Genomic DNA, 576716 nt, shown 5'->3' with positions numbered 1-576716 from the left:
GATTATAGAGAATGATTCAAAGCCCTGAAATTCTATCCAAACATGTAGTCAGCTTGCCCTAATGAAGAGTTGAAATTTGGGAAGCAAAAACTAGAATAATGAGTAAACAAAAAAATTTCCCATGATAAAGAACTATTATGGTGGCCAGGGAAAGCCCAGACACACACCTAGAAGAAAAGAATAACATCTATAAGCAAAACCTCAAAGAAAAACAAGCTTGATTACAAAAGGAACTATAATCCCTAGAAGAAATCAAGCAGAAGTTTGTTTTTAGAATAAATGATATTATAAATGAAAGTTGTTAGAAGAAAGAATTAGAAAAAAGAATGAGTTTGGAGGAAAGATTAAAAAAACTAGAGGAATCTTACAGAGAGAGAGGACACACACACACAGAGAGAGAGAGAGAGAGAGAGGAGAGAGAGAAAAATAAACACCTGAGTAGAATTTAGAAAAGTAAAATGTGATAGATCTCTTTTGACTATTTAATGACAGTAGAAAGGAGATGGTTAGGTGGCTCAGTGAATAGAGTGCTGGACTTGAGTCAGGAAGACCTGAGTTCAAATCACTCCAGTGTCTTTGCCAAGGAAACCCCATGGACAGTATGGGTCCATGGAGTCACAAGAGCTGGACATAACTGAACAACAACAAGAAAGGAGTATAAATATCCTCAACTATTCCTGGCTTTATACAAAAGCTGGTCATGTATGAAAGCATAAAATCATGACCAAAACAAACAGATGCAGAAAAATTAAGCATCTTTTGCTGACTACAGTGAAATAAAAGTCTAGTTAACAAAAGACCACTAAAGAATAAAAACTAGTTGGAGACTAATTTAATCCTAAATAATTGGTAGATAAATTAGAGAAAAATATAGATAATTTCATTAAATTAATTATAACAATGAAAACAACATAACAAAATTTGTAGGATGCAGCAAAAACCTCTCCTTTAGGGAAAATGCATATCTATAAACACGTGTATCAACAGAAGGGTGAAAAATAGATTAATGAATTTGACATGAAATTTTTTGTTTGTTTGTTTTGGGGGTTTTTTTGCAGGGCAATGAGGGTTAAGTGACTTGCCTAAAGTCAACACAAATAGTAAATGTCAAGTGTCTAAAGGTCGGATTTGAACTCAGGTCCTCCTGAATCTAGGGCAGGTGCTTTTTATCCATTGCACCACCTAGCTGCCCCCCCATGAAAATTTTTAAAAAGAAAACCAGCAAATTAAAAATCCTTAAAAACTAAAAATAATAATTCTCAAAATTAAAAAAAGAATAACAAAATTAAAAGCAACAAATCCATTGATTTATTAAAGAAAGCTAAGGAACATGGATTTTTTAAAGTATTGCCTACATAAAGAATAAAAAATATAAATTCACAAGAAAATGACAAAAATAAAATTAATTTTCAGAAACTATTTTGCCTATCTGTATGATGATAGATCCACAAACTTAAATGAAATGTGTGGATATTTGGCAGGGGGGGGGGTCGGGGAGGGGAATATGTAAAATGCCCAGATTAACTGGATGAGAAATAGGAGGAGTTAAATAAATCAATCTTAGAAAAGAATTGTACAAGTCACAAATGAACTCCCAAAGAAAAAACACTGGGGATTTCTAAGCAAAGTCTATCAGACTTTTTTTCTTTTTTGGTGGGCAATGAGGGTTAAGTGACTTGCCCAAGGTCACACAGCTAGTAAGTGTCAAGTGTCTGAGGCTCGAATTTGAACTCAGGTCCTCCTGAATCCAGGGCCAGGGCTTTATCCACTGCGCCACCTAGCTGCCCCCATCAGACTTTTAAACAATAATTAATGCTACCATTATATGAACTATTTGTAACAACAGGAAAAGAAGAAGTCCTGCCAAGTTCCTTCTATAAATATGATCTTGATACCAAATCAGGGGGTGAGTAAAAACAGAGAAAGAAAAGTAAAGACCAGTATTCTCATGTTGCTGTGTGTGTGTGTGTGTCCTTGACCCCTTTGGCAATAGGATAAAATGTATGAACATTTTTCAAGTTGACTTATTGTTAATTGGAGGAAATACTATATTTTAGTTACAGGCTAGTAAAAATATAGATGTATTTTCTCATCAAAATTTATGAACCCCATGAAATCAATCCACATACCTTTTGGAGGTACATATTCCCCAGACCAAGATCCCTAAAATATATTGATGCATAAATTGTAAATAAAATATTATCAAGGAGACTGTGCAATATATCAAAAAATTAAATAGCTTTGACTTATCCCAAGAAATACAGAGTTGATTCAATATTAGAAAAACTATTAAAATGATTGACCATGTTAATAGAAAAATAGCAAAAATCATATGATCAAATCAATAGATTCAGAAAAATCTTTTTATAAAATACACCAATTTCTGTTTAAAAAAAACACTAGAAAATATAAGAAATGCCTTGACCTTTCCTTAATATGGTAAGTAGTATCTACCTAAAACCAAAAGTATCTTGATATGTAATAGGAATAAACTAGAGTCTTCTCCAAAAAGATCAGAGATAAAACAGGGTTTTCCATTACTATTGACTATGTGATATAGTGTTAAAAATTCTAGCTATGATAATCAGACAAGAAAAATAAATTGAAGGAATATATATATAGAGAAGAATATATATGAAGCAAAATTTTTGCTTTCTAAAAATGTTTATATTTACTTGGAGAACTTTAAATAATCCAAAAATTAATTACAACTATTAATAACCAGTAAAATTGTAGGATATAAAATAAATCCATTTAAATTATCAGCATTTAATGCATGTTGCCAGCAAAACCAAATAATAATAAATAGAGAGAGGAATTCTATTCAATGTAATTACAGAATGCATAAAATACTTGGGAATCTACATACCAAGATATGTACAGGGATATATTAATGCAACTATAAAATTTTTATAGCAATAGATATCTATATAACTGGAAAAAATTGTTCTTGAACAGGCTAAGAAAATATAATAAAAATATAGTGCTACCAAAATTAGCTTATTCATTCAATTCTATATAAAACTGAAATACAAAAAACAATTGTTAAGCTAGAAAAAATAACAATGAAATTCTTCTGGAGGAACAAAAATGTCAAGACTCTCAAAGGAAATTCATGAGGGTAGAAAGTAGTAACAAAATAGTCATTAAAATTATTTGATACTGTTTAAAAAATAGAGGTGCTAATCAATGGAACAGATTAGGTTTATGACATGCAAAAGTAAATGCAAAGAAACCAAAAGACACCAACTACTAGGATAGGAACTTATTATTTTATAACAATTTGCTGGGGAAAAATGGAAAGCTAGGCAGAAATTATGTTTAGACAAACATCTCTACCATACAATAAGATAACTTCCAAATTAATACATAACTTAGATATCACAAGAATGATGATAAACAAATTAGAAGAGCAAGAAATACATTATTTTTCAACCTGTGGACACATGAAGATTTACTAATCAACCAAAAGACAAGTAGTATCATAAGCAATAAAACAGGCAGTTTTGATTACATAATTTTTTAAAATTACATGAACACAATTCAGCTAAGGTTAGAAAGGAAGCAATGTAACTTGGGGGAGGGATATTTACAACAAATTTCTCTGGCAAAAAAGTTATCATTTCTAAAATATATAAGAAAGTGATTTAAATTTATAAGAATGAGAGTCATTCTTTACTTAATAAATGGTCAAAGGCAGTAGTTTCTGAGAAATAATTGAAATTATCAATAATCATGTTTAAGTGTTCCAAACACTAATAGCTTGAAAAATAAAAAATGAAAGAAACTCTGAAATTCCAATTCTACCCATTAGATCAAATGAGTAGACCCAAAAAAGGGAAAAAACTACAAATGTTGGAGGAAAACAAGGTATCAACATACTGTTCATAGGAAGTATGGATTTGTTCAACAATTCTAGAAAACAAGTAGGAACTATGTCAAAAGTTATTAAACAGTGCATACCCTTTAAATAAGCAATATCATTACTAGAATGGTACCCCCAAAAGATCAAAGAAGAGGAAAGGACCTTTGTACAGTGTTTATATTAGTTCTTTTTGTAGTGGCAAAGAATTGGAAACTAAGAGGAAGTCCATTAAATGAGGAATAGCTGACTGAAATTTTAGTATATGAGTCTAATGCAATGGCGTTATGCTATAAGAAATGATAAAAGAAAGACTTATGAACTCATGCAGAGTGAAGTGATCAGTATAAAAAATTATATAGTAACAACATTCTAAGAACAAATTGATTTGAAAAATTTTATAACTCTGATTTTAAAATGTATAACAGCAACATTTTAATTTAGTGTAACAACTCCTCTAGACTACTCTCCCAACTTGCAGCCACACACATGTTGTATACCCAAGGTGCCAACAATCATCAGGTTCTAGGATACTTTGTGAGTCCAGTTCCTAAAAACTATAGATCACAAGCCCTCACTGGTGTATTTCCCATTACCAATCAGGCTGACAAACATTTGCTTTTAACAAAGGTATTTATTAAGATAGTATATTAAAAATAGTAGCTTTAAAGTGATCTCCCCTTTCATAAACCTGAAGTGCACTATCACAAACTCAAGAGCAGAGTGGACACAATCTTATAGTACGATAGTAGGGAAATTTACATGTAGGGAATGCTTATGGCCAAGGTAACACAAAATACTGGTAATCTAGGGCTTAGAAGTATTTTTCTGCATGTTGAAAGTACTCATGAAGTTAGATTGTTCAGTTGGGTTCCCAGGTTTTACTCTCTACAACACCATTCTTGATTTCACTATTGAATCCTAACCAGCTCTGTTGCCATAGGTTCTACCCATTAAAGCCGCTTGACTGCTGATTCTTTGTCTGCCTCTGTCTGGAGAGTGTTGCTAGCTCTTTCCTAGACATCATAGTTGATAGGGAAAGAGGAAGAGAGAGAAGCACCTTCTCACCCCCTGCAGGGGCATCCTCCACAGATTGTACCTGTTCTGTGCTCACCTGAATTCCCACCTCTTCCAAATTCTTTTCTTACCCAGAGAAAGGGTTAATCATTGTTTATCTGATAATGTTGCTTTCCTAATTAACTTAATGGAAGTACCACTATATTTTTACAGTTAGATTGACACTGTACTAATACCTTATAATTATATTCTGAATGTTCTGGGCTTGAGGGTTGATTATAATTCTTTAACCTTTTTTTTTTTTTACTTTTTATTTTAGTTTTAATTTGTGGAATAAAACAAGTATATCCAAAGCATAGTATAATAAAATATATGATTGCACATGAAACTGCAAGTCTATTATATACAATTTGCTACTCCTCTTAAATATATAATAAATTTATTACATAATTTTTCCTTCCCCCTCACCATAGATATGGCTACCATTAGACACAAATGTGTATGCATGTATATATGTACATAGATGTATACACACATGTATACATGTAAAATCATTCCATACATCTATTTATCATTTCTTTCTCTGGCTTTAGATGGCTTCCTTTATATGTCCTTTGTAATTAATTTAGGTATTTATGATATTCGAAATGACTCATTCACTTAAACTTGGGCATATGTTTCCTCCTCTCCTCCCCAGTATTGTTAAAGTCTTCAGGTTAGTTGATCATAATTCAACTCCTCTGCATTAGTTTCTCTTCAGATATGTTTGACTACCAATTCTTTTTTAAATTTAATTTAAATTGTTTGATTTCTATAAAAACTATATTTATAGCATTCTATACCTTCATCAATTGTATACAATTCTAGATCCTTTAGTGGAGTTATATATAATCTCCCCTTTCTGTTATTCCTTGGTTTAAAACACTTAGCCCCCAGCTTAATAGAAACTCACTCTTCTTAGAATTAACTATTGTCAGCAAATCATTTAGACATTCTATTGTATTACAGAACCAGAGCAATTTATTTTAAAATGGCAAACATTATTATATTGAGTAAATGTATTATCAGCAAGCATCTTCAAAACTTAGATTCCAAGCAAACTGTCCTGGTCTCTTTCAAGCTCCTCTAGGAACAAATTTGGAGTCCAGCCTGATCCCATCCTTTAAGTAAATTAAGACAGCTAGAAATATTGTGATAACAACTTACCTATTACCTAAGAAATACTTCATCCTCAGGATCTAGAAAACCATGAATACAGGAGGGTGAAATCTGCTCAGAATATGAAAGAGTACAGACTCCATCAAGTCTGCAAGCCAGACAGCAGGGGTGATGAAACTTCCTGCACTACATTATTATAGCTACATTAGCACCCAATGTCTGACCTCGGAAAAAGATAGAAATCCCGAAGTCTTCAACATCAGCACCAAGTCTGGCTCAGAAAAAGATAGAAATCCCAAAGTCTTCAACAGGGTGTTTCACGTCATGCAATTTTATTCTCCCTTAACTTTCTTTTTTACTTACATTTTCCTTCTTAGTAGTCTTTTCAAAATATGCAACTATGTGCTTCTCTGCTCAAAATATATGTCCCTTGAACACTAAGCATCCTAGGAAGATGGTGTCAAGACACTAGTAAGATATTGGAGAGCTTCCATTGTTATGTCAGTAAACCTCCAAACTTCAGTCAACCAAAGGTATAGGTGGTTAGCAAATGAAAGCCCAGACAGGAAAGCATTGATTATTACAGTATAGTGTTCACATGATGCTCTACCAAATCAGTCTCTCAATAAAATGTGCCCACAACTTTGGTAAATCAGAGCTTTCAAGTTACAGTATAAGACCTAAAGGTACAATTTGTGAGGTCAATAACCCATGTTTAAAGGGATGCTTAAACATCTGTTTCTAGGCAAACAAATAAGAAGTGTTCAGGCAACTCAGTAGGGTAAACTACATGAAATTACTATTCATCCACATGGCATTGCTTATTCTGTGTTGAGCAGATACTTATGAATGTTATGGGGGTACTTAGGACAAGAAGGAATAGATTACCCTACAAAAACAAAGGCACACCTTGGGGGGCGGGGCAGGTAGGTGGTACAGTAGATAAAGCACTAGCCCAGGATTCAGGAGGACCTGAGATCAAATCTGCCTTCAGACACTTGACACTTACTAGTTGTGTGACCCTGGGCAAGTCACTTAACCCTCATTGCCCCACAAACAAACAAAGGCACACCACAGTCACAAATACTAATGTAGGAACTGACTGTTAAGAGCAATAGAAGATCCAGGTTTCAAATGAACTCCATGTGGCTTAATTGCCATGATGAAGGGCAGCATTTTCTTATAATAAGAAATAGGCCCTGGAACAATTTTAGGCACGTATGTGGACTGCTTAAAACAGCCTGGTTTTAAGTAGTGTAGATGTGGAGAATCTGTCTTCCCAGGAGATGGTAGAGAGCTGCTTCCTTGCTATTATGAAGGAACTGATGTAATGACACCACACAACAAGCATATCACAAAACTAAAAGAAAGACATTCCAAAGGTTGTATTTGAAATAAAAAAGTCTATTCTGTGGACATTTACTAAGGAACTTTTATGTGCAGGGCAAAGCACTGGGTATTTCTCTCAAGGAAACTGTGATCTAACAGGAAGGATGCCACATATACATAAATAACTATGATAAAAGAGAGTATGAGAAGCAGCGTGGCATAGTGAGTCATCATTAAACCAAGAAGAGATAAGTTCTTGTTTAGCCTCTGATACATAATGGCTGTAGGACTCTGGATAAATTACTTAATCTCTCACTGCTTTTGGTAGCTCTCTAATTCCTGTTATGTGGTACAGTGGATAAAGTGCTAGACCTGAAGTCAAAAAGACTCATTTTCATGAATTCAAATCTAGCCTCAGACACTTACTAGATGTGTGACCCTGGGCAAGTCACTTAACTCTCTTTGCCTTAATGTATCACCTGTAAAATCTGCTGGAGAAAAAAATGGAAAACCACTTCAGTATCTTTGCCAAGAAAACCCCAAATGGAATCAGGAAGAGTCAGACACAACTGAAAAATGACTGAATGACAGACAACAACCAATACTATAAATTACAGGCATTTGCCCATCTTCATTGATAGATGGAGGTTGCTCACAGAGAAATTTCTGTACATATGAAATCACTGTCTCATCCAAAAACAGAGTGTGTGTGTGTGTGTGTGTATGTGTGTGTGTGTTGGAGTGGGAAATGTAGGGGATGGGGAAAATGTATTGACCACAAAGGAAAGATCCAGACAACATGCTCAAAGAAATTTGAGGAGGAGAGATAATTTATGCCTGAATAGGACTAGGAATCACTTTTGGAAGGTGGGGCAATGAGGGTTAAGTGATTTGCCCAGGGTCACACAGCTAGTAAGTGTCAAGTGGCTAAGGCTGGATTGGAACTCAGATCCTCCTGAATCCAGGGCTGGTGCTCTATCCACTATGTCATCTGGCTGCCCCATTAGGAATCACTTCTTGAAGGAGGTAGAATGTGAATTAAGCCTTGGAAGGAGGGAAAGATTTTAACAAATAGGGATGGGGGAAGTAGAAGAGTCCATTCCAGTCATGAGAGAAAATAAAGAGATAAGAGAGGGCAAGATAAATAACAGGGGCATAGTCAAATTTGACTGTATCAAAGAATATAGAGAGGATAAGGCTGACATATGAAGCCAAGATTAGGTATGTTAAAGACATGTTGTAGAGGACTTTGAATGCCAGGATCAGGAGTCTCTCCTTTATTCCATCAATCAAAGAACCATTGGCAGTTTTTGAGTAGAGTGATATAAACAGAGAAGAGATAGACTGGAAGCAGGAATATTAATTAGAAATCTATTATAATAGTTCAGGAGTCACTTAGAGTTGAACTTTCTTTTAGTGACCTTTTCATTTGAATTTTTGTGGTTATTAAACATATGCACATATGCGTGTTTGTTTTTATATATTATTTTCTTGATTCTATTTATTTTGCTTTGCACCAGTTCATACCAGAGGTATCATGATGCAGTGGCTAAAGAGCTGACCTCAAAAATCTCTAGGTTCAAGCTCAGTTTGACAAACATGTTCTATGGCCCTGGATAACTCACCTAACCTCCAAGGGTTCTAGGCAACCCTCTAAGACCAGAAGTTGCAAAGAAGGTGCTGAACTGTCTCAGAAAGAGGGTTTCTTCATTCGAAGCTCTCTATATCAATAAATCATAAATCCAGTCCCTTTCCCTAGTCCACTATCAATTTATAAAAAATCTTCCTATGTTTCCATGAATTATTCATATTCAACTTTTCTTACCATGCAGCAACATTCCATTATATTCATATGCCATGGATTTTTCAACCATTCCCAATTGTGTAATAGCCACTTTGTTTTCAAATTGGTTATTTTTTTTCAACATCATGAAAATTGTAGTACAAAATAATGTACTGGATAGAATGTGAGAATAGCATATACTGTATGTATGTATGTGTATATATGCATACATACATACATACATATATATATATACTTGGGTGACATATAGGTGTTCTATATGTATATGTGTATATATATAAATATGTGTGTATATAGTTGTGTATACACACACATACATACAAAACCTGACTCAGTTCAATGCAAAAGCTCTTACTTAATATGGCATATTGATTGAAAAAAATAATCACTATATGAGAAAGCTATTTTTGCCCTTTCTTAAGAAGATGATAAGTTATTATGACCACATTTTATAGCCTAGGTCATGACATAGTTCCAGTTAGGAAACAATTTATTCTATCCAGCGAGACAGAATAAATGATTTGTTGGAGTACTCCATTTTGCCACAGCCTGTACTCTGATACTAGAATAAAACAATGTTTAGTGTTTTTTGTTTTTTTTTCAAGATGGATGGTTCCTGAGAGACACAAGTTGATTCTTACCTCAGGAACTTCCCCTCAAATATTCTTGGTTGGCTTTTTTTTTTTCCAGTAGGGAAAGGAGTCAGGTGGAAGACATGATTATTTTTTAGCTGAATGCAGAGGATTTTACTACATAATAAGCATAACTGTTTCAGATAATCATCCCTTTTTGGTTTAGAAAGTCTTAGGCAAGAATGGGATGAGAATAGTCAATGAGGGGGCAGCTAGGTGGTGCAGTAGATAAAGTACTGGCCCTAGATTCAGGAGGACCTGAGTTCAAATCCAGCCTCAGACACTTGACACTTACTAGCTGTGTGTCCCTGGGCAAGTCACATAACCCTCATTGCTCAAGAAAGAGAGAGAGAGAGAGAGAGAGAGAGAGAGAGAGAGAGAGAGAGAGAGAGAGAGAATATTCAAGGGGGGGCAGAGCCAAGAACATTTTGTTATATCACCTTTTCTTGGTACTGGTTTTCTTCACAGCTACCATTCATGCTGGCTACTGCTGCCTCACCTTCTGAGGGAAGAAGGAATGTACCAGCCCTAGTCATTAAGATGAGAGCTGAGGTGGTGAGGGAGGAAAATGCTCCATTAGGGAACAGAAAAGAAGAGAGGGGTGAAAGATTGGCAAAGAAATGTCTGAGATATGAGTCCCAATCTAGGTCTAGTGGTATAACAGTGGGATAATAGTGAAAGAAATCTTTATGTATGAGAACAGAGAGAGAGAGAGAGAGAGAGAGAGAGAGAGAGAGAGAGAGCAATTGTATTGAAATGTACAAATCCCCTCAATCAAATAAGATAAAGCACTTAGCACAGTGGGCACAGTGCCTGACATATAGTAGGTGCCTAATAAATGTTTGTTTTCATCCTCCAAATCCAGCACCATTTCCACCACACTACATTGCCTCTCAGGGAAAGGATTATATATGCCCCATCTCTCTTGAAGTCCGTGGGAGTTCTAGAAATGCAAGCAATAAAAGTGTCAGAATCTGTACATGCAGGCATCTGCATATTATAATTGATAGCAAATGCTTAATGAGGTTTCATTTGCATTTAGGTAATAGAGCTGTTCTGCCTCAGCTGAGGACTGAGATTATACCAGTATTATCAAGCTGCTTTCTTGTCTTTGCAAGATTTTATTGACCACACTGAGCTTTGCCCACAATTTCAAAATTAAGCAAAAAGCTTTTTACAGACGTAGTGCTATCCAGTTTGGGATCTGGGTTCAAAGTTAATGTGAGTAATTACTAGCTTCCTCTTAAAACTGTCTCAAGGTTTCAAATGGATGCAACATTCACTGAAACCCTCATTATTCACTGCAGGACTGAGAAGCATTGTCATAATATGTTAAAAAGTCACTATGCTTCACCACTGAGGTGGCTGTACTTCATTGCAGAATGAAAGGTTTCTAAGAAAGAAACTGTGAAGTCCTCAGTCTGATACCCGTTTGGATGAATAGTGAGCTCTATGGATGATACAATCACTCAAAGTGAAATGTACATCTGCCTTCTCCAACACACCCACCTGGCTATCTCCCAATGGAAATGGGCGGATGCACAGCATTTGGAATAGTGAATGATGCCAAAACATTGGGGAGTGGGGAGGGGAAAACAGGAGCAATATGGAGTTGTGTGCTTATGATTCTTGTCATTTTTTTAGGATCTTACAGAGATAAAGACATGGATTGCCAAGTCAAATATACTAGAATTATGTTGATATCTTTCACTTTACATGTTTAATATAATGTATGTGCTTTATGAATGTATATAAAGTTTTATGTATGTATAGTGTATTAAATACAGAGAGTATTTTTAAATATTTGTACCAGATTTTAAGGTCTTTCCCTCTTAACCCTACCTCTCCCATTTTCATTACTAAGAAGAATAAATGACTAAAAATCAATTTGCATTCTTACTCAAAGGCATACATAATGATGTGTAGAGAAGGAGGGGGAGAAGACAGAAGAAAATGGGAAAAGAGCCAGAGAGAGAGAGAGAGAGACTCAAGAGACTTTGCCCTTATCTTGTACAAGGAAGAAGACATCAAAAGATTAGAGTATCCCTTCCTTCCTCCCTTTACTTTACCTGAGAAACTACTAAGTTATTATGTTTTGGGGAAGTGCCATGAAGAATGGCAGAAAGTTGGAGGGGGGAGGGAGTCAACCCACCCAAAAGACAACCAAGCCCTCTCATTGAAAAGCATTCCCCTTTTTATCAGTAGAGAGCAGTAGAGCAAGACAGAACCTTTGTATCCACCAACAGAGTCAGCCATAGGTTCATTGATTTAGAGCTGGAAAGGACTTCTCAAACCCCTCATTATACAAACAAGAAACTGAGGCCAAGAAAAGTTAAATGACATACACAAGGTCACACTGGTAGAAGGTAGAAGAACTGGGCCCCCTATCTCCAAAGCTGGCATATTTTGTTCTCTATCACCTTGCCTCTCTGAATCCTTATCATAAGGATTGTAAATTACTCAAGGGATTTACATCCATCTAGTGGAATCACTTAAGAGTGTATTTTACATGGGCAGCTAGGTGGTACAGTGGATAAAATGCCGGCCCTGGATTCAGGAGGACTTGAGTTCAAATCTGGCCTCAGACTCTTGACATTTATTAGCTGTGTGACCCTGGGTAAGTCACTTAACCATCACTGCCCCACAAAAAAAGTTTATTTTACTTTTCTCTTTTTAATAAAATTTTGTAATATTATGAACTGCATGATTGTAAGTAGGTAGTTGGTATCAGGATATTGGGGATATCCTGCATGTAGTTTGTTCTCTGTGTAGAGGATTGGAGAGGGGAGAGCCTAGAAGCCAGGAAATACATTTAGGAGACTGTTGCAATAGTTCAAATGAGAAGTGATGAGGGACTTGACTACAGACAGGGGCATGTGAGTGGAAAGAGCAGTGTGGCCATATTTCCTCATGTGTAAAATGAGGGGTTTGGACTTCTAAGGTCCATTCTAACTGTGAATCCATGAATCAAGGCCCTTAATCACACATATCCATGATACAAAGGTTACTAACACATGCATGTATAGTTTATATTTATTTTTGATACATACTTATGTATGAATACATAGTATCAGAGTTATAGAGGTATAGTTATAGGGACTCCAGAACCATCCCACTCATTTTTTTCTGGTTAGGGACCAGACCTGAATCCATGTCTTGCTGAGTTAGGCCTCTATCCATGACTTCATTCTACCTCTCTTAAAAAAGTTTATATCTATTAATAAAAATGCTAATTTTTCATTCCATCTAAATATTAGATTTCAGATATTTGAAAGACTGTCATGAAGAAAATCAGGGGCTATCCTTTAGCATTAAAACTCATTTGGAGGAGGCAGCTAGGTGGTGGTGCAGTAGATAAAGCACTGGCCCTGGATTCAGGAAGACCTGAGTTCCAATCCAGCATCAGACACTTGATACTTACTAGCTGTGTGACCCTGGGCAAGTCACTTAACCCTCATTGTCCCACAAAAAACAAAAACAAATTTAAAAAACACACCTCATTTTCCTACATATCTTTCCCACCAATTGATAGTAAATCCTTTAAGAAGAAAACTTGTGATCTCTCTTTTGTTTGTATCCATGATGTCTCACACAGTAGGTGGATAAAAAGTGAGCTGAATTATATTACTGAGCTCTCAGTAATTCACTCCTGTGTCAACCTATGCTTTTCCTCAGTCCCCAATATTTAGTCCCCATTGTAGAAGTTGGGAGATGGGATTTTATTTTTTTTATTTTTTTTTTTAGTGAGGCAATTGGGGTTAAGTGACTTGCCCAGGGTCACACAGCTAGTAAGTGTTAAGTGTCTGAGGTCAAATTTGAACTCAGGTACTCCTGAATCCAGGGCCGGTGCTTTATCCACTGCGCCACCTAGCTGCCCCGAGATGGGATTTTAAAATGTTTTTAATATCATAATCAAGTTCTCAAAATATTTTAATAAATACTATAAGCTGTTTGTGATTTGGGGGTTAATACCTCTTTCTTTTCCTCAGCCAATAATCCAGAAGATGCTTATGCCATAGTCATAAATAAATCAGTCTGGTAACATACTCTCACATTCTTTTTAGTATGCTTATCTCAGTTTCTACTGTGGTGCATAGAAGAGAAATGAACTGGCCAAGGTCACATTAGTAATAAATAACAGAGCTGGGGCAGATAGGTGGCACAGTGGATAGAACACCAGCCCTGGAGTCAGGAATACCTGAGTTCAAATCCGGCCTCAGACACTTAACACTTACTAGCTGTGTGACCCTGGGCAAGTCACTTAACCCCAATTGCCTCACCACAAAACAAAACAAAACAAAAAATAAATAACAGAGCCATGATTTAAACTCAGGACCTTTGCTTGCATATCTAGTATTCTTTCCATTCTCCTACACTGTTCTATTTGGGATGAAATAGATGCTTCTGCTATTCAACTCACTGCCCCTTTTTCCAGTGGAGAAAGTGATGGACATGGGTAGTTTTGCATAGAGGAAGACTCCTAAAGATTTGTTTTATCTTGCTTTCCCTTTGCATGTGTGTTTCAGATATGGAAATGTTGCCATGAGTATTGTTTTGTACAGCCTCCATCATAGTTAAAAGGAGCTCTAAGACCATATCCCACCCTCCCCAAGTGTATGGGGAGGAAATCATGTAGCATCTTATGCATACAGCAATGAAGTTACTGACCCATCACCTCGAGTGAATAGCAGTGATGGATTTATAATGATCTTTCCCCCACTTGCACATACTTGTCCTTCTTAACCAATAAACTTGCAGGATAACTGGCCAGAACTAGGACTGTATTTGCTAGTCATGGAGTTGAGCAAAGTTTAGTGGATCTTACCCAAAACCCATTAGCAGAATTCTGCAGTCTACTAAAGTTAGCTAGTTCTTAGCATATTTGCGATTAGGACTTTCTTTTTTTTTTCCTCCTTACCTGGGTCCCTCCCTTTTTCCTTCTCTCCCTCCCTTTCCTCCTTCCTTCCTTCCTTTCTTGCTTCCAATGAGTAGGAGGGTAAGGGAAGAGAGATGTGGAAGACAGGGAAAATAAATACTTGTTAATTTTTTTAATTAAGAATTAAAAGGGGTGGCTAGGTGGCGTAGTGGATAGAGCACCGGCCCTGGAGTCAGGAGTACCTGAGTTCAAATCCGGCCTCAGACACTTAACACTTACTAGCTGTGTTACCCTGGGCAAGTCTAAATTGCCTCACTAAAAAAAAAAAAAAAAAGAATTAAAAAAGAAAATAATAGCCATCTTCCTAAGACCTCAGAGCACAAAGTACAAATTGAACTGGATTTTCCCAGTAGCAAAGATGATACTGAGTTTTTCATTTTTTATCAGTACACTCTGATAAAATTTAAGTGGGCTGGCTATCTGTACAATAATACTTGCATTCTATTTTATAAATATGAGAAGTTAAAATTTGCAAGGTTGAGCCAGTATATGTTGCAAATAGTACTAGATTTGGAAGAGAAGGTTTGGAGTCCTGGTTTTAGCTTTTACTAGTCTTGTACACATGAGAAAGTCATGTGACCACTTTGAACCTCAGTTCACTCATCTATAAAATGGAGATATTTCACTACCTACATGAAAAAGGTTATGAGGAAATAACTATGTATGTAAAGCATATTATAAAAAATATAAGTATGAGCTATTATTATTGAATGACAAGCAATTTGGCATTATGAATGAGTCAGAGTCAGGAAGACCTGGGTTCATATTCTTCCTCAAATACATTGGCTCTTTAACTCTGGGCAAGTCTCAACTTCTGAATAGTTTCTGTCTGTAATGTGGCTAAAATTCTAGCCATACTATCTAAAAATCTAATGAGTAGTTGCCAATAAATTAGAAGCTTTAGCAAGAGTTTAGACTTTTAAGCATTTATTAAGGAGCATAAGAATTTAGTGAGGAGAGAGAAAGAGGCCTATCTATCTATCTCAGGGAGCCAGCATTTCTAGCTCCAGTCCCCCTGAGGTCCACGTGCGTGCTCATGTGCGCACGAGAGAGAGAGAGAGAGAGAGAGAGAGAGAGAGAGAGAGAGAGAGAGAGAGAGACCGAGACTCTTCTTTGTCCCACAAGCTTCTTATGAAAACTGGAAACATCCCATTCACCCACACACAGCTCCAAGCTAATTGGCTGGTAGCTTTGATCAACAGTAACCATGAGCAAACGTCACTTCCTGATGCCAAGGAACTGACCTTCCAAGCCACACGGCTTGCCCTCAGACACCTTCTCCTCATAGCAGAGCTTTCCTACAGTATCTCTCCAGCGGGGTGGGGTGGGGGGGGGCGGCGTCAATCCAATTTTCACACTTCTTAGCGCTTCTAGGCAACTTTCGAAGACTATGTGTTGCAGAATACTTTCATCTGCACTAATAGAAGGAATTTTCTTATTGGAATTGCCCTAAACCAATGAAATTAGAGGTTTGAAACAACAACAAAAAATATTACTGTATAGAAAAATTGAGTAGTAATGTATATAAAAATCTGGGTGAGGCTACCACATTTTGTAACTCAAGTGTGTATAGCCAGAGTTGTTATGCTCTATGAATAACACTAAGTTTTTCTGTAAAGAAAGGGGTCTATGCTTTCCTCATTTTTCTGTCTCAACCAGAAAGGCACAGAAATCCTGAGACCATGTTTACTGTATGAAGGGCAACATTTTCTCTTCTTGTCTCTCCTAGCTCCTCCCTCCTTCCTAGTGAAAGGAATAGAATTTAGCCTTTCTTATCTGCACTTCCATCCTCAGTGTTTCATGGTTCCAATTTACCCAATCTCCTAAAGCAAGAGGTCTTAATCTAGGGACCATGAATCTGTTTTTCACAAATGTTGTAATAATTGCATTTCAATGTCATTGGTTTGGGGGCAGCTAGGTGGTGCAGTGAATAAAGCACCAACCCTGGATTCAGAAGGACCTGAGTTCAAATCCAGCTTCAGACACTTGAGACTTACTAGCTGTGTGACCTTGGGCAAGTCACTTAACCCTCAATGCCTCACCCCCCTTAAAAAAAAACAGTATCATTGTTTTCTCTTGTATTGATATGTATTCTATTTTATGCATATAAAAACATTCTGAGAGGGCATAGGCTTCACCAGGGTGTAAATTAGGTTAAATGGCACCAAAAATATTAAGAATCCCTGCTCTAAGGTAAATCTAGTGGAGACTTGAGTTCAAGTTTCATGGTTTTGTTTGGAAGAATTATAGGAGCAGTCATAAAACCAAATTATAACTCAGTAGCCCCCAGGATAGTTTATTAACCTGCCACACCAGAACTGCAGGATCCTAGCTTAGATCATCTGTGAAATACAAAATTCCTCTGGGCCGTCCTCCACATGCATTCTCTGATCTCAAGTAATGACATGCCTGCAGACAATGGGAACAAACTCATTTATGAAAAGATAATCAGATTTACAAAATATCGTTAGTGGGAGTGGATAGGAAAAAGTGATGTTTTTGTTGGTGTTTTTTCCAGCTATATTCTAAATAGACACCCTTCAGCTGCTATAGTTCATAATCAAGAAGGGAATGGTACAACAAAAATCTGGTCTTCTTCCAACTGGGTTAACTGCAATTCCTTCCATCTGCCATGGACAACAGCACTTACCACTCCAGAGAGAGCTCAGATACTTTCCACCCCCTTGGAACCATCTCTGTCCCACTTGCTAGTCTCCATGCTTTTGCTCTCATAGCCTCCCAAATCCAACCCCTCCTCCACTCTACAGAAAACTGCTAAAGCAGGGAGCTTTGAAAGACAGAAGATGAGACCAGATTTCAACTCATGAAGATGAATCTTTCTGATTCTAAGCCTAGTGCTCTATCCATTGGGCCACCTATCTGTGTTCTTCCAAGAGTTAAGCTATATTGCCTAATAATACAATCACAAGTGATAGTCTATGTCACTTCCCAAGTTTTTAGTTTATTGATTTTTTTGGGGGGGGCAGGGCAATGAGGGTTAAGTGATTTGCCCAGAGTCACACAACTAGTTAAGTGTCAAGTGTCTGAGGCTGGATTTGAACTCAGGTCCTCCTGAATCCAAGGCCAGTGCTTTATCCACTGTGCCTCCTAGCTGCCCCCCCTAGTTTATTGATTGTTAACAGAAAGGATGTGTGCTTTAACTTTGGTGTGATGTGTGATCCCAACATTGCCTTGCATTTGATTTAAACTCTCTTTCCTTTTGATGTCATCTTTATTTGCATGGGGCACATTCTTGGGGCACATTATTCTTTATTCTTTCTGCTTTTTTCACTCTACATTCTTCATCTAGGTCTTCCCATCTTTCTCTGAATTCTTCATATTTATCATTTCTTATGGCTCAGTAATATGTCATGACATTTATTGACCATAACTTATTCAACCATTCCCCAATCATTGTAAATCCTGTTATAAGCAATATCACTGTGAATATTTATATAGATATGGGTCTTTGTTTTCATTAACTTCTATGGAATATAGTCCTCATTCCATGGGGATATACTAGAAGCTTGGGGGATAAAGCAAGTCCTCATGTAGAAGATCACACCTGAGCTGAGCTTTGAAGGAAATCAGTGATTTCAAAAAAGCAGAGGAGGGAGATTGAGCATACCAGGCATGGAATTTAATTCCTGCAATTCCCCAGTTCCTCCAACACTGAATTTTGTCATCCTCTACCAATTTTGTAATGAAATACACAGCTCAAAGCTGTTCTATTTGCATTTTCTCGTTATTAACAACTTTAAATGGTTTTAGATGATTGTTGTTCATTGGTACTTCTTCCTTTGAAAACTGTTTAACAATTTTTGAAAGACTTAAGAACTCTAATTGACATGATGATTGACCATAACTCAAGAGAACTGATGATGAAGAATGCTACCATTCTCCTGACAGAGAAGCGATAGATTAACATACAGAATGAGAAATACATTTTTGGACATGACCAATATGGGAATTTGTTTTGTTTGATTGTGTTTATTTGTTACAAGGGTTTTGTTTTTTATTTTTCTTTATTTCCAGGGTGGCTTTTTTTTGGTGGGGTGGGGGGAGGAGAGACAAGAGAAGGAAGGAAAAAGTGCTTGATAATTGAACAAATAAAATTTAATTTTTTTAAAAGACAAATAAAATAAAGGAGAAAACTATTTATATCTTGTGATTATTTGTCTATTGGGGGAACAGGTGGCAATGTGTTTATTTTCTAAAGCTAACAATTAAAAATAAATGTCTCCAAAGCAAACTTAGTAATCATCTAAAAAACTAGTAAACCTCTAATTGTAATCTTGTTCTAACTTGCTTTTCCAGACTATATCTCACCATTGTCCTACATGAGCCTTCTACACCTGTAAAGTTGGTCTACTCACTACTGTTTCTCTAATACATGTTATACTTTTCCACTTTGAATTTCAATGTTTCCCAGTCCAGGAATGTCTTGTTCTTCATTGGACCTATACCTGCTTAAATTTTTTCTCATCCTATAAGGCCTACTCATATAATGTTTTCTAAGTTTTGTGTTCCCTGAATAACTATAGCATTTCCTGACTATAGCAATAATTTAATACTCATGCTGCCTTCTATCATTAGGCAGTTTTTTTACAAGTATGTCTTTTTTTCCCCAATTCAGTTATAAAATTTCTTTAAGTAAAAGACTTTAAGTCCTTGGGAACTCATATTGGATCTTGACTATAATAGGTACAAAAGAAAGACTGTGATTGATTATTATGGCTATAAGGCAGCATAGATAATACCAAACCAAGAAAAGACAAGTAGAGAACACAATAAAGAAGAGTGAGATTTTTCAAGTGGGATCCTGTAGTCCCTCTGAGAGCCATGACATGTCTCCAAGATTTGTGGATTAGACCAAACAGAGAGTGAGAAAAGAGTCATATCCCACTCCCCATGATTGTCAGTTATGTCTCCAATGCAACCACACATACATACACCCCTTTACTCATGACAGAATGCAATTCTCCAGCTCTGCTTCTTTAGGTGTCATAGCCTACAGCTACTGGGGAACTAGAAAAGAAAATTCTTGTCACTTAAGTCTTTGGCACTATCAAATTGTTCAACTTCTGAAACTGATATCATTTTATCAGTGGAAATGAAATTAAAGATGATGCAGTGCCATCAATTTGCCCCTACTCCTTAAGGAGTATGGAGTTTCCCATTTGATTTGACAGCTAAACCTTCCATGTATTTTGTCTCCCCCATAAGAATGTGAGATCTTTGAGAACAGGGACAGTCTAATTTTTCTATTCCCAGAATTTAGCACAGTGCTTTGCACAGAGTAAGCATTTAATAAATCCTTTCCTCATTCTTTCCTGTCATTAGCCTCCCCTGAGCCAAGCATCAGCCCCTCAGGTTAACTATAACCTAATAGTGACCCGAGTGGTGACAGCAACTGCATAGACAAAATTCCTCAATCTCACCTCCCCACTTCCCCCAACTCTGTCCCCTTCACCATCTACTGGCTGCCTTCCTCACCCTTCAGCAGATGGATTCTGTACTATTCTGGGACAGTGGGCCATGAGGAATAACTTTTCCTAATACTTTTCATTTTTTAGATGGGAAATAATGAATAGGACAGCACGAGCAGGCATGGATGGGCTTCATTATGCACTAAAGAACTATTACATTATTTTCCTTAAAAAACTCACCCTTTTTTTTGACTTTCTTCTTTTCTTTGAGGACAACACCATCCTTCTAATTTCCTGGTTCTCAACCTCTTTGTTATCCTTTATTCACCACTTTACTAATAGTGCTTTCATGTGTCTCATAAGATTTCTTAACAACTAGATTTGATGACCTTTTCTCAATGCTAATCCTTTTTTAAAAACTTTTTTTCTAATATTTGGCTGTTGACCACCCTCTCTTCCTAGATGTTTACTCTCTTTTCTCTGGGTTGCTGAAGACAATGTATGTCCCCTGTACAAACTTATATCTGCACATTTAAAAAACTTGGAAACAATTTTATACTCTTTTAAAAAATATTCTAAAGGAAGCATTGCAGTGGGTTTTCTAACCATTTGTTAAAAATATAAGAATGAAACACCTTTAGATTAGTTTTCAAGAAAAATTGACTGGGATTGGGGAAGATGAACATTTACTAGCTGAATTTCAACAAAAAAAACCCCTTTTTATAATTAATGGGTGGAATTTTTAAGTGAATTATCATGATTTCATGAGCACATCTAATGATGTGTTTCTTCCTTTTGTGTCTGTATATCTTTATGTGGTATCTTTTGCAGTTATGAAAACCATTTAAACCAAGTGTCAATGCTAATTGAACTTAATATTGAACATTTGAATCACTGTATAACAAAGTATTCAAAGTTTTCAAAAATAATGAAACAATCATATTGTATTCACTATTATTGATAATAAAATTTGTTGAGAATTAATAGGTGTATTAAAATATATCCATAATATTTATCTATTTATTAAATTTCTGTTTTGGTGTGTTTTAATGTACTAATCATTAGCATATTATTAAATGTATACACAAATATTAATTGAACAGCTACTTTGTGCAAGGGAAAAAAGAAGAGAGAGAGAGAAAGATTGCATAGAGTTGGCCTCAGATTTAGGAAGACTTGGCTTCATAGCTATGTGACCCTATATAAATCTCAAATACAGTAAGTTGTGAAAAAGGTACTGATCTGCATGGAAAAAAGAAACTCTGAAGGGAAGAACTTTTGACCAAACAAGAGATAGAGAGCAGTACAAAATGCAAAGGGGAGCATTTTTATTACATTAAATTTAAAAGGTTTTGCACAAACAAAGCCAAGGTAACCAAGATTAGAAGGAAAGCAGAAACATTGTGTGATGATTAACTGTGATAGACTTGGCTCTTCTCAGCAGTGCAATGACCCAAGATAATTTCAAAGAACTCATGATGCAAAATGTTCTCCACATCCAGAAAAAAAGAACTGTGGATTCTGAATGCAGATTGAACCATACTGTTTCTACTTTTTAGTTGTTGTTTTTTCTTTTTTGAGGTTTTTCCCTTCTTTTCTGATTCTTCTTTCACAACATGAGTATTGCAGGAATGTGTTTAATGTGATTGTACATATATAACCTATATCAGGTCGCTTTCTTTCTTGGGGAGGGGGAGGGAAGGGAGGAAGGAAGAAAAATTTGGAACTAAAAATCTTATGAAAACAAATGTTGAAAACTATCTTTACATGTAACTGGAAAATAATAAAATACTTTTTTATAAAAAAAGGAAAGCAGAAATCTGAGAAACAATTTTTACAGCAAGTGTTTCTGATAAAGACCTCATTTCTCAAATATATAGAGAACTGAATTAAATTTATAATACAAATCATTTCCCAACTGATAAATGTCAAAGTACATGAACAGGCAGTTTTCAGATGAAGAAATTAAAGTTATCTATAGTCTTATGAAAAAATGATCTTAATCATTATTGTTAGAAATAGGTCAACTGAAGCAGGATCCCAGTCTGGTGAAAAGCACCAGACAGTCTTACAAGAAAAGGCACACACTTCCAAGGAAGTTGTGCAAAGCATGATCGTCTCAGCGAACTTATATAGGTCCCTAATGCAAAGATTCCCTCTTCCATTTATCTGGCTACTCCAGGTGCACATTCTTTGTGACATGTACCCCTCACCCCCCATCCATGGGAAAACTTCTGGCTGGACATTTCATGGTTCTCTTGTTATCTGACTTTAGATAACTAACCTCTAACTCAGCAGGAAAAGAAAGAAAATTTTGGGGATGGGGAGAAGCTCCTGGGACTTGAACAATGTAGTCTGCCCTATATGAGAGAAATATATTCCTCTCAATTGTAACTGCTACCTCAGCAGGAAAGGAAAGGAATAGTGGGGAGGGGAAGAAGAAGCCCCCCCCAGGACGTGAACAATGTAGCCTGCCCAATATTTCCTGAGGAGAGCATATTGCATTCATCCCTCTCATTATTGATTAAAACAACTCTGAGGGGGCAGCTAGGTGCCATAGTAGATAAAGCACTGGCCCTGGAGTCAGGAGGATCTGAGTTCAAATCTGGCCTCAGACACTTGACACTTACTAGCTGTTTGACCCTGGGCAAGTCACTTAACCCCAGTTGTTTCACCAAAAAGAACCCCAAAAACCAAACAAACAAAAAAACCCTCTGAGGTACCACCTCACACCTATCAAATTGACTAATATGACAAAACAGGAAAATGATAAATGTTGGTGACGATATGGGAAAATTGGTACACTAATGAATTGTTGGTGGAGTTGTGAACTGATCCAACCATTCTGGAGAGCAGGTTGGAACTATGTCCAACTGTACAGACCTTTTGATACAGCAATATTACTACTAGGTCTGCATGTGAAAGAGATCATAAAAGGTTGGAGGGGGTAGAGAGAAAGGACCTATAGATACAAAAATATAGCTTCTCTCTTTGTGGTGGCAAAGAATCGGAAATTAAGGGAATGCCTACCAATTGGGGAATGGCTGAACAAGTTGTAGTATATGAATATAATGGAATATTTTGTGCTATAAGAAATGAAGAACAGACATATTTCAGAAAAACCTGGAAAGAGTTACATGAACTGATGCTGAGTGAAGTAAGCAGAACCAGGAGACCATTGTACATAGTAACAGCAACATCATGAGACGATCAACTAAAATATTCTTAGCTCTTCTCAGTTGCACAATGACCAAAGACAATTCCAAGAGAGTCACAATGGAAAATGCTATCCACATCCAGAGAAAGAAGTGATGGAGTCTGAATGAAGGTTGAAGCATACTATTTTCACTTTGGTTTTTTTTTTTCCATGCTTTTTCCCTTTGGTTCTGTTTCTTTTTTCACAACATAACTAATATGGAAATGTATAACATGATTGCACATGTATAAAATATCAGATTGCTTGCTGTTTTGGGGGAGAGTAGGGAGGTAGGGAAGGAAAAAAATTTGGAACTCAAAATCTTATAAAACAATGAGTGTTGAAAACTATCTTTACATGTAATTATAAAAAATAAAATACTATTTACATAAAAAAGAAACAACTCCCTAGGAACTCCCCATACCAATGAAATCACAGGTCCAACCCCATCTATTTATATGAAGCAAGCTCATTTTTCCCACTAATAGAAGTGTATGATCAAAACATTTAGAAAGCACCCTCCTAAAAACCATCTAGTTTAGCCACAATAGCCCTCTTAAGAATGTACTCCAGGGGCAGCTAGATGGCGCAGTGGATAGAGCACTGGCCCTGGATTCAGGAGGACTTGAGTTCAAATCTGGCCTCAGACACTTAACACTTACTAGCTGTGTGACCCTGGGCAAGTCACTTAACCCCAATTGCCTCACCAAAAAAAAAAAAATGTACTCCAGAATTCCTGATAGTATTCAGCCTCAGACTGAACACCTCTGGTGTTTGGTAAATCTGTACCTCAAAAGGTAATACACAGTTCTAACAGAACATTATCTTTATGTAGAGTTGATTCCCTGTAACACCCTACTCACCTTCCAGATTGAACTCAGAACTTCTATCATTCCCCAGATTTTCATCTGAAGTTTACTCCATCCCTAGTGCTTAAACCTCACAAGATATCTTGGGGTTTAGGGCCTAGAGTTTTTTGAAGAACCATACCTTAACCCCAAATCACTCTGATTCCTATAGATTGGCCTGCAATAGTCCCCAGACCAAGCCTCATTGGCCATTGTTTGGCCTCTTAATGGCTCAGAGTAAATAGAAATTGCTTCCATTTTGGCTGCAAACCCTGAGTGCCTTCCCCTCACAGACTTCCTTCCTTCCTTCCTTCCTTCCTTCCTTCCTTCCTTCCTTCCTTCCTTCCTTCCTTCCTTCCTTCCTTCCTTCCTTCCTTCCCTCCCTCCCTCCCTCCCTCCCTCCCTCCCTCCCTCCCTCCCTCCCTCCCTCCTTCCTTCCTTCCTTCCTTCCTTCCTTCCTTCCTTCCTTCCTTCCTTCCTTCCTTCCTTCCTTCCTTCCTCCTTTCTCCATTCATTCATTTGTTTTGAGTAGGTAAAGGAGTCCATTCTTTGCCTCATACCTTACCTAGCCTTAATCACTGAATGGGTGTTGCCTCAGACAAACTGAGAACTAGGAAAGACCTTAGCTTAAAAAAGCCAAAGTCTCCTACTGTATCTGGGCCATCTCCAGTGTCCAGATGTCTATCTTGCCACTGAACCCAGATAGCTCTCAAGGATAGAATGAGGCTGGTAACTTTGTACAGCAATCCCTCATTTAAATCTAATTCATTGCAAATCATGACATCATCTTCCAATGTCATTGTCCTCTTTGAGAAGAACAACAACTCCAGCCCTGGAATGTACACACTGGAACTACCCTCCACCCCTGTGGCCTTTCCCTCTGATTATATGACTCCTCCCAGAATCTTGCATTTAAGGAGGGCATCTAGGACAACCATATCTCATTCCTCTCCAGGCTACACTCTGAACTTCCTCTACCATACCTCTTCCACCTCCATCTGTATCTCCTTCCCCCCTCTTACTTTTCAGTTTCCTTTTATATTTTGTTTTGCCCCCATTAGAATATAAGAACTTTCTACTTGTGTTTGTATTCCCAAGGCTTAGCACAGTGTAATTGCTTAATAAATGCTTGTTGACTTGTTGACTGACTAGAGTTTCACAGAATATATCTTTTTTTTTATTCTTCCACATGTCAGCAGCCTTTTGAAAATTTTGAAGAACGTATCATTCCTTCTATAAGTCAACTCTTCTTTATGTAACCTGTGGCTCAAAAGGTCAGTTGTATGGTATTCTCTTCATTAGTGGATATCAAATACTCAATATCTAGTGTCTATATGAGAGGCAGGCTGGAATTGGTGAGAATGGAAGAAAAAGAGATTTCAAGCTCTTAGGGTTTCCTGCATCAAGAGAGAAGATGCATGATTCTAATTTTTTTCGGGGGCCCAGGAATAGAGAAAGGCTCTGGAAACAAGCCAATATGTAGAATTACAATCATGTTCATATTCTTAGCTTGCTACACTAGAGACTTCCAGGAATTTCCCCTTGGGTGATATCTGAGATTATCTCTTGGTAAAGCTGAGTCATCTTGCCCCCAGTGGAAGAGTACCTTCAATATGGATTGTCTTGCATATATTCTCATATGTATGCTTTCTTTGATTTCTGTTCTGCTATTGACTTTGACAAATGGATTTCTTTACAACTTGCCATGTGTGTTCGTTGTGGAACTGGCATCTGATGGGAAAATGGTCAAGCCTTGAATATAAAGCCTCAGAGCACTCCTTCCCATTAAGAAATAGCAATCACAAAACTAGCTTGAAAATCACTTCTCCTATGCTAATAATACTTAAAGAAGCTTATTGTTTTTGTTGTCATTCGTGTCAGACTCTTCATGACCCCATGCATCATAATGTCAATGGGGTTTTCTTGGCAAAGATAATGGAGCAGTTTGCCATTTCCTTCTTTGGAACATTAAGGCAACTGGAGATTAAGTGACTTGCCCAGGGTCACACAGATAGTAAGTGCCTAAGGCCAAATTTAAACTCCAGTGTCCCTGACTCCAGGCCCAGTCTATCAAATGAGCAATCTAGCTGCTCCATTTAAGGGAGCAGATATAATTTTATGCTGGTACCTCCTCTTGCTGAGGAAAGCAGAGAGGTCAGCCTCTGGCCCCAACCTCCTACTTCCCCTCAAAGTTTTCCCTGGATAAAAGTTAGGGGAGGGGAAGACACTAGAGGTGCTTGCTCTTGCCTCCCTGTGAACCACATCTAAACAGATCCATGTGGACATACATAACCAATGTAGCAAAACAACGCAGAGTCCCTACCCCCATTCATTCAGGTTAAGTGCCTCTGGTTCATTCAGCCATTCCTAGTATGGCTAGTCCCTTCACCATATCAATAGCACTTTTCTTATAATGCTCCAGTTTGTTAACAGTCCTCCTAAAACATGGCAACCAGGAGTGATTAAAATATTAAAGACATGATCTGGCCGGTGAAATGCAACGGGACTATTACTTACCTAGTTTTTGACATTATATTTCTAGTAAGACTATCTAATATCACATTACCTCTTTCAGCAACTGAGGCATAATTGCTTGAAATCAATTGGCAAACTAGTAAAACCTCTCATGTCTTTTTCAAATGGACATCTATTAAACTGATGTTTGGAAACTAAATGCAGGAATATTCATGTATTTGACTTTTATTTATCGAATCTGACTTTTATTGAAATCTTGAAACTTGATTCTGTTATGTATTGTATTAACTATACTTTTTCATTATTTCATGCAAGTTTTTCCATGTTTTTCTAAAATCAACCAGCCCACCTATGTACAATTAATATCTCTCCAATTATTTGTCTGACTTTATTTGTGTAAAAAATGTTTTATAATTATATTCATGAGGGGGACAGCTAGGTGGCACAGTGGATAAAGTAGTGGCCCTGGATTCAGGAGGACCTGAGTTCAAGCCCAGCCTCAGATACTTGACACTTACTGGCTGTGTGACCCTGGGCAAGTCACTTAATCCTCATTGCCTGGCCAAAAAACAAACAACAAAAAAACCATACCTCATAAGTAAACAATTTATGATTTGGGGGCAGCTAGGTGGCACAGTGGATAGAGCACTGGCCCTGGAGTCAGGAGTACCTGAGTTCAAATCCGGCCTCAGACACTTAATACTTACTAGCTGTGTGACCCTGGGCAAATCACTTAACCCCAATTGTCTCACTAAAAAAAATAATAAAATAAAAAATTATATTCATGTAGTTCCTGGGCTTGTCTTAGCAGGTATGATCCCAGGTATTTTATACTGTCTACCTTTATTTTAATGGATTATCTATTATTATTATTATTATTATCTTATTATCTCTTACTATCTCTTCTTTCAGGGTTTTGTTGGTGATATATAGAAATACTGTTGATTTGTGTGGGTTTATTTTATATCCTGCTACTCTTCTAAAATTATTGTTTTAACTAACTTTTTAGTTGAATCTCTAGGATTTTCCAAGTATATCATCATATCTGCAAAAAGCAATAGTTTTACTATCTCATTGCCCATTCTGATTCCTTCCATTTCTTTTTCTTCTCTTATTGCTATTGCTAACATTTCTAATATAACATTGAATAATATTGGTGACAATGGGCATCCTTGTTTCACTTTTGATTGTACTGTACTGGGAAGGCTTCTAGTTTATCCTCATTATGAATAATGCTTGCTGATGCCTTTAGGAAAATGCTTCTTATCTTTTTATGGAAAAATTCAGGGATATGGTGGAAGAAAGGGCAAGGCAGTCATGGCTCAGACATGCAGACCTTCCCACTTTGCCCTGGGGACAGGGCCACCCAGCTCATGGTTTGCCAGCCAAGCTCCCTGGGGCTTTGATCATGATGCCTGTGTCTGTGTTTTGAAACTAGAGAGGAAGTTCCTGAGCCAGAGCACGCCCAGGTTGCTAGAACAGCAGCAACAGCAGCAGTGAGTATTCATTTGCCTTTACTGGAGCTCAAGTGACAGCTGGTAATTTCTGATTGCAAGGACTTAGTAGCCAGAGCCTGGTGTGGAAAAGTGGCAGAGGCACATCATGATGCCTGCTCTCTCTGAAGCAAACAACACCTTTACCTTGAATGTTTTCCAAAAAATTTGTGAAGAAGATAACTCACGGAATGTGTTTTATTCTCCCCTGAGTCTCTACTGTGCCCTGGCTATGGTCTTAGATGGGGCCAAGGGAAATACTGCTGCACAGATACAACAGGTTCTTTCTTTAAACAAAGGTACAGATGTCCACCGAAGTTTCCAATCTTTTCTTGAAGAAGCTAATAAATCCGGTAGTCAATGCCTACTAAGAATTGCCAACCGGCTCTTTGGAGGAAAGACCTGTGATTTTATCTCATCTTTTAAGGAATCCTGTCAGAAATTCTACCATTCAGAAATGGAAGAACTTGACTTTGCGAATGCTCCAGAGGATGCAAGAAAACATATAAATAAATGGGTAGAAGAAAAGACAGAAGGCAAAATTGCAGAACTGCTTGTTAATGATTCTGTTAATCCACTGACCTGTCTGGTACTTGTGAATGCTATCTATTTCAATGGAAAATGGGAAAAACAATTTAACAAAGACAAGACAACAGAAAAGATGTTCAAAATCAGCAAGGAGAAGCAGAAATCAATACAAATGATGTTTCAGAGATCTAGATTTAGCATGACCTACATAGGAGAAGTGTTTACTAAGATCCTAGTTCTGCCTTATGTTGGAAGACAAATGGACATGGTCATTTTGCTTCCAGATGAGAACATGGATCTAAAAACATTGGAAAATGGACTTACCCCTGAGAAATTAGTAGACTGGTTAAATCCAGAGATGATGGATGAAACGGAGGTGGAAGTTTTCCTTCCAAGATTTAAATTGGAGGAGGAGTTAGACATGAAATACATTCTTCAAAAATTGGGGATGTCGGATGCCTTTGATGGATCCATGGCTGACTTTTCTGGGATGTCAGCCAGAAATGATCTGTGTCTATCCAAAGTTATACACAAGGCTTATGTAGAAGTTAATGAGGAAGGCACTGAAGCAGCTTGTGCCACTGCAGCAGTCATAAGGAAGCGATGTGCAATTCCACAGTTCATGGTTGACCGTCCTTTCCTTTTTATTATCCGAGATAATGGCTCACAAAACATTTTGTTTTTGGGCAAGGTAACCTCTCCATAAAAAGATAATTTACTCTTGGTGGAGTTTTAACCCTTGTGCTGTTTACCTCTGTTTTACCCTGCCTCTACTGTGCCTATAATCCAAAGGGTCCTTATCAACGTGGTGATAATAATCCAAAAATAAAATTCTTGATTGGAAAAAAAATCCATTTATATCTATACTTTCAAATGTTTTTCAAAATAGGAATGGGTGTTATATTTTGTCAAAAGCTTCTCCTGCAATTGTATGACTTTTGTTACCTTTGTTATTGATATAGCCAATTATGTTAATAGTTTTCCTTATGTTAAACAACCCCCTGAATTCCTCGTATAAATGCCACTTGGTGACAATGTATAATCTTGGTGACATATTGTTGTACTTTCCTGGCTAGTATTTTAAGATTTTTGCATCCATATGCATCAATGAAATTGGTCTATAATTTTCTTTCCCTGTTTTTGCTTTTTCTGGTGTAAGTATTGGCACCATATTTGTTTCATGTAATTCCTGGGGCTGTTTTGACAGATATAATATGTTTTGCTCAGGTATAATAAAGGTTTACAATTATTTTAAATGGTCTAGAACAATATTGAATAATATTTATGACACATAGTATCATTTTGCTGTTTTACCTCTTTTAATTAAATCTATTTGAGCTTTAACTTTGTCTGAGATTATGTTTGCTATCCCTGCTTTTTTTTAACATAATAAATTCTACTACAGCCCTTTATTTTAACTCATTGTGTATCTCTTCATTTTTATTGTGTTCCTTGAAAGCAACATATTGTTGAATCCAGATTATTAATCCATTCTACTATCCATTTCTGTTTTATGGCTAAATTCATCCCATTCACATTCAAAGTTATAATTACCCATTATGTATTTCTCTGCATTCTATTTTTCCCTTAACTTGGGAGCTTCAAAATTCTGGCTATGATATCCCTGCAAGTTTTCCTCCTGGGATCTCTTTCAGGTGGTGATTGGTAGATCTTTTTCTATTTCTACTTTGCCTTCTTCTAGAATTTCAGCTCAATTTTCCTTAACAATTAATTTTAATATTATATCAACATCATAATGTAGTTTCCCTGTTTATAACTTTTAATTAAGTCTATTTTAGGTTTAACTTTGTCAGAGATTATGATTGCTACCCCTACTTTTTTTGCATTAGCTGAAGCATAATAAATTCTACTCCAGCCCTTTATTTTTACTCTATGTGTTTCTCTCATTTTAAAATGTGTTTCTTGTAAACAACATATTGTCACATTTTGGCTTTTAATCCATTCTGATATCCATTTCTGCTTAATGGGTGAGTTCATCCCATTCACATTTAAAGTTATAATTACTAGTTGTGCATTTCCCTCTATCCTATTTTTTCATAACTATCCTCTCCCTCTCTTTTTACCCTATCTATCCTTAGATGCTCAATTTACTTCTAACCACTGCCTCCCTAACCTGTACCCTAAGAATCCCACCTTTATCCTTTTCCCTTATCTTCCCATTTCTCAATTTACCCACCCTTTTTAAAAGTCCCTTATTCTCTCCCCCTATCTACTGTAGGAGCTAAAATTCTAGCTAGTCTGTCTAAAATATCTAATGAGTGGTCACCAATAAATTATAAGCTTTAGCAAGAGTTAGACTTTTAAGCATTTATTAAGGAGAATAAGAATTTGGTGAAGAGAGAGAGAAAGGCCTAGATTCATCTATCTATCAAAGGCAGAGTGCATTTTAGCTCCACTCTCCATGAGGATCCTCACGAAAAAGAGCAAGAGAGCCAGCCTCACCCCGTCTTCTTCCCACAAGCAAACGTCACTTCCTGATGCCAAAGAAAAGCCTCATGGCTTGCCCTCAGATGCCTTCTCCTCATGGCGGAACTTTCCTACAGTAAGTCTCCAGCAAGTGGCATCATTCCAATCATTACACTTACTATTTCTTGATCTGCACATCCTTCTAAAAGTCTTTCCCTTATCCTAGACCCTCACCTTTCTATTTTTCTGTAAGTTAAGAAGCCTTTTATATTCTCCTAGATGTGTAGTTCTTATGAGAATGTTTCTAGCACTACTTGCCTTCCACCCACTCCTGCCTCCATTGTAACAGTTCTCTTATTCATATCTGATTTATATGAGATAATTGCTACATTTTTACCTCTCCCTACACAATTTTACTTTGCTCTTTCAAACGACCCAAGTAATGACACCATTCTTAAGAGTTACAGATATTTCCCATATAAAAAGTAAACATTTTAACCTTATTAAATCTTTTATATTCATCTTTAATGTTTCTCTTGAGTGTAGTAATTTAAATTTTCTATTCAGTTCTAGTCTTTTCTTCACAAATACCTAAAAGTCCTTTAGTTCATTAAATATTCTTTATTTCTATTTTGCCCTCTCATTCTTAAATTTCAGGGCAATTTTTTCTTAATAATCTCTTGAAGTATTTAGATTCTTTTTTATCATAATTTTGATATAGTCCAACAATTCTTATATTATCTCTCTTAAATCTGGCCTCCAGGTCAGTTATTTTTCCAGTAAAATATTTCACATTCCCTTCTATTTATTCTTTGATTTTGTTTTATGATTTCTTGTTGTCTTTGGGGGGGGGGCAATGAGGGTTAAGTGACATGCCCAGGGTTGCACAGCTATTAAGTGTCAAATGTCTGAGGCTAGATTTGAACTCAGGTCTTCTTAAATATAAGCCCAGGGCTTATTTTGCTGCTGTTGTTGATTCATAGGAATCTGTACTTCAGTCAGGACAAACCACCACTCAGGGAAGTTCGACCTTTGCTAAGATCCTCCTAAGTTGTTTTTGGTGAACAATTGATCATCTCAACTTTTATATTATTTATTGGGGAATTTAGGAGAGTCAAATAATTTTGTGACTTATTCTACCATCTTCCCAGAATCCCCCCCATATATTAGCTATCCTTAACTTTGCACCTTCCACAAACTTAATCAACATACCCCTCTGTCATTAAGAAAAATATTGAATAGGACAGAGTCAAGAACAGCCTTGTGGCACATGACAATACATTTCCTTTAGCCTGACAGTATTCATCTATGTGACCTTTAATAAGTCACCTAATGTCTCTGGACCAGTTTCTTTTTTTGGTAAGAAAAAGAGAGTTGGATTAGATGACCTCTAAGATTTCTTTTACTTTAACATTCTAAGACTCCTTATGACTAAAAATAATCATTGGAAGGTATGTTATATTACATATGGCTAAATGATATAAAATAACAACTATAATTGGCAATAATTGGTTTTTAAAGAACAGGTGCCTGTTATTTCTTGTTTTGTTTTTTAAAAACATTGTCATTGTATTCCTCATCAGAATAAATACAAGCGTACTCAGTTTCCAGAAGTTTCCTCAAAACTTCAGTTAAAGCAAAACCAAGCGGTACAATGGAAAACAAATGAAATTCCATTTCTACAGTCATCTTTGGAAATACAGATTCTTTCTCTAGAATATCAGAGTATTTATACTATGCACTAAAGTTTGGAAATATATAAAGATTTTTCATTATTGTAATATTCTATAAGCATCTCTAAGTCATAGTGATGTGTCACAATGAACATTGGATATGTAGTTGGAGAATCTAGGTTTAATTCCTTACTATTAGTATGACCTTGGGCAAGTCACTTAATTTTTCTTGTCCTTGGTTTCCTTATCTATAAAGGAAAAAGGATTATAGGATCTCTCAAGTCCTTTCTAACTCCAAATCCTATAATTCTTTTTTTTTTAAGTGAGGCAATTGGGGTTAAGTGACTTGCCCAGGGTCATAGAGCTAGTAAGTGTTAAGTTTCTGAGGCCGGATTTGAACTCGGGTACTCCTGACTCCAGGGCTGGTGCTCTATCCACCGAGCCATCTAGCTGCCCCTAAAATCCTATAATTCCATAGATTATAGAGCCTGAACTAAAGTAATTGTCACTTCTAAGTCAACTGGCATTGGTCAAGAAAGGTTTGCCACTGACACATAGGAGCAGCTGTGCAGAAGTATCAACAGCAGAGAAGAGCAAAGCAGCAAACAAAGCATGACTGGTACAGAGAGGCAGAACCAAGGCATACCAGGTGGTTGTATCAAGAAAATGGAGACAAGAAACCAAAAGCTGGGATGGAGACTGGATCATTCCACTAGAATAAAATGCAAGAGCTAGGACAACAGCAAAATGTGGAGGTAAGCCAGGAGGGTCAGGGGCCATATACTAAGGTCAATCCAAGAACAAAACAGTTTTCACTGGGGAACTTTTTTTGTCACAGCACCCATTTTGTCTTCTGTTGTTTAAAAAGCTATTGGCTGGCAGAAATGTACTGGTACAGAAAGCCTCAAATATATTCATTTAATGAATGGTGACTACAGTCACTTAAATGGCAAGATCTTGATTTTTAATTAAGTTCTGAAGTCTTTTAATAAAGTATCCCAAAAGGACTTAATCAATCAATTATAATGTCTACTGAAGTCATTCAATAGAATGGCACATCTGAGCCATATGAATGGATGTTTTGTGGTATAATGAAATAAACACTAGGTTAGGAGTCAAAAAACTTGGTTTCTAATCCCAGTTTACCAAATGCAAATCCTTGGGCAAGTCCGTGGTCCAGTGGAAAGAACATTGAGTTTGGATATGATAACCTAGGTGGATCTCAATTCTGACTGCTATACTACTTCTATGGCCTTAGGAAAGGAACTTACCCTCTTTAAGCCACAGTTTCCATATCTGTAAAATGAGGGAGCTGGATTAGATGACCTTTGAATTCCCTTCTTGATTTAAATTCTATGATCCTCAATCACTTAATCTCTCTTGAACCTGGTTTCATCTATGGAATATAGATAATACCATCTATTATAAGTATGACACGATGGATAGCAAACCAGTCTAAGGGTTAGGAAATGTATTAACATGTACTGTATGTGCAACCCTAAGCAAGTCGATTAACCTCCCACTGCTTCTAGGCAACTCCTGAAGTTTATAAATTGCAGAGCAGACACTACTACTCTACAGTAGTAGTTTCCTCACTAAGTACTCCCTATAACAAGTGAATTACAAGTTTGGTATCCTCCCCGCCCCCCCTGCCCCCCCCAGCCATATCTATGCTGTTTAATCATTTTCCAGTCATATCTGACTCTTTATGGCCTCTTTTTGGGGGTTTCTCAGCAAAGATACTGGAGTTCTTTGCCATTCCCTTCTCTGGCTCATTTTACAGATGAGCAAACTGAGACAAACAGGGCAAAGTGACTTGCCCAGAGTCACACAGCTAGTAAGTATCTGAGGCTGAATTTAAACTAAAAAAGGAGTCTTCCTACTTCACCCCCAGAACTATATCTATTATATCCCTAGTTGCCCTCCCCAATCTCTATAGAGACATAATTGTATTCTTTCTAGTAGAATATAAACTCCTTGAGAGCAACTTAATACTGTCTCAGGGACCACAGGTGGCAAATTTTGTACTCGTGCCTCTGGTACCTAACACAGTATTTGGCCCATAGTTGTCACCAAATGTTTGTTGGTTGATTGATAGATATCTGAATTATATGCCTCATGGAATGCATGCAAAAACAGTTTATACACTTTAAAATACCATGAAAATATAATTAATATTTTTATTAGTAATATCACTATCCCTTCTCATTCAGAAGCAGAGTAAGTAGAAAGAAACTCAATAGCTTATTATCATATACTTCTTTTTTTGTTTTGTTTTGTTTTGTTTTTGGTAAGGCAATTGGGGTTAAGTGACTTGCCCAGGGTCACACAGTTAGTGTCAAGTGTCTGAGGTCAGATTTGAACTCAGGTCCTCTTGAATCCAGGGCCGGTGCTTTATCCACTGTGCCACCTCGCTGCCCCTATTATTATATACTTTTTTTTTTTGCGGGGCAGTGGGGGTTAAGTGACTTACCCAGGGTCACACAGCTAGTAAGTGTGTAAAGTGTCTGAGGCTAGATTTGAACTCAGGTCTTCCTGAATCCAGGGCCAATGCTCTATCTACTGTGCCACCTAGCTGCCCCTGATCATATACTTCTTTTTTGTTTTGTTTTGTTTTGTTTTTTTGTTTTTAATGAGGCAATTGGGGTTAAGTGACTTGCCCAGGGTCACACAGCTAGTAAGTGTTAAGTGTCTGAGGCCGGATTTGAACTCAGGTACTCCTGACTCCAGGGCCGGTGCTCTATCCACTGCGCCATCTAGTTGCCCCCCGATCATATACTTCTAATTAATATTCTGCTAAAAAAAACTTTTTCTTTTCCATAATTAAGAGAAAAATATTAAGAATTTGGGAGGGGAAAAAGTGGCAGGATTTAACTGTTTAAAGAGATAGGTGGTGTTACTGTAGCAATCTAAATGCTGTAAATAACTTTTTTCCCTCATGTGCTAATCTATTTTGAGTTTGTCTCATTAAAGTACTTTCATTACTTTTTTTTTCTCCTATACAGCCTACTACAGCTATATTTAGAATATCTCTATAATTACATATACTTGTCATTGCAAACTCCTTACATTAATTTTTTATAGCTCTTTGCTTCTTTCTTAGACTCCTGATCCCTACATCAGAATAAGACTGTTACTTATCACAATTAGGGACTGTTTCATTCAGCATGAGGTTAAGAGAGTGCTTCTCATAGGACCCTGCTGATATCATAGATATCTATAGACAGATGGGCACCTAACAAACAATTCTTGATAATAATGCAGATGACTATTTTCAAGACTGAGCCACACTCTCTGTTGACATTTCACATACACATTGCTCTGTGCCTTTCTCCTGAAGCACACTTCTGTGTCTCAAATCAAATCAACAAGTCAATCAGCATTTATTAAGTGCTTAACATGTACAAGGCACTGTTCTAAGCACTAGAAATACAAATACAAACAGAAAGAAAGATTCCATTTAGTTAAGGACCTCATAATCTACTGTGGAAAGACAGATATAAAAGGAAGTTGAAAGAGGGTAGGAGGAAGAGATAAAAGTATCTGACACAGAATCATGGTAGAGAAAGACCAGAGAAGCAGGAATGCAGCCTTGAAGGAATGAAGAAATGGACAGCCTGCATGGTTTCCTTATAATGGAAGTTCTGTGATAAACTGGTCAATCAGAGAGAGAGGCTGCAAGAGAAGAGTATACTTACAAGTGAGATATCCAGGGATGGAATGAGCTTCCAAGGTAAAGAGGTTTCTATGGCATAGTAGAAAAAGTCCAGAGTAGAGTCAGTAGTGCAGCCTCAATAATAATTTATAGTCTTCACAGTAATGCTCAGAATGGTAAAATTAAGGAGGAACTCAAGAAAAGAAGGATCCAGACAGATAATTGCCCTTAAGAGCCATTAGGAGATAAGCTCCATTGCCTCCTAGGTAGAATTCTACCACATGAAAGTGAGTGGTTGTGAAACATTTTGAACTTCTCTGATTCTGTATTGATCACTTAGGGAGCCAGAGCTCACCAGGTAGCATATTCAGTCCTCTGGATACAAATAGCCAACATTAGTATCCTTTACCTTGAATTCAGTAAATGGAATAGTTCTAATTTCAAGTGCCAGTGAATTTTCCAGAGATGCTGGCTGTTTCACTAACCATTAACAATTCAAGTCAGCAGTAGTTATTAAGTGCTTACTATGCACCCAGCACTTTGCTAAGTTATAGCAATACAATGATAGACAAAAGTAGTTCCTGCACTCAAGGATTTCATATTCTAATGGTGGAGACAACATACTAATGACTATGTATATAAATGATAAAAACAAGGTACACTGGAGATAATCTCATAGGGTAGATGGCAGCATGGGGGGGATGAGGAAATGCCTCTTGGAGAAGGTAGAAGTCTCTTGAAGAAACCAGAGAAGCCAGGAGGTTAGAGATAAGGAAGGAAAGCAGTCCAGGCATGGGAGAAGGCCAGTGCAAAGGCATGAAGTCAAGGTAGAATGAAATGTGAGAGGAACTATGTTACTGAATCATAGCTTATGTTGAAGGGAATAAAATTCAAGAAGACTAGAAGAGTGCAAAGGGAACATATTAAGAAGAAATTTTAAAACCAGAGAATTGTATATTTGATCTCGAAAGTAATAGGATACCATGAGTTTGTTAAGTAAGAGGGTGGAAAGTTCAGAAATACACTTTAGGAAGATCATTTTGGCCGCTGAGTTGTTATTGTTTGTCCTTTGTTCTCGAGGAGAACCAATGGCATCATAAGGGTGAAGTGTGCATGAATTGTGTATGAATTGGATTCAAGTGAGGGAGAGGTGTGCAAAAACTCAACAGCCTCACTCTCTCCTCCAGAGTTATTGAAGTCCTGTGGCAAGTGGCAGCTGAGTAATGGATGGACATGTATGGGGTCTCAAAGAGACCAATCAGCAAGCTATTACAATGAACAAGATATGAGGTGGTGAGGGCCTGCACCAGAGTAGCAGCTATGTCAGATGAGAGAAAGAGACATACATGAGAGATGTTGTAAAGGTAGAATCAAGAGGACTTGACATCATTTTGATATGTGGGATAAATACCAGTAGAGTTAAGGGTAATACCTAGGTTGTGAGCCTCAGTGACTGGGAAGATAGTGGTGCCCTCAACAGTAATAGGAAAGTTAGGAAGGGTGGAGGGTTTAGGGGAAAAGACAATGAGTTCAGTCTTGGAAATGTTAAGTTCAAAACGTCTACAGGACATCTAGTTTGAGGGGGCTAATAGGCAATTGAAGATGTAAGACTAGAGATCAGGAAAGAAGTTACTTCTAAATAGAGATACTAATTGAATCTATGAGCATTGATGAGATAACCAGGAGATATCATATGTAGAGACAAGGGAAGACAACAGTTTGACAGTGACAAGGACTTTGGAGTCAAGAACTTTCTTTTCTGAGTCTTCAGTAGCTATGGTTGTAGCACGTAAAGGAGCAATTATCAGGTTGCATTTCCACAGGAGTTGCTTCCTCAGATAATGGATGAGGGCACTGGGTATCTAGAAGCATTTTGTTATTCCCAGGGCTTTTGGCTTCAGAGTCTTGGACTGTTTCCATTAGGATCTTAGAAGAGATGGTCCAGATCAAGGTAGTGGTGCTGGTTTCATTTACCTGTCTCCTTCCAGATACCTCAATGCTTAGACTAAGCTAGCTTATTAGTTGAAAGTCAGAAGACAGACCACAGAAAATTTAGAAGGAAGTGAAAGTAGAGCATGTAGAGGCACTGGTTTTAGATGACTTTTCTCAAGGAGTTTAGCTGTGTTGAAGGATTTGCCTTGGCAAGGAAAAAGACCACATTTTCATGTGACACAGGGATAAAAGAGAAGATGAGAAGGGGAAATAGCAAAGAGTTGAACTGGTTCACCAGGTGATAAATAAGAACTCAAGATAAATATAAAGATAATACCAGTGCAGAAGTCATATCCTGGGAAAGAACTAAAGGACAGAGAGATTTGATGTGATTGTGAGGATGAAGAACAAGTTGAGTTCATATGGCAGAGGAAAGTTGGGATGATAAAAGATTATGATCAGATAAAAGAATTTATAAAAGTTCAAGGATATAGAAGTGTAACACAAGTGAGTGATGATTAAGGCTATGTACATCTCCATTCCATCTATATCTGTGTGGATGAGGAGGAGTAGAGAAATCCATACCTGGGTGGACCTGGGAGAGATGATGGCATTTAAGGAAGTATTAATCTGTATGTTGAAGTCTCCTAGCATGAGATCAGGCACTGGAGGAGAGAAAGACTGTGGGCCAAGCACTGGAAAGGGCAGTATTCTGAAATTAAGTGGATAATGGCTAACAGAATCTTGAATACATGACAAATTTGGGTTAAATAGATCTCGAAGGAGGAGAAGTTCCTGAGTGATGGTGATAGAGGGAGAAAAATGGTGATTTGAAGAAAGGCACCATCCAAACCCTCCAATATAATGAGGGGCTTGAGTCAGGGACATGAGTGAAAGTACAACTGGTACTGTAAAGGGTGGTCAAGGATGCTATAGCATTAAGAGAGAACCAGGGCAAATATAAAAAAAGGAAAATATTGGATGTAGGAGGGGATATGGGAAAGTTGAGGTGCTAATTCAGTATTGGTGGAGTTGAGAAGAGATCTAACCATTCTGGAGAACAATTTGGAACTATGCCCAAATGGCTATAAAACTGTGTGTACCCTTTGATTCAGCAATACCACTGCTAGGTCTGTACCCCAAAGATATCCCCCAAAAGAGAAAAAGACCTATTTGTTTGTTTTTTTGGTGAGGCAATTGGGGTTAAGTGACTTGCCCAGGATCACACAGCTAGTAAGTATCAAGTGTCTGAGACCAGATTTGAACTTGGGTCCTTCTGAATCTAGGGCTGGTGCTCTGTCTACTGTGCCACCTAGCTGCCCTGAAAAAGACTTATTTGTATAAAAATATTTATAGCAGTTCTTTTTGTGGTGGCTAAGAATTGTCAATCAAAGGAATTCCCACCATTTGGGGAATGACTAAACAAGCTGTGGTATATGATGGTGATGGAATATTATTGTGCTATAAGAAATGACAAGCAGGATGATTTCAGAAAGGCCTGGAAAAACTTGTATAAACTGATGTATAGTGAAGTGAACAAAACCAAGAGAACATTCTGTACAAAGACAGTAATATTTTTTTATTTTTGCAGGGCAATGGGGGTTAAGTGACTTGCCCAAGGTCACACAGCTAGTAAGTGTCAAGTGTCTGAAGCCGGATTTGAACTCAGGAACTCCTGAATCCAGGGCCGGTGCTTTATCCACTGCGCCACCTAGCCGCCCCTGACAGTAATATTTTTTGATGAAGAACTGTGAATGATTTAACTACTTTCAGCAATACAATGATCCAAGACAATCCCAAAGGACTATTGATGAAGCATACTATCCACCTCCAAAGAAATAACTGATATTGTTGGAACACAGACTAGAGCATACTATTTTCCATTTTCTTTCATTCTTTTTTCTTTTATTCAAGTGTTCTTGTACAGAATGACTAATGTGGTAATGTTTTACATAATAGTACATAACCCATATCTGATTGCTTATCACCTTGGGGGGGGCAGGAGAGGCAAGGAAGGAGGGATAAAATTTGGAACTCAAAACTATATGTAAAAATGGTTATTATTTTTTTAAAAAGAGGAAGTCAGGGCCCCAAGAGAGCTAAAAGATGAATGGGAGAGGAAAAACAAGTTTGGTAGCCACAGAGCAGGTATTTCAGAAAAGCATATTTGAGAGAGGTAGGCACATCTAAAGTGGGATACTGAGGAAGGAGAGCTGGGTGGGAAAAGAGTAAGAGAATGTGTAGTGGGAAGTGAGGAATGAGGTTTGTACTATGACAGATGGGGTTCAAAATTGCTAGAATAGGGGGAGCATATTTGGGATGGGAGTATGCTAACCATTGTGGAACAAATTCAAGTTAATTATTCAGTGATTGAATATAAATATATTGAGGGAGGTGATTAGACTGTCCAGGTAGTAAGGTTGAGTCCTGTCAGGCCTGGGAGACCTGAGCCCTAGTAAAGAGGATCAAAGGAAGATACAACTTAGGGAAGTTGGGACAGGAAGCTGTGTCATCTGAGAATAGACTTGGAAATGATTGAGAAGTTCCTAAAGAGAAGAGAGAAGCCTGAGACCCGGAAGTGGAGCAGTACACTGGGAAGACCCAGGAGGGAAGAGACCACAAGTTGTCTGGCTGGATTCTGACCTGATTTGGGGTAATAATGAAGGCAGAGGCCAGAGGTGAGCAGGTTCATCTGCTGCTTCCTGGGAAGTCCCAGGACCTAGGAGGATGCAGGCAGGAAGGCTGGGTCTGAGACAATGCAATACTCTAGTGTCTAAAAACCTGACACAAAACAGACAAATTAGGAAGACTAAAATACAATAAATTCCCAAGCAATAGTTATGCAGTATTCTGTATGTTATGCAGACCATGGTATTGAAGCTGGCTTGCAGAAATACAATAAAAAATGATCCACATTCATTCAGACAAGGATAATTTATAACCTAGTTTAAGTCTGGACTGTAATGGATCAAAACTGGTGTTAGCCAGATGGTGCTGGGAAATACACAATATAAGCATAATCTTTTTGGCAGCAGAAAAGAAAGGAAAAAAATCTAAAACTAGCAGTCATGTAAGGTTGTAGCTAAAGAGTTTAATTTTAAAGAAAGAAACTAAGAAGAGTACAACCACTATATGATTCAGTTACCAGAAAGATAAAAACACTGGGCTCTAATTTACCGTGTACCCAGGAAGCCATTAACTATTACAGCTTCTGGATTTGAATTTAAACGGGACATTATACTCCTTTCTGAAAAACAGAGTAGCCTCCATCCCAACAGTCAGAAAATCAGGGCAGCTAAGCTTCAGGACCAGCAAGCAGCAGCTGTAGGCAATAGTCCTGAGAACCACAACAGCTCCTCTTCTCTCTAAGGTTACCTGCAGGGATGTGGGAAAGCTGAGATGCTAATTCACTGTTGGATCCAGAGAATCAGATTCTCTAGGTTGTTGTTTGGCTTTATTATGCTATAGTTCTAGAGCTGATTGTCTTGGAAGGAAGGATGGGAGGATGGGAGGATGGGATGGGGAAGTGGTTTCCTGAATGACTTTCCCTATACATGTCTTATGCTCCCTTGTGCTCTCTATATGTCTTATGTACAGGAAGACATGCTGCAAAATGACTTCAGTCTTATATATGAAGAGCACCAAAGGCCTTGGGGGATGACTTTGAATCACAAGGCCAACAGTAGCTATGTTATTCATACTTTCTGAACTCTTCCCTATCTGAGATGTGACAATTTAGAAGTCACAAGAGTGACTTCTAATATCAATATCAGGAATGTTAATGTCTTCCTCATTCCTCTCCCTCCCCTCCATTCCATTTTGGCACCCTGAAGCTCTAGAGGATATATGGGCAAAATAAATTGTTGCAAGATCTGCAGAGAAGGTTGTTTGCCTTGTGACATAGTAAGAGTGCCCCATACAAGTGATCATGATGGCTTCACCAGTGACTGGTGGAGGCAGCTTTGTTGCTTCCAGATCTAGTCATTTATTTATGTTCAAGGTCCAGAGGGGAAGACACTGGCTTTTCTAAGTCAGTGCAATCTAGGAAGTCTTCTACAGTGAAATGGTTGAGGTCCCTCCTTCCTCTTAATCTGTGACCTATGGTCCAATCTCTGGGTTTTAGCCAAAAACCTTTACAATAACTCCTATGGGGGTAGCCCATATTCTTGGTAAATTAGAGGGGCAAAGGCTACCCTGAACTATTCCTCTGAAGGAAGAAAGAGGAAAGGAAAAAAAAAGAAAACTCTTTTCTGAAGATTGACTAGTATTTTAAGGTCATTTTCTGGTTGTATTTTTATATTCTTACAGAAAGTAATATGCTGCAGCTCCAATGTTGGACATAAGGCAGAGGCTAAAAGCATTAATGGTTCACATAGTTTAAAAGTGAACTTCTACCTAAAATGTATATGGGGTTGGGAAGCGGTAAGGCTAGTAGGTATTTTCAAACCAATATTTAATTAGGAAGTCAGACCACTTGGCAGAGAAGCTCTCTTAGATAATTGATTCTGTGTGTGAGATTTAAAATTGGATATACGAGCATTAAACTCCCCCTTTTAACTTTTCCCTTATATATCTCCCAGACCACTAAGAAAAAGAAGCCTCTGAGCTTTAATCAGTGAGGGATTAGTTTTTATTGTTTGGGAATTAATTAGACAACAAAAGGTGATACCACTTAGGGAAATAGGAAAGTAGAAATACAAATGAATTATCTTAGATGTAAGCTTAGTCTATATTCCTCTATAAAACTCACCGAATCCCAAACTGCCTGCCAGGCCGAGAACCAGCACTGAACACCAAAACGCGCCGCCACGGCTAAGCTGCAAAGCCAGAGAGACCAAACTTTCGTTCCACCCTCAGTTTTAAGCTGGTGTCCCAGAAGTTCATCACAGTCTCCACCCCAAAAGGGAGGTCCTTCAAAAGCCGCTTCAGTAGCATGCGCTCAACTCTCAAATGATTCAGCTAAAACTTCCTTTTTTTTAACCACATTTGTAATAGGGTTTTCCAGCTAAATGACTACCTGGAAGACAAGAAAAAGAAATGTATTTAAAACTGAGAGTAGGGGAAGGGAACAAGTATTTATTAAGTGCCTGCTAGGTGATAGGCACTATGCTAAGTGCTTTCCAAATTTTATCTCATCTGATCCTTACAAAAACCCTGAGAGGTAGGTACTGTTATTAGAGCCATTTTCCAGTTAAAGAAACTGAAGCAAACACAGGTTAATTGACTTGCCTAGGTTCACACAACCAGTAAGTATCCGAGGCAGAATTTGAACTTAAGACTTCCTAACTCCAGGCCCAGTACTCTAACCAAAGTACTACTTAGCTACCTAAGGGTTGTTGAACAATCAAGAGAGGTCAGTTGGAAATAACAGAATTTTCAGAATTGTCAATACCAGACTTAGAATTGTCATCTCTGGTTCAGAAGTGGAACCCCTGATTATCTGTCCCAGCACTACCAGTGGGCTTTTGGGTTGTGCCATTCAGATTAGAACCCTAGAAAAGGCAGAAGAGAATTTGGATTAGGGGTGAGTCACAGATTTCAGTCCCCAGGGAGCAGCTGTAATGAGCCCATACAAATATGTATATTTTGGTGGGGCAGTATAGTTACCTGACCCAATGTCCAGGCTGCAAGACCTCCCCTGGGACAGTAGCTCAGCACAATATCACCACCCTGCCCCAGATCATCCAACTAGGCAAAAGGTAATTTTTTTTTAAAAAAAAGAGCCATGATAACTTCATCAAGAACAAGCCATGCAAGATAAACCTCATTTCTTTTTTTGACAGGATTGCTAAACTAATAGATGAGAGGAATGCTGTCAGTGCAGGTTTTGATAAAGTATCTCATATAATTCTTGTAGAGAAGATGGAGAGATATGGATTAGACAATTCCACATACAGATGGATTTGGAACCAGTTAGTGAGCTGGACTCAAAAGAGTGGTGCTAATGATTCAATACTGGTGTGGCAGGAGGTCCCAACTGGAATTTCTCAGGAATCTGTGCTTGGCTTTGTGCTATTTAACATTTTTATTAATGACTTGAATAAAGGCATGGATAGTATGTTCATCAAATTTGCAGTTGACACAAAACTTGGGTGAATAGCCAGGACACTGGATGATGGATTCAAATCCTAGCATTTGGGGCTGAATTTACTAAGATGAAATTCAAAAAGGATAAGATGAAATTCAAGAATGATACATTTGGGTAAAAAAAAAAACTTTGGCTTCATAAGTATATAATGGGAAAGGCATGGTCACAGATTGTTCTGGAAAAAATCTGGAGAAGGGGGTGGGGTGGGGGTGGGGTTAGTGAACTGCAAGCTCAGTATGAGTCACCAATGAGCTATAGAGGCCAAACAAAGGTGCTAATGAAATCTTTGCCTGCATTAGGAGGGACATAGCTTCACTGCATATGGAGGTGAGACTCCCATTCTTGTCTACCTCCGTCAGACTTTATCTGGAGTGTTGTGTTTAATTCTCAGAGCCACAGTTTAAAAAGGACGTTGATAAATTATATAGAACCTAAAGGAGGGCAACCAGGACGATGATAGGTCTTGTGGCCATACTACATATGGATTAGTTCAAGAAACTGGGAATGTGTCATCTGGAGAAGAGAAGACTCAAGAGATATATGATGGTTGTATACAAGTATTTGCAGAGCTATCATGCAGAGGATTAGATTCATTCTGTTTATCCTCAAAGTCCAGAACCCAGAATAATTGGTGGAAGTTGAAGAGAGGCAAATTAAGGCTTGATGTCAGGAAATACTTCCTAACAAATAGAGCTGCCCCAGAGTAGAATGGGTTGTCTCAAGATGGTGGTTCCCACCTCCTTGGAGGACTTCAAGCATAGACTAGATGAACACTTTTCAATTGGTTTTTTATTTCAGATATGGATTGAACTAGATTGATGCTGAAGTCTCTTCCAACTCTCAAATCCTTTGATTCTGTGATCAAGCTTTGGTAGGGAGGAAGGGGAATTCTAATACATATCCTAAAGCTTCCATTGTGGTACCAGGGAGGGACAACAAGGCATTAAAACCTAGAAAAAGCCCTGAAGTAAAATATTGCTAACAAGTTGGGCCAGGAAGCCTTCATCATAGAGGCAAGGTGTCCTCCAGGAAATAGAACTCTAAGATCAAGCTTTTACTCCTAGTAGAGAAGCTATAGAAAGAAAAGAAAGTGAATAAGCCAGTAGCACATATGCAGAAATCATAGATAGTAAAGGGAATACATAACTGGTGTGCCTCTTAGCATATTCCATCCTCTGATAGGTCAGAGAGGAAAGATTACAATAAGAAGATTCAAAAAGTGCTAAATAGGGAAACACTGAGATATGCCTATATAGATGTCCCATAAAGGCCACAGCTTTACGAAAGTGAAACCACTGGTCTAGTAAAAGGCAGCTGACCTGAATTAACCTAGAGTGAATAGTAAGAAGAGATGTGTATAAGTGCTGGTAGGTCCCTCTTCTGGGGTATTTGGAAGAATCACTCATTCTCCAGCCCCTTTAGTTCTGGAAAGGAAAGAGGGAAGAACAAGCCTGAGAGGAGGAGCATAACTGCCACATTAAGAAAGTCAGGGAAGCTAAGCTATAGAGTCCGCTAGCAATAACTGTGTGCTTGCTCCAAGGACTGCCTGAATCAGCCTTTCTCCCACTCTGAAGCCTACTACAGGAAGCAGATAAAATCAAGCAGAAGCCATATCTTTGGGCACCTGTTTTATTTAGCCCGGCATATCATGTACTGTGGTTGCAGAGCTCATTACATTGAAAGGAGGAAGAGATAGCAATAACCCCATGGGACCTCTTCATGGGATAATATTTTTTTTAATGAGAGAACAATATGTTTCTAGTGATCTGTTTTTCTTTGCTGACTTTCACTTTGTATATCCATATCCGGGGTGTCCCTGGAGCAATCTTGGGTGCCAGGCTATTCTGTGAGCAAATTGAGGTCCAAGGCACAGTGAACACAAATGGGTGGTAATGATTCTATGAGACATGGTCAGTGGGAACTGTATTCTTGGCAACATCTTCCAAATCCATCTGTATTCTACTGGGTGTACCTATTTCTAGTCACAGAACCTTTACAAACAGAGGTCACAAGACCCCAACAAACACTTTGTAATTGCTGATCCCAATGAGGATATTGGCACCACATTTTCATAAATGTGGTACCAAGAATTTTTATTACTGTAACATGGGTTTTCTCTGGCCCCATTCCCTAAGGGACAGGTGTATTTCATTCTACCCTTCCCCATGAATTCTCTTGTATTCTAAGAGAGAGAGAGAGAGAGAGAGAGAGAGAGAGAGAGAGAGTGTGTGTGTGTGTGTGTGTGTGTGTGTGTGTGTGTGTGTGTGTGTTGGGAGTGTGTAGGGAAGTCTCTTTCTTCTGCCTTGGTTCAAGCCCCCACCAAATGTATTCTCTCAAATTTAGGGACATAGTGAGTAGCAGCCAAGTTCTATCTAACACCTCAACACCAGATTAGCTTTCACAAAGGAATATTTACTTCAAAGGTATAGCAAAACACACACACACACACACACACACACACACACACACACACACACACACACTTTCCCCAGTACCTTAGAGGCTTAATTCCCCACACACATACACACACACTACCTTGGTCTCTGAAGAGGATCAAAAAAATGTCTCACAGCTTAGTTCTATTCCTACATAGTATTCTACTGATGAAGTTCAATTTCAAATCCCATATGGTAATGTTTTACATAATCATACATGTATAACCTATATCTAATTGCTTGCTGCCTCAGGGAGGGGGAGAGGAGAGATGGAGGTATAAAAATTGGAACCCCAAACTATAAATAAAAATGTTTATTACCAAGTTCAAATCCCAATGGGCTGATGCCCCAAGACCCTGGCTTTTCTGAGCTTTCCTGCTGGCTTGACTACAATACCAAACATGGAATCATGGGCTCCATATCCCCCATTAGTCAAGTTTTTCCTAGTTCTCTACAGGAAGGAACCAGAAATAGAACCTGCCATGGTCTGAGGATAAGAGCTTTTCATGATAGGCTTATACCTTTAGGGCCAGGGATTAAGGAAAAGAAACAGTTAGAAAGGTCCTTAAAGCATGAGAATGGTCATACAGAATTGAGAAATAGGGAATGAGGTGAAACCCAGAAGAAGAAGAAAAATAAGAGAGAGTCTATATCAGAAACAGTCCTTATTCTAACAATATAGTTCAAGCAATACAGAGACATGTTCAAAGTATTGGAATGAAAGTTTCAATATTATAATGATGGGAATGGTCTGAGTTTCATAAAGTGTCTACCTGAATAGTCAGTTTCCTGGACACATATGCATGTTTTTATGCCTGGTCATATAAATCATCCTCAACTTCCACCTCCTGCAAAATTAGTTGTAGCTATAAAGACCTCCTCCCCTATACCACCTATCATGTACCTCTCAAAAAAATCGTCATCTCTAAACACTGAGAGACAAAAGGCAAGTTTGAGGTACCAGCACAACATCCAAGAAATGTTGAAACATACCAAAATATAGAGATATACACAAAACTTAGTTCTCTTTCAGAGAAAGGCAATGTGAAATTGAAATAATGAATGAAATTTTCTAGGAAAAGTGGTACCTGTAGATTATAACAAGTTGTAGTACTTTCCTTTACATGGATCAACTCTGCAACATTCCTATTTTTCTTAATGTAGCATATACTTCAAGCCTAGAGCATTTCACATAAAACTATCCATCTTAAGTAGAAAGAATGATGATTCAATGCTGCATGCCTGAATGAGGAACAGAACTGGCATGAGAGCTTTGGAGAGGAGAGACAGCTGTCTTTACTCTTGCTTCTTTGAGAGAAACATGATTTCAAACTATCTTTAAGAAAAACTCCTATGAGACAGAGAAAGAGAGAGAAACTTTGGGGAGCAGCAGATGGGTAGACAATTTGGTATCTCAGAATGTCCCTGATTACTAACTTGCTTCCCTAGAGACATCAGGAAATGTCCCCTGAGATGAAATTGGGACTCTCCTCTTGGTTAGGCTGAGATATCTCATTCCCAGTGGAAGAGCTCATTCAATCTGTGTGTTTTCTGGCATATTCTAATATGTAGAACTGCTCCAATTTCTGTTTCCTATCCCCTTGGAGAAATGATCTATTCCCTATTCACCATTTGTGTTAGCCTCTTATGTAACTATCATTTGGCAGTGTAAGGTATAAAATTCTAGCTGTGTTGTGTAAAATCTAATGAGTGGTCACCTTAAATTAGAAGCTTTAGCAAGAGTTTAGCCTTTAAGCATTTATTAAAGTGCATTAGAAGTTAGTGAAGAGAGAGAAAGAGATAAAAAGCAAACTTCATCTAACTATCTAAGAGAGCCCAGCATCTCTCTGCCTGCCAAGCTGAGATCTGGAAATGAAAAGATTTGCTTCCCTGTGGCTTCTCCCAGAAACCTCCTGTGAAACAGGAAACAGGGCCATCCACACACACAGGTCCAAACTAATTGGCTGGTCAAACTGATTGACAGGATCCACAGGCAGCAGACATCACTTCCTGATACCAATCTGACCTTCAAAACCCCATAAAGATCACTTCCAGGTGAAAACTCACATGCTTTGTTTTCATGGCGGAGCTTCCCTGCAGTGTCTTTCTCAACAGGTTGGTAGCACTCTAATTCTCACAGCTGAAAGGAAACAAGTTTGAGTATGTAAGTTTAAAGTTTCCCCCTCCTTTTTAAGTGAAAGTGACCAGTAAGGCAGCCTAAACTTAAAAAAAAAAAGTTACCCTACACCAGTAATAGTTAAGGACAGATTAATAATTATAGACTGGTACCCTTATCTTTCAGAGACCAATCTCATGATCCCTTCTGATGCTCTCTTCTAGGCAGGAATCAGTCTCCTTTGGTGAGAAGTAGGTAAGAATACAGAGATATCCATCAATGTCTCCTTGCAAGCCTCATTTGACAGTCTATGGGAACATATATAAGCTACATGAACCATACACACATCTTCTATTATTACACTAGACCCATTAGAAATTCAAATTTGGGGAATATCCATTTCTTGAAAGAGGCAGCATGGAAGAATAGATTTTTTAAAACTGGCCTCTGAACCAGGAAGACATGAGTTCACAACCCAGTTTTGACAATACATACTACCTATGTAATACTAGGCAACTCACTTGACCTCAATAATCTGGACAACTCTCTAAGACTTTGAAGTTACAAGAAAGGTACAAATCTGCATTGATAGAAGGTATATAGACCTAGAGCTAGAATGAGTTCTCTTATCAGGAGTTCTGTAAATGAATGAAATAATAGACTCACTCCTATCCATTTCCCTACACGATGCAAATTTTTACTGTTAAAAGAAGCTTGGTCATTTGAAGATTCTGTTGAGCTCTGTCAAGAGGATGCCTATTTGATGATTTCCTAGGTCATTTCTTTCTTTGCTTCCTCTGAAAAATATTGGACACTAGAGACTACTGTGAAGACTGCAAATAAGAATGATGAAATATGAGGCTTGAACTGATTTCTATAGTTCAATTCAATAAAAATGTATTAAGGACTAAAATGAACAAGACATTGGGGTAGGTGCTGCAGATATAAAAACAAAATAAACAGTGCTTTCCCTCAAGGAACCTATGGTCTGCTTGGGAAATATAACTGTGCAAAGATAAGACCATAAAAGGAACAAAAAAGTAATACAAAGTCATTTCAAGATGGAAAGAATTCAACAACTTGTGGATTTTTTAAAATTTGGAGCTTTTAAAGTTTTTATTTCGTTATTTTATACCTAAAGCTATTTATGTTTTAAGTTAAATGGCATTCACACACACATACACACACAAGCATGCACACATGCACAAATGTAAAATGAAGCCACTCAAGTAGAATGTTTTTAGAGCTGTAACAACAATAATAAAGTTACCAAAAATATTTTCAAACAGCTTCCATAGGGAGAGGCCAGTAATGGGGCAAACAGGGGTCAAATGCCTACATGAGGATGGAGATGGAGCAAAGAAATGAGTGAGGAAAGTCAATACATGGTTTTGCATCCAAAACATTTAAGCATCAACTTAATATTTCTCCAGGTAGCCCAGGTTCTTTCTTTCAGATGGCTCGAGTTACCTACAAGTTCTGACAAAGTCAAAGCCCTTGGAAACCAGGGTTGATGACATATGAGTGAGGAACACCTTACCCCTTCTCCACAATAAGTTCAGATTTCAGCATCAGAAAAGGCCTGGTCTAGGATCTAGAATTAGAGTTCTGCTTTGATGGAATCCTTGAGTTCTACAAATCAGAGATGAGGAAAGAGAATATTCTGGATACAGGGGAACCACTTATCCAAAGGCACAGAGGTGGAAGATAGAATACCATGTACCATAACAGCTAAAAGACCAATTTAACTAGAACAGGGAGTTCTCCATAGAGCAGTATTCGATTCTATTGGCAGAAGAGTAAGGACATCTGAAGCAGTGTTGAACATTTTATGATTCAATTAAGGTGCTTCTCTTCTGAAAGAAATATTTTTCAATTAGATGTTTGCAGACTACCATACAATAATAATAAACTATGAAATAGGATCTATTTTAGATAGCTTATGCTTTTCAAGCCATTAGCTTTTTTTTCACTTATCAAAAACAAATATGGAAAGAATCATAAATGGAAAAAGAATCCATCATGTGCAAACATTAATTTGTATTTTAGGAATTGGCATAACTTAAAAGTAGATAATATTTCTAAAGCAAATCCTCCACTCTTTTCCCCTTGTTAAAAGGCTGCATCATTTACAGAATTCTAAGTGTTATGAAATTGCTTAGTAATTAGCAATCCCATCAAAGGTAGCTAGGTGACCTGGAGTCAGAAAGACTCCTCTTCCTAAGTTCAAGTCTGGCCTCAGACTAGCTGTGTGAGCCAGGGCAAGTCATTTAACCCTGTTTGCCTCAGTTTCCTCATCTGTAAAATGAGCTTGAGAAGGAAATGGCAAACCACTCTGGTATCTTTGCCAAGAAAAACCAAAATGGGGTTGTGAAGAGTCAAACATAACTGAAAAAAAAAATCTCATCAAAGTTTGCTGCAGGAAAAAAAATTAATGTGTAATAGTGGAAATGGCTACTATACAAAGCAAGAGCCCATTATTTTTCATTTTCATATCCCAAGCTAAGCATAGTATCTTCCATGTTGTTGTTGTTCAGTTATTTAGTCATGTCTGACTCTTCAGGGCCCCATTTGGGGTTTTCTTGGCAAAGATACTGGAATGTCTGCTATTTACTTTTTCAGGAGATTAAGCAAACAGAGATTAAGTGACTTGCCCAGGGTTGAACAGCTAGTGTGTCTGAGCCCAGATTCGAACTCAGGTCTTCCTGATTCCAGGTCCAGCTCTTCACCCTCTAAGTCACCTAGCTGCTTACATCTTCCATATAGGAGATGCCTAATAAGTATTCATTGAATTGACTAAATCAGTTTGCTCCTTTACAATGCTGGGCTTTCTCATAATTTATTTATACTGAATCCAAAGCAGAACATTTCAAACATACCTGGCTGTACTGATTCACCAACTACTTTCTTTTGTAGGTACCACTACTCTATGATATGAAATAATGTGACCTCAATCTCCTATCTTCCACTTGAAAATCTCCAAGAACTAATGTACTTCAAATATGTTAAGCTATAAAAATATTTTTGTGCTCCTCAGCTATATCTACATAATCTAAAGTAATGTAAAAACTTGACTGTAATTTAGTACCTTTGGGCTGTGTAAATCCAAAACCAGGCTTAAGCAAAACCAAAATTACATGGAAGGACAGGGCAGCATTGTTCAAGGTGAAGTGAATGTTAGGCAGTCATTTAGAGCAAGGCTTCTTAAACTTTTTCTACTCACGACCCCTTTTCACCTGAGAAATTTTTACATAACCCCAGGTATAGGTATACATAACCTTTTACCGTTGCCAAATTTTTCACAACTCCGACATTCACAAGACCCCATATGGGGGCACAACCCACCATTTAAGAAGCTTTGGTTTAGAGAATTTCCCGGTAGTCTCCATTACCTAGATAACTGAGAGAAATGCATGTTGATGCATTGATGCAGGCATAGTTAACTGTTTCTATTTATGTGTAGCACTAAAAAGCATTGACCTTTGAAGTAACTGAAAAAAGATGATTGCTATAAGCAATGACTAAAGCAAAATCAACAACTATTACATAATTTGGGTAAAAACTAAATTTGGAAAATTTAAGATAAAAGTAATAGCAAAAATTGGCATTTTATCCAATGAATATGGATGATATAGAATCAACCTAAATAATAATAACAACAATAAAAATAGTGATGATAGCTATCATTTATATAGTGCTTTGAGGTTTATAAAGCATTTTCTTATATTGACTATGAGGTAGGTGCTATTATTATGATTATTTCCATTTCACAGATGAAGAAACTGAGACACAAAGAAGTTAGGTCAATAAGCACTTATTAATTCTATATTAATATATAAACATAATATGATATATAATTATTATATATAATTCTAATATAAACTATTATTATATATTATATATTAATATATCAAATATTAATATATAATTATAAATATAAACTATAATCAGAAATAATTATAATTCCATATAAATAAACACAAGCATATGTCATAATTATATTATATCATGTTATATTATAATATATTATGTATTAATTATTAATTAAATAAGTAACTATTATGTCCTGGGCCCTGTGCTAAGTTTTGAAGATAAAAATAAAAAGCATGCAGTCCTTTCTCTCAAGGAGCTTATAGTCTAATGAGGGAGAAAAGATGAAAACTACTGTGTATAAACAAGATATATATATATATGTGTGTGTGTGTGTGTGTGAATACACATACATAGTATGTATGTGTGTATATATACATATGCATATATGTGTATATACACATACATATATACATATACATACACACACACACACACACACACATATATATATATATACACACACACAAACACAGATATATGGCAAATTGTTGATAATCCACAGAAAGAAGGAAGTGGCACAAGCATTATGGTGGACTAGGAAAGGTTTCCTACAGAAGGTGGGATTTTAGTTGGAACTTGAAGGAAGACAGGGAAGACAAAAGGTAGAGATGAGAAAAGAGAGAATTTGGAGCATGGAAGACAGATAATGGAAATTACCAGATTCAGAAGATGGAATGTCCTTCAAGGAAAAGCAAGGAGGCCAGTATCACTAGACTGCAGGCTACATGGGGGTTGGCTGGGAAGAAGAGATTAAGATGTAAGAACACTGGAAAGGGAGAAGGGGACCAGGCTATGAAGGACTTTGAAGGCCAAACAGATGATTTTATGTTTGATACTGAAGTTGATAGGGAATGACTAGAGTTTATTGAGTGGGGGAGAGGGTGGATGTGTGGTGAATACTTCATGGTCACCATCTGAATAGTTTCTGTCTGTAAGGTGGCTAAAATTCTAGCTAGTCTGTCTAAAAATCTAATGAGTGGTCGCCAATAAATTAGATGCTTTAGCAAGAGTTTAGACTTTTAAGCATTTATTAGGGAACATAAGAATTTGGTGAGGAGAGAGAAAGAGGCCTATCTATCTATCTATCTCAGGGAGCCAGCATTTTTGCTCCACTCCCCACAATGTCCTGGAGAAAGAGAGAGAGCCTTACCCCTTCTTCATCCCACAAGCCTCCTGTGAAAACTGGAAACATCCCGTTTACCCACACACAGCTCCAAGCTAATTGGCTGGTAGCTTTGAACAACAGTACCCATGAGCAAATGTCACTTCCTGTTGCCAAGGAACTGACCTTCCAAGCCACATGGCTTGCCCTCAGACTCCTTCACCTCATGGCAGAGCTTTCCTACAGTATCTCTCCAGCAGGGGGCATCAATCCAATTTTTACAGTGGTAAGACTTGTATTTTAGAAAATGAATTTGATACTTGAGTAGAGGATGGGCTGAAGTGGGGACAAACTGAAATTAGAGAGACAAACCATCAAACTATTACTATAGTCCAGGCATGAAGTTGAAGTAGGCCTACACCAATGTGGTTGGAATATACAGGAGAAAAGGGGCAAACATGAGAGATATTATAAGGTTAATATCTATAAGACTTAACAGATTGGTTATATTGGGTGTGAGAGAGTGAGGAGAAAAGCATGATATCTAGGGTACAAGCCTGGTTGACTGCAAGAATAGTGGGTCTCCTTAGCAGTAGTAGGGAAGTTCTGAAGAGGAGAGAGTTGGGGAGGGGGGCAAGTTAATGAGTTCAGTTTGGGACCTATCAAGTTTAAGATGTCTATGGGACATCTGATTGAATATGCAATAAGCAGCTGGAAATATGGGAGTGGAGAATGGGAGACAGACATTAGGGCTGGATAATTAGACCTGAGAATTGTTAGCACGGAGATAATTGAATGCATGGGAGCTGATGAGATAGTCAAGTGAAATAGTGTAGAAAGAGAAGAGGGCCCAGGACAGAAACCTTGTGGGACACATAGAGTTAGCAGACATGGTCTGGGTGAAGGCTTAGCAAAGGAGACTGAAAAGGAATGATCAGACAGGTAGGAGAAGAATAGTGTCATAAAAACCTAGAAAGAAGAGAGAAGAGGGTCATTGAAAGTGCCAAAGCTGGAGAATCTAAAAAAGGATGAGGATTGAGAAAAGGCCATTAAATTAGGCATTTAAGAGGTCATTGATAACTTTGGAGAGAGCAGTTTTAGTTGAATGATGAGATCAGAAGCCAGATTACAGAGAACGAAAAAGAGAGTGAGAGGAATAGAAGTAGAAGCACCCATTGTAGATAGCCTTCTCGAGGAATTTAGCTACAAAAGGGAGGAGATATATACAATGATTGATTTTTTGAGGGTGGAGATGATACTGTGATTGTAGACAGGAGGAGATTTTAAAAAACAAGAGCAGGAATGGTAGAAGGGACAGTCTGCTAGAGAAAGTGGGATAGAGGGGTTTGTCTTGGCAAGGAGAAAGACTATCTTTTCCTTTGAGAAAAAAGTAAAAGAGGGGATAGTGGCAGAAATAAATCTGAGTAATAGGAGAAGAGGAGAGGAGAAGGGGGAGCTCTTGGCAAATGGCCTCAGGTTTGTTTTTTTTCAGTGAAATATGAAGCTAAGTTCACAGCTGAAAGGATGGGAGCCGGGGAAGCTATGGAAGGTTTGAAGACGGATGAAAATGTCTGGAAAAGCTACTGTGTCATGTGAGATAGTGAGACAATTAAGGAGGTATAAAAGGATTATCTTGCCACAGTAAGGGGCAGCTGAAATTAGGCAATATACATGTATACTGAATTTAGCATGGTTGTCTTGCCAGGGTCAAACAGTGAGTACATGTCTGAGGAAGGATTTGAACAGGTCTGCCTGACTCCAAGTCCTGTACTTTACCCACTGGGCCACCTAATGGCTTTATTTGTTTGTTTGCTTTTTTATTTATTTGCTTACTTATTCACTTATTCATTTATTCATTCATTTATAATTTATGCATTCATTTACTTTTGTGAATCCCAAATAGCTAAGTAACTTGCCCAAGGTCACAAACCAGATTTAGAGTCCAAGTCTCTTGCCTTACATTGTTTCATTTGCAGTTTTTATCAAGATGAACTTAAATGTATTGTTGGAGATAGAGTTCAAAGTTACTACTCAAATGGCAACTAGGCTAAGTTTCATGCCAAGATAATGGACTGCCAGATTTGCTATACAATCACGCTCTTTCTACAACATTGATCAGGTATGGCAGAAAGGTCATTTAATTCTAGCACTCAGTTCATCTGTACTGTCAGTGCTTCCTCACTATAAAGATATTGACACAATGAACTAAACAGATGAGGAATTTTTAAGTAATCTCCATTTATTGTCATTAGAAGTTGCATCAAATTATAACTTAATTTCAGGAAAATCAATCTTTTTGCCACAAAACAACTGCTTTCTGAGGACATAGGTATGTATATTTGTCCACTGGCTCAGGTAAGCATTAAGATAGTCCCAATGAGATTAAACCAGGAATTAGTAGACATGTAGGTGCTTACATATATCTGTACTAAGCAAAGAAATTAGGAGCCTTAGTACCTAATGAAACTGAAGATGTTTTATAATTAGTTTGTGAATACAAAAGTGGAAAAGGAAATTTCTTTTAAAATATTGTTCCTTTTAAAATTTATTTTTAGAAGAAATGCTGAATGCCTATTTGGGTTATTAGATATCACTTGATGTTTTAGACAGTGTCCAAATAAATAATTTGTGCACAAATCTGTACAAAGTGCTGAAAGACCGATGGTGCTACTTAGTTTGTATCTCAGAAAAAATGGTAAGATAGTGAATGTTAAATGACTGATCTTTAACCTGTGCCTCTAGAATCCATTTTCAGAGCAATGCATACATGGCTCCCAGCTGGGTTGAGAATACTCCATAGGGAGCTGTAGCTTAATGCTCTGAGCAAAGTGCATTTCAGCAGGCCAAACAGATAAACATAGCCAACCCAGATGCTAACCAGTCATTTCAAGGACCTTACCATGGAAGTCAGAAAGGGAAGGGGTTTTGTTTTTGGTTTTGTTTTTTTTATTTTCAGTTTCCCTTAGGACATTCACATTATTTCCCCATTAACTTACAAAGATATTGGTCTCATGAAAAAGATTTAGTATAAACATCGTTAAAGAGCACTGTGGTGTAACTCTATAATTATAGAACTCATTGCCCTAAATATATAGTGAATGTTTCTCTGCCTCTCACAGGGTGAGAATCACCTGATAAGACCATAGTTTGAGCTTGTAATATGCACAAAACAACACCCAATGAATCAAACATTTGGACATATGCAAATATGGTGCATGACTCATACAAAGAGCAGCCTAATACCCTCCAGCTCCCTGCTGTGAGCTTATCAAGCTGAAATTAATTTTGTCTTCCATTTATCTTTCCAAAATATAAAAGAAATTGTTTTAGAGTCCACTGCCCAGAATGAATTTTAAATGCTGTTAATTCCTTTCCTTGGTGACAGAGCTCATGAGATTCCATTTTTAAATTTGTTTAGACAATTCACTGAGACAATGATTAAATAGGTTCAAGTTTCAAACTTGACTATGTGAGGAATATTTGCATATTTATTCATTGCTCAAACATCTATTTTGCAACCTAAACCTAGATGTGTTTCAGATGATGTCTAAATCTTAATCTTCAGAAAGGCATAAAAGTTTAATTAATGCAACATAAGTAATTTTCTATAATTCATTTTCTGCATTTCACAATTAGTCTTATACCTTTTAACTAATCACTACAGCTATTTGAAGTAAGACTGTGTGCCTTTCTAAACAACAAAAAACAATAATAATTTTGCATTTATGTGTGTACTTAAATATTTATTTTACTTCTATCATATGACTTAATCCTCACAATAACCCTGTAAGATTCATAGGTGTGGGGCAGCTAGGTGGTGCAGTGAATAAAGCACTGACTCTGGATTCAGGAGGACCTGAGTTCAAATCCAACCTCAGACACTTGACACTTACTAGCTATGTGACCATGGGCAAGTCACTTAACCCCCATTGCCCTGCAAAAAAAAAAAAAAACCTCAAAGAGGAAGCATTATCCCTATTCCACAAGTGAGGAAACTGAGGCTTAATTATGGTTAATCACATGGTGAAACTCTGTATGTAATTAAGGTTCAGGTATAAATTTGTAATCCTTATTAACAAAAACAATAAAAATTTTTTTGGAATTTTCTGAATATTTATTTCAAGTATTTGAATACCTTTTGTGTGCCTAGTGATATAGAAAGAAATAAATGATTAGGGAACGAAAAGTTGTTTGATCTACATTGAATTTTCCAAAAAAATTACTAATGTAGATCAATGATTAATACAGAATAAGTGAAATGAAGTGCATTCTTAAATATACAAAGTCTGATATTCTGTCTTCTTGGAAATGGAATTCCTTAACTATGATTTTCAGTAAAATGAGAACCACATTATAAGGACAAAGTAATCATTTTTAAGTCCATAGCTAAGACGCATCCCAGAATGAAGTAAAGGGCTGTGAGTTTGAGATAAATAATAGACATCCTGAATAATTAAGGCAGAAAAGTGGAGGTGTGCTGTGTAAATTTGGCCTAAGAGGCTGAATGAGCCAATCTGGACATCTTTTTCCCCCAAAGAAAAATTTTGCTCTGTTAATGCGAGTTAAAAATAACTTAATTTTGCATTCTTAAGAAAAAATGACCTGTCTTAATAAAAAGGATTTTAATTTAAAATTTAAAGTCATATTAGTCATAGAACTTTAGCAATAGATGGGACTCCAGTCTAGATCATCTAGTCAACACCCTCTTTTTATAGATGTAGGAACTGAGGCCCAGAGAGGGAATGTTACTAGCCTATAGTAATAGTTGGCTAGGAGGAGAGTAGAAACTAAAAAGCAGGTTTCCTGAATCCCAGTGCATGCTTTTTGTACCTGAGTGGGTTAATTCTGTACTTAAGTGAAGTAAGATCATGAAAACATACTCTTCTCTACTAAGGGCTATTAGAACAATTGATTTAGCAAACCGGGATTGATCCTGACTTGTCAAGAAAACTATAACAATATTGAGATATTCTCTTCTGGCCCATGTCTGTATGCAGGCTCCCTGGAATAAGAAAGGACTCTTGTGGTGGTGGTGGTGTTCATTTGTATCCAACTCTTATGACCCCATCGGGGGTTTCCTTAGCAAAGATACTGGAGTGGTTTGCCATTTCCTTCTCCATCTCATTTTACAGATGAGGAAATGGAGGCAAACAGGGTTAAGTGATTCCCCCACGGTCATACAGCTAGTAAGTATTTTAGACTGGATTGGAACTCGAAATCTTCCTTACTCCAGGCACAGCACTCTGTCCTTTGCACCATCTAGCTTCCCAAGGACCCTGGTATGACATTAAGAAAGGATGCCTCTACTATCCTTTACAAGTTTTCATGATGATAATGTCTCACTGATCATATAGCAAGATCTATATCTCGCTAGGAAATATGATGGCAACCTACATTGTTTTATACATATCTGAGTCCATTCTTGTGTGGATAAATATGGGTTTTCCTTCTATTTTGAAACTAGGACACTGTTTCCACTTAGGATAGTGGAAAATGTGTCATGGTCCTACAATGCTGCTTGAAATATTTTTGTGGTATTTTCATAATGTTATAACAAGCTAAGATTGCATGCTAGTAAAGACAAGTTGAACTCCATGTGGCCCAAGAACTATGGGAGGGTACAACTTGAAAGCAGCAGGGAGAATGAAAAGGACACCCAATTTCTATGTTTTTATTATATTCACAGATGCTTCTTCACTAGGAATGTTGTAGTATAGTATAGCATCTGCGTATTTCTAAGTGATGGATGACTAGATAGTGAACACAAACTGATGGATGTTTGTATATAAAATTAGAAACAGAAAATTAGGTCTAGCCTTCTGTCTAGTGCTCTCAAGTCCAGTTAATTACATCAGCCCTTGCACAAATACTAACTCTCTTGGGAGAACACCACTGTCTGATCAATCTCTCCATTAGATTTTCCTTGATATCCTATTGAGCACCAGCCCTCATCTGCTGCTTTTTCCTTCCATCCCATTACTGCTAATTATATCCCCCCTGGGCCAAACAGAACAATTGTGCTCCTTCTTGGTATTTGCATCCTTCAAAGACTTGTAGACAATGATATGCACATCTTTACCTATTTTTACATTTTTTCTAAATCATTTTCACTGGAATCTTAATTACTTGGGGTTTGCTTTTCTCTAAATGTCTTCGTTTCCTGATATTTTCAGTCCTATGATATGTAGAACTTTCTACAATATTTTAATAAAGAACATTAGTAAGGTTAGTAAAGAATTTTTAGAAAGAATGTTTATTCCTTTACCCATGACTCCTGACTGTAGCTGGAGCCAATCTTAGGAGAGGATGTGGTTCACCACAGGATGTTACAAGTCCAAAAATGAAAAGAGGCTCTCTGCATTCAAATATGTGATAGCCAATTTTTGACAAAAGATTCTTTAATGTGGTGCACAATTACACAGAATCACAGACTCTAAAGGTAGAAGGGAACTCAGTGGTCATTTAGTCAAACCCAGACTTGATAATGGATCCTCTACAACTTCCCCGACAAGCCATCATCCAGCCTTTTCTTGAAGATCTCCAAAGATAAGGAATTCACAGACTCTAAATCAAATAAATTAGAGGAAATTTAGAGAAATCAAAGTGTTGAATAATTACAATTCCAAAAGGAAAGACTTAGGAAACTGTAGAATATGTTTGGAATCAAAAAATTCACCCATGGATATTTTAGCAATAAGATCAATTCATCCCTTCTAAAATACAGTTTTAAAAAGCTAAAGTTTGAAATCAAACTTATATTCAATTTAGACTATGGTACTTTGCACTAAGGAATATATTGTTTCTTAATGAGCGTAAGCTGTTTCCTCAATTTATGCTTCATCCTTCCAACTAGTCAATCAACAAGCATTTAGTAAATGCTTACTTTCTGTGTTGGAAATACAAAGAAAGAGAAAAACATGGTCTCTGCCCTCAGGGAGCTCACATTCTAATGGGAAAGATAACATGCAAATAATTATATATAGTTTTTGGTGGTGAGCAATTGCAAACTGAGAGCATGCCCATTAATTGGGGAATGACTAAACAAGTTGTGGTATATGATTGTGATGAAATACTATTATGCTATAAAAAATGATGAGCAGGATGGTTTCAGAAAAACTTGGGGAGACTTATATGAACTAATGCAAAGTGAAGTGAGCAAAACCAAGAGAATATTTTACACAGTAACAGCATTCTTGTAATAATGATCAATTGTGAAAGACTTAGCTAGTCTGATTAAGACAATGATCCGAGACAATGCCAAAGGATCTATGATTAAAAATACTATCCAGATTCATAAAGAGAACCAATGAACTCCGAAGGCAGATCAAAGCATGCTTTTTTATGTTCACATGGCTAGTATGGAAATGTTTTGCTTGACTTCACATGTATAATTGATGTAATTTTGCTTGCCTTCTCAATGGGTGAGGGAGTGGTAAAAGGGAGGGCAAAAATTTAAAACAATTTTTTTAAGTTAATGTTAACATTAAATAAATAATTGGAAGAGAAAAAAAAAGATAGTATAAATAGAGGGAGGAGAACCAAGGACAAACCTTTGGGATAACCATAATCAGTAAGTATTACCAGGAGAAATATCCATCGAAAACATTTGAGGAGTAGTCAGACAAATAGAAGGAGAGCAATGCCAAGGAGACTTAGAGAGGCAAGAATGTATAGGAGAAGAGGGTAATCAACAATGTTAAAAGCTGCAGAGAAGTCAAACTAGATAAAAAACTCTGCTTCAGATCACCCTCTTATAATGCTAGCTCATTCACCTAAAGTGGCCTTCAAGCTGGCAGATGTGGGAAGAATTTCCCAAGGAGGGAGGAGGAGGGTAGCCACAGCCATGACCACAAAGCTACAACTCAAACTCTCTATAGGATCTTGGGGGTTATTCTTGTGTAGGGAAGAGTCACACATTCCTATTACTCACAACTGTAGGCCCAGAGTCCCCACTGGTGTGCTTCATGTTTGAAAAAATAAGTCACAATGGCCTTATTGACTAAAACATTTACTCATCAATAAGACAAAAGCAAAAATAATCAATGCTTCATAGAATGCAAGTATAAGATTAATCATAGCCTTTACTCAAGAGGCCAAGAGCAATAGTAACCATAACATTTATTCAATAGAAAGCAAGAACAAGAATAATCATAATATTTTAATAGAAAGCAAGATCAGAAATAATCATAATGTTTACTCAATAGAAGTCAAGAGCAGAAAAAAATAAAAATAACTATGGGTTATACTTTCCCACCATTGTATTCAGTGTCCATAGAGAAAGATGGGCACACCCAGAAACCTAGAAAAGAGGTGCATAAGTAGAAACACTCATGAGCTTGAGGCTCTTCAAGACTTTGAATGAAAGGTCTTAATGCCTTTGGTCTCTTTAAAGAATATTGTACACCACGAATCATCTTCTGGATAAAACCACTTCTCTGCCATTAGCTCTTCTTCGGATTCTCACAGCTTTACAGGTGGACAAAGATGTTTCTCTGCTACTCTAGAGCTGCAGAATCTGTGATATTCTTCTGCCATAAAATTGGAAAAGTAACAACAAAAAACTAGCCACATATAATACTATTTCCAAAAACTAAACCTAATTATAGAAAAAACAGCCTCATAGCATGTAACTTCACAGTACTTCAGAACAGGGATAAATTCTTTAGAAAGCAATGGAATCAGGGGCAGCTAGGGGGCGCAGTGGATAAAGCACCGACCCTGGATTCAGGAGTTCCTGAGTTCAAATCTAGCCTCAGACACTTGACACTTACTAGCTGTGTGACCCTGGGCAAGTCACTTAACCCCATTGCCCCGTAAAAAACAAAAACAAACAAACAAAAAAAGAAAGCAATGGAATCAATGCAACCAAAATTATAAGGAAAGCAGAAAGCTCGGAAAGAATTTTTGCAACAATTATCTCTGATAAAGGTCTCACTTCTCAAATATATAGAAAATGGAGTAAAATTTATAAGAATACAAGTCATTCCCCAACTGATAAATGGTCAAAGGTTATGAACAGGCAGTTTTCAGACAAAGAAATCAAAGCTATGTATAGTCATATGAAAAAATGCTCTAAATCACTATTGATGAGAGAAATGCAAATTAAAACAACTCTGAGGTATCATCTCACACCTATCAGATTGGCTAATATGACCAAAAAAAGGAAAATGTTGGATGTGAGAGGGAATGTGGAAAAACTAGGATGCTAATTCACTGCTGGTAGAGTTGTAGACTGATCCAACCATTCTGGAGATCAATTTGGAACTATACCCAAAGGGCTATAAAACTGTGTATACCCTTTGATCCAGCAATAGCAATGCTAGGATTATATCCCAAAGACATCCCCCGCCCCAAAAGAGAAAGGACCTATTTGTTCAAAAATATTTATAGCAGCTCTTTTTGTGGTGGCTAAGAATTAGAAATCAAACTCCCCATTAGTTGGGGAATGGCTAGACAAGCTGTGGTATATGATGGTAATGGAATATTATTGTGCTATAAGAAATGACAAGTAGCACAACTTCAAAAAAACATGGAAAGACACATGAACTAATGTATAGTGAGCTAAACAGAACCAGGATAACGTTGTACACAGTAACAGCAATATTGTTCAATATAGAACTGTGAATGACTTAGCTATTCTCAGTGATACAATGATCTAAGACAATCCTAAAGGAGTAAGGATGAAACATACTATCCAACTCCAGAGAAAAAACTGATACTGATTGAATACAAACCGAAATATGCTATTTTTCACTTTATTTTTTTCTTCTATTCATCTTCTTACACAAAATGACTAATAGGGAAATGTTTTGCCTAATTGCACATGTATAACCTATATATGATTGCTTACTACCTTAGTGGCGGGGAAGGAGAGATAGAACTTGGAATTCAAAACTATAAATTAATTTTTTTAAAAAGAAAGCAATGGAAAGAAGAGGTCATACTCATTATATAATTATATTACATCAATATTCTGCTTTGAAGAGGAAGCTATTTCTTTTCTGGGTGGTACTCAGGCTAACCTTACTCTTTGAAGGGTGGATTAGATGGCCCCTTTAAGCTTTATATTTATGATCCTAAATCGTATACTTCTATGGTCTGTTTTGGGAGAGGAGAGGAGAGGAGAGGAGAGGAGAGGAGAGGAGAGGAGAGGAGAGGAGAGGAGAGGAGAGGAGAGGAGAGGAGAGGAGAGGAGAGGAGAGGAAATGGAGGGAAGGGGAGGGAGGGGAGGGGAGGGGAGGGGAGGGAAAAGAAATTGGAAGAAAGGATATTTTTTTTCAGTAAATTCACATATGTATTTTCATTTTTAAAAGTTATATCTATTAGTAGAATAAATTCAAATTTTATACACTTGAGACAATAGAACAATTTAAAATTGAGTTGATCTATGAATACTAATTAGAAAAGCTTAATTAAAACACTATATTTGCATATTACCAATATGATACAATATTCTAGTCAAACATTAAAACATCATTGAATTATTTTTCTTTGTCTAAAAACAACAGCATCTTATTTTGCTAACATGTATAGTTGTAGAAAATGCAGAAAACTACCACACTGTTGAAATGAACACCTTCATTTCTGGTGTTCCCTGATGCAATGAAGTACTTACTACATTCAAGTAATAAGGACCCTCATAGGAAATGTAAAGCAAATTCTTCCCTCTGCTGTGAGTAGAGTTAAACAAGAAACCATCCTGGGCAGGGAAGAAGAATTTCTCACCACCCCATTCTTAGATTCTCCCCACCAGCAGCCTCTGCAGCCATTGGCAAATGTCCAGAGAAATGGACTCAACAGCAGGAATGGTGGCAACCTGAAAAATTTAGAAAGCTATATTCTCTAACCCAGTCAGGACTCTTTCAGAGGTTTCCCTGGGGCATAAACCCACAGGCAAACTTCATTATATCTGTGTGAGAGGGAAATATTCCCTACCAGTGCATAAACAACACAAAGGGCATACTTCCAGAGGTTTATATCAATGGTGAGGGTGAGGGGAGAGAGAGGAAAGCTACAGGAAGAGTAGGTAGAGAACTGGATTAGATAAGTGGGTGGCAGGATTTTGACATTAATCCTAGTTATTAATTCTAAGAGAAAAGCTACACCCTTTGTGTAACATTTTTTTTGTTGTTGCATGTGCCATCATATGGTACCAGATAATAAATCTATCACATAAACCTCTCTCCATGTCATCTCTGTCTTTTCCCTCTGACTCCCCTGTTTTTCACATTTTAACTCTTAGAAAATATAGTATTCATACTCTTTGACCCAGAGATCTCACTGCTAGATATATGACTGGAGAAGATAAAAGATAGAAAAGTCTCATATGCACTGAGATTATTTAAGGACTGGAAATAAAGTAAACACCCATCAACTGAGAAATAACTAAGAAGATGGTTGTTGCATAAATGAAAATGTAGGATCACTGCACCTTAAGAAATGATGAATATGAAGATTACAGTAAAGCATAGGAAGACTATGAACTGATGCAAAACAAAGTAAACAGTACCAGGAAAACACTATACAAAGGGACTACAACAATATAAATGGGAAGAAGAAAAAAAAAGATACACAAACACAAGGTTCAGTAAGTTGGGATATGGGTTGGCTGTTGATCTGTTGATCATTCACTTCTCCTACAGCATTGTTTCAATCAAATATTTTCAGTAGCTCCCTGTTACTTCTAGGATAAAAATGCAAGCTTCTAGGCTTGTAATTTAAAGCCCTTCTCAAGATGCCTCTAGACAACTACCTCTCCATGAATACTTAACATTATTCCCTTGGCTTCTTAGTGTCCCAAGCTTCTTCCAAGGTCCAGTTTGTATGCCAATCTTCAATGGAAGTCTTTTCCTGATGCCTTTAATTGTTAGTATCTTTTCCCTGATTAGGGTCTGTTTAAATGAAGTATTTCCCAATAGAATGTAAATTCCTTGAGGGTAGGGTTGGGGGTTTTTTGTGGTGGGTTTTTTTTTTTTTTTAGTAATTTTGTCTCCTTGGTGGTATAGTGGTGAGCATAGCTGCCTTCCAAGCAGTTGACCCGGGTTCCATTCCCGGCCAATGCACTTTGTGGCCCAGCATCTAGTACACTGCCTTCTATGTGGTAGGCAAGTAATAAGTACTTGTTCGGTTAATTGGAGTTAAATTTGTTTAAATATAATCACTATAAAAATAAGACCTAAATAACTCATATATGTGCAATATATTTATGTGTGTGTATATAAATACATACATATCTCCTGAACCCTTCCCAGAACACCCCTCCCCCCCTTAAAAATATTTTTTTCCAGATTAAAAATTTTTATTTATATTTTTCTGTTTCAATCTCTATCCCTCCTCCTTTCCCTACCTTCCCCCCTCCCAGAGTCAGTAAACAATCTGATATGGGATATACTTATATGATCATACAAAACATGATCATATTTGTCACTTAATGAAAGAATGTGAAAAATAGCATGCTTCAGTCTGTTCCATCAGTATCAGTTCTTTCTTTGGAGAGGGATAGTATGTTTCATCAATATTCTTTTGGAATCGTCCTAGATTAAAGTAGTATTGAGAGTAGCCAAGTCATTCACAGTTCTTCATCAAACAATATTGTTGTCTCTGTGTACTATGTTCTCTTGGTTCTGCTCACTTCCTAATACATCATTTCATACATGTCTTTCCAGGCTTTTTTGAAGTCATCCTGTTTGTCATTTCTTACTGCACAGTAATATTCCATCACCATCATATGCCACAGTTTGTTTAGCCATTCCCCAATTGATGGGCATTCCTTTGATCTCCATTTTTTTAGCCACCACAAAAAGAACTGCTATAAATATTTTTGTACAAATAGGTCTTTTTCTCTTTGGGGGGACATCTTTGGGATATAAACCAAGTAATGGTATTGTTGGATCAAAGGGTATGCACAATTCTATAGCCCTTTGGACATAATTACAAATTGTTCTCCAGAATGGTTGGATCTTTTCAGCACTCCACCAACAATAGATTAGCATTCCATTTTTTCCCATAATCCCTCCAACAACCAATATTTTCCATTTTTGTTATATTTGCCACTCTAATAGGTGTAAGGTGATATATCAGAGTTGTTTTAATTTGCATTTCTCTGATATATATATATATATGTATATATGTTATTTGTAAAACAGTTATTTTAAGAATTAAAATACTAAGTTATATGTATTAGAATATAGCTAGGTATATCTAAATGTAACAATGTAGAAAACTTACATTATATATGGCATACATGTGTATGTATATATTATATCTATGTTTGAGATATGTATAAAATATAATTATGTTAACAAATAAAAATAAAATTTAAAAATAAATTTGAGTTAAAACCAATATATGACATTTTGTGGTTGTATATTAAGGACAACAAAAAAGGGGTTGTTTCAGTTCTTGGTGGGTCAAGAATAACAAATAGTAAGCCCTTATAGTATCTCTGTACAACCCAACATACCTTGAGTATTCAATTACCAATGAGATCAATAAAAAGCAAACCCAAAGAAGTCTCTAAAACAGTTTCCTCTAGAAACATATATATGTTTATGTGTGTATATATGTATGTGTATACATATACATACATACATACATATACACAACTAGATAAATGCACACATACATACACATACCCAAGTTATATAGAATTATCTGTAATATCCATTTTCAGTATGCCCACATATGAGGACAAAGGTTTGGACCCATGTGGACAGCTAACTTGGACAGACTGATGTTATTTTAGCCTCATTCTCCTTTGGCAACAGTGTGACAAACAGCTCCAGATTCCTGAGTGGACAGTAACTGTTTATATTGAGGAAACAAGATGATATATCCTTTGGATATTTGATACTACTTCAGCTGCTGACTTCTCAACCTTATCTAGAATCATGTTTAAGGCACCAAGGGAGACTATAGCCCCAAATCAGACTAAGAGTCTGAATCTTGTGCAAAGTTCTAAGTTCAATATTTTTTAAAAGGGACTGTTTCAGGCTTTGGGTGGGGGGGCAGTTCAGGAATAACAAAGAAGGGTTGTGCCTTCTACTTGGAATGTAAGAGAAATTAGAATTGTTCAAATCCTTCTTGCTATTCAGTTGTGTCTGACTTTTTGCTACCCCATTTGGAATCTTCTTGGCAAAGATACTGGAGTTTTGCCATTTCCTTCTCCAACTCATTTTACAGATGAGGAAACAGAGGCAAACAGAGTTAAGTAACTTTTCCAGGGTCACACAGTTAGTGTTTGAGGTTGAATTTGAGCTCAGGTCTTCCTGACTCCAGTCTCAGTTCTCTATCCACTGTATCACCTAGCTACCCAGCTCAAATCCTTATTTGCTTCTATTTATGTAGGAGAATGATCTTCAAGCTAAAAGGGAGTAGAATACATGTGGTTAAAAAGGGATTTAGAGCCAAAACTATTTGAGGCCTTCCAGTTGCAGAGTCAGTAGATCTGGATTCAAATATTGCTTCTGTCACTATCTGTGTGATACTTAACAAGGTACTTAACCACTCTGGGCCTCAGTTTCCTCATCTGTAAAATAAGGAGGATGGATTATGTCCTTACTAGTTCTGAATTTGTGATCCTATAATCCTAAGAGAGTAGCTATTCATTCTTTAGATCATAATACTAACATGAATCATTAATATAGAAGTTTAATGTTTCCAGAGTGCTTACATAAATTTTCTCATTTGATCCTGATAATAACCCTGTGAGGTAGATGCTATCATTATCCCCACTTTTCAAATGAAGAAACTGAGAATGACCAAGGTTAAGTGACTTACCTAGAATCACACAGCTCGTAAGTAAATGAAGTAGTATTCAAACTCAGGTCTTCCTGACCCCAGGTACAGAGTTCTTTCCCTTATATCTTGTTGCATTCAGATGTAATTAACAAATCATCTTCCATACAGAAATAAGGTGACAGCATGGAATAACATTAGGTCTGGATTTGAATCCTATCTTCTCTATTTACTACCTAGGGGACACTGGGCAAATCCCTATACATCTCTGACTCTAAGTTTTCTCATCTTTAAAATGAGAGGGTCACTGAGAAATGGTCAAAGGATATGAACAGGCAGTTTTCAGATGTAGAAATCAAAGCTATCTACTTCCATATGAAAAAATGCTCTAAATCACTATTGATTAGAGAAATGCAAATTAAAACAATTCTGAGGTAACACCTCACACCTATCAGATTAGCTGATATGACGAAAAGGGAAAATAATCAATGTTGGAGATGCTGTGGTAAAATTGGAACACTAATGCATTGTTTGTAGAGCTCTGAACTGATCCAACCACTCTGGAGAGCAATTTGGAACTATACCCAAAGGTCTATGAGACTGTACATACTCTTTGACCCAGTAACACCACTACTAGATCTGTATCCCAAAGAGATCATAGAAGAGGGAAAAGTACCCATATATACAAAAATATTTATAGCAGCTCTCTTTGTGGTAGCAAAGAATTGGAAATCGAAGGAATGCCCATCAATTGGGGAATGACTAAACAAGTTGTGGTATATACATGTAATGAAATACTATTGTGCTGTAAGAAACAATGAACAGGAGGATTTCAGAGAAACCTGGAAAGACTTATATGAACTGATGCGGCTCAAGATGAGCAGAACCAGGAGAACATTGTACACAAAAAGAGCAACATTGCGTGATGATGAACTGTGATAGACTTGGCTCTTCTCAGCAGAGCAATGATCCAAAACAATTTCAAAGAACTCATGATAGAAAATGGTCTCTATATCCAGAAAAAAGAACTGTGGATTCTGAATACAGATTGAACCATACTGTTTATACTTCTTGGCTATTTTTTTCCCTCTCTTTTATGAGGTTTTCCCCTTGTGTGTTTCTTCTTTCAAAATATTACTGATTCAGAAATATGTTTAATGTGATTGTACACATATAACCTATATCAGATTGCTTTCTGTCTTGGAGAGGGGGAAGGGAAGGGAGGGTGGGAGAAAAATCTGGAACCAAAAATCATATGAAAACAAATGTTGAAAACTATCTTTACATATAACTGGAAAATAATAAAATACTTTTATGATTAAAAACAAAAATGAACAAACAAACAAACAAATCCTAAAGAACCTGTTGGTCTACAATAAATGGTGGAAGAATAGGATATAGGCTCCCAAAGCAAAAAGAGAGGGGGGATCAGATTAAATAATCTCAAAAATACTTTCCAGCTCCAGGTCCCAGGATCCATGAAAAAAAAAAGAGGGAGGGGGGAGAGATTAATTAGAACCAGTAAAGTCCCTGTTTACTAATTCTATTAAACAAATATTTTAAGCATTTACTGTATCCAAAGTACTAGAAATACAAAGACCAAATATATATATATATATATATATATATATATATATATATATATATATATATATATATATATATATATATAAATCCAGGGGCAGCTAGGTGGCAAAGTGGATAAAGCACTGGCCCTGGATTCAGGAGGACCCGAGTCCAAATCTGGCCTCAGACACTTGACACTTACTAGCTGTGTGACCCTGGGCAAGTCACTTAACCCTCATTGCCCCCACAGGAAAGAAGGAAGGAAGGAAGGAAGGGAAGATGGAAGAAAGAAAGAAAGAAAGAAAGAAAGAAAGAAAGAAAGAAAGAAAGAAAGAAAGAAAGAAAGAAAGAAAGAGTGAGAGAAAGAAACAAAGAAAGAAAGAAAGAAAGAAAGAAAGAAAGAAAGAAAGAAAGAAAGAAAGAAGGAAAGAAAGAAAGAAGGAAAGAAAGAGAGTGAGAGAAAGAAAGAAAGAGTGAGAGAAAGAAACAAAGAAAGAAAGAAAGAAAGAAAGAGAAAAAGGGAATATAAATAAGCCTCCAAATAGGAAATAGTATCTGAACTGAGCCTTGAAGGAAGCTAGGGATTCTGAGGCATAGAGTTGAAGAGGGAGTGAATTTCAAGCATGAAGAACAGTTTGTGTGAAGCCACAAAGAGGAGATGAAGTGCCAAATTTGGGAATCAGCCAGTAGTCCAGTTTGACTAGAACATCATGTTCATCAAAGGAAACAATATGAAATAAATGTGAAAAGCTAGCCTCACAGCGGATCTTCTCACTTGTATTATCTGTCTTATCCACTCCTGCCAAATCATCACCACTTTGTATAGTGTTTTACATATTTAACAACTGGTAATTCCCCATTTCCTTCTAAACAAAGTCCAAATTCCAAAGCTCTCTACAAATATGTTCCCAGCTTACTCTTCTAGTCTTGTCTTTTCCATTCACTCATTCTATATCCAAATAAATATTCAGTAGCCCCTGTGCAAGTATATGTTCTGACTCAGTACTACTCATTTGGCTCCCAACCCCTGACTCCACCTGCTTACCAGATGCTGCCCTAGATTTAGATTGTTCCTGTGCCTGCTCCCTGCCCACTTCCCTCAATGCTAACTTCTTATTCTTCACCTATCACCAGTATTTGTTTCCTAGATGTGAAAGTCTTCTCCAGAATAAAGCCACACTTTAAGGTATTTCTAGTAAACCTTACTTTTCAACTCTTAAATCATATTTAAGATAACCATTAATCTTGGTCTCTATTTAAAGGCTTAGTATCTTTAATCTCACTGTACTTTCCCCCAGTCTGACTGCATCTGCTGTATTTTGTTTGATTCTAAGTGCCATATTTTAAGAAAGACATGAATAAGCTGGAAAGTATATAGCAGAGGGCTACTGAAATAGTGAATCATCAATATGCCATTGAAGAATCAGTTGAAAAAACAGGGATGGGGGCAGTTAGGTGGAGGAGTGGATAGAGCACCAGCCCTGGATTCAGGAGGACCTGAGTTTAAATCTGGCCTCAGACACTTGACACTTACTAGCTGTGTGACTCTGGGCAAGTCACTTAACCTCAATTGCCTCACCCAAAAAAGAAAGAAAGAAAGAAAGAAAGAAAGAAAGAAAGAAAGAAAGAAAGAAAGAAAGAAAGAAAGAAAGAAAGAAAGAAAGAAAGAAAGATAGAAAGAAAGAAAGAAACAGGGATGTTTAGTCTGGATAAAACTTAATAGGGACATGATTTATATCCATAATATTTCAAGTGCTGTCAAATGGTTAAGAGATTAGACTTGTTCTGTTTGGCCCCAGAGGGCAGAAGTAAGGGCATTTGTGGAGGGGAGTGAGACAGTGTACAAAGCATTAGATTTAAACTTGATGTCTCAATGTCAGGGGAAACTTCCTAATAATAACATTTACACAAGGGTGGGAATGCTTTCAGAAGGTAAAGCCTGGATGAACACTTGAGTTTGTTTTAGAGGAAAGTCTCGATAAAAGAGTTAGACTAGGTGGCTTTTGAGATACCTTCCAACTCTTAGAGTCTGTGAGTCTTACAAAGTCTGAACCACCACTTCACATTCATTCTTCATTCAATCATTTATCCTGGAGAAATTAAAAAAAAAAAAAAGGTAAAAACATGGGGCAGCTTGGTGACACAGTAGATAAAGCACCAGTCCTGGATTCAGGGGTACCTGAGTTCAAATCCAGCCTCAGACACTTGACACTTACTAGCTGTGTGACCCTGGGCAAGTCACTTAACCCTCATTGCCCCGCAAAAAAAAAAAAGGTAAAAACAGTCCTCACTTTTAAGGAGCTTAGTAATACAAAATGAATTAAACACAATCCTTGAAAAACTAAAACATAAGTGTAACCATTGAAAAACTTTATTTAGCTCTGACTGCTTCTTTCAGGTGCTCTTTATTTTCATATCCACTATAAAGCAAATCTGCTCCAAGCAAAGTGTAATAAAGTGGTAAAATTTATTCAATCAGAATTTTTAACATAAAAATTTCTTATTAACTTGGCAATCTTTTCATCTAAATTATACAGGTAATTCTAGTTAACTAGACCAGGTCACATTTGTTGCCCACCATAGCTGAATAGAACACAGGTCTTCTTGTACTCTATTATATATTTCATGGCTATATCACATGACTAGGAATGTAAGATCTTAAAATTAGAATTTCAAGGGATCTTAGAGATCATAGTCCAGCACCTTCATTTTACATCTGAGGCCCCAAAAAGTTAAATGATTTTCCCATGGTCTCATAGGTAGTATGTAGCAAAATCAACATTCAAACACACCTCCTTCGATGACACATCCATCATTCATATGTACAAAGTAAAAATGGAATGAGAGCCTCACAACCTGAAAACTGTCAAAAAAAAAAAAACCCACACCGGGAAACAATAAATATTAAACAGGCTAGGGAAAGAGATACATTAATTCATTTAATAAAGTCATGAATTGTTCAAACCATTTGAGAAAGCAACTTGGAATTATACAAGCAAGTCATTAAACTGTTGATTCTCTTTGACCCATGGTACCCACCACTGACTAAATATCCCAAGGAGAAAAAAATCAGAAGGTTCCTATATATACCAAAATACTCATAGCAGCCATTTTTTTTTGTGGCAACAAAGAACTGTAAACAAAGTGGGGGCCCATAGACTCTGGAACAGCTAAACTGTGGAATTTAAGCATAATGGAATAATACTGCCCAGTAATAAAAAAAATGGACAAATATAAGGAATTCAGAGGATCATGAGAAGAAGTAGATATAGGAGAATATACACAAGGAATAGAGGAAGGGAAAAAGAGAAAATGAACATTTAAATAGCCCGTACTACCAATTTCATACTTGCTTCTTCTCAACGCTTACAACTAACAATTCTCAGAAAACAACTGCTTTTTGGAAGAGATGAAAGTCAGTTAGAGCCTGCCAAGGACATGTACAAGCATACCATTGACTACCCCAGACTGGGTTTAAATCCTACCTCAGACTAACTAGGTGTGTGACCCTGAGCAAGAGATTATAACTCTGAGAGCTTCAGTTTTCTCATCTGTAAAATGGGAATTATAAAACCTATAAGCCTCTCTTAAAGTAATTATTATAAAGTTCAAATAAGGTAATATCTATACAAGGCTACATAAATGCCAGTTATAATTACCAGTCAAGAGCTATGAAAAATGTACTTCATTTTCTAGGGGATATGGCCAAGAAATCTTGATTTAAAAGCCATATGTAGGGGGCAGCTAGGTGGCACAGTGGATAAAGCACTGGCCCTGGATTCAGGAGGACCTGAGTTCAAATCCTGCCTCAGACACTTGACACTTACTAGCTGTGTAACCCTGGGCAAGTCACTTAACCCTCATTGCCCTGCAAAAAAAAAAAAGCCATATGTATTTTGTAAACTGTTTCAGGAGAATAACATCTTAATTATGAAGGTGCTTCTAGTTTAATTAACTAAGTTCAATGGAGCAAATATTTATCATGCCTACTATGTGCTGAACACTGTTTCATATCAAAACTCTTCTGTGGTAATCATATTTATATGTCAAATATTTGCAAAATCAGATTGCCAGATACAACCATTTCAAAGCATAAGTCTAGGGGGCAGCTAAGTGGCACAGTGGATAAAGCACTGGCCCTGGATGCAGAAGGACCTGAGTTCAAATCTGGTCTCAGACACTTGACACATACTAGCTATGTGACCCTGGGCAAGTCACTTAACTCTCATTGCCTAGCAAAAAAACAAAGAAATAAAAAAAGAATAGGTCTGTACAATTTAGCTTTAGGAATATGAGGTCAGCAAATTTTGCCTTATTACCCTCAAGCAAATAGTTAACCTGAAAATATGCTGGTGATTACTTAGGATAACCTAACAGAAAATCCTGGAGGAAGGATTGTTCTCAGGTTAAGGCAGGAAGAGAGATTTATTCAGAAATTAGGATCTCATAAAAACCAAAGATAAGCAAAATTTTTTTTTAAACTGTGTCATTTCCCCCAAAGCATTCCAGCTCCACCTTGTTCTGTTTGACTCTGGTGCCTGCTCATACAAAATATAAGTACTGATGATCCACATCTATGAATTGCCCATCTAACTAAATGTCATAATATGGACAATAAGCATTCTTTATCTGTGAGGTCTTTCCAGTGTGGATAGTAAAAGATATTCTATTAAGATATTATGAATTATAAATCTCATTTATGAAGCTTGGCAGTTGCGGGGCAGAGCCAAGATGGTGGAGAGAAGCCAGGAAGTTGCTTGAGCTTTCCAGAGTTTCCCTCAGAAACAACATTAAATCAAACCTCTAAATGGATTCTGGAACTACAGAACATATAAAAAGACGAAGAGACACAATCTTCCAACTTGAGATAATGTAGAAGACTTCAGGAAAGGTCTGTCTTACTTGGACAAAAGGGAAGCACAGCACAGCTCAGCTCAGCGAAATGCTGAGGGTGTCTGGGCAAGTCATCAGGAGGCTCCTGGCCACAGCACAGATCTGCAGCTAAGGCTCCTTAGTCCCAGCTTAGCAAACTGGTGTCACAGCAAACCAGTTGTGAGATCTGCCAGCCCTGGCTGGGAGGACAAACTACCAGCTAGAGAACCATCCATAGGACAGGTGCAACTAGGTCAAGCCATCCCAGTGCAGGGAGAAAGCCCAGGGCAGTGAGGAATCTGCAAGCCACAGAGACCTCAGAGCAGAAAGTCAGTGACCAGCCCCTATCCCCCAGCACATGAAGCTTGCAACAGTGGCCCCAGCGCCCCAGGAGTAGACCTCAACTTTAAAAGTCAAAAAATAGGCTACAATATGAGTAAGAAACAGAAAAGGGCCCTTACCACTGAGACCTTCTATGGAAACAAGGAAGACCAAAACACAAACTCAGATGAGGACAATACTGTCAAAATGCCTACGTGTGAAGCATCAAGGGGGAAGATGAATTGGTCTCAAGACAAAAAAGCCTTCTTGGAAGAGCTCAAAAAGGATTTTTAAAAAAAATAAATAAAAGAGGTAGAAGAAAAAAATGGGCAAAGAAATGAGAGAAATTAAAGTTACACAAGAAAATTATGAAAAAAGAGTCAACAGCTTGGAAAACGGAAGCACAAAAAATTGACTGAAGAAAACAATTCCTTAAAAATACAGTTAACCAAATTGGGGGGTGGGGAGGGAAATGGCCAAATGGAAAAAGAGGTGCAAAAGCTTACTGAAGAAAATGATGCCTTAAAAATTAGAATTGGGAAGATGTAAGCTAATGACTCCATGAGACACCAGGAATCAGTCAAATGGAATCAAAAGAATGAAAAATAGAAGAAAATATGAAGCTTTTCAGTTATTCAGGACTTGATGCAATCAACCTCTGTCCTCTGCAAAGAAGCTCATCTGAAGGACCTCTCACCATCTATAGGCATCTGATGTGGACTCTTTATTTGACATTCTCCATAATTTCTGCATAAATAACAATCATTTTCTATTTATCAGTTCCTCAGCCACAGTTTCACATTAAGTACAAAGTATCACTAGAGCCCAAGGGTTCAAAAAATAATCCATTTAATAAAAATACATCCAAACCCTTGCCACTCCTCTTCCCCAAGGCAGTGAAAAGGAAATTTGGGAAGCTGTGGCCACCTATGTAATATTAGTCCCAACTGGTATTGTGGGAATGGGGGTGGGGTGGGGGGTGGGGAGGATAACTCATGCCTCCCCAGTTCCATAAGTATCTTAACTCAAAACACTCTAACCCCTATCTAACAATAACATAAGCATGACAAAGCCAAGGCAACAAAGCAGCACCCTTATGAAACAGCCTCCCACCACTTCATCCTTATAGCAAAACTATAAGGTACCCAGTAAAATAGTAAAAAAACAACAAAGCCAAGGCAACAAAGCAGCACCCTTATGAAACAGCCTCCCACCACTTCATCCTTATAGCAAAACTATAAGGTACCCAGTAAAATAGTAAAAAAAAAAAAAAAAAGAACTGGCATGGGCTTCCCCTTGCTTCTAACCTACCCAACTGACTGGGGCCTACTCAATACTGGCTGGACCACCCAGGGATGCTTCTGACTCAGTCCCCATGACTGCTTCTAGGTCTATAGTTGACTGGAGCCCACACTACTCTCCTCATTCAGGCTGACTTGCAAACTAAGGTGTCACTGTACTTTCCATTATGGGTGCTACCAGAGATACTACCTGAAAACCGGATATCACTGCAAAGGTCAATGTGCCTCACGGAGCCAGATGTTGTTGATTCCAGAGTTTCACTTATTTCCCATTATCCTACTGCTTTATGCACTGTCATTGCTCCTAAAGCACTGGTCTTTCCCCACTGTCCTTTTGCTGTCAAAACTGTGCAAATGTCTCTGCTCTCAAGATTTCCTGGGCTTCTAACCAAAGGTCAAAGGACCACCAACCCCTCGCCTTCTATACCTTTTTCAAAGATTCAACCACATCTCATCCTTGTTGACAATTGTACCAAGTTTGGTTCTACACTTGATGTTATATATCACACAAAGCCCAGGGGTTCAAGCAAGCAATCTGTTTAGTAAAAATATGTTCAGGGGGCAGAGCCAAGATGATCTGAGCTCTCCAAAATTTCCCTCCAAACAACTTTAAAATAATGCCTCAAAATGAATGCTGGAGTGGCAGAACCCACAAAAGGATGGGGTGAAATAGTATTCCAGCCTGACAACCGAGAATGTTGGCAGGAAAAGTCTGTCACAACAGGGTAAGAGTGGAGCATAGTTCAGTGCAGGTAACTCCCCAGCAAGCCAGAAGCAAGCCTTGGGGGCAACAGAATAGACCAAATAGAAAAGATATATATTTTTTAATCTATTGAAGAGAGCTCCTTAAAAATCAGAGTTGGCCAAATGGAAAAAAAATAATGTACAAAAATTCACTGATGAAATAACTCCTTAAAAAGTAAGATTGGCCAAATGTAAAAGAAAGTACAAAAGTTCACTGAAGAAAATAATCCCTTAAAAATCATAATTGGGCAAGTAGAAGGTAATGACTCCATGAGACATCAAGAAACAATAAAACCAAATAAAAATAATTTTTTAAATAGAAGAATGTGATATGTCTCATTAGAAAAACAACCGACCTGGAAAATAGATTCAGGAGAAATAGTTTAAGAATTACTGGATTACCTGAAAGCCATGATCATAAAAAAAAAAAAAAGCCCTAGACATCATCTTTCAAGAAATTATCAACAAAACTGACCTGATATTCTTGAAACAGAGGGTAAACAAAAATTGAAAGAATTCACCAATCACCTTCTGAAAGAGATCCCAAAATGAAAACTCCCAGGAACATTCTAGTCAAATTCCAGAGCTCATGGTTCACAGAGAAAATACTGCAAGCAACCAGAAAGAAACAATCCAAATACAGTGGAGCCAGAGTTATGATAGCACAAAATTTAGTAGCTTCTACCTTAAAGGATCAGAGAGTTTGGAATATAATATTCCAGGGGCCAAAAGATCTAGGTTTACAACTAAGATCACCTACCTAGCAAAAGTGAGTATAATCCTTGGGGGAGGTGGGGAGAGAATGGACATTCAACAAAATAGAGGACTTTCAAGAATTCCTGATGAAAAAGATCAGAGCTGAACAGAAAATTTGACTTTCAAAAAAAGACTGAAGAGCAGCATACAGAGGTAAAAAGGAAAGATAAATCATAAGGGATTCAATATGGTTAAATTGTTTATATTTCTTCTGTGGATGACTTGACTATTCTCAGCAGTGCAATGATCCAAGACAATTCTGAAGGACTTATAATGAAAAATGCTATCTACCCCCAGAAAAAGAACTGGTGGAGTCTGAAAGCATATTGAAGCATACTTTTAAGTTCTTTATTTTATTTGTTATTATTTGGCTCCTTTCCTATCTTGGCCCTTTAATGAGCCAGTTTGACTCTATGATATCCTCTATCCCCAACATCAGTCAAGATTTTTTAGTCAATTCCATCATTAGTACTCATGTAACTAGAAAGTATGGTGGATAAAAGGCCAGGCTTGAAGTCAGAAAAACCTGAGCTCAAATACATCCTCATATACTTACTAGCTGTGTGACCCTGGGTAAGTCACAACCTCTATTTGCCTGTTTTCTTATCTGTAAAATGGGGATAATAATAAAACCTACTTCTCAGAGTTGCTGTAAAAATCAAATGAGGTATTTGCAATGTGCTTAGCATAGTGCCTGGCACATAGTAAGTGCTATCTCAGCATTAGCTGTTGTTATTATTATTACTGGTCATTGGACAAGGATATTGTATTTGGAGTACCAATAGTTAAATTAACATTTACCAACCATCTAAAATCTGTTTGACTCTTAGCACACTCTAAAGGTGGTAAGATGACTACAAAGGACTGAGAGAGATTGTATATTTTTGCTTTACTTCATGGATAATCATGAACAAAGCATTAATCATGACTTGGCCAGCATACTACTAATAAGCTTTTCTATACTTAGCTAGGCTAATTCTCAGAAAGCAAAAATACTCCATTCCTGGGACCATACTTGAAGTCTTTATGGGCAGAACCTATCAGACCTTGCTGACATAGCTTTCAAGAACTCAGAGTGACTTTCATGCCATGTAGAGACAGTAATAAATGTTTATTAATTTAATTATTGTGAAACTTGATTATAAATTCATTTTGAATATCACTTTCCAATGATCTATAATAAATCACCATCTGTACAAGTTGTGCATAAAAGCCAGGTCAACAACCAGCCTCTCTGTTATGTATTACCAAATGGAAACAAAGTCCATCAGAGGAGAAATAAGAAAAGGTACCTTCATATTTATAACATTTCTCCAAACTTTCTGATCTTTGCATCATGATTTTTGATACACATTTTGGAAGTTAACAAAGTATTTTTGATTAGGGATACTTGCAATATTTGGCATAAGGGGGGAAGCTGAAAGGATAATCATCCCTTGATGACAGAACAAAAGACATGAAAAACAATTCTCTTTGCCTTATACCACAGCTTCTGTAATCATAGAGAAAGTAATTTCTTTTTTAGATAACCTAATAAAAAACATACTATGAACCACCAACCAGGCCATGAAAACCACTTCATATCTGGATATCTGATTGTTCACCATTGCTTCATAAAAACATAACTCTATTTGCTCTTATTACTCACTTCAAACTTAGGAGAATTTTAATGGATTGGGTACAAGGAACAAATACCCTTCTTACCTCTAGTAAAAAACATCCCCAAATATTCTGTGTGTTCACTCATTTATATAGTTGAAATATCAGAGGAAAGCATCTACCTAAAGAAAATTAAAAGTTCAATAAAGGAAGTTAGTAGTTCAAAGGGGAAAGTTAATAGCATCACAGAGAACAATGGGACAAAGTGTGCTACAGCTGGAGAAAATTCAAGGAGAAAAACAAAGAAGTCACAGGTTATCCAACCTGAATGTTGACAGTCTTGGTGCCTAAGGGGGTGACATATGTTAGCTGCTGGTTTGAAACTGAGGAAAAAGGTTTGAGCAGATTGTTTATGGGTACTTCTCTCTAACATCCTGAGCTCTTTCTTTCTCTCAGGGGTTTGGCAAGCCCGGGTATTGCATGGTACTCTTATTTGACAGTTGCCTTAAGGTTCTTTGAGGAGGTGGGAGCCTTTGGGTGACTTCGGGTGCTGCACACAATGACTGACATACTTCCTTTGTTATTTTCCTTGCTTTATATTTTTATCTTAACATTTTATTAGATTTATGTGTCTTGAGTGTTTTTAGGACTATTCTCTGTGTCTTAAATGTACTTCCTTCTCATCCTGCCTCATAGAATCTGTCTTTTACTTCAAGAAGCAACTCAAGCACCACTTTTAACATCAAACCTTCTCTGGTCTTCCACTTCTTCCTAAACTGCCTTATATGTATTCTCTTTTAAACACATATTCTATATACTGAATGATTATTCTGTATATATTTACATATATATTTTTTGTTTCCTCCATTAGAATGTTGAATAAGAATTATTTCATTCTTTGCATTTGTATTCCCAGTGCCTGGCACATAGTTGGTACTTAATAATAAAAACATGTTAAGTGATTTATTGGAGTGATCATCTTATAAGAATTTATGGTATGTTGATTTAAATAAATTCCAAATAGCAACACAAACTCAAGAAGTAGAACATGATCCAACTGTCATGGGGGCCCTGAGCTACATAGTACAAGAATCAGAAATGTGTAAATTGAAAAAAAAAATTTTTTTAAGTGAAAGACAAACAACAAGCAGGGCAGCTAGGTGGCACAGTGGATGAGGCACTGGCCATGGATTCAGGAGGACCTGAGTTCACATCCAGCCTTGGACACTTGACACTTCCTGGCTGTGTGACCCTGGGCAAGTCACTTAATCCTCATTGCCCTGCACCAAAAAAAAAAAAAAAAAGTGAAAGAGAGAAATGTGTAAATTGGATACCATTGTCTTATCTCTTCAGTAAGAACAGCCCTTCCTATTTTAAATTTATTTTTAACAATAAGATATGCCTTTGTCTACAACATTAAGTGTAAGTTTCGATTTTAAAAAATAAAACAGATAGTGAATCATTACTTTGGAAAGCTCATTCTTTTGGGGGGGGGGGGTGCGAGGGGGATGAGGCAGTTGGGGGTTAAGTGATTTGCCCAGGGTCACACAGCTAGTAAGTGTTAAGTGTCTGAAGCAGGATTTGAACTCAGGTCCTCCTGATTCCAGGGCTGGTGCTCTATCCACTGTGCCACCTAGCTGCCCCAGAAGCTCATTCTGTAACAGTTCTCTTAACATATTGAGGAAAGCTCTCTGAAAATTAATATTGGAAGGAAGTTTTCAGTCAACAGAAATGGGTAACATTCAGCCATTTCATTGATATTTAGTTTGGATGGCCTGATCCCATTAGGAGAAAGGCTTGGAGTAGTGAGAAAAGAAATCATGTACAACCAGGTTGTCAGGCTAGGTCAGCAAATCAAGACCATGGGAGAAGCTTGGGAAACAGATCCCATATGAAATATAAAGTTGATTTTCTCCCCCTGTAAACAATATGGTAGGGAGAAGGGCAGGAAACCTGTGAATAATTGATCACATAAAATTCAACTTGTTAGGACATTACTCTTCCAGTTTGTCAATCAATAGATTACCTAGAGGCTTGGAATGTCTATTAATTTTATTTACATTCCATATTTTTAAGCATTTGTTATCTTTGGAGAGGAAGGAAACTATTATGCTAAATGCAGGGGGACCCCAAGGAACCAAAAGATCTTAACGCCCAAGGAATCCTTAAAACTTTTCCAAGGGAAAAGCAGCTCTGTCTCCCACCTCAGGAATAAGGTGTGACTGAGCATGCATGGCCCTGGTATGTTGATAAGCAATATCAAGGTTTGCAAGATGATATGTAGGATATGGATTCATTCTGCATATATTACTGATACCCCATTATTTAAAAATTCCCTCACAGTTATCTTGACCTTCCTTCCCCTTTGTTTTGTAAAGATACAAAAGATTAGGTCTTCTCTTACTCCAGAGTGACAGCTTTCCATAGTAATCTGCCCCTCAGCCATATATTTCCTCTCACCTAATAAATCACTTTTTATTTTACAAGACTTGTGATAAGCCTCCAATTCTTTGGGTGAGCTAGCACCCCAATCCAGATTGCAAGTCCCCCCCAACAGAAACCATTATAGAACTGGCACTAAAACCTTTATAATCTAATCTTGTGATCTCTAAGCAAATAGGTGCTTTTCATGGGCAGGCATAGCAGAGCATTTGTTGTTGTTTTTTTCACTTCTACTCCACTGGGAATCATACCTTCATACCCTAAGAAATACAAATTTGTCTGCAGAATCTCACAAGATTTCTTGGGGTTTACCTGCAATATGTCTTCTAAGGACTATTATTTAAACCTAAATAATGGTGGCCCTCAGTGATTTGCCAAAAATAGGTCCCAGCTCAGGCTTCACTTTGCCTTTGTTTGGCTTCTTGATGAACTTGGAGTGGACCTAAAGAGCAATTGTATCTCTTCTGGCCAGAAACCCTGAGGGTTTCCCCCACCACTACCCTCTCTCTGTCTCTCTCTCTCTCTCTCTCTCTCTGTCTCTCTCTCTCTCTCTCTGTCTCTCTCTCTCTCTCATCTATTTATCTATGTGTTTATTTTTTTGACTAGGTAAAAGAAGTCTTTCTTTGCCTCCTTTCTTACCTGAACACTGAATGGGTGTTGCCTCAGGCAAACAGACCTATAAAAGGCTTTAGTTTAAAAGGCCAAGGTCTCTCACTGTATCCTGGGCCATCTCCAGATGTCCATACATATATATCTTGCCACTGAACCCAGATAGGAGAGTTGAGACACAATTTTGTATAGCCCTTCCTCACTTAAATCCAATTGCAAGTCATGACATCACCTCCCTGATGTCATGGTCCTCTTCCAAGAATGAAGGACAAACTTCTAGGTAAGAAAGAAGGAGGGGAATTAAAGATCTCAAAAGGTCACACCCTCAGCAGGCTCCAGGGTGGGGATAGGTGTGCTCAGTTCCACCCACTTCCCCTGAAGGAAGGGTGCTAAAAAAGTGTGCTTCTTCCAAACTGCTTTCCACAATGTTTTCAATTGGGCTACATAAGTGTACGGTCCCTTGTGGCCAGATGCATATACATAATAAAGGAAGAGTTATGGCCTAAAGAAAGTATACAAAGACTTGACCATTGGACTTAGCCTTAAAGCTTATTAAGATTCATTCTCTCATGGCAAGATCCAAAGAACTTACTGAGGGGAGCAGGGAGGGTGGGAAGACTGTAGGTCCATTCCACACAGATCTATGGGGTTTATTTGGCAGAACCTCTTCTTGAAATGTGTTTGAAAGATATAATTACAAGGACTTTTTAACACTTATGTAGAGGTTTTAGGCACTGAACCTACACCTCATAAGAAGGAAATTAAGATTCAGAAAAAAGTTTAATGTTGGTTGTTTTATATTCTAAAAGAGCTTCACCCCTATGGAAGATTCTCTTTTTTTGAAGAAGAAAATTCTATTTTAGCAAGGGATCTGAGAACAAATAGAGTCCTTTTTTTTGCGGGAGCAAGAAACTAAGGATTTTTCCTTAGTTTGATACTAAGTCTGATGTGGGCTGGAATTTGGAGTCAGATTGATTGTGAGTCATCCTAAAAGAATTACAAGACTCAATGACTCAGTTTCCCAAGTTTTATTGCAATACTGTGAGTGACCACAGGGAGAGAACCAGAATATTGGAAAGGTATCTCTCAAATAGTGAAAGGAAAGGCAGTTATATTTATAGTATGGATAAATTGATTATAATAATTTCATTATAATAATCTCCACCTTGGGTAGGTACAGGGGAGGGCCTGTCCTCATTATATTCTCCACCTAGGGGTGTTACAAGGGAGGGCTTATCCTAATTTGGAGTTCCTAGGGGTCCTAAACCAACCCCTGAGGTGGGTACCTTTGTCAGTGGAGGTGTGTTTGGGGGGTCTACACGTCATAAGGTGAATCTGGGGACAAATTTGGCCTTTTCTGCACATGTCTCTTTCTGATTCCCATGGCTAGTTTCAAAACATATTCATTTTTCATTAGAATTTCTATAGGTTGTCTTTTTCTTTTATTGTTATTGTGTAATTTAAAATTCTAAATGTGGGTTCTAATCTGTCCCTCCCCCCACACTTTTTGGGGAAAACTGAATAAAATCACTGATAAATGAGTTTAGAATTTTTTAAGGGTTTATTGAAAGATAGTAAAAGAAAGAGAAAGATTGAGAAAAGATTTCTTATAACCTGGCAATCCTAGTCTTCCTAATCTCCCACTTCTGAAGTTCCCTGCCACCATGCCAATGTCTCACAGCCAAAGAAGAAGAACAGTCCCACCAGTGTCTCCTTCTTCCTTCGTGTCCTCCTCCCAGAAATGGGAGGCTCCTCAAGTTGATTGGCTGGTAGCCTTGATAGACAGTAACCATGAACAAACGTCATTTCCTGATGCAAAGGACCTTGGCCACATGGCTAGCCCTAAGAGGTCCTCTCCTCATGGTGGAGCTTTTCCACAGTAAGTCTCCAGCAGGTGGCATCATTCCAATCATTACATTATTTTGACCTGACCCGCTCTGGTCCGTTATGGATGTTGATCACTATGGGTATGAGAACCTAACATAAGTTATCCATTAACTGGGATCTGACTCCCTTTTAGAGCTAATATCTGTATTAGAGCTTGGGTCTTGGGTTTTTCTATTAACCCCTTTTTGCCTCCTACATCAAGTCTATACAGGGCCTGCCTTTCTAAAAGAACTCAAGAACAACCTTTGGGCTCTAAATGAAAAAGGAGGGCTGTAATAGCCCACTCTTCCTCTTATGGGAAAAAGATAGCACATCAGCTCCAGATTGTGTCTTAAGCCTGAAGCTGCAAGCCCAGCTGAAGCAAATCTGAAATCAAACCCAGGACCAGCAGAGCATCATTCATCAAGTGCCATGAAAATCAAGCCAGGAGAAATGTCCAGCAAAAACCAGATTCCACATTCATACACAGAGCAGAGACCAGATCATCAGGAAGCAGGTCTAGCAGAAAAATATCTGCAACCCTGCAGCATTGGAAGCAAGAACTGCTCCTACACACAAACACACACACACACACACACACACACACACACACACACACACTTTAAACACATTTGTTCTTTGAATATATTTGTTATGCATCTTCTTCTCCCAGTTGTTCTGTGTGATTGGTGGTGAGCATGACTTTATGGTGCTAGGTATGTAAAGCACTTTGCAAATGACTATTTTCTTATGAATATTCCACTGTAAGAAAAAAATGTTAAGAATTTCTATTGCTTGAAACTTTCTGGCTTGTCTACAGATATTATAGAACATGCCACTCTTTATCTTCATATATTCGCTGCATATTTAGGGAGATTCTTAAGCAAGTTTTAGCATGTATGGGAAAGCTGATTCACTTAAATTATTAAAACAAGGTGTTAGACTTAAAAGTCTCCAAGTTAAATGATTGATGGCAAATGGATGAATCATTGAGAGGAAAGGTTCTTTGTTAAATTAAACAAGCTCATAAAAGTGTTACACAATAAGAAAATTGGTTTGGCCTATAAATCACTGAAGTCACTAATTAAAAAAAAAAATCTATACAGCCTACTGAGGTGTCCAAGAATATTGTTTGTGAAAGGCTTTCATTGAGGAAAATGCTAAAATGAAAAGCAGATGATATGTTCTTCTCCTTCTATCTACCTAACTTTCTGGCTATTTACCTGTCCTATCCCTACCACCCACAACTTCTACTACCATTCCTATGAGGACTCTCATCTCTCCCCTGAAAAAATCCATTAGCACTTAAAGAGTCACTTAGAAAATAATTAGGTTTTTTTCCAAATGTGACCATAAGAAGAATACTGTTCCTGAAGTCAGAGAAGCTGGGTTCAAAATCTACCTCTGTCACTTCCTGTATGATATTGAGCAAATTATGTAAAAATCTCTGGGCCTCCATTGTTTCATATATAAAATGAAGAATTGAAATGGATTACTTCAAAAGTTCCTTCCAGATCTAGATCTTTCCCAATTTCATTTTACAATTCATTCTACTTGAATCTTCTCAGTTTTTACCTCTCCACCCCCTCCCACTCCCAAGTACCTGGATTGCCCCTGTATCCAAGGCAATCAATCAAACGTGTAGTTAAAATTTTTGTACTACAACCATATGGTTGACACTGCCCTATAAAGGAGCATAAGACATGAAATTTACAATCTAGTAAGGGAGATAAAGCATATTAAAATAAAAGAAATAGAGTATTTATATTAAAGCATAGAACCATAACAAATCAGAAGTACTGAAAGCAGGACTCTAAACAGGATAAGATTACTCTCAAAAGACATCCTCTTGGTGGGGTAGCTAGGTGGTGCAGTGGATAAAGCAACTGGCCCTGGATTCAGGAGAACCTGAGTTCAAATCTGGACTTAGACTCTTGACATTTACCAGCTGTGTGACCATGGGCAAATCATTGACCTCTCCACCCCCCCCCCCACCCCCGCCAAAAGAAAAAGACATCTTCTAAGGTTTTCCTAGAAGGAGCAAAGTTGTTGATAAGCTAGGAGAGACAATGGTGGAAAGAAGAGAGTAGGATGGAAATGCAAGTAAACTGACATTTCTAGAAACTGGATGGTAGCTTGACAATGTAGAAATTTGCCCAACCAAAGCTTTGTAAAATCTCCAAGAGTCAGTCAACTAGCCATCATGCATTTATTAGGTGCCTACAATGTGCTGCACACTGTGTCAGATATTAGAGATACAAAGACAAAAAAATCATAATCATATCATAAGACAAAATTAGTACCAATTGCATGGAAGATGGCAAGAATCCTTTCAATTCATTATAAAAAAAAAGACTTTCTTAAATTTAGAGCAATTCCAAAATGGAATGAAATGCTTTGGGGGAGGGATAGTTAGCTCCCCATTACTAGAGGCATTCAAGCAAAGGCTGGATGATCATCTATTACGCAGCCATGGAGAGGATTCTTGTATGTTTTAGAAAGTTGGATTAGATGGTTTCCTCCAACTTCTAATTCTAAAATATAATTATGTACCAAGTATCCTGTCAAAGTCCACCTTAGTTCACCAATGTCTAAAGGTCAACTCAATTACAAACTAATCTCAGTAGCACAGGTCCATTCAAGGATGACACAAGAAATGTTGGACTTATTCCACAGGATCATCCCTGAAAAGAAAAATCAGTTCTAAGTAATTGTTAACCAAATTTATGTCAGTGTGCTTTTGGTATGCTATTCTGAAAATAAAATGTTTTGTCATTTTGACAATTAAATTGTTCCTTATAAGATACTTCAAATGTCAGAACCATTAATGATTTTTGTCTCAAAAAGGTTAAACTAGTCATGATTAAAAAAGGATGATTTTTTAAAGTAAGTAATTTTTAAAATAGTATTCTGAGGGTTTACATAATGAAGTGCTAATCAATCAGCAAGCATAGTAAGGGTCTACTCTATGCTAAACACTGGGTATATGACTGCAGGGAGGGGGGCAAAGTTAGTCACCTGTGTTCTTAAGGAGCTTATGTTCTAACAGAGGAGATAGAAAGTGTCGCTTGAATTTAGTGTTGAAGGAAAAGAGGAAATCTTTGAGATGGAGGTGAGAAGGGAACATATTGTAGGCTTGGGAGAAGGTCAGTGCAAAGGCATGGAAATGGGAAATACAGTGTCTTTGTGTGTGAAGAGAAAAGTCAGTTTGGCAGGATCACAGAGTAAAGTATATGATAGAGTACTATCCAGGGGGCAGCTAGGTGGCGCAGTGGATAAAGCACCGGCCCTGGATTCTGGAGGACCTGAGTTCAAATCCAGAGAATTTTTGAAGACAGGTGAGTTTGGAGGAAAATATTATACATTCTATTTTGGGCATGTTGACTTTAAAATGTCTCTGGGACACCCAATTTGAAACGTTCAATAGGCATTTGGTTATCTGAGATTAGTGCTCAGAAGAGAAACAGTGCCTGGATATGCAGATCTGGGAGTCATCAGTATAGAGATGATAATTGAACCAACAGGAGTTGATGAAGTTCCCAAGTGAAAACCCCCAAGCCTCCCTACTCACAGAGAGAGAGAGAGAGAGAGAGGGAGGGAGAGAAGGATTAGTTTCAACTACATTGTCCATGAACTCTCCTATTGAATCATGTGAACAAGTATGTCTGCTTCTGTGAAATACTTCTATAGGAACCCTTCATAGTCCATCACTGCCCAGATACCATTTTTACTACTTGAACTGAAAAAATATGCTGTAAGTTCTCTTATTTCTGGCTTGTACTAAGGAAGGAAGTATATATTTGTAAATAAAAACTATGTAATAACAAGAGAAATCAATAATTTTTTTTAAAAAAAAACAAGGTATCAGTGGTAACGTCTATACTCTGAGGCAGAGGTGTTCATCAACTGTTTTAGACAAAGGCTAAGTGTACTGAAAGCTCGTCAAGTTGAATTCATCATGCTTTTGGACAAAGAGCCAAGATGGCAGTGTATAGGAAGCAGACAAACTCCAAAAAACCTCCTCCAGATTCAACTTGACAACAACACCTGCTCTGTGCCTTGGAGGTAGCAAAAGAAGCAGGAGCTCTCAAGCCAGAGACTATAAGGGAAATTGGCAATGGGTCAGAAAGAGATTACAGGGTACCCTTGTTTGTTTTGTTTTGTTTTTGGAGGGGCAATGAGGGTTAAGTGACTTGCCCAGGGTCACACAGCTAGTAACTGTCAAGTGTCTGAGGCTGGATTTGAACTCAGGTCCTCCTGAATCCAAGGCCAGTGCTTTATCCACTGCACCACCTAGCTGCCCCCTATATTTTATTTGTTTTGTTTTGTTTTACAGGGTACCCTTGTATTAGCACCGGTAATAGGACAAGACACCATTTGGTAACTCCACTGCCCATACCCATTTCCAGGTCACAATGCCAGGGCAGACAGAAATTCTTGCAGTGTCAAGCCATCAGAAACCCTGTGGAGCAATATCACTTTTGATTACAAGGGATTAGGGGATCTGAGAAGCAATACTGCTTTTGATCACGAGAGGTCAGGACCCTAAGGAACAATAGTTCTTGTCCCAAGGGAGAAGAGTCCAGGAGAAGTAGTATTGCTTGTGGCTACAAGGGATCAGAGGTCCTTCCTAAGTAAGGGAGAAAGTACAGACCAGGAGAGCAGTGACCATGACTCTTCATGGATCATACCTCCTTGGAAGCACTGAAAACTTTCATTACTCCAGAACTAGCTCTGAACACAACAGTGAAAAAAAAAAAAAAGCCTGAAGCTTGAGACAGTGTTCTCCTCCCCTACTCTGGGAACAGAGCCCAACATCAACACAGAGTTCAAAGTCAAGAAATAGACTTTTAAAAATGAGCAAATACTCTACATCCAGGAAAAGAACTGTGGAATTTGAATGCAGATGAAAGCATACTATTTTCACTTTTTTTTTCTTTCTTGAGGTTTTTCCCTTTTGTTCTGGCTCTTTTTTCACAACATGACTAATGTGGAAATATGTTTAACATGATTGTACATATGTACACTATATCAGATTGGTTGCTCTCTTGTGGAGGGAGGAGGGAGGGGAGGGAGAAAAATTTGGAACTAAAAATCTTATAAAAACAAATGTTAAAAACTATCTTTACATGTAACTGGGAACAAATAAAATATTAAGATAAAGATAGATAGATGATAGATAGATAGATAGATAGATAGATAGATAGATAGATAGATAGATAGATAGATAGATAGATAGATTCATAGGAGTCAGCACAGAAGAATAAGAAACCCCAATATATATGAAATTCTGAAGGCATAAACAGAAACAATTCAATGAAGAAAAGTGGAGGCCATCTAAAGGGACTGACAGAGATGCATAAGGAACTTCATTTTAAAAGACATATATCAAACACAAAACTATGTCAGGTAATAGAGAATGAATAGAAATGTGTGGCACAATCCTGTAAGAACTGTGCAAGAAGTGCTAAAGCTCAGAATGAAGTAAGACTGATAACAAAATGTATGTTTAACATGATTGTACATGTATAACCTACATTACATTGTTTATTGTCTTGGGGAGTGGAGAGAGAAAAGGAGCGAGGGTGAATCAGTAGAATGGATTAGGTACACAATACACTGTAGTAAATAATGATAGTAATCTAATGTTTGAAAAATCCAAAGATCTGAGCTTTCAGGGCAAGAACTCACCATTTGATGAAAATTATTGGGAAAACAAGAAAGGAAGTTGGCAGAAACTAAGCATGGCATAACATCTGAAACCATATACCAAAATAAGGTCACAATGAGTAAATGATTTAGAACTAAAGGGTAATATAAGTAAGTTAGAGGAATGTGGAAAAATTACCTGTTAGATCTATTGGTAAGGGAAGAATTTATGACCAAACAAGAGCTAGAGAGGATCATGAGGACTAAAATGGTTAGTTTTGATTATGTGAAATTAAAAAAGGTTTTTATCAACAAAACGAATGCAGCCAAAATTAGAAGGAATTCAGGAAAGTGGAGGGAAAAAATTACAGTAGATTTCTCTGATAAAGGCCTCATTTCTCAAATATATAGGAAACAGAGTCAAATTTATAAAAATAATAGCCATTACCCCTTGATAAAGGGTCAAAGGATAAGAACAGGCAGTTTTCTTTTCTTTTTTTTTTTTTAGTGAGGCAATTGGGGTTAAGTGACTTGCCCAAGGTCACACAGCTAGTAAGTGTTAAGTGTGTGAGGCCAGATTTGAACCCAGGTACTCCTGACTCCAGGGCCAGTGCTCTATCCACTGCGCCACCTAGCTGCCCCAAACAGGCAGTTTTCAAAAGAAGTAATCAAAGATACCAATAGTTAACATGAAAAAATGTTTTAAATCACTATTGATTAGAGAAATACAAATTTTTTAAACTCTGAGGTATGGCCACATGCCTATCAATTTGGCTAACATGACAGAAATAAATAAAACAAATGATAGGTGAAATGTGGGAAAATTGGGACACCAATGCTAACACTTGTTGAAGTTGTGAACTATACCAATCATTTTGGAGAACAATTTGGAACTATACCCAAAGGGCTATAAAACTGCATACCCTTTAACCCATCAATACCAAAACTAGGTCTGTATCCCAAAGAGGTTTTTAAAAAAGAAAAAAAGATGAGAACCTATATATACAAAAATATTTATATTAGCACTCTCTGTGGTGGCAAAGAATTAGAAATTGAGGGAATTCCTACCAATTAGGGAGTGACTGATCAAGTCATGGCTTAAGATTGTGATGTAATACTATTATGCTATAAGAAGTGATGAGCACAATGACCTCAGAAAAACCTGGAAGGACTTACATGAACTGATGCCAAGTGAAAGCCAAGATAACATTGTACATAGTAACAGCAAGGTTGTATGGTGAACAACTATGAATGACTTAGCTATTCTCAGCAATACAATGATTCAAGTCAATACCAAATGAATTATGATGAAAAATGCTATCTACCTTCAAAGAAAGTACTTATGGTATATAAATGCAGATTCAAGCATAACTTGGGAAGATTTATGTTAAATGATACAAACTGAAGTGAGTAGAACCAGGGGAATATTGTACATAGTAACAGCAATATTGTAATGGTAATCAAGTGCAAAAGATTTAGCTACTTTGATGAAAACAGTGATCCAAGATAATTCCAAAGGACCCATGATAAAATTTGCTATCCACCTCCAAAAAGAAAATTTGTGAACCCTGAGTGCAAATAGAAGCATACTTTTTTCACTTTCTTTATGTTTCTTGCCTTTTATTTTTTTCCAATATGGCTAATAGGGGAATATATTTTACACTACTTAACATGTATAATTTATATTATGTTGCTTGCCTTCTCAATGGGTAGGGAGGAGTAAGGAGGGAGGAAGCAAATTTGGAACACAATAACAATAAATTATTTTTAATGTTGAACTCATCAATTGTCCTAATAGGAGAATTAAAAAAAAATTTAAGTATGTAATGACTAGTTATTTTATTTGGGGGTGGGGCAGGGCAATGAGGGTTAAGTGCCTTGCCCAGGGTCACACAGCTAGTAAGTGTCAAGTGTCTGAGGCTGGATTTGAACTCAGGTCCTCCTGAATCCAGGGCCAGTGCTTTATCCACTGTGCCACCTAGCTGCCCCCTAGTTATTTTCTTTAGGAGTAAAAACTTTGTCCAGAGGAGTGTTCTCCACATTTTAAGAGACTTTTTTCTGAAGAGGGTTCAAATTTATGATTTTGTCAACATTAGGAATTCAAGCTATAAAAAATAGTGATGTAAGTTAGTAATTCTTTAGTAATTTATAATGTTAGAGTGTTGCCTGGAGACAACAGGAAATTAAGAAACTTGTCCATGATTACATAGCTAATATGTGAGGGATAGGACTTGAACCCAGGGTCACCTGACTCCAAAGCCAATACTCTACCCACTATGCCATGCTGTATCTTTTAAAGAGTACAATAAATATAGTAATATAATGTACTATTTTTCCAAAAACTTTAAATTCATAGATTTGATGACATAGCATAATGATGAAAGAAAAATCCCTTTTTCTTGACTAAGGAGTTCATCCTGTATTGAAAAAAAAACTACTATATAACTTCTGTCTATTTTTTTTTGGTTGGGCAATGAGGGTTAAGTGACTTGCTCAAGGTCACACAGTTAGTACATATCAAGTATCTGAGGCCGAATTTGAACTCCAGTCCTCCTGACTCCAGGGCTGGTGCTCTATCCACTGCACTACTTTGCTGCCCCCATTTCTGTCTATTTTTGATTGATTTTTCTACCTCAAGAATTAAGACTATATTTGTCTTGGTGTCTAAAAAATACCAATGGAATCCACTTATGTTCTTTCCTTAACAAGTCAACATAGAGTCTGATAAATTGCAAGAGAGAAAACAGATGATTCCATGGACACTCAATAAATGCCATTTGACTTGACAAAAAAAAAAATCATGTGACAGAGGAAACTGGGTTTTGTAATGTTAAATTCTGTTACAATTAAAGTGGACGAAAACACTGAATATAATGGGCACTAGTGTGAAGAAACTATTTAAAGTCTAGTTAATCATCTCAATTTCCACTTTAGGTCTTAGGATGAACAATAATTTAAACTATAGAATCAGAAGCCAATGAAATATACTTTTGACAACATTTCTTAATTTTCTCTCTGAATTAGCCTTTTACCTGGTTTGAGCAGAAAGTTGCTTACTAGCAGAATTGACTCCATAAACAAAGTGTCAAGAAAACAGACCAGTCTACATAGAGGTTGAAGTATTCATATCCACCATAATAATGAGCTAACAGCTCAGAAACCAATAAGTTCAAGGGAAATACTGATCTGTAGCCTGGGATCACTTGTTCTCATTTGCTGCCTCAAATCAGAGATCAGAAGTAAAAATATAAGACATTACATCAGAATTATATCTATGCTTATGAATGTTAGACAAGATGCACAATTCTGCTGGACATAGTTGAAAGATAATTGCATTTGGAATTTGGGTTCAAATCCTAATTTTGCCACATGCCACCTACATAACATTGTTCAAGTCAATTTCAGTTTCCTTTCCTCATTTGTAAAATGAGAAAAATCATCTAGATGACATATAAGATCCCTTACAATTCTAAATCATATTGTCTTGGAAATGATAACTTTGCATTTGTCTAAAAACTCAGAATTATGACTTTATGCAATGGCAAGATCAGGTTTTCATGATGGTATCAGATTACCTAGATCAAACTATGTGGTTCAATGTTGTTTCTATGTAAATCAAATCATTGTAGGGTGTTTTTTCATTGTTTCACCAGAGAATGAAAAAGGGTGATGAAAGGTATTGGAAGAACAAAGGGAATTGGGTCAGGGACAATCACTGTTTGTTTTTTTTTCTGTCTTTTGACTTATAGGAGCTATCTAGGGACTTGATCTGAATTAGTTATAACTACAAAAGGAAATCTCTATAAGGATATATGCATGGGATCTCAGGCTTCACTGATTAGAACGAAATTTGGTTAATGTGTATTTGAGGCATTTTCTTCAATAAAAAGTAGAGAAGATAATTAAAGAGGAAGTCCCTGACATGCTGGAAAGCAGCTTCCAAACACAACTATTTAGGAAGCCAACAATATATCAGACATTATATATGTAATATGGTTTGAAGCATTCCTAAACCACCTATGGTGTTATCACCCAAGTAGAAGTCACTAGAGGAACTACCTATGGGAGACTAAAGGACTGAAGTATATATACATAATCTGAGTCGACCTACCATGGGGTTGAAAGCAGTCTTTTCCCACTAGCTACATGGGCCAAGCTGTTGGCATCTTCAAACTGAACTAACTCGAAATACCTGGGTTCAAGTTTTGCCTCAGTTACCAGCTGTGTAACTCTGAGGAAGTCATAAGGTAACCTTCCCTGGGCATCAGTTTTCCTACTTATAAAATGATAGAGTTGGACTAAATGATTTTTAATGTTCTTCCTTGTCAGTATGTGCTGGATCCAGTTCAAACCAGCCTAAGAAAGCCTATTATTAAATTTTCAGTATGAGCATTTATTCCTTGGAAACTAGCAAATGCTACTAATAAGGATTTGATGTATTGTTTTGTTGATTGTCTAGGCTTAAGAAAGTAAAGGAGAAAATGTTAATAATGAAGATTAAACTTGAAAACAAACAAATAAATAAATTGGACTGACAGCATGAGTGTAGGCTTTTTCTGGCATAACTGTCAGATGTTGAAATTGACTCCATCCATGGCCAATGGGATCATGAGGTACGAGGGAAGGGTTCAAAGAGACACCTCCTTCTTTCTTTCCCTCCCCTTCTCACTTCAGGTTATATGACCCCAAGATCAATAGATGCTGGGTTTTAGTCTTTTTGACCATTCTTTTGTGTTCTAGGTGCAGGGAGTGGAGTCTCCAATGTAGCTGAGAGAAAGCTTCAGCAAGGGGATTCAGGAGTCCAGGAATTTAGAATGGGTGTTGTAGACAACCAAGCAGTAAAGCCCTGAGGAGCAAGGGACTCTAGTTACACTGGACTTTGGACTTGAACTTGGTTGGATTAACAGGAACTAAACTAAACCATGAGACTAATCTCCCTTCTCTCAGAGACTTAGGTGGTATGGAGGGATTGGTGGGGAGGAAGGGGAGGAGGGAGTGGATTATGTACTAGAGGTGTTGGGGAAAATATGTGTATATTTATTTATTGCTATATCTTTGAAATAAATAGCCCAGGGGCAGCTAGGTGGTGCAGTGGATAGAGCATTGGCCCTGGATTCAGGAGGACCTGAGTTCAAATCCAACTTCAGACACTTGATACTTTCCAGCTGTGTGACCCTGGGCAAGTAACATAACCCCAATTGCCTCACAAAAAGAAAAAGAAAAAAGAAAGAAATAGCCCTTTGTAAAAAAAATTAATCTAATGTTAAGTGGTTAAATGAACATGAGGTGCTAGTCATTATGTCCCCAAAATGGGTGTAATAATGGGTTAGAAAATGGGAGTATAAAAGAGGCCTAGCCCTCTGAGAATAGGAGCAAATGATGTCACATATATTTAGAACATCCTGGGCAAATTCTAAAACTGGAATGATGTGGCAAATGTGGCTGAAGGCCTACTTTAATTTTCATTGGACACATCTTCTTTAAGATTTTGGGAGGCTTACAATCCAGGTTTTTCATTGGGGCAAATGTACAGTATATGGGCTTCTTTGAATGAAGGGGCTTTTCCAAAATTTAGAGTGGGGAGAAGATGAGCATAGTAAGTTTCTCTCCATGCCTGGCCCTGTCTCTGTGTCTAGTGAAGACACTTCACCTCGTACTAGCAGAGAAGTCAGCAGATATGAGCAGCTAGGAGCAAGGTTCTCATCTAACTCAAACAACAACATGTAGCATGTAGAGGAAATGGGGGTGGGATCTTAGTTCTCGTAGCTCTTAGAATAGTAATCAAGAAATCTAGCTTTGAATTGGTGCTATGGTGAATAAAGGACAGTTTTTTTTTCTTTGTGGTGAGAGCTTGAATTTTATAATTAATTGCTGATTCTCTATCATCTTCTGACCTAGGTCTCAGTGTAGGGAGTGGCAATTGGGGGGAGCAGCAAGTACATGAAGACACCTACCTATGGTGTTTTGTTTACTTATTGGAAGTTTAGAGCTGGTATTTAATGGAAGTTTGCTTGTAGTGCTTGTGGTCATTAGTGTAATATGAACCTGCCTATATTTCTTTTATCCTTTTGCTTAAAGTTTTTCTAAAGTAAGGATGCTTTGTGCAGAGGCCTTTGAATACCTACAGTGAAAAAAATGGAGTAGCTTTGATTGGGGGGGACTGAGCTGAAAGACATCAGAGGAGAAAACACAAACATGCTAATTACTACATTTAAGTATCTCTAGTCTTTCAGCAAATCTCCAATCACAGTTCCTCAATGATCATGGTTACTGTTTCACAAAATCATATCTGAAAATTTTTTCATTCCCCTGGAAGTAATTTATCCAAACCAAATAACCTGAACTCAGAGGGAAGTCAGATGCCTTTTTTTTAGACTGGGTTTCTCTAGCCTGACCAGACTGGAAGTTCAGGGGCCATTTACAGCCAACCTCAGCATTGATTAGAATGGAAGCTTTGGCATGCTCTGTTTACTACATGGTCCAGTTTACTCCTCCTTAGGCAGTCTGGTGGACCCCAGGGGGCTATATTGATAAAGGGCTCACAGGCTATAGACAATCTTGTTTACACACTTAAAAAACCTAATCATATCTTTTGGTTGATTTACTGGGGAGATGTTTAAACCCCTCTCAAATTGCTATCCTTATAGTTTCACAATTCTATAATGACTAGATGCTATTGTATTTTTGTTGAATGGCCTTTGCTTTAATTGAAAGCATATGAAATTACCTTGACAAGCAATTCCTATTGATCACTTAAGAACCTTTCTTCAGAGTATCTAATATATAGCTCTTCTCTCTATACATCCTTTCAATGTTCAAAATGTTGGCATAGCAAAAGGAGTTAAAATGCATTCCTAGAATCTATAGATCAGTTGTACTGATCAAGATCACCAGATACTCCCCCAAAAGTAACCAAACTACAAATAACTGGGGACTGGTATAAAGTAAAGATCATCCTTCCTATTTTTGCTTCTGAGATATTAAGACTCCCACCTTCTTTAGCTATTCAAGGTCTAGTGTGCCAAATGCTGAATTGTCTTTGAAATATTGTTTTATGTCTTTCCCTTTTCACAGTGTGTCTACTTGGTTTTCTCCTTATACTTGTCTGGTACCTTGCCCTGTATCTTCTTTATGTGTGTTTGTGTGCTCTATCCAAAGCTTGAGAATTGATCATAAATCTTGGATGAATTGTCTTAGCTGCATCTCTAGGGAAAATGTGATTTCTTTGTGGAGTCCATGAAAGAATTTACTTAATTGTATAACAGGTAGCCTGCTGTATCATAAGTTGGAAAAACATAGGTGCCTATGGATCAAGGTTGTACTACAGACTAGTGACTCAGATTGCAGCTTACTGTGATTACTTGATCTATTAAGACCAGGAGTGTAGTACCACTGAGAAACATTCATTCATTCATTTCACAAATATTTATTGAATGCCCAATGTTGGTGACTCAGAATTTATAAGGCTGATAATCGAGGCAGCCCTACAACAGAAATATACTAGAGCTCGAGTACTGGCACCTAGCAGAATATAAATAGGACTCCAACCACTCAGTTAAATCCATACTCATCAATTAGTTACTGTCCAATGGTCTAGCCTTTAATTCTGAAAAAATATCAGGGGCACCAAAGCACAGGTGCATAGTCAAGCTGAAAGTATCATGAATCTATATAGTATAGATGGACCTGATGTATCCTAGATGAATCCTATATTTAAATGCATTATTTTTGCATGTGAAAATGATGCTACTAAATCATTCATCAGTAATGTTATATGATTTCTATATATGCACACATATGTTTATGAGTTATATGATTACATGATCTTTGTTAAACCTTTGTTTTGATACACTCACTTTTTTTCAATTGCCTTGGGACTGATGACATACATATATCTATAAAGTGACAGAAAGTGACAGAAGAATTCAAATCCATGTCTTCTGTCTCCAAATCCAGCATTCTTTATACTTCCTACTCTTTGGGTTGCTATAATTGAAGTTGGGAAGATTGATCTGAACCAATTGGCTTGCTGGAAGACCATTTTCATTTATAAGAACTTGCTCGAGGATAGTTTAGTTAGACTTAAGGCTGATAGTAAAGTTCCCTTTTTTATTTTCCCCCATTCACTCAATCATATCTTGAAAAACAAACACTAAGAGAAAAGCCAATACCATCTTACCTATTTTGTAAGATAAGAAAGTAGGTAAAGTCACTGCGCTTCTAGTTCTGTTTCAGGTACCAAGTAGAGTTAGCAATCATGAAGGTAAGAAGTTTGTCCAGAAAATGAATTATAAAAACTCGTTTTGCCCAATTCTTAGAATTAGGATTGTATTTCATTGACACAAGGAACTCCTGAAGGAGTAAACTCCATACACCAAAATAGGTTGACATCTTTTCTGCAAGATATAGTCAGTTTCCTAAGGGAAAGAGAGATTAGTTTGGGAGTCAGAATTTTGGTGTTAAATGGCAGTCTTTGAATAAAAATGTACTATTTCTGTCCTGCCTAAATACTGTCCCCCTAGTCACAAAACCAATCAGTAATAGGTATTTCTACTTAGCATAAACTATTGTTCATTTTGATCAAGCAGGAAGATAAGCTATTTGCAGTGGTATTGACAACAATCTGGAGCTGTTTGTGGTCCTGATTTAACAAAGGCAAAGGAAATTGCTGAAAGGAGACAGAGTGTAGATCTACATTTGTCTTTGAAAGAAATAACTTTTACCAGGTTAGTGCCAACAAATGCAGCTAAGATACAAAGTGTAATGAAGCAAATAGTGCTTTGCTAGCATATGTTTTCATATTCATGTGAGGTCCTAGTTTCCCAAGTTGATCAAAATAGACATTCTCTGCTGCTTTACTCATGCCTGCCTCCTTTGGCCTATGTAGTATGTATAATCTGGTTTTCAAGAGAATTTACATAAAACTCTCCTTATTGATGGAGATTATCCAGTAGTCTATGTCTGTATGAAGGGTGTACTTAGTAAGAGTTTAGGTGAGCAGAGATCCTTGTTCTTCTGGCTTCTAGCTTCAAGAAAGGAGATATTGCTTCCAGATCCTCTTCAGGGAGAGATCCCTGAAAGGAAAAAAAAAGACTCTGGGAAGAAGTCAACATGTGGAGAAGCCAGTGCCTCAAATCATGTCACTATCCTAATTTAGGATGCTAGAGATTTGGGGGAATTTCCCCTTGAGTGACATGTGGGAGGCTTTTTCCTTCTCTTATGGTGAGTTGAAATATCTTGCTTCTACTGGGAGGACTCACTCAATCTATGTATTTTCTGGTATTTTCTAATTTGTATAACTTCTCTGTTTTCTGTCTGTTATTGGTTTAGATGAATGGGCTTATTTGCTATTCACTATGTTCCTTGTATGACTAATGTTAAGGGTTAAAATTCTAGCTAGTCTGTCTAAAATATCTAATGAGTGGTCGCCAATAAATTATAAGCTTTAGCAAGAGTTAGGTTTTTAAGTATTTATTAAGGAGAATAAGAATTTGGTAAAGAGAGAGAGAAAGGCCTAGATTCCTATCTATTAAAGGGAGAGCACATTTCTAGCTCCCTTCTCCGCCAGCGTCCTCAGGAAAGAGAGCGAGACTGAGCGCCAGTCTCTTCCTTCCTCCTCCCACTAGCCCGCGTCACTTCCTGACTCCTGGTCTTGCCCTCAAAGACCTTCCCTTCATGGGCAGAACTCTTCTACAGTAAGTATCCAGCAGGTGGCGTCATTCCAATCGTTACAGTCCCCCCTGTTGTTCCTCAAGAAACAAAATGTTTCCTTGATGGAACAGTAAAAACAATATAATAACTATTGCTAACTAATAATATGTGAACAACAGTATAGAAAAGGAAGAGAGGAAAGTTTTGTCCAGAGGGGCGATTTTTTTTTTTGTCCTCATGAACCGACGCTTTGACATTAGTCTTGCAAAGGGAGGGCCTCTGCAGAGGGTACATGTTACAGATGGTGTATATTATAACAGAAAGAGAAAAAAAAACAACAAAAACAACAAATCAAAACTGTTCATTTAAAGTCTCTGAAAGTCTTTTCTCAGATGTCCTCTAGGTGTAGTCGTGGAATGGAAGTCTTTTCAGGGGTTGATGTGTAGATGCTGGTAATCAGCCAGGAAAATTTCCTACAAAATTGAGCTTAACACAACTTTAAAATAGCTTTGTCAATAATCAAAATCAAACAATGAAAGTTCTCAAAAACATGTCTAAGGGAATTCAGAATCTTAGTTGTTACACATGAAACATATAATAAAACAAAAATTGAACCATTCTTTAAAATTATATTATTATTATAGTCCCCCCTTATGGAGGGTAATTAAGAAGACAATTGCTGCAATATTAATTAATAAAAATAATTTTTATCTTTGTTTTATCACTTTTTGCATCATCTGCCTAATTATCCTCATGCCATTATGAGAAATTTAAAAATCTAATATAATTGGTAACAGGTGTCAAGGCCAAATTCAACACTGTATTTATCATGACACCTGAGATAATTATGGGGGTTACCATAAAAGAACAGAGAAATGATGGGATATGAGCATTCCCACACTTGAGCAATATGTACTGTCCATGCAGTATGCCAGGCTTAAAATAGGTGGATGGAATATATGTCCATGCCACCGAACATATTGGAGGAAACTGAGTCAGACTTAATCAGATGCATGGGACTGAGATGTCCATGGCATCAGGCATATAGGAGGGAGCATGGAAGCCAGGTGTAGAAGTGAGATGGGTGGGATGAATACTTCCAGCCATCTGTACAATATTGTGGGGAAAAATAAAATAAAATATTAAACCAAGAGAATCCAACCTCAACATTTGTCAAAAGCCGTTCCCTCGGCCATACCTTGACTTCATGCATGTCTCCCCTCATGTGACAGTTCAGTGTCTGCTCTTGCATGTATTCCTCTTGTGATTGGATGGCATCTTGGCCAACTGGCATCTGATAACTCAGAATAAAGGCAATTAATGTCTTAAATGATAAGTTCCCATAATCCAAGTCTCATATGGATTTAAAAATTGAGGATAATAAATGATTGCAAAAAATGTGAATACATCTTGACTCAGAACACAATATATAATTATGCAACAATTTCAAATAATACCCCCTTTTTTTTAACTTAGTATACAATTACTTTTTTGAAAAATCTGAACATATTTAAATAAAAGTTAAAGCACAACACAATCTCAAAGAAAACTTTTACAAATGTTCCCCTCTTTTTTTTTTTGGAATATGCTTATCAAAAATAATACTTCTAGAATCAATTTACACTTGCCATAGCAAACAATTTGCCAGGGAAATGCTTTAAAGAGTTTGATCAAATAATCAGTTGAGAAAAAATAACAAAAACAAACAACTCAGAATATGGGAGCACAATACTCCTAGAATTAACATTGTATTATGAAATCAAAACCATGTTTCAAAATTAGATAGATGAATGAATAGAAGAAAATACACATGGAACAATAAAAGACAGTGAAATTCAAACTAAGGAAATCTAAATGAATATGAACTTAATATTAACAAGAGTATTATAAAATATAAACCTGATCACATGACTATAAAAAGCTTTTACAAATATTCTCCTTGTTTTAAAAACTAAGTATAAAACACAATCTCAAAAGCAGGAAAATCTCTACGAAAATAAACCCATACCATTAATTTCAAAATGTATATGTAATAGCATAGAAGTCCTATGTAACCTCTGAACTGACATTAATACTCTGAATGAATTCAGAACACTTTTGATTCCGATATCTAAAATCCCCAATACTCATATCAATACCTTGCTGCTTACTTCTACATTTCTGTAAAATATATACCCTTCCATGGCAAAAGAAGCAGAGTCTTGAACTATGTTGATTGTCATTCTTATTCAGCTTAAGTTTTTCTTCTTTAACCCCTCTATATTGTCTGTCGGGCTTTTCACCATACAAATGCTTTATAAGATTACTAATTAAAGACAAAAGCAGGTTAGCAAAATTATGAACAAAACGAGCATATCTGGAATTTAAAGAGTTTTCTAAGATTGTCTCAAAAGCACAGCCAGGCCAGGGAAGGGCTGAGCCTGAAGCTGCAAATGTAGTTAGAGAAAGTTGAGCATGCGCATCAATTCTCTGGACTTCCCAGGCAGGGGAAGCAATGGGCTTGGCCATGGGAGGAGTAGAGGGTGGGGTTTGGAGAGGAGGGGAGGGACCAGCGCAATTTGAATCAGACTTGATTTTGAACTCAGGCCTGGATTCCTCTTCCCCCACTTTGCCTCCAGGAGTTAGGGGATTAAAAGCTTCTAGAGGGTGGGTCATTGCCTCCAGGCATGCAAAATTAAAGCAACAATTACTGTTAGAACTGGGAAAAGCTGCGGGAATCTCTTCAGGTTTCTCTGAAAAAGCATGGTTGGGAGAGGGAGAGATATTTCCTTGTGTGAGTAAGTTGCTGGCTCTTTTAACAAAAATAAAAAGAAAAATAGAAAATCCACAAAAACAAAGCATTAACATGATCTTATCTCCCATTTGTCTGGTTAAACAGACTAAAATCAAAAATAGGGTAATTAGGGAGTTTAAAAGGTCCATTTGAAAAAACTTAAAGGGAAAACACAGCCAGTGCGCCAGTACTTAGCAGTTTAAAGGGTAGGGGAAATTTCTTACCCAACCGGAAGATCAGAAGTGAGGTTCAGCTTTCCTCTTCGTGGTCAGCCATCTGTTAAGGGTTAAAATTCTAGCTAGTCTGTCTAAAATATCTAATGAGTGGTCGCCAATAAATTATAAGCTTTAGCAAGAGTTAGGTTTTTAAGTATTTATTAAGGAGAATAAGAATTTGGTAAAGAGAGAGAGAAAGGCCTAGATTCCTATCTATTAAAGGGAGAGCACATTTCTAGCTCCCTTCTCCGCCAGCGTCCTCAGGAAAGAGAGCGAGACTGAGCGCCAGTCTCTTCCTTCCTCCTCCCACTAGCCCGCGTCACTTCCTGACTCCTGGTCTTGCCCTCAAAGACCTTCCCTTCATGGGCAGAACTCTTCTACAGTAAGTATCCAGCAGGTGGCGTCATTCCAATCGTTACACTAGCATTTGTCAGTCATACAAAAAGAGTTAAGTCTTTGAAAGCATAGTTTGGGATAATCCTTCTCCATTCAGGAATAGTAATCTGGAATGCAGTTTGAATGTTAAAAAGTGTTTAGGGAGTGGATAGATATAATTCTAACCTTTTATCCCTTATCTGATGAGAGCAAGTGACCAACTTCATGAGCCCAATCTGTGGCTCCCTTTATGGAAGGAATCCATCTAACTTAGAGAAGGATGGGGAGAAGAGACCAGAGATATATATTCATGTCATCCTGTGAACTACATCTAGAAAGACTGATATGGATATATCAAAAATGCACAGGGACACACATACACACCCCCATACATGTTTATTTCAATACAGCTCTAAATGTACTTGTCAACTTTTCTCAGCTGTGGCTACCTAAATTTGAGCCACTCCTACCTTATTAATGGGATTTTTGCTTTTGTGAAATAATCCTTTCTGATGAGGTTATTACATCCCACAACCCTTTCATTTCCTAAGATCAGTACTGGGAGGAATGTAGCAAAAGTATAATAAATCTTTTCCCATACCATTACATGTCAATTCCTGACTGAATAAGAATGGCTCACCTATCCATATCTATATAAAACTGAAGAATAAAGTTAAATATTGGCAGATTATAACATTTTTCATTGTATCTCACTCCCAGAACAATACCAATTACTTCAGGTGACAGAGTGGATATTGCCCCATAGTAAGTTCCTCTCCCTACATTCCTCATTAACCAGCCCATTACTAATCCCTACCTTTTACCTAGTTACCTTCTTTCCTCATTTGCCTGAAAACTCTTCTCTGGGTCTGTGCCCTCCCACTTCCTCAACTTCTAATTGCCCCCAGAAGTTCTAACTCTTTCCTCCCCAAGGTAGGATGAGTGGTCTTTTTAAGCACCAAATCTCTTAAATCATGCCCAATTCAAGGCTTCAATATTTTTTCATAAAATATCTCTCTTGATCTATCGCAAAGCTCCTTAATTTAATTTTTTTTTTGGCGGGACAATGAGGGTTAAGTGACTTGCCCAGGGTCACACAACTAGTAAGTGTCAAGTGTCTCAGGCTGGATTTGAACTCAGGTACTCCTGAATCCAGGGCCAGTGCTTTATCCGCTGCGCCACCTAGCTGCCCCTAGCAAAGCTCCTTAAACTGTTGGTCGTGACCCCACATGAAGTTATGTAACTGAATGTGGGGGTCATGAAAAATGTGGCAGTAAATGTTTGATTTATATGCCTATTTTATATACCTATATACCCAGAGTCATGAGTGAAAAAGTTTAAGTAGCCTTGATCAGAACCCCCTCCCACCACCAAAACAAGGCTTCTCTCTTCCCTGCACTTGTCAATCCTTCATCTCTCCTCCTTACCCACTCCCCTTCAGGATCTTCTCTTCTTGAGAGACCACAAGGGCTACCTTCTCCTTATTGCTAGCCTTTGATTTGACTCGGGTACAAAACACATAACCTCTGTCCCCTTGTTCCCTTTCCACTTCATTCATTCTCCTATTTTGTAATGTAGTCCTAAAAAAAAAGCAAAGAAAAACATTGATTTACCTATAGGTAGGGTCTTGCCTTTCCACCATTGCCTTTGTCTCCTTATGTACATTTAGAAAGAAATCTCTATTATGGTGTTTAGGATTTTTTGTTTTGTTTTGTTTTACCTGTTATGTTCTTCTGAGAGGCCAAAGATCCTTAGCTTTTCTCTAAGCCTCCTGTCTTTGAGATCAGTATGTTTTGCCTGGTTAGAGAGAATATTTTTAATGTGTGTGTTTTTTTCTTTTCTTCTAAATTTGTCCTTCACTTTTGTGTATTTGCATTCCCAATCTATTATTTCTCTCTTTTGTTTCTTTGGTGAGACTTTCCATCACAGATTCTTGTTTTTCTATTCTGCTCATTATTTTTACTTTGCATGCCCAAATTTTTGCTCTCACAATTCTCATTTTTTTAAAACCACTCAGGGACAAAATGTTATTGTTTCATGTTCTAAAATTTGAAAGGGTCTTTTCATCAATTGTTGCCCTATTTTCTTTTAATTATAGATGCCTGAACTCATTTACTAGATCTTGATGTTATATTTTCTTCTATTATTAGTGTTTTCCCTTTTGGTTTATCTATTTATGTTCAAGGTCTTTGAGTTTTCTTCCTCCTAAGATTTTTGGTAATCTCAATCTTTTTTCCCAGTCCATTCCCCTTATTTTCCCCTATTACTCACTTTCTGACTCCCTCCCTTCTGATGGTAGTTTCTCTGGGGACTAATTCTCAAAGCATATCAGCCTCTTTCCACACTGGGCAATTCACAGTACAGCAGCCTAAATATCTGCCCTTTGACATTTTGAGGGCATAGTGCTGGCCTCAGCTTGACTCTGAACTCTTTCCCCTAGGTTTGTTGGAGTGCCACATAGCCCTACATCCTACACACACGTGCATGCTCACACACACAAACACACATACACGCACACACACTCATACACACACACAAAGAATGTTATCTGGGTTCCTTAGTTCTCTGATCTGGCAGTTCAAAGTAGTGCCAAAATGATGCCACTATAGTTGGAAGTGAGTTCTGTCATTTCTAGTTTGTGTCTCCAAGTCTTTGAGATGAGGGGACAAAGTACAGGGGAGTTGGAGTATAAAAATGAGCTCTCTTTCAAGCCTAGATATGTATCCTGCCCCTTCCCCTGTTATTCTCCTTTCTTGCAGAAATCTTTTGCAGCACAGAATGGTATCCCCCTGGCCATCAAAACCCTAGCTCACAGCTAAAGCCCAGATCTCCATGGTACTCAAAAGAGGAAGAGCAGGCCAGTAGGACTGAGTTTTGTTTCAAGTCCATGGGTCAGGTCCTGGGGATAGCTACTGAAATCTTGCTGTTATGTGGTAGTAAGGGTGTGGTGCCATGTGTGCTTGAAGAAGACATCAATTCACAGGTTATTTTTCTAAATCTTTCTGGAAGGTTCTGTGAATACTAGATCATGAAGGGTGAAGTTGCTTTATCTTTAACACAATTTCTGTTTTCATAAGGTTTGAGTAATTGTGAGGATCAGAGAAAATATCTAGTCCTCCATCTTATTGGTTACATGACCCAGAACTAGGGCCATGGAACTAGTCAGTAATATAAAGCATTTGGATTTTCTTACATGAACTCTCATAGTGGTTGGTTTTTCCTAGCTGAATATACAATAACTTCACAGGAAGTAAAAAATGAATGACAATAGCAGTAAGTCATTTGACACAGAATTTGGTAACTAGGTTTGGGGTTTCTTAATTTTGAGGAAGTTAACAAGAAAAAAGATATTTCAATCAGGATAATCTTCAAAAAGAAAAAAAAGACATATTTCAAAAAGAAAATCTGACAAGACCTACAGCCATTTAGTTTCCAGTTACATTGTATAAAATATTTAGCTTATTATCTTTAAAACATAGGCAGCAATAACTGCATAATCAGCTCTGAATTTCAAATACCTTCTTTATGCTAAGAATTGAAGGTTTAACAAATTAAAATTTTGTAATTAGTGGATAATATCATTCATGATATCCTTGGTTTTGCTCTTTTTTTTTTTTTTGCTTGATAAATGTATGGTGTACTGTACAATGTACTGGAGTGAAGGCAAGAAGATAGCTAGATATCTTAAGTGGAGAAGAGACCTTGAATAAATTACTTAATTTCTGGGTGTTTGTTTACAAACCTATAAAAGAGCACTTTTGATTAAATTATCTCTATGATTCAATGATATTTCACAATTTATTGCACTCAATACACTACTTTAAAAGTGGTATAAAGAAGATGCTACCAGATAATGGAGTAGTGACTAGCTGAATGCTAGTTCCTTGATAGCAGGGTCTGGGGTTTTTTTTGGTATCTAAATACTCAGTGCCTAGCACAGTGCTAGAAACAAAATAGACAATAAATACTTGTCAAATTTAATTTGATTGGCAGTAAAGTCACCTTAATTCCCAATACTAAGGCCATGCTATGCCTACTGTGGCAGCTCAATAAACACAGACATAGGGATTGAAGAATTTGAAAAAAGAAATAAATACCTAATCATCAATATTATGTCATCACTTGTATAAGCATTTATTAAGCATATTTTATGTGCCAGTACTATACTGTGTATAAAATATAATTATCCTGTTTCTCACATCTATGACCAGAAGTATGATGGCATTGGGCATTACCAGAACTGAGAAAATCCTTATTCCTAGATTCATCTTAATACTGAAATAATTTATTTATATTACTTCAAAAATAGTATAAGGATGTTGCAATCAGAAAATGGAGTGGAAGGGGCAGCTATATGGTTCAGTGGATGGAGCACTAGCCCTGGAGTCAGAAGGATCTGAGTTCAAATCCGGCCTAAGACACTTGACACTTACTAGCTGTGTGACCCTGGGAAAGTCACTTAACCCCAATTGCCTCATCAAAAAAACAAAACAAAACAAAAATGGAGTGGAGACTAGAGAGTGACTGGAATAATCACTGAACCAAGTGTTGGCAATGTAACCCCTAGTTAGTCCCTGTGGATAAATGTATCTCTAGAATCTAACATAAATCATGTGAAAATAAAAGTACTTTATTATTTTCCAGTTAGATGTAAGGATAGTTTTCAACATTTGTTTTCACAGGGTTTTTCGTTCCAAATTTTTCTCCCACCCTCCTTTCCTTCCTTCCTCCCCAATACAGAAAGCAATCTGATATATTTTATATATGTACAATCACATTAAACATATTTCTGCATTAGTCATATTGTGAAAGAAGAATCAGAGCACAAGGGGAAAACCTCAAAAAAGAAGGAAAAAATGATCCAAAAGTAGAAATAGTATGGTTCGGTCTGTATTCATAATCCATAGTTCTTTTTTCTGGATGTTGAGAACATTTTCTATTATGAGTTCTTTGAAATTGTTTTGGATCATTGCACTGCTGAGAAGAGCCAAGTCTTTCACCACTGTTCATCACATAATGTTGCTGTTACTGTGTACAATGTTCTCCTGGTTCTGCTTCTCTCAGTCAGCATCAATTCATGTAAGTCCTTCCAGGTTTCTCTGAACTCCTCCTGCTCATCATTTCTTACAGCACAATAGTATCCCATTACATTCATATACCACAACTTGTTTAGCCATTCCCCAATTGATGAGCATTCCCTCAATTTCCAATTCTTTGCTACCACAAAGAGAGCTGCTATAAATATTTTTGTACATGTGGGTCCTTTTCCCTCTTCTATGATCTCTTTGGGATACAGACCTAGTAGTGGTATTACTGGGTCAAAGGGTATGTACAGTCTCATAGCCCTTTGGGTATAGTTCCAAATTGCTCTCCAGAATGGTTGGATCAGTTCAGAGCTCCACCAACAATGCATTAGTGTTCCAATTTTTCCACAGCTCCTCCAACATTTATTTTCCTTTTTTGTCATATTAGCCAATATGATGGGTGCCAGGTGGTACCTCAGAGTTGTTTTAATTTGCCTTTCTCTAATTAATAGTGATTTAGAGCATTTTTTCATATGGCAATAGATAGCTTTGATTTCTTCATGTGAAAACTGCCTGTTCATATCTTTTGACCATTTCTCAATTAGGGAATGACTTACATTCTTATAAATTTGATTTAGTTCCCTACATATTTTAGAAATGAGGACATCTTGAATACCTTATACCTTTCTTCTCTCTTTCTTGAGGTTCTAGTGCTGATTTTTCTCTTATTGATTATATGGTAGGGGAAATTCCTACCCAAGTTACTCTAGCTAACCTCTAAGTTCCCTTCTACTGAGATTTAGTTATTCACTGGCTTGAGAAGCAGCTAAATGAGTTATGTTAACTATGATGAATGCACCTTGGGCTACTTGGACCCTAGAGTATCTCTATATAAGAATTCAGGTCCTCCTCATGTATGAGTTAGAAGAGGAGCCTAGGATAATTTTATTTGGTGGGTCAGGAAAACTGCTGTCCCCACTATCCCCTGGGTTGGGTATCTTGAACATGAGGCTATGTTTATAAATTTAACATTGGCAATAGAATAAATTTCCAATTCTACTGCATTAGTGTTACAAGAATTGGAAGAGTCCTCAAACTTTCTGGCAAATGTGGTCCTGGACTGAGGTTGAGTCTATATGGTTCAGAACACCTGAAGGTTGAGCTCCTCATACAGAGGTTCCCTGGAAGGCTGAAACTGTTCACAACTGTTTGCTTCATCCATTTTTTTTTCATGGATCTCTTAGATTTATTCTGTATTAGGGTCCCTGTTGCCCCTTGGTCTGTTAATCATTTGTGTTTTGTGTTGTGGTCCTTGCATCGGGATCAGACCCCCATGGGCACCTACTTCACCCCCACTAGCAGATAGCAGTTACAGAAGAAATGATCTTTGTCCCTTTTCCTGGGGTATATGAAAAGGGGGGAATGATGGAGGAGGCAAAAAGGGGTTAACAGCTAAACTGAGACTTTAGTCCTTATTGATAGTACCTAAAAGGGTTAACAGAAAAACTAAGGCTTTTGTCCTTACAGTAACCAAGAGGGTTTGTCCCTATCAACACTTACCCATCAACAGAGCCAGGTCACAGAGAACCTAACTGGTAATTAACAATTGAAATGTTTAAATTAGATGACAGGACACTTAGAAACCAGGCCTAAGTAAAGAGAGATCAAAAACACAGAGACACTCTGACCTTGGCAAGTTAAGGTATGTTTGTAGGAACACGTGCAGAAAGGACCAAATGTATCCTTAGATTCATCTTATCATGTGTAAACCCCAAAAACATACCTCCGGGGAAAAAGGTACTTGCCTGGGGGGGGGGGTTGGCTTAAGTCCCCAGGAACTCCAAATTAGGATAGGCCCTCCCCTGTACCTCCCTAAAGTGGAGATTAGGATAATGAGGAGATGATCAATTATTTTCTAATTATAAATATAACCATTTTCATCCCCCTATTGGAGATACCTTTCTCCTTTGGGTCCTCTCCCTGTGATCACTCATAGTATTGCAATAAAACTTGGGAAACTGAGTCAATGAGTCTTGTGATTCTTTGGGACACCTCAAAATCAGTTTGATCACCTTAATTCCATTCCACATCAAGGGTAGTTTAACAGCAAGATTCATACCATTGGGGAATGGCTAAAAAAAAATTTGTGGTATATGATTGTGACAAAATACTGCTGTGCTATAAGAAATAATGAACGGGGGGGGCAGCTAGGTGGCGCAGTAGATAAAGCACTAGCCCTGGATTCAGAAGGACCTGAGTTCAAAGCCAGCCTCAGACACTTGATACTTACTAGTTGTGTGACTCTGGGCAAGTCACTTAACCCACATTCCCTGCAAAAAAAAAAAAAAAAAGAAAAGAAATAACGAACAGGTTGATTTTAGAAAAACATGGAAAGATTTTCATGAAATAATGAAGGGTGAAATGAGCAGAACTAAGACAACTTTTTATATATTGACAGCAATACAGTATCAGAAAAAGTTATTCTGAGGATTATAAATACTCAAATCAATTATAAAAGACTTATGAAGGAAGATACTATACAACTCCAGAGAAAGAACTTATAAATAGAAGTGTGTATAGTGTTATGGGGGAAATATGTGAGGGGGTTGAGTTAGGGGTTCTTAGGAATTACTCTTTAAAGAATTATACCCTCTTGCACACAAATCCAATTAGAATGAAATAGTTTATTTGGGTGCTAGGGAAAGGAAACCGAAAGAGAAATCCTTGGACCTCTTCTCATGGGGAAGAGGCATGGCTCTCTAAGATACCTTTCTCCTCAAGCAGTAGACAGGCAGAAACTTTTATACAGGACCATGATGGTCTGATGAGGTGATCATCTGACTGTGGAAAGTTCCCTTATTGGGGGAGGACCATCCCTCACTGGTGGTGACTGGGGGAAGTTGGGTGAAGGGTGGCTCCAAATCTCTCAAGCCATTTCTCTCCCCCTCACACCACAAAGGCAGCAACCACACCTGATGTAAGAGGTGAAAAAAGGGTTAATAGAAAAACCTAAGATCCAAGCTCTAATTCAGATATGAGCTCTAAGAAGGACTCAGACCCCAGTTAATGGATAACTTACAAGTCAGGATGCTAGGTTCTCTTACCCACAGAAATCAGTGCCCATAATGGAACAGAGGGAAAGAGGTCATGAAGACCTGAAACTATAACAATAAAGGAAATGACAGACTATAGAAACTTAGACTAGAAATAAAAGAAAAATGAAGTTATTTTGAAATTAGCCATGGGAATCAGAAAGAGACATGTGCAGAAAAGGCCAAATATGTCCCCAGATTCACCTTATGATGTGTAAACCCCCAAAACACACCTCCATGGAAAAAGGTACCCACCTTGGGGGTTGGCTTAGGACCCCAGGAACTCCAAATTAGGATAAGCCCTCCCCTGTACCTCCCCAAAGTGGAGAATATTATAATGAGTAGGACAGGCTCTCCCCTCTACCTCCCCAAGATGGAGAATATTATAATGAAACTTATAATCAATTTATCTATACTATAAATATAACTGTCTTTCCTTTCCTTATTTGAGAGATACCCTTTCCACTTTTCTGGTTCTCTACCTGTGGTCACTCACAGTATTGCAATAAAACTTGGGAAACTGAGTCACTGAATCTTGTAATTCTTCTGGGATGACTCACGATCAATTTGACCCCAAATTCTGCTCACATCACACCTAATATTATCTCCCTAGGGATGGGAGAGACTGGAATAAAGGTTGGTGGTCCTGGAGCTAATTCAGTCCTGATCTGTGCCACTTGTCTCTTTAGGTGTGTCTGTCCTTTGGTTTAGTTTATCAAAAGGTTCTTTTGATTTACCCCAAAAAACTTCTGAGATACCCAGGGGTTCAGGGGCTTCTCTAGTATAGTGTTGGGAAGGAAGGGAGACAGTTCAAAACTTATAATGTAACAAAAAATAAATAATATAAAATTTTTAAAAAGAAAGAAAAAATCTTAATCTAAACTTAATCTTAATCAATAGGACACTTGCATCCTACAGATCTAATCAGAAGACTAGATCTTACCACTCAATACAATAATCAACTGTATTTTGGTTCTGGAAGATAAGGAAGAAACAATCACAAGAAAGAGTAGACCTAAACACAATTGGAAACACATATGGATGGGTCTATGGTCTCCAAATCCTTGGGATTATTAGGCATGCCATAGTCCTTGTTTTTTGGTTGTAGTATCCCAAATATCTAACTAATTAGCATGGAAAAAACCCTTAAATTTGGGATGTCTTGCTTAGGCCTAGGGAAACAAAGCAAACAAGATGAGAGATAGGAATTTCTAGTTAAGGTAAGAAACCTATTGAGAAGCGGGGTGGGAATGAAAGAGGAAGAGGAAGTTGTTTCTCAGGGTTATTCTTGCAATTGGGATGGCTTGGGGCCCCTACCAAAGATAAGAGAGGCTTTGATACTGGAGTCTCACTTAATTATAATTCTCAGAGTCAGGTCAGAAAATGGAAGTTGTCTTTGATAAAAGGCAAAGTAGAGAGGGTAGTTTACATGAGAAAGTTGTTGTCTAAGAAGGGGATAGTCATGGTAAACAATTTCTCCAGATACAGCAGGGGAAGGTGGGTCTGGGCATTAGTAGACATAGCTATGGCATAATCAGTACTTGGACTGCTTTCAGTACTTGGACTGATCTGATGCAGACTATAACATCTCAACTCTAGCCATTATAAGTCTCCCAAGCAGTAATTGCCTAGGTGGACCCAGGAGGCACTAAATGCTTTTACTTTGGTTGTGATGGATGCCAGGGAGGATGGAAGGAATTTCTATTGAATATGAGTAGTTGTGGGAAATCTTTAGCCAGGAATCAGTTGTCCCAATTTCATGTTTAGGAAGTGTCCCATTGACCTCCTATCTAGCACTTTCCCACCTTGTGGGTAAATTCACACATTTAATGAATAAGCGATACATACTGATATGGGGGGAAATGGGGTATGGGTTAGATCAGGGGTTGGGGTTCTTAGGAATTCCTCTTTAAAGAATTACACCCTCTAGCACACAAAAGTAGTTAGAATAAGGTGATAGTTTATTTAGGAGCAAGAGAAGGGAATGGTGGGGGGAGAGAAACCATGAAAGAAATCCTTGGACTTTTCTTGCGGAGATTGGCATAAAGCACATGGCTCAGAGGTACCAAATCTCCTCGAACAGGAGAATGGAAGGTACTTTTATAGAGGACTGATTGGGGTGGACCATCTGCCTGTGAAAAGTTCCTTTAGTGAAGGAGGACCATCCCCCACAGGTGGTAGCTGGGGGAATTGGGTGAGGAGTGGCTATGGATCCCTCTTCAGAACACAAAGGCTGAAGCCACACCCAAATTTATCTCCCCAGGGTAAGGGAGACCAGAATGTAGGGTAGGAATCAGAAGCTAGCTCAGTCCGATCAGGTTCAGCTTATCTCTCTAGGCATTATCTGTCCTCTTGGTTTAGTCTCTCAAGGAGAAGTTTCCTTGATGTGCCCCAGAGAACTTCTGGGGTGCTCTGCACCCCATGACAATACTTTATGAGAATAGATCCCCAGGTGGATAGTAACCAGAGGTTCATTTGACCATCCCAATCACCAATAGAATAGCATCTATTTTTGTTGTTTTTCTCAAGAAGTTGATGTAGGAGGCAAAAAAGGGTTAATAGAAAAACCTAAGACCCAAGCAGGCAAATTGTACCCCTGTATCTACTATTTTAAAATCTGAAAATGATACTAACTGATCTTTTTTCATCAACTTTCCCAAATACATTCCTCTCTACTTCCCAACAGTTATCTCTTATAATGAAGAATTAAGAGAGACAGTTTGAATAATTAATCAACATATCAAACAAGTCTGACAGTAAATGCAATGTCTGCAAAAAAAGAGAGGAAGATGCTTTTTTTCATCTCTTTTCTAGGGCCTAGCTGGTCATTACAATATCCACTTTCAGTTTTTTGTTGTTATATTTACATTATTGTACAGATAAGTCCCCACTAGTATGAATAATAAATTCCCTGAAGTGGTCACATTTTTTTTAATTGCACTGCATATTTCTATTGGGCTAGAACCAACGATCATATCTTATTTTGATTATAATTTCAAATAGCATGAATTCAAACACATGTGACTACTTCAGGAAATTCCTTATTTGCACTAATGGGACTTAGTTGTAGTTAGTATGTGTATGTTTTCCTGGTTCTCCTTTAGGTTTACTCTTTTTCAATTGAAATGACTTCCTGTGCATCTCTAAATTCCTTATATTTACTGGGGTTTTTAAATCTAGTAATACTCATTCCATTCATGAATAGTAATAGCATTTTTCTAGGGGATAATAAAATACTTTATATGTTATTTCATTTGAATTGAACCACAATTTGTTTATTTCCCAATTAAAGTGAATTGTGCTTCCAGTTCTTTACTACTAGAAGATGTGCTACTATAAATATTTTGTTATATTTGGAACCTTTCTTTCTATCATTGACCTCCTAAGGAATATGTTTGTAGTAGTAGACTCTCTGGGTCAATTAATATAGACATTTTAGTCAATTTCTTAGCATAATTCACAATTGTTTTCCCAAACAGTTATACCAATTCAAAGTCCAACAACAGGATATTAGTATGCAATATCTTTCAGCAGCTTCTCCAACATTGATTATTTACAACTTTTGTCTTCTTTGACAGTTTGCCAAGTATGAGGAAAAACTTCAGGTTGTTTCCTTGGCATTTCTCTTATTATTAATAATTTGGACCATTCTTTCATGTGGTTGTTAATATTTCCTGCATCTACTTCTAAAGCCTAGATGAAATAACTTTTGAAACCACACCCATCTCTTATTGATCTTAGATATTTTGGCTATAGTTAAGTCAGCACAGTTCTATACCAAGCTGGACTTGGGAGGAGCATATAGGCTTTTTAATAAATAAGAAAATGAAGGGGGCAGGTAGGTGGTGCAGTAGATAAAACAGCGGCCCTGGATTCAGGAGTACCTGAGTTCAAATCTGGCCTCAGACACTTGATACTTACTAGTTGTGTGACCCTGGGCAAGTCACTTAATCCCCATTGCCCTGAAAAAAAAATAAACAAACAAACAAACCAATAAATAAATGAGGAGATGAGAAGAAGGTGGCCTTTCAAATCTAGCCTGTATAATATAAATATGTGTTAATTCCATTAGGGTATATACCTTAACCACATTTGATGAATAAAGGTTTATTAGTCCTTCTTGATTGACTAATTCAATGTCATTCTAAATTTTTTCCCCTGTTGTGAATAGGAATATATGGCTCAAGTTGTAGTCACCTGGCTGCCTTACCACAGTTTATGTTGTAGCTGGAGAAGTATATTTTCCACCAGAAATAGTGATTTGTGCTGGGTCAAGTGAATTATAAATGAATCCAAAGTATCCACAGGCTAGGGTTTACCAGTAAGGGATGGCAGACTTTTATAGACAATTCATTCTAAAATACTAAAGGCTCAGGATTACCCTTCCATGATTGCTAAGGATAGGGATATCATATAAATAGAACATTGAACCACAGAATCTTTTTGGAATTTACATGACTGTGTCCTTGCATACCTACGAACCCAAGTTTCCCATTCTTACATACAAAACCCATTCCCATTCAATACAGATACCTCAGGGCTTGTTTTTGACTCAGAGTCTGTCAGAAAAGGGAGAGAGAGTACAAAATGAGTCCATATATCTCGAGGTTACATATTATTTCCATCAGTTGAATTTAGCACAAAAGAATCATACTGTGATTGACAAGGTTTTCTATAAAAGCTGTAATGAGGATATGGTTGCACAATGATGAGGAAGCTAAGTTATGCACCCAGTCATGGTCTTAATGGACCACAAGCTCAGTCACAATGCCTGGAAAAAAATAAATGCTTAATAAATGCTCGTTGACTCATTGACAGATCTTATCGAAACATTTTTATTTTATTTTCTCCAAGCAATTCACAAGAAACACCCTTACTATCACAAGGATCTGAGGTAAATTGATTATTAATCTCCCTGTGTATGTAGTAAAGCAGTCAGGAAACAGAAACAACCCAGCTGGAGTTCTTCTAAGAACAGATCATAGTAGCATTGCCCTTTGAAAGGAAGCCTTGTGAAATCACCATAAAGTCCTATGGAAGGTCTAGTGGGAATCACTCCCCAGGTCTTGGGCCTTAAGGAGATAGTCTACATGGTGCAGTTAAAAATTCAAGGCACATACACAGTCCCTAGTCATGATTATATAACAGAGATCTTCAACAAGGACATAGGTGGCACTAGGATGGAACTCAACACACTTCCCTGATTGCCTAAATATGATAAAGCCTGCCTCTCATGATGTGAGGAACTAGATATAAAAAAGCACCAAGAAAGAGACATGGCTTTTCAGATATAATTATTCCTGGGCTGCCCTGGTTGCATTTCAGTGGGAAACTAGGGGACTAAAGTGCTGTGTTTTATGTTTCTCCATTAAGTATGCATGTGATATTGTTTTCTAGTAAAAGAGGTTCGAAGTATTGGGCCTTCTCTTCCCCATATGTTTCATTAACAACCAACCAATAAACAAGCATATCAAACCCAATAGATTCCAACCCTGCAATTGGGATCTAGCCAGAAACAGAAGGTTGAGATCCAAAAATTTAGTTTCATTGCATAACTGGTGACCTGATTGGACAGATATATTCAAGGCCATAATCTGTGTTAACGCATGAAAATACTCTAATAAAGGAAATGGGAACTATTTACAGCTGTCAGTCACACCTCCTTGACCTTATATGTAGTGAAGCTTCATATTAGAACTCATTTACAAACTGTACTGAAAGCAGTTGATTTGTCAAGAAAGTTCCACTCGGTCCTTTGTATATACCTGCTCTCTGCTACATATATACTGTGGTAGTTTTTAATTAATTAATTATTTTTTTAATGTTAGTGAGGCAATTGGGTTAAGTGACTTGCCCAAGGTCACACAGCTAGTAAGTGTTAAGTGTCTGAGGCCGGATTTGAACTCAGGTCCTCCTGACTCCAGGGCCGGTGCTCTATCCACTGCGCCACGTAGCTGCCCCCTGTGGTAGTTTTTAAAGGGGGATATTTTACAGGAACATAGGCTTCCCTTTCAAATTGCCTCAGATAGGAGGCCTCCAGTTTACAGTCAAGTTCTGGTGAGGACTTAAAAAGAAATGAGTAATGTCTTTGACTACCTGTGAGAGTCAGTGTGGTTCAATATAAAAAACAAAAATCATTGAATTGAAAGAGAACCTACATTCAAATCTAGGTTGCTACTTATGACCTATATGATCTAAAGCAAATTACTTAACCTCTCTGCCCTCAGTATCATTTGTAAAGTGACAAGGTTGAACAAATAACCTCTAAGGTGCCTTCCAACTCTAAATCTATCTATGAAACAAGAATTAACTTCAAGGGTCTGAACACCTGCTGCAAGATAGAGCAGAAAGAGTGAGTAGAAAGAGGACACAATGAGCACCATTCCCTGGAATAGCAGAGAACTGAGTAAGGCCGAGCTAAGTCAGCACCATAGCCTTGAAAAATGTGTAGTCATTACATTCAAATACCATCATTTGTTCAGGCAGCTAAAACCGGTCTGCATTGTAATTCCATCATGTGTATGCAAAGGACACCCAGAGAGATTTAAGGGGAAAGGATGCTTTTGGCACTGTTGCCAGCAGTTATTAGACTGGCTGCTGTCATGGACTTCTGTGGCAGACTTGTTTATGTGTAGAGAACAGTAGAAACCCTGGTAAGCCTCCAGGGCATGAGAAGTGCCTGGATGCATTGTTTGGAATTCCTAGGAGAATTTTCTGATGGTAGTGCTTCTCTACCTCTCCCTTGGTATGCTGACCCCTGGGGAAGAGGCCCAGGGAACTATGTGTGACATTTTCCCTCCCTCTGGACATTTGTGTGCTGTGACTACCACTTGGTACCTCTCTGGTGATTACAGTGTCAGCTTTGAAGAACAGTCAAATCTGTGATAACAACAGCTTTCTGGGATAGCTGAGGCTGCCTTTCTGAGATGGAAACTGACACTGTCCTGGCAAACTTGAGAGTTGCAGATATGACTCCCCTGCCTTTTTCCTCTTTAGTTCTGTTTGGACTTCACATGGTGAGAACTCTATACACACATGGCAATAACTGTCTATCTACATGGTGAAATTCTATTATTTGCAAGTACCACCTTCAAAGGGTGGGATTTTTGATAGTTTGATACTGTTATACACCACACTCTGAAGGAACTGAAAAGAAATGAACACGTAGGTATATGCTAATGTGAGTGAGATTTTCCCCACCCCTCAGATATTAGTGATTCAACTATGATAATAATCAGTATATAGACAAAGGATTGTAGCTTGACATATTAAGGTATTCTTCTAGTGGATTAAGCTAGCTGAAATAGAGTAATTGCTAAGATAGTCAGATAAAATAGTTGAAGCTTGTTCCTGTCCCTCTATATGGCTAGGAAGCTAATAAGTCTAATTTCCATTGTTATGCCTATTGTATGGTTAGGCATCTACCAATGAGTTTAAAGGTCAGGTATCAAGAATAGTAACTTCAGAGCTAGAATTGTCCAATCTGGGCTTGAAGAAAGTCACCTACTGAAATATAGTAGACTCCACTATCTACATCTCTCCCACTTTCTCTCAGAAGTTCTCTACCCTGAAGATGAATTCTACACTTACACTTTCTTTCAGAAGTTTGGTTTTAGGAACCCAAATTCAGAAGTCATCTCGCACTTTCTTTCAGAAGTTTGCTAACATGATTGTGTTATGTGGCTCTTTGTTCACTACTATGATCATGTTTTGTGGATGCAGTGGGAGAAGTTGGTCTAAAAATAGTAATGTATAAATACATTCAAGCCCTGGTTGAGTATTAAACCCCTGGAACCCTAGGCTCAGGGTCTCTCAGGTCCTAGACCTTCCTGAGGCCAGCTTTATTGTGAGATAAGCCCTCTCTCAATAAACCTATCTCCCCATAACTTAGAGACTTCACTGTTTCTTTTCTTCATTGGACTTAGAAATTTTCATGACAGGGGGCAGCTAGGAGGCACAGTGGATAAAGCACAGGCCCTGGATTCAGGAGGACCTGAGTTCAAATCCAGCCTCAGACACTTGACACTTACTAGCTGTGTGACCCTGGGCAAGTAACTTCACCCTCATTGTCCTGCAAAAAAAAAAAAGGAAAAAAAAGAAAAGAAAAAAATTTTCATGACAATAGTAAGTCAAGGGATGCAGAATTTAGAATAAATATCAGTGTATTACTAGATTTCTCACTATGATTTCAGGAATGTTACCAAGAAAGATAGATACATGTTTTATAATCTTAAAAAAGGAATAAAAGTTATAATAGGGCTATGGAGGGCAGTATGTTGCTCAGGATGCGTTGGGTGTTATAGGAGAAATATTTCCTCTTAGTTCATGTGATGGATGGACCAATGCAAAAATTATAGAGGTAAAAATCTAGGTTTTATTATTATTCTCAAGCATAAATAGGTTCAGGCCTCAGAGAAAATCTGAAACCTTATTAGGACTTTAACAAGATTTCTTATGGTAAAAAAATTATATTTAAGTGACAGAGAAATAATTCATTTACATATCACAATCCTCTTAGATCATAAAAGTTAAGGATAGATCCATAATCTCATACTTCCTTCAATGTTATAAAAGTTGGAAAAACTTAAACAGAATGATAACTTCATATATCCCCTAAGGAAACAAACCTCCTCAAATAAACTCTATAAGTAATCTAAGTCAGGTTACAGATTAAATTACATTTAGAGTATTCTAAATACTCGAAAGGAGGAGGATTTACATGTCACCAACGAGTCAAGAAAAGTTGAAATTCTTTCTCTGGCTACTTATCTAAGGAATATTAAGACTCTGAAATCAATTTTCATACCCCATGGGACAGGTTTTGGTCAGATGAGGTTACTATTAACCAACAATTACAGGAGAAATAAAAATTCCCATAATATGGCATCTAGGGAAAAAGCCATTGGGAGGTAGAAGGGATGCTGAGGAGGAGCCTTTTGATGATGGATAACAGATAACAACATTTTGCCCATGACCATTAGTGTGTATGAAAAGGAAGAAAGATGCTGAATATTTCCCAGCTTCTGAAATTTTGAGTATGAGTCTCATTTCCTGAGAAAACTGCTTTGTTGCAGGGGATTTAGAGTCAAGAAATTTAGAATAGAAAAACTTTCTGTTAGATTTAGTTGAATATTATTTTTTTAATAAGGTATTTGATTTTTTTTCCCATTACATGTAAAGATAGTTCTCAACTTTTGTTTATACAAACTTTCCAATTTCAGATTTTTCTCCCTCCCTCCCCTCCCTTCCCCCTTCCCTAGACAGCAGGTAATCTGATATAGGATATATATATATATATATATATATATATATATATATATATATATATATATATATATATATATATATATATATACACACACACACATAATAACTTTAAACATATTTCTGCTGAATATTATTTTTAATGAGATTGTATGGTGTAAAAGATTTAGGATCAGAAGACCTAGCTTCAAATCCTGGATCTGTGTGATACTGGAAAAGTCACTTCATTGTTCTTGGCATGACCAATTCTGAAAAGCCATGCTCAGGTAAATCAACCTGGAGTCTTCACTGAATATCCTTGTTGAATATCTTTCCCATACTATGGCTGAGTAACTGTCCTTTTGTTAATTGTTGAAAAGATCCATGTCTCATTTTGTTCCAATATCAGCTTAAAACTACCTGAGTTAGGTCTAGTTCACAACAAAGGATCAACATTATTCTGGGTTAGATGTCTTATTATCTTCAAAATAAAAATGTTTACAAAAAAACAGGAAGTGGTTTAAGACTAGTGTCTGTCCCAGACTAATTTGCTATTAAAAAAAAAAAGTTTTAGGAACCAGAATTGAAACTGAACTTCTTGTACTAAGGAATGAGTAAATAGACAGAAAATGAGAATACCAGTTTTCTTTAATTGTAATTATTAAAGGGCCAGTTGCTCCAAGATAAGCAAAGAAGTTCTGTGGAAGAAAGGTTAATGAGTCAGGCAGAGAAATGAGTAATTAAGAACAATAGCAACAAAATCCCCAAAAAATAAAAGATAAAGATGTTAGTCAGGATTCACAGCCTAGATAAAGAGGAAATCAGCAAAAAGGAAGTGGTTTCTAGAATATGAGTTTTAATATTTTAAGTTTAGATTTTACTATAACTGACAAAACATGTAATAGCTACAAATCTTAACTATATGAAGAAATTGGGGGGGCAGGGTTTTTTTCATCCTAACTAGATATTATTTGGAAGGTTTATTTTGAAAATGCCCACCCAATGTTTTTTTTTTTTAAATATATAAAAGAAATGAAAAGCTATCTCAAAGGCTTTATGAAGTAAACATACTCATAGAGAGACTAGTTAAGCTTCTTTTCACTTGTCACTGATTTCTAGACTTCCAGATTTATCTAATTGGTAACATCTATTTAATAGTATTAACAGGGCTCTTTTTTAAAAAAGCTTAAAATATACTATGCTTTTGGTTAATCTGATTATCATACCAAGAATATTAGCTTCCTTTCCAATTTACTTAAAATCTTTATTTTGCCATAACCATAATTCCCTTTCCTAATTTAGGTCTTAGCCTTGGTGAAACACAAAAGATATTGTCTTCAGACAAAATAAACTCTAACAGCAATGAATTTCTATTTGCTTCTTTGCAACTTCAAGGATTGAAAGAAGGAAAGGAAAGGAAAGGAAAAGGGGAAGGAAATAAGGGAGGGAGACAGAGAGAAAGGAAGAGACAGAGGAAAGAAGGAAGGGAGCATCACAGAGAGATAGGCCAGTTTTCAAAACCATGGGTTGAATTATGTATTTTAAAAGAAAAGCAAGTTGTACATAGTAGAGAGTTGTAGCATGATGTATAATTCTCATTTTCTGCTCTACTATATGAAAATGGCCATTTTATTTGACATTTGGTAAGTTTAATAAGATAATTTTTAAAATTTTAAGATTTTTAGAAAGTAGATTTAAAAATTGGCTTCTTAGAAATCAGATACTGAAAATCTCTTAGAATAAAGGCATTACCTATACTAAGGGATAGGAAAACATGGCTAAACAATGCCTGGATACCAGGCTTGGCAAATACTAAATATAAAGCAAGTCTTATAACTTCTCTTGACTTCTGTTTCCTTATTTGTAAAATTAAGGATTTGGGCAATACCATGTAGAAGAGATACTATAAGTCACTTGACCTGGGTTCTGCTTTTGCTTCTTCCATTAGCAAGCTGTGTATCTTTGCCATTCTGAGCCTCACCTTCCTTATCTATACAAATAAGAGGTTGGATTAAATTATTTCTAATGTGCCTTCCAGTTATAAAATTCTACAAATTTCTAATTAGGTAATATCTGAGTTCCCTTACAGTTATAAGATTCTATGATTCTATCTTGAGTATATAGTATGGAAAGAATTGTTGGTCATATATAGCTGTTTTTAGTCTTTGACTATAAAGAATAAAAGATATTGTGTGCAGGGGTAACTTGTGCCAAAGAAGAAAATATCTATCTCAAAAACTGCATAAATATAAGTTCATATATATATATATATTGTTAAGGGCTAAAATTCTAGCTAAACTGTCTAAAATATCTAATGAGTGGTCGCCAATAAATTATAAGCTTTAGCAAGAGTTGGACTTTTAAGCATTTATTAAGGAGAATAAGAATTTGGTAAAGAGAGAAGAAAGGCCTAGATTCCTCTATCTATTAAAGGGAGAGCGCATTTCTAGCTGCCTTCTCCACCAGCATCCCTAGGAAAGAGAGCGAGACCGAGCGCCAGTCTCTTCCTTCCTCCTCCCACTAGCCCATGTCACTTCCTGACGCCAAAGAAAAGACTCCTGGTCTTGGCCTCAAAGACCTTCGCTTCATGGGCAGAACTCTTCTACAGTAAGTCTCCATCAGGTGGCGTCATTCCAATCGTTACAGTTCCCCTCTTTGTTTCCTCAAGAAACGGTATGTTTCCTTGATGAAACAATACACACACACACAAAGACCTCAGTTATCAGACTAATAAATGAAATCCACATGTAATCTTCAAAACTTATTTTAGTCAATTAACTTCAAATTCTCTTACATCAAACTTTTTTTTAATGCCAGAGCAGATCATAAGTTATAAAATGTAGTGGGGTTTAAAAAAAAATTTTACCTTGTTTTTATTACAACTTGAGAAGGAGATAAAGTATCCTGAAATAGCTTATTGAAGTTCTAGATTTGAAATGTATCATTATCATAGAGAAGAGATGCCATGATGATGACCTCTCCATAGAATAGAATGAGAGTGAATAGAATAGAATAGAATAGAATAGAATAGAATAGAATAGAATAGAATAGAATAGAATAGAATAGAATAGAATAGAATAGAATAGAATAGAATAGAATAGAATAGAATAATAGAATAGGTCACCCATGTGCTATACTGAACAAACTGGTTACACTTCAATCTGCCCTTTCTTTTCATTTTCTTAGTCCAGCATATTAAGGTCTCCTTGATGTTCAGAGTTTTGTGCTTTCTTAAAATTAGCTAATATCTAAGTGATCAAAATAGGTAAACAATGGGTTGTGAAGCCTTTAGTTATTTGTTATAAAAATCTACAATGGCCTTCCAATGTGGTACATCCATTTTGTATTCTAGAATAGCTAACATTTGGAAGTTTACAACAGTTCCTGACAGTTCCCAAATACAGGAAACATGCTTTGGAGTATGGAATCTTTACAATGGGATCCAAGGTACAGAGATTATGATATGTTACAAGTTTGGAATTCTAATAATGACATTTTAGTTATAATGTTTATATCACCATGAAGAATAATAACATCAACAAGGGAGAACCCACAGAATATTGATACAATTTGAATGCCTAGATACATTCATAGAAATATTAATAACTAACATCCTTTAATACTTCAACAAACTGATTGTCTCAGTATGGGTACTCCTATCGATGGAGATTGTAACTCCTCTCTAACTTAATAGTCTTCAACAGTTCCAGTGGTCAAAAAACCTGGTATATGGTTATGTATTTCTCCAAACTTATTTAAGCTACTCCTCAGAAAACATATAAAATTCATCATTATATCTCTTTTTCTAGCTTACTAAGACCTGCCAGCATTTTTGTTTCACTGAGATATCTTTGGAGAACCCATGGTTATGACCAATATTTATTGTTAATGCTATTTTAAATGAAAAATATTTTATTGGTGATTGATAAGAATATTATTTTCCATTGGTCATCATGCTATAATTAATATAAAGGTGTTCAATTCAATTTAGCCATACAAACATTTATGAAATGTTTACTGGATGCTGCATGGTTTCTAGACACAGATAGGTAGATTCCCTTCAGGTCCTCTCATATGCCAAGGTGAGAAAGGAGAATTTATATTAGAAGATGGATCTTAACTATGTGAGAATGGTTAGCTAGCAGTATGTCAGATACATAGAAAAAGCCAAACGCAAAAATTCAGGAAGCTCTAAAGATTTGTTCTGAATGCACTTTTGCTCTGTCATCAGTAATTCCCAATAGAAAGTTGAGGCAGGGCAGCTAGGTGGCGCAGTGGATAAAGCACCAGCCCTGGATTCAGGAGGACCTGAGTTCAAATTCGACCTCAGATACTTGACACTTACTAGCTATGTGACCCCGGGGGCAAGTCACATAACCCCCATTGCCCTGCAAAAGAAAGAAAGAAAGAGAGAGAGAAAGAAAGAAAGAAAAGAAAGTTGAGGCAACATTATGATTGTGAGGAGCACCAACATGTGTTTCAGGTAAGCTATTTTCCCCTTCTATCATGTAAACATGCTTTAGCAAAACTAGTGCAAATTTGTACCAATCTATTCTTCACGTAAAAGAGAGGCTTAATTAGAGGATTATACTACATGATTTACAATTTAAACTTGAACCATAAACAATAGTGAATATTTACATATCATTCTCCTAACTACAACTTTGTGCTAACTGTAATCATATTATCACTTTCAGCTGACTAAACCAAGACTCAAGAGAAGGTGCCCTGCTTTGTCTCATGACTAAGAAGAATCAAACTGGGAATATTAAAAACATCTTAAATCCATTGGACTTTCTACTATATCCTGCAGCCTCCCTATGCTAATTAGTACACTTCATTTACCATCATGGATGGGAATCTGATATTCTTGAATTGTTTAATAGATACAATTTTAGTTGTTCCTGTTATTTTCCTAGTTAGGGATAGGGACTGAACCTATGATTTCATTGGAGTAGAGGACTCTCAGGGAAGGAAACTCCCTCTACCAGTGCTAATGGGTACTTCCTCTGCAACTTGTCATCTTAAACAGTTGCCTAGAACACTAAGTCAAGAAGTGACTTGCCCAAAGTCATATGGCCAGTGAGTGTTACAAGTAAAATATGAACACAGGTCTTACTGGTTTCAAGTTATCTTTCTATTCACTTTGCCAGTGGTGTCAATCTCAAAAAGAAATGGGGGCCACTAAACTGTTATGGATCCCTGTCACAAAAAAAAAAAACCAACCCCTCTCCATATATTAAAATTATGTTCTTTCATATTCTTATTTATTTTGTTAAATATTTACCAATGAGATTTTATTCTGGTTCTACTGTTCTCTGGAGTATTGCATGATGCAATGTATATTGTATACCTCTTCACCAGGCCAAGCTTTCTCTTATTTTCCTGAGTTTTTGAACTCAGGTCCTCCTGAATCCAGGGATAGTGCTTTATCCACTGCACCACCTAGCTGCCTCCTAAATCACTAGTATGAAGTCATATCCTATCCCTTGGTTAATAATGAATAGTTAGACTGCTATAACTAAGTTGCATAGTTTTAGAAGATAATCTTTTTTTTTTTTGCAGGGCAATGGGGATTAAGTGACTTGCCCAAGGTCACACAGCTAGTAAGTGTCAAGTGTCTGAGGCTGGATTTGAACTCAGGTCCTCCTGAATCCAGGGCCGGTGCTTTCTCCACTGCGCCACCTAGCCGCCCCCAGAAGATAATCTTAAAAACACAATTCTGAGGAGGACCTAAGTTCAAATCCAGCCTCAGACACTTGATACTAGCTGTCTGACCCTGGGCAAGTCACTTAACCCATTATTGCTCTGCAAAAATAAAATAAAATAAATCTACATAAATTATCAGTATTTCTATCACCAACAAAACCCTTCAAGAAGAGATAATAAGAGATATTTCATTTAAAATAACCATAAATAACATAAAACATACCTGGGAGTATACCCACCAAGACAACCTCAGGAACTATGTGAACATAATTATAAAATAAATATTATATACATATCAAGTCATTTTAAGTAATTAGAGAAATATTAATTGTTCAGCAGTAGGCTGAACCAATATTTTTAAAATGATAATTTTAACTAAATGCACCTATTTATTCAGTGCCATTCCAACTAGACTATCAAAAAATCATTTCACTGAGATAGAAAAAGTAATGATGAAATTCCTTTGGAAGAGCAAAAGATCAAGAATATCAAAGGAATTAATGGGGCAAAATATAAAGGAACGAGATCTAGCAATACCAGATCTTAAACTGTATTATAAGCTGGTAATTATAAAAAAAAATGGGCAGTACTGGCTAATAAATAGAACTGTGGATCAGTGGAATAGAGTAGGTATACAATAGACAGTAATAAATTAATATAGTAACCTCCTGTTTGATAAATATAAAGATCTAAGCTTTGGAGATAAGAACTCATTTGGTAAAAATTGCTGGGAAAACTGGAAAACAGTCTGGCAAAAACTAGGTATAGTCTAATATCTTACATCATTTACCAAGATAAAGTCATAATGAATACATAACATAGACTTAAGGGGAGATATCATAAGTAAATTAGAAGGGCATGGAAATATTACCTATGTGATTTATGGATAAAAGAATAATTTGTGAATAAGAAAGCTTTGTGGGATATAAAATGGATAATTTTGATTACATTAAATTAAAAAGGGTTTACACAAACAAAACCAATGTAGCCAAGATTAGAAGGAAAGCAAAAAATTGGGGGGGGGGAATTTTTATAGACAGTTTCTTGGATAAAGGCCTTATATCTCAAATATCTAGAGAATGGAGTCAAATTTATAAGAATAGAAGTCATTCTCAAATTGATAAATGGTCTCAAAGGACATGAACAGGCAGTTTGGGGAAGAAGAAATCAAAGCTATAAATAGCCATATGAAAAAAATTCTCTAAATAGTTATTGATTAGAGAAATGCAAATTAAAACAATTCTGAGCTAAAATGATAGAAGGGGGAAATGACAAATTCCAGAGTGGGTGTGGAAAAATTGGGACACTAATACACTGTTGGTGGAATTGTGAACTGATTTTGGACAGCAATGTAGAATTATGCCCAAAGAGTTATAAAACTGTGTCTACTTCTTGACCCTGCAATACCACTTTAAGTCTGTTTCCCAAAGTGTTCAGGGCAAAAAGGAAAAGAAGATATAGTTTTGAAAATATTTATAGCAGTTTTCTTTTGGGTGGAAATGGAAAGGATGCCCATAACTTGGGGAATGACTAAATAAGTTGTGGTATATGATTATGATGGAATATTACTATGCTGTAAGAAATAGTGAACAGGTTAATTTTAGAAAAAAAACTGAGAGACTACAAGAATTAATGAAGAGTAAAACAAGTAGAACCAAGAGAATGTTGTATCTGTAACAGGAATATTGTTCAAAGAGTAACTGTAAATGACTAAGTTATTATAAGTAATATGAATGTTCAAATCAATTACAAAGGACTTATGAAGGAAAATGCTATTCTCCTCCAGACAAAGAACGATATAAAGAATTATGTATTATATATTTCCACATATATATCTATACCAGATGTTGGCCTTCTGATGTGGGGTAGGGAAGGAAAGAGGGGGACAACTCAGAACTTAAAATGTTACATAAATAAATAAGTAAATATAAGATTAAAAATGTATAAAGTTCAGGATTTTGAACATATCCCAATGGGGAGGGAGGGGGAAAAGTGCATGCCTCTAAACTATGTATCTCTAGGGCCTGAAATTATCATTCTAAAAGGGGTCAGTGCCAGGGAAACTAAACTTTTGTCTGAATTTGTTTAGTTTTGTGTTTTTTATAATTGTCTTTTTTGGAAGTGATTCTGGATAATGCCTATGGTTTAATAATCAAGATACTAGCTTTATAATATGCTAAACATATACTGTAACTATGCTTTTCTTTAAAGTACATGAATAAAAGCATGATCCTATGTGCTTTCATGGGAAGTAGAAAGATTTCATAAAAGTAAAATACCATTATTATCCCAACTTATCTATCAGCTTTATATTAACTTTATATGCTGTTTATAATCCTATATAATTTTTAGGCAGCCAATATGGCCTATTCACAGTCAATTGAATATTAAAAATATAATTACAAGGGGCAGCTAGGTGGCAGAGTGGAAAGAGCACTGGCCTTGGATTCAGGAGGACCTGAGTTCAAGTCTGGCCTCAGACACTTGATACTTACTAGCTGTGTGACCCTGGGCAAGTCACTTAACCCTCATTGCCCTGCAAAAAAGAAAAAAAGAAAAAATATAATTATAAGATGATACCATACTTTTGCAGAGACTGGCTTACCAAGATATACAATAATAATTGAATAAAATATAAGGATCTCTGTGATATCAAAATTCAGAAATGATTATATAGTGATACTTTTTCTGTATTTAAAATGTATATTTGAAAGCTAGTATAAAATATGTTAAATTATATATTCATTATCCTAGGATAAAAATTTTCATTTTTGGGATTGTGATTTTCAATCTGTGATATACCACAGCACAGGTGAAGTTCTATTGCAAAAAAATTACATTACAGACAAATATTTGGACAAATTAAATAATGCTAAATTTGGGTATATGCCAACTCAGGTATAAGAAAATCTGAGAAATCATGCAGAAGTATTTCAGTCTTAACAAGTTAGTTAGAATGACAATAGTACTAAATATGAATTGAGAACAATTAATTTTATGAGCTAGGGAAAAGCTCATTATTCAATTAATTGTAGCAAATCCCTTAGAAACAAATATAAGATATTTTAAATATTTTTAAGAACTATAAAAATTTCATAACTGTTTTGGTAAATATAGCAAGAGAACAAAAAAAGGCACAAAGTATTCTTTTTTTTTTTTTGCAGGCAATGGGGCTTAAGTGACTTGCCCAGGGTCACACAGCTAGTAAGTGTTAATTGTCTGAGGCCAGATTTGAACTCAGGTACTCCTGAATCCAGGGCCGGTGCTTTAACCACTGCGCCATCTAGCTGCCCCCAAAGTATTCTTTAAGAATCATATATTCTGGGGGCAACTGGGTGGCACAGTGGATAAAGCACCGGCCCTGGATTCAGGAGTACCTGAGTTCAAATCCGGCCTCAGACACTTAACACTTACTAGCTGTGTGACCCTGGGCAAGTCACTTAACCCCCATTGCCCTGAAAAAAAAAGAATCATGTATTCTAATAACTGAAAATTAAGAAACTAGTTGCATTAAGTTATAAAGAAAAGATAGTTACAAAAACAAGAAGTTTTTTTAAAATCTCAAATCAGACTGTATAGGAATTATAATACATTTTTATGTTAATGAGAAATTAATTGAAGGAGACTGGTGGAAGGTGGTTTATTTTTTGTTCTTTGGCCCAGGATCTGTTTTCTAGCCCTCAGTTATTTCAGAAACTTGGCTCTTGTTGCCTTGTCAAAACTAAGCAGTTTAGGGGGCAGCTAGGTGGTGCAGTGGACAAAACACCTGCTCTGGATTCAGGAGGATCTGAGTTCATATCTCACCTGGACACTTGACACTTACTAGCTGTGTGACCCTGGGCAAGTCACTTAACCCTCATTGCCCACCAAAACAAAAAACAAACAAACAAAACTAAGCACTTTATTTGAACTGAAAACAAAGTAATTTTGCCTATTTTTCATTCTATAAAATTCATCACAAACATACAAAGCAATTCTTTACCATCATTTATCCTTTTTTATATGCCACGTAGTCACAGCCCCACAAAATGCCTTTTTAAAAAAGGATTAATTTTTCATGGCTAAGTCTTTCAATGTTAGTGTCAATCTGAATTCAACACCTAAAATTTTTGGGGGGGGTAAGGCAATTGGGGTTAAGTGACTTGCCCAGGGTCACACAGCTAGTAAGTGTCAAGTGTCTGAGGCCATATTTGAACTCAGGTACTTCTGAATCCAGGACCAGCGTTTTATCCATTTCGCCACCTAGCTGCCCCTAAAATATTTTTATACACTAACATGACATTTAACATCTTCTTAAGGTAAAAATGCTGAATGAAAAGAATGGTGGCTAAATGATGACAAAATATTGAATGCAGTCTGTTGGGATTAAGAGATGTTTTGAAGTGGGTAAAAGCTCAAAGTATTACAACTTCAAATGTCATGTTGATAATTTTCTCATTGCCTCCTATCTTGCTTTTTTTCTTTTATTTTAAAGTTATTTGTCATGAGGATCTTAATCTACAATGCAGTTTTTTGTAATCCTTGGGCTGATTATTGTGTGTCACTGGAAGGTGACTTGAAGCCCTTCCTCTACTTCACAAGACAGGGCATGTTTCTTGTTCACTGTTCTCAGCCACAAAGTTGCAGTGTTCTAGTTTGCTTTTAAAATGCTATAATAAACTATTGTATAAAAATGGAAATTCAATTAAACAATTATTTATTGAGGGCCTATTATATGGAAGGAGCTGTGGTAGGTATAAATCTGTATCAGATTCAACCTTAAAAAACATTTCTCGGTGTCCTTGAACATTTGATAGTATCCTGTTTGTTGTCTATGTATTCTTCCAGGCCTTGTTACAGTGTTCAAGTTTATAGCCAAATGAAGTAACATGAACTTTAATGTTACTTTAGCTTATAACAGTTGGTGTCATATAGTAACTGATTAACAAATGCTCCGTCTATCTCCATCTACATACCTACATAGCTAATCTGTTTCTTTATACATTGTAGTTTCTGCTGTTTTCAGTATGTCAGTGTTAATGATCTATTATGTAACCTTAAGTGGAGAGATAGATAACTGCATTACTAAATTGTAACAATATTTATATAATGAGATGTCAGGATTTTGGAAATTCAAGGAAGAGAGTTTGTAATGCCAAATGAAAAAGCCCACAGTGAGAAGACCAGTCATAATATGATCATGAGATCACAGATTAGAGATCTCTTGGGAGTCGGTGTGATCTCAACCAAAAAAAGAAAAAAAGAAAAACGATTAAAAAACAATGCACCTTGTATCACCTGCAGGCTGAGAAGAAATCTGCTTTTGAGCAGAGGCATCCCTTAAGGGAGTAGCAGAGTGAAATTGTTCCTAGATCATGTCTAACCCATTCTCTGCCATCCTATCCATTCAGTTTACTCCACTCCGCCTATCTACTCAGGCCTTTTCTCTCCTCAGTGTCACACACACGCACACACCACACACACACACTCTCTCTTAAACAGGAGCCTGAAAGATAATAAAGCTAAGATGGCAGCACTGAGATTGCAGCAGCAACAGCTTTCATTTGGATTTGGAAAAAGGAAAGCAGTCTCCATCATACATTTCCCACCGTTCCTGAAGTAATAGTAATCAATGTACAGAGTGGTCATTACAGGAATGCGGGAACAGCAGCAGCTAGAGCTCAGTGGCGGGAGCAAGGTTTAGTTGGTAGATACAGAGACATTACGAGAAACACACCCCTAGACTGCAGCAGCTGCAGTGTGGTACATACAGGGACACTCCCTGCAGCGTCAGCTGTCTCTTCCCCTAGGAGCACCGATGTGCGTGGCCCCCAGACCTTCGATCTTCGGCTGTCCCTTGGGAAGAAGAGAGTGTGACACAGATCATTCTCTCTCTCTCTCTCTCTCTCTCTCTCTCTCTCTCTCTCTCTCTCTCTCTCTCTCTCTCTCTCTCTCTCTCTCTCTCTCCTTTTTCTCCCCCCTTCCATATCCTCCCCCTACCCCACCCCCCAGTCTCTTATTCCTGCAGGGCTCTCCCCTCTTCGGCTTTCCCAGGAGGAAGTCTTTCAAGGAGCCCTGCTGCTATGGTTATAACTGAAGGCAAAGAATCGTGAGGGTGCAGGAAGGCTGCATCGGCTCCCAGTTTACATCAACTACTGCTACTGCTGTAGTATGAAACCTTGCCAACCGCAAAACCTACCAGGCTTGGATGCCCAGCTAAGGAAGCATGTGTGCGAGGGTGCACGCATGCTCAGTAAAGCCTCCCACTACCCAGCAGTTTTCGTTGGAAGTAGTCCACTTACCGGGTTTTAGTTGCACCCAGAAGGCTCAATAAAGCACCGGTCAGGGATTGAAGTGGCGATTAAAAAAAAAAAAAAGAGGCAAGAAGCTAGGAGAGTGGGAGAAACTCTGGGTTGTGTCTCTAGTCTTTATTAGTCTTCACTTGAGTCTTGCAACAGGCCAGCCTTCATCGCAGGGACGGGCTGTTTGCTGAAACATGCATGTTACTACCCTAAATCCATAAGCAATTTCATCCACTTCCTTGGCTTCAGTTAGCACTTCTTTTCAAGAGTTATGTATAGTTTCATTGGTAGCACAGTGCCTGGCACATATTAGGTGCTTAATTTTTATTATTTAGAGTAATCCTCTTCGCTTCCTTCTCTCTCATCCTCCCACATGCGAGCAAGTCCGTTCTATCCTGTCTCGCAAAGAGCCTTTCTCTCCATCCTCTCTTTTCCAATCTTATTGCCATACCATTCAGGGTTCAAATGCTACTTATTCTCACCCGGATTATCGGGAGTTTTCTGACTAGTCTGCCTGGTCTGCAGCCAAACTGGACTACTTGCGTCCCGATCTTCTCTTGCCCTTTCCTATCTGCATGTTTTTGTGCACAAAACCCCACCCCTCACCCCCACCCCCACCCCCACCTTGTAACAGACTCTCCCTTCCCCAATGTTTGCACGTTTAATTTCTTCTCTTTGGAGGACCAATGATAATGTCACCTTTTACCTTTGGTCTCCCTTGATCTGTCTAGCTAAAAAGTTATCCCTTATCATTCCTGAAGAGAGACCTTTTTGGACTCTCGTATTCATTTAACCATTTTCTAACTTGAAATATACTATTATCTGTGTTCATGTCTTATCCTTCTGGTGAACTGAAAGGTCTTTGAGGGCAGGCATTGTATTGTTTTTCATCTTTGAACCCAACATCTAGCATGGATAGCTAGGTGGTGAAGTCGCAAGAGCCTCAAGTCTGGAGTCAAGAAGACTAATCTTCCTAAATTCAAATCTGGACTCAGATAATTACCAGCTGTGAGATCCTGGGCAAATCACTTAACCCAGTTTGCCTCAGTTCCTCATTCTTAAAATAAGCAAGAGAAGGAAATAGCAAGCCACTCCAATATCTCTACCAAGAAAACCCCAGATAGGGTCATTAAGAGTCTGATACAACAACACAGCAACTAGTGATTGTATTGAACAATGGCAGCATTTAGCACAGTGTTTTGTATCTTGTGGGTGCTTGATATTGGCTGAACAAATACATATGATTCCTGAGCCCCTGAAAGAATTATATCTTGTTATTCCCACCCACAATTTGTCTTCCATATCCAGAATTTATGTCTACATTAGTGGACATGAGCCCTCACCCCAATGCTTGAGTTGAGCATTTAAATCTTAAAATACATGAATTTGTTCACATCCTCCTCACACACTGCTCAAATCTTTCTACATATAACTGTGTACACATATTTCATTTCAAATAACTAAGGATCTTGAACATTTATTTAAAAATGAATACATCTCATTTTTAATTGGTGGTCACACAAATGATAAGAACAAAGTGTCTCATTAATATGGGGATTAACAAAGCCCCTTTGAGGGAAGGTCCCATGTATTTTGTAGCTCTCCAGCATAGAACATACTACTTTGCACATAATAAACACTTAACAAATGTTTGTAGAATTAATGAAGTCAAAATGACTCATAAATGGGCATTTCTACTTTTTCTTCATAAAATTTATAGCATTGTCTTTCAAAAAGGCCCTTAGAATTTATTTTATCTTTTCAGTTGATGTGTATTGTCAAATAATCTTCTCTAATCTATCTATGAAGAAACACACCCACTGTTTTGTGTGAGAGTTGCTAAGACTTACCACATTATCTGTGGTATTTCCCTTCATACTGGAGAGATGGTTAGTAGGAAGCCAGGAAATAATGGTACAGAAAGTTGATGGTTATAAACAAGTCAAGATATAACTGGCAATTAGAGGACTAAGAATGAGCATTTTTACTAAAATCACAGATGAAAAAATTCAAATTCTAGGGAGTTGATATATTAAAATGTCCACAATTTCTTGCCTTATTATTGTTGAATTGACAGGATCATGTTCTATCTTTGATTTGGATCTTTTCTCTGACCTTAACCCACCATTTTAGTCTTATTTATCAATTTTTGTTGTTGTTCAGTCATGTTCAACTCTTTTGTGACCTCATTTGAGATTTTCTTGGCAAAGATAAAGTGGTTTGTCATTTCCTTCTCCAGCCCATTTTACAGATGAGGAAGCTGAGGCAAACTGGGATTGTCATTTGGCCAGGATCACACAGAAAGTAAGTATCTGAGGGAAAATTGGAACTCAATTCTCTCTGACTCCAGGCTGTTTTCTATCCACTGCACTACCTAGCTGGCCCTTATTTATAAGATATATGGAAACAAAGTGTCCTGTAGGGACTGTTGTTTACCCTTCTATTCTTTTTAGCTATGATTTCCATAGCCAAGACATTAGGGGAAAGAGGATATACTCTTGATTATGGAAAGAGAATCAGTAATCAATAATATGGCACTGTCTTATGGGTGAGATATCAAATACTTAGTTAGAAGACATGGTTGTAGGATTTAGAGAAGGAGAGAATCTCAGAGATCATCTAATTCTCACATTTGAAAGATGATGAAACAGGCTCAGATAAGTTGTAATGCCCCAAGTCACATAGGTAGGTAGAGGTATAGCTGAGATTTTGTTTGGTTGGTTGGTTTTTGGTGGGGCAATGAGGGTTAAGTGACTTGCCCAGGGTCACACGGCTAGTAAGTGTCAAGTATATAGCTGGGATTTTAATCCAGGTCCTCTGACTCCTTGTCCTAACAACATCCAAATTAGAGAAAATACTAAAGAACATTTCCAAAGCCACAGATATTTATATTCGGATTAATGCAGTGTGAACAGATTGGGCAATAAGGGGATTTAAACACAGATTTAAAAGGAATGCCTGAAATGAGGTGGAGTTAATCAGAGAAGGTTTCTTGAAAGAGGTGTGATTTTCCTAGTCTTGAAGTAAGGGAGGGACATTGATTCAACTAGAACATTTGCTGTGAGGGAAGAGATATTTATCTACAAGGTTTTGAATTGGAGAATTTGAGTTAGGGACTAATAAGAAATGGGGAGTAAAGGGGATTTGATAGGTGCATGAAGGCAGTTGATAGGAAGCCATGAAGGTGATATAGATGACAAAAAAAGCTCTCTGTGTGTGTGTGCATTCTGAGACTAAAACCAATAAATTTCAAAGCTTTCGGAAGACAAGACCTGATTTGGGACAGTACGGTGCAGTGAAAAAAGGACTGGACTGGTAAATAAAGAGACCTGAGCTCCAGTTGATCCTACTCTGTCCTATTCATCTCTCTGGGCCTCGGTAGCCTCACCTGTAAAAGAACAGAAATCGATGAGATTTAAGTATTTTTTTCCATCGCTAACAATATCTGAAGCTCAAACAGGCTTTCAGGTAGGTGGACCCCGTGTTAAAGGAGGGGTCTTTGGACCTAAGGAATTAACACTGTTGATATTCATTCGATTAAACGCGGCACACGTTTATTAGGCGCCTATTATTTGCACAGCACAAAGGTGCTCAAGGAGATGGGGAGATGATCACCTTCTCATTTGCCTCCCCCCAGTCTTTGGCCTCTCCACCCCTTTCCAAATCTTTCCCTTTCTAACACTGACAGCTAACCCTTCCGTGGTTCGCCGGCACTTTCCTTAGTCTCGTCCACGAGCTGCCTCTAAAACCCGGGGAAGCGGATTTCTTTCCTAGCCACCGAGCTCCTTTGCCCTTACACAAGGGAAGGGAGTGGAGACGCGTTAGTGCTACTGAGCATGTGCGAGGGCCTTGCGCATGCTCCCGGCATCGAGCTGCTTCCCGATGCGGGTAGTGGCAGTGGCAGCGGCAGGAGTAGCAGCAGCAGCGGCAGCGGCAGCAGCAGTCGTTCGCAGCCACGGCCGGGGTGGCAGCGGTTGTAGCAGCAGCAGGCAGAGCAGCGGTGCCTCCTCCTCTTACTCCCCGGCGCGGCGGGGTTAGATGAGCGGCTCCGGTAGCGGCGACGGAGGCGCGGGGGGGAGGAGGAGAAGGAGAAGAAGGAGGAGAAGGTCGTCGTCGTTGTCTCCGTCTCCCTCTAGCAGGGAGTGAAGAGGCCGCGGTCAGCGCCCTCGCCAGAGCCGCCGCCGCCGTCGTTGGGCAAGGACTGCGTGTGCGTGTGCGCGCGTGTGCAGGGGCAGCCGGGCCCCGGCGGGCCTCGGCCGCCGAGGCGGGGAGGAGGCGGCGGCGGCTGAGGCGGGGAGGAGGAGGAGAAGGCGGAGGAGGAGGAGGATGATGTGTGCAGCGACCGCCTCCCCAGCCGCCGCCGCCTCCTCGGGTCTCGGCGTGGAGGGAGGCTTCTTCCCCGTGTCCTGCCCGGCGCCGGGGGCGCTGCTGATGTCGGGCCCCGAGGGCTCCGCGGCCGCCGCGGCAGCAGCCGCTGCAGCCGCCGCGGCGTTGGGGCTCGGGCTGACGCTTTCTGACTCCCGGAGCCACTACCAGCTGCTGCTGTCGGGCCGGGCCCTGGCCGACCGCTACCGGAGGATCTACACCGCCGCGCTCAGCGACCGAGAGCAAGGAGGCAGCGGCGCGGGGCACCCGGGCTCCAGGTACGGGGCCCCCTGCCTGCGCCAGTGCGTCTGTGTCTGTGCTTGGATGCATGGCTGTGTGGGTGCATGTGTGTTGCGTGTGTATGTATGCATGAGTGTATATGTGCATGCGTGTGTGTGCGCGCGTGTCCCCCCCACACTGAGGATAGCGCTTTCTTGAAGGACGCTTTCTCCCTCCCAGTTAAACATGACCCCTGGAGATGCTGCGTGGTGCACCGTTAGACCGTTTTATGCTGGAGGTGGCGGGCGTCCCCTGGGGAGGGGAGGGTGCAGTGGCTGCAGTTCCTCCCCCTCAAAGATGGATGGGGGAAGAAGGGAAATTGGAGCCTCGATGGGGCTAACAGTGCGGGGTGGGAGCATGTATCACATACTCATGCTTCCTTTAGAAAAATAAAGAAAAGCTGCTATCGGTCTTCGGCAAAGGGGTAGGGGTGGGGGTGGGGGTGGGGTCCGGGAACGGTCTGGTACTGTTTATGCAGAGGTAAGGCACGAAGTCTAGAATTGACAAGTCGGAGGAAGGGGTGGGGGTGGGAGAGGCACTTCTGAGGTGGCAGGTTTTGTTCTTGCAAGCAAGCAGAGCCTTGCCTTTTCCCTTCTCCCCTGCCTGTCTTAAATTCATCTTGTTTGAACGGATTTGACCAACCATCCTTTTTTCCCTCGTGCTTTACTGTAGAAGAGCAGAGGGCAAGGATTGGAGTAATATGCCATTTTCTAGTAGAGCTGGTAGCAAGGCTGGAGCATAAGGCATATTGAAAAGAATAGCAGGTACCATTTGGAGAGGTTTATAAACAGAACGATGAGGACAGAAAGTGATCTAAATGTGTGGGGCCACCTTAAAAAGATTTGAGAGGCGAATGTTGATGATCATAGGCCTTGCTTTTTCCTGGACCTGGAGTGTTTTGTTCCGGCTGCCCTTGTGTTTTGACAGCGGCACCAGCAGCAGCAGCAGCTGCTGCAGCTGCTGCTGCTGCCTTTTCCATCTTTTACTGTGCTCTTCTCTATGGTGCTATTAGGCAGATAGAGTGGAGGGTGACTATCAGAAAGTGAAAATTGAATACAAGTACCAGAAAATTGTGACCTATGAAATAGAGGGAGTCCTCCATCATCTGTTACCTTCTACATCTTCCCCCCTGCTCCCTGGCCAGTTTCTATGTTCTAAAGCTTCCTTGTTGCCTTAGGGTTAAGTTACTTTCATTTTCTTTCTTTTTCTCTTTTAAACTAAGGCCTTTCTTTGCTAAGGAGTTTGTCATTGTTTCCTTTCTCCAAGCCCTACATGCCATATACCCCGAAAGAGAGTGACAGTTTGACATTGAAAACAGTTACTGGGAGTTGATTTTTTTCACTTTACAGGGTTTCTTGTTTTGGGTTAAGCCTATACTTAGGCAAAAGTTGCAGTAAAAGATTTTTAAAAAAAATGAACTACTATAAATAGGCGGCCAATTTTATGTATTTAGTATTTGTCCATTTTTGTATCTAATTGAGTGGAGCTAAATTGAAAGGAAGATTTTCTTGTGGTTTCTGTATTTAATTTGAGAGAACAAGTATTGTTATTTTCCTTAAGACTGTCAACTTTTGTTATTTATGATGTTGGAGATCAGGGGCACATGACTTTGGCATGTCATGATTTTGTGTATGAGTAGCATCCTGTGCTATCCAGAGCAACAGGGCAGGATCAATTCTTCTGTAAATATAATTCAAAACAGAGAAACATATCCCTACTGTATAGATAAATGACATTTTTTCCTAAACCTAATATAATTTCAGCCTGATATTTATAACTAGCATAACTAGCATATATATATATAGCACTTTAAAGTTTGCAAAGTACCTTATATGTTAATTCATTTAATTTTTACAAGTATCTTGTGAGGTAGGTGCTATTTTACAGATGAAGAAACTGAGACACAGATTAAGTGATTTTTCCAGGGTCATACAGCTAGTGTTTATGAGCAAGATAATTGGAATAATTTACAGTACTGAAGGTATCTTGCACCTAAATTGCATGAATATGTTGGCTCAGAATCCTTCAATGACTTGTGACTGATTCATGTGTTTTTTAATAATATAAATTAAAAGTTAAAACAGTTTAAAATATTTCATATATAATTCAAACTGCCATGGGGCAGTTTTATGAAGTACTTTACTAAAAATTAAACACCTGGTGGCTAATCTGTTAATGAACTTTTCCAGATATAGCTGGTCTATACTGAAGTAGCTTACCATATGAAATAGTTTCAGAAAGCACTTTAGCTTAAACAAAATTAATTACCTTATAGCCAATTTGTTAATGAACTTTTCCGGATTTAGCTGGCCTTGTCCAACAGATGGATGTAGTCCAATCTGCCCTATCCTTTTCTATCCTGAATGCTTCTTCAGCTTCCTGAAGACTTGTGTTCTACTGGCATAGCCTTTCAGAAGCTGGGGTCAGTCACCTTCATTTTACAGTGAGGCATGAGGATAACCTTATGTCAAAGATGAACTGTTGGGTTCCCTGGATATGCTATAGAAAAGATTCATATTGAGGTTGAACTTGATGACCTCAGAATTCCTTCCAATGCTGAGATTCTGTGAAAAATAACTTTCAATATTAAAATTTTTATAAAGCTACAGTTATGTTGAGAAATTTAACTCAAAGTAAGTATTAATTAGTATAAGATGCACTTTTAGTTTTATTGTTTTTGGTACTAGCTGTTAGCTAAAAGTAATGAAGGAATGATCTCAGATGCTGAAAGACATATTTAAGGAAAAGTCTTAAACCAAAGTTAACCATATTACTTCCTAAAGTTTGATATGTTTTATAACTTGATATGTTGGCTTTTTAACTACATTATACCCAGAATGGTTCAAACATCAATTTCTTTTATTTTTTTAATATCATATTCTTACTTAACAAAGTTTCCAGATAGTTTTAGAATTTTAGAAATTATTAACTTTCATCATCAGTTATTGTGTAACTATTGCACTGTTAGGGGCACTTTACTGTTATCCTATGCATGGCAATGCTATAAAGTAGTGTTATATTTTTAAATCTTCCATTAATAAAATGAAAATTGATTATAGTAGTGTAGGAGAGCCTGGATTTCTATAACTTTTAGAGATTATTTTTATATTTCTAGTTCTAGAGATTGAGGAATTAAAAATTATATAAAATATATACTTCAAGATAAGGACCTTATTTCAGCTATTTGTCACATCCATCAATGTGTTTGCCTATTTGTCATTCTGCCTGATATAAATAGACTTGCAAGCATGTCAAAGAAAGGTCTTATGGGATACAGAGAATAGAAGTAAGACACGATGCAACTTGGGAGAACCAAATGTAGGATATTCAGGGAACTGAAATAGTAGATCAGACCTGAAGATGACTCTGGAAGGAGATGGATAGTTCAATAGTGAAAAATGATGGTGGGGAAAATGCTTTGATACCAGCTACATCAGATTCTCTTGGACTCAGATATTCAAATACCTGCTTTTAGATGTTCATGTAGAGGTAAATAGATTAATGCATAGATGTAAATAATGACACATATTGATACTCACAGTGGAGGATTCCAGACCTCTTTCTTTGTAGTGTGATTTATTTCCAGTTTTTAAAGAGAAAAGGCTATGAATTTGTAGGAGAGAACCCAGAACCATTACCACTGCAGGCAGTAAGAAAGAGAAGATGCAGCATTTTGTAAAGATACATTGTCATAATGCAGGATAGGGAAGGAAGTGGTAAAAACAGCAGTATGAAATTTTTAAAAAATCAGTATGCTCCAAATGAAATTAATTTGTTACTTCAGAATAGGCTACAGAAAAGTATGCCCATCTGCAAACCATGGATTAATATTGTCATTTGTACATACAAACCTGATTTTAATTTTTTGGCTTGTCGTATCTGAAGTGCTCTTAAAATATGTTATCTTGGTTTGGGCTCCTCTACTTCAAAAGAATTTCAATTTAACTGTACATGTTGCAGATGACGTGATGACTTTTGAATAGATTCAAGTGCTGTGTACATAAATGTGCACCAAATAAATGGTGAGTGAATGGAAGTCATGAAATTGGATAATGCAAACTTGGTTTTGGCCCATATGAGTACCATTTTGCGTGGAGAAATGCAAAGGACATTAATCAAAATAACTTATAATAGTCGCTGCCTAACTTTTAGGCAGCAGCAGTATAGTGGACCTCCTACCCCCAGTTCAAATACAAGATGAATGACTGTAAAAGAAATGCTGGGACAGAAACAAATGGGAATGTTTGTTTGCTATAAGGTTGTTAGGATAGTAATGCTTGTGTGAGAAGAGAAAAGGCTTTATTGATTTGATAAAGGTGACAGGAATACATGTAGTCATCAAGTAGTGATTACTCTGCTCACATCTGGAGGCTTGTGAGTCATAAACCATAGGATTTAGAGCTAGATGGTTCCTTGGAAAATATCTAATTTTACCCTTTCACTTTCAATTAGGAAACTGAGGCCCAGAGAGGTTTAGTATGAATCAAGGGAGTAAATAGTAGAGTCAGAATTTGCAGATTCTCTGACTCCAAATCTAATGCCCTTTTCACTTTACCATGTTACTTTCTTACATATGTGTATGTTCTTAATAACTCAGATAATCAGTCTGCTTGAAAGATCTATTGTACTTTTTTAATGGTATTAACTTTCTTAACTTCTTTCAGGAACAGGGTTGGGTGTGGCATCCTGTATTAGTAATCATCTCTGATGTATAACAGGGTATTTTGCATTTTTTCTTTCAACTTGATTAAAAAAAAAGTTTTCAGTGCACTGTCAAGCTGATTTCCTGTGCTTTGACACTTGATATATTAGACTTAATGAGCCATAATTTTTCTAATTTCATCTGCCCTAAAGATAGATTTTTAAAAAATTTCTGACTATATCTTTAATATAAATCACATCATTTGTTTGTAAGTTGATTATTTTGAGTTAAATTTTAATCATTGTTATTTGGCCTTATTTAGCTTTGAGAGAAAGAATAGTATCAGGAGGTGGACACTGGATGGGGAATCAAAGATTCAAATTCTAACTTTATCTTTAACTGCTTTTGTTACCTTAGACAAATCCCTTTACCTCTCTGAGGAGCATAGAATCGATTTATAGCAGAAAGTTTCCTCAGAGGCCAACACTTTCACTTTTAAATTTTTTTTTTTAATTTTTAAATTTATTTTTTTAAATTTTAGTTTGGGAATTGGGGGTTAAGTGACTTGCCCAGGGTCACACAGCTACTAAGTGTCAAGGGTCTGAGGCTGGATTTGAACTCAGGTCCTCCTGAATCCAGGACTGGTGCTCTATCCACTGCACCAACTAGCTGCCCCAACACTTTCACTTTTATAAGGTCACACATTAAATTTAGAAGTAGAATTTGAACCCAAGTCCTTTGCAGAACCAGTGTTCCTTCCCACGGTTTGCTTATCTGTAAAAGAAGAGAAGGGGCAGCTAGGGTTTAAAGTGGTCAGAGCATTGGCCTTGGAGTCAGGAGAACCTGAGATCAAATCTGGATTACAGACATGTACTAGTTGTGTGACTCTGGGCAAGTCAAGTAGCCCGGATTTTCTGAGAGAGACAGACAGAGACAAGAAGGGGGTTGGATTAAATGACCCCCAATGTCTCTTCTAGCTCTAAATCTATGATACCATGAATGTTGCCATAGACTCATATCAAAGAATGGAGATAAATGAAACAGAGGGGAAAGAATGTTGGCTCTGAAATCTGAAGACCTTAGTTCAAATTTTTCTTCTAATGCTGTGTCCTAAGGGAAATGATTTAACCTCCCTGGGCCTCAATTTACTCACCTAAAAAATGAGGGGTTTGGCTTAAAGGGTCTCAAAAGTTCCTTTTGACTCTGAATCTTTAAAATTCTATGCTTATAGTCATCTGTACATTTATCATGCCTTATTAACGGATAAGTGCCATGTGTCTTATCTAAACTTTATATCACTCCTCAACACCTTGTAAAATGTTTGTTGAATTGAACTCCTTCATGAAAAGTATAATAATTAGCATCATTCTCAATCATCTTCAAGTATAAAACTAAAGTTCTCAAAGATACATTTAATATAAATTTTCATAATTATAAAGTAGGTATCAGTATTATATAATTTTTGTTTTTAAACTCTGATAGTATTACTTATTTGCTTTTTTTTGCTTATAAATTAATTAAGCCTTCAAGGAAGGTAGTTATTTCATGAGGCCAAGGTGACCATCTGGACCAGGGATTCTTAATGGTTTTTTGTGTGTCATGGAACACTCAGGCAATATGGGAGAAACCTATGGACCCATCTCAGAATAATGCTTTAAATGCATAAAATAAAATATAATACAAAAATCAATTATAATGGAATACAGCTGTTAAAACATTTACATTATTTGGTAGCTAGATGATCCATTGGATCTCTAGGAGTCAGGAAGACCTGAGATAAAATCTGACCTCAGATAGTTAACTAGCTGTGTGACCCTGGGCAAGTCACTTAAATTGTTTCGTTATCTGTAAAATGGGTATGATAATAGCACCTACCTGGAAAGGTTGTTGTGAGAATTACTTGAGATAATAATTATAAAGTGTTTAGCACAGTGTCTGACACATAATAAGCACTATATAAATGTTAGCTGTCATCATCATTTGAAGAGTAAGGGGATTGACCCCAGATTAAGAACTCCTGCTAGATGAAATCCCTTCGTATATAGATAAGGAGAACATAGAAAGGAAATTACTTACCCAGAGAGAAATGAGTAGAATGTGTAGGGATTAAACTAGAGGATTTGGCTTTGAAAGACTTGGATTCCAACTCAACTCTTCTCCCTTTGTGTCTTTGGACAAGTCATTTCACCTTTCTATCACTAAAATGAGGGTGTTGGATTGCATAATCTTTAGGTTTCTTCAGTCCTATAACTACAAATCTTTATGTGTTACCTGACCTCTCCCAGTTTTTTCCCTATGAAATTAGGGTAATAGTACTACCTGATCTGGTTGTTGTGAGGTTGAAATGAGGAAGCTAGTTGTAGTGAATAAAGAGCTGGACTTAGAATTAGGAAGACCTGAATTCAAGATCCATACTTTTTGTGACCCTGGGCAAGTCACTTAAATCTCCCTCAGCCTTAATTTCTTTATCTGTAAAATGGAGAATAATAACAGCTCCCAGAGTTGTTGTGAAGATTAACTGAGACAATATTTGTAAAGCACTTTGCAACCCTTCATGCACAATATAAACACTTGTTACTATCAATATTATTATATAAATTGTAAATCATAGAACATTCATCAAATATTCATTAAGTGTCTACTATGTTTAGAACACTGATAATTGTAGGGTGGTATAGAAGGTTTAGATAAGACTGCTTGCCTCCTTATGGGGTTTGTGGTCTAGCAACATTGTAACTCCATATTAACTGATAACAATTTTATTTTTCTCTAGTTTTAAGAACCTGTCTAACCAGGCCCTGTGTTCCTTGGTTAAAACTTTTAAGATGGCATGTTCATTTTCTCCCTAATGTTCTGTGGTTTCCACTTTGCCAGTCGACCATTTCTTCCTTGTTGGTCAGAATTAGGTACAAATAGTTCTCCCAATTACTCTGAGAGGTGTGATTACCATTAAGACAATTCATGAATGAAACAGCACGTGTTCAGGTAGTAGAAGTTTCCCATCATCATTCTGTTTTGCTTCTGCACCAATTTTATGATGTGAATCAGGAAGTTCTCTTATATTTCTTCCATCAGAGTGGTCTATGATAATCTTATGTGTTATTTATCACTTATGATTTCTCTCTTTTTGATTATCCATCTTATTTTCACTTCAGGTTTAGATGTTCTTGATAGTGTTACATTGCTGCCCCTCTGAGAAATCTGATTCTTTTGAATAAATTGTATCCTATTTGTGAATCCAATTTCTAACTCTTGGTTAATTCTAGTTTTGTCTTTGGTTTAACAAGCATAGGTGCCACAGAAGACTTGTTATCCTATAATGTAGCAGAACTACAATATTTCAAAGCTGGGAGTTCCTTCTCCCCTAAATTACCCTCATTTCAGTAATTAGGTTTGTTTGGGTATGTGTCTGTACTAAAAACATTATATGTGTGGTACAGGCTTATGTACATATAAAATGATACTTTGATTAAAGAATTCTCTAGGAATTAAACTCCTTAGTAACAATGCTGGTCATGTTATTAATAAATGATATGGAGCAGAGGTGCATCTGTAAACATGTCCAACAGAAATACTTCTATCTACAGCTACAACTTTTTCCTACCTAGATGAATTTAACCTAGTTTTTTCTTGGAGTCTGCTTGTAAGTCTTTGAAAGTTTTTTCTTGCCTCCTTATTTTTTCCTCCTTTCAGTGTTCACAGTTGAAAGATCTAACAACTGTGTTTGATTTTGTGAATTATCTTCCTTTGTCTCCACTGGCACATTCTGTTACCTACTTTATTATTATTATTATTAGTAGTAGTAGTAGTAATTAATAGTAATAGTATTAGTGGTATGAGCAAAATGCTTTGTAAACTGAAAAGCACTATATATGTGTGTGTGTGCGTGTGTATACACATATATAAGCTGCTATTATTATGATTAGGATGGGGTTAATACCTCTGAGGGATAAGGAATAGAGCTGAAACATATTGAAAGTTCACCACTATTTTATTCAATGCCCTAATAAATTGATATACATTACTTAGGTGACCTCTTAGATACTTATTCAGCCCAGTGCCTTCATAACAATACCTGCAGGAAATTGGTATTAAAAAGATGGGCTGGGGTACCTAGGTGGATAGAGCACCGGCCCTGGAGTCAGAAGGATCTGAGTTCCAATCCGGCCTCAGACACTTAACACTTACTAGCTGTGTGACCCTAGGCAAGTCACTTAACCCCAATTGCCTCACAAAAAAAAAAAAAAAAGATGGGCTTGGGGGAAGCTAGGTGGTACAATAGATAAAGCACTGGCCCTGGATTCAATAGGACCTGAGTTCAAATCTGGTCTCAGACACTTGACACTAGCTGTATGACCCTGGGCAAGTCACTTAACCCTCATTGCCCTGCCCCCCCCCAAAAAAAGATGGACTTTTCTTTCTGGGAGTTGTTTGGGGGTTATTTAAAAAGCTTTGTATTTCCTGAAGTCAATCATCTTATTCTTCTCTTTAATTCTGAACCTAATACTGTCTCAGATAAGCACATATACAAACGCAAGCTTTATAGGTAATCCACATCATGTTCTGAGTCATTGTGCTAAGTCCTAGGGATACAAAAAGGGGCAAAAGTCCCTGCCCTTAAGGAGTTCACAAGCCTTGGAACACTGCTGAGTACACTGGAAGAGAGTTTTTATTACTCAAAAGATTTTGCTTGATGCAACTAGTATATTGTCTACAAGTAGAATCCTCTTCAATGTTTCCTGATACATAAGAAATCTTTTTTCTACTAGCATTCATGTTTGATGAACATTTACTTCTCTGTTTATATTGTGTGTAACATTTATGAACAGAGGCATTAAAAGCTGTCTATAGGTATATCTTTCCTAGAATCATGAATGATTTTAACACATGACTAGGGGACTCCTTTTTGGAAAAGATACTTTAATTCTGAGCTTTACTCTACCAGATCAACTTTTGGAGTCTTGTATTCTTTACCTCTTTCAGTCAATTATGATGGTAAAGCTATGCTTTACTCTATACTTATCTCCTATGAAAGTCTATCTTTTCTTTACTAATGATCTCATTCCTTGATCTGTGCTTATGCAATCATAAAAAAAAAAAACACATACATAGGAAAGTAGATACAGAGAGAGGAAGAATGGGGATAGGAAGGGTTTTTAAGATAGAGGGGAGCAGGCAGTTTTTGAACCTCACTTTCATCTGAATCTCTTCAAAGATAGAACTACACACACACACACACACACACACACACACACACACACACACACACACACACACAGAGTTGGTTCTAAAAGTTCATTTTACCCCACAGGGAAGTAGGAGAGAAGGGGAAATAAGAGAAAAGGGGATATGATAAGAGGGAGAATTGCTTAAAGGAGGAAATGGTCAAAAGCTAAACAGATTTTTTTTTGAGGTAGGAGGGTAAAAAAGAGAAGAAAAAAAAGAGAATAGGATGGAGGGAAATACCTTAGCCATCATAACTGTGTATGTAAAATGGGGTGAATTTAACTCACAAAATGGAAGCAAATAGCAGAAGAGAACAACCCAGAATACAACAGTATGTTGTTTACAAGAAGCACACTGGAAACACAAAACACAAACAGAAAAAAAGTAAGAATAAGGAGCTGAAGGAGAATCTGTTTTGTTTCAGCTAAAATAAAAAAATGCAGGAGTAACAATTTTGATCTCAGACAAAGCAAAAGTAGATCTAATTAAGAGAGATATTCAGGGTAAATACGTTTTGCTAAATGGTACTATAGATAATGAAGTAATATAATACTGAACATATATGCACCAAATGGTATAGCATTCAAATTCTTCTTCTTTTTTTTTTTTTTTGTGAGGCAATTGGGGTTAAGTGACTTGCCCAGGGTCACACAGCTAGTAAGTGTTAAGTGTCTGAGGCCGGATTTGAACTCAGGTACTCCTGACTCCAGGGCCGGTGCTTTATCCACTGCACCATCTAGCCGCCCCTAGCATTCAAATTCTTAAAAGAAAAGTTAAATGAGTTAGAGAAGGAAATAGTAAGACCATAGTACTGGGGAACCTCAGGTTTTCCCTCTCAGAGCTAGGTAAATTTAACCATAAAATAAATAAGAAAAAATTTAAGGAGATGAAGAAAATCTTAGAAAAACTAAATATGTTAGATCTCTGGAAGATATTGAATGGGAATTGAAAGGAATAACCTTTGTCTCAGTTGTAAATGGCATATAGAACCATACATGGCAAATAGACCATAGAACATAAAAACCTCACAAACAAATGTGGAAAAGCAGAAATATTAAATTCACCCTTTTCAGACCATAATGCAATAAAAATTACATTCAATAAAAGGCCTTGGAAGCATAGACAAAAAATTAATTAGAAGTTAATCTAATCCTAAAGAATGAGTCAAAAAACAAATCATAGAAACAAAAAATAATTTCATTAAAGTGGATGTCAGAAATGAGACAACATACCAAAATTTGTGGGACACAGTCAAAGCAATACTTAGGGGGCAATTTATATCTCTAAATCCTTACATTAATAAAAGAGAATGAGCCAATCAACAAATTGGGCATACAAATAAAAATACTGGAAAAGGAACAAAGAAGAATCCCCAATTAAACACCAAAATAGAAAATCAAAGTAGAGGTTAATAAAATTGAAAGTTAAAAAAAATTGACTTAATAAAATAGCAGTGGCTTTTATGAAGAAAATGACAACAGCAAAATAGAAAAACCATTGGCTAACTTGATTTTTAAAAAAAGTAAACCAAATTACCAGTATCAAAAATGAAAGTGTGAATGCAAAACCAATGAAGATGAAATTAAATCAATTATTAGAATCTATTTTATGTAACTACATGCCAATGAAACTGATGATTTATGAAATGAATGAATATTTAAGGTAACCCAAATTGCCCAGATTAACAGAAGAGGAAATAGAATACTTGAATAGCCCTATGATAGAAAAACAAATTGAACAAGGCATACATGGTCTCCCTAAGGGGGTGAAACCCCTAAGACCAAGTGGATATATAAGAAAATTCTACCAGACATTTAAAGAACAGTTAATTCCAATATTGTATAAACAGTTTAGGAAAATAGGTTTTACAAAAAGAAGTCCTACCAAAGTCCTTCTGTTACACACATATGGTTTTGATACTCAGGGGAGAGCCAAGACAGAAAACTATAGACCAATTTCCATAATGAATGATTCAAACATTTTAAAATATTAGGAAGGAGATTTTAGTAACATTTCACAAAGATCATATACACTATGACTAAGTTGGATTTATACGAGGTATTCAAGGCTGGTTCAGCATTATGAAAACTATACGCATAATTGACCATATCAGTAACAAAACAAAAATTTATATGATCATATCAATAGATGCAAAAAAAAGTTTTTGACTAAATATAACACATTTTTAAAAACACCAGAAAATTTAGGAATAAATGAAACTTTTAAAGTTAAGTAGTATCTAAAGTGAAGAACAAGCATTATCTGTAATGTGAATAAACTAGAAGCCTTTTCAGTAAGATCAGGGGTAAAGCAAGAATGTTCATCTCTTATTGCCATTATTATTCAACATTATGCTAGAAATGCTAGGTATAGCAATAAGACAAGAAAAAAGATGGAAGGAATAAGCATATGCAACAATGAAACAAAACTCTTACTTTTTGCAGATGATATGAAGGTATACTTATAAACCCCAGAAACTAGTTGAAACAATGAAAAATTTTTAGCAGAGTTGCAGGATATAAAATAATCTCACACAAATTATCAGCATTTCTATGCATTACCAACAAAACCCAGCAGGAAGAAATAGGGAAATTCCACTTGAAATAATTACAGACAGTATAAAATACTTGGGAACCTACTTACTATCACACATACAGGAACTATGTGAACACAATTACAAAATACTTTTCACAGAAATAAAGATAGATCTAAACAATTGGAGAAATATTAATTCTTCATGGGGTATGCAAAGCCAATATTATAAAAATGACAGTATTGCTCAAATTAATTTACTTGCCAACCAAACTACCAGGATTATTTTATAGAGTTATAAAAAAAATAATAAATTCATGTGGAGTAACAAAAGGCCAAGAATAGTAAAGGAATCACTAGGAAAAAAAATCAAGGAAGGCAGCCTAGCAGTACCAGATCTCAAATTATACTATAAAGGGGTAATCATCAAAACAATATGGTATTGGATAAGAAATAGAGTGACTAATCAGTGGAATAGATTAGTAACACAATATATAAAAGTAAATGACCAGGGCGGCTAGGTGGCGCAGTGAATAAAGCACTGGCCCTGGAGTCAGGAGTACCTGAGTTGAAATCCGGCCTCAGACACTTAACACTTACTAGCTGTGTGACCCTGGGCAAGTCACTTAACCCCAATTGCCTCACTAAAAAAAAAAAAAAAAAAAAAAAAAAAAGTAAATGACCACAGTAACCTAGTGTTTGATAAACCCAAAATCACAGTTAATGGGGTAAGAATTCACTATTTGACAAAAGCTGCTGGGTTAATTGGAAAGCACTCTGGCAGAAACTAAACATAGACCAGCATTTCACATTGTATACCATTTTAAGCTCAAAATGGGTACATGATACAGATGTAAAGGTTGCCATCATAAGCATATTAGAGGAGCATGGAAAACATTACTTGTCAGATCTATGAATAAGGGAAGAGTTCATGACTAAACAAGATATAGAAGATCACAGAAGGCAAAATGGAGAATTTTGATTATATTAAATTTTAAAAGCTTTCCACAAATAAAATTAATGTGACCAAAATTATAAAGAAAACAGGAAATGGGGAAATTTTTTTATACTGAGTTTCTTTGATAAAAGTCTCTCCTGAAATATAAAAGGTATTGAACCAAATTTTAAAAAATAATAGCTATTTGCCAGTTAATAAATGGTCAGAGGATGTGAACAGGCAATTTTTAGAAGAAATCAAAGATATTAATAATATGAAAACTTCTCTAAATCACTAATAATTAGAGAAACACATTAAAATAACCCTGAGATTGGCTAATATGACAAAAAATGAAAATGACAGGTGCTAGAGGGATAGGGGAAAATAGGTACACTAATGCACTATTGGTAGGTAGATCTCTGAACTGTTTCAATCATTTTGGAGAACATTTTGGACCTATACTCAGAGGAGTATAAAACTGCACACCTTTTGACCCAGCAATATCAAGACTCGGTCTGTACCACAAAGTGATCAAGTAAAAGGACTTATATATACAAAAAATATAGCAGCTTTTTGGGGTGGGGCAAAGAATTGGTAGCTATGGGGATGTCCATCATTTGGGAAATGCCTATACAAGTTGTGGTATATAATTGTGATGGAATACTATTATACTTAAGAAATGATGAAGGGAATGATTTCAGAAAAACCTGGGAAGATGTATATGATCTGATGCAAAGTGAGCAGGACTAGAATGTTGTACACAGTAACAGCAATATAGTAACAGTGATCAATTGTAAAAGACTTAGCTACTCTGCTCAAGACAATGAATGATCCAAGACAATTCCAAAGAACTCATGATGAAAAATGATCTCTACCTTCAGAAAGGGAACTGATGAATTAAGAATAGATTGAAGCATATTTTTCTTTCACTTTATTTTTCTTGCGTTTATTTTTCTTTTGAAACATGACTAATGTGGAAATATTTTGAATCACTTCATATGTGTAAATGGGTATGGTATTTCTTCTCAATGGGTGGAAGGAGAGAATTCAGAACCAAAAATAAAAATTTTTAAATAAAGTGTTTTATTTGATATTTTTCATTTTTATATCACCCTCCTTGCCAATCATATCCTTCCTGCTTCTGCACCTAGATCCATCTTTTGTAATAAAGAGTAAAAAAGAGGGGACAGCTAGGTGGCGCAGTGGATAAAGCACCGGCCCTGGATTCAGAAGGATCTGAGTTCAAATCCATCCTCAGACACTTGACACTTAACTAGCTGTATGACCCTGGGCAAGTCACTTAACCCTCAGTGTCCCGCAAAAAGGTACAATTACACTTCATTCAGCTTCCTGTTCTCTCCTCCTCCTTCCAATTACATTGTTTTAATTATGCATATTGTTTACCTGGTTCCACCCACTTCGTTTTGCATCAATTTACATGTTACCATGCTTTATTCATTGTTTCTTATAATTAATAATAATTCCATGACATTCCTGTACCATAGTTTGTTTAGATCATTCCCCAGTGAGCATCTGTTTTTTTCCCCCAGTAATTTGCTACTGTTAAAAAACACCACTATAAATATTTGAGTGTAAATAGAACCTTATTTTCTTTATTTCCCTCTTGGGGTATATGCCTAGCAATGCGATTTCTGGGTTAAAGTCTATGAACATTTATTTTAGTTACTTTCTTAGCATAGTTCCAAATTGCTTTCCCGAATGTTTCTTCACAATAGCCCAGCAAAGTAAGTACCACCACCACCACCATCATCATCCTCCTCCTCCTCCTCATCTTACATTGCTCTTGCCTTTGCTTCAAATTTTTCCCCGTTACTATTGCTGTTTCCCTCCATCCTATTCACTCCCCATGATATTTACTCTAATTTATATCTTTTACCTTTTCCCTCCTCAAAAGTGTTTTGCTTCTGACTGCCCCTCCCCCAATCTGTGCTCCCTTCACCCCTCCCCCCTTATCCCCTTCTCCTTCTACTTCCTTGAAGAACAAGATATATTACTATACCCACTTGAATGTGTATGTTATTCCCTCTTTGAGCCAATTCTGATGAGAGTAAGGCTCATTCACTGCCCTGCTCTCCCCCCATCTTCCTCTCCACTCCATAAGCTTTTTCTTGCTTCTTTTATTTGAGATACTTTACTCCATTCCACCTCTCCCTTTCCCTTTCTCCAAGTACAGTCCTCTCACCCCTTAATTTTATTTTTAAAATGTCATCATGGGGCAGCTAGGCGACACAGTGGACAAAGCACCCGCCCTGGACCCAGGAGGCCCTGAGCCCAACTCTGGCCTCCGACACAAGACACTTACCAGCTGCTCAACCCTGGGCATGCCACCCCACCCTGACTGCCCCACAAAAACAAAACAAAACAAAACAAAACAAAAAAGAGAAAAAAGAAATGCTTTACAGATATCATCCCTTCATAATCTATTCCTACCTGTGCCCTCTGTCTAAATTTATTCCTTTCAGCTGCCATAATACTGAGAAAGTCCTCTGTCTAAATTTATTCCTTTCAGCTGCCATAATACTGAGAAAGTTCTTATGAGTTAGAAGTATTATCTTCCTATGTTGGAATGTAAATAGTTTAACCTTTCAACCTCCCTCATGATTTCTTTTTCCTGTTTGCCTTTTTATCGTTCTCTAGGGTCTTATATTTGAAAGTCAAATTTTCCATTTTCATTGAAGTCCCATTTTCCCCCCTGAAAGATTATATTCAGTTTTGCTGGATAGATGATTTTTGGTTGTAATCCCAATTCCTTTGTCTTCCAGAATATCATATTCCATGCCCTCTGATTCTTTAATGTAGAAGCTGCCAGATCTTGTGTTATCCTGACTGTGGCCCCACAGTACCTGAATTGTTTCTTTCTGGATGCTTGCAATATTTTCTCCTTGACCTGGGAGCTCTGGAATTTGGCTATAATATTCCTGGAAGTTTTCCTTTTGGGATCTCTTAAAGGAGGTGATTGGTGGATTCTTTCAATTTCTATTTTACCTTCTGCTTCTAGAATATCAGGGCAATTTTCCCTGACAATCTCTTGGAAGATGATGAGCAAGCTCTTTTTCTGATCATGATTTTAGGTAGTCTAATAATTTTCAAATTATGTCTCCTGGATCTATTCCAGGTCAGTTGTTTTTCTAAGGAGATATTTCACATTGCCCTCTATTTTTTATTCAATCCATTTGGATTTACTTTATTGTGTCTTGATTTCTCATAAAGTTATTAGCTTTCATTTGTTCAATCCTAATTCTTAAGCCATTATTTTCTTCAGAGAGCTTTTCCATCTGGCTTTTCAAGCTGTTGACTTTTTTTCATGACTTTCCAGCATCACTCTCATTTCTGTTTCCATTTTTTCCTCTACCTCTCTTACTTTATCTTCAAATTCCTTTTTGAGTGTTTCTATGGCCTGAGACCAATTAATATTTTTCTTGGAAGCTTTGGATGTTGGAGCTTTGACTTTGTTATCTACTTCTGAGGGTGTATTTTGATCTTCCTTGTCACCAAAGAAACTTTCTATGGTCCACATCTTTTTCTGTGTGTTTATTTTGCTAGTCTATTTCTTGATTTTTAACTCCTTCTTAAAGTGGGGCACTGCTTCCAGCATGCACTCTCCCAAACTTCAGGGAGTCCTATATGGTACAATTTAAGGAGAGGCATGTTCTGCACTCACCTGGCCTGTTCTCTGGTGTGTAAGTAACTAAGAAACAAAAAAATCTGTTTCACTGTTGTTGGAAGCTTTGGGGGCAAGCCTATGCCTCTCCCCTACCTGGGTCTGCTGCTCAAGACTGCTTCCTGATTCCCAGCATGGATAAAACAACTGAGTTCTGCCTCCCAGCCAGCTACCCAGCCCTCTCATAAGACCATAAGCTTGGTTCCTGAAGAAGCTGCTGCAACTGATTCAGAGGCTCTGGAGTTCTCTTTCTTTGGTGTGCCCTGGGGCTGAATCTGCACATGTGGCAGCGGGGCTGTGCTTCACTCTCACCCTAGTACAACAGACCTTTTCTGCTGACCATAGTTATCTTTGGCTGGAAAGTTATCTCACACCATCCTTTTGTGGGTTCTGCTGCTCCAGGAATTGTCTTATGTCATTATATGGAGGTTTTTGTTGTGATCATGTGGGGAGCTCCGAGAAGTTACTGCTTTTCCTCCACTTTCTTGACTCTGTCCCTCTAATATGTGTTTTGTTTTTTTGGGTTTTTGTTTTGTTTTGTTTTGTTTTTCGGGGCAGTGAGGGTTAAGTGACTTGTCCAGGGTCACATAGCTAGTAAGTGTCAAGTATCTCAGGCCAAATTTGAACTCAGGTTTTCCTGAATCCAGGGTTGGTGCTTTATCCACTCTGCCATCTAGCTCTCCTCTAATATGTGTTTTTTAAACAGGAATGGGTGTTATATTTTGTTAAAAAGCTTCTCTGAATCTATTAAAATAATCATGATTTCTATTGTTATTCATATGGTCAGTTATACTTATAAGTTTTCATAATATTAATCCAGTGGCTGAATAACCAGTACAATTCTATCTTCTGGTCATAGTGTATGATCTTTGTGATATAGTTCTATAATCTCCTTGCTAGTATTTTATTTAAACTTTTTGCAGCAGCAGCATCACCATCATTATCATCATTTTGTGGGGCAATTAGGGTTAAGTGACTTGCCCAGTGTCACACAGTGTCAAGTGTCTGAGGCTGGACCTGAACTCTGGTCCTGCTGAATCCAGGGCCAGTGCCTTATCCACCGCTCTACCTAGCTGCCTGTTGCATCAATATTATTAAGGAAAATTGGTGTATTGTTTTCTTTCTCTGGTTTGGCTCTCCCTAGTTTAGGTATAAAAGCTATATTTTTGTCTTAGAATTTGTTAGAATCCCATTTTTACCTATTTTTTTCCAAACAGTTTATGCAGTATTGGAATTTTTCTTGAAATATTTGGTAGAATTCTCTTGTAAATCCATCTGGTGATGGTTTTGGTGTTTTCTTTTGTTGTGTGTTTTTTTTTTTCTCCCATAGGGAGTTTATTTATGGTTTAAATTCTTTATGTCCATATTTGACTGAGAGGCAGCTAGCTTGGATAGAGAACCAGCCTTGAATTCAGGAACACCTGGGGTTTAAATCTAACTTCTGATGAATACTGGTTTTGAGACTCTGGTCATGCAGCTTAGCTTCTTGTGTTTTAGACAAGTCTCTAACACCATAAGTGGCCAGGAAGGTGTTGAAGTGCTTTGACCTAGGGCATTTCTTCATCATGCTTTATCATCAATCTTAAGAATTGTAGTTGATTCTTGTATTGATAAGAATTTCTTAGTCTTTCAAAGATTCTTTACAAGGTTATTGTTGTATAAATTATTCTTCTGGTCTTTATCGATTCAGTTTATCACTTCATAAAAGTTTTACTAGGTTTCTTTGAAACCATCTCCTTGGTCATTTCATAGGGTATAATAATATCCCATTACATTCACATATCATAATTTGCTCATACCCCAATTAATGTGTTTTCATTTCTTTACCAGCACAGAAAGAACTGCTATAAATTTTTTTTTGGGGGGGGGAACATATGGGTTTTTTTCCTTTTTATTTTATTTCTGTGGAATACAGACCTAATAGTGGTTTCAGTTGGTTATGCATAAATTACTTTTTGGATATAGTTCCAAATTGCTTTCCAAGATGACTGGAACATTTCAAAGTTGCACTCTTTGTGCCTGTCCTCCCACTTCCTTTATAACAATTGTGTATGTGCATATCTATATATGTCAAGCAGTCCTCATTACTACTGTATTTAATCCCTGAGGAGCAGAGTAGCCTCAACAAAAAACAAACTAGGGTTAGACTGTAAGGGGGTTGGGAAGAATACATAAGAACAATGAATTATATTTCTTCGAGTTTGAAGGCCAAGTTGCATCTGATAATTTGGAAAAGAAAACAAAACTGGTGTACAGTAGTGATTCCAGAATGAATAAGGGCTAAGATTTTCAGGTCTAGAAACCAGGTATTATTTCATTGAAGAAAAGAAACAAACAACATAACATCAGAAGTCTGGGAATTATATCTAGCAGTGTGTATTTTAGAGATAAATTTTAAAAATCAGTGTCTTTTTCTATTAATCAGGATCTGGCTTGTCCAAAAAGAAAAAGAAAAGAAAAGAAAATCAGATGCAGCTCTTAAAATATAATTAGCTTGTTTTGCAAGTCACATGATGGATATGGGAGGAGTAGACATTTTCTTGGATCCTCACAACCTCTTAGAACTCTCCAAAATAAGAATTAAGCTCAAGAGATATGGTAATGAGAGCTCTCTCCACAGACTAAAATGCCCAGAGCCCTTTGTAGGTAACATCCTGATAAATTAATTGCAGGGAAGCCTAATTTCTTAGTTCTAACTCCATCAGTTAGCACTCTCCAGTTCTTTGTTCTGGCTGGGTTACAGGACCCAACCCATGAGATTGTACTCTAACTTGAACTCTCAGATTTGCTCAGTGATTCCTTGCTGCTGCTAGAGGCTTTATCATCATACTGTGTCCACTCCCTTGCTCCACCATTCTGTGGAAACAAATAACAGACCTCAACTCTCCCAGTGTCACATATGAAGGAAAATGGAGAGCACCCTACTTGTAGTGGTAGCATGCAGAGAATTAAAGAATAGAGGGAACTGGGGTAGAGCCCTAGCATGTGGATGGTATTGCACTAGGGCTGAAACAAAGGGGACTGGCATCCAGCTGAATCCAGTTTTGTCCTCTCAGAAATCATTTGGAACTGAGACTGAGGCTGGTTGAAAGGTGAACTCCCCAATTTGGAATTAAGCTTAGACAGCTTTGAGATCTAGCACCTGGGGTATCAACTATCAGAGATGTGGAATAGCTTTGTGACCCTGGACAAATCATGTAACTTCTCTCAACCTCATTGCTGATCTATAAGATGGTAAAAACTAATAGCACCTACTTCATAGGTTTGTTGGGAGAATCAAATGAGATAATGTATGTAATGAGCATTATAATCTGAAAGCATTATATAAATGAGAATTCTCAGTGCCTATGTAAAATAGAAAACATCTTTTAGTTTTCTGCTAGTTAAGTGTTCTGTAAAAAAATTAATTATTAACTATAACTAACCTGGAAAAATTATAATAATTGGATTTACATGAAAAATTATAATTCTATGAAAAATTATAGGTTTAGGAAAATTATAAATGGGCTGTAAGTCCTGCCGTGGTCACCATTAAAAGTGAAATATTTTTAAATTGACTAGCCTAATTTGGGGGCTAAAGATGACTGGGGTACTAATCTGGGGACTTTTGACTTTTTGGCTATCTGACTGCTATTAATTTTTTTTTTTTGTGAGGCAATTGGGGTTAAGTGATTTGCCCAGGGTCACACAGCTAGTAAGTGTAAAGTATCTGAGACCGGATTTGAACTCAGGTACTCCTGATTCCAGGGCTGGTGCTCTATCCCCTGCACCACCTAGCTGCCCCATGACTGCTATTAATTTAATGTGGGTCCTTTATAAAGTTCCACCACACTGCTCCACTCCCAAATTGATAAGCAAAATATTAAGAAGCCTCTTAAATAATCAGAGCAGAGTTTATTTATGGGATAGTATTTAAAATTAAGAATACAGGGAAATAAAATGTACAACGTGACTGCTTTCCTGCTGTCTCTTTCCACTGCATCTCTTTCCCACCTGCTGTGCTTAGAACTTTTTTTAATACAATAAGGGCCTTAGCGGCCGCTTGCCTTAGGACACTCATGTACTTTATTCTAATTCCAAGCCCCTTTCACTTTGTAAATCCCCCTGCTTCTAACTTTCCTCTCCTTACTGCCACCACTGAAACCCTGGGTTTCTCTCTCACCGACCTTCTGTCTGTCTGCTCCGTCAGTCTGCCCTTCGGCCTCTCTTTTCTCTGCTCCTAGTCCTTCTCGTTTTCTCCTGCATCCTTGTAGCCCCCTGTCTGTCTTCTCCAAACTTTGCCATCTTGTCAGCAGCCCCCAGTCTCTCTATCTCGTCCGTCCTCCCGTCTCTTTGTCTGAACCTCTCTAATCTCGTCACCCGCTGCTTGACCTCTTCTCCACCTCGTCTGTCCGTTCCAACCCCCTGTCTCACTCCCAGGTCTATATATACCTTTTCTTCTCTCCACTCAAGTCTCAGGGCTTCCTTTGCCCCCACAGACCAAGCTAATCCTCCAGCTAGGGCTTCAGCTGGTGCTGGGGGGTGGGGGGGGGGTGGCGGTGTGCTCCAGCATAGGCTATCCAGGATCTTTCGGATAGCTCGGCTCAGGTCGGAGGGAGCTGGGGGCTTTTTTCCCCAAGCTGTCTGACCTGGTGTCTTGTACAGCCCACAGGTCTTTTTTGCTCAGCTGAAGCAGAGGGGGAGGGGCACCAGCTCCTCCCATACAGAATAGACCCTGAGGGCCTAAGGCTTTCTAATCTCAGCCTAAAGGTAGGGTCCCCAAATCAAAATAAATTTCCACAGTTCCTAAAATCAGACTGATTAACTTTTTTTATTAACTTCTTGTATTATGAAGGAATGGTGAAAACTCCAAGAGGAAACCCCCAAAGCACTATTTTCATTAGTTAATAGCTATATATTTAGAGACTTTGGTATAAAGCAATTTAGAAGTCATTATTTAGGGAATTAACTCCTCTAACCAAATATGAATTTCATAGCAGCAGTGGTAATGGGACTGTAACTCAATTGGAACAGCTGACCAGGAGTGGGAAGGATTCAGTTCCTGATATTAATCTATTCATAAATTGACATCAGTTTGAGGGACTATGCATACATGCATGCATATACACACGTGTGTGATGTTTTTTCCCCCCAACCTTAAAAGATTTACATATCAAGCTCAGCTAGAAATTATGTAGAAGTTCTGGCTTACATTTACATAACAAACAACTCAGTTCCAATTTTTTTTTGGTATTTAGTTGCCAAAATTGGATTTTACAGTGGAGATTCTTTAAGAGTAGAGCATTCCCATAACATAAATTTGTCTGGCAACAAAGTTTGTTTAGAACATAGCTGTTTACAAATAAAGTCAGATCTAAACAATTGGAAAAAAAAAAATTTTAAGTGAGGCAGTTGGGGTGTTAAGTGACTTGCCCAGGGTCACACAGCTAGTAAGTGTTAAGTGTCTGAGGCCAGATTTCAACTCAGGTACTCCTGACTCCAAGGCTGGTGCTCTATCCACTGCACCACCTAGCTGCCCCCAGTTGGAAAAATATTAATTGCTCATGGGTAGGCTGAGCCAATATAATTAAAGTGACAATTTATTTAGAGACAAATTTTAAAAATCAGTATCTTTTTCTATTAATCAGGATCTGGCCTGTCAAATGTGCTATTAAAAACAAAAGAAAAGAAGATCAGATACAGCTCTTAAAATATAATTAACCTGTTTTGCAAGTCATGATGAGTTAATTTATTTATTTAGTGCTATACCAATCAAACTATCAAAAATATTTTGTAGATGTAAAAATAATAACAAAATTATCTGGAAAAGCAAAAGCTCAAGGATATCATGGAAATCACTGGAAAAATACTAAAGAAGGTGGTCTAGTAGTACCAGATCTCAAAATGTATTATAAAGCACTAATTATCAAAACAATCTGGTACTGGCTAAGAAATAGAGAGGTGGATCAGTGGAACAGAATAGGTAGAAATTACACTACAGTAAATGACTATAGTAATCTAGTATATGATAAATACAAAGATCCAAGCTTTTGACACAAAAACTCATTATTTAACAAAAACTGCTGGGAAAACTGGAAAACGGTATGGCAGAAACTAGGTATAGACCAACATCTCACACTGTATACTAAAATAAGGTCAAAATAGGTATATGATTTACACATAAAAGGTGATGCTATAAGCAAATTAAGAGAGCATGAAATCATCTATCTGTCAGATTTATGAACAGAGGAAGTATTTAGGACCAAAGAAGACAGAGAGAGCAAAACAAAATGTAAAATAGATAATTTTGATTATATAAAATTAAAAAGCTTTTACAGAAACAAAACTAATATAACCAAGATTATAAGGGAAACAGAAAACTGGGAAAAGAATTTCTGAAACAAGTATCTCTGATAAAGGCCTCATTTCTCAATTATTTAGAGAACTGAGTCAAATTTATAAATATACAAGTCATTCCCCAGTTGACAGATGGTCAAAGGATATTAAGTCAGTTTTTAAAGAAATCAAAACTATCTATAATCATATGAAAAAATGCTAGAGATCATGTGATCAGAGAAGTGCAAATTAAAACAACTCTGAGGTATCAACTCATACCTGTCAAAGTGGCAAATATAACAAAAAAACGAAAAGATTGGATATTGTAGGGGATGTGGGAAAGCTGGGACGCTAATCCACTGTTGGTGGAGTTGTGAAAAGATCCAATCATTCTGGAGAGCAATTTGGAACTATTCCCAAAGGGCTATAAAACTGTGCATACCCTTTGATCCAGCAATACCACTGCTAGCTTTATATCCCAAAGACATCCCCCAAAAGAGAAAAAGACCTGTTTGTACAAAAATAGTTCTAGCAGCTCTTTTTGTGGTGGCTAAAAGTTGGAAATCAAAGGAATGCCCATCAATAGGGGAATGGCTAAACAAGCTGTGGTATATGATGGTGATGGAATATTATTGTGTTGTAAGAAATGACAAGCAGGCCAGAAAGGCCTGGAAAGACTTATATAAACTGATATATAGGGAAGTGAGCAAAATCAAGAGAATAGTGTGCATAAATAGAGACAGCAATATTGTTTGATGAAGAACTGTGAATGACAACTATTCTCAGCAGTCGAATGACCCAAGACAGTCCAGGAGGACTAATGATGGAACTACTATCCATCTCAGAGAAAGAACCGATATTGATTGAACAGAGACTGAAGCATGCTATATTTCATTTTCTTTCATTTTTTTCTTTAATTCAAGTTTTCTTACACAAAATGACTTTATGTCTGTTTTCTTTTATATAACTAATAGGGAAATATGCTTTATATAGTTGTGCAATATAATCTGTGTCAAATTGCTTACTGTCTCAGGAGGAGGGTAGGGAGAACATTTGGAACTCAAAAAAACGAATATGAAAAATTATTTTTACATGTAATTGGGAAAAATGAATTATTAAAAAGAACATAGCTGTATAACAATGTACCTATATATTATTCTTATTTAATATTGGATATTATATTATCTCTACCTGTGTCTTATCTCTCTAAGTTCTGTGAGGACATAGACTGTATCTTATACCTCTCAGCACAGTGGTCCCCCTGTACTGGATGCTTAGTGTTTCTTGTTGAAATAAATTAAAAACCAAAGGTTCCATCTATGTCTAATAATCTAAGTCTAATGATCTATGATTCTAAGGCTTCTTTTACACTATATTGAAATTTGATTTCATTAAGGTTTTGTTATTTTTATTATTAGTTGCTATTGCTATAGTAACAAAGGCAAGCCAACATGTTCTACAAATAAGTTCTACAAATAAGTTTATGTTGAGGATTTTACCATATTTCTATTCACCTAGGTTCAGTCATTCATGACCCTTCTCCTTACTCATCTCCCCTATCCTATCAGTTACTATGTTCTGTTGATTCTTTCTTTCTTTTTTTTTTTTAAGGTGAGGCATTTGGGGTTAAGTGGCTTGCCCAGGGTCACACAGCTAGTAAAGTGGCAAGTGTCTGAGGCTGGATTTGAACTCAGGTCCTCCTGAATCCAGGGCCAGTGCTCTATCCACTGTGCCACCTAGCTGCCCTGCACCACTTAACTGTCCTGGTTAGCTTTCTTTTCATAACTTTCTTGGATTACTTTTCTTTTTTCCCCTAATTTTTCCTTTCTTTCTCTCTTACTTGATTTTTAAAAAATTCGTTTTTGCATTCTTCCCAGAGCTTTCTTTGTGGTTGTGACCATTTGATATTTATATCTCTTTGGGGTATGAGAGTACCTTTCTTCCTCTGAATATGAACCCAGATCTTCTTTTACAATTTCCTTTGCTTACTCACTTTTATTTTTAGCAGCTTATTATTACAATCAAGTTTTAATCCTGAGTTTTGGGCAATATTGTCCAATGCCTCAGGTCCTCCTTACTGTTATTTTCTGAATTCTGTCTGGTGGCTCAACCTCACAAACTCTTCTCCTCCATTATGCCACAGTTAAACCCCCCAGCCATCCTTTCTTGTGCCTTTGTTTCTCCTAATCCAGAGTTACAGTCCGAAATCATGTCTGGTCAGCATCACTAAGGCCTGTCTTCCAGAAACAGCAGCGGGTCCTTCAGTCTTTCTCCCACTCAACCTCTACTGCTCCTTAGATGAAAGTTTGTGAGGTAAAAGTTCATGGGGTGAAAGTTTCTGTGTCTGTAAGGTGAAATTTCTTGAGGCCTAGTCCAACTTCCTCACAGAACTGTCCCAGGTCTAGCTGTTTGTTGATTCACTGGAGTCAGCCCCAAACTCAGGTCAAACCTCAGCTCCTGTTATCTTTTTTTTTTTTTTTTTTTTTTTTTTTTGTGAGGCAATTTGGGCTTAAGTGACTTGCCCAGGGTCACACAGCTAGTAAGTGTCAAGTGTCTGAGGCCGGATTTGAACTCAGATACTCTTGACTCCAGGGCCTGTGCTCTATCCACTGTGCCACCTAGTTGCCCCTCCTGTTATCTTAAGAGGACAACTGCTTTACCTCTTAATTTTTGCTTCTTTACATTCATTTCATGGTGATTTTCTGTATGTTTGTGGAAGAAAACTGAAGAGCCTGGAAATTGATGACTTGCTCTGCTATCTTCCCAGAATCTAAAATTGAAGCATTTTGAGGGCAGGTACTGTCATTTTTTTTTCTTTGTAGCCTCAATGCCTAGTTTAGTATTTTCTACGTAGTAGTCACTTAAGAAATATTTATTGAATAAAATTTCATCTATGTCATTAATAAGACTGAGTTTATTTATGCTACGTTCTTATGAGCATTGCCTTCATCCAGTGTGTCTTTACTACTTTTATTTCCTCATTTCTCTTGTTCTTTGAGGATGAATTTCTTCCTGTAAAGCTTACTAGGTTTGTTCAACCTTATCCCTAAAACAAGGGTCCACAAACTACTGCCTGTTTTTTGTCCTGCTAAAAATGTTTTACATTTTAAAATACAATAAAACTTTTATCTAGAAATATAAAAAAAATTCTTAACTCTGATCCATACAAAAACAGGCCACAGGCCTTAATTGGTCCATGGATATCCAAAAAGCAGTTGTTCTCATACCCATTTATTTGTTTAACTACCTGTCTCACTGGATTGTTGTGAAGAAAGCATTTTGTAAACTCTAAAACTTTGTAAATCACTTTGTAAACATCTTTGCATGATTTTAAGGTATTATTACTATGGTTCACATATATCCCTTTTCTGCTTACTTCAGTGTGATTCCTCTTATTTCTTTCGCCTTTTAATGATGTATAGTGTAGTCCTTTGGTATGCGTTGCCTTACATCCCTTCTTAGTACTTTAGCTATCATCTCCATCCTAAGACCTTAGCTTAAAAAGATCAAAGTCTCCCACTGCATCGGGGCCATCTCCAGTCTTCCTGATCTATAACTTGCCATTGGACCCAGATGGCTCTGGAGGAGAGAGTGAGGCTGGTAACTTTGTCTTGTCCTGACACACTTAAATCCAATTCACTGAAAGTCTTGACATCACTTCCCTCGTGTCATGGTCCTTTTTGAGAAGAAAGAATAAACAACAACAATCAGTGACCTTAAAATCAACATTTTCAATCTTACTTACTGGACGTATCCTCTTAAAATGACCTAAACTTCAGTTTCCTCCTTGCTTTTCTCCCAATCCCCAATTGTGTGTTGTGAGGTAAGTTGTTTGAGTGGATTAAGTAGGTGTGGGTTTATGTGTAACCTTTTATATAACTATGAACTTTTTATATACATAGGTGTTTATACGTGGTGGGGGTGAGAGTGGGATGCCTTTGTCTCCTGAATTTTCCTGAAATTTGCCTCCCTGTAATATCTGTCTATGAGATATCCTGTAGATAGATGTGAAACATATTCTACTTGACCCTAAAGAACTGAACTAGCACTAATGATTGGGATATTATAGGCAGGCAAATTTCAGTTCACTATAGGGAAGTGTTGTTGTTAAGTTGTGTCCAACTATCATGACCCTGTGGCAAAGATATTGGAGTGGTTTTCCATTTCCTTCTCCAGCGGATTAAGGCAAACAAACAGAGGTTAAGTAACTTGTCCAAGGTCACACAGCTAGTAAGTGTCTGAGGCAGGATTTGAACTCAGGTTTTCCTGACTCTAGGATTCTATCCATTGAGCCTCTATCTACCTCTAATAAGGAAGTACTACCTAATATTAAAACCAGTAACCATAGATAATTAATCATAATCCAAGCCATCCCACTGTGCCATGACTGGGGGTACCATCCCCTATGACTTCTATTAGCCTTTGGTTGACACAAACCATATCGGACTGGACCATGGAAAGATCTGCTACCACTAGCATTCTCTCCCCTGGTTCCCAATCCCCAAATAGGCTGCTTGACTGCTTATGCCACTCTGCTGTTACCAGCTTATTTATTTGGATCAGATGAGAAGACCACTAGGCCTTGATATCTGTCTTGCCATTGCATCTTATGTTCTTCTAGAACTTATGATTTGATACCTTTATGTACTCCAGGTTGGTCAACTTAAGGACCCTAGGCATCAATCTTGTCACTGCACCCTGAGAATTTCTAGGCTTTTCCCTTCACCTTCCAGGTAAACTTTGTTATATATGATGTTTCCTACAATTAGATTGTTGTAAGGTTTGAAACTTTTTATGTACATTATCTTGTTTGAGTATCACAACAAACCTGTGAAGTTGAATGTTCTCATTCTCATTTTACAGATGAAGAAATAGGTTTGGGAGGTGAAGTAACTACTAGCCCATAATCCCAGCTAGCCCAGCATGCCCTCCACTGAGCCACATGACCCTTCAATATCTGTTGCTATCAAAATCTGCTAAATTATTAAGAGTTTAATTCTCAGTATAAAGCACTTATGTTCTCTCCAGCTAATCACTGCTATTTGATTAGTGTCATATAAGAGACAGAGAATATTTTATTTCAAATATAGACATAGAATTATCAGCAAATTGTTACAAACTATAGGACTTGGCAATTGATTAAACAGGATTATCAAAAAGTCATGGATGACACTGAACTTGTGAACCTAGGTCACTGGAAGAATGATGGCATCCTCAACAGTACTAAGAAAGTTTTAAAAAGGGGATTTAGAAGGGGAAAACGACCAGTTCTATTTTGGACATGATATGTTTGAGATGTTTTCAGGATACCCATTTCAAAATGACCTGAAAGCAGTTGGTAAGACAGGAGCTGAGTAGAAAGATTAGTTTGGCATTAAAGGCATCCCTCAATTAGTAGTAGTTAGTAGTGGCAGCAGTAGTAGCGGCAGCAGCAACAGTAGTAGTAGTAGTAGTAGTAGTAGTAGTAGCAGCAGCAGCAGCAGCAGCAGTAGTAGTAATAGCAGTAACAATAGTAGTAGCAACGGCTATTACTGTTATTGCTGTTATTGTTCAGTCATGCTCTACTCTTCATGACCCCATTTGGGGCTTTCTTGGCAGAGATACTGAAGTAGTTTGCCATTTACTTCTCCAGCTCATTTTATAGATGAGGAACTGAGGCACATGGGGTTAAGTGACTTGCCCAGGGTCATATAGCTAGTGCCTAAAGCCAAATTTGAATTCAAGAAGACAAGTCTTCCTGACTTCAGGCCCAGCATTATATCCACTGTACCACCTTACTGCCCCTCCTCAATATGACCTTCTACTATATCCTTCATTTTTACCTCATCTGAAATGATTCCCACATTTTCCCTACCTTTTTGAATTCTAGTCATCTTTAAGAACCCTAGTTCACATCCCATTTCTGCGAAGAATTCTTTAAATACTACAGGGACCTTTTCCCTTTTGACCTAGAATCCCTTCTATGGCATCTCTGACAAGTAGTCTTCTAGGTCTTTTTTGAAGACCTCCCTTAAATGAGGAAACCAATAGCTCATTGGTGAAATAATTAATTGATTGATTTTTAAAAAATTAAGTGCTTACTACTGGCTTCACCACCTCTGGCTAGAAAGGGATACACCAATCACACACATCACTTTTCATCCCAAGACACCTACACACATCCTTCTTCATGACACCTACTTGTTCTGCATCATTGATAAATTCATGCCACTTCCAGATGACAAAACTCCCTTATTCAATCAACCTTCCCTAAGGGAGGCATCTGAAAATGTCAGGAGGCACCATGCCCATGCCTTCAAAATCTCTAAGAAATTTCAGCCTCTCCTCTTCATGGACCTTTTGGATGAAGGCACATTGGTGGCAGTGGAATGGCCTTTGGAAGACATCATTGCTCAACTTCCACTACCCATCAAATGAAAGAAATTTGGAACTTAAGTGGAGTGGTGTGTTTCCTTCTCTGAACTGGCTGACTTGTTTTTTTCCTAAAAATCGTGATAATAAAACAAAGTTATTCTTCAAAAAATAAATAAGTTCTTTGTACTAAGCACTGTGTCTAAGTCCTTAAGGTTCAGCAACAACATAAGAGACAGACAGTCCCTGCCAGGGAGAGTGGTAGTCTGGGTAAAGTCTCAGGGTAAAAGAACAGGGCAGTAGAATGACAGGTGCTTCCCAGAAATAATGATAGTGTTGCTATATAATTTGATTGCTATTACCAAAGCATGAGATGGAAAGGATTGGCTCTCCCCATAATTTCACATTAGTATCTGTCTAACTTTTGGTGGAAAACTAGAGAGCTTTTTATCTTTGTACATATAAGACTCCCTTTAACATTTCTTTTACTGTTCCTACTAAAACTGTTAAACTTTCCTTCTTTTCTGTCACTAATTACTACACTAGGATATATGTAAATAACAATTTTCTATTTTGTAGTAAGACTGTTACTCCTCCCAGATTCATTCAGGGATAACTCAAATTCTAGGTTGCAGTGTACAGTTCTATTACATTAATTATCCAGAAGTAGGAGGCTGTCTTTTATATAGAAAAGTTTGTATATAGCATTTTAGTAATCAACAGTAATATGAAAGAAAAAAAAAGAAACAAGAAAGGAGCCCTAAAGGAGTACATTTTATCATAGTCTTACTTTGAGGGGTTGCCGTCATTTTGGTAGCAATTCTGTTGTAAACAATATCATATTGATTATCATCTTGTGATTTTCTTAAATATATGCACATATTTATATTATATATATATATATGTATATATATAGTGAAGCTTTATGTTTTTAAAGATGGCAAATGTAAGAAGTTGTAAAAGAAAGAAGAAAACAACAATTACTAAACACCCACTACTTGTGACATGCCAGGCATTGAGCTAATATACAAATATTGATACAAATATCACATTTGAACTTAACAACCCTGGGAGGTCAGTACTATTGTTATCCATCCCCATTTTACACTTGAGGAAACTGGAGCAGGGTAAGGTTCAGTGACTTGTCCAGGCTCATACTTCCAAGTGTCTGAGACCTGGTCAAGAAGACCTCATAGATCCAGTTCTTTTTTCACTCTGCCACCTGGATGCCTCTATTCTGTAGAAAGGATGTTTGATGATATAAAATATAGACAAATTATGAATTCTTTGTTTATACAAAGTTTGAGTTTTTGTTTAACCACAGCATTTACCTCTGTGATAGAAAGGTGTTTATTAGAAATTAGTTTTAAATATTGCCAAACAGCATTTTCATAAATTTAAAAATTTTGTGCTTCACATTACAGTTATTATTCATGCGTTGTTTGATTCTAAATAATTATATAAATTGTTAAGGAATAAAAATTATTACTACAAAACAGTCTTTTACTTATATTTATGGGTGTTAAGGGCTAAAATTCTAGCTAAACTGTCTAAAATATCTAATGAGTGGTCGCCAATAAATCATAAGCTTTAGCAAGAGTTAGACTTTTAAGCATTTATTAAGGAGAATAAGAATTTGGTAAAGAGAGAGAAAGGCCTAGATTCCTATCTATTAAAGGGAGAGCACATTTCTATCTCCGCTCTCCACTGGAGTCCAGAGGAAAGAGAGCCAGAGTCAGCGCCAGTCTCTTCCTTCCTCCTCCCACTAGTCCGCGTCACTTCCTGACGCCAAAGAAAAGACTCCTGGTCTTGCCCTCAAAGACCTTCACTTCATGGGCAGAACTCTTCTACAGTAAGTCTCCAGCAGGTGGCGTTATTCCAATCGTTACATGGGAATTACAGAATCAGAATCTTAGAGCTGGGAAGGAACCTTAGAGATAACTTAAGCCAATCACCCCTTTAAAAATAAAGTTTTATTGGTGATTTTTGCTTTTTCTGGTCACTGAATTCACAGTTCATATAAGTCATATACCACAATTTTTTCAGCCATTTCCCAATAATATGTACTCACTGTGATTCCAGTTCTTTGATACTACAAAAATGCTTCTGTGAATATTTTGCTATGTATGGAGACCTTACCTCTGCCTTTGACATCCTTGGGAATATATGTTCAGTAGTAAGATCTCTGGGTCACAGGGTAATAATTCAGAATTTCCAGAAATATTTGACCAATTCAACAACAGTTGCTTAGCTTTCTTCAGCTCCTCCAACATGAACTATTTCCATATTTTGTCATTTTAGCCAGTTTTCATGGTGTGAGATAAACCTTGGGATTGGTTATTTGCATTTTTCTTATTCAATTCCATGGCCTGCTTCTCCAGTGTACTCCACTTAAACGTAAGCTTTGTTATAATCTTGATCAGAAGTGTTTCACATCCATGTTCAGGAAATCTGAATTTCCTTTATTTGATCATAGTCTTTAATCTTGCCTCCTGATCTTCATCCTTGCTATGACCTGTAATCCTTCTATCCCTCAGTACTATCCTAGGCTACATTATTTTCCCTTTCCAGTCTAGAAGCCTGGGTGAACCTGTTTAAGACTTTACATTTTCTTCTATTCTTGAATCTCTTGGACCCTTCTATTGCTGTTATTGCTTTACCAAATCCCAACCCTGGATTGCTCCCCATCATACTCCTTTGTTTCTACTCACATATTGCTGCATAAATTAGAGGAAATCATGGAGCTGTGCTGACTGTGATTATCATCCACTTACCTCCTCCTTCATTCCAGTCTTTGGTGATGAGGTGGCATCATATGCCTATTAAAGCCCAGTACCCCTATGGTTTACATGGTCCCATCTCCTCCCATATTTGACAGCATACTACTCCCACTATCATCCATTTTCTAATATATCTTCCTATTTACTTACACCTTCCCTGATGCTTTTAAAAAAAACATTTCTAAGTTGTTCCAATCCATAAAAAATTTTCTTTAGATCTTACCAGGCTAGCTAGCAATGACCTTTTATCTCTTCTTCACTTCTTTGCTTAAGTCCTTGGAAAAGCTATTTATAGTTGGCTTGCCAACTTCTCTTACTTTTTTCTAAACTCTCCACAGTCTGATTTCTGACCTCATGATTCAACTGACATTATTTTTCAAAGCTACCATTAATCTCTTATTGGCCAAGACTAATGGTCTCTTTTCTAACTTCATTCTCTTGACCTTTCTGCAGCATTTGACACAATGGATCACTTTCTTATTTGGATGTTTTTGCCTCTCTGGGTTTTTGTGACTGCTCCATCCTGGTTTTCTTCCTACAAAATGACTGGTCTGTTTGGCTTGATTTTCATATGTTACACCTACCAACTGTGGTTGTCCTGCAAGGCGCTGTCTGGTCTCTTCTCTTTTCTCTCTCTAATCTTATTTGCTGATCACATCAATTCTCATTGATTTAATTGTCATCCTTATGGAGATGATTACCAGATCTATTTTTTCTAGATCTAATCTGTTCCTGACTTCCAATTTGATGTTACTAAGTGCTTGTTGGATTACTCCCTCCCCACCCCCCAATTTTGAACTGCATGTCCTAGAGATATCTCAGACTTTATTAGGTCCTGAAGTAAAACTTAGCACTTTTCTCCACCCAAACCCTCCCTTTCCTGCTTTCTGAACTTCTCTAATACTGTCAAAGTATCACTATTCTACTAGTCAGGTTTACAACCTTACAACCTTGGGATCATTTCTCTCGCTCACCCCACATATCTAGTCACCTGCCAAACAATTTCTCTCTCTGTTGCATCTACTCCTTATATCTGATACTTGACTCACACAGTCATCACTCTAGTTCAGGCCCTCATCTCCTCTTCCTGGGCTATAGCATTTGATTAGTTTTCCTTCCTTAGATTTCTCCTCACTCAAATCCATTCTCCATATAGCTGGCAAAGTGATTTCTTCTAAATCTTAAGTCTGACCATGCCTTCACTCTCTTTTTTTTAATTAATAAAGTATTTTATTTTTTTCTGTTACATGTAAAGATAGCTCTCAACCCCTGTTTATACAAGCTTTACAACTTCAGATCTTTTCTCCCTCCCTCCCCTCCCTCCCCCCCCTCCCTAGACAGCAGGCAATCCAATACAGGTTATATATATATATACATACATATACATATATATACACATAATACATTAATCCTATTTCTGCATTAGTCATGTTATAAGAGAAAAAATCAGAGCAATGATGAAAAACCTCAAAATGGAAAAAAACAACAGCACCAAAACCAAAAGAAATAGTATGGTTCATTCAGCATCTATATTCCACAGTTCTTTTTTTTTTTTTTTCTTGGATTTGGAGATCCTCTTCTATCATGAGTCCCTGGAACTCTTCTGTACCATTGCATTGGTGAGAAGAATATAGTCCATCACAGTAGATCAACACTCAATGTTGATGAAACTGTGTACAATGGTCTTCTGGTTCTGCTCATCTCACTCATCATCAGCTTACGTAAGACCCTCCAGGTTTCTCTGAACTTCTCCTGCTCATCATTTCTTACAGCACAATAGTATTCCATTTATTCATATACCACAACTTGTCCAGCCATTCCCCAATTGATGGGCAACCCCCTCAACTTCCAATTCCTTGCCACCATGTAAAGAGCAGCTATAAATATTTTTGTACATGTGGGTCCCTCTCCCCTTTTCCATGATCTCTTTGGGAAAAGACCCAAAAGTGGTTATTGCAGGGTCAAAGGGTATGCACAGCTTTATTCGCCCTTTGGGCATAATTCCAAATTGCTCTCCCAGAATGGTTGGATCAATTCACAGCTCCACCAGCAATGCATTAGTGTTTCCAATTTTCCCACAGCTTCTCCAACATTTATTATTTTCCTTTTTTGTCCATTTTAGCCAATCTGATAGGTGTCAGGTGGTACCTCAGAGTTGTCTTAATTTGCATCTCTCTAATCATTAGAGATTTAGAGCATTTTTTCAATAGGAATAGATAGCTTTGGTTTCTTCTTCAGAAAACTGCCTGTTCATATCCTTTGACCATTTCTCAATTGGAGAATGACTTGGATTCTTATAAATTTGATTTAATTCCCTATATATTTTAGAGATGAGGCCTTTATCAGAAGCACTGGCCACAAAATTGTTTCCCAGCTTTCTGCCTCCCTTCTAATTTTGGCTGCATTGCTTCTGTTTTGTACAATTTTTTTTTTAATTTAATGTAATCAAAATCATCCATTTTGCATTTTATAATATACTCTATCTCTTGTTTGGTCAAAAACTGTTTTTTCCTTTCCAAAGATCTGATAGGTACACTATTCCTTCTCTCTCCTAATTTACCTATGGTATCACCCTCTTATGTCTAAATCGTGTATCCATTTTGACCTTATTTTAGTGTAAGGTGTCCGATGTTGGTCTATGCTAATTTCTGCCCATACTATCTTCCAGTTTTCCCAGCAGTTTTTGTCAAATACTGTAGTTCCCTATCCCAGAAGCTGGAGTCTTTGGGTTTATCAAACACTACATTACTAGTGTCATTTACTACTGCATTTCCTGAGCCTAGCCTATTCATTGATTACCACTCTTTTTTTTTAGCCAGTACCAGATAGTTTTGATGACTGCCGCTTTATAGTAAAGCTCCAGGTTTGGTACTGCTAACCCACCTTCCTGTGAATTTTTTTTCATATTTCCCTGGATATTCTTGACTTTTTTTGTTTTTCCAGGTGAATTTTGTTATTATTTTTTCTAGCTCTATTAAAATAATTCTTAGGTAGTCTGATTGGTATGGCACTGAATAAGTAAATTAATTTAGGCAGTATTGTCATTTTTACTGTATTAGCTCTGCCTATCCATGAGCAGTTGATATCTTTCAATTATTTAGATCTGATTTGATTTGTGTGAAGAGTGTTTGGTAGTTGTGTTCATAGAGTTCCTGGGTTTGTCTTGGCAAGTAGACTCCCAAGTATTTTATATTATCTACTGTTACTTTAAATGAATTCTTCTTTCTATCTCTTGCTGCTGGACTTTGTTGGTCCATGTATAGAAATGCTGATGAATTTATGTGGATTTATTTTATATCCTGCTACTTTGCTAAAGTTGTTAATTGTTTCAAGTAATTTTTGAGTTGATTCTCTAGGATTCTTTAAGTATACCATCATATCATCTACAAAGAGTGATAGTTTTGTTTCCTCCTTATCTACTCTAATTCCTTTTAATTCTTTTTCTCTTCTCTGATTGCTAAGCTAACATTCTAGGACAATATTAAATAATAGGGGTGATAATGGAATCCCTGTTTCACCCCTGATCTTATTGGGAAGGCCCTCTAATTTATCTCCATTGCATATAATACTTGCTGATGGCTTTAGGTAGATACTGTTTATTATTCTAAGGAAAGCTCCCCCTATCCTAAACTCTCTAGTGTTTTTATTAGGAATGGGTGCTGTACTTTGTCAAAAGCTTTCTCTGCATCTGTTGAGAAATCATATGATTTTGGTTGGTTTTCTTATTGATGTGGTTGATTATGTTAATAGTTTTCCTAATGTTGAACCAGCCCTGCATTCCTGTATAAATCCCACCTGGTCATAGTGTATTATCCTGGTGATCACTTGCTGTAATCTCCTTGCCTAATTTCTTATTTAAGATTTTAGCATCAATATTCCATTAGGGAAATTGGTCTATAATTTTTCTTTCTCTGTTTTTGCTTTGCCTGGTTTTGGTATCACCACCATATTTGTGTCATAAAACGAATTTGGTTAGAACCTCCTTCTTCACCTGTTTTTCCAAATAATTTGTATAATATTGGAATTAATTGTTCTTTAAATGTTTGGTAAAATTCACCCGTAAACCCATCTGGCCCTGGGGATTTTTTCTTAGGGAGTTCATTAATGGCTTGTTCAATTTCTTTTTCTAATATGGATTTATTTAAGGATTTTATTTCCTCTTCAGTTAACCTGGGCAGTTTGTATTTTTGTAAATATTCATCCATTTCATTTAGATTGTCAAGTTATTGGCATACAGTTGGGGCAAAATAATTCCTAATTATTGATTTAATTTCCACTTCACTGGTGGTAACATCACCCTTTCATTTTTGATACTGGTAATTTGGTTTTCTTCTTTCTTTTATTTTAATCAAATTAACCAATATTTTTATCTATTTTATTGTTTTTTCATAAAACCAGCTCTTAGTTTTATTGACTGATTCTATAGTTTTTTTTGCTTTCAGTCTTATTAATTTCTCCTTTAATTTTCAGGATCTCTAATTTAGTGTCTAATTGGGGATTTCTAATTTGTTCTTTTTCTAGCTTTTTAAGTTGCATGCCCAATTCATTAATCTCCTCTTTCTATTTTTTATTCATGTAAGCATTTAGAGCTATAAATTTTCCCCTAAGCACTGCTTTTGGCTGCATCCATAGATTTTGGTATGTTGTCTCATTTATTGTCATTCTCTTGGATATAGTTATTGATTGTTTCTATGATTTCTTGTTTGGCCCATTCATTCTTTAGAAGAAATTATTAGTTTCCAATTGATTTTCATTCTACTTTTCCCTGGCTCTTTCTTACATATAATTTTTATTGCATCATGATCTGAAAAGGATGCATTTACTATTTCTGCCTTTCTACATTTGACTATGATGTTTTTGTGCCCTAATACATGGTTAATTTTTGAAAATGTGCCATGTACTGCTGAGATAAAGGTATATTCCTTTCTATCCCCATTCAATTTTCTCCAGACATCTATCATGTCTAACTTTTCTAGTAATCTATTCACTTCTTTCACTTTCTTTTATTTATTTTTTGGCTAGATTTATCTAATTCTGAGAAGGGGAGATTCAGATCCGCCACTAGTATAGTATTACTGTCTAATTCCTCTTGTAACCCATTTAACTTCTCCTCTAAGAACTTGGATGCTATACCACTTGGCGCATACATATTTAATATTGATATTACTTCACCATCTATAGTACTTTTAAGCAAGATGTAATTTCTGTCTGATATAAGGATTGCTACCCCTGCTTTTTTTACTTTAGCTGAAGCATGATATATTCTGCTCCAGCCTTTTACCTTTACTCTGTGTGTATCTCTCTGCTTCAAATGTGTTTCTTGTAAACAGCATATGTAGGATTCTTGTTTTTAATCCACTCTGCAATTCGCTTCCATTTATAGCAGAGTTCATCCCATTCACATTCACAGTTATTATTACTGACTGTCTATTCCCCTCCATTCTATTTAACCCCTTTGTACTTTTCCCCCCTTCTTTCACCCTATTCCTCCTCACCGACGTTTTACTTCTACCCTGCCTCCCCCAATCTGCCCTCCCTTTTTATCACCCCCCTCTCTTTTCTTTACCCTTTTTCTCCCCTTGCTTTTGTCTCCCTTCTATCAGTCCCCCCTTTCCCTTCCCCTTTTGCTTCCCTAAAGAATGAGTTAAGTTTTCTTTATCTCAGTGAACGTATATGTTATTCCCTCTTTGAATCAAATCTAACGAGAGTAGGGTTGAAACAATGTTCACCCCTCCTTTCTTTCCCTCTATTGTAAAAGGCTTTTTTTTTTCACCTCTTCATATGAAATAATTCATCCCATTCCACCTCCCCCTTTCCTCTCCTCCCCATAGACTCCCTTTTTAACCCCTTAATTTTTTTTTTGTATCATCACATCAAGATAATTTATATTTATACCCTCTGTGTACACTTCTCTCTCTGCCCCAAATACATTTACAGTTCTTAAGAGTTATGAGTGTTACTCTTCCGCTGTAGGGATATAAACAGTTTAACCTAATTAGGGTAACCTTTTTTTTTCCCCCTGTGTTCTACCTTTTTAAACTTCTCTTGAGTTCTGTATGTTGAGATCAAATTTTCTATTCAGTTCTGGTCTTTTCACAGGAAAGATTGAAAGTCCCACAATGTCATTAAATGTCCATCTTTTCCCCTGAAAGAGAATGCACATTTTTGCTGGGTAATAGATCTTTGGCTGCAATCCAAGCTCCTTTGCCTTCCAGAATATCATATTCCAAGCCTTGCAGTCCTTTAAATGTTGAGCTGCCAGGTCCTGAGCAATCCTGACTGTGGCTCATGATATTTAGATTGCTTCTTTCTGGCTGCTTGGGAGTATTTTCCTCACCTGATAAATTCTGGAATTTGGCTACAATATTCCTTGGAGTTTTCCTTTTGGGTCTCTTTCAGGAGGTGATCCGGTGAATTCTTTCAATGATGATTTCTATCCTCTGATTCTATGATATCAGGCAGTTCTCCTTAATAATTTCCTTAGAATATGGTGTCTAGATCTTTTTTCTGGTCATGGCTTTCAGGCAGTCCAATGCTTCTCAAATTGTCTCTCCCTCGTTCTGTTTTTCCAGATCCGTTGTCTTTCCAATGAGGTATTTTCACATTTTCTTCTATTTTTTCATTCTTTTGATTCTGCTTGATTGATTCTTCATGTCTCATGGATTCCTTATCTTCCAACTGTCCAATTTTAATTTTTAAGGAATTGTTTTCTTCAGTAAGATTCCGCACCTTTTTTCCATTTGGCCAAGTGAATTTTTAAGGCAGTGTTTTGTTCAATGAGATTATGCACCTTTTTTTCCATTTTGGCCAGATGAATTTTTTAAGGCATTGTTTTCTTCAATGAGATTATGCACCTTTTTTTCCATTTGGCCAAATGAATTTTTTAAGGCATTGTTTTCTTCAGTGAAATTATGCACTTTTTTTCCCACTTGGCCAGTCAATCTTTGTGCTTCCTTTTCTAAGCTACTGATTCTTTTTTCATAGTTTTCTTGTTTTGCTTTCATTTCTCTCCCCATTTTTTTCTTCTACCTCTCTCAATTAATTTTTAACATCCTTTTTGAGCTCTTCCAGGAAGGCTTTTGTTTCTGAGACCAATTCACCTTCCCTCGTGAGGCTTCAGATGTAGGCAATTTGAGGGTATTGTCCTCATCTGAGTTTGCGTTGGCTTCTTCCCTATTGATACAGAAGCTCTCAATGGAGAGGGCCCTTTTTTGCTTTTTACTCATTATTGCTTCTTGTTTGTTTATTTTTTAAGTTGAGGTCTGCTCTGGGGGCACCAGGGTCCCTGTTTTGGGCTTCTTGTACAGGGGTATAGGTGCTGTGTGACCGGCTTTTTACTCTGAGGCCTTTATAGTGTGTGCAGTTCACCCCCCTGCACTTACTGTCTGAGCACGCTTGGCCAGGTGCCCGATCCCAGCGCCTGATCCCGCCTGTCCCGTTCGTGGCCCTCCCGGCCGGGTGCATGTAGGTTTTTCACTGTCCTTCTGGCCACCAGATTTTTGAGCCAGGTTCCAGGGGCCTCAGTTGTTCGGCTGTGGCCTTCAGGCTCCTGCTGACTTGCCCCGACCCACTTGGTGCTGGGCTGCTGCCCTGCACTGGGCCTCCCTTTTTCCCGAGTCAGACCGACCTTTTCCTGAAGTCTTCTAAATTATCTCTGGTTGGAAGACTGTGTCTCTCTGTCTCTTTGCAGGTTCTGTAGTTCCAGAATCTGTCCAGAGGCTTGATTTAATGTTCTTTTTGAGGGAACAGAAGGAGAGCTCAGGCAGCTTGCTGCTTCCTCTCCGCCATCTTAGGCTCTGCCCCTCACTCTTTTTAAAATACATTGCCTTCCTATTACCTCCAAGATGAATTAGTAAAGTTCCTTTGTTTGGCCTTTAAAACTCTTCACAAGCTGGTTCCTGACCACCTTCACTCCAAGGAAGATCTTTTTTAGATACAGCTACATTAGCTTATCTTGCTGTTTCTCACAAACAATAATCCATCTCCCTTACACTATTTTTTTTCTCTGCCTGGAATGCTTTTCTTCCCAGACTTCAAGTCTTTCCTAGGTTCCTTTAAAAATAGCCGAAGCATCATTTCCTCCAAGAGCCCTTTCCTTGTTTTCCTCACTTCTATCTAGTGCCACTTCCTCCAACATTACCTTCCATCTACTTTGTATGTTCCATTCTAACTTGTATGTTCTTATTAGGATGTGAGCTTCTTAAGGGCAATCAATTAATGAGCATTTATTAAGAACTGAGTACAGTGTGCCAGATACTGTGTTAACATGAGGGAAACAGACAAAAGACAGTCCCTGCTCACAAGGGAGAGAGAACATGAAAAACAAATCTGTACAAATAATTACATACAGGATAAATAGGAAATAATCAACATAGGAAGTTACTAGAATTAAGAGGGATGGGAAAGGGCTCGCTGCAGAAGGCTGCCTTGTTTTTGGTTTATCTTATATCATTAGCTTAGTACAGGCACATATAAGCTCTTAATAATGCTTGTTGCTTGCTTATAGTCATTTTGGGCAGTCTTCATATGGTTGTTAATAATTAATAGACTCATAGACTTATAGCTATAAGAGATTTTAGAAGTTGAATCCCTTCATTTTTTTAAATATGGAAACAAGTCTGTGTTAATTTTCCATATGGAAGGTCTAAGATCACCCTAATAGCTAGTGGTAGAGGTAGATTTTAATTCAGATACTCTGACTTCATAGTTATTGTTCTTTCCTTTATATACCATACCCCCCCTACCAACCCATTTTATTTCCTCTTTTTTAAGATTATCTCTATTCCTTTGGCTAATAAAACCTCTCCCAATTTTAATTTTAAAAAACTATCTTCTCCCTTTTCCTTCCATTAAAAAATATTTGATTTCTTATATATAGATTGTCTACTCATTTGTGTTATGTTGTGTTATATGCTAATTTAAATCTATTTTTTTCTGATTTTTAATTTTTTCTAATAGTTTTGTGAAATAAAGGAGTTCCTCAAGGAGATTGTTTTGGGATTTCTTGAACATTTGGGCTACCTGAGTTCAAGGTTTCTGATTCCTGCTTATCCAACCTATTCCACTGATCTACTTTTCTCGGTCTTGTGTTGTTCGAGTATCTGCAACTTCTGACACTCTTAACAGCTTTCTATTCCTGAATATTCTTTCATTTGACTCTGTGACTCTGTTCATACAGTTCTCTCCCTGTTGACATTATTTTTTTTATTAATTCCTTATCTTTTTTTGCTGTATCATCATCTGTCCTACTCATTTAGTCTATGTCCCCAAGGCTAGAGCTGGGTGCTCTACTCTTTTTCGCCTTTACAGTTTCTCTGAGCCATCCCATTTATTCCCATTGGTTTGAATTATCATCTCTATGGTAGCTTCCAAATTTGTATATCCAATCTCTAATCCATCTTCTGATGGTAGTCTTGCATTATGAAACTTTCTAATGAATATATCTTACCCTGGGTGACCCATTAGTATCTTAAATTCATTATGTCCAATAGAATCTTATAATATTTTCCCTTGTTTTCTTCTTTTCCCCATTTCTGACAATGGGCAACACTGACTGCCCTACAAGGTTTGTAGAATGGGAAAGCACCCTTGCTTCTTTCCTTTCTTTTACTCCCCCCATCTGATCATTTCTGAATTTTGTCAACTCTATCTCAGAACTGGAAATCTGGATTCCATCCCTACTTTTTTCAGGCTTTGATAGTTAAGCCTTTTGTACTCTTTTGTAGGAATCAGGTTTCCATACCACTTCCTAAAGTTTCCTCACATTGATTCTACTTAGTATGAAGCCTTGTTTTTTGGCCAGTGATATCTCTTCCTTTTTATTACACTGTTTTCTCCCCCACTCCACCCCATATTTCTCTTATATGCTTATCTCTGTTTGTAGTATTACAATTATTTTCAATACATGCTTTCCTCTCTTCTACAGATTGCAGTCTCTTTGTTGGCAAAGCCTGTTTTATTTTATCTTTGTATTTTTCTCAGTGCCTTTTATGTTACTTTGTACCTTGCAAGTGTTTAAGAAATTTGTGGAATTTTTTATCAAAATAGACATAAATGTCAACAAATATAGGGCTATTATAATTCTAAATCCTTAGCTACATAAATGCATTTATGTTTATGTACATATGGATTATATGCTGATATATTTTATGTTATAAATACATAGGCCTTAGAATTTATTTTCATCTAATGTCTGTCATTCTTGTGACTTTTAATAACCATTTTCTATTGGAAATCTTAATATAAACTTTCTTTTTTTTTAGGAGTAAAGAAAATTTTAATAAGAAAAAGCTGAAAAGGAAACAGAAGACTAAATCAAAAGTGAAAACAAGAAGCAAGGTAAATTACTGGCAACAGAGACAAACTTAAGATTTACATTTGACATAAAAAATTTTAAAGACAAATAAAAAGGGGAAAAACAGGTAAGAAGCCATTCTTAGACTCAAAAGACTTAGTGCTGAAAAGGATCTTGGAATTTAATGTAAGTCACTTCATTTTACAGATAAGAACACAATCACAGAATAGGTTAAGTGATTCAGGTTCACAAGGTGGCAGAATTAGGATTAGAACCCTCGTCTCCTGAGACACAGTTTAGTATTCTTTTTCTATAATCTTCATGACCCAAGTATATCTTTGAAATATATTTATTTGTAGGTGAGAGAAAGTAGGAATGCTGCCTATACTGACAGATTGTTTTTCTTTAGCAGCATGTTAATAATGTTACTATTCATGTCACTTCAAAAAACTGCATTTTTGTGACTTTTAATGACTTCAAAAAGGAAAATTTTCCACTCTTTAGTCCTTCTCTTGGAGTTGAGAATTATCTATTTATTCTTTTTCTTGTGTCCTTAGTATTAATCTATCATTTAGTTAATAGACTAGAATCTTGTTTATAGACATTAATTGCTATACCTTAGTGATATGAAGGGTTCTTGAAAGTGATTATTAGTTTAATATCTTCTCCAGTATTGGAATCCTTTCTACTGTATCCTTTTCAGATTCCCTTTCATTCCAATTGACTGATCATTAGTAGAGTTCAATGTAAGGCAACCCATTTCAATTTTGGTCAGCTCTAGGAGAGTATCATAGAAAACTATCATAATTTTAAATAGGAATTGTCTTTGAAAGGAATGTTATATGGAACTAGTTTTGTGTAATACTTGACTTTTTCAAAAATATCACATTCCATTTTTCTAGGATAGGAGAGAGAAGTGTGAACTATTTTTAATATATGTACAAAGTACACACAATTATATAGTATTCTGAATGTTCCTCCCAACCATTGACAGGGCTGTGGGCAAAAATTAATTTCAAACTTCTTTTCAAGTCCTTAGCCCTTTTCTCTTAGCTTATTATTTCCTGAGAAAAAGCAGTCAGGGCCAAGGAAGAGGGAGAAAGTGAAGATCTCTTGTCTTCTTCTGTGGTTCTGCTTTTAAACAGGAATGAATTGATGGCAACAATAGCTCAACTCACTGGAGATTGCACTGCAGATGGCTAAGGCAAATAATTTTCATGTAAGCATGTGCATATTACAAAACTTAAGAGTCAGCTATGGTAGCAGTTCTTTTTGGGGGAGGGAAAGATTTTTCAGGGTTATGAACATTAACAACTTTCTCTGTTCTGCAGATAAATGCCTTTTGTACAGAGGTAATATATTTAAATAGCTTTTAATTTTCAATTTTGATTTTAAGGAAACTTTGTTTCATCCTTACATAATGTATTTAAAAGATATGAATAATTTAAAAATGAAATTTGCTTGTAGAAGTGATGGCAATGTTCAAATATGCTGTTGTCACAATTTATAAATTATATCTTGCATATAATTAGTACTAGATTTATAAGGGACCTTAGAAGCCATCTGTATAACCTCACCTATAGTGTCATAGGATTACAGATTTAGATCTGAAAGGAACTTTGGAGGATACTGAATCTGATCTCTTTCATGTTTCACAGTTTAGGAAACTGAGGTACCAAGTAGTTAAATGACTCAGCTATTAAGTGTCTGAAGCAGAATACAAACTGAAGTCTTTCTGACTCTAAGTCCAATACACTATTGATTTCACCATCCATAAATGTTTAGCTAACCTATCTACTCAAAGGATTTATGATTTCATCACTACAGAGAATCCTTGTTATAAGAATTCACTCTATCTGTGCAGACGTGATCTGCTAGTGACACAGTAGATTATTCCTAGAGAATTAATGGTCTGAGGCACATAGAGGTTAAGTGGTTTGCTCAAGACCAGGCAGATGGTAGTGTTGGTAGGAATGAAGCCTGTCAAATCTTCTTGACTTTAAGCCCACTGCTTTATTTGTTCTGGCTGCTTTGTAATTACCATCAAATTTGTTATTAACAGGATAGAATTTTGAGACTAGTAGGTTTTAGTATTTATATGTTATTCCATATATCTTGAATTTACTCGGTTGTTAGATCCCATATTTTTTGAACAATATAAGACAAGTATATTGTTTTTTACTCCATAGAGGTCTGTCTCAGTTCTGTGTGTACCCTTTGATTACTTTAGTAATTATTTTAGGTGTAGTGTTGAAAACTGAATTATAGACTAAACAATACAAAGTTGATTTATCAAAATTAGATGTCTACTTTAATACTGAGAGCACAGTGAAATCCAAGCTATATATAGTCATATGAAGAAATGCTCTAAATCATTATTGATTCAAGAAGTGAAAATCAAAATAACTTTGAGGGGTACCATCTCATACCTATCAGATTGGCTAAAATGATAGAAGGGGGGGGAATGACAAATGCCAGAGGAGATATGAAAAAAATTGTGACCCTAATACATGTTGGTGGAATTGTGAACTGATCCAACTATTTTGGAGAGCAATCTGGAATTATCCCAGAGTTATAAAACTGGGTCTACCCTTTGACCCAACAATACCCCAATTAGGTCTGTTTGCCAATATGATCAAGGAAAAAGGGAAAGAGCCTATATGCTCAAGAATATTCAGAGCAACTCTCTTTTTGGTGGCAAAGAAGTATTATTACTTTGTAATATTACCATATGTACCTAAAATATGCAGTGCTAAGAAAGTTATAGTATTTTGGTAATAAATCTTATAAATTTCTCTATGATTCCTCATAGTGTCCAAGTGGTACATAAAGTTTCAGGAAGGAAGTCAGGGAAAGTGATACCTTGCAAGATGAAAGACCACTAAGACATTTGCTTGTTTTTTTTTTCTAACAAACATTTATTTTATTTTTTTCCAGTTATATGGAAAGGTAGTTTTCAACATTAATTTTCATAAGATTTAGAGTTCCAGATCTTTCTCCTTCCCTCCCCCCTCCACAAGACAGCAACCAATCTGATATAGGTTATATATGTACAATCCACAAGTGCTCTTTTTTTAAAAAAAATTTAGTCTTTGTTCAATCAATATCAGTTCTTTCTCTGGGAGTGGATAGTATGCTTCATCATTAGCACTTTGGGATGTCTTGGATCATTGCATTGCTGAGAGTATTCAAGTCATTCACAATTGCTCATAGAACAATACTGCTGTCACTGTGCACAATGTCCTCCCGATTCTGCTCACTTCACTATACATCAGTTCATATGAGTATTTCCAGGTTTTTCTGAAATCATCTTGCTTGTCATTTCTTATAGCACAATAATATTCCTTTACAATCATATACCAAAGCTTCTTTAGTCATTCCCCAATTAATGGACATTCCTTTAATTTCCAATTCTTAGTCACCACAAAGAGTTGCTATAAATATTTTTTTGTAGAGTTTCCCCCCCTTTTCTTTTTCACAATTACTATTGTTAACTGTTTCCCTCCATCCTATTTCCTTCCCCATGATATTTACTCTATTATCTATCTTCTTTCACCCTATGCCTCTTCAAAAGGGATTTGCTTCTGACTGCCCCCTCCCCCAATATGCCTTCCCTTTTTTTGCCCCTCCCTCTTTATCCCTTTCCCCACCTATTTTCCTGCACGGTTAGATAGATTACCCCACCCAATTGCATGTATGTGTTAATACATACTTGTGCCAACTCTGATGAGATTAAGGTCTTTGAGACTATTCTGATGAGTGTAAAGTTCATTTACTGCCCTGCTCCTCCCCCATCTCTTCCCCCACTCCATAAGCTCTTTCCAGTTTCTTTCATGTGGGATTTTACCCCATGCTACCTCTCACTTTCCCCCTCCACCAGTGCATTTCTCTCACCCCTCAATTTTACCCTAAAGATATCATCATGGGGAATCTAGGTGACGCAGTGGACAAAGCACCCACCCTGGACCCAGGAGAATCCCAGCCCCAATCTGGCCTCAGACACAGGACACTCACCCACTGCATGACCCCCAGGCATGTCACCCAACTCCAACTACCCTACAAAGAGAGATAAACAAAAAATAAATACTTTACAGATATCATCCCTTCATAATCAATTCCCACCTGTGCCCTCTGTCTGAATTTATTTCTATCATCTGCCCTAATACCGAGAAAGTTCTTATGAGCTAGACATATCATCTTCCCATGTAGGAATGTAAACAGTTTTTTTGTTTGTTTGTTTGTTTTGTGGGGCAATGGGAGTTAAGTGATATAACGATTAGAATGATGCCACCTGCTGGAGACTTACTGTAGGAAAGCTCCGCCATGAGGAGAAGACACCTGAGGGCAAGCCATGTGGCTTTTCTTTGGCATCAGGAAGTGACATTGGCTTGTGGGAGGAAGAGGGGGCGAGGGTGATACTCTCGCTTTCTTTCGCCAGGACTCTCGTGGAGAACAGAGCAGAACTGTAGCTCCCCAAGATAGATAGATGAATCTAGGACTTTCTCTCTCTCTTCACCAAATTCTTATTCTCCTTAATAAATGCTTTGGCAACCACTCATTAGATATTTTAGACAGGCTAGCTAGAATTTTAGCCCCTTACAGTGACTTGCCCAGGGTCACACAGCTAACAAGTGTCAAGTGTATGAGGCTGGATTTGAACTCAAGTCTTCCTGAGTCCAGAGCTGGTGCTTTAGCCACTGTGCCACCTACCTGCCCCAGAATGTAAACAGTTTAACCTTTTAAAATCCCTCTTAATTTATTTTTCCTGTTTACCTTTTTATGGTTCTCTAGGGTCTTGTATTTAAAGTCAGATTTTTCCATTCAGTTCAGGTCTTTTCACCATGAATACCTAAAAGTCCTCTTTTTCATTGAAGTCCCATTTTTTCCTCTGAAAGATTATGAACAGTTTTGCTGGATAGGTGATTCTTGGTTGTAATCCCAATTCCTTTGCCCTCTGGAATATCATATTCCATGCCCTCTCTACCTTTAATGTTGAAGCTGCTAGACCTTGTACTATACTGACTGGGGTTCCACAGTACTTGAATTTTTTTCTTTTTGGCACCTTGCAGTATTTTCTCCCTGATCTGGGAGCTCTGGAATTTGGCTATAATATCTCTGGGAGTTTTCCTTTTGATATTTCTTTCAGGAGGTGATCAGTGGATTCTTTCAGTTTCTACTTTACCTTCTGCTTCTAGAATATCAGGGCAATTTTTCCGGACAATTTCTTGGAAGATGATGTCTAAGCTCTTTCCTTGATCATGGTTTTCAGGTAGTCTAATGATTTTCAAATTATCTCTCCTGGATCTATTTTCCAGGTCAGTAGTTTTTCCAAGAGGATATTTCACAATGCCCTCTATTTTTTTATTCATTTGGATTTACTTTTTTGTGTCTTGGTTTCTCATAAAGTCACTAGCTTCCATTCGTTCAATCCTAATTCTTAGGCACTTATTTTCATCAGAGAGCTTTTCCATTTGGCTTTTCAAGCTGTTGACTTTTTTCTCATGTCTTTCCTGCATCACCCTCATTTCTCTTTCCATTTTTTCCTCTACTTCTCTGACTTTATCTTCAACATCCTTTTTGAGCACCTCTGTGTCCTGAGACCAATTCATATTTTTCTTGGAAGCTTTGGATATTGGAGCCCTGATGTTTCTATCCTCTTCTGAGGGTACACTTCAATCTTCCTTGTCATTAAAGAAACTTTCTATGGTCCTCATTTTTCTCTGTCTGCTCATCTTGCCTGTCTTTTACTTTTAGCTCCTTAAAGTGGGGCACTGTTTCCACGCTGCATTGTCCCAAGCTTCAGGTGGTCCCCGGTTGTATGATATAAGGAGGGGCAGGTTCTTCACTTGCCTGGCTTGTTCCCTGGTCAGTTAGATAACCCCAGGCCAACTTGCTATTTAACCAGACAGCAAAACTTTGTGTGCTATGGTTGTTAGCTCCGACGAGCCTGTGCCTTTCTCCAACCTGGGCCACTGCTACTCAAGGCTACTTACTGATTCCCAGAAGGGGTGAAAAACCCAAGTTCTGCCTCAGCACCAGCAGAGACCCCTGTAATCTCCTCCCTGCCAAGGGCTCAGCCCTCTCACCAGACTATGAGCTTGGTTTCAGATGACACTGGTGCTGGAGCTGATTCAGAGGCTCTGGAGGGTCTCTTTCTCTGGCAATGCCTTCCTGAGACTAAGACATTTGCTTATTAAATTTTATTTTTAAAGATTGTTTTACTTTGTTCAATTAATAGGAATTTTTCTTCTCTCCCTCCTACCTCTTTCCCTACTGTTAAAAAAAAAAAAGAAGCAACAAATGCGTAACAGATTCTCACATCATCCATGTCTAAAAATGAGTATCTTTGACTGCATATTTCATTTATCACTTCTCTTTTTGGAAGTGGGTGGGTGTGCCTCTGTTCATACTGCTTTTCTAGATTTCTCTGAAAACATCCTCTTCACTGTTTCTTATGACACAAAAAATTTTTATATCATTTATATACCATAATTTAGAATTATGATCCCAAAGTTATTTAGCCATGCATACCTTCTGACCCAGTGATACAGTGACTACCACTATGCCTATACACCCAAAAGATCAAAGAAATAGGAAAAGGTCTTTAAGGTAACAAAATATTTGAAGCAGCTCTTTTTTTGTAGTGGCAAAGAACTGATTCTTTTTTTTTTTTAAGTTAGCAATGCATAGGTGTTTTTGAATTTTATAATTCTCTGGCCTCTCAGTCTTGTTGCTTGACCCTTGTTTTGCAATTTGATTTCTACCATCTTCATATTTGCATTAAAATCACCTACACTCAAAGTATAAATACTGATTTATTTTGGAGAGTTTTATCAAGTTCTTTGTAGAATTTTTCTACCTCTTCATCTTTGAAGTAGATATTGGTACATAAACTGTTCATGGAGGTCTTTTTGCAGATACTACTCATGAGCAATGTAATAAAAGATGACTAAATACCCCATTATGTCATTTTTCTTGTTATCTTTGCATTTGTGCCAAAACCAACTTTGCCAACTGCTTTACTTTTCTCCAAGGAAAACTTATATGCCATCTTTTGTTTTGGCTGAAACTTCTGATTTCCTCTATAGTGAACTTGCCAAGATTGATATAATTTTGTTCCTCTAGTAGAAAGATTCTTAACCTTTTTGGTGTTATGGCCCCTTTGGCTGTCTGGTGAAGATGAAAGTACTCCCTTTCAGAGTACTGTTTTGAAATGCATAAAATAAAATTCAGATTGCAAAGAGAACAAACGAATAGTCCACAGATCCCCTGAAATCTGCCCACAATCCCCTTGAGGGTTTATGCATCTCATGTTAAGAACTCCTGCTCTACTAGTATTTCTGTTTATTGGTCATCAGATACCTTGCATTTATAGCAACAATAGCCAAATTAAAATTAATAAACTGAGGGGCAGCTAGGTGGCACAGTGGATAGAGCACCAGCCTTGGAGTCAGGAGAACCTGAGTTCAAATCTGACCTCAGACACTTAGCACTTACTAGCTGTGTGACCCTGGGCAAGTCACTTAACCCCAATTGCCTCACCAAAAACCAAAACAAAACAAAGAAAAAAAATTAATAAACTGCCGTCATTGCAATATAGGCTTAGAATACAATGAATTGAGTTAGTTCACTGCTTGTTGTATTTAAATGTGAAGTTATCTATGCTTGAAGTTGAACAATCTGTGAAATTTAAAAGCACTACAATATCAGCACTGTAATATATTGGAAAAAGAGATAGATTCAGTGACAGGATGGATTCAGGTTCTACTTCTAATGCATATTGGCCCTGTGAAGCAAGACAAGTCTCTTAACTTCTCGCTGCCATAGGCAGTACTCTAATTCTATAAGGAGCAGAAAAGATGCTGAGGTGCATTTATAGAGATAGTTTCTTCATTGGGAAGTTTCCTATGGCAACTAAATCACAGCTATAGTCCCTATCAGCCCCCTTTCACTTTGGTATGTAATATAATAAGTTGATTTTCCCAAAACTACAAGATGTAAAAATTGAAATATTTTAGTAGTTATATATGTGTATATACACATATAATGTAGAATTTTATGCCATTAAATTTAATGACCTTATTTTTTTTAAGTGAAAAAATGCCATTTTTATGATAAATAAATAATCACTTTGAAAAGAATTTCCCAGGAGCAGCTGAAAAGTAGTATAAGCAAAGACAGTAGAGACAGTTTAAGTAGTAAAAGTAGAAATAAAAAGCCCGATTCAAAGATTATGAGGCATTAGTACACATTGAGATACATGAGTATTTTATTTGTTGGAGAAGAAAGGCCACTGCTTCCTTTGTTCAAATGCTTTACTATTTTATAGCATGAAATACTTTGAAAGTGTATATACAGAATACATTTATGAGATAAGATGTGTATTTTAAAAATTATTTTTGGCTACTTTATTTTTCTAAAATTATTGCTACTTTATATATATATATATACACACACATTTATACATACACAAATATTTATGTGTGTGTATATGTGTGTGTGTGTGTGTGTGTGTAGCTATTGTACTTATTGTACCAGTCTTGGCAGTAAACATTTATTATTAATTAATATTATATATTAAAGTATTGACTGCATGACAGTATGAACAGGAGGAAAAGCCCAGAAGCCCCATGATGTCTCTCAGAGAGACAGTGCATGGTCTCAAGGCCTAAGAGGAAAAGCCTGCAGCAAGTGACAGTATTCTGAGCTGAGTGTGAGCCAAGATGGCGACTCTTGAGTGGTCAAGGCTTTTTATCATCTTTTGTTAAGAGATGGGTCATTAGACATTGATAATAGCTAATTGCAAAGCATCATTCAATTCCATTGGTTGATGTGACCTGAAGGTGGTCCAAATTAAAATGAGTTCTACAGTGACATGTTATAATCCTATCAGTTCACTTAGCTAAACAAAAGAATCAGTCTCCATCTCTATTGTACCCTTGGATTAGTCCCAAAACAAAATTAAAACTTCCTGAAGAATTGAACTTTCTGGGGTGAGGGGGAGAAGGGACTGAAACTAATATGTGTCCTCCCAAGAAATTAATTATTAATAATTATTTTCTCATTGATGTCTTTTTTTCCTGAGATAATTAGATTCTTTTAATAGCGAAAAGCAACCTTTTCTGCAATACTATATCTCTTTCATCAAAAAGGGTGGCTTGTTTTGAATAAGATTGCTTACAGAATTGCTAAACTGGTTGCCACTTGCTACTACCAGTACAGTTAAAACAATGCTTGGTGAATTATATACAAAGCAGATTTGAATGATTCTACTTACAATTAATATTGTGGGGAAGAGAATTGTCTATGTGTTTATTTGCATAAGTTGTTGGATCTGATTTTCCAGAAGATTTGTTGCTTGTAGACCTATTTAAAGGAATGACACACGAAGAAAAAATTTTTGATGTAATTGATGAACTTTTTACTGAAAATAATATAATGTTAAGAATTGAATTAGAATGTGCACTATCAAGCCCAGTTGATGTCAGAATGAAATACAAATCTGCCAGCATTAGTTTGAAATGTGGTCCCTTGTTCAATTTGAATAGATTGCATTGCTTTTATAGTCATTTGTATCAGTAAATATGAGTGAGGAGTTACATATAGGAGTTTTAAAGATGTTATAAGAATAATCAGTCTTATTTTTTAAAATAGCCCATTTAAGGAAATCTCTTTGAAAAATTATGAAGTAGAGTGGCTTCTGGAGCTCTCAGACCACAGATGGTAAGGGGATTGGACAACTGGTCAGAAGGAGATCACAAGAGTTCTTTTGCTGGCACTAGGTGTAGGACTCTGTTGCATTGCCTATATGCAGATCCAGGTCATAGGCCTGGGTTGCATTTCCAGGATGAGGAGGAACACTAGCATACCAGGGCTTGTGGCTGCAGCAGAGAGGGGAGCCTCTCAAAGTCAAAACGGCTATATCCAAAGCCTCAAAGAAACCGTGAATTGGTCTCAGGCCAATGAGAATTTCTGGAGGAGCTCAAACATAATTTTAAAAATCAAATAAGAGAGATAGAGGAAAAATTATGAAAAAAATGAGGGTGATGGAAGAAAATTATGAAAAAAGAAGTGTCAGTGTGGTTAAAAGAGGCTCAAAAATACTGAAGAAAATAACAACTTAAAAAACAGAACAGGACAAATGGTTAAAGAGGCATAAAAAGCCACTGAAGAGAACTAAAAAATCAAAATTGGCCAAATGGAAAAAGATAGGCAAAAATTTATTAAAGAAAAGGACTCCTTAAGAAGTAGAATTGATCAAATGGAAAAGAAGGTACAAAAGTTTACTGAAGAAAATAATTACTTAAAAATTAGAATTGGTTGAATAGAAGTTAATGACCTTATGAAACATCAAGAAACAATAAAACAAAATCAAAAGAATGGAAAAATAAAAGAAAATGTGAAATAATCTCTTTGGAAAAATAACTGCCCAGGAAAATAGATCAAGGAGAGATAATTTAAGAACTGAGATAAATGAAAATCCCAAGGTAATTAATAGCCAATTTATTAATTAGGCTAGCTGATAATCAATAATTTATAGTTAATGATTTCTCTTAGTAACCAAAGACATAACCATAGAGATCACTAAATGCTTACATATCTTTGGAAAAGAGGTGACAGGTGAAAACCAACCCTTATTGGTGAACAATTAATGTGGGGGTGGACTTTCAAATGACGAGGTGGGCTGAAAGCCTTTTGCTCCTCCTGCTAAGAACATAGCTTGATCATAAGACTCAATACACAGCAGTCTGGATGAAGGAATCCATCTCTACCCAGACCACTCTGGTTGGTTTTCTCCTAAATGAGCTAGATTTCACTAAACTCCAATGGAGAGGTACATGGGAATAGAGTTGATATTTTGGGGTTGGAATTGACCTAGATTAGGTTTTATTTACATTCTAAATAGAAGTAAGATCTCCTAGTTGCATAGGGTCCCAACCAAGATTTCCATTATGGTCCTGAAGCATTTGGGCAATCACATCTGTCAGAAGTTTCCTTCAGAGACTGACTGACTGACTTACAGGGCCTGGTCTCTGACTGAGGAAGGAAAAAGGCTGGATCCTAATTAATAGTGGGTTATAAATTCAATAGAAAATAGTAATTTCTCTCAGAATTATTGGACTACCTGAAAGCCATGATTAAGAAAAGAGCCTAGGGGCAGCTAGGTCGTGCAGTGGATAGAGCACCGGCCCTGGAATCAGGAGTACCTGAGTTCAAATGCGGCCTCAGACCCTTAACACTTACTCGCTGTGTGACCCTGGGCAAGTCACTTAACCCCAATTGCCTCACTAAAAAAAAAAAAAAAAAAGAGCCTAGACATCATCTTTCAAGATGGTTAGCTTGAGAGAACATAAGTGCTTTATATTGAGCATTAAACTTTTAATAACTTTCAAGAAATTATTATGGAAAACTACCCTGATATCCTAGCCCCAGAGGGTAAAATGGAAATTAAAAGAACCCACCAGTCACCTCCTAAAAGAGATCCCCAAATGAAAATTCCCAAGAATATTCTGTCCAAATTCCAGAGCTCCCAGACAAAGCAGAAAATATTGCAAGCAGCCATAAATAAATAATTCATATATTGTAGAACCAAAATCAGGATAACACAAGATTTAGCAGCTTCTACATTAAAGAATCAGAGGGCTTGGAATATGATTCTGGAAAGCATGGGAGCTAGGATTACAACCAAGAATTTCCTCTCCAGCAAAACAAAATATAATCCTTCAAGGGGGAAATTTGATGAAATAGAGAACTTTAAAACATTCTTGATGAAAAGACCAGAGCTGAACAGAAATTTTAATTTTCAAATACGAGACTCTAGAGAAGTATAAGAAGATAAACAAGAAAGAGAAAACATGAGGTAAAAAAGAGAAAACATAAGGTTAAACTTTTTACATTCTTACATAGGAAGACGATACTTGTAACTCTTAAGAACTTTATCACTATTAGAGCAATTAGGAGTATACATAGGAGAGGGCGTATGACAGTTGACTATGATGGGATGATAACTCAAAAAATAAAATTAAGTGGTGAGAAAGAGGAATGCACTTGGAGAAGGGGGAAGTGAGAGGTAAAATGGGGTAAATTATCTCATGTAATAGATGTGTGAAAGAACATTTATAGTGGAAGGGAAGATGAGTGAGGTGGGGGAGCGGGATGCTTGAATTTTACTCTCTTCAGAATTGGCTCAGAGAGGGAATAACATATACACTCACTTGGGTATAGAACTTTATCTTCCCCTACAGGAAAGTAGGAGAGCATGGGGATGAGAGAAGGGGGGAAGAACTGATAGAAGGGAAGGCAATTTTGGGGAGGGGGTAGTCAGAAGCAAAACATTCATTTTATAGCAAAAATTTCCTCCTAAATCTTGGATATTTGGTGGATATTTTTGAAATAGTAAACTAATATAAGGTACTTATATTCAAACTCTGATCCAGAAAGACAGTGGCTGAATTTATGAAAGTGTTGGAGCCATAGATAGCAAATAAGCAAAATAACATTTTTCATGTTTTCCAATTAAAAAAAAACACCTATACTGAAAATGAAATAGTAGTAATGACTATAGAAGTGGTTCTCATTTTAAATACCTAGATATTTCTAAATGTGACTGGATATGGAAACAATTTGTCATCATCATCATAACTGGCATTTAATAGTACTTTAGGTTTGCAAAGCACTTTACAAATATTAACTCATTTGATTTTTCCCAGCAGTCCTCGGAAGTAAGTCCTCTTGTTATTCTCATCTTATAGATGGGGGAACTGAGACAAGTTTACTGACCTGACCAGGGTAACATAAGTACTCAGTTTCTGAGCCAGTATTTAGATTAAAATCTGACTCCAGGTCCATGGCTCTCTATCCATTGTGTCATCTAGCTGCCTCTAAGGACAGGAATAATGATGCTATATTCAGCATGGTAATGATTATGATAATAGTTTGAAGACTGCTAGTGAAACAGAACACACTAAGGCTCTCTTTGTCTCCCTTCTCCCCCAATTTTTTCAATATTCATTATTATGGCATTTTCCTAGCTTACTTTATTGAGGCAGTCCTGTTCTGTGAAGTAATCATGATATTCCAGTTGACTTTTTCATAGTATAATAAAATCACATTGCTAGTATCAAGAAATAAATTAAGTAGCTATAGTAACTTTCTATGACATATTAGGAAGTGCTCAGTGCATCATCACTATGCACAGAACATAGGCTGGTCTTCAAAATAACCTAATTCATTGTATATTGGGGTATTTTACAGCAAAATATCTTTTTCCCATACACCTTTCCTAGACTTGCAAAAACAAAACAACACTTGAGGTGTTTCTAAAGTAAAGGGTTTTTCCCCACTTGTGTCTTACTCAATCCTTACTGCTTTTTCATTTTTCTTTTTATTGGACATCAATTGACACAAAATAGTATAATTTTATTTTGAAATTAAAATTTTGATCCTCGTATCATTATATTATTTTCTTTATTATTTAAAAAAATGCATCGGATCAATTAATGCAGCTTGGTTCTTCAAGGTATTAAATCTGATCCTTCTAGTGTTAAGATTAAAGAGCAGTTGTTCCTACCTGAACACTGATAATAGGAATGTTTTTTGTTATTTCAAATGTCTCTCGAGTGGCTATCATAAAAATAAAATATTTTAGTGATTCTAGGGCAGTGTAAAAATGGGACATCTTGACAATTTTGAAGCCTTGTGACAAGTTCCAATTGTCATCTTTTCTTTCTCTTTTTGAGAGTTCTTATCTACTGCCTTCACCAGCCTTTTCCACTTTCCATTTCTGCTACACCACTTCTGAAAGCTTCCCGTTCTCTTCTCTAAAATATATATGTTGATTTGAGGGGAAAATATACAAAGAGACCTTAGACCTGATGATATCCAAAGACAAAGGTCCTTTCTTCCCTTTGTAATGAACTGGAAGCCAGGAAACCTGATTTTTTAATCTTTTTTTTTTCTTCTACATACCGTGCTATTGGTCAAGTTACTTAACTCCTCTGGGCATCAGCTTCCTCATCTATAAAATAGAGTGGTTCCATCCATCCTCTCTGAGGCCCCTTCTGGCTCTAAAAATGTCGATCTTTTAAAATATCGGATACAAAGTGTGTCCTTTCTGTTTATCTTCTTCTGGTTCTGTATCGTTTGTCTCCGAGATCCCGCCTTTCTCTTTTCTTTACTCTGCCTCTGTGTTTCACTTTTTCTTCTGTTCCCGCAGATACTTGTCCATCCCCACCGTACTCTGACAGGTCTCTCCAAGGTAGAGAGACTTTAAACACAGGCCTGGCAATAGATGTGTGTGTATCTGTCACACCAGGATAAGATAAACACATCTCACAACATTATTTTCTCCAGGCCTTCCTTATTTTCAGTTAATTTCTTCACTCCATTATCTCATTACCAATTTTGTGTTGCTATCTCCCTTGTAGGACTCACATTGTGCTTAAGGGTATTCTGAAATTAATAGACCAAATGATAGTATTTGTTATGTTCATGGGGTAAAACATGCTAAAAATAGACATTAAATTTGTTTAATTTCAAATTATAGACATGTCTTAAATTGTTCATTTACTTGTGTTTTATTTAGCAAGCTACATAATATCATCTCTGAGAGAAAAGAATCATTTTCTAAAATATGCCATACAAAATTCATGCATCTACCTTTCTTTTTATTGAATCTATGATTTTATTTGTGTGAGATAAGTCTTTCTGCCAATATACATTGGCACCAGAGGCTTGGGGTTTTAGAGAATTATTTGGGGCACCAAGAGGCTAAATGACTGTATAGAGTTACCTCTCCATTCTGTTAGAGGCAGGACTTGAAACCAGGGCTTCCTGATTCCAAGTCTAGCTTTTTGTCCCCAACAGCAGAGGTATCCAGCTAAAATGTTATTGTTTAACAAAATAAATAAAAGCACAATATAACATGGATAATGTTAATTGTGGTTTTCTAAATCAGTGTGCAGCGAGCAGGGATTCATTATTTAAGTTTGAGACCACGGTCCTCCTTCAAGCTGTTTCTACCAAGTTTAGTGTTGTAGGTACTGAGCTTTTTAAAAGAACTAATAGTCTAATTTATTTTTTTTATGGTAAAGGAAAGTGAGTCATTTGTAAAAATTTAAAAATGCTGTCTTTTCATTTCAGTCTGAAAATTTGGAGAATACAATTATCATACCAGATATCAAGCTGCATAGCAATCCATCTGCTTTCAACGTTTATTGCAATGTACGCCATTGTGTTCTGGAGTGGCAGAAGAAGGAAACATCTTTGGCAGCTGCATCAAAGAGCTCTGTGCAGAGCGGTGACTCAGACAGTGATGAAGAAGAAGAATCCAGAGAGCCACCTGTCAAGCTCCCCAAGGTAAACAACTTTGGCCATGCTTCAAAAACATACTGGATTTTCCATAAAGTATATGAGTTTATTTCATTTCAGTAAAGTTAACTTTCACCTGTGTAGTAGATGTAGCTTTGAACTACAAGCTGGTGAATAGATAAGACAGAATAAGAATGTTGTAAGAAATTATTTCCTTTAAAAATTACTTATGTATCCTTATTTTCTTCATCAGAGTTTAGTACTTTTTTAAAAAAATAAAGTATTTTATTTATTTTTTTTCCCATTACATGTAAAGATAGTTTTCACCTTTTGTTTATACAAGCTTTCCAATTTCAGATTTTTCTCCCTCCCCTAGACAGCAGGTAATCTGATATAAGTTATATATTATATATATAATAACATTAAACATATTTCCGCATTAGTCATGTTATAAGAGAAAAAGCTGAGCAATGAGGAAAAACCTCAAAATAGAAAAACAACAGCACCAAAAACAAGAAATAGTATGGTTCATTCAGCATCTATACTCCACAGTTCTTTTTTTTTTTTTTCCTGGATTTGGAGATCCTCCTCCATCATGAGTTTCCTGGAACCCTTCTGTACCATCAGAGTTTAGTATTTTTAACAGAATAGACCATATAAAGGTTTGACTGCCACATAGAAATTAGATGTGTAGTAATACTTTTTCAGGTAAAACTATCAGGCAAACTGTATTGCAGAGTAGTAGATATGCAAATATTGAAACGTTCTGGAAATGGTGACTACAGTCATAAAGCACGCTTAATTTCATGTGGTTTGGAGCACTGCTGATAACATTAAAGAAGACTAATTAGATAAGAAGGGGCCAGGCTATGAAAGCCCTTAATGCCAAACATAGGACTTTATATTTGATACTGGGGGTAATTAGGAGCCATTTGAGTTTATTGACCAATGAATTGACACAATCAGAAAAATCACTTTGGAAGGGAATGGATTTGAGTAGGGACAGATCCAGGGCAGAGAGATCCATTATAAGGCTCTGCAAGAGATGTTAAGGGACTAAAGTAGGATGATAGCTGGGCAAGTGGAGAAAATGGGATATATACAAGAGAATTAAAGAGAAAGAAACTAAACAATCTGACAGCTAATTGGATGTGTGATGAGAGCATGTGAAGAGTCCACGATGACAGCAGGGTTATGAGCTTGAGTGACCAGAAGAATAGTGGTACTTTGTATAGCACTAGGGAAGTTCAGGAGGGATAGCCTACTATGTGCCAGGCACTGTGCTCAGCACTTTTACAAATAGTATCTCATTTGATCCTGACAACAACCCTGCAAGGTAAGTGTTATTATTCCCATTTTACAGTTGATTAAACTGAGGCATATAGAAGTTAAGTGACTTGACCAGGGTCAAACAGCTAGTAAGTGTCTGAGGCTGGACTTGAATTCAAGTATTCCTGACTCCCAGCCCTGTGCTCTATGTAATGCATCACCTAGGTGTCCCCAGAAACTAGGAGGTAGAGTGACTGATAAGTTTTATTTTGTACATACTGGAAGATACACTTTGAAATATCTGACAGATAGTTGGTAATGGGGGACTGCAAATCAGGAAACATACTACGGCTGTATATGAAAACCATTTGTACAAAGATAATTTAACCCATGGAAGTTAATGATATCACCAAGTGACAGAGTATAGAGAAAAAAGAGAAGAGGGACCAAGAGGACCTTGGGGAACAGCCACAGGTGGTAATTATATCATAGATAAAGATCCAAGAAAATAGACTGACAAGGAGCAGTTAGGTAGGAGGAGAACCAGGAGAGGGCAGAGTTACAAAAACCAAGAGAGGAGAGAACTTTCAAAAGAAGATGATCGACAGTGCCAAATGCCGTATAGAGGTCAGGAAGAATGAGGCCATCCAATTTGACCATAAGCTTGTCAAAGCTTTAGATGAATGATGAGGTCAGAAGTAGAAGAATTCAGCTGAAAACAAGAGAGAGAAAGGATAATATTTGTCCAGCCTGGTACATTTTACGAAGGATTTTTCAGGATGGGGAGACATGGCCATGCTTTTAAGTGACAGGGAAGGAGCAAGTAGATAGGGAGATGTAGAAGACAGACAAGATGGTGGAAAATGGTAGAGGTGATCTGCTGGCAAATATAGGAAGAGATGGGACCATGGAAATATAGAGATGTTGGTCTTGTGAGGTGGATGGGTTCACCTCATGAGACTGGAGTGAAGGAAGAGATAGCGAGGGATGATCTCACAAAGATATAACATGAAGAGGTCAGAAGAAGGAGCTGTCAGCAATTGTCCTTACTTTTGGGGGAGGGGGTGGTAAAGTATGAATCAAAGTCCTCAGTTGAGAGGGTTGGGGATGCAGTAGTGGGGTAGGTGGATTAAGGAAAAAAATAAAAGTTTATGAGAACAGCTTTAGCAAGTAGGATATAAAAAGTTAATTAGGTGAGAGTAGTAGGATTGCCTTGTCATGAGGGCCCACTTGAGATTAGATAACATAAATCTGAAGTGGAGTCAGTGAGCAGTTTTGTGATTTCTTCCAGGTCTGTAGAGGAACATGTGAGGAAAAGTGAAAGTGGCAGGTTTTGGGGAGTAATCTAGGATTAGAGTTTGGCAAGTCATGATCAGCAATAAAACAAGGGTACAAGGGGTTCAAGAGTAGAGTATGGTATAGAGTTGAAGTAATTAATCAAGGGATCAAGATTGGAAAGGGGATTAAGTATAGCCAGAAGGATTGATAGCATGATATAGTACTAAGCTGAGAAATAGAGGGATCAGAAATCATGGTGAGTATCAAGTTTGGGGATTGAGATTTAGGGAGAGAGGAAAAGATAAGATTAAAGACTATGATGAGATAGAGTCAGAAACACCTGAATTCAAATCCAGCCTCCAGTACTTATTAGCTATGTGACCATGATCAAGTCACTTGATCTCTGCCTCAGTTTCCTCAACTGTAAAATTAGGATCATAATAACAATGACCTTGCAGGATTATTTTGAGTTCAAATGAGGTGATATTTACAAAATGCTTAGCACAGTTCCTGAAACACAGTAGATGCTTAATAAATGCTTATTTTCTTCCCTTCTCAGACAAAGAAAATGAAAAGTTCTTGAATTTGAACACTTGTGGGTGTGGCAGGATCAAGGTTATGGCCTTTGTGTAGCTGAGGTGGAGTGGAGGAATAAGTAATGGGAGAAGAATAGACTAGATAACTAGGAAGTTAAGATATATGTCTGTGTCCCCTATAATGAGGGAAGAAGTTGATGTGGGAAGGTAGACTATGCAGAATTCATATGGAAACCACAATTGCATGTAAAGAGTTATTATCAATATGGTCATTTTAAGACATTGCAATGATGAAATATGTAAATAACATTTCCATAAATATCTTGTGGCTTGGAAATGCCTGAATTCAATTGAATGTATTCTCATTTAAAGATTGGCTAAAGCAAGTGTTCAAAACAATCAATATTGACTTCTCCACTTATGTATTTAGGAATTTGAAGAGCTAGAAATAGTACCCAAATCACTTGATACCTGTTTTAGCATTTCATCTAATATACTACTAGGATTATTGCCTTTTTCATCTGGAGAATACCCTTAGAAGTTCTCTACTCTAGTGAATTCTCATGTATATTTTCATTCTATGTATGAGGGAATTAATTCTTAAGAATAATGCTTTTTCCAAATATTTATTTAATTTTTTTCTTTGGAAGTAGTGTTTGTTTTATATACCTAATTTTGCTTCTGTGTGGAACAAGTCTTGATTAACTGAATCACTGTGTTCAATTTGCTTTTTTTTGTATCCCCAGTGCCTAACCCATAGTAGATGCTTATTAAGTGTTTGTTGATTAATTCATCCTGGGTGCCACATTTTAAGAGATACATGGACAAATTGGAACCCATCAAGAAGCTGGTAAAGGATCTGAAGAACATGTCTTAGAAAGATGGTAGGGGCTTTTTAGTCTGGAAAAGAGAGAACAAGAGGTGAGGGAGGTAGGAGAGAAAGTTTTTTAAAAATACAAGTATAGCTGTCATATCTACAGGTTATTAATTAGACTTTCTTCTTTGAAGCTCCTGAGGGCAAGATTTAGGGATTTAAGGGCTGGTGAACCTTAGTCACATTCCTGTTGCACCAGCTTCTTCATTTGCAGTTTGTCTAAAGAACCTTCACTCAGGTGATTGACTTTCACCAGTCTATATCTAATGTCTTGACAGCTGAGTCTTCTTTTTTTTTTTTATGTATAAGGTATTTTATTTTTTCTGTTACATGTAAAGATAGTTCTCAACTTTTGTTTATACAAGCTTTACAATTTCAGATTTTTCTCCCTCCCTCCCCTCCCTCCCCCCCTCCCCTAGACAGCAGGTAATCTGATATAGGTTATATCTATATATCTCTATACATATAGATATAGATATAGATATATACACACACATATATATACACATAATAACATTAATCCTATTTCTGCATTAATCCTGTTACAAGAGAAAAAATCAGAGCAGTGATGCAAAACCTCAAAATAGAAAAAAAAAACCAAAAAGCAACAGCACCCAAAACAAAAGAAATAGTATGGTTCAATCAGCATCTATACTCCACAGTTCTTTTTTTTTTTTCTTGGATTTGGAGATCCTCTTCTATCATGAGTTCCCTGGAACTCTTCTGTTCCATTGCATTGGTGAGAAGAATATAGTCCATCACAGTAGGTCAACACTCAATGTTGATGATACTGTGTACAATGTTCTTCTGGTTCTACTCATCTCACTCATCATCAGCTCACGTAAGACCCTCCAGATTTCTCTGAACTCCTCCTGCTCATCATTTCTTACAGCACAATAGTATTCCATTGTATTCATATACCACAACTTGTCCAGCCATTCCCCAATTGATGGGCACCCCCTCAACTTCCAATTCCTTGCTACCACGTAAAGAGCAGCTATAAATATTTTTGTACACGTGGGTCCCTTTCCCCCTTCCATGATTTCTTTGGGCAAAAGACCTAAAAGTGGAATTGCTGGGTCAAAGGGTATGCACAGCTTTATCACCCTTTGGGCATAATTCCAAATTGCTCTCCAGAATGGTTGGATCAGCTCACAGCTCCACCAACAATGCATTAGTGTTCCAATTTTCCCACAGCCTCTCCAACATTTATTATCTTCCTTTTTTGTCATTTTAGCCAATCTGATAGGTGTCAGGTGGTACCTCAGAGTTGTCTTAATTTGCATCTCTCTAATCATTAGAGATTTAGAGCATTTTTTCATATGGGAATAGATAGCTTTGGTTTCTTCATCAGAAAACTGCCTGTTCATATCCTTTGACCATTTCTCAATTGGAGAATGACTTGGATTCTTATAAATTTGATTTAATTCCCTATATATTTTAGAGATGAGGCCTTTATCAGAAGCACTGGCCTCAAAAATTGTTTCCCAGCTTTCTGCCTCCCTTCCAATTTTGGATGCATTGCTTCTGTTTGTACAAAATTTTTTTAATTTAATGTAATCAAAATCATCCATTTTGCATTTTATAATATACTCTATCTCTTGTTTGGTCAAAAACTGTTTTCCTTTCCAAAGATCTGATAGGTACACTATTCCTTTCTCTCCTAATTTACCTATGGTATCACCTCTTATGTCTAAACTGTGTATCCATTTTGACCTTATTTTAGTGTAAGGTGTCAGATGTTGGTCTATGCTTAATTTCTGCCATACTATCTTCCAGTTTTCCCAGCAGTTTTTGTCAAATACTGAGTTCCTATCCCAGAAGCTGGAGTCTTTGGGTTTATCAAACACTACATTACTAGTGTCATTTACTACTGCATTTCCTGAGCCTAGCCTATTCCATTGATCTACCACTCTATTTTTTAGCCAGTACCAGATAGTTTTGATGACTGCCGCTTTATAGTAAAGCTCCAGGTTTGGTACCGCTAACCCCCCTTCCTGTGAATTTTTTTTCATTATTTCCCTGGATATTCTTGATTTTTTGTTTTTCCAGGTGAATTTTGTTATTATTTTTTCTAGCTCTATAAAATAATTTTTAGGTAGTCTGATTGGTATGGCACTGAATAAGTAAATTAATTTAGGCAGTATTGTCATTTTTACTGTATTAGCTCTGCCTATCCATGAGCAGTTGATATCTTTCCAATTATTTAGATCTGATTTGATTTGTGTGAAGAGTGTTTGGTAGTTGTGTTCATAGAGTTCCTGGGTTTGTCTTGGCAAGTAGACTCCCAAGTATTTTATATTATCTACTGTTACTTTAAATGGAATTTCTCTTTCTATCTCTTGCTGCTGGACTTTGTTGGTCATGTATAGAAATGCTGATGATTTATGTGGATTTATTTTATATCCTGCTACTTTGCTAAAGTTGTTAATTGTTTCAAGTAATTTTTGAGTTGATTCTCTAGGATTCTTTAAGTATACCATCATATCATCTGCAAAGAGTGATAGTTTTGTTTCCTCCTTGCTTATTCTAATTCCTTTAATTCCTTTCTCTTCTCTGATTGCTAAAGCTAACATTTCTAGGACAATATTAAATAATAGGGGTGATAATGGACATCCCTGTTAGCTGAGTCTTCTTGATTCCCTGAATTAAAAGAACCACACAATCTGTAATTAATTTCCCTTCCCAGTTGATGCTATTAGATATTGGTGCTTAGTTGTTATACCTGCTGCCCCTTTTTTCTTTCTGCACTCTATATTTCCACACATTCCATACTCCAAGTGTGTATTTTCTGTGGTATTACAAATGTTTGTTTGTTTCTCATCTCCATGTCTTAGAACTTTGTTTCTTCAAGGATCAACTCAGGTTTAAGTTTTGTACCTACTCTGTGAAACCTTCTTTGCTATCCCCAGTTGTTAATACTCTCTCTTTCCCCTTCTCCCATCTCTTTGATCTGCTTTTCCTCCCATGTTTGTGTACATGTTGTGATTTCTTAGTAGAATGTGAACTGCTGTTCATTTTTGTCTTTTAGGAAGTAGCGCAGTGCTTTATAGATAGACATGTTCCAGGGACTGTGCTAATTGCTGGGATGCAAATGAAAGCAAGTAAAACAGCCCTTCCTTTTGAGGAGCTTACATTTTAATGGGGAAAAATAACTTACACTTACTCTCATAAAGCCACTTGCATTTGAACTTCTATCCTCAGCACATATCCATTTGTTTCAGAAATTATAAGAGGTAGGACTAGTTGATATCAGAGTCCCCTTCCATCTTTAAATTTAGAATATCCCAATTCCTTTGAATCAGTCTCCTTTTGCAGAGGTGTAGACTCCTTCAAATATCCCAGCCAGCTTGCCATCGGCATTGCCATTACACTGCTTCTCCCTACCTGAAATAGCAGCCTGGGACCAGACTGCCAGAAAAATGTCCCCAGTCACAGGGGAATTTAATCTGTCTTCAGAATTCCCATTCTATCCCAGTGAGTGAATGAGCTAGCTAGCACACTATACCAGCTGGCCCCAGACCACCACAACATGCTTCATATACCATATACCCACATGTGTTTCTCCAACTACTTCTGATTTCTACCTCTTTTTCTGGGCTCAGTAATCAAATCAGTATAGCCATACTACCAGTTTTCCTGGAAAGGTTGTGTTAGCTGACTGCCCTGTCATTCAGTGTACCATCTCTGGGGCTCTCTAGACTTTCCCTTTCTTGGTCACCACATGTCTATGTTTTGTCTCCCTCTTTTAGTGATTTGGCATAGGAAAAGATAGAATAATAGCTCTCCTTCCTTTCTAGCTACATGGTGATCAAGTGTTTATGCTCATGGGCATCCAAGGGCATCCTTCTAGATCCTCTCCCACTTGCTTCCCCACTCTCCTTCTAAATATCCAGTCAGTTATTGGCAATTCTTGTTTCATCTACCTTCATCACATCTCTTAAATCTGTCCCCTTATCTCCATTCCCAGAGAACTCTGATTCAGTCCCTTCTTATTCTTCTCCCATACTGTTAAAAGTAGTCTCCTAATTGGTTTCCCTGCCTCATTTCTACTTACTTCAATCCATTCTCCATATAGTGACCAAAATTACTTTCATAAAGTATGTCTAGGATAACATCTTAGCTCCTGTTTGACATTTAAAACTTTTCATAATTTTGTCCTATCTAACCTTTCCTCCCTTATTGTATACTATTCTTATTCATGTACTCTATAGTCCAGCCAAACTAGCTTTCTTGCTGTTCATGACATGACTTTCCATCTTCCACCTCCATGTCTTGGCATTGTATTTTCCAAGTCTGAAATATACTCCTTCTTGTCTATTTTTTTTGTTATTTATTTATTTTTTTTTTAGTGAGGCAATTGGGGTTAAGTGACTTGCCCAGGGTCACACAGCTAGTAAGTGTTAAGTGTCTGAGGCCGGATTTGAACTCAGGTACTCCCGACTCCAGGGCCAGTGCTCTATCCACTGCACCACCTAGCTGTCCCTTTGTCCACTTTTTTTGAATCCCTGGGTTCTTTCAAGGTTCAGCTCAAGTGCTACCTTCTACAAGAGGCCTCTTCTGGTCTTTCCAACTGCTAATGCCTTTCTTCTAAGGTGACTTGGTATATTTTTTGTATATGCCTATATATGTATATGTTGTACCCACTTCCTTGTTAAAATGTAAGTTCCTTAAGGGTTTAATTTTGGTCTTTGCATCTTCAGTTACTGACTCATCATAGGCATTTAATAAATGCTTATTGATTGATTTATTCTTAACTCTTTCCCCTGCTTCACACCATTGTCTTATCACTTGCCACACTTCTTAGATTCTGCCACCATGATACCTCTTTGCATATGTCTTCTCTTACTCAGAGGCAGTACTTTAGATCAGGACCTTTATACCTCTCATCTCTAATATTTTAATGTTTTCCTTAATGGTTTCACTGCTTCAGTTTCTCCATTCTTCAATTTATTCTTCACACAGCCACTAAAATAATCTTCCCAAGGATTTGTCAGTCTTTTGTTCTAAACCTTTTAATGGCTTCCTCTTGCCTATAGGATAAAACACAAACTCTCTAGCCTGGCAGTACTTAGCCTGACAGTGCCTTACACAGAGACTTAATAAGTGCTAGGTTTGGTTTTTTCAAAAAAATTTCTATTAAATAGTGGTTCATTGAAATGTTGGTATGTTATTGAGTATTTACCAGAAAAAGGACTTTTATTACATTTTTGTTGAAATCAGCCAGACAGCTAGGTGGTTTAGTGGATAAAGCACTGGATCTAGCATCAGGAAGACCCAATTCAAATTTGACCTCAGACAATAGTCATGTAACCTTGGTCAATTCATTTAGCCTCCCTCTGACTATTTACTCATCTGTAGAAAGAATAAGAAGAATACCTGCTACCTTCTAGGTTTGTTGTGAGGATAAAATGAGATAATATTTGTAGAGTGCTGAAGATAAAATGAGATAATATTTATAAAGTGCTTTGCAAATCTATAAAGCTATTTTGTGGTAGTCGTAGTAGTAATAGTACTACTACTAGTAGTAGATCCAGGTATCCTGTGTCTAGTACCTTATAACGGTTTTTCCTAGTTAAGTTTATGGCATACTACATTCCTTATATCTCTTACTAGGCTAAAGATCCTTTTTAGCACTTAGATAATATGCTACATATAAACTGTCTAATCTGAGAAAAAAGTTTCATCTGTTTCATGAATGTCCTGGCTAAAGCTTATTATATGAATTTAATAGTTGCCCCATTCAATCATTGATCCTGATCTAAGTTGATGAGGCCTGATATCATATAAGACCTGATGCCCTAATCTGGGGATAGCTTCATTCTAGAAACTAAATTCTAATAGCAGCTAGCTCTTTCAGTACAGTAGCATGTTACCTCTTACATTATGGAATGCCACAGATTCCCTATTTTCTTTGAACTTACTTTTGACTTCATTGAGAGCTGTCATACCTGCATAGGTGAATAACCTGATCTTTCATAGTGAGAAAGGAAAGGTGTCCCGAATTGAAGGTTTCTTCTGTTCTTTTTTTAGCTGTCAAGTTCTCAGAAGGAGTGTAATATATGATTTGAGGATATTAGTAAAGAAAGCATATTTTTACAACTTTTAATCTTGGGATGGATTTGCTACTATTTTTTTTTTCAGTCTTGAGTCTTCCAGTATACAGTAGTAATTGAGTTTAAAATAAGTTTGGAAATGGCATTGTTATGAGAAAGTGAAATATCAAGGAGAGAGGAAGTTCCTGTTTTGGAAGAAAAGCAGGATCCTCAACCATATAGTAACAAACATCAATTATCCTTTAAGTCCCTGTCTTATTTCAACACTCCAAGTCACTTATTCCTCTACATTGGTAAAAACATACCTAATATCCAATTCCTGCCACTTTGCTTTAGATTCTGCTGTTCAAATTTTTAACTTGATAACTACCCATTTTAGGGTAGCTTTGTCAAGAAAAACAGTATCTCTGTCTCTGTTTAGCACCTTTTAGCCATTACAAACCAAATATATGTTCTCGCTCTTAGGAGTATAGCTAAATTATGATAGACGGAAAGGGGAAGTTGGAAGTAGAGTGTAAAGGCCATGTGCTGTGGGACCTCTCCTTCAGAGAGGATCGTTTTGTTGTCCATGTGTGAGTTACTATTTGAGAATAATAACACCACAAATTCTGTATTCTTTGTGGAGAACATGTACCAAAGAAATTCATTATTCAAACTCAGGTATTAAGTTTTATGAAAATTAATTAAATGAAAAGTCAATTACCTATAGGAAGACTAGAGATTTTTAAAATATACCAGAATAAATTACATATCAGTGATTGGAAAAACTAAACAAACAAAAAATACAGGCAGTTTAGAGGGGAGGAAAAACACCAGTCTCATTGCTCATCCCCAACTCATCAACCAAACCCCATCCATCATGTTTAGCTGATCAAACCAAAGGGACCAAAGAAAATATTATTTTATTTTTTTTTTTAATCTTTTTTTTTTTTTAAGTGAGGCAATCAGGGTTAAGTGACTTGCCCAGGGTCACACAGCTAGTAAGTGTTAAGTGTCTGAGGCCAGATTTGAACTCAGGTACTCCTAAATCCAGGGCTGGTGCTTTATCCACTGCGCCACCTAGCCGCCCCCTTTCTCGCTACTTTTTGACCTCTTTGAAGTCTTTGACAGAATCTATCACTCTTCTTCTTGACATTCTCTTCTCTCTAGGTGTTCATGACTCTGCTTTTTCCAATTCCCCCTTCTTCCTGTGACCACTGCTTCTCAGTATACTTTACTTAATCTCATTAGGCTCTGTCCTTGTATCTTCCTTATATACTGTTTCATTTGGGATCACATCAGCTCGCATTGTTTCAGTTATTATCTCTATGTTGATGACTCTCAGATCTTATTCAGCCCTGACCTCTCTCCATTCTTGCATTTCCAAATGCCTGTTGAATATCTTGAACATGACATCTTAAATTCAAAATGTCCAAAGATGAACTCATCTTTTCCCTCAAACTTTTCCCTTTTTTTTAAATCCTTATTACTGTCTCCCCAATTGAGAAATGGTCAAAGGAAATGAACAGGCAATTTTCTGATGAAGTCAAAGCTATCTATTGCCATATGAAAAAATGCTCTAAATCACTATTGATCAGAGAAATGCAAATTAAAACAACTTTGAGGTACCACCTCACACCTATCAGATTGGCTAATATGACAAAAAAGGAAAATAATAACTGTTGGAGAAGCTGTGGAAAAATTGGAACACTAATGCATTGTTGGTGGAGCTGTGAACTGATCCAACCATTCTGCAGAGCAATTTGGAATTATATCCAAAGGGCTATGGGACTGTTCATACCCTTTGACCCAGTGGTACCACTGCTAGGTCTGTACCCCAAAGAGACCCTAGAAAAGGGAAAAGGACCCACATGTACAAAAATATTTATAGCAGCTCTCTTTGTGGTGGCAAAGAATTGGAAATTGAGGGAATGCCCATCAATAGGGGAATGGCTAAGCAAATTGTGGTATATGAATGTAATGGAATACTATTGTGCTGTCAGAAACGATGAGCAGGAAAAGTACAGAGAAACCTGGAAGGACTTACATGAACTGATGCTGACTGATAGTAGCAGAACCAGAAGAACATTGTACACAGTAACAGCAACATTGTATGATGAACAATGGGGATAGAGTTGGCTCTTCTCAGCAGTGCAACAATCCAAAACAGTTTCAAAGAACTCGTGATAGAAAATATTCTCAACATCCAGAAAAAAGAACTGTGAATTGTGAATGCAGATTGAATCATACTGTTTCTACTTTTGGACTGTTTTTTTTTTTCTCCTTCTTGTTTGAGGTTTTTTCTTTGTGCTCTTATTCTTCTTTCACAAGATGACTAATGTAGAAATATGTTTGATGGAACTGTACATATACAACCTATATCAGACTGCTTTCCGTCTTGGGAAGAGGGGGGGGAGAAAAGAAACATTTGGAACTAAAAATCCAGTGTAAACAAATATTGAAAACTATCCTTATATGTAATATATAACTGGAAAATAATAAAATTAAATTTAAAAAAATCCTTATTACTATCAAGGGCACTACCATTTTCTCTATTGCACAGGTATCCCTAGGTGTCATCCTCAATTCCTCATTCTCACCCCTCTCCCATCCAGTTACCTGTCCAGTCATGTCATTTTTGCCTAAATAAGGACGATACCATGTTGCCTCCATGTACCCTGCACTATTAATAGTAGTAGGCCTCCACCAGTCGCGGATGACCTTGAAGAGCCACAGGCCACAGTGTGGCTGTGTAGTCTGATATGGGAGCTTCATATCAGCATCCAAAATACATATATTTTTAGGCAGGGTGTTTGCATGTCATTCTGTAACCAGACCTTCTTTTTTTTCCATCTCCATAGAATTGGAAAGAATCTTTTATGGTTTATCAGAGTAAATTTTTATTTTTTAAGAGATATTCTGTTGAGGAAATGCTTATGCCAAGTAAATTACTCAAGAAATTTTTTATTTGCAGGCTTATTATAACTTTATGTACCTTATGTATATTTTTATCTCAATTAGATCATTGAAGTTGGACTTTGTGAAGTTTTTGAATTGATCAAAGAGACACGGTTTTCTCATCCATCCCTGTGTCTTAGGAGTCTACAAGCTCTGCTTAATGTGTTGCAGGGTCAACAGCCAGAAGGCCTCCAGTCAGAACCACCTGAGGTTCTTGGTAAGATCTCATACTTATTGCTTTAACCAAGCATTTGTTCTAAATAAACATACAGAATAGTGTGAAATGCCATCTCTGATTAATATGATGAAACAGAGAAAAAAAAAGACAATTTTCTTCTTTCCTTATTGTCACTTGGGTGCTATTTAGGAGCCATAATTTAGGTATAGAAAATGTTTATAGTGATATTGGTTGATAAAAATAATATACATCTACATATAACTCAGAAAACTTGTCTTGATTATTAATAATTATACTTTCTCACCAAAACTTTTTAAAAAACCAGAACTATTAACAGGAATAAAATAAGATTAATGCAGAATTTGATTCCCTTCCCCCCTAACTCTAGCTAGCACTAGTGTGATGGAGTAAGATGATTTTTTAAAAATGGAAAGAGAAAAAGGAGTGAGGGACTAGAATTATCCACAAATTAATGCTCACATAGAGACAGTGTTGAATTTGGAATCAGAGGACTTAGATTCAAATTCTATCTCTATCACTTATGATCTTTGTGACCTTGGACAAGTTTAAGAATCTCTAGCTTCCTTTGAAGCCCACCCAGCTCAAGTGCTCTCTTGTACCCAAGGCCTATCCAAGTACTCTCACTTGCTAGTGCTCTTCTCCTATCTTGAAATCATTTTGTATGCATTTCATTTTTCACTACCCCTGTGCATGTTTTTCTTCCAGTAGATTATAAGTACTTGAGGTCAGGGACTGCTTTGTTTTTGTTTTATGTCCCCATTATCTAGAATGCTGTAGACATTTAATTAATGCTGATTGAATAAATAAATGAATGCTTAGCACTTAAACTAAGTTTTCTCATCTGTAAAATGAAAGGGAAGGACTAGATAATTTGGTTGTGTGTGTGTGTGTGTGGGGGGGTGGACAATGAGGGTTAAGTGACTTGCCCAGGGTCCCACAGCTAGTAAATGTCTAGTGTCTGAGGTCAGATTTGTACTCAGGTCCTCCTGAATCCAGGGCCAGCGCCTTATCCACTATGCCACCTAGCTGCCCAGGACTAGATAAATTTAAGTCTGTTCCCAGCACCAAAAAAAAATTCTGATCTTGTGATTTTATACCAAAGAATTAGTCAGTAGGCATTTCTGTAATCAAGGCTAAAACAGTTTGGTAGCCTTCAAGAATAGAAGTATGAACGGAAGTACAACTTCTGAACAGGTTTTCCCCTGCTATTGACCCTGTTAGGCACTCATTACATGCAAGACATATAATATAAATGTTACAGAAAGAAACATGGAGGCCTTGAAAAAAGGCATTCACTGGATAGCCATGTTTAATAAAGTTACATGCATTGAGTAATTGTTCCCATTTGTGATGTAAATTTCTTTTCATTTCTTCTCCCAGAATCAGGTTCAATCTTATGATTCCTCCCCTTCTCCCTTTCCTCATCCATTCAGCCCCCTATCCATGTCTACCCTGTTGCACTGTAACTCCTTCCTTTCTTTCCTCATTACAGCCATTGTAATTTACTACTACCTCATAACTGGACTTCGATGCCTCATATCCGTGAGTCTTTCTTTCCTCTGAGGTTATTTTCCCTTTATACCACTGTGAGAGGGCAGTGTAGCACAGGGGGGTATAGATTTGGAGTAAAGACGACCCAGGTTCAGAGTTTCTGTGATTAACACGAACTCTGAGTCTTAGCTGGAAGTACCTACTTCACAGGGATACTTTGAAAGTCAAATGAGATAATAATGAAAGTGTTTTAAAGATTTTAAATCACTGTGTAAATGCCAGTTGTATTATAATATAAGATAATAATCTTTATCTACAGATCTGATCAGGTTATTCTGCATCGTCAAACCTTTGAATGACTCCATATTGCCCACCAAATAAAGTCCAAATTCCTTAATTTTGGCATTCAAGCCCCTCAACCATATGTCTCCAGTCTACCTTTGAAAAACTGTCTTACATTAGTATACTTTGTGTATTTTACTTTCAACCCAAATTGGATATCTTGGCATTCATTGCTCTCCAGCCTCTTTTCTTTGGCTCACATTGTTACTTATACTTTCCTACCCCATATCTAACTTAAGGATTATCTATGTATCTTTTGCAATGATGTTCAAATGCTGCCGTCTAAATGAAGACTTCCCATATATCCACTATAATCCATACCCCAATCACTAAGTTAGAAATGATCGTTCCTTCCTTGGAACTGTCATGGTATTTTGCAGCTTTCTTTTATGTGAAATATATTTTATTGTTCTAGTTATTTATATGTCTTACTGACAAGGTTTTAAGCTGAAGGAGGAGTAGGCTCTCAATTGTCATGTCTTCCTCAGTGCCTGACACAGTATTTTAGATATATTAGGCACTTACATGTTGAATAAATAAATGAATGCTATCCCTTTCCCATCATCACACCTTCCTTCTCTGACTAAACATTGTACATACAAGTTAGTTGTGAAGAAGTCTTTTTTTCTTCTGGTCCAAATGATTTAATGGAATATGTGTTTTATTAGCTATTCATTTTATTGCATGTGGTACAAATATCTTGATATTTAAATTTTATATGCCACAGACAAAATAAACTTTTTTTAAAAGAATTTTTATGTTACCAGAACAGTCTGAAAGGATTGAAATATACTATTTTCAAAACATGGTTAACAGCATATTGTTGCCTGCCAAGTGATTTATCAGATTATAGTTACAGAAAAGAAGAAAAATCAAAAGACTATTATTTTTCATTAATAACTTGATTTCTTACCTTCTGATATATCATATAGTTGCAGCATGGGATAGATAGAGAGCTGCCTTCAAAGTTAGGAAAACCAAGATTCTAGTCCAGCCTCTAACATGTAAATGACTGTGTGACATTATCCAAGTCATTCAACCTCTCAGTGCCCCAGACAACTTAATAATATTATAACTTGTAGAGCAATTGCTGTTCTGCCTTCACAGAGAAATTTTCTTCCCCAGAAATTCCTTATGCCAATGAAATGACAGGACCAAGAAAGAGCTCCCCAAACTTATCTGACATACGTAAGAGTTTGCTGTCTTGGTAGATTTATTATTATTATTATTTTTTTTTTTTTTTGGTGAGGCAATTGGGTTAAGTGACTTGCCCAAGGTCACACAGCTAGTAAGTGTCAAAGGTCTGAGGCCAGATTTGAACTCAGGTCCTCTTGAATCTAGAGCTGGTGCTCTATCCAATGTGCCACCTAGCTGCCCCTTTTATGTTTTGGGGGTTTTTTTGGGGGGGGGCAGGGCAATGAGGTTAAGTGGCCCAGGGTCATACAGATAGTAGTGTCAAGTGTCTGAGGCTGGATTTGAACTCAGGTCCTCCTGAATCCAGGACGAATGCTATTATCCACTGTACCACCTAGCTGCCCTGATTTTATTAATTTTTAAAAAAATTTTCAGGCTCTTTAATCAGTGTTTTCTTTTTGATGTATTTTTTCTCTTCCTTGAGTTGTTCAACACCAATTCCTTCAAAGTATTAAATAATTTTATTATGCTTTTCATTAGTAGGTAACCATAATGCCTGAGGATTAGTATTCCAAACCATTGGAATACCACCACCATCCCCCCAAGTGCACAATATTTACTCTATTGGAAATTAAAATGTCTTATTATGAAAACAGTTTTAACCTCATGGACCCCTGAAAGGATATTGGAGATTGCCAGGGGCTTTGAGAACTACTATGCTGGGCGAATGAATGATAGTTTGTTATGCACCAGGAGATACCGTAGCAGTGGTCCAAAGTTATTGATATAGAAGGCTTCCCATCTTCAAGAACCACAAGGGACACTTGGCTGCTCCTCTGGTTAGCTTACTTTTGATATGACAGAGGATTTCCATCACCCTTGTAGTTTATTTCCTAGTTGTTTTTTATATTTATTTATTTATTATTATTATTTTTTTTTAGTGAGGCAATTGGGGTTAAGTGACCTGCCACAGCTAGTAAGTGTTAAGTGTCTGAGGCCGTATTTGAACTCAGGTACTCCTGACTCCAGGGCCAGTGCTCTACCCACTGAGCCACCTAGCTGTGCCTTTAAAAAAATTTTTTTTTAATTTTTTTAGTGTTATTTGTTTTTAAGGATCGCCTAGATGCCACCTTCAGACCTATGATCCTTTCCAGTACTACCTCTACCTACTCTAGAGATATTTTGGTAGACAAAAGATTTCTTTAGTAAAGAATAAAAAATGGAATGGGGGAAGCTGAACAAAAATTGACCATTATATCAAAAAAAGTAATAAGACATGCACTATTCCATACCCGCATTGCCACCACCTCTGTGGGCACTAAATTCTAGGAAGACTATTAACAAGCAAGACATACATGTCTGCAGAAGGACCACAAAAATGTTTAGGGAACTTTAAACCATGTCACACCACTCGAGGGAAACAGAGACAAAACAAGGGTAAAGTGAGAGGCGTGGTCAGTGGCTTTACATATTTGAAGGATTCTCATAGTTTTATGGCTTTTTGTTCAGTATAAGAAAAAAACTTCCTAACAGTTAGATAGTCTAAAAAGAGACTGGGCTCTTGAGAAGTGGTAAATTATTTATTATTAGAAGTCTTCATGCAGAACCTTGATGTTTCAAGTAGAGACTTGGGTTTTTTTTTTTGTTATTTTTTTCCTTTAGGGGTAAGGAGCATATTATCAAATGGATAAATTTTGAGATGACCTCTGAAGTCCCATTCACCTCTAAAATTCTAAGATTCTCTGACTCTGGGACCTCAGACAAATTACTTAATGTCTAGGTCTCATTTTACTTAACCTCTAGTTTATTTATCTGAAGATAATGATTCCTGCCTTGTCTCACAGGGCTGTTTTGGATAGAAAAGTGCCATGGAAAGGTATGCTGAACAGGGTTTTAAAAAAACATAGGTGGGATATTAATAATAAAACAAAACCAATGTGATAACAATAAAAACTTATTGCCTTCAACAGTTATTTGCATTTAACTGTTAACATCACAGTGATCACATAAAAAATACATACAAACTTATGGCCCCACAGACTTGCTTTTTAATATTAGCTTTACAAGAGAAACCATTCATGTAAAGTGAAATCTGTGCTTACTTCTTGCATGAATCAATTCTTCCTGAAGTGAATTGACAGTTCTGTTTTAAGGGACTTTTTAAGGCAAGTTTCATAGATTCTGTAAATTTCATTTATTTAGGTTTAAAATGAGGGAGCTAAACCAAGATGGTCTTTAATGTCCTTTCTAGTTCTGTTCAAATTGACTTTTAGGAAAGAAGAGTAAAGGGGAAAGAAATCATGTTAGTATGTATGTAAAATGAATTTTAACTGTGCTAATTTAATGGAGTTTTGTTTTATCCACAGAGTCTCTTTTCCAGCTCCTTTTGGAAATTACTGTTCGAAGTACTGGAATGAGTGATAGTACAGGACAGTCCCTGACTGCACTTTCTTGTGCTTGTCTGTTTAGCCTGGTAGCTTCTTGGGGGGAAACAGGAAGAACTCTTCAGGCTATATCTGCTATCCTCACTAACAATGGCAGCCATGCTTGCCAAACTATACAGGTATTTCATACATATTTTCACTTTGATATTTGGACACTGTTTGCTTTAGATTTCTTAATTATACTGTTTTTTGAGTTGTTTTAAGTCACTAACTTTCTCGGAATTATGTATGGTGCATCATTTTCATATTTTTAAAATACTGTGTTATTAAACTCTCTTATCTATGTTGTATATTTGAAGTCATCTAACATAATTTTGTACCCATGTAGGTGCCAACAATTCTAAATTCTCTCCAAAGGAGCGTACAGGCTGTTTTGGTGGGCAAAATTCAAATTCAGGACTGGTTTAGCAATGGGATTAAGAAGGCAGCCTTGATGCACAAGTGGCCTTTGAAAGAAATTTCTGTAGATGAAGATGACCAATGCCTACTTCAGAATGATGGTTTTTTTCTCTATTTGTTATGCAAGGATGGATTATACAAAATTGGCTCTGGATACAGTGGAACAGTGAGGGTAATATACTCTTTTTTTTTTTTTTTTGGTGGGGCATTGAGGGTTAAGTGACTTGCCCAAGGCCACACAGCTAGTGTCATAATATACTCTTTGTAGTTAAAATCCACAATATAAGATTCTTCATATTTTTTTGTGACTTGCTTGGCTTTTAAAATACCTTCTAATCTAGTAGTACTGATGAGTGATTCCTTTAAAAACCTACTAATTAAAATTCAGTGCTAAGTGTTTTTCATTTTTTTTCTATTCTTGTTCTGTTCATTTGTTTTCAGCTCACTATAGTCATTATAATATTTCTAGGTGATTAAGTAATAACACATGAAACTCATTCTAACAGTTGTCAGACTAACTTTTGTTATCTTACAGGGTCATATATACAATTCTACATCCCGCATCAAAAACAGAAAAGAAAAAAAGTCTTGGTTAGGGTATGCTCAGGTAGGAGACTGTCTAAAACAAGACAAACTTCTTTTTTTAATCTTAGAAGCTTATTGTTCACATATATTAAAAATGAACAAAATAATTCCTTTATTTAAAGGAGTATGGTTCTTACTGGTTATAAATCAAACACATTCTTTCAGTAGAAGGAAAGAAAAAAAAAGTGCTATGACTAATTGTGTTTTTTGTCAACTATGAAATTCTGAGGTAAAAGTGCAGCAAAAATATTCTATTTCCCTTAATATTTTCTTTCTTTTATAAGCATTTTTAGGGGGAAGAAAGTTTATATTTAAGTATCAGGGAAGAAAGAGTAAACTAATTTTGATATTATTTATAAAAGTAAAAAATCATTTTAATAAAAGTATTGCCTAAAAACAACTTGAATAAATTTTTGTGAAAGTAGTAGTCTACATAAAAAGGAGTTTTTGCAAATTAGATATTATTTGGGTTTTTTTGTTTGTTTTTTGGCGGGGCAATGAGGGTTAAGTGACTTGCCTGGAGTCTCACAGCTAGTAAGTGTTGAGTGTCTGAGGCCGGATTTGAACTCAGGTACTCCTGAATCCAGGGCCAGTGCTTTATCCACTGTGCCACCTTGCTGCCCCCTAAATTAGATATTATTAAATGTATTCAAAAGAGAATTGTAGGAAGTCATATTTATGAATTCTTTAATTGTTTTTAATTGTATACCCAAAAAGTTTACTTGTTTTAAAACAATATATAATGCATGCTTTTACTTTCAAAGTATTCAATTATGTTGATTTCCCCATGAACCCACTAGTTTTAAATCTATTCTCCAATTAACAGTCTATATAATCACTCATAGCAATTTTCATACTCACTAGAATTATCTATAGAAATAATTTCCTAGGAGGGGTTATAATTTGAATTTACCAAATTTGTGATAAAATCTTTTAAAAAATCTAAAATGGCATTTCCTTTGAAATTTGTCACTGAATTGAATAATTTTTACCTACCTTGGCCGTTGAGATACAAGGAACCCCCAAAGAATTTACATTCTACTAGGAAATATTGATTACTATTTCTTCTAAATATGTATTCTGTTTTCTAAAAAGTGCCTTTTAGGAAATACTCCTTATTTTTACAAGATGACAGTTTTAGTTTAATAATAACTATAACTAGAACCATGGCTTTATTCATTCTTTTAAATGGTCACTTATAATTTGTTGAATCACTTTTATTCAAAATAGTTGTGAAATTATAATGCTAATTTGTACGCTTACTTATTTTAAAACTAGCTATGGTAATCTTGGAAATAATTTTTGTATCTTTGCCAAGTGAAAGTACCTATTCATTTATTGGTTCAAAAGATTGTTTATCCTAAGTATAGCATCTATTCCATTATTAAAATGCATGTGTTCTTTTGTGTATATTTAATAGCTATAGGTATGTATATAGCTAATATTTGTATATAATATAGCTCTATATAATTATAAAATAAGATATTTTAGTGATGAAAAAATATTTCATAACACATAAAATGTTTTGTTATTATCAGGGTTATTTGTTATATAGAGATATGAATAATCACGGCATGACAGCTATAAGAATAAACCCTGAAACACTGGAACAAGATGGTACTGTAACATTGCCAGGTACGTTATTCTGGTGGTGGTTTTATATCTTAGCAAGTGATTTGAAGAGGTTTGTGGGTTAAACTGTTTAGTCATATGAATGAGGGAGGAAGCAGTAGCAAAAAATATTCCTGAAATTACGTTCTGGAACTATTTCACCTGAATAATGATAGTTTATAAATTTGATGTATTCAACACAGACATATGTATAGCATATGTATAATGCTATTTATACAAGGCTTTTAAATTAAAATTTATATTAAAATTATTCTCTTACTAAAATCTGATGTTTTAGCAAAAATTACACTATTGAAATAAGGGAGGTTTACTACTTGAATTGATATTTTGAGATTCTTACTAATAATGTAGTCTAAGTTATTACCATATAATCTTAGACAAGTCATTTTCTGCCTTTTTTCTTTTTATTGTAACAAAAAGATTTTATTTAAAAACATTAATTGACAAATCAGTATTTAAATTTTTTTTCTTTTAATAATGCTTCGCGGGGGGGGTAGCTAGGTGGCGCAGTGGATAAAGCGCTGGCCCTGGATTCAGGAGTACCTGAGTTCAAATCCAGCCTCAGACACTTGACACTAACTGTGCGACCCTGGGCAAGTCACTTAGCCCTCATTGCCCTGAAAAAAAAATGCTTCTGGAAGCACAAATTAATGTTTTGGGTTTTTTTTGATAGAATTTTATTTTCCAAAATATATGTAAAAAAAATTTAACATCAATTTTTTTTTAAAACTTTGTGTTCCAACTTCTCTTGCCCCCTCCATTCCCACTCCCCACCCACAAGAACTCAAGCAATTCAAAATAAGTTATATATGAGTAGTCATGGAATAATAATGTTAAAGGTATGTAGGGCTTAATTTTTTTTTAACCTACGTTATGCAGTCATTTAACAAAAAAAGAAAACTTATCAAGCTGTCTTTCAGAGGCTTGATTCATTTTACCATAAATTTTAGCAATTGGTCATTTTACCATAAATTTTAATTATTGGTACTGTATGAATGTATTATCTTCATCTGTGAAGTGGCAATTATTTATATTTTGAATATATTGTGAGCCTGCTTTTCCCTATGCTTTTTGTTACATTTTATTTCTTATGACTACATTTAGTAACAGTTCTGATCATTATATAGAATTTTATATTTCAACTAATTTATATTGATTGATTAATTTAAATAATATCTTGGAAAATTATTTTTCCACTTGTACTTCCATTTTATAGATAAGGCAACTGGGACCCAGCACTGTTTCATATAGTTCTCTCTACAATATATTAACTATGTCTTTTTGGATAGTTACCCTCCAATTTCAGATAAAATAGAAAGGTCTTTTTCATTCCAAGTTCTTTGACCATACAATTTTCCTGTCTCTAAACAGTTCCTTTTTGAATGACTACCTCTTACCTGTTTGAAAATCTCCCAGAACTGTCCTCATTATTTTACTGTCTGAAAACAAAGATGAATAGTTTAGTTATTAATTGTGAATTCTTCTGCACTGTATTTGACATTATATAAGATGAAGCTTTATAGGCCAGAAGGGGTTGCTTTAAATACCTGTATTTCAGATGCATGTGTAATATTTAGGGGGAAAATGGAACAAAATCCATGGGGGGAGGAGGGTACCCCATTCTTCTGTTTCTTATGCACTGATAGAAGCTTCTAGAAACATTCTTGGAGAATAAATCCATCTTGTCTTACACTTTTTTAAGAAGGACAAAAGAAAAATTTGAAACTGTTGGAAAGAAGACTCAACCTTTCAAACCTAAGAAGAAGCTGCCGCTTTCATTTTTCTGATACTTCACTTCAAACTCCTCTTTGGATATCGTGTCCGGTTTTTGGTGGGGAAAAAGTGGGAGTGGCATCAGGATGCCTGTTACTTTTAGATTTCTAATCAAGGAATAGAAGAATTCACAGTTAGGATTACAGCTGGTAAACTACATGTTTAAAATGGATATTAACTGAGTAATTCCTTGAGCTTCATGCAGCCATTTGTCTTGTGGCCTGTATTCTCTAGAAATGTTTTTGACCTTTATGGATTGCTAGAAAAACCATAATTAAAAGAGTAGTTCCTCAGAATACTTTAGTGTTTGTTGTGGTTTTATTTTAGTGTGTAAAGCTCTAACCATATTGACACTTTATTCTTTGTATCCAGGAAGAGCTTTAATATTATGTGTCCTTATGTCCTTTTATTGTCCATGTCTGATGATGGGCTGCCTCAGACCATCGAGCTGCTTTTCTGCGCCGCTCCAGTTCTTTGTCCCTGCTTGTTTCTGAAATAATGAGTTTTTCTTCTTTGCTTTTTAGTTTAAAATCTTACTGCTTAGAGCTTGAGAAGCATCTTTCTTGTACTTCTTTGTATTCTGTACAGTGGAATAGGAACTCTTTCTTTCGATTTCTCCTCTCTTTGATTATCAAGTCTCTTGGGCTTCCAGTGGGCCTTGTCTCCCAGTTTTCTATTTCCAGTTTTGTGATCACTGAAATTCTCTTTTGGGTAAGGTCTGCCTGTGTTTTGCATATATTATAATAGGAAGTATGCTAGCTCCTGGGCAAAATCTATAGTAATCCAGCTTGTTGGGTCCTTTACTGCATTCCAAGAAAGGGAATTGTGTGTTTCTTTGATTCAGGTGCAGCTAGAAATGGAATATTCTTTTTTTTTTTTTTACAGTGATTAATGAAGAGATAGTACAGTTGTCAGCTGTTATTTTTGAGAGAGAGAGAGAGAGTGTGTGTGTGTGTGTGTGTGTGTGTGTGTGTGTGTGTGTGTATTCTTTATGCTTGCTGAGATTTGTTTTTCCAAAAGAATACTGTCTAGAAGCTAAATATGCTTGTGGTCTGTGTTACTCAACAACAATCACTAATACAGATCCCATTGGTGCTTGTATAACGCAGGTATCCCTTGTTATATAAACAGACTTGATATGTAATATATTTTTTAAATATAGGGTTAAAACTCCAGTAATTTATATGTTAGATAGGGACAATACTGATAAAATATGATAGCCATTCATTTTAAATAGAAAATTGTAAATATTTAAACAAAGGCCAAAAGCAGAGCAAGTACTCCCAATGAAAGGATCCTGGATTCTGGATAATGATGTAAAGTATAAGAAATGATTCAAAGAAAATCTGAACTTGTGGGTATAGACTGCCAATATGAATATATATAGAGATTTGAAGTGTTGCTGGATTTTGAAATATGTGTATCTATAAAACAAGGGATATCTGTAATTGGACAATAATAGACCCCCAATTACAAAAAAGCTTTAAGTCCATCAGTATTTTTCAATGGCACTAACCACAGTGGTGTGTGTGAAAGGGTAGATTGTTGCCAGCATCGCATGTGGTTGTATTGCAATGATTATAATCAGAGTTATCACTTGTTCATTATGGTGCATGAATACTACCAGACTGTACCTAATAAGAATTAATTTTGGAGCTAGGTTGACACTGAGATCCTTGAGTATTAAGGACTGAAGAAATACTTTTAAAACCACAAAAAATTATAGGTAGAATTATTAAATGAATTATTTAGTTTATCTTAATTTTGTTGGATTGTTTATTATAAATTTCAATCTCCTTTGAGTTAAAACCTATACTTATTCCTTAGAGAACTCCCATTGTGACATCATCAGAGGAGTAAGGTCCTTTCTGGCTTGTGCCTTTGTGTTGTAATATAATTATTTTTTCTTCCTTCTGTACAGATTGCCACACAGAAGGACAGAATATTTTATTCACTGATGGAGAATATATTAATCAGATAGCTGCTTCAAGAGATGTAAGTAATTTTGCGTAATTAAATGGCATTTTTGTAAAGGAAAATGACTTGAAGGTTAGCTTCTAGAAAAAAACATGTGGTCTACACTTGAATTGCTGTAGCAAAAGCATTGTAGGAAAAAGATTGTTGTCTCATGTTTTGCTATCCATACCAGTTATTTTTGCACTCTATTGCAAAATTACCTATTATATCTTCATCCTTAGCAAGCTATCTAAAAAATGAGAGCTGTGGAGTGTAAAGAGAATTGTACAGAAGATTGGAAGTGTGTAAATGGAAGAATGAAAGTGTAGCACTATTCTTGGAAAAACTCAGTACTTGTCCTAATGACATTGGCTGGATCACTCATAATATGGTCCTGTCATATAGTTGCTTAGTAACAAATTTAGCTATTTAGATTATTTTCATTTAAATTTTTTACATTTCCAGGAAATTAAAAGATATAATGATTTGAAGGTGCTTTTACTTTGTTAGAACTATTTGACAAAATTTAACTTCCTTTTAAAATGTATATTAAAAGTTTTGATGCAGCCCCATTAGTTAGGTACAAAAAAAAAATTGTATATAAATAAGTAGTGCAGCATAGTAGAATTGAGAGTTGAGGAGTCATATTTCAAGTCCTGCTTTTGACATATAATGACTGTGTGAGGCCTAAGTCACATAGGGCTCTTTAATGACCCTAATATCTCTAGACGGTAATTTGCAAAGGAGGTACCATTTCACATTAGTAGAGGGAGTACTTCACTAGAAGTTCCTTACAATTATTAAATCATAGGTCCTTTTTTAAAAAAAAAGGTTAATTGTATTATTCAGTCCTATATCTGACCAAGTTTGGTTTTTAGAAAATTATACAATAAAGCTCATTATTATATTTATTGTTTTCATTATAGAATAATTTGGTTGGAGAGGGTATTTCTTGACTCTGTGCAAGAGGGGTTAAATATTGAAGTACTAAAAGATAAAGTTGTAATGTGGTTTGCAATATAGAATATAAGAAATGTATTATAGTAAGGTTCTGGTGTATTTTCTATTATATGGGAGAAGAATGAATGAATGAAATGTCCTAGACCTTCTTCGCTTCTTCTATACTATTTCACTAGATGCTCTTACCATTTCCCATTATTTCAATTATCATCACTGTGCAAAATGACTCTCAGATCTTAGTTCCCTGCTGACCTCCAGTCTCTCATCTCTAACTGACATCTTGAATAGTATCCCATATACATCTTAAACTCATCCTGTCCATCCAAATCTGAACTCATTGTCCTTCTCTCCAAACTCTCCCCTTTTCCTAACTTCTCTGTTGTTGTTGAGGGTACCATCATTCTCCCATTCACCCAGGCTTGAAGCCGAGAGGTCATCCTCACTGTCTCTGATCTTCTATCCAGTCAGTTTTCAAATTCTGTCATTTCTGTCTTCACAGGGTCTGACACTGCCATTATATTTTCTGGGTCTTCATTAGCTGTGGTGGTGGAAGAGTGAAAGGCTTGGCCACCAACAGAAGCAGCCACCAGGTTGCATTCCTGGGAGGATAGTTATGGGACTAGAAAGGAAGCAGGCTTGGTTATTCGGAGGGCACCTAGCACTCTATGCACTCTGAGGCTTGTTTTCACATCAGTGGCAGTCAATAAATGGTAGACATTGGTGGTAGAGAGGTAGCTAGTTCTTCTTTTCCACAATGATTGCTCCCATCATTGCCATATATGGCCTGAACTGGAAGCTGAGCTGGTGGCCTGGGGGTAGTATTCTTTTTTAAAGCTTTTGGCTATCTTCATTAGGATCAGTAGGTAGAGGTCATGTTTTGACTCAATTGGCATGATATCTCCTGTTTCTTTCTCTAAGGTTACAATAGGTAATAACTATTATTGAACAAGAATATATAACTGTGGTAATTTATTAGAGGGCTTTGCTTATGGCAATATAATGTTTTTATCATGCCTACCTTTACATTTGGATCATGGGATTGTAGATTTAGAACTGGGAGGGACCTCATATAAGGTAGTCTAGGCACCCCTCAATTAAAAGATGAGGAACCTAAGGTCCAGTGAGATTAAGTGATTTGTCCAAGGCTAGGTAGATGGATAGTTAGGAACGAAGCCAGGATTTTAAACAAAGTCATCTGATACAAAATCCAATATAATTTCTACTCCATGGAACTACCTCCATGTTACTCTGTAGATTTAGCCTTTATAAAGTGTTAAATCCCTTTAAAAAAATGTCACCGGTTGGCTATGTTGTCCGAGTTACATGATCTAGAGTAATAGGCATGTATTCGCTACATACTGCTTAATTTGAAGAGAAAAATTTATGTATCATTTTTGTAAAGTCTGTGATTATAACTGAATAAGCTCTATGAGGAAACAAATCTACAATTTGATAGCTTTCTCACTAATCCCTAGGCATTACTTATTATCAACCTGATTCATAATTAGTCTTGATTAGAATGGTTATTTGTAACTTACCTTGCCATCTCATCTTGTAGTTTATTCTTTTCAGGCTTGTACATGCTTTTAGGCTAACTTAGAGTCACTTTACACACTTTTTCCTTAGCTACAAGTTAAGGAATATTTTAATTTAAGGAATCATTTCTGTAACTACCATTTTTAAAACTAAAAAAAGATGATAGGTTTTTTTATTTTCTGAGACAGTTCTTGTTTTAAACTTCTACTTTATTTCTTATTTGTAACAGAAGAGAAATAATAATAGCTCACGTTTATATAACTCTACAATTTACACATTTTGTAATATCCTGTGAGATTGGTACAGTGCTTACAAATATTATTAGTATAATTTATAGATGAGGAAGCCAATTCATACTAAAGTACTGAGTTGCTGGATATTTTAATTCCCAGTTCAGTGGTGCTACCACTGTGTAACACTGAATGTTCAAAAATAACAAGAAAAGAGAAGCCAACAGAACAGATGCCTAGTTTGAAAACATAGTTCCTGACACTCTCATTAGAAAAGTTTTTCCTCAATCAAAAAGAGATTGTTTTCCACTTAATTCTCTCTACCCCATCAAGTGAATATTTCTTATATGTTTGCTATGTGTAAGATGTGTTGGATTCTAGGAATACAAAGATTAGAATTAGGGCAATATCTGCCTTCTAGGAGGATACTACATTGTGAAGGACCTAGATACTGTGAATGTGATAACAAGAAAGAAAAGATTCAGACTAAATGTTGTAAGAAAATGTCAAGGGATTAGGGAAAGCTTCATGAAGAAGGTGGCACTTGTGCCTTGAAAGAAGAGGATTTCAACAGGAAGAGAGGGTGGAAAAAGGAAAAACTATGAATGGTCTTTGACTTGTTTACCAGACTGAAAAGTTTTCTTTCATTTAAAAACAAAACAAAAACATTTGAACATGGTTTCTGAATTGAAACTCTTGACAATCAAGTTTTCCCTTCTGGGGACAACTTGGATGTGTAAAACTTAAATTTATCCTAAAGATCCTAGACGTTAGATCCTAAAGATCTAAAGACATTAGTTCTTCTTCTTTTTTTTTTTCGGGGCAATGAGGGTTAAATGACTTGCCCAGGGTCACACAGCTAGTAAGTGTCAAGTGTCTGAGGATGGATTTGAACTCAGGTCCTCCAGAATCCAGGGCTGGTGCTCTATCCACTGCACCACCTAGCTGCCCCCGAAGACATTAATTCTTTTTTTTTTTTTTTTTTTTTTTTTGGGGCAATGGGGGTTAAGTGATTTGCCCATGGTCACACAGCTAGTAAGTGTCAACTGTCTGAGGCCGGATTTGAACTCAGGTACTCCTGAATCCAGGGCCGGTGCTTTATCCACTGCGCCATCTAGCTGCCCCGACATTAATTCTTAAAGTGTATGACTTTGACTTTGTCATTGTCTATTCATTTTAACTGAAAAAAATTAAGTAAGCACCTTTGAGATGTAGAGCACCTTTACCAAAATTCCATTTCTTCATTTGTTTGTATCTCACATGCTTGTATAGTCTTCTCTTCAGAAAATAATCTTGCCAAACAAAGCTGCCAAACATACTCTCAAGCACAGTCTTCAACCAAATTACAGTGTAATGAGGAAATATTTAATAAAAAAATGCAATAAAGCATAAATCACATTACATTTTAAAACTAAGGTAATATGTGGCCTATAGGGATCTTTATGTATGGATTAGTAGACTCCATTTGTATTTGAATTTGATGTCCCTGCTCTAAACCACTCCAAACATAAAGAAAACAAATTGAATGAATTGAAATAAAAACAATAAATTGTTGTTTTAAGCCCTGTCTGCCTCTTTGTAACCCCATTTGGGGTTTTCTTGCCAAAAATACTGGAGTGGTTTGCCATTTACTTCTCCAGCTCATTTTACAGATGAAGAAACTGAGACAAAAGGGATAAATGACTTGCTTAGGGTCATACAGCTAGTAATTGTCTGAGGCTAGATTTGAACTCAGGAAGTTGTCTTCCTCACTCCAGGCCCAGACTCCATCCACTCCACCGCCTAGCTTCCCTGTAATTATAGTTTTTCTGTATAAGCTTGATTTTGTCATCTTTAATTAAGCAGTAAAGTGTTTTACAATATTAACAAATCTGTTGAGCTCAGACCTAGAACTATTTCCTGATTAAGCACTTAAATTTTTAAATTTTATACTATTTGAACACTTATGAGATAAACTAATACTGTTCTTTTCATCAGTTTTAAAATACAACACAATTTTTTAAAAAGTTAGTCTTATCTTTTTCTTTTGTCTGTATAAAGGTAAAGTATTAAATTCACATGCCTTTAAAATTATCAACAGATAAAAGCAGTTAGTTTCAAGAAATATATAGTAGAAGAATGAAAATATTGAATGTGGAGTAAAACTACCTGGACTGAGGCTCTCCCACTTTTAGCTGTGGAACTGTGGATAGGTAATTACCTTGAAACTCACCATACTCACTAGTAAAATGAGAGCATTAGACTCGATTATCTCTAAAGTTCCCTTTAGCTCTAAATTTATGATGTGCTTTGCTTTCATTTTAAGTCTAACTAAAGGATAAATAAAAATAACAGAGAGAAACTAAGTTAGGTTCATAGGCTTTAATTCTTTTTTTGTTTGTTTGTGGTGGGGCAATGAGGTTTAAGTGACTTGCCCAGGGTCACACAGCTAGTAAGTGTCAAATGTCTGAGGTGGAATTTGAACTCAGGTCTTCCTGAATTCAGGGCTGGTGCTCTATACACTGTGCCACCTAGCTGCCCCTGAGATTCATAGGCTTTAGAGCTAGGAGAAACTTGGTTACATTTTACAATTGAGGAAATAAATAAAAGTCCATTTTGTAACACCTCTGGGATTCAAACTTGGGTTCTTGGATTCTAAATCTAAACTTCTTACTGTTATAGTAAGGAGAAAAAGACATGAAGAGAATGGGAAGTAAGGAAGAGAATGTGAGAGCAAGGAAATAAATGAGGGAAGAAAGAGTAAGGAAAGTAAGGGAAAAAAGTCATAAGAAAGCATCAGGGTCACAAAAGAAATAGACAAAGAGAAAGAGGCAACAACATTTCTTGCCCATTTTTTAAATAATATTTCTTTTCAAACTTTCCTCTTTATCTCCATAATTCCTTTGAGGCTCAGGGCTACCACCTTTTTTCCCAATAGTCATTGATCTGTGACAATGCTGTTCATATCATTTGGTTAAACAAGGAATCAGCTTCAATCCTTCTGGTAAAATGGGACCCTGTCAGATAATGCCATCTACTCTATAACTCCCTTTGGCCCACTGGAACATAACACCTGCTGTTCACCTGTATTATTTGAATCTCAGGCCTTTGCAGTTATACCTGAAGCTGTATCTAAAGGATCAGCAAACATTACCATTCTTTTCTTTTTGTTTAAATTTTTTTTCAATTACCATTAAAAAATGATATTTTCTTCCTCTCACTTCCCCTTCACTTTCCATTGAACAAATTAAGAAATAGACTTGGTGGGAAGGGAAAAGCATTTATATAGCACCTAATCCATAGCACCGTTCTAAGCACTTTATAAACACTATCTCATTTGGCGCTAACAGCAACCCCATAAGGTAGATACTGTTAGCTCCGTTTTACTTTAGAGGCAACTGAGGCAAAGAGAGGTTAATTGAATTGTCCAGGGTCAACAGTAAGTATCTGAGGCCATATTTGAATTCAGGTCTTCCTGACCTCAGGCCCAATATTCTATCCACTGCATCACCCAAAAACCAAATCCCTCAGGATATGTCAATATAGTCTGGTGAAACTGATTAGCTATATTGGAAAATGTCTGTCTCTTTGTGTATTTAAAGTCTATCACCTGTCTGTGAGGAGGTTAGTAGAGTGGATCATCTTTATTCTTTTGGACTTGTGATTTATCACTGCACTGAAAAGAATTTTAAAGTCTTTAAAAGTTGATTTTCTCTGTAATGTTATCAATGTATAAATTGTTCTAATTCTGCACACTTCATTCTGCATCAGTTTATAAAAGTCTTCCCGAGCTTCCTCTAAAATTGTTCATTTCATCATTTTCATAATAATCTTATTATACTGTATACCACAATTTGTTTAGCTATTCTCCAGTAGGACATCCCCTTAGTTTCCAATTTTAGTTACCAGAAAAAGAGTTTACTATAACTGTATTTGTGTTTATGCTTTTTTTCTAAAATTTCTTTGAGGCTTAGGCCTAATATTGGTGGTTGTTTGTCCTTCGTTCTCAAAGAGGATCATGATAGAGGGGTGACGTCATGACTTGCAATGAATTGGATTTAAGTGAGGGAGGACTGTGCAACATCACTCTCTTTTCCAGAGCCATCTGGGTTCATTGCAAAATATATATTTCAGGATGACTAGAGATGGCCCCAGATGTTTAAGGCAATTGGGGTTGTGACTTGCCCATGGTCACAGAGCTAGTATGTGTCTGAGGTGAGATTTGAACTCAGGTTCTCTCACAACTTCAAGGCCAGTACTCTATCCACTGTGCCACCTAGCTGTCCTCCTAATATTGTTATAGGGCATGCACAGTTTGGTTACATTCAAGTCATAGAGTTCCAAATTGCTTTCCAGAATGGCAGGTCCAATTCACTGTTTTAACAGCAGTGTTGCCATAGGTCACCCAACATTTGTCATCTTTTCTTTTCATTTCTGCTAGGTTGATAGGTGTGAAATAGCACCAGAAGTTACTTTAATTTGCATTTCTCTAGTTATTAGTGATTTCAAGCATTTCTTGAATTTTTAATAATTTGGAATGATTTCATGATTGCTCATAGCTTGGATTTCTTCCTTTGAAAACCCCCTTTTCATAAATATCGAAGAATACTCTTAGTATTACATATATTTTTATTTAGTCTTATAAATTTGAATCTATTCCTTATATATCTTGGAAATGAGACTATTATCTGAGAAACTTGTTGCTAAGATTTTTTTTCCTTTTCCCCTTCTAATTTTTACTATATTAGATTTATGCAAAACTTTAAGTTTATTTTCTTTGTAATGTTATCAAGGTATAAATTATTCTAATTCTGCTCACTTCATTCTGCTGTTTAATTTTATATAATCAAAATTGTCCATTTTGTTTTGTTTGATTCTTTTACTTATTCACAATCTATTTCCCTATCCATAAATCTGACATAAATCTTTCTTGTTCTAATTTGTTTATGATATGACTTTATATCTGTCATCTATCATTTGGAGCTTGTAGTGGTAGATGACATGAGGCATTAGTATAAATCTAACCTCTGCCAAACTGATGTCCAGCTTTCCTAGGAGTTGTCAAATAGTGAGTCCTTCCCCCCCATACTGGGGTCTGACACCATGCTGCTGTTTGTTTACTTCTGTATGCTGTGTACCTTATCTGGTCCACTGAATGGCCTCTATTTTTTTTCTTTTTTCTTTTTTTGGGCAGGGCAATGAGGGTTAAGTAACTTGCCCAGGGTCACACAGCTAGTAAGTGTCAAGTGTCTGAGGCCGGATTTGAACTCAGGTCCTCCTGAATCCAGGGCCAGTGCTTTTATCCACTGCACCACCTAGCTGCCCCCTGGCCTCTATTTTTTAACTAGTACCAAATCATTTAATGATTACTGCTTAAATCTATTTTCTTCACATTTTAAAAATTATAACCTTTGCAGTTTTTGAGCTTTTGCTCCTGTATGTGATTTTCATTATTATTTTTTCCAGCTCTATAAAATATTTTTTTGAAGTTCAGTATAACACTGCATGAGACTTTTCCATAATTCTCTTTTCACCCCCTGATCCTAGCACAGTGCTTGGTATATAGTAAATGAATGATAAATACTCATTCATTCAGTCTTTCTTTCCTTCTTTCTTTCTTTCTTATTGTCAAAATTGTTCACTAGGAATTTACAGACTGTTTTCAGCATAGTCTATTTTTCAGCCTATTTGGGACTATACCTCTAACATTGAAATTGTTTTTGAGATGTATAAAATCATATCCATATATCTTCATCTTACAGGAGTAAGGACAGTCAGCAAATATTCAATTGTGTATACTTTTAAAACTCTTTGAATCCCCAGTCCCTAGCACTGTATTTGGCATATGGTAAATGATTCATAAATGCTCATTCATTCATTCTTCCTTACTTTCAAAATTATTCATTAGAAATTTACAAACTGTGGTTTGCTTATCGCCCCAAAGAGTGTCAGCCTATTTGGGCCTCTGTCTTTAACACTGAAATTATTTTTAAGAGATGTATAAAATAGTATCCCTATATCTTCATCTTACAGGGGTAAGGACAGTCAACAAATATTTGATTTTGTATACTTTCTAAGGGAATGATGATTCTAAGCTGAAGGCTAAATCTGGTCCAAGAGCCTGAAGTATCCTCTCCATCATAGTATGGAACTTACAAAGCAATTCTAATTTGAACCTTTTCCAAGTGAGTTAATTATTAGAAATACCAAGAGAAACCTCTTAAAATTTGCTTTCACCTTTAAAATGTGGTCATGCAGCATTTATGCTAATGCAAGCTTTTTATTGAGATTCCAGTGTGATTGATAATTTTCCCTTTTTAGGATTCCATTTGAGTTGTTAGACCAAATAGATATTTTATCCAGATGAATATATGACTAATTATGCAGTATTTAATACTTTGAATACTCTGTTTTGTTTAGGATGGCTTCGTCGTTAGAATATTTGCAACAAGCACTGAACCTGTACTTCAGCAAGAATTGCAGCTCAAACTTGCCAGAAAATGTTTACATGCCTGTGGCATCTCCTTATTTGATCTGGAGAAAGACTTGCACATTATAAGTAAGATTGTACAATGAAGATCACTCTGCCAGCTACTTTGCTTCTTAATCCTGCCTTCTCTTTTAAAATATTCACTACCCTGCAGTTTGATATTTTGGGGATAAATCTCTTGCCAGAAATGAAATCTAGGATTTACATATGCCTAAGAGTATGGCATGTAAGGGTTTTCTTATGTAAAATCTGTGTGAGTTGTGTAGTCACAGATGCTAAAATTTAGAAGTGCCCTAGATGGCAACTGGCTCTACTCATATCAGCACAAAATTACCATCTTTATTTTATCTCATAAGAATTAATAATATAATTATAATACCTAACTTTATTTAGCATTTACTATGTTCCAGGCACTCTGCTAAGCATTTAACAGTTATCTGATTTAAACCTCACAATAAGCCTGGGAGGTAGGGGCTATTATTATCATCCCCATTATACAGATGAGAAAACTGAGGCAAACAGAAGTTAAATTACTTGCCCAGTATCACATAGCTAGTAAGTGTCTGAAGCTGGATTTGAGCTCAGGTCTTCCTGATTCCACATCTGGTACTCTTATCTACTGTGTTATCTTGCTGCTCCTAATTTGTTTATAATATAACTTTTTATGTGTTCCTGTATCCTTTGATTGAACATCTCTAGTTAGCAGACCTTAACACTTCCCAAGGCATCCCATTATACTTTTGAATAGACCATATTGTTAGGATGTTTTTCCTGATGTCAAGTCTTAAAATATTCCTTTTTGTACATTGAACGCATTGCTCCTAATTCTTTTTGTAACTAAACTGAACAAGTCTCATTTTTTTTCTATGTGACAACCCTTCATATACTTGAAGACAGCTGTTATATTTCTCTAAATCTCCTCTTTCTTCCAGGTGAAACATCCCAAATTTCTTCATACATTGTTTGTATGGCATGAACTTTTAGCCATCCTACTTGCATCTCTTAATGTTTTCTAGTCTATCAATGTCCTTCCTAAAATGTGGCACTCAAAATTGAATACATTCCTCCAGATGTGGTCTGAACAGGACATGAGATAGCATGACTAGCATTTTCCAAACTTTGGGTGTTAAGCCTCTGTCCTAAGATTACATTAGATACTTTGCCCACCAGATCATACTTTGGACTTATAAAGTTTCCATGTCACTGCTTATCTGTTCATCTGTACAGATCTTTTTCAGACTGCTACCTGACCATTCTTCTCAGTCTTGTACTTGCAAAGTTGATTGTTTTTATGGAATTGGAAGAATTTACATTTATTTCTATTAAATTTCATCTTATTAGAGTCAACCCAATGTTTTAGCTTGCAAAATATTTTTGGATCCTGATTCATCATTTTAGCTAAAATCAACTATTAGCTATAGCTTTGTGTAATCCACAGATTGCATCAGCATTTCATTCATATCTATCCAAGTCATTGATAATAAAATTAAACATCATTGTTAGTTTCATAGATCCTTGTGATACTACTATACTTTCTTCCAAGTTTACACAGAACTATAAATTGCTCTTTTTTTGCCCTTTAGCCAATTTGTAGTCCATTTAACTATAATAATTTTAGCCAATATCTCAGTTTCTTGTCCACAAGAATAGCATAGATTTTTTTTCTAATTCTCTACTAAAATCTAGGTAGACTATATCTTATGCATTTGCCTCATCTACCTGTCTAGTAACCTTTCAGAAAGAAGAGGAAATGTAATTTGTTCTGGCTCAGTCTTTTCTTGATCAGTCTATCAACTAACACTTATTAAAACTTTGTTTTGCAGTCATGTGTGGCTCTTTGTGACCCCTCTTTGGAGTTATCTTGGCAAAAATACCAGATCTGTTTGCTATTTCTTTCTCCAGCTCATTGTACAAATAAGGAAACTGAGGCAGAGTTAAGTGACTTGCCCAGGGTCATACAGTTAGTAAATGTCTGAGGCTGAATTTGAACTCAGGTCTTCCTGACTCCATGCCTGGTACTCTATTCACCATGCCATTTAGCTGCCCAACTGTATGCAGAGAACTGTGGAAGTTGTTTGCACTACAAAGACAAAAATGAAAGTTCCTGACTATAATGAAGTCATAGTACTCTTGGTCATCACCACTTCCTTTTTTAAATGTTCACTAACTCTCCCTTTAACAATATATTCTAGAAATTCGTCAGGAATTGGAGTCAGGCTTACTGGCTTATGGTATTCAGAAACCATTCTTTTTCCTTATTTGAAAAGTAGGTGCATGTTTTTCCCTCTCTGGTCCTGCAACACTGAAAAGGATTCAACAGTCTAACTGCCAGTTCTTTCAGTACCCTGTCTAGGATATAATTCATCTGGGGCTGATGACTAGAACTTATCAAGGATAGCTAAGTATTCTTACTATATTCCTACTTATTATGAATCCTAAATCTTAATATTTTATCCTTTCCACTCCAAAGATCTTTTGTTTTAGTGGAGAAAACAAGGAAAATAAGAGTTGAACAGTCCTGTCTATTCTTCATTGTTCATTATCATTGCATCCATCCAGAAAACAGTCTATCCTTTCTTTGATCCTCTTCTTTTTTCCCAGTGTGCCTTTTAAAAAAAAATAATCATTTTTATTACCTTTCTTTGCCAGCTTTAACTTACTCTGAGTTTTGTCTGTCTTGAACTATTTTAAAAGGCCTATGCTATACATTTGTATTCATTCTTTTTCCTTTTTTTTAATATGCCATCTTTTCTATTCTTTGTATATTAAAAAAAAAAAAAAAACTAGGGGCAGCTAGGTGGCGCAGTGGATAGAGCACCAGCCCTGGAGTCAGGAGTACCTGAGTTCAAATCCGGCCTCAGACACTTAACACTTACTAGTTGTGTGACCCTGGGCAAGTCACTTAACCCCAATTGCCTCACTAAAAAAACAAAACAAAGCAAAAAACCAAAACAAAACAAAAAAAAACTGGTCACTTCTTTGTCCATTAAAATTGTTTTTTTTTAAACCTAATTCTCTTTTTTAAAAAATCATCATTTAAATTCTCTTTCCTTGAGTCTTTAGAATTTAACTCTTGAGAGCTTTCCATTTTTCTTATAGTTTTTTTTTTTAACACCTGTTATTTTGCTTGTCCTTTTGGTAAGCACCATGATCTTTATAAAACTTAACCTTTCTTTAATTCTAAGGTACTTGTCAAACTGAGCCTGAGTTTCTCCTTTTTGAATGCAAATTCTTACATTGAGTTGTCTCTTCCCCTTTAAGTGGGGAGGGGAAAATGTTTCTACACACAACAATCAGTTCTTCCTTTTTGGTGATAATCCAGAATAGAAGTTCCCTTAATTGCTTCCTCTAACTTTTAAAGGGTGTGTTTATCATTAAGGCGAGTCAAGAAATTACATTATTAATTGCTCTGTTTTGGTCAGGAAAAGTGCTTTCATACATTTCCGTTTGATTGAAGGGTATCACCATTATCTTAGTTTGCCTCTGTGCCAGGTTGTGATTCCTTTCCCTAACTTCTCAGCTATTTTGCCTAGGTAACTGTTTTGGTCTGTGTTCTAATGGAAATTTCATGGTATCCTCTCTTGATCTTTTCCCAATATCTTTCCATTGTACTTATTATTTGTGGTTCCTGAATTTCCTCACTTGGGATTCTTTTCTTATTATGAAGCATACTGCTCAACCCTCACTCTTACCTATCCTGCTCCTTTTGAATTATTTTTTTGACTTTGATAAAACTTGTAATTTTTTGATTTGCTTTGTATATTTTAGTATATAGATTAAAATCCCTTTGTCATGGAAAATTTTTCAAATGAATATCTACTTCATATCTAAAAGTGCTGAAATTTCTGATTAGTTTAAATCATGATTGATGTTATGAAATGGATTTTTCTAAAATTAAAGCTATTTTATGTAATTACTTAGCTTAAGTACAAGTACTATATAAAGCATGCTGTTTTCTTTCACGTGAAAATTTTGTCTTTTTTCTTATTTATTACATGCCACAAAAATGACCTATTTATTAGAAACAAAGGAGCATTTATTATCTTAAGTTAAATTAATTATTTGTACATATATTAAGTTTTTTTTAAATTTATAGGTACAGGATTTGATGAGGAGTCAGCTGTACTTGGTGCAGGACGTGAGTTTGCACTTATGAAAACTGCTAGTGGAAAGGTATGTTTTTTATTTGCATGTCAACAAAACAGTGACATTTATTCAGCTGCTTTAAGAAATGAATGTATTCTATAACATTCATTGATTACTGCACAATTTGAAGTAATATACATATCCTTTGAATGTTTTCATAACATTTCTTTGCATCTGTATACATGGTTACTATTCATTAATGTGAAAGATAGGTTATAAAGTAATGCGTGAATATTCAATTTTACTTATGTATTTTTGTTTGAAAATGATTGTTCATAACTTTAAAACATTGAAATATTCTGAAATGCAAAAGGACAAGAGTTTGTATTTGTACTTGTGAAAAATGTGCTTATTACAAAGTGCTAGATTTATGAAATGCAATAGAACTTTGTTTCACTGTGGGTTGCTATATATAGATCATGTTCCAAAGAAAGTCAGTCTTTTGGGTCCTGTATCTGATAACATATAATGGTTGTTATAATGCTACATGGCTCTATTAAGAAACATGATCATATGGTGCAGAGAACATAGGATTGTGAGTCGGGAGATCTGGATTCCAGTTTTAAATTTATTTTTTTTAAAACTTAGTATTGTTAGATAAATTACCTTTCTGTGTATTCATGTTTATAAAATAGTGATAATAATGGACCAGTCTACTTCATGACTTGTTCAGGAATGGATATCATGGGCTACAGGTATATGGGAAAGGGAGACTGGGAGTAAGTGTTTTCAAATTATAGTTCAGTCTGTAATCATTTATGGAGAAGCAGCCATGATAGTATGGAAAATTATTGTTTTAGTGAAAAGAACAGTGAAGACTTGGATTTTCTGAGTTCTGCCTTTGCTGCTTAGTAAGGAAGTAACTTAATATCTTCAGCATGTTTTCTTCATCTGCAAAATGAGGATTATAATAATCATGCTGCCTACTTCACAGGGTTTAAAAAGAAAGTTTCTTGCAAATTGTAATTTCCCGCATAAATGTAAACCTTAAAAAATCTCTAAAGCTTATTTTTAATAGTTCACACTACAATGGAATAATTCTGTAGATCTGTAGATCATCATATGAAGAAATACTATATGTCTATATGTATGTTCATTTTAAAAATGTGTTAAACATTTACTGCATGCAAAGAAGTATGGTGGACAAAGGGGAAGAAACATAGGTTAGAAAATATCAAGTTCTTGCCTTCTTCGAGTTTGCCATCCAATAATATGTTAAATCTTTATTATTAAGTCCTTATAAGTAAGTTATTTTACTAGTCTGAGGACACAAAGATGAAAAATTCAGTTCAATTCAATAAACATATGTTAAGTAGATGTCACTATCTTGGAATCCAGGGGTACAAAGTGAAGAATAAAATTGTGCTCTGCATGGAGCTTACATTCCATTGGAAGGGGATGTACTCAGATACAATGGAGAGAACAGTAATAATTAATGGAGGAAAAATTACTGAGGACGTAGCTTAGAGAAACATACAAGTTCAGAATGATCAATGGCAGGTGGATTCTAGTTATAAGGGATGAGCTTTGCAAGGACATGGAGATGTAAGATGTAATGCAGTTATCCAGAAACATCTTAGTAGGCCAATTTGACTGGAACATGGAGTGTATGAAAGATAGTATATAAAATAAGGATGGAAGAGTGTGTGGGAGCCAAATTATGGAGGGCTTTAAGTGTCACTCTCAGGAGTATGTGAACAGCATCAGAAAGCACCTGAAGATTTTTTTGCAGAGGAATGATATTACCAGTCCTATGCATTAAAGATTATTTTGGTGCTCTTTTGAGCCATCCAAAGATTGGAGACAGGAGTGACTAGAAATAGGGATAGTGTGAGGACACTTACACCAATGCCAGTTAGCACCTCTCTGTACATTAGAGTTTTAGAGAGTTTCCTAGAGTACTGAGAAGTTGTGGCTTGTCTGGGGTCACAGAACAGGTATTTTCCCTGACTCTGAAGCCTGCTCTCTATTTAATATATCATACTACAACTGTTTCAGCATAGGTAAACCAATTTTAAGGAGAATTTTATAGTACTCTATGTAAAAAGTGATGGCCTAACCAAGGATAATGGTCATATGAGAGGACAGATGCAAGAGATGTTGTAAAGTTAGAAATAGCAAAACTTGGTAATTGATTGACTGTAGTTAATGAAATATAAGGAATGCATGGGGAAAGAGAAATCAAAAGTGACTCTTAAGATGAAAACTTGGGTGACTAAAAAGTTGAATTATGGTGTCCTCAACAGTATTAACAAATGCGGAGAGCAAATAGGTTTAGGGTAGAAGATAAAAAGCTCTTTTATGGCTAGGTTGAGTTTGAGATGGTATTGGGGCAAGCTTGTTGGAGATGATAGAATCATAGATTTTGAGTTGGAAAGGACTCTCTGGTTTAACTTGCTCATTTTACAGATGACTAAGGTCCAGATTAGGGAAGTGACTTGCTCAAGGTCATGCAGGTAATAAAAGTCAGAGTTGCTGTTTGAACTCAGTTCCTCCATGTCCAAACCTAGGTTGTTTCCAGAATCTTAGTGTGGTTTCTTTTGCCTGTTTCTGTAGCATTTTCAAGTATACAAAGTGCTTCTCTCAGAACATCTCTGAGATAGTGAGTGAAAATATTATTTCCATTTTACAGAAGAGCTTGAAAGTCAGAGTGTATATGCCCAACATCATCTAATCAGGAGATACGTAGCAGGCATTCGGTGATAAAAGAGATTTGATATAGATGTATATAGATAGCAATCACATTGAGATTATAACTAAGCCTATGGAGTAGATGAGATCACCAAGAAGGTATAGAGATAGAAAGGGATTTAGGATAGAGCCTAGTTCTTAAGACCTAGGAGAAATAACAGGATAATTACACTACAAATTAGAATATAGATTAAAATATGATTCATTGCTTAAAAGTGGTCACATAGGGACAGCTAGGTGGTACAGTGGATAGAGCACCAGCCCTGGATTCAGGAGGACCTGAGTTCAAATCCGCCCTCAGACACTTAACACTTACAAGCTGTGTGACCCTGGGCAAGTCACTTAACCCCAATTGCCTCCCCCCCCTCCCCCCCCCAAAAAAAGTGGTCACATAATGTGGACCTTTCTTTCAGCTGGGGAGACCAGAATAGGTAAAAGAATTTTACCTAGCCCTTAAAAGAAAAGAATGAAAGATTTTGTCAGGTAGAAGCTTAGTTTGGAAAGTAATTCCAGTAGGAAGATACAAGAGAACATAGTATGAGTTGTCTGGAACATGAAGTACACTGAGGAGAATAGTGTGAAATGATCCGAGAAGAGAATGTTGGATTGGGATTGAACTTTGAATACTACATTAAGGATTGTGTACTTTTGCTTAGTAGATAATCACTGAGAGTTTTAAAATAATAAAAAGATGTTGTCAGATCTGCTTATTAGGAAAATTATTTTAGCAATAGGTGAAGGATAGTTGGAAAGGGGAGAGAAGAGGGGCAGTGTCCATTTTAAGGGCTATTAAGCTACTGTAAGTTGGCAGTAATGAGAACCCAGACTAGTGTGGTGGTATAGGAGGGAAGGATATTAGGCGGTAGCAATACTGAAAGAACTTGCCAGCTAGTAGGCTGCTCCAGAGTTTGAGGCTGGGTGTCTGGGTAAATGAAGGTACCGGCAAAAACAGTGGTTAAGTTAGTTCAGAGGTATAAGTTCAGGGATGATAAAAGAGTGGGTTTACTTTTGGACATATTGAACTTGAAGTGTCAGTAGGTTACCTTGATAAACATTTCCAGTAGGTAGTTGGAAACATAGAACTGCAGCTCAGAAAAGAGTTGAGGGATGGAATTCAAGATCTGGGAGCCATCTGCATAGAAGTGATCTTTGAAACCATGGAGATATAAAAGGTGAAGAAACTTGGGTATGGTACATCCACACTTAGGGAATGAGAAGGGAAAGAGGAACAAAAGAAGATGTGATTTGGAATAGTCAGAGAACTTTTGTAATTTATGGAAAAGTCCTTAGATAATAATAGTTAGCATTTTCATATCACATTAAGGTTTGCAAAGAGTTTTACAAATATCTAGTTTCCTCACAACCCTGGAAGGTAGATGCAATTATTTTTCCCATTTTCCAGGTGGGCAAACTGACATACAGAGAGTTTAAGTAATTGTCCAAGTTCACACAATAGTAAGTGCCTGAGGCCAAATTTAAAATCAGGATTTCCTGATTCCAACTCCTCCATTCTAGCCACTGGTAGTAGCTGCCTGAGAATCATAGTAGGACTTCTGTAATAAATAAATGCTTATATCCCCTGGAGTTCATTTCTTAAAGAACTTATGGTTTCTTTTTCTCATTCCCTTGTTCTGTGGGTCAGCATTTTATATATATTTATTGGAGAATGAGAATGAATAATATAAGGCAATTTGAAAACCAGGGTTTTTCATATTGAAACTTTCATAAAGGTTTTACTGTTAAGATTTTTGGTGTATTTTTGGAAAGAAAAAGTGTGGCCTAAATAAAATATAGATAATGTTTGTTCCTCTGAGTACATGCACATGCATTTCCCTTCTCTTCCTTTCTCTGTGACAATCTAACAGGGACAATACTTTTTGATTACTTTTACTGTGTATGGTTTTATTTATGAAAGTAGTGGGGGTTTTGACTATTTCTTAAAATAAAAGAGCATAAAATCTTGTTGATTGACTTGAAACTTAATTTATGATGACTTTGTAGCTCTTGTTCTATTTCAAATCCCAAGAGGTATTCCAAGATAATGTATTTCCTTTCTCTCAAGATATACTACACAGGCAAGTACCAGAGCCTGGGAATCAAGCAAGGTGGGCCTTCAGCAGGAAAATGGGTTGAGCTGCCGATTACTAAATCTCCAAAGATAATTCAGTTTTCAGTTGGCCATGATGGTTCCCATGCTCTATTAGTTGCAGAAGATGGAAGCATATTCTTCACAGGATCTGCCAGCAAAGGAGAAGATGGAGAGTCAAGTAAGTTGCTTTGATTAACTGTGGAAATAGTATGAAATTAATTTTGCTTATCAGAAAATATATTAATTTTATGGATAATTGTTAATGTACCAAGTTTATTATCCCATTAGGATTATATTTACTTTTCCTATTTTTATTGATTTATAAAATGGAAAAATTCATAATCACTACAATGCCTAAAATATCAGGTGATATTTTAGCAGGAGAGTTTGCTTTTTAAATGTGATATTATTAAAGATAAAATATATAAATGATCTAAAGAAAAGCATTTAAAATTATTAGGCATATTTTTATTTTTAATTATTTTTTCACTTTAATAAAATTTTCTTAAAACTAGTGGATATACTTTGTATCTTGTTATTCATTTGAGAAGCTTATGTTCTAAAAGCTTGTATTTTTGTCTAGCTACAAAAGAGTATGTATAACTTTGATATTCATCAAAGAATCATAGGGGCGGCTAGGTGGCGCAGTGGATAATGCACTGGCCTTGGATTCAGGAGGACATGAGTTCAAATCCAGCCTCAGACACTTGACACTTACTAGCTGTGTGACCCTGGGCAAGTCACTTAACCCTCATTGCCCTGCAAAAAAAAAAAAAAATCACAAAGAATTGTAATTACCAATGACATTCTAAAGTGATAGGAAGTTTGTCTTAGGCTTCCTTAGCTAGGAGACCTGTAATATCCTGCCTCTGTCATGAACTATCTCTGTGACCCTGGGCAAGTGGCTTGACACATTAATGTCCTAATAAGCTCTCTAAAATTAAGTTATAGCATAGGTGCTGAACTGTGTTGGGAGAGGGAGTTTCCTTATTGGGTTGCTCTCTGTGCCAATAACATCATAGGCCCATTATCTGTCTCTGTCCTGTCCATTTTGAAGTATTGATGAGGCTCAGAGTCAGAGGACCTGGACTCAGATTCCACTTCTTCCAATATACTTCTTGGGTGACCTTCAGCAAATCTCTTCATGTCTCTGGACCAGTTTTTTTGTCTGTAAAATGGCAGATTAGATAACTTGTAACGTCCCCATCTAGCTGTCAGTCGATAGCCCTGTGTACTTGGGAGGCAGCCAGGTGGCACAATGAATAAAGCACTGGGCCTCACTTACAAGCTGTATGACCTTGTGCAAGTTTCTTAACCACTCTGCCTCATTTTCTTCATCTTAAAATGGAGAAGATAACAGCACCTACCTTGAAGAGTTGTAGTGAAAATCAAAGGAGAGTATCTGTAAAGTACTTAACACAGTGTCTAGCACATAGTAGGCATTACATAAATGTTTTTCCCATTCTCTTCTCCTTCTCTATATTAGCCTTAAATTTTATCAAAAGTGTAAAAATAAGAGTATGTTTTAATTAATGATTTTAATAGTGTATATGTGGTTTTGTTTGCAAGATTCTTTTTACACATTAACTTTAAATGATTTTATTCACCTATTTTTTTTAAAGCTAAAAGCAGACGGCAATCCAAACCATACAAGCCTAAAAAGATCATTAAAATGGAAGGAAAAATTGTGGTCTATACAGCATGCAATAATGGAAGTAGTTCTGTCATATCTAAAGATGGAGAGCTTTACATGTTTGGGAAAGATGCCATTTACTCTGACAGTTCAAGTAAGTTAGCATTTAAAAGTTACATAAAGGGGCAGCTAGGTGACACAGTGGATAAAACACCAGCTCTGGATTCAGGAAGACCTGAGTTCAAATTTGGCCTCAGACACTTGACACTTACTAGTTATGTGATCTTGGGCAAGTCACTTAACCCCAATCGCCCCACCAAAAAAAAAAAGTTACATAGAACAAATACAAGGACATACTGGTAGAAAATGTGGGAAAATGCCTATACAGAAGCCACTAAGTGGTACAATGGTTAGAATGCAGGACTTTGGAATTCAGAAGACCTGAGTTCACATCCTGCCTCAGACACTTACTTTTTTTTTTTAATAAAAGTATTTTATTATTTTCTAGTTACATGTAGAGATAGTTTTCAACATTTGTTTATATAAGATTTCCAATTTCAAATTTTTCTCCCTCCCTTCCTCCTTCCCTAGACAGCAGGTAATCTGATATAGGTTTGTGTGTGTGTGTGTGTGTGTGTGTGTGTGTGTGTGTGTGTGTGTGTGTGTGTGTGTGTATTTATATATATGTGTGTGTATGTGTATATATATATATATATATATATATATACATATATATATATATTTAATTCAACATATTTCTGCATTAGTCATGTTATAAGAGAAGAATCAGAGCACAAAGGAAAAACCTCAAAAAAAAAAAAACAGCAGCACCAAAGCCAAAAGAAATAGTATGGTCCAATCAGCATCCATATTCCACAGTTCCTTTTTCTCAGACACTTATTAACTATGTGATCTTGGATAAATCACTTAACCTTTATATGCCTTCAGTTTTCTTACCTGTAAAATGGAGATAATATTAACACCTACCTCTCAGAATTGTGAGAATCAAATGCAGTGTTATTTGTAAAGCACTTTGAAATATCTTAAAGTGCTTTGTAAATGCTAGGTATTATAATTTGTGAGCCATTTTACTATGTACTGTGAAAAATCACATTCTTTGTAGCAAACTAACATGCCATTCCTACTTTAATTTCACACTTTATTTTGGTCTTTTCAGATGCAACTGTTATATTTGTTTCTCAAATCCTACCTCAGATGCTTATTAGCTGTATGACCCTAAGCAAGTCATTTAGCCTTTCTCAGCCTCAGTTTCCTCATCTGTAAAATGAGGATAATGATAGCACCTACCTACCTCTCAGGGTTATTGTGAGGATTAAATGAGATAGCATATGTAAAGACTTTGCAAACCTTAAAGTGGCATATAAATGCTAGCTACTATTGGAGAAACATCACTGATGTCGTGTAGGGTTAACCAAAGTAGCACGATAACATGAAAATCTAAAAACTCTGACAGAAGGGACGGTAAATAGAATATTTTATCATTTTGTTATGTTGGACTTCATAACTATTATATTTGTATTTTGTTAATACATATTGAAAAACATTGCCTTATATATTAGACAGGGTTGTCTTTTTGAAAAGAACACATACAAATGATCATTCCAAAATTAATTACAATTAAGAAATAGAGATTTACTTTCTGAATTCTTAAATATGGGATAGTTCAATGAGTATTGCTAAATAAAGACATCCATCTGCATAGAATTTTTATGAGGTTAGAATAATAAAAAGATCTAAGAGTTTACATTTTTAAAAAAGACTTCAGTTTTTAAAGCAAAGCAGTGACATAATTCTTACCAAATAGAAGGTTTAAAACAGTGAGCAAGACTTTACTGGCTATTTAAAAAAATGATAGCTAATATTTATGTAGTGCCTTTACAAAGCAGATCACAAATCATCTCATGTAACATTTAGCGGGGAGGGGAGACTGAAAGGCACCACAGATAATATTTTCTTTATTTTATAGATAATGGAATTGAGGCTCACAAAGTATGAAGGAAGTGGTAATGTTCACACAGATAGCATGTGCTGAAAGCTGACTTTGAATCCAGGTCTTTCCTCACTCAATCCTAGTTCAGCTCTGTTAATACCACTGTAATGCAAAATATAATGGTGGGTCTCAGTGCTAGACATAATATGCATACATTAAGTAATAAATTCTTGGTAATTACTTAATAAATCAGATTGACTTGACTCAGTAGTCTGAGGATAGTCTAATTTTTTTATAGCATTGCTACTTTTAATAATCAGGGTCCATGGGAAATCATTTTGTTGACTTTTGAAGTGATTGAATGGGAAGAAAAATCTTTGTATCTAATATAGGAAATAAGGACTTGTTATCCAAGATGTATAGACTACTCTTTCTGTCCCACAGACATAAATGAAAGTTACAAACACTTATCAACCATATGCAAAAAGATTGTTCTAAATCACTGATAACAATATTAACTTAAATCAAGATTTCCCAGATGTTTCATCTCACACAGAGGAAATTGGCAAAGATGACAAGATATGGAATAGGCAATATTGGAGGGGCTGTGGGAAATTAGGCATATTAGTGCATTTTTGGTGAAACTATGAACACATACAACTATTCTGGAAAGCAAAGAGACTAAAATATCCAAAAAAGTGCCCTTCTTAAAATCAGTTTTGGTGAAGTTTTATTTAATTTTTCAGTGACAGGTTAAAGTCCAGGAAATAGGTTAAACCCTGGGTCCTTTGTCCCACCAGACTACTCTATGGATCAAAAACAATTAAAACTGCTCAACCAGTACTGTAGTATTAGAGAATGTTGATCAATTAAGTAGTCTCATTGTCTATATAGGAACCAAGAGACTCATTCCTGTTTTGTTTCTTATGAATTCCTGTTTTCCCAATAGGTTTGGTAACTGATTTGAAGGGCCATTTTGTGACTCAGGTAGCCATGGGAAAGGCTCATACTTGTGTCTTAATGAAAAATGGGGAAGTTTGGACATTTGGTGTAAATAACAAAGGACAATGTGGACGAGACACAGGCTCCATGAACCAAGGAGGAAAAGGTAAGCATTTATTGTACTATAAATTTTTCCTTCTTTAAAAATAAATAGGAGGGCAGTTAGGTGGTGCAGTGGATAAAGCATCGGCCCTGGATTCAGGAGGACCTGAGTTCAAATCCAGCCTCGGACACTTGACACTTGCTAGCTGTGTGACCCTGGGCAAGTCACCTTAACCTCAGTTGCCTCACCCCCCGCAAAAAATGGGAGGCAATGAAATGAACCTTTAAGGTAATACCATGCTTTTGAAAATATTTGTCCCCTAATTTTTTTGGGGGGGGTGTATATACTCTCTGGCTTGTTGATTTCATCAATTTCCATGTTAAATTATCATCTCTATGAAAATAACTCTGTTTATATATCCAGCATTAGTATTTCCTGAGTTCTAGTTCCATATCACCAGCTGCCTTTTGGGCATTTCAAACTTAATGTCCCATAGACATCATAAAATCAACATGTCCAAAATAGAATTCATGTTTTCCCCCCAAACATTTCTTTTTTATACCTTCCTATTACTGCCTAGTGATGCTAACCTCTTTGCTATTCCTTGAGCTATTCCCATCTCTACACATTTTTATTGGCTGTCTCCCATACCTGGAATTGTCTTTCTCCTCTTCTGTTTCCTGACTTCCCTGGCTTTCTTGAAATCACAGCCAAAATCCCACCTGCTTGTTTCTTAATGTTAGGGCTTTCCCTTTGAGATTGTCTCCAATTTATCCTAGATAGATAGAGAGATAAAGAGATAGATATAGATACCTATATCTATCTCTATATAGACAGAATGTATATATATATATGTATGTATGTATGTATGTATGTATGTATGTATGTATGTATATATAATGCTTTTATATAGTTGCTTGCTTTTTATCTCCCGCATTAGATTGTTAGCTCCTTGAGAGCAGCAACTGTTTTTTGCCTTTCTTTTTATCCCCCACATTTATCAAAGTACATGGTACATAATAGGCTTAATACTAAGTAAGGTGACTTGACTTTGATAGTAATAATTTATTAACAGTGTGCAGTTGTCATGATTGAATTATTTTTTAAATGTCAAAGCTCAAAACAAGTGAACTTATTTTTATATATGTATTGTTGACTTTAAAATTACAGCAATACCTGTTGGAAAATAAGCTGTGAATGACACAAGTGAATTTTAAAAGGAACTAAAACATAAAAACTTAACCAAAATGTAACTATTTTAATGAAATCTTTCATGTACACATGCACACACAAATACATGCATATAGATTTATATGTATTTCCTTGCTGAATATAACAGAATGCCAAATATGATTTTTCATTTTCTTAAACAGTTAAAATCAGCAAACCTTTCCAGTGTACAGTATTGATCAGTCTTATGAACTTTTTTTTTTCCTTTTTCTTTAAAAAATATAGCTTGATATATGGGCGGACTCTTTGGGAAGGGGAGTTTGGAAGGGAAGGATACTAGGAGAAATTCTCGTGTTCTAAAAAAATAAGATGAATATTATTTTTAAAAATCATCAGCTAAATGCCATTGGGCAAGTCACTTAACCCTTTCTCCTGTGGCCCAGTTTATTCATCTGTAAAAATAAAGGGATTTGGTTAATGTAATACACAATTCCAATCAGCTATAAAATTATGTATTATTGTTACAAATATGAACGTGTTATTATACTCTGCAGTAATACTAACACTGGTGTCTCAGGGATTATTGATTACCCCTTCAACTAAATAGCCCCAGGCTGCTATGTTTTTGAAGTAAAGAAGTGATTTCTTTATTGTTAGGCTTTCTGCTGTCATTTTTGATATCGTCACTGTGCCTGTGTGTAACAACACCCTCAGCCATTTCTACATTCCTGTTTCTGGTCATAATCTTCTGTCTTGTTATTTCTTTGCCTCATTCCTCCAAAACTTTTTCTTCCTCACTGTGACCTGTAGTTACTTCTTCCTTGTTCTAGCCTCTCTTCACAACTTAGACCAGTTAAACAGTCTATATAGGAACCAAAAGACTCATTCCTGGCCTATTACTTGTTTCTTACAAATTCCTGTTTTCCGAATAGGTTTGGTAACTGATTTGAAGGGCCATTTTGTGACTCAGGTAGCCATGGGAAAGGCTCATACTTGTGTCTTAATGAAAAATGGGGAAGTTTGGACATTTGGCGTAAATAACAAAGGACAATGTGGACAAGACACAGATTCCATGAACCAAGGAGGGAAAGCCCCTTGCCCTCTTGTTTGGTTTCACGGTCATACTTTGCAAAACTCTATTCCTGAGTTAACAGCACTGTCTGCCTCCTTTATTTTTATTTATGGTACTTAACACTGTTGGAGAAAGTCATGTAACTATGCTGACTGGATCGACTACAAATTTATGTTACATATTCTCAACTGGCACCTTACTGCGATATGCTATTCCTTTAACTCTGTTCCCATGGACTCATTATTGCATGCATCTTATATGGTGTTCTAAACCTTTTCATCTCTCCTTCAAATCTCTGGACTTTGTTTCAGCAGATAAGCTGTCTTCATATTTTTCTTAGAAAATGGAGGCATTCATCATTTTCCCTAGTTTTATACCTCAGATACCTTTGACTTCATTTCCCTTTCTACCTTCTTTTGCTCCAGTACCAAAGAAGGGGATCCTTCTCTTTACCAAGTCCATTCCTTGTACATGTGCCCTTGATCCTGTCCCCCTCCTGTCTGCTCCTGGAAACTGCCCCTTCAATGTACTCTTCTGTCTCTCTAATCTTCAGTCTCTCTTTGTCTGCTGGCTCTTTGCCTTCTGCCTTACAAAGGTGAGCAAATCTTCATATTTAAAAAACCTTCACTCAGATCTTCTATTCTTTTTATCTTTCTTTCCTTCCCTAGCCAAAATCCTCAAAAAAGTTTTCTACTCTCTAATTCCATTACTTTTTCTCCTATGGACTTATCAGCCCCTATTCTACTGAAACTGTACAAGGTTATCAGTGATTTTTCCAATTGCTTAAATCCAATATAATCTCACAGTTTTTACCCTGCTTGTTCACTCTTTTGATTCCTTTGACCACTACTCCAAATTGTTATTCTCTTCCTGAGGTTTTCATGACACTGCTCTCCCAACAGGCCTTCCCCAAAGTTCTGTCCTGGAATTTCTTCTCTGCTGATTCTCTTGTCTTCTTATGCTTTCATGAGTTTCATGGGTTCATTTCAGATGACTTCTAAATCTACAACTTAGCACTGGCTTGTCTCTTTTTGAGCTCCAGCTCAGGGAGTTATTAGCTTCCTGCTTTACCTCTCTCTGCCTGGATCCCAATGGTATCTCATAATCAATATTTCTTATGTTTGATATGTTTCCAGACATTATGTTTTCCTTAGAAGCCATCTCTTTTCCTAACATGCCTGTTTCTTTCAAAGGCATCACCATTATTCTAGTCACCCAGTTTTGTGTCCTGGGAACTATCCTTTATATGAAAGTTATATTTGATGTTTCTCTCTCTCTCTCTCTCTCTCTCTCTCTCTCTCTCTCTCTCTCTCTCGCTCTCTCTCTCTCGCTCTCTCTCTCTCTCATCTCCCATATTTGATTATTCATTTGACTGTTTTGTCAGTTCTGCCTTCATAATATAAACTCTTGTATCTATCTACTTCTGCACATTCACCTCCTCAGACCATCATCATCTCTCATCTGAACTATTATAATAGCTTCCTAATTAGACTCTCTGCTTCTTGTTTCTCCTCTCTTTATGTCATCCTCCATAGAGTTGCCAAAGTAAGTTCCCTAAAGCATATGTCCAAATATGTCCCTTTCTGGCTTTAGTATCTATGGCTCCCTTTTGCCTCTAACATAAAACCTAATCTCCTCACAGTTTGGTTCCAGTCTACCTTCATAGTCTTAGTAGTTTCCCCAAATTGTTACTTTTGTAGTCAGATTACTATAGCTTACAACTATTTTTTTGAAAATATGAAGCTCTAAAGAAGCCTTTGCAGAACTAATAAATGTTGAAGAAACTTTACTGAACTGCAGCAGGCTTACACTGAACCAGTGCCATCTAGAGTTAAAGTCTGTGTGTGTGTGTGTGTGTGTGTGTGTGTGTGTGTGTGTGTGTGTGTGTCTCCCTGTGTTCACATATGTGTAGAGATGGGAGGTCATTTACTTTTTTCCTGAAATGCTTCAAGGTGTCTCCTACTTTATTTTAATTTTAATTTAATTTGTATTTTTTGCAGTGCAATGAGGGTTAAGTGACTTGCCCAAGGTCCTACAGCTAGTAAATGTAAAGTGTCCAAGCCCAGATTTGAACTCAGGTCTTCCTGAATCCAAGGCCAGTGCTTTATCCACTGTGCCACTTAGCTTCCCCCAAGGTGCCTCCTACTTCAAAGCTTTTCCTTTAATGTGTTGCCTCTTTTCTTCTCTCTTTCCCGTCTTTTTTTTAAGTGTGAAAGAGTTGTTAATCGGCTTTCAAGTTAGTATTTTTTTTAACAGTTAGGCATTTTGTATCCTCTTCTTTTTAGGGCAGCTAGATAGAGTGCTGGTCCCAGAGTCAGGAAGACTCCTCTTCCTGAATTCAAATCCAACTTGAGACACTTACTAGCTGTGTGACCTTGGGCAAGTCACTTTGCCCTGTTTATCTCAGTTTCTCATCTGTAAAATTAGCTGGAGAAGGAAATGGCAAACACAGTTTCTTTGCCAAGAAAATCCCAAGTGGGGTCACAAAGAATTGGACACACCTGAAACAACTGAACAGAATCCTCTTCCTTTCTACAGGGAGTTGAATTATTGTTGTGCCATTACCCACTGTGGAGTTTGGCTCAGGAGAGAAACTAGAACCAGAGAGATCAACTAGGAAGCTCTTATACTAGGTCAGATGAGAGAAAATGAGAACTTGAACTGGCTGGTGGCTGTGTGAGTAAAGAAAAAGGGCTGGAAGCTAGAGAGAGGGAAGTAGGGGCAATAAGACTTGACAAATAATTGGCTAAGGGGGATAATGAAGAGGGAAGAGTCAAGTTCGACTCCCAAGCTGTGAACCTGAGTGATTGGAGGGATAGTGGTACCCTTAGAATATTGTTTATTTGTATGAATATGTATACATATGATTATATATAATATTATCACATATAATCATATATATTCTACATGGATACCCATATGTGTAAAATACATATTAATCACAAATAGATATGGAATTTTAATTACCTATTGCTTTTAAAGGATGGAAATAAGGCATATAGAAAGTTATTGATTGTTCTAAATATAGGTTTTGGAATTGAAAATATGGCAACAGCAATGGATGAAGACTTGGAAGAAGAACTAGATGAAAAAGATGAGAAATCCATGATGTGTCCTCCAGGCATGCATAAATGGAAACTTGAGCAGTGCATGGTTTGTACAGTTTGTGGAGACTGTACAGGTTATGGAGCCAGTTGTGTCAGTAGTGGACGTCCAGACAGAGTGCCAGGAGGGTAAGGAAATAAATTAGTATAAATAACTTGCTTTTTATTTCTTTAATTATTGGTAGAACATTAAGACTACATTGTTTAGCATATATTTATTTTAGAAATGATTCCAAATATTTTAGAAAATCATTTTTGTTATGCATTTCTTACAGCTAAATTAAATTAATTTTGTCATTAAGAGTTGAGTGTATTTTTTATACAAAATAGTTTTGCCCTTTACTTAAGAAGTAGTGCAGATCCAGTGTTGTTTCTCCTTTGGGGTACTCTCTCAACCTATAGCCATGGTTGCCATAGAAATTCATGAATACTTAGTCTCCTAAGCTATGGAGGGATATAAGACACTAAAATTCTAGTTAGTCTGTCTAAAATATTTAATGAGTGGTCACCAATAAACTATAAGCTTTAGCAAGAGTTTAGACTTTTAAGCATTTATTAAGGAGAATAAGAATTTGGTGAAGAGAGAGAGAAAGGCCTAGATTTATCTGTCTATCTCGGGGAGCTGCAGTTCTCCTGCTCTGCTCTCCAGGAGAGTCCTGGTGAAAGAGAGGGAGAGCACCAGCCTTGCCCCATCTTCTTCCCACAAGCAAAAGTCACTTCCTGAGGCCAAAGAAAAACCACATGTCTTGCCCTCAGGTGCCTTCTCCTCATTTCCTACAGTAAGTCTCCAGCAGGTGGCGTCATTCCAATCGTTACACGGGTTGTCATCTGTATTTTTGGAAGGAATAACTAAAATATGAAATCGTTGATCCTGCAGTATGAAGAAACAAGAGGAAAGTGAAAGCTCATTGCATGAACTGAAACAACTTGAATATGCACTATAAGTAAGGAAGGATATGAACCTGAGCAAGCAAAGAGTTGTTGCGCAGGGTAAAGCAGAGCAAACAATGGCCATTTAATGTTATTTGTGATACCAGCCAAATCAGGTTTCAGATCTCAACATGGGCACTTATGATCCTGGCTCTGATCACAGAATTCAGGAGAGCTATCTTTTCCTTTAACTAGGAATAGAACAAATATTCCTCATGAGGAGAGGAGAAAAGAGAAATGTCATAGGATTACACAGTTTTGCTTTGCAAATTGGAAATATTTCAAAGGACCTGGTGGAATTTAAAAAACTTAAACAATAATAATTTCGGTGGGGTAGCTAGGTGGCACTGTAAGTAAAGTGCCTATCCCAGAGTGACAAAACATCTGCATAAAAATCCAGCCTCAGACAGTTACTAACTGTGGGACCCAACTCTTCATTCTTCGACACTAGACACTTCCCAGCATAGCAGTCTGTGTACCTGACTTGGCACTGTGTGTGTCACTAACACCATGTCATTTCAAGGAACTCAATTGTTTGCAAGATTTAATCATATAAACCAACACTGGAGATTCTGAATATCTTTCTTTTCAATCAAATAAAATAGAAGCCAAGAATGATGTAGTAATGGCCAAAGATGACTAAAGAGACCCACTTTGGTCATCTTTAGTGAAAAGTATGGATGACATATTTGTGTTTTCTTTATCCTTTTTAGTTTTATGCTGTATGCCACCATTTGGACTACTAATATTTGGTAGTATAAGCTTTCAGAGTAATAGTAGATTAAAAAGAAAAACTGGAAAGATGCATTTCAATTATCTATTTCAAAAATATGCTGAAATTCTATTAATTTTTCTATAATGATATGTTATAGTTTAATTTAAAAGGTTAAAAATTATATTTTATGACTTATGGGGCATATAAAAATTGTAAACAGGTTTTATATGGTAGTTTTAAGGGATAGTTAGGTGGCCCAGTAGATAAAGAACTGGTCCTGGAGTCAGAAAGACTCATCTTCCTGAGTTCAAATCTGGCCTCAGATACTAGCTGTATGACCCTAGGAAAGTCACTTAACCCTGTTTGCCTCAGTTTCCTGACATGTATAAAATGGCCTAAAAAAGAAAATAGCAAACCATTCCACTACCTTTACCAAGAAAATCTCAAAATGGGGTCATGAAGGGTCAGATACCATTGAATCAACTGAACAATACTAGTTTTGCAATAAACATGAAAAAAGATTCAATAGAATTAATTGTTCTTCGTTTTTATTGATTGAAGTTAAAATTTCAAGGAACTCAATTTTTACTGTGAAAAACTATTGAGGGAGAATGAGCTGAATGAAAAATCCTCAGACAATTTTATCTTTCAGAGGGACAATTCAGTGGCAGAATTTTAGAAAATTCTTATTTCATAATTCTAAGAACTTTGATTTTCTGTGCTCTTAGAACTTTGCTTCCAAAATCCATAAGTGAGAAGCTGTTATTTTGGAAAAGTCTGCTGTAAATGGAAACTAAATTATATTTTCACAAGTAGTAACTGCTGTTTTAGGCCTTTCCTCCTAGAACAGCAAAGGTTGAAAAGTTCTTTTTAGAAAGCCCATAATTGAAACAGCTAGATGATTGTTCTTCTAGGCCTAGTACACTCTTGATACTTGCTCATTAGGCTTAGTGTAGAGCTGTGCTTATAGCAGGTGCTCAGCAAATAATATTTTTGTTTAAATATAGTATATTAATTTCTTAACTTTTCTCACTAGAGCTGTAGAATATTATAGAATTATCCAGTTTGGAAAGTAATTTTTTATCTTCTTTTGATTTACTATATTACATACAGTTTCATTCCAGAGCTCTTGGAAATGAGTAAATCTGTTAACTTTATTTCCTTATTGTGTGTGTGAACTAGTCAGTTTCTTCTGGTCATCCTCATTGCTGTCCATAAGAAGAGTGAACAGGGGGGGACCAGAAGGCAGATTTTTAATTTTAGAAGGTCTTTAAGTCCTGTAGTCATGGCTATCATTATAAAATGTAGCCATCACTAAAATCAGTAATAAATTTCCTCTTATTTTCAGATGAATAACTTTTTTTTAAATTGAGGAGAGGAGGGGGAGTGATATTGGTAAAGTACCACTAAATCAGAGCTAACACTTGAATTTTAAAAACTTTCCTATGGTGGTGATGATATTCCTGTTATGTGTCAGCTTTGGAAATATATGTATTCTGCATGTATTTGTTGTTTCTCTCCTTTAGAGTGTCAGCCCCCTTTCTCCTCTGTTTGACGCTGAAGGCCTTTCAGAACCTGGCTGCAGCCTACTTTTGTTCTAACATTCTAACCAGAATGTTCTACTTGCATCTACTATACCCCAAACTGAATTGGCCTTCCTCCTCTCCTCTGTCACTAAAGAATTTCTAGTTTCCTTCAAAATTTAGGTCAGGTGCCACTCCTTCCCACCCCCACCCCCCAGAAATTACCCTGTGTTTATTGTGCATTTACCTGTACTCATGTTGTTTCACACTGAGAAGATATAAGCTCCTTAGGGACAGACTTGTTTTGTTTTTGTGTTTGTATTCCTAGTACCTATTATGGGGTCTGGTATGTCCCAAACACTTACTAAATATAGAGTTAGGGACACTTCGATCTTTCTCTTTTCAGATATTTGAAATCTTGTAGTGGAAGAGGGATTAAATTTGTAGTGGAAGAGGGATAAATTTAAACTTCTCTCCTTAGGTTACTGCCCAATTCACAAGCAGTTTCCCTGAGAGACAGCTACCTGAGGTTCAAGATACACTGTGGTTCCATACTTCTAAAACTGTAACTCAGGAGCTCCCAATTCTGTTTATCTTCAGTAGTCAGCAAGGGCACATAATCAGACATTGACTGAAATGGCAGAGTCAGAAGGAAAACATCTCCCCCATAAACCTTGGGTGCAATATCCATGAATACACACAGTGTTAGTAGTAAGAGTGAATGCCCATCAGGTTCATGACTAGCAAGACACAAACACAAGCTAATACATGGGGATACAGGTTTATACTGTGCATATATTTTGTATTCAGCGTCTGTATATTTGTGTGTGTGTTGGTGACCTGATACCAAAAAAAAAAAATTTGAAAACAGAGAAACACATAGTACAATATGAGACATTTTAAAATGTTTGTTCATTGGTTAATTGGGGAGACTTAAGGAAAACACGTTAGTTCTTTTGAGAGATTTGAAATATTGTAGGAGATGAAGGATTACATTCGAGGTGAAATGATTAAATTACACTCAATAGACCTCCAGTTACTGATTGGATAACCATTACTTTGGGTAGTATTAGACCTATGTGATCACCAAGGAGAGTCATCATTGTCTGTTATATAAGAAATGACACGAAAAGAAAGGAATGACGTAGCAAGAAATATTGTTAAATGATTTTGCTGCTTTATTTTAGGATCTGTGGCTGTGGTTCCGGGGAATCTGGCTGTGCTGTGTGTGGCTGTTGTAAAGCCTGCGCAAGAGAACTGGATGGTCAGGAGGCAAGACAAAGAGGAATTCTTGATGCTGTGAAAGAAATGATACCTTTAGATCTCTTATTAGGTAGGGTGATGCTATCGTTTTGTTTGTGTGACAGGTTTTATTCTCCTAACTTAAAAATTCTATACCTCAATAAGTATTATTAAACATAATTAAAATACCTATGTATTTTGAAGAATATAGGTAACTTAAATTTAAATAAAATCAAGGAAACTGATAATATGGATTATTTCTTAAATACTGTGACTGTTCTGGCTCCCTCTAAAATGAGTCTTCACTCTAACAAAAAAGAACATACATTTATGTAGAATAGTTTTCTCAGCTTTTAGTTTCTTATGTATTTTGATCACATCTATGATGTAACTTAATCCTCTTCTTATATCGATAATTTTCCAGCTGTCCCTGTACCTGGAGTTAACATTGAAGAACACCTTCAGTTGCGGCAAGAAGAAAAACGGCAGCGTGTAAACAGGAGACATAGATTGGAGGAAGGCAGAGGTAAGATTATGTAGAAAGAAATTAATTGAAAACCTAATGGTTTGCTCAAATGGGCAAATTTGTTTTCAAAATCAAAGTATTTGTTGAAATTCCTCTGAGCATCTTTTAATTTTAAATATCTTCCTTATAAAAGATGCTGTTATCCCCTGAATACATTATTAAAAGTATATTTACCATACAAATAAGAACTTTGCTATCAGCCTGAAAATAAGTATATTTAACACATATAATTTCTTGGGCATCAATTATAAGAGATATCTTTATACTCCAGTGGACAGCCTCTCAGCTGATTCATCTGATCAGGCAACAGCAGTTTGTAGGAGGTGGACAAGCTCCATAGCCACCAAACAGTTTAATTTAGTCTTGCGTTTCTATACCTATCTGCTTTTGGGGGAGAACCTGGTCTCAATTATATAAAGCAATTCCTATTATTAATGTTTATATTTTGCTACTTCTCCAGACGTAGGACAGGATTCAGGTGAGTGGACACATTTGCAAAGTTTATTTTCAGAAATAGATTTATTATTTTCGTACCCTGTTGGTATCTAACTATTTTCCTTGGTTTCAAAGAGATTTGGAGGTTTTAATGAAAATTTTCTATATTATATCATGTTAGTCAAAGTGACACAGTTATGAACATTACCAAAGCATCTTTCCCACAGAGGATTATAATAAGCTGTGTTTAGTTTGGGATTTTCTTGCCCAACAAATAAAACTGTCAAAAGTCTTATGTATTGGTACCAGATATCATAAACGTTTGTTTAAAATGAAATCCTTCTTGTAGAAATTGATGTCACATCATCTGAAGAAACAATTCATGGTGACAACTCATAACTCTTTTTAGGTAGTAAAATTTAATTTTCTTTTTGATTCAGTGATGAATTATTTTTGAAATCAGAGAAACCTTGTCTTTATAGTTGCCAAGTTCCCCAAAATGTCTATAAGTGCTAAAACATGTATTTGAAAAACTAAGGTTATAACTATAATTCTGTAGTGATTAATAGATTCCTGTTATTAATATTTTCCAGTTCATTGCACAGTCACCTTTCTTAAATGTTTAAAGTCAATGAAAATGTTATGTTGACTTTAAAAAATGTTTTTGTCTAACTATTCCTGTCATTCTCTAAATGCCTGGGATAGCTGTATGGCAAATGTTTCATGGATTTCAAAAGTTATAATTTGAGAAACTAAGGGAATTTTAAAATTTTATTATTGGGCCTTTAATGTTTATGCTCATTAAATGGTCTTCATTTTCCACATAAGTGATATGTGCAGCAAAAATAATATTGTAAATTGTCAGCCATAAAACTTTTCCTTCCATTTTACCTTCTTTGTTACATGGTATAAAAATTTGTTAATTTCAAAATGAAACTAACTGAATTGCTTAATGCTAAAAACTTTGTCTATTTATTCCAGCAAAGTAACTTTAATTATTTTTTCATGCATGTATGAGAACATACATCAAATAGATTAACTCATTTGTAAGTGTATTCAGAATGCAACATTCCTTTACTTCATCTGATTATATAATTTCTTATTTGTGACAGTTTATAAAATGTGTCATAGTCTCTCAAACATTATTCTTATTCATTCTTTTCCCATCTAAATGATAAATAAACTCTCTTTATGCTGTTGTGTTTAATTTAGCAAACATACACATCAGTTGCAGAAAGTTGTGTTTTTATTATGTTAAAAATTCCTTTCTTAATAGCCCTCAAAATTCAGTAACAATTCATTTACTTATAATTATTGGGGAATCAACTTTATATATTTTAATTTTCTGGGTAGCTAAAGCTTGCCCCTTTATGCACCTAAACTTTTATTTTTACCATTTTTGTTGAAAATTTTCAAAAAAGGTGTGGTACATATACCTTCTACTTTTAAACATTATATTGACCACAAAACAACCTGTTTTTCCTGACTCAAAGTCATCATTATGAACTATGATTTGTAAATACTTTATTTTAATTACAGACATGGGTTCACTTCTCCTATGGTTTTGTGACCCTGGGTAAATCTTAGTTCTCCAGGTAACTCTCCAAGACTATAAGCTGCAGAACCACTACTGATTTGCTTTGCCAGAATGAATTTCCTTACGTTTGTAAAGAATTAATTGTTATTTGAGGTTTATATGCCTAGCGCACTGGCCTGGGGCTCCGCAAACTGCACGGTGCTCCCCCTACTGGTTGTAGCCATTGCCAGGGCTCTGGCACCTCATGTCATCACCACTCACTGACGCCTACTTGGGCCTGGCAAAATTATAATGATTGGAAGCCTAGTGAGGGCAGTCATGTGACTGTCAGAGCGGCCATCCCATTGGCTGGGGCTTTGTGGGGAGTTTCTAGGTTTGGGGGAGGAGAATTGGGCATTCTAGGTGGAAGCTAGAAAGGACAGGCATTCTGCTGTGTATTTTCAGCTGATTCCTGGGCGGTGGTATTTTTCAGGTATTATAATTTCCCATTCCCCATGTAGGCGTTGGGGAGTGGTGATGACATGAGGTGCCAGAGCCCTGGCAATGGCTACAACCAGTGGGTGGAGCACCGTGCGGTTTGCGGAGCCCCAGGCCAGTGCACGCTGAGGCATAAAAACCTCAAATAACAATTAATTCTTTACACCTTGCATTATTTTCAGAAATGAAATCCCAAGTGTAGAACCAAAAATAAAACAATATAATACGGGGATACTCTTAGGGACCATAGGTATGATTTTTTTTTTTTGCACCCAAACTAATTGATCTACAAATTGCTTTTGCCGTTTTTGTTGCCTCCTTTCACACTGTTACTGTCACTTCTACATGTTTGAACCATATTCCCTCTCCTTCCCAACAGTGTGTTGCCACCTAAGCTTTTAAAATGTCATCTTATTTTATACTCATATTCAAACCAACCACCAGTCCATGAGTAGCTTAGTAATTTGGGAGCAAAGAGTATTTCTTAGAAATGACTGAAAAAACATTTATTAGGTGCTCACTTATATACTCAAGGATTTACTAAATGCCTCACAAGAATACAAAAAGCTAAGACAATTTTTGGAACAGCTATTTTTCTTGGTGGCCTATTTAATTTGCTTTCAGATTTATTGCTATGTTCTACTTGGTTTAGGTTCCTCAAAGTCCAACTTTATGGTAAGGAAGGTGTTAGACTACAAAGAGCACCTTTGGGGTAACATGGTATAGTGAATAATGCACTAGATGCGGTCTCAAAGACCTGGATTTAAATCCTGCCTCATGCTGTCAACACAGCTGTGCCAGCCTACACAAGTCATTTGATCTCTGTGTGCCTTTTTCATCATCTTTAAAATGAGAGACTTAGGTCCCTTTTCAGTCTAAATTTATGATCCAATAAAATGTTCACTCCCTTCCATTTATCCTTTAACAATTGGGAAATTGGCTTTATTTTATATTATTTAAAATATTTTCTTGCTTATTAAAAAGGAAAACTGATTTTTTTCTTAAAATAAAATTGGACTCGGGGCAGCTAGGTGGTGTAGTGGATAAAGCACCGGCCCTGGATTCAGGAGTACCTGAGTTCAAATCTGGCCTCAGACACTTGACACTTACTAGCTGTGTGACCCTGGGCAAGTCACTTAACCCCCATTGCCCCGCAAAAAAAGAAATTAAAAAAAATAAAATAAAATAAAATTGGACTAAAATATTTACATTACACATTTTTTATGTACCCTGTGATTATTTTGTTTTAAATCTATAGGGAATATAGAAGGCTTTGATCTGAATTTTGTAGTTTAAAATGTTGGGGTTTCTCCATTTGGTTCAATATTAAAAAGGATGCTTCATAATTTCCTATGAAGAAGACAGTACTATTTAAGAATGGGGGAAATTGGGGCAGCTGGGTGGTACAGTGAATGGAGCATCAGCCCTGGATTCAGTAAGACCTGAGTTCAAATCCAGCCTCAGACATTTGACACTTACTAGCTGTGTGACCCTGGGCAAGTCACTTACATATATTTTGGAAAATAAAATTCTATTTGGTAAAAAAAATTTTTTTAAGAACAAAACAAAACAAAAAGAATGGGAAAAATCCTGGATTTAGGAGGACCTGAATTCAAATCCAGCCTCAGACACTTAACACTTATTGGGCAAGTCACTTAACCCCAATTGCTTCAAACCCCCTCCCCCCCCCCCGCAAATAAAAAAGAATGGGCGAAATCTATTCTTCAGTTTCTCTTCTGCTTAGTACCTTATATGTTTTATATATTTATATATATATATATATACACACACACACACACATACATATATATGTTATATATTATATATATTAGACATTCTTTAGTTTGAAAATAGGCTCTGTTTAATCAACAATAGTGTGCAAGCAAATTTAGTTTTCATTGTCTTTTGTCAACTGTTTAAATTGTTGTCTTACTGCTTCAAGTCTGGTCAAATCATTTTAATTTATCTGACCTTAAGCCTATTTAGTAACTCTAGGTTCAGTAGGAATTGAGTAGCAGTACAGCAAAGGAGGATAGCCAGGTGGTGCAGTGGATAGACTGCTCTGCCTTGAGTTCTTGAGTTCAAATCCAGCCTTAGACACTAGCTATGTGAACATGGGCAAGTCACTTAACCCTATTTGCCTCAGTTTCCTCATCTATAAAATGAGCTGGAGAAGGAAATGGTAGATCACTCCCATATCTTTGCCAGGAGAACCCCAAATGGTTTCACAAAGAGTTGGACACAGTTGTAAATGACTCAACAACAACAGCATAGAAAGCATTATTGGATAGTATAAAGAGTTGGCCTCAGGATAAGGAAGACAGGGCTTGATTTTCTGTCATTGACATCTCCTGCCAGTGTGAACCAGAACGTATCACTTAACTTCTTAGTACTCCAGGCCAGTGGTGTTGCTCAGATAGAAATGGGACCACTAAGCTGTACATAAGACTTTCTGCTGGCTGCATGTTTACTTAGAACATCACATATTAGCATTATCTATGTTCTATTCTGTTTTTATCTATTTTGTTAAATATTTTCCAATTACATTTTAATCTGGTTTCTGTTGCACTTGGGAGTACTTTATCCCAGGCAGTTCTAATTTGAAGAACTTTAATTTGAACAACCATAATTTGAAGCACAGTCACATTAGTGGAAGGAGTTTCTTCACCAGGATTTCTTTGTATCAGTAAAGTCACAGATGTAGACCAATTCATTCTTTCATTCAATCACTTCACATCATTTCTGGCTTCTGTCCTCAGTCCTAGAAATATATTCTAGTAAAACATGTTGGTGGTAGTAATGTAATTTCTATTTTTAAAAAAGGTAATGGCACCAATTAATCAGTGTTAGGATTTGTTGGCTTTCAGTTTTCATTTGCCATAGGGTGGTATTTTGCTGCTATATGCTGGCTACTAATGTTTGTTTGTTTGTTTGTTTGTTTGTTTGTTTTGGTGAGGCAATTGGGGTTAATGCCCAGGGTCACACAGCTAGTAATTGTCAAATGTCTGAGACCGAATTTAAACTCAGGTCCTCCTGAATCCAGGTCAGGTGCTCTAGCTGCCCCATCTGGCTATTAATTTCTCCTAATAACCGTAGGGTTCTGTGTCTTTAAACAAACAAGTCTAATTCCTTCTTCTATGTATGAGGACCTTGAACCTAGTTTAGCTTAGTATTTCCTCCCAAGTCTTCTATAAGCTAAACATATCTAGGTCATTTTGCCAGGCTTTATATCACATTCTAAGCCTTTCACTATTCCAGTTGTCCTTAACTGATTATTCTACATTTTATCAATGAGTTTTCTAGAATATGCTATTCAGAATAGACTATGGTTGGTTCTTCAGATATGGTCTGATGAGGGCAAAATATAGCAGGAATATCATGACCCTCATGTTCAATACTGTGACTCTCCCAATTTAGCCTAAGTGTAAATTAATTACCTTGACTATCATAGCACACTGTCTATTGTCAGTCAGTTAATCCATCACTTAGCAAGGTGCCTGGCAAATAATAGATGTTAAATAAATGTTTATTGACTGACAATCAACAAGCATTTATTAAGGATTTACTATGTTCCCAGAACCATACTAGACACTGGTGATACAATTGCAAAAGTGAGACAACCCCTACCTTTTTAATAGCCTACACCCTACCATTGGTATATAACATGTGATAATACAAAATATATGCAAAATAAATCCACAGAAATTCAGTTTAGGCAGTAATAGGGTAGGGTGCCTGACTCAGAGTCAGTAAGACTACAGATCCTGCCTTAGGTACTTATTTTTTTTTTAAGTGAGGCAATTGGGGTTAAGTGACTTGCTCAGGGTCACACAGCCAGTAAGTGTTAAGTGTCTGAGGCCGGATTTGAACTCAGGTACTCCTGACTCCAGGGCCGGTGTTCTATCCACTGCGCCACCTAGCTGCCCCACCTTAGGTACTTATTAACTACATGATCCAGGACATCGCTCTTAACATCTCTGAACCTCTGGGGATTATAATAGTACCTTCTTCCTGGTATTACGTTGAGGATGACATATGTAAAGTTTTGCAAATTTTGAAATGCTAAATAAATGCTGTTGTTGTTACTAATAACAGCTATGGGGATCAGGAAAGGTCTTTTGAAGGATAGGGTACTTGAGTTGTGCCAGGGGTTCCAAGATGCAGAGGTGAAGAGGAAAAGCATTTTGAAATCATCATGTTTTTTTCATATGAACTAATAATAATCTAATCTCATCATCCTCAGGCTGATTTTTTGAAGCCATGTTTAAGACTTTACATTTATCCCCATCAGATTTTATCTTACTAAATTCAACTCAATGTTCTGGTCTGTCAGGATACTTTTTGTCCTGATGTTGTCATCTCTGCTTATCCCTCTTACCTTTATTTTGTCTGAACATTTAGTAAACATACTTCTTGGGGGCAGCTAGGTGGTGCAGTGGATAAAGCACCGGCACTGGATTCAGGAGTACCTGAGTTCAAATCCAGCCTCAGACACTTGACACTTACTAGCTGTATGACCCTGGGCAAGTTACTTAACTCCCATAGCCCCGCAAAAAAACAAAAACAAAACCAAAACATACTTCTTTTCTTTATCTTTGTCATTGGTAGAAATATTCAACAGCATGTGGCCACAAACTAGATGAGATGTCTGGAATTCTTCCCCAAACATCCTCCTCCAAGTTGACAGAGGGTCTTTAATGACTGTTTTTCAGGTTTAGCCATTAAATTTGTTCCTGGCTGAATTTCATTGAACGTCTTAGCTAACTTTATTATTATCTAGCCTGCATCTCTTTCACAATTTTGATTTTGCCAAGAAAGAAAGAATTCATATTTCAATTAATGTCTAAACTTCGCATAGTAGCAAATGTCTTCTAAGACTGAGTTAATCTGAGTTCTAAATTAACAAGAAATTTGCAGTGAATAATACCTGGCAATGTGGTTAGAGAAGTTAGGACAATTGAGTACCTACAAATAAAAGGTAGTCAAATGTTTAATTATATAAATATGACTAGATAGTATTATGAGAGAATTCAAGTTTCAACAATAATAAGAATTCTTATAATCTGTTATATATGTATATTGAATCCTAATTTTAATACTTTAAATGATCCATAATATAGACAGTTCATTTTTAGACTTATGAATGATGAATTTTCTTCAAAAATCTAAAGTAATGCATACTGGATTTTAAGTGTTAAATTTTTTTCATTTTCAAAATGTAATGAAAATGTTTGTCAATTAAAATATATTTTTCCACATACTAACTTGAGATATTTTTTTAAAATTATCAATATGTTTAACAATTACTTTGTTTCTGTTTAAGTGTTTTATCTAGAAAATATCTAATTTATTATGTTATCAAGACATATTATTATTGGAAGCCATTATCTGAAAATCATTGTTACTGAATTTAGGCTGCATTGACAGGCAATATCTAGAATTTGAAAGGATCATATGTCCCATGCTAATCATATCACATTTGTTGTAGTTCTAGGTTTTCAGGACATTTTAAGCACATTGACAAATTGTAGAGAAGGGCAACCAGGTTGGTTAAGGCCCTTGAGGAATTGAAGGTAGTACTGGCTTTGTCAGGAAGACCTGAATTCAATTCTTGCCTCAAGATAGTGAGTAGCTGTGTGCATCTGGATAAGTCAGTTTCCTCATCTGTAAAAACTTTATGACCTCTAAGATCCTTTCCAACTTTAAATGTATGTGCCACTGACCAGATAAGCTCCTGAAGGAGTGGAATGGGTAGAATCTATGATTAGAAAGGTTAGCCTTGATAAGAAGGAAGGCCATCTCATCTTCTGAGACTGAAACAAAGGAGGAAGAGGGTATTTAAAGACAGAGTCTGGGGGTGTGGAATATGGGGAAAAAGAACCTCAAGAGAGATGGCCTCAGTGTCCTTAGTAAAATAGGAAGTAATTTTATCAGCTGATAGACCAAGTTGCAGGTAGTGATGGAGTTTTCAGAGAGGAGGTTGTTTGGACTTGACTAATGTGTTGGTGAAGGGAGAGATCTCATTTGACCAAGATGGTTGAACTTAGACCTTTAGAAGAGATGCAGTCCTAATTTAAATTTTTGCTTGGAGCAACTCATTTCTTGTAATGATAAAATCAGATGACACTCATAAAGCATTTTACATAATTGAAACCTGTGGCATCATCTCCACAGGATTGTTATCAGGATCAAATGAAATTATGAAGGTAAAGCACTTTGCAAACTTTGAAGCACTATACATAGTTTTCAATTAATGTAAATAATGAATCCTGTGAAGTGGTTGCATATTTCTATTGGGCTAGAACCATTGACCACATTTTACATAATTATAGCTTTAAATAGGAAGGATTTGAATAATAGTGAATGTATGCTGTCATCATCATTTCTATTAGTATTAATAGCATTATCTCATTTGACCATTACAACCACCCCAATAGATAGTTTCTGTATTTTTATCCTCACTTTGTAGAAAAGGAAACTGAAACTCAGAGAGATTGTGTGACTTGTCTGTCCATAGTCACACAGCCAGTTTCAGTGGTAGAATTTTTCCCCAAACTTCTCCTCACTTCCAAGATCATTGGTCTTGACATTATTCCCTAGGACTCTTTTTTTTTTTGTTAAAGTGAGGCAATTGGGGTCAAGTGACTTGCCTAGGGTCACATAGCTAGTAAGTGTTAAGTGTCTCAGGCTGGATTTGAACTCAGGTACTCCTGACTCCAGGGCCAGTGCTTTATCCACTGCGCCACCTAGCTGCCCCCCTACAGACTCTTTAAGTAGCTTGTGGTGCTTTCAGATTAGAAGTTTCATCAAAGTGTCCTGGGTTTGCTCTTACTAATAAGAAGATAGAACTTAGCTTAAATTTTAGAAATAAACTATCTATACATCATGTGTGCTTCATTCTACAATAATAAAACTAATGTCCTAAAAACATTATTAAATTTAAAATCTTAGTAAAAGTGATCTTATAATAATAATAATTCTGCCATTATTTGTAAAATTATTTATACTATTCAAACATTAATTTATATTTCATTTTATCAGTTTGGGGGATTCGGTTTTGGTTTTGCTAAAAATTCAGCTATTTTAAGACTTTTATTTTATAACTTGGTAACAGATATACCTTATCTGGAAAATAGTAATTGTTGTAACTATATTATTATTTTATTAGATCATCATAGGAATTTTAACAGGACATCATCTTATCCTTTCTGTGTGTGTGTGTGTGTGTGTGTGTGTGTGTGTGTGTGTGTGTGTGTGTGTGAGAGAGAGAGAGAGAGAGAGAGAGAGAGAGAGAGAGAGAGAGAGAGAGAGAGAGAGAGATTGCAGTGCCCCTAAGAGGACAGAATAATCATGTAGATATAATAACTCCCTGATTATTAATATCAATTAGAGCATTAAAAAGGTAAATATATACTTATCAAAGCTGTTTGCCACTGTTATGGCCTATAACCTACACTGGATCCAAATAAATGTTTCCACTAATTACTTTTATTTATCAGTGATATTGTGCTGAGTACTTTAAGCCCCAGAACATTCTAGGGCCTTAATAAAAGATGTGGTTGAGAGCTCAGCCTCATAATCCATATAGGAGAAGTGATTAGTTGTATTACCTCCTTTTGAGTCAGGCTTATTTCATTATTTATATTTGTATTCCTAGAACCTAGCAGAGTTTCTTGCATTTAGTAGTTGCTTAATAATTGCTTGTCGAGTGCTTCTTGAAAAATGTCTTTTATCCAGACTGTGACATTCAGATGGATAGCTTTTCCATTGTGTGCGTGTATATGTACATGTATAATACATATTATATGTATATCTATACATGTCTGCGATCTGTCCTACAATTAGACAGTAACAAGATCCCAGAAGTAAATAGAACACAAGATTGCATTTGCAAAAATGTCCAATGTTTTAATAATCACATACTGCTACTTGAATAAAAATCCATCCAAATTTTCTCTGGGTGGTACCTTAAGTTTGCAAATCTTATTATCTTCAAAGAATCAAAGTTGCAGGCAATCTGAAGGGTAATGAAGAGAGATGTGGTGAGTACTAAAGTGTACAGCAGCATGTTTCCAGTGGTGGCCCTATATGTAAGAATTGGTATAAAATAAGGTATAGTATAGAGGAAATGTTTAATCCCAAAAGAAGGTAGGCTGTTCATATGATAAAAGCAACTGAAAATAATAGACCTGAGTGTTCCCTGTGGTACCCACAAAATATGAAAAGATCCAGTGGCAGTATTCCAGTATGTTGAGTAGATGCTTTGTGGAAGAAGGCTATGTATGAATTGAGATTTGTACCGAGGGAGGGAATACATCAGTGAGATCAAAATTTCGCTGAGACATAAATTATAGATATTTACGTATATACATATAAATATATATGCATATATATGTACTTACAAGAGAGATAAAAATTGTTCATGCTTGATCTTTAGGGGGAAGTTAATATTTTTATTTTTAAAAGCATGATATTTAAACTTTGAGCATAGTATGATAGGACTTGCAGACTTCCATGTAGTTGAAATACACAGAGTATTTTAAACTAAACTGCACTAAGACTTTGGGGACACCCTGTATAGTTTAAATCTATTTTGATAGCTTTATCAAAATATTGTCACCCATTAAAAATACAAGTAAAATTAAAGTATGCTATATTGACTTGGATATTGGCCACATCCTTCCACCAACAGCCTCCTCTCCCTTTATCTCATCTGTATAAATCCGATTATGATGTGGAATAAAAGAAAGAAGGTAAGGAAGTAGAAAGAAAGGAAGAGGAAAGAGTCATAGTATGGGTATCCTCAGGGTACCATAGCTAATTGTTGGATAATAATTGTTATTTTTCAATATATCCTTTTAAAATATATATTGTCAAACTTCACTGTAAGTATGGGGCCTACATTCAGGACAGCCTACATTAAGACCATTGTGGCACTTAAAATACCAAATGGGTTTGAGTGTTTAACACAGTAATTATGCCTTTTTGTTTTCATTTGTTTCTTTTAGTTGTGTTCATGTATGGTGTCTCAGAAGTCTTAGTGCATTTTGAAGCTATTAAAGTTTTAAAATGCTCTAAGACTTTTGGGATACCTTATTCATATTTTATAAATTATTTAATAAAGTTGAGCATATATTTAGAAAAAATCTTAATATCGTCTTTTGAAAGTTGATGTGTGGGGGCAGCTAGGTGGTACAGTGGATAAATCACTGGCCCTGGATTCAGGAGGACCTGAGTTCAAATGTGGCCTCAGACACTTAACACTTACTAGCTGTGTGACCCTCGGCAAGTCACTTAACCCTCATTGCCCCGCCAAAAACAACAACCAAAAAAAAAAAAAAAGAAAGTTGATGTATCTTCCTATTCTTGATACAGCAATAATTATGTCATCAGTGTTGAAAAGTACAAAAAATGTTAATATTACCACTAATATTATAATCAATTTTCTCTGCAAAAGGAGGAGTAAATGGAATTTGCTTTAAGAATATAAATGGGGGCAGCTAGGTGGCGCAGTGGATAGAGCACCCGCCCTGGAGTCAGGAGTACCTGAGTTCAAATCCGGCCTCAGACACTTAACACTTACTAGCTGTGTGACCCTGGGCAAGTCACTTAACCCCAATTGCCTCACTAAAAAAAAAAAAAAGAAAAAAAAAAAGAAAGAATATAAATGGAATGTTCACCAAGAATGAATAACTAAGGTCATAAGATACATTCAAATGGGCATTTATTTTCAGAAAACTATTATAATTTAATGACTTAGCTAAGAACTTTGAGCTTTTGGCAATTCACTTCAAAAGTAAATTTTATTCAGTCATATACTTTATTATATTTAAATTACATGTATGTAACTGCATATATAAATGTTTGGAAAAATCTTTCAAATACCTGAATGTATCATTTTCCCAATTCATTTGGAAATAGTGCATGATCATTTTATACATATATATGCGTGTATATATATGTAATTTCATAATTGTAAAACATGTAATTTAATTAATTTTGAATAAATTTAAAATCAGAATCTGGTCGGAATAGCAAGGGTTGGTGAGGTTGGGGGTTGGAATGGGATTGGGGGGGAGGGAGAGATAGATTTTCCATCCCCATAAATGAAGAAGTCATTTTTTATACTTTTAAGTTGAATTATTTTTGTTCAATTCAGTGTTTCCATTTTGTGAGCTTTTCCATGTATATGCAAAATGTTTCTCCTCAGGCCCCCTTGTATTTCCTGGTCCTATTTTTATGAACCATCGAGAACAGGCTCTAGCCAGACTCAGACCCCATCCAGCACAACTAAAGCATAAACGGGACAAGCACAAAGGTATTTGGTCTTCCTTACTGACTAGGATGGAGCATTTGCCCCGGTTCCTAGTCATTTCTTCCGTTTGCCTAATTTTATTCTTGGAGATAAGCACAAAACTTATTCTCCTGCTTTACTTCTGTCCTTCCTGTTTAACCTGAGGAGAAAGAAAGCACATAAAATGCTAAGCTGCTTGCAAATATCATGTTTTCCTATTTCATGTTTTAGTTTTCTTTGATAAAGCCATTTTATTGTGTGTCTTTTTTCTTTTCCTTTTCTCCCCAAAATTCACAAAGCTAAGTAGTGTTGAAGGAAAGGATCATTGTTCTCTGGGATTTGTGTCTATAACTCACTCTTAGGTGATTAAAGTCTGGCATTTCACTGTCTTCATTTTTCTTACTTGCATGCTGTTGATTTACTTCAAAGTTAATAAGTATTGATTTCAACATATAAAACCTCAGTAAAGTACACATCAGTTCTGTATATGTAGATACATAAATTTATTCACATACATGATACCACTTTGTTGATTAAGGATCACTAAAACATGAAGACTTTTCTTCGTGCTTAATAGGAATAGGATACACTCATCAACGTTATAAGTAAATACTTGATATATGCAAATATATAAGAATATATGTTTATATATAAATTTAGGGAAATAAATTCCATAAAATAATGATTACAATTAAATATGGGGCATTTATGACTTTCAAATTCATTTAAACAAATCATACATATGGCTGGAGCAAATTTTAAAATTTACCTGAAAGTATTGAAAAAAAATTAAATGACCAGAAAACACAGGAATAAATGTTTCCTTTGGTAAATATTAAAAACAATTGGCAAAATAAACCTGTGAATGTAGTATTTTAAAGTTCATTAAAATAGGTTTTAGAATAGCTGGAATATACTATATTTGGCAGTCATATTGGTGGGGGCAAGGTGGGAGGAGGTCATGTACAATAGGACATAGGCTGATCCTGGGGATTGCTTCCTTGTACTCTGTAGAGTTTCTGGATTATGGATGATTAGGCTGGAAGGAGTTGAAGAGCTTTGCTCTTGTCTACTTCTACAACTGGAGGTCCACAGCTGAAATGTATTGGGTGCTCTAGAGATTTGGTAAATCATAATCATCTTGTTTCTGGGATGTTGTCTTGGTATCCTGTGGGACTGGATTAAAACATGGGTTTCCCTGAAACATTTTAGCACTCACAAATCAGAAACCAACTGGATTCAGGAAAGTGGACTGTTGAGACTGTTCTGGACCTGCAATCTGGATGAAAGATAAATCTTAGGTTTTCCCAAATTCATTTAATGGAGTTTTAAAGTAAGTTAGAAGGTAGGCTCAACATAGCAAAGAGTACTTCTTTTAGTTGCCATGCACTTAAACAAGTATTTTTAAAATAAACTCAGCAAATTAAAATACAAAATATCAAGAAAACAGACACATAGTATAGAGGAATAGATCAACTATGATTGTTTTTTGGCTAAATATGCTACATTAGGGGTTAAAATAACCATTTTTAAAAGTTTTACTTGAAATTTATCATTATTAAATTTTCTTTTTAAGTACGTAATTGCCATCACTAAATTTGTGATTCAGAACCAAGAAAACTTATTTCTAGTTTTTAAAATATCTAGGTACAGTTAATGCAAATAGAGGTATATTATGTAATTAGTTGAATTGTGTTTCTCTGTTTACTTGTACAGTGTTCTGGAAATATCTTTTTTTAATGTAATGTAAAATTTGTAATAATAATAGCTGTTGTTTCTATAGGGCTTTAAACTTTGCAAAGCATTTTATATACCTTTCTCATTAGACTTTCACAACAACAACCTTATTATGGATAAGGAAACCGAATATCAGAGTCTTAAGGTGATTTGCTTATGGTCAGATGATTAGTAACAGAAATGGGATTTAAACCCATGTCTTCTGGATCCTAAGGTCAAATCTCTGTATATACTACACTGTCTTTTATGGAATTGTGGCATTTAAGATGTAATTATCATAAATTGTTGTCAGAATGTATCCCTTTTCTATTTCTCTTGTTCTTCCATAAAATAAAAGTTCTTAGCATTTTTATTAATTACTTTTAGCTTATTTCCATGTAGAGTTCTTACCTAACTTTGCATATTGTTAAATAAATGCAGAAACTAATGTTTTATTCATTTATATGACAGTTTCCTATACAAATACTTTTATTATTTGGCATGATTATGGAATTTTAGAGTGAAATTCTGTTGAGACCTAAAATATAGCTATAAAAATATACAACTGTTTTTAACATCATGTGTCAATCATCAATTTTCTCTTTCAGAAATAATGTGTAAATACAATAAGATCCTGGACTATAGTATCCTATATATCCTATAATATCCTGTGTTCAGGTTTCATGCCCTAGGACTGCCTTATGATGAGGTCCACTTGCTGTGCAACTAACAGAATCCCTCAGGTTCCAAAAGGATTTATATTTCACTGATTTCTGTTCTATGGTGAATAATAGTTTAATGAGATTTTATAATATATGAGATATTAAAATTTTATAGGTAAATATTTTTGTAACCCCTCATTGTCACTGATAAGGTTACCTTATCACTTAACCCAGTTGTATATGATTTAGCACTCATTAACCTCACCTACCAACATTGGAGAAATATAATATATGAGAATGCAAAATATCACTGGAAGAGTAATTCTCTTTATTCAACAAACTGTTCCTTGGACCCTTCAGCACTCTTTTATCCACATTTTTACCCCAACCATCCACTGTCACTACCTACAGTTTTTGTCTTATATTCACAAACTCACTGTTTTCTGTTAAAAACATATTATAGTTTGAAGATGACTAAAACTTCCTGTGCTTTGCCATTTTTTCATTGAGGACAGGACATGTAGGTCAGATGTTTGGAATGGGTTCCCAAAATATTCTATAATGAGGCCTCAAAAAACTTACAGAATGTTAAAACTCAAAGAAGCCTAAGAAATTATCTGGTCCTATATATGGGAAAGCTAAGGTCCACAGAGTTTGTGGTTTGCCCTTGGTAACAAGAGAAGAAGGCCTATATTCCAACATTCCTAAATAGCCCATCTTGTGATTAATTTGATACTCAAATAGACAGAGAACCCAACTTATACATGTATTACTAGGGAGTCAGACTTGGGAAAATAGAATATGGTGACAAGCCATTAACTAAGTTTAAATATAGTTTCAAAATTGTTTTAGAAATATTCTTCAACAAAATGCTTCCTAACAACACATTTCCTATTTAAACAATGAATATTTTTTCTCATTGTACTTGAGAAAAAAGTTTCTTAATCCAACCATTTGTCAACATCTAAATTTCCCTAAAAATCCTTCTAATTTTGAAAATCAAAAAAGAGATTAGTAGTAAACAGTTTTATCTATATTATAAATATTCTATGGCAAAATACATTTGTTTCTCATAAGAGTTGAATAGCATTCAATTTTAAAACATTATACAAAATGATATTGAGTTATCATGTAAAGATGTCAGTAATGGTGCTGCCAGCTTTGTAGCATAAGATCCATACATTTATATAAGTAATATTTGGGATTCGTAGTAACAATCTGATATATGAATATAAATGACATATATATTATGATTTGTAGTAATGAGTATGACGTTAATGCTACATGAATATAAAAACTATATATTGGTACACATTTACATATGTATTCACATTGGTATATGTGTGTATCTACAGACATGCACACATAGGCACTTATACATATATTCATACATGTATACTACCAAATATGTAAGTAAGTAGCCAAGCCAGAATTTGAAGGCTGGTTGGTTCTCTGACTCCAAATGCAGTACACTTTATGCTATACCATTCTGTTTCAAGATTATTTTTATGCACAATTCCTTGAACATGCACTTAAATGCACTTAATATTTATTGTCTTGAATGAAGAGCCCAATTGGGCTTTTTATCTTTCCTGTTAGGCATATCATATGTATAGTCCAAGATTAAGATTGGATCTTTTTAAAAATTAATTTAATGTGAAGGTAGAAGAAATATACCAATGCTAAAGCATAGGGAGGTACAAAATATTCCTGATGACTGAATCAGTTATATACTATAAACCTGAATTTAAGAAAATATACATGTTAACAGATAGGGGATAGAGACTGGTACTGGACTATTCCATTGATATAGGGAATTCCTAGATGAAGAATTTCAATCTATCAATACAGGTTGATACTGTCTCTGCAACTTAGAGAGCCAGTTTGTGGCAAAGGCTAAGTCTTCCTGGTTGGGAGGTCAGATCACTATCCACTGTGCCATGATTACACAGGTATTTGTAGTGAAAAGTATAAAACTAGTGTTACTTAAGTTCAGGACCCTTTTTTGTATGTATGTATATGTGTGTGTGTGTGTGTGTGTGTGTGTGTGTGTGTGTGTGTAGTTGCCATAGAATTTTAGAATTGGAAAACACCTTACAGATATTAGTTATCTCCTTACTTTACTTTACGAACTGAGGTCCAAAGATATACATGACTTTACCATAATTATGCAGCAAATTAGTGGGAGAACTGAGACTAGATCCTAGACCTTGATATTTTCATATGTTCTATTTCACATATTTAGGAAAAGAATACAATTTAATCTTGTTTTCCATGATATGTACATGAGTCATATACACATGCAAGTAACATGTCTATGCTATATAAGAAAAGGTCTAAAATATAATATTTCTTTTAAAAAGACCACTTGTTCTATAAGATATACATCAGCCTAGGATAAATGGTTGTAATGGTAACAAAGAGAAAACAGAATTACTGTTTCAATTTTGCTTTTGTTTTCTCATTCAAGAATCATCTTCAGAGTGGAAAAGGTAGGCCAAACATAGTTAAAAGGGAATTGAGGGGGCAGCCAGGTGGCACAGTGGATAGAGCACCGGCCCTGGAGTCAGGAGGACCTGAGTTCAAATCTGGCCTCAGACACTTAACACTTACTGGCTGTGTGGCCCTGGGCAAGTCACTTAACCCCAATTGCCTCACTAAAAAAAAAAAAAAAAAAAGGAATTAAGGACCAAGATAAATAAGGTTATAGTAAGATAAAACTTAGAAGTTTTAAATTAATTCAAATATTTAGACTTAGATTATTTACTTCTTATAAAGGGTGAAGTAAGTTCCAGATATAAATTAGGAATTGTTAGCTATCCTCTGAACAATTATGGTTATAGGGAAAATTTTAGGAAACTGAAAATAGTTCTTGCCTCAGTTTTCAAAAAAGGGAGGGATGATAGTTTCAAGATTACACTTATACACATATACATATTCACACACACACATATATACATGCACACATTCATACATGTATATACTCACACATATTTATATATACATGTGTATATGTATAAAGGGAGAGAAAATATTTGGATTTCAACATGCATTTAAGAAAATCTCATGAGTATTTTGCATCCTTGGCCCTGGGGAGCCAAGAACAATGGGTTTTTTTGTTTTTTATTGGGGCTGTAGTGGACCGTAGGCTTCATCTAAACCGTCAGTATGATGTGGCAACCAAAAAGCTAATCTTAGGCTATATTAAGAAAGGATTGGTTTCTAAGAATAAGGAAATGCTAGTCTCTCTGTCCTAGTCAGACCATATATAGATTATTGTGTTCCTGGGTACCACCACTTAAGCTGGATATTACATTCAAAATAAAACAAGCATAATTGTAAAAGGCCTTGAATCCTTGTCATAGGAGGATAGTTTGAAGAAACTGAGGATATTTATCCTGGAGAAGAGAAGATTGGGCAGGGCATGATACCTCCCTTCCAGTACTTGAAAGTCTGCCACAGACAAGATGGATTTGACTTGTTCTCTCTAGCTGTAGAGGACAAAAAGCAAAAAGCAAAGAGCAATGGGTGGAAGGGGTGAAGAGGCAAATTTAAGACTGATGTTAGTAAACACTTTCTAACAATTAGAGTTTTCCAAAAGTAGAATGGTTTGCATCAAGATATGGTAGTTTCCTTTTCACTTGGGATTCAAGCAAAGACTCATAACTGCTTGTGTAATATGTTATAATAGGGATTTCTTTTTCAGACTTAAGCTGGAGGATATGGGCATTGAGTTTCCTTTCAAATCCAGATTCTGTGATATCTATGTGGATAAGGTATAGAAATATAGACTATATGTGATGATATATGGTGGATTTTTTAGTTACTTAGAAAACTGTATACAAATGGGGTTGGTAAATAGATCATTATCAATCTCAAACTTTTTAATAGCATGCCACAGAATTCTGTATTTAGTCCTTTTCTATTTACCATTTTTCAGTGATATGACTAAATTAATAGAAAACACAACTATTAAATACTGGAGTAGCACAAAACTAGTAGTAATACATAATGTTTCATGAAAGAATTAGGACCTAAATTATTGAAATAATATGTCGAAACTAAAACGCAATACAAATGGAATAAATATATATTCTTAAATTGGGTTCAAGAAAATAACTGCATGATTATAGGCTGAAACCTGACTTAAAAATTTATGTAGAAAAGACTCGTTATTTGTTGGTGGCAAGTCAGAAATGAATCAGCAATGTAATATGGCTGGCAAAAAAAAGCTAATTACTCTTTTAGGCCTAATTAATAGAAATATAGTCATGGATAAGAGAAGTAATAGTTTCTCCATCCTCTGAACTGGTCAGCTCTTATCTTAAGTATACTGGCCACCACCTTTTAGGCAACACACTGACAGAATATATTGCAGTTTTCAGATGACAAAACATAGTCTTAAAATCATGTTATCTAAGAATTGGCTAAAGGAACTGGTGATGTTTGGCTTAGAAAAGAGAAAATGAGACAAGAAGCTGTAACTTTCAAAATATTTAAATAACATTAAATTTACCTCCAAGGGGCAAAAATGAAACCAACTGATCATTGAAAAAAGGGAGCATGCTTTTATAAACAGATTCCTAGATTTTATTTTAGTCAGGAGACATGAGTTTGAAACTTGAATCTGACCTTGCTAACCCTGTGTCTCTTGGCAATCACATAGGATGTCTGAGCTTTGGGATCCCCATCTTTAATGTTGCTGATGGTATTATTTATACTACCTATCTCACAGGATTGTATTATTAAACTTAAGGAAAGCTGCTTTTGTCTAAACATGGGGAAAAAACGTCTCAAAACCAGAGCTATTCAAAAATGAAATAGGCTGTCTTATGGGATACTGAATGAAATACTCAAGGCAGTGATGGGGAGGGAAGGGAGGGATTTTTGTTTGGTATTAGAAGAGATAACTGTAGTCTTTTTTTTCTTTTTTTTTTCTTTTTTTAGTGAGGCAATTGGGGTTAAGTGACTTGCCCAGGGTCACACAGCTAGTAAGTATTTAAGTGTCTGAGGCCAGATTTGAACTCAGGTACTCCTGATTCCAGGGCCAGTGCTCTATCCACTGCGCCACCTAGCTGCCCCATTTTCTTTTCTTTTTTTTTTGTAGTCTTTTTTAACTAAGGTTTATGATACTTCACACATAACTAAGTTGATAACTCCTAGAGTATTCAAGAGTTGTTGCTTATTCAGTTTGAAAACTATACAGTTTTTTATTTTATGCTCCTTTCTCTTCATAATCAAGGAAAATACCCCTAAGTGCTTATGAGTTTACCATAGTCAATTTAAAAAGTCAACTTCATTTTCATAACTTTTAGGTTTTGATCCTTGTCTTTTTATTTACACTTATACAATGAACTATTTTGATACTTCATACCCTGCTATAGTTAATTACTGTGTTGTAAATTTTTAAATAGTAGGAATTATAAACAATATAAATTGTATATTACTATAAATATTATTTAAATAGATATTTAAAGTGCATTTCATGATAATGAAGCCTTTTATTTATTAGCCTGTTGAGAGTTTACATGTAGATAAGTATAGAGGACTATTTTAATAAAAAACATTCTAAACTATACAGTTTTGTGCCTTACATAATAAATTCTAACTCTTCTAGTTATCATCAACTTTAGCTTTTAACCATTCCTTTTTTTTTTGTCCAAAATAATTACATAGTTGGCCTTTTTGGATGTTCAAATTTCCATATTGAGGTATTTTATGTTAGACTTAATTTCCAAATAAAGGGGAAAAAGCTAATTCAGAAATCAAGGTTTTCTCACTAAGTAAAGATTTGTAACAAAAAAGGTAAAATTATATTAAATAATTTGTTTCCAAATATAAACCGACTTTTTTGTATTTTTAAATATATTTTTATAGTTTAACAGATAATACATCTATAAAGTTTCTTCTCTTCTACCCTCCCCCCCAGCTCTCTTTTGGACTACTTTTTTCATTTTTAACCGAACTACTTTTCCTATTCAGCTCTTTCACTTGATGTACAAAAGTGAAGATTACTTGGATTAACAATTTTTTTTTCTGGGTAAAGTAAAAATAAAAATTCTTGACAATTTTACAAAATCTGTTGGCTCATGCCAATACAGTTTCACAATTTAATCTAAAACATTTAGCTTAGCCTTCTAATACTATAGTAAAACCTCTCACTAATTCAGAATTGATGATAATTCAGGCAATATATGTGATATTTTTGAATAAAAAATTCAAAATAATTTCTTCCTCTGTGAATTTTCAGGGTCATACTTGTAAAGGGAATCCAGTCTAAAATCAGTAGCTTTTCAAACCAAGGGCTCAAGAAATTAAGGATTCCTTCACCGTGCCTCCAACTTCTGGGTCCAGCAGTTAATTCTTGTATGTTAAAGGACTTTTATGTTTATGATACATTATTATGTAACATAGGCCAATTTTGAGTTGTAGTTTTGTTGACCTAATTTTACTTATTTGTATCAATTAGCTTATAACATGTACTGTACTTGAAAATTACAATTTCAGTTATTTTTAATTGTTCAAAGATTTAAATTTTTCACTAAGTTAAATAGGCCCCTTCCATTCCGAATTAGTGAGGTTTTACTTTCCTAGACTCTTATTTAAAGAAATGGAGTATTAAGAGATGTAGCTTGAAGAAAATTATTGTGATTCATTTATCTATAAAAGGGGGAGAGAAATTATTTAGATGAAGTATATCTTTCCATGATTATTTCTAATTATGAGAGGAAAAAAAGAGAAAATATTGGCATAAAAAATTTTGACTTTTCCCCATTTTACACTATAGGTGGGGACAGTGGATATGCCAAATAAATGAAAAACAAGTTGAAATGGAGATTGGTTAAAATTGAATATATTTTTTGTATGTGACAGGTAATTTAGTTATTGGTTAATTTAGATATTAATCTGTCAAAAATAACAGGATTGACCATTTGACTACTTGAAGTTCTTTTCAGCTTTACAAGTGCATTGAAATATTAATTTTGTGATGTAAATAGTGAAAGTCAATTTTTTCTAAGATTGACTGATGGAAATATTGTAGATTATTATGGAAGATATGAGATGACTTTTTGATTCTATCATAATAATAATAATTATTATTAATTCCCACAAAATTCCTCTAAGATTCTCCATATCATGCAATCATTTTTGATCCTAAAGTTTGAGTATAGGAGTATTCACAAAGATCAGGATTTGGAAAACTTGAGAAGAGAACCTAATATGTGCTAAATAGAAGTCAGACAAGAAACAGGATAAAATCAAATAGAAGGGAAAAAAGAGAAAAGGAGGAGAGGGGAAGGTAAACAGGGGAGTGTAAAAAGATGGCACAGAGAAGGGCAGAACAGTAATGGAAGAAAAATTGGAGAGAATGTTAATGGCTAGTTCTGATGTAATGGGAAAGGGAAAAAGGCAAGGAAAAGGACTTGATTGGGTGGAGTGATGACTGTTGGGAAAGAGATGAGTGGGGGAGATAGATCAGATAGATTAGATAGATAGATAGATAGATACACTTTATGAAAGTATTCAGTTCTTAGAAAATAAATTTTTAAATAGTTGGTTTAAGTATTTTGGCCAAAAAAGTGTTCTTTCTAGATCTGATTGCTTTTCATTGGGAATTTTAGTTATATTTAGTGATATTACATAGTTCAACTACTATGTAATAGTAAATGTAACTATTCAATGGCTTGGTATATAATTTTAACATGAATTATGTTATTTATATATCATTATAGCTTATATTTGACTATTTTATTCAATTAGTGACTTTTCTAAACTGCATAACTGTCTACATCAGTAGATCTTAACTTTACCTGAATCAGAATTCTCTATTCTTAATTATTTAGTGATTTACAAACAAGTATAACATACACCTTTCTAAAATTGCTTTGTTGCAGGTAGATTCTTGAGCTATTACTTCTAACAATTGCAGATTCTTCTTGCTGTTCTGTTCTTCTTTATAACATTTGTCTCCTACTTTTCCCTAGTTACTATTTTTTAAAAAATTTTTTTGAATGTGAGTAGTGGCTCAGTTAAATATTTCAATAATTTCAGATGGAAGTGGAGAAAGAGGAGAGAAGGATGCAAGCAAAATCACAACATATCCTCCAGGCTCTGTCCGTTTTGATTGTGAACTCCGGGCAGTGCAAGTCAGCTGTGGATTTCATCATTCAGGTAAATGCAACCTTTTTGGTAGCTACATTATTAAAATATTAGAAATTGTGGTTAATTAGTTTTAACGCATATGGTAAGTTTTAATTCTGTGTCAAAAGCCAAGATGTTGGCAACATCTTGCAACAACAAAAGGCAGCATGCACAATGGAATGGACTCTGAACATGGGTTCAGAAGAACTAGCTTCTAGTCCTACCTCTGCCCATTTGGTAACTATCTTCTGTTCAGCTGATTTTGTTTATTCTCTGAGTCTCATTTTCCTTATTTGATGATAAAGAACTATAGATTTATGGAAGGGATATTCTAAGTTTAGTCCAGTGCTTTCATTTTTGAATTGAGGAAATGAAGGTCCAAAGTAGTTAATTTGCTCAAGGGAAATCCATTACTTGAGATAAGCTCTCCTGACCCATACATAGTTCAGTGATATTTCTACTGGAGCAGCTCACCTTGCCTTTTTCTCCTTTCCTTTGTCCTTGTCTTGGTGCTCTCTTTATGTTTTGCTTCCTGTTTACCACCATCTGGGCATTCTAGGTTCTTTGGTTTTTGACTTTTCATATTTGTCCACCATAAGATTCAGGATCAAAAACTATATTGTAGAGGAGCTATAGTGTTTTACATGTATAAAAACAATTGAAAATAAGAGGCAGCCTTCATTTCATTTTATTCTCAATCCATCCACTGCTTTAGTTAACTTCTGGAAAAATAACCTTTAAAATATGATGAGGATCAAATGAAATTATAAAGTACTACTAAAATGTGAGAAAACATTTTGTAGTAGGATTCATCTTATATGGTATGGTTCAAAGGAAAAGCAGCAAACAAAGATTTTGTATACCTGGATTCTAGTCATAATTCTTGCTGTGAATTTGTAATTACTAATCAAAGCCACAGTTTCCTCATCTTTGTACTAAGACACTTGAATTAAATGATCTCTAGGGTCTCTTTTTCAGCCCCATGTTCTATACTTTTATGGTTACAAAATCATATAATGCCACATATCCTAATTAATAGAATAAATATTTTAATAATAATAATATAACACAATTTAAGATATATGATAATAAACAATAATTTAATAAATATTTTAAATAGGTTAAATAGAAAAGCATAATAAAACCATAGCTTTCTTAAAATGTAGAAAAATATCAAACAAAATTTATTAAATTTCTTTTTTATAGTTGAACTCTTAGCTGTTTAACAAGGACGATACATTGAAGTTCTGATAATGTTATAAGTATTTTGCTGAGTTGTTTTCTCAAAGCTTTTCTATTTCAACAATTTGGAGAGATGACTAATTTGTCCAATATTATTTCTTTAAAATATCTATTTAATAACATGTTTTATGAAGTTGATATGGGGATAGTAGTTTGATAAAAAGAGGAAAATCTCTAATAAGTGACATTCCCTGAGTTTACAAAGTGAACATTATATAAAATAGGTATATAAAGTATGTATTGTATAAAATAAAGACTATATATGTGCATATGTCATGTAAAAATCTGTAGACTTTTTATTACTGGAGAAAGATCTTGCAGAAGTAGAACTAAAATTATATTTAATAAACAATAAACAAATTATTAACATAATTCCCAGTTTAATTTCCCCACTTTATTCTAACTTTGTGGACCATACTAGTAATAAATCATATAACTTTTTAAAATGCTAAGGGAAGGGGAAAAATGTCATTCATTAAAGAAAAACTAAAACATATTTTTATTACAGTGGTTTTGATGGAAAATGGTGATGTTTATACATTTGGATATGGGCAGCATGGGCAGCTGGGACATGGAGATGTTAATTCCAGGTAATCTTTAACAATGTTAATGGAAGTTATGGTTTTTGTATAGTTTTCTATATTCTCAAAACAGAATAGTCTGCATATTTTTCCTTTTTAATGATATTTTAACATTATTCAGTATTTAATATATTAAAAATGCTAATTCAGGAAGGCAACAATAGTTGTTTGCTGGATAGTTTTCCAGGTAATATCTCCAACTTTTTGAGAAATCACAGATCTAGGCTCCCTCTCAAAAAATGTTTTGACAAAGCGAGTCTCTTTAGTTACAAATTTAACTTACCACCTAGATTTTAAATCTATTTGGAGTTATGATGGTACATTGAGAGTTATATTAAAGAAAAATTTTCGAGTAAGATTTCATTAAGGAACTGTGCCAATTGAATAACTCAACATGTTTTAAGGTATTTTTTTTTCTCCAAATGTGAGTAATTTATGAAAATTTTCTTATGTTAAGACTCTACATTATTATCATTACTCTTTCTGCTTTCCATATTCTTTTCTGTTAAGTACCTCTCCTCTTTAAACATCTCTTTTAAATTTTATTCTTTCCATTTAGAGAAAGGGATTGAGTCTTATTCACTTTGATGATAAATTGACATTTTAAAGCTACTTTATTAATTTTTGAAAATAAATCATGTTTATTACACTAGATTCTAAGTCCCTTGAAAGCAAGTCTTTATTTGTTAAATGTTCATTAAGCAACTATGTATAACTCACTCTGCTTGACACTGAAGATGATAAGAGGATGAACTGTTCCCTTAAGAAAAAATTTAATAAATAGTAATTTTATATATAACACACATAACAGATTAGAATATGTTAAGTGTATGAGAAGAGCACAAAGTACTATGAAATCAGGTATAAAAAGGATCATTTCTTGCTACTGAGATCAGAGAAAGATATATGGAAAAGGTAAAACTTGAACTGGATTTCAGAGAATGGGTGAATATTAGTAGCTCCAAATAGGCAATAATATATTCCAGGCATTTTGAATAGCATATACCAAAATATGGAATTTAGGACATATCAAAGGGGTGATAATTATAATATGATGTGATGAATATTTATTAGCATATAGTATGTGCCAGTCACTGTGCTAAGCACTGGGGATACAAATAAGAAAAAAGAAGTCCCTGGCCTCCAAGAGTTTTCTGTCTAATGGAGGAAGACAGTACACAAAAGGAAACTAAGAAAGCAGATGGAGGCAATTATAGAAGTGCCTAGTATTTTGAGCCTGTTCTAAAGGGAGAGTATGGGAAGAGTTTTTTCTCTGTACTCCAGCTAGAGAGGCAGAAGCAATTGAAGGTACTGATGAAGTGTGAGTAGCAAAGCTGAAGCAATCGTCATGATGATTTCCTGATGATGAGTTTATCCTGGGTGGACATAATGAAGATGATGGTAGAGTAGAAAGCCAAACAGTGCATCTGGGAAGCTGGAGGTCAGCAGAGAGCTTTTCAAATAAATGAGAGGTAATCATTAAATCCATGAGAGCTGAGGCGATCACCTAGAAAAAGAGTATAGAAGAGGACCTAGTACAGAGCCTTAGGACAGTTAGTGGGTATAACTCGCATCAAGATCCAACAAAGATCTTAAAAGGAGTGGTCAGATAATTAGAAGGAATATCAGAAGAGAGCAGATGAAAGCCTACAAAGAATAGAGTATCAAGGAGAAGAAGATGAACAACAGTATCAAAGGCTGCAGAGAGTTTGAGATTTGACAATTATTAGTAACTTTGGAAAGATTAGTTGAATGATGAGATGGGAAGCCAGACTGCAGAGAATTGAGAAAAGAATGAGAAGTAGAAGTTGAGGCACCTGTTGTAGATGGCCTTCTCTGGAGTTTAGCAACAAAGAGGAAGAGAGATAAAGGATTGTGACAGATAAAAAAATTGAGAGACATAGTTTCTAGATAATTCATAATTTTATTAATAATGCTAGCGTATTATTAATAAAAGAATGGTCATTTAGCCATCTCTCTTATACCAAAAACCCCTCATAACACCTACTCAGTGCTTACATGCCCTTGGAAGAGTAGGTTTTCTGAGGGGGGAAATCTGATTGTTAATTAATGAGATAAAGAATATTATAATAAGAGGTGAACCTGTTCTTATGAGAGTCTGGGGTACATAATTTTGGTCACTCGGTTTTGGTCAGAGAGAATTATCTGTAACTATATCACCCATCTGACAAAATTTCCCCAGACCTGTCTGCGTAAAACAAAATGGGCTGAAATTCATCAGTTCACCCAACTTTAATCTTCTGAACAGATCTGAGTTTTTTCTCTCATCATCACCCCTGCACTTCAAAGTCTGCCTAAATAACCTACAGGGGCTGATTTCTAATTGAGGAAGTAGAAAAGGGGAAGAACCTTGGTTCTAATTCATTAATTAGTTATTAAATACAAGAGAGAAATAATCATTTCTCTCAGGATGATATTCCACAGGAATGGACAGAGCAAGTGAGGGTTTTTAGAGGCTGAGGCAGACATAAGCATGTTTGTAAGCAGTGAGAGATCAAAGATAGGGATTATAGAAGGGGTAATCTGCTGGAGAAGATGGTATAGAATTATCTATATCTATGCCTATGTTTATATATTCCTTAGAGCCAGTGAAGGAGATAGAATATTATTTAGAGGAGAACTGGGAAAATTTAGAAGCTGAGAGGAAGTAATGAATATAAAGGATGTGATAATTTAGTAATATTAGATACTGTACAGAAGTTTAAGAAGATGAAAATAACATTGAATTTTGCCTTAGTTTATGTGGTTTATAAGAAGCCTTTTTGTTCAATCTTTAGTATACTAGGCTCCATGAAATAATTAACCACTAAATGAATGATTTTGTAACCATGATATTGTCAGAATAAGAAGCAAATATTATCATTAAATCCTTTTGAATCTTTTAAAACTTTTCATATTTCTTTAGTTTACATATCATTTATTTAAGTAAACTTACTTACCCTAGTTTCAAAAAGATAGCTGAAAAATCTCTACATGGATTTTGCTCATATTTTGACTTAAATATGAAAAAAGGAATTTAATTGTTTCCAAGATCACTGTAGCATCTTCAAAGCAAGACTTCATCACTGTGTGGTGTTCATTTGTTAAACAATACAAATAGGAGAGTAATGCCATCTTGTATTTTGGAAAAGACTCTTTGAAATTTAAAATTACAATGTAATTATTTAGTAGAGAAAAGATGATAGAAGAACTTGAATAATTCTTGTGTCTCTTAATAGTATTGATTAATTATGTAAATTGGATTTTCCAGCTATAAATCAAAGGCATATCACTGACCTTTTTGGATAATTTAAGATTAATCATCTAATTTAAACCCGTTTTTAAATTACTTCATCTTCAGGGCATAAGATGGCACAGTAGAGCAACAGCCCTAAGGTCAGGAGGACTCAAATCTACCTCAGACACTTATTAGCTGTGTGACCTTGGACAAGTCACTTAACCCCCAATTGCCTCCCCTCCAAAAAATACCTCATCTGATTTCCTTCTGGTATCATTAGAATTAGAAATATTGGAAATGTTTATAGTACTTTTGCCATGGTTTTTTTTCTTACTCCATAATTTGTTGTGTTCATAATTTAATAAACTGAATTTTATTAGATGTTACTAAAAATTAACTCTAAATTTTTATGCTTTATTTTTAAATTTAGGGGCTGTCCTACTCTAGTACAAGCTTTGCCAGGGCCTAGTACACAAGTCACTGCAGGCAGTAACCATACAGCAATACTTTTAATGGATGGACAAGTCTTCACATTTGGAAGTTTCTCTGTAAGGAGTTTTCAGACTTTATTTTAATAATTCATTAAATCTTTAAATTATTTAGATTTCTGTCTTCATTATCTGGTATAAGAATAAAATGTTTTGTGTACATATATTAATAGTTTTTCTAAGTGAAAGTATTGCTACCTCAGTGAGTCAATATTGGTTATTATAGTTAAAAATGTTTATTAGCTCACAACCCTGTAGGCAAACTGTAAACTCTTTAGCCTTTCAAATATAAGGTATTTTCATGCCTTATTTTATCACCTGTAAAAATAATTTTTAAGAAAAAAAGTTTATACATAGATCTGATTATATTAAAGGCTGGAATATTATTAATATTTTAAGTTTGGGGGGGTTTTGCCAAAATTTAAGACATTTGCAAACATTTTAAATTTGCCTGTTAAGGGTAAAAATTTGGCAAAAGGAACAGAAGAGAACATTGCATAATGATACTGCTCCTTCTGAGTCTGTATTGTGGTCAGGACCAAAATAACTATTCAAAACTGTCTAACTCTGTTTTATCATCTTGACAATCACCAAATGAAGGAGATTATTTCAATTATTATCAATTATCCAGGTTTATGTTATCTACTTTGTGAGTTAGAGCCAAAATCTGAATCTTTGCCATCATTTGGTATTCAGGGAATGAAAATTAATTTACTAGCTTAAGAAAAACATATACATTTTACTCAGTGGTGAACTTTTATGCAGATTTTTGCCACTTTAAAAATAGGGTTATATATGCTTGCCTTTTCATTGGGTGGGGGAGGAGCCAGAGGGAGGTTGAGAATTTGGAACTCAAAATTTAATAAAACAATAATTTAAAAAATAAACATTAAATTTAATTTGAAAAATATAAAAATAGTGTTATATATCATGGAAATGTATTCATTATTTGAGTAAATATTGAATTTTCTTACTGCTTTTCTGAACACCTGGCTGTTATTCTTTCCCATAGAATAGAAGAGAACCAAGGATAGATGACCAAACTGCTCTTTTACTCCTATTAGTCCTTTGTCCTTCAAGCTTGACAGGTGCAATGGATACACAGCAAGGAATTAACTCCATATAACATTGCTTGACCAACCTTGTGACAGGTTACTGCTGTGCGGTTCTGCTGAGATTACAATATTTTGCATGTATACTACAGTGATGACTTCTTTGTAAGGGAGTGGCAAGGGATAGGGAAAAATCAACATTTTGAGTTGGAAAAGAAACATGCTTGCTAACTTCCTACTTCTCTAACATTACTCTAGTCCTTGGCTATGTGGACAGGTATTATTTAATACTTTTTCAGCTTTAACTTTCCCTTGCCCTGATTCCATGTCATACTTGTAAATTACTTTTCCTTCAGCCCTAAAATAGAAGTATAACTAAATTGTGAACATGAAAAAATATGTAAGTAAAGGTGATAGGGTATTTTAAAAAATTTCCAGTGTTACATATATCCTTCCTTAGGGCAAAGAATTGCAGGGAGGCTACTAGGACACAATGTTATATGCATTTTTCTCTGTATCAGATTTTTTTAAAGTGTCCTTTCTCACAGAGAAGAATTCAGTCTGGTGGTGGTGTGGGGGATAATGGTGAAGTATACAGAAGATGTCTATAACAAAGATTACAATAAAAGGAAAATGAACTGTTTTAGATTACCTTTTAGCCATCATTCCTTTTTTGTTTATAGCAAAAATTGCTTAAAACAAGTATTGATTCTTTTTTATACAGAAATGTAAATTATATAATCTATTTTTCCTATATTTGCTGCTAATCCACTGCTATTCATAGGTTTTGCTTTCAGTTTATAAATAATATTGTCCTTAATGTGTTAATGGGTTCATATAACATAATCTCTTTTTTTCTTTATAATCATAACTTATTTCTCAGTCCTCTAATGGCATCTTGTCGAAATGATCTTGGAATGTCAGTATTATTTACCACAAGAGCAAATAATTGAACACAAGTTATTTTTAGGAAGCATATTTTTGAAATGTCTCACTGAGATTTACTCCCATTTGGGTCTAGTTTTGAGATATTTTTAAGAGACTGTTGGTTGATTTCATAAAAGTAAAGAATAAGCTTTATATAAAATTTCATCAAAACTTGAAATTCAAAGTACATATACGTGATCAAGAACTTCTTTCATCATGGATGTTATATTTTGTTTTATTTATATACACATATAATGTTTTGTTTTTATGTTGTAACATATATTTTGACATCTTCCCCCTTGTTAACATTATAGGTTGTATTCTTGTTATGCTTTGTTATACTTAATGTTATTGTTACTGTCTCCCAAACTGTTTAGAAAGGACAACTTGGCAGACCAATTTTGGATATGCCTTATTGGAATGCTAAACCTGCTTCTATGCCCAACATTGGATCAAAATATGGACGCAAGGCTACTTGGATTGGAGCAAGTGGGGACCAAACTTTCTTGCGCATTGATGAAGCACTTATAAACTCCCATGTACTTGCTACATCAGAAATTTTTGCCAGCAGACACATAATAGGTAAAATAAAGAGCCAAAAAAAATTATGTTTGGACTTGGCTTATATGATCCATTTAACACTGTAAAAGATTTTACATTCTACTTCAAAGGTAGGGGTGAGAGTGAAGGAACTGAGGACAAGTATAAATTATAGACAAATTGTCCTCTTTCCTCTCTGCCTGTTCTTTAGATGGAAGGACTTGAGAGGAAGTTGCTAAGATGTAGATAAAATGGAAAAATGAAAGGGTGAGAAATCCAAAGACTACAGTATTCTATAAGTTTGCCTACACAGACTTAAAGTGCATAATAACAGTGCATGATAAAACATAAACAAACTCTGTAGAAAGATTATTTGAAAGTTGGCTTACTACTTCCCTTGTAGTAAGTAGATTATATGTTGGAATAAGTGGATTCTGTGCATAATTTAAATTATATGCATGAAGGAATAAATATTTGCTTAATTGACCTTTTTAGAGTTGCATTAAGTAAAATATTAACAGGTCTTATTACTATTAAAAATCTATTTTCATATGGTCATAATATCAAACCAGTAGGGGCTTTATTGCCAAGATAAATAGCTTGCATTTTATCACATAGGCACCAAGGAACTACTAGTAGAGGGAAATGATGTAGACATGTACATTAAGAAAATACCTTTAAAACAATATGTGAGATAAATTGGAGAGGGGAGAAACCAGTTAGTAACTAGAACAAGCTAATTAGAGCTTAAACAAAAGTGGTGGCAGTAGAGGTAAATGGAAAAGGATAAATGTGAGAAATATTTAGGAAGCAAAATTGATTGAATTTGGGGAGCAGAGTAAGTCAGGAAATGAGACTACACAAAGATAATTCTGAGTTTTAAGAGTATAAAAGCCTGGGGGGAATATTGTAGTGTCATTAAGATAAGTGGAGAAATAATAAGAGGGGCAGGTGTTAGGGAAAGAGTGACAAGTACTATTTTTGATATGTTAAATTTGGGATGTTGGCAGACTCTTCAGGGGAGAGGTTGGACAGAGTTCCAAATGAGATATAAGAGCCATGGAAAATATTGGAGTGAACTGAGTTATTTGCAGGGACAGTGTTTGAACATGTTAGTCAGTGAAATTGATAAGAGAGAAAATAGAAATAATCAAAAGAGGACCAACCAAGGACAATGTTAAAGAACCCATGAGAGAAGTTCTATGTAACACAAGGAGGCCCAAAGAACTTGGCCATATATCTATCCTTTGTAGTAACATATATGGAAAGGAGTCATGGGTCATGGATGCCTTTTCATTTTGTTTTGATTGGAGTACTGTTTGTTATTTGAGAATACTGACACATGTCTTAGATTTATTATCTTTAAGATGATTTCCCCCCCTTTTTCAAGGCTTAATTCCTGCTTCTATATCGGAACCTCCTCCATTTAAATGTCTCCTGATAAATAAAGTAGATGGAAGTTGTAAGACATTTAATGATTCTGAGCAGGAGGATCTGCAAGGATTTGGTGTATGTCTTGATCCTGTTTATGATGTTATTTGGAGGTAGGTTGCTTCCTTCACTGTATTTAATATGCATTTTATTAGAAAACCTTTATTCTACTTCTCAAGAAACTTTAGTTTTTCCCTTATGTTATAAGTTTAAAGTGCAAATTCTTCTCATTTGCATTTAAAGTCCTTCATAGTCTGCCTTCAAGGCTGTTTACACATGATTATCCTTTCCTCTCTCTATCATCCTTCCAAAATGGCCTAGTTATTGTCTATTCACACGATTCTATCAACCATTTCCTTGTCTATACACAGTCCATCCTGTAGGCAGCAAATATTCTCTCTCCTCACCCCTGGTTCTTGGAGCCCTTTATTCTATTTAAGGCTCAGCTGCTCCGGAGGCTTTTCCTGATTCCTGAAGGCACTTAGTACCCTCATCCCAAACCACTATGTTTTTGTATAAATCTTGCATTTACTTGTCTGCACACATGTTGTTTTCCTAACACCTGGAATGGGGTTGACTTAATAAATTATTATTTATTAATTTATTGCTTTTGATTTTCAATTAATTTAATGATAAAATTTATTTTTGGTTTGGTTTGTTTTTTTTTTTGTGGGGGCAATGAGGGTTAAATGACTTACCCAGGGTCACATAGCCAGTAAGTGTCAAGTGTCTGAAGCCAGATTTGTACTCAGGTCCTCCTGAATCCAGGGCTGGTGCTTTATCTACTGTGCCACCTAGATGCCCCAATGATAAGATTTAATAGGAAAAGATAAAATACAATTAAAATGTTGTTTTCTTTCATTAAACCACTGTTATCATCTTTTATCATACTTGGTAGTTAACTGTGGCATTTAATTCTGTTTTTTAAAATAATAATATTTATATTTTTTAGGCATTCAGTAATTCGTTTTCTTGTTCAAAGTATGTAGTTTTGTATAACTTAAGCCTATTGTGATCTTTTGTCATCAAATAGATATTGCAGCAACCTATTAGAAAATTGTATGTTGAGATTTGAGTACTGCTATGCAGGAGCTTACTTATAATTTTGTAAAAGCAAAATCTCTTAGAAAGACCCATAAAAGGGATAGCTAGGTAGTGCAGTGGATAGAGTACTGACACAGGAGTCAGGGGGACCCGAATTCAAATCCAGCCTCAGACACTGACTAGCGGTGTGACTCTGGGTAAGTCAGACTGGAGACAAGGTTTCACTAATGAGAGTAATTCTACAAGACTCTCTCCATGAAATTGTTCTTTTACATATTTTTATCAGTCACTTGCATGAAGACATATGCTACAAAATAAACATTTAAAAAATCTTCAATAGGCTAGAACGTAAAGTTATGTTTAATGCAGGGAAATTAAATAGAGATTGGTGTACATTCTTTTTTTTTTTTAGCACTTACATACAAAAATTCACCCCTAGAAGGTAGAGAATGAGAGAAATATCACTAGAAATAGATCCTGTAGAAACAAAAAATACCTCAGGACTTTATGAGTCTGGAAGGACAATATAAGACAACAGTATTAGTTGCCATAAAAAGAGCTAATACCATCTTAGGCCACATTAATAGGAGTATGATTCCAGAACAAAGTAGATGAGATCCCTGCCATAATGCTCATCTGAGTAGACTACTTATGTTCAGGTCTTTGTGACTTAAAATTATATCATGAAGATCATAGTAGTTTTTCTCAGACTTTTTGGTCTTAATATCCCCTTTATATTCCTAAAAATTCTGTACCATAAAGAGGTGTTGTTTATATGGATCATATCTATCAATATTTATCATATTAGAAATTAAAATATTTTAGCTTTATTTTGAGAATAGTTTTGACCTTGTAGACTCTCAGAAATAGTGTCCACAGACGCTCAGAAATAGTCTCTGTAGACCACATGTTGAGAACTGCTAATTTAAGGAATGAGGGGCCTTGAGCCTGTAGAAGAAGAGATTCAGGAGAGGAGATTGTCTTTAATCAGTCAAACCAGGTTTTAAGAGAATTCATATTGGTTTAGCCCTAGAAGAAAAATAGGGTCAGTTGGTGGAAATTCTAGGGAGACAGTGTTACTATTTAAGAAAGAATTTTCAAAAAACTAGAACTATCTGAAAATTGAATAGGCTACCTCAGTAAGTAGTGAGTTCCCTGTCGCTGGTGGTATTCCAGCAGTCAGTACAAGAAGTTGTGATTGATGTTGTGGAGGTGATTTGTGCTTTGGTAAATTGGTATTTAAGGTCACCATATTAGTAAAGAAATACATAACTAGGATTCTATATAAACAGGGCTGGCATGAGAATCACAGTTACACAGAATGTTTTTTATAGACCTGAAAGATTTTCTACTCTAATTTCTTCATTTTTACAGATGAAAAACCTGAGATTGAAGGATGGGAAGTGATTTAATAAAGTCACACAATTATAGGCACAGCTGAGGCTAGAACCCACATCTCCTGAAAAATCTGTGTTCTTTTTGCTATATCATAAGCCTTCAAAAACTGTTCTCAACCATTTAAAAACAAATCAGCATATAAACCAATACAAGTGTTTTTAAGCCAGTGCATTACAGTTTCTTCCACAGGCTCCCTTTTTGGCCTTCCACCAAATTATATTTTCTCTATGCTTCAACTTATTATTATTATTTTTTTTTTAGTGAGGCAATTGGGGTTAAGTGACTTGCCCAGGGTCACACAGCTAGTAAGTGTTAAGTGTCTGAGGCCGGAACTTCAAGTTATTATTAATAATCATAGCTAACATCTAGTTTTTGAAGTTTGAAAAGCAGATTGCATGATTATAATCCTCATGACATCCCTGTTACATATTCATTTATAAATTACAAATTTTATATGTTACATGTTTTATGTATTTTATGTAGGCAAGACAATTTCCAAAATGCTTTAATTGTTGTTTTTTGTTTTTTCAGATTTCGACCAAATGCTAGAGAATTGTGGTGCTACAATGCTGTGGTTGCTGACTCCAGGCTTCTTCCTTCTGCACCAGATATGCAATCAAGATGTAGTATACTGAGCCCTGAACTTGCTTTGCCTACAGGATCAAGAGCTCTTACAACTAGGTCTCATGCAGCTTTGCACATCCTTGGTGGGTAGGGATTTGTGATTAGCACTCAGTTAAATTTCTTTAGCTGTTCTCTTTTATTTTCTGATCATGTGGAGATATGTAGTTTATGTTCTTTTTCTGTTAAAAAGAATTGTACGGGGCAGCTAGATGACGCAGTGGTTAGAGCATTGGCCCTGGATTCAAGAGGACCTGAGTTCAAATGCGACCTCAGACACTTAACACTTACTAGCTGTGTGACCCTGGGCAAGTCACTTAACCCCAATTGCCTAACCAAAGGAAAAAAAAAAGCATTTTACTAGATATCATCGTAAGAGCTGTAGAATACCACCTTCAATGAATTTATCTTAAAAGAAGAAAGGTAGGCAAATTTTAACTTATAGGTCAGCATTAAGAAAATTCCTTAATTGTGTTGTCTTGAGCAGAAGTAGATTTTGACTTGTTCAGAGCACCCTCCTGTTGAACCACTGAAACTTGAACAGGTCAGTTTTGTACACACCTAGTGACAGTTTCAGATCCAATAGTCTGCTGGAACAGGTTCCCACGCTGCTACAGGTAAGATGATAAGAAAAAAAGACACAGAGACATAGGATGGGATTGGAAGGGCCCCATGCACTCGGGTGGAGGCAAAAGGCAAGGTTTATTCGGACAGTCTGACATTTTTATACCTGAGATGAGCAAAAGGAATGTCTTTGTGTGAAGTTGGCACCAAAAGAGCAGGATGAGGGGATTGGTTCCTAGACTTTGGCCATGTAGGCCTTATCTATGATAAGGAGCATGTTTCTGTCCTTTGAAGTTTCCTTGGCGCCTATGCAAATGCATCATCCTTGGTGCCCAGCAAATGCATCCGCATCCAGGAAGGATCATTGTGGTTTACAGCCCTCTTAATCAAGGGCTAACTAAGAATCAGCACATATTTCCTGGAAGGAGGGTTTCTGTCTGTGAGCTCTGCTCAAACAGTAAAAGGGGGGCTTAGTTAACCCCTAACAACCTAGTACATTTTACTTTTCTTGATGTGTTCTAAGTTATACAGCACCAGGTTTTCTAAAGATTTCATTTTACAGAGCTTGAATATTATTGTCTTCATTTTGTTTCAGGTTGCCTTGATACAATGGCAGCCATGCAGGATTTGAAAATGGGTGTAGCAAGTACAGAGGAAGAGACTCAAGCGGTAATGAAAGTTTACTCCAAGGAGGATTACAGTGTGGTCAACAGATTTGAAAGTATATACATTTATGTTTCATGAAAAGTAAATTTCCCCTTTAAACTTGAAGTATTATCATTAAACAATTAAATCATTGATGCCCTCTAGGTCATGGAGGAGGATGGGGTTACTCTGCTCATTCAGTTGAAGCAATTCGTTTCAGTGCTGATACTGATATTTTACTTGGTGGTCTTGGTCTTTTTGGAGGTAGAGGAGAATATACTGCTAAAATAAAGGTAATCTATTTGATGATCCTTTTCCTTTGTTTTGAAAAAATATGAATTTTGACCTAGTTGCTGCTATCACGTAAAAGTGTGTTGAAAAAACATTTTTGTGAAAGCAGCATTCCTGACCATACTGCCTATAAAGACTTCCTTAGTCTGTTATTACAGCTACTTGTTTCCAGCTTTATCCTTTTGCTGCTTTTATACTTGAAGAAATCTTTAAAAATATTTCTTGTAAACAACCTACATGTGGGTACCTCTCTACAACTCAAAGAAATAAGGTCATTTTTCATATTATTTTCCTTTTTCAAATATTTTTTTTCATTAATTAATCCTCTCTTATGTTAAGTTCAGCTTCTTTACTTTAATTTTAAAATTATTTTTCATTATCATTGTGACCTCTTTTCCTATTTGCTGCCTTACCAAATAGGCTCAAGAAAATATTTTCCTAGCCTCTAGTTCACTTCCCCTTCCCTCATGCCTCTTTGTAAGCATTTTTCTCACTCCCATTTCCATCTTTTTCCATACTATGCTTTGAACAATTGCCTGTTACTTTTTAGTCAAGCCACTTTGCTTCTGCCATGCAATTATTTCCTTAGAGTTTATCTCATTTGGAAACACTCCAACATGGAGTTGGTTGTGAAAGGATCCTTGCCTCCTTCAAATACTGTTGTTCAATAATAAAAACCTACCCATATATGAGGACTTTCAAGTTATCCATATAAGAAAATTGAAAATTGAAAAATCATAAAAATCCAGTCTTTTTTTTTAAATATCTGTTGCTTTTACATGTTGCCTTGTTCATTTTAAATGTAAGCTTCTAAAGAACAGGTTCTATTTGATTTTTACCTTCATGATACTTAACATATTAAGAATTTTCAACAAATAAATAACAGAAGTCAGAATTCAAGTGACTGATGAGATAAAAGTCAACATTTCTCTCTTCTCTTAGTTGTTTGAATTGGGTCCAGATGGAGGAGATCATGAAACTGATGGTGACCTTCTTGCAGAGACTGATGTCTTAGCCTATGACTGTGCTGCTAGGTAAATGGTTTTTATTGTCTTTATAACTACTTTTAAATTATGTAACTAGATTAATAAGCTCTATCTTCATAATAACTTTATAATCACTTTAAGTTTCTGCTAAATATTTATGCTTGAACAGAAGGATTAAAATTGTCTTTAATATATTTCATTCACATTTAAGAAAGGAAATAGAGATTTTAAAATTTATTGAATTAAATTCTCTTTTAGCTAATGTCATAACAAAGGTAAATGAAAATGAATCCCTTCTTTACATTATATTTGTTCCAAAAAATGAAGTACGTATTTATTTTTTAAATAAATATAAGAGATGGTTATATATATATATATATATATATATATATATATTTGTTTACTATCGTAGAATATCCCCTATGCAATTTTTTTTTAACCTCATCAGAAATTAGCCCATTGGAGCAGCTTGGGTCAAAGAGTTGTTCTGCGACCAAATTGCCTGAATAATTCTGTCCAGGTGGTACAATGGATAAAAAGCTAAGCTAGGAACCTGGAAGACCTGAAGTCAAAGCTATCCGCAGACACTCATTTTTTGTATGATTCTGAACAGTTCACTTAAAATTTTTCTGCCTTAGTTTCCTCACCTGCAAAATGGAGATTATAATCGCTTTTACCTTACAAGATTCTTGTAAGGATGAAATATAATATTTGTAAGGCACAGTACCTGACACATAGTAGACACTTAGTAAATGTTTGTTTCTTTCCCTTTTCCCCATTAGTCACAGCCTCTAAAGAAGCCATTTTTGAATGCTTCTTTGATTATTCTAGTATTTCAGATTAGGATAAAAAAACAAGCCCCATGGGACCAAGTCTGCCTAGAACTTGTTAGGGAGCTCCTAGAATCATTTGGTTCCCAAATAGATTTTATTCAACACAAGAAGGTTTAGGATGTTTTGTTTTGTAAAATATATTCTTTACTGTCTGCAAGACAATAAAGTACTCTATAAATTACTATTGAAAAAGAGATTAAAATTAATTAAAGACTATATAACTTAATTTCAAATAATTTATGAGAAAAAATCATAAATACAATATATAATTTCATCAGTATAATTAGAACAATGAGATAACATACCAAAAACTTCAGGGATAATTTATCTCTAAATATTTTTACCAAACAAAAAAAAATATTAAAAAACCCCAACAGATCAATAAATTAAGCAAACAACAAAAATATCTAGAAAGCCAAAAATCTAAAAACATAATTAAACACCAAGATGGCCTCTTAAAATCAAGAAAGTTACAAAAATTAATGACATGAAAAACTGAACTGAAACTAAAAAGCCCTTTAAACTTTTTTTTGGGGGGGGTAGGGCCATGAGAACTAAGTGACTTGCCCAAGGTCACATAGCTAGTAAGTGTCAAGTTTCTGAGGCTGGATTTGAACTCAGGTCCTCCTGAATCCAGGGTCAGTGCTTTATCCACTGTACCACCTAGCTGCCCCCTCCCTTTAAACTTTTAAGATAGATATACGATTAGTTGATTTGTTTTCTTTTTTTAAATAATAATAAACATTTTTATTTAAAGTTTTGAGTTCCATATTCTATCCCTTCTTCCTTCCCTCCCCTCCCTGCTACTTGAGATGGTAAGCAATCAGATGTAGGTTATAAATGTGTAATTATGTAAAACATTACCATATTGGTAATTTTGTTCTTTCTTTAGAGGTGGATATAGTATGTTTCATCAATAGTCCTTTGGGATTGTCTTGGATCATCTGCACAGAGATGAGGAGATCACCCAAGATAGTACAAAGCAACAGTTTTTAAAAGTGTTGTTTGAGCATTCTTAGGGGTCTTTCAGCTCCTTTCAGAGCATCTGAGAGATCAAAATTATTTTCATAATCATACTAAGGCATTTTGCTTATTAAAAAGCTCTTTACTTTTCTAATTACATATCTGTATGAGGCTTGATTTTCTTCAGATATTACAACCAAAAAATCACAATAAATGTTTTTCAAACAATAAACATTTATTGAGCACCTACTATATGCCAGAAACTTTGCTAAGTGCTGATGATACAAAGAAAGATAAAAGAAAATCCCTGTTCTGAAGTATAACTCACAGTATACTCAAGTATAACTCTAATGGGAGAGACAACATGTAAACAACTGTGCAAACAAGCTATACAACATACATTTGAAGTAGTCAACAGAGTAAAAGCACTAGAATTAATGGAGATTAGGAAAAGCTTACTGTATGTAAATGGTGGATTTTAGCTAGGATCTGAAGAAAAGGAAGAAAATTAATAAAGGGAAATGAGGAGGGAATGAGGGTCAGCTAAAAAATGCTTCCAAGTGGGGAAATGGGGTATCTTCAGGTAAGAGGAAGGAGGCCAGTGTCACAGGATCACAGATTATGTGAAGGGGAGGGTGTCAGGTGTAAGAAGACTGGAAAGGCTGGCAAGGGAGGTTATGAAGGGCATTGACACTTAATAGCTGTGTGACTGGGCAAGTCACTTAACCCCAATTGCCTCACAAACATTTTTTTTAAAATGAAGGGCATTGACAGAGTTTTCTGCTTGATATCTTAGCCTTGATAAGGAACCACTAGAGTTTATTGATTAGAAATGTGACATGGCCAGAGCTGTGCTTTAGGAAAATCCCTTTGGTGACAAAATGGAAGATGTAATGGAGTGGTAAGAGACTTGCGGCAGGGAGACTTACCTGCAGACAAGCATCGAGGCATGTAGTAATGAGGGCCTGCACCTGGGTAGTGGCATTGTCAGAGGAAGTGAAACATGTTAGGAAGATAAAAGTGACATGCCTTGGCAACAGAGTAATGTGGGAGTGGGGGAGAGAGAGTGAGGACTCAAGGATGACACCTAAGTTTCTAGACTGAATGAAGAAGCAGATATGAGAATCTAGCTGTCCTCTATTTAGAGAGATCTAAAAAGAGATCTGCAAAAAAAAAAAATGTAAAACAATGCTACTTTTCACTAATGAAAATGTAACTTATGTTAACATGTAATGAATTTGTGTATTGTTATTTTTAAATGAATTATTAAATAAATATTTTTTAATATTAGCAGTTTTTATTTATAATATGGTAAAAATCAATACATATAACATGGTAGACTCTTAAGACCTAGCCTCTATCCATTATTCCGTGTTACTCCACATATGTTTGCATCTTATTGTTTGTGGTCCTCAGACCAGAAAGTTTGAGAACTTCTAGGAGAAGAGGACCCAGAGAAGACCCTTATAGTGAAAGTGTCCTGGCTGAAGGTAACAGGCAGAGACTGAGGAGTGTTCTGAAGATAGGAGGAGTATCAGGATAATACAGTTATTAGGAAACCCTAGAGAGGAGAGAGTATCCAGAAGTGGGCTATCTAGAACTTCAGAGGTTTCAGAAAAGTCAAGAAGGATAAGTATCAAGAAAAAAGTTGTTTGTTTTGGCAGAGTTCATTGGTAACTTTGGAGGTAGGTGTTTGAGTTGAAGAAGGTCAAAAGCCAGATTACATGAAGTCTAAAAATGAATGAGTGAAGTAGAGGCACCTAATGTCAGTGGTAGATGGACCTCTCAAAGAATTTAGCTGAGAAGAGGAAGGGAAGTATAGTGTATAGGATGATAGCTAGTAACGACGGTTATATCATGGGATTTTTTTTTTTAATGATGAGAAACACATAGACATGTTTGTAGGCAGCAAGGAAAGAACCATTGGCTAGTACAGGAATGAAAGTTAGCTAGAGTAGGGATGATAAGGAGGCATTTTTCTAGAGAAGGATGAGAGGGGATGAGATCAAAGATGCATGTGTAGGGCTTAACCTTAGCAAAGAGAAGAGATGCTGCTTGTGCTTAAATCATGAGATCAACTGAAGAAACTGGGAACACTGAGTTTCCAGAAGAGAAGACTTGCAAATGTTTTGGAGTGGGGGAGTGGTATAGGTGTGTATGATAGCTATCTTCAAGTGTTTTAGGGACTGAACAAGAAGGAAGAATTAAACTTATTCAACCTGACCCCAGACAGCAGAATCTGGCACAGTAAGTGGACTAAGAAAAGGAAAATTTAGGTTTCATGCAAGGAAAAAATTTTCTAGAAATAGTTTTCTAGAAAACTTTTTCAGAATTGAGTGGACTGGGGGGAGAGAGAGAATCAATCTCCTTCACTAGAAATATTCAAGCCAAAGTTGAATGATTTCTTTTTATGTATGTTTTAAGAGGTTCTTATTCAGGTATGATTTGGACTGAATGGCTCCGAGCTCTTTCTCAGCTCTGAAGTATTATGATTCTGTGAATTTCAATTTGATATGCAGCTTTTCATTCATTTTAACAGGGTTTTTATTAGATAGGGTTAGCAGCAATTTATAGATTTTGGCATTGTCTGACTATTTCTCTCAGAGAAAAATATGCCATGATGTTCGATGAACCAGTTCTTCTACAAGCTGGCTGGTGGTATGTCGCATGGGCTCGCGTGTCAGGACCTAGCAGTGACTGTGGATCTCATGGACAGGCCTCTATTACCACAGATGATGGGTAAGTCTAAAATATCATTAGTTATTTCATTAGAGAATGTGCTTTAAGATTATTGTTGACATCAAGAAAGTGAGGCATGAAGATAAGTTTTAAAAGAATCAGTGTAGGGGGCAGCTAGATGGCGCAATGGATAGAGCACCGGCGGCCCTGGAGTCAGGAGTACCTGAGTTCAATCAAATCCGGCCTCAGACACTTAATACTTACTAGCTGTGTGACCCTGGGCAAGTTACTTAACCCCAATTGCCTCACTAAAAAAAAAACCAAAAACAAAAAAGAATCAGTGTGAACTCTTTGCTAATTTGTTACATTTGAACAGTAAGTTAGCTTTAAGATCAACTTTAAATTCCCTTGTAAGCATACTGATATGTTTCATTGGTTAATTTTTTTTGATAAATGAGGTATTTAAAATTCATTTTTGTATTTTTCTTTTTCTTCAGAGTTCTTTTTCAATTTAAGAGTTCAAAGAAATCAAACAATGGTACAGATGTTAATGCAGGACAGATACCTCAGTTATTATACAGGTATTGTACATATTTTCATGTAAAATGACTCCCCCCTCCTTGTAAATAGACCAGGAATATTCTGAATACAAAGTATGAAAAATTGAAATTATTTGGGTCATTGATTAAGCATTCAGGGAAGTTACTATGATATCAAGAGAAATGTAGACCTGTATATAAAAACACTTATCTCAATTGACTTTCTCTGTATTTCAGTCTTATTGTTTCAATGTTGGTTTTTTTTACATTAGAGAAAGCTAGGTGGTTCAGTAGATAGAGTTCTGGACTTGGAGTCAGGAATGACCAGAGTCAATCCTCCATGAGATAAATGCTAGCTGTGTGACCCTGAGCAAGTCACTTAACCTTTCTGACCCTCAGGTTTCTCATCTGTAAAATGAAGAGATTAATAATAGTACCTGCATTAGGGTTTTTTGAGGATCTAACATGTTGCAAATGAACAGTATTTTGCAAATCTTAAAATATGTATAAATTCTAGCTGTTATTATTTTATTCTCATCATGATGATTAATTTTAAACTGTTAACCATCTTGAATTCTTTTGCCCATTAAATAATATTTGCCTTCTACTAAGTACTTGTCATTATTAAAACTATATTTTGTCAATTTTCCCAACATTTTGTTTATAACAACCAAATATGTTCATCCAAGAGAAAACATAGTGAAATAAGGACAAAAAAACTTTATGTTTGGATCCTGATTGATCTGGTCTAGGCTTTATATTCCTTTTTTTATAAATACTTTATGGTGTAGATTCAGCATTTCCTTACTATCAACAAAGTTGTAATATTTAATTAAAATTAAAAAACAACACAATGGCCAAATAGCATAAGATGTTTGCACACAGGTATGAAAAAAAATTATATATATATATATGTGTGTGTGTGTGTGTGTGTGTGTGTGTACACATATATACACACACACACACACATATATATACATATATATATATATATATGCATTCATACACACTTATACATTTTTGTATGAGAAGTAGCATAATATAATGGATAGAGGCCTGCCCTTAAGAATCCACAATATCTGGGTTTTCACGTCTTGCTTTTGCTACCCATAAGCTTAGTGACTATTTAACCTTCTAATTCTCCCAGACCATCCTCTAAAGCTGTAAGTTGTATTTGAGTTGCTGATCTGCATCATTGGAAGCAATCTACACACCCAGAAATACACCATTCCATTAAATCACAAATCTGGGCAAGTTCCCCAATACAGTTTTATGTATATTCTTAGAAAATTCTTTAAAGATATTTAAACATATGGATTATCTCAAGCATAATTTTAATAAGAAAAAATTAGAAAATAGTTTCAGAAATATCATGGGAAATCTATTTCATTAATCAAATCAAGTATTTTTAGTACTAATTATATATTGGGCACACTTTGTATTTATATATCTTAAAAGTTGTTTTTAAGAAATTTGTGTATTTGGGGGCAGCTAGGTGGCGCAGTGGATAGAGCACCAGCCCTGGATTCAGAAGGACCTGAATTCAAATCCAGCCTCAGACACTTGACACTTAACTAGCTGTGTGACTTTGGGCAAATCACTTAACCCCAATTGCTTCACCACAACCACTCCCCCCACCAAAAAAAGAAATTTGTGTATATGTACATATGCATATGTATCAATACATCAAATTGATGTTATGTGTGTACATTCCCTCCTGTACTTAAAATTACAACTTCTCCCAGCCTTCTAACATTCTGCGTAGTTCTTATCAATGAATTCCCATAAATCCCATAAGACGTGTACTTAATATGACAGAACCCTTTCCTCTAGGTCTTTTATAAGTGGAAATGACATTAAAGAAGAGGCATTACCATCTGCTTTACTGCTGTACCCTAAGGACCAGGGGATCTTTCCATCTGACTCACAACTGAAACTTTCCATATTGTTGTCTTCCCCAGTAGAATGTGAGCTCCTGGAGAACAGGGACTGTCTGACTTTTCTTTGTATTCCCAGAGCTTTGTGCATAGTAAGGGCTTCATAAATCCTTTATTCATTCAACTTAAAATTCCAGGAATACTGAAGGATGCATATATTTCTGTCTCTTTTTTTTCTAGTCTTTTTCTAATTAGTATATAGCACAATATCTTTTAAATGACCTACCACAGCATTCATTTAAAACATATGGAAAAAATTTTATTTCATCATATCAAAAGAAAAAAATATAGGTACCCATTTATTAGATTTTCCTGTATACATCAGTTTTGCATATTTACCTTTCTTCAGGCTCCCAACTAGTGATGGCAGTGCTTCAAAAGGTAAACAGCAAACCACTGAACCTGTGCACATTTTAAAGCGATCTTTTGCAAGAACAGTCTCCACGGTAAGTCAAATAAATTATCCATTTTGAAGATTCTAGCCAATAAGTTCATTTCTAAATTTTACCCCTTAATTTTATTTAAATGTTCATATTAGTATGCTTTATCAAAGACGAAAAGTTGGTTGTTAAAAAGTCAATAGAGAAGGTTGGGAAAATGCATACTTAAGGTTCTTAGCCTTAGAGTACCTATAATTTATAGGCCTAATTTGGCCATGAAGATTCCCAAACTCAGGTTTAAGGTCTCTAGTGGTACTTTTTAAGCATCTAGATTTCTATTTGAGTGAGAGTTTCTCTGGATTTATCTCCTCAGATCAAAAAGATAAGTTATACAGCAAACTGGATCCATTTCATTATAGTCTGTGATCTTTATTAGCCATTTCCATACAGAGCTAAACTTAATAATGCCTCTTATTAATTGTGTTGCTAGCCATTTGTTTTTTGTGCTAATAGAATTATAAATTAACAATAGCAACCTGTGATGCTTGCTGTTCTTTGTGTTGTCTGCTCCTTTTACTAGTGCTTCTGGCTGGCATTTCTATAGCTCTTCAAGGTTTGAATAGATCTTATATATGTTACTTCATTATAGCAATCAATTATGTCTCCATTTTCTTCTCTTATGTGAAGGTTTGTGTAATGCTACTGATATAGTGCTTCAAGGTTAAAAAAAAAACAAACCAAAAAACCCTTCATACCAGAGAAGTCTGAATTATTATTTTATTAAAAAGTAAAATATGTTGATATTATATAATACTATACATATATTTGTGGTATTGCTGAGTTTCTAAACTGTTTGTTGTCTACTGGCCTTTGCATGTCATCTGTGGCTTCTGCAAAACTCCTAGAAAGTTCCCATTTAATTTCTTATGCCAACCCATGACATATTGAAACCATGATGGGAAAAGTTGTGATGTGGAAAGGATATTTTTATGTGATATATCCATATTTGTGTAGAAATAAAATAGGTATAGGGACTGGACCTGTGATTTCTTTGGCATAGTGAATTCCCTAGGTTTAGGAAACTAATGCAAGTCAACATCTTTGCAATTTGGAGAGTTGCCTAGAGCAAAGCTGCTTAAACTCTGGGTCAAAATCCCATATGGAGTCACATAACTGAATGTGTGTGTGTGTGTGTGTGTGTGTGTGTGTGTGTGTATGTGTGTGTGTGTATGGGTTGGGGGGTGTCACAAAAATTTGGCAAAAGTAAAAGGTAAGGGGGCAGCTAGGTGGCACAGTGGATTCAGGAGGACCTGAGTTCAAATGTGACCTCAGACACTTGACACTTACTAGCTGTGTGACCCTGGGCAAGTCACTTAACCCTCATTGCCGTGCAAAAAACAAAACCAAAAATGTAAAAGGTAAGTATATTTATTTTATATACCTATATATCCAGGATTTCTTAAGAATTTCTTGGGTGAAAAGGGGTTGTGAATGGAAAATATTTAAGAAGTCCTGGCCTAGGGGCAGCTAGGTGGCGCAGTGGATAAAGCACCGGCCCTGGATTCAGGAGTACCTGAGTTCAAATCCGGCCTCGGACACTTGACACTTACTAGCTGTGTGACCCTGGGCAAGTCACTTAACCCCCATGACCCGCCCCCCAAAAAAATAATAAGAAGAAGAAGTCCTGGCCTAGAGCACTAAGAGGTGCTCACAACCAGCTTGTGTCAGAAATGGCTGTTAAACCAAGGTCTTCTTGGTCTCGAGCCTAGCTTTCTATTTCTAGGCCATGTTGCCTCCAGAGATGTGAGCTTTTGTTAATATGATTAAATAATTGAACTTTTTGCTCACTTTTTTATATAATCCTGCTGCTTTTAACTTGATAAATAAAAGTTCTTTGAAATTTTTGGTTTTTAAAATGTATTATCAGGTAAACTCCTGAGGTTGATTATCAACCTTTTGCCTAAATATTATGTATTTTAGTCTATTATAGCCATTGAACTAATAACATTTTAATTTTTCCTATTCTGGACTAGGAATGCTTTGAGTCATTGTTGAGCATACTTCATTGGAGTTGGACCACCTTAGTTTTAGGAGTAGAAGAACTTCGGGGATTAAAAGGATTCCAGTATACCGCTACTCTTCTTGATTTAGAGAGATTGCGTTTTGTGGGTACTTGTTGTCTAAGGCTGTTACGTGTCTATACCTGTGAGATTTACCCTATGTCAGGTATGATTATAGATATGAATTTTATCAAGGAAAAATCTGCATACTTTAAATATACTATTTTAATAATTGTTAAAAATTTTTCTTCATTTGAAATTGTTGTTTTCAGTTAATAGGCTTCTTCCCCACTATTATGCCCTGATTCATTAACATAGGCCCAGGCCTGTGTGCATATGTGGTTGGTAGTGTTGATTTGTCATTTTTTAAAAGAAAAAGACATGTCAGGTTCTAATGAAGTACTCTAGGTAAACATGTGTTATTGGCCAAGTCTATTCATTTTGGATAACTGTTACAATTTTAAAATCAGTTCATTTATGTGTAGCTACTAAAACATATCAGAACAATACATTTCAGATTTTAATCTCCTGGTAAACTATTATAGTCACCCCAAGTATTTTGAGTATTTCTACTTAAATATTAAAACTAGTTTGAGTGACTGATATTTTATTTGTGGTAAACATAAGCAAAAGAATTTAATTCTGTGCTACAGCCAAAGTGTGACTTGTTTCATTGTTTCTATATAGATATTTATGATTTTAGGTATACAAGAGAGTATATGCTGTGCATTTTGAGAGATTTTTTTTTAGTTCACTATTCTTATTATAATTATACTTCATTTTGTTCCTTTATAGCTACTGCTAAAGCAGTTGTAGATGAGACAAGTAAATTAGCAGAGTGTATTGGGAAAACCAGAACTTTGCTACGAAAAATTTTATCTGAAGGAGTTGATCACTGCATGGTCAAGTTGGATAATGATCCTCAAGGCTACCTCAGTCAGCCACTGAGTCTTCTGGAGGCCGTCCTTCAGGAGTGCCATAACACCTTCACAGCTTGTTTTCATTCTTTCTACCCCACCCCTGCCCTGCAGTGGGCTTGTCTTTGCGATCTCCTGAATTGCTTGGATCAGGTATGTTTAGTAGCACAGTACGCTGGTAGAAGTTCTCCCATTTTACATTGTATGTTTAGAAGAGGTAGAACACAAAAGTGGTCTGGATTATGGCCCCTGACAAGATTTCAGATTCGCATGTTTGGTATTTTTGATGTAGACTGATACCAGTCATACCACACAGGTTTATTAAGTGACTGCTCTGTGCCAGGCAATGTATATGAGGTGCTGGGATACAAATGCACAAGCGAGATCATCCCTCCCCTCAAGGAGCTCTTATTTCTTAGACAGGTTCCATCATGGTGTTCATGAAATAAATACATGGTGATTTTACAAGTAAGGCACAAACAACTAAGGGAATCAGGAGACGCCTCTGAGTGGAGGATGTTCGTAAGATAAGCCTTCTGTGGAGCTAGAGGTTTAGGGATCAGAAGTGGAGAGTTCAGTCATTCCAAGCATAGGCAACCACCTGGGAGAATATGAAGAAACAGAAGACAAGCTCTCCTGGGAAAGAACTTCCGTTTGGAATAGTAAAATGTGGAAGTTTATTAAATATTCGTCTTTATTGCTCAAGTGTAGGAATCCCTGTACCAATGTGGCACAGTAGCCAGAGGCCTCATTCCCAGGGTTGCTAAATCTCTTAATTCTAGGAGGGTAAATATTGAAGTCTCTTCAAATTTGTGGCTTTTTGTGTACTCCACAGATCAGTACTAAACAGCTCACTAGCTACAAATCATTCCTTTACTGCCACTGCCATGCCTATTACATAGAATTGTCCATTTTCTAAATGCAGCATATCGATACCTTGGAGAAGGGTAGGGGAGGCATGAGATTAGTGCTAAAAGTGGATTTAAAGTATAGAATTTTGCCTTATAGCCATGTTAGGACAAGGTTAACTTCCAAATATCAAGGATTGCCTGTAAGAATTTTTCTTTCCTATGTTTGTTTTTACATAGTCTGATCTTCTATTGCATTCTAGTTTTATAGTTTGTTACCCATTTTTCTGAATAACTAGCATGGGGTAATTGGATAGTATCATAAAGTTATAAATGCAATGGGTTTCTGGTTTGCTAGATTGTTAGATAAACCAAGATAAGGAGGAAAATGTTAATGCTTGTTCACAGTGTGGCACAAATTAAATTGCCACTAGTATTGAAATGATCTTTTTTTTTCCAAAGGCCAGCCAGTAACAACTTTAAGCTATATAGGTGTATAATAATTGCAGGAGAAAGGAATCCCTGAATTTTTCTTGATTAGTATTTTTTGGTTTTGTTTGTTTGTTTTTGGTGAGGCAATTGGGATTAAGTGACTTGTCCAGGTTCACACAGCTGGTAAGTGTTAAGTGTCTGAGGCCGAATTTGAACTCAGGCCCTCCTGACTCCAGGGCTGATGCTCTATCTGCTGCGCCACCTAGCTGCCCCATTCAGTATTTTTTAATCTCCACAATCAGTAACTGATCTTTATAAAAATCTTTGTTTTAAATGTTAATATTTGTTTTTATAGAACTTCAAAGCAAAAATAGCCTTCTGAATCTTAGTGCAATTATATGTAATTCCAAAAACATTGTCATTGATCTGTATTTACTTAATTCTTATGCTTCAGATGACTTGGAACTTATTAATCTGTTTTGGGATGGGGCCTTGGTCTTTTTTCAAAGGATATCCAAGAAGCAAATTTCAAGACATCAAGTAGCCGACTGCTTGCAGCCGTTATGTCAGCTTTATGTCACACATCTGTCAAGTTGACCTCTATCTTTCCCATTGCCTATGATGGAGAAGTGTTACTTCGATCCATTGTTAAACAAGTTAGCACAGAAAATGACTCTGCCCTGGCTCACCGGTTTCCCCTGTTGGTAGCACACATGGAAAAACTCAGTCAGGTCTGAATTGATTTTGAAGTATTTCTTGTTATTTTCCCTAGGGAAATGAAATTTTAACTGACCTTTACTAATTAGATTAAAAAATGAAACCTTTTATTTATTGTTGCTGTTTATTCTAATCTGCTGCCAAATGTTCATTTTCTTCTTTGCTAATTTTAACAAGCTTAATCTGCTTAAAGGAGAATTCCCTGTTGTACATCTGTAGAACAAGTTTAATTTTGTTACAATTTCTCCAGAATCATTAAATATATGTTTTATTGTGGTAAAGCATTACCATGGAAAAATATGAGCCTTAAAATTATTTTCAGAAGTGAATACTAATACTTGAAATTCACTGCTATTTAAAAGGTACTTAAACACTCCAAAAGAAAATATATATTTAAGATTATTTTTCTGAATATCTTCACTTTTTATTTCATGATTTGTCAGAAAAAGACATTGCAAAATCTTTGTATTTTAATGATTTCTTCAGTTTCAAAATGTAGAAAGTCTGATATGTGTAATTTACACAAAATGATCATTATGAAGATTTTGAATAAGTATTTTTATTCAAAATGGAATTTTTCTCCCTAGTGTATTTGGCATTGAAAAAAAATTACTAATTCATTTTAGTACATTGTGACCTGGGTATACACTGTTTGTAATATAACAGAAGGCTTAATGAGGTTTCAATTATGGTAGTCATCTTATAACTTTCTTAGGGTTAAATATGTCTTAGCTATTCCCTGAAATGGCTGATTCCAAATTAATCAATTTTCCCTTTATATTTGTCCTTATATATATGTGTGTGTGTGTGTGTGTGTGTGTGTGTGTGTATGTATATATGTATATAACATAATTTTTATTTAAATGGGTTTTTTGGTTGTTTTTACCTTGTCATCTTAGATATCAAAAATGAATAAAATCATTGTTTATTTTAAAAATGTAAGAACAAATGTTAAATTATATTGCCCGATAAATGAGTGAAGCTTCTAGTGATTATGAGTACCTAGTCTTAATTGTGATTATAAAAACAAAAGAATAATAAAAGATTTACATTGGCAAAAATATAAGAGTGAATATTAACAAGTTTAAAGACATGCTTTTTAATTAAGTTGTGCATAGTTACTTGCTTTATAATGATAGTTATATTAAAGTAGTTCAGTTCAGTTACCAAAGCACTTACTATGTGCAAGACACTGTGTCATAACAGTTGTATCTAGGTGTTCTGACAGTATTATACAGTGAAGTAATCAGTATTGTCTTTGGGGGAAGGGAGGCTCCATTGCTGGGAATTGCAAGATCAAAGGCTAAGACTTGTCCTGGTAAACTAGCGTGAAATTATGTTACAGCTGCTTTCATCATTTCAACTCTTGTTTTTCTTGTATATGAAATAGAAAAGATACCTACTCCTTGTTAAAATGAAAAATAACAGGAAACTCTTGAAATCAGAAGACCTGGGTTGGAGCCCTGGCTCTGACACTTAATTAGATTTGTACCCTTGGGAATCTACTTTACCTTTCTTCCTCAAAGGTCAAACAATTATCCCTACCTGTAACATTGGAATAATACTTGCACAACTCATCTCACATAACTGTCCTGGGGCAAGTTTGATATAAATTTTAAAAGTGAGCTGTTCTTATTACAGAAATGAAAAGACCATAAAAGTGTGATCAAATGAAAAAATGAGTTTAGATACTGAAACGTTTCTTAGGACAATGTAATTTCTATTCAAGTATGAATTTTTTAAAAAACCATCATCTTTAAAACAGAATGATTTTGAGCGTAAGCCCATTTGAAGGAAACTAAGGCCGCATTTTCAATATGATGTTTTATCTTTCCCTTCATCATAGAGTGAGGAGAATATTTCTGGAATGACAAGCTTTCGTGAAGTTCTGGAGAAGATGTTAGTTATTGTTGTGTTACCAGTCAGGAATAGCCTAAGACGAGAAAATGAACTCTTCTCCTCCCATCTAGTCTCTAATACTTGCGGGTTACTTGCTAGTATTGTGAGTGAACTTACAGCATCGGCCCTTGGATCTGAGGTAATGATTGTGTTACTTATACTTTTATGATATGCATTGCTTTTACATAAACCCTATTTTATTTAAATGTAATTTCAAAGAAAAGTAAGCCTAAAGAAAGCTGGCAAAATTTTTTCTTTTATTCTTCCTTTAAAAATACCTTGAACATGGTCTCCTGACAAATCAACACCTCCTGCCATGCTTTAAATCTTTTTTTTTTAAAGACAGCAGTACAAAGTAATTTTTAGTTTGGAAATCAAGCCTCACACAGCTCAAAATCCTGGATTATTTTACAATCACAAGAGTGTTTTTAGTGAAGACAAAAATATGATAGAGTAAGAAGAGCAGTATATTAGAAGATAAAATGTCAAGGATCTGTCTAGTCTTGGTTTTGCCCCTCGATGGCTTGTGTGCCTGTGGCCAAGTCACTTTACCTTTCTGTTGCTCAGTTTCTTTATCTCTACAATGAAAACTCAATCATTCATTCAATAAGGATTTATTAAATAACTGATACCATCATTTAAAGAGAAGACTTGGAAGGATGTTAACAATCTTTGTATATTCACAAAATTAATATGCCTCTTAACTTTGAAAGTATTGAGTACTATGTGTTTTCAAAAATATAGTATTTAAAGGGGCCCTTAGCTACCAAATTTCTTTTTGGAGACTTCTTGTGGCAGGTAGCTTGCTGCATTTTAAAACTTTACATAATTTATTTTTATTATTACTTTTTCTTGCCTTAGTGTATTTCCCTAGTGTGTTTCTTTAGAGTCTTCTCCTCCTGCAGCCCCCCACCCCCACCTCCCACCCCTGCTAAACTTTGGTGCCTATTCTCTTCTCCTCACCACTTCAATCCGGATTCCTTACTTGTCTAGAGAAACATTCTGGCTCATTGGACTTCCCTGTAAATCTATACCTCCACCTGAATTCCAGGGCCTTAGTTTGGGAAACATTCTTTTCTGACATTTATTATGAGTATGGGTGACTATGGATCAGAAGGATCCTAAATTCCCTCACCTGCTATATTTCAAATTCCAATAATTGTTTTTGTATATTATGGTGTATGCTAAGTAGTCTCTGAGTGGGTTCCAAGGATATATGCAATATAATGTCAAATAGTTAATCTAGTTGTGCTTAAAGAGTTTATATTTCTAACCCAGGGTAATCTTCATAACTTAAAAAGAGTAGCTGTGGGGGCAGCTAGATGGCACAGTGGTTAAAGCACTGGCCCTGGATTCAGGAGTACCTCAGTTCAAATCCAGCCTCAGACACCTAACACTTACTAGCTGTGTGACCCTGGGCAAGTCACTTAACCCCCATTGCCCCGCAAAAAAAAAAAAAAAAGAGTAGCTGTAGCCCTACCCTGACAGTCCCAAGCAACTCATATATTGTCAGAAGGCCTGTTTTAAGTTAGTACAGCCACAAATTCTTCTGCCCAGTTCCCTTGAATCTCTAAGGCCAACCTGGGTCAGAAGCAAGGCCTTTTAGTTTAATGTGCCATAAACTGGAACAATTTTCCTTGACCCCTACATCAAAATATATATTTGGTAAGGTCAGAGGCATATGCCTTGGATATCTACTTATTAAACTGATATTGGTTGTATGATTGGTATTCCTTACTAAAATTTTAATTCTTTTGTTACAGTTGATAAAATGTAGCTAGCATTTTTTACAACGTTTCCCACTCATTTAAGTAAATATAAAAAAGCTATCACTACCTTGCTTTTTTTCCTGTTCTGATTGAAACCATTTGCTCCTTAAGCGAATATATTTTGGTACTATAAGGTCTTTCTGACTAGTTGTTGATCTGCACTGGTAGAGGAAGTTTCCTACAGTGGTGAAATGACAGATCTTCCTCCCAACCTCCCCCCTAACACACACACACACACACACACACACACACACACACACACACACACACACACACACACACAATGAAATTCTGAGAACATGCTGTTTTTTTTGTTTTGTTTTTGTTTTTGCTTGCGGGGCAATGGGGGTTAAGTGACTTGCCCAGGGTCACACAGCTAGTAAGTGTCAAGTGTCTGAGGCCGGATTTGAACTCAGGTACTCCTGAATCCAGGACCAGTGCTTTCTCCACTGCGCCACCTAGCCACCCCTGAACTGTTTTTCAAAAAATGATGAGAAGATTATGGTAGTTTGGTAGAAAAACATTTTCTAGTCATTATACTTGGAATGCTAAAATCTGAATTGTTCTTGTAGCTCTCCTGAATTTATGTATAGGTTCCATGATATTGCATCATCTCACACCATTTCATAATTTGGGCAATATTTTATAACCAAATCTAAGTATGAAGTTGTGAAATCCATAATTTAATTGGCTCCCCTTTCATAACAACTTTCTTGCTGACTAATTTCTCCCCATATTATCATTTTACCTAGCATTTTTTTATTGGGAAACCAATGAACATTAGGTAGTATATATTCGTATATTAGGTTACTGCCTACAAACTTTCAGATAAAATTTACAGGGATCCATATAATAACACTGCTGCCTGGTGCTATAAAATTATTAACGCTTTCTTTTACATTTTAACAGGTTGATGGACTTAACTCTCTTCATTCTGTCAAATCCAGTGCTAACCGATTTACTAAAACAAGTCAAGGAAGAAGTTGGAATACTGGAAATGGGTCTCCTGATGCAATCTGTTTTTCTGTAGACAAACCTGGTATAGTTGTGGTTGGCTTTTCTGTCTATGGAGGAGGAGGAATTCATGAATATGAATTAGAGGTCTTAGTTGATGATGTAAGTACTGCTGTTGAGTTGACATTACTATGGTTTTAGCATAATAGATTTTTTTTTTAAGTTTTAAAGAGTTATCATCTGGAAAAGGTATTAGATTGCTTTTATCCAGAAAGCTGAATTAGAACCCATGAGCAACAATTAGAAGGTAATGAATTTCTGTGTTAAAAAGAAATGTTTTACTAACATTTAAACCTGTCTACAAATAGAATGGATTTCTTGAGCGGGCACTTAGTCTCCGATTGCCAGAGGTGCTCATATGGAAGCTACAGGACATTTGTTAGGACATTGTAAAATATTTATCCTTTGAGTAGGACATTTCACTAAAGCAGAGGTTCTTAAACTTTTTTATGTCATAGACCCTTTTAGCATTTTGTTGAACCTGTCTTCTCCTTCTCAGAATAATGTTTTTAAGTGAACAAAATAAAATACATGAGATTACAAAAGAAAAAATTATATTAAAATAAAGTTATCCAGGGGCAGCTAAGTGGCGCAGTGGATAGAGCACTGGCCCTGGAGTCAGGAGGATCTGAGTTCAAATCTGACCTCAGACACTTGACACTTACTAGCTGTGTGACCACAGGCAAGTCACTTAACCCCAATTGCCTCACCAAAAAAAATAAAAATAAAAAAGTTATCCAAATTTTTTTTTAAAATTCAGAGACCCCTGTTAAGAAATCTTGGACTAGATAAAGTTCATATTAATTTTGTATTCTCTGATTCTATATGTTATTTTGTATATTTATACTACTCATCAATACTACAGGGCATGAGTTCCATCATCTCTTCTCACCTGGACCATTGCAATAGCTTCCTAATTGTTCTCAATGAGAAAAAATAATAATAAAAAATTTAAAAATAGAATTCTAATTCATGTTTCTTTAGTTTTGTGATATCTTTATGTGGAAGTTGGTGGAGCAAAACCACACAGGGATACAAATGTCTTTTTTAGACAGCAGGATATGTCTAGTCATTCAGAAGGGAATCATCTCATTTTAGAGTTTAAGGATACCAAACTCCTTCTCTTTAAAATTGAGAAAACAAAAGCTCAGAGTGATTTGTCCAAGAAATGTCACATACCTACTTAGGGATAGAGCTAGTACTATAATTCATACTGACCCTTATATCTGACATTATTCCTTCTTAAGATAATTAATTGGATTTATGTTTATACATAAGTAGACTCTATAAGTAGCTAGTCAGATAAAGTTGGATTATAGAAATACATATATAATAGGGTAGAAATAGCATACTTGTGATCAGGAGTTTTGGAATATCAGTAAAAGTGAACAAAACTCCTGCCTCCTTTGAAGTTAGACTCAAAATGGCTAATTCAGAACAAAATTAACCTTTCTACAAAACCCTCTCCTCTTCTAGACTTCACATTTTTCCCAATTCTTCCAAGTTACTCAGTTTTGCAATCTTAGAGTCTTTCTACACTCCTTACTCTTCTTCACCACCTAGAGCTGATCACTTTTCAGGTGTTGTCAATTCTAACTCTGCAGTATCTTTTAAATCAGTCCCTTTGTCTCTGTTCACATGACCACCACCTTAATTGAAGTTCTCCTTGCCTCTTGCCTGCACTGTTGGAATAGGCTCCTAATTGGTCTCCCTGGCTCAGTTCTCTCCCTTCCCTACTCCATCCCTGACATAGCTGCTAAATTGATTTTCCTAAAATGCATCCCGTTATTCCTCTCAGCTAAGTAAACTCTTGTTGGATTCTAATTCCCTTGAAGATCAAATACAAACTTTTCTCTTTGGCATTTCAGATTCTTCATAACTTGATTGTAGCTCACTTTTCTCTCCTTATTGTTCATTAGAGCCAGACTGTCCTTGCTTGTCCTCCCACATGACACTCCATTTTCCAGATATGTACCTTTTTACAGTCTATCTACCATGATATTCATGTAATGAACCTTACCTCTTGCCCTCTTAAAATCCTTAGTTTCTTTCCAAGCTTAGTTCAGACACCAACATCTCAGGAGGCTTTTTCAATTAACACTTGCCCTTACCTCACCCCCACACCTGCCTTCTACCTGTTAGTGTCTCTTCCACCTACTTCAATTACATTGCATATTTTGTATGCAGTTTTATGTATACAGGCTATCTTTCCTCAAAAGAATAAAAATTCCTTTAAGGTGGGGACTGTTTGATTTTTATCTTTGTATCTTTAGCATTTTGTACAGTGCTTGGGCACATAGTTGATGCTTAGTAAATGTTCATACACTGATTGAATTTTTTTAAGTAGCTACTATGTGCAAATGCACTGTGGTAGGTCCTTGTGATGTAGTCTATGACCCATTTTATAAGTCTAAGATTAGAATGACACATGTATATAGATATTTCTGAAGGAGAAATCAAGCAAAAAGGGGTGAGATTATAGGGATTGTGAGATCCCTTATAGTTGTAGGGCTCATGAGGCTTAATAGCATGCTACTAAGCTGAACTTTAAAAAAAAAAAAAAAGGATTTCAGAAGGCAAAAATATGAATGAAATCCATTCCAAACATAGAGGACTTGGAAGAGAACAAGATCCCATTTTCTCTTGTGTATTTGGGGAATGTTGTACTTGAATTGCTAATTTTATCATTTAATATATGTAAATACATAATGGATTTAGTCATTGAAGAACTGTTTTTACTCATAAGATATGTATGATTTATCATAGATTAAAAATAAGCTTAACAACAAATACTAAATGCTGAAGCTTTTTTGCTATTAAATATTATTTTCTTATAATATATGATTCTAAGTATATTAGTATTTTGATAGATAAATAATTTTGAGTTTTGTATTTTAGAAACACATTTATGGGGTTTGACTAGATGATCTTAGAGATGCCTTCTGGCACAGGATTTTTTATGATCCTATGATCCCATGAAGAGGAAGAACAGTTGTATAACATGAAGGGATAAGCAACTGTGGTATTTGTAGAAAACTGATTATTCAGTTTTAATTGAGTATTCAAATAATAAGGTAAAATCAATACTGATTTTTAACAAAGTAGGCTATGATCTAATGTAATGTGTTTTATATCCCAGAAACTTTTGAAGTATTGAAGATCATCAATGAAATAAATATTTTTGTAGACTTTTTAAAAAATTTGCCATTTAAGCACTATAGAACTTTTCATAGTTGCACATTTTGTAACTTTTAAAATGGAATTTTTCTTTTTTTTAAATTAGAGTGAACATTCAGGAGATTCAACTCATTCACACAGATGGACATCCTTGGAATTAGTCAAAGGAACCTATACAACTGATGATTCCCCTAGTGACATAGCTGAAATTAGACTTGACAAAGTTGTTCCTTTAAAAGTAAGCTGAGAAAATATTATGTTTTCTAGATAATGGATAATGATGCTTTAAAGGAAAAAAGTACATATTCGATGGTCTTAAAGATGGCAAATTTTTATGAATTTTCATTAACATAGTTGATCCTAATCCATCTTCTACCTGAAAATAATCTATTTATTGAGTTGTATCTTTGTACATAAGGCTTATTATTTTTTGACTTTTTATAAATAATAAAGGTACTCATTATGACCTATAAAAATATCAGTCTTAACTGTAAATATTAAGTGTCAAAAATGCTAAAGCTTACTGTTATCATTGAATGCAATTTGATTTGCTATTAATATTTTTTTATATTGAAAGAATCATCAAAAAAAGACACTGGAATCTAACTATAGAGCAGAAATTAATATTTGGCAAGTCAACTTTAGACCTTATAATAGAGACTTTAGTTATTGAACTACCAAAATATCCTAATAAAAAAGTAGTATCACCTATAATATCAAGGACCAGTGTATCTTTTACTTTATCTGTTTAGAGCATTGCCTCTTCTTATCACACTGATTAAACAGGAAGGTATTTTTATATCTTTCCGTGGATTTATACCACATAAGTAAATATTAGTGGACACAGTCTTCATAATCCCTGCAGTCTTTTGTGAAATGATTTGTTCTTAATCATATTGCTCCTGAATTTTATAAGCCAAAATAAAAATTCAAAGTAATTTTATTTATACACTTTGCCCTGTTGAAGATCTCCAATTTATCCTGTATATATCTTGTTTGTAATTAGTTATTTGAATTTTTCACCCCCCATTTAGACTATGGTATCCTTAAGATCAGGGACTATATTTTTGCCTTTATTTGTATCTTGAGGGCTTAACTTAGTGACTGAGACATAGTTACATAATAAATGCTTTTGGGCTGAGAAAGAATCACAGTGTAAAGTAATTTATCTTAGTATCTATCATACATAAACTATACATAAATGCCTATTAACATTGCTTGCATCATCTATTTTAAAGGAAAATGTGAAATATGCTGTTCGTTTAAGGAATTATGGAAGCCGTACAGCCAATGGGGATGGAGGAATGACCACAGTTCAGTGTCCTGATGGTGTAACCTTTACATTCAGTACATGTAGTCTGAGTAGTAATGGCACAAACCAAACAAGAGGACAGATCCCACAGATCCTTTACTATAGGTAGGTGGCATGGTTTTAATAAAAAGAGCTAATACATTTACCTATAAGGTGAAGGTCTCATCATAGGTAGTTATAACTCAGTTTTACTTTTTTTCTTCCATAAGCCCTGTCAGCACTTTGTCCCTCTCTTTGGAATTTATTGTGATTTACTTTATAGTACCTTATCTGTGTAGGTACCTTTAAGTTAGGTTTTATGCCTTCTTTTTCATTCTTAGTAGCTAGCATAGTCCTTTGGATACTTAATAAATGATTGTTGAATTTTAAGGCAGTATTTAGCCTGATTTCATTTTGCGGGTTTTTTTTTTTTTCCATTTTTAGTATTCTCTTTAAATAGGAATGCTTCCACTTACTAGCTGTGTGACCCTGGGCAAGTCACTTAACCCCAATTGCCTCACTTAAAAAAAAAAAAGAAATATGACTGCTTCAGGATATTATTAATCATCTGGTATCTTCATTGTACTTGTATAGCATTTATAACATTACTCTAGATAACAGTATTTAATGTTCTTGATACCCAACCATACCCTGTCATAACATAACAAAATCCTGCTGAAATATTGGATGATCATTCAAGAGGACAATAATTGGTGATCACAGAGCATGGATTCTATTCCTAGCTCTGCCGCCTATCTCCATTTGTAACCTACATGAATTAGGGGCCTTTTAGCTCTGTTCCCATGAATTTTGGAGGTGACTTCAGCTCTCTAAACCTCGGTTCTTCATTTCTAAGATGTGAAAGGACTGGCCTGGATGGTCTCTAAGATAACTCCAGGTTCAAACCCGGTGATCCAGCCGTGCTATTCTACGTGCTGTCGGACACAGCTGACCCTCAATCTCTCCTCTGCACGCCTTAACAAAGGTGCTCTCTCTTTACCTTCATCTCTCAAAACCCTTGCTTGCTTTCAGTCTCAAATCAATAACCACCTTTTACATGGAATCTTTCCAGAATTTCTCCTATCCACTAGTGAACTTCCTCCCAAACTACCTTAGATTTATTTTGTATGTATTGCATACATATTTATATCTCTTAAGTTTTATCCCCTTTCAGAATGTCAGTTCTTTATAGACAGATACTGTTATAAAGATTACATACTCTTGTGTGTTTGTGAAGACCTATGCTTTTTATAGTTTTTTATGGAAAATTTTAGCCACCCAGTAATGTATAATAGTTGTCGAAAAAGTTACAACGAAGTGTTGTTTGATGGAGCAGCCAGCATCCTACACTAAATTCTCTCTCTGGGCCCTTCTGCTTTATTCTGGGGTTGTGAAGAAAAACTGAAAGCACTTTGTTTCAATGCTGTATTTTTTCAGCTTATCTTAAAGGAAGGGAACAGAGTAAATGGGGCTATCATGAGGCAGTGGAGGTAGAGAAGCAGACACTAGGTTACCTGAGGGATGTGAAAGCTGTATAGCAACCTGTGACTCCTGAGTGGTTTCCTCTTTATGTTCTCATGTATAGTCACCAGCCTTGGACTTTTTTTTTTGCGGGGGAAGGTCCAAAGCACAAAAGCCTTGTGGTTTTTGGGGAGGGAGGGGGTCCAAAACACAAGTGATATGTGAATACTATATTACATTACATTATATCATATCATATCATATTATATTGTGACATATGAATTATTTAGTCTTCTACTGTGCCATCTTATGCCACACCAATTATACCAAAATAGGAAGAGCTGGGCAATGGGGAAACCATATTCTGGTTGTAGCCTGGGGCCTATGTATTTCTTCTTAACAGCTTAGTTCATCTACCTGTCCTAAGAGAGTAAGACAAAGACAACTGCCACCAGTTGGGGGACTCTGATAACTTTGTTTCTAAAATAATCCTTTTACCCATAACATTTTTTCACCTGAAATGTTTTCATTGAATTGGCTAATAATGTCAGGTAGCATATGACTATTGACTGCCTTAGGTATTGTGCTCGAGGCAGGGGTGACCCCCTGTCTTTTTGTTTTTAAGTTTGTGGATTCAACTTTTAAACAAGATTTGTTCATATCTATTAAAAAAAAAAAACCTGAATTTGCAATTGGCTACCATCAGATGGTGATTTCTTGCTCCTTTTGGTATATCAGCAAGGTATTTGCTATGATTGAGTAAGCATTAGAGACAGCTTTTTATTCAAGGCAGTTTCTACTGATTTAGTCATGAGTTTCCCACACCATATTTATCAGAAACATAAGAACCACATCAATTAACAGGTAGATTCAAAGATTAAATTATAGGGCCATTTCAAGATAAATAATTGTCCAAGATAACAATGAGTCATCTAGTAAACATTTCCTGGCACATTGTAATGAGACCTACTACTTAATTGTTAATAAACTAGCAAGTTTTCTTTCTACCTCAACCATAGATGCTAGTTTGTATGTCCTTTGTCTAAACTAATTTAGCAAATAACTTGTCACAAAAGTTACTGTGCTATTTTATACACCTAGGTGGAGGAGGGAAAGACCCTTATCCATTCTTTTAATCTGTTCCAAGACAATTTAGAGTCTTTCACATACCATAGTAAAATTACAAATTACCTGCTGAATAACTGATTACCTTCAGCCACTACTTGGTAACAGCTTGAGGTAGTTCAAGTTTCAGACTGTCTCAGTGAGGAGGCACTGACAAAATGTATTTTCAGAGTGCCATGATTGTAATGGATATGCCTTTCTTAAGGGGGAAAGATTTTATTTAGTGGTCTTTCTTTTACTTTAAATATGTAGGAGTGAATATGATGGAGATTTACAGTCCCAACTTTTGAGTAAAGCTAATGAAGAAGATAAAAACTGTAGTAGAGCACTCTCTGTTGTGAGTACTGTGGTTAGAGCAGCTAAAGACCTCCTGCACAGAGCTCTTGCTGTAGATGGTAAGACTCCTTTTTCTTTTCTTTTTTTAAAATATCTTGCGTTATTATTTTCTTCCTATAAAGAACAATAAACTGTTGAAGGTATTACCTTTTGGGGGGCATTAAACAGGGATTCCCTAGTCTGTATTTGACCTGTGTAAAACCAAATGAGTCATTGCCTATATCTTTGACATAACTGAAACTTTTTTATTCAGTCCTGCAGGGAGTAAATCCTATATCTTGAATGACCTGAGCCATTACTTTCCCCTGTGTTAATAGCTGTAAAGCAAAAGCTAGAGCTACATACCTGGCCCCAACATACCTTGGAGTTGTCCACTCCAAGCAGATCTTATGCTCATAGCCATTCTTGTTTCTTTCTAGTTTCTAAAGTACTTTTCAAGAGTGATTAAAGGGGCAGCTAGATGGCGCAGTGGTTAAAGCACTGGCCCTGGATTCAGGAGGACCTGAGTTCAAATCTGGCCTCAGACACTTGACACTTACTAGCTGTGTGACCCTGGGCAAGTCACTTAACCCCCATTGCCCTGCAAAAAAAACAAAACAAAATTTAAAAAAGAGTGATTAAGTAGGGGGAAGTTTTATCATATATATGTTCTATTGTATGATCTATAGCAAAAAAAAAAATGTAAATATCACTCACTTTAAAAACATGTAGACAAAACACATTACCTTTAGAAAGCATTCACATAGTACTTATAGATGTAAGATTTAGATCGATATTGCTTTAAAAATAATTAAATTCTATTCTAAATGTTCTTTTAATATTCTTTTAGCTGATGACATTCCAGAATTGCTTAGTTCTTCCAGTCTGTTTTCCATGCTGCTTCCTCTTATTATAGCCTACATTGGACCAGTAGCTGCAGCTATTCCCAAGGTATGTAACTTCTCTAAGTTTTATTTTATACTTAAAGCACTCAAATTTTAGACACTTCTGTTTACAAGGATGCTTTACAATTTCAAGTACATATACTTAGACTTAAGTTTTAAAAGCACATGTTATAATGGCTTGTAATATAAAAGAAGGTAAGAATCTTGAAGTAAATCTTCCACTGTTCTGAGTACTTATTGGACTGTTGTGTGCTTTTGTACTTTTTTACAACTAATGAAGAATGTGGAGAACTGAAAAGATGGAAGTAGGACTGCTCAGATTTCAAACACTGGATGACTAGATGATTTATTGAAATAGGAGAATAAAGAAGGGAACTGCTGTGGTCTTGGCTATATTGAATAATATTCAACAACAATAAGTATTTATAAGTGCCTACTCTGTGCTATTCACTGTGCTTTACACTGCATATAAAAAAACTCACATATAACTGCCCCTTCTCACAAGTAGATTTAAGTCCTATGGGGGGAAAAACCACATGAACCCAGAGAAGTAAATAGAAAATATGTACAAAAAGGAGTTGGGGGTTGGGGGTTGGGGGGAGGATAGAACACACTATGAACTCAGTAGATCAGGATGAATCTCTTGTAGAAGAAGGCACTTCACCTGAACCATGAAGAAAAAAGTATTCTGTGAGGTGGAGGTAAAAGCATGCATTCTAGACATGTAGGACAGCCTCTGAAAGAGACTATAGAGATGCATAATGAAATGTCATGTATGAAGCTCAGCAAGTAGGTTTGTTTGACTGGAGCAGAGAATAAGTGATTCAGCCAAAAAGACCTACTTGCCCAGAAAATGGATGAAATCACTAAGGTTAAAAGAAGAGAGAGAATGAACTTGGGGATTACTATCCACACTTGCCAAGTTGGGGAAGACCAGTTTATTATCAAAGGAAACTTAGAAGAAGTGATTGGACATGTAAAGAACAGTGAACAGAAGATGAAGATGGAGGGTTTCTAGCAGTATCACATGCTATAGAAACATGGCTTTTGGATTTAGCCTTTAGTTCAGATTAAGGATTCATTTGGGGGGCAGCTAGGTGGTACAGTGGATAAAGCACCAGCCCTGGATTCAGGAGGACCTGAGTTCAAATCTGACCTCAGACCCATGACACTTATTTGTTGTGTGACCCTGGGAAAGTCACTTAACCCCAGTTGCCTCACCAAAAACAAAAAACCAAACCAAACCAAAAAAAAAAAAAAAAGAGTTCATTCGTGACCTTGGAGAAAACAAGGTTCAGTAGACTATTTGGAATGAAAGCCACATTACAGAGGATTTAGGAATGAGACAATGAGTAAAGCCTCTTTGTAGAAGTTTAGTAGTGAAAAGGAAGAGAGATGTAGGGCAATAGCTTGAGTGCTCAGTAGGGTCAAGGGAAGGAGAGAGTTATTGTCTTTTTGTTTTTTAAGCAAGGGAATCCCTCAACATACTTGTACATAGTAAGGAAAGGAGGTAACAGAGGGAGAATTTAAAGAAGAGAAATCAAGTTGAAATAATTTATAGGACAACATCCTGGAGACAGAGTTAGTGGCATATGTAGGGAGGTTAGTTTTGACATAGGATAAGGTCACTTAATTCTCAGAGACTAGAAGTTAAAAGGAAGAGATAAGGATGAGAAGGTCCCGAGAGAGATCTCTTCTAAAGGTGTTTCAATAACAGGATAAATTTTCATTTGTTGGAATGGTACATGGGATCCTAATGAAGATACTGGAGAGTATGTTTGTATTCTGTGCCTATAATTTTGATGTTAAAACATCCTTTCACTGAAAAATATGTTAATCTTATAATTTTGTAAATGTTTGAATTTTTTACTTTTCAGCTAGATATATTGGCATCATATATTCCAATCCTTGAAACTGATATCCTAGTTCATAACTATTTTTGCCATGTGGCAAGATGCAATAAACATTTAAGTGTGTGCTATGTTCTGGGCACTGGGCTAATGCTTAGAATAGAAAAACAAACACACACACACACACACACACACACACACATGACAAAAGTCTTTGCTCTGAAGTAACTCACAGATTAAGGGAGACAACAAGCAAACAAACAGCATACATAGGAAATAATTTACCAGGCACTAGAATTAAGAAGAGTTGGGAAAAGCTCCCTGTAGAAGATGGGATTTTAGTTAGTAATTGAAGTCAGGAGGTAGAGATGAGAAGGGGAAGCATACCAGTCAAGATGGGATGTCTTACTGATGGAACACTAAAGAGGCTGGTGGCGCTGGGTTCAAGAGGACGTGGCAAGCAATAGGGTGTAAGAATACTGGGAAGGGCGGGGGGGGGGGTGCGGCTAGGTGGCACAGTGGATAGAGCACTGGCCCTGGAGTCAGGAGGACCTGAGTTCAAATCCAGCCTCAGACACTTAACACTTACTAGCTATGTGACCCTAGGCAAGTCACTTAACCCCAATTGCCTCACCAAAAAAAAAAAAAAATACTGGGAAGGTTGTGGGACTGGGGCAGAACTGGGTGATAAAGGACTTTGAACACCAAATGCAGAATTTTGTATCTGATTGTGGAAGTGACAGGGAGCCACTGGAATTTATTAAATAGAGGATGTGATAGATGGTTGGTCCTGCACTTTTAGGAAAATCACTTGGTGGCTGAATGGAGTAGGGAAAGATTCGAAGTAAGCTAACCCATGAGCAGGATGTTACAGCGGTCCACCAGGGTAGTGGCAATATCAGAAGAGATGTTGCCAAGATTTTTCAGAAACTGTAAATATATAGGTCTTGGCAACATATGGGATGTGGGGACAGGAGATGAAAGATAGTGAGGAGTTGAAGTTGCTGTGCAGGTTGTGAGCCTATAGGATCAGAAGGATGATAGTGCTGTCTGCAGTAATAGGAAAGTTTACAGGGAAGAAAATAATGAGTTCAGGTTTGGACATGTTGAATTTAAGATTTTATTTTTTGTTCCATCATTTCAGTTATATCTGGTTCTTCATGACTCCACTTGCAGTTTTCTTGGCAAAGATACTGAAGTGGTTTGCTGTTTTCTTCTCTAGCTCATTTTATAGTTGAATAAATGGAGGCAAACAGGGTTAAGTGACTTGCCAAGGGCCCACAGATAATAAATGTTGGAGGCTAGATTTAAACTCAGGAAGGTGAATCCTCCTGACTTTAGTCCCAGCACTCTATCCACTGTGCCCCCTAGTTTCCCTGGACATCCAGTTCAAGAGGGCTGAAAGACTGTTGAAGATGCTAGATTGAAGTTGAGAAAAGAGGCTGGAGCAGAAAAGATAGATTTGAGAATCCTCAGCATAGAGATTATAATTAAATCCCTGGAATCTGATGAGATTACCAAGAGAAATGGTATAAAGGGAGAAAAAAAAAATGACCCAAGATAGAGCCCTGTGGAATACCTATAGTTACAAGGTGTGACCTGGATAAGAAATTTATTGAGGAGTAAACATTAACTAAAATATAAGAAAAATACAGAGATAAAATTTGAACATATAATTTTAGTCTTTTAACAACATAATACTATTCTAGCAAAAGAGATGTAGAAGGAGTAGTTAGATAGGTAAGAGGAAAACTAGGAGAGAGTGCTGTCCCAAAAAACTAGAGAAAAGAGAGTGTGAAGGAGGAGAGGGGTGATCAACGGTGTCAAAGGCTGCATAAAGTTCAAGGAAAATGAAGAATGAGAAAGCCATTGGATTTGGCAATTAGTGATTATTGGTAACTTTGGAAAGGGCAGTTTTGGTAGAATGATGAGGTCAGAAAGCTGGATTGTAAAGGGTTTAGCAGAGAGTAAGAGGAGAGAAAGTGGAGGCACCTATTGAAAACAGACTTCTCAAGGCCTTTAGCTGCAAAGGAGACATAAAACAGTAGTTAGCAGCAACGGAGAGATCACATGAGGGCTTTTTGAGGAAAAGAGACAGGGGCATGCTTGTAGGCCATAGGGAAGGAGCTGATCTGGCAACATCGAAGATAAATGACAAAATGGGAATGACAGAGCAGTCTTTTGGAGGAGGCAGGGTGGAATAAGATCACATGTGTAGTTGTGGGTTCAGGAATTGTCTTGGTAAGGAGTAAGTCTACCCCTGTGTGAGATAAGGGTGAAGGAAGAGATAGTGACAGAAGGCATAGGAGTGCTAGGAGTTGAGAAACAGGGGAGAAGAGGAAGCTCACAAGAAAATGGCTTCATTTTTTCTTCAGTAAAATAGGAGCCTAGATTCTCAGCTGGGAGGATTGGCAGAGAGGAAGGAATGAGAAGGTTTGAGGAGGGATGAAAAGGTTTGAAAGAGCCACTGCATTGATAATGGAGGTGTAAATAAAGGAGGTGTATAGAAGGATTGCCTACTAACAATGAGGGTGTAATTTCAGCTGTATGACAAATTTGTATTGGATTTAGAATGGTCACATGATTTTTTTTTCCTACCTTTGTTCAGTAGCACCATTATGTTGTGAAAAGACTAAAATTATATGTTCAAATTTTATCTCTGTATTTTTCTTATATTTTAGTTAGTTTATTCCTCAATAAATTTCTTTTTGAAGGAGAAAAATTATCATAGGTTGGTGTTAGTAATTACAATATACAACTATAATTATTCTGAAAAGCTCAGTGTAATCTTTGTGTAACTTGGTTGTCAGAAAGTTTAACTATTTGATTATCTTATCAGCATTTGGAAATAAAGCACTTTGAAATATACATGCCTATGCACATATGCAGACAAATATAACATGTCTGTGTCATGTATATTTTTGGAAAATCTAGGAATTTAGAGACAGAATTTTGGAGGCTCTAAGTTAGCTCAGTATTGTGAACTATTGAGTTTATCTTTTTTTTTTTTTTTGGCAAGGCACTTGGGGTTAAGTGACTTGCCCAGGGTCACACAGCTAGTAAGTGTTAAGTGTCTGAGACCGGATTTGAACTCAGGTCCTCCTGACTCCAGGGCTGGTGCTCTACCCACTGTGCCACCTAGCTGCCCCTATTGACTTTATCTTTTTTTTTTTTAATGAGATATTTTATTTTTTCCATTACATGTAAAGATAGTTCTCAACTTTTGTTTATACATGCTTTACAATTTCAGATTTTTCTCCCTCCCTCCCCTCCCTCCCCGCTCCCCTAGAGAGCAGGTAATCTGGTATAGGGTATATCTATATATCTCTATACGTATACATATAGATATATATATATATACACACACATATATATACACATAATAACATTAATCCTATTTCTGCATTAATCTATTGACTTTATCTTAAAGCAAAAAGGGAGAAAAACGACTTACCCAGTATCATGTAGTTGTCATTCAATAAATGTTTGTTGAACAGATTAATATTTTTAAAATTTCATGAATGCATAAATACAAGATTTAGATGAGGAAAACTCTACCCAAACCTGAGATCTAGATTAAAAGTTGAACACAATATTTTGTATCCTAGGTGGCTGTAGAAGTCTTTGGCCTTGTCCAGCAATTGCTTCCTTCTGTTGCCATTTTAAATCAGAAATATGCACCCCCTGCATTCAATCCTAACCAATCAACAGATAGCACCACAGGAAACCAGCCTGAACAAGGACTTTCAGCTTGCACTACCTCTAATCACTATGCTGTCATAGAGAGTGAACATCCCTATAAGCCTGCATGTGTTATGCACTATAAGGTAAGTTATATAATATGTTATTTTTATGAATTTTTTTCTACATTCAGGAGTATTGTGCATTTAAAAAAAAAAACTTGACCCACATGGTACACTTATTAGGTCAGCCACTTTATTGGTGTTATTCAAGGAGATACAAAAGAAGTATCGTACATACTCCCTACCATGAATGTGTTTAGATTGTTTATTGGAGAACCATGACATAACACTCATCATAGGTCTGATCCTAAAAACATGTCTGCCCAGAAAGCCACAGCCTTTGGCAACATATAAAATTTCTATCATTTAGTTCTACACATATGTTTTACACACCCAAGGAAAAGTTCAAACTTTATAGTTTATATGATTGTGTCCATTAGACATTAAAATAAATATCTTTGCTAGCTGTGTGACCCTGGGCATGTCACTTAACCCTCATTGCCCCCCCCTCCACCCACAACCCCCCTCCCCAATAAATAAATGGATGGATATCTTATTCCAGTACTTTCTAATAGATATCTAGTCTTTTCAATGTGGATGTTTCATACACTGATAGATATCTTTGCCAGTAGTCTATTAATTATCTCTCGTTCTCAGTACATAACTTACCTACTTCCTTTTTTCATCATCCATTTCTCTGATATCCTTTAAACTGCATCCCTTGGACACTTCTTTGGTGATATGTTGTAGCCTGCTAATAATCTTCACATTCCTCTCCTTTCCTTTTGTGTAACTTACAACTTGAATTCTTTAAAAACTTCAACGTTACATAATTGGACAATAATATTCATTAAACATTTATTAAGCACTTACTATTTGCCAGGTATTGTGCTAAGCTCTGAGAATACAAATCCAAAAAAAAGACAATTCTTACCCTCAAGGAACTTACAATCTAATGGAAGAAGACAACACATGAAAAGCTGAAAAGGGGGTAAGGAGCTGGGGGACGAGATGGAAAGAGATGATCAGAAAAGTCCTAAAGTAGGGCAGCCAGGTGAGAAATAAGATGTCTAAGCTAAGTTTCCTCCTTAAATGGAGATTTGGGGGTTCAGGCCTCCCCCTTCCCATCAGAGTGAAGAAGAGTAATGGTGAGATAATGTATCAAGGCTAATGCGATCTTGCAGGATGATGAGGAATTCTTTCACTTTCTCTCTAGGAGGGAAAACAGCCTTAGAACATAGAAAATAGTCACTCAGCTAGAGCAGAAATAAAAATATTGCACACCCTATGCAAGTCACTGTTACTTCTCCTAACCTCCATAGTGGTTGATTTTTCACCTTTATTTCTTAAAACTATTTGCTATTCTTTATACCTGAACCCTTAGCTCCTGGTTAAAACTTTTTTACATCTAGTTATTACATTTTAATTTAATAATTTTGCTTAACTTCCTTTCCTTCAACTCAATACCACCACTACAGCTACTTCCACATTGGACCCTCCTTTATTAACATTATCACCAGAGCCTTGGGGGACACTGACAATGGGTGGATAGGAGCTGGATAAAGATCCAGCAAGAGACTGAGGAGTAGTCTGAGAGGTGGGAAGAGAATCAGGAGAGAGCAGTGTCACAAAACTTTAGGTAAAAGAGTATTCAGGAGAAGAGGGTGATTGACAGAGTTGATGGCTGCAGAGAGGTCAAGAAAGATTTGAGGATTGAGAAAAGGCCATTGGATTTAGCAATTCAGATCACTACTAACTCTGGAGAGAACGTTTTCGGTTGAAGCTGAGGTCAGAACCCAGACTTTAGAGGCTGAGAAGAAAGTAAGTGGAAAGGAAATGAAGACACCAGTTGTATAAGGCTTTTACAAATTTAGCCACAAAAGAAAAGAGAGATTCAGGATGATAGTGGGGATTGTGAAGCTTTTTAAGGGTAGGGAAGATATGGGCATATTTGTAGGCACCAAGGAAACAATCATAGAGAGGGAAATTGGTAATTGCTGAGAATGAGGATGATAGAGGAAGCAGTCTGAGTGTGCTGGAGAAGACAAGATGGAATGGCATTGAGTGCTTGGAGATGAGTTGATTATGGTAAGGAAAAAACACCACCTCTTTTTGTGAGACAGATGGAGGAGATAGTGGGGGATGACATCAGAGTAAGGTGAAATGATGAAATGGAAGAAAAGAGTGAACTTTTAGCAGATTATGAGACAAGGTCCTCAGCTGAAAGAGGGGTAGGAGAATGTACCACGGGGAGATTGGAAGAGAGATAAAATGATTTGGAAAAGCAGCTGTAGTGAGTAACATAATAAAAGTCTCCAGTACATTTCATGATTTTCCTTACCCACTAATCATCTCTCTCAACTTGCTTAACTCTCTTATCTTATTTACTTTGCCTTATTCTGGAATCTACTTTGTCCTCCTCAGGTTGGCTTCCTAATTCTCTTTAGTCCTTCAAATTTTTGTCAATTTTTCCCAAAATTTGCCATTTCCACTCCCCAAATCTAACCTACTTTATTATTCCAAACCCCAACAATACATGTTGTCTTTCTCCTTTTCTCTTCTACTGCTCCTTCCTTTGTCTTTCCTTTCAGAAACCTGAAGGAGAAAAAAGATACTTGAGATGCTTTGTAAAGCATGGTATAAATTTAGAGTGATTATTAAACTATTAATCCCACAGGAATACATTGTAGTTTTCATTATCTCTGTAACAACTTAAATAGGTTTAATTTATTCAGATTTTGTTTAATCATAAGTACAACTACTTCATTAGATTATGTTCACTAAAGTGGATTACTTATGACTGCAAGAAGGTAATAGAAATTAAAACTTGGACTTTGATTTCTAATAATTACTAAGCTTTTAAAATTTATTGTTTTAAAAACATTATTAAGTACCTTTTTTGTTTTTTAAATAAACCTTTATTAGATTTTATTCTGTCAAAGGTGGATAAAAAGCAAAATTTGAAGAATTCTTAATAAGTTAATATTTTCTGTTGGTGGTAATTGACTTTATATTTTTAATTAATCTCTCCCTCTGATTACCCTCTCCTCTATCTCCCCTTGAGCAAATTAAAAAACAAAAAAATAAATAAATGAAGCCCTTGACACAGACATACACAAAGTTTGGAAAAACCAAATTCCCACATTGAACATGTCTGAAAATGTGTGTGTCTTTCCAAATTTTAAGTTCAGCACCTCTTTCATAGGAAGTAACTACCATATTTCATTTTCATTGTTTTAGATTCATGTTTTATAATTGCTTTAGCACCGTTCTGAAATTTTTCAAAGATGTTTTTCTCTATAATGTTAACACATTCTCTATAATGTTATCATATACATTATTCTCCTAGTTCTGCTCACTTTATCCTCAACAGTTCATAGAGGTCTTCCAGTTTCCTCTAAAACTTTACATTTTGTCATTTCTTATGGCACAACAATATTTCATTACATTCATATACCAGTTTGTTTAGCTATTCTCTTGTAGGAATTTATCCCTCCTAATTTCCAACTTTTGGTTACCATGAAAAGATGTACTCTGTATGTTTTTATAGATAATAGATGTTTTTCTTTTTCTTTGATTGCTTTGGGGCATTGATCTAGTTATTTGTATTGCTGAGTCAAAGGATGTATGCGTTTTAGTAACTCTTCAGCATAGTTACACATTTCTTTTCCAGCATGATTGGATCATCTCATCACGCCACCAACACTGCACCTAGTTTATCTGTTTTACTGCAGCCCCTCTAACCTTTGTCATTTTCCTCTTTTATCATTGTTGCCATTCTGATGAGTGTGAGGTAGAACCTCATAGTGGCTTTAATTTTCATTTCTCTAATTATTATTGATTTAGAGTTTAGATTTTCATGTGGTGGTTGGTAGTTTGGATTTCTTCCTTTAAAAACCTCCTATTCATATCTTTTGACTATCTATTAAGGAATAGCTATTAGCCTTATAAATTTTAGTCCATTCCTTAAATGTCTTACATATCTCCTTGTCTTACATATTTCCTCTTTATCAGAGAAACTTATTGCAAAGATTTTTCCCCAGTTGCCCTTTTCATTTTAGCTACATTAGACTTGTTTGTGCACTTTTAAATTTTATTTATGAAAATTGTCCATTTTATTTTGTTTAATCTCCCTTATCACTTAGTTATAAACTCTTATGTTGTCCATAGATCTGAAAGATAATTTCTTTGATTAACTTTAGGTGACCTTCCCAGAGTGTGTAAGATGGATGACAATCGAGTTTGATCCTCAGTGTGGTACTGCACAATCAGAAGATGTTCTCCGTTTGTTGATTCCTATTAGAACTGTTCAGAACTCTGGATTTGGACCAAAGGTGAATTCTGTTCATGAAAACCTCAATTCATGGATAGAACTAAAGAAATTTTCAGGGTCTTCTGGATGGCCAACTATGGTTTTAGTCTTGCCAGGTAAGATTTTTTTTTGTTTCTGTTTGTGTGTTTTACTTGGTGATAATTCTGTTGAGTATTGTATACTACCTATGTCTTTCGCTATACTTTAAAACAAAAACAAGTGAGAAAAGAGACCATTCCAGGAAGGGACATGAAAAAATGTTTGGAGATAAAGACAGCAAAATATATTCTTAGGACAAGACTAACTAGCCTGAAATACAGAACTTATATTGGGATACAGAGACTGATAAATTTGGTTAGGCAAAGTGAAACTAGACTATAGGAAAAAATAAACAGGCTGTTTATTTCTTACCCAAGTCAACCCTTCTCTATGTGTCTACTTTATCACATCTCTTCCTATCATATTCAGAAGGTTTCATCTTCAGTCTTTCCCACTTTATCTCAGACTTTTAACTTTAATCCTTTCTAAAGTATTTCAGTACTTTGTACATATATTTTTTCTCTTTATATTTATTATGTATATCCTTATATATTTACTTGTTATCTTCTTGAGTTGAGTATAAATTATTTAAGTAGAGATTATTTCATTTATTGTTTTTATATCATACTTGGTAGATAGCTATTTAATAAATTTTTACTGTTTGATTATTAAATAATGATTAAATGTTCTATTAAGCCAAGAGGTTTTAGCCTGTCATGCTGCCAACTCTTTGCTTCCTTCTCTTTGTATCCTTTTGGATTATGTAAATGTTATAGAGGCTTTGACTAAGCCTTAAGCATCCGTAGTATGGGGGGGAGGGGGGGGTGCAGCTAGCTGGTGCAGTGGATAAAGCACCGTCCCTGTATTCAGGAGGACCTGAGTTCAAATCTGGCATCAGACAATTGACACTTATTAGCGGTGTGACCCTGGGCAAGTCGCTTAATCCTCACTGCCCCATTTAAAAAAAAAAGAAAGAAAGAAAAAAAGAGAATCTGTAGTATGGTTGTGATTGTGTAACCTTTGACAGTCATGTGACTTGCTGTCACTGATGCTAAATGAATCTTTCTAAATATGGGCTATAGTACAATGAACATCAAATTTGAGTCAGTATACCTGAGTTCAAATCCTTGCTTTGCCAAGTGATTTATTGTAACATTACCCTCACTGCTCTATAAACCTGTGATCCTATTCAGTTCTCTTGGTCCTGTTGCAAAAATTTCTAAATCACAGTGTTAAACAAAGAAAAAACCAAAGCCTTCAAGTCAAAAGAAAATAGGTTCATTGACAGAGGGATCCTGTCTCACAATAAAGCTGGTCTCAGGTCTGGGATCCAAAGACCCTGACTTTCAGAGACAGGCCAGTTAGGTTCCCAAAAGATTACTTTGGAAAGGGTTACAAAATAACAGCATGATCCTTTATCTCCTCATATACTGGTCCTAAAGTACCATCGTTGCTAAGTAACAAGGGTAAACACACATATGATTGCATATATGAATGCCTCAAATCTTAAAACAAATAGCATACAGGGGTTTACTTCTTGAGACACCACTATTGGAGACATCCTACTTTTTAGGTACTTCTGTATTTCTTTTAATGACTGGTTCATTCCATCTATTTTTGGTAACTGATTTTTATTCTGATTGGTCTGTTCTAACCACAAGATGCTACTTGCATATGATAATACATGTAGGGAGGATAATTATCCATGAGCTTAGAGCAATATTAGCTGTTTTTGCATCTTATCACTAATTACTTAGTTATTGAAGCTACTAAAGAATACTCTTAAATCACATATATCAGTAAGGAATGACTAATCTGACCATAAACTGTAGGCTACATGAATGGAAAGATGTATTAGAGAACAAGTTGACCCATAATCTACTTTTACATCTTTCATTTGTGTATCACTCAAAGCATTATCTGCTACTAAAGTTTAAAATCACTTAGAAAAATAAGGACTAGGGAAAATTTCACTCAGTCCTTCTAATACTGACAACTCCAGAACACTTAAAATAATATAAGAGAGTAATAGCACAGGTTAATACTGTGATTAAAAAAGCATATAGTCTTTTTCCATTGAAATAAGACATAGAAGAAAATATGGCTGGCAGGATAATGTAGACAAACTGAGCTAAAAGGCCCTGAGATCCACCTTGCTATAAAGCAACAAAGACAATATAGAAGCATTCTGGATAGGATATAAGGCATCCCTGAGTCACTTGGATAGCTTATAAATAAGTAATTGAGAGATAACACTTGTAATTCAAAAATAGAAAAATTTATTCAAGGCAATATATCATCACTATGATGAATAGAGATTCCTTATGTAAGAATAAAATAATATTCCTTATGTCCATTTATATTTATTCTATACATTTCTTCTTATCTGGTTATCTTTAAAAGAAAGGATAATTAAAATAATATTTTCATTTCAAGATTTTTACTTTCTTAGGAAATGAAGCCCTTTTTTCATTAGAGACTGCATCAGATTATGTGAAAGATGACAAGGCTTCATTTTATGGTTTCAAGTGTTTTGCTATTGGATATGAATTTAGTCCTGGTTCTGATGAGGTGAGTGTGAATCTTCTCATAATTATATTAAACTAAGCTTTTTTTGGTAGGCAATATTTGACTTCTAAATGTCAGTTATACATTTTGTTCAAAGTTTAAATTCATTTCAAGCTCATATTTGTAATGTAAATATACATACACAGGGGCAGCTAGGTGGCGCAGTGGATAGAGCACCGGCCCTGGAGTCAGGAGTACCTGAGTTCAAATCCGGCCTCAGACACTTAACATGTAATAGCTGTGTGACCCTGGGCAAGTCACTTAACCCCAATTGCCTCACTAAAAAAAAACAAAACAAAACAAAAATATACATACACATATACTGTTGCATGGGGTACATTGTTTATATGTTAGGTTCTTTTTTAACATTCTCATTTTTAACATTTATAAAGTTTCAAACCATTTTGAATTTTTAAAAATGTTATAGTCACATTCATCAAACTCTGCCTGATCCTGATCTCAATTTCTGCGTAATATGCCAAGAAAATGTGGGTATGACTTCCATAATACAGGGCTCTCTGACAAATACAAATCCCCCAGAAACCTAACAATATAGGTGTGATTTCTCTTTCTAACACTCCTCTGCTGCTTAAAGGAGTGGTGAATAGTGGAGAAAAAATTGGACTTAAATCCCAACTCAGATTCTTACTATCCTGTATTCTTTTCCCTTTTCTCCTCCCAAGTGAATGTTAAATATATATAGGAAATTGTCATTTTTCCATTTACACTTAATCATTCTCTGTGGATTAATGACAACTTTCTGGTTTGTTACGGGGTCTGACCTATATTTCTTCTAAATCTCTAAAATGTAATTCAATAAAACAAAATATAGGATAAACAGTGTTTAAAAAAAGTTTCTCAGTGAATAGTCAAGTAATGTGAACTAATAATAAACATGTTTGTAACCCTGAGCATTTATATTAACCTTCCATTCAAAATGAATTGCTTTTCTCCTTGACTTACTAATTCAACAATGAGCTAACACAATTTTCCTGAAGTTATTCAGAGTGTATTTTTTGAGAGTTCACTTCTTGCCAATTATGATTTTATAGAAATACATTTTACTAACCTAAGTACTGACATCAGACACAAACTTTTAAAATAATAATTTAATTTATAATTTTACAGGGAATTATTCAGTTGGAAAAAGAATTAGCTAATCTTGGTGGGGTTTGTGCAGCAGCTTTAATGAAGAAGGACCTAGCCCTTCCTATTGGTAAGTAATCCTATATTTATTCAGGCATTCTCTTACCTTGTACTACCTCCACAGCCAAATAAATGTGTATCTCTCTCTCTCTCTCTCTCTCTCTCTCATACACACACACACACACACACACACACACACACATGCACATAAAAAACATTGTATTTCCCCCTCATAATCTCTTCTTTTTAACTACTTGTCTTGTACTTTAAATTACCAACCTTGCTGCCAGAAGCTTCTTCTCTAATTAACATGCTTATTCAGAACTCCAGGAGAGGTGAAGTAAAAGGAAAGCCATGTCAACTAGACTTATTACTGTATACCTATAATCAGGCAACACTTTTTCTCATTCACCTCTTTCCTCCATCACCCCATTACGTTCCTAAACTATAAATGCATGCCTATTGGTTAATTATGGGAAAATAATTCTAATTGCTTGAATGCAAAACATACATTTCAAGCATTTACTAAACATTTTTCTCATCAGTTCCCTCTCTCACTCTAGCTTTAAATGTCTTTCAAGTAGCTGCAAAGTAAATATTAGATCATGTCTAATGCTAAGCAATCATAGTTCTTTCGTGTGAGGATATCAGAAATAATCAAGGATGCCCAAGTTAGATAAAATTCCATTAGGCTAAGGTAGCATAATTCCTTTCTGTTAAAATATAAGGGTGAACATTTGGATTAAAATAGGATTGCTATAAATATAGTATATAATTTTATATTAAATACATGTTGCAAATTGCATCATATCTTTTAACCACAACCTGTACAAAATAATTGGGGGGGGGGAGGGATTAGGGAAGATGTGTTCCTTACGGTATTAGAATTTTAATGTAGAATTGTATAGAATTTAATTGTCAAGAAACTTTAACATTCTTCAATGAAATGTTTAATTTGTGTAGCAGGTAATGAATTGGAAGAAGATCTTGAAATTCTTGAAGAGGCTGCTCTGCAGGTAAATATATTATACCTTACATTATGTGGTAAAAATTATTTGTGGTAAAGATTAATATTGCAGTTTTTAGCTGACTCATTTGGGAGGGGCTCACCTTGAGGTTACTTATGCTACTGAGGTCAGAAGGAGAACTCTCCATAGGCAGTTTTTGAAGGACCTCCCCTTTTGGGGGAGGAAAGATTGAACACTCCCTGAAGGGAGGCAGAGGGCGCTTCTGGAACGCTAAGTGTCTTCCAGAATGCGCTTTCTCATTCTTCGGCCTTTGCAGTGGGGGCACGTGTTTGCTCTGTCTTGGAGGCTGTTTTCTTTGACCAGGTGTTGGTGAGTTAATTATGGAAAACCCTAAATTCCTTTGAACTAGCTTAATTGGAAAGGGTCTGAGGATTGAATAGGTTAAGTTTAGAGTTGAGTATTTATCTGTATTTCTATTTTCCTATTTCCTTATCTTTGATTTTTATTAGTTTTACCTTTGTTGTTTAATTAATTCCCAAGTAATAAAATCTGATCCTTTTGAGAATTAAAGCTTAAAGGCTCCTTTCTTATTGGCCTGGGAGAAATATCTAAAAAGGGCATTTCAGAGTGGAGGGTGAACCTAAAAGGTCCCTCATATTTCTCGGGACCCCAATATTAAGACGTCACCCAAATAATGCTCCGTATATCAAATTTTGTCCCTCACAATTGTAAAGTACAATTTATATTGCATGTTGTACGTACATTACATTGTAAGTAATCTATGAATCCAAAACTGAATTTGACTACCAATTTTAAAGTAATATTCATATTCACACTATTATCAAAATTTGGATTTGAAAAATGTTTAGAAACTAGGAAATTTAACTCTAGGGTTACAATGAAATTGAATGAATGCTTCATAGAAAGTTATTTTATGTTATAGTATCTTCTAACATTTCATTTGGGTTTTTTCTTTCTAGGAGACTGCTATATTGATTGCTACCCTTGTTTACATATCAAAATTTGAATATCATTGAGCCTCTATACTCAATTTCTTTTAGAAAAAATGCACTAGCAAAAGGGTTACCTATCTCTAAATAATAACTTTTTCCATACAAATAGCTTGAGCCAAATATGGTCTGATTTGTCAAGAAAATTTTAACATATGCCCTTGTCCTTTTACCTTAAGAAACAAGAGAAGTATACCATCATTTACCATTAGAGGAAACATTGTGTAGAAAATGACATATACTACAGAGGATAATAATAATAGCGAGCATTTAAATAGCACCTGAAGGCTTACAAAGCACTCAGTGTATATTCTTTCTTTTGATCCTCAGAACAAATCTATGAGACAGTTGTAATCCCCATTTTACATGTAAGGGATATGAGGCTAAAAGAGATTGAGTGATTGTCCAGTATCACACAGCTAATGTGTTCAAACTCCAAGGACGCCATTCTTTGCACTGCACTGTCTTGCTCTCTGAATATAAAATGCTTACTGCTCTGTCTGCTGTCTCAGGTCTTACCAGAAGTCACAAAATGCTTCGATTTTCTGGTCTATTACAGAGGAATAATAAAATTATATACTTTTTTTTTTTAATTTTTAGTGAGGCAATTGGGGTTAAGTGACTTGCCCAGGGTCACACAGCTAGTAACTGTTAAGTGTCTGAGGTCGGAAAAATTATATACTTTTGATTTTAAAATCTTATTGTAAGATAATGTATGAATAAGATAACATATGAATTAAACTTTAACAAGTCTATATTCTGAGTCTACAGTGTTTGAAGACTTGGGAGACCCAAGGAAGAGAAAAATTTCAACAAGTAGAAATGAGGAGAGAATGTATTCGAAGCATGGGAGAGAGATAGCCTTCATGAATAAGTGAAGAGAGAATAATACAAGATGTTCTCAGAGAATAGCTCAAAGTTTATTTTGACTAGAACAATGACTATTTAAAGAGGAAGTAGAACAGAACAAAGTTGGAGAGATAGGTAAAAGCCAGATTGTGAAGAGCATTATATGTCAAGCTAAGGTGTTTGTATTTTATCTTTTAGGAAAATTATTCATAGTCTTCTCTAAGGAGTTTACGGTTTAGTAGAGAGGCAATATACACAAATGTACACACATACATACATATATGTGTGAGTGTATATGTGTATATATACATGTATATACAAATAATGATATAAAATAATATTTAAGTGCTTAAAATGAATGTATGTTCCTGTATGACAGCAGTCTAAGAGGGAGAAGGAGAGTCCTTATTGACTGCTGTAAACAAAAAAAATTTCCTGGAATGGTTAGAAATTATATTCAGTGGAAATAGGGTGGTGCATTTAGCACAGCTTGAACAAAGCATAAGTAGACTAGGGAATCACCACCTCCATACTAAACATGTATAAGTAGCAGTACAAATTAGCTGGAGTATATGGAAAGGAGTAGTGAGAGATAAGGCAGGAAAGGTAGAATGGTGCCAGATTGTGGAGAGGGATTAGAAATAGAACATTCGGCCATATTTTTTGCTGAATTATACTTTATACTGAGTGAAAAAAAACCAAAAAGTTTCAGCATTAAATGTGTTTTTTTCTTAGCCATAATAACTACCTTTTTTAAAAAAATACTAGTAATTTAAATGCTAAACATTTATTCATTTATGCCAATATAAACATATATGAACTTTCAAAGGAACCCTGTGTTTGTTTTAAAGAATCTTCTTTATGAATGTATCGTATGAAATAATTTATCCATTTGCTGATGTATCAGTTTTCTGTTTTGCTAAATAGGTGTGCAAAACTCATTCTGGTATTCTTGGAAAAGGTTTAGCCCTTTCTCATTCACCAACTATACTGGAAGCTCTTGAAGGAAGCTTGCCACTTCAGATTCAAAGCAATGAACAGTCATTTTTGGAAGATTTCATTGCATGTGTTCCAGGATCAAGTGGGGGTCGACTTGCAAGGTAATATAGTCTGTGATCTAGTTTCATTTCTTCTTTTTGCTTGTTTCACTTTTTAACCCTGAAAACATTATGGTATGAAAATCAGCTTTGGCATACAGCATAAAATGACCAACTTAAAATGTTTCGAACTTGATGAAGAAATGCAAAATGTGTAAAATGATCTCTACCCTCATCCTCCACCTCCCAACTCCAATTCATCTCTAATTTAGAGTCTCTAAGATTTGTCTGGGACATTGAGAGGTCTATTGACTAGCCATATTCCCAAAGCTAGTATATGTTAGAGGCAGAACTTTAACCCAGATTTTTCCAAATCTAAGTGCTACTCACTACAACCATGCGACTATAAAATCTGTAACCTTTGTTCTGAAGCACAAAAACACCAGAATGCCTTTAAAATTTTTTTAGTGTTTGAGAATTTTATTTCAAGAATAGATCTTATCACAGTTGAAATCCAGATACATAGGGGGCAGCTAGGTGGCACAGTGGCTAGAGCACCAGCCCTGAAGTCAGGAGGACCTGAGTTCAAATCCAGCCTCAGACACTTAACACTTACTAGCTGTGTGACCCTAGGCAAGTGACAACCCCAATTGCCTCACCAAAAAAAAAGAAAGAAATCCAGATACATGCAAATGTTGAGTCAAGTATGAGATTTTGGTATATTAATTTTTAAGGGGCAAACAAAAATTATATTTTCATTTGTGGTTTTACTTTTTTCTTAAAAAGATAAAAATTAAATTTGTTTCTGAACTGAGTAATGCTAATGAAATTATTCTTAAGTAAAAAGGAAGTTGAGGGGCAGCTAGGTGGTGCAGTGGATAAAACACCAGCCCTGGATTCAGGAGGACCTGAGTTCAAATCCAGCCTCAGACACTTGACACTTCCTAGCTGTGTGACCCTGGGGAAGTGACTTAACCTTCATTGCCCCGCAAAAACAACAACAAAAAAGAAGTTTAGGAATCCCCATGAAAAAAATCAGGTTTAAAAGAAAAGAGACATCAACTATGTATATACCTCACAAATAACTTTGCTTCACCTACTTTTTGATTTCTGAGAAGATTACAATGCCTATTCTTTTAATAAGCACAGTGTGCAGTCTTAGTCCTTATTTATTTTACATTCAAGGTGGAGTTAAAGGAAAGATCACAACTTTTAACAGATTAGTACACAATAAGTTGATTTAGGAAATCAAGAAAGGCTTCCTATAAGAGATAACACCCAAAGTTAACCTTGAAGGAAGCTAAGTATTATAGTAAAAATGAGAAAGTACATTCCAAAAAATATTGTGGAAAGTCATAAACATAGGAGATGGTAGGAAAAGTGCATAAGTAAGTTTGGATGGAATGTAGAATACATCAAGAGGCATAATATAAAATTACCAGAAATACAGACTGGAGTATGGTTGTGAAGGGCTTTAACTGTTTGTATTCTATCCACCAAAGTAATAGAGGGCTGCTAAAAGGATAAAAGGAATGACCATGGTCGGAATTTCATTTTAGGAATATTATTTTCATAGTTAAAGTGCTTTTCAGACCTTAAAATTGTGTGTGTGTGTATATATATATATATATATATATATATATATATATATATATATATATATACATATATATATGTTAGTTGTTAAAAATTATTATTATTAATAAGAAAAATAGTATAAAAGACATTGTGGAAGTAGAATCAACAAGACAGGGGTGGTAAAGGTAGTAAAGGGTAAAATATGACTGAAGTTGTGAACCCAAGCAACTAACTGGAAGAATTATGGTGTCCTCCATAGAAACAGGAAAATTTAGAATAGGTGTGGTTTCAAAATGGGTGGTGAAGTGGGTAGAAAATTAATTCTGTTCTTGACACATTGAGCTTGGGTTACCTAAAGCTCAGTATAAGTATTTGGCCTATATATATAGCTTTGGGAATCATCTGTATAGAAAAGATAAACCTTTGTTGGGATAACAGAGAGAGGGTTGAGAAAGAAGAGGATCCAAGAAAGACCTTTAGGGGACCCCCAGAGTTAGGGAGTGGGTTATGCTTGATAACCCAGTAAAGGAAATCCATACGAAAGAGAAAAAGGAGAAATCAGTGTCATTAAAGCAAAGGAGTAGCAAGTGTACAAAATATACACTGAATAACAGTTTCAGAAACTACAAAGAGGTCAAGAAAGATGAGGACTGTGAAAAGACTATCAGATTTAGCGATTAAAAGACTAATGTTGACTATCATTCAACAAGCACTTATTAAATGCATTCCATGTCCTGGTCACTGTGCTAAACACTTGGATTAATGAAATGGTCCCTCTCCTGAAGATGCATACTTAAAAAAATTTTTTTTGCATCTTTTGTTTTTATATTACCTTGATTTTCAAAAGAAGGAAGGTAGATACATTTTCCCATTTCTTCTGGAATATGCTTGGTCATTATAATTATACATAATTCAATTTTATTTTTTTCCCAGTTCATTTACATTATTGTAGTAGTTGTATGTAAAATTATTGTTACCCTGGTATTGCTTGCTTTAGAATGTCTTTCCATTCTTGTCTCAGTTCTACATGTTCATTATGTCTTAACACACAGTCATACTCTAGTACATTCATAGTTTAGAAAATCTTAGTGTTATTTATAAATGTTATTTATTATTCTTATTTCTACCATTTATTAACCATTCCCTAGTCAGTAGATACCTAACTTATTGCCAGTAATTTTCTTCTACAAACAAATGCTACTCTGGTGCAATTAACACTTTTTTGCTTTTGACCTTCTTGAGGTTTATGGACAACAGTGGGATTTGTAGGTCTATGAACATAGATGATTTAGTTCCTTTTGTAACATAAAACCAAATTGGTTTTTAGAATGTTTGCATTAAGTCATAGCTTCACCATAAGGGTAATTATGTACCTGTGTTTCTATATATTCTCCAGCATTGATTGTACCAGCCTTTTGTTATTCTTGCCAATTGACTTAGTATCAGGTGAAACCTCTGCATTGTTTTGATTTGCATTTCTCTCATTGCTAATTATTTGGAGCACTCTTTCATATGGTTACTAATATTTTATAATTCTTTTTCTTTTCTTTTCCTTTTTAAAAAAAATGGCTTATCCATATCCTTTGGCCACTTATCCATTGGGGAATGGCTCTTGTTCTTATATATTCATGTTCCATATATATCTTGGCTATTAGGGTCCTTTAGAGATAGTTGATGAAAAGATTTTTTCTTACCTAATTTTATTGATTTGGTTAGTGCTAAAATTTTTCAATTCATGTAATCAAAATGACCTATTTTATCTTTTGTGTTCACCTCTATCCCTGGTTTGAGAGAGAACTCTTCTGCTAACCATGGTAATAAATGCTTACTCACTGATTTGTTGACCTGTTTTTCTTCTTCTTCTTTCTTTTTTTTTTTGACGGTGTGACTTTTAATATTGAGGTTGAATATCTGTTTTGAGCTTACTGTGGTATATGGTATAAGTTAATGTTCTAAACCTCATTCTACTCAATTGTTCACCAGTTTTCCAGAAGTTCTTGCCAAATAGTTTTTTCCCAGTTAATTCATCTTGGTTTTATCAAGCACTGGGTTATTGAATTAAAACTGTTTTTGATTCTCCCCTCTCTAGTCTGTTCTAGTAATATTCTTTTAGTTTTTAATTAATGCTAAATAGTGTTGAAGAATTTTGAATTATAATATAATATGAAGTCTAGAAGTACAATTTCCCCTTCATGCTTACTTGATAATTGTTTTTATTTTGTCAAGCTCTATAATGTCCTTATACTTCAGTATAACACTAGGTGCTTGTATCCTCTTGGGAGTAACAGTATGCATATATATAAGTTTATACAAAATAAATGAAAAATAATTTATTAAGTATTTACTATGTATTAAGCACTGTGTTAAGTACTGAGGAATTCACATAGAAAAATAAGATTGTCCTTTACAAAATAAATATAAAGTAATTTTAGGTGAAAGGCTAGCATCTAAGAGGATCAGGAAAGGCCTCATGTAGTAGGTGCCACTCAAGCAGATTTTGAAGGAGAATAGAAATTTTAAGAGGCAGAAGTCAGGAGGGAGTACAACACCATGGAAATAGGAGATGCAATGTCATATGTGAGGAAGAGCAAGAAGGCTTAGCTTTGGCTAGATTGTTTAGTAGTACATGAAGGGAAGTAATGTCGAATAAGGTTGAAAAGCTAGATTAGAGATAGATTATGAAGGGTTTTAAATGCCAAATGTAGGAAAGACTAGGAAGCCCCCGGAGTTTATTGAGTGGAAACTTGCCCTCTACTTGAGGAATATCGCTTTTGCCAACTATGTGAGGGATGGATTAGAGAAGGGAGAGACTTGAGGTAGAAAGACCAATTAGGAGGGCTTATCATTCCTCCTCTATTATATCTAATCAGTTGCCAAGTCTTGCTGTTTCTGCCCCCATAGCATCTCTTCCTTTTGACCCCTTCTTCCTGCCCACAGCTTGGTTCATCTAGGCTATTGCATTGGTCTCTTTGATTCAAGTCTCTCTCCTCTGCAGTCCATCCTGCAATCAGCCATTAAACTTATTTTCCTTATATAGTTTTAACCATGTGACTCCCCTACTCAAGAAATTCTTATAAAAACTTCTCTTTAACTTTTTTTGTTTTGTTTTGGTTTTTTAGTTTTTTGTTTTCTCTTTGGTGAGGCAATTGGGGTTAAGTGACTTTCCCAGGGTCACACAGCCAGTAAGTGTTAAGTGTCTGATGTCGGATTTGAACTCAGGTCCTCCTGAATCCCGGGCCGGTGCTCTATCCACTGCGCCATCTAGCTTCCCCTCTCTTTAACTTTTTAAGCACTTCACAACTTGGGCACAACTTACATTTCCAGATTCAGTGGACATTGCTTCCCCTTTCATACTCAGCAATGAAACCAAAGTGGCATTCTCTCAGATCCTCACACATGGTATTTCATCTCCAGTCTCATGCCTTTGTACTTCCTGGCCCCCATGTCTAGAATGGATTCTTTCCTTACCTCCACATCATGGAATTCTTAATTTCCCTCAAGAGGAAACTCAAATACCTCCCAACTGCTAGTACTCTCCCTCCCTCCCTTTAATATATCTACCATATGTTTTTATTTATTCTCTTTATATTCTGTGTATGTTTATATATGTACTTGTTTTCCCCATTAGACTGTAAGCTCCTGTGTGTATGGATTGTTTTATTCTTTGTCTTTATGTCCCTGGAACCTAGCACATAATGGATACTTTATAAATGCTTGTTGATTGATTGATTGATTAGGGCCTGAGATAAAGTGGTATTCTTCTGAATCAAAGTAAGGAGGCAAATACAAGAGATACTTGTTAACTAACTATATATGAAGAATAAAGGAGAACAAAGGGTGAAAGATTACTCTGAGGTTCTAAACCTGGAGTGACTGGAAGGACTGGAATGGTCAAGGAGGGGAGGGACAGAGAGAGAGAGAGAGAGAAGGAGGGATGGGAAAAGAGCAAGAGAGTGATGGAGAGAGAAAGAATGGATTTGGAGAAAAATATAGTGAATTTTGTTTTGGTTATATTGAGTTTGAGATGTTTGTGGAGCATCCAGTTTAATGTCCAATAGGCAGTTGATGATATAGCATTACAGTGCAGAGGAGATACTAGGGCAGAATATGTGGATCTGGGAGACGTCTGTGTAGAGATAATAATATGAGTACACATGAGCTGATGAGGATAGAATTGTGGGGTACACACACAAGTGGGAGAAGTGGAAAAGGGAGGCTGAGAAGTAGATAAATTGAACTAAGACAGAGCAGCAAAAGGTAATCTCCAGGATGCAGTCAAATGCTACAGAGAACTCAAGAAGGATGAGCACTGAGAGCAGGCCATGGGTCTCACAATTAAGAGATCATCATTAACTTTGGAGTTTGTAGTTTAGAGTTCATGGTTGAGGTGAAAAACTAGATTGGAATGATTGGAAAAGGTAATGAAATGTTGCACCGAGTATAGACAACTTTTTCTAGGAGTTTGGCTGGGAAAGGGAGGGGAAATACAGAATTTATTTTAAGCAATCATAAAATCAAGTGAAGGTTTTTGTTTTTGTTTTTTTTTAAGGTGGGGGAGATTTGGCCATCCTTATATATAGAAGGGAATGAACCAGTAAATAAGGACAGATTGAAAACTAAAGTGTAACTGATTGTGTAGACAGTGTCCTAAAAGATATGCAAGAGGATGAGATCAAGGCTAAAAGTTGAAGAGTTGGCCTTTAAGAGAGCAGTTTCATTTGTTTGACTGGCTTGGAAGACTTTCAAGAATTAAAAACTGAATTAGAAATGAAGTATTGATTATGACTTTTTCTAGATGTTTGGCTCAGAACAGCTATGAAGAACACATTGGTTTTACCATCATCTTCCAGCTGACAAAGCAGAGTTGAACTCAGTGATTATAAATTGTCTCCAAAATCAAGTCCTCAGATTAGCCAAAAAACTGAGTCAACTCTGTAATATAGTAGTCATTTTTAAAAAAATTCTTGGCCTTTATAATTATCTTTATTTAAAAAAAAACACAACTTTTTTTAAGCTATATTCCTATACTTTGGGACTGTCTGTGGATTTTTTTTCCAGGTAGTAGACATGGCAAGGATGATTAGTGAATCCTAGTTGTGACTAAAATTGATTTACTATATTTACATTGCTTCAGTTTTTGCATATTTATTATACCTAATTCATGTTGTAGTGTAAGTCATTAAATGTATACAATTTTAATACTATAGGTGGCTTCAGCCAGATTCTTATGCTGATCCTCAGAAAACATCATTGATTCTCAATAAAGATGATATCCGTTGTGGTTGGCCTACTACAATTACTGTTCAAACAAAGGATCAGTATGGTGATGTGGTTCATGTTCCTAATATGAAGGTAATTATTTTTAATTAAAGTAAATTGATTAGTCCTTATTAAGTGCCTACGTCATCAAAATTTTAAGTCCAAATGACCTTAAAAATCATCATCGGGGAGGGATTTGGAATGACAGTGGCATATTAAGAACCAGAAGAGCCCAGATCCCCCAGAAACATCCTCAATGAAGTTCTAAAAATGTATCAGAAGGAAAGAGAAATAAATATCCAGCAAGTCTAGGACTTCTCAAAAAGTTTTCCAGAAACCTGCCCAAAACATGATCAAGGAGCCTGAACCCACATCAGGAGACAGGACTAGACCAATCCTCAGACAGCCCATGTTTGAAGCATAACAGGAGGCAGGTCCTGAGTAGCACCTAATCAGGTAGCCCTTGCAAACCCAGAGCTCAGGTGGCTTACACCTGAACCACAGTCTGAGACAGGGACAGACCACTGCTTAAAGAAGCCAGCACTCAAGCAGTCCACAGCAGGAGAAAGAGCCAGAACTCCTGGAATCTTGTAAGAGGCCTTCTACCAACAGAATCAATATCATCTGGTTGGGGCTGTTAGGGCCATAAAGCCAATGTTAGATGCAGGCTTGTGCAAAAAGAATACAGGGAAGATTCCATCTTTATTTAGCCAGGACCCAGTAGAAAGTTGGGCAGTCTTAGTTAGGACATGTAGGACCAAACAGGCCCTACCTCCACCATCCAAGAGTATGGAAGGGAACAGAGTTTGACCTGAAGACAAAGCCCCGAGCCAGAAACTGATATTAGAGATATGTTTCAACAGAATAAAATAATGAAGACAATTATGAGATATTAAGGATAGAGAAAAACCCAAGAGGAAAACACAGAAAGAGAATAACAGCTACAGGTGCATATAGAACCTTAGAGAGAGAAAGATATCCTGGCTATAAGGACTACAGGAGTGTCTGTAAGAAATTAAGCAAGAGATACAAAATATAATTTTAAATAATACCTAGGAAAGAAAAAATCCAAGGAGAAGGTGGGGGTGTTTTGGTTTTGGGTTTTTTTGTTTTGTTTTTTTTGTTTGTTTAATAACAGTGGTGGCCATTTATAAAGCACTTCTTATATCCGTTTCCTCATTTATTCCTCTAAAAGCTCTATGAAGTAGGCACTAAATTTACTACCACCTACATTTTATTTTTTTATTTTTATTTCACTCTTTTTAATTCAACAAGCTTTTATTTTCTGTTCCTTCCCACTCCTGCCATCAGAAAAGAAAAACAAAACCCTTACAATAAATATATATAGTCAAGCAAAACAAATTCCTACATTGTCCATGTTGAGAAATGCATCTCATTATGCATCTTGAGTCTATTCCCTCTCTATCTGGAGGTAAGTATCATACTTTTTTATAGGATCTCTGCAATCATGGTAGGTCATTGCATTGATCAGGCTTAAGTCTTTCAAGGTATTTTTTTCTTAACACTTATTTCATAAATTTTTCTCCTGTTTCTGATCACTTCACATTACATCAGTTTATACTTGTCTTCCTAGACTTCTCTGAAACTATCTTTTTTCTCTTAGTGATATACCATATTTAGCTACTCTAAGTCATGGACATCCCCTTAGTTTTCAGGGCTCTGCTACTACCAAAATAAGTATTACAAATATTTTTGTATATGTAGGTCATTATACTTTTTCTTTTGCTTTCCTTAACATAAAGGACTTGTAGTAGTATGTCTAGGTCAAAGGATATATTGCAGTTTAGTGACTAAAAGGCACTTTAGGCATTTTTCCCAAATCATTTCTAGAATGGATGGTCTATTTCAGAGTTCCATATTATATAATCTCTTTTCCAACAGCTCTGCCCCTTTTTTTAATCATCTTTGTCAATTTGATGAATATGAAGTAAAACTTCAGACTTAACTGTACTTTGTACTTGTCTCTTTATTAGTGTTTTGGAGCATTTTTTCAAATGACTGTTGACAATTTGGATGTCCTTTTTTGAAACTATTTGTTCATATCATTTGACCATAGCTGTTATTTCTTGAAATAGAATTAATTCCTATATATCTTGGAAATTAGACCTGTATCATAGAAACTTCCTGCAAAGATCTTTTTTCAGTATCCATTTTCTTTTCTAGCTTTTGCTTTGATTTTATTTGAGCAAAAAGCTTTTTAATTTTGTGTAATTAGAACTGTCTATTTTATCTTCTATCTCTCTTACTAGCTCAAGAACTTTAAACTCCATCCATAGATCTAAGAGATTTCTTTCTTGTTGTCTAATCTTTTTTGTGATGTGACCTTTTATATTTGTCATTTATCCATTTGGAGATTACGATGATATATGTTATAAGATGTTGGCCTAAACTAAATATTTGCCAGATTTCTTTCTAGTTTTCCCAGTAGTATTTGGTTGAATAATAAGGCATTCCCCTGGGTGCTTAGACTTATCAAATCCTGGGCTTCTAAGATTATTTGCATCTGTGTTGTATATCTAATCTGTTCCATTGAGTGCGCTCGCTCTCTCTCTCGCTCTCTCTCTCTCTCTCTGTCTCTCGCTCTCGCTCTCGCTCTCGCTCTCTCTCTCAGCAAGTAACAAATTGATGATTCCTGACTTATTGTCTAGTTTCAGATCTGATACTATTGGGCTATTCTTCCCACTTTTCCTTTATTGTTTCTCTTGCTTCATTTCTTTCCAGAATTGTAATTGACCTTTAATCCAAACTTACTTTCTTTGAGCATTCATTTGTAAATATTTTAGCATTTTTCCTTTCTTCTGGGTTTGTATCTTGGGAGTCTTTGTCTCCATAATATCTCTTTTTCATCAGAATATCCAAGCTTATTTCCTGAATTAAGATTTTGTATTAGAGCCAGGCTATTCTCACTTCTGGATGGAATGTTAGGGCCTTATACATTCCTCGGCCTCTGTTATCAGGGATTCTGCTGTTGTGTTCTCTGAGTATTTATTGAGTGCTGTATTCTTCAAAGACTTCAAGGGCAGCTTAAGCCAGGGACCTGCAAACTTCCAGCAGTCCCACTTAATGTGATTTGGGGTGTGTACTGATACTGCTCATTTATTCTGAGTTTGGATTTGGATAATATAACTATAACCTTACCCTTGATTGATATTACAGTAGACAGATGCTGGCCTAAACCCTTGTTAGATGGCTGGAAGGCTATTGTAGCTTAAAAGCAACAAAATGATATAGGCTGCCCACTGATCCACAGTCCTTGTCCTGATCATACCCTATGGCTAGAATTCATGATCCAGCCCTGGAGTCAGAGAAACAGCTGCCATTGTTCCCCAAATCTGTACCAGCCAGCAGTCTGAATCTACTATTCAACTCTGGGAGCAGAGTAGCACAGGTATAGATGGGCCCACCCTTGCATTAAATCTCAAATCTTGCTCCAGAATAAGAGTGAGAGAGCTGTAGACCAATCCTTGGTGTGCTGCTACAAACTAATTCTGGGATTTTGCTCTAGGGTCAGTGCTACAGCGCTGTAAATACAGCCCTGTCCCTGTAGACTTATTCTAGAAGCAGGTCTACAAACTGAATTGTCTAGGCTGAATTTATCATCTTGGGCTGAAAAAATGATACACTATTGTTTAGTTGGATTTCCTTTTCACCATTTGTTCTTATGTCCTTTCTTTTTCTTTCTTGGAACAGAACTCAACTATATTTCTTTCTCTTGCCTCATCATGTTTTCTAATCCCACAGAGTATCATAGGTTATAAACCCTATCCAGCAATAGGATTCCACGGAAATTAGAATGGACCAAACAGAAAGTGATGACTCCATGAAATAGAAAATATTAACATGTAATAGTAAAGTATAATACAATAACATTTATATAGTGCTTTAAGGTATACAAAGTGCTGTATATACGTTATCTCATTTGATCCTCAAAACAGCTCTGTGAAGTAGGTACTCTATTATCCCCATTTTACAGATGAGGAAACTAATTCTGAAAGAAGTGACTTGCCCAGGATCACACAGCTAGTAAGTGTCATAGGTGAAATTTGAACTCAGGAGTTCCTGACTGCCAAGTCTAATACTCTTAATAGTTGTGCCATCTAGCTTCAAGGTTTGTGAGGGCTGGGGAGAAGAACAGAAGAAAATATAAAAGTATATGCCATTGACCTGGAAAACACGTCAAGAAGTAATCATATAAGAATCATTGGACTATTTGAAAATCATGATTTAAAAAATTCTAAATACTATATTTCAAGGAATCATAAATGAAAATGTCAAAATCTACTAAAATTCCATGGAAAACTGAACATAGAATGAATTCCTCAGTCAACTGCTGAAAGAAATCTAAAATAAAACTCCTAGGAACAACAGAGTTCCAGATCAAAGGAAAAAATACCATAGGCAACCAAACAGAAAGAGTTCAATTCCAAGGATCTATAAGCCTTGGCAACTGCTGCCAATATAAAGGAGAGAGAATCATAAATTATTGTATTTCAAAAAGCAAAGATAAAGGCTTATAACTAGATAGAACCTATCCAGCAAAAGCTTTGATAAAAAATAATGCATTTTCCATGAAAAGCCCAGAAGTGAATAGAAACTTTAAAATAAAAATGTAGAAGTGAATAGAAATTTTTAAAAAAATAATAAATTCAGTTGATTAAATGGAAGGCACTATATGGTGATGATTTATTTACATTCTAATACAGGGAGGAGAAACAAGTGTACTTTTAGAAACTAATGTCTTCAGAGATCATAGAAGAAATTATACAAGACAAACATAGGACCTGAGGATAGTTTTATTCCATTTTTATGGTCTTACCAAAAAAAGGAAATAAATGAGGAAAGGAAATAGAAAGGAGAGGAAGCTTACTATGTAGGAACTGCATGAGATGAAGAATATACAAGCATGCAGGAAAGAGTGGGGAAATCAGTTTTCAATGAAACTCACTTTAACCTCAACTAGACAAAAGAAAAATTGAAAACACCCAATTGTTTGGTATAGAAATGTATTACACTGAATAGGGAAATAGGTGAAGACAGTGTGAGAAGAGAAGGGACATTTAGAAGGCGGGCTGGATTTCAGAGGGAGCAGTTGGCAATAATGGATGGGTGGATGGATGGATGAACTTTGGGTGCAGAAGGTGGAACATGATGGAGCAATTAAAAGTAAAGGAAAAAATAAGTCAAAACCTGTGGTCTGGGATGGGGCAAAATGAAGAGGAGAGGTACAATTAAACAGAAACAAAAAGCTTCAATTATATATGACTGATGTTGATCATACCCATCTTTCATCACCATCATTTTAGTAAAGATTAGAATGAAGGGGATAAAGTGTTTTCTTTCAGACTTAGGAAAATCTAACAAAAATATAAACATGAAAATGGTAGGAATCTAAATAAAGTTCCTAATAGATCTCTAGCAGTAACTAAAAGGGAACAGAAAGGAATTTATATATTTCTCAGCTGTGTATAGGATCTTTACAAAAATTTACCTTGTATTGGGGCATAAAAGGGGTCACAAACAAATGCAGACAAGCAGAAATATTCTAGAGAAATTCTAGAGAAGCAAGAGTCAACTATAATATTGATCAAAACAATGACCTCAACAAAGTTTCAGGCTATAAATTAAATCTACAAATCAACTGTCCTGAAGAAGGTCCAGAAAACTCAGCAGAATACAATAGAAAGAAAATGTCCATTTAAAATAACTGTAGAATAACAAAATATTTGGGAGTCTTGTCTATTATGACATACAGCAGCTACCTGAATACAACTATAAAACACTTCATATAGAGAAATATAGCCATAAGAAATTGGAAAAGATATACATTGCTCACGGATAGTCCATACTAAATGACCATACTACCAAATTAATTTACTTATTCAAATCTGTACTAATCAAACTACCAAATAATTATTTTGGAGAGCCAGGAAAATAATAACAGAATTCATCTGTAGGAAAATATCAAGAATCTCAAAGGAAATTATTTTCAAAAGAGAAAGAGGGAGGGGCTATTAATACCATATCTCATACTAAGAACCGAAAATCATCAAAATCATAAGGTACTGGTTAAAAAACAGAGATCAACCATTGTTGTTGAGGTGGACAGCATATAGAAGCAAATGAACACTATAATACAGTTTGGGGGGTTTTGTTTTATTTTTTTTTTTAAACTCAAAGACCTCAGCTACTGGGGTAAAGTATTGCTTTTTGGAAAAGCTAAAAATTAAGTTTAGCTCAACACCTCACATCATATATCCCAATAAGTATCAAATGGATGGAGGGGTTAAATTTAAAAGGTCATATCATAAACCAATTAGAGAAGCAAGGAAGGAAATCTCTTTCTCAGTTAATAGATGAAGAACACTAAACCAAACATGGCATAAAGAAGATCACAGGAAATCATGAACACTTGATTACATAAAATTAAATCTTTTGTTGCACAAATAAGACAACTGCATTTGAGTTTAGAAGGGGGAATAATTGAGGGGAAATCTTGGAAGAGATTTTTTTTTTGGATAAAGATCTTATATCCAAAATATATCAGGGCTTTATTTAAATTTATGAAAACAAGAGCCATTCCTCATCATATAAATATTTGGTCAAAGGATATTAGTAGGCAGTTTTCAAATAAAGAAATCCAATATATCAATGACTATGAAAAAATACTTCAAAACAATAATCATTAGAGAAATACAAATTAAAACGATACCGAGGTTCCACGTCACATCTCTGAAATTGTCAAACTTGACAAAAATGGGAAATGACAATTATTAAGAAGGTCCATGTGAAAATAGGCACACTAATAAATTGTCCAGCCATTCTAGAAAGCAATTTGGATCTATATCCCTAAAGTCACCAAATCATGCATACCTTTTGACCCAGTAATACCATTACTAGGCTCCAAAGAGATCAAAGAAAAAAAAATGAATGAATGTATGACAAAGCATTCATCAAGTGCTTACTTTGTTTTGGGCACTGAGCTAAGCCCTAAAGATACAAGTGTAATTAGTGAAGATGGAGCTTACATTCTTTGGGGAGAAGCCCAGACGTAAAAAGGCATGTGAAGTGACATGTTTCCTGGCAAGCTAAGGCAAAAATTCATTTATCAGTGGACGTGGGGCAGAGTCCAGGTAGTTCCAGTAGGAGGAGGTTGAGGAATATGTCCACAGTTGAGGCAGCATCATATGGAAATAAACAAGAAAGATTCATATGTACACAAATGTTTATAGCAGCTCTTTTTGTCATACTAAAGAAATGGAAATTGGGGAGTGCAAATTATGGCATATTAATATAATGAAATATTACACCATAAAAACTGAGAAAAGAATTTGTTCCAGAGAATCCTGGGGAAAGGTATATGAATTTATGCATAGATCTAGAAATAAAATATATACAATTACAACTAAATTATAAAGAAGCAGAACTTTGAAAGACTTAAAAATTCTGATCAGTGTACTAACCAATCACAGTTCCAGAGGACTGATAATAAATCCTGTTATCCACATCCTGACAAGTAGGGTGATGGATTCAAGGCACAAAATGAAACATAAGTTTTTGGGCTTAGCAAATGTCAGAATTCTTTTTCAATAACTATATGTTACACAGGTTTTATTTTTTAATTGGATATGGGGGATGGTGTAATAAGAGGGATAGCATTAAAGTCGAAGACAGAGGAAGAGGGAGGAAGGGAGAAGAGAAGAGGGGAAGAAATCAGTAAGACATTTTTCTAAGATCAAATAACATTTAGTTATAAAGTGACGTCTTTACAAAACCATTAATTTTATCATCTCTGGAGTACTGCTAACATAAAACTGAAGATAATTTGAAAGCTAACAATTTAAAGGATCTGTATGAACGGGGAAATATTCAACTTATAAGTGAAATGGTGCTAAACATAAGCTTGAAACCATCTAGAAATGATATAACTAGTAATCAAAGCCCTTAATAATTATAAGCCACTAATTTCCAGAAGACTAAAATACTACTTTCTAAAGAAGAAACCCTAATACAACAAACTAATATACATACATGCATACATATGTATGTGTGTGTGTCAACAGGACTTTTAATTCATGAATATCATTGCTGGCAGGTTGTAAAATAAAATTTCCACAAAATGAAGTAATATTTTTTATAAGCTTAATTTGGGTCATTGAAGCCTTTAGATGTATTTCATTTATTTGACAAGTAACATTATGCTGTTTTCATATGTGAACTCCCAATGGCCATTATTTCTTGAAAAGAATCAAATGTCACTTATCATAAGCAAAATGCCTAATGCTGTATGAAAATAGGAACAAATTCTGAACCTCAAGTTATAGGAATCAATCACAAGAATGAAAAAAGTCTCTGTTGAAGTAGTCCACTATACAGATATCACGAAACATGTTAAAAGTTTCATTACCATAAGAATCTCCTCTTTTGTGCAAACTTTGTACAATAGAAGAATTTTTATCTAGTATAGGAAAAAAAAACATTACTGTGCATCTTTAATTATAAATAAAGTATACTTGATTTCTGGAAGTTCAGTTTGGTACATAAATATCTTTCTTTGAAAAATGAATTTTTCTCTGTTTCTCCACAAACCATTAGTCACTAATTTTCCTTCCAGGAATCATTCATTACTGAGTATTCTCTCTGGCCCCTTGAAGAGTGGAATCATTTCATTCCTTATGGCAGTAGCCAATTTGTTGATCCACTCCTATCCAACCTGAAGCATTTTCTTTTCAAATGTACAGAAGAAAACAAAAGGAAGTCCAGAAGAACATACAGGATAGCAGGACATCTTTGAAAATTAAATGATGAATGGATCACATATGTAAAGGAAAAAGCAAGTTCTTCATAGATAAAGATTCCTGGCCACATACCCAGTCCTCTTTTTCTCTTCTACTTTTTTTTTAGGAAATTGCTCATTTTATTGTTCAGGAAAAAAGAAAATAGATTTTAAAAATTTCGACCCCTTCATTTTATAGATAACTCACTTTTATATAACACTGGACGTAGACAAAACACTTTTCTTAAAAACAACTTTGGGGGAAGCTAGGTGGTGCAGTGGATAGAGCACCAGCCCTGGATTCAGGAGGACCTGAGTTCAAATCCGGCCTCAGACCCTTGACACTTACTAGCTGTGTGACCCTGGGCAGGTCACTTAACCCCAATTGCCTCACCCCTCCCCCCGCCCAAAAAAATTTGTAGGATATTATCTGCATTGTAAATTGGAAAACTGAAGGTCAGAGAGATTGGTGACTTCCTCAAGGTCAAAGGACTTCAACCACGTAAATGACCATGCTAGGACTCAAACTCAGGTGTTCAGATTCCAAATCCTGTGTTTTTCCCACTATAACACATTCTTTTTTTCATATGATACTCAGTGTTTTTTTCTTAGCATTTCTTTACTATGAATGATTTGATTTGATTTTGGTTTTATATATCATGTTAAATGATCAGTTAATTTTTCCAAGCATATGGGAATCACAGTATTTAACCATACTGGTGGTCCATGGAGTGAACCACATTATAGGTGAAATAATAGTATTACAATGAGACCTTTCTGATAGTTCTTGTGACTAAGTTCTCTTGGAAGGGGTCTAATTAGTTGTATTGTAGGTCGTGGTATTACAATATTCCTGTATACTTTGATACTTCACATATGATTATAGAATAGCCATTTCACATTTTTACTTGTGAGATTAATTGTACTTTATTGTGGTAGGTCGAGGTGAAGGCTGTTCCTGTTTCTCAGAAAAAAACATCTTTACAACAAGAACAAGTGAAGAAGCATCAAAGGATTCCAGGCAGTCCTTCAGCACCAGCTACTTCCACGAACCCTGATATGACTTTCGGGGGGCTTGCATCACCAAAACTTGATGCTTCTTATGAACCCATGATTGTAAAAGAAGCTCGTTATATTGCCATTACTATGATGAAGGTAATTGATTTTATTTTGATAAACTCCTGCCCCCTTTCTTTGTGTTTGTGTGATGTTGAATCCATGACTCCCTAAGAACAGTCTCCCTTCCCTAACCCCCGATAATGCTTTGTCATATACAACCACTTTAACCCTATCCTTCCTCTGTCCTTCCCTTTCTGCCAGCCACTTCCACTGTGATCTCTGAAATGAACAAATCTCCCTTAATTTTAGAACTCTTGCCCTCATACTCCTTCCATCTTCTGCTTCTCACTATACCTGGATCATCATGAATGACAAAATCCTTGTCCATCTTTTCTAGCAACTTCTGTTATTGGACCCAGAGGGAGAATTGGAACACTTCCTGCTCTCCATTGCCACTTCTAGACACCCTTCCTCTACCATTATCACTCTAATAGCTGCTTGTTTGTGGTTTACCCTATCCAAATTCATCATCCATTCTAGATACTGCTGACTGTAATTCATCAAACTCCAGGATATTTTTCTTCCTTCCTCATTTCATTGCCTGGTTTATAGTCTCCCTCTCTTGCCCTCGTAGGAGACTTCAATGTACATATTACTATTTCTTCAAATACACTTACCTTCAAGTTCCTCAATCCACTGAGCTTACATGACCTTCTCCACTCCACTTCAACTCTGCAGAGGTATGGTTACATCCTAGATTTTATCATCGCTCATAAGTATTCCACTTCCATGATCAAGAAAACTAAAATTCCTTTATCCAGTTAAAATCCCGTCATTCCATCTTTCCCAGTCCCTTACTTCTTCTAAGCTTTTCATCCTCACTGTGATTTACAAGACCTAAATCTTAGATTGTGCCGACCATTTGCCTCCTTTGCACTTCATGCTACTAAACAGAGCTGGAGAAGTGACTTCTGTTGACTGGGTCTGCTACAAATTTAAATTATCTAATCTCAAGTGGGCCTTTACTGTAGCAAGGCAGTCCCTGGTTGGTTCTGTATTCTACTCTCCCCAAAGACTCTTCCAACCTTCTCTTTTCTCCTCAGTGCCTCCCACAACACCCTGCTCTCCCACCCTCTCAACTGAGTACCAAGAAACATTGCTATTTGCCATGAGTTCCTGTTTTCCCCATCCTCATTTCACAATGCTTGGCATCATCCCCCACTATTCCCTATTTTACTCATCTTTGGTAAAGAGGTGGACCTTCTTGCTAAGTCTAACCTCTGTGTTTTACATTGTATCTACCTCACAGGGTTGTTGTGAGGGTCAAATAGGTAATATAGCACAGTGCCTCACACATTAGTAGGTGCTCATTAGATGTTCCCTTCTGCCTTCCCCTTATCCTCTTGTATATTCCACAACAGATTGCCTCCGTCATCAGTCCCCCTCTCTCTAGATTTCTATTTCTGCCTCTCTACTAGTTATTCCACTACTGTCTGCAAACTTACCTTGTCTTCCCATGTGAGCATGTCATCCCCTCAATTGATCTCTAGAGGCTTCCTGTTCACTCTGGAATAGAGTCGGAACTCCTCTGCATCTGTTCACAAGCTGGCCTTTTCTACCTTTTCTGTCTTATTGTACGTCTTTCTCTTCACAATCAGCCATCCTGGCCCTATTGCTGTTCCTCCCACAGGAAACCCATCTTCCATCTCCATGTTTATGCACTGATTGTCCTTCATGCTCGGAATGTACCACCACCTCTTAGAATCACTGGTTTCCTTCAAGACCCAATTCATGTACCACTTTCTACATGAAACCTTTTACCCTTTCCTCTTCCCCCTGTCTGCTAGTGCCCTACCTCCCAAAACTACCTAGTATCCATTGCAATGGTCTCCCCTATTAGAATATAAGCCCCTTTTAGTCAGGGACTGTTTCACTGTTGCCTTTTTCTCCCCAGAACTTAGCATATAGTTGGCATTTAATAAGTGCTTGGCAATTGGCTGATATAATTTTAATCTTCTACAAGAACAAATGGCTTCTACCAAAGTTCTTTTCTGATTCATATCACATGGTGAGATGATCCTAGGTTTTCAAATGCTATGCCATCAATGTATACATTCTGACAGCATCTACACAGCTGGAAATGCCTCATATATTGACAGATTGCCATCTGAGGACTAGCCTAGTCAAGTTCAGAGGGGCTCAACATTCCTAGAAAGTTAGAATCCAGCTAGTGAGTTTTTCAACTATAGCAGCTCATAATGACTGCCTTTTAAGGAATGGAGATAGTACTATCTGTGCTATGGATGTTTGGAAATGTTTAAACAAAAGACAAAATAACAAGGAAGAAAAAACATGATTACACAACTTATTAGGAGTATACAATTAAGACAAAATGTTTCTTTATGATGATGGTGTTACATTTGTATAAATTTTCAGAAAAAAATTCTTTAAGGAGCATACAATTCTCATTAGTTATTTGTGACATTTGCCCAATGTTTTCAAGTTCTTCTCTTTGTTCCCTGTAAAGTAGAAGTAATTTGACAGGCTTGGGTTTTGTTTTTTTTAATGAAAATATTAGCACTTTTTATTTGTAACATGACTGAAAAATTCATCATCTACATAATCTGGTTACCCGGAAATCTGTAGATACTACTTGTTCCAATGATGTTTCCATCACTCATGATATTTTTGGAATTTGTAATTTGGAGTTATCCCAGAACCTATGATATTGTTTTGAATATCTTCATTGGGTGATTTGATGTTCAGACTAACCAAAAATCATTCAGGTAAGTCTGATGAATTACATGATTGTTCAAGCTGCCACTTGAGTGACTTATAGGAGAATTAACTATAAGATAATGAGTACTTCAGACAAGGAGAAATATTTCATGACAGAAGAGGTAGGAGAATGTTTCCCATGGAAATTGTACTGGCCCTTGAAGGGTGATAATTATTAAGGGAAATTTGTAATTGTTTTTAAAGTTTTTTTAATCTTTTCCCATAGGTTTATGAAAACTATTCTTTTGAAGAGTTACGTTTTGCTTCACCAACACCTAAACGGTAAGGGTAGTATGATCAAAAAATGTTTTCCTGGGGGCAGCTAGGTGGTGCAGTAGATAAAGCACCTGCCCTGGATTCAGGAGGACTTGAGTTTAAAACTTGCCTCAGACACTTGACACTTACTAGCTGTGTGATCCTGGGCAAGTCACTTAACCCTCATTGTCCCCCCCAAAAAATACATATATATATATTTTTTTCCTCACTCCACCAATTAGTCTAATTTCTGTTTACAAATTCCTTTTTGAGGGGCAGCTAGGTGGTACAGTGGATAAAGTACCAGCCCTGGATTCAGGAGGAATGAGATCTGGCAACTAATTGAATACTAGCAGCAATGAAATTAGTAAAGCTAAGGGTGACTCTGCTGTGAACCTGAATGACTGGAACAATGATCATATTCAGCAGAAATAGGAAAGTTTAGAAGAGGAATAGGCTTAGGATAAAATAGAATGAGTTCGATTTTGGACATGTTGTGTTTAAAATGCTGAGAGAAATTATAGAGAAAAAAGAGATGAAAACTCATTATAAACTTTGAGGTACAACAATGTCAAGGTGCAGGTTACAGATGATAATCTAGTAAAGAAGACATATTATCAGGTATGAAGAAGAACCAGGAGAGAGCAATATTAGGGAAGGTGAGGGAGAATGGAGAAATACATAGGTGGTAAGGATGGTCATCTTTATCAAAACCAGCAGAGAGGTCAAGACAGAGATTGTGAAAAAAACAGAAATTTTAGCACTTAAGAGATCATTAGTAACCTTGAAGAGCATAGATTCATTGACTGCTTGCTTTGGACTTCAGAATACAGTGGTTTGAAAAGTGAGTGGTGAGGAAGTGTGTTATAATTGTTCAAAAAGTTTTCTTGTATCTTAAAATCTTCCCAAATCATAATGAATTGAAGGACCAATTTTTAAATACATAAAAGCTAAATAGGATATTACAACTTTGGGCGGTTCTATAATAATATGAGGTAGAGGGAAATTACCACTGTTATTCAGTTAAATTATAAGAAGCTGAGAAGAGATTATTTTATTTGAGGTTAAGAAGTTTGGAAATAAAGGCTGCATTATATATGTGATTTTTAAGACAGTTAAGTTAGATATTACATTGTTTCTTTTGTTTCTTTTCAGACCAAGTGAAAATATGTTGATCAGAGTCAACAACGATGGCACTTACTGTGCAAACTGGACTCCAGGGGCCATCGGACTCTACACTATCCATGTTACTATTGACAGTATCGAAATAGGTATTTGGCCCTTTCTTTTTTTTAAGTAGGGAAGCTATTCCAAGTATGACATGTAGCTTCAAGTCAGAGTAAGGGTGTATAATAATTTCATTCATAGACAGATTTTTAAAAGACATTGCTTTAGGCATTATGCTGTGTATTTATTGCATAAGCGCAAATAGCCTACAGTAGAATTAGAAAACTCATAAGTAGTTTGTTTTTTGATGTAAATTTATTTTAAACATTTTACATATTTCATTAAATATTTCCCAGTTACATTTTTTTAAAACTTAAGCTTTCATTTGAAAAAATTTTTGAGTTCCAAATTCTCTCCTTCCTTATAACCCCTCCCCTACCACCTGAGAAGGCAAGCTATATGATACCAATTATACATAAGAAGTCATGCAAAACATTTCCATATTAGCCATGTTGAAGAAGAACACACACACACACACACACACACACACACACACACAACTCCAAGATAAACAAAGTGAAAAACGTATGTTTCAATTTGCACTCAGTGTTCATCACTTCTTTCTCTGGAAGTAGATAGCATTTTTCATCATGGGTCTTTTGGAATTGTCTTGGATCACTGTCTTAGTCAAAATAGCTAAGTTTTTCACAGTTTATCTTCTTTACAGTATTGCTATTACTGTGTACAATGTTCTAGTTCTACTCGCTTGACTTTGCATGAGTTCATATAAGTCCAAGTTTTTCTGATACCATCCTGCTTGTTATTCCTTATAGCACAATAGTATTCTGTCACAATCATAGACCACAACTTGTTCATTCATTCCTTAACTAATGGTCATCACTTTGATTTCCAGTTCTTTGCCACAACAAAAATATCTGCTATAAAGATTTTTTGTACAAATAGGTCCTTTTCTCTTTTCCTTGATCTCCTTGGGGTATGGACCTAGTAGTGGTATTGCTGGGCACAGTTTTATAGCCCTTTGGGCAGAGTTCCAAATTGTTCTCATTATAGTTGGACCAGTTCACAATTTTACCAGGAGTGTATTAATGTCTCAATTTCTCCACATCTCCAGTATTTGTCATTTACTTTTTTATCATGTTAGCCAATCTGTTAGGTAGGAAGTAGTACCTCAGAGTTGTTTTAATTTGCATTTCTCTAATCAATAGTGATTTAGAGTATGTATATATGACTATTTATAGCTTTTATTTCTTCTCTTGAATGTTAATGACTAAATCCTAGTAATAGAGATTTTTCAATGAATAACTTTTTCAAAGCACTACTGATATAATTTTCTATCTGTTTATCATTCTGTTGCACCACCAAATGCAGAAACAGTATAAATATCAACCATGGTGTATAGATCTGTAATAATTGTTTATTGTAAAATATTCAAAATGCATTTTAACATATTTTTCATTAATGTAACAATTGTTGTTGTTTCTTTCTATTAAAGATGCCGGCTTAGAAGTAAAAGTGAAAGATCCACCAAAGGGAATGATTCCACCTGGGACTCAGTTGATCAAACCAAAGGCTGAACCTCAGCCAAATAAGGTTAGAATAGAGTTAAGTAAGAATCCAAATGACTGGGGCAGGTAGGTGGCACAGTGGATAAAGAACCAGCCTTGGATTCAGGAGGACCTGAGTTCAAATCCAGCCTCAGACACTTGACCCTTACTAGCTGTGTGACCCTGGGCAAGTCACTTAACCTGCATTGCCCAGTTTAAAAAAAAATAATCCAAATGACTTCAAAGTATATTATAAAAGAAAATGCTTTTTCAAAAATAATAACTAAAGGACATAAATTATAAATACTTAATTTTTACTAACTCTTTCCTTAATTTACAGGTATTACATTTTGTTATTATTTAATATAATTCAGCAAACATTTCTTAAACTTCTCTTCTTTCCCGGAGTAATGGGCTAGCTATTGGGAGAGATAGAAGGTTAAGATACCAAGTAATCTGTGTCCACATAGAGCTTAAAAGGGAGATAAAAGGGATGAATGCCAGATAACTATAACATGAAATTATGTATAAGTGCTTTAAGAAGGTACACAGCAAAGTGTCCTGTGAAGTGCAAGGAAGAAGAGTCATCACAGATATGGCATATCAGGGAAGATTTCTTAAGTTGAGTTTTATAGAATAGGTTACAACTTATTCAGAAGGTTTTTTGGCAGTATAAAGGGGAAGGTAGAATACCCTCTGTGTCTATGAAGCATCATGATAAAGGCAAGAAATAACCTGGGGTATATTAGTGATAGCCTTGTCCAGTTTGCCTGGAAGGTAGAGGGGTGAAGAAATATCAGATATGACTGTAAAAAGAAAGTAGTGCCAAAATTTAGAGGCTTCAATGGCAATCCAAGGAGTTTGTACTTTTTTACAAGTAAGCAGTTAGGAACCATGGAAAACCCTGAGCAAAGGAACAATACTATCAAATTTTCTCAAGAGCTAAGCCTTCCAGCATAGTGTAAAGTAGTTTCTATTCTGTTTCTCTGTTTCTTATTTGAATTAAGTAATTCCCAAATGTTGTACCTTCATTTTTTTATCATTACGTATAAAATTGGTAGATTTCAAGAAGCATATTTTCAAGTAAAAGTATGAGTTTCCTTATATCTCCATATTAGATATAGAAAAACTAACATCTACTTGCTTATTTTTTAAAAAATATTGATTGATTGATTGATTGATTGATTGATTAATTGATTGTGGGGCAGTGGGGGTTAAGTGACTTGCCCAGGGTCACACAGCTAGTAAGTGTCTGAGGCCGGATTTGAACTCAGGTACTCCTGAATCCAGGGCCGGTGCTTTACTTGCTTATTTTAAAGAAAGAGCTATATTATTTATGATCTAGCCTGTCATAACATGAAGGGGTAAGTTATAATTTTTTCTTCCTTTATTAGGTGTACTTAAGGCTGAAAATAAAATGATAAATTATAATAAGCTTTGTGTGAATCATTTTTCAATCTTAGTGTGGTAGAGTATATTCTGATATCTTCAAAGGTACTTTTTTTATGATTTCAAAACAAAGCAGAAACCAGGTATAGATTACAATGAAAAACCAGCAGTATTTTTGAGATATTTTCTTAGCAATGGAGCATTTTCAAAATCCATTCAGTTTGTTTTTTCTTACTTACAACGGCTGTTATAAGTTCTTCCTCCCTTACTGTCTATCTTTGCTTCTCTTAGGTTCGAAAATTTGTGGCCAAGGACAGTGCAGGGCTTCGTATCCGTAGCCACCCTTCTCTTCAGAGTGAACAGATAGGCGTAGTAAAAGTCAATGGAACCATCACTTTTATTGACGAGGTAATTTATAAGGAAATTTTTGGATGTGAATTTGAATTCTTTAATTGCTGATAGTTTCTTTGAAAAAAAAAGTTCTCTGATTTATCTATTTCAGTAATAGAATTAAAGCTATTGTAAATAAAAATGTAGAAACTTTGGGAGGGTAATATTTGTTTATCCAGTCTCAACATACATAGTTTTTCTTTAACATCATGAAAATATCTGAGACTATAATTTAAAAAGGTAAAGGTTACTTCGACAGCTTACTTATATGTAGATGAAATAATTTGCATAAATTTAGAATGTGAAATCATTATAAAGGTGTGTCATTTTTCTTCATTCTTTGAAATTTTGCATTTCTGCATTCCTTCCAAGGTGTGTTTTATATTTTATTCCAAGGCATATGTTCTATTGATGTTAACTTCATACAATATTATTTAGCAAAACAATGAGACACTTACTTATGAACACCTTTGGGAAAAGACCTAATTCTAAAATAATCTGTCTTCTTGATGCTTTTACTAGCTGGCAGAAATTATTTTCATAACTGCAGTGTATCAGTTATCATTATGCTTGGGCATCCTTTGTAGCTTTCTCCCCAACCTCACAATGGCCGTGGATTTTTAGTCTTTCCTTTTTCCATTAGCTAGTTGCTTAATTTCTATGTCTATCATTGTCTGCCTGCTTTCCAGTCTTTTTAAAGTCCTTGCTACTCTCATTGCAGTTACAGGAGGGCATGGCTCGTTTTTGTTGCTTGTTTCCCACAGATCCACAATGATGATGGTGTATGGCTGAGACTCAATGATGAGACAATAAAGAAGTATGTGCCTAACATGAATGGTTACACTGAAGCCTGGTGCCTCTCTTTTAACCAACATCTTGGCAAGAGCCTTCTGGTCCCTGTTGACGTAAGTAAAAGGTGCCTTTGAAAAACGTTAGTAGTACCCTGTCCCCATTACAGGGCTTTCTTTAATTAAGGCTACAATTTTACATTTCTGAGGTAAATCACAACTTACTTTAATAACTAATAACTTTATAGATGTTTGAACTCTTAAGGTTTCTTCCTAATGATGATGGAGTGTAGAAAGATTAAGGTCCTTTAAACTTCATATCATTTATCTATAGCGAAAAGAGAAAAGGAAAAAGCAGGACCATTAAATTTTGCAGTGGTAGGTGGAAAAACTGATTACATTTTTGTTTTTCCTTTTTCATTTGTACTGAAACCTGAACTTCAAACTAAAATTTATAAAAGCAAATTATTTATACTTCCTAGCGAACTTTGCCCTCTAAATTTCACTTTCATTTTTTATGTTGGTGATTTGTAACTCATCTTTGTGTTTTGTAAAAAGTTGCCTCATTGTCTTGCAATGAATTACATTGCTATAGAAAGTAAAGCACAAGACTAACTAGTTTTAGGCAGTGCTACATTTTATTTTAACTAAATCCTAGATGCTTGTAATAATTTAAACAGGCTTTGGTAAAATCATCTTCACTGGATACCACACTTGTGGCCTTTGGATAAATTCAGTGAAAACCATTTCTGTTGAGTGAAAAAACTAAAGGACATTAAGATGATTACTACTTATGTATGAAATTAGCACAAACTTCTCTTAATTTACACATTAACATATAGTTTGAGAAAGAAAAACTGTGTTGAACTAAGCCATTTTAAGTGGGCATTTAGATAAGCGTCAGATTAAGCCTTTTTCTACTTATCATCTATGCAGTGTTCATAATAGCCTCTAGAACTAAAATATATTGCAGGTTTTTAAGTTTGCCTGCTGAGTTATAGGATTTCTAATGAGTGTCATATGGATTATGCTAAAAAATTATATTAAAAGTTAGGGGTGAGAGTCTTAATATGAATCTAATACTAGAATTATAATTAATGTAGAAAACATAATTAAGAAATAGAAAATTTTACACTAACAAGTCATCTCTTTTTATCACTCAAACATGTGCCAGCACTTTAAAATTTAAAAAGAAAAGAAAAATATTTAGGCATTGTGGATATAGAGGGTAGATTGGTTGTGGGTAATTCCAGATTATAGTGGCTGAAAATTTGATTACAAAGTTTTAAAGCCATTTTGCTTCATAGTGACAGATGCACAGGATATTAAAATTTGGATGTGTAATTATAAAAAAAAGGTAGGCATTTTTGAAAGATGTGAGCCAATTTTGACTTTATTATCTTTAGAACTTTTGATGATTGTTGCTAATTTATTGGGAAAAAAATTTAATGACAACTAGAATATAAATGACAAGGTTTCAAAGATTGATAGTAAAATGAACATTGGTTTTAAATATATTTTCTCACCTGCTTCTAAATTAAGAACAAATTAATAAAATCTCTTTGAAAAAAACATTTGCTAATATGTAGACAATAATTTGAAAATTACAAAAGCAGGATGGTATATTTGGTAGGGGACTGGCTTAGGAAGCAAGATGGCCTGCATTCAAGGCCTGACAGTGATTATAGGCATTTCACTTAACCTCTCAATGCTGTGACATGCCTACATTAATCATTTACACAGGAAGGGCCCTTGCATAAATACAAGAAGTTTTCACAGTGGGCAGTTCCTTCTTGACACTTCAGAAGTATAAATTTTTCTGATAAACTTTTTTTTTATCATTTTTGAAATGAGAAATTTTGAATTTAGTGAGAAGAAAATATAATTACGTTATAGTTAATCCACCGTGAAAAGCATTATATACTGCATTCCAAAACCAAATACCCTATAAATAATTTTTTGATTAATTGCTTTGTGTAAAAAAAAAAAGTATTTGTGCTTACTATTTCTTCCTCTATTTCTGTGGATAATTGAGAATTTACAATTCTTTTCCTTGATGCTGTCATTAAACTCTTTTTTGAATATAATAAAATTCCTTCTTAAAGGGCACTATAGTAATCATACCTTTCTAATCAAGTTGTAATAAATTATATTAAAAGAAAAGTTCTGATTGTGTGTTTTCCTAAATTCTTGACAATGAATCTGTTTAATGGCAGTAATGTGGCAGAAAGGGCAGTAGTCTAGGATCCTGCAAACCTAAATTCTAATCCTTGTAGGATTAATCAGTAATTTATCTGGGGCCTTTTTTTCCTTATCTGTTAAATAATAGCTAGTATTTATATAGTGCTTTGAAGTTTTTAAAGTACTTTACATATGTTATTTCATTTGTTCCTTATAACAAACCTTTTGTATTATGTGCTCTTATTTTACTTGTTTTACAAGAGATAATTGTGGCTAAATGAGGTTAAGTGATTTGACCAGGATCACACAGCAAGTAAATATAAGAAGCAGTATTTGAACTTGGGTCTTCCTGACTCTAAGGCTAGAACTCCATCCATTATACCACCTAGTTGCCTGGATTACATTATAGCTAAAGTACCATCCAGTCCTGAAATTTCATGATGGCATATTTTGGTTCAGTGTTTGTCCTTTTTGTTCTGTGTGTATGCCAGGTTTCCATTGTGTGTAAAATGGAAGGGGAAAAAAAAAAAGAGTGGTCGGATTAACAACTCTGGGTGGGATCAGAATGGAGAAAGGGTTAAAAATGATCCTCTGCAGAAAGTGCATAGCAAAAAGGGCAGGGACCCAGCCAGATGCAGAGTGGGACAGGAATGAAGTCAGTATTTGAGTAGCATGGAAGAGAGTGAATTTGATCTATTAGACAGAAGTCAAGTGTCCTAGGTTTGATATTTCAGTTAACTCTACTGTCATGAAATTTCTTTATTACATATATTTCTGTATATTCTTTAGACTTGATTCTCCCACTTTGCTAATTACACAGTGCTTGCCACATAAGTGCTTAACAAATACTTTTTGACTGAGTTAATCTATACCATTTTAAGTAGATTAATAGAAATTTTAATAGTAAGTTTACATTTAAGAAAAAAATTAAAGAAATTTGCAATTCAGTAAAAGTTTTTTTCAAATTTAAACTACATACACATACATATAATTAGCAGTACTATAATTTTAGAATGAAATAAACCTGCCTTACTAGGCTGTTAATTCCTTTGGTTGTTGGAGGTTAATATGTATTATTTACCTTTATGTTTTTCATAGCACCCAGCACAGTGCCTTAGACATAGTTCAAACTTAAGATATGAATGGAATTAATAGGTTAATTACTATTTTAATAACAGATTTGAATGTCCAATTCATTCAATGAGAAAGAGTTAACATTTTCAAAGTACAAAATCAAACTGGTAAAGTCTATCACATACTTAATTATCACTATTTACAGATATTTGAGTATCCACACTCAATATAATGTCTTTCTTTCCAGAACTGAGAGGACAAGGAGACAGACAGACAGACAGACAGACACACACACACGAAAACATTAACAGATTTAACAGTTTAATATATTAATGAGTAAAAATAATTATTTGTAGATTTGTTGGTTGCTTGACAGCCATGAGATATTAAATTCAGCACATATTTATGAAGCATCTACTATGTGGAAAGCACTATAATAAGTAATGGTTTCACATGGGTTAGCCAAGAAAAACATTGTTTGAAAAGATTTTCACCTTAATATAGGCTTAAGGAAGGTGGTATATAAGTGGTTGGCTATTTTAGGTATCATAGACAACTTGAAGAAGAGAGTAGATGATATATAGAGCACAGCCTATATATTTGCCAAACTAGGACTCATTGGCTGGTTTATAGGTTTATTGGGAAATCAGTATAATAATGTTGGGGGATTATAAAGGAGTAGAATGGGGCAGCTAGGTGGCACAGTGGATAGAGCACAGGCCCTGGAGTCAGGAGGACCTGAGTTCAAATCTGGCCTCAGTCACTTGACACTTACTAGCTGTGTGACCCTGGGCAAGTCACTTAGCCCTCATTGCCTCACTTAAAAAAAAATTGGTGTCATAAAGGAGTAGAATGTCTTAAGAAGTCAACAAGGAAGTGGTAGGATATTGAAGCCTATTTTAAGAAGTTTGACTTCTTTTTCAAAAATGAAGTCATTAAACAGTGTGTATACATGTTTGTGTTTTAGAGATGATTAAGGTATATAGTGGAAGATAATGATATCTCACCATTGTATATTACGGTTTTCAAATCACTTTCACATTCATATTGAAATCTCACCACAGTTCTTAGGGGGTAGTTAGGGACAGAATGAATAATCCCTTAATTGTCCAAAGTCACATAGCTAGGGAAAGGAAAGTTCAAAAACCTAGGCTTTTCATTTCTAATTTGTTTTCTTTCCACTGAACCATACAACTCCTCAGTGTAGGAAACAAGAAAATTTATCAATTGAATTATACTGTTGTACATTCTAGTAATTTCTACATCATCATAATTCCTGCAGCAATAACTTGGATTTTTTTTATTATCTTTGTTCATTTGGAGTAAATGACTTCCTAGCACTTTGGGCCTATATGAAAGGCAAATTCTTTGACTTATTCTATCTTTTGGTACCATAAGACATGTAGGAGTTAAGTCAGACAGCTAGCATTTATTAAGACCCACTATGTGCCAGGTACTGGGCTTAACAATGAAGAAAAGTTTGTGTTTTCCTTGTACTTTGTTTTATAAGGGACCCTCTCCCAAAAGTGATTATAACAGGTCTGATAATTACATTGACAAAGTAGTTGGCACAATTAGTCATGGTTTAGGACAAAACTGGTTAATTCAGATACCTCATAATACCTGGAAGTTGTTGCCTTTAAAAATGATTGCATTAAAAACATGAACAAGTAACATGGGAAAATATAAACACCAATTTTAAAATATCCCATGTACATGTTATCACTCAAAATTTATGAAAGGCTTTTTTCACCTTCTTCAGTACTCTAAGCTATTTGTAATTTCACCAACACACACTCTGGTGAACCTAGCTAGGTTGTCCTCAGATAACAGGCATGTAAGTTTGTTTTTCTAACCTGGTGTAACTTGCAAGTGATTATGCTTCCATAGCACAGTTTGAGTTTTGAAAACTCTGGATCACTTTCAGAGGACACAAGGGTAAATAGAATTTTAATGGGAGAATTTATTTAACATATGATTTGGATTTGTAACGGACATTAGAGATCATTTGCCCCAACTTCCTCTTAACAGATAAAGAAATTGAGGCCAGGAGAGGCTAAAGTGATTTTTCCCAAGGTCACACAGGTAGCAAGTAGAAAAGTCAGTATTCAAACCCTAATAGCAAATCCAGCCCTCTTTTTACTATACCATATATTTATATGTCCCTTAAGGACTGAGATTAAGATATAGCTTAAAATGTTTAAGTATTCTGTTGTGGATGTATACTGTATTTGATTGTCTTTATAGTTCTGTGGTTATGCAACTCTTTGGTAAAATTCTTAATAAATATGAAATTTGACACGTTTTTGTTTCTTTATTTCTATAGTCAAACATTGAAATAAATTTATCTAGGCTTCCTTTATCATTGGTTTGTTGTCCTTAGCTTTGCCTTAAACAGGAAGTAGTTTAGTCTATGGATTACTAAATTGTTATGTGGTGATTATATCATTGGATGTTATTTCTAATGTACTTTTAGTTTATTTTTTTGTCAAGAGTTTTTTGTCAGCTGTTATAACAGGTTTTTCAAGGAGAAATAAGTCATTGTATGGAGTACGTGCCATGCTATTGTCAATCATTTTAATCAGTTGCATAGCATTAAAAAGCTATACTGTTATACTGAGAATTCAGGCTCTTTTTTTTTAAGTTCAAAACTTTACATTAATAATCCATATTCCTAAAACCAAGGCTTTCTTTTATTAAACATTCAAGAATACTATAATCTGTTGTTTTCAAACTCTGGATCCTTAACATTTGACTTCTTTTATTGCCTTATAAAATGTCCTTCAGTTTGGAAACTGCTTTTTTCCTAAATAATTTTCATTTGATAAATGAGTATAGAATTAGTTATACCTATCAATTTTATCACAAAGGTTAATATAACTTTCACGTTAGCAAAGTTCACTTTTTGGTTAATTTTTTTTTACCTTTTAAACGAATAGTTTGACCCATAGTCTATACTCACAAAGTCATTAATGTTGTACTATCCTAAACTGATATTTGTACATTTTATACGACATAGAAAGAATGTTTGTAAAAATAAGGTAAAAGAGAGGTACAAGCTTTATATGTTAGTGAAACCCTATCACCACATTGCTTTTTTCCTGCTAACTCCATCTGCATTGCTCTTCACAAATAACTTTTAACAACAAAAAGTATTGCTTGCAAGAGAAATGCAGGAAATTGTTTTATGCATGAAATGTCTGCGTAACTGTTATATGTTGGGGGTAAAAGCATAGGCCAAGAGATAATTAAATATGCATTGTGCCAGTCATTAATATGTTATGATTATCATCACCCATAATAAGGACAAAAACTAAGTTAACCAGTATAGACTTAAGAAGGTTTTTTTAAGTAGTATTTCAGATGTCTTTGCACTGCACAATTTTTCCACTCTTCTCAAGCTAAAATGGCATCCATTTACCACCTATTTAATTATGTATTGATGCTGTTTTACACACCCTGTGTCTTTAAAGAGTGCTTTCCAAAATTTTAACTTTCTAGCTTATTTGCATCTTCTATTTTTCATTATGTGTTAGTTTAATGCATAAACAAATGTATAGAAAAAGCTGTAAATGGTTTTGAATGACTTAAATGGTTTTAACTAATTTGGAATTTGAGTGTTTTTGTTGTTACTGTTTAAAACTTTGGGTGATAATGGTTTAAGGATGGATTTTTTTCATATTTTGTATGTTACATCTTTTTGCCAAAAAAATTTTCATTTCATTACCTACTTAAACTGTGAAGTTATATATACTTGCTTTTTATGGAAAAATATGTGAGTTTCAAGGCAAATTCATACAGAGTACATGTATGGTCTAGATATAAAAAATAATTTAAGAGTTCATTAATCTAGATTAATTTTATGAAAATGTTGCTTTGAAAAAACAAGTTGTTGAAAGCAGATAATTTTAAAGAGGCTTTCAACATTTGGTCCATTTTCTATCCTTTGAGGTGGAAAAATAAGTACATCCTCCAGGAGAAAAAGGAACTGCCAATTTTTCTTTGAGCTTTATTGATCAATTTGGTGATGACTCTCAGGAAAAACCTTGAAAAATTACTTGTAATTTTTTCTCTAATTTGGGGAAAGGGGATGAGTTTTTACTTTTATTTGCCTTTGACTTTTTTCTCATTTTTTTCCTATCTTTCCAATTAGGTAATTTCTAAAAATCCCCATAATAATGGTTATATTATTATCTATACTATCTACAAATTACTCAAATTGGTTATATCTTGTGTTTACAAAATAACAGACTTTTCTGTCATAAAACAAATCAGGCTTGCACTAGAAGAGATGCTCCTACTGTAAAGAAATTTGAATATGTTCTTCATACAGTAAATGGCTTAAGCTATATAATAATGTCTGGCTCTTAATTTCTGTAAATGGCATGGCACACTACATCTATAGAGAGCTTTTGACATAATTTATTTAACAGTACTCTTTATTGATTGTTGGACTCAGGTGTCTTCATTTAAAGAAAAATCACTTCCCCCATAGTAAAGTACTATTTATGTGTGGGTGCTAGCACGAAGAAAAATGTTGTACTATATCTAGCATCTTCTGGAGATGATATTCTGTTCTCTTTCTTTGTTGATATGTCTTTCTTAAACTTTATTGCTCAGAATATCTTTAATGCTAGCCAAGGAGTCAGGGATTTGGACGTTTTTTCATGGACTTCTAAAGCTTTTTTTCCCCAGGTGAGTTAACTGTCAGGTGCAGTCATGCTTTATCTCCAGCTTTAAGCATGTATAACTTATATTACATTCTAGTTTTTAAAGCTTATATTTAATATTTTACTAGAAAATATACTTTTAATATAAAGCCACATTTAAGAAAACTAGTTTTCATTTTTAAACTTTTATATTCTGCCCTTGCAAAAGAATGTAATAATTTAAATTTAAATTTTATGGAGTTGTGTAACTTCAGTCATTTTAGCCAAGTCTTGATTATTCAGGAATTGATTACATGATTGGTAGTTTTCAGACACATGTATCTCCTCCACCTCCTTGTATTGATGGTCATTTTGATCATTTTTCATTGCTTATTTGCACTTCCACTTGAAGACTCGTTCAGGAAAAAGAGGAGAAACTCAAATTCAGGTTTCATATCACCTTGTTAAGCAGAACACTTTTTTTGGCCTTCTTGAGAATACAAGGACATTATAAGATGTACAGTGAAAACACTTTTCTCTGATCTTGAATAGTAGAAAACACAGCACAAAAATTGGTTTCTTCACTTAAATATTAAAAAAATATGATAAATGTTTGGAAATGGTTTTTTAGTACACATATTGCAATTTCCATTTTAAATACTTTATACTGTAGACTTCCCTTTCTCATACTAACCTAAATTGTATATTTGGATAGACCATTATAACTACTTCAGAAATACTTTTTATTTAACATCAGAAAAGACTTTTTTATTTGGGGTTTTTAATCATATCTTATATATACTTATATTTACTTTTTCTTTCCTATGCCTTGCTCTGATAGCTATATATATATATAGCACTCTATATAGCACTTTCAGATTTGCAAAATGCTTGAAATATATTATCTCATTTTATTTTTTCAATAATCCTTTGAGGTAGGAACTATCATTAACCCAGTTTTACAGATGAGGAAATAGAGGCTTAAAAGAAATTAAGTATCTTGCTCTGAGTCACACAGCTAATAAGTTTCTCAGGCAGGATTCAGGATAAAATAATAGGAAACAAAGAAAACCAGTCTGAATCTTTGGTATATTTTAAAATTTACTGCAACTGATTTTTGTCTAAATGCCCATTTGAAAGTATTTACCGGAGCAGCTAGATGGCACAGTGGATAGAGCACCGGCCCTGGAGTCAGGAGTACCTGAGTTCAAATCCGGCCTCAGACACTTAATACTTAACTAGCTGTGTGACCCTGGGCAAGTCACTTAACCCCAATTGCCTCACTTAAAAAAAAAATGAAAGTATTTACCAATAAATATTGCTTGGTGGTACTCCTTAGATGTCTGAATGTGTGGGTATGTTGTATATCTTAGACTGAAAATCCAAACTTTACAAATGTTCAGTATGTATATGGACTTAACTCTTAACGTGTACATAAATGTAATTAGTGAACTTTTGTATTCCATATCACACTTTAGTATTGTATTATAGTAGACAGAAAACTGACCTTTGGAGTCTGAAAGACTTGGGTTCAAATCCTTCCTCAGGCACATACATCCTGGCTGTGTGACTCTGGACAAGCTACTTTACCTTTTAGTGCCTCCAGGGAACTCTAAAACTCTGAGAGGCAAAGAAGGTGCCAGTCTGCATTTGCAAAGGAATTTCCTTACTGAGACCTCTCCATACTTAGGAAATCACAGAGCTGGTCCCAAAAAGTATACACATACACAATTTGAACTAAAGCAAATGTCAAAAATATTTGCTTCCATATAACTTGTATCTTCTAATTTAGCCTATATAGCATTTTGAGGGAATGTGAAAAAGGAAATTCTGTATAAATATGGTATAGTGAGTACAATAAATATAAATTTATAAATTATCTATTTATACAGTATATTTTTCCTTTTTAAATACAGTTGGTATTTAGAAGCTTAATTAGTTTTACAAAACACTTTTTCAGCATATAATGTTTCAGATCTCATCTGAATGACTCAAATATCTAAACTCAACAAAAATCCCCAAGCCACAGATTGATTGGAATGAAGTGGTCTTTCACTATATAATAATCTGTTAGCATGTAGTTACTTTATTTTTTAAAAGTCACACAAAAAGCATAAGTTGGTGTTTCTTTTCAATGTGTGTTTTTGTTTTTGTTTTGCTGACAAAGCCAGAATTTACTGTGCAACAAAAGATTGTGAGATTAAACTAGTTTACAGAGGCCTTGTCATATTGGACTTTGTGTTACTCTGTAACACTACAGATATTGCACTTGGAGTAAAAAAAATGTTAAGCTAAAGCAATTTGGGTGTAACTGTTTATGTGGCACTCAGGTGTAATTGTTGAACCTACGTATTGGTATGGCAGAAATGTTCAAATCTGGACTGAAAATCTGTAGCATTTCTCTTACTCATAGAAAATGGGTATGGAATCATAATGCCAATGCTAATGATAGCTAGAGCTCTGAAGTGTATAAAGCACTTCACCTGTTATCTCAATTGATGCTTGCAACCATCCTGTGAAGTAGGTTTTGTTTCTTATCCCCATTTGCTAATGAAGAGATTCAGGCAGGCAAAGGTGTAGTGACTTGCCTAGGGTCACATACTAGTAAATGTTAGAAGCAGGATTTGTACTCAGGACTTTTGACTCCAAGACCAGCCCTTCATCCCTTCTGCTACCCATCAACCTTATTAACAGACTAACTGGAGCACATTATTCAGAAGTCAGCAGAAAACTTTTGAGTATAGGCTTTGGATTCCTCAGTTCCTTTTGAAAAATAGCATAAATAGTTACTTTCTTACATACAATATATTGTTTGTTTTCTTTCTAAAGAAAAAAATCCTTGTACCTGTTTTAACTACTTGGGATGAAAGCACAAGATGTTTTAATATGACATTCATATACATTTAAAGACTATGACCATGACCCCTCAAACACAGCAAATTATCATATCATTTATTCCTTTTGTGAAAAAAGCATGACTTGCTAAATTATATTTATTCAGGCCTTTTTCCCCCATATCTCTCAGTAGAAAAATGTCTTTGAATGCTTCATGGCTTTTCTTAATAAATAATTTTCATTTGGGAAATGGAGGATAATGAAGTTCTGGGCCTTCCCCCAACATTGCTATTATGAAAATACATTGCCACAAGTCGATGATTTAAGAGTTACAAAGAGTAATTGCAAGAAAAGCATTGCCATTTCTACTACAAATAATATCATGTCTCATAGTAAAAAGTACATCTATTATCTTCTCTTGTTATTGCTTCAAGAACTTACCTTGTTAAAGTTCTTAAACCTTCAGCACTGGGTGTTTGTTTTTTAATTAAAAAATATTCTTTACCAGTTCCCAGAATCTGTATTTTTCTTTACTTTTCTCACTTGTAAACCCTTAGAGAAAAGCTTCTTTGATCTTTCTCTTCCTCTGAGAAAGTGTTGAATATTGATTTTTAAGAAATTGAACTCTATAGCTCTGTCAGTTTATTTTTGCAATTTCCTTTTGTTAGGGTAATCATCTTAATGTTACTAGAGAAACAACCTGCCCATTATTGTCACTAGAATTTAACTTTTCACAATTCCCTTCTCTAATAGCTCTAACTGCATATTACTAGGCCCTTTTTTTTTTCTTCAATTCCATTTTTAACGCCTTTTGAAGAAGGGAGAAAGGCCTTTAATTGTGATATTAACCATCAAAAGTTACTATGAAATCTAAATTAATATTGTCATTTTGATATGAGTTAAATTTTTCTTCTTTCAGTAGGCTTGCTAAAATTCTCATTTGAAATTATGTAAAGGTGGTCATGGGTTTTGTTTTGTTCTTGTTTTCAAATTTTTAGGAAGCTAAGTCTAATACTGAGGACTTTTTCAAAGACCTGAATTCCCGCTGCCCGCAAGAAGCAGTAATGCAAGAACAAGATATGCCATTCCTCCGAGGTGGGCCAGGAGTGTATAAGGTAGTGAAGACCGGACCATCAGGTCACAACATCAGAAGCTGCCCTAACCTTAGAGGTATCCCAATTGGAATGTTAGTACTGGGAAACAAAGTCAAGGCAGTGGGAGAGGTATGATTTCTTGTAGCTTCATGACTTCTTAGATATCCGTTATAATATAATTCAGCAAAAGCTTCACCTCCTTCAAAAGGTTGGCATTTTCATCCCAGGTTTTTAAATGTTAATGTTTATATTTTGATCGTGACTTGTATTAGAAATGCTAATGTAACTTTATGTTTTCTTTTTGTAATCTTATTTTCTCCTCATAATTGCCCTAGTGAGATTAATACTTATGCTAACAAAGTGGCTATTTTATGTAAAATCATCAATATTCACCTTTTTTTTCAGTATTACAAATGTACTTCAGTAAATTAACAACTTCAAATAATTACTTTGTTGTGAATCAGGGTTAAACTTAACTTGATGAAGTATACTTTTCAAGTTTCCAGTGATATGACCAATGCAGAAGGGGGCCTGTTTCTTTCTACCTATTCATTTGTGTGTTTGAAGTCCCTGAGTGAATACAATAACTAGTTTTCCTAAGTTGGCAATTGCCTCTTCAAATGGGCTTTGAGATGTAGTGTGTCATGCTATTTCTTAAAAAGTGTCAGGAATGTTTACTAAAAATAAAGTCCTGCAAACATACACACTAAACAATAGGCGTTGTGTTGTGACATTTCACATGCCAAAGAAAGCACAGACATTACGTGCTATAGTTAAATTCAGAATTATCTTTATGGTTCAAAATAAAGTTGTGGGTTTTGGGGGGTTTTTTGGCTTTTTTATCCAAAGTCAGATCAATATAATGTTTTAGGAAATATTTAATAGAGATGATTTTGTGTTACCTCAGGCTGTGGCCTTAATTTCAGAAACTTGTTATTTTGTGACAGAAATTAACTGGAATAATTACACTACTACAGCATTTTACTGGCTATCAGCACTCAGTTTTCTCAAAGTATAAAGACAATCAACCATGCTTTTTGTGTATGTACACCAGGTAACCAATTCTGAAGGCACGTGGGTTCAGCTGGATAAGAACAGCATGGTAGAATTCTGTGAGAGTGATGAAGGAGAGGCATGGTCCTTAGCTAGAGACAGAGGCGGAAATCAGTACCTCCGACATGAAGATGGCAAGTTATTTTTAATTTGATTCAAAACAATTGTAGAATATAAATTTTTTGTATATGGTGCTATATGTTTTAAGTTTTTTTTTTAAAGTATAATCAAATTGGGAAGATTAAAAATCTAGTATAATGGTTGGCTTTAAGTAACTGGGGAGTGAAACAAAATATTAAACCAAAAGAATAAAAGAAAAAAATGTGAAAAGATTTTAAGTTATCAATTTCTAACTTAATGTTTATTTTGTAAATATTAATTTTCTCTGATTTATTCTTTTGTACCAATCCAGGGCTGTAGGTTTTACCCTTTCTACTACTAGATGGAAGTTCAATTTTCAAACCACCAATCGCAGTACTTCTCCAAGGCAACTTCATTTGATTTAGTTTTCTCTTAGAGAATAAATTTTGAATAAACATGACCTATTTTAGAATTATGAGGGTATTTTAAATGTTTCTTGAAATTAGCGATCAGATGATGTTTAATGACTACCTTTTTTCACTACAATAATAAAGCAAGAAAAGCGAATGAAGACAATGTATAAGAAATGCAACAAAAGCTATAATTTAGACCCAAGCTTCTTAAACTGTGGGTTGCAACCTCATATGTGGTCATATAACTGAATGTGGGGGGGAATCCTAAAAAATTTGGCAGCAGTAAATGGTTATGTATACCTATTTTATATACCTATATACCTGGGGTCACATAAAAATTGCTCAGGCAAAAAGAGGTCGCGAGTGGAAAAAGTTTAAGAAGCCCTTATTTATACTGAACAAATTAGACCAAGTTGCTCATGTTATATTTCTTAAAATGTGTCTCTCCTTGTTGCATTGCTTTTGCAAAAAATGCCATCTGATGACTTATATTCTATCCATTTATATTAGAAAATTTTACCAGTGGTGAAGTTTTAAAAAACATGCATTATTTTAGTGAAAAAATATACTTTGATCCATATCACTAGTGGAACCAACAAAGAGTTATTTGGATTCAGTAAAAACTTCACTAATTTGTGATAATAATGATAAAGGGAAAAATCTCTGATTTTAAAAATAGATCAAGTTTGTTCATTTCAAATATAATAACTTATAATCTGTTGTAAATTTTTACTAATCACTGCAGTTGTTGACATAAGTTAAAAAAAAATCTCAGTGTATAGCATGCCTAAAAAATATATAAAAGTAAATTTAAACAATTTGCCTGATGGATAGAGTACTAGGCTTAAAATTAGGAAGAGCTGGATTCAAAGCTTCTGCCACTTAATAGGCATGTAACTTTGCAAGTCACTTAACCTCAACATTCCACCAGTAATGACCTGGAATTGCTCAAAGAGGTCATAAACAGATTACGGTCTTTGTCATTAGAGAGAGTTCTCCTACTGGAAGGTCTCTGTGCTGACAAAAATAACCATTTTCTTTATATGATTGTGTTTAATGTTCCATAATATAATAATTGAATATAGGGGAACATTATTTCTACAAGGTGAAATCATGCCTCTGTAATTTATTGGCATTCCTTGAGGATTTAGATAGGTATGTAATAATAACTAATGCTTAGTGCTTTAAGGTTTACAAAGATTTTTCTTCATGACAACCTTGTGACATAAATAGTACAAATATTTATTATCCCCATTTTACAGATGGAGAAGTTGAGGTTCTGAAAGATGATTTACCCAAGGATACCTAGCTAATAGGTGTCTGAAGCAGGCTTTGAACCCAGATCTCATCTATTTCCAAGTCCAGTGCTCTGTCATGCTACCTCTCTAAAATGAGAGAAAAGTAGATATGGTCCACTTGGTCTTCCAAAAGTTTTTGAAAAGGTTTCATACAAAAGGTCATGGACACAAATTGATATGATGCCAAGTAAACTGTGATGAGGAGAAAGGAAAGATCCAAAATATTTTACCAAACTTTGAGAAGAGGGAAATAACTTTCAACTGGGAAAATAGACAAAAGTATACCAGAATCAAAACAGAAAGCCACCTGCTCTTAATATAGTACATGTCAACTTTGACTACTTTTTATAATGTCATTGTGGTTGCTGTGTCTAATCACAGCTATAGGTGGAGATTCAGAGAAGGACAAATAAAATGGCAGGAGGTATGGGGAGGTAGCCTTATAAAGACAAACAAAGAGAATTCCAGACTGGAAAAATAAATGCTTATAAAAGGCATTGATCAGAATGTATGAAATCATGAATGATTTGGATTTAGGCAAATCTGTTCTTCACAAAACTCCCAAATACAGAGATAAAGCTACATTCTTTTAAATTGAGTGGAATGAGTATAGGGTAAATAAAAGGAATGCATTTCCCATTGAATAATAAAATTATTGAACTCTTCATTTCAAGAGGTGGTATAGAGAAACGCAAGTGCTTCAAAAACAGATTTGAAGGGGCAGCTAGGTGGTGCAGTGGATAGAGCATCGGCCCTGGAGTCAGGAGTACCTGAGTTCAAATGCAGCCTCAGACACTTGACACTTACCAGTTGTGTGACCCTGGGCAAGTCACTTAATCCCAATTGCCTCACTTAAAAAAACCAAAAAACAAAAAAAACCGAGATTTGAACAAACTTATGAATGACAGGACCATAAATAGCAATTAAGTGCTGCTGAATGATGCCTAATGTTTAAGACTGACTTCAGGAAAGATAACCTTGTGAATTACATAGCATACCCTGAAAAGCCTTCAAATGAGAACTTTTTTTAAAAAATGTTTTCTTTTGTTTTAACACCACACCATTTCCTTCTGTAGTCCACCACCACCACCACAAGACATACAAGAAACATCCCTCTGATTTACAAAAAAAAAAAGAGCATTTAAGCAAAGAAGAGTATTTTTAACATCAGAAGATTTTACAGACTATATTATAGCAACTGTATTTTTTCATATCCCACAGTTGAACAAAAATGAATTCAGTGATGCTTTTATGTTAAAAGCATCCACATGCTTTTGAAAACTACTAATATATACATGTGATATACATTATTTATATATATATATATGTATGTAAACATATATATGTAATACATGGTTCATTCAATCAACATCTCTGCATATGGATACTTGGACCCTTTGTAGTGACTCTACAGTTACCCAAGGAGTCTACCATCACCACTACAATGTTGGGAACCCACTGTCTTTATATTTCTGTTTTCCTGTCATAACAGTAAGAGTTCATATAGGCTCATACATTTAAATTTTTTTTTTTTTTGGTGAGGCAATTGGGGTTAAGTGACTTGCCCAGGGTCACATAGCTAGTAAGTGTTAAGTGTCTGAGGCCGGATTTGAACTCAGGTACTCCTGAATCCAGGGCCAGTGCTCTATCTACGTCGCCACCTAGCTGCCCCCAAACATATACTTTTAAAGATTGTAACTTTTAATGTTTTTTATCTTGTACCACTAATTATAAATTGAGGTGGGGCTCTTTAATCGAAACTAGAAGTTGTTACAAAATCAATATAAACTAGTAAGAATTTAAAATCCATTTCGTGCTTGTTAACTTTTTAATTCTGTATTCTTAGGCATAAAACTGGACATTCTATAAAAGTTAATAAATATAAGAATCTCACACATATACATGTGTGTATATGTATGAACACACATGTGTGTATACATATGTGTGTGCATATATATATATATATATATATATATATATATATATATATATATATATATATATATATATATATATATATATATATATATATATATATGCTGTACTCTAAAAAATGGTCCTATCTAAAAGTTCTTCTGAGGGGTGCTATAAAATGGAATCCCTATTAGCCTTGTTGGTTAGGTAGAGAAAATACTGCTCTTCTAGTTAAGGTGGAATGGAATTTGGTACATCATAAGGGGAAGGGGAAGGGAATAAGCATTTATTAACTGACTATGTGCCAAGCACTTTACAAATATTATCTTCTTTGATCCTCACAACAACCCTAGGAAGAAGGTCCTGTTATTATTCCTATTTTCCAGTTGAGAAAGTGGAAGCAAACAAGTTATGCAACCTGCTCGGGATCACATAACTGAATCCAGTTTTGAACTCAGGTCTTCCTGACTCCAGGCCCAGGGCACTGTCCACTTTACTACCAGGCCGCCATCACCGTTTTACACATATGCAGATATATTTTGTACAAAATTTAAAGTTTTAATACATTTTTATATATGTGTGCTTATATAAAAAATACTGGTGTGCCAGATTCTATTTCTGCTGCAACAATAGTAATATGATATACACATGCTTTTTACATATGCATATCATGTACATGTACACACCCTTGTGATTTGGTATAGAAAATTCTCTCACTTGATACAAACCCACAATTCTTGGAGAAATAAGTGGGGTCACTGAGAGTTTATGTGGTTTGCTCACCCACCATATGTGAGAGGTATATTTTAAACCTAGATCTTGCTGACTCCAAAGGGAACGCTCTGTCTACTTCACCACTTTGTTAATTCTTTCATGTAAAATAGAGGGTAACATTAATGTCAGTAAAAAAATATATGTTTTTCCACTGGATGCTGGATTACTACAAATGAAGCTGGTAGGCGAGTTTGAGCTACCTAGAAACATTCCAAGAGCCAAGCCCTATATCTGCAGTGCTTGCTACTGGACCATTCTGAGGTTGGAGGGTGAGGGCGATGCTTTCTTTTCCGTTCAGGATACTATTCATGGGTGTTTTCCAGAGGAAACTTTCTACTGGTGAAATATCTGACTGAAGAATATTGCCTAAGGGAAGTACTAGGATTGGTTTTTTGAAAAAAGTCTACAAATGCTGGTAAAGGGGTAGACCGTACAGTACCACTGGTACAGCAGAATTCCAATTTACAGGTAGGAAAAAAATATTACGCCCCTCTCCAAGTTCCATTTCCTGTTTAAAAGGGCTTGCCATTTTAAACATTTCATTGTTTATGATATGCTAGTAATGGAATAAGCACATCTCTTTTCCTCTAGAAATTGTTCCCTTTTTTGTCAACTTGGAAAAAAAATTTATGCTTAGCTGGAATCAGTATAATTATTTTGATTTACCTAAGACTATTGCTTTTAGTGTCATCATGCAAAAAAAATTTGATACATATATGAATAAATGTTATTGGATTAGTTTTGTTACTGGATTTTTTTATGTTTAGTGTACTAAAATAAAGGCCATATGATATTTTCATTATCTAATTACTAGCAGGTGATTAAACATAGCATAGCTATATTTCATGAAATGAAAAATGATAATGGCGTGTATCACCTTCATACTATCACAGTAAATGCTATAAAGCTAGCATACTATTGGAGTTCATTTTGCCCTTCAGAAATGAGGATAATAGAATCCTTTTTACCAGCAGTAAAGGTTGCCTAATGAAAAAGTAGGAGTTATCAAATATAAGTACTTGTGTTATTAGTTCAACTCTGAGCTTCATAAAATTTGATATTTTTTCTTCTTGTTAATACAAATAACAGATAGCAAATGAGAGTCTAATTCTGTAGCTATGCCTTGTCTTCTAGAACAAGTTCTTCTGGATCAGAATTCTCAAACTCCTCCTCCAAGCCCCTTCTCAGTACAAGCTTTCAATAAAGGGGCAGGTAACAATGCCCAAGGATTTGATTATGGACTTGGGAATAACAAAGGTAAGTATTAAGGCATTTTAAAGTCGATTTTTAATTTATTTTCATACCTAACTTCACTACTTCTTTAATGTATGTCACCTCTCGAAATACCCAATCCCAGAAGACTATTTTTCAATATCTCAATTTAAAACTACCATTTGGATATTGCATTTTTGCTGTTTGTATGGGTTTTTTTTCTATATATATAAGAAGCTTGAGGTTCAATAGGACCTAAAGAAGGAATCATAATTTTGATTATCTGTTTGCTTAAGAAATGTAGAATAGTTTTTTTCTAGAGTTAATAGGACAAAGATGTCCCTAAAATTGTCAGTTAAAAATTAAAGTTACACCCTGATAAACTAACAGGGAAATTATTGTAAATTAGCTTCATTTATTCGTTCAATTAAACAACAAAGAAAGTGCTTAAATGTTAGCATATGTTTCATGTAGGTTGAAATAAAACACTGTAAAACCTTAAATGCTATATGTGTCAGCTATAACTGTTATTGTTACTATATGTATGTTTACATTATAGTCATAGGGACATAGATTTAGAGATGAAAGAAACTTTCAAGTTCATCTTAATCCAATGCTCTAATTTATACTTGAGGAAACTGAGGCCAGAGAGGTCAAATGAGTTGCCCAAAGTCATGCAGATAGTAAGTGGCAAAGCCAAGACATGAACCAAGGCCCTTCAATTCCATATACAGCTCTCTTGACATTGTACCATGTTTTTTCTGGTGCTATTTAGAAGGAAACTAGATTTTTTAAAAAGGGGCAAATAAAAGATATAAAATTGCAATTCAGGTCAATAGAGTAGAATAGAATAGAAACACATATAATCCAAAACAAATTTCGTAATACATGTGCCCATTTGACTTAGAAATACACATAAATATCTGTTCTGACATGTTTCTGGCCCTCACTTTTTTTAATAGCCTGAAACTTAGCTGGGTGATGGATAGAAAAAGCAGAGTTGACTGTAAACTTATAAAGTATAATAATAAACTTGTAAAATTGTAATAAACTAATCTATAGGACTGGATTGTAAGAGGGAAAGAACTTGACCATTTCATTCTATGCATGTACACATCACATTGTGATAGCATACTTGACTTTTTTAGCTAACCAAGAGTAGCTAAACATTCAGTAAATAATAAAGCCAATTTACCAGTGCTTTCTGAATTAGTTCCTTTTATGATTTTTGGTAGAAGTCTAGCCAAAGGATTTCCTTTTAACCATTTCTGATGCTTGAGGGAGTAATTGCCCACAACAAACTGTCTTCAGCTTTCCTGTTTTACATTTATACAAGAATGTATTTAAGTCTTTCCTTTTATTATTTTTCTGCTACCCTTCTGCTATAATTAAAAATTTCGGTGCTTACTAACTCCTACCAAGTGTTTAGTCCTTTTATTTTAAAGAACTGTCTTTTTTCAAATTATATCTTTTTTAAAACTTTAAAATGACAACATCAGTAGATCTTTAAAAGTACATTCAATTGTTATTCTCTAAACAAATCTTATTATTTTAAAATACCAAATAACATGAGTAAGTGAAAAGGGAAAATTAACTGTTTTTCACAACTTCAATGCATTCAATACTATTAAGAAAGGCAGGAAAACAATATGACATTAATAATAATACTTCTCTTCCCAAATTGCACGTAACGTTTGATAGCATTTATAAGTTGGGCAAAGAAGTTGATAAATTTTAATATAGCCTTAATTTATTATGCATGTTTCTAGTATCCTGATGAATACTTTTAACCATATTTATTATCTATTTGTATTTATTGAATCATTCAGTAACAGTTCTGTCTTTTAAACTAGTGATATTATAAGCATCTAATGAAACTTATACTTTTGTCCAATCTATTTACTTAACATGAAGTTTGAATTCTTAAGAGTTCTTTATATGATCTAATCTTTTGTTGTGTAGCTCAGTAAAGTAAGGGGCCTAAAAATGTGTTCATATCCTTGCTAATCCATCTTTTATTGATAGTGTTGAGATTTTAATTTTCAAAACTGAATTATAGTCAGAAAATATGGGAGAAAGTCTTTGGGAAACACTTGATATATGAATTTTCACTTATCCTTTTTGATTTATAATTAAATGATAGAAACTCTAGTAAAAAGAAATACTATATGCAATATTTTTAAAAGATTCATAAACTATTCTTAAGGAACACTGTTCAGATTAAATTGCTCACTTTCCCTTCTTAAAGATTTACAGAATTCACAAATGATGAATTATCTTGGTTTTTAACCAGCCAGAAAAACATGATTATGTTCTTTTAAGTCAATAATAACTAGATTCTCCACAAAATAGAAAAAAAAGTAGTTTGTAAATGTCATAAAAGATGAAAAAAGAGACATTGATTTTAAATGCCAATAAGTCCAGTAGCTTTAAAGTAATTTCTTAACAGAAACTAAAAATTGTACAACTCTGTACATGAATAAGCAATGCACATATAAAACTATTCAGAAATGGTACACATTTTTATTCATATTCTGTATGAGTTGTAGTTCATGTTGGACAGTGTGTATATATATATACATATATGTGTATATATGGACAACAAATAAAAGACAGCATTCACTTAGATTATTTGTATCTATGTTTATAAAAAATTGAAGGAATGCTTCAAGATTTTTCATAAACCATTTACTCTTCTCTGTTATTAATTTATATCTGATTTAGATTTGAGTATTCAAATATAATTAACACCAAAAGTGAGTTATTATTTGAAATCTAGTGGGGTTTATTTTTCATACTGTAAAAGTTGGTCCCTATATCTTGATATTGATTGTTGCCAACTATCATAGCTATCTACCTTGGCAAAGTTTTAATCCATAATTAACTTGATCTGAGCATTATGCAACACCGTTTATTCTACCATTTTGGATGTTGATTAATAACAGGTTGTAGTTTTGACTGTTTTGCCCACTGCAGGTGACCAACTGAGTGCCATACTGAATTCCATTCAGTCACGGCCCAATCTCCCAGCTCCTTCCATCTTTGATCAAGCTGCAAAACCTCCCTCTTCCCTAGTCCACAGTCCATTTGTGTTCGGACAGCCCCTTTCCTTCCAGCAGCCTCAGCTTCAGAGTAAGTCTGTCAGCATTAACCTGCTTCATAAGTCTATTTCTGAAGCTTTGCCATTGCTATAACAGTCTGAGTTGCTTATCAGCTACTAATTGTACATTCGTTCACCGTATTGGTTATATTTCAAGTTAGAGGGTTTTTTCCCATTTTTAAGCATAGAAATTATTCCCATAATATGTTCTTGTGGTAGGACTTTTGGGGTTTTTGCCCTCTGTGTTACAAGATTACTGAATTTTCCTATATTCTTTTATTCAATTTAGTTTCTTCAGGTTCAGCATTACATTTCGCATTCTGGTTCTACCACAATTAAGGATAGCTTATATCTTTGTCAAGAAATTAATTATTTTAAGTGTTACTTTTAAAAACAAACTTAAATTTTGAAATTTCCTTATAAAAATAAGAAGCCTTAATGGCAAGCTCTAGTTTAAATTCATTTTCATTGGTTTCCAAATATTATTGTGGATAGAAATGAAAGTATAATAGCATATACGTGATCAGAGAGATCAAATGAGTTTTATATATATATATATATATATATATATATGTGTGTGTGTATATATATATGTATGTGCATATATATATATATATAAAGTATATCAGAAATAGTAAACTGATATTTTCAGAACCTTTCAGGAATATTATTCCTTCAAATTACAACATAAAATGTAGTCAGTTTTTTTTTTTTATGAAACATGACTAACAGCTATCTTTACATTTGTAATTACAACCCCATAAGATTATCAGAAGTCTGCCATTAATAGAGAATACTTAGTTGAACATTTCACAGAAGTAGGTGTCATTGTATCATGGTAGAACTAAGTTATGAAAGAGGAAAAGGAATTACAAGTTAAGATATATTAATATGGCATTTCAAATTAGAAGTCATTAGCGTATACATGTAGACATGTGGATGGAAAGCTTTAAAAATCAGGACAAAAAATAATAGAAGGAAATTCAGGACCAATATTAGAAATGAAATTAATTAGAAATTAAATTTATATCCCATTATTAGAGTAGCAAGGAGTTATAATATATCATTGGAAATCTTAGAACAAAATACATCAAAAAACTTTACTCAATAAAGTTCAAAAGAAGAACTTAGAAAAAATCAATGTGTAATTTAAAAGTTACATATAAATTTTAACTTGACATGCCCTTTATTAAACAATACTAAATAGTATTGAAATTAAAATACAGGCATGAAAATCAAAAATTGTATATTCAAGTCCCAGTTCTTTGTTTTTGTGTGTGTATTGAAGGGAAAATGATTTAGTAACTTAGATTGTCTTTAAACTTCTTTCTCTCAGTTAAACACTGTTCTAGGTTGTAGTTGGCAAAAAAATACAGATTGTGTGTGTGTGTGTGTGTGTGTGTGTGTGTGTGTAATAGCAGCCTTCCAAATACTTAATGAAATCAATTTTATTTTAGTTTTGAGATTAAGTTTTGGTTTTGTTGTGTTCTTTTTTAACACTTTCTTAAAGGAGAAAATTCAAAGCAATTTTTTAAAGACAATAAGCATTTTACTTCCAAATCCCCCAAAATAGCCTTATTCTTTAGTGTAATGCCAAATAAATCTCTTTAGCATGCAAACAAAAAAGTTTACATCTTTATCAGTAAACTAGAGCTCTGTTAATAATACCATCTTAAGCTATTTTCGCTTGTAACTGTTTATTACTCAGAATATTTAAGTAAAATGCATTTTCCTTGAGTCTCACTTTACATGCTTAGAGGTCTTTTGTCACATATTTTGTGATATTGGATTCAAGGAGTTTATATAATAATCAATCTAGAAAATGTTTATATATGAAAGATCAAGTTTACTAGTTGTCACTAATAATAATTAAAGACATATGAAACAGCTTTTTGTACTTAAGATTTTCTACTTCTATTAGCATAAGCATTTCATGTTTAAACGTTGATAACATTGACTATTTTTCCTTTGAAGCAGATTTAATTCTCAGAGTTCAATAATTTGATGAAAAAACATTTATTTGCCTATTATAACATCTTGGAAGATTTGGCAAATCTGGATTATATTCAACTTAAATTTATATAATAGCATCTTTTTAAAACTTTATGTGAAAGGCAGAATTGACTCTTGCCACTAATTGAATAAAACATTTCATGTATTAAAAGGTTTTTATTGGCCTTGTGTAGACATTGCTTTAGCAATAAGAAAAGGTTCTTTATTTTAATTTGATATCCTATATTCTATAAGTATTAGTTATTTTGACTTATTTTTCTAATGAAGATTAAATCCAGAAGTAAAATATAAACCTTTTTTTGTTAATACATAGGTTATATAAAGGATGCATATTTCATTATCATTTTCTTCTGAGTTTTGATTATGATTTTAATTTTTAGTTTTCAGTCTTCAAAATTAGTTGCATGATTTTTGGAATTGTTTGACTTAGGGTTCTGAAAATCAGAACAGAACTTGATCTTGATCTCAATCTCTAATTGCCTTTTATTATTAAAGTCCCATGATCTTTTACATTTTTGTCTTGGGAAGCAACTCATCTCTGTGTCCTCTGCACATCTAGCAGAATACCTAGTACATAGGAGGTACGCAATAAATATTTGCTGAATTATGAAGACAGATTGATAGAAAATGATAGATTGATAGAAAAATTTATTTTATGCTTATATGTTCTCTACTGAAAATAGTACTTTTATAACTGAGTTCCTTCATTACTTCCATAGAGGATAGTTCTGAGTCTAAAAACTTATTTTAATAGCCATTTTCCATTAAAAATGTACCTATAGTACATAATAATTCATACTCCATAAATTGTGAAGTCCGAGAAAGATCCTCTCTGCCCATATTGAAAGTTACTCCTTTACTACTTTTGGTGTGTATAAAATATGACTAGTGTCTAAGAAAGCAGACAATTTACTTCGTGTTTCTTAATAAAAATAGAATGCACATGTAGAATTCTATGCTAACTTTATAGAATTTTTTCATTCAGAAAATGTGTGAATAAACATTATAAAACCTCCTTAAAACCAAAGAAACAAATCACTCATGCAGTCCACTTGAGTAGATAAATCCACCAAGTAGATAAATAAGTAAATACTAATCAACTGTTAAAGATAGAAAACAACCTGAACCTAATATTGAATAATAGGAAGAGGTACAGCCATGATCTATGTGGCATTTGACAAGTTATTCAGCACTTTCATTCACTCCAGAATGCTATATCTTGCTCACCAATAGCCCTCTTCCTTCCTCCAATCAGTATCTGTCCTCATTCTAAGGCTTCAACTTCAAAACTGCTGATATCTTGTAAGACTTTAAGACTTTTGCATATAAGCCCTTTATTTGCCTTTTTATTTTAAGGCAGGCTAATAGCTCTTTTATTTTTTTATCTTAAAAGTACTTTATTCTTTTTCAGTTATATATAAGGATTATTTCCTTTTGTTTTTCTCCTCTTCCTCCTATATATTTTTATTTTCTCTTTTTCTGCCTTATTAACTGTTCTGTTCTATTCACTATTTATTCACCATATGCCAATTCAATTTTTCATCAATGTACAGAGGAAAAATTTGGTTCTCATGGGCTAGAAGATTTGGGTATTATATAGGGTGTCATTTAGGCATTTTTAGTATACTGGAGAACAAAATGGCTGCTATATTTAAATCTGCATACTGTGGTACTTTAGGGAATCTCTAGTCTTCCTCCACCCATGTATATGAAAATCCATCCATTCTTTTTATCTTTTCTGATATTCTTTTCTTTACCCTTCCTGTAATTCTTCACAGCACATGTTGCAGGCCTTCCTTTCAGTCTTTTACTAATTCGGTACATAATCTATTCATCTCTTATCCTCTGGCCTATAGATTTGATACCTGAAAAAGAGGTAAACCAGCCACATGAGCATTATTGATAAATGTCTTACATACCACTTCTTGCATTCACTTCGCCTTCAGCAGTATGCTGTGACCCAGCATGCATATATTCTTTGCCCTTTGGGTCATCCCCTATTGAGAACATAACTTGCAGAGTTGAAAATTCTCTTTCCATTCAGTTTTGAGCCCAGAACATTTCCCCCCTACAGTATTTCTCCAAAAGATATATCTTTATGGTCTATCTCATTGAGTTTTCCATCCTACTGTACATCATGTGTTTGTATATCACTTACTCTTTTTACTGTATGGTTTGATGGGCCAGTTGCTTTTAAGTTTTCATGGATCTTTTTGAAGAAGCTCTATAGCCTCTGTGCAACGTCGTCCACCCTCAGAAGCAGCTAGAGAATCTCACCATATACAACAGACTCATTTTGCTTTTGATGATCATGGACAATATCTTTGGAGGCATGTGGCATCTTTTATGCCTGGGTTTATATTGAAAATCAAAGAATCATTATACAAGCAGGGTTAACCCTTCCAAGGAATCTTTTTTTGATCCTAATATAGCCATAGTCTTATTGCTTGAAAAGAGCCTTTAAGGCTCTGTTTTACTCTATGGCATCAAATGTTTGGTTTGTTATCTACTCTGAAGGAAGTTGCCAGTGGCATTCCCTGGGATTCTGTGCATGCCCCTGTGTTGTTCAACATGTTTATCATTATTTTGGTTAAAGAAATAGATGACATGCTTGCTAAATTTGCAAATGACTCGAATATGGCAGGCATACTTAACATACTGGCTGAGAATTATGGTTTTAAAAGATATTAATGAATTAGAAGGTTGAACCAAACTTAAGGATAATTATAAAACTTTTGCCTCGGGTTCAACAAACAGTTTTATAAATATACGATGATGGGGGCTTAGCTAGACAACAGCTTCTTAAAATTTTTCCCCTCCCAACCCCTTTTTAACTGAGAAATTTTTATGTGACCCCAGGTATATAGGTACATAAAATAAGTATACAAAACCTTAGTGTTGCCAAATTTTTCGCAGCCCCCACATTTAGTTATGCAACCCCATATAGGATTGCAACCCACAGTTTATGAAGCTAGGAACTATTGGCGCTTCTGAGCAGTGCAACAATCCAAAACAGTTTCAAAGAACTCATGATAGAAAATGTTCTCAACATCCAGAAAAAAGAACTATGAATTATGAATGCAGATTGAATCATACTGTTCTACTTTTGGACTTTTTTTCCTTCTTGTTTGGGGTTTTTCCTTTGTGTTCTGATTCTTCTTTCACAAGATGACTAACTTAGAAATATGTTTGATGTTATTGTACATATACTACCTATATCGGACTCTTTTCCGTCTTGGGGAGGAGGGAAGAAAGGGAGGGGGGCAGAAAAGAAAAAATTGGAACTAAAAATCTAGTGAAAACAAATGTTGAAAACTATCCTTATATGTAATATATAACTGGAAAATAATAAAATTAAATTAAAATTAAAAAAGAAGCTAGGAACTAGACAACAGTTCATTTGGAAAAAAAGCTTGCTTTTTTAGTTAGCTGCAAACATCGTATCAATCAGCAGTATTATGTGGCGGTCTGATCAAGAAAGCTAACAAAATATAGGTTGCATTAATAAAGCAATAATAACCAGGACTAGGAATGTCATAATCCTGATGTTCTCTGCGCTGATAGATCATATTTTGAGCCTTGTATTAAAATCTGTGTTTTGTGTTTTATGAAGGATAAATTGATAATCTGGAGAATATGCATAGATGGGCAACCAGGAAGGTAAATTAAGGCATAAAAAATAAATTGAAAGAAATAGAGGTTTGGCTTAGAGAAGGCTTGAGGTGATATTATAATAATTTTGAAGAATTTGAAGGGCTGTCACAGAGAGCATTTAGGCTTATTCTATAAAGCTGAACTAGGACAATTAGAGGAAGTTCCAAAGAGGCAAATTTAGGCTTGACATAAGGAAATACTTCCTAAAAGTGCTATACAAAAAATAAAATGGACTGCCTTAGGAAGCAATAGGTTATAGCTTACAAGAGGTCTTTGAGCAAAGATTTGTTTAGTGTGTTTATTCAGGTTTCAGTTAAACTGCATGACCTCTGAGTTCTTTTCCACCTCTGAGATTCTACAATTCTCTTTGTTTAGTATTCCCATGTGTTTTTTACTTAATTTTTATCTAAATCTTATTTTATTTATTATTTTCATTTTTATATAAATATTAATTTACTAAAGGAAAGAAAGTTCCCTTAGAATTCTGTATTGATGTTCATATTTAGCCTCAAAGTCTTCCCTCCCATCCCTCCTCCAGATTTTATTATAAGATCTAACCAAGGTTGGTTGGATAATACATTTCGCTGTATAACCACAACTTCGTTATTGGTAGTTGCTTCAGCTTGATAGCATAACTCCATCCCTTCTCTATCTGTCTATATGATTCTTAGTAACAGTATCCATCTTCACATTAAATCATCTAAAAATGTGATTACAAGTGGTTTTTAAAAGGTACAAATAATGGTTATAATGTGCCTAATATTTTTCTTCTAGGATAGATTTTTTTTTATAGTTTGAGTGGGAGGGGACAACATTTACATATTATCCCCCATTAGGACTCAAGTAAACCAGAAGGCAGAACTGTATTTTTTAAGTGTACAAGGCAATGAAATAACATGAGGTTTGCCTATGTTTATGGAATTGTGTAATTTAAGATTCTAAATGTGGATTCTAATCTGTTCCCCCAGTTTTTGGGGGAAACTGACTAAAATCACTGATAAAACGAGTTTAGGTTTTTAAGGGTTTATTGGAAAATAGAAGGAAAACGATTGAGAACAGAATTCCTACAGTCCGGCATTCCTATCTTTCCTCAAATTTCCTGTGAAGTCCTCTGCCGCCACCACCACCAAGTCAGGAACCCCAAAAACGCAAGAGCTCTCTGCGCAGGCTCCTTTTCCTCCTTCCTGTCTCCTCCCAGAAAATAGGAGGCTCCTCAAGTCGATTGGCTGGTAGCCTTGATAGATAGCACCCATGAGCAAACGTCATTTCCTGACGTCAAGGAAAAGCCACAATGCCTCTGAGGCATTTCCTCATGGTGGAGCTTTCCCACAGCAAGTCTCCAGTAGGTGGCATCATTCCAATCATTACAGTATATAAATTGACATATAGCTTAACCAGTTAAGTATTGAAGATATCCAAGGTTCTGAAAGTACCTACTTTTTTTTTTAAGTGCCTACTATAGCAAAGTTAATTAGAATTTTAGAGGACAATAATACCTTTGTATTAGTGTATTAGGATTGTACTGATTGATATCTGCTAGAAGAAGGTAGACATCACTTCAAGCTGCTTAAGGAGCTTTTATAATGATCCCAGAATGGTATGAAAGCCAAATAAGATTTTCAGAATTCTCTTTCTTACTGAAAGGGGAAAAAAAAATCAGATTCTTTCTAGGTCTCATCAATACCTCAAAAGAAACCCTTGGCAGTCCACTTTCCAAATGTAGTTTCAAATAGAAAATAGAGAACAATAAATATATACCATGACATGAATTTAAATTATGCCAGAAGAATATGCAAAAGTTTGCTTCATTGCCAGCTCTTAAAATGTCTCACCAATGTTTATGATGTCATCTGACACAGAAGTACACTTTTAGCCCCCCAAAAGACAGTAGGAATGATAAATTATGTCTCTGCAGAAGCAAAAATTGCCATTTTTAACCACTTAAGATAAAAGCATTAAAAATCTTCATTGGAGTTTTAACCAAACTCTCAAAGATTTAGAGCTTGTGTTTTCCTTATCAAAATTGAGAGAGAGGGAAAATAAAAATCAGAAGTATTTTGTAAACATATATAGTAATTACTATTTTTGTTCTTTGTAACATTTTTCAAAGTAACATTTAATGAAAATTATATTAATACACAATTTTCTTCTCCTAGTTTTGATGTGGGGTGGGTTTAATTGATCAGATTGATTGTGAGGCATCTCAAAGAATTACAAGACTCAGTGACTCAGTTTCCCAAGTTTTATTGTAATACTGTGAGTGACCACAGGGAGTCACCAGGAAAGGTATCTCTTGAATAGGGAAAGGAAAGACAGTTATATTTATAGTATAGATGAATTGATTATCAATCTCATTATAATAATCTCCACCTTAGGGAGGTACAGGGGAGGGCCTATCCTAATTTGGAGTTTCTGAGGGCTTAAGCCAATCCCTGAGGTGGGTACCTTTTTCCCTGGAGGTGTGTTTCGGGGGTTTACACATCATAAAGTGAATCTGAGGATAAACTTGATCAATGTATTTGGGCCCTATAGCTCATGGAATGCTTTACTTTTTATGTAAATAGTATTTGTTTTTTTCCAATTACGTGTAAAGATAGTTTTCAAAATTCCTTTTTTTGTAAGATTTTGAGTTTCACATTTTTCTCCCCACTCCCTCCCCAAGACAGCAAGCAATCTGATATAAGGTTATATGTGTGCAATTATGTTAAGCATTAGTCATGTTGTGAAAGAGGAAACAGAACAAAAAGAAAAAATATACAAAAACACCCCCAAAGAATGTAAAAATAGCATGCTTCAATCTGCATTCAGACTCCATCAGTTCTTTTTCTGGATGTGGAGAGCATTTCCCATCATGAGTCTTTTGGAATTGTCTTGGATCATTTTAATACTGAGAAGAGTTCAGTCTTTAATAGTTGATCAACACTCGATGTTGCTGTTGCTGTGTACATTGTTCTCCTGGTTCTGCTCAGTTCATGTAAGTCTTTGTAGGTTTTTCTGAAATCCACCTGCTCCTCATTTCTTATAGTACAGTAGTATTCCCTTACATTACTATACCACAATTTATTCAGCCATTCCCCAATTGATGAAATGCTTTATTCTTAATTAGAAATATTCTTATTACATTAGTCTTTTCACATCATCAATCACCTATTTTCATAATAATGCCTATTGGTAGTCTTTTAGTATTACTGTTGTGTGATAGCATGTAGTTGGCATTCAAAAATAACCATAGTGGTATCTCTCATTTAGAATCATAGATCTAGAGTTTGAAGGAACCTCAGAGACCATTCACTCCAACCCCTTCATGTTATAGATGAGGAAACTGAGGCTCAGTAAGATTGTGATTTGGCCAAGGTCAGGTGTGAAGTGGCAAAGATGGAACTTAAATCCTAGTCCTCTGGATCCAAAGTCACTGCCCTTGATACAGCATTTTGAGGTCTGCAGAGCACTGTACACATTTCTCACAGGCCTCACTTGAACTTCATTCCACCCCAATAAGATAAATGTCATCATTACCCCCATTTTATAAATTTTATAAATGGGGGTAATGAGATAGAATGTCCATGACCTTTAGTCATGAAGGTGGGATTGCAGGTATTCCCGACTCCAAGACCAACACCCTCAACTACATCATGCTGCCTTCCTCAGGAAATAACTTGTATTTAATTGAACACCAACATCTATACTATAGGATAATCGTGCTAGATGTATTCTTGTGTATAATTGTTATTTTTTGGGGGGGAAGGGATGTTACCTATTTGCTTATAGCATATAAAGTCATTTACATTATGATGCTAAAACTTTAGGTTTGCATTGCCAACTATTAAATGGTTTTATTTGCTAATTAAACTCATAATTTGAGTATGTTGCACTCACGTGGCAAAATACAGCTTGATTCACATAGTTTCATAATCTATGTTTCTTATGAAATAGAGGGTTTTTTTAGTACTTGCTTCTTTTACCAAAAAAAAAAAATACAACTTTTATCCCAGCATCAAATTAAAAACATTAACCAACATTTTATTTAAAATTGGCTTATAGACTCATAGAATTTGGAATAAAAATGAACTTTAGAGATCATCCAGTCCAACCACCTCATTTTATAGTTCAAGAAGCAGATGTAGAGAGAGGGATTGACTCCCTAAACCACATATATATTAAGTGGCAGAGCTGTGATTCTAATCCAGGATTCTAAATTCTGTGCTCTTGCCTTTACATTAGAGGGTCACTAGATGGCACAGCAAGTAGAGGACATAGCCTATAATCAGCAAGACTTGAATTCAAATTTGGTATCAGATACTTTGGAGTTGTTTGACCCTAGGACAAAGAACTTAATTGATGTCTGCCTCAGTTTCTTCAAATGTAAAACGGAGATTGTAAAAACACCTACATAGTTGTTGTAAGAGTCAGATGAGATAAGTTTTTAGCTCAATGACTATCACATAGTAAATGCTTATTCCCTTCCCCCACTACCCCTTTGAAATACTGACCCTCAATCATAAATAGAGAGCAAATATTAAAACTAATAAAGGTCTAAGTACAGTTTGGTTCATTTATCACAATTTTGATAGGTCTTATGCTTTCTAGTTCACCCATAATTCTAGAGCCCCATCTCCCAAGGGTAAAGTGTATATTTCTGGGACATGAGAACAGTTTTAGTTCATTAGCACCAATGTGCCCCTGAAGCTGTTACCTATATATAACTCAGTATAAGAAAGCACTCCTGTGACTTCGTTCCCACCAGCCTGCTGCTGACATCATTCTCCACAGTTTTCAGGTCATTGTGGGCTCTTTTCCCCTATCTTTGAGGCAGTAGAAGAAAGAAAAAACAAGCCTTATAACTTTCTACACTCAAATTCCCTGTGATTAATTTCTTTTGCCACTTGATAACTTTTAATTTTTTTCTTTAAAAAGATTAATACCTTTTCCTTTTCTCTCTCTCTCTCTCTCTCTCTCTCTCTCTCTCTCTCTCTCTCTCTCTCTCTCTCTCTCTCTCTCCCTCTCTCCCTCTCTCCCTCTCCCTCTCTCCCTCTCCTCCCCCTTGTCCCTTTCCCTCTGTCTCCGTCTTCCTCTCTCTGTCTCTCTCCCTCACCTTCCCTCCCTCCAGTCCGTCCTTTCAGTGGCACTTAAAAGTACAATGCAGCTGCATTTGTAAACTGCTTGCAGAGATCCAAGCACTTATATATCTGACAACTGTACATATTTAATAAAACTTAAATAATGCTTTTGATTATATGTTTAATTTTATTTCAACTCTCTTATTAATACATTTCAGAAGAGCTGCCAAAAACTGATTAAAAGGGTAAAAGTTCAAGAATAGCTGCCCAAAATTGACTAATAGGACAAAAGTTGTATGAAGGATTTTCCACTGCACTTAGCAATGTGGTACACACAAATGAGTAGTTATCCCTTAAATATCTGTTGAATGAACTCATGGCTTTGACAATCTAAAGGCATCACTTTAAAACAATGACTAGAAGCCATTGTCCTGTTATAATTAGTACAATACTAATAGAACTTTAGACCTGAACCTGGACTATTACAGATGTTTCATACGATATTTAGTCTCTTCCCCAAGACTCTGGGTCATATTTTAAGTTTGTGCTTTAAAATAAGGTTTAGTTGATATCTTGAAAATCAAGTTGTGAAGTTTAAGATGAATAAAAATAAACTTTTTGATTGAGTATGCAGTAAATGTTCACTTTCAAATAAAAAAAATTCACTGGGTTCATACTCTAATAAAATGTGCTGCATATATTCATTCATGCGGTAGCCCCTCTCAAATCCTGGCTTCAAACTTCTTGTCTGGCCTTATAGCACAAATTATACCCCTCCACATACACTGGAACCAAGCAAACTGACTTTCTTGCTGATCCTCATACATGCCATTGCATTAGCTCTCCATGTTCATTTTTAGTGCTCTTTCCCATGGGTGGAATGCATTCCTTCCTCCTGTCATTTAGAATTCTTAGTTTCTTTCAAGGCCGAGCTCAGGTACCAATTTCCATGTGGTACTTCTTATCCAGCTCCCCTCCTGCCTTTCCCCAAAATTAGCTTTTATCTATTTCAAATCTATTTTGTACATACATGTGTATGGATATATGAATATACACACATTCCAAATCCATCCCTATAATGTCAACTTTTTGAGGGCAAGGACTATCTTTATCTTTTTATTTCTAGGGCCTAGCATAGCACTTAATGAAATTACAAGTCTAGGACATATCTGTCATAGTTGCTTTTTGATAGACTGTTTAATGGACATGTGGCATTCCACCATCCTATCTTTCAGAGTTGAAGCTTGTTCTTTCTCAAGGACTTTATGAACCTTATTACCGCAGCTAGGTGTAGTGGGTATAGCACTAAGCTTAAAGTCATTTAGAACTGATTGAGTTTAAGTCCTACCCCAGATCCTTACTAGCTATATGATCCTGGGCAAATCACTTACCCTTTGTCTGCTTCAGTTTCCTCATCTTTAAAATTGGTATAAAAGGACCTATTTCCCAATATTGTTGTGAAGATAAAATGAGTTATTTGTAAAGTGCTTTGCAAACCCTAAGGCACTATATGAATGCCAATTTTTATTGTTATTGTTATTACTGGTGGAAAAATCTAGAGACTAGACTAGATTTTTCCCAGGAGCACTTTGCACTGACTTTTTTGTCTCTTTGTATCTTCAATTAACTATCACAGTACCACACACATAGTGACAGGTATTTAACAAGTATATCATGTGCCCAAAGTCTTAGTGTAGCATTATTAACTTAAAACAACTTGTTGAATTTAATTGAATAAGGTAGGTGAATTCTTACCTCATTGATGAGTAGAATTTTTTTATTAAGCTCAGAGGCCTTAGGAAAAAAGTCTTTATTGTTGAAGGTTGACACAATTTTTGTGTGTATTTGGCTATCTTAGGTTATATAAATAATCTTGCTTCATTGCTAATATTTTGATAACTGATGATCAAAGAAAGTATGTAAAGTTTTCATTAAGCAACTGTGATTAAATTATTTTAAAATAAATAGCAAGATTTTGAAATCTCTAGTTTTCCCCAGTTGCTTTATCTGGGCACAGACCACTAAAATGTATAAGGTAAATTGATAAAGACAATATATTTTAACTTGTTTTTCTACCCCTTGAAGTGGAATTTTGTTTTTATGTGTTATAGTATCAGCAAATAGCCTTATGATCCTTGGTTCTCTTAATTTTAACTCTCAGCTTCCAAACTCACAGGAAGAAAAATAAATTAAAAATTATGAAGTGTTATAGTTTAATGGTACCTTAAATAAAATGGAAAGTCTTAACTTGGGAAAGATTTCTTCCCTTACTTTGATAAACTAGTACAAACACAAAATAAGTTAAGGTATTATACAGAAAACATTTATTAGCATATTCCATTCATTGTTAATCTTTAATCATGACAATCAAAAGTGAATTAACTGGGTATTATTCTTGTTCATTTTCAGTGAGGAATAAATTTTATAGTGACATATTTCGCTTACTGGTACTATGCAAAGTTCTTTATCTCTAGGGCATCACAGACCGGGTATTATTTGCTTGTTTAAAATTAATATGTTAAATTTTTAAATGTTCAAATAGGATGTTTTCTTCAAAATCTATCAAGTGTATAGAAATAATATTATCCTTTAAAGTCCTATATTTAAAGGTCATACATATTCTTTGAACAAAATATCGCTTAAGTTATATTTAAATTACACTGGTTTTATGCATAGTAAAATATGTCATTTGTTTAACATTGCAAAGTTATGTCTTTTATTTCCTTTTTCTGTGTTTGCTTTGTTTGCTTTTTTAAAGTCTGTTATAAACACATTTTGGAACCTAAATTACATGAACTCAAAATACAACAATATCTCCAAAAGAGGACTTAAGCCAAAAAAAAAAAGTTAATTTAGGTTCACATTTAGATTTTAGTCTGGGAAAGTCAGAAGTTACATTTACATGTAGAACTTTATATCAGTAGTATCATAATCTAAGTAAATTTTCATTTTTTTCATTATCCACTTCACCATTCCTCCCAACTCCCCCCCCCCCCAAAAAAAAAGACTTGTCGAACTTTGAAAATAATTTTGGAATAATGAGGCATTTGAAATTTACTCTTAAGATTTGTCTGGCGGTAGTTACATTATTTTTCTTTTGAAAAATTTGTCTATCTTTATCATTTAATATTTAAGCAAAAAAATAATGAGATCAGAGCTATTCAAATATATGAATACTTTAGGTTGATTCGGTTTTTGTTTTTATAACTGACTGTTGCAGTGAGGTACATCTGAATGTAACATAAGGAAAAAAACTTCCTTAACAATTAGAACTATCTAACAGTGGAATGACCTACCTTGAGAGTTAGTTTCTCCCTAATTGGAATTCTTGGAAAGAGCTATGACCATTTAAAAGATATGTTGTAGAGCAAGGCTTCCTAACTTGAAGTTCATGAACAGATTTCCAGGGGTCCATGAACTAGGGTGGGGGGAAAAAATCACATCTTATGTTTTTTACTAACCTCCAACTGAAATTTAGTATTCCCTTCAGTTATGATTTTTTTTCAAAAAATTATTCTTGTAAAGAATAGGCTTTAGCAGATTGCTAAAGGAGTATAAAACAAACAAAGAAAACATTTAACAATCCCTGTTGTGGAAGATATTCTGGTATAAGTTGAATTAGTTGGCCCCTGGAGTCCCTTACATCTCTGAAATTATAGGATTTTGTCAAAGTCTAAATAAATAAAGGTTTTGAATTAAATTTTAACATTTTCATAGCAACATAAAAGGCAAAGTAATTCACTATCTCTCTTTTGGGGGGGGGGCAAGCAGAGAGGGTTAAGTGATTTGCCCAGGGTCACACGACCAGTGTCAAGTATCTGAAACTGGATTTGAACTCAGGTCCTCCTGAATCCAGAGCTGGTGCTTTATCTACTGCACCACCTAAGGAAGTGAATTACATTTAAATTATTATAAAACAAAATTCATCAATTTGTCCCTCTTACCTATAATTTTTGAGAAGTATAGATTTGTTTAGTGAAATGCAGCTTAGCAGTGAAATTTATTAGTAACAGTGAATAGATGCATACCCTTTAAAATGCTTTGTTTCTGCTTGTTTTCTCTGCTAAATTGTTTTCCATTGAACCTATGTTGCTTCTTTGACACTGTTTTCCACTATAGAAACTCCATCCCGCAACCTTGCTTCTCGTGAGCGCATTTACAAAAATAATGGTGTAGCTGGGCCTGCTTCTGCTCTTTCATCTCTGTCTCACAAACTAAAGGGTGGGTATGCATGCATTCATGGATGGGACATTCAAAATATATAAAGGAATTTCCGAAAAGGAAAATAATTTCACCTCAATTCATTTTCATTCCACTCATTTGTTAAAAGAGAATTTTAAACTCTAATGTTAAAGTTGAAATATTTAGAAGTAATTTTCATATAATTTTCCATATATCTTTTATTTCCTCAGCACTCTAAATCAGAATTTCCTTATGTAATATGAATACCTTATATATAAAATATCTTTATGCAAAAGTAATAATATTCTGTTTTAATGTCCAACACAGGGAAAAATACACAATCCTATGACTTTTTTCTTAAAATTTATCTTATGAAACAGCCATCGTTTATTTGTAATACACAAAAACTTTGTTATAGAATTACTATTACAAATTGAATGTTTTCTCAAAGAAAAACACTGAATCTTCAGTTAACTGCAGTTCTTAAATCTTATTTAATAAATTAATGTGCATGCATACCTTCTTGTCCAAGAAATTGTTTCCTATAGCATTTATATAGTGACTGAGACTGTTTTAACAATATAACAATATAAGCAGGAAAATGCTTAAAACCCCAGAAAAAATAACGAAATTCTACATTTAAAATATATGTGGATCACTGCTCTTAAATATATGGTTTAACTCAAATGTTGCGTTTTTCTCTACAAACTTCAAGTCAATAAATCTATCTTTTCAATGTAGTATTTTAAGAGGTAGATTCATAGGAACACAGTTATTAGGACTATACTATAAAGATTAACCAAACTATTGTTGGGCTGGAGTTCTGTTTTCTCACAAATGTGTTAAACAGTTTTGTAGATATTCTGTATGCACACCTTCTCTTCCTTTTGTTATAAACTAGCAGTGCAACTCATTGCCCTGAAAAGCTGACCCATACTTGAAGTAAATAAGGTTTTTCTTTCTTATGGTATGCCTAATATATCAATTTTTAAAGCAATTATGTCCCAATGTAATCATTTCAGTGGCAAAAAAAAGTAGTTTTGTTATTTGAAATCAATGTAAAGATAACTACTTTTTCTCAGTCTGTGTATTTCTTTAAACTTGTACTTTTTGCTTGTATGAAAAACTCTAAATAGATTAGGAAGCCAATAGGTATAATAGTTTTTGAGAATATATTATTTATACTAAAAATATGTGGCAACAAGCTGGGAGTGGTTTATTAGCTTAATAATAGCTAACATTTCTGTAGCCTTTACTATGTGCCAAGCACTATGCTAAATGTTTTACAGTTATTATCTTGTCTCATCTTCACAACAACCCTGGTAGGTAGGTGCTATTATTATCCCCATTTTACAAATGGGGAAACTGAGGCAAATAGCAGCTAAGTGGTTTGCCCAGAGTTACACAGCTTTTAAGTGTCTGAGGCCAAATTCAAATTCAGGTCTTCTTGACTCCATGTCTGGTGCTAAGTCCTATGTCTTAAATATATGTTTTATAACATGTTGAATTTTTATGCAAATAAGTCATAGTTTTTTATTGTAATTTGAGAAAGCTATTCCAAACACGTAAATAATTATTGCTACCAAAATTTCTCCAAGTCTCTGTTAAATATTTTTAAATATCAGCCCTGGAACATATGGGGAAAACTCTTCACAGAGGAATATCAATCATTGTTGGACATTTTAAACTATACTAAACAAAAATTGAACAGAAATGCTAACTTACAAAACTTTGGCCCAAATAGCCAATATGTAGAAACTATTGTTGCCCAGTAGTCACTGAAATAGAAGTGGGATCCATTGTGTGCATGTGTGTGTGTGTGTGTGTGTGTGTGTGTGTGTGTGTATTTTAACAACTTTTAGAAAATGTGAGAGTTCAAAAGTAGAAGAAAGATGGAGCATGAATGGGGGCCTTCACCCTGGAAGAGATAGCATAATTAAGCCATAGTTTTGAAACATCCTCTTTGGAAAAAAGTTAAATCCTTCCTCCAAGGTAAAGAAGCTGTCAGTCATTTAGACAGTGTAATTGGCTACTGCTTCAGTAAAGAGCTTAAGCTCTTTAAAGGCAGGGACTTGAATTTTTGTCTTTGTCTTTCCAGAGCCTTGAACCCAGAATGCAGGCACATCTCTGGCACACATCTCTGTGTTACCTTGGGAAAGTCACTTAGCTCTCAGTGCTCTGGGCATCTCTTTAAGTTTCATAGTTGCAGAGAAGGTACCCACCTTCACTGGGAGAGGGAGTTTGCTCACCCAACTGTTCCCTATACCTATAAATTCATAGCCTTTATCCCTATTCTTTATCACCTTGCACAGTGCCTGGCACATAGTAGGTACTTTTAAAAAATGGTTGTAGATAGATTAATTGCATTCCTACATAGTTATCTACAAACAACTAAACTGAAGGAATAGGAGTTTTGACTTGGGGTGAGGAGACAAGTAACCTTTTAAGGGAATATAGAATAGCTGAGGACATAGAAGGCACAGGTTTAGGGCCACAGAGATAATGCAAATACATGTGGGAGTATGTCATATACCATCTGTCTGTCTTTTCAAAATATTGTTTAAGGTTGGCTATACAAAAGGGTAGGAAACTCATCTTTTTTTCCACGTGACTTCATGTTGTTTGCATCTCTCAGAACTCAAACAATGACTTTGTAGTACAAGATACATTAGGAGGTTAATAAGCTTTTGTAAAGTACTCCAGGGACCTTATTCCACATTTTAAAAATGCATTTAAGTTTCTAGATGACCATCTTTAAAGAAATTAATGAATTTTTAAAAATACAACCTGTTGGTAACTTGGAGATATCCTATAATTGCATGGTAAGCAGGGTCCAAGCACTGGTGCTTTATTAATTAAAAATTGTTCCATTTATTACATTTATTAAAGTAGGACTCTGGTAGGCAGTCAACTTAATTAATAGAATATACATAGCTAAAGATAATAAAACTAGTAAGAAAACATTCACCTAACCTCCACTGAAAATTTACTTTAGTACTTGAACTTTTCACAAACTACATTTTTCCCAGTTCTAGCTAGATTCTAGAGTTAGTGACAATTTGGTTTTCTCTTTGCTCATCAGTGTTCATTTAAAACTTTTATTTATTATAAATTACAATAGATGATTTACTTTATATTTCAGGAATGGTAAACGTACTACATTTACAGTTTTGCATGTAGGAAAATATTTTGGATCACTGTCATATGTTATAATTTAAAGATTTTTATCCAAAATATTTTTTCTCTTTGTCCTTGATTTTTATTTTTGATCTAAAATACTTTTTAACTATAAAATGCTATAAAAGTGTTATTTTTGCAAACAAATTTTTTTTGCTCAGCCATTGTATGCAGTGGGTGTGTTTTGGGTGCTAATGGGTTTTCAGTAGATTGTAATTTTAATGATACTTTTCACTCTGAAATGAATTACACAGGTGACCGAGGAAATTTCTCCATCGCCTCTAGACCAGCTTCTCCAGCAGGAAAATCTGATCTGTCCTCTAAACACAGAATCGAAAGCCGGTCACCTAAGCTTGATGGACGCATGAGCAGGATTGCTACAGATCAAAAGAAACCAAGAGGCACAGAAGGCTTATCTGCTAGTGAATCTCTCCTGTTGAAATCTGATGCTGCAAAGCTGAGGTCAGATTCCCATAGTAGGTCCCTATCTCCCAATCATAATACTTTGCAAACACTAAAATCTGATGGGAGAATCTCTTCTGGCCTTAGAGCTGAGTCTCCAGGGCCAGGATCTCGGTCGTCTTCTCCTAAGCCAAAGACTCTCCCATCCAATAGATCCAGTCCATCAGGTGCTAGTCCTCCACGCTCCTCTTCTCCACATGATAAAAATCTACCTCAGAAAGGCCCTGCTCCTGCTAAGGCAAAGCTTGATCCTCCTCGGGAACGATCCAAATCAGATTCCTATACACTGGATCCAGATACTCTCCGCAAGAAAAAGATGCCCCTCACGGAACCATTAAGAGGTCGATCCACATCGCCTAAGCCAAAAATAATACCAAAAGATTCTAAAGTTTCTCCTGGAACTGAAAATAGAGCTCCATCTCCACATGTAGTCCAAGAAAATCTTCATAGTGAGGTAGTTGAAGTCTGTACTTCCAGTACCTTAAAAACAAATAGTATAACAGACAGCACTTGTGATGAAAGTACTGAATTTAAGAGTGTGGATGAGAGCTCCAATAAAGTGCACTTCAGCATAGGAAAAGCACCCATGAAGGATGAGCAGGAAATGAGAGCTTCTCCAAAGGTAAGCCGAAAATGTGCAAACCGGCACACCAGGCCCAAAAAGGAAAAGTCAGGTTTCCTTTTCAAAGGAGATGGATCCAGATCTTTAGAGCCCGCTAAACAAGCAATGTCCCCTTCTGTCGCCGAATGTGCAAGAGCTGTCTTTGCCTCTTTCCTTTGGCATGAAGGTATAGTCCATGATGCAATGGCTTGTTCTTCTTTTCTCAAATTTAATCCAGAACTATCTAAAGAGCATGCTCCCATAAGAAATAGTTTGAATAGTCAACAGCCTACAGAGGAAAAAGAAACAAAATTAAAAAATAGGCATTCATTGGAAATATCATCTGCTCTTAATATGTTTAATATTTCACCTCATGGACCAGATATATCTAAAATGGGCAGCATCAATAAAAACAAGGTCTTGTCAATGCTTAAGGAACCACCTCTCCATGAAAAATGTGAAGATGGAAAAACAGAAGCCACCTTTGAAATGTCCACACACCACACAATGAAATCCAAATCTCCTCTTCCTTTAACCTTGCAACACTTGGTAGCTTTTTGGGAAGACATCTCTTTGGCCACCATCAAAGCCGCTTCCCAGAACATGATATTTCCAAGTCCTGGCTCTTGTGCAGTACTTAAAAAGAAAGAGTGTGACAAAGATAATAAAAAAACCAAGAAAGAAAAAAAGAAAAAAGAAAAGGCTGAAGCCAGGCCAAGGGGTAATTTGTTCGGTGAGATGGCCCAGCTTGCTGTAGGGGGACCAGAAAAAGATACTATCTGTGAACTATGTGGAGAATCACATCCATATCCAGTAACTTATCACATGAGGCAAGCTCATCCAGGTAAGATATTAACGTTAAATATATTTTATCAAAACGGTATTGTCAGGACATGTTATTTTTAGACTGATCCACCCAGCAAATTTTATTAAAAAGCTGGTTGCATTGAATTTACAGTACGACTCATTTTACAAATTTTTATATGAATTTTAATGTAGTTTTGATTAAAAAAGAGGAAAAAAGAAAACAAATCATCTACTATCCCAATCAGGAATCTTAAATAATTTATACGTGACATATACATATAAATGTTGATACATAAACTTTTTTTTTTACCGTGTCCATGATTTCATTGGGAAGTGGGACTCTCTAACAATGTCAGATCAATACCTTATTTGCAATTTACAAGTTTTAGAGAGTTGGCTAGGATACGTAGAGGTTAAGGGATTTAACCAGGGTCAGGCAGCCAGTATGTCTCGGGTTTAACATCAACCTAGGTCTTTCTGACTCCAGGCTTAACTCTATATTCACTACTGCCTCTCATATACCAGGAATAGTCAGTAATGAAGGCTGATTTATCTGATGTGAATTCTAATTTTGCCCTAGACAAAATAAATTCAGATACATCATATTATTCTACCTATTTTTCTGACAAGTAATTCTTAAAATGTCAGCTGTCTTGTTTGAATCAAAAAATATAGTGCAGGGGGCAGCTAGATGGCGCAGTGGATAAAGCACCAGCCCTGGATTCAGGCGTACCTGAGTTCAAATTCGGCCTCAGACACTTAACACTTACTAGCTGTGTGACTCTGGGCAAGTCACTTAACCCCAATTGCCTCACCAAAAAAAAATATATATATATATATATATATATATATATATAGTTCAGGACACCTAGGTGGCACAATGGATAAAGCACTGGCCCTGGATTCAGGAGGACCTGAGTTCAAATCCAGTCTCAGACACTTGACACTATTTGTATGACCCTGGGCAAGTCACTTAACCCTCATTGCCTGGCCAAAAAAATTTTTTTTAAATAGTGCAATGCTTTGTACATGGTAGTTGGGGAAAAAATTACCTAAGACATCCCAACCAAGATTTTCATAGTACAATAGTGGCAATTTAAAAAAAAATAATTAAATGCAAGTGTTTTGGTAAATATAGAAGTTATTAGGGCAGCTAGATGGCACAGTAGATAGAGCACTGACCCTGAAGTTGGGAGGATCTGAGTTCAAATGTGACCTCACACTTACTAGCTGTGTGACCCTGGGCAAGTCACTTAACCCCAATTGCTTTAAACATCCAGGGCCATCTCCAGTCATCCTGACAATATATCTTGCCACTGGACCCAGATGGCTCCAGAGGAAAGAGTGAGGCTAGTAACTTTGTACAGCCATTCCTCACTTAAATCCAATTCATTGAAAGTCATGACATCTGTCACGGTCCTCTTCAAGAATGAAGGACAAATAACAACAACAATGGAAATTATTTGAAAATTTCTAATTTCTTAAAATACAAAATTATTAGCGATTGTTTCTTTTAAATTTTATACTAATTTTCAGGTATAACTTACCATTGAAGTAGATTCTGAAGACACACTTTTTAAATCTTCCTTTTTTGCTATTTTTCTAAGGTTGTGGCCGGTATGCAGGTGGACAAGGTTACAATAGCATTGGGCACTTTTGTGGAGGATGGGCTGGTAACTGTGGTGATGGTGGCATAGGAGGAAGCACTTGGTATCTGGTATGTGATCGTTGCAGGGAAAAATACCTCCGTGAAAAGCAAGCAGCAGCAAAGGAGAAGGTATACCTCCCTATAACAGTGTGGATGATAAATATGTGTGCTCATCTTACTGATTTATCAAAATCTCAGTTTCATTATAATCATATGTTACATTGAATAATAAGAATAATTTGTACCTCAGGGTTACTTAGAGCACAGGCACAGCTCAATTTCCTGTATGAGTGTGAGCAAATCACTTAACTTCTTTGGCCTTGGTTTCCTCATCTTTAGAATAACTAGGGTCTGATAAGATAACTTCTGAAATCCCTTCAAAATATAAATCTGCCCTGTAATATTATGGGCCCTACCATAACCTCATTCTTATTTTATTCTCCCTCTTTTTAAAAAGCTGTCCGTTCTGCCTTTTCTTTGAACCTGCCAGTATCTCTCATTGACATTACTTATAATGGCATTTTGGAATAAGAGGTTTGTCCAGCCTTCTATTATAATGATATGTGCCTGGTAATGTGTAATACAGGTTAAAAATTATTCTATCCTATTCAAACATGAATATTTAATTTTTTCCATATAATGGAAACATAATTCACATGAGAAGAAGTAGTTTTGCTATTCATATTTGATGAAAGGGATGTATGAAATGAATATTGTTTAATGTGGTAATATTATTTTAGGTAACAAATTCATGTCATCATGAATTCAGGTATTAAAGAACTTTATGATTAATAATCATCGCAATAATAATAGCATTTATGTAGACCTTAAAGATTTGCAAAATGCCTTACTTGTATTGTATCATTTAATACAGACAACAATCATATGTGGTAGGTACTGCTATTATCCCCATTTTACATATGAGGAAACTTAGGGATTAAGTAACTTTCCCAGGGGTCCCACAGCTAAATAAGTGTGTGTGAGGTAGAATTTGAACATACCCCAGAACCAACATGATTTACTTTCTGTCTCACTTCATGAGTAATACAAGATCACTAAGAAGTATAAACGTTTTTATTTTGCTAGGTAAAACAATCTAGAAGAAAGACAATGCAAGTTAAGACACCTCGTGCCTTGCCCACCATGGAGGCCCACCAAGTGATTAAAGCAAATGCGCTCTTTCTCTTGTCCTTGAGTAGTGCTGCTGAACCCAGTATTCTGTGCTACCATCCTACAAAACCATTCCAGTCTCAGCTTCCAAGTGTGAAAGAAGGCATCTCTGAGGATCTTCCTATCAAAATGCCTTGCCTCTACCTACAGACATTAGCTAGGTAATGACATCTATTTTTTGATGCTATCAACAACTGCTATTTTGTAACTGAAATTTTACCAGGAGTTGCAGTATTTGTTATGTTTACCACAGAATGTGAGATACTATACAAACCAAAACAAAGCCAGTCTTAGATGAATTTCTATTCTAAGGGGGTATGATCCACATGTCCTGAACATGCAACCCTAATAAATAGTTGCTTAGTAAATTTTGGTTGAAAGAATGTCAGTTCCCTAAATAAATAACTATGAATTGTATTCATTTTTAGACCTAGAAAATGGGAATATTTAAGTGAAACTATCTCCTGTAAACCAAAAGGGGGGGGGGAGGACTTTAGGAGATGATTATTTATCCTGCAGCTATCCTTTTCCTTTCTTTCAATTAAATTATTATTTTATACTGAGGAGTTAAAAATTGGGAGAGGGCAAGTGTCAGGATAGAGTTTAAAATATTTTACATACAACAGCCACACTACTGACAAAAATTAGGAAAATCTCATTCTAATAATTGGATTAAAATTGATTTTAATTACTCATTAGGATACAAAGACAACAACAAAGAAGTCTCTGCTTTGATCATTTACACTCCATATTTGTATATAATGTTTTTGTGTTTACAAAGAGGATTAGAAGTGTAAAGAGACAGATACATTGAGGACTGAGTCAAATTTATAAAAATAACAGCCATTCCCCAGTTGATAAATGGTCAAATTATATGAACAGGCAGTTTTCAGATTAAAAAAATTCAAAACTATCTATAGTCATATGAAGAAGTGCACTACATCACTTTTGATTGGAAAAATGCAAATAAAACAACTCTGGATGTACCACCTATCAGATTGGCTAATAGGAAAAAAAAGGACAATTATAAATGTTTAAGAGGATGTAAGAAAATTGGGACACTAATGTGCTGTTGGTGGAGTTGTGAACTGATCTAATCATTTTGGAAAGCAATTTAGAACTATGCCAAAAGGGCAACCAAACTGTGCATACCCTTTCATCTAGCAATACCACTGCCAGGTCTAGATCCCAAAGAGATTATAAGAAAGAAAAAAGCACCTACGTGTACAAAAATATGTGTACCAGCTCTTTTTGTGGTGGCAAAAAATTGGAAATTGAGGGGATGCCCATCAATTGGAGAATGGCTGAACAAGCCATGTTATATGAATGTCATCAAATATCATTGTGCAATAAAAAATTATGTGCAGGCAGATTTCAAAAACACCTGGAAAGACACATAGGGACTGATGCAAAGTGAAATGAGCAGAACCAGGAGAACAACGTACATAGTAACAGCAACATTGTGTGGTGATCATTTATGAATGACTCGGGTCTTCTCAGCAGTACAATGATCCAAGACAATCCACATCCAGAGAAAGAAGTGATAGATTCTGAATGCAGATCAAAACATATTATTTTCATATTCTTTATTTTTTTTATTTTTTTTATTTTGGTCTGTTTCACAACTGTGATTAATATGGAAATGTTTTACATGTTTGCACATATATAACCCATGTCAAAATTCTAACCATTTTAGGAAGAGGGGAGGGGAGGAAGAGAGGGAGAAAAAAATTGGAATTTTGTAAAAATGAATGCTAAAAATTGCCTTTATTTATAATTGGAGAAAAACTATTTAAAAATTAAAAGTAAAAAAACAAACAAACAAAACTATAGAGAGATCTAGGTAATTGTCATTATATTCTCTTTAAATTATCACATGTAATCCAATCCAGACATCATCATGAAAACTTTGTGGGATATCAGGATGACAACCTCTTCCAAGATGAAATGAGGTATCTACGCTCAACATCTGTACCAGCACCATACATATCAGTAACCCCTGATGCAAGCCCTAATGTGTTTGAGGAGCCAGAGAGTAATATGAAATCCATGCCACCAAGGTATCTCAGTTCTGTTCTTCTCTTTGTTAAAATGCAAGTCCTGTGACATGTATCTTAGAATTTGATGGAGAAATAGGACACTAAACTAGAAAGGAAGTTGCAGATTGTCTTATTTAGATTTTGGAAAAGGAGGAACCATAAAAACCACCAAAAATAGTCAATAAATCATCAAAAAGGTTTTAGTAATCAGTTGTTAGTATGCATAAAATAAAAGAATATATAACATTATTCCTACTGTAGGAGTGCAGAAAAGGAAAATATCAGTATGGACTGGATTATAGAATTTTAGAGATGTAAGAAGCCATAGAAATTATATAATTTAACTTCCTTAACCTTTATAGTTAAAATTTTTTTCTATACTGAGTTTTCATCCAAAGGAGGAACTTCTTCCTCTCCTCTTACTTTCTTCTAAGCCTTCTCCCAGTCCTGCTTCTGATGTTATCATTTCCCTGAAACTGTACTGTTCAATTACTAGTCCTCTCTTATAATTGTCAAATCTAATGGTCTTTTTTCAAATCTTATTCTTATCCTCTGCAGTATTTGATGCTTTTGATTACTTTCTCCTCTTTGATTTCTTCTATCTGGGTTTTCCTGGCACTATTCTTTCTTGATTATCTTCATACCTATCTGGCTGTTCTGGTGTACTTCACAGTCTTGGTCCTGAGCCCTAGTGTCTTCATTTTTCTCTCTACGATATCTCATTTGGTGATCTTACCAGCTATCACAGGTTCAAGTATCTCTATGCTGATGATTTTCAGATCTACATATCCAGCCTAGAGTTCCATTTCCACTTCACCAACTGCCTATTGGATATTTGAAATTGGAGGCCCCATGGGTATTTCCTACTCCACATAAACAAAACAATATCTCCGCCCCCCCAATTCTGCCTTATCCCCCTGATTCACAACTTCAATGTCATTCTAGACTCATCATTCTCATTAACTCCACATATCCATTATTTGCCAGATCTTATCCTTTCTCCCTCTGTAACATTGACTCATTCTCTCTACCCAACATAATCACCATTCCATATCGGGTCCTTATCACCTTGCCTGAACTGTCACAACAGCCTTTCAACTTATTCTTGCCTCAAGCCTCTTTGTACACCAATCCATCCTCCAACAGCAACTGGTTTTCCCTCAAATGCAGATGGATCTTGGGGCAGCTAGGTGGCGCAGTGGATAGAGCACCGGCCCTGGAGTCAGGAGGACCTGAGTTCAAATACGGCCTCAGACACTTAACACTTACTAGCTGTGTGACCCCCAATTGCCTCACTAAAAAAAAAAAATGCAGATGGATCTCACTGTGTCACACCCCACCTCCCCCTTCCATAAGCTCCCCATTACATTTAGATTCTGCCCCCCCCAAATGTGCCCAGACACCCCCTTGTTGCAGTGGGGGAAGTAGTAATGGTGGCTTTGGGATGGTGACAGAACGTGAGCCTGCAACCCTTCTCTTCCCAAACCCCCCACCCCATGCTGTGCTGCCCCAACATCGACCCCACCTAGACAATGGTAAAGTATTTCCTGGGGCAAAGCATGTTCCAGAGCTCCTGGGACCAAGTGTTTGCTGCCTATCTTTTTTACTTGGCATCTAAAGCTCTTCTCATCTTGACTCCTTCCTAAATCCTATTCTTCTTATAGTCCTCCATGTACAGTCTAGCCATACCAGATTTCTCACTTTTCGTTGCACATGATACTTCACCTCCCATCACTGTGTCTTTGCAGTGAATGTTTTCCTTTCTTACCTCCACCTCCAAGAATCCTGTCTTCCTACATAACTCAGTTCATATCACACCTTCTACAGGAGGTTTATCTTGGTCCTCCAGCTACTAGTGCCTTCCCTTCTAAGGTTACCTTCCACCAACTCTGTATGGATATTGTATATACCTTCTGGTAGATATTTTGTCTCTTCTATTAGAGTGTAAGCTTCTTTAGGGAAAGTAGCATATTTACTTTTCCTTTGTATTCCCAACATTTTACACAGAGGCATGTGGTACCAGGCATTTAATAAATGCTTGTTGATTAATTGGTTGGTAGACAAACCACATACAAAAGGACTTTATCAACACTTCCTTGTCACTCAGAGTTTGCAATCAAGACAAACTGCATATTATACTCCACACATAATAATACATACGTAAATGACACTTGGAAAAAAATGCATAAGTATAGAATTTGATTTTTGTACAAAAGGTTAACTCTTTAGACAACAATGAACCCAGAGAATTGCATTTTTTTCAAATTAGGCAAGATTAAATGAATATGTGAGATATTAAAATTTTAGAATGGACTAGAAGTACAATTTGGAAGAGGATTTCAAGGTAGAAAGAAGATAAAAGGAACGTTGAACAAATTTGCCTTAGATAATATTCCTTCTTTTGTTTTGCTTTCTTTATAGTGCATATAAATTGTGAGGATTCCATATATTCTAGCCTTGAAAAAAAATAGAAAAATTCTAACTTTACTGTAGATTAAATTGGAATCCACTAAATTTTTCTTATTTAACACAAAATGCAAAACAAAATGGCTAAAGCCCAATATCAGTCTTGTTATGACAAAAGAGTTCATGTCTTCTCATTGTTTAGTGCACAGATTTGTAACATACAGCAAAAATATTGTAAAATGCTATCCTAAAGTCAAAAGTTTAATTCTTAGTCAAGGACAGAAAAAATGCTTGAAAAAGTTTGATTTCAGCTTTTTTAGGCATCTGTGTGTATGTGGCTAGTTTCTCTCTATAGTCAATTTCCCACTAATCCTTGAAGTAAAAATCCCTTAATTTTCATGACCATGTCTACACTATGTTTTCTAAAGACCTTGGCAAATTTTAAATTTCTTATCTTTTTTTTCTTTCATAGAAAAAATAAAGAACTTCTAGATTCGAACTTGTGAGCAAATATAAGGGAAAAAAATTTAAAAGAGAGAGAGGATATGGGGGAAGCTAAAATAAGCTAATATTATTAGTTTTTGAGAATTTATTTGTGGGGCTAAAAGAAGTAGTCATTTTTCCCTGTGGTGAATATAATTACATATCTGTCCATAATAGTATAAAATAAATGCACATGGACTACATTAATTATTTTTTGTTTCTTTCCTTTCCTTATCTACAGTTTAGAGACGAGTCCCATAACAGATACTGATTTGGCAAAACGAACTGTCTTCCAAAGATCATATTCAGTTGTTGCCTCAGAATATGACAAACAGCATTCCATTTTGCCTGCACGTGTTAAGGCCATTCCTAGAAGAAGAGTTAACAGTGGAGATACTGGTAAGGGCAAAGGTCAGAAGTATACACTTCCCCAGCATGAAAGACAAATTTCCTTGATCCATTATTAACAAAGGTTCTTGTGTCCAGTTATTAAAACTCTAAGAAGGTAACGCCTCCACATCCCTGTCTTGGCGATTTCTTTTATTTGGTGATTTTGTTTTTGTTACTATAGTCAAGCTTCGGTTTTGACCAGTAATAATGGTAAATTAAAATTGGCTCACATTTATGTCATGCTTTCTAGTTATTAATATTTTACTGTGAAAATGCAAAATTACTGTTACATCTTAGCATACCATAGTTTATAATGGGTAGCTTCTTGTAGTATGCACTACTGAATTCTACTAACCAGAGCTTTTATTCATTGTGATCAAAGTATCACAATTATTCCTCAATTAACTGAAACATGTTTTGCTGCTAAAGAATTAAAAAAAAACTTCTCCTTAAGAAATCTTTCCAGTGTTGATCACTACTATTCTTTAGAAACTGAAGAATGAGCAGCTCTGAAATAAATTCTCTTATTTAACAATTAGCATGCCCATAAAATTTCTAATTCCTTAATATTGTCATTTCTAGGCTGTTGAGTATTAATATTATAGATCGTGCCTTTGAAAAACAACTATTTTGATGTTTCAAACTTATACTTTGCCTTTTTTTTTTTTAATAGAAGTTGGTTCCTCTCTCTTAAGACATCCTTCTCCTGAGCTTTCTCGACTAATTTCAGCCCATAGTTCTCTTTCCAAAGGAGAAAGAAACTTTCAGTGGCCAGTCTTAGCTTTTGTTATACAGCACCATGATTTGGAAGGTCTTGAAATAGCAATGAAACAGGCCTTACGGAAATCTGCTTGCCGAGTTTTTGCTATGGAGGTATGAACATATTAGTAAAACTTAGATCTCCGGGTATTTCAGTTTCATGAAACTGCTTTTTTCCCCCTAATTAAACAGGAAATTGTTATATTTAAATGGGTTAGGAGGCATCCATGCAAAGGAAAATGGCAGCATAAAGTTACAAGAAGATAAAACAAATTCAATAAGTGTTTATTAAGGGGTTACTGTATGTAAGGCATCCTAGGAGCCCAGAATAGATATAAAGGTAGGATTGACCCCAGCCCTACTCAAAGAGCTTACAACCTAATAGGGATAAAAGATAACATACAATTGAGAATGAGTGATTAAAAAAAATTTTTTTTTAAAAGAATGAGTGAGAATGTTAAGAGAAGTACAATGGATATGCAGGCAAAGGGCTGGGAAACATTTGAGGAATAAGAGATCAGTGTCACCTGAGAAGGAAAGAATAGGGAAGATTTCTGCAGCAAGTAGTATCCAAGGTGGGCTTCTATTATAAATAAGCTTTACAAGGCAAAGGGCAAAATAAGTAGAGAATCATCTAAGCTTTAGGGGCTGCTCACAAATGCCTTGAGATAGAAAAAAAAGCCCAATGAAAATGGAGTAGTCCACTTTGGTGGTTGGAGCCTAATGATGAAGGACCTTGAATTCTAGAAATGAGACTTTATTCTTTGTATTGTAAGCATTGGGAAGCCATTAAAAGTTTTGGTGAAGAGGTGACCATATTTATTGTTTTACATCAGTTAGATTTCTTAGATGGCAGTGAGGAGAATGGATTACAGAAGGGATAGACTAGAAGCATAAAGAATGATCATCCTCATAGTCAAAGCAAGATGAGATAAGGACCTGAACAAGGGTGGATATGGTGGGAGTAGAGAGAAGTCAGATGTGAAATATTGAGAAGGTGGAATTGGCAGGATTTGGCAATTAATGGAATATATGGGATGAGGGAAAGGGAAAAAATAAAAAGAACACCAAAATTAAGTTCCCTTCTTTTATGGCCTTACAAAGTCATGGAATAACATAAAAAGGAAGCCATATTTATCCATATGATTCACTGAGCTCCTCTTTCTCCCCTCTCCTCATAGCTTTTGGCATTAGGAACAGGCTTACTCTTCATACGTAATTAGTAAACGACATCCCACTCTTTTCCCATCTCTGTGACCTTTGGATCATAAATTGAGACCTGAAAAGGACCCAAGGATCCATCTAATCCAGCCCTCATTTTTACAGCTGAGGAAACTAGGAACCAGAGAGATTAAGTGACTTGTCCAAGGTTACACAGATAATAAGAGAGTCATTTTTCAGAGTAATACTATCCTTTGTTATCCTCTCATCAAATTTCACTCAAATATCAATCCTGAGCATCCCTTTTCAGTTGTTTATTGCAATTTGTATAGCCTTACACATTCTCAGTCCAAACTTCAAATTGTGGGGTGGAAGAAGTTTTCTGTTTTCCTGATGAATACCCTACTGTTCCTGCAGGTGATTGCTCATTCCCTGGTTATCTTAAACTGTGTTCTGCTGGTTCTACATAATTTGAATCTTTCTAGTGTCTCTCTCCCCAGTAATAAACTTACATTCTAGGTTGAAAGGGAAGGGTAGCGTGGTGAGAAAATAGAAGCAATGAGTATGAACTACTCTTTCTAAAAGTTTGTCAATGAAAGGAAAGAGAAATGCTTATGTTTTTAGGGAGGCAGCTTTACATTTCATAAATTTAGAGCTAGAAGGAAATTCAGAGTCATCCAGACCATCCATTCACTTTCTAGAAAACAAAACTGAGGCTCAGAAAGGTTAAAGGGACCTATCCAATACCAGACAGATAGCAAAACTAGGATTTAAACCCAGGTTCTCTGACTCAAATCCATCTCACCTTCTAATGCATCATGCTATCTTATATATGTTGACTCAGTTTATCTGAATCAGTAACTTCATATTTAAGAACAGTGAAGTAATTTATTACTAGTCGCTGTATTACCTTATTTCCAAAAGCTGCTTAAGTCAAGCTAGTATCATTTTGGTTAACATAAAGTCAATTCCAAGGGGTCAGAAATGATGTCTCATGTTTTCATTCTCCTCCAATAATCTACAATTAATTATTATTAATTACCTGTCTAATTACCTAAAACTATCTGAATTGTCAGGTGTTTTAAGAGCAACATGCTTATCGCTTTGTGTCCCCTGTTACTTTTTTTTCCAAATAACTTATCACAACACTAATGCTAGGAAATTCTAAAAAAAAATCATAAGAGAATTTAATTTCTTCAGCATTTGAAAGTCATTTCTTATGGTAATCCTGAAGCCTAATTGACAAGAGCTATATTCATGACTTTGTGTTAGGGATAATTATCCAAAGAAGTAAAACATAAAATAATGTGGCAAAATATTGTATAATTTTAGTAGGACAGAATTATTTTTCTATAAAAACTGCTTAAAGCATAGTGTGCTTCAAAGAAAATGTTTGACCAAAATTCCTTATCATCTTTCCCCAAGCTGTTTACTAAATATGTGAATTCACATTGCCTGTACTTAAGAAAAGGTTTGTGTTTCTTTTTTCATGTGTACTATATTTGTTACTATTTAATTTATTTTATAAAAATTTTACCTCTACAACTTCAATTATTTAGGCTTTCAATTGGCTTTTGTGTAATGTCATCCAAACAACTTCTCTCCATGATATTCTGTGGCATTTTGTGGCTTCACTGACCCCTGCTCCCATGGAACCAGAGGAAGAAGATGATGAAGAAAATAAAGCAAACAAGGAAAATGCAGAACAAGTATGTGTGAAATTTTTTAATATCTATATTTTTCTAGAACAGAAAAAATTAGTTAATGCAATAATTGAATTATTTACTTCATTCTCATAGCTAAATGATAAGAAAAAAATGTCAGTGCATTGTGCAAAGTTTTTGCTGCCAATTCCTCACAATGGGTTTAATTCTTAGAAAAGATATCATAAAAATTAAATCTTATTTTACCATAAAAACAATATTCTAACACTCTATTTCTGGAAAAGAGCATGGTAACCAACTTCTTATATGAATTAACCAAGTTACATATCCTTTATGCTATATATACCAAATTAAATTTTCTAATGGGTATACAATTCAAACCAGACAACACATACCACCAGTCACATAAAATTGTGCTTAATGGGTTTATACTATCTTTTGTACTATAGAATACTTTTGTCTTCTTCCTAACTCCAACCTTATTTTTACTGCAACAAATCAAGTAGTAAAGGAACACTTTCACCAGGGTGATGGAAATCAGAAGTTTGATATTTAAGTTGATATTTAACAGATTCTACAGAAGTCATTAAAGGGAGACTTAGAGCTTCTCCATTACCCTTTGAGACATTAATTGAGAACTATCCATTTTTCTAAACTCCTTTTTTTCATTTTAAATTTCCATGCAGCAAGGGTAGACAAAAATTGTTGATATTTAAAAACTAACCTCTTGAACATTAGTCTCATCAGCACTACTTCACTATGTAATTCAGTTTACTTTTCTTAAAAGTGTATTGAGTGGGGGCAGCTAGATCGCGCAGTGGATAGAGCACCGGCCCTGGATTCAGGAGTACCTGAGTTCAAATCCAACCTCAGACACTTAACACTTACTAGCTGTGTGACCCTGGGCAAGTCACTTAACCCCAATTGCCCCGCAAAAAAAAAAAAAATGTATTGAGTCCCTAACAGGCATTGTGCTGAATACTACAGGGACATAGTTTAAAAGTAATAGGCCATGCCCTTAGGAAGCATATATTCTGCTGAGGAAGGGTAGATTCAACATGTAAACAGATGTGTATAATACAAGGGTAGTGTGCTACGGGGAGACCCAGACATACTGTTGTTGGACATTTTGATGGGAGACAACACAGTTTCCCCTAGGAAAATCGAGAATGGCATCATGGAAAGGCTGACACCTGATGTAAACCTTGAGAGGAGAAAAAAGTTCTGATGGGAATGGGAAGGAATTTATTGTAGTCCTGGAAGGAAGACATGGGAGAATGTTTTGGGAGCCCAAAAAAGCGGCATGCTGAGTTTGAGAGATAGTTAATATAACAGTCCAAATTGACTGCAGTATAGCAGGCATGAAGAGGAATAATGTCAGATAGGTTAGGAAAGAGAGACTAGAGCCAGATTGTGGAGTGCCTTAAATGCTAGACCCATGGAGTTAACATTTTCTCCTCAAGGCAATAGAGGAGCCATTGAAGGTTCTTAAGCAGAAGAATGTCATGGTTGGGCCTGGGGAGGAGTAATGAACTACAATGGGGTCGATATATGGTACTATAGTAGATATCTAGATAGATAGGTAGATAATAACTATAGTAACTTTGCCCTTGGTTCTTTTTCATCTTCCCACTTTATAGATGTAAAAATTCCTAGAAAACCTCAAAAGGACTGGATAATTACTCTAAGAACATAGGAGTACAGCAATATGTATATGTGTCTTGTTTATATAATATACATGATACAACAAACACATGCACTTACCAAAATTGACAAAATTGAAATTACAGGAAAAATAATGTATGTTCAGATCTAGAAAGATATTTAGAAATGATATATATTTATTTAGGTCTTGTTTCTCATAATCATTTCTGTTTTTCCTTCCTGAGACACAAAACTTAGATGTTTTCATTAATTTATGAAGTACAGATTTTAAAATTTCATTTCCTTTTGTAAAGTTGTCTATAGATTATAAATTATTTTTCCTTTTAAAGTTTATTGTACCAAAAACACTAATTCATAACTTTTTGATTTTAATGTCTGTCTCAGGAGAAAGATACAAGAGTGTGTGAACATCCACTCTCAGACATAGTGATTGCAGGTGAAGCTGCTCATCCTTTGCCACACACGTTCCACCGCTTGCTTCAGACAATCTCAGACCTTATGATGTCTCTCCCCAGTGGCAGTTCATTGCAGCAAATGGCACTCAGGTATTCTGACATCTTACTTTTTAGCTACTTTGAAGAAAAGATTTTTGAAGGGTTTTAAAGTCTTAAAATGCTTGTAAAGTTTCTGAAAAATTTGTATAGTCTAGGTAGTTCCTATCATGCCTTTGAAAGACTGCCCTAGCCATTGGCCATAGAACCTTCCCTTCTCTGCCTGCTGATTTTCTGGCCCTCCTCATAGGCTGGTTTTATCACATACTTCAGAGAAGAATGAGACAGGAGAAAGAGCTCTAGCACCTGGAGAGCTAGGTTCAGTTCCTGCCTCTCATGCTTGCTGTCTGTGTGACCTTTGGCAAGCCACTTAACCTTAGTTTCTTCATCTGTAAAATGAAAGAATTGCACTAGATGGTTGCTGAGGTCCCTTACACTTCTAGATCTATGATCCTATGATTGACTCCTTAAACCAATATCCCTGCCTCAGCTTACCTGTTGAAATATCCAAAATAGCCTTTTTCCTGAAAAGAGATCAGATACTTGAGTTGGATTTTTCATGACATTTAAAGACTCTTCAATTTTCTTTGTACCTACCTCCCTAACTCCCCACCCCCTCCCCCAAATCTTCCATCATCACCTTTAGGACCTTTGTCTTTCCCTACAGGGTCTAAGTGAATAAAGAGAATGTGAAGGGAGAACAGCCCTTTGATTAAGAGATATAGAGCAGAACAGGCAGTTTTCTGATGAAGAAACCAAAGCTATCTATTCCCATATGAAAAAATGCTCTAAATCTCTAATGATTAGAGAGATGCAAATTAAAACAACTCTGAGGTACCACCTGACACCTATCAGATTGGCTAAAATGACAAAAAAGGAAGATAATAAATGTTGGAGAGGCTGTGGGAAAATTGGAACACTAATGCATTGTTGGTGGAGCTGTGAGCTGATCCAACCATTCTGGAAAGCAATTTGGAATTATGCCCAAAGGGCGATAAAGCTGTGCATACCCTTTGACCCAGCAATCTCACTTTTAGGTCTTTTGCCCAAAGAAATCATGGAAGGGGGAAAGGGACCCACATGTACAAAAATATTTATAGCTGCTCTTTACGTGGTAGCAAGGAATTGGAAGTTGAGGGGGTGCCCATCAATTGGGGAATGGCTGGACAAGTTGTGGTATATGAATACAATGGAATACTATTGTGCTGTAAGAAATGATGAGCAGGAAGAGTTCAGAGAAACCTGGAGGGTCTTACGTGAGCTGATGATGAGTGAGATGAGCAGAACCAGAAGAACATTGTACACAGTATCATCAACATTGAGTGTTGACCTACTGTGATGGACTATATTCTTCTCACCAGTGCAATGGTACAGAAGAGTTCCAGGGAACTCATGATAGAAGAGGATCTCCAAATCCAAGAAAAAAAAAAGAAAGAAAGAACTGTGGAGTATAGATGCTGATTGAACCATATTATTTCTTTTGTTTTGGGTGCTGTTGGGTTTTTTTTTTCTTTCTATTTTGAGGTTTTGCATCACTGCTCTGATTCTTTCTCTTATAACAGGATTAATGCAGAAATAGGATTAATGTTATTATGTGTATATATATGTGTGTGTATATATATATATATATCTATATGTATATGTATAGAGATATATAGATATAACCTATATCAGATTACCTGCTGTCTAGGGGAGGGGGGAGGGAGGGGTGGGAGGGAGAAAAATCTGAAATTGTAAAGCATGTATAAACAAAAGTTGAGAACTATCTTTACATGTAATGGAAAAAATAAAATACCTCATACATAAAAAAAAAGAGAGATATAGAGCAGTTGGGCATGTGGGGACCAATTTTTAATTGGGGAATGTTAGCTAAGTGGCTCGCCACAATATTGGGGCAAGGAAGGAGACCGGCAGGTCCCTTAAGAAAAGAGAAGGCATAGCTATATAATGAGGAACTAAGAAAAGTGGGGCATAGCTCCATTTCATCAAATCAATACCAGGGACAAGTTTTCTAAGATTTCTTAAAACTTTGTAAAATTTCCCTTCCCTGTTAGGTTTACCATCTATCTGTTTTCTAGCAGTTAAAAAAAAAAAAAAAACTTAGAAAACTTCAAATTTCAGCTGAAACCATACCAGTGGAGGACATAGAGCCCTGAAACAGAAGCAGCATGTGTTGGCAGTAAAGTCTGAGTGGTTCATAAGAAAATAGAGTGGCAGGAGGTGGCATGGACTAAATAATGCCCAAGCATTTCTAGAGATTTTCACCGATAAGAATTCTCCATTCACATTCTCATTCCACTGCTACCTAAGACTCCCAGAGCTAGGACAGTGGCTTGGAGCAAGGAGCATCCTTGAAATGGGTATTATTTTCCTTGCATCTTCAATTCAAGTGAAATACTTATTCATTTTAAAGCATGATTTATGAGATTAGATCCTATGTTATGTTTTGGGTTAAATAGACTTTTATGGGAAACTCCAAGAACCAAATGACTCTATATAAAATTATTTTTATAGGAAAGTGCATTCTGAATTATCAACTGCTAACCTTAAAAACAAAAATGTGAATACATTCTTTTCTTAATTTGGGTGCTACCTTCATTTTAGATGTTACTTTAAAATCATAATCCTGCTTGTTATTAGACCAGGTATTCGTAACTAGAATAATCCAAACCTATAAACACAAGCCCTTGGCAGATTTATAGAGGAATGGGAGAATTTGGCTTTCGTCATTTTTAAATAGTCCAGTGATAGGAGCAGCAAAAGGAATATTGTATCTTTAATCCAAACACAAATATTTATTGAGTCTTGCAAGAGACTATATACCAGGCTTTCTAGATAGAAAGACAAAGCAAAATACCTGCCTTCAAGGAGCTGATCTTCTCCTTGAGGACATACAGCATAGAAATAGGTGAGTATAGATAGAACACAATCTCTTACTTTTTCAAAAGTGCCAGTGTGATATTCTTAAATTATCTATGACCATGGCACACTCCATCTTTTGAAGAAGCTTCTGCAGCTCTCTATTGCATCAGAAAGAAAATACCAATTCCTCTGATATTTTAAGCCCCAAATAATGTCTGGCCCTATTTTTTCATTTAACATTTACTTCTTCTCTAGCATGCTGTGTTCTAGCCAAATGGGCCCCTTGCTGTTCTCCACGTACAGCATTGTCTCCTGCCCCTATGACTGGAAGGCATCCCTTCTTCTCTCTCTCTCTCTCTCTCTTTTTTTTTTTTTTTTTGCGGGGCAATGAGGGTTAAGTGACTTGCCCAGGGTCACACAGCTAGTAAGTGTCAAGTGTCTGAAGCCGGATTTGAACTCAGGTCCTCCTGAATCCAGGACCAGTGCTTTATCTACTATGCCACCTGGCTGCCCCGCCCCCCTTTCCTTTTTTTAAAGGGCCTCTTTCAAAGGGAACTGCTCCTGTCCCAACTCAATGCTTTTTGCATATAAATATATATGCACATGCACATGCATGTATTTGCATATGTATGTGAGTGTGTATAGTATTGATTTATCTGTCAATATTTCCCTTCAATAGAATTTAATTTTTTTAATAATAGGGACTATTTTATTTCTGTCTGTTTCTTCAATGTTTAGTCTAGTGCCTTTAAATATAGTAAATGTTTAATACATAATTTTTGATTGAATGAATGAAAAAAATGAGTGAAAGAGCAATTATAACGGTAGGGATCAGAAAATGCTTCTTGAAGAGGTGCACACACACACACACACACACACACAGGGGTTTGAAGGTTAAATTATTGTTGTATCCTTCTGAATAGTAATAGTATCATCAATTGATTAGTTAGAGAGGGGTACATTATACTAAATGGAGCACTAGTCAAGGAGTGAATTTCAGAGCAACCAAATTCCATATGCCCAGTTCCTCTATGTTTAAATGGAGTTGTACTTTCTCTTTTTCTTATAATTCCCCTTTACACTTGCTCCCGCCAAATATTCAGACATATCCTTCTCAGTGATAATAACTATTTTCTTCCTTAGCCTTTTTTGCTGTCATTTGCTTATTTAGAACATTATATTTTGTTTTATTTTGACATATTGCATAAATATACTTACAGAGCTTTTTCAGAATTTTCTTGGTGCTATAATAACTGTCACAAAGAATAATCTGATGTTGTGTATATTCTTTTAGATGCTGGAGTCTCAAATTCAAACAGTCAGACCATCAGTTCCTCCATCAGAGCAATGTTTTTCATCACATTAATAATATTCTTTCTAAATCAGATGATGGAGATAGTGAAGAAAGTTTTAGCATCAGTATACAATCTGGCTTTGAAGCTATGAGTCAGGTAGGTCTTTGCATTTTCACAATTTTAAGATACTACCACTTTGGTGACAAAGAATTGGAAACTGAAGGGATTCCCATCAATTAGGAAATGGCTAAAAAAGTTGTAGTATATGAATGTAATGGAATGCTATTGTGCTGTAAGAAATGATGAGCAGGCATATTTCAGAAAAACCTGGAAAAACTTACATGAATTAATGCTGAATGAAATGAGCAGGACCAAGAGAACATTGTACACCATTTCAGCAACATTGTATGGTGACCAACTGTGATAGACTCTTCTCAGCAATTCAAGACAATGCCAAAAAACTCATGATGGGAAATGCTCTCCACATCTCAAGAAGGAACTGATGGAGTCTGAATACAAATTGAAGCATACATTTTCACTTTTGTTGGTTTTTTGTTGTTGTTGTTGTTGTTGTTGTTGTTTCTTCTTTCATGTGTTTTTTTTTTCACTTTTGTTCTGATTCTTCTCTCACAACATGACTAATATGGAAATATGTTTAGTTTAACATGATTGTAATGCATAACCTATATCAGATGGCATGCTAGCTTCGGGAGGGGGGAGGGAAGAAAGGGTGGGAGAAAAATTTGGAACTCAAAATCTTACAAAAATGAATGTTGAAAACTATCTTTACATGTAATTGGAAAAAATAAAATAAAATACTATTCCAAAAAAAAAAGAAACTACCACTTTGTACAAAAGCATAGTATAGTAAGACTAGGACTATTACCTATAGTGAGAAGTCCTGGGTTCAAAACTCCAGTTCTACCCATAAATAGCTATGTGACATTGGACATTGATGAGTTGGGTGGAATCAGGAAAGGCTTCCTCTGAGAGGCTGAAGTGGCTGAAGGGAGGAAAGGTGTACTTAACCACTCTAAGCTTAAGTCACTCTCTAGATATAGTTAACAAGGAACCAGAAAAGATCTTGGACAATTTGATTCCAGCTTAGTCACTTTTTTCTCTTATTATAGGTCTTTATATTATGTTATTGGGAGACTTCATTTTGAATATTCTAATTATTTTTGTTTCTTTCTGATAGGAATCATGCATAGTAATATGTTTAAAAGACCTAACCAGTATTGTTGACATAAAAACATCAAGCAGACCTGCCATGATTGGCAGTTTGACAGATGGATCAACAGAAACCTTTTGGGAGTCAGGAGATGAGGATAAAAACAAAACTAAGAACATCACAATCAATTGTGTAAAAGGAATCAATGCTCGTTATGTTTCCGTTCACGTAGACAATTCAAGAGACCTTGGGGTAAACAACAAAACTATTTTTTTATTCCTGAATATTGGGTTTGCTTTTTACATATGTGAAAATCTTAGATGGTAATGTCTTAATTTAATAAAAGTGAGGTTATGTAGGAGAACTTGTTTTTTAGAGGTAGAAAAAATTCACTTTACTAGGAAATCTCAGATTAATAGTTCTGAGTTTAATAAGGACAGGGTCACCTATGACTACCTTCCTAGGAAAATAACTCACTTCTTATAGAATTGGGTCAGTATTGATTTATAGTATAAACACAAGCTATCTTTGTGTTATCTAATGTAAGTAATCAACCAGTTCTTACTGAGAATCTCATGACAAGTTTTATTATAGTTATGAAACAGCATAAAATGGACAGTAGAGGGAAGACTACATTGGGAAATATAGGTAATAATAATTTATAAAGATAAAGAATAATTTTTAAAAGGATATGACAATAGTTCCTTCTCTTAAGGAACTTAAAATGTATTCACAAGATAAGACCATCTAACTGGCAATATTAAAAGTACATATAAAATACATAAGATTAATTTTAGTTCAGTGTTAAAGGATTTTCAGGAAAATTATTCTCCAAGGGGTGTTCAGAGAAGGATTGCTGGAATAGGTAGGCTTAGGTAGAGTCAAAATTGAAGGATTGGTAAAATTTAAATAGGCAAATAAGAGCAGGGATAACATTCTCAATAGGTAGAAGTAATAAGCAATTTCATAAAATGTGTTTAAGGAATAATGAGTAGAAACGTTTGGCTATATGAAGATATTTTATAAAACTGGGAAGATAGGTTCAGGCCAGATTATGGAGGACCTTAAATCCAAAGCTACAACTGATATTCTGTAAACAGTGGGATAGTTTTTTAGCACAAAAATGACATTTTCAAAGTTATATTTGAGGAAGATCCATCTAATAGTAGTGTACATAATAGAATATATTTGGAATGTAGAGAGACTAGGCAACAGGAAATGAGTGGACAGGCTTTTGAAATCATCAAGTCATGATGTGATAAGAGTAGTAGGAATGGGAAGGAAGGGAGAGATGGGGAAGGGGAAATAAAAAACAGTGATTTCAAGAGTAAAGATAGAAATAGGTAACAAAAGTAACAGATTCAGCAAGTAGCATTTATAATGCTTCAATGGAAAACAATGGTAACACTAACAGAAATAAAATAGTTTTTTCCCTTCACCTTACTAGGCCTCACTGCTTTCAAATAAGCACTCTTCCATTTCTGAACATGGTTCTATCAGAACAATAATCTAGGGGCAGCTAGGTGGTGCAGTGGATAGAACACCGGCCCTGGAGTCAGGAGTACCTGAGTTCAAATCCGGTCTCAGACAATTGACACTTACTAGCTGTGTGACCCTGGGCCCTGGGCAAGTCACTTAACCCCAATTGCCTCACAAAAACAACAACAACAAAAAAAAAATCCAAAGAACAATAATCTAGTTTGAGGAGGAGAGAGATAATAAATTTGGTTTTTGCCATATTGAGTTCTAGGTGACAAGAAGATATATAAATAGTAATATCCAGAGGGGCAGCTAGGTGGTGCAGTGGATAGAGCACCAGCCCTGGAGTCAGGAGTACCTGAGTTCAAATCTGGCCTCAGACATTTGACACTTACTAGCTGTGTGACCCTGGGCAAGTCACTTAACCCCAATTGCCTCACCAAAAAAAAAAAGTAATATCCAGATGTGGGACTGAAGAAGCTGAGGAATCTGCCATAGTTTAGGAAATCTGCCCAGAAGTAACAGTTGAAGCTATAAACAGATGAAGCTCTACAAAAGAAGAGGTGATCAGGAAGAGGAGAGGAGAGCTCTGAGAGCTAACGTTTAAGGAACATGCACGTTTAGGGGCATGAAAAAGAAATAACGTGGTGGGGGTGAAAACTAGAGTACCAGGAGTAAAGAAATGAGTGGGTGGTAAAGAATGGTAAAAGCAGGCATTCGTTTGATAAAATATGGAGTCGAAGGAGGAGAAACTCACTCAGCCAGTGTTGAGTGCCTGCACTGTGGTCTACACTTTTCTAGGTGTTCAGGGACGTAACAGAGGGTGTAACAGAGGGTTCTGTGCTCTCAGAGATCATAGTGTTATAAAAGAAGTCAAGATTAACATAACATCTAATTTAGAATGTCACACTTCTATTAGGAACAGCATTATCAAGTGTTAAATCATGTAAAGAAGTTTAAGTGTAGTAATTACTTGGAGAAGGTCAAAGTTGTTGGAGGGTTTCATAGAAGAGGGAGACGGGGAATGTGGGAGGCAGAAAGAAAGCATCATAGGTTCTTGAGTACAGAAATTACATGATGAAAATAATGTTTAAATGTCTTTCTTGTCTGTTTCAGAACAAAGTGACCTCAATGACTTTCTTGGCTGGCAAAGCAGTAGAAGATCTGTGCAGAATCAAACAGGTAATTGAAATTCTACCTTTTAATAAATGATGGGCGGTGGGGGGAACCTAAGGGGTACTTCAGCTGGTGAGTTCCAATTCAAGCATTCATTCCCCAACTGTCCAACAGTCTTCTTAGGAATACCTCCATTGTCATTACTTCACAAGCTGACCAGGAACCTGCACTTCCACCCATCAGGCCATTTTGTCATCTTCTACCTAAAAGGGCTGTTTGGACCTCAAATCTGCTTATATATATATATATATATATATATATATATATATATATATAGTTTCTATAGGAAAACATGCACTAAGTTCCAGATAACCAAATTTACAAATGAATTATTTGTGTACAACATCTAATTTCTATGATAGTGACTGTCTTTATCTGTAAAGTATCAATTTCAGAAATCAGAAAAATTTCTCATAATTTTATCTCATTCTTCTTATGGAAATGGAATTTTTGTCAAAGTTGTGGGAAAGATTTAAGCCTAAGATGATGAAAAACTTTCTAAAAATTGTTAATTTTTCCATCGTGATTAACTCTTTATCACCCCCATTTGGGGTTTTCTTGGCAAAGATACTGGAGTGGGTTGCCATTTCCTTCTCCAGCTGATTTTACAGATGAGGAAACTGAGGCAAACAGGGTTAAGTGACTTGTCCAGGATCACATAGCGAGTAAGTGTCTGAGGCTATATTTGAACTCATGAAGATTAGTATTCCTGACTCCAGGCCTGACATTTTATCCACTGTGTCATCTAGCTGGCCCTTTCTAATGATTAGAGTTCTCCAAAAAAAAGGAATTAGCTGCTCTGGACCAATTTGTTTACTATTACTGGAGACAGGAATTCTAATATCAATTGTGATCATTTGCAATGGATGCTGTGGATAGGATTTTGTGATTTAAATTACAAATAACATTTTTATCCCTTCTAATCCTAAAATTTTATAATTCTGTTTCTATTTGTGACTTAATAGGTAGCATTGTATACTTGTTATATATGGTGTCTCATTTGATCTTTACAGCAACCTTGTGAGTAAAATGTCATTTTTATTCCCATTTTACAAATGAGGAAACTGGACACAGGATAATTCATTTTCCCAAGATCACATGGCTAGTATCTGAGGCAGGATTTGAACTCAGGTCTGCCTGACACCCACTTACTTTATCTACCATACCATCTCACTGTATAGAAAATTGACCTTTTAAAAAAATACCAGAATAACATGGCATAACAAATGATAATAGTAATAAATCATCTGGGTGAGGTGTTAAATGTTGTAGATCTTGAGAAAATACTCCTAGTCAAAGTGAGATTATCATAGTTTTTAGTCATTACTCTTATGAAAATTGAAAATGCCAGATTAAACAGTATTGGTGCAAATGTCAAATTAATAACAAAGTAGTTATTGAAATATTACCGTTTTTAAACTCAGTTTAACAAAGAAAAGCCCTACTGATCTTATTTGTTTCTTGTCTTCTACTTGCAGTCATCATTATTTTTCATGGTAGCACTTAGGCACTTTGTATATGTATGTCTAGGATTTTGATGTACACAATGGTCTGTCTGATTTCAATCATATCTCTGTTCTCCGCCTCCAGGTTGACCTAGATTCCAGGCACATTGGTTGGGTAACAAGTGAACTTCCAGGTGGGGATAACCACATTGTAAAAATTGAATTAAAGGGCCCAGAAAACACATTGAGAGTTCGACAAGTTAAAGTCCTGGGCTGGAAAGATGGTGAAAGCACTAAAATTGCAGGTCAAATCTCTGCTAGTGTGGCCCAACAAAGAAATTGTGAAGCAGAGACTCTACGAGTATTCAGACTTATTACTTCCCAGGTATGTTATCATTGCCACATTTCCTTGATTGGAATAATCAATTAATGGTTAAGAAGTTACTACTCTGTAGTAGAATAAGCATATACAGATTAATACAAAATAAGGCAGGCAGGGAGGGAAAGAACTGGGAGTTGGAAAGGATCAAGAAAGGCTCATGACGGTAGGATGTAAGCTACATCTTGAAAGAAATGAGAAGTTCTCTGAGGAGTGAATGCATTCCAGGCAGGGAGAACCACTAGAGCAAAAACAGAAATGGGAAACAGTGCCATGTGTGAAGAACAGAGTGAAAGCCAGTCTGGCTAGGCTGTAGAGTAGGTGGTGGTATATAAGAAGTCTGGAAAGATAGGTTGGGCACTGGTTGTGAAGGGCTTTAAAAGCCAAACAGAAGAATCTAATTTTTGAGCTGGGAAAATAGGGAAGCCACTGGAGATTATCAAGTAGCAGAATGACATAATCAAAGTAAAAACCCCACCACATAAAACCACTTTGGCAGCTCTGTGGAAGATGAATTGGAATGAGGAGAGACTTGAGTCAAGGAGACCAATTGGGAGACTGTTGCAGTAGTTCAAGCAAGACTAGACTAAATAAGGTGATGTCTTTGTAAATGAAGAGAAGGGTTTGGGCATCAGGAGACAAAATTAGTGAGATTTTAAAACTGGTTGTTGGTGTGCAGGGCAAAGGAGAGAGAAATAAAGGATAATTATTTTGAGTGTAAGGTGACTCACTTTGATACTATATTTCCATGGTTTCATTGGTATATGTACTCCCTCACCTGAACCATTGTAGAATATGAGCCCTCCATACCTTCTGATTCTGTGTGATTCTCATCCATATTTATGATAAAGCTTCCATAATTAACACATCAGAGGATTCCTTCTAAGTTTTTTTAGTACCTCAAAGAATAGTTCTGTGTTCAATCTGTTGCCCCTCAATCTCATTATGTGAGACTCTTTACTCCTCTTCTAGTCATGTAGTATCTTTGATAGTATTTTTAACATCTTTCTTGCACACAGGTTATATTAGTAACATACTGCAGTCTGCTTAAGCTGTAAGGGGCTAAAATACTAGCTATGCTATCTAAAATCTAATGAGTGGTCACCAATAAATTATAAGCTTTAGCAAGAGTATTTAAATGTTTTAAGTATTTATTAAAGAGCATTAGGATCAGAGAGAAAGGTAAAAATCTTAACTATTTCTAAGAGACCCCATCATCCGACCCACCATGGAGAGGTCAGGAACCAAAAAAAAGAGAGAACCCCTCCTCCAGAGTCCACTTCCTACTTTATGTCCACCTCCCAGAAATGGGAGGCTCCTCAAGTTGATTGGCTGGTAGCCTTGATAGACAGTACCCACGAGCAAACGTCACTTCCTAACGCCAAAGAAAAGCTGCATGGCCTTGCCCTCAGAGGCCTTCTCCGAATGGTGGAGCTTTCCTACAGTAAGTCTCCAGCAGGTGACGTCATTCCAATCATTACAAAGCCTACCATGCTAATTGTATTTTGGGGTTTTTTTGGTTTTTTGTGGGGCAATAGGAGTTAAGTGACTTGCCCAGGGTCACACAGCTAGTAAGTGTCAAGTGTCTGAGGTCAGATTTGAACTCAGGTCCTCCTGAATCCAGGGCCAGCACGTTATCCACTGTACCACCTAGCTGCTCCATGCTAATAGTAATAATAATAAGAAGAATAGCTAACATTTACATAATGCTTATTATGTGTCAGGCACTATAAGTGCTTTACAATGATTATCTCATTTGAGCATCACAGTAACCCTGGGAAGTAAATGTTATTATTGTCATCCCCATTTTACAGATGAAGAAAGTAAGGCAAACAGAGGTTCCCAAAGCTAGTAAGTCTCTGAGGCTGGATTTAAACTCAGGTCTTCCAGATTACAGGCCTTGTGCTCTATCCTCTGCACCACCTTTCTGGCCCCATTTATCTTTACACATTTTTACAGTTATCTTTGTGTTATTTGTCATTTTCCTTTTCATTTTTTTAAACTATGGCAACCATAAAGTAAGACGGCAAAATTAGTAAAATAGAGTATGAATACCCAACTACAAATGTGGGCCATACTTTCTTTACTTTTCACAACCCTCAATGCCTCTCGCTCCCTTTTTATTTGTTCTTCTCCATCATCTTTTTCATCCTTGGATATAGATACCATATTTTGTACAAACAGCTGGCTATAGGTATACCAGGACAGTGTTGGTGCTGGTTCTAGGAGTTCAATCCACATTTATTATATACATAGTAAGTGAAAAGCACTGTGATAACTTACATGGGATGCAAATTCTCAATAAGATACATTCTCTGCTCATGTAGCTTACAGTCTTATAGGTAAGTAGCCTGCTCAGACACCAGCAATAGCCAGTATTGTACATTGTAAACTGCATCAAAGAGTTACTAAACAAAGTATTATGTGAAGTGCATCCTCATCAGTCAGTAGTGGCAGAGTTAGCTGGAGAAGATTTCATGGGAAAGAGAGCATTTGAGTTAATTTTAGAAGGTCAGGAAGGAATTCAGCAGACAGAAGGGAAAGAACAATATTTGAGGCACAAAGCAAGGCAGAAACAGAGCCCTGTAACTGGGGAGAGATGAGCCCAAGCCAGAGGCCATTTGACAGGAACACTGTGAATGAGGTGGAAAAAGGGAAACATCACTTGTTTGAAATGCTGGGCAGAAGAGCTTGATCTTTACTTGGTATGCAGTAAAAATCCAGTGAAGGGTTTTGAGAAGAAGAGGGACATAGCTGTGTCTAGAAACCAGCAGGAGGAACCATGATGAGAAACATCTGAATCGAGATCAGCAGAGAGAGAAGCAATATTAACACCTACTCTTGAGGAGATACAAAGACACAATTAAAGCAGCCCCTGCCTTCATTGAATTTATATTCGAATGGGCAAAATAACATGAAAATATAAGTGTCATGTGTGAGGAAACAATAAGATGCCCAGTTTGGGTGGATCAAAGAGAACATGAAGGGGGAGTAATGTAGGTTAAGGTGGGTTGGAATCAGCCTTTGAAGAGCTTTAAATGTGAAATGAACATTTTGCATTTGATCCTAAAGATAATAGGGAGTCACGAGTTTATTGAGCAGAATAGTGACATGGTCAGACCTATATGTTATATGTACACTTTGGCAGCTGTGTGGAGAACAAATGAGAGATTGTAGAGAAAGTCCAAGGAGACCAATTAGGAGGTTATTGTAAAAGTTTAGGCTAGAGGTGATTTGGACCAGAACTGGGCTGGTGACTATGTGAGCAGAAAAAAGGGAATGGATGTGAAAAATATTGTGGAGCTAGGTATAACAAGATTTAAGAAATAACTCAGTACGTGGAGTGAGAGAGTAAAAAGTCAAGGATGACCCTGAGGTTGCAAACTTGGGAGACTAAAGACATAATGGTGCCTTCAGAAGAAACGGGATTTTGGAAAAGGAGTGAGTTTGGGGAGAAAGAGCTTGTTTTATATGTTGAATTTGAAATGCCTACACAACATCTATTTCAGAATTCACTAGGCTTTTAATGGTCAGAGACTGTAGAAGAGACACCAAAAAGGCAAAGCTATAGATCTCTCTGCAGAGAGATTATATTTCAATGAGGTTATCTAGAGACTGGTGGAGAGAGGAGAGAAGGAAGCCCAGGACAGACTTTCGTAGCTCAAGGAGCTTCCTGTGCATTCACTAGGTATACAAATGAGTGAATGTTAAATAGCCATAACTCATGTCCCTTTGATCCCCCCAAGCTCTGAGTTTATGCAAAACATTCCTAGTCTTGAGAACTAATCACATTCTTTTGGTAAACTTGCCCCCTTCCAGTGCTTCCCTAGGAAAAGTTGTATGTAATTCATGTATATCTGGTGTCTTGAGTCCCTAGCGCCTGTATATATGTAGTAAATACATATCATGTAGCCTTTATTTCTCCTCATAGCAAATGCAAAAAGTGTAAAGGATTTTTAGGCGTTCATAAACATACCCATAACACAGAAAATAGTCACAGGAGTTCAAAAGCTCCTCCAAGAAGGGAACGCCTTAGCATCCCTCTTTCCCACATGGTCCTACCCAGTTCCTTTCAGCCTTGTAGCACCGACTCCTCCTGGAAGACAAACACTTTGTGGCTTCCTCCTTCACCTCCAACTCTGCCCCCTGTTGGACCTGGACTGTCTGAATAACCCACAGTAATAGTGTAAAACAAAACAGAGCTGTTCTTTTCCTCCATATTGTGAGTCTAAGCCCTGATTGCTTCTCCACAAGCCTCGTGTAGAAGACCCTCTTCTATTTCCGAGGGGAAAATGCTCAGCCACTAAAAGGTCAGCTCCCTAAACTCAAACATGGAATTACTCTTGAGGCAACCCCCAAAGCTAGAGCTGTCCCAGGAAGCCCTTTTGTACTAGACAGCTTGATTTAGGGATCATGCTGCTTAGTAAATTTCTCTTCAGGAAGCAGGGATTCATGACTAACTTTGTCCTTGGTCAGACTTGTGCTCAGTAGAATTTCCAGGACATGGAAATTAATTGGATATGAATGCTTCATTCATACAAAGTGAAAAGAGAGGGAGGAGTCAAGGGTTGTATCATAGTTCCAAATTTTTCAAAAATGGATGAATAATATGTATATGTATAGAGATATATAGATATAACCTATATCAGATTACCTGCTGTCTAGGGGAGGGGGGAGGGAGGGGAGGGAGGGGAGGGAGGGAGAAAAATCCGAAATTGTAAAGCATGTATAAACAAAAGTTGAGAACTATCTTTACATGTAATGGAAAAAATAAAATACCTCATACATTAAAAAAAAAGTGGATGAATAGTCATGCTACTGATTGAAATAGTAGAATTAGAAGAATATGAGTTGCATGCCTACATGTTGTAGTCAGGAAGAGATGCAGGTCAAGAGCCCAAAGGAGAGGTCAGGAATAGAAAGATCATTCTCAGGAATCATCTTCATAAGAGGTGTTACTTGAAACAAGCATTCTGGAAGTGGTAGCTCCAGGTCTTTAGATGTTCTTTTAGGAAAGGCTTTAGATAGCCCATAAAGTTACTTCTGAACAGAAGGTAAAAGAAATGAGTACATGGCTATTTGGAGATTTTTGTAACTATTTGATACTATTTTGCATTGAAATTCTAAATAGCATAATTCTTGTAGGATAACCAACCTGATGGTATAATCTCCAAATAGGTTTCCTGTTTTTTATAGTAATTTCTAATATTTCTTTTATTCCCATTAGGTATTTGGAAAACTTATCTCAGGAGATGCTGAACCTACACCAGAACAAGAGGAAAAAACACTTCTGTCTTCACCTGAAGGAGAGGAAAAAGTACACAATGTATTTAGTTGTATTCTTCAAATCTTTCTTTCCTTTTCTTCCTTTTCCTATTGTACTCTTATTTCAATTTGGTCAATGTTTTTAGCTTTTCTCCAGGTTAGAACATGTTGCCCTGACTCTTTCTATACATTTTAAGATCATATTATACAAGTTTTCTAAGTATCTTTTACAAGAATTTTCTTTTCCTGCAACAGAAATGAAATCAAGTAAAATTAATAAATAAATAAATAGTCTAGTATTTTGAATTGATGCAAAATTTACTTTATCCAAAAAGTGTATTTACCCTGGTTTGTTATCCTTAATTCAAAAAATTTATAAAACTATGTAATTTACTGGTTCACTTTAAATTAACACATTTATCCCTTTCTTCTCTATATGAGAAGCCTTTTAGTTAAAGGCCAAGAGGCGTCTTTAAAAATTCAAATTCACCTAGTTCAGGCCAAGAGAAAGTGCCTAATTTGTGCAGGACTCTTTGCTAAGCACCAAGGAGGCAAAGATGAAAATTGACATAGTCTCTACCTTTAGCTTACATGCTAATAGGGGAACTGTATCATCACTTACAATTGGGAAGATCAAACAGTATTTTATGGAAGAGGCAGCCCCTGAGCCTGGCCTCACCTGAGATGAGGAGGAAGCACACTACCAGTTTTGGGACTGCAGACTGTTGCAGTACAAAGAGAGGAGAAGTCAGGATAAAGTCAGAGAAGTACCACTGGTATGGTATATGTAGAATACATGAAAGAAAATGTGTAGTTCAATTTGAATGGCCTTCAGGTAGGCTGAGAAGTTTATAATTTCTCTTGAAGGCCACTGAAGGCTTTTAAAAGGGAGTGACTTAGTCATATTTGTGTATTAGGAAGATTATTTCATTAAGGAAGGAAGTGCCCTATAATCAAAGAAGCAAATTATGAGATTATTAGAACAGTCCTGACTAGAAGTGATGAGAATCAGAATGAGAAAGGTTTCAGCGGTGGAGAAAGGAAAGGTTGAATGCAATAATTGTCATACACTTAGGACTTGTTACATCTAGTCAGGATCTGATGGACACCCATAAGGTATGGAAAAGATCTAAGCACCACAGAAAATAAGATTTTCAAAAATACAATCTTAGCCTTCACGGAGTTTATATTACAATGTTTGGAAGCCAAGATGTATACAGAAAGTATCTAGAGTACAGTAAAAAATGTAATAAAATAATTAAATAGATGATACATGAAGACTCTGTGATTTTGTTAACATGAGGAACTCCTGGAATGGGAATGCTCTTCAACCATCACAATCCCTCCAGGACTGAACGGTTAAGTACTAAGGATTTGCCTGAAGCATATAGTGATGAAGTGACCCGCAAGGGTCACAAAAGCTACTAAGTATCTGAGCCAAGAATTTAAAGCCAGACCTTCCCAATTCCAAGCATCAAGTACTCGCTCCACTATCAGGTTGCCTGAAATAAGTGATACAAACTTTGTAGATGGAAAAGAATCATTAGTAGGTGAAGCAGTTATAAAAGGCTTTATGAACAAAAATAATATCTGGTGTCTAGAGCATACCGTTCTGGTCTTGAGCTTCTGTCATTGCCCTGGGCAAAGTTTTGGGAAAAAAAATATTTTTAAAGCTTGGAATATTTTGTCTGTTATCTTCTTGGTTTCTTACAATTTTCAGAGTAAAAAAACAAAACAGCCCAAAGTTTATCTCTTTGCTTTCTCTCACCTACCTCAATTTGAAGTTACTGTGCTTTTTTGAAAACTCACTAATTTTTATTGAAAATAATTTGAAATGTCAGATCAATTAATTTTGAAGATGTTTTTTGTTGTTGTTTTTTCCCCATAAAGGCAACATCAGATGCTGACCTGAAAGAACACATGGTTGGAATCATATTCAGTAGGAGTAAGCTAACAAATTTACAAAAGCAGGTTGGTTTACTCAGTTGAATTACTATAGTAATAACTCAATTAGCCAGATGTTAAATGTGCAGCATTCTCTATCAGCTGAAGCCCCTATGCACCTAGAAGTAAGTGAAAAAAAGCAACTGAACACCTGTGCTCAGTCAGTTAGCCTACTAGAACAAAATACTGTCATTTGCTCACTGGGGCCAACCAAACCAAACAATGGGAAATGAGTAAGTGGAGGTATCAAATACAGTTTTTAAAAGGAGTTTAGCAGTGAATCATTCAATCATCAAATATTTATTAAGTGCCTATCATGTGCGGGGCACTGTGCTAAGCATTATAAAGGGAACAATTCAATCAAGTAAGGATTTATTAAATACCCACTATGTTCTTAAGTCTCCCTACTAGGTGCTATGGATATAAAAACAAAATGAAAAAAATATTTCTTTCCTTCAAAGATCTTAACATTTTACTGGGATTATATACACTAAACCATTGGTAGTTTTAGATTATTGCTCAGGAAAGAAGCTAGAACTAGATAGATAGTTCTATGTGGAGATAATAATTGAGCCCATATAAGCAAATGAGGTCATCACAAGAAAGACAGAACTTTGGAAAAACCCACAGTCGGGGGGATGGATGATAATACAGAAAAATCAAAAGATCACAGGACTAGTGCTGGAAAGGCCCTCCAAGGACATCTAGTCCAACCGTCTCATATTATAGGTGGGAAAAAGGGGCATTGAAAGGTTCTGACTGGGGGCGGCTAGGTGGCGCAGTGGATAAAGCACCAGCCCTGGATTCAGGAGTACCTGAGTTCAAATCTGGCCTCAGACACTTGACACTAGCTGTGTGACCCTGGGCAAGTCACTTAACCCCCATTGCCCCGCAAAAAAAAAAAAGAAAGAAAGAAAGAAAGAAAGGTTCTGACTGAATGCCTTGAGAAAAGAAGTAGAATGACCTGGCAGCCCCAGTGCCTGGCACATTGTAAGTACTTAACAATGTGCTTATGATCTTATTGGCCAGTAGATAACTGCCACTGAGATCCAGTTAGTTAGGTGATGATGTCAGGGGGCATCTCTGGAACTGGCAGTGAGAATACTTCTTCTGCCCTAGTGTGTTAGAAATCATGAATGGTGTATCTAGTACTGGAGAGGGGGACAAGGGACAAGTGGAATGAGCCAGGTTTCCATGAATGCAAGAAAATGGAAAGGTGTATGAGTGGCAAGGAAGGAAGCAAAGGAAAAATTATTTATTAAGTGCTATGTTCCAGGCCCTGTGCTAAGTGCTTTACAAATATGATCTCACTTAATCCTCACTACAACCCTGTGAGGTCAGTGCTATTATTATCATCCCCATTTCACAGTTTTTGAAACAGAGTCAAAGGTTAAATGACTTTCCCAAGGTCATACAACTAGTAAGTGTCTGAAGCCTCATTTGAACTCAGGTCTTCCTGGCAGGCCCAGTGCTCTATCTACTGTGTTACCTAGGTTTAAGAGGAAAGCAAGTTTGTTAAGTTTAGAAAGGGGGTTGCAGAGGCTAAGATAGAGGGAAACCACAACTTAAAATATTGAGGATGAATAGATGTTCTGTCCAGGAATGAAGTACAGCCTACAAAGGCTGGTAAAAATGTATTTTGCTTGTGGTTTTGCAAATCTAAAGAAAAGAGTTTCCAACCAAAAATATTTGCAAAGGGAGAAAACATCTATGCATTACTTATGATAATAAAAAGTATAATAAAGGAAACAGAAAAGCAGTTGACACCCATAAATTCATGGAAGAGAGAATCCTAGAAAGGAGCTAGTAGTAAAACTTGACTGTGTTGGATGAACTCAAGCTACCCAGCCTAGATAAACTACATGTTTGGGTAGTGAAAGAATTGAAAGATAAGATTGCTGAGACACTTAAAAGATCATAGAAAATGGTAGAAGGAGCACAAGGTTAGAGAAACGCAAAGGATGCCCTGATTTTTAAAAAAGAGAACTGAACAGTCTACAAATTACAGGCCTTAAATTTGACTTTTCAGAGAAGATTCCAGAATGGATCACTTAAATAATTAACTTTCAGTTACCTGAAAAATATAATGCAGAGCTGCTTATTCTCTGACTTTTATATATCAATGTGGTAAAGTGGAAAGACTGCTGAACTTGGAATCAGCAAGTTGTGGATTCAAATTCTAGTTCTAGCTATTACTGATTATGTGACCACAGGCAAGTTACTAAAATTCTTTGTTTCCTTCTCTATGTGATGGAAATGATGATATGTCATAATACCTTTAGTACCTATAAGGAACAAATAAAATCATGTGTTTAAAGTATTTTCCAAACCTTAAAGCACTATTTAGTTATAGGGGACAAGAACTGCACCTACAATTTCAATTATATACAGATCTCCCAGGTGAGGAAACTCTCTCTATCAGTGTCAGCACCTTCTTTGCAAAAAATAGTCTTAGAGAATTGCTTAGAGCACTTAGAGCTTCAGTGTCTTGCCTATCAGGTTGACTAAAATGATAGAAAAGGGAAACAACAGATGTTGGGGGGGATGTGGATAAATTGAAATGCTAATGTAAGGAGCTAAAATTCTAGCTATACTATCTAAAAATCTAATGAGTGATTGCCAATAAATTATAAGCTTTAGCAAGAGTATTTAAGTGTTTAAGTATTTATTAAAGAGCATTAGGATCGGAGAGAAAGGTAAAAATCTAACTATTTCTAAGAGACCCCATCATCTGACCCACCATGGCGAGGTCAGGAACCAAAAGAGGAAGAACTCCTCCGCCAGTGTCCACTTCCTACTTCATGTTTTCCTCCCAGGAATGGGAGTTGATTGGCTGGTAGTTTTGATAGACAGTACCCACAAGCAAACTCACTTCCTGATGCCAAGGACCTGACCTCATGGCTTGCCCTCAGACACCTTCCCCTCATGATGGAGCTTTCCTGCGGTACCTCTCCAGCAGGTGGTGTTATTCCAATCGTAACACTAACACTATTGGTGGAACTGTGAAGGATCCAACCATTTTGGAGAACAATCTCGAATTATGTCAAAAGAGTAATAAAACTGTGTATATACCCTTTTACCCAGTAATACAACTATTAGATCTGTTTCCCAAGGTGATCAGGGAAAAAGGAAAAGAACCTATATGTTCTAAAATATTTATAGCAGTTCTCCTTGTGGAGGCAAATAACTGGAAATTGAGGGGATGCCCATCCATTGGGGAATGGCTAACCAAGTTGTGGTATAAGATTGTGATGGAATACTACTGTGCTGTGAGAAATGATGAGCAGGTTGATTTTTGAAAAACATGAGAAGATTTGCATGAAATAATGAAGAGTGAAATGAGCAGAATCATGAGAATATTGTATACAGTTACAACAGTATTGTTCAAAGATTGACAGTGAACGACTAAGCTAGTCTATTATTAATATTCAGATCAACCACAAATGACCTATGAAGGAAGATTCTATCCACCTTCAGAGAGAAAACTGATAAGTAAAAGTATGCATAGTATGGTTTTATGTATACATTCATATGTGAATATATATATGTATGCATATATACACATGTGTGTATATATATATATATATATATGTATATGTATATATACATACATCTCTGTATCAAATGATGACCTCTAGTGCAGCATGGAGAGAGAAGGAAGGAGGGAGACAGTTCAGAACTAAAAAAGTAACCAAAAAATTAAATTTAAAAGGTTTAAAAAGGGGGCATCTAGGTGGCATAGTAAATAAAGCACCAGCCCTGGATTCAAGAGTACCTGAGTTCAAATCTGGCCTCAGACACTTGACACTTATTAGCTGTGTGACCCTGGGCAAGTCACTTAACCCCCATTGCCCCGTCCAAAAATTAAAAAAAATTTAAAAAAGATTGTGATAGTAGAAAAGAACATTAATCAATCAAAAAGCTTATAAAAGAAAATTAAGAAGAAATTCTGACAGGGACACAAACAGCATTTATACTTTCAAAAAGCTATACAGAAGTATGCATATTCATTTACCATCTTTTTTTGTCTTCTTTGTATATTAAAATATTTGTGATTTTTGGTGATTAAGTTCATAATCAAAAGGGGGAAAAAAGGATTGTTACAGTACTGATAATAAGTCATGAAGAAGGGAAAATAAGTTAGTTTTAAAAAAGCACTTTCTTCTCCCTCATGCACATAGTGACTCCAAATGTGAGATGGAGCAGGTTCTTTTGACATCCTTATCATGGCTTCAAAGAAGATTTGTCTTGTATGTGCTAATTTTTCTTCTTCAAATGAATAGCTGTTGCAGAATACATTAACTATTTAACCTCTGTTTTACATTTGAGGCTACCCTATAACCATCATTCTTAATAAACTCTAAACTTCATTGCTTTTTATATTTAGGAAAATAATTAAGGATAGAAATTGTTAGCTCTATATTGCCCATGTTGTTGAAGTACCTTGATAGAATGAACAAACAAAACTCCATTGATAATCTGAAAGTCTCATTTCAGTTTTGCCTATAATTCCGATTTTTTCTCCAGTCCTTGCCCTTAAAGCCCTCACAATCCAGTGGAGGAAAGGGGGCAACCCAACAACATGAAAACAGCTGGATACATTCAGGATATATTCAGTATTCATTGGACATAATCCCAGTAGGGAGCCATTAATATGAAGAAGTACCAGGAAATTAACAGAAACTTGAAGGAAGCCCCAGACAGATAAGAAGGCTTATGCAAAATTATGTAAACAATACCAGGAAAACAATATACACAATCACTACAATAATATGAATGGAAGTAACAACAGTGGAAAAAATATTAATACTGAAGGGTACATAATCACAGTGGACAAATTGAGCCCTGAAGAGGGGACAAGAAATATGTACTTTCCACCATTATAGAAATGGAGACTAGTAGAGTGAAATCTTCATATGCCATCAGACTCAGTTGATCTATGAGCTTTGCTTATCTGATTTAATTTTTTTTCCCTCTGTTTAAAATTTGTGACAAGGTATGGCTTTCTGGGTATGTGATGGATAGATTAAGAAATGAAACTGATGTAAAAACAAAAGATATCAATAAAAATGTAAAGTGGTCATTACCTCAGAGAGAAAGCATGAGAAGTCCATAAATTGATAATTACCTCATTAGCAATTTATTTAAATTTAAAATTTGTAATCTTAATATATCAAAAGTTTATAAAATGAAGAAAATTTTGTCATTCAAAATTATTTTCCAGAATTGGTATTAATACATACTGTAAAAATGGTGAGACAGCTATAGTAGAAAGTTGTTTGATAGAAAGGAATGAGTAAAATGGAGCATCAGTTCTTATTCATGTATTTACAGGGTGCACATTATCCCAAAAATGTAACTTTTTTATCTCCATCTGATGTACTGCCTTTTGGCATGTAGGTATGTGCTCATATAGTCCAAGCCATTAGAATGGAAGCTACTCGTGTCCGTGAAGAATGGGAACATGCAATTTCCAGCAAGGAGAATGCTAATTCTCAGCCCAATGATGAAGATGCCTCCTCTGATGCATATTGCTTTGAACTGCTCTCCATGGTCCTAGCTTTGAGTGGGTCTAATGTGGGCCGACAGTACCTTGCTCAGCAGCTAACTCTGCTTCAGGATCTCTTTTCATTGCTACACACAGCCTCTCCTAGAGTGCAGAGACAGGTAACAATTCATTCAACTACATCACTCTAAGGAAATTATATTAAGGCTTTAAAACTAGATTAGACTTTTTGCTCTCATTTTAATTCCACACTTTCATGACAGAGTTGAAAAAGCAAAGTATATTCTCTTTGCTAATGTTAACTTAATACACGATAGGTCTGTTTTAATCCTTCCACAAAAGACATGTTTTCTTGGTATGCTGGAGTAATGACGATTTAAAAAATTCATATTTTATCCTTGAAACTTTTATAGTGATAACAGCTGAACCTTTAGGAAAGTAAAAATTCAAAAGTTAAGATAACATGAGCTTTTAGTTTTAAGTCCATTGAAGCATGAGAACATGCCATCTGTAGGAAGGAAAATGCCAATTCACCCCCTAGTGGTGAAGATGTCTCCTTTGATGCACAGTGCTTTGAACTACTCTTTTATGATTTTTCTACTAGGTGACCTCTTTGCTAAGGCGGGTTTTGCCTGAAGTGACCCCTAATCGCCTGGCCAGTATCATAGGTGTGAAGTCCCTTCCCCCCGCTGATATTAGTGATATAATTCATTCAACAGAAAAGGGAGACTGGAATAAACTAGGTATCTTGGATATGTTCCTGGGATGCATAGCCAAAGCCCTCACAGTACAGTTAAAGGCCAAAGGAACTACCATCACAGGAACAGCTGGTACTGCTGCAGGGAAAGGAGTTACAACAGTTACCCTTCCAATGATTTTCAATTCCAGGTTGGTGAGAATTATTTAATACTTAAACCAATAAGTGAAGTGACCCTCTGTTTGGGAATTTGAAATACAGCTAGTTTCTAGTCAAAGAACTAAATGTTTGACTTTAGGCAAGTTGAAAATGACTAATTCATACTATCTGACCTTTAAGGTATCTTCCAGCTCTGTTGTTCTGTAATTCATGATCTATATTTACATCACTGATTAACTCATTTATCTTAATCATTTTTCCCTTGCAAGTTTGCATCTCCTGAAAATTTCTTTGCCAATTACCACTACCATTTTCATAAGGATAATATGAGAATTAATGAGATTAACTATATGTTAAGTTCTCTCAGTACTCTCCATAGAGCTATGTTTAAAGTCTTTTCTTTAGTTGAGTTTAGAAGACAAAATCAGACTGTTAGCATCTGATATTTATACAATATCAGTTGCTCAAAAGGCATCTCCGAAGTCATTTTACAGATGGGGAAATTCAGGTCCAGAGGATGTAATCATATCATTGCTGAGAATTGAAATCAGTCCTCTGCTTCCAAATCCAGAATATGTTCTCCTTAACTCTTCTGTCTTCACCCCTGCCAAATGGAATATCCTGTGTATTTCTGTGCTAAATGTGTATATTCCAAAATATGCAATGCACAAACTAACTTCTTAAGTCATTTAAGTTGGATAATGAAACTTTAACTCTTTGGATTTTTCATTATGCATTGTTTTGATATAATATTTTTTGTTATCTTCTGTAGCTATATTCGACGAGGTGAAAGCCACTGGTGGATGAAGGGCTCAACTCCCACTCAGATATCAGAGATCATTATTAAACTTATAAAGGATATGGCAGCAGTAAGTTTCCATTCTCCTGAGAATTCTTTTGGTGATACTAAGTAGTGTGATTAGCCAAAATAAAGACTTTATTCTGCAAAATCTTGAGGAAGGGGTCAGCCTTATAATATTTCTTTTGCCCATTACAGTAAATTAAAGCGGTTTTCATAATATTCTGCTAAGTTACTTCTTCAGTAATCAAACTATCCATCATTTATCAGTGGCAGTATTCTTCTGCATTCCATGCTATAAGTATGTGACACTCTTCATGTGCTCCATATATCAGATGTGATGTGCTTGTGTTTAGCATTAAATTCATTCCTTCTGTGAAAATTCTGTCAGATTTTCAAATGAAGCTACTTTCAGAATTGTTACAAGGGTTGTAAAGTTATTAAGTCACTTAATCTCTCTGTGCAGAACTGTTTCTTTCAACGTATTATTTTAAAAGTGTTTAAGTTTAAAGCAACAGAATGTTATTTTTACCCAGATTGCAGAAAGCAAAATGTTTAAAAGGATTTAGCACATCCCTGATTTAAAAAAAAAAAAAACCTCTCACATAAGGCATTATTTCTAATTATGATGTACTTTTTATTTTAGGTGTGCCTCATTGCTATTTATCTTCCTCAGTTCTCAGAACTATGTGCTGTGTCACTGGCAAAGATGTCAAGGGAGGAAAGATGGTGGTTAATAGATAATGACCTAAAGAAACTTAGCCTTTGCCCATTAGTTAATTTTGCATTCAGAAGATACTGGGAAGCTAATATAGACAGACCATGCCAGGTGGCATAGTCCACCATGTAGCTAATGTTCCACTAGTGTTTACAGATTGCAGTAGTTGAAGTTGAATTCCAGGTTAAGTGGGTACATAAACTCCTGAGGGCATAAAGTTTAACAGAGGTATAGGTTGAATAGTAATATCTCTCTCTACAATACTGTCCGTTACTGTAACTCTCCCTCTTGTCAACAGTTAAAAAGCATTTATTGAGACTCATCATTGCTTACCTTCAGTTACTATTACAATATTATAGTGAGTCATATCTTATTTATCTTTGTATCTTCCCCAGTGTCTATCATAGTACACTATACATTGTCAGACCTAAATAGGCATTTAGTTGAGTGAATGAACAAATGAATGAAAAAATCCAATGCAGTGTATTGGTTGATTCATCCATTTGTTCTACTGTTGTTCTCAGTAGCTGCAGCCTATTAACTTAATTCAGCCTGCTTTTTAGATATCTTCTTTAGTAAAGATCACTCTTATGCTTCAATTTGCTACTGATGTGTTGCTATTTACAGTCAGAACTGAGAAATATTGCAGGCTTTTAGCAGCTAAGAGCTAATTTTGCAAGGGTTCACCAACCTGAATACCAGTTGTAAAATAAGCCAACTGGGAAATTGGGAAAGTAACTTAACCTTAAAATGATACACATGAACCAATTAAATATCAAATGAGTGGCTGCTCTGTGCAAAGGACACCACTAACCAAAAAAGAGCAGTAAGACACGGTCCTTGTCCTTGTCCTCAAAGAACTTATGGTCTTGGGAAAACAAAGCATGATCGTGAAAAGTTAAATAATGTAAGCGATAAATAACTTGTCGGTATAACAGACGTTATACCAGATGGTTAAATTGCCAAATAACTGAAATAGGCAGATGATATATGTGCATAAAAGAAAGGAGGGGTTTGATTGCTCTGGGCTGGAAAGACTTTCTAGACCTGGTGGCAATTGAGCAGACAGTGAGCCAGATGAGGAAGAGCATTTCATTAGGATAGAAGGTGCTTTTTTTTTTTTTTTTTAAGCAGCCTTCTCTTCTAAACACCATAAATATCTTATCTTATTTGTTTGTTTTGGTAAAATGGAGTTTTTTCAGAGTGCTCATGAGATGGAAATAATTTAGACTGATGGTAGCAAGTTCTTTATATTCTTGAGAAATAACTTTAAATAAAACTTTAAGTTTCCAAATAGGCCTTTCATCATTAGCACTATTAAATTAGCTCATTAGCTAATAAGCAACAAGCTGCTTGTTAAGTTTTCTTAAAATGCATTTTCTAAAGTATGGCTGGTATAGTATTTCCATTCTGTATTTGTCTATGTCTACAAAGAAATAGCTGTGAAATCATTAGGAGGAAGAAAAATAAAACTTTAACCTTTTGTTTACTGCTCTTGGGGTGAGAATAGTAATTTTTTCTTTTAGATTTTTTTTCCAGAAATCTTTGCCCCTTGATCTCTAACGACATAGCATGTGCAATGTCAAAAGTTAATTGTATTTGAAAGAGATAACTTGATTCAAGATAATTTGCTTTGTTGTTACTTACCAGCATGACTAAGCTAATCTGTTTGTATCTGCCTGTCTCCTAAAAATATTTTGTCCTATTCAATAGGGTCATCTATCTGAAGCATGGTCCCGTGTTACCAAAAATGCCATTGCAGAAACCATTATTGCCTTGACAAAAATGGAAGAAGAATATAGATCTCCAGTGAGATGTATTGCAACAACTAGGGTAAGATGTTGTTGTTGTTTGTTATTGTTGTTGTTGTTTTCATTTGAGAGGCAATTGCAGTATAGTGAAAAGAAGGCTGAATTTGTGGTCTACAAGCCTTGTTTCAAATCCTTGGCTGGGCAGTCTCTTTACATGTATGACCATGAACAAATCGTACAACTTCTCTACCTCATTTTCTTCATCTATAGATGTCTGGAAATACAAACACTTTGCACTACCTACTTCACAGGACTGTTGTGAGGAAAGTGCTTTGCAAATCCTAAAATTCTTTATCAATATGGATTTTTATGATGAAGGGAGTTATTATTATTATTGGATCTGCGTACATCATAGTATGTACTTTTTGAGTGATATATTTGGACCAGATTTATCTAATCAAAGTCATTTTTAAATGTTTAAAATTTTGGAGGGGAGCGCAAATACTTCATCACTAGTTCAAAGTATATTGAACTAGGTTTAGTTTCTAATTGTGGCATCAGTGTGACTATTATAGAATCATTCTATTCCATTCAGAGTTATAACTGTTTTGTATAATTTAATTCTCACTTTATGTACATGGGGTTTTGGGGTTCAGAAGTTGATACTAGGGACAGCTAGGTGGCACAGTAGATAAAGCACTGGCCCTGGATTCAGAAGTACCCGAGTTCAAATCCGGCTTCAGACACTTGACACTTACTAGCTGTGTGACCCTGGGCAAGTCACTTAACCCCCATTGCCCCGTGGGGGGGAAAAGTTGATACTATCAAAAAATATATTATGTAGGCATTTTTTTATATAATGCTTGGCTATTCCATTGCTAAACTTTTCTCAGATTCACATCGCTGGATGCAGTACTTAATTCAGAGTTTTATACTTAGTCCTAGCACACAGCATCCCTATCTTTTTAAGAAAAATTTCTCCACAGTAGCCAGTACCCTTCTCTCTATTTGAGATATAAACTCCTTGAGAGCAGGTACCATGCCTTATCCAGATAATAATTTATATTACTGGTAATCATATTATTTCTGCTACCTGCTTCACAGACTCATTATATGGAAAAGCCCCTTATAAACAAGAAAGCATATGTATAAAACAGAGTAGTTATTATTCTAAAAAGGAAAAAGGGAAAGAAAATTAAACAATACCTCTCATTTATCAAGAATCATAAGAAAGGAGGTGTATTATATATGTGTTTATGTGTATTTTCCATTGTGAGAAAATAATGGGATTTGGCAGATACTCAAAGGCCTACCTCGAGATTAATCTAAACTGATTGAATTAAGTGAGAGTGATTGACTTTGCTGATTAGCCTCCTTCAAGTTAATTAGATTATAACCACACCTGGCTGGGCCTTAAGAAGGTATTGTTCTCAGAAGCTAAGGACTTTGAACTCAACTCGAGACCACCTTCAAGTCCAGTGAACCAATGGATCTGGATGACAACTACCAATCAGCTTGAAACAGTGTGTAATGCTCTAGACCTATAAAAAGCTTCCACACTTAGTTTGAGAGGAGTTCATGGTTGAAGCAGGCTCATGGCAGAGGACTTGAGGAAGAACCAGACCAGGCTGGAACTCTAGGCTAGATAGGCCTTTTCTTAACTCCATGTGTTCTTTTTTTCTAATACCTGGTATGCTTTAATAAATGCTTAATGCCCGAAGACTGGTGCTAAAGCTTCTAATTTAAAGTGACCACACATTTAGATTTTAAACATCACACTGGTGATGTGACTAAAGCATACCTACTTGAGCCACACACCATTTTTTATTTTTACCATGTGTGATGATAACTTTCTATAATATATTGTATACTTCCTATATTTCTTCACTAGACGTTAATTTGAATATAACTTAATATTTTCTTTTTAAATTTTTTTTCAATTACACATAAAGATATTTCTTAATTCCAAATTTTTCTCCCATTTTCCCTTCCTTCCCCCATCCTGAGGCCAGCAAGCAATTTGACATAGGTTATACATTACTATCATGTTAAACATATTTCCACATTAATCAGAACAAAAAGGAGAAAATGCAAGAAAGAATTAACAAGAACAATAACAAAAAAAGCAACAACAAAAGTGAAAATAGTATGCTTTAGTCTGCATTCCAACTCCTTAGTTCTTTTTCTGAATGTGGAGAACATTTTCCAACATGAGTCTTTTAGCATTGTCTTAGATCATTGTATTGCTAAGAAGATATCACTTAATATTTTCCTGATGATTCAGAATCCATTTTGTCACCATCACTTAAAATTGAAAAACTATACTTTTGTAAAAGCAAAATCTCAGAAAACAATGTGAAATGATTGCTGAATTTTCATTAAATAACAAATACTCATTGAGGCACAGTATGAAATGCTATGAGAGATGCAAAAATGTATGTGGCCTTGTTATCAAAACATAGTTTTAAAATGCCTTATTCAACATGGCACTGTGCTTAGTGCTATGCAGAGTAAGTAAACAGGATGTTGTACTAAACTTTTAGAAATTACACTCTTAAAACAAATCATATAGGTATGTATAAACATGTAGAGGACATATAGACATTTGAATAGTAAGCATTAAATGAAATACATAAGGAAATGATCTTTACCTTTATTTGCATACCAAAAGGTAAAGTAGGCTATTTCCCTACAGAGATACTCTCATGTAAGCTTCAGGGTGGGAATGAAATACAATATTCAGCTACTGCTGAAGCCTTCAAAAAAAAAAAAAGTTCTGCGCTGAGTTCTTGCCTCCTTTCTTCTTGTCAGGCAAAAAGGGTAATTTTCAAATATTTCCCACCGAATGACAAAAGTACAAAGTCTGAACAAGGCATTTCCCCTAATTCAATTACATCCCTCTTCCCTTGAACAGCTCTGGCTTGCTCTGGCATCACTGTGTGTTCTAGATCAGGATCATGTGGATCGGCTCTCTTCAGGCAGATGGATGGGAAAGGATGGACAACAGAAACAAATGGTAAGAGCAGAAGTTTTATCTTATGAAACATTTTAACAGCTGTTACACTTTAAAGAGAAAAGAAGGTCCACCAAACAAATGTGCAGTAATATAGATGGTGAAAAATGTTATCAGAACTGGTTAAATTTCTCTCATCACTTCCTTTACTATTGCCCACACTAAGTTTCCATCTTCATAATTCAGAGAGAAACATAAGTAACCAAATTATGTGATAGTAGTGGTTTTTTCCCTTCTCTTTTCTCTTTCTTGCCTTTATATTTCATCATAAGCTTATTTTGCTAGACATGGTATGATCTCATCATTAAATTTCATACTGTATATAAATCATTGAGAAACCATGCCATGTGTGGATAAAGAGCCATCTATGGGGTTGGACTAATTCTGGTGCAAGTTCTAGCTGTGTAACCTGTCGCAAGTCATTTAGCCACAATATGCCCCAGGCAACTGTCTAAGATTATCAAGTTCAGAATCCAATCTATATTGGTAGAGGAAGTTTCTTCACTGGGTAATTCCTGATTTCAATGAAATTATGTGTCAAACCTCCCCTCCACGCCCCCCTCCCCAAAAAAGCTTTCCCTAGAAATAAGCTAAAAGGAGGAGGGTACAGGAAAAATAGCATTCCTTGCCATTAACTTATGTATTCATAAAATAGTGTCTTCTTGGGTACTAGTAAATGCTAGTAAAGCATTTTCAGCAGTTATCTGGATTCTTGAAAGGTATTCTTAAGAATATATTTAGATATTTAAACCAAGAGTCCTTAACCTCTTTCATACGTCATGAGTCCCTTTGATGGTCTGGCAAGACCTATAAACCCCTTCTCTTCAAATACATAAAATATATAGTGTTACAAAGCAAAACAATTACATAGAAGTGCAGTTAAGAACTCCTAATCTAAAGTAAATTTTGATGTAATTTTCACTTTACATCTTATATTCATGATATATTAAAATCCTATTCAGAATGAACTGAAGAGCTACATTTTAATGCTAATGTATGAAAACTTGCAGGTTTTTTAGAAGTACTATTCATTTAGTATAGAATTAGATTTAATGTTTACTTTGGTTTCTACAATGAAATGTGAATCATTTTTGTACATCATTGAACAAAGTATTCAAGTTCATAACATTTTGTGTTTTGTTTTATTTAAATGTATTAAGTAACATTTAATTTGTGTCACTTCCTGGGACTTTTTCATTTTATTTAGCATTTATTTTGTTTTTCAGCCTATGTGTGATAACCATGATGATGGTGAAACTGCAGCAATCATCTTATGCAATGTGTGTGGAAATTTGTGCACTGACTGTGACAGATTCCTTCATCTTCATCGCCGAACCAAAACTCATCAGAGACAGGTGAAGATTTCGTGTTTTCAGATGCTTTATGAATAATAAACATTTATCAGTACATAATTATTATTGTCCCTGCCTTTCATGAAACTTAGGTCTTCAAAGAAGAGGAAGAGGCTATTAAAGTTGACCTTCATGAGGGCTGTGGTAGGACCAAACTCTTCTGGTTAATGGCACTAGCAGATTCTAAAACCATGAAGGCAATGGTGGAATTCAGAGAACATACAGGTAAAAAATTAAATATAACTTGGTCCACTAGTTAAGCTTGAAGTCATTTATATAAGGATGATTTGGAAAGGTTTCCTGATATATACCTTTATATTCCTGATCACCTCTCAATGTTTTTCCTAAGCTTTTACCACTAGATCAGTCAGTCAGCAATTGTAGGAACTGTTTACCAACCCCTTCTGCTTTTCCTAAAGTTGTTGATCAAGTTCGCTACCAGTAGCAGCCATTTCAAGACTTTTTTTTTAGATTTAAGAAAGTAACAAGCTTCTGAAAACATAATTAATTTTACTAATTAATAATTAATTAAATCATAGTTAGTTTCTTTGTCTTAATCCGTTTCCTCACTCTGACCTCATAAAATAAAACACATGCATCATTTTGTTTGTTGACCCCTACTTTAAAAAAAAGAACTACTAAAATAGTAGGCTTCTAATTATTTAGTCCATGGCTGAAGATCTAATTAGTAGTTAAAAACAGAAGTTGTAAACATCCCTTTTACAAAGTGGGAAATTCCCAAGGAGTAATATTATTGCTAACTATACCTTATATTGGAAAATCTCTTTGTTATAAATAAGCATATTTTCATATTGAAGAGGAAAATAAATTCTGTAAATTATTTCATTCTTTTATGTCTCCAGAAATCCTCTTCTAGCATTACTTGATCCAATAGACAAAGCAAGAAATTTTAGATATATTTTGCTACCTCTTTTATTCATTGTTTAGCTATTTATAATATTATATAAACCTACAATGTGATGCTTTCCACTTGCACATAGGTAAACCCACCACAAGTAGTTCTGAAGCATGTCGTTTCTGTGGTTCCAGGAGTGGAACAGAATTATCTGCTGTTGGCAGTGTCTGTTCTGATGCGGATTGTCAGGTAGGTCCACATAAGCATGCAGTCGGCCCTATCACCATTGGTAATAACAGTCTTTATGTATTGTGACGAGTCAAACTAAATGTGTGGAAGCCTATGTCTGTCCCAAGTGTAGGGAAAGCTAGCTAGGGTTTACTTATAAATTAGAAGCTTTAGCACCAGTCTTTGGGCATTAAGCATTTATTAAAGAGTAAAGAGAAAACACGTGGAGTTCAGAAAAATAGGGAAGCCTATCTACCCTAGAGGAGAGATAAGAGTTCAAACTGGCCTGGTTCTTCTCCCAAGTCTTGTGCCACCATCACTAGGTTCCAGCAACAAACTGAGAGAGAGAACACAGACTTTCCTGTATCCCCCGGAAGTTGCAGTCCTTATACACTGCTTCAAGCTAATTGGCTGGTAGCATTCAAGTCCATTGTTTGACATGACCTGAAGGCAGTCCATGAATAGAACGTGCTGAGGTCAGAGTTCAGATCCTCTGGTGGGAACAAGGAACTTTCTAACTCTGGGTTGACCTTCAGCCAGGCTCTCTCAACAAGGGGGACCCTGGCAATAATTTTCTCACAGTATGTAGTTTATGTTGTATGTACTTCAGCATAAACCCTACTTTACAGAGTGCAGGGAGGGTTAAGTGGCTTTGTCTCAGCTATAGAGAGGATTAGATAAAGCCCTAAATTTTACATTTTGTTATGAAGCACAGACTAGATGCTGCATGATCATTAACTTAGTTGGAATTAGCTTTCATTTCATTATCAATTTTTTTTTTTTTTAGTGAGGCAATTGGGGTTAAGTGACTTGCCCAGGGTCACACAGCTAGTAAGTGTTAAGTGTCTGAGGCCGGATTTGAACTCAGGTACTCCTGACTCCAGGGCTGGTGCTCTAGCCACTGTGCCACCTAGCTGCCCCTCATTATCAATTTAAAATTCAAAATAGGTCTTATAATTTTAAGCCTTAGTTGCATTAAAAATGTTGAATAGAAAATATTAGTTGATGCCTAATCTTACTATTCATTGCCTACAAGAAAATTAACATGAGTGTAATGTAAATTACTCAGACGTTTGCCTTTAATTTTTAAGATCTTATGCTCTTGTAAATTTCTCTTTGACAGGAATATGCCAAAATAGCCTGTAGCAAGACACATCCTTGTGGCCATCCATGTGGAGGTGTCAAAAATGAAGAACACTGTTTACCCTGTCTGCATGGCTGTGATAAAAATGCCTCAACACTTAAGCAAGATGCTGATGACATGTGTATGATATGCTTCACTGAGGCACTTTCAGCAGCACCAGCTATTCAGGTGGTTATTTCATATTTAGCAGTTTTACAAAATCATTTTTGTAGTGAAAAATTGAAATGACTTGTATTGCATTCATTGTTTCACAGTCATGGGTCTGTCTTTTAATTTACAGATAATTGGCATTTTTGTCATAGGTCAATGAATGAAAGAGCATACATTAGGATAAAAAATTTCCTTATAACAAGGTAGAACAGTATTAAGTAGTAGTTTCACCAATTCTCTTTTAACACACTCATACCTTTTTTGCTGAGGTAAAGTGGCCAAAAGATGAGGAGAAACTAAGAGCCTACATCATAATCTACAGACTAGACCTACGGAGTAGTAAAGAAAGGGTTAAAAGCCCATATGTGTGTGTGTGTGTGTGTGTGTGTGTGTATATGTATGTGTATATATATATATATATATATATATATATTCAGGGATTTCACAGTACTGAGTTCCAAAATTTTCCCTAATACCTTCCATTACTCGAGTGATAAATATGTCTGCTCTTAGTCACTTTTAACCATGCATTTGCTCATGTATTTCCCTTTTTCCTTTTTAAGTTGGATTGTAGTCACATATTCCACTTGCAGTGCTGTCGACGAGTTTTAGAAAACAGATGGCTTGGCCCCCGGATAACATTTGGATTTATATCTTGTCCTATTTGCAAGGTATGGGAAAATTAAAAATGATTTATGCTCTACTTAAGTTCCAGATTCTTCTTGGTATCTGGAGATTCAGGAAACACAGTATCCTGCTTATATTGGTCCTTGGTGCCCTGCTTGTTTAGCTGCCTAATGTTCTTCTCTCCTAGATAATGTTATAGAATCAGTTTTACAGATTCTAACTCTGCCTTTCCAGTTAATATTCTAATATGTTATTATGTATTTCTCACTAACAGTTTATAACAAATTTGCTTTATTATGTATTTATTGTTTATGACATTTCAAAATTTTAGGTGCTCAATAATTGCTCTTTAATTCTTTGTTGAATTGACCTTTATTGGCCATCAGAAAAAAATCATTCAGACATATTAGAAGATGTATGTCACTTATCTTTAGCCTTTTTAAGAAATACTTGTTTGCCATCATGAATTGAAATATGAGTTCATGTTACAACACATGTTAAGCAGTTGACTATTTTTTTTAAAATGAACTTACTATTCCAATGTTAATAGATACAAATATCTTCAGTTGTCTGATGAAGCCATAATCTGATCTTTCAGTGACATTAGGACAAGTCCTAAAAGCTCAAGATCCAAAATCCAAAACATACCCTCTGAGAGACTCAGAGCAATCACTTCTTAGCAGAACAACCCAATTATGCTAGCATACATTCCTTTCCTGTTTGGTGACATAAAACAGGGCCAAATTTAGTTTACCAGAAAAGTTTACTCTAGAAAATTCTGCTTTCTACCTCCTTGCATCTCCCTCAACCTCCAAAAAAACAAGATTAAAAAAAATTCTTTTTTTTCCTTAAGGCATTAATTTCTAAGTCTCAAATCATAAGTAGTAGGATAGAAATATTCGGGAAAGAGACTTAGGAACAACTAGGATAGTGTGTTTTACTTTTCCTTTTGTGTTTCTAAGAAGATTAAGATAAAGTTAAGACTTATGAGGGTCATTCTTCTTTGGTTTAATATTTAATTTACCATTATGATCACCTTGGTCACATGAAAAAATTTGATAGAAACCAGCAATTTCTGTTCCCCAGGATTTTATATTCTTGTCAGGTCAGTCTTTCAGCATCTTCTCAGTGCCTTCTCTATTCAGAACGTGTCCTAAGTCCTACATGCCTTTAGTATCCAAATTTGTCAGCAGTGTCTTTTAGCAGTTTCTATGAACATTGCAAGGATAAAGTACTGACTAACAACAATGAAAGCTCAGTATATTGGATTCGTAAAATATTAAAGAAATAACTTTAAAAATATTTTTTGAATGAGTTTCTTTTACATTGGAAATTTTGCTTGGGGTATTTTGTCTATGGCATATTCAAAAAGTAACTGATGTAAAAAAAAAACCAACAAAACAAAAAAAAAGTAACTGATGTGAGAAATATCTACTACATAGAGATTAACAAAAAGCTAATATGAACTTAAAGTACTCTATTCTTCATTCCAGAACAAAATAAATCATACGGTATTAAAAGACCTGCTTGATCCAATCAAAGAACTTTATGAAGATGTCAGGAGAAAGGCCTTAATGAGACTGGAATATGAAGGACTGCACAAGAGTGAGGCTATCACCACACCAGGTGTTAGGTTTTATAATGACCCAGCTGGCTATGCCATGAATAGATATGCATATTATGTCTGCTACAAATGCAAGAAGGTATGCTTGACATTTATTTAACTTTTTTTAAATTGGAAATTATATAGATAACTTAGAAATTAATTGTATGATAGATGTTATACACCCATGTTAAGACTAGGGATATAAATGGAAGGGTCTTATGTCTCTTTGATTTATTCAGTTCACATTTATAAGACAAAGGCTTATGGTTTGGTAGAGTGCTGAATTTGAAGTCTTTTAAAACCTCAGTTCAAAACTCATCTCTGATATTTACCAGCTATGTGACCATGGTCAAGTCAGTCACTTGAATCTCGAAGCCTTAGTTTCCTCATGTGTAAAATGTGAGGGGTGGACAGGATGACCTCTAAATCTGTGACCCTTTGACACTGTACTAAGCATGGGGGTTATAAAGACAGAACAGAAATAGTGTCTGGTCTCAAGCAGCTCAGATTCTCCTGAAGAGAACAGCATGTTTATGGATAAGTGACTACGAAACACAATGTGATTTCACAGTGGATAAAGAACACTAACAACTGGAGGGTTGAGCAAAGGCCTTACATAGAAAGCTGTTCTTGTAGACTGAGTCTCAAATGGAAATCCCTTCATAGACAAAGTTGATCTTCCTTAGTTAATGGATACATTCACCTTGCCCGGCATAGTGGTTGATGCCTGTAATCCCAACTACCTTGGAGGCTGAGACAGGAAGATCTCCTGAATTGAGTGAGAATTCTGAACTGCAGTGGGCCATGCTAATCAGGTGTCCTCACTGAGTTTGGCGTAAATATGGTGAAGTATCTGCAAGTGAGAGGCCACTAAGTTGCCCAAGGGAGAAGTAAACTATTCCATGTCAGAGATGCAAAAGGTCCAAGCTACTGTGTCAGTCAGTATTAGATTTGGGCTTATTTCTAACCTCAGTGATATGGGGAGACCTAGGCTTGAAATTAAAAACAAACAAAAAAACAGATTGAATCTGTGACCAAGGATTTTCCAGCCTTATGGAACCTGCTACTGCCTGTAGATCTCTAGTATCACCTTTGAGAACCCAAGGTCACCTCAGTGCCATGAAGAGACTTCAGAGGGCATCTTTGTGGGTCCTATAGTTCTTCAATTAAAAAATGACATTTTTCTTCATGTTTAGGTAATTTATTTGATGATATTTTGGTATTGTATTTTGATATGCTGACTGTATATTTGGAGATACTGAAAAGGGATATAACTGTATCAGTAGAACATGTGTTTTGAGGTGTTTGGTTTTTTCCAGAAGGGTGATGTATCCTTGCAGTAATCTTTACCCTTTTGTTAATTCTTCCCTGACTGTTGTACATTTACTAGATAATTATATATTATCTTGTGATGAGACAAGATCATATCTAGAAGTTTTTCAGCATAGGGATTCAGACTAACTTTGGCCTCTTTTTGTTACTATTCAATCATTTCAGTTGTGTCTAACTCTTCATGACCCCCATTTAGGGTGTTCTTGGCAAAGATACTGGAGTGGTTTGCCATTTCCTTCTCTAGCTCATTTTACTGATGAAGAAACTGAGGCAAAGAAGGTGAAGTGATTTGCCCGGGGTCAAACACAGCTAATAAGCTTCTGAAGTCACATTTGAACTTAGGGACATGAGTCTTTCTGACTATATCCACTGTACAACCTAGCAGCCCTTTTAGCTTCCTTAGTACAATGAACCTGTTTTAGACAAAGTATCAAAACAATTTTATTCCACTGTGTGTTGTGAATGCCACTATACACAAAACAGAATGAATTTTTGACCCACAGAGGTTTATTGAATAAATGTGAGCATTATTCTGCTATATTCTAATATAATTTCCAAATGCTATTTTCTCTAAGAATTTTTCCTTTTTGATTAGTCTTGGAGCTAACTACAATCAAATGTTTTAGTCTTGTGCTTATCAAGAAAAAACTGGCTTTTTCTAACCGAATTAATATTGTGTAAGAATTTCCAAACATTAAGCAAACTGAGTTTAAAATGTTATTTAGGATTTGTTTTGTTAAATACTAAGCCAAATAAACCTAAAGCAAAGTAAGTGAAGCCCTAGGCTTGACAAATTACCCTTGCCATAAACGATTAGTCTGCTACTAGGGAAGAGGACTGCATTAAAATCCTAGTATCCTTTGCCTCTCTAAGATAGAGAGAACTTTATTAATACTGCCTGTTGTAGATAGGAGGAAATTAGGTAGTGCAGTAGAATGAGCACTGGACCTGGAGTCAGGAAGACCTGAGTTCAAATCTGGTCTCAGATACTTATTAGTTCTGTGATCTTAAACAAGTCACTTAACCCTGTTTTGCTTCAATTTCCTCATCTGTAAAAGAAACTGGAGAAGAAAATGGCAAAACACTCCAGTATCTCTGCCAAGAAAACCCCAAATGGGGTCATAAAGAGTCAGACACAACTGAAAAATAAGTTAACAGCAACAACAAATTGTAGAGAGAGAGCCATTTCAAAACCAGATAGTGTTACATCTTTCTCCATCCCACTGGAAGCAGTGCATGACTTGATGAGGGCCTAACTGTAGTGGTAGGTGTCTCAGGTGTCTAATGTTCATATAGCCGAGATTTCTAGGTTTCCTTTTCTTTATGCAATCCTGCCTCCACAAGATTCTTACATGATATTTTTCTTAATTTCTTCAGTAATCTCAACATATTCTCTGACTTCCCCTAGGCATATTTTGGTGGTGAAGCTCGCTGTGATGCAGAGGCTGGGCAAGGAGATGACTATGATCCTAGAGAGCTTATTTGTGGAGCATGTTCTGATGTATCCAGGGCTCAGGTGGGTATAAAAACTTATGAGGTAGAAAGGTGGTTTAGAGGTATTGCAGGATTTTTTTCAATATTCATAGTAAATGTTACCTATTTGTATAAGCCTAACAAGTCCTGGTATATAACAAAAGATTTATAACAAGAAAAGACCATAGGGATCATCTAATCCAACTCCCTCATTTTACAAATGAAGATCCTGAGGTTCAGAAAGGTCACATAGATATTAAGTAACATAATCAGAATTGAAGTGTTCCAAGACCAATTTTATTTCTACTACCTGACATTTATTGTAACTTGCACTTAGAACAGTATAGTCACTGAAAATCTTTCCCATACATTATGCCATGATTCTCACAGTTTTTCTCTATAAGAAGCATTATATGTTTACAGGTCTTTTCCTACCAACATCTTCCAGACAATAAAGGGATAATATAAAGTTTTCTTTAAACTATGCTACAGGCTCTTTTTGTGTTTATCCTTCTTCTGTTAGAGCTTCGTAGCATCTCTGTAAGATAGATAGGATGGCTAAGTCATACACTGCAATAACAGACTTCTTGGACAAGAACTGAGGTTTCCTGATTTCTTTTTTCTTTTTCTTTTTTTTTGCGTGAGGCAATTAGGGTTAAGTGACATGCCCAGGGTGACACAACTAGTAAGTGTTAAGTGTCTGAGGCCAGATTTGAACTCAGGTCCTCCTGACTCCGGGGACGGTGCTCTTTCCACTGCTCCACCTAGCTGCCCCTCCTGATTTCTTAATTCAAGGTCCTTTATCCTACATTTCTGCTCATCAGTTTAAAGAAGTTTTTACTTATAAACTAGATTGGGTATAATTAACCTATGTAGTTAAAATTAACAAGCATACTGAGCAAATAATCATACAAGGCATTGTACTTGTTAGAAGGAAAATCTAGTCTTTTCATTTGAAGTTGGAGTGAAAGAAGAGATAGTAGGAGGAGATTTCTGAATGATGTCAGATGAAGAGGGGAGACACAAGAGAGCTTGGCAGCTCTTTGTTGTATATGAAAAATGAAACTAAGTCCTCATAAAATCCTTTACATTATGTCACTCTATTTTCACAATAAACCTCTGAGATGAGGAGTACAAATATTATTTCCACCTTACAGATGAGAAAACTGAAGCTCAGAGAGTTTGACACACTTGCCTAAGATAAAAGCTAGTAGGTATCAGAACTTAAAACTCAAGATGTGATACTATTGAGTATTATGTAATACTATTAAGATGAACTGTATTCAGCATAATGACCAACCAGGATTCCAAATGAGATGTGCTACCCACCTCCTGTGACTTGGAAGGCAGAATGAGACAAATATTTCTGGGACCAGGCCAATATGGAAATTTGTTATGATTGACTACTATATACATGTTTGTAATGAGTTTGGGTTTTCTTGTGTTCTCAGTGGAAGTGAGGTGTTAGGGTTGGGAGGGTAAGAAGGTGGCTATTGGCTGATGAAAACAAATGTGAACAAATCTTAGGAAATCTGAGCAATACAACAAACAACCACAATTCCTAAGGATTTATGCTGCCCACCTCCTGACAGAGAGGGAAGTGATAGACTCAGTGCAGATGGAGACATGTTTTTTTTTTAATAAACATGGCCTATGAGAAGTTTTATTTTACTTGGCCATACATGTTTACAATAGGGATTTGAGGTTTTGCTCTTGCTTTTACTTTCTTAGGGGAGTGGGGGGCGCTAGGAGGGGGTCGAGGGAGAGAAGACTGATCTTTGAAAATAAATTTTGTTTAAAGGTTATAAGCGATTTGAGGGTAGGAATTGTCTTTCCTTTTTATATTTATAACCTTGGTGCTTAGTATAGTTCCTGGCATGTAGTAGGTGCTTAATCAATGTTTACTGACTTAAAAAAAAATAAGCATAGATAGCGGGAAGGAGCAAGAGGCTAGGCTAGAATAGACAGGAACAGAAAAGGCCAAGTGCGCAAATGGAGATGTTGGCTTTAGTAGGAAGAGCCACTTCTTTCTGTGAGGCAGGAGCAAAGAAATAGATTAGGGTGAAAGAGACATTTTGAGTCAAGGCTATTTGAAGTTGAAGATCTCAAGTCTTGGATGACCTTACAGTTTGACTTCTTTTTCTACAGATGTGTCCCAAACATGGTACAGACTTCTTAGAGTACAAATGCCGCTATTGCTGCTCTGTGGCTGTCTTTTTCTGTTTTGGAACAACACATTTTTGTAATGCGTGTCATGATGATTTTCAGAGAATGACAAGCATCCCCAAAGAAGAACTTCCACACTGTCCTGCAGGTGAGCTTTCATCAAGCTTTTTTTTTTTTTTGTCATGTGAATTAATTTGCCACTTGATTTCATAGGAGTTTTCTATAAGGTCACAGTAGATTCTGATGGAAAAATTCTTTTATTTTGATATTTTAGATTTTTTTGTACATTGTTTTAGTTTCATTTTTAACTGAAAACAGTAAGACCTCTGTTTAAAAAATTATTATTAAGGCAAACCTTTCTTATTAGGGCTTCATTAGAATGGGATAAAGTGTCATTTAACTTCAACCATATTTTATATCCTTTATATAAAAATGGCTAGAGAGCTAGCCTCAAAGTCAGTAAAACCCAAGTTGAAGTCCCACTTCTGACAAACAACGTCTTTGAAACCCCAGGGAAGTCATTTAACCCCCTAGTCAATTCTCTAAGATTATATAAGGTGCAGAAAAGTTGCCAGTCTTCGTTGGTAGAAAAAGTTTCTTCACTAAGAGTTCGCTGCACTAATGAAATCACAAGTCCATGTTCTCATTCCCCCACAGATACACCCCCTCCAATAAAGGGAACAGGAGAAACTGAAGTAATGAAGATAGTAAACATAGTGATCCAGTACATATAAAAAGCTAACCCTGGCACCCAGATCTCCATTTGGAAGATAACCCATCTGCTTTTTCACTGTTAACCCATTTCTTTACAAATTCCTTATGTTAGACTCTAGCTTCTGGGATAGGAACTCAGTATTTGACAAAAACTGCTGGGAAAACTGGAAGATAGTATGGCAGAAATTAGGCATAGACCAATATCTTACACCTTATACTAAAATAAGGTCAAAATGGATACACAATTTAGACATAAGAGGTGATACCATAGGTAAATTAGGAGAGAAAGGAATAGTCTACCTATCAGATCTTTGGAAAGGAAAACAGTTTATGACCAAACAAGAGATAGAGTATATTATAAAATGCAAAATGGATGATTTTGATTATATTAAATTAAAAAATTTTTGTACAAACAGAAGCAATGCATCCAAAAATTGCTTATGTTTACACAGTTCAGTATGTTATGGATAGAAGCTCCTTGAGGGCAGGCACTGTCTCACTTTTGTCTTTGAAACCCTGGTGCCTAACATAATATGTGGGGCTTAAGAGACTTATTGGTTGGTTGGTTGATTGATAGATAAGATTAACATTCTCCCATGTTTGAAGCAGTATGCATTGTGAAGTTTGGAGCACAGCATTCCCAACGCAATGGTATATACCAGCCTCACACATTTCCTAACATTTTTTCTTGACTGCTATCAAGGTGAAGCCCCCCAATCTAAAGGAGAGGTAACCGCACAGTGGTAGAAGGAATTGCTGAAAGGGCAGAGGGAGTCACATTCTAATTACTGCCATCGATAACAAATGTGCCTGAAGGCAGAGGGACTCCTAGCCTGGGCAGGCAACAAAAATTCTACAGTGTCATTGGATGAGTCAAAGAGCAGCTCCATAGGTTCCCCAACCACACATTCACCTAGCGATTCATCTACATTCAAGATCCACCCTGGCATGGTAGATCTACCTAGGATAAAATAAAGATTTGCTGCATCTTAATCATTCCAAGAAAATGGACATTTGCTCTTAGTCAGTACTACCCATGTTCTATTTGTAATAGCCACAAAAGTCCTCATTTGTTGTGACATCATCTCTCACTGTATATTTTAGCCATCCTCTGTTTTCTGCCCTTCTGCCTGTTTTAAGAGCATGGGCTTGCATTTTGGGGTTACCAAAGATGAAACTCTCTACGGTGGGTGAACTTAAATCAATGCCCTTCGAATGAATCTGCTCTCAAGAACTCTGAGAATCCACTAACATCTTAAAAAATTGAACTCTTTATTGATGGGGCTGAGGGGAGGTGAGGAGAAGAAGGAGGTAGAAAAGCATTATAACTGACCAAGAGCCAGGAAAATGTGGGTTCAAATCCTGCTCAGATACATACTGGCTCTTTGACCCTGAGGTAAGTCATTTAGCCTTCCGTTGTACCTCAAGAAACTCCCTAAGACTTATTCTAAGCTATAGATTCTATATTGATAAAATACATCTTTCATGTTTTTGTGTTGGCAGAGTATATATGTGTGTGTTAAATAAGTGCTTAATAAATGCTAGAATAGGGACCAACCAAGTAGTTTTCCCTCCAAACGGTCATAAAGACCGATTACAGAACCACAGAAGTTTACTTTCTAACTAAGCCTCTGGCACATTCCCATTTCTGTAAGAATCTTTTTCTTCATTGTCAGAATCCTCTGTATTACACACATATTTAAGACTTATTAGCAATGCGCCTATAGCCATATATAGCTTTGACATTTTGTTCTTTACATTGCCCTGGGCCTTAGAGGCTGACTTTACAGAAAAAGCGAATGTCAAAGAGGCACACCTTCCCCCCACTTCCGTACGCATCAATTCTCTACTTAGAAACTTGCCTTTATATTTTGGCTAATAATTCTTTCTTAGAACTACTTTAGGGGCAGCTAGGTGACGCAGTGGATGAAGCACCGGCCCTGGATTCAGGAGGTCCTGAGTTCAAATCCAGCCTCAGACACTTGACACCAGCTGTGTGACCTTGGGCAAGTCACTTAACCCTCACTGCCCTGCAAAAAACAAACAAAAAAAAGAACTACTTTCTGCTAGTCCTTTATTTTCCTTCTTCTGTATAAGATGGAGATTAAAAAAAGAAGTGTCATCTCCCTCTTGTTCTCCTTGATCTAGTCTGCTATTTCTTTTCCTTTAACAAAGATTAGGGGGGCAGCTAGGTGGCACAGTGGATAAAGCACTAGCCCTGGATTCAGGAGGACCTGAGTTAAAATCCAACCTCAGAGACTTGACACTTACTAGTTGTGTGACCCTGGGCAAGTCACTTAACCCTCATTGCCTTACCAAAAAAAAAAAAAAAAAAGATTAGCATTCATCTCAGTGTAATGGCAAAACAACTTGCTATTATTCGTGCCTCTTTCAGCAACATTGCTCAAGAGGAAACCTGCAATTTGTAAAGTTGCTACCTCAAGCTCATCAGTTGAAGCTGAATTGGCTTAAGGTGGGCACACCTAATGAGCTAGGTTGTGTCACTAAATCATTTTGGTTCTATGTTTAGAGCAAAAGTCCTTTTGCCAGTTTTGAACTCAATTTAAACTCTGTTATTGGAAGGAAATAAATTTATAATCAGAGATAAGAGGCCACTCGATAATTATGCAATGATTGGGTTTTTAGTGAGATTAGTTCAATTTCTAACTCAGTTGCCAAAGGTTCATTTGCTTTTTTTATATACCATAAAATAAATGAATTAATTGTGTCTATTTTTCAGAGAGCCTATGATTGCTGAGATAAAAATCAAGCACCATTTGATTTTTTTAAAAAACAATATTAATCATGACTCTTCCCACCTTTCCCACTTTCAGCTTTGTTTAGGGCTAAGGTAAAAAAAAAAAGGCTAGTATTATTAGTACATGATCATTGAATCTTGTTATTTTATTTTTTTTACTTTGAGGAGAAAACAGTCAAAATCTACACTTTTTAGCCAAGATTATTTTCTGCCACAGTGAAATCAGTTATGGCCATGTATTCATTATATCACATACGGGCAATGCTAAAACAAATAGAAGTGTTCATGTACTTTTTGATCCAGTGACACTGGCCTCCTAGCTGTTCTACAAAAAAGACTCTCCATCTCTCATCTCTGGAGAGTTTCTCTGGCTCTACCCCATGCCTGAAACATTGTCCCTCCTCTGCTCCAACTACTGCTCCCCCTGGCTTTCTTTAAACCCCACCTTCTACAGGAAGCCTTTTCTAATCCCTCTTAGTTCCAATGTCTTCCCTCTTTTAATAATTTCCCATTCTCTACATAGCTTGCTTTTTATATCATTCGTTTGCATGTTGTCTCCACTATTGGATTGTAAGTTCCTTGAGGACATAGACTTTCTTTTGCCTCTTTCCCCTAACACTTATCATCTTTCCTCTAGCACTTATCACCATGCCTGGCACATAATGGTGCTTAATGTTTATTTATTTATTGATTGATTCATATTATTGTAATTGAATCACAGCCTTGGATAACAGTATTCCTTAATTTGCATTAAATTATCTTTTGTTTCCTTACAACTTCATAGGTCCCAAAGGCAAACAATTGGAAGGAACAGAATGTCCACTACATGTTGTCCATCCACTTACTGGAGAAGAATTTGCTCTGGGTTGTGGGGTTTGTAGAAATGCTCACACATTTTAGACCATCTAATTTTATTTGCCCAAAAAAGCAGCTGCCCTTGTCAGGAAGAGAATACAGTGGACTCTATACACTTCTCAGGATGAGGATGGGACCATTTTAAATAAAAAAAAACAACAACACACATTTACAGTGCAAGAAGGATGCCAAATACCATGTACATAATTCTTGCTGTGAAACAATGCCTTTTTTTTTTTGAACCAAGACATCCACCTTGTGAGATGTTTGCATGTGGCCATTACAGTCATCGGCTATGAAGCATTGGATATTTATAGATAATTGATATAAAAGGATCACCATGCCCATGGACTACAAATGATGCTGGCTGTCAGGCAAAGAAAATTTTAAAAAAAATCATTGGTTATTGTATACTGACTTTTTGTAAACCTGTACAATTGTAACTGCATCACGGGAGGGGGTAAAAAGAAGAATATTCTGGTTTATTTCCTAGACTGTTATAAAAATTGTGTTCAGAAGGCATATTAATGTAATAAGCATCACACTGTATATAAAGATATCAATGTTTGTCCTGTATAAGAATTACTAAATTACAAAAGCAATTTCATTTAAACTTCTAGGTTATGTTTGAGCCTGAATTTTTAATGAAGTGCAATACTGAGTGTGCCTCATATCTTGCAGCTGTAAACATAATGGAATGTACATGTCAATAAAGCCACTGTACATTTTTATACAGTGATAAAGTCTAACAAGCGTGTGAGGTTGTATTTGAGAAACAAAGCATTCAGTCAACAAAATGTACCCAGTGGTTCCTCTGGGGGCAGGGGGAGGAAATATACAATACCTCTTCTTGTTTTGTTAAGGAAGTAGCTGTATTCCTTATGTGGGCCATTTTAAACTCCTGTTATAAATAAGTTACCTTAAATTCAAGTTACACAATAGTAATTTTCTTTTTTTTTTTCCACCAGGCCTGTGATTTTATCAACGTAGAAAGCTAACTATAAGGAATTGCCCCCAACTATATTCTCTGCCACTTTTAATATTAGAGCTGACTAGAGCACTGAATGTTAAAAACTGACCTCTGGATCCAGCTAAATGGATCAAAGGCAGGACCCAACAGGACTTCCTGCCTCTGAGGGCAGCTCGGCATCCTTGATGTCATGATGCCTCTCATGAAAAAAAGAATTTCCATAAGCATAAAAATAAGGAAGCTTTGTACAAATAGAACAAGAATTATTTAAAGCATAAACTATAGATATGGTTTTTTGTTAAATTATAAATTATATAAGATTATTAACTGAGTACACAGGATATAGAGGCAGCTAGATGGTTTAGTGGATAGAGCACTGGGCCTGGAGTCAGGCAGACCCAAGTGCAGATCCAACTTCAGACACTTACTAGTTGTTTACCTTAATCTATTGAAAAGGGCAATGGCAAACCACTCCAGTGTCTTTGCCAAGAAAACCCCATGTGGGTATGACTGAATGAATAACAACACAGAATATAATACAGTATGTTTATGTGGTCATAGAAGGCTGGAAAAATCAGCAAGCAGATACAAAGCTCCCTTAAAGGTAGCTAGTATAGTAGAAAAGAGCAGAAAACCAGAAGTAAAATTTTATATGTGTGTGTGTGTGTGTGTGTGTGTGTGTGTGTGTGTGTGTGTATACACATATATATGTGTGTGTATATATGCACTCTAATACCAATCAGTACTGCCTACCTGTGTGTCTCCAAAGTCACTTAACTTCACTGGGCTTCTATCTCTTCATCTGGAAAATAAGGGGGCTAAACTAGATAACCTTTCTAAAATCCCTTCAAGCTCTAACATTTTGTAATGTTACAACAACAACTTAATGAATAATATGGTCAGACCACATAGTGATTCTAGGTAATTATCTCTATAGTTAATTCCACTGAAGACATTGTTTTTGACTTGCTATTTTAGAAATCAAAAAATGATCATATCGAACCCTTCCCTTGGCATGGCTGGGCTGGCTGTTACGTGGTTGGGTGTGTGGCGGCTACATTTGAGCGTTGCAAGCCGAGCTGGCGGCGCGGCATACCCAGCAGGGCTTGGCCACCAGCTCCTCTGGCTATGGGCCCCTCACTGAGCTGCCAGACTGGTCCTATGCAGATGGTAGATGTGCTCCCCCAATGAAAGGGCAGCTCCAACGGAAAGCACAGAGGGAAAAGTTTGCGAGAAGAGTCGTGCTGCTATCCCAGGAAATGGATGCAGAATTGAAAACGTGGGAGCAAAATCAGCAGGAAAAAAGGCAGGAGGAGGAAAAGAAACTGCAAAATTTGCTCAAGCCCAAAGGGGCTTCAATGAAGGGCCCATGAATCAATAAAGCAAAGCTCCTCCTCCAAAAAAAAAGATCATATCAGTTTCATCTGATTTCATGTTATATTTTATTGTTATATAAATCAAATATTTTTATGGAATGCTGTGTTAAGTAGAGGTGGTGTGGTAGAGGGATAGGAGAACAGTCCTGGAGTCATGAACTAGGTTCATGTCCTAATTATGTCACACACCAGTTGTGTGCCCATGGCCAAGTCATTTCCCAGAGTGCCCTGGAAAATTCTCTAAGACTTTTAATTTGCAACAGGGGAAAGAATTTTCATACCAAGAATCCCTAATAACAATTAAATTTCATATTGGAGAGAAGTATATAGGTATGGCCTGTTAAGTGAGAAAAGATACATGATCAGATCAATATATAAGTAATGTACAAATATGTGATAAGTTCCACCAGACAAGTAGAAATAAGGTACAAATATGTAATAAGTGCCACCAGACAAGTACAAACAGAAGTGTTAGAGAAGCAGAGGGGTCAGTTCTAGGACAATCAGAGGTAGTAGCATTTCCCCACAGGCCTTGAAAAAAGAATGGGAATGCCAGGATATGCTATTTCAGGTAATATTCTAGGCCAGGCTTCCTCAGGCTTGTCAAGTGATTTAGGCTCAGGATTAGAATACAGTAGGAAACTATAATAACTTTACTAGTTGCAAAGGAAAGATACTAATTTAGATAAAAATGGTTAAATGCTTACTCCACACTTACCCATGGCAACTGGCCATACTAGTCTAGAAAGTCCCAAGCTATGGCAGACACCTCCAACACCAAATCCCCCATAAGCTAGATCTTCAATTTCTCCCTTTTCAAGTAGAAAGAAAGCCAAATAGCACCCCTCCTCCACAGTAAAGGATTAGCCCAACATACACTCAGTGCAAGAATGCTCATTAGCTAGTTTTATTTGCCTGAGGGAGGAAAAAACTGCTATTTTCTGCAAAAACAAAAACAAAACAAAACAAAACAAAAAACCCCATGGTGGAATTTATGTTTCTCAGAAAGAGGAATTTTTAGAAAATTTATAGCAGAAAAAGGAAGCCAAGTACTACATATAATATTCTTACTGTGAAAAATAATCCTTTTTTTTTTAACCAAGACATCCTTAACAGTCATCTAAACTTCAATGATTACAAGAAATTTATTCTAAGACCTATACTTTATAAAGCAGGCCATTCATTTTGAGACAAAATTAATTATTTAATTATTGCTGCCTTGTGACTTCCACTTGCTAGTACTTGGTAAGTCTATTCCCTCTTTCATGTGACAGCTCTTCATATAACTGATCATAGCTAACATTACCCCATCCCAAGCCACCTCTTTTCCAGTCTAATCATCTTTAGTTCCTTCAGTTGGTCCTCGCGTAATATTGTTTCCAGACCTCTCATTATTCTGGCCACACACCTCCAGACAACCTGGTTTGTCATTGTCCTTTGTAAAATGTGACCTGTGCAAAATACAATAGTACTTTTAGTCTGAACACTGTAATTCCAAGAACGCATCGTATATTTTGATCTATATCAGTATTGACTCGTACCAAACCTGCACTCATAAAATTCCTAAATCTTTTGTATGATCTAATGTCTAGGTAAGTATCCCTGATACAGTGATTGTATAGTTGATAATATTTTGAAGGATTCAATTTCCCAGAATCTAAAGATTAGAAGGGACCAGAGAGAAGAACATCTAGTCTAATTTGCACCCAGCCAAGAATCCCTGATATAAAATACACGTGTTTGTCCAGCATCTGCTTAAAGACCACTTTCCACGGAGGTCTGTTTGACTTTTGGATAGTTTTAATTATTAAGAAATTTTTCCTTACAACAAGACTGAATTGGCTTTTTTTGCAGTTTCTATGCTTTATTCCTAGTACTGCTCCCTGGGCTTGAACTGAACAAGTTGCATCCTATTTCCACAAGATAACCTTTCAGATACTCAAAAAAGCTATCTTATCTCACCTCTACTAAGTCTTTTCTTAGGTCTTCAAGATTTCATTCTAGTCTGATTTTCCCTACAGGATTTTAAAAAAATAAATAGAATTTTATTTTCAAAAATATACATAAAAACAAATTTTAACATCAACTTTTTAAAACTTCGTGTTCCAACTTCTCTTCCTCCCTCCATTCCCACCCCCCACCAACAAGAACTCAAGCAATTCAAAATAAGTTATACATGAGTAGTCATGGAAAATATTCCCACATTAGCTAGATTGTGAGAGAGAACAGTCAAAGAAAACAAAACTTCAGATTAAGGAATTGTCAAAGAGGGGAAAAAAAATTTTTTTAATGCGTTTCCATCTGCTTTCACATGAAGGACACAAGATTCCCTACAGGATTTTAAGACATTCTTTCTCTGAACACTTTAAAATCTGCCCATCAACTTCCAACAATCTAACATGTATATCAGACTTGGATTTCTAAATCCCAAATTCTAAGATGAATACTTCCCCAAAAGATTCCATCATTTTTACTCCAGCAATCAGTTCTTCCTTGTTGGTTAGAATTGTCCATATTAGTAATCTTGATACTTTCTCTTTCTTTTAAAGGATGAAATTATTTAGACCAGTCACAAATTTATCAACTGTAATGGCAAAGAGAAAGGCCCAGAAGATTTCCAGACAATTTAAGTTTCTCATCAATACAACAGCATACTTGCATACTAAGATTTGTGATAGATTTCCCAAACTTCTCATCTAATTCATCTTGTCCATGAGATCTGTCTACTACAAATTAAATGACATATAAAACACACTTCACAAAACTTGAAGTACCATCTAAATTCTAGCTATTATCATTATGACAATATCACTTGTGGGGGGCAGCTGGGGGGACAGTAGATAAAGCACTGGTCCTGGATTCAGGAGGACCTGAGTTCCAATCTGTCCTCAGACACTTAACATTTACCAGCTATGTGACCCTTATCCCTCATTGCCTTGCAAAAAAAAAAAAAAAAAAAAAGACAAGATCACTTATTTTCTACTTCCCACACACAAATGCCTCCATCATATTTTTGTTTGGGGGCACCCAAATTTCCTCCTATAAGTATGTATTCTTCTTTTTTCTTATCAACTTAACTACAAATATAATTAGCAATTATACAAAGAGCAAAAAAGGATTGTAGATGAATAAATATGTTTTTTTAATGAATATTACATAAATATAATTTAACAAAGTAGATCAAAATAGTGCTCTTCATGGTTGTTTTGTTTTGTTCTCTTCTATGTATTTTAATTCTTTGTTAGGCTCTTTTTCTTGCATGTCTATCATACTAACAGTCCCTTCCCTAAAAAGAACCTCTCTACTCACTTCAATCTGTAGCAGTTCATATGTTCTCCCAGCTTTTCTGAATCTGACTCTTTCATCCTTTCTTACAATGCAATTACATTCATTATATATAATATATGTATATATATACACATATACACATATACATGTATATATGCATACACATATATAATGCGTGCACACACATATATGTGTATATGTGTGTATCCCATAATTGGTTCAGTTATTTCTTAATTGACAGGCGCTCACTTTGTTTCCAGTTCTTTCCTACAACAAAAAGTGCTGCTATAAATAATTTTGTAAATAAGGTTTATTTCCACTGTATTTGACCGCTTTGGGGGTATATGTTTAATAATTCTATCACTTGGACAAAGTGTATGTACAGGTTACTTTTGGAGTCCCAAAATGTTTTCCAGAATGATTATTAGAATAATTCACAGCTCCACCAGCAATGCAAAAGTATCCCTGCTTTCTCATAGCCTTTCCAACAATTGCCATTGTCATGAGTTTATGTTATTGATGGGTGGTGCATTCCCTCCTTTTTAATCTACTCTGTTCCTTCTCAATAAGGGCATACCCTTTCAGAGTCAAATTCTAGTCATAAATGCCATCCCATTAAGCATCATGCCTACAAGGTCAAAGTTGCTTCCTTACATTAAAATCTCTATTTCAGCTTGTTTATTGCCCATATTATGTATCGGTATATGGGTGTCTGAGGCTATGGCTTTAATTGAAGAGCAGTGTGATATAGTGAAGCACTTGTTCTGAAGTTAAGATTTACAAAATAATTTTATCGGTATGATAGGCAGAATACTTAATCTCTCTGAATATTTGCTTCCTTGTATATAAAATGGGGATAATAATATTTTACCTACCTACCTCACAGGGTTGTTGTGGGGAAAGCACTTTGTAAATCTTAAAAACATATAAATGTGAGTTATTACTATTATTATTGTTACTATTATTATTATTATTTCTGGCACTCTTCTTAAACGCTGCCTCCCATGAACTATCAATACCTAATACTTTCTGTGGTGCCAGAGTTGTCAGGTATATAGGCCAAATTAGGTTTTTGTTTTTTGAGGGGTTCCCCCCCCTTCTTTGAAAATCTAATCAAAAAGTCATAGTCATCCTGATTAATTTTTCAAGACTCCAAACAAATATTTTTTAACTAGTCCTTGGTAAAATCACTCCGTACTTTAAAAAGAACCCATCATATGATTATAGATTTAGACCAGTAATGGATAAAAGAGAAAGACAGAGACAGTGAGACTCACGCTTAGTACCTGTGTAACCCTGTGGGCAAATCACAACATCTGTCTGCATAAGTTTCCTCATATGTAAAATGTGGAAAATACCTACCTCTCAAAGTTATGTTATGACAATACAATGAAATAGTATTTTCAAAGTGCTTTGCACAGTGCGTGGCATACAGTAGGTGCTTAATAAATATTTGTTTCTTTCCTTCCTTTCTATGTTCCAGGCAGGGATACAAATACAAGCTAACATGACAGTCTCTACCTCCAAAGAGCTCACATTCTAATGGCAGAAGACAACACTTAAAGAAGAGCTAGAGAAGGGCACCTAGTCAAGGCAGGTGGAGAAGTTCAGGGAGAGACTTGAGCCAGAAGTGATGATCATGGCTGGGTTCCTCCTGAAACGGTGATCTGGAGAGGGAATCACCAATCAGGAAAGTGAGATTTTTTCAATGTGAGAAGGCAATTTCTTGGCAAGGAGGTTGAGCACTCTGGTGAGTCGATTAATCCCAAAGGTCATCTAATCCAGTTCCCCTATTTTACAGATAAAAGTGAAATCCCCCAGGAAAGTAATACCCAAAGACATTAAGTTGTTGGCCTAAAATCAGTTCAATTAAAGAATTGGAATATGAAACTAGGTTATCTAGTATTCTAAATCCAATTGTTGTTCAGTCATTTCAGTTATGTGTAACTCTTTATGACCCCACTTGGGGTTTTCTTGGCAAAGATACTGGAGTGGTTTACCATTTTCCTTCTCAAGCTAATTTGTCAAATGAGAAAACTGAGGCAAACATTAAGTGACTTGCCCAGGGTAACACAGCTAGTAAGTGTCTGAGGCCCATTTTGAACTTAGGTCCTCTTGACTCCAAGCTCAGTGCCCTATCCACTGTGTCACTTAGTTGCCCCCTAAATCTAGTACTTCTCTATATTTTAAGGTCTGGTTCAGAAATACCCATGATTTCTGACAGGCAAACTACCCTTAGCTTTAATGAGAAAAGATTGTTCAGGAGGAGAATTTGAGCTGAAGAAATTATTGTTAAGTATATTTAGAGGGTTTTAGAAACACAAACAAGTCCATGGATTGAATTTGTGAAAAAGACTTTGGGAGGACTTGAGAAATTTGGAGAGAAGAGCAAAAGGAGAAAAACTAGAGGAGAAGGTCGGTAATATCAGGAAAAGGGTAGAGTAAGATGCTAACAAGATGAAAAGTAGAATGACGACTACAAAGCTGGAAACCCCCACCATAGTTCTGAGAGCTACCAACAAGATAATAAAGAACTGAGATGACTTCATACACTGAATGCATAAGGTAGATGAGATGATACTTAACCAAAGGGAAAAAACAAAGTTGTTCAATTTTTATTTTGTTTTTATTTTCTTTGCCCAGGAAAATGGTCTTTTGACTAGAAAGTACAAAACAAAAATAGCATATAGGGAACTGATGCCCCAGATAAGTACAATTGTCAAAGAACACTTAATTGCCCTTGATTTCAAGTGACCTGCCCCAGATAAACTACCTTCTTTGGTACTGAAAGAGCTAGTGAATGTGGTTGCTGAGGCACTTAGGGATATTTCAAAGACCATGGAGAATGGGAGAGATACTATAAGGTTGGAAAACGACAGATGGTGTCCTAGTTTTCAACAAAGGGAAGAAAAACGAGCTTAACTTTGATTCTAGGCAAAATTCTAGAACATTACTAAAGAAATCATTAGCAAACACCTAGAAAAGGAAGCAGAGATTACAAAGAACCAATACAGGTTTATCAAGAACACATCATGCCACACTAACCTTATTTCCTTTTTTTAGCAGCATCCTAAAACTATCTTATGGGGAGTCTTTGCTGATCCCTCTAAGTGGTACTCTTTCCCTCCTCATCATAATATGCTGTACGAGTACTTAACTATTCACATATTGTAACCCTCAGTAGAATGTAAGCTCCTTGGGACAGCTAGGTGGCGCAGCGGATAAAGCACTGGCCTTGGATTCAGGAAGACCTGAGTTCAAATCCTGCCTCAGACACTTGACATTTAACTAGCTGTGTGACCCTGAGCAAGTCACTTAACCCTTATTGCCCTGCCCCCCCCAAAAAATGTAAGCTCCTTAAGGACAGGGACTCTTCTCTGTTTTGTGTCTGTATCCCCAGTACTAACACCTAACAAGGCATTCCTTGCACACAGTATCTAATGATTGGTTGGATTAAATTGATAAACTGGGAGAATGCTACAGATAAAGTTTACCCAAATTTTAGCAAAATATTCAAAAAATATACCATGTTATTTTGTAAAATACTTGATGACATGTGGGCAAGAGAATACTGAAATTAATCAAATCCAAAATCTAATACTAGTAGCTCTTAATGATTCTGTGTCACATTGGAGAAAGAATTCTAGTGTAGTATCCCCAGGCACCTTTTCTGGGCCTTGTGCTACTGAACATTTTTATCAATGATTACGTGAAGGCATGGATGTCATGTTTATAAAATTTGCACATTAGACAAAACAGGAATGTGTAGCTAACAAATGGATGACCAACACAATCCAAAAAAGATTTTGCTAATCGAACACTAGATTACTATGGTCACTTGCTACTGTGTCTTGTATACCTAATCTATTCCACTGATCCACCACTCTGTTTTTTAGCCAGTACCAGATAGTTTTGATGATTGCCACTTTATAATATAGTTTGAAGTCTGGTACATCTAGGCTGTCTTCCTTTGCATTTTTTTTCATTAATCTAGAACATTGAGCTGAATACACTAGGGTTAAAAAAGATCTATGAGTACAAAGTGAAAAAATCAGGGGCAGCTAGGTGGTGCAGTGGATAAAGCACCAGCCCTGGATTCAGGAGGACCTGAGTTCAAAGCTAGCCTCAGACACTTGACACTTACTAGCTGTGTGACCCTGGGCAAGTCACTTAACTCTCATTGCCACACAAAAATGAATAAATGAAGTGAGAAAATCATAGTGCTTTCTCTAAAAAAGATTGGGAGCTTTAGTGAACATTTAGGCTCAATGAATCAACAGTGTGATAAGGGAGATTTATTTAAGTTCATGTGTTCTTGGGCTTCATTAATAAAGATATAGTTTCCATGAATAAGAAGATGATAGTTCTATATTTTGCTCTTGGCAAATCACATCTGGGGAGTAATGTGTTCAGTACTGTATTTTGTAATTTAGAAAGAACATTAATAAGCTGGAGAATGTCCAAAGAAGGATTCCCAGAATGTTAAAGGGCCCTAAATTCATGTTATTTTAGAGTTGCTTAAATAAACTGATCATATTTGTTTTGGGGAAAACTCTGGTGGGATATTAGGTCCTAAAATATTTGAAAAGTTGTCATATGGAAGAGGGATTAAACTTTTACTGGTTGACCTCAAAAAACAGACCTAGGAAAGAAAGCTTGGAAGCTTCAGTGACAAATTCAGGTTGATATGAAGAAAAATGTCCTATTATATCTCTCTAAATGCTATGGACAACCTTGGAAGGGTAGATTCCCTCTTATTGAAAGTTTTTAGGCAAGGATCAGTTGAGTACTTGTCACAAGTGTGGCAGAAGGGATGTTTTTTCATGTATGGGTTGGGCCAGGTAACTACTAAAGAGTCTTCCCACTCTAAAATTCTTTGATTCAGTGAAGTATGGAGGAAAGAGACAGTTTTGCAGTGACCTAGATGGAGTCTATGATGTTTACATTTCTTTCTCAGCCAAGCGTATATGCTCAAAAGGCATGCCAGCCTCCCTCTTAGATGAACAGATATGAGGGAATCCTTACATCTGTGAGTAAATTTGGAAGTATGATGCAGACAAGACAGGGATGATTGAACATTTGGAGATAAGTAATATTTAACCACCAGGTGGCACTGCTAGACACTAACCAAACTTCTAGTTCCAATAAGCATCAAGCCATGGGGAATTCAACACTTTGATGGTTCAACACTTCACCTAACACCAAAAATAACTCCAAAGAAATGTGAAGTTCTCTGTGGTTCTATCCCTCAGTCTCTCTCCCAGGGAAGACACTCGTCCTATTAGTCCAAGGGACATGGTTAATATGGATTTGTACAATCAGATCTAACTTCCAGAGATTATTCAATTCCGCTCTCCAGAAACTGGCATGTCTTTTATAATTAAAAGTGCATTAGCAGGGGGCAGCTAGGTGGCACAGTGGATAGTATGCCAGTAACTCATGTTCCTGAGTTCCAATCTGGCGTCAGACACTTACTAGCTGTGTGACCCTGGGAAAATCACTTAACCCTGTTTGCCTCAGTTCCTCATCTGTAAAATGAGTTGGAGAAGGAAATGACAAACTACTCTAGGATCTTTGCCAAGAAAACCCCAAATGGGGTCATGAAGAGTTGGACAGAACCAAAATGACTGAACAACAACAAGAATTCATATACTGTAATTTGTCAAGCTATGTTCCCATCGAAGAACACCTCAGTTTCAAGTTTTTTGCTAAAAACAAATAGAGCTACATTAAATATTTTGTACATATGTGTCTGCCCCTCCTTCTTTGATCTCTGAGATATAGACCCAGCAGTGGTATGCATAGATTAGTCATTTGGGGTGTATAATTCCAAATTGCTTTCCAGAAAGGCTGTACCAATTCACAGTTCCAACAACAAGGCCATTAGTGTGCCTATTCTCTCACACCCCCTCCAACTGTTCTTTTCCTTTTTTGTCATTGCCAACTAGCATAAGTAAGGTGGAGCCTCAGAGTTATTTTAATTTGCCTTTCATTTATTAGTAGTAGTTTTGAGAATTTTTTTCAGGTTGCAATTGATAGTTTGAATTTTTTTTTTCTTTGAGAACTGCTATATCCTTTTACCAAATGTATCTACTAGGAAATGGCTCTTGTACTTACATATTTAAATCAGCTCCTTATATATCTTAGATGTTAGACTGTTGTAAAAGAAGCTTGTAAAGATTTTTCCCCCTCAGATAGTCATTACCCTTCTGATTTTAACTGCATTGAATTTATGCAAAAGATTTCCATTTTTACATAATCAAACTGTCCATTTTATTTTCCATGATCCTTTCTATGCTTTATATGGTCATGAATTCTTCCCCAGTCTATAGTAGTGAAAAATATTTCCTTTCCTGATTCTCTTGTTTGTTTATAATGTGACCTTTTATATCTAAATCAAGTATCAATTAGGAGCTGATCTTGGTATATATTGGGAGATGCTGATTTAAATCTAATTTCTGTCAAACTTCTTTCTAGTTTTCTCAACAGCTTTTGCCAAGTAATGAACTCTTACCCCAGTGAATAATGCCAAGTAAAAACAAAAGCCTCTAGTCTAAAAGGTTCCAAATTTAATTTTCTAATAATAAAGACAAAAGGATTGAGTTAACTTTCATTATCTGACCTGGTTATTGGCAAAGTAATTTAAAGTTGTGTTAAGATCAATTTTGTAGGAGATTTTTAATAGAGGAAGAGGATCTCTAAAAGCAACCCAGTTTATGAAGATAGGCAGCTGGGGAAGAACTGCTCAGAGATCACACCTGGAATAAAGAGCTGAACTGATATGAGATGAGATTCCTGAGACTTAAATGGACATTTTTTTCATTGTTTACTTTTTCCCTTTGTGTATGTTATCTGTAAGGTTTACTTACTAAAGGGGACTGCCCCCCTTTTGTTTTGTCAATGCATCACTCAATTTCTCCCCTTTTTCCCTTCACATTGTTACCCAATATAAGTCCTGTGAGAAAATAATGGGGTTCTGAGGGACCCAGAGAGCCTTGCCTGACCTTTCTTAAGGCCAGCCCAGAGTCAGTAAAGTTGGACCTAAGACTCTGAATACAGAGAATAGAGATTAAAACCACACCTACCTTAAAACCTTTCCCTCCAGAGGGTCTGTCCTCTGGACTCTGACCTCAGCACATACTGCTCATGGACCACCCTCATCTCTCTCTCTGGCCTCAGACACTTGATACTTACTAGCTGTGTGACCCTGGGCAAGTCACTTAACCCCAATTGCCTTACAAACCACCCCCCCAACCCAAACAAACTAATATTTAATATGCTTTAATAAATGCTTAATGCCCTAAACTGGTGCTATAGCCGCTAATTTATAAGTAGCAATATATTAGAAATCCCAGCTAAGTTCCCTAAAACTTGGGACAGAGATAGGTACCCCCACACCTACATGGGAACCGTTGTGCCCCCATCAACTTGGGTGGGGGTCTACATTTTTTTCTCTGATGTCATTTTTACCAAGATTTGAGTGACCTGAGTCTATACCCCCAGACTTCATTTTAATATGACACACCTTCAAATCTTGTCAACCAATTATATTTGATTGCTATGGGATGGACCTCCTACAGTTAGAAGGATATATAAACTGTGATCTCCACTGCCATTAGGGGGTCTTTGGTCTGAGAGACAGCCATGGACCATGCTTTTATTAATAACCTGACAGCCTATTAATAAAATGATTAAATTACCCAGAAACTATGCCTCTCATGGTCACACATATCGGCATTTTTTGTTTTACCAAACACAAGGCTACTAAGTTTAATTATTTCTGTTTTGTACTAATCTGGTTCCATTGCTTGTTTCCTTGTTGAGTTTGTTTGAAGGCCAAACTTTGTGTGTTTGTGTATATGTTCAGACCACCTTTGTTTCAGTTAAGCGTGAGGTTTTTCAGATCCCCTCTAGGAGACAACTGATAACTCTCCTGCCCAGCTTCATTCCTGAGAAGGATAGCACCTGCTAGCCTGTCTTCCAGCTCCAGCCCTAGCACCATGCAAGGCTTGGCAGAACAGCTGAAGTTGGAGGTAAGGGTGGAGAGAATCAAGATTTCTCAGGCTGCTTCCAAGCTCCAGCAATATTTCATGCAGAATGCTTGCAAAGATGTTTTGATGGTAGGAGTTCCAGAAGGAAGTAACCCCTTTCCAGAACTTAGGTCCTATATTTTAATATTATGGCAGGGGAGAAGTTCACTAAGGAGTGGCCTTCAAGTATTCTGTGATTAAGAGCTGCTTATGAGTCTTAAGAAAACATTTTTTGTGTGACCAAACAATTTTTAGATATTTGAATCCTTTCTATTACCAGCTCCTGAAGTCAAATGCTTTGAATGGAAGTCTATAGGTATATAAAGGATGAAAGAGTAAATGTACATGTAATGATTGCCTTGCTTTTTTTGGGTAATACTTATAAAATATTTTCTACTTTAACACACACACACACACACACACACACACACATATCATCCCACTATTGACAAAACAGCCCATCTCTCATAACTCATTTATGACTTTCTCTACCCAAAATACTGAGCCTGTTTGTACTTAAGTGGCTACATTTTAACAAAGAAAAGCATTCTTTTACTTGAAACAAATTATTTTCGTTATAAATTGTTGTGACTAGACAATTAAGGGTTTTTATTTTCTAGCAAGCACGCCCCCCCCCCCCGCAAGAATGTCTATTTTCTGGGTCAGCTAGGTGACACAGTGGATAAAGTACAAACCCTGGATTCAGGAGGACCTGAGTTCAAATTCGGCCTCAGATACTTGACACTTACTAGCTGTGTGACCCTGGGCAAGTCACTTAACCCTCATTGTCCCTCAAAAAAAATATATCGATTTTCTAAAGGAACAAACCCATGGGCACAATACTGGCTTTACCAGTCAAGCAGTGTCTTGATTTTTCTAAAAAAGAAGATATATTTTTCACACAAAACATGGTAACTATTTCTTAAGTAGTTTGTTTTGAAAGATCAATATCATGATATTAAATTGCTTCATGGTAGGGGCAGCTAGGTGGCACAGTGGATAGAGCACCAGCCCTGGAGTCAGGAGTACCTGAGTTCAAATCCGGCCTCAGACACTTAATACTTACTAGCTGTGTGACCCTGGGCAAGTCACTTAACCCCAATTGCCGCACTGAAAAAAAAGAAAGAAAAAAAAATTGCTTCATGGTTCTATTTGTGCTTTTAAAACTACTGGATTTTAACATTTTGTTCTCCCTACCTGTTTGTGTTTATATACTTTTATTCTTATGTACCCCAATTATAAGAAGAAGCAAGTTTCATGCCTTTCTTCCTCTTTTCTGTACCAGTTTATTCCTTTTACCCTCCCTTCTCTTTTCCCTCTTCAAAAGCTCAGAATAGGATCAATCTACTCCTACAAGACTTCAGTCCCATTGACTCATTGTATTACTTTTCAAAGTTTCTCTTGACTCCTGTGTTTGCATGATGATGATTCTACTCAGCTCTGGTCTTTTCATCAGGAATACTTAGTATTAGGGGCAGCTAGGTGGAGCAGTGGATAGAGCACTGGCCCTGGATTCAGGAGGACCTGAGTTCAAATCCAGCCTCAGACACTTAACACTTACTAGCTGTGTGACTCTGGGCAAGTCACTTAGCCCCAGTTGCCTCAACAACAACAAAAAAATCATTAGGAATACCTAGTATTTAACCAATTGCTCAAGTAAATGTATTTTTCTAGATTTCTCTTAACTTGCATTAGTATTCCCACTCAGCTTTGTCTTTCAGACAGAAATTCCTTAAAAGGCTTCTATTCCATTAAAGATTAATTTTTCCCCCTTTGCTGGATAAATTATTATTGGTGTAGAGCTAAATCTTTTACCTTTAGAACTATTGTGTTCTAAGATCTCTTCTCAGTTATAGAAGAAACTGGGCAGTTTTCATTTATGATTTCTTGAAATATAGTGTCCAGGCTTTGTGGTTCTAGTTCCCCCTCTTACCTTTCCTCCCAAAACAGTGGTTGGTGAAGCCCAAACAAGGAAATGACTAAACGGATCTGAGAAGGCAATGACTCTGCTAGTGTAGGTGCTTTTATATCTCCTTGGGACTGCCAAGCAATATTTCACCAGTGAAAAGCTTTCTGGTATGCTTGAAACCAAGAAACCTATTCTGTAATTATCTGTATGGCAAGGCATGCTAGTTAACTACAAGCCTTAATTCCCACATAGCTTAAAATTCTCTGTTCCACAGAGTCTACTGTCTCCTTTGTAATATATGTAGCTTGGCTATAGTCAAATTCTACCTCATAAGAAACCATCCCACAATCTCAATCATCTTTAGAAATGCTAGGCCCAGATCTCTAATCTAATCCAAAACACTGTATCAGTTTAGTTGCTGGGAAGAACATACTAAGCAAAATTTTAGCAAACAGACGACAAATCTTATTACTAGAACTACTGGTAGTGCTATCCACTTTCCCAAGGCTCCCAATAATGTTTTTGTTTTTTTTGTTTTTTGTTTTTGGCGGGGCAATGGAGGTTAAGTGACTTGCCCAGGGTCACACAGCTAGTAAGTGTCAAGTGTCTTAGGCTGGATTTGAACTCAGGCACTCCTGAATCCAGGGCCGGTGCTTTATCCACTGCGCCACCTAGCTGCCCCTCCAATAATGTTTTTATCAGAGAAGATCTACCCTTTGTCTTGTTTCCTGGGGAAATTACCAATGGACTAATTTCACAATCTTTCCTGCTCAGGCTCCCTAAACAGTAGTGTTATTGTTCAGTTGTGTCCAAATCATTGTGACCTGACCGTGTGGACCACACTGTCCATGGGATTTTCTTGGGAAAGATATCAGTTTGCTATTTCCTTCTCCAGTGGATTAAGGGGAACAGAAGTTAAGTGATTTGCCCAGAGTCATACAGCTAGTTAAGTCTCTGAGGCCAAATTTGAACTCAGGTCTTCCTGACTCCAGGCCCAGATGCTTAGTTACCTCTGCGTAGTTAAATGGCCACAGCCATCCCATTTAACTAAATTTGATCTGACCAAACTATCCAACTGGGAAAAAATTATGAAATCCAGTTGTTATGAACTAGATAGTGTTGGAGGTAGTCCTGGGTAAAAAAAAAGGGGTTAACAGACAAACCTAACACCTGAGCTCTAATTTAGATCTGAGCTCCAAGAGGGGCTATAATTTACAGAACCCAGTTCTGAAAGGGATTAATGGATAGCTTAAGACTTGGACCCTCATCAGTCCTAACAATCAATTGTTACCCGGAGGTTTGGCCCCCATTAATCACTACCTACAAAAAAAAACACAACATAAAGAGACAGGTCACAGAGACCCTACCTACAAAAAAAAAAAAAACCCAAAAAACAAAAAAACATAGACAGGTCACAGAGACCCTAACTGGTAATCAACAATTGAAATGTTTAAATTAGATGACAGGACACATAGAAACCAGATCTTAAGTAAAGAGACACCTATCTCCAAGGTGCTCTCCCTGTGGTCACAGTTTTGCAATAAAACTTGGGAAACTGAGTCACTGAGTTTTGTAATTCTTTTGGGACAACTCACGGTCATTTTGATCACCTTAATTCCATTCCATATCATTTTGACTCCTGATAGTCTACCACAGACAGCAGTGAGTTGTTTGACCAGGGAAAGTCACTCTCTTGAAAAAAATGAGCTTCTATGGAAACTTAACCCACACAAATAGGAGGGATAATTATCCTCAATAGGGCTGCTGGCTCAGTAGATAACTCAGTCTGTCTAGCTCTTCAATACCACTTTCTACCCACACTTTCTATGAACACTTCATTGTCCTTGATAACCTAAAAAGTAGAAAGGTAAACAATACTGACAAAAACATAAAAGTATAATACTGTCAGGGCAGCTAGGTGGCACAGTGGATAGAGCACCGGCCCTGGAGTCAGGAGTACCTGAGTTCAAATCCGGCCTCATATACTTAACACTTACTAGCTGTGTGACCCTGGGCAAGTCACTTAACCCCAATTGCCTCACTAAAAAAAAAAAAGTATAATACTGTCGCTGCAGATCACAGTTTTCCATGTCCCTTTTATGTAATCAAGTTCTACAACCCATTCTCATCTTTTTTGTTTTGTTCTGTTTTGTTTTTGTTTTGTTTTTTGTTGCTTCTCTTAGTTAACCCTAGGGATTTACTGTGGAAAACTGCTTATTTGCAATACTTGACCTTGAGGCACAAATATAAGCTTCACCACCCCATTTTATTTTACTTTGTCATTCATCTCCAGATAATTCTGTCTACTTTCCTGGATGTTTATTCTCTGAATTTGCTCATATCAATTTCATATTGTTAGTCTTGACTAATTGAAAGATCGGAAAGTCTTTTAAGATCTTTTTGAATCCTGTTTATGTCACATACTGCTTTAGCTCTTCTTTCCAACTTTGCATCATTCATAGATATGATAAACATGAATTCTACAGTCTCATCCCAGTTATAGTAGCATAGGAGCTAAAACTAGAGAGGACCTTAAGAAGCATCTAGTCCAATTCCCTAATTTTAGAGATGAGGAAACTGAGTTAAATGTCTTTCCTAAGGGTAAGGCCACTAATTAAAAATATTGAAAAATATAAGGCTCTGTTTCATCCCACTGGAAATATTCCTCTAGGTTAACATTAATCTATTTAGCCGTTATTTTTGAGGCACCATCATTCAACTACCAAAGTAGAAATCCACAAAATTTTACAATTATCCATGCTACATGTTTCTGTTTTATCCTACAGGGAGTATATCAACTTGATGGGCCTTTGGGGGTGACTTTGGTTTTGAACTATAAATGTTATGGACATGGCCCTTGGCACCTTCTAGAGGTTGAGCCTCAGTGACTGAAGATGTCCCCAAAATTAATTTTTAAGCTCATTGATGTGGAATGGATTCTTGTGAGAAGGGCCACCCCTCTTGCTTGACCAATAAATTTGAGATGACTTTTTAGGATCCTCCCCAAAAGGGACCTTTCTTCCTTCTATTTTCCATCCTTTCTGGAGTAATCCTGGGAGCTCCTCAATGCTAAAAGCAGAACCATTAAGAACTGCCTTAGGGAGAAGGAATATAGGGGCTATATGTGTTCACCCACATGTCCTGAGAGAATATCAATGTAGTATAGCTGTCTCAATATGGCTCACAGGGAGGCAAGAATAGACATGTCTAGTGTCTCCTCCTCCAAAGGAGACTTGGGCTAAAATTATATTTATCTGCTACCTTAACTATGATTAGTCTAGGGGAAATAATTCTTAGATTGAGGCTAAACTCTTGATCATTATTCTCTAATGGGGAAAAGAGAACCCCAAGCTCTATATCCAAGATTTGACTCCTTTCCCACCAGAGGCCAGTTTCCTAATGAACACACACAGCAAATAATGTAGAAATCAATTTATCCAAGTTGATAACAAAAAAAGAAATCAGAGAATATATACCAGATAATATAAAGTAAAGGAGCTCTCCCAATGGGAGTGAGGTAGTGAGATAACTCATCACAAGAGATGGGGGGGCAGTGCAGAGAGACAGAAGGGAGAGATTCATTTCTGGGTATCACCCAAGGGAAAGTTCTTTGAAGTCTATAGTGTAGCAAGCTAGGAATGGGGACATACACAATCATTCTGCATGTTGACTTCTGAAAGAGACTTTCTCTCCCTTCAGCAATCTGAAGAGAAGTTGGAACGTGCATCTTCATTCTCGAAGTTGGAGGCCAGAAGAGTGCAGCATCTCCTTTCTCTCCTACTCCCACCAATTCTGGTCTACTCCTCATGTAAATACAGGGAATTGATCTCCAGCAATGAGAAGAGAGTCTCATACAATGAGTATTTTGAGCCTCTAGAACCCAGTCTTGTATCATTAGAAGAGTATTGTTGGGCAATGAAGTCCTGAAATCTAGCCTTCTAACAAAAAATGGGGGATTTCCTGAGCAGTAATAGTCCCAGGGGTTGCTTATTAGATAACCCTAATTTCAAGAATATGGGAATCCAGGGATATATGGAAGGATAAAGAATTTCTTAGACAGTTTGTCTCTCATAGAAAAAAAAGAACCATGTACATGATAACAAGTACCAAGAACATCAAGGAGCTAAAGCTATAACATGAGAGAACAAGGGCTCTGTACTTTGTTCTCTGCTATTATTGTAAATTATTGGGATAATATAAATTTTATGGGAGGTAGTTGCTTGTCTAGCAGTACCAAGTAAATTTTACTTTCAAGGTGAGGGCCAAGCTCTCAGAGTACCATGAGGATAATTGCCTGTGTGGATATCTGTGGGGTGACAGTGAAACTCATTAAATGTTGCAGTGTTGACTAGTAGCCCCAAGTTCATTTTGTTTCTGAGGACACTCCAAAACAGTGTGTCACTATGAGGTATAGAAATGCATATTTGTTGGGGTTGTGTTTTTTTTTCATTCTTCAGTCATGTCTGACTCTTCTGGACCCCATTTGGCATTTTCTTGGCAAAGATACTGAGTGGTTTGTCATTTCCTTCTCCAGCTCACTTTGCATATGAGGAAACTGAGGCAAACAGGGTTAAGTGACTTGCCCAGGGACACACAGCTAGTAAGTGTTTGAGGCCATATTTGAACTCAGGAAGATGAGTCTTTCTCACTCCAGGCTCAGCACTCTTTCTACTGTGCCACCTAGCTGCCAAAAATGCATATACCTCTGTGTAAAATAGAAATCACCAAACTTTCAGAGGCCTACACCTCTAGCAGTCTCAAGTTCATTTTCCTTCTGAAGGGAGTACAAACCATATGACTCTAGAATACTTTGTGACCCTGTGGAAAGTGAATCTCTAGAGAAGATTAATTGTACCGGCTATTTTTATACTACTCTAAGACTTTTTTTGTATTTTGCTACATTGTTTATGGGCTAACATGAGTCATTCTGTGTTTTTTAGGTAGAATTATCTTAAATTCTTGTATGGAATCTGGAGTTCGTGGTGAGTAAAAATGCAACAAAGAAAAACTGAGACAAGTTTTCCAGGCAAGATAACAGTTTATTAACAAAGACCTGTATAATTGTTAATAAAATGGATCGAATTGTCCTCCCTAAATTAGGTCAGGGACTCTGATGAGAATAAAAATATCATATTTTTGAGACCCCAATGGAAGAGGGTTGAATAATAAAAAAGCCTTATGATTAGCTGCATCTGGCTGTTCCCAGATGGCTGTGGAGGAGAGAGTGAGTTTGATAACTTTGCACAGCCTTGCTTCAATTAAACCCAACTCACTGCAAGGCATAATAACATCCCCCTGATGTCATGGTCCTTTCTGAGAATGAAGGACAAGGGGCAGCTAGGTGGTGCAGTGGATAAAGCACCAGCCCTGGATTCAGGAGGACCTGAGCTCAAATCCAGCCTCAGACACTTGATACTTACTAGCTGTGTGACATTGGGCAAGTCATTTAACCCTCATTGCCCTGGGAAAAAAATTAAATAAAAAAAAAGAGAGAAAGAATGAAGGACAAACAACACCATCCCTAACTTTACCAAAAAAACAAGGAAAGGAGAGGCATGGCGGGGGGGGGGGGGGCGGCGCACTCAGCCCAACTGGTTCTTCTGTTTATAAGTAAGCAGAAGAGAAGGTCCCACTTCAAACTGGTTAGCTCCAGGGACTAGGAGTGATCATGTTCCTAAATTGTGCTTGGAAAAAGTCTCATTTTGAACTAGGCTGAGAAATGGGGTTTGACAAAATTGGGAATAGGATGGGTTACAGAGTAATATTGATTATTAAATAATACAACATAATATTAAATTTCCTCAGAATCCTTTTACTTGAATATGTAGAGATCTAGACATGAGCTATATTCAGAAATTATCAAAGACTAAAGACTGAATACAAGAATAACGAATCAAAGGGAGGGTGATCTTTTAGGGTCATCCCCCAAGATCAAACCTAATATTTGTAACCACAGAACCTGTAAGGGCACTGAGCCACAAAAATATTATCTGAAACTCTGAAATCTAGATACATTATACCTACTACCCCCACCAGAAACTGGATCCCCTCAGCTTTATAGATAAGTTTGTTTTTTTTTACTTTCTCTAAATGCAAAGAAGACTATGATGACATTTCCCAGTCTTCCTTTGCTACTTTGCTACCCCTTCCTCCTGCCTTACCTTTATATGTTGTTTTCCCCCTAAATAAATTATCTTGCTTGCCTTTATAATTGTGGTCTGCTTCATGAGCAGAGTGCACTGGACAGCTTTTTTCCATGTGGTGAAAATGAGAAGCTTGCTTCCTAGAGAGTCATAGTGACATATAAAGGAAGGGTCTTGGAGACATCGTGAAGCTTAAACATTCAATGATTAGTTCTGGTCAGTTAACCACTTGATGAGTGGGATGTTTGACTGTGGAAGCATACAAAAGGTCTTAGTTGACATACATCATGTCTCTCTTTCTTCAGCCCCTTGGACTTTTCTGTTCATAGTGGGACTCCTTCACTCAGAACATCCAGTGAGACACAATGTGGTGAGCGGAGAAGCTTTGGTCCTTTACCTCACTGAGACTATGTATTCCTAAGAAATGGACATTGATCCTTGACTTCTGTGTTTGTTCTTTGACATTTTAAGTAAAGGGAGTAGTCTCTGACACTGTGAGTTTTGAGGGGTCAGGAGAAAAAGTCAAGGTAATCCGAAAGTAAAAATACTAGCCAGATTTTGTAGACAGTCCAGCATCAATGTCCCAAGGAGCAAAAAACAATCTTTGGAGTGACCTTCTCAATTCAGGTCAGCAGAAGATGAGAGAAGGACTCATTCAGTAGTTGCTGCATCTAGATTTGGACTTGGTGGGATTAACACTATACAGGAACAGAGCTAAATTTTTAGTCTACCTGCCCCCACCCCAGATTGAGGTAGTAAAGGGGAGAGGATTCCCCCAAAGTGTGAGAGGGGAAATGTTTTTGTGTTTGTTCTTACCATACCTGTTAAGTAAATATCCTTTTAGAAAAGTTAATTGATGTTAAGTGGTTAAATAGAATTAAAGCATTAGTAACAATGAGTGTAATACAGTCTGTAGGGCCTTGATCTGATGGAAATAAAGAAGAGAGAACTCTAAGCCCCCTCAAGGTATCCTAGAGCCCTGAAGAATAGATGTAGAGATGGGACAGTTATCTAGAGCATCCCCACCACATGTGTATCCCAAGCATAGTACCTGGTACACAGTAAGCACTTAATAAATGCTTTATCTCTCTATCACCCATGTTTTTTTTTAATCTACAAGACTAATAACCTTATTTTAAAAAAAAGGAAGAAAGAAACAAATCAGGTAATTTTAGCCTGTCTTGTCCTCGCTGAAACCAGTTAATCCCCTAGGGATCATCATTTCTCTTTCCAAATGCTCACAAACCATCTGTTAAATAATACTAGAGAAGTAAAGAGCTTGAAGAAGATAAGAGGAAGGATCTTATAGCAGTATTTAAGTAATTGAAGGATGATAATTCAAAGCTTTCCCTTGCCCCACTACATTTTATAAGCTGAAACTGATCAGTCTTCAAGCAAAGGCAAAGAATACAAAAGAGTATCCCTTACAGCAAGACAAGATCAACATGGCTGGAATAAACCATGGCAGGTTAATATTAGGTCTCATGGTCCAAATGGGAATAACAATTCACTCAAACATCTATTAGGCACTGGTGCTGAGTTTGGGGAATCCAAAGATGAAAAATGACAAAGTCCCTATCTTTCTACTAGAGGAGATATGACATGACACTGTGGATCTAGGAACTACTGAGTATGAAGAATATCACAACCTATCCTATTCCTGTCCATACTCTGTACCTCTTGTCCTCCTACAACTTCATCAGAAGGATTCTACCCAATGTGCTGTAGACCTTCCTCACCTTTTCCTGACACCGAGAATACCAAAGAAGCATTCAAGCTGTCTGTTAGTTGTCCCTTGTCTCACTATGTGAACAGTTTGTCTCATTTGATTGCTTGTACAGTGACTTGATGACTTTCATTCCTTCTCTTTCATTTTCCCTTGTTTTTAATGTAGCTCCACCTACCATGTGCCATCTCCATTGCCTTGTGAGTTATCCTCAACTTCATTTCTTTGGAAGCAGTAGTGTTATATGATTCACAGCCATATCACATCACTGAGAGAATACTGGTATTAAAAATATGGGCCCTGGGTCATCGATAAGACTCTGCATTTTACTAAAGGTAGTCCAGCCTGCTTCCTCCTTTTCAACTCTAGGCCCAATTTCTTGTCAGTTTGCAGTGTTTATCTAAGAGATGGATGAACTCTACTGGTTATTGATCATAATCAACTATATAAACTAGACTAGTGATCTCAAAACTTTTTTGATCACTCACCCTATAAACATCTTTTGAGGATGAACACCATATATATATATATATATATATTTGCTGATTTATAAATTATATAATGTACTATTATACTAATAATTATTTATTAGAATATTTTATAAAACATACAAAGAAGAAACATTTCTTTTTTAAGAAGAAATGTTTCAAAGATAAATTTGAAATAATATATTTGATTCTGGAATTGATATAGAGCCCCTGGCATTTACTGAGTAGGAAAGTGTCGTGGTCAAACTTGATTTTTGGAAAAATTTTATTTTATTTTTTGCCAATCAGTAAAACTCTGCCTTCTTTCCCTCCCCTCTTCCAACCCCTACACAACCAAGAACATAGAACAAAAGAAAAACAAAACCCGTTATAAATCTATTTAGTCAAGCAAAAAAAATTTTTTTGAATTGGCATTGTCCAAAAAAAATTAGCTCATTCACCACTCTGAGTTCTCCATCTCTATCAGGAGGTGGGTAACATGTTTCATCATTGTTCTCTGGAAAAGTGGTTAGTCATCACACTGATTAGAGTTCCTATTTCAAAGTTGTTTGTTTTCATCGTATTGTTATTGTTGTATAAAATGTTATCCCGCTTCTGTTCACCTTATTCTGCATCATTTCATACAAATCTTCCCAGGTTTCTCTGAAATCATCTCCTTCATCACTTCTTACATCACAATAATATTTCATCAGAGTTACATACTTGTTCATCCATTCCCCAGTTTATGGACATCCCCATATATATATATACATATATATATATAATGTATATATACATTTATATATATAATTTCTAACCCATTCTTTACTACTACAAAAAGAACAATGAATATTTTTGTATGTCATTTAATTTTTATTTGCTTGGGATTAGTTCTTCCCTTAATCTATTCTTCCTCTTAATTTCTCTCTTTCCCTTTTCTCTTTCTCTCATATCTCCCTGTTGAGTGTAATGTATTTCTCTGTGTGTGAATTCCTCCCTTCTTTGACCAATTCAGATGAGAGCAAGTTTGAAGTGTCAGCTTCTCTTCCCACACTCTTCTCCTTGTTTATATAGATATCTACTTGTACACCTTGATTGTGCGAGATCATTTTTTTAACCTTCCTTCTCCCTTCCCCCAACAAGACATTCCTTTTCCATTCCAAGACATTTCTTTCCATTCTTCTTTTAAAGATCATCACCACTCCCATGTAATGCCTAATTAGGCTTCCTCTATGACTCCTGATTATGATAATGTTCAGAAAGGACACATATATCATTTCCCCATATTTGAATGTAAGCAATTAATCCTTGTTTAGACCCTTAGTCAGCAAGATCATTCATTTTTACCTTTTTATGTCTCTTAACTCCTGTGTTTGAACTACAAAGTTTCCCTGAAGCTCTGCTCTTTTCATCAGGAATACTTAGAAGTCCTCTATTTCATTAAAGAGCCATTTCCCTCCAGTAATATCATTGTCAGTTTTCTGGTAAGTCATTCTGGGTTGTAAGCCCGTATATGGGCTTTGCCTTCTTGAATTTTGTATTCCAAATTCTCTGCTCCTTTATAGCTGCTAAATTGTGTGTGATCCTGACTATTGCTCCTCAGTACTTGAGTTCTTTTCCCTTATGACTTGCAGTATTTTTTCTTTGAACTGGAAGCTCTGGATTTTGGCTATGATGTTTCTGGGAGTGTTCATTTTGAGTTTCTTTTAGGAGGTGACTGGTGGATTATTTCTGTTTCTACTTTGCCTTTAGCTTTTATATGCCCCAGCCCATGCAGGTTCAACCAAGGAGCAAGAATCTCATTTATTACATTCAGTTAGCAAGTCAAGAAGCATTTATGCTTACAAGTCAAGCATTGTGTTTAATGCTGCTGTGAGAAAATTATTAATAATAGAGCCAGGCCTGACCTTTCTTAAGGTCAGCCCAGAGTCAGGAAGTTACCTCACTCAAAACCATACCTACCTGAGCCTGGCCCTCAGGGGATGTGTTCTCTGACCTCAGCACATTTTGCTCATGGACCGCCCTCAAGTCCAGTGAAGCAATGGATTTGGGTGATACTGGCCAATTAGCTTGGAGCAGTGTGTAGGGACCACCTTTCTTCCAGACCCGCAGTTAGCTTCCACTCTCACAGGCAGAGGAACTTCTTCTTTTTGGCCTGAGACTCCAAGGAGGTGGCAGAGCCTTGTTCTAGGCATGTAGGGATTCTGAACTTTCTGAACTCCACATGTTTTCTCTTTACTAATATTTAATATAATTTAATAAATGCTTAATGCCCCAAACTGGTGCAATAGCCTCTAATTTATAAGTAACAAATATATGATAAACCCCAGTTAATCTTCCCAACACTTGGGACAGAAATAGAGCGACCACATTTAGTTTTACTTGTCACACTGCGAATACAAATAAAAACCAAAATTAAAAATTAAAAAGAGCTCCTATCCTCAAGAGGCTTACATTGTAATGAAGGAAGATAAATAAAAGGAAACTGAAAAGGTGTGAAGACCTGGGGGAGGGGGGATGTGAGTGGAAGAGAGGTAAAAGTTACCCATATCAGGGCATGGTGGACAAAGTAGAAGTCAGAAGTGGAGTCTGGAGAGGAATGAAGACATGCTCACGGGGACATTTCCCTTAAAATTGGGATTGGGGGAAGAATTGACCAATCAGAGTAAAGGGCTTCAGAGACAGCATGAATTTCTAGTCTAAGAAAGGCAAGGAGTAAGAGAGCTTCCAGGGTCAGAAGGCTAGAAAGAAGTGAACTTCCAAAGAAAGAAGGCTGCTTTGTCATGGAAGAGAAAGATTCTAAATTTACCCACCTTTTTTAGTTTAAGGAATTTAGCAATAATCCTTTATACTTTTAGTTTCTTTGTGCTCCGACTAGTTCTTTTTTATTTACAATATTAACTCATTCATCATCATACCAACCCTGTGAGGTCCCACATGAAGCAGATCTCCCACTCTAATGGACAGTGGTCCAATAAGTTTAACTTCTTTTTACCAAAAGCCAGTAAAATGATCCTACTGGACAACATTCATTATTGGGAGAACTCAGATATTTTAAGGGGGGGTTGGCATGCTGCTTCCTAAGTCTTAACATCCCTGAGGGACTCATGAGACATTGAATTTGTCACAGGTGAATGTGGGAATGAATAGGAAGAATGAAACAGTGTCATGAAGGTATTGACAGAATTTCTTCCCCACACACCATTATTTTCTTTCCTTAAGAGAATAAACTCACCCTTGGTACATCATAGGCCAAATCATTAAATGACCTGGCTAACAGTAAGAAAAACATAACCTAGGTTACTAAACCTGGAGTCAAAATTCACCCAAGATTACAAAAAAGGGATTAAAAGAGAAGTGACCCAGCAAAATCATGTGAGTTCATTGTTGTATCAAGACTGAAGTTTTGTCTAACCATTTGTGACCCCATTTGGGATTTTCTTGGCAAAAATACTGGAGTGGTTTGCCATTTTCTTCTCTACTTCATTTTGTTTTTCTTTTTTTCCCCAGCTCATTTTACAGATAGAAACTGAGGCCAACAGGGTTAAGTGACTTGCTCAGGGTCACACAGCTAGTAAGTGTCTGAGGCTGGCTTTGAATTCAGGTCCTCCTGACTCCAGGACCAGCACTCTATCCACTGTGCCAACTAGCTGCCCATTATGTGAGTTAAAGTCTGCAAAACCTGGCAAAGAGTATTGCCAGCATTTTACCTCTTAGACCCAAATACTACAACCTACTCCTTGAAGGCTTAATAACACTTTTTTAGATGCAAGAAATGTCTGTAGATACAACGAATAAAACACTTTATTAATATCCAACTGTAAAAGAGTTGTGAATAAAGAGTTTTATAATTTATGGCAATGTGAATGAATTAATGAATGAAAAAAGTATTTAGATCTTTTGTGCAACACTGGCATACAAACTGAAAAATAAGATAGTTTTTGCTTTAAAAGAGCTCACATAAATAGAGGTAAACAACATTTATAGGATGCTTCAGTTACGAGTCAAATAAAAGGCTGAATGGTTCTTAAGGTACCTTGGCAAAGCAGATGATAGTGACTCTTTTTTAATGTCATGTTCATTGAGAAAACCATATCCATTTCTCAATTACTGATCTAACACCATTTTTGAAGCCATAAACCTACATAGCAACAAGAAAACATTAAAGCAAAGAACAATTAAAATATACCTGTCAATGGAAAAGCAAAAGGTGCCCTGTATCTATTGAAATTTAGGGGAAAATAGGAGAATGAAAAGTTGGAGTTAGAGAAGGCTTTGGTTTTGGAAAGAACTTAAAGAGGGCCTCCTATTCCTGAGAGTTAGACTTGTACTCTTTCCTTGTCTTTTTCATGAGTGGGCTCAATACCTAGTCAGAGAGGTAGGAGAACCAGGAAAGAGTAATACCCCAAAAACCTAGAGATGAGAATCAAGAAGAAAAGGGTAATAATATCAGAGAGGTCAAAAGCATGAGGACTGAGAAAAGGCCATTAAATTTGGCAATTAAGAGATTAGGGGGGCAGCTAGGTGGCGCAGTGGATAGAGCACTGGCCCTGGAATCAGGAGTACCTGACTTCAAATCCGGCCTCAGACACTTAACACTTACTAGCTGTGTGACCTTGGGCAAGTCACTTAACCCCAATTGCCTCACTAAAAAAAAAAAGAGAGAGAGAGAGAGAAAGAGATTAGGAAAGTTAGAGAGTGCAATTTTGGGTGAATAATGAGGTTGGAAGCCAGAATAGAGTTAAGGAAAGGAAGTGGAGGCACCTATTATACATGGCCTTCAGAAAGACTTTAGTCACTAAAGAGAGAAGAGATATGGGGCAATAGCTAGTGGGGATGAATGAATCTGGTAAGGGTTTTGTTTGTTTGTTTGGTTTTGTATGTTGTTTTTTAGGTTGAGAGAGACATGGGCATATTTATAAGCAGTAGGGAAGCAGTCAGTAGACAGGGAGAGACTGAATATGTGAGACAGTGGGGATGACACTGGCAATCTGAAAAGAAGCTAGGAAGAATCTGTTTTATGTGAGCTTGGAAGGTCATCACAGTTTCTCCTCTCCCTTTTCTCTCTCAACTATAAAGAAGCTGGACATTGTCTCTCTGCCATATAAAGTTGGAAAGCATGCCATGTGTATGGTTTAGTAAAAGTATCTTTACTTTTTACTTCTCTGTCCTCTTTTTCCAAAAGTGCATTCACTGAAAATAGCATTCTCTAAATCTTTTGTCTACTTCTATTTGCATGTGCTTATATGTGTATCCATCTTCTTCTCAAGGCCAGGAGCATGTCCTATCTTCTTTCCATGTGTATGTTTGAAACATAAATGTTGCATAACTTTTAGGAGCTATTAAGACTAAGTTCATCATGTAAATTAGTTATCTGATTAAACTAATTTTTCATTATTGATTAACACTATTTTCTATACCTGTTTTTGAGTTAAAAGTTCCCCAAAGTGGCACAATATATTTTAAGTATGTAAACTTAATAAATTTTTGCTATGATCCTATTGACTCATACTTACCTACTTTTCTGAAAACAGGAGTGCAAATTTATCATTTCTTATGGTGCAATATTATTCTATTTTATTCATATGCCATAATTTCTTAAGCCATTCTTTAATTGATGGGCATCCCCTTTGTTTCCAGTTCTTTGCTACACTAAAGAGAATTTTTATAAAATATTGCATATGTGAATCCTTTTCCTCTTTCTTTGATCTCTTTAGGGTATTCACCTACTAGTGGTATTACTGGGTCAAAGGATATGTAGTTTACTGACAGCTCCAAATTGCTTTCCAGAAAAACTGGAAACTGCTTTATCTAATGACAAACTCTTTCCTTATCCATAGTTTTGAAAGATATTTTCTTCCTTGCTTCTCTAATTTGAGATATAATATTTTTAAAGAATAAACATTTTTATTTATAGTTTTGAGTTCCAAATTTTGTCCCTCCTTCCTTCTCTCCCCTCCCCCCTACTTGAGGCAGCAATCAGATGCAGGTTATACATGTGCATAAGTAAAACATTACCATATTAGTCATTTTGCATAAAAAACTTGAATAAAAAATGAAAGAGTGAAAAATATCATGTTTCAGTCTGTTCAATCAATATCAGTTATTTCTTTGGAAGAGGATAGTATGCTTCAGCATCAAGTCCTTTGGGACTGTCTTGGATCATTGTACTGCTGGGAATAGTTAAGTCATTCACAGTTCTTTAAACAATATTGATGTCTCTGTGCACAATGTTCTCTTGATTCTGCTCACCTCACTATTACATCCATTCATTCATACAAGTCTTTCCAGGCCTTTCTAAAATCATCCTGCTTGTCATTTCTTATAGCACAATAATATTCCATCACCATCATATACCACAGCTTGTTTAGCCATTCCCCAATTGATGGGCATTCCTTTGGTTTCCAATTCTTAGCCACCACAAAAAGAGCTGCTAGAAATACTTTTGTACAAATAGGTCTTTCTCTCTTTTTGGGGGTGTCTTTGGGATATAAACTTAGCAGTGGTACTGCTTGTTCAAAGGGTATGCAAAATGTCCTTTGGGCATAGTTCAAAATTGTTCTCCAGAACGGTTAGATCTTTTCACAAATCCACAACAGTGGATTAGCATCCCAGTTTTCCCACATCCCATCCAACATCCAATATTTTCCTTTTCTGTTATATTTGCCACTCTGATAGCTGTGAAGTGATATCTAAGGGTTGTTTTAATTTGCATGTCTCTGATCAAGTGATCTAGAGCATTTTTTCATATTATAATAGATAGCTTTGATTTGTCTGAAAGCTACCTGTTCATATCCTTTGACCATTTATCAGTTGAGGAATGACGTGTATTTTAAAAAACTTGTCTCAGTTCTCTATATATTTGAGATATGAGGCCTTTATCAGAGATACTTGTTTCAAAAATTCTTTGTGTGTGTGCATGTGCGTGTGCGTGTGCGTGTGCGTGTGCGTGTGCGTGTGCGTGTGCATGCAGGTCAATGAGAAGTGACTTGCCTAAGGTCACACAGCTAGTTAAGTGTCAAGTGTCTGAAGCTGGATTTGAACTCAGGTCTTCCTGAATCCAGGGACACTGTGCCCTATCCACTGTGCTACCTAGCTGCCCCCAAATGTTTAGTTTTGGCAGGGCAATGAAGGTTAAGTGACTTGCCCAAGGTCACACAGCTAGTTAAGTGTCAAGTGTCTGAGGCAGAACCTGAACTCAGGTTCTCCTAAATCCAGGGCTGGTGTTCTATCCACTGTGCCACCTAGCTGCCCCTCAAAAATTCTTTCCCAGTTTTTTGCTTCTCATGTAATCGTTTGTACAAAACCTTTTTAATTTTGTATAATCAAAATTGTCTATTTTACATTAATCTCCATATCTTCTTTGGTCCTAAATTCTCCCCCTGTCCATAAATCTGACAGATAAACGATTCTATGCTCTCTTAATTTGCTTATGGTATCACCCTTTATGTGTAAATAATGTACCCATTTTGACCTTAGTTGATTCTCTAATAACATCATTTCATCTGCAAAGAGTGATAGTTTTGTTTCTTCATTACCTATTCTAATTCATTTAATTTCTTTTTATTTTATTGCTATAGCTAACATTTCTAGTACAATCTTAAATAATAGATGTGATAATGGGCATCCTTGCTTCACCTCGGGTTGTATTGGGAAGGCTTCTAGCTTATCCCCATTACAGATCATGCTCACTGAAGGTTTTCGACAAATATCACTTATTTTAAAGTAAGCTCCATTTATTCCTATGCTCTTCAGTGTTTTTAATAGGAATGGGTACTATATTTTGTCAAAGGCCTTTTCTGTGTCTTTTGAGATAATCATATGATTTGTTGGTTTTGTTATCAATATGATCAATTATGCTGATAATTTTCCAAATACTGAACCAGGCCTTGCATTCCTGGTATAAAGCCCATTTGGTCACAGTGTATGATCCTTATGATGTATTGCTGTAATCTTTTTGCTAGTATTTTATTTAAATTTTGCATCAATATTCATTAGGGAGATTGGTCTATAATTTTCTTTCTCTGTTTTGGCTCCTCCTGGTTTGGGTATCAGTACCATTATTTGTCGCATAAAAGAACTCCACTTATTTTCTCAAATAATTTATACAGTATTGGGATTAATTGTTCTTTAAATATTTGGTAGGATTCACTTATGAATCCATCTGGAAGATGTGACCTTTTATATCTAGGTCATGTATTCGTTTAGAGTTTATCTTGATATATAGAACCGTTTTAAATTTCTAGAGATATAATTTCTAGGCCACATGCCCCCACACCTGGTCACCTGCCTGGGATAAGACTGTCCTTCCTTAGTCCTTTAGGGGTAGGAACATTGTGTATCACTTGCTAGAAGATGACTACTAAAAGCCAACTGTCATATTTATAAAGCATACCGGGATGCTCCCTTACCAAAACTTCTCCAGGGGAAAAGGGCATAAATGACATATAGACACAGCCAGGTACACTAGGAAATAGATACTTTGAGGCTTATTCTGCTTTTAGCTACATTTTCTCCTTCCCATACATCATATAGCTGTCATCCCTAACAGTTGTTTTTATCTTTTGGTCAGCTTAGGGAGAGGTGCTGTGTGGTCTCATTCCTGAACCAAAGTGAGAAGAGATGGCAAGTTAGTTTAAGCATATAGGTTCTATATTTGAAATCTCTGTACAGGATTTCCATTCTGCATGTTATTTCCATGTGGGCAGTAAGTTACCACTACTCACTTGTACATGGTAGAAGATTAGGTTTAGAACCCAAGAATTTCTGGAATGGGGTGAAATGGGAAGGGGAATAGTGGACAAGGAGACGGATGACAGGAAAGTCACTAGGGTATTAAGTTTGACCTGGACCACATTTTCTCTGAGCTCTTGTTGAATGGGAATAGTCCAGAGAGGGCCCAGGAAACATAGAACATAGATTTTTTTGCCTCATGGTGATATTTTAATTGCTTTTTATTTAAATAAGGGAAGTAATAGAGAACCTAAAGAAAGCATTGCTTCCATTGTTTCTGTGGCAGTTGGCAAGATTTTCTCAGCTTGTCACACTGCTCTTCCTAGAAGGATAAAGACAAAACTTTCTTCGTACAGGCTTAATATGCAGAATGGTATCATTACATTTGTCTTCTGGCTCCCCACTCCAACCCCCTGCCATATTTTTAGTTTTCTCTGAAACTTTTTTAGGGCCATAATAGTATCTGTATTCAACCTACATTTTCCCCTTGCCTTCAGTCTAAAGTCATGCATGTCAAAACAAAATCACCTAGATTTTTTTTAAACAGAGAAGTTGGGCTAAACTTAATTTCTACCGTGTTTCTCAGGAATTTTTGTCAAATAATGAGTCCTTACCTTAATAATGGGTTCTTTGGGTCCATCAAACACTATGTATCTATATTCATTCGCCTTCTGTATGTTGCATACCTAATCAGTTCCATTGATGATTTTTCCTTTTTTTAAACCAGTACCAAACAGTTTGAATGATTAATGCTTTGTACTGTAGATGAAATCAGGTACTGCTAGGCCCCTTCTTTCCTCTTTTCTTTTTTCATTAAATCCATTAAGAATCTTTACCATTTGTTCCTTCAAATACATTTTTTTGTTATTGTTTTTTCTAGTTTTCTAAAGTAATCCATTGGTAGTTTGATTAATATGGTACTGAATAAAGAAATTAATTTAGGTAGAAATATAATTTTAATTATATTTGTATAAAGAACTATAGTGAGATGCAGGACCCCAAGAAATTTAGAGACCCCAACCCCTAAGGAATTCTTAAACTTTAGACAGGTAGGGCCCCTGAGCATCTGCCAAATTCCATTATTTTATCACAATACCAATATCTGCAAGGAACAAAGATGATATACAAGTTCCATTCTTCAAGATATAGAGTCCTTGCACATCAGCAGGATATGTGCAGCGTATCTTACTGACAGCTCATTACTTAATCTCCAGGCACCCCTTTCAAAGTAGTTTTGCAATTTTCTTACTCAACATGTACCTTTCTTTGTCTGTAAACATATATAAGATCAACTCTTTTCTTACTTGAGAAGGCAGTTTCCATTTTAATTCTTCCTCCTGCCCATGCATTCCTCTCTCCTAATAAATGTCCTTATTTTGCAAGATTTGCTATGAGCCTTCAATTCTTTGGGTGAGTTAGCTCTCCTGAACCAGGTTAGAGTTCCTCCCACAATAGAACCATGAGAAATTATCCTTTCCCATTTATCTAGGTTTATTTCTGGAAGATGTTTTGGAGTTATGTTCATGTAATTTCCATGTATTTACTGGTAGATGATCTCAATATATTATATATTCTATAATTATTTTGAATGGAATTTCTGTTTCTATCACTACTCCTAGGTTTTGTTGATAATATACAAAAAAGCTCATGATATACATGACTTTATTTTATATCCTGCAACTTTATGGAAGCTTTAGCTGTTTCAATTAATTTCTAGTTGATTCCTTTGGGCTCTCTATATTGATCATTATATCAACTATTAAATATAAACAATTTTATTTCCTCTTTGCTGAAAGGTCTAAAATTCAATGAGTGGTCACCTTAAATTAGAAAATGTATAGCACCAATCTTTGAGCATTAAGTATTTATTAAAGCATATTAGGGGTTAGTAAAGAGAAACACGTGGATAAAGTATGAGTTTTGCCTACTCTCTCTATTCTGCCTGTCCCTGCCACCAAGCCCCAAAAGACCTCGCTCCTAAGCAGCTTCTCCCAGAAGCCTCCTGTGAAACAGAAAACAGTACTGTCCACACACACAGCTCCAAGCTAATTGGCTGGTAGCTCTGATTGACAGGACTAACAGACAGCAGACATGACTTCCTGACACCAATTGACCTTCAAAACCCCAGAAAGGTCACTTCTGGACGTTAAATCACATGTGTTCTTTTCATGGTGGAGCTTCACTGCAGTATCTTTCTCAACAGGTTGGTAGTGCTCTAATTCTCACATTGCCTATACTCAGAACTTTGATTTGTCTCATCTTATTGTTATAGCTATCATTCCTACCACCATACCAAATTAATGGTGACAATGGACATTCTTATTTTATCCTTGATCTTATCTGTGCAGTGATTAAAAATATGAGAGACATAGTTTCTGGGTAATTTAATCATTTTATTAATAGGCTGGCAAGTTATTAATAAAAGGATGGTCCATGGCTATCTCAGATCAAAGATCACTAATGGCAGTGGAGTCAGTTTATATAGAATTTAAAGAAACCAATGTCAAAAGAAAAAGATATTGAAGAAGCTATAAATGAACTCCCAATTAGTAATTACCAGAAAACTATCATATTGAATGTTTCGAACATTCTATTCAGATCCTTAACTTCTGTATTGTTTATTGTTTACTTTTTTGATATATTTGTTTATAGCTAAAAGAAGTCCCCAGTATTATAGTTTCCTGTCTAATTCACTTGATTACATTTTTTCCTTTAAGTAGTTAGATACAATCTTGTTTCATGTATATGTATTAAGAATTGATATTATTTCATTGACTATCGTGCCTTTAAGTATACTCTAATTTCCCTATCCATCTCTTTTAAACATCTGTTTTTACTATTGCCTTTTTTGAGGTCACAATTGCTATCCCCCTTTTTTTAGTTCAATTGATGTTATAATAAATTTTACTTTGTTCCCTCGTTTTAACTCAGTTTGAATCTTTATGTTTAAGTTTTGTTTCTTTAAAACATTTTGTTTGGTTTCCTTCCCAGTCTGTTTTGCTATCCTTTTTGTTTTGTTTTGTTTTATGGGTGAGTTTATTTCATTGAAATTCAGTTATGACTGTTATTCTGTATTTCTTGCCATCATATCTTTTTATACTTTTCCTTCTCTTTGACCTAAACCCATTTTTTCTTGTTTGTATACAAAGAAGGTAGTCAAAAGGTGAGTATAAAAAAAACCCGGTGATTTCTAATTGAAGCAACCTGCTCCTACTGTACCTTTTTCTTTTCTTCACTCAGATTCCAATTTTGTTGCTTACTCTTCCTTTCCTTTCATTATCAGTCCTCCAAAGTTAATTTTATTTTGTCTGTTACTCCCCACTCTAACCTACCTCTTCAACCTCCCTTTTTCTTCTTGGTCCCTACCTGTTTCCCTATTGAGTTAAAGCTATTTCTACACACAGGTGCTATTATTACCCCTATTTTACAGATGATGAAATCCATAATCTAAAGAGAAAATCCATAATGCCAATCTGCCTCCAAGTTGCTGAAGGGAGAGAGACTCTGGGAAGAAACTAACCCTAGAGCAGCTGACAGATGCCATCATGTCCCTATCTCCATCTTACTACATGAGGAACTTCAACAATTTTTTCCTCTTTGATGAGTTTTCTCTCTCTCTCTCTCTCTCTCTCTCTCTCTCTCTCTCTCTCTCTCTCTCTCTCTCTCCCTCCCTCCCTCCCTCCCTTCCTCCCTCTCCCTGTTGATCCGAGCTATCTCACTCCCAATGAGATGTACTTCAATATATATTGTTTGGTATATATTGCCATATGTATTTTCGATTGTGTCCAACTCTTCATGATCCAATTTGGGGTTTTCTTGGCAAAGATAATACTGGAATAGTTTGCCATTCCTTATTCAGCTCATTTTACAGATGAGAAAACTGAGGCAAATAGGGTTAAGTGACTTGCCCAGGGTCATACAACTAGTCAGTGTTTGAGGCCAGATTTGAACTCAGGAAAATTAGTCTTTCTGACTCCATGCCTGGCACTGTATCCGCTGTGCCACCTAGCTGCTCCTTGTCTTATGTATACTTTCTCTGATTTTTGATTTGCTATTGATGCAGATAATTGAATTCCTTTGCTATTTGCTATATGTGTTCATTGTGGAATTGGTATCTGATGGGAAGGATGTTATGCCTTGGATATAAAGCTTAGGGCCTCCCTTTTCTCCATTAAGAGTGATCAGAAAAAAAAAAAGAAAGGAAAAAAAAAAGAGTGATCAGCGGGTCAGCTGGGTGGCGCAGTGGATGAAGCACCAGCTCTGGATTCAGGAGGACCTGAGTTCAAATCCAGCCTCAGACACTTGACACTTACTAGCTGTGTGACCCTGGGCAAGTCACTTAACCCCAATTGCCCCGCAAAAAAAGAAAAAGAGTGATCAGGAGTTTAGTTTGAAACTTAAAGTTATTTCCCTCAGACTAATAATATGATTTAAGGGACCAGATAGATATAATTCTAGCCCATTGCCCCCTCTCTCTGAGGGTAGCAGAATTTCTAGCCACCTGCCTGGCAGGAATTAAAGTTTCCCTTAGAGGAGAGGAAGGGGAAGAGATGCTAGAGATGTCCAGTTTTATCTACTTGTGAGCCACATCAAGAAAGTTACATTACATATGAAAACACTGGATCTATATATAGTCTGTACACAGCTCATGAGCCCTTCCCTTTCTCTCTCAAATCTCCACTCTTTGGTTAGAACTTTACTTACATCCAAAGGACTCAGATACTTAACATACTGTGATCATCACACATTGACATACTGAATTTGAAGGGAAATAGGACACATTTTTCAATTGTCCTCCTAGTTCTTTAAAGGGATGGTGGGGAAATCTCTAAAGAGAATAAGGGAAAGGCCAGTTTATGTGTTTCCAGGACCCCATCTTGGGGCCACAGATGATAACAAGGAGCAGCACAAGAAGAAAAATGCATCTTTGTTTTCTCTAACCCCTAATTGATATTTAGCATCTTTCAATTATGAATGTACACAACAAACATTATTTTGAGATAAGAGGGCAGATAAGGTGGCACAGTGGAGAGAGTGCTGGGTCTAGAGTCAATTAGACTCCTCTTCCTGGGTTCAAATCTGACCTCAGACACTTAGTAGGTGTGTGATCCTGGACTAGTTACTTAAACCTATTTGCCTCAGTTTGCTCATATGTAAAATGAGCTTGAGAAGGAAAGGGCATACCATTCCAGTATTTCTGCTTAAGAAAACTCCAAAATGGGGTCACAAAGCATCAGACACAACTGAACAACAAATTTGTGCATTTATTAGTTATAGTAACTAATACTAAACTTTTAGGACACCCTGCATATTGAATTCAGAGGCCCTACTATCTAATAAGAGAAGCAGAAGGTAGCAATGAAATGGAGTCACAAGGCTGATATCTTTCATGATGATGAGGTTATCTCAATAATGAGCTTCCTCAGGCATGGTGAAAAGAACCAAGCTAGTTTAGCAAAAATAGGTTTACTCATACAAAGTCATACAAGTTATACAAGTGCAAGGTAGAGCTGGAACTCATCCAGAACTTTAGATGATATATCAGGTCCCTTCCAACTGTGAATACTGTGATCCTCCTCCTATTATCCTCCTGCTGTCTGTGGTTATAGATTTATTATGGTCACAAAATCAACAGTTCAGAATGTTACCTCAAATTAAGAATTGATATGTATGTCTACCCAGTCTGGCAATAACCTCCAGAGGAACCAAGGAATGTATTCTTTGTGAAAGTGCAGGGTTGTTTTCCATGGCAACCAATAAAGTAATAGCTATTTTCATTTAACTCATTGAGGAGTCATGTTTTCACTTTTTAAAAGCTGTTATTTTCTTAATCTGCTAAACCTCTGAGTCATAGAAAATAAACAATAATGAAAATTGGTTAAATTCAGTCAGTGAACTTGGACATTTTTACTTTACAAAGAACATTAACACTCATGAAAATGAAGAAAGCTATGTTTTTGATTTGGCAGGTTACAGTAATCAAAGAATTATAGACTCTCAGATCTAGAAGCAACCTTAGAAGTCATCTGGCCCAACTTATGTTTCCACTGATGAATTCATGCTTCTGATATGGTGAACATTGAACTTGAAATCAAGAGACCTGGATTCTAGTTCCAACTTTAGAGGCAACTAGTTACATGACACTGGACAAGTAATTTAAGTGTTCCTCAGTTATCTATAAAATGAAGTAATTGTTTTAGATGTTCTTTAAGATTACTTCCAGGTCAAAGATTCTCTGAACGTCACTGACAAGTGATCTTTGGTTTGAATAACTTCTGCTTGAATACTTCCATGGAATTTGTACTCAGTACTCCACAAGACAGTCTATTCCATTAAAGACAATTACGTGGTACAGTGCTTGTAGTAAGGAAGACATTAGTTTAAATCTAACCTCATTTAATAGCCTTGTGATCCTGGTAAGTTACTTAAACCTGTTTGCCTCAGTTTCCTCAACTGTAAAATGGGGAAAATAACACCCACTTCACAGCGATGTTGTGAAGAGTCTCAAGTCTTTTGGCACAGAGTAGGCACTATGTATTTCCTTCCCTTTCCTATTTCTACCCCATTAACAGCTAGGTGGTCAGCAATGTTTATGAGTGCCTACTTTGTGAAGACAGGCAATAAGCATTAGCAGATAGAGAGATGACTTTGAAGTCAGAGTACAATGTAAATACATTCTGCCAATCATACTACTGGTTGTGTGACCCCAAGCAAGTCACTCACCTTTTCAGTGTTCCATACAACACCCCCAAACGATAATTTTCAGGAGAGTTGCTTTGGGAGGGGAAGTTTATTCCATTATCGATCCAGAGCATTTATTAAGTGCCTACTATGTGCCAACTGGGGCAGCTAGGTGGTACAGTGTGTAGATTGTCAGGCTTGAAGTCAGGCTGAGTTCAAATTTTAGGCTTTAGACAATGTGAGGGAAAAATCCATCCTCTTCTCAATAATTCTCAGGAACTCAGCAGCGAGGTAACAAAGGCTTTATTTTCTTCTGGTGAGGAGGCACCCTAGTGTGCAGCTAGTGGGTGCCCCGAAAGGGAGCTTGAAGGCCCTGTTTTATACCCTAGTCCCTAACTCGAATGGACCTTCCCCTTTTTCATCACTGGTCAGGGTTACAATCTACAAGGAAAAACTAGCTAATCGGAATGCAGTATTCCCACCCCTCTTCCAGGAGTGGACCTTATACTTCCTTATATGGACAGAACTCTGGAGAGGACCTAATTGAGACCAGGGCTCCCTGAACCATGTGACCTTGCTAACCTGAGGGGGAGGAGGGGATCTGAGACCTTTGTCCTACAAACAGGTCAGGGGAGTATGACTGACTGTTATTTCCACATTGAGAGGAGACAATTACCCATTTCTCACAATCCCTCCTCTTTATTTTTGACTATTTGGCTCCTCTCATTCCATTTATTGAATATTTCCTCTGCCTTTTGGTCTAAATCTGTGAATCCTATGCTATCTAGGCAGATTAGAGCATCAGATGACCCTTTCTTTCTTGATTTAGACTCAGATTTGAAGAAATGCTCAGATGCCATGGTAAAGGCAGTGACCAGCCACACCAACCCACAAGTCCCAGCCCAGTTAGGGGGTAAGGTTGATCTTCCACCACAATACCACCATAGGTCATGTGGTAAAAAATATGAAAGTTTTTTTTTAACAGTTAGTTAGGATAACTGAAAGACGCCAGTTTTTTTTAAGGACCACCCTTTCGGGGAGGAGACCAACGGCATGAGCTATGCATGCCAGTCCACCTGCTGCGCACGTCAGACTGCCTGCTACACACTCGACTTCCGGGGTGTGAGCTTAAAAGGCAAGGAGAGAACGGAAGTAGGGACTTTTTCCTGCTCTGCTGGTCTCCTGACTGTGCTGCACAGGCTGATGCTGACGAGAGTTCGACTGGGCCCGGCTCGAGGTTAGCAGCAGCACTCGCTTGACATGGTCTCTCTCTCTCTCCCCAAAGGTGGCCTTAGGCTTTTGGTGAGTTTTATACAGAATATAGACTAAGCTTAGACTTAAGACGATTTGTATTGTATTTCTACTTTCCTATCTTTCTAATCAACATCACCTTGTGACTACCATACAATAAAAGCTCTAACTAGAAAACCAGAAGCTTCTTCCATTTACTAGTCTGGGAGATAAATTAAGGGAAAGGTTAAAGAAGGGAGATTTATGATCTAATATCCAATTTTAAATCTCACAGTCAGCTCAGGGGAGGATCAGAGATGAAAAATCTACTGAGTTATTCTCAGTTACTTCCCATGTTTGGACACAACTCATATTACCCAAGACCAGAAAACCTCTCACCCATCTGGAGAGACAGGCAGGATGGTTTCCTCGGACTCCAACAAAAGTGGGTATGATCTTTTCTGCTGTCCTTTTTATCACAGGGAAGAGTAGCTCCAAATCCCTGCAACTCTCACCCTTTGCCAACCTGTTCTGGTATAATTGAAGGAGACACCAGAACCCCTGCAGGGGTTAGAGTATGGGCAGCTGGTCTTCCCAAAGCAATGACCCATTCCATCTGAGCATTTGAATCTCCAAACCCAGTCTGTCTCCATTGTCTGTCTCACATCCTTAACTTCACTGGCCTGTAACTCAGGAGTTTCCTAATTTCCCTTATGGACTTAGAGAAGTTATTTCTGGAGTCTTAAAAGGATAGGGGGATGTAGGATCCATGAGATTTTCAAAGGATATTCCTATTCTTCCTACGGGATCAGTTCTTTCTTCAGATGCCCATATACCAAAATCCTTTTTGCTCCTCTACTACTTGTTTGCCTGAGCAGCTCCCACTACCCCAAAATGTTACCTCCCTTCCCCTTTTTTGTACCAGGCTTAGTACATCATACATTAAAGTCTTTTTAAGCTTCACCCTCGGTCAATCAGATTCCTTATTAACAGTCCACTGCTCATGTTTTGGCTCTGGTTTTTCTTCTGGAAAAGATGCCCCTTTTACTTGAGAGTAGTGAGTCCAGTTTTGCTCCTCAGTCCTCACTGCAATGTCAGTGAAAAGTAACACCAGGAACGTCCCTTCCCAATCAGGCTCCAACTTGTTGCTCTTCCAGGTTCTTATCAATACCCAGTTTCCAGGCTTAACTTGGTGAGCTGGAAACTTGAGGAGTCTAGGCCAGAAGTCCCTTCTGTCAGAGTAAAGAAACAGAGGCAGAGAGGCCAGAAATATCTGAGAAACATGCTTTTCATTTCTATTATTGGGAACTCTGTTTCCCTTCCCAAGTAAGGATCACATATACATTTAAGGCTTGGCATACCCAATTTTCATTAGACCCAAATTTAGGCAAAAAGGCTGAACCTCCCTTGAGGGGAACCCCAGCCCATATTAGGCAAAAATATAATATTTTATCATTCTCTTCTTGCATTTTCCTCTATACTTCTCAAGTTTATCCCAAATATCTAATTTGTTTCCCAAAGAGCTGTCTTTGGGAATTTTAGGGAGGTGTACTTTCTTCCTTTTCTGTATCACTAGACATGGCATTCCTCATCTTTAATGAACCCTTTGAATTCTTGGGGACCACCCCCGCCTGGCACACTGCTTGGCATCTCCTGGTACATTGCTTGGCACACCTGGTGCTTATGGACTCTAATCGCCTGGCACACTGCTTGGCGTGGTTGGCACACCTGGCACCTATGGACTTTAACTGCCTGGCACACTAGTTGGCACACCTGGCACCTATGGACTTTAACCGCCTGGCACCTTGGCACAACTGGCACCTACAGACTTTAACCGCTTGGTACCTTGGCACACCCAAAACCAAGAAAGAGAATCCAGGAACCCCAGAATCCTGCATCAGGAGTGAAAAGCTGTTCCAGTGAGAGATGCCAAGAATCCCCCATGCTGTTTAAAAACTTCCCCAAGCCACCTGCAAAGGAGTCCATAAAGTGATCATCTTTACCCTTCTAATTTAATAAGACAATTAAAGAATCTAATACCATTGATACCAGTTGCCATGGCCCAATTCAACATTGTGTTTATCATGCCACCTGGGATGATCATGGGGGTTACCATAAAAGAACAGAAGTTGGCAAGTCTCATGGAATACAGTATAGGGAAAACTGAGTCCTCTCTCCCCATAGATAGTTGGTACCTTGTTTGCTCAGATCTGTAATTCAGAAGAAAGGCAATTAATGTAAAAGAATGAATATCTAAAGGCTTCAGTGAAGGCTTTCAGTTAGCCAATAAACTCAAACAGTATTTAACCCTTAGCAAAATCACAAAACCAATTTACAATAGCATGCAACAACTGCTAAATATTACCGTAATTTCCATTTGTCAACAGTTTACCAATTAAAACATGGAATCAGTTTTCTCAGGATATTAAAGTAGAATTCTCAAACTTTTTTTTTTCTTTTCTAAGAAAAGGCACTGAATTCACACTCCCCTTTCCCAAGCAAATGAATTGCCTGGGGCTAACGATTTTTGTTAATCCCAGACTCTAGGACCCATAGGCCTCCCTTACCTTTCCCAAGCAAACCCTTTTGTTTTTCTAATGGGCCTAGTTTACCCTAGAAGTTTCCTGGAGCAAATTAAAAAGAACCCCCTCCCCACAAAACCAAACCAAAGGACAGACACTCCCAAAGAGATACAGAGTAACTCCAGGACCACCACCCTTCACTCCAGTCTCCTCCACCGCCAGGGAAGACAAGATTAGGTGTGGCTGCTGTCCCTGTGGTGTGAGGGGGAGAGTGAGATGACCTGAGCGATCTGGAGCTGCTCCTCACCCAAATTCCCTCAGCCACCACCAGTGGGGATGGCCCTCCCCCAACAAGATACCCCTACGGTCAGATGATGACCCCACCAGACCAAGCCACGCCTCCGCACCATGCTCTCTTCTCATGAGATGAAATTCAGGGACCTCTCTCCTGGCTTTCCCACCCAAAGAAAACATTATACTAAAGCCCAATAACATTTTGCTCTATCCTCACAATCATGTGAGGCAAGCTTTCATTTATAAATTCACCCAATACCCCTGCAAAAGACCTATAGCAGTGACTCCCGACCATGAGCCTAACAAACCAGAGCGCTGACTTTTCCTTCCTCCCCAAAACAGGCAGTCCCTGTTTTGATAAATTCTTACCCCCTTGGTGAGCCTGCTCCACCCTGCGTTTGCGACATCTCTGCTGAGTTCCTTGAACTCAGGAGTTGGGGGTGGCCCCCTCCGGGCTCTGGCTCTGGCTCTGGCTCCAACCATTGCTGGTGAAGGGCACTGGGAGTGCTGGAACCCGGAGGGCCCTGCTGCTCCTTACATCTCGGTGGAACCTCCAATTGTGAGGGAAAAATCCATCCTCTTCTCAATAATTCTCAGGAACTCAGCAGCGAGGTAACAAAGGCTTTATTTTCTTCTGGTGAGGAGGCACCCTAGTGTGCAGCTAGTGGGTGCCCCGAAAGGGAGCTTGAAGGCCCTGTTTTATACCCTAGTCCCTAACTCGAATGGACCTTCCCCTTTTTCATCACTGGTCAGGGTTACAATCTACAAGGAAAAACTAGCTAATCGGAATGCAGTATTCCCACCCCTCTTCCAGGAGTGGACCTTATACTTCCTTATATGGACAGAACTCTGGAGAGGACCTAATTGAGACCAGGGCTCCCTGAACCATGTGACCTTGCTAACCTGAGGGGGAGGAGGGGATCTGAGACCTTTGTCCTACAAACAGGTCAGGGGAGTATGACTGACTGTTATATCCACATTGAGAGGAGACAATTACCCATTTCTCACTGACAATATCTGTTTGAGCCTGGGCAAATCACTTAACCCTGTTTGCCTGTTTCCTCATCTGTAAGGTAGAGAAGGAAATGGCAAACCACTGCAGTGTCTTTTGCCAAGAAAACCCCAAATGAGGTCACAAAGAGTCAGACATGACTAAACAACATTTGCCAGTTACTGTGCCACTGGGGTTACAAATATTTTTTTTTAAAGCCCTTATTTTCAAGGTGTTTGATTTTAATCACTGGATAATCTGATGAAAAATGGAAAGATAATGGTCTGAATCACTGGAGGGAGTACTAACACTTAGGAAAACTAAAGGAAAAAAAAAACTGGCAAAATATTCCAGTTTCAATGCAGCAGCTCAAATAACATTGTTACTCTGGGGACTCAGTTTAATACAACTTTAATGGTCTAGGTCAAACACTTACCACTCTACTGACAAATCACTACATCCCTGAACCTCCATTCTCCTACACACTGGGTTTTGTTTTGGTTTTGGAAACTCATATTGTAAACACATATTAGTTCTATCCCCAATTGTGTTCCAGCATTTCCCTAAACTTCTTAGTTGTTTAAAGATGACGTCCCTGTGTTTGTAAGTACCTTTTCCTGCAATGATTCTGTTACTTTTTCAATCTTTAAAAAAACTAGAAACAAATTTAAAATAACAGGTGGATTTAGGCATAGTTACTGCATTATGCCTTTCTAAAGTCGCTCACCCCAGGTTTTCCTCTTTTAGACAGTCACCACATCATTATCTATCTATCGATCTATCACATCTACCTATCTAATCGATTTTATCTATCTAGTTTATCTATGCACATTTGAAAGACATAGAGACAGAGACAAAGAGGGTTAGAGAGACCAGGACCCCGGACAGAGCCTCGTCTTTACAAGTACAGCCATAGACAATGAATCCCCCCTCCCCTCCCCTCCCCGCCCCCCGCCCCCACCCGTTCCCTCCCCGGTATTCATGCCTTGAGTTCATTCCTGCTCCTGGCCTGAGTCTAGTCCTGTTGCCCCCCCCCCCCTTCCCTCCCCTTCCCCTTCCCCTTCCCTTCCCCCTTCCCTTCCCCCTTCTCCCTTCCCCCTTCTCCCCTTCCCTACCCCCCCTTCCCTACCTCTCCCCCCCCCCCAATATTCCTCCGGCAGCCCCGCCACGGACTAAAGAAGTTTAGCCTGCATTACTTTTCTTAGTCCGCACTACGCGCCTAGACTTTCCTGGGTAAGAAAAATGCGGGACTCTCGCTCTACTTTTCCCTTTGAAAACTGAAAGCCCAGTAAACACCTCAGTCTCCCAATAATCTGGAGTTTTCGGAAACTTTAGGGAGTTCAGGGAGACCTCGGAGCACCACGGCGCATGCTCCAGGCCTGGGGGCGGGGCCTACAGTTTTCCCCTGACTGCCAGCTTCGGCTTCAAGGCTCCTTGGCCGCCCGTGGCGAGCGCGCGCCTGCCCGTCAGCCAGCGCCGGGGAGTGGGGGCGGGAGGAGGTGGGGGGGAATCGAGGCGCGCGGCCGCAACGGCGAGCGCCATTTTGGACTGGGTGTTAGGGCGGCCGGGAGGCGCAGAGAGGGCAGGGAAGCTCGGCTGTGGCCGCGGCGTTCTGACGGGGACTTTAGGATCTCGGGCAGGGAAGCCGGGGCTGGGAGACTCGAAGTGGGCTTGATCAAAGCCCAGGGCTTCAGAGGGTCGGAGGGTCGGGTGCGGAGGGGCTTCGGGGAGGGCCCCCGGGGCCGGAGAGGCGGAGCAGCCTGGGCAGCCGCGCCAGAACCTCGGGGTCGGATGCGGGCGGAGCGCGAGGCGCCGCGGCGGCCGATGTGCGGAGAGGGGGCCCCGGCGGGCCTGACGTGAGAGCAGCGAGAGTAGCTGCCGCCTCCGCCGCTTCCGGAGCCGGGGGTGGCGTGTGAAGGAAGCCGCCACCAGCACCAGGTAACGGAGCCACGGCGTCCCGGCCGCCCTTCGCCCTCCCCCGACCCCCGAGAGGGAGGGTCCGACCGGCTGAGGGCTGGGGGAGGGGAAGTTCGGGAGTCCCGCGGGGCCGCCCCCGCCCGCTGAGAACCCGGAGCGGGCGGGGGTGAGGGGGGGGTCGCTCCGCTGGGTCCCTATTCCCTCCCCCCCATGTCCCCCCCCCCCCCCCCCCCCCGCTGTAAACAAGTCCACCAGGTGCGCCGGGAGGCGTGTCACTGTGACCCCGCCCGGGCGTGAACGCCCGCTCGGCCGCGCCCCTGCGCTGTAGCCCCGGTTGTTGTTATTGGCCGGGCGACTCCCGTCCAGGGTTCAGAAGTGGGACGGGAGAAGTAGGACGGCGTCCGTGTGGGGCGCGCCGGCGGGGGCGGGCCCCCGAATGTGGAGTTTGGAATGAGTGGCATTAAAGATGTCAACACGGACTGCTTTGGGAAGCCTGCGCACGCAGGCTCGTCTGTACGTTTCTGGGAAAGGCACGAGATTTGGCGGGTTGGGGATAGGGGCCGGACACTCCATGGAAGCGGAAATCAGCGAATGACGAATAAGCCGGTTATCTCCCTCCTTGAGTTTTGTTTCAATTATGACGAACTGGGATAAAAGTTGTGAGGAGTATTTCCAAAGTTAGGGAAAGTGAGGGAAGATTAAGTAGTATTTAAATAATATGCCTTCACTTGGGAGAGCCCAACTCTTTTACATTGATTCTTGTTTACTTTGTGAAATTGATACTTTTTGTTATCCATTAAAGTTCATTAAAATGCAAACAACTAGTTTTTTTTTTTGTGTGTGGGTTATCCTTTTGGAAGTACACACGGATTTTAATATTAGCCAAAGACTAGGAACTGGTACTAGATCGTTGGTGTCTAGCTCTCTTAGTTGAGTAAACGCCCTCCCTCTACCAGTGCAGGTCAGCACCTTTCTTCTCCGCAAAGTTTTAATCTCTGAGAGTTGCCTAGGACACTGAGAGATTAAGTTGTTTAGAGTCAGAGTGGGAGTATATGTGAGTCAGGAGTTGACTATCATTTTATACATATACATATGTACATAATTAATAATATATAATGGACAAACAAGATACACGTCAAAACAAAAAACTATGAAGGATGTGCTCTCGCCCAGACGTACTTCATTCCACAAGCAAATATTAAAATGAAATCTCCCGTTTGAGAGGCAGCATGTATTAATGGTTAGAAAGCTGATCTTGTCACCAGAAAGACCAGAGGGTTAACGTGCCTCTAACATATTGGCTAAATTAACCTTCAGTGTCGAGGCAAATGGTGTCAAACTCAAATAGAAACATCCCTGCTGCTGCATTTAGATTTAGAAAACCACAAATTAACATTATATTTTTGTTAATGATTTCCTGATTACATTTTAATCTGGTTGCAATGTAAAGGACTCAAGAATTTTTCCGGCTCTGAGCTTGACACTTCTGCTTTTTCCAACTTTCCAAGACAAGTTTTGAACCTTTATTAATTAAAGGAGTTGCTACATCTGGGAGTTTTCTCTACTAATGAAATCACAGGGCCATTCCTTTTGCCAGTCTTATTTCAATGTTTTTGGGGGAGTGTTACAGTTTAGCCCAGTCACTCTTTGTACTGCAAAACCTTTCCTTTAGTGTATGTTTATTGTTTTGACTTGGGAGCATTTCTGGTATTTTACTTGGTGAATTTAGTTCAAATCCAAAGACTCCAATTCCTTAGAATATTTAAGAACCTACAACAATTATATACAAAAGCAGTGTGCTAGGAGTATGTGTAAGTAGGAAAGGTGATAACTTGATATTTAACAAGTGTACCTGCAGAGGCCTGAATTTTGTTGTTCTGTAAAAAGTCTTGATTGACTTTTATTCTCCAGTTTTGTTCTGTCCCACCCCTCTTTACAAATATGTAAACTCTCAACTTGATCAAAAATGGGAGATAGTTCATTGACCTAATTGCAGAAAGGTGAGTATCCTAAAGTGTCTAACTCTGTAAAGTACAGATTTGTGTGTAAATAGGCTAAATATTTAATTTTGAAGATGATGCACATTATTGTAGGTAAATAGATGGTAGATTAATAAATTGAGTTTACTTGGCAAAAGCATTAAAAATACTAAAGGCTTGATTATATGCCATATGATTTATTAACTCAGCACACCTATAACCCAGATGCTATTTTTTTCTTTTCTACAATCTCTCAAACATTTACTCTAATTCATGTCTTGACAGGAATGACTTTTATACCATTCCCAATAAATTATCATCCAGCCTATGCTTGAAGATGTCATGTGCTTCAGAACTTGTTGGAAAGTTGTTCTTTATAGTATGTATGTAGATGATCAGAAAAAGAATGGTTGACTCTCGGTAAATTCACTACCTCCCTTTCCCATAGAGTAAGAGACTGGAAGAAAGACTACACTTTTGCTACTAGATAGATTTCAGTTGGATATTAACTCTGACCTCTAAAATAATTATTTGGCTTTTTAGATTGTAATTCTGGTTATGGCACTTTTTAATTGATTAACATAACAACCTGGCTTGTTCCTATATAATATCAAAAGCCCCTTTTATTCTGATTATGTCTTATTTATACAAGGTAGTTTGCATGCTCTCTCCCCCATTAGACTGTGAGCTCCTTGAAAGCAAGGTTTTTGCCTTTTTTCTTTTTAGCCCCAGTGACTTGAACATAGTAGACAATTAATAAATGCTTCTTGACTTGACTACATGGAGCCAATATTTATCTTCCTGCAAATAGGAAGTAGCAGGGTACAGTAGAAAGAGTACTATTGCTTAGAGACAGCGAACTTGAGTTGAAATTCTAGCTCTGCTGTTTATTATATGTGTATCCTTGGAAAAGTCATTTCACCATTTGGCCTTCATTTTCCCCATCTATAAAATAAGGGGGTTGGACTAGATGTCTTTTACCTCCTTTCTAGCTCAAAAGGCCAAGACCATATCAATTTCTACCCATTGCTCTGAGTTCTGCCCGAAAACTAGCAAAACAAGACCAATCCTGGATTATATTTCTCTCCAAATACTTGAAGATAGCTATCTAGTTGGGTAAGTTTTTTGTTTTTGTTTTGTCCTCCAGGCTAAACATCGGAAGTTCCTTCCAACAACTCTCAGATGGCATGCTTCTATGTCCTATTTGTATTCTTGTGGTTCTCCTTAAAATATGCTCTAGCTTTACTTTCTTAAAATGTGGCAGCCAGAGGTGGATGCAGTATTCCAGGTGTCATCTGACTAGGGCAGAGTATAAAAGGACTATTACCTCCTGAATTTTGGACAGTATATTTATAATGCAGCCTAATATTCCCATTAACTTTTTTTCCTGCTGTGTCACACTTAAGACATATTGAGTCAATTTCACTATTTTTTTTTTATTACCCCTAATTCTGTTTCGCATCAGTCACCATTTTCCCAATCTCCTGTTTGAGACTCTGGTGTTACTTTTGACACTTCACAGCTCCTCACCTCATACTTAGCCAGTTGTCCTTCTCTGCTGCTACACTTCTACCATAGACCCTCTTGACTACCTATCTGAACTATGGTAGCATAGCCTTATAATTGGCATTCCCCTCCCCCCCCACTCCCCTTCCAGTGGCACTGCCAAACTATTTTTTTCATGGTCTTGTCACTCCTCTGTTCAGAAGTTAAAATTAACTTTGTTACCTACAGAATAAAGTTCAGAGTCTTGGCTAATATTCAAGAAACTAAAATCTTAACCCCCCCCCCAATCTTTGTAGCTTTAGAGACCATGTTTTTAACTTTACTGTCACCTATATAGCTCTTTTTCTTTTTCTTTTTTTTGTTTGTTTTTGTTTTGTGAGGCAATTGGGGTTAAGTGACTTGCCCAGGGTCACACAGCTAGTAGGTGTTAAGTGTCTGAGGCTGGATTTGAACTCAGGTACTCCTGATTCCAGGGCCGGTGCTCTATCCACTGCGCCACCTAGCTGCCCCCACCTATAGCTCTATGATAGAGGAGAACTGTATTACTGCCATACTGCTACTGCTGTCCTCTGAACATACCCTGTACTTTTCTGGCCCATACCTCCCAATATCTTAAATGCCTTCCTGTCCTCTCTTTCCTTGTTGAATTCCTACCCATCCTTTAAAGTCCATGCTGCTGTTACCTCCTGTAGGAAACCATCCCTTTTCTTCTGTCACATAGCCCTTATTTAACACCTCTAATTAGCTTAAGTATTTTAGTATTTTTTAGTGGCAACCTTGTACTGGATTGTAAATGCCAAGATAGTAGAAACCATGTTTTAGCTAAACTCTATTTTTCAAAGTCCCTAGCAAGATGCTGTTTACCCGGAGGGCACTTAATAAAAATTTGCTAAATAGATAAGAATGCTTTAATGCAGTGCTGTTCAACTCAGAAAAGAACAAGGGTGACTAATCCAAACATAAGCATCCCTGTGGGTCAGGTATTGACTTAGTTTTAAAATGTAATATTGTCTCCTTTATTCTATATATAGTTGTGTGACCCAACGCAAGTCACTTAATCCTGTTTTCTTCAGTTTCCTCCTTTGTAAAATGAACTGGAGAAGGAAATGGCAAACCACTCTAGTATCTTTGCCAAGAAAGCCTTAAATGGGGTTATAAAGAGTTGGACACAGCTGAAATGACTGAACAACAATAAATATGTGATATGTCTCTTTTGTACGTAGGTCCTGAAAAATACTGTATTATAATTTTATGTCATTATTAATTATAATTGTCATTTTTACAAACTTGAAATGGTTTTTTAAAAATAAAGTACTAAATAAAGAAAAAACAAATTGAAGGACAAGAAGAATATTATACAATGAATTCCCTAGGATTAGGATATAATAGGCATTTTTTATACATCTAGATACTCCAGAAAAAGCAGGTAATTGAAACTCTGGTTAGTAACTGGTTCTATTATAATATTCTTTGTGTTTGAAGAAAATTATTAAAAGAACTATAAGTAGACATTTTAAAAATTATTTTTCTATTGTATCAATTTCTCAAAATCTTTAGCAATTTTAAAGCACTCTAGCAAATTTTGTTTTGTTCTTGACCCAAATCTCCTGTTAAAATGAAAGAAAGCCTTCAAGATGAGTTAAAGTGGAAAATGGGTCATAATGAGACTGTCATTTCAACCCCCTTTCTAACCCTACTGACACAATAGAATAGTATTGAAAATGACAGTAGTAGACACTATATGCTTTATGCATTCAAATGAAAGTCTTACTTGATTTTCAGAAGATATTATCATGTTACCTCTGTTTATAAAATATTTGTCATTTTGTATTATCCCATCCAATTAACTTCTCTGGTCAGTGTAGATTATTTGAAGCCCCTCGTCCTTTTTGTCTTTTTTGTGATATTCTAACTTTTTAGTCCATGCCAACAGCAAGAGGTGATTTGCAGCACATGTTGCAATTGGTCCCACTGTGATCCCCATCCACAGCTTGGTTTTCAATAGCTATTGCTATTATTCTTTTGAACCTTAGAGTGCAGGAAACTGTATAGAAACTGTATAATGGTGTAACCTACTGTGTAGGCTACACCACTTTAATACTAAACACTTCTCCAGTTTGTTAGTGTTCTAAATATTATGCTTAGAAATGAACATAGCACTTTATTAGTGGTCAGATAAGGGCAGAGTACAACAAGATTATCAAGACTATCATCTCCCTAGTTCTGGACACAATGGCTCTTCTAATTCAGCCCAAGATTAAATTAGTTTTTTTGGCCTCCATGTCATACTGTTGACTCATATTGAGCTAGCACTTCAATAAAATCTGCAGTTATTTTTTTTAGCTGAACTTCTGTCTATGCATGTCTCTCTTGTCCTATGTTTGTGAAACTGATTATTTTATGGCTTGGGAAATTATAAATTTTTTTCAATTAATAAACATTTATTTTCTTTTCCCTCTCATGCCCTCCCTCCCCCAGGAAAAAAAGAAAAAGAAAACTCTTGGAACAAATGTGCATAATCAGGCAAAACAAATTCCTAAATTGGCCATGACCAGAAATGTGTATCTCATTCTAAAATTTAGGTCCCTTTCAGTAAAGTTATTAAATGTTTTAGAGTTTTTGTCTTTTATGTTGTTGTTGCTACTGCTGTATAAATTGTTATTTCTTCACATTTTCCTCTGGATCAGTTCATCCAAATATTACCAGGTTTCATATATTATAATTTGCTTAATAGTTACCTAATTTATGGGCCCTCTATTATGTCTCAATCCTTTTGCAGCACAAAAAGAGCTGCTATATTTTTGTAAATAGAGATTTCCTTCCCTTTTTCTTTGACCTCTTTGGGTTATAAGCCTAGAAGTTGTATCACTGGGTTAATGGGCATTCACAGTTTAGTGACTTTGGGGGCATTCTTCCATATTGATTTCCAGAATGACTGGACCAATTCACAGCTCCACTAGCAGTGTAACACTGTACTTATTTATCTTCGATCCTTCCAACATTTTGTCATTTTTCTTTTTTATCATCTTTGCCAGTCTTACAGATGTGAAGTGGAACCTCAGAGTTTCTTTAATTTTTATTTCTTTTAATTATTAATGATTTGGAGAATTTTTTTAATATGGCTATTGATAGCTTGGATTTCTTTTGAAAACTATCAGTTCATATCCTTGGACCATGTATCAATTGGGAAATGGCTCATCTCTTACACATTTTAATCAGTACTTTATATATCTTGGAAGTTAGAAGAATTGAAGTAAAAAATACAACTATTAAATTTCATCTGACTAAATTCAGCCCGTTTTATGGGCAAAAAATATCTTTTTTGGATCCTGACACAATTATCCATTGTGAATTATCCTTACAACCTTCCTTTTTTTAAAAAATTAATAAAGTATTTTATTTTTTTTCCGTTACATGTAAAGATAGTTCTCAACTTTTGTTTATACAAGCTTTCCAATTTCAGATTTTTCTCCCTTCCCCCTCCCCTAGACAGCAGGTAATCTGATATAGGTTTTATATATATATATATATATATGTATATATATATATATATACACACACACATATATATATATACACACACATATATATACATATACATATATATATACATATATATATACACACACACACATAATAACATTAAACATATTTCTGAGTTAGTCATGTTATAAGAGAAAAATCAGAGCAATGACGAAAAACTTCAAAATAGAAAAACATCAGCACCAAAAACAAAAGAAATAGTATGGTTCATTCAGCATCTACTCCACAATTCTTTTTTTTTTTTTTTTTCCTGGATTTGGAGATCCTCTTCTATCATGAGTTCCCTGGAACTCTTCTGTACCATTGCATTGGTGAGAAGAATATAGTCCATCACAGTAGATCAACACACAATGTTGATGATACTATGTACAGTGTTCTTCTGGTTCTGCTCATCTCACTCATCATCAGCCCACGCAAGACCCTCCAGGTTTCTCTGAACTCCTGCTCATCATTTCTTACAGCACAATAGTATTCCATTGTATTCATATACCACACCTTGTCCAGCCATTCCCCAATTGATGGGCATCCCCTCAACTTCCAATTCCTTGCCACCATGTGGGTCCCTTTACCCTTTCCATGATTTCTTTGGGAAAAAAACCCAAGAGTGGTATTGCTGGGTCAAAGGGTATGCACAGCTTTATCACCCTTTGAGCATAATTCCAAATTGCTCTCCAGAATGGTTGGATCAGTTCACAGCTCCACCAACAATGCATTAGTGTTCCAATTTTTCCACAGCTTCTCCAACATTTATTATTTTCATTTTTTGTCATTTTAGCCAATCTGATAGGTGTCAGGTGGTACCTCAGAGTTGTTTTAATTTGCATCTCTCTAATCATTAGAGGTTTAGAGCATTTTTTCATATGGGAATAGATATCTTTGGTTTCTTCATCAGAAAATTGCCTGTTCATATCCTTTGACCATTTCTCAATTGGGGAATGACTTGGATTCTTATAAATTTGATTTAGTTCCCTATATATTTTAGAAATGAGGCCTTTATCAGAAGTGCTGGCCATAAAAATTGTTTCCCAGCTTTCTGCCTCCCTTCTAATTTTGGATGCATTGTTTCTGTTTGTACAAAATTTTTTTAATTTAATGTAATCAAAATCATCCATTTTGCATTTTATAATATACTCTATCTCTTGTTTGGTCATAAACTTTTCCTTTACAAAGATCTGATAGGTATTCCTTTCTCTCCTAATTTACCTATGGTATCACCTCTTATGTCTAAATTGTGTATCCATTTTGACCTTATTTTAGTGAAAGGTGTAAGATGTTGGTCTATGCCTAATTTCTGTCATACTATCTTCCAGTTTTCCCAGCAGTTTTTGTCAAATACTGAGTTCCTATCCCAGAAGCTGGAGTCTTTGGGTTTATCAAACACTTCATTACTAGTGTCATTTAGTACTGCATTTCCTGTGCGTAGCCTATTCCATTGATCCTCCACTCTATTTCTTAGCCAGTACCAGATAGTCTTGATGACTGCCACTTTATAGTAAAGCTCCAGGTTTGGTACTGCTAACCCACCTTCCTGTGAATTTTTTTTCATTATTTCCCTGGATATTCTTGATTTTTTGTTTTTCCAAATGAATTTTGTTATTATTTTTTCTAGCTCTATAAAATAATTTTTTTTTTTTTTTAGTGAGGCAATTGGGGTTAAGTGACTTGCCCAGGGTCACACAGCTAGTAAGTGTCAAGTGTCTGAGGCTGGACCTGAACTCAGGTACTCCTGACTCCAGGGCCAGTGCTCTATCCACTGCGCCATCTAGCTGCCCCTATAAAATAATTTTTAGGTAGTCTGATTGGTATGGCACTGAATAAGTAAATTAATTTAGGTAGTATTGTCATTTTTACTATATTAGCTCTGCCCATCCATGAGCAATTGATAGCTTTCCAGTTATTTAGATCTGATTTGATTTGTATGAAGAGTGTTTGGTAGTTGTGTTCATAGAGTTCCTGCACAACCTTCCTTTTTGTCAGTGTAGGGCCTTAGCTGAGGAACTTCGTCTTCCAAATGTAGATCTGCACCTAGAGTTTGTGACTTGCTTAGGGTCACAGCTAGTATGTGTCAGAGGTGGGACTTTAACCCAGATCTTTCTGTTTGCAAGGCCAACTCTATCTTCTGTGCTATCTGCCTTTCTGGACATTCCATGCCAGGTATGCAGTCAATTGATAAAATTGTTAAACAGATTACCTGGAGTATTCCACACCTCCTTCCAATTTGATTTCAACCCATTAATGACTCCTCTTTGGGTGCTATTATTTAGCTAGTTCTGAATTTATTTTACTGTATAGTTAAGTCCTTTCAGCTGGTGTAGCATTGGATAGTCTGCTGAAGACTGCTGAAATCTTGTTATCTTGTGTCTTCATTCTTCTCAGCACAACTGATTGCACAAGTTTTCAGACTTTTTCTATATACCACTGTGTAACCCCTGTGCACCTCTCATATTCGTGAAGAGTTGTATTGGAAGTGTTTTCTCATATCTTTTCTTTGAGTTATGCTTGGAGCATTCTACTTTTTTAAAAAAAAGTTACTCACTTGTGTTAAACTTTTTGAATTTATCAGACTTTTAAGTATACTGACCCCATAGGTATTTAGGGCCTGAAACATTTTCCTTCTTCCTTTTGAATCTGTTAGTCATCGTTCCCTTTTCCCATTGACAGCAAATCATGTTTCTTTGGTTCAACTTTTCTTGAGTGATGCTAGCTATTAAAATATAACCTAGTTACTGGGGGCGGCTAGGTGGCGCAGTGGATAAAGCACTGGCCCTGGATTCAGGAGTACCTGAGTTCAAATCCGCCCTCAGACACTTAACACTTACTAGCTGTGTGACCCTGGGCAAGTCACTTAACCCCCATTGCCCCGCCAAAAATAAATAAATAAATAAATAAATAAATAAATAAATATAACCTAGTTACTAAGCTCAATGTGCAAAAATAAGTAAAACTGGGTCACAGTGGACCCAAGCAAATGATTTACAACAGTTATATACTCTATGTTTTGCTGTCTGTTTGATTTAAGGAGGAAGTCCAGTTGTGTCCCAAGGGGTGCCCCGGTTGAAGGGAATTCCCTTTTGCTCTCCATTTATATCTCTTTTCTCCTGCCTTTTAGTGGCATTCTCCAGTCTCTGCTGTCTTCCTTTTAAAATTGTGCAGTTGATACATGACCTTGTTGCTTTAGGAGGGTAAAAATGTTTATTCTTTTTCTCTTGACATAACTCACTTTTTTAGAATTATCTCCTTTTATATATAGAAGAGAATATTCTTTTAAGTGGTGCTTGATGGCAATAGTTCTTAAATTTTTTGGTCAGTAAACCTATTTAAGAAAAATGGAGAAGAGACCCATTGGGCTACTTCATCCATTTTTTCTTCATGAAAAGATAAGGAATCCTCTGAGGAAGAAGCATCAGGATGCTCTGAGGAGGAAGAAGAATCTGCTTATCCTCCAAGGAGTGATGATGTGAATCCAGAGGTACCGGCAGGTGAAAGATCATCCAGTAAGGGTCAGTGGAAGAAGAGAAGTAGTAGTAGGTGGTGACTCCTCAATAAGGGATTCTGAGGCACTAATTTGTTTACCTGATAACTGTCTCAAACTCTGATGTCTTCTGGGAATGTAACCAGGATGTGACAGAGAACCTCTTAAGACTTTTCAAGCTTGATGGCTGCTACTTATTTCTTGTGATTTCACATGGGCACAAATGATACTGCCAGAAGGAATTAGGAAACATTGCTAAGGATCATGAAGTCTTGAGCAAGAAACTGAAGACCTTAGGAGCACAGGTAGTTTAAAAAATATATCCCTGCCGATTGAAAACAAGGGTTTCAGAAGAGAAAGAATCAGTTTGGGAAATGAACCACTTGTTAGGAATCAGACACCTAAAAAGTGGTTAGGTGTCTAAGTGGCATTTGGATTTCTAAACATGGCTTAAAATGTAAGAATAAAAAGTGCTTGGCCACCTAACAAGAGGTGGAGTGAGAATTTATTTTCCAATCTTGAAATCTTATCAAAAACTGTTCAAAATGGAAAGGGGAAGGAGAAATTTCCCCAAAGTATAGGTAACAAGCTAGATAACATACAGAGTAGCTATGTACCATAGGAAGAAGAATAAAAATCAAGACAAAATTCAAGGAATGAAAATCATTTTCACCTCTCCTTATAGTCTCATCATTATCTACTTAGACTTAACATGCCACTGTTCATGTACTCCTCTGGTCTCCCATTTCATTGTGACACAAAGTTGACAGGTATAACTAACACATTGAATGATAGTATCCAGAAAGGTCTTGCTAGGCCAGAACATTGGGTTGAATCTAATAAGATTTAATGTAATAAAGAAAAATGAAAAGTCTTGAAAAATATTGTTGTGTAGTGCATATAAAGTTGCCCCCAAAGTCAGGACAACCTTGTTTTTAAGTCATGCTTCTGCCATACTGATTGCATGACCCTAGATATTCTAACTTCTTGATACCCTAGGCAATTCTCTTAATTGTATAAGTTGTAGAACAGTTGCTGATAAACAGTGTTAGGAAGTTTTTGACCAGTAGAGTTTCTTTCACTAGTGAAATCAAGAGGGTCTGCATCTTCTCCTCACTAAAAATAAGTAATACACTCAGGTTCAAAAATTCCATTTCCTAAGTACAGGATGAATCAAGTGTGATTAAATAGCAGTTAGTCTGAAAATAATCTAGGAGTTTTAGTGGATTGCAAACTCAGTATGAGTCCATGTTGTGACTTGGCAGCCTGGAGAGCCAGTGGAATCTTAGGCTCTGCTATGGTCAGATCACATCTGGGATTTTATTTAGTTCTTTGTGTCACTTTTTAGTAAGGACATTGATTACTTGGGAGTGTCCTGGAGAGGGCATAGGGGATGGCAAAGGACCTTGAGACCATATGTGAATTGGTTGATGGACATGGCAATATAATATAGTGGAAAGAAGGCTGGCTCTAGAGTCAGAGGACCTGGGTGCAATACTGCTGTGATGCTGATGTGACCTTGAATAAGTCATTTATCTTTCCTCAGTCTCAGTTTTCTAAACTATAAAATGAGGTTGGATTAGGACGGGCCTCCATGATTGTTGGTCAGCTCTAGATCTCTGATCTTATGTATAGCTTGAAAAGAGAAGAATGTTGGTGGACAAGCCATTTTCAAGTATTTGAAGATTTGTCATATAGAAGAGAGATTAGACTGTTTCTTGGGCCTAGGAAAGGTAGAAACAGGTGTAATGGATAGATGTTGCAAGGAAAAGGAAAAAAATCAGAAGCATAGGTTAACAAAGGGTTTGTTTTTATTTTATTTCTCTTCACCTTCCCCTGTTTTGAGATCTCCTTTCATTCTTCTCTCAATATGGGGATGGGGAGAGGTTAGCAATAGGGTTGCAGAAAAGAAAACAGGTAATTGAAGCATATTTTTGTTTTTGTTGTTTTTGTTTTTTTTCAGGGCAATGAGGGTTAAGTGACTTTCCCAGGGTCACACAGCTAGTTAAGTGTCAAGTGTCTGAGGCTGGATTTGAACTCAGGTCCTCCTGAATCCAGGGCCCGTGCTTTACCACTGTGCCATCTAGCTGCCCCTGAAGCATATTTTTAAAATGCACTGAAGAGAACAGAAGGAAGGCCAGATGGAAACACAAACAGGAGAGCTTTCAGAGTTATATGTTGATTTTACTTTTTACTTAAAAGGAAAAAAGTTCTTCATAGAAATAGTTTTCATGTACAATCCTTTCCCCTTTCTACTTTATATTTCAAAATGCTCATTTTATTTGTTATTTCTTAAATTCAGGATAAAGAAAAAGAGTAACAGTCAACCTAAGCTAATATGTAGTGTGGATAGATGCTTTATATTGAGCAAAGAAAATACATGACCTAAGAAGGAAATTAGCTCTAGGCTACATGTGTATTAGGTTTTAAAAGGGATGCTGGATTTTTCATCAGTAAATAATTTCTTGAGGCTACTGGAATATTAAGGGGAAATCAATTTATTTAACTATTAAAGGATCAAGCTCAAAACTAATATTTAAAGGAATGGTTTGGGATGGTTCTGGAAGGCTGAGAATCTTCTGATGACATGGTGGTGGGGTTGAGGGGTCAATAGTGAGGCAATCTTGCCCAGAGTCACACAGCTAGTAAATGTGAAGTGTCTGAGGTTGGATTTGAACTCAGGTCCTCCTGATTCCAGGGCTGGTGCTGTATCTATAGTACCAGCTAGCTTCCCCATCCTGAGATGACATTTCAAAAGGACTCTTGAAAATATTACTAGAAATTCCGTTTTCACACTGGTTGACCCTCAGCTACCTATGTAGGTTGTAAAATATTACTTTAAAATATCATCTGTCAACTCTGATTTGAAAATTTATACAAACTTTTTTCCAAATGCATTAAATTGCCTATTCAAAAACAATTGTATCAGTGCTTTTGTAGAACTACAGCTTTTGTTTGTTGTATCATTTTTGTATAATTGTGCATAATCTTCCCCATATGCATTTTACTGGGAATGATATTGTAAGAATATAAAATTTGGATTTCTGCCTAAAGGTTACACAGGACTGAAGAAACATTTGATGTATTTCTCTTAATAGGATGAAACGAGGTGGGAAAGAGAGCGAGGTAACCCAAACTTCTTCAGAGGAGAACAGTATAGAAGAATCCAAGAAACGGAGGACTACCAGTGAGAATTCTCAAACATGTGATTGGGGTAATCTCCTTCAGGACATTATTCTACAAATATTCAAATACTTACCCCTTCTTGATCGGGCTCATGCATCGCAAGTTTGTCGAAACTGGAATCAGGTATTTCATATGCCTGACTTGTGGAGGTGTTTTGAGTTTGAACTTAACCAGCCAGCTACATCTTATTTGAAAGCTACACATCCAGAGCTGATAAAGCAGATTATTAAAAAACATTCAAACCATCTACAGTATGTCAGTTTCAAGGTAATATAGTTTAAATTGTTACTGTTAAAAGTAGTGAACTTTTTTTTTGGTAGATAGTAGGTTAGGGGTTCACATAATGGTGAAATGGGAAATTATTCTGTGGATTATGTTATATGTAATTCCAAGAAACTCTTTGGAAATTATTTCCTTAATGTTTGTGGTAATTAAGTTTAGAGTATTTTATCGAATAAGAGCTTGTGAACATCTCATTAACTTTTTAAATTTTGTTTATATGGATGTCTTGATAGGGTTAGTCATGAAGTACAGGGTAGGCCAAAAGTCACTAAGTGGTCTGATGTTTTAATAATTTTTTGAAAAATATTTTTTCTTTATTTTTCACCATTTACAAGATTTGATTTTTCACACGTAAAATTCATTTCCTACATATACTTTATATGGTGCAATGATATTGTAAATTAAAAACAAAAAATAATGGAGTTTTAAAATACTTGTGAATTTTGGCCCACCCTGTATATTGTCTTGCTCTGCTTCTTAAAATAGTATTTAAGATAAATATTCTAGATTGGTTTTAAACTTTTTTAGCAGTGGAACCTTTCACTGTAGACAAAACTTTGGTACCTTTATAGTAAAATATTTATAAATTATTTCTAAATGACTCATCTTAATAATACCAATAATAAAAGGCTATATGATTTAAAAACAAAAACAAGCATTAAATTATAGAGCTGCATTGACCTACTTACAAGAATAAGCTTCATAAGACCCCTGTTAATTTCTGACAAACTTTGATTTTTAATTTAAAACTTGGTGGAAAGAACAGTGGACTTGAGTTGGCAGACCTGAGTTTGTCTTAGGTTTTTGACTTTGAGTATTCTTTGAGAAGTAGTTTCCTCCTTTGTAAAACGGGGAAAATGATGATACTTCTATTGCCTTCCTTAAAGTGTAAAGTGAAGAAAATGCTTTAAAAACCACAAAACTCTGTCATTTGTGCTGCTATATTGTCATCTGAAAAGAAGAGTTTTTAAGAATCTTGATTATTTTCTGTTTCCTCTAGTCCTGTCTACTGACAGCTGCTAAAAATGCAAATACCTGTGAGAGTCTTAGGATAGTTTTTCCACAAGATTCCCTTCCCAATTCTGTTACACCCATTAATCCTAATGAGGAAAAGTGGACAGGTAGGAATGCAAAGAAAGTAAACAGAAAAAGTGATAAAAGGAAAGGAAGGGGCAGTAAAAAGGGATGATGGAATGGGATTTGGGGAGTAGCCTTGGGAAAAGATAGCATTAACCTCATTGGACTCTTGGGAGAGAAGTGAGATGCTTCAGAACACAGAATGAGAAGTTGGGGCAAGAAAAGTGCCTGCAGAGCATGACCCTCCAGACTTTGTCTTTAACTTTTACTTCCAATTTTAGCACAGAGCCTTGGAAGCTCTTTCTCCAACTTCCCCCACCACCACCACCCCTGCCCAGACACACACACATTTTCAGAAGCTCCAAGATTGTGTTGGTAGAAGTTTTGGGGAAGAGTGAGGCCTTGGGACAAGAAACAGTGGCAGGAACACTCTCATTTTTGCTCCTACTGTTAACCTAGATTTTCCAGGGCCTGGATGTTCTTTCCTGAAAAGATTGGTTTCATGCAGTCCTTTGTTTCTGACTCAGGCCCTGTATCCTTTAATGGCTTTGACTTAAATAGGCATTGAAACCACCTGGATCTCTTAGGTTCCCTGGGTCTTATAATCTGGTGGTGAAAGTGCTTTTAGTACCATAGATAGTTTTTTGTTTTTAAGTTGATTTATTTTTCATGACTATCAATGAAAGAAAGCCATCACTGGTGAGGTCTATTTGTGGGAAGCTGCCTATCTATAACTATGGAAGCTTTTGGCTTTTGTCTTTTCCACCAAAAATGGTAACAGGGAGATTGACTTTGTAGCAGCTATTTTCTGAGGAGATCAGATCCCATGATCAGTTTGCTTGGAGATCCTTTTTCTATTCAAGAACAGTATGAGTACAAATTTAATAATTAATTCCTAACTTTGTATGTCACCTTGACTTTCTCAGAAAATATTGATTTAATTCCATTTCCTTTGGAACCACAGAAGTCAGTATCACAGAGAGGCATGGAAGTGTTTAAATATATACAGAACAAACTGCTTTCAAAACCAGCATCCATTTTTTTTGTTTGTTTCATTAGGTCGTATAACATCAGAATAAATTTATTTAATGTTGAACCATAAAGTATATCTCAACATTCTGAGAAACTAATAATTTTTATGGTTGCTTTACTATTTCAGTGGGACATTTTTTTTTAATATAAAGTTTTATATATAGGCTGAAGGTTCTATGAATGGAGACTAATTCTTTAATGTGTATTGTTCCAAAATGTTAATCATATTTACTTCTTCTGCAAATGTAAAGAGCTTTACTAAAATAACTATTTCCTTTAGGTGGACAGTAGCAAGGAATCAGCTGAAGCAGCTTGTGATATTTTATCTCAACTTGTAAACTGCTCTTTAAAAACACTTGGACTTATTTCTACTGCTCGACCAAGCTTTATGGATTTACCAAAGGTAACTATTTTATTTTTTTAGACTATTGATAGAAAATTTTTAATGTAACCCTAGGTATTTATCTTGATCAGAGGGGAGAGAAAGAAAAGAAGTATATATAACCTATAGCCAGCTCCTCCTTTTTCCTGAAAACAATAATTGAATAGAATGATTAATTTTTGTTTAAACTAGCTACTTACATATCGTAGTTATTTTATTTTGCCACTAGATGGTGATTCTACATTGGTAAGGTGAAATTCTGATTGAATTTACAAGAGATATAAGGAAGCCTGCTCATAAATAATTTATATAAAGTGACAATGAAACAGTTGAACTGATAGATGGAAATGTGATTAGTTACCATAAGTAGGAAAAGTGCTAAAATTGGCCCCCCAAAAAGGTTAGTTTCTTGTTGATTCTTTTTTGCCTTTAGGATATTCCTAATACCCATCCTTTGATGTATGAAAAATTAAATATGGTTACTTTTTGGACACTATCAAATAAGCAAATCAGTCAAATTTGAAGTGATAAAAACTGAGGACTAAATACAGTATTTGAAACGTTGGGGTAATTTGCATACCTAGTAAACATTTTTTAAGATAGCAATCTTTCCTAGGTAATTAAAAACTGCTGATTTAACAGTCTGTTGGAATTTGCAGTATTAGTAAAGGTATATCTGGATGAGTTTTAAGTATTTTATTAAAATTAAAATTATTTAATATTATGTGCATCCTAAGGAGTAGGAAAGAGGTCATTGTTGAATGTAATCTTTCATGGAACTTGTTCAGAGTGACATTTGAGTTAAACTTTAAAGGACAAATAGAAATCCTGTGAGAGGAGAAAGTGCATGAACATTATGGGCAGAAGATACAACATGGGCAAAGACAGTGAAGTGGGAAAGCACAGGGTGCATATGGGGGACAGTAAATGTATTCTCCAGTTTGACTGGAGTTAAAAAGAAGGTAGAGAAAAGTCGCATGAGATAAGACTGAAAACCTGTCCCAGGCTGGTGGGAGTGGTAATGAAGAAGAGAAAGGGATAGATACTGGAGATTTTGAGAAGATAGAATAGATTTGATGAACATATGAGAAGTGAAGGAGAGAGAGGAGTAAAAAAATAATACAAATAACCAAAATATCAAATTATATCAAGATTCTAAACATGGGGAAATGAGGTGATAGTATGTACTACAGAGAGAGATAATGATGTTGGATTGAAGAGGTGGGTTTGGGGAAAGGTGATGAACATAATTTTAGATCTATTGAGTTTGAAGTGCCAGTGGGATCCCTCGCTGTCCATTTTCACTTGTTGATCTCAGCAACCTTTCTTGATGTTTCTTATTTGTGTTTGCATTTAACCTAAGGCAGAATTAAAGGAAACCAGGGAAAACTAAATAATTTAAGTTTTTAAAGTTAGTAACCTTAGTAATTGTTAAATTAAATCTATAGGCTTAAAATCTGGAAACGGATTAATTACTTTTCACATTAGTAATGTTGTTAGGCTTTGTAACAGTTGTGTTTGAAAATTCCTTTTTTTTTTCTTTCTTTTTTTGTGCTTTGCTCTGGTTTTTCTCAAAAGTTAAAATAGGTTTTTACTCTAATTTTCTAGTCAAATAAGACAGAGTATGAAAATAGTGGGAAAGCATAGAAGGTATGAAAGAAACGAATGACTAGAATGAAGAGGACTAAGGAGAGTCAAAGGAAACCAGTGATATAACTACAAACTTAATGGTGGGGAAATGTGACTGAGAGAGGTCAGTGTTTTTCTGAATCACATTGTTAATCTATAATAATTAACCAATTATTTTGTGATGATAAATGGAGGAAAGATAAGTTAGAGAACCATGACCATGATGTGAATTTCTGTGGGTCAAAGTCTTGCTTTCTTGCTTCCTTACTCTGAAAGTAAAGATGGGGGAGAGAAGTAGGCTGATGATGATCTTGTGGGCAAGTGACTATTCTTAGAGTTTGATAGAGAGGAGATGAAAGCCAGGCATAGACTGACATAAAAATCTGGATTTTAAGAAAGCAGTTTTCAAAGTGTTTTTTGAAAGAATAGGTAGACTCTTATGAGTCTAAAAATTCTAGAAAATTCAGTCCAGGACACATGGGATGTTCTTAAGGTTAAAATTCTGTGTACACAGTGAAAAATTCTGATAAGAAGAAAAATGAAAGAAGATGTCTAAAAAGATGGATCTTGATGTATGAGAAACTCATTGACCAACTTAGATTTTTAAAGACATACAGAAGAGTGTTTTAACAAGTTGGTGGTTTGACTGTACACCGACCACTGAATCAGGAATGATTTTTGCATCAGTAGCTAGTCATTTCCTTAAAAAAAAATCTTTCATTTTCTAATGTTACTTTGTGCTTGTTATGCTCTTTACCTGATTAAAGTATTGATGATATAAAGGGTGAGGCTCCTGGGTAGTCTACATATCTTTGGTTTCTCTCATTTCTGATTTTTTTTCTAGTATACTGTATTTCTTTGTTATCCTTACCTGTTCCCACCTTTGCATTGAAATCATCAAGTATCAGAGTATGCCAATTAAACCAACTAAACAACAGCAGCAACAAATCCTTTGGTTTCTTCTATAGCAAGATCATTAACATTGATATAGTCACGTTTTCCAGTAGAAATACAACTCTTCCCCCCAACCCCCACACCCCGCCCCAACCTTTTTGTCACTGTCACTGCACAAGTAGAAAGTAGCTGCATAGAACTTGGGACCATTTTGTAATTGTTTTTGTTTGTTTCATGAGTTGCCTTGGCTAAAGAAACCACCACCAAATATCTGACCTACTAGTAATGAGCTTTTCCATACTTACGTAGACTGGTCAATTCTCAGAGATCAGACTTGTTCTGTTGCCAACACTATATTTGTAGTCCTAGCCTTGTAGAACCTGCCAGGACTTAGACTCTGCTGGCATGGTCTTTGAGAATCCCATAATACTATGAGGTATTGGGGTAAAACTTTGTGGAGGATCAAAATTATATATATATATATATATATATATATATATATATTTTTTTTTTTTTGGCAGGGCAATGAGGGTTAAGTGACTTTTCCAGGGTTGGTCCCACAGCTAGTAAGTGTCAAGTGTCTGAGGCCAAATTTGAACTCAGGTCCTCCTGAATCCAGGGCCAGTGCCTTATCCACTGCGCCACCCAGCTGCCCCTAGAACAAAATTAGAAGGAATAAAAATGAGGGTAAAGATATGGCCTATAATTGAAACAACTCAATTCTGACTTACTGAGATTGTTATTGATAATGAAAAATAGATAATAAACAGAAGAAAGGAACTAGATACAAACTATAATAAATTTACATAGAAGTTTGACCAATAAGAATCAGTTCCTATAGGGAGACCACAGTTTAAATATGTTTATAGAGGACTGCTTATGAAAGCAGTATCTCATAAAACAGAGAAAAACAGTGGAGAGTAAAAGCAGTTCAATAAAAACTTGGCAAGAGACTCAACTCACCAGTCATCCCAAGGGATGAAAATGGAAAGAAGACAACAAACAGAAGAAACATTTTCCCACTGAAAATGTCTGCAAAGATTTTCATAGCCAACTTTTCACCATCAAGTACAGTCCAAGTGAACTCTACCACATTTGAACTCTAATCATAGTCTCTAATCACAAGACTCTTAAATCTCAGATATGCTTGTCCAGGAGGTAGAAATGGCACTAAAGAAAACAAAGATGGGGAAAGTATCTGGATTAGGTAACTGCTAGAAGACAGCACCATTGTAAGATGTCTAAAGATTGATTCACAAGATATCTTAAGCAAAAAAGAAAGATACTAAAGGCAAGGAAAAAATCTCGGGCTTTACTGGTGCAGGAAAAAGTTAACTGGACAGAATAGCAACAGTTATCAACCTTTAGGCCTGATTTCCTAACTGTATACTCTTGATTAGAACCTTCTGCACCTATTGAGGTCATCCTTAGTAGGATGTTAGTAGGATATGGACAGGATTTTGTAAGTGGTATTCCATAGTTGACTACATATTTACCACGCCATTGAATAAAAGATGTAGAAAAATATAAGGTCCTATTATACTCATTACTTATTGAACATAAAACATAATTCACAGAATCAAAGAATTTGAGAGTTGGAAGGGACCTCAGTCAGTGACCATGTAGTCTAACCCCATGTGAAAGGAGTCTTCATGAAAACATATCTAATAAGCAATCATCTAACCTCTACCTGAAGACCTCCAAGAAGGGGGAACCCACCACTTCTAAAGGTAGCCTATTCCCTATTGTTAGGGAACGTTTTTTTTCTGACTCTTAAATATTCAAATGGATATGTGATCTTGTTGGTTCAGGAGTTCCCTCCGGTGATGCAGATTATAATCCATTTATGCCTGCCCATCCTATATCACTCTGATTTCCTGTTCTCCCACAAGTTTACACAAGATGTCTGTCCAGTGTACTAGAGGTCTCAATCTGCCCCTGTCCACTTGTCATCCCTCTTGCCACATGACCAACCCATCTTCTCTTTCTGCCACACATTTTTTTGATGACATCCTCTGTGCCTATTTTTTTCCTCCCTTTTTAAAAAATTTCTTGTTATATATTGTAGCCTTCTTACATGCACCATGCACTTTTCCATTGCCCTCTCTATGATGCTTATTTGTAGTTTATCAGAATTTATGGTGTTCTAGGTATGCTTTGGCAAACATATAGCTTACTGCTATCCAGCAACAATAGTAAAAATGTTTCTATTGAAAAGATAAACACTTGCTTATATGGGAAGCTTGGGGTCAGTAAGAGTGTTTTGCAATTTCCCCAAAGCAATTCATCCTTTGCTCTTCTTCCTTTTCAACTTTGAGACCAGCTCACTGAATGAGAGAGATATTTTTTGGTGAAAGAGCCTATAAGGTATTGTCTTTTTCTACTGAATTGAATGTTTTTTCTGTAATCAACAAATAAGCACAGTGAGATCTTGTATTCTCTACATCTTTCATTCAGTTGTTCTATGGTATAGATTTGGCCTGTTGTAGAATATTATTTTAGAAAACTTCCTTATTCCTTTCTAATATTCTCATGGAGGATATTTGTAATAGATGTATAGATTACCTGTATATGTATAGATGTAAAACAGTGGGGCGGCCAGGTGGCGCAGTGGATAAAGCACTGGCCCTGGAGTCAGGAGGACCTAAGTTCAAATCCGGCTGCAGACACTTGACACTTACTAGCTGTGTGACCCTGGGCAAGTCACTTAACCCCAATTGCCTCACACAAAAACAAAAACAAAAACAAAAAAAAGATGTAAAACAGGTGTGTAGGTTGGTGGTAACTGATGTTTTCTCATTCATCTTGTTCTGGAATCAGTAAGATCTGAGGGGTTTTTTAACCCCCTATGTGTTTGATATCTTCCCCTCCTTTAGATACTGGATTAATTGGTATCTTTGGTAAAATGGTCCCCCAGTATTTTCACAGTTATATGACTTTCAGCACAGATATCCTCTGTATCAGGGCTTAAACTTTTTCCACTCATGACCCCTTTTCACCCAAGAAATTTTTACATGACCATGGATATATTGGTATATAAAATAGGGTATACATAATCTTTTACTGTTGCCAAGTTTTTTGCAGGCCTCCACATTCAATTATCCCTTTCTGCAGTTTTAAGAAGCTTTTATCTATATCAAGGATTCTTAACCTTTTAAATTTCATGGATCCCTTTGGCAATATGGTAAAATCTATGAATAGAATGTTTTTAAATACATAAGATAAAATACTTAAGATTATAAGGGAAACTAATTATATTATAAGTACATTTATTAAAGTGTTAAAAAAATTTTTTTTACTGACCCTTCCTGAAAGCTATCCATGGACCCCAGGTTAAGAATCCCTGCTTTCTATACATGTTCTATTTTGGCCACTTTTTCCATCCTTGTCCCTCTTCCATGCTTCTTCCTCTTTAGGTACCTTAAGGATGTGATACTGTGGTCCCATTGTCCATAATAGAGATAATTGCAATAATTCTTGCACATTTTCTTTCCCCTTTTCTCTGTTTGCAGTCCTCTGTTTTCATCCCTGAATGCCTTTGGGAAGACTGTGCTTACTTGAATGTCTTGCCACACCTTTATCAGATTTGTTTTATCTTCCACTGAGCTTCTTTCTGCTTTATGAGATGCTTATAGTCGAAGCATATGAATAGAGTAACACTCAAAAGAAGAAATCTAACCTTTCTATGAATAGATGAAAAAATGCTCCATATCACTGATAATTAGAGGAACATAAATCAATTCTGATGTTCTGCCTCACTCATCAGATTGGCAGAGATGGCAAAAAGAAAAGCGACAGATGTCAGGGCTGTGGGAAAACAGGCAAACTCCATTGTTGGTGGAGTTGTGAATTGGTCGGGCCATTCTCAAAAACAGTTTGGAACAATGCTACCAAAGTTACTAAACTATGAATACTCTTTGATTCAGTGATACCACTACTAGGCCTATGCCCCCAAAATATCTGAGAAAGAGGAAAATGTCCTATATTTTATAAAAAATATTTATAGCAGCTCCTTTTTGTCATGGATAATGAACTGGAAACTAAAGGGGGTGCCCCCAAATTTGGTGTAATGTCTGAACAAATTAATGGTATGTGAAATATAAGAAATGATGAAAGGGAAAGTTTCAGGAAAAACCTGGTATTTCTGGGTAGGACCTGACATAGCAATTCTGCTGTAGTGTATGTTTGGTATCAGAACAAATGAGACACAGTCATTTGACAGTTAGACTAAAAGGGAGATTGACATCCCTAGCTAAGGAAGAATATTTGACAAGGATAGGCATTGAGGACATTTCTGAGTTGATTCAGCGGAGTGAAGCCTGTGTTACCCATCATGATTTCACCAGCCAACCTTTTGAGAACCCTCTCCCCTGGTTTCTTGCAGCTTCTGTTCTGTTTCAATTGATAAGGAAGTGGTGTCTACGGAATATCTTTTAAGGAAAAACTTGTCTTACACCTGTGTGGATGAAGGGATTAAAATTGTTGCTCCTACCCACACCTGGGAAGACTTGTATGAACTGATGCAGAGTAAAGTGAACAAAAATAATTCCTATTACTACATTTAAAAATGAACAATTTTCAAACACTTAAAATTCTTATTAGTGTATTGATAAACTTTGTTAGTTTTTAAAAAATAAAAATATTTTATTTTCCAGTTACATGTAAGGATAGTTTTCTTTTTTTCCTTTCTTTTTTCTTTTCTTTCTTTCTTTTTTTTTTTTTGGTGAGGCTATTGGGGTAAGTGACTTACCCAGGGTCACACAGCTAGTAAGTGTTAAGTGTCTGAGGCCGGATTTGAACTCAGGTCCTCCTGACTCCAGGGCCGGTGCTCTATCCATTGTGCCACCTAGCTTCCCCAAGGATAGTTTTCAACATTTGTTTTCATAGGATTTTTAGTTTGCGTTGATAACTTTGATTCCAAAGGAGCAATGGTGAGGAATGCTGGGCATCTCTTGACAGAGATGTCATGATCTAAATATGTAAAACAAGATTTTGTTTTGGACATGTTCAATAGGGATTTCTTTTTTTTGCTTAACTATGGATATTAGTAAACAAGAGTTTTGTTTTTTCTTACTTTCGGGGGAGAAAGGGGCATCAGGGAGAAAAATGTTTGTTAATTGAAAAATAAATAAAATTTAATGTAAAAAGAATACTGCTTATAATTGGCCATTTCATCCTCCTTTGCAAGATTGTATAGGTGAGGTTATATTCTGTTACCTTTAGCAGCCATCTTTGGCAAGTAAATCAAATGTTTGTAGAATCAACTTTCTTGGGTTCTTTTGGTCTCCATGTAGCAATGAGTTATCATTGGTTTACCTTCCAGTTGGTATCAGTGTCATTTCTGTTGTATATCCCTCAATTAAAATTTTTCAATAGCTTAAGTGATTCAGTGTTCCTCTTAATCACACACCATATCTTTTTTTCCTCATTCCTATTTTTTTCTTGTTTATTTATAAATTCTGACCTTAGCTTGATGAGTCTATAGTCTGTGGGGACAAGTAGATGCAAGGATAACACATTCTTTTTTTTAATTAATAAAGTATTTTTTTTTCCATTACATGTAAAGATAGTTCTCATCTTTTGTTTATACAAGCTTTACAATTTCAGATTTTTCTCCTCCCTCCCCTCCCTTCCCCCTCCCCTAGACAGCAGGTAATCTGATAGAGGTTTTATATATACATATATGTATATATGTGTATATATATAAATATATACATATATACACATATTAAAACATACTAACATTGATCCTATTTCTGCATTAGTCATGTTATAAGAGAAAAAAATCAGAGCAACTGATGAAAAACCTCAAAATAGAAAAAAACAGCACCAAAAACAAAAGAATAGTATGGTTCGTTCCAGCATCTGTACTCCACAGTTCTTTCTTTTTTCCTTTGGATTTGGAGATCCTCTTCCATCATGAGTTCCCTGGAACTCTTCTGTACCATCAACACTCAATGTTGATGATACTGTGTACAATGTTCTTCTGGTTCTGCTCATCTCACTCATCATCAGCTCACTCAAGACCCTCCAGGTTTCTCTGAACTGCTCATCATTTCTTACAGCACAATAGTGTTCCATTGTATTCATATACCACAACTTGTCCAGCCATTCCCCAATTGATGGGCACCCCCTCAATTTCCAATTCCTTGCCACCATGTAAAGAGCAGCTATAATATTTTTGTACATGTGGGTCCCTTTCCCCCTTTCCATGATTTCTTGGGAAAAAGACCCCAAAGTGGTATTGCTGGTCAAGAGGCATGCACAGCTTTATTGCCCTTTGGCACAATTCCAATTGCTCTCCAGAATGGTTGGATCAGTTCACAGCTCCACCAACAATGCATTAGTGTTCCAATTTTCCCACAGCTTCTCCAACATTTATTATTTTCCTTTTTTGTCAGTTTAGCCAATCTGATAGGTGTCAGGTGGTACCTCAGAGTTGTTTTAATTTGCATCTCTCTAATCATTAGAGATTTAGAGCATTTTTTCATATGGGAATAGATAGCTTTGGTTTCTTCATCAGAAAACTGCCTGTTCATATCCTTTGAACCATTTCTCAATTGGGGAATGACTTGGATTCTTATAAATTTGATTTAGTTCCCTATATTTTTAGAGATGAGGCCTTTATCAGAAGTACTGGCCATAAAAATTGTTTCCCAGCTTTCTGCCTCCCTTCTAATTTTGGATGCATTGCTTCTGTTTGTACAAAATTTTTTTAATTGAATGTAATCAAAATCATCCATTTTGCATTTTATAATATACCGTATCTCTTGATAACATATTTCTAATAAGTCTTTTTGCGTCTGTTAAAATGTCAGTTTCATTTTTTTATGGTGTTTGGCATTTGCCATATCCAGTAAATACTTCTTTTTTTCTTTTGGAAAAAATTGTTCCATCATATAGAATTGTGAGGCTTCTCTATAAGCTTCAAGTCTTTGGCCTTTCTTATTTCTTTCTCCTAAGCCATACTTTTTTATAGATTTTTCCGCTATCCTTTTTCCCACTTTAGCATTTAAGTCACCAAGTATCAGAGTATATATTGATTTGATTTGCAGAATCTTAGCAAGTTTTTCCATTGAATTTCTCTTTATTCTTCCACTCTAAGCAACTGATCATTTTTACATAAGTTGCAGTTATATTAATGGTGGTTCTTTTTTTCTTTTGCAAATATTTAGAATTAGTGTTATCTATGAAGATCAAATGGCCCATGACATTTAACTTTTGAGCATACAGTACAACCAACTTGAATTCTCTTGTTTGCCTTTGCAAGGTATCTTGCAAATACCTGTGTGTCATCCTTGGAACTTCTTCTTCCTTCAGTTTTCATTTATCACAAGAATACAATGATTTATGTAATTCAGCTCCTCAAGCAAAATGTTTACACATTGGTCAGTGAACAAGAATATCACACTTTAAAGTACCAACAGTCAAATTAAGGTTTTGTTGTGTATGATTCTTAGGACACTGTGCCCCTTTTCCGACTATCCTTCTGTCATCCATATAGAAGCAGAAAAGAGCCTCAAACTGAGGGCCATTTAAAAAATTTTTTTTCTCTATTTTATGGGTTGCTTTGACTAAAAAATTTTCATCAGTAGGTTGCAGATTCCTGGTGATATTCCTCTTGATGATTAGCTAGTTTCTTCCTTGGATCTTTTTTCCTGAAGCTATCTAAAGCCTTTCTGGCCTGGTTGAATCTGCAAGAACTTATGCATTGCTGCCATAAGCTGCAAGAAGAAAGGGTCTCCCTCATGCCATGATGACAATTCAAAATGGAGATTTTTCTGACATCAGGGCTAAATTTGCCTCTGTGATGTTCACTTACTGCTTTCATTTGTTTTCTCAATACTATTTTTTCTTGTTTATTATAAATTCTGCTTTTAACTCTAATGAGTCTATAGCCTGTGCATGGACAGTAGACTTCAAGGATTACTCACATATTTTTAATAAGTATCTACCAAAGGGGCAGCTAGGTGGTGCAGTGGATAAAGCACTGGCCTTGGATTCAGGAGGGCCTGAGTTCAAATCCAGCCTCAGAGACTTGACACTTACTACCTGTGTAACCCTAGGCAAGTCACTTAACCCTCATTGCCCTGCAAAAAAACCCCAAACCCCAAAACCAAAAATAAACAAACAGAAATAAGTATCTACCAAGCTGTACTCTACTAGATTTATACATCATGCTCCAGAAATATCTTCATCTTGGAAGATCACTTCAATCATGGAACTCACACCTCAGAATTACCCTCTATGCCCAGGCCTTGGCCCCTTCCAGAGCCATTTTAGGAGAGTACTCAGGCCACTCATCTCTTCATTTTCCATTAGACTGCACTCCTCTGAACTCCTGCGAGCTTTCACACTGGGTGCCCTCCTCCCTCCCCTTTTTTAGCTTCCTTTTATAGTCTTCATAGTCTTCTCCACTGAAATGTAAGCTTGTAGAGAGCAAGAACTGTCTTTTCTTTTTGCTTGTATTTTAGCATAGTATCTGGCACATGGTAAGCATCCAAAAAATGCTTGTTAACTTGACTTAGTAGTTCTGCCCTTTAGGACTAAGCAGAATAAGTTTTAAAACTTCTATATAGCTGCTCTTCAAATATTGAAAGATGAAGAACATGATAATCCAATCATGTTTCTCAGAGTATCTCTTTTCCAGTATAAATGGTCACAGTTCCTTCAACTCATCTTCATATCAGCTGGCCTCAAGGTCCTTCACCATTCTGGTTTCCCTCCTCTGGACATTCTCCACCTTATCAGTATTCTTATTAAAATACAGTACTGAGAACTTAGCAAATGAGTTCTGATGAGAGTAGGGTATGGTGGGACTATGATTTATTTCCCTATGGAAGCTGTGCTTTTCTTACTGCAGCATAAAATCACATTAGCTTTTTTTGATTGCCACATCACACTTCTTACTCAGCTTGCAGTACATTATTTTTAATTACAAAAAGACATTTGACTTGGTAGAACATAATGTAGCTCTAAAGTTTCTTGTCATCAGTAAAGGAGTATCTATCTCTGTATATGTTAAGCTCAATACCATCCATTTTAATAGATGAAACCAGAAATGACTGTTGAACCAATCTTTTCATAGCAAGTCCAGCATAAAACATGAAGATGTATATTCACCAAAGGTGATTGCCACTATTTTTTTTTTTTTTTGGCGGGGCAATGAGGGTTAAGTGATTTGCCTAGGGTCACACAGCTAGTGTCAAGTATCTGAGGCCAGATTTGAACTCAGGTCCTCCTGAATCCAGGGCCAGTGCTTTATCCACCGTGCCACCTAGCTGCCCCCCTGATTGCCACTATTAAGAGAATATCACAGGGCAGCTAGGTGGCACGGTGGATAAAGCACTGGCCCTGGATTCACGAGGACCTGAGTTCAAATCTGGCCTCAGACACTTGACACTTACTAGCTGTGTGATCCTGGGCAAGTCACTTAACCCTCGTTGCCTCACAAAACAAACAAACAAACAAACAAAGAGAATATCATAGTGTCTGTCCACATGGGAAAGTGACCTCCGTGTGAGTGGTGAGGTTCTAGTTGTAGATAATAATTGTATTTTTAAATTGATCACATCAAACCCCTAGAACATTACAAGGCTCCTTCAGTGATAACTGTTTACTCAAAAAAACTTGCCCCATTAGTCCATAGAGGAAAAATTATATAGTTTTTTTTTAAAAAGGGAAGAGATAAATATGCATATTGTAAGCCAGTGAGTAGAAAAATTAAAGTGTGTTATCAAAGCGATGGTTAGTCAACCTCTAGAAAAGACAGTGGCAAACACAAAGAGCTAGACTAAGTTCTTTTCAGTCAAAGTCAGTAAGCATTTGTTAAGTGCCTACTATGTGCCAGCCCCTGTCTTAAAGGAACTTACTCTGTAATGGAGGAAGAAAACAAAGGAAAGCTGAAAAACAGAGGGAGAGGAAAGTATCAAGCACAGGGGCATGGTGGAGAAGACAAAGTTCAATGAGTACCAGAGAAGTCAAGAAGTACAAAAGAATTGTAGCTAGGTGGAAAATGAGATCCTGTGCATTTCCTGTGGAAAATCAGTTGTTTTCCTCCTTAAATGGAGATCTTTATGGCTCTGTTCTCCAAACAGAGGGGCAGAGGGTATTGGTGAGGTGTGAATAACAAGACTGATTGGAACTTGCAAGATGATAAGATTTCCCAGTGATGAATTTTACTGTAGGCATGGTGAAGAAGCCTAAGAAGTCCAGAGTGAGTGCGTCCAGAGAAGTAAAAAACCAACAAAATAAGTGCAGCCTGTTGAGAAATGTCTGAGGAGTTTTCTTCAAATGATTTCCTTTTTTTATTTGGTTAGTAGACTTATAGGACATTAGAACATTAGAAGGTTGTAGATAAAACCTAGATTTCAGAAAAGCATTTGACAGTCTCTCATGTTATTGTGGACAAGATAAGGGCTAGATGATAGAGGGATTATAAACTGGTTGAATGCTGGGACCCAAAAAGTAGTCATTAATGATTTGATGTTAACTTCAAACATCTCTAGTGGAATGCCCTAGGGATCTGTGGTTGTCAACTGCTGTTTAATAACATTTTTTGTCATTGACCTGGAGAAGGACAAATGAATTTATTATTAGAAAATTTGTAGATGACATAAAAATTCATAGGTTAACATTTAATTACAATCAGGATCCAAAAATAATATTAATAGACTAGAAATTAAAAGGTTTTGATATTATTATGCAAATAGTTTTGACTTCTTGGATCTCCGTGTGGAGAACTGCTAGACTGAATTAGACCAAAACTAGCTGATGAAATATGATAGGGCTAAATGTGGTCTCACAGTTAGGTTAAAAAAAGTCAGCTTCTCAAGAACAAGACGGGGGCTTTATGGGAATCAGCAGTATTATGGCACAGCCAAAAAAAAATCTGATATAATCTTAAACTGCATAGTGAGGCATGGTGTCTCTAACTAGGGAAGTGATAGCCCGACTGTGTGCTTTGCTAGCCTAGTCAGACTGTAACTGGAGTATTTAATTCTGACTACCATATTTAAAGGACATTTAGATTTGGAGAATTGATAGAGGAGTTGACCAGGATTCGTTGGAGGAACTGAGGATGTTGAACCTGGAGGCTGATGGGGATAACAAGAACTGTCTTTAACTATTTGGAAAGCTGTCATGTAGAAGAGATATTAGGCTTGTATTGTTTGGCTCCAGAAAGCAGAACTAGGTGAACAGTAGGTAAAAAGTTGGGGTGGGGGGGCAGCTAGATGGTGCAGTGGTTAAAGCACGGGCCCTGGATTCAGGAGTACCTGAGTTCAAATCCGGCTTCAGACACTTGACACTTACTAGCTGTGTGACCCTGAGCAAGTCACTTAACCCCCATTGCCTATTAAAAAAAAAAGTTGTGGGAAATGAATGGACTATGGCTCATGAGAAAAATCTAAGAGAGCAAGGGAAACAAGTGGAATGGATCACCTCAGAAAGTAGGCTTCTTTCCATATTAGCTGTCTTCAAGGAAAGCCAGATACCAGCTTTCTGGGCATATTATAGAAAGGAATTCTTTATGAAATCTGATTTGGACTAGATAGTGGAGGTACCTTCTGATTTGAGAGATTCTGAGTGGGAACATAAGTAATTAAAGGAGGAGGTATGTAAGGACATATGTCAATCTCTTTCCCTTTCCTCTGGCTTCTATCTTCTGAATTTTACTCTTTGTCATGGAATCTTTTGGGTCCATATGTTTTCTTTGATCACAGTCTACTTCCTGGCTCCCTACCCAGTCAGTTTGTCCATAGTAGGTAATCCAGGTTTATTTCTGTGTCCAGCAAATGCTTGTGTGCCTGTCTATAAACATTAGAAGTTAGTCACTATCTTTATGGACAAAATATATTTAAAATTTTAATCTCAGAACTTGAAGTGACCTCATCATCTAGTCTAACCTGTTCCTGAACAGCTACCTCTGTAATATCTCTTAAGTGATTGTTTGGATATTCATTGATACAGAACTCAGTTTCTGCTGAGGTTCTCTTCTTTCCACTTTTTTAGATAGATATAGTTGTTAGGAAACAATTTAGGAATTAATTTTATCCTGCTTACTTAATAAAACTTTAATTTTTAGAATAAAATTTTACATCAGTTGCAAATTCCAGCACTTTCAGTTAGTTTCTGCTAGCTTCTGAGTTTATTGGCTTTGTCTACTACATATATTTTGAATACTTTTAATCAGTAAGGAATTAGATGATGGTCTCTTTTTTAGTGTTGAGGTATGACTTAAAAAGGCTATAGCCTACTCTTAATACATTAAGCTTTGCATTACATTGGTTACAAAATAGAGTACTGTGATTTATTAAAGTACTACTATCATCATTAGTTCCTAGAAAGGATTTCTCCCTTCTGCTAGTGACTACAGTGACTTTGAGGGACCTTCAGTTTGAGTCTTTTCCCTCCCAACAAGTACCGCTTAATCATCTTCACTATTTGGAAGCAAAAAACAGAAAATATGAATAGCGTCCTTTTATTTCATATTACCTAACACCAGCCACCAACTCCCTCCCTCCTAAATGGCAACAATTACCTTGAAGTATCAAATTTAGTATAAGTTTTGGAGTGACTTGTTTGCTATTGTATTATATAGAAACTTTACTTTTTAAAAAAGTTAAATGATGATCTATTTTTTTTCCTCAGTCTCATTTTATCTCTGCACTGACTGTTGTGTTTGTAAACTCCAAATCACTGTCGTCACTTAAGATTGATGATACACCTGTAGATGATCCATCCCTCAAGGTACTAGTGGCTAACAACAGTGATACACTCAAATTGTTAAAAATGAGCAGTTGTCCTCATGTCTCTCCAGCAGGTATGTTGTATTATATTTTCCTCATTATAGTTTGATTAAAAGTTGTGTGGTATATTAAACCAACAAATTACAAAACTGTACCTTTTGGGGCATAGCAGGTAAACTTGCTCTTGTTCATGAGTCTTTCACATATTTAAAGGCTACTATTCTCTCTCTTTAATCTTTTTTAGATTAAGTATTACAAATTCCTTTAGCCATTCCTTATGAGATGGCTTCTTAACATATTTCCCTTGTTTTTTTGCGAATATGTCAATATCTCTTCTCTGTGATGCCTAGAATTGAACACATTATAGGAGGCCTATTTCTGTGATCTAGGTGTTGTAATTGAATTAAATTTTTAAGTGCTATTTTACACTGCTAGAGTGTCAGCATGCTATCATGGATAGAGAGCTGTCCTCGGAGTCAGAAAGATCTCAAGTTCCACTTCTGACATATCCTGGCAGTGTGTGACCCTGTGTAAATCTCTTAACCTATCAGTGCCCCAAGTAGCTCTCTCAGACTAAAATTGCAGAGCAGGTGCCTCTCTGAATTGAGAGAGGGAGTCTATTAATCAAAAGTTGCTTCTGTCGGTGAAAATCACAGGTCCATTACTGAAAAAAAAGTGATTGAGAAAATGTTACTTACTATCAACTTAGATGCCTACTTTCCCATATCTGTAGCATCTTACACAAGGCTGTAACAACCAGTATTCCACACTATGCTAGTGAGACCATCTTCAGTGTTGTGTTCATAATAAAGGATATAGACAATAGTTTTTGGTGGTTTTTTAAAGTCAAAATAGGAAAATCCACTTAACCAAAAATCATATTTTGAATATAAAGCTGCAATATTTATGTCTGCTTGTTTGATATAGGATATTTCCCAAGTCCCTTGGGGTGGAGTAGGGTCTCATTTTAGCTGTTGGCCCACAGTTTAAAGGGGAACATCTTTAAGAAACCAGATAAGTAGTAATATTCTTTTTCAGTCATTCTTCTGATTAGGTCCAGTGTAGCACTATGCTAGGGGGACTGATAGAAGAGAGTATGAAAGTTAACCTTTTGCCTAAGTTCCTGTACTTCCAAGGGAGTGAGAAAATAAAACTGAGTCAGCAACTAAAGGAAACTCTGGACCAACCTTCCTTCCACACTCCATGTCCAAATGGTCCACCCTTTGTAGTTTTCCCAAATAAGAAAATTCATGAAGACACACAGGTGGTTTTCATTTTGATTTTGATGCTAAAGATGGTTCTAACTCATACCTGTATTTATTTCATCTACATTTTTAATATTATATCTTTGGGGGGAGAGAATACTCTTCAATCTCCAAATTTAGACTTAAGATGCAGTTAACACTTAGTTTCCTATTATCTTCTTCCCCTGTCTAAAGGTACTGAAAAGAAAAAAAGAATCAGATTCCATTTTACAAATAAATTATAGCACAATCTCATAAAACTATACTCTGAACCCATTATTCAGAATTATTACATCTTTACAATTAGGCAGCACATTTGTGTTTCTAACAGCAATAGTAAAACTCCCATTTATTTTACCCTATTGGTCCCATAAAATTGGCCTTTCAAATTGTAATTTCATCATCACCAATGCAGATTTTAGTACCAATTAATTGACTGTAGTTTAAAAACCCCAAAGAATCTGTCAGCAAGCCTTGAAAAATGTTTATACTTAAGGAAATTTGGTGTCAAACCATTGAGAGCTCCCTTCTTATCTTACACATAACATGTTTTTTTTTTTTTTTCTGATTTCTACCCACCAATAAAATACATGAAATCACTGTCCATAGCTTTATTATTTTCAGGCATGATCGATTCTTTATGATCCCACTATTTGGGGTTTTGTTGGCACAGATACTTGAGTGGTTTCTTTCTCCAGCTCTTTTTTTTTTTTTTTTTGGTGGGGCAGTTGGGGTTAAGTGACTTGCCCAGGTCCACACAGCTAGTGTCAAGTGTCTGAGATCAGATTTGAACTCAGGTCCTCCTGAATCCAGGACCAGTGCTTTATGCACTGAGCCACCTAGCTGCCCCCTCTCCAGCTCATGTTACAGATGCAGAAACTGAGGCAAACAAGGTTAATTGACTTGAGCAGGTTCACATAGTTTGAGGCTGGATTTGAACTCAGGTCTTTCTGACTTCAGGGTTGACACCCTATTCATTGTACCACCTAGTTACTTAGCTGTATTATAAGGAGTATATATTACTATATTTCTCATCATTTTAAGTGTTTAAATTAGAATTTAAATATTGTATGTATTTCCAATGAAGAATAAAGTTTAAAAACTATTTTCTTAGAATTTAGTCTTTAAAATAAGGTTATGATTTGACTAGCTTATAAGTAAAAATTAAGCATACAGGTAGTTTAACTGAATAATCAGCTTTCAAAGCTATTACTAAAAATTTATTAGTAAGATATTTAGACTTTGTTGACATTTCCTATTACTGATAATCAGTTTGTAAATAACACTTTTAAAAAATAGATTTTATTGATAAATTTGTTTTTACATTGCCTGAATTTCCCCCTAGCTTTCTCCCTTTCCCATGGTCTTCCCTTATAATGGTTTATTTTAAAACAGGAAAAGAATTTAGCAAAACTGATCAGCTTAAAAAAAAAAAATCTTAAGTATTGTTTTATATCCTGTGGACTCCCAGCTGTACAAAGAAGTAGAAGGAGGTGTCTTCTTATATTTCTTATATTTGGAAGCCAAGGTTTTTTTTTTTTAATTTAATAGTATTTTATCTTTATCCAGTTACATGTAAGGATAGTTTTCAACATTCATTTTTTGTTTGTTCTTTCTTTCTTTTGTGGGGCAATGGGGGTTAAGTGACTTGCCCAGGGTCACACAACTAGTAAGTGTTAAGTATCTGAGGCTGGATTTGAACTCAGGTCTTCCTGAATCCAGGGCTGGTGCTTTATCCACTGTGCCACCTAGCTGCCCCCTCAACATTCATTTTTATAAGATTTTGAGTTCCAAATTTTTCTCCCTTCCCCTCCCCAAGACAGCAAGCAATCTGATGTAGGTTATATTTTTGTACAATCACATTAAGCATATTTCCTAGTTATGTTGTGAAAGAAGAATCAGAACAAAAGGGGAAAACCTCCAGAAAGAAAAAACAAAGTAAAAATAGTATGGTTCAATCTGCATTCAGATTCCACAGTTCTTTTTCTGGACGTGGAAAGCATTTCCCATCATTAGTGAACAAAGGTTGCACTTCATAATTTCACAACATTTTTTCCAGTTGTTTTATGGTAGTCCTTTCCATGTACGTTGCATATTGTTTTCCTGGCTCTCCTTACTTTGCATTACTTTACATTCATTTTTCCATGCTTCTCTTCATTATGTTTGTCATTTCTTACAACACAGTACTATTCTATTATATTAATGTGCCACAGTTTGTTTAGCCATGGTCCAATTCATGGATACCTACTTGTTTCTAATTCTTTGCTACCACAAAAAGCTGCTATAATTTAGTGTATATAGAACCTTTCTTTTTGTCTTTTTGCCATGAGAGATACAAATAGAACTTTAAGATTTATACCATATATATTGTCTCATTTGTTCAAGGCAGCTACCCTGAAGTAGGTAGTGCAAATATTGTTAGCCTCAATTTACACATTAGAAAACTGAAAGTAACAGAAATTAAAGCCTTGGTTGGCCAAAGTCAGAAAATTGAACCTGGGATTTGAACCCAGGTCTTTTGTCTTCCAAGTTGAGTGATGCTGTATCCCATTAAAACTGCGTTAAAGTATTGTAGATCTGTGTTGTAATTTTTGAAGTTGTAATTAAATCATTATAAAAAGTACAGTTTGACTTGTAGATTGGCTGAATTTGTTTTCTTTTCCTAGGTATCCTTTGTGTGGCTGACCAATGTCATGGCTTACGTGAACTGGCCTTGAACTACCACCTCTTAAGCGATGAGCTGCTTCTTGCTTTGTCTTCTGAGAAACATGTCAGATTAGAACACTTGCGTATTGATGTAGTCAGTGAAAATCCAGGACAGACACACTTCCATACAATTCAGAAGAGCAGCTGGGATGCTTTTGTCAGACATTCACCTAAAGTAAATCTAGTGATGTATTTTTTTTTTGTACGAAGAAGAATTTGACCCATTCTTTCGTTATGAAATTCCTGCCACCCATCTTTACTTTGGCAGATCAGTAAGTAAAGATGTGCTTGGCCGAGTTGGAATGACATGCCCTCGTTTAGTTGAACTAGTAGTGTGTGCTAACGGATTACGACCACTGGATGAGGAATTAATTCGCATTGCAGAACGTTGCAAAAATTTGTCAGCTATTGGACTAGGTGAATGTGAAGTCTCTTGCAGTGCCTTTGTTGAGTTTGTGAAGTTGTGTGGTGGCCGCCTGTCTCAACTATCCATTATGGAAGAAGTACTAATTCCTGACCAGAAGTATAGTTTGGAGCAGATTCATTGGGAAGTATCAAAGCATCTTGGTAGAGTTTGGTTTCCAGACATGATGCCCACTTGGTAAAGACCTTATGCCAAAAGGCAATTTTAATAGCACCTTAAATTTGAGCATACCATATTGTTAAAAAAAAAAAGCTTATTTAGCATAGTTTTAATATGATTGTATGACCTTGTGGCAAAGAAATTTGATATTTGCAGTTAGTGACTAATAAACAAGACTTAAATATTGATTGTAATGTGGAAGACCCATGGGCCAGGCTTGGTCAGAAAAATCTGTTACTTTAGCCCAGTAGCAATCAGATATCGGTAGAAAAATCAGTAGTGGGTCAAATATGAGAATAATCAACAGTTGTAAAGTTTAAGCATGTTAAGTCTGAAAAACTTGTTCACTACAGATGAAATTCAAGAAGTAGTAATAGATTTAAAAAAATGTTCTCTATGCAGTTTTTTAAAATGTAAATTTGATAATTCTTAGGATCTTCATACACCTGTTATAAGGTGTCAAATATAGCTCAGGAAGATAAAGTTTATGGGAGATGGGTGTGGGTATGTTTTGCTCATGAAGATTGGCCAAATTTTCAGTTTTTACACAGCCCCATTTTTTCTTACTGTACATGTTTCTTGGGGGGAAATATGTATACACTTATTAAGTAAATGCTAGATTTAACAAAGTGGCTGTTGTATAAAAACATAAGTTAGAGCCAAGATCAAACTACCACAGGGCAAATGCACAAGGAGTATAAGGAAAAGCATTTGATTTACATTTTGAAAATTGCTTTGTAATCTACTAACCTTATAAAGTCTGTCCTGTAATGTTATTCTGTAAATTGCACTTGAGGCATTTATATGTGAAGTAAGGAATGTTTAACCAATTTTCTTTGGTGTTTGTATATTGTTTAAACTAGTTTTGAGGTTGTAATGTAACTGAAATTCATAATGGCAAACTATTTAAAAAGCCAAATCAGAATTATAATTAAAAGTAAACTAAAATGTCTATAAATTGTATGAAAGATTATCAGATTGTAGTGAGTCAATGGTGGCTTATTTTTCTTTTAGGAATTGTACAGCTAAATTGTGTAAGATATTTTGGTTTTTATTAATCATACATGGAGCTCCAAATGTATATTTTTAGGGTGAGCTATAATAAATTTAAGAGGCATATTTAAACTTATAATTATATTTTTTGAGTGACTATTGAATAGAACAATTTTAATAGAAAAGGTTTCAGTAGGTTCTCGTAATTAGTAGGCACATTAGTTTAAATAAGTATTTTCTAAATGAATTTTTTGTCACTTTAAAGTTGTCATTTTAAGTTGCTTCCACCTATAAAGAGGTAATGGTATATTGTATAGTCTGAAAAAAATATTAAGTTTTATCTTCAAACACCTGAATTTCTTCGTCTTTCTCAACTTTGGTTCTGGGGACTAATGCTAAATATTTCCCTCTTTGGGAGAAATTGGAAGGGCACTAACCATCCATTTTTTAAAAAGTAATTTATTCCTGATAGTATAAATTGATGCTTGAAAGTAAAACTACATCATTAGTGTTTCAGAAACAGTTTATCTCAGTTAGCAGTTGTGGGTGCTAACTGTTTACAGATTTTATCTATTTCAAAATAGGATTGCAAATTGAATAGCGCAGTTTTATAATCTTCTAAATAATTGTGAAATTATGAGAACAATCTTCAGCCATATGTAAAAAAGCAGAAATAATATAATAGCCCAAATTTAAAAATTAATAACAAGTAAACTGTCGTGGTTATTTTGTACTCACATGCACACAAACACGACTTCATAAGCTTGACTTTTAACAGAAATGAGTGTTAAGTACTTGGAATCATAGATCTCCGTTGAACATCTTTAGTAAATGGATTTGACAAAGCATAAATTCTAATAACCAAAGCTTTATTTGGAAGTTTACATTTTGTAAAAGCTGATTTGTATAATGCTTGAAATAATTTCAGTTTATAAAATATGCATAACATTTAAGATTAATTTTTACTTATACTTTATATGCTCAATACTTTTGTCTATTTGAAAATAAAGATAGATTTTAATTCTGGCGTATTACCATAATCAAATGGCTATACAAACATTTAAAAATTATTTTCTGACTTTAAAACCAAAGTTAGACTCAGTTTTAATAACATTTTGGTTTGGAAGAATTTTATTTGATGTTTGCTCACTTTAATAAGAATATAAAATTTTGTTAAAGAATAATTCCTTATTTTTGAAAAAACTTTATTTATTGACAATGACTGATACCCACTGAGGTATGAAAATGACAGTGTTAAAGATTAGTGCTGCATTCAACCTCTAAGCGCCTTTCTCATCTTCTTCCAAGTCCATAATTTTAAAACAATTCAAGCTTGCTAGTCTCACCTCCAGTTGTAAAGTCTTCTATTATACATGATCATAATTTAAAAAGTTCCATGAATCTGTATTTACTTTCTATTTGGAGGTTTTTAGAGGAACTAGAGAATAGTTAATTTGACCTGTGACAAGAACTTTTATGTTTAAAGCATTATTTAAAATCATTCCTCAAATTTCTATCAATAAAACATTAACCTTTCTCACTCACCAATGCTTTTATTTATCTTCATTGCAGCTTTTAAAGGCCTTAATAAAAAAATGTAATGCCCTTATTTTGCTACTATAGTAAAATCTTAATTTTCTGAGAAAAGGCCTTTTATAACAAAGGCAGCTATGTGTTTGGGGTTTTATTTTGTGTTTTGGTAACTTGTTAACAGGCAAGACATTATTTTACATATGAAGAAACTGAAGCACATAGAAGTTATGGCTTATCCAATGTTATACTAATACAGGTAGAAAAAGATTTGGATACAGGACTTGAGATCCCTAATGCAGTGGCTTTTGAACTTTTCTATCGAGGGTTGAGAGTGGGATGCCACACCAGAAGAAAAAGTCTGTTCAGATTTCAAAATAACCCTTTATCTCCTGTCCTCTCATCTAAAAAACTGTAGGTGTACCTTTACAACTATCCTTATAAGTATAATAATTACAAGGGGCTTTTTTTTTTCTTGCAAAATATATTCCACTTGCTGGTACCTAAAATTAATTTAATATGGCTCATAATTTCACAGTTAGAAAAAAAAGTTTACAAGATAATTGCTTGATTTAGTCACCTTGAATGGAATACATTGCATCAATCAAGCATAATAAATATTATCCTTTTCTGTTTAAAGAAGCAAGAGAAAAAGACATTCACTTGGTCCCAGCCTGGAAGAAGAGAGAAGCAGTTGAACTTATCAAATCAGGTTTCACCTATTTTGCACGTGCTCAATCTGTGTAGACATCTTTTTGTCCCACAGTTATGTAACTTACCAGAAATGTTACCACTGAAATACATGGTACACACTACCACTAAAGCAGGACTTGTTATAAATCAACCAAACAACCCCGCAGCTGACTTTACTTAAAGGCCCATTCCCTGAAGATTAAGATTTCACTGTAGTAGCACAATAGAGTAACAAGCTTTGTTAAGGCCTTTAAAGCTGCATTTTTTCTTTCTTTAGAAGAAACAAATACAAGAACTATTAAGTTATAGCATTCTTATTTTTGTTTTAATTGTACCAACTTATCAGAACTAGTGCTAAGCAAAAGCTCCTTAATACACTCACCAAACCTAAGAACAGAATTGATGATACAGAAGTATCATCATGAAATAACATTATTTTACAAAACGGTTTCCCTAAAGATTATACATACTTTAAAAATATATAAAATTTAAATTTAAAAAATAATTTTAAAATGATAGCTTCAATCTTCATAACAGTATCTCACATTTAATAAGCAATATACTACAGAATATTAAATACAATAGTATTCCCAATGTTAAGGGGCAAGTGACTGATAGAGCTACATTATTTTCTGGCTACTACTTCAAAGTATTTCTTCAGTGTGACCTCTCTTCATACTATTTCTTTTTGGCAGGGCAATGAGGGTTAAGTGACTTGCCCAGGGTCACACAGCTAGTAAGTGTCAAGTGTCTGAGGCCACATTTGAACTCAGGTCCTCCTGAATCCAGGGCTGGTGCTTTATCCACTGCATCACCTAGCATTCCCCATATTATTTCTTATGTCTACTGCAATTTAATTTTAAATAAAATTAACTAATATTTATTTATATGAATAAGCTTTCCATTGTCAATTTGCACATATGATACTACACAAACTTCACTGTGTGAATTGATAAAAAAACACAACTATTTTCTCCTAGCAACTTTGTACATTACACAAAGTATGTACAGCATGATACATAATATCCTTATTTTGGCAACATTACAATTACATCTAAAGATGTTCTAGTTTTTCAATGGGTTTAATATTGTTAAGTTATAATTAATACAGATGTCTTTACTTGGACCTAGCAGTTTCCTGCTTTTTGTTTCACCATTCTTCAAATGTATTATTTGGTAAAAAAAACAGAATAAAACAAAAACATATATAAGCTTTATACTTGCCCCCTAGTGGGATATCTTTACAATACAGCTATCCTTTTAACAAGGATGCTTTTTCAAAAAGTGGCTATGGCTAAAACTGATTAATGAGCAAGATAAAGGATGGTAAAAATGTAATTTTTGGCACCAGTGAATTAGTGACATGAAAAGATGTCAAGTGAAGACTTGGCTGTATTTCTGAGGAATACAATGCTTAGAAAAACATAACATATGAATACAAACATTGTTACTTATACCACATAACACTGCTACGTAGTGAGGGAGAATATAAAACTAGTAAAATACTTAAGGATTAACTGTTCCCCTGGGTATTCCGATGTTTAATGATAAACCATGAAGCACTATAAACTCAGTTCAAAATATGATATTGCAAACTCCAGGAAATTCTGAAGCTCAAAGTCTTGTGGTGAGAAAAAAACAAGCACTTTGTCACTGAAAGGAAAAAATTTTCCCATCTGTCATGTTTAAGAGGGAAAAAAGTCTTAGAAACTCCAATAAAAAACTCATTCAGGACACCTGGATCCAAAGGTCCTCTAAAAGGATTACAACACAGAATAATACTTAAAGGTCTTGAATGGTATGCAGAACAAAACAGATATAACCTTTGCACTGTAGTTATAATTCAACCCAAATGTTTATTAAGCACCTACTATTTACAAGGCACCATAATATAGTTTGTTTACCATTAGCCCTACATAATGTCATTCTTCTTCCATGTTAAAACAGCCCTGAAATCCAGATAATTCACTTTTGCCAATACAATGCTGTATTAACCTCTCCCCCACCCAGCTCCCAAGAGATGTTAACAGACAAAATGATTTGTTGATTTGACTTTCACCTCCTTGCCCCTTAAAAACTTATGAAAAGAGGATAGGCCTGGATCATCCATAATGGGAACAAATCATTCCCTAAATACCCAAGAAGATATATTGACATTTCCTTCCTCAAAGTCCCAATGTTTTAGAAACTGGTATTTTGTTTGGTAAAGGAATTTCTTCATATTTTATCTTTAAAAAGGGGGCCTTCATAGGTAAAAACCAATATTCAAAATTATAAAACAAATAAAACTGCCTGTGGATAAGTACTGTATCAAAAATTTTCACAAGACTTAACAAAAATTCTTTAGTTGACATATGGGGTCTAAATGGGTAATAAAATCTCTTTATAGCTGTGGCAAGAGTTTTGTTTCCGGCAGGTCCAAAAATTGAGGTTTCATTTCCCACATATGTAGGTTCTCCACTGTAGAGAAATATTCTAGTATAGTTGGTTTCTATCTTCTTAAACTTGGTGCCAAGTTCAGCCAACTTCTGATATGTTCTTAACACAAATTTGGAACAGTCATAAGATTCAAACCATGTTGTTGACTCTTTTTCTGGACTGGCTTGGACAGTCCATGTCTCATAATAAATACCTGTTTCATTATCCTTTTTCACCCAGTTTGCCATTTGGTTGAATATTTTTCCTATTTTTTTAAAAAAAAAAAGATTTATAATTAAATCTTAGATACAAACACATTACATATATAATGAATGTTATCATTAAACAGCACCAATCAGAAAGAAAAAAAACTGGCAAAGGGAATGGAAAATGATATATAAGTGACAAAGTAAAATAGGCAGAAAAAGTAAAAGATAATATCTATCCAATTATTAAGATTATATATAAATAAACATATCAGTAGGCACAAATAAATGAAAATGTTTGGATTTCATAGCAGGGATTCAAACTCATCCCATCATATATGTTCACACCTATTTCAAAGTAAGCAATATGTCAAATTACCTTTAAGAAAGACAGGTAAAAGAATATAACAATTGACATCTATATAGCACTTTCCATAAAATTCTCAGCCTAACACTACTGCTATAAAATCCCATTTTACAAATGAAGAGGCAGACTCAGAGAACTTAGCTGACTTGCCTGTAGCAATACTTCATGTTGCCAAGCACCTAATCCATTAAGTCACTGCCTTCTTAATTCATTACACTTAGAATTTAGAGCTAGAAGGGCACTTACAAATCATCTAACCCAACCTCTTTTTATAGATGAGGAAAATGAACTTCAGTAGTGATGTCATTTATCAGGGCTAAAGTTCACAAAAACTGAAGCACTTCTTTCAGAATGTTATCATTAAACAGCACCAATCAGAAAGAAAGAAAAAAATTGGCAAAGGGAATGGGAGATGATATAAAAGAGGCAAGGTAGAAGGCAGGAAAAAGTAGCGTCAGGAAAGGTTATCAGGAATGAGAGACTGGGAAGGAGGGAGAGATTTAACCAATTCTATATGTATAGTTAGATTTATAAAAATGGTTTGATTCAAATCTCTACCTTTTTGTTTTTAATTACCTTTAACAGCATTGGATATTTACTAGCATCAATTCCTAATTAATTTAATCTTGCCAAACCAAAAACTTACAGGTTCTAATTTCTACTGGAGTTCTTAACCCACACTGTGTTTGTTTTACTCAAGGACATCATTAATTATGAGAACACATTATATTCAGTAGCTAATTCCATTTGGTTCTCTTACTATATACCTTTTTTATGATCCTGGACATTTTAAGGCATATTTTATAAGCCTAGCATGGTCAGGTAGTACAGTCTGAAAGCAGAAGGATGGATTGTATGACTACATAAAGTTCCTGGCACTTGGGTGCCATGATTTTCAGTTTGGGATTTTGCTCTCCCTACTTTGAAAAGAATGTAAAATTAACATTCAGCATTGTGGAACCTGGGCTTGTAATCATCTGGGATAGCCTCTAACCTTCAGGTCTTAATACTGTATTATACATATTTTAAAATGGAGTTGGAAAAGGCACTTGAGGGTACTTAATCTAACCTATTCATTTTATAGAAGAAACAGGCCCAGAGAAGTGAAGCTATTCAAGTATTGTAGCCAAGATTAAAACCCAAGTTCTGGGAATCCAAATCAGAGTCTTTGCAATTTGTATTCTCCTTGCCTTTAGCTCCAGGGACAGGAAAGGGAAGGTAAACAATAAGGCCTCTAGAAATGTTATTTATATACATTAATATGTTTCCTACATACATTACAAGCACCTCTACATGTTACAGATATCACTATACACTATCATATACATAGTATATACAATATAAATGTGCTCACTACCCACTTCTACTTCAAAGAACTCACAAGTAAGGAATGAGCCCAATGTCATGACTAGTTAGCTGTTGAGAGGCAATTAAAGCTAAGGTTTTCTGCTTTCTAGTATAGTTCTCTTTTGTAAAACAGACAGCTTAATCTTACAACATTTAATATCAAACAGTGATCAAAATAACTCTACTACCATTACTTCCTAGTAATGCTTTACAGATATGAAATTGAAGGGCACTTAGAACTAAAAATCTCAGAAAGGAACTGACTCTTTAAGAATGCTGCTTTGTTAATAAAACCTGTTTTATCATTTAAAAAAAGCTTTAACAGGAAGCTTTGCTCAGTTACAAAGGCTCTGATCAATTTTTTTCCAAGCCATTTGTTTAATTCGTTTTTGTTTGTTCGTTTGTTTTGTTTTTTGGTTTTTTTTAGTGAGGCAATTGGGGTTAAGTGACTTGCCCAGGGTCACTCAGCTGGTAAGTATTAAGTGTCTGAGACCGGATTTGAACTCAGGTCCTCCTGTCTCCAGGGCCGGTGCTCTATGCACTGAGCCACCGAGCTGCCCCCATTTGTTTAATTCTTAATACCACCTCTAGGACATATAAGCATTCCAGAGATTCAAACAATACTAGAAACACTCATTTGCACTACATTGTACAATGGGTATCCTGAGCCATAATTTTCCATTAATTTCCAGTGGTAATAGGCAATACACTACATGAATATTATTTTTGGTTTAAAAGTTAGTGATTCTAGGCACATATTTTACAGATGACTTTGAAAACTATTAAGAAAAATAATGAACTATTTTAATGAGAGCTGGTTTTAATATCTGTATATTTATACTGTCATCCAAATGCTATCAAGTTTTCAAAACCTACCTGATATGTTTGCTATCAGAACCAAGGTTCCATTTTCTTTCCAGTGATTATCATCAATACCTTCAAAAAAACAGGCGGCTCCCTGATTACACCAGAATGGTGCATTCTTTTCAGGTCGGAGATGGGGAAATGTACAGTTTCCGAGTTGGAAAAGCTCATACCATTCCATGGTGTAGTTCTTGCCAGTCATAGTATTTCTGAATCCAATAGCATCATGCATAATATTCTGTGTAAAAATGTCAGATATAAAAAGTTGCAAAATAAGAATCTATCACCTATGTTCTAAACTTGGGTGTCCTTCAAAGCTTTGTTCTGGGCTCTTTAATAATCTGCTGGTGATCTCAGCTCCCCACATATTCAAATATCTGTCTCTACAGAAGGTGACTCCCAAATCTAAGTCGAATCTTAATCTTTCTTCTGAACTCCTTTCCTGTATCTTTAGCTACCTGTTTGCTACGTATCTCCACCTAAATGTGTCATCAAAATCTCAAATTCAATAGTAATCATTTATTAGGATCCCTGTTCTATATGTAAGTGGACAAGAATATAAAAGATAAAACCATAACATCCCTTCCTTTGATGTGCTTACATCCTGAACTTAACATGTCTTAAATGTCTAACATGCAACTTATTATTTTTCTCCATTAAACAATCTCTCCTTTACATTTCCCTATTTCTGTTGGGGGTATCTTCACCCTTTTGGTTGCAGCCCTATAATTTTTGTTTCCTCACTGCCTATATCTAATCAGCATCTAAACCTTGTCAGTTGTACCTACATATCACCTTTCACATTCATCCCCTTTGGCATCACTACTGAAAAGGCCAGCCCAGGCCTTGCCTACTGAAAAAACCTTCAGATTGGCCTCTGTCCTTCTAGCCTCTCCACTCTTTAATGCATTCTCCAGAGAGCTGCTCAAATAATTTTCCTCTGGTTTGTGTCCCTAGCCTCTACACTCTTTAGTGCATTCTCCAGAGAGCTGCTCAAATAATTTTCCCCTGGTTTGTGTCTGAGCATATTATTCCCTTGCTAAAAAATCTCTGATAAATCAAACTCCTCAGCCAGGCATTGAAAACCTGTCTCCAATCCATCTTTTTAGAAATTTCATAGTATTACCTTTCACATAGTCTACATTTCAGCCAAGATGAAAACTGCTGCCTGAATTATTCATTGCATCTTTTATCTCAACACCTTTTATGGGCTATCCTCTGTGCCTGGGATAGACTTCTTCCTCAAATATTACTTACACATTTCCCCCCTCTCTCTCCCCTTTCTTCCTCCCCACAAATTATACTGTACTCACTGACTTCTTAGTGTACATGATCTGTCACTCCCTAGTAGAATGTAAGTTCCTTGAAAAACTTTTACAATACCTAGAAAAACCCATTACACATGGTAGGCTCTTAATATATGAGACTGACCAAGGCACTTGGGACATGAGCGATCTTAAAGTTTCACTTCTGCACATTTTCATTCTCCCTCCTCAAGCTGTGGCTCTTTGTTCCCTGGCTTAAACCTACCCTCTGAACATGATACTGTTCCTGGAAAGGGCTCTTGGTGCTGAGTACTTCTCTTTAGTGGGGAGGGGTGATGCCACGCTTCTCTTTCAACTTAGAGAATGGTGTGTTCAGGCTGAGAGATGTGAGAAATAAGAAGTGCTGTACACCTACTTTATGTGATTACAGGAAAGTAGAAAAATTACAGAAGTTTTGGTTTTACAATTATTTTCACTACTGATAATTACATCAGGATAGTTATAACCTTGGTTTATGTGATTCATATAAGATAGTTTTAAAGGGAATACTGGGGAACATTAAGGTCTCTATAATGTCCTTCAAATATTTCAATTATTATTTTTTGTTGGGGCTTGAATACTGTGGATAGTCCAAAAAGATTCCTTACACTAAGTTCTCTGATGCAGTAGCATAGATTTTATTTTATTTCATTTATTTATTTATTATTAATTTTTTTTATGGGGCAATGAAGGTTAAGTGACTTGCCCAGGGTCACACAGCTAGTAAGTGTCAAGTGTCTGAGGCCATATTGGAACTCAGGTCCTCCTGAATCCAGGGCTGGTGCTTTATCCACTGTGCCACCTAGCTGTCCCTTTCAGGGTTTTTTGTTTGTTTGTTTTTTTAGTAGCATAGATTTTAAAGAGAAAGAATGGAAGTTTCTCAAAAGTAGATCATTTTATTCTTTATATTTGTACCTAGGACCTAGTACCATTTAATGCTGGTTGGTTGGTGGATAGATCAAGCCCAGAAGTGGGAGGTAGAGCCAGTCAACAATACATCAATTCCTTGACTCAAATGACTGACCTAGAAAAATAACTCCCCTTTCCACTAGAAGCTTAAGGAAAAAAATATCCTCATTAGTCGGTGCTGTGTAAAGACTGGGAAAATTTTGGTCTTGTTTTTGACCAAAGTCAAATTTTAGTACGATTTAAAAAAAAATGATGCTAACTCAATTTACTTTGCTCACTTATATAACATCAGAACCAGAACTGCAGGGAAATTTGACCTTTAAGCCTGTAGTGAATATACTTCTTATATAATAAGACAGCCTATAAATAAAACAATCATCGCTAAAATCTCAGAAGCTGCCACCAAATACTATTCAACTTCATACTACTATGAGCAATCTAGAACTCCTTTTCATCCCTCTCCCTACTTCCCCCTCCCCCAATCTTACCACACAGGAAGGAAATAGGAAGGATTAGACAAGATGAAAGAATACATTGCAAAATAAAATTCTATCTGTGATGCTGTTTCTTGCCTTGACATCCTACTTCCAGCTCCCAGTAGGAAAGTACCCTACTTGCTGGACTAATAGAAAATTGCTTAAAATGCCCTATACTTCAACATACTTCAAAGAAAAATACTTCAAAGACATTTAAGTACCATAAATATACAAAACCCAGAGTACTTAGAATGACATCTAATGTACACACTGTTAGAGTATTAAGCCAAAGCTTAAATATCTTGGAACTAGTACAGTCTATTTTGTTGATGATAGTATCAATGCTCCTGTTACATTATTCAAAATAAATTGGTTAATAATTGAGTTTAACTAGAATATGTTAGCATGTTTTTCAAAAGAGGCTAAAAGTTATAGTGTTTGGTGCCATCAAAACCATCAATTTGATAATATTTTCATTCACAACTTTTTACTTCTTAGTGTAACTGTTTTAAATGGAATCACTATAAAGACAATATACATTCATGTGTATGTAAATAAGAAATTAGGTGGACATGTATATAAATGTACATACACAGAGGTGTGTGAACACACACACACACACAACAGAATTTGTTTACCCCCAAATCAAGAGCCATGAAAAAAGAAAGGTCCATTCTTACCAAATGTCCCAGAAGATCACCATATTTAAATTCCCATACTGGGGCTTGTAATCGAAAGACTTCTAGGATGTCATCATCCTTCATAACAGGGATAGGAGAACCAGTTGGGCAGAAAGTATATTGAGCTTGACAATAAGGATCTGGTGTAGGACGGAATTCAAAACGCCTTCATAAAGAAAAGAAAATTATCAACTTGGAAAGGAATTAGTGCGGCCTTATACATGTAAGAATCCCAATTTCATTTAATGCTCATTTTACGTAAACAGTCCAACCTTCTCCCTTTATATATGAGGAAATTGAGGCCTATATAAGTTAAGTAATCTGGGGTTCAAGTCACACTTCTAGCTATGGGACCATGGCCAGCTCATTTAATTATTCTAAGTCTCAATTTCCTTAACTGTAAAACGGTCATTTATACTATCTTCCTCAGAGTTGTTATAAGGGACAAATAGGGTAACACATTTAAGGCTTTTTTTGTAATTGTAAGGTGCTAAGAAAATGTAAACAATGAGCATAACTGTTATAGTACCAAAATGACAAAAATATCTTGATAAAATTCATACTTTCTCCTATATATTTTAGAAAAGTTCTTATTTCCCATCACTCTCAGGTCACTCTGAGTTTTATCTGATTTCCTTAAGGGAAATGAGGGGGAAATATGTACATTCTTCAATAATGTCATCCTACTAGGATTTAAACAAAAAAATTATGCCAAACAAATTTGTGTAGCTAAATAGGATATAATTATTATAACTATATAATAAGTCATTATAGCTATAATAATAGATATAATAAGCTAAATTAAGACCTAGTTATTCCAACACCATTGCTTGCTTTGTTCAACATAACTTGAGAGAAATTTGACCTTCATGGTTATAGTGAATATACTTTTTATATAAGAGCCAATAAATACAACCATCATTATTTCTCCATTCTACCCCATGTTTAAAGAGAAGCCTTCTTTATTTATATAGCATGGTAATGAACTAGATGTTTGTTGTTTAAGTAATGATAAAAACATCTACATAGCACTTTTCAGCTTTACAAAATACTTTCCTTACAACTTTTTGAGATGGTCTGAACATGGTTTTTATGGATCTTTACAGTTAAAGGACTGCTAACTGATACTTCAAAAATGATTTTGTAGGAGGAAGCTCCTGAAACTAGGCAGATGGCAAGCTATTTAAAGTCTGATAGGTTAAGTGGCTTGCCCATAATGGCACAGTTACTAAATAGCCAGGGCTACACACGAACCTAGGTCTTTGTTACTAAAAGTCCAACACGCTATAAACTACCCCACAAACCCTAACACTAAAGATGACATAACTGACATTGATAGAGGGCTTTCACATTTATAAATAACTTTACGTGGATTCTCTCTCAGCTTCACAGCAATCTAGTGAGGGAGATTCTACTGGTATTGTCTCCATTTTACAGATGAAAGAAAACTCAAGCTTAGAAGTTAAGTGATTTGCCTAGTAATTTACCAAATACTTAACGGTGCCTGGCACATGGTAAGCACTTAAATGATTCTTGACTTGGTCACACAGATAGTGTCAGAGGAGGAATTCAAAGCCAGGTGTTCCTCCATCCACTCTCCATGGGATGCTGGATGTGGGAGCCAGAAGATGAGGGTTTGAATCCCATCAGCTAGTTTATAATAGCTGTGACCATGGGCAGTTGATCTTTCTTTGTATGTAAAACATGGACAATAATACTTCTTTCATCTATGTACCACTAGTTGAGTAATGCTCTAGTCAACTCTTTAAGACTATGGGTTGCAAGGAATGACCAACTACAATTCCAGAAGACTGATGATGAAGCAAACTTCCTAACTCGTGACAGAGATGATGAACTCAGGGTGCAAAATGAGATACACATTTTTTTGGATATGACCATTGATGGAATATATATTGCTTGATTATGCAAATATTTGTGTTACAAGGGTTGTCTTTTCCCAGTGGAGGGTGGGGGAGGAGAGGAAGGTGGAAAGAAAATATTTAAATTTTAAAAAAGAATTGAAGAAAGGACTTTAGGTTGAAGAGAAAGTTCTGAACTGCAATGATTAATAAAGTTTCCTCAAGTGAAGAGACACATATTTCAATCCCTGTCTCTACTACTAACCTCAGAAGGTTTTTGTGAGTAAAGTATATAGAAACAACAAAAAATTTACTCTGTACTATTAGAATGTAAGCTTCTAGAGGACAGAGACTATATTTTTGCCTTTATTTATATCCCCAGTGCTCAGCACAGTGCCTAGGACTTAATAAATGCCTGCTGAATGATTGATCCCAGAAAGTAAGACCAAGTACAAATAATGAACTGGACCTGTGATTTTTTAGATTTAGGGAGCTCCATTAAGCACCTCCCATTACCAAAGCATGACACCTACTCTGAAGCTTGCCTGGGGTAGTGACTTGCATAGGGTCATAAAGGAAGGATGTGTCAGAGGCTGATTTTCCTGCTGCCAGGTCAGGTCTTAATATATTTTTTATGCTGCCTCTAAAGAACAAATATAGTGACCTTAGTATCCTTAATTGACATTAGGTTTAAAAAAAAAAATACATATTCTGGTCAACTCTACACCAAGCTGCTAAGATAAGTCTTGTGATATATATTTATAAAACCTATTTTACCTCCTGGGAGAGACCTGGTATCTTGGACATAGCATTCACTCCACTGCTACTTCCCCTAATTTATTCAGTTTGCTTCCTTAGAAAGTCCACTTTCCTGCTGTCCCTCTCTAAGGGGATTCCTGTCTCCTTATTTAAGGACATAGGTATATGTATGCTGCGAGACATATACATACACACATACACACATTCCAACTGCTTTGTATTTAGGTACACGAGTAAGAGACCTACAACAGTCTCTTTTCTAATCCACTGAATGAAAGGCCTGAACTAAAAAAAAAAACTCTGAAGTACCTTTCAGCACTAACATGCCATAAATCATCAATATTTATTTAGAACACATACCTGACCTTATTAGGCACTTAATGCCAGTTAACAACATATGGAAACAATATAAAAAAGTGAAAAATCAAATCTGAAAATGAGGAGGGGTTGGATTAGATCACAGGTTTCAAACTCACAGGCCCACAAAAATCTAGTTTTGTGGCAGGAACCAGATTAAAATTTAACTGGGAAACGTTTTACAAACTAATAAAAATGCAACAGTTAATTATGCTTTTTGTGGTTTTCTACATCTATTCCATTTCTAAGTTTGACACCACTGGACTAGGTAACCTATCAAGTCCCTTCCAGCTCTAAATTTATTATTTGCCAATGAACTTTGATCCCTTAAAGAATTCATGCATGCAACACCCTATAGGGGCATCCAACTTAATTAAAACACAGATATGCAGGGCAGGGATCCTGACATGCACATTAGTGCCCTCCCACTTCTATCTGAGTTTGACACTACCTCTCTGGAACACACAAGGCCTGGCCTTGGGGTTTCATTAACAGTAATATCTGAGTTGTTGTTCAGTCGTCCTGACTCTTCATGTCCCTCTATGTTTTTGTTTTGTATTGTTTTGTTTTGTTTTGTGCAATTGACTCCAGGCCCGGTGGGTGCTCTATTCACTAATCCACCTAGCTGCCTCCTCAATATATAATAATTCCACATACAAAGTCGAGGAAGCCAGGAAGAAGAGAGATTCCAGAAAGGGGAAAACACGCAGCTAATTTTTGTAATCACCATATCAGCTATTTTTTTTCTCATGTGACAACTGACATGTTTGTATACCGCTTTAAAGGTTGGAAAGTACTTAATATACGTTTAAGCCCCACCACAATCCTGTACGTACAATGGCTAGCTATTATTATCCTGACATACTCTTAGTGTGGTTTGTCTATTTTGATTGAGCGTCACCCTAAGTAGCCACATAACTTCTCAAAGGAGAAAAACCTGTGATCCTCTTGAACGCTTCCAGCACAAAAACCCAGGTATTACTGTCAATTACGTGTCTGTTTTTTTGTTTGTTTGTTTGTAACCACTGAGGGGAAGAGGAACGAGGGAAATAAAATCTCCATTTTTCTGACCTTTTTTTTCCTTCTTACTTTCCCCACAGACCCCTCCCCCGTCACATCTAACCCATCCCTGGGCCAGGGGAACTAGGAAAGGGACCTGGGGCACCAGGTCTTTTAAAAACGAAGAAAGAGCAGAGCGGACAATCAAACCTGCGTGCAGACGCCAACCTCAGTGCTTTAAATACTGCCCCAGCCTGCAGTCCAGGCCACCCAGGATGTGCGCGCGCAGCCGCAATTGATCTTTCCCTTCACCTGCTGAGCCCCCCCCCCCCTCACACCCCCTCCTTCTGGACGCACGCGCACTCACCTGTAGGGAACTGGCCACTGCTGCCGCCCAGGAGCTCTGCTCCCCCAAGCCGAAGACAAATCAGCAGCTACCGTCAGCCAAAGGAACGCCAGTGCCCAGCGTGCCTGGCCGCCGCCCTCCCATTCTTCTCCCCAAGTCCAGATCCCCATGCCCACGCTACTACCGCTACCACCACCAGCAGCCCCCAATAGTCTGGGCTTCCGAGGCCTCTGGGACGGGGATTTTCCTAGGCGTCCAAAGCAACGGAGCATGCGTGGAGCAGTTGGCGCGTGCTCAGTCTGGAGCTTTTCTAACTTCTAGGAGTACAAGTTTTTTGTGTCACGGGTTCCCCTCTCACTCACTCCGCTGTCACTCTAGGACTTGCCTACATTCCCCACGTGATGGGCCGGGAGGGAGATGTCCAATCGTTCCTTGAACTGTGGGCGAGTGGGGGGGGGATTCCCATCACCCAATTAGAGGAACCAGGAGCTCCAAGTTCCTCAACTCCACAGCCAGTGCTTGGTTTTTTTTGTTGTTGTTGTTGTTGTTGTTTTTTAGTGAGGCAATTGGAGTTAAGTGACTTGCCCAGGGTCACACAGCTAGTAAGTGTTAAGTGTCTGAGGTCGGATTTGAACTCAGGTCCTCCTGACTCCCGGGCCGGTGCTCTATCCACTGTGCCACCTAGCTGCCCCACAGCCAGTACTTTTTGCACAAGACCAACCACCTCAAGTCCTAGAGGCTCAGGAATTGTTGTGAAATACAAGCGGTTTGGGGGAGAAAGGAATGGCGGTGTCTATCTTTTGGAGACCTCCACCACTATTTAGGTGGCCACCCAACGCTTTCTCCTAACCCCCAATCAAAGGGGATAAATGGCTCTAATTCTAACAAGTGCTAATGAGGTCATTTTCCCACTTGGGGACTCAGTTTTCCTATCTGTAAAATGAGCAGGTTGAATGATTTCTAAGATCCATTAGTTCTAAATTTAAGGTCCTTTGAGGAGCTGTCCGGCTTTCTCTCTCTCTCTCTTTCTTTCTTTCTTTCTTTCCTTCTCTCTCTCTCTCTTTCTTTCTTTCTTTCTTTCTTTCTTTCTTTCTTTCTTTCTTTCTTTCTTTCTTTCTTTCTTTCTTTCTTCCTTCCTTCCTTCCTTCCTTCCTTCCTTCCTTCCTTCCTTCCTTCCTTCCTTCCTTCCTTCCTTCCTTCCTTCCTTCCTTCCTTCCTTCCTTCCTTCCTTCCTTTCTTTCTAATGAATATCACAAATTAATGATCACTGTCAGCTGGAAATAGATTATAGACATTATCCTTGTAAACAGCTCTTGTACAAAAGACCAGCCCACAGATAGCCTGGAACCCCACAAAAGGCCATCCTTTGGGAACAACTTATTTAAACAATCAGATCTTGCAATCTCTTTAAAACATTCAAAGCCAGGTTAGTTTCCCCAAAACCCTACGAGCAATCTCAAACTGAAAGGAAGTGTGTGTGTGTGTGTGTGTGTGTGTGTGTGTGTGTGTGTGTGTGTGTGTGTAAACTAGTAAGGTAAACTGAGGTTGGTTTTTTTTCAGCTTTCAATTCTAGATATGACAGATACATAGAGTCTGTTACAAAATGTGTCTGCCTGCAACACTTTAAAAAAAATCCCTAAAGTAGTAGTCATAGAGATTTTAATATTGTCCATCCCTCCTCAGCAGTAGAGTCACACACTCAAGTTCATTACGATCATCCTTTAGGATAGCCATGACTTTCTTAACTCAATCCCCAAGCTCCACCTTTTGACTCTTTGGTAAACACCATACCTAGACATCCTGCTCCCCCTACTGGTTTTTCCTTGCCAGTATCTTTTCTTTTTTTTAGAATCTAGATTCTACATTGCCTTTGGCTGCTAAATTCAGTTATTTTTGCTGAAGGCCTGCAGATGCTCCTGGTTGTCCTGCACTGTTGACAGGTGTAATTAGCTATGTGACCCGGGGCAAGTGACTTCAATTTCCTAAGCTTTAGTTTCCTCATCTGAATATGAGAGGATTCCTCTTTCCCTCAGTGGGAATCTAAAAAAGAACTGTAAAATATCCAAATCAATGTGCTCAGAAAAGAAAGAGAAAGAAAAATCCTTCTCCTTAGTTCTCCTAATCTCCTGAGTGGACAGGTCTATCTTGCTCAATGGCTAATCGTTTTGGAAATAGTCCCAGTCAAAAGGATCAAAGAACCATTCTGGAAGGAGGCCTAGATCAGATACTTCCTTTAGCAAGGGGCCAGAAGGTTCCATGAAGAATGCTACAAGCTTGATGTATTCAAGTCTGGTTCCCAAATGGAATAACATGGGGTAGTTATAGACCATATTACCATCTAGTTAACCAAAGGAGGTATACCTAGCCATAGCACAGAAAGGATATTCCGTAAAGATATAGTATGATACAATTCTCTGAAGCTGTGCTGGTCATGATCATGCTTTTGTTGCCTGGTGGTCTGGCTTTTGTATTTAGGCCACTAGGAAGTTTTGTCCATGGCTGGTGCCTAAGTCTTCTGAGCCAATGAAGTCTGAAGGATTATTTTAATATCTCTTAAGAAGAAGCTAGCCTTGTTTACAAGACAGATTTTGTTCTTTCTAGACCCTACCTATCTGACTTCCTCCCTCTTATCTCATAGCTACCCAAAACACCCCTGCCAAAACAATGAAAGGACTACTTGCTATAAATGAGGCTTTCTATCTGGAGGTTCTAGAACTGTGGGCCCAGGTTGTTGTATTCTAGATATAGGACTCCCTTTGGAATCCTCCCCCAATTTGCACTTAAATTTGCAGATGGAGATTCCAGATGGCAGCTGTTACTGTCAGGGTGAGGGTACTTCTGTGGGACTGAATGTCTAATGTGATAGCCCATGAGGCTCCGCCAGTGTATTTCCCATTATATCAATCCGTAGATATGATTAGCTTTTAGTAAAGGGATTTACTAAAATGGCACAAGAAGAAAACCTGAGATAGTCTCCCACTATACATACAACATCCATTGGAAGAGTTGGAACATATTTAGAATACAATGGTAATGAAGCACATGTGCAAGGGATATGTGGTCAAGGCTACCGACTCTTTGGCTACTGCAGGACCTCCAACTACCTTCTGTCTTTGTGAAGTCCTCTCTGCAGCTCAACTCTTGATTGCCAGGGCTAGAACTCTCTTGAGACCATATATATCTCTCTTCTTTGCTATCAGAGTTCCTGCTCCATGAAGCTGCTTCCAGCCTCCCATGACTGTCCCTGTATCTGTGTCCATGTGGAATGCATGCCTTCAGCTCTCTAATTGCTGGGAGAGAAGCTCTACTGCTACTAGATGCCATAGTAGATGGAGAGGGAGAGAGAAAATAAAGTTCTTCCTCTCATAGCTCTCCCTCTAACTGACTTGGATTATGTCTTTTAAGGGTCACTTTGGAAGTGTGGTCAATCACTGTTCATCCAATAACATTTTTTCCTTCTGACTCAGAGAATCTGTCAATAAACATTTGCCAAGACAATAAACGTTTATTAAATGTGTCGGGCATATGGCACTAGTGATACAAATAGAGGCAAAAGACAACTCCTGCCCTCAAGGAGCTCAGTCTAATGGGGTGGACAACAAATAAGTACAAACAATCTATATAGAGGATAAATACGTAATAATGAAGCCAGGGAACACTGGAATTAAGAGAGCTTCATATTGCCTATGGAGGAACAGGATGTTAATATCTTGTTCACACCTTGGTATCTCAAAATATGTCATTACATTTTGTGATTATATTTACTAAACTAGAGGCAGAAAATCAAATGCCCTCCTGCATCCCCACCAGGTTGCCCATTCGCATGCAATTGTTTTGGACCACTGGACAACTGGTCAGACATTAGGGAGCATTCAAGGCTTTTCAGGAAGTAAATCCACAGCTATAGAAGCTATTCAAGTCAATTTCCTTGCCCTTCGAGACAACCCAGCCCTCTAGATTCTTTCACAAGTTGTGTAGGGGACCTTCCAGAACATCTAGCCCACTGTAAGCTGTCTGTGGAACTCTACCCTCAGAGACGGGTCACACCACAGGCCAATGTAATTTTTGTGGTATCTCACACAGTCAAGCAGGCTGCTCAACAGGACACATCTTGTCATGTGGAAAATAGTTCCCAAATGCAAAATGTGGAGTTTTTTTAGATCAATCAGTCTGGCAATGTGCTTGCATAGATTCTCATTTTCAGTTGTGATTGAATTTAATGGTCCCTCTAATGGTTTCCCAGCCCAACGGATAGTAATATAATACTTGATATGGGGAAGCTCACCCACTGCTGATGCCAACAAGTACTTTTATAAATTATGTTTATATAGTGCCTAAAGATTTGCAAAATTCTTTATATAACTCAATTCATTTGAGTATCACAACAGCCCCAAGAGCTAAGTACAACATGTTTCCTCATAATAAATGAGGAAACTAGTTTAGTGTTTGTAATTCATAGATTCAGTACTGGATAGGACTTTATAGATCACCTGGTCCCTATTCCTTAAGAAGTAAAGAGGAAACTGAAGACCAAAGAGGGTAAGTGACTTGCCCAAGGTCACATGGCTATTAAATGGCTGAAACAGAATTTAAACTCAGACCCTTTAGCTGGATCCAACACTTTTTCTACTGTGCCACACTGCTTCTGCAGTCATACAGCAAGTAACAATTAGAAACAGATTTTGAACCAAAGACTTTTTTAGTTCAAAAGTTCTAATGCTTGGTTCTAATTCACTAGGCATCTTCAGGGTTTCAACTTTGATAGCACTTCCCACAGACCTGCTCACACAACCTAAGGCATTCTACTTGACAGTATCTTCATTAAAAAAAACCCAAAAATCTAAAGTAACAGTTTATTCAGCTCCCATTTGATCTATTCAGGCCCTTCTAAAATTTTATTGCAGAGATCTGTGTATCCAAAGTCATAGTAAGGTCTGTCTTACCATAGGTTGTGATGTGAATCTCAATCACATTGTGGCCCTCTGCGTTCTGATCCTGCAAGTTTTCCCTGTGTGACGAGTAAAACTAAATGTGTGGTTGCCCTATTTCTGTCCCAGGTGTAGGGAAAATTAGCTGGCGTTTATCATATATTTGTTACTTAGAAATTAGAGGCTACTGCATCAGTTTTGGGCATTAAGCATTTATTAAAGTATATTAGATATTAGTAAAGAGAAAACACGCAGAGTTCAGAAAGTTCAAAAGTCCATCATACCTAGCACAAGGTGCTGCCACCACCTTGGATTCTCAGGCCAAAAAGAGGAAGTTCCTGCGCCTGTGAGAGCAGAAGCTACCTGCAGATCCAGAAGAGAGGCGGTCCCTACACACCACTCCAAGCTAATTGGCCAGCATCACTCAAATCCATTGGTTCACTGGAATTGAGGGCAGTCCTCGAGTAGAACATGTTGAGGTCAGAGTTCAGATCCTCAGGAACAAGGCTTTCAAGGTAGGTGTGGTTTTGAGTGAAGTAACTTCCTGCCTCTGGGCTGACCTTAAGAAAGGTGAGCCAGGCTCTCTCAGGGGGGGGGGGGGGGGGCTGGAAGTCCCCAAAACCCTATTATTAATAATTTTCTCACACCTGGAAGGAAGAAAATCTCACCGTATGAGACAAGGAGCTCGTTGTAGTACATGAATATACCCTCTTGAGAGAGTTCAGCATCCCATCATCATCCAGATGAAAACCTAGAGTACCTTCAGACCTTCTATCAGTTCAACCAATATTAGATTCTTGAAAATTACCTCTTGGGAAGCTTTAAATTCATTATCTTCTAAGTTACAGAGCCCTGCAACCAGTACGCAGGGATACTGATGTAAAAACCAGAATTTGGACATGCAGTAGACCTGTTAAGGTTATAGAACTTAAACTTTGGTGCTATTCTGAATTAACTAGAAATATTAGAACTTACCTTGTCAGCAGCAGCCACAAGATGAACATACGCAGGGGTATGTTGACAAATGTTTAACGACCAACTCCAACATACACACTTTGAAGTTTAATCTTAATTAACATTTTCCCATCACTTTCTGAAATCTAGACAATCAACAAAACAACAAATCAGGCCTTGGTTTGTGGTATTTACATTTCCAAGGCGTAAAGGTTCACACTGAAAACTTAACAACCCATTCTCTGACTCCCTGGCTCCAGTATACCACTGTATACTGTATGCACTTCAAATTGGCATAACTCTTGGACTCAAAGGAGAATCAGTCTTTGGCAGGCTGATGGGAGGTCCACTTATCTCTGAATATGGGCTCTACTGGAATTCCAGGACAACCCCCAACCCATCCAGAGAGATTAAATGAGAAGTGCTATTCTGGTGAGTTCTGTCTCTGCCACAATGACCACTACTATATGACCCTGCTCAAAATCTTACATATCACTATGGGAGTTTTAGTAGTTGTGGATATGATTCAAAGTTTGCTACTTTACCCAATCCCATGAGATATGTGCCTTGGAGCTAAGAACCCTTCAGAGAAAGCTTGTATAAATTAGAAGTAGCACCTTCTGTTAGATGCCTTTCTTATTTTATATATATATATATATATATATATATATATATACATAATACATACACACATATATATACATACATACATACATACATATATATATAAAACCTATATCAGATTGCCTGCAGTCTAGGGGAGGGGGGAGGGAGGAGAGGGAGGGAGAAAAATCTGAAATTGGAAAGCTTGTATAAACAAATGATGAGAAGAAGCCTTTCTTTCTTTCTTTTTTTTTTTAGTGAGGCAATTGGGGTTAAGTGACTTACCCAGGGTCACACAGCTAGTAAGTGTCAAGGGTCTGAGGTCGGATTTTGAACTCAAGTCCTCCTGAATCCAGGACCAGTTCTCTATCCACTGAGCCACCTAGCTGCCCCAAGAAGAAGCCTTTCTTAATCCCTCTTAATTCTAGTGCCTTGATTATCTCCAGTTTATCTGGTATATAGCTTGTTTGTTCATAGTTTGCATTTGGTCACCCTTCTTCACCCTCATCCCCATTAGATTGTAAACTCCTTGAGGGCAGGGACTATTTTGCCTTTCTTTGTATCCTTGGAGATTATCACTGTGCCAGGGCACATAAGCATTTAATAATTACTTCTTGGCTTGACTGCCTCACCTCCTTATCCCTGACTTTATCCCAAAGAGATTAAAAAAAAAAGGGGAAAGAACCCAAATGTACAAAAATATTTATACCTGCTCTTTTTGTGATGGCAAGGAATTGGAAATTGAGGGGATGCCCATCAATTGGGGAATGGCTGAACAAGTTGTGGTATATGAATGTAATCGAATAGTTTTGTGCTGTAAGAAACGATGCACAGGCAGATTTCAGAGAAACCTGAAGGACTTACACAAACTGATGATGAGTGACAGGAGCAGAACCAGAACATTGTACACAGTATCAACAACATTGTGTGTTGATCAACTGTGAGAGACTTGACTCTTCTCAGCAATACAATGGTCCAAGATAGTTCCAAAGGACTCATGATGGAAAATGCTCTCCAAATCCAGAAAAAACAACAACTATGGAATCTAGATGCAGATTGAACCATACTATTTCGATTTTGTTTTTGTTTTTCTTTTTTGAGGTTTTTCCTTTTTGCTCTGATTCTTCTTAAACAGCATGATTAATGCAGAAATATATTTAATGTGATTATATATATATATATATATATATATATATATATATATCACCTATTGCTTGCTGTCTGGGGGAGGGAGGGGAAGAAGGGAGAAAAAATTGGAACCAGAAAACTTAAAAAGCAAATGTTGAAAACTATCTCTGCATGTAACTAGAAAATAATAAAATACTTTAATGAGTTAAAAATAAAAAATAAAAAAGGGACAAGACCCATGCCCAGTAATTTTGAACTCTCTCCTCGCCTTTCCCTAGGTGGCCTCCTGGGGTCGCCGTCCGGTGCTGGGGAATGGTGTTACCCTGTCCGGCCGCGCTGTGACGCTGCCGAGCCCCCCCCTACAGCCACAGCCCCGCAGAGCCACCGAGCAGACTGCATCGCTGGCATCATGGCCCCGCGGAGGGTGGCCCTGGTCCTGGCCGGCTGTGGCGTGTTCGATGGCAGCGAACTGCACGAAGCCTCGGCCGCGTTGGTCCATCTCAGCCGCGGCGGGGCAGAGGTCAGGGTCCGGCGGGGCTCGGGGGAAGGAAGAAAGGTCTAGAGAGGGAGGGACAGAGAGCATGGCCCTGGGTCGCTTTGACCTATAGAGTGCCCACCACACGCCAGCTGCTGCAGCAGCAGGGGCTGGGGCCAGGCCGGGGCCGGGGAAGGGAAGAGTCTTACGAGAGAGCGCTAATCATGGCTAACTCACTGATGATAATCGGCCCGGGCTGCAATCAGAAAGGGCAGGACGAATTTCCCAGGCCTAACTTCCTCCACTTCTCTTACTTTCTTTCTATTTATTTGCTAGCGATAGCATTAAAAAAATTGCAATGAACGTGGCCCTTGCTCCCTTTTCTGGGCTCGGGCCGAGTCATCAGCCTTTCAAATAAATGAGGAGCAAATGGGGACTTCCTTAATTGAAGTCGAAATATTCAAGGCAAAGCTAATGCGGACTGCATTTCGGAGCGACCACTTTAAGAAACTGCCCTTGTAGTTTGTACATTTTGCCCGCCCACCTCCCGTGTTTCCCTTACTTAACATGCTCCGGACCCATCTCCTTTCTAAGACGGTTCTCTGGCTTTGTCCAAGATTACCTTGTTTCTATTTTAATTATGTACTTGGTTCTGTCCTTGAGACTTTGTTTTTTGCTAATTGGGACTCTGTATTTCTAACTTCTTGTAATACTGTTTGTGACTAGGCAGGATATAATACAGCCTAAACTCTTTCTTTTTAAAAATATCTAGTAGAAAAGGCATTTTACACATAGATTTAAAAAAAAGCGTTGTAAGGGACCTTAGAGATGATTTAGTCTTGAAAGGTTTTTTTGTTTTGTTTTTTGTTTTTAGTGAGGCAATTGGTGTTAAGTGACTTGCCCAGGGTCACACAGCTAGTAAGTGTTAAGTGTCTGAGACCGCATTTGAACTCAAGTACTCCTGACTCCAGGGCGGGTGCTCTATCCACTGCGCCACCTAGCTGCCCCCCCTGATTTAGTCTTAATACTCATTTTAAATGAGAAGAATATGAGCCCCCCCCCAATAGATAAGTGTCTCAGGTCCTATACTTTGGCAAAGAATAAATGCTTCATGAATATAAGTTGTGAAGTCTTAATATAGTTTTTGGAACTCAACAGAATAGGTATTAATAATGGTGAAATAAACCTGTTACGAGTAAAGATATGTGTATAGAATCATTGTAAAATAACAGCAATCTATATATCTATGGGTTGGGCTATTTATTTATTTATTTATTTATTCATTCATTTATTTATTTATTCATTCATTCATTCATTCATTCATTCATTCATTTATTTATTTATTTATTTATTTATTTATTTATTTATTTTACTTTTGCCTTGTAAAATTTTTAACCTTTGTGCCATAAAGTATGTGTGTGTGAAGAGGATGGGTAAACACAAATGTCAGAATTTTGCTTATATACACCAATGATAGGGATGAATTTGTGTTTGCTAAATAAAAAAATATAAAAAGATGACATTTAAACCTAATACTTAGTGGTATACTTAACTCCAATTTCATATTTTATTACCAGACTACTTAATATATGTAGTCTCTACAAGTTACCTACTTTTTAGGAATTAGTAAGACAAAGTTTGATGGGAATTGTGGGATTTGTATATTAATAAAGTGAACAATTGGTGATGATTTTTTATTGTGAGCTTCCCATTTGCTCTTTTTATTATTTTTTTAAATAATCTATTTACACTCTTCTTTTGGAACAAAATACAGGTACTCCATGACAATAAACTCAAGGAGTTACTGTATGCTTTTGGTGCATTGAAAGGGAATGGCTTAATCTATCCCCTCCTGTATATGTTTAGGCTCCTTGAAATTGTAGCAATAAAATCGTGCCCATATTGAAGACAGAATGCTACAATTCTAAATTAGATTCATCTTCAGTAATAATAGTATTAAGAAGAGTAGCACTAACATTTTTCCACTGTAACTTCCATCTTCCAAATATATTTATTAAAACTTAATTTAATTTTCAGTTTCTTGTTGGACTATTTCCCGTTGGAAGAGGGTTTATTTGTAGAGTAAATTCCCCAGAAGACACCTGCAGTTTCTCTGGTTCTCAGTGTATCGGGTTGTGCCATATATTGTCTCCAAGAGCCCTCACAGTTGTAGTGTGGCTTTTTTTTTTTTTTTTTTTGGTGAGGCAATTGGGGTTAAGTGATTTGCCTAGGGTTACACAGCTAGTAAGTGTTAAGTGTCTGAGGCCGGATTTGAACTCAGGTCCTCCTGAATCCAGGGTTGGTGCTCTATCCACTGCGCCACCTAGCTACCCCGAATTTTTTTTTTGGGGGGGGGGCAATGAGGGTTAAGTGACTTGCCCAGGGTCACACAGCTAGTAAGTGTCAAGCGCCTGTGGTTGCATTTGAACTCAGGTCCTCCTGAATCCAGGGCTGGTGCTTTATCTACTGCGCCACCTAGCTACCCCTGTAGTGTGGCTTTTTGACTTTGATTCCTATTTTCAAATCTGTAAGATTAAAAAAAATAGTGATACAATAGTACCATTTATTTTTCATTTCTTCTTTTGAAGGTAAAGATATTTGCTCCTAACATGGAACAGATGCATGTAGTCAATCACTTGTCTGGCAACCCAACAGAAGAAAAGAGAAATGTGTTGGTGGAAAGTGCCAGGATTGCACGAGGTAATATTCAAGATTTGGCAGACCTGAAGGTCAGTGAGTTCGATGCTCTTATTTTTCCTGGTGAGTTGGCCTAAAATATTTTATTCCATCTGTTTTAATGTATTTTGTTTAGGCAGGAAAGGACACCTACTAGAAGTTCTGGTGTATTGGAAAGAACACTGATTTGGGAGTGAGGAAACATGAATTTTAAATTTGGCTCAAGCATTAGTATGCAGCCTAAGTCTGTCATCTGGCTTTAGTGTCCTCATTAATTAAATGGAGGTTGGATTTATGTATCCTAAAGTCATATAATCATAGCATTAAGGATTTGATGGTGCTTTTAAGATCATCTAGTGCAACTTCCCAGTTTTATAAGTGAGAAAACTAAGACCTAGAGGACCTATACAAGTGCCTTCCAGCTCTAAGTCTGTGATTCTATGATCCTGGGCTTCAAAAAACTGAAAGGCTTGCTAAAGGTCACCCAGGTAGTGAGAGCCAAACCCAGAATCTCTGCCTCTAATTCCAGTGGACTTGCTTTCTGCTCCATCATGGGGCCTTTCACTTCGAGGATTAAAAGTCTGTGAAGCTATTTCATGAAGTAAAACATTCAACTTATATTAGTAATAATTCCTTGATACTGTTTAAAAAGTATACCTTGTTGAGACTGACTTGCTCTACCTTATACAATTTTGTTTTTATTTTGAAGGGTTGGATTATTTCAATAGCCTGCTAATTGGTTTCTGCTTTTAGTCTGTTCTGGCTCCAATTCCTTTTCCATATAAAAGTGCTATATTCAGCCATGTCCTTCAGTTTTCAGTGGTTTCCTGTTGCCTTAGGATAAAATACAGACTCTTCAACTCGGCATCTAAAGCCCTATCTAGCTTAAGATTTATTTGACATTGCCTTTCTTCATACACTCTACCTTCTAACCAAGGTTGTTGTTTCCTAAACTTGGCAGCTAGGTGGCTCAGTGGATAGAGATCTGGGCCTAGAGTCAGGAAGACCTGAGTTCAAATTTAGCCTTAGATACTTAGTAGCTGTGTGACCCTGGGAAAGTCACTTAACCTCTATTTTCCTTAATCCACTGAAGAAGGAAATAGAAAACCACTCCATAATCTCTGCCAAGAAAACCCAGTGGCCAATAGTGGTGTGATATGGTACACAGGATCTTGAAGAGTCAAACATGACTGAATGACAAACTTCACACTCCATTTCCTACATCTGGCAGAGGCTAAATTAAATGCCAGAAGCACATTACCTCTTCTTCTTTTCTCCCTGTTATAATCATTAGCACTCTTTAAAGACATAGCTAGGAAAAGGAAGTTTTTCCTTATTTTTCTGGTTGTTAATTTTCTCTTCTGCCTAAAATTTTGATTACCTACCTGTTTATCTGTTGTGTCCTGTCTATGGAATGGAAGCTTTTTGCTATTTTTCATTTTGTCTTTGTATACCCAGTGCCTTGCTTTGTCTCTTTATAAATGTTTGTTAGAGTGTATTAGTTTGGATTTTGAAAAACAATAATTTATATATTTGATTTCATTACCCCTTGTGGCAGTATAGTATGACATACATTTTTAAATTATAAAATTAATTATTTTGAGACTATTTTTAAAATTTATAACATTCCTTTAAAGTATTGGGAAATACCAGTGTCTTCCAAAACCATAATCTGGGATGACTATTGTAGGTAATCTACAATATATCTGATTTTTAGACTGCAGGTGCTTTGGCAGGATAACCTAGGAGATGAAAAGGCAAATGACAAAGTAGGTCATTCCTATCTCTTCATAGCAACCAGGATTATTTCATCATACTTTTGCTACAGTGATTGCTTCTGAAGATTGTTGCTGATTTGGTATTCTAATATTTTTAGGTATTTTGATCCTCAGAGAACAATTTTTTAAATGACCTCAATTACTTACATAGACTAAACCGGTTTACTTTTTCTGAAAAAAGAGGTAATATTTTTTATAAACTTGATTCATTCAAGTGCTCTTTGGTTTGCTCTTTTTACTTTGTGCCTCTGCAAAGTCTCCTCACTTTGTGGAAGCTTTCTGCGGTTCTCAGAGATCTTGTCACCAGAGTGCAAATACTCACAGACCCTGTTAATACTCACTGGACTGTGAGTTGGGTTCTTGAGGACCAACCCAGTTATGTTCCCAAAGGAACTAGAAATTTGGCCACTAGATGATGAACATATTTGGCTGCAGCAATTTATGAAAAACACCCTTAAAGATTCAGCTGTGATCTCTATAAGTGGAAGGAATACCCATAACAATGAAATTGTGGATATGGAAGGATTTTATTTTGTTGCAAAATTCAGAAGAATATGTAGGAGTAAACATCTTGGAAGGTCTCTCTGTTGATTGCACCCTCAGATTTGTATTCTTTTAATGTACCCTGTATACAACTTTGAACACTCAAGAATGCTGATCATTGCAATGACCAACCATGGTTCCAAAGGTCTGATGAAGAAGCATGCCACTCCCTTCCTGACAGAGAAGTGATGGTCTCAAGTTTCAGAATAAGTCATGTATTTTAGAACACAGATATTGTGGCAATTTGTTTTGCTTAACTATGCATTCTTGTTATAAGTTCTTTGTTTTTCTTCTCTTTTTTTTTTCCCCAGTGGGATTGGAGGTTGATGTGGAGATAGGGACAGGGAAAGGAAAGAAAGGAAGTTGGCTGAGACATCGTTAGGAAAAAATGCAAAACTTTTGGTGGATCTATGAATTGGTCCATCCATTCTGGAAAGCAATATGGAACTATGCCCCTAAAGTTATTAAACTCTGCACATCCCTTGACCCAGCAGTACCATTACTAGGCCTATACCCCAGAGAGATCAAAGAAGGAGGAAAAGGACCCATATTTATGCACTTATAGTGGTTCTTTTTGTGGTGGCAAAGAACTGGAAACTGTGGGGATACCATCAACTGGGGAATGACCGAAGAAGTTGTAGCCTATGTTTATGATTGAATTCTTTTATGTTGTGAGAAATGATGAAGGGACAATTTCACAGAAATCTAGTAAGACTTGTATGAACTGATGCATAATGAAGTGACCTGAACTAGAACAATTTATACAATGACAATAATATTGTAAAAACAAACAACTTTGAAAGACTTAAAAACACTGATCAGTGATCAAACAAGATCAATGCTGAACATTGATTCAATAGAGCTCATGATGAATGAATGAGTGAATGAATGAATGAATGAATTAATTAATTAATGGAAAAGTCATTTACTAAGTGTTTCCTATGTGCAAACATACTTCCTACCTGACAGAGAAGTGATTGGATTCAGAGTGTAAATTCATAGGCATGCACACTTCTACACAAACATACCCACATCCACATATGCAAACACATACACCCATGGCCAATGTAGGAATTTGTTTTGCTTGAAAATATATGTGTGTGCCCATAAATGCACACATGTGTACACACCCATACATACATGTGCACATACATGTATGCACACAAATAGAAAAAAATACAAGGCCTTTGTTTTCCTCTCTTTTCAATTGTGGAGAGGAAGTTTAGAGAGAAAAGGAAGATAGATTTTGGTTATTTGAAAAGTTAAAATTTAATTTAGAAAAAAGAAAAGTAACAGTTACTAAAGGCCAGAAATAAGTACAGACAGGCACACTAGTTTGGAAAGATACAGGTGGAGTTTATTATAGACTTAAAAAGAAAGGCAATTCATGTATAAAAGAGATCAGCAGTTTCATGTACAATTCTTTTTTTTCCCCTCTTTTACTGTGTATTTGGAAATGCCCATTTTTTCTTGTTGTTTGTTAAGCTCCAAATAAAAATGAATACATTTTATAAAAAGAATTAATTTTTTTGCATTTGTGAAAGGCTCCTAGCTTCCTATTTTGAAATTGTATTACAGGTAAAGGATAAAATAGGTTAATTTTATCAGTTTCTATCATCTAGCTTTATGGACCAGGATTCTTACCTGTAAAGTCAGGGATTTTTTTTTGTTTTTTGTTTTTTGTTTTTTGTTTTTCCTTGTGCCTGGGCTGGTCTTTGGTTGTTACTGCAGCTTGATCATACAGTTAACACTCTTTTTTCTATTTTGTACCATCACTGGGTCAGTTCCCTTTGGACGGAATGACAGTCTCTGTTCCTTTGTGTTTATTTGTGTCATCTGGTTACTATGTTACTTAATCTATTTTTATATTGGTCTTCCCTTTCCCCTGAATTCAGAGGATGTTAACAAATCTAGGCAGCTATGCTGCCTTTTTTTCCTATATTTTTCTTTTTACCAAAGTTAGTGTCTACTGTTAATGTGGTCGACTGACTTCCCAGTTCCACATACTTAGTATTACAGAATATTCTCTAGATCCTTGTTCTTAGTTGCTGTAAATGGTTCTGGTACTTCTCCTTATATCTGAAGGTGGATTTGGTGTAGCCAAGAACCTCTGTTCCTGGGCTGTGGATGGAAAGGACTGTACTGTCAATAATATCGTCAAAGCTACCCTGCAGGCTTTCCATAGTGCTAAGAAGCCCATTGGGCTGTGCTGCATATCTCCAGTGCTGGCTGCCAAAGTCTTCCCAGGTTGTGAAGTTACAATTGGCCACGATAAAAATGTGGATGGAAGGTAAGAAAAATGACTACAAGTTTACTTGTGAGTGAGCAGGTCATCATGTTTTATGCCTTGTGATTTCTTTTTCCCAAATGAATAGAAGGGTGACCACTTTGTTATATGGCCAAAGTATTTTTCATAATTGCACTGCCTTGTGTGTGTGTATAAATATGAAATGACCCACAACTCATGCCCCACCTCCTACGAGAGGCCTTTCTTACTTCCCTCAGTTGTTAGCATCTTCGACTTCTTGAAATTACTTTTGGTATACTTATGTGTGTACATGTGGTAGCAAGCCGTTAGAATGTAAGCTTCTTAGGGGGCAGCTAGGTGGCACAGTGGATAAAGCACTGGCCCTGGATTGAGGAGGATCTGAGTTCAAATCTGGCCTCAGGCACTTGACACTTACTAGCTGTGTGACCCTGGGCAAGTCACTTAACCCTCATTGCCCTGCAAAACAAAAGAATCTTTACTGATTCTTCCAGTTGTTAGTCCCTCCCAAAAAGTTACTTTGTAGTTATATTGTGGATATGTTGACTTTATTAACAGTGTTTTTGTTGTGTTCTTCTGGTAGGACCCTGGCTTCTTGTAGGCAAGAATTTGTTCCATTTTGTCTTTGATTAACCAGTAGTCAGTGTCTGGAAGATAGAAGGCACTAATAAATACTTGTTCAATTGAATTGTATTGATTTGAAGTGGTAAAGCCAGTAGCTCTGAATCATATCAGAGCTACAGTATTCCTCCTGTCCCTCCATCCCACTCCCCTTCCTATTGCTATCTTACTACAAGAAACATTTTCATTCTATTTGGTTATATGATATCGCTTAGTCTTATGGACCAAATAATGTTTTCCATAATCATTTGTTATTGAATTTGATGTATTTAGCTCTTTTTGTCATAATAGTGGATGTTATGTTTTCAGCATCAAATTGAAACAAATGTTTATCTTTCCCTTGTGGGAATGTTGTCTTTAGAGAGGTGCTAGCCAGCTTTGGTCTTACTGTTGCAGCTTATGAATGGGGGCCAGTGTGAGCTAACCACACCTTTCCTATGGCTGTGCAACCTGTGTACCTTAGAAAAGTCACATCTCTCTTTCTTTTGCTAGGTTTCCTGATGCTGAAACGGCCACTGCTATACAAGAACTTGGATGCAAACATGTTTGTAAGGATGTGGGTGAATCCCATGTAGATTCTACCAACAAAATCGTCACTACATGTGCTTTCATGTGCAAGGCCCCTCTGCATGAGATTTTTGATGGAATTGGAACAATGGTGGAAGAAGTCTTAAAAATTGCTTAATTTGTTGCTGTTACTCTTGTTTAGCATCACTTCAACCTAAGAGCAGGGGTTTAAATGTAAAACATTTGGATGTTCTTGACTGTTTCAATAAAAGAAATTCAATCATAGCCAAGTGGATTCTGTGTCATGTTGATTAAAGGTAACTTAGGCATTATTTTTTGCCCATATATCATTAAGTAACACTCATTGCTTCATTAAGAAATGCAATCAAAAGACAAGCAAATTACCATTCTTATGCCATTCAGTGTGTTTTGACAACTAGAAGGCACCATTTTAATTTTACCTGTTATGCACATGGATAGCAGAATGTTCCAAAGCCCTTTTCCTGAACTGCCAGCTTGGATCCTTCACAGGTGCCTACTGCTGCTGGAGTAGGTTGGTTTGGCTTTGAAAAATGGGTCATATAATTTACTGTAAATGTGAACATGGGCATAGGACTGCACTTGAGAGTAAGAAAGAGAACACTTGGTATTTGAGTTTCTGTACTGTGTTTGAAATAACTTAATTAGTTGTTTAAGAAGGGGCAGGTTCTTCACTAACCTGGCCTGTTCCCTGGTCCATAGATGACCCCAAGCCAACTTGCTAATTTACCAGACAGCAAAACTTTGTGTGCTCCGGTTGTTAGCTCTGATGAGCCTGTGTCTCTCTGCTACTCAACCCTACTTCCTGGTTCCCAGCAGGGGTGAAAAACCCAAGTTCTACCTCAGCACCAGCAGAAACCCCTGTATTCTCCCCCCTGTCAACTGCTCAGCCCTCTCACCAGACCGTGAGCTTGGTTCTAGATGACATTGGTGCTGCAGCTGATTCAGAAGCTCTGGGGATCTCTTTCCCTGGCTCAGCCTGCCTGGGACTGGATCTGTGTGAGCATAACTGTGGGGTTGGGCTCCACTCCTGCCTTGGCACAGCAGCCCCCTCCTTCTGACCTTCTCTAATCAGTTGTTTAAAATAAATTTTTTTCTGTCAGTTTTCTGCATTTGTACCCAAGGTACTAGGCACCTCTTTCTTACTTCTCCAGGGATAATGGAGATTTAGAGGGACATTATCAATAAATACAAAGCCTCTGTCTTCAGTAACTGGTAGCATTCATTGGGTTTTGTTATCATCCTGAGATATCTTTAAAGGGTACTTCATAATAATTGTTATCAATTACAAAGCACTTTCAGGTTTATATTGTGCTTTCCCTGTATTATTTCCTTTGATCTACTTGGTCAGCTCTTATTAATCATTAATAGGAAGATGCTTTGGGGCTGGGAGGGACTATAATTTCAGCAACATAGATAAGATTAGAATGGAGTTATCCAATTTAATTTATCCAGTATTTATTAAGTACCTACTGTTTGGTAGGCATTGAAGACTCAAAGATACAAATTAAAAGCAGTCCCTTTCT

The 576716-nt window shown here is 36.2% G+C and overlaps 6 protein-coding genes and 1 pseudogene across 8 annotated transcripts; 6 read left to right on the top strand and 1 right to left on the bottom strand.

The window, feature by feature from the left end:
- The first annotated feature begins 28285 nt into the window (after window positions 1-28285).
- Window positions 28286-29413, top strand: LOC122751144 (serpin B6-like). The gene has a single exon (XM_043998091.1). The coding sequence runs from the start codon at window positions 28289-28291 to the stop codon at window positions 29411-29413; it is 1125 nt and encodes a 374-aa protein (XP_043854026.1). The 5' UTR covers window positions 28286-28288.
- Window positions 29414-136708: 107295 nt separating this feature from the next.
- MYCBP2 (MYC binding protein 2) lies at window positions 136709-460773 on the top strand. Of its 3 annotated transcripts, XM_043997408.1 has the most exons (84): window positions 180208-180279; window positions 195377-195592; window positions 208558-208711; window positions 214027-214223; window positions 214433-214675; window positions 215039-215110; window positions 216627-216723; window positions 220415-220488; window positions 229575-229713; window positions 233741-233817; window positions 238544-238748; window positions 240193-240357; window positions 243104-243262; window positions 248470-248674; window positions 252901-253046; window positions 253380-253481; window positions 266141-266248; window positions 276655-276774; window positions 278495-278576; window positions 282236-282353; window positions 284650-284854; window positions 286203-286356; window positions 289217-289392; window positions 290466-290591; window positions 290681-290808; window positions 291749-291840; window positions 296193-296327; window positions 296765-296848; window positions 299093-299189; window positions 301157-301349; window positions 301979-302253; window positions 303890-304111; window positions 305944-306135; window positions 308675-308881; window positions 312063-312194; window positions 313195-313373; window positions 316086-316228; window positions 316999-317099; window positions 322512-322730; window positions 326849-327074; window positions 329450-329568; window positions 330694-330781; window positions 331675-331727; window positions 334466-334638; window positions 341361-341505; window positions 351146-351361; window positions 354270-354325; window positions 355454-355569; window positions 356979-357076; window positions 358711-358827; window positions 359574-359714; window positions 367473-367547; window positions 371335-371559; window positions 372485-372617; window positions 378098-378220; window positions 381128-381307; window positions 399613-401265; window positions 402836-403005; window positions 403963-404207; window positions 405939-406106; window positions 409216-409373; window positions 410038-410237; window positions 412844-412993; window positions 414998-415158; window positions 419261-419417; window positions 420460-420684; window positions 423028-423093; window positions 424678-424917; window positions 430139-430237; window positions 432067-432147; window positions 437521-437787; window positions 438231-438514; window positions 439255-439351; window positions 441713-441832; window positions 444665-444766; window positions 445990-446118; window positions 446208-446340; window positions 447117-447220; window positions 448323-448511; window positions 449057-449164; window positions 450614-450823; window positions 453467-453574; window positions 455680-455845; window positions 459954-460773. In XM_043997408.1, exons 4-84 carry the CDS (start codon window positions 214074-214076, stop codon window positions 460067-460069), a joined length of 13512 nt encoding a protein of 4503 aa, XP_043853343.1. In that variant the 5' UTR covers window positions 180208-180279; window positions 195377-195592; window positions 208558-208711; window positions 214027-214073; the 3' UTR covers window positions 460070-460773. The 3 variants fall into 3 exon arrangements, with proteins under 3 accessions (XP_043853344.1, XP_043853343.1, XP_043853342.1); XM_043997409.1 differs by lacking the exons at window positions 367473-367547; window positions 381128-381307 and adding an exon at window positions 136709-137475 and having other exon boundaries at window positions 180204-180279; window positions 331678-331727; XM_043997407.1 differs by lacking the exons at window positions 180208-180279; window positions 195377-195592 and having other exon boundaries at window positions 208579-208711; window positions 430139-430228.
- A 947-nt stretch (window positions 460774-461720) lies between these two features.
- LOC122751012 lies at window positions 461721-462401 on the top strand (annotated as a pseudogene).
- A 6095-nt stretch (window positions 462402-468496) lies between these two features.
- On the top strand, window positions 468497-473889 carry LOC122747216 (guanine nucleotide-binding protein G(I)/G(S)/G(O) subunit gamma-10-like). Its single transcript, XM_043993380.1, has 2 exons — window positions 468497-468522; window positions 473616-473889. Exons 1-2 carry the CDS (start codon window positions 468497-468499, stop codon window positions 473887-473889), a joined length of 300 nt encoding a protein of 99 aa, XP_043849315.1.
- Window positions 473890-506183: 32294 nt separating this feature from the next.
- On the top strand, window positions 506184-545102 carry FBXL3 (F-box and leucine rich repeat protein 3). Its single transcript, XM_043991141.1, is given in 6 exon segments — window positions 506184-506322; window positions 519900-520254; window positions 522659-522781; window positions 537935-538106; window positions 541943-542175; window positions 542177-545102. Coding segments are annotated over 5 exon segments (1293 nt in total). The 5' UTR covers window positions 506184-506322; window position 519900; the 3' UTR covers window positions 542588-545102.
- A 45-nt stretch (window positions 545103-545147) lies between these two features.
- Window positions 545148-558985, bottom strand: CLN5 (CLN5 intracellular trafficking protein). The gene is made up of 4 exons (XM_043991142.1): window positions 558694-558985; window positions 554353-554518; window positions 550996-551221; window positions 545148-548464 (listed from the first exon to the last, which is right to left on the bottom strand). Exons 1-4 carry the CDS (start codon window positions 558942-558944, stop codon window positions 547947-547949), a joined length of 1161 nt encoding a protein of 386 aa, XP_043847077.1. The 5' UTR covers window positions 558945-558985; the 3' UTR covers window positions 545148-547946.
- Window positions 558986-566641: 7656 nt separating this feature from the next.
- On the top strand, window positions 566642-575441 carry LOC122745705 (glutamine amidotransferase-like class 1 domain-containing protein 3A, mitochondrial). The gene is made up of 4 exons (XM_043991125.1): window positions 566642-566805; window positions 569349-569520; window positions 573843-574047; window positions 575137-575441. The coding sequence occupies exons 1-4, from the start codon at window positions 566695-566697 to the stop codon at window positions 575327-575329; spliced, it is 681 nt and encodes a 226-aa protein (XP_043847060.1). The 5' UTR covers window positions 566642-566694; the 3' UTR covers window positions 575330-575441.
- The last annotated feature ends 1275 nt before the right edge of the window (window positions 575442-576716 follow it).

Source organism: Dromiciops gliroides, chromosome 3, assembly GCF_019393635.1.
Source record: "Dromiciops gliroides isolate mDroGli1 chromosome 3, mDroGli1.pri, whole genome shotgun sequence".
NCBI classification, from domain to species: Eukaryota; Metazoa; Chordata; class Mammalia; order Microbiotheria; family Microbiotheriidae; genus Dromiciops; species Dromiciops gliroides.
The sequence above is the reverse complement of the archived record's forward strand: the minus strand, read 5'-3'. Positions and strand labels throughout refer to the sequence as shown.

Excerpts from the sequence above, each read along its gene's own strand:
- LOC122751144 (XM_043998091.1), top strand. The coding sequence starts at position 28,289 with ATGATGCCTGCTCTCTCTGAAGCAAACAACACCTTTACCTTGAATGTT.
- MYCBP2 (XM_043997409.1), top strand. The coding sequence starts at position 137,159 with ATGATGTGTGCAGCGACCGCCTCCCCAGCCGCCGCCGCCTCCTCGGGT. Across the intron at positions 253,047-253,379 it reads ACCTTTAGATCTCTTATTAG|CTGTCCCTGTACCTGGAGTT; the intron begins GTAGGGTGATGC and ends ATAATTTTCCAG. Across the intron at positions 284,855-286,202 it reads TGCCAGCAGACACATAATAG|GCTTAATTCCTGCTTCTATA; the intron begins GTAAAATAAAGA and ends CCCTTTTTCAAG.
- LOC122747216 (XM_043993380.1), top strand. The coding sequence starts at position 468,497 with ATGGAGAATGGGAGAGATACTATAAG. Across the intron at positions 468,523-473,615 it reads AATGGGAGAGATACTATAAG|GATAGCACCTGCTAGCCTGT; the intron begins GTTGGAAAACGA and ends ATTCCTGAGAAG.
- CLN5 (XM_043991142.1), bottom strand. The coding sequence starts at position 558,944 with ATGCTCCGTTGCTTTGGACGCCTAGGAAAATCCCCGTCCCAGAGGCCT. Across the intron at positions 551,222-554,352 it reads GTGATCTTCTGGGACATTTG|AATATTATGCATGATGCTAT; the intron begins GTAAGAATGGAC and ends ATTTTTACACAG. Across the intron at positions 548,465-550,995 it reads TCTGATAGCAAACATATCAG|GAAAAATATTCAACCAAATG; the intron begins GTAGGTTTTGAA and ends TTAAAAAAATAG.
- LOC122745705 (XM_043991125.1), top strand. The coding sequence starts at position 566,695 with ATGGCCCCGCGGAGGGTGGCCCTGGTCCTGGCCGGCTGTGGCGTGTTC. Across the intron at positions 566,806-569,348 it reads TCAGCCGCGGCGGGGCAGAG|GTAAAGATATTTGCTCCTAA; the intron begins GTCAGGGTCCGG and ends CTTCTTTTGAAG. Across the intron at positions 569,521-573,842 it reads CGATGCTCTTATTTTTCCTG|GTGGATTTGGTGTAGCCAAG; the intron begins GTGAGTTGGCCT and ends TTATATCTGAAG.